The 576,716-nt window shown below is 45.2% G+C and overlaps 4 protein-coding genes and 1 long non-coding RNA gene across 29 annotated transcripts; 4 read left to right on the top strand and 1 right to left on the bottom strand.

The window, feature by feature from the left end:
• Positions 1–2,429: 2,429 nt before the first annotated feature.
• On the bottom strand, positions 2,430–58,637 carry LOC117663529 (digestive cysteine proteinase 2-like). Its single transcript, XM_060691489.2, has 11 exons — positions 58,497–58,637; positions 39,810–39,869; positions 33,913–34,005; positions 28,507–28,679; positions 21,755–21,998; positions 17,579–17,774; positions 15,121–15,314; positions 12,408–12,499; positions 8,375–8,536; positions 6,727–6,916; positions 2,430–3,837 (listed from the first exon to the last, which is right to left on the bottom strand). The coding sequence occupies exons 1-11, from the start codon at positions 58,546–58,548 to the stop codon at positions 3,650–3,652; spliced, it is 1,644 nt and encodes a 547-aa protein (XP_060547472.1). The 5' UTR covers positions 58,549–58,637; the 3' UTR covers positions 2,430–3,649.
• A 17,511-nt stretch (positions 58,638–76,148) lies between these two features.
• FGR (FGR proto-oncogene, Src family tyrosine kinase) lies at positions 76,149–132,142 on the top strand. 2 transcript variants are annotated; one of them, XM_034413607.2, is made up of 13 exons: positions 76,149–76,582; positions 102,086–102,143; positions 107,500–107,762; positions 110,221–110,323; positions 111,565–111,663; positions 111,814–111,917; positions 114,192–114,341; positions 118,928–119,083; positions 121,701–121,880; positions 123,964–124,040; positions 124,235–124,388; positions 126,747–126,878; positions 128,568–132,142. In XM_034413607.2, the coding sequence occupies exons 3-13, from the start codon at positions 107,513–107,515 to the stop codon at positions 128,780–128,782; spliced, it is 1,620 nt and encodes a 539-aa protein (XP_034269498.1). In that variant the 5' UTR covers positions 76,149–76,582; positions 102,086–102,143; positions 107,500–107,512; the 3' UTR covers positions 128,783–132,142. The 2 variants fall into 2 exon arrangements, with proteins under 2 accessions (XP_034269498.1, XP_034269497.1); XM_034413606.3 differs by lacking the exon at positions 118,928–119,083 and adding an exon at positions 117,772–117,936 and having other exon boundaries at positions 76,151–76,582.
• Positions 132,143–181,125: 48,983 nt separating this feature from the next.
• AHDC1 (AT-hook DNA binding motif containing 1) lies at positions 181,126–454,401 on the top strand. 16 transcript variants are annotated; one of them, XM_087876923.1, is made up of 6 exons: positions 181,126–182,015; positions 239,846–239,893; positions 395,393–395,561; positions 419,744–419,781; positions 422,701–427,748; positions 453,494–454,401. In XM_087876923.1, the coding sequence occupies exons 1-5, from the start codon at positions 181,988–181,990 to the stop codon at positions 427,704–427,706; spliced, it is 5,289 nt and encodes a 1,762-aa protein (XP_087733049.1). In that variant the 5' UTR covers positions 181,126–181,987; the 3' UTR covers positions 427,707–427,748; positions 453,494–454,401. The 16 variants fall into 16 exon arrangements, with proteins under 16 accessions (XP_087733049.1, XP_034269496.2, XP_087733046.1 ...); XM_034413605.3 differs by having other exon boundaries at positions 181,719–182,860; XM_087876919.1 differs by lacking the exon at positions 181,126–182,015 and adding an exon at positions 182,023–182,860 and having other exon boundaries at positions 395,393–395,546.
• A 65,215-nt stretch (positions 454,402–519,616) lies between these two features.
• Positions 519,617–522,291, top strand: LOC148112409 (uncharacterized). 2 transcript variants are annotated; one of them, XR_015729504.1, is made up of 2 exons: positions 519,617–519,938; positions 520,230–522,291. It is a non-coding gene; the product is annotated as an uncharacterized LOC148112409 (long non-coding RNA). The 2 variants fall into 2 exon arrangements; XR_015729503.1 differs by having other exon boundaries at positions 519,617–519,769.
• Positions 522,292–529,765: 7,474 nt separating this feature from the next.
• On the top strand, positions 529,766–565,918 carry WASF2 (WASP family member 2). Of its 8 annotated transcripts, none has more exons than XR_004590692.3 (10): positions 529,766–530,048; positions 544,516–544,669; positions 551,744–551,878; positions 553,264–553,417; positions 554,617–554,734; positions 555,741–555,871; positions 558,438–558,593; positions 559,773–560,275; positions 560,959–561,342; positions 564,714–565,918. XR_004590692.3 is itself a non-coding variant. In XM_034413601.3 (10 exons), exons 3-10 carry the CDS (start codon positions 544,540–544,542, stop codon positions 561,114–561,116), a joined length of 1,485 nt encoding a protein of 494 aa, XP_034269492.1. In that variant the 5' UTR covers positions 538,751–538,868; positions 539,346–539,444; positions 544,516–544,539; the 3' UTR covers positions 561,117–561,375. The 8 variants fall into 8 exon arrangements, 7 of the variants coding, with proteins under 7 accessions (XP_034269491.1, XP_034269493.1, XP_087733063.1 ...); XM_034413601.3 differs by lacking the exons at positions 529,766–530,048; positions 564,714–565,918 and adding exons at positions 538,751–538,868; positions 539,346–539,444 and having other exon boundaries at positions 560,959–561,375; XM_087876934.1 differs by lacking the exons at positions 529,766–530,048; positions 564,714–565,918 and adding exons at positions 539,111–539,233; positions 539,346–539,444 and having other exon boundaries at positions 560,959–561,375.
• Positions 565,919–576,716: the final 10,798 nt, after the last annotated feature.

Consider the following 576,716-nt stretch of genomic DNA (forward strand, 5'->3'; position numbering starts at 1 on the left):
ATTTATTTTAATTTACGATCTGGATAATTGCCTTGACTTCATAGTTACGTTCTATAGTCTGTATTTTTAAAATTGTTGTGAAAGCGCCTGAAGTGTCTGTGTTAAAAAAAAAAAAGTCGCCAGGGTGTAAACAAATGGATGTGTGAATCAGGCTTTTGTTATTTTAAATGAGATGGAGCTGTGTCTCTGGAGTTTATTATATAGGATAGTTTTGAAGATCTGATGTTTCCAAAGCAACTTACGTCAAAGCAAAATGTTTGCAAAGCAGTTTATGCCAATCCAACCTCTGGAGTTTCCTTCTTGAAGTGATTCAGATGCTAGAGCTGATAAGGAAAGCACTCCCCCCATCCCCCACCCCAACATGGGAGGATTCCCTGAGAAGCCTGGAATGACACGGTAGAATCAGTGGTGGAATTCAGCCAGTTCGCACCACTTCCGGAGAACCGGTTGTTAACTTTCTGAGCAGTTTGCAAACTGGTTGTTGGAAGAAATCATTAGATCAGAGAACTGGTTGTTAAATTACTTGAATCCCACCACTGGGTAGAACTCTTGGTTGCAAAGTAGATGACACTATTGCAGTTCCTACAGTTCAGCCTCTTCCAGATGTCTTAAGCAGTAGTGGGTTGCTACCGGTTCACACCAGTTCGGACGAATCTGTAGCAACGGCGGCGGGAGGCTCCGTCTGGACATCATCAAATATGCTTTGCGCATGCACGAGTGAACCGGTAGCAAATGTAAGTGAAACCCACTACTGGTCTTAAGGCAAGAATTCTGATAGTTGCCATCCTACCTCATCTGCCTCATCTAATGTACAGCATGGGTTTCTCCTTGAAGAAGAGGCTAGGGACATGGATTGCACAAAAGGAGAGTTAACCAGTCAACCCTCATCATAAGGTGATTCTGGATAGAGTTTTTCTAACCTTCACTTCCAGCATCAGCCATCTGTAGTGGAATGTAGTCTGGATTCCCACAGGGTGGGGCTGCATTCCAGAGGAACAAGAGACAGCAAACTTTAGGTAGTTTGGTTGGGAGAAAGAGAATCAGGAAGGTCTTTCCCAGGAGTTCTCAGAGTATATTTTTAATGGTGCAAGTACCGTATTTTTCAGAGTATAAGACACACTTTAGTTTTTGGGGAGGAAAATAAAAAAAAAAGCTGATTGGCAAATGGATCAGCCTCCAGAATACCCCCAATCAGCTGTTCCCAGAGGTGAATTTTAACAGCAGGTTCCTTGGTTGTGAGCTCTGTGCCTTGTTTTTTTTTTTTTTTTGCTTTTTTTTTCTGCCTCTGAAACTTCTGAAACTCCATTTCAGAAAACAACTTTTTTTCCTGCCTCTGAAAGCCTCCGAAACAGAGCTTCAAAAAAAAAAAAGCCTCTGAAGCTCTGTTTGGGGGCTTCTTTTCTGAAGCTTCGTTTCTGATGCTTTTTTCAGCCTCTGAAACCTCCGTTTGAGAAGCTGGGTGGGGCTACATTTGGAGTATAAGACGCACCCAGATTTCCACCCTCTTTTTTTGGGGAAAAAGGTGCATCTTATACTCCGAAAAATACGGTAGTTTGCTTTAGTTTGGAAAGATTTCTGTCTACAGGTGAGGAAACTTCTTAGAAGAAACTCTGTGTGCCTTTCTTGGTCTTTGACCTGACATCCTCAGACTAATTGGATACCAAGATTTACATGCCCTGAATGTTCAGCAAAATCGACAAGAATTTGTTGATTTTGCAGTACATTTTCATATTCATATTTTAATCAGTCCAAGCTGATAAAACAAAACAAAACACAGACACTCCTGTGAAAGTAACATGTTCATGGTTGGCTCAAGTCACAGATGATTAAATCTTCTTGCACAACCTCCACCTTTTTTTGAACCTGACCTTTTGATTCAAAAAAATTAATCATCCTTTGATTGCTATTCAGCTACACCATTAGAAAAGGCCTAGAAAATGAGCGTAGGTAGTTTCAACCATTGTGTCTTTGGGGACTTTGCTCCAAATTATATTTGGTTCACCCCTGTGCCTTCCTTCCCGGCAAGTTGCTGAAGACTGCTGATGAAGGAGAATCTTTTTTTTTTTTAAATTTGATTTATATGCCGCCCTTCTCTGGAGACTCAGGGCAGCTTACAATGCGTTAAGCAATAGCCTTCATACTTTTGTATATTTATACAAGGTCAGCTTATTGTCCCTGCAATCTGGGTCCTCATTTCACCTACCTTTGAAAGGATGGAAGGCTGAGTCAACCTTGAGCCTGGTGAGATTTGAACTTACAGTAATTGCAGACAGCTGGTGTTAATCACAATGCTATCAGTCTGCTGAGCCACCAGGCCCCAGAATCTGGTGGTGTTTTTTTGTTTTTGTTTTAAAACAAACCTAGAATAGCAGCGTTCTTCCAAGTGACAGTCACACTTCTGAGCTGCTCGCTAGAAACCACACGAAATGTTTACATGGATATAAACTTGGTTTTATTTAAGCACATAACGAAAATGATATTAAATTAGTTCAATTACAGTAACAACTTATTTCCACATTTTTATTTCCCCCCCCCTCCCCAATTCTATTAAAAAATTACAATTTAGCAGCAATTTTTAGAGAATTCTGCAGGTCATGGCTAAAGCTTTGAGGAATAAATGCAGTTCGGGGACTTTATGCTAGGCCATAAAAAACTGATAGGCTAAAAAAAGTGACAGCATTTATCTGCCTGTAATTGGTTTCAACAATAGACCTGTTAGCCAGTTAGTTGGTTGGTTAATAGGTAGGTCTGGTATTACTTCAATGGAAGACCAGAAGGACATCCAGGGATGTAGGCTAGACTGGAAGAAGTCAATCATCAGAGGAATGTATATTCATGCCTATAAATATAGAATGAATTTTCTTTTTCCATATTTTTGGGAGAAAGTTTTAGGAAGTTGGAGATATCTAAACTATTGGTGGGGAAAAGAGCTGAAATCCTGTTTACATTTTATTTGGGGTGCTGCCAAGGAGGATGGATGTGGCCATTTTATTTATTTGGGGCACCCCTTCCCAGATTTTCAAGGCAAAACATCCCTTGCAAAATGGCCTGTGTTGTCAAAAAAAAAACCATCACGGGCAGCAACTAAGTAAAAAAAAATATGTACCTCTTGACTGGATGTTGAGGCATGGCAACTGGACTTCTTTCCTTTTTGGTCTGAAAGATTTCGTTGCTTATCCAAGTAGCTTCTTCAGTTAGACCAGTGTTTCTCAACCTTGGTAGCTTGAAGATGGGTGGACTTCAACTTCCAGAATTCTGGGAGTTGAAGTCCACCCATCTTCAAGCTTCCAAGGTTGAGAAACACTGAATTAGACCAAGTTGGTTAGGGGGATCCCATATAAGTTAGTTCGTTGGTTAATTAGAGGGGCCCCCTAACCAACTTGCTCAGACTGAAGAAGCTACTTGGAGAAGCAGTGAAACGTTACAACCAGAAGGAAAAGAGATCCAGTTGCCATGACTCAACTTCCAGACAACTCTACCTAGAAGATGACTGAGAATTTTCATTGAGATGTATGTCTTGAGTTTCTTCCAGTTCTATGATTTAAGATGAAGTCCAGAAGATGAGAAGAACGTGGCCCCCCTTCAGTAGAGGTCTGGATTTGCATTTTCTTTGAAATTGCCTGAAAGAATTGGCCAAGTCGTGCTCCCGTTAAGCAACAATTGGGAAAACAGCATCAGTAGTAACACCGCAGTTGTTGTCTTTCATGGACATGAGGATGTAACCATCGTTGCCCCAGTAGGTGGACCAAGAGTTCTTGATGAGCCAGTAAAGCTCTCCTTGAAGGACACCATAACCGACAGCCAGGACAGCATGATCTAGCTGACCCCTCTTGTTTTCTAAAAAAAAGATGGGGAAAAAAAAAAAGAATTGACTCAGAACAAAATGGCGTTTTGATATGTGTGATTAGGCAAAAGAATGCACCACAGCTCCATTGAGGTTACATAGTGACCCAGGCTGGGACTTTTAAATCCTGAATTTACAGAACTTGTGAAGATTAAATGGTCCTGTTTATTACTGCAGTTATGAAAATGCAGATTGTAGGCTTCACAACCACAGTAATCAACGATGCAATTTCTCTGCTTCTCTCTCTCTCTTTATAGCTGTTCCATGATTCACAGTATTATCTTTTAGGGATGTGAATTACAGTTAACCGATTGAGAATTCGAGAAACCTCAGTGTTATGACCACGGGCATCAAATAACGTCCATCAGCATTCTTTCTGCAATCCAAAATTTGCAAACACGCACGAAACATCTACGCATTCTCTCCCCTCCCCTCCAAAACCAACATGCTTCTAAAAGTTTTATATAAACAATCATAAATGTCTTTTTAAAAAAGAATTTTTTACGTTGAAATTATCTTATTGGAGATATATAACGTTTCAGACAAATAGTTGTCCAATCTCTTCTTAAAAACCTTCCTGTTGAAGCACTTAAAACATCTGGAGACAGATTTTTCCACCGATTACTTGTTCTAACTGCCAGGAAATTTCTCCTTATTTCTAGGTTGCTTCTCTCCTTGATTAGCTTCCATCCTTTGCTTCTTGTCCTACCTGCAGGTACTTTGGAGAATAGGTTGACCCTTCTCCTTTCTGGCAGATATTGGAAGACTGCTATAATGTCTCCCCTAGTCCTTCTTTTCATTAAACTAGACATAACCCATTCCTGCAACTGTGTTGTGACCCCGACTCCCGAGCCTGTCCTAACAGAGGAAGAGGACTCAGAAGGTGATGGGGAGGAACTGACAAGGCCTCCCTCTCCAGGACCCTCCTTTCTGGCAATGCCTCAGGTTCCATCCGAAGGCCAGGAGGAACAGCCTGGGATGTGTCAGGAGGAAGGCATATCGGAGCACCAATTGATAGGGAGCAAGGATGATGAATCCTGGCTTGATCCCAGGCAGCGTCGGAGGGAGAAGCGTGCGCAGCAACGGAAGAGGCGTGGGAGGGCCAGAGATTGAGCTGAGTCACGGAGCCACGTCCCACCAAGAATAAAAGTGGGTGGGATTGCTCTTCAGGCTTTGTGACGGACAAAGTTAAACCCTGAAAGTCACATCGTGATCTCTGAAATTCGGCTTGGATATATTTTGGACTGAACATTGACTAAACTCTTGTCTCATGGATAATTTGTTGCTCCTGGAACGGACTGAAGATAAGTCCTCTTCTGCTTTATGGGAGTGAAACCGGTCTTAGCAGGCATTCAGCAATTTGCTGCCAAAACCTTGGTCTGCCAGGAATTCTATTCTGTTTACCTAATAAAATATTGGCAGGCATGCTTGGTATTACGTTTGCCTGTGTGAAGAAGGGGGACAGAACAAACTGTTCTTCATATGTTTTAGCCTCCAGTCCCCTAATCCTCTTTGTTGGTCTTTTCTTTTTCTCTTTCAAGAGTGTCAACATTTTTTTTTATATCATAGCAATCAAAGATGGCCTAGCTAGTAGTATCAATTTGAATCTATTCTGGATTGGTGAGCTAGGAATGGGGAAAACCCTATTGGTTATACCTGCATTTGTTGTTTCCTAAGCTCTTTGAATGGGATAATGGATTTACATATTGAAAAACAGGACTGTATCATCTGGAGATTAATAGTCATAATTATGCTGCACACATAGCCAAACGAATCTTTAACACAGGCACACGGATCATTGGGTAGGTGGTCCTGCAGGACAATTCTCAACCACCCTTGCTCAAGTTAATCCAACTGGGTATTCTTCAAAACTGGTATCCCTTGAGATGTTAAAGGGGCATGGAAAAACTGTGGCGATTTAATTCACAAAAGCAAGACATGCCATGTGTAATAAATGTATTATTACTATAATGAAAAAAAAAACGAAAGCAAATAGCTGGAATGGCAGGGGACGACTGCTGGCAAATTTTCTGCTACATATTTTTCTATTCCCTGAACACATCCCCTGTAGACATTTTGGAAATGGAGGGAGGGGAGGGAGGGACGGAGGAAGGAAGGAAAGAAAAAAGGGGGAGGGAGGGAGGAAGGAAAGAAAATGGGGAGGGAGGGAAGAAGGAAAGATAAAGAGGGAGGGAGGAAGGAAAGATAAAGGAGGAGGGAGGAAGGAAGGAAAGAAAAAAGGGGGAGGGAGGAAGGAAGGAAGGAAATATAAAGGGGGAGGGAGGGAGGGAGGAAGGAAGGAAAGAAAGAAAATGGGGAGGGAGGGAGGAAGGAAAGATAAAGGGGGAGGAAGGAAGGAAGGAAAGATAAAGGGGGAGAGAGGAAGGAGGGGAAGATAAAGAGGGAGGGAGGAAGGAAGGAAGGAAAGAAAAAGGGGGAGGGAGGGAGGGAGGAAGGAAGGAAGGTTTCTTCCTTCAGAGTGGAAGCCAACTTAGCTGTAGAAAAAGGAAGGATCTGGCTGAAATATGATATAAGTAGATTTCTCCTAAGGGCAGAATTCGGGCCCAGTTCCTGCTAAGTATGAACTGTTGTTCTTGGAATGTAATTTCAAGAATGCATCTCGATTTACCAGTTCCACATTAATGTGGTAAGCTATGGGTACTTCCACACAGCATTATTTTTGCTCCATCAATGTATTTAAGTCAACTATGTCATTATGTCAGTTTTGGTTTGCTAAACCTGCTATAATCTATAATAAAAGTACATTTAAAAAAAAAAATAAACCAGAAGAAAATTGGCTCAGATGCTTAAGGAAGGAGACATCGTGGAGATCAGGCTGAGCAGTGAGCACTCCATGGAGCAGGGGCTGCTCGGAAACTTACTGCATTTGGGCTCGTAGTAGACCCCATTAGAATAGAAAGAGAAGGTCCTGTGGGAGGCATCGATGCTGACAGAGACAGGTCCGTGCTTGTAAATGGCGGCCTTCAGAGCAGTCGTGTTCCCAGAAGTGACGTTGACGTAACTTGAGAGCTTGCTCACGAGATGAGTCTTGTTGCTGTGACAGTAGCCATTCTGGTAGGAAGAGAACACCCCATAGTCAAGATTCCATTGACTGTAGCATCCATTCCCCTTGACTTAGGGGCCCCTGAAATTGAATGCCCTCTACAAATACAGGTAGTCCTCGACTTACAACCATCCATTTAGTGACTGTTCCAAGTTACAACGGCACTGAAAAAAAGTGAAACCGTTTTTTCACAGTTACGACCTTTGAAGCAACCCCATGATCATGTGATCAAAAATTCAGATGCTTGGCAACTGGTTCATACTTATGACCGCCACCGTGTCCCAAGGTCCTGTGATCCGCTTTTGCCGCCTTCTGACCAGCAAAATCAGTGGGGAAGCCAGATTCACTTTAACAGCTTTATTACTAACTTAACCAGCGGCTGTGACTCCCTTAACAACGGTGGCAAGAAAAGTCGTAAAATGGAGCAAAACTCACTTAACAAAGGTCTCACCTAGCAAGAGAAATGTTGGGCTCAGTTATGGATGTAAGTTGGGGACTAAGTTGTAAATAAAGGCATAAAGATGCATTGACAAAAGCGATAGGGAAAAATAAATCCATGGGTGTCTATGCATACACAGATACATAAGAGGATACAAGCATGTCGGAATTAAGTGCAGTCAGGTGATGGCATGAAAGGGTACCTGGATGTCAGATATTAAATCTGGGTTATAAATCCCATTTTTGGGGGTCAGTCGTCACTTAGAACAGTCAGCATGCAACTGGCCATAAGTTGAGGACCATCTGCTAAACAACTAATTCCCCCAACACTGTCAAACTATCTAGAAATAACTATCATTATTCTCATCCTCCCTATTACCTATCTCCTTATCTTCTTATGACTATAACTTTGTTGCTTGTATCTTATGACTTATATTGTATGATTTATGTTGATAGCTTATTTAGTATACATGAGTATCACTAAGTGTTGTATCTAATGTTTTATGATGAATGTATTGTCACAATGATTACTATGCTAATGATCTATCACTATTGTTGTATGTACACTGAGAGCTTATGCACCGGAGACAAATTCCTTGTGTGTCTAATCATACTTGGCCAATAAAGAATTCCATTCCATTCCATTCCATTCCATTCGTCCAGTCCAGTCCAGTCCAGTCCAGTCCAGTCCATCCCCTTCCCTCTCCTCCCCTCCCTTCCTCTCCTCTCCTCCCCTCCCCTCCCCTCGCATTCCATTCCATTCCATCCCACTCCATTCGTCCAGTCCAGTCCAGTCCATCCCCTCCCCTCTCCTCCCCTTCCCTCCCCTCCCCTCGCATTCTATTCCATTCCATTCCAATTCCAATTCCATTCCGTTCCGTTCCGTTCCATTCCATTCCAAACTGGAAACAACTACTGGTAGTTGCAACCAGCATCTCTTTCAGAGCAACTCTTAAGCCATACCGATCTTTTCCACACAAGCAGAGGTCTTCTGGATCCCCCCCAACAGACGGCCCTCCGTCACTCACTTGTCCTTTGTAGGGCCCATACGACTCGGTGGTGGCGATGCCGCCATGTTTTAGGATCCATTCAAATGCCTGCCATTCCTCACCGCCGTCGCAGGCGTAGTTCCCAAAACCCCAGGAGCAGTCGATGAGAATTTGTTGAGAGAGCGAGATGAGATGCCCCGTCTGGGGAAGAGAATAAAACACACTTTGTTCAGCCTTGGTTGCATTTCCTGGCAAGGGAGCAAAGCTACCAATTGAGGTTCCTCACTGCATCAGAAAAATCACAGGGAAGGGTGTGTGAGTTTGTGTGTATACGGTGTTTCTCTTTTTTACAGAAAGCAGCTTCATCTGCTAGACCTTGAGGTAGTCCTCAACTTACAGCAATTCATTTAGTGACCGTTTGAATTTACGATGGCACTCAAAAAATTGATTTATGACTGGTTTTCACACTTATGACCATTGCAGCATCCCAGGGGTGGGTTCCACTTACCTTTACTACTAGTGTTGTGGCCCCGCCCTCTGAGCCTATCCCATCGGAGGAAGAAAGCTCCGAGCATGAGGAAGAGGAGTCAGCCAGGCCTCCCTCTCCAGGCCCCTCCCCTCTGGCACTGTCTCAGGTGCCGGCCGAGGGAGAGGAGATTAACAGGGAGACAGGTGGCTCGGATGAGAGTGAGGGAGAGACATCATTCCTGGACGCACGCCTCCGAAGGCGTGATAAACGATTGCAGCAGCTCAGGAGGCGTGCTAGGGATTAGAACTGAGTCACTGGACCACACCCCAGAGACTATATAATAGAGGGTGGTGGCCAGCGATCCTTGTAACGAACAAAAATAAACCTTGGATAGTCACTAAAGCCTTGTCCGAAACTACTGAGAGGAATATTTATTTTTGTTGGACTCTTGTACGCTGAGTATATTATCTTTCTGTTTCTGTGGAAATAAAGCACTTGGCAGATGGTGTGTATATCGCTGCCAAGTTGGAGATAAAGACCTAGGTGTGTGCCAAGTGCTTCCTTAACCCTCGGCTGGCTGTGTTTGTGTGTGTGTGTGGACGGGGACAGATCAACTAGTTCGCTCTGCTGCGCATGCACAGAAGCTTCTGCCCATGCGCAGATCACCAATGATGAAGTCGTTCCTGGTGGGCGGAGCCTCCCACCAGTTTTACTACTGATTTTATAGAACCAGACAGAACCGGGAGCAACCCACCACTGCAGCATCCCCATGGTCATATGAATTCAGGCGCTTGGCAAATGACTCATATTTATGACGGTTGCAGCGTCCCGGGGTCACGTGATCCGCTCTTGTGACCTTCTGACAAGCAAAGTCAATGGGGAAGTCAGATTCACTTAACAACCGTGTTACTAATTTAACAACGGCAGTGATTCACTTCACAAGCGTGGCAAGAAAGGTTGCAAAACGGGGTCAAATTCACTTAACAACGGTCTCGCTTAGCTACAGAAAACTTGGGCTCAATTGTGGTCTAGCTGTATTGCTGTGCTTTGCAAAACAATAATCCTTCATTTCCATTAAGGAGGGTCACTCCAGTCGCATCCTTTGGAATCCTGGACAACACAGAGTTCTGTGCAATATGAATGACAAAATAAGAGTAAAACCTGATTAAATTATTATAAATATCAGAAGCACCATTCTAAGGTTTTCCGCCCCCACAAATGAGGGAGTTGATTTTTTTTTTTCCCTAGCCTTGGCCAAGTGTGGGCTCAGCTCAGGAATTCGTTTTCTCTGTAGGAACAGTTTTAATCTCTCCGGTTTTGTTCTGTTTCATTGCTAGAGCTGCTGCTTTCTTCTTTTAAAAAATAGAAATAAAAATCTCAACGGTATAATTTAGAAGACTATAGCTGGAGCAACTTTTGAATATTACTTAGTGTAGGTGGGTTTTGTGTTTTTTTTTTTTAAAAAAAAAACCACAGTCCCAAAAGCCTTACTGAGAAATCACCAGGACATTGATCCGTGTTTCTAAAGATCTTTAGAAAGTGTTTTCAAAAGGTTATGTACCAGGCCTGTGTAGTGCATCCAGTTTGAAGAAATACTTTGGAACATGGATTTGGAACACGACGAATGCGGCAGCTTTCCCAATTGAGCCTAGAGCTCTGCATTGTCTTACGATGTCTTTTGTGCAAAATAACCGATGGAATAGAAATAGAAGTCATACTTGGTAGATTTGTTGGCTGTACAGGTAGTCCTCGACTTACAGCCTCAACGGAGTCCCAAACTTATGTTTCTAAGTGAGTTTTGCCCCATTCTACGACCTTTCTTGCCACGGTTGTTAAGTGAATCACTGTAGTTGTTACTTTAGCAACACGGTTGTTAAGTGAATCTGGCTTCCCCATTGACTTTGCTTGTCAGAAGGTCGCAAAAGGGGATCCCATGATCCAAGGATGCTGTGACCATCATAAATATGAACTAGTCTGAATTTTGCTCACATGACCATGGGATATGCCGCAACCTCGGCTGAAGAGGTTGTAAAAAATGCTTTTAAAAGCCTCTGACGATCCCAGCTGAGCTGCAGGATCATCAGAGGCTTTTTTTTACTTTTAAAAGCATTTTTTCAGTCGAAGAGTTGTAGAAAAAATGCTTTTAAAAATTAAAAAAAAAAAGCCTCTGATGATTACGCGGCTCAGCTGGGCATGGCGGGGGGGCAGGAATTTTTGCTACCGGTTCTCCGAACCACCCACTGCCATCGCTACCGGATCGGGCGATCCGGTCCAAACCGGGAGCATTTCACCCTTGGTTGGACTAGAAGACCTCCAAGGTCCCTTCCAACTCTGTTATTCTATTCTATTAATACTAATCTAATCTATATCTATATATCATCTATACCTATATCTTTATCTATCTATATCTATATACCTGTAGCTATATCTATCAATCTTTATCGATATGAGGACAGATATTGACAATTGAAGACCCAGTTTGGTATAGTAGTTAAGGTGCTGGCCTAGAAACCAGGAGAATGTGAGTTCTAGTCCTTTAGGCATGAGAGCCAACTGAGTGACTTTGGGCCAATCCCTCTAGCTCAGCCCACCCTATCCCACAGAGTTGTGGGGAGAACAGGAAGAAGGAATATTAGGTATGTTCACTGCTTTGAGTTACTTACTGGTATAAAGGGATAAAAATAGAAAGATAGATAGATAGATAGATAGATAGATAGATAGATAGATAGATAGATAGATTGCTCCTGGAAGCACGAAGCCAAGAATACCAACCTGAAGATGACGAATGAGACTTCGTCGAAACGTCGCCAAGACACTTCCAATTTTACGTGGGAGAAGACCCGAATAACCAAAGACCTACATACAAACACCCGCGAAAACCTGAGAAAATAGATAGATAGATAGATAGATAGATAGATAGATAGATAGATAGATAGATAGATGGATGGATGGATGGATGGATGGATGGATGGATGGATGGATGGATGGATGGATGGATGGATGGATGGACGGGTGGGTGGGTGAATGGATGGGTGGGTGAGTAGTTGGGTGGGTGGGTGGACAGATGGATGGATGGATGGACGGACAGACAAACAGATAGACAAATAGTGGTTCTTGGGCACCCTACATGAGAAGTATGCAAAGCATTGGAGATGCAAAACTTTCCAGTCTTGAAACATTCTATTGCACGTTCAAGATCTCAATTCTCCCTTCCAAACAATTAGCATGAACGTACTTTGGAACAGGGTCTTTTGAATTTGAAGTGTTTTGCACACTCCTAACCAGGGATGCTATTCAGCAGGTTCTGAAGGTTCTGGAGAACCGGTAGCGGAAATTTTGAGTAGTTCAGAGAACTGGCAAATACCACCTCTGGCTGGTCCCAGGAGTGGGGTGGAAATGGGGATTTTGCAGTATCCTTCCCCTGGAGTGGGGTAAGAATGGAGATTTTACAGTATTCTTCCCCTGCCACGCCCACCAAGCCACACCCACTAAGCCACACCACGCCCACCAAGCCATGCCCACAGAACCGGTAGTAAAAAAAAAAATTCCACCACTATTCCTCACCAACATCATCCAAATTCTAAGGAAGGAAACAGTTCCTACCTTAAGGAAAAGAGCTCCTTCAAGGGATCCTGTAGTAGAAAAACTCCAGCAGGACCCACACACAGCCTGGTCTTTGACAGGCGTCACTGCCCCTGGAAAGAGCAAAGAGAAATTTTTGCACATTTTCTTTGCCATCCTCCTGCAGATCTCCTGTTATACTGTTTACCTTCACATGCTGCCAGACAAGACCAGAATCCCATACTTCTTTTCTTTTTGGCAATAGTAAAAATCCAAAGGATATCTAGAACAATGTTTAACTTTCATTCACCTACCCTGGAAGAATCGAGTTTTTAATTTTTCTCTTTTGCATTTTCTATCTATGCCATTTAGTATTTGTACTCAGATCCACTCTTTGTCACATCAGGTGAGGACTAAGGCTATTTCTCCATTAGTGATTTTCAAAATCTTCTAGTATTCCCCTATTATCACTGGTGATTTGAAGCCTGTTCTCGTTACTGTTGTTTTGGTATAGTAATGGTTGAATGATTCTAGAACAGGGGTCTCAAACTCAAGGCCCGCGGGGTGCTTAGATCTGGCCTACGGGGCTGCCCTGAAAACCGTTTTCGGCCACAGAGGCCTCCTGCAGCCCTCTGCCAGTAAAAACGCAGAGAGCTATCAAAGCAAACTAAAAACAAAACAAAAGGAGAAATGTTTCCCCTTTTGCATTTGCACATGCAAGAAAGGACAGGAAAGGAGAAAGGGAAAGAGGAAAGAAAAAGAAAAAGAAGGGAAGATGGGAAGAGAGCAAGGAAGGAAAAAGAAGGAAAGAGGGGAAGGAAGAAGAAAGGAGAAGGAAAAGGGAAGGAAAAAGAAGAAAAGGAAGGAAAGAAGGAAGGAAGGAAGGAAGGAAGGAAGGAAGGAAGGAAGGAAGGAAGGAAGGAAGGAAGGAAGGAAGGATATAATGAGAGAGAGAGATGGTCTCAGGGAAGTCCTGCCTCAGCACTTGGCCACACAGGTGTCCCTGACACGAGTGACGTCGAACTGGCCACGCCCCCTGGCCACTCCCCACACCCCCCTGCGGTGAAACACAACCCTGATGCGGCCATCAATGAAATTGAGTTTGACACCTCTGTTCTAGAAGACGTGATCCAAGTGAGCAATCAGCAAAAACATCCTATGATTAATTACAACAAAAGGGAATAGAAGGAAAATTAGAACACTACTATACTGTAGTTTGCAAAGAAATGACAAAAACAAGTGCAGGAAAAGGAAGAGAATCCTGTCCCCTGTTTGAATGAAAACTATTATAAAAAAACAAAACAAAAAGTCAGGAAACTGATTTATTCCTAACATCAACCGACACACGCTTCTTGGTTTCTGGCTTACAGTGAAGGACAAAGCCAAACCTTGACGTTGGTAAATCATTCTTAATGGCCGTGTGCTGTTGGAACGAGGCCACGATGGCTGAACAAGTAAGTGGCCTTGTGGCGAGATGGGTAGCAAACAAATTTACAATAAATAAATAATAAAGATTTAAAACTGCCTATTTTTGTGAATTCAATGGCCATGGAGAAATAGAAGGTCGGCTAGAGGTACAGATGTACAGATAGCCCTTGACTAACCATAGTTTATTTAGTGACCGTTTGAAGCAGGGGTGGTATTCACTTATGTTCGTGAACAGTTCACATAGGTGCGTGCGCGCCTTGTGCGCATGCGCAGAGCGTCAAAAACGGGATGTGATGACATCCGGGGGGCGAAGCCTCCCGCAACCAGCACTACCGGTTTGCCCAAACCGGATAGAACCAGCTTAATACCACCGCTCTTTTGAAGTTACAACAGCACTGAAAAAGTGACATAACTGTTTTTCACACTTATGACTGTTGCAGCATCCTCATGGTCACGTGATCAAAATTCAGCAACTGACTCATTGTCAGACTTTGATGCTATCTCAAAATAAATGAATTTCCAAACTGCCAATCTTTAAGGAAATCTTCTCTTTATTTGAGCACAGCAACCGGATCATGACTCGATGCGGACAAGACTGACTTTTTGCCCCCCAATCCCTCCCTTTCCAATCCCCAATTCTCTGCTTCTCATTGGCTATTTTCCAAGTCACTCTACTGACTTCTTGTCTCGTCATTTCACAGGAATGTCCCCCCTCCCTTCATTTCCACGATGACCCAGCTTCAAAGGGATTTAGCAGGCAAAAGTTCAGGGCTTATCTCTCTCCTCTCTATGCCAGTGGTGAGATGCTGACACTCATATTTATGATGGGTTGCAGTATCCCGGGGTCACGTGATCGCCTTTTGTGACTTTCTTTTTTTTTTTATTTCTTTTTTTCTTAAACAAACATACATAAAAACATATAGCCATCTTCAATTACACACAGTGTGTCGGTTGGTTACAAGTCTTTTGTGCATCTTCACCATATTCATAACTTACAGTTTACCTAAATTCTCATATTATCGATCTCATATATATCTATGTATTATTATTCTCATTAATCATTTATTTAACTATAGCTATTCTTCCCTCATTTTGTACAAAATATTCTAAGATTTGAGTTAAAATATTATAACATTCATTTCATCATCCTATATCAATCCAATAATAATAGATCTTTATGTTATATTTTATACAATTCTACAATTCTTGTGTTATAAAAATCTCTATCATTTTTCATTTCCATATTTTGTTATCTAACCATTGATAAAATAAGTCCCATATCTTATAATATTGTTTATCTTCTTGTTCTCTAACTAGCAATACATACCATAGAGTCGCCAGTCCAAACTTTCTGGCAAGATGAGGCCTGTGTAAATCTCCTCAGGGAACGGCAGCCCCTTGTTGGGTGCCGTGCTCTTGAGTTTCCCCCTCATCACAGCCATCTCTTCCCAGGTGAGATCAGCCAGGTGATTCAGGGCCAGCTTAAAGGGAAGGTTGGCTCGATTCTTGGAATGGACGAACCTGGGGAAGGAGGAGGAAGAATAAAAGCTAAGCCAGGTACTACCATGTTTTCCCGAAAATAAGACCCTGTCTTATATTTTTTTGAATCCTGAAATAAGCACTTGGCCTTATTGCCATGCGTTCAAAAGCCCGATTGGGCTTATTATCAGGGGATGTCTTACTTTGGGGAAAACAGAGTCTATATCAAGAGTCTGCAACCTTGGCAACTTTACGACTTGTGGACTTCAACTCCCAGAACCTCTCAGTCCCTCTGTCCTAAGATCAATTTGGGTGGAGAGAGTCAACGCATAATGGACGCCCACTAAAAAGGCATTCTCTCTCTTTTCTTTCTTATGCAAATTGTACTTTCTTCACCTTCTTGATGAGGAAGAAACAATTGAAATTGAAGATATGGCCCACATGTTGGGCTTGTACCTTCACAAAATGGTGGACAATGGTGTCTGGCTTCTCCTAGAACCCTTAGGGACTAGAACGCAGATAGCAATAGCACTTAGACTTATATACCACTTCACAGTGCATTACAGCACTCTCTGAGCTGTTTATAGAGTCAGTAGATTGTCCCCAACAATCTGGGCTCTTATTTTACCGACCTCAGAAGGATGAAAGGCTGAGTCAACCTTGAGCCTGGTGAGAATCGAACCCTTGGCAATGGAATGCAGAGTTAGCCTGCAATACTGCATTCTAACCACCACGCCACCACAGCTCTTAAATTGGCCCCACTGATTTTGGGGATTCTCAAGTATCCAGGCTTGACTTCTGGATGAGTTTTCAACCTTCACTTTTGGTACCTTATGAGAACTTTTGGCACTGCTTCTAGGCCTTGTTGGATTGCTGCTTGTTTTGACAAGTGTTGTTGTTTTATAATGTTCTTGATCATGCATTTCAATCTCAGATGTAAACTAACTTCATCATTGATACCAAAGGATAACAACGGAATGGTTTACATGCTAATGCCTCCAGTGAAGCAGAAACTCAAAACTTGGCTGGTGAGATGGGAGAAGAAGCTTTCACCTTGCCACATGTATCTTTGTACAAATGGCAATGAAAGCCTTTGAACATGCGTTAAAATGACACAGGAGAGCTAAAGTCAGAATATTAAGGAATAGTAAAGGGAAAAGGGTGCGACCAACTATTTGTAGCATGTATCTTTCAAGTCTTTCCTCCAATAATGAGCACATTTGCTAATTATGGAGAAAGCTCACCTGACATAGCCAAGATACCTGCAAATGTTTTTCATCAGAATACAGAATAACAGAGTTGGAAGGGACCTCGGAGGTCTTCTAGTCCAACCCCCTGCTCAGGCAGGAAACCCTACACCAGGGGGTCAGCAACCTGCAGCTCTGGAGCTACATGTGGCTCTTTCACCCCTCTGCTGCGGCTCTCTGTCACTCAAAATATGTGTCACAACTCCAATGTGTGACAACCGCCGGCACGCGATTTATTGAACTTTTCAACTCCCGGTAAGCCAACCATGGATAAATCCAAGAAAAGAAAACTTTCAGAAGAAAACAAAATGTTTAATTCAACTACATATGCTAGTTTTGAGGCCGCTCAAGAAATAGTCAGGCACGGGAAGGGTTTTGTGGCTCCCGGTGTTTTCTTTTCTGTGGGAAACGGGTCCAAATGACTTTTTGAGTGTTTAAGGTTGCAGACCCCTGCCCTACACCATTTCAGACAAATGGTTGTCCAATCTCTTCTTCGAAAAACTTCCAGTGTTGGAGCACCCACAACTTCTGGAGGGCAAGTTATTCCACTGATTAATTGTTCTGTTAGGAAATACTTCCTTAGTTCTAGGTTGGTTCTCTCCTTGATTAATTTCCATCCATTGCTTCTTCTCTTGCCTTCTGGTGCTTTGGAGAATAGGCTTACCTCCCTCTTCTTTGTGGCAGCCCTTCAAATATTGGAACTTTGCTATCATGTCATCCCCAGTCCTTCTTTTCATTAAACTACTTCTTTTCTCCTCTGGCGCAGTGGTTAGAGTGCAATACTTCAGGCTACTTCTGCTGACTGCTGGCTGACTGCAATTTGGCAGTTCAAATCCCATCAGGCTCAAGGTTGACTCAGCCTTCCATCCTTCCGAGGTGGGTAAAATGAGGACCCAGATTGTTGGGGGCAATAGGCTGACTCTGTAAACCGTTTAGAGAGGGGCTGTAAAGCACTGTGAAGCGGTATATAAGTCTAAGTGCTATTGCTATTGCTCTCCTGTCCTTCTATCAGCCTCCCTCCCTCCCTCCCTCTGCCTCTTCTCTTGATGCTTTGCACACCTCATGTTGTGGGTGAAAGTGTGTTTCCGATGTTCCATCTCCTGCTCAGTGTCGTAGCTCTTTCCAAAGCGTTTTCTGTAATGGTGGAACAGACTGTGGGCACGATCCTCCTGTCCACCAACGAAGTCAGCCATTGGATTGGCCATGATGTGGTGCTCTGTGGAATCTCCTGGCAGCTCATCACACAGTTTTGTTTCTAGGGAGGAAGAACAATGCATATGTGGATGTCACAATACCCACGGAGCACCAAAATGCAATAATCCAGTTCACAAATCCAGAGAAATATTCTGAAACCAGGGAATCTGAAGAGTTCTAAGGGCTGGCTTGACTACAGGTATGTTCACTGTCTTGAATTCTGTGTAAAAAAGTGGGATAAAAATTAAAAATTGAGGATAATATGCAGTTTTAAGCCACATTGCTCTCTTTCGCAAGAATAAATTATTCCTATCTTACATGATCCAAGTTGCCAAACATCAAATCAATATAGGAACACAGAGAAGGGAAGGGCAAACAGCTCCAGGCCAGAAAGTCATTAAAAGATCATATAAATTTCCAAGTGCCTTAAGCAAGTGGCCTACGGAGAGGGTGGAAATTGCATCTGAAGCGCTGTAATACAAGCCATAAAATCTGTCCAAATTAAGATTGTATAATATCCCTGCAAACTCCCTTGGCTCTGATAGGGTGGAATGGAAGAAGAAAGAAGAAGGAGAAGGAGAAGGAGAAGAAGGAGAAGGAGGAGAAGGAGAAGGAGAAAAAAGTAGGAGAAGGTGGAGGAGAAGGAGAAGAAGGAGAAGGAGGAGAAGGAGAAGGAGAAGGAGAAAAAAGTAGGAGAAGGTGGAGGAGAAGGAGAAAAGGGAGAAAAAGAAGGAGAAGGAAAAAAAGGAGAAAAAGGAGGAGGAGGAGGAGGAGGAGAAAAAGGAGAAGGAGAAAAAGAAGGAGAAAAAGGAGAAGAAGAAGGAGAAAAAGAAGAAAAAGAAGGAGGAGGAGAAGGAGGAGGAGAAGAAGAAGGAGAAAAAGAAGAAAGGAGGAGGAGGAGGGGGAGGAGGAGGAGGAGAAGCCTTTTCATTTGGGTGTTTCAGTTTTGGCTTGTGCTGCTAGGAACAGGAGCCTGTGGAGGTGAAAAATGGCAATTGGAAACCAGTATAATTGTTGGGTTTGCAAGCTCAAAGGGGCACAGAAAGAAATAAGGAAATTGTGTTATCCCAGTTCAGAAATCTGTCAGCTGTTTGCTGTTATTGCTATGCTGTTCCTTTTTTTTTAGAGGCAGTCTTCAATTTATGACCTCAATTGAGATCAGAATTTCTGTTGTTAAACAAGGCAGCTCTTGAGTCATGCCTGATTTTACGATCTCCCCCCCCCCTGGTGGTTGTTAAGCAACTCATTGCAGTCATTAAGGGAATTCTGCGCTCATTTAGCCAATCTGGCTTTCCCCCATTGTCAAGGACATGCAGCACACTCCAACCCATTCAACTATATAAAATAGAAAAGGCCATTCAGGAGGGATGTCAGCTGGTCAAGAGCCAGATCCTAAGAAGCCTCATCTTTAGAGAGCCCCATAGCTGGACATTCTAAATCAGAAGTCTTCAAACTTGGCAGCTTTAAGACTTGTGGACTTCAACTCCCAGAATTCTCCAGCCAGCAATTCTGGGAGTTGAAGTCCACAAGTCTTAAAGCTGCCAAGTTTGGGGATCCCTATTCTAAATGATGGTATCTCCCCCTATAAAATAACCTGATCCCATTTATATGAATCACCATTTCTCTGATGAAACCATTTCCGCAGAGAAGTGGGACAGAACATTTGGGGGAGATATTAAATTCGGGACCTGCCCCAGTTGGGTTCCGTCGATATGATGTAGATTGTTTTCTCTTTGTTCTGTTGTTCTCAATCCTTATTTTTGCTCTAGGGCTGTTCACAGCTGTTTCAAGTGGAGTGGCACAGAAACGTCAGGGACAAATAAAGAAACAAATAAACAAGCAGATTAAAGAGAAGCTTGAGCTACTGAATGTACGGCATCCTAGCTGCCCCAGAAATGGACCAAATTAGTAAACCCACAAAGCTGGGGGGAAAAAAATGTCCATGGCTTATGTTTTTGAGGACAAGAACTCAAATGGAGTTTGCTATAGGCCAGTGATTCTCAATGTTGGCTGCTTGAAGATGTGTGAACTCCCAGAATTCTTCAACCAGAACACAGAAGCTGAAGTTCACACTTCTTAAGTTTCCCAAGGTTAAGAAACAATGCTATTTAGGCCATGTAGAAATATCATCATCCTCATCCTCATCCTCATCCTCATCCTCATCCTCATCATCATCTCAGGTTGGTTGAGGCAACAGGTTGGATTTTACCTCATCTCACCTTGTCAAGCCACTGTATACTTTTCCGAGAGTCAAGGCCACGGACCCTGTAGAGCAGGGGTGTCAAACTCAATTTCATTGAGGCAGTTTGGCGGTTCGAATCTATTTATTTATTTGTTTATTGGTTCGATTTATATGCCGCCCTTCTCCGGAGACTCAGGGCGGCTTACAATGCGTTAAGCAATAGCCTTCATACTTTTGGATATACCTGCTTAGTAGGGCTTTCAGGCCCCCCTAAGCGGTGTTTTTTTTAATACAAAGTCAGTTTATTGCCCCCACAGTCCAGGTCCTCATTTTACCTACCTCGGAAGGATGGAAGGCTGAGTCAACCTTGAGCCTGGTGAGATTTGATCTCACCAGGCTCGCAGTAATTGCAGGCAGCTGGCAGCTAAGTGCTACTTTAACAGCACTTTAGTCCACTGCACCACCAAGGCTCCTAATCCCTAGTAGAAGTCTCCTGCATAAGCAGGGGGTTGGACTAGATGACTTCCAAGGTCCCTTCCAACTCTATTACTGTTACCTCGAAGAGCCAGGGGTGGGTGGGAGTGGTTTGGCTGGCAAAGTGCTGCAGGAGGCTGTGGAGACCGAAAATAGCCAGCAGAGCAGTGATGGGTTGCTACCGGTTCTACCTTGATCAGCGAACCAGTAGAGGCGGTGGCGGTGGGAGGCTCCACCCACCTGCGCCAGACTCTTCTGTGCATGCGCAAAAGCACACAAGCGCACACGAGCGAACTGGTAGCGATTGGTTTTGCAACCCATTACTGCAGCAGAGGCACAATGGGCCGTCCCTTTGATATTTCCAGATTTAAGACTTGAGTTTGACACCCCTGCTATAGAGTGATTCTCTACTCTTAGAACAAAAAGCATTTCCAAAAATTGAACAATGCCTGCAGAGGTGCTCTTGCTAATTCTACCGTGTGCTTACAACAGTTCATTTAGTGACCATTCCAAGTTACAGGGAGTGTAACTTATGACCGTTTTTCACTCTTATGACCCTTGCAGCATCCTCATGATGATGTGATCAAAATTCAGATGCTTGGCAACTGACTTGGTAGCTGCTCTTCCGTCTATTCATCAGCGCCATTCTTACACTTTTGTTCTCAATCTTTTAGTTTATTCTGTGTAATAGAACCACCCGATTGCTATCCAACCCAACATGGAGATTTAGCTTGAGAGTATACCAGGGGTGGGCTTCCAAAATTTTAGCAAGGGATTCTCTGCCCGGTTGCTGGGTGGGCGTGGCCATGGTGGGCATGGCCTAATCGGCTTCCTGCACCATGGCGGGGGTGGGAGCTTTTGCCCTCCCTGGGCTCCGGAGGCTTTCCTCGAGCCTTGGGAGGGCGAAAACGGCCTCCCCAGGCTCTGGAAGCCCTCTGGAGGCTGAAAACGGCCTGTTTTCGGCCTTTCCAAACTTCCAGTCGGCCTGTTTTTCACCCTCCCAGAGCCTCCGCGTGCGCCCTGCACTTACCTGCCTCCAAAACGGGCTGCATGGGGACTCCTGGGAGGGGTGGGGTAGGGTGGGAGGATTAGCCACCCAGGAGTGGGATTTGGGGGTTTCTGAATTGCACAGAATCTTAGCTAGAGGTTCTCCCGAACCCCTGCGAACCTCAAGCAACCCACCCCTGGAGTGTACCCTTTAGCTTCATTTTTTCTCTCTCTCTGAGAAGAGCGTCTGCTTGGGTATGACATGTGATTCTGATCCCTGCAGTGTTGTGAAGTTTGCAACAACGGTAGTCACCCTGAACACAATGGGCAAAAGCTCGAGGGCCCATCTCCCCAAATATTTTGGCATGCAGCCAGGAGATTGAATCCTTCTGACTCACCATTTGATTTCAGGACGAAGACGGAAGCTGGGAAGCTGTTGGAGAAGTCGCTGTAATTGATCTCATACTTGTCGTAGTGGGATCCCAGCAAGCTGTTGTAGCCCTTCATCTCGTAATGCACCGGGGTGACTCCACAGCTGGCATTTGTCACCCACATTGTATAGATATTCTTTTTCTTGCCCCAGTTGGTTATGCTCTGCCACACGGAGGTGTAGATGCCTTTGAAGTATTCTTCTCTTACAAACTGGAGGAACAACAGAGAGAAGTCTTTGAAAGAGGCACTGTTGTGACTCCGACCCCCGAGGCCGACTTATCGAACATGAAGGAGAGGAGTTGGCCAGGCCTCCCTCTCCAGGACCCTCCTCTCTGGCAATGCCTCAGGTGTCTCCCGAGGGAGAAGAGATTGGCCAGGAGCCAAGTATCTCCTTGCAGTTGGACAGTGACGGAGATAAGTCTTGGCTGGATCCACGCCAGCGTCGGAGAGACAAGCGCACGCAGAAGAAAAGGAGGTGTGCCAGAGATTAAGCTGAGTCACTGGACCACACCCCACAGGCGATAAAAGGGGGTGAGGTGGCCATTCAGACTCTGTGACGGACAAAACAAACTACTAGCGAGTCACATTATATCTTTGAAACAACGTTATCTGCCTTGGATCTAATACGGACTGGACTTGACAATTCTTGAACTGTGTGTATCTTATTGGGTTTATCGGAGGAACAACCCCTCCCTCTGAGTAAAGTTCTTGGCAAGCAGCTACTGGGTTGCTGCCAATCCTCTTATCGAAAGAATTTGTTGTCTGCCAGTTTTATTTAACCCCTGGCTATCTGTTTGTGTGTGTGTGTGAGACGGGGACAGAACAGGCACAAGAGAGGCTGCATTGTATCAATAAAGGAGAATATTTGTAGCTTAAGGTTGAAACAAGGAGACTTCAGTGCTCTCTGAACTTGGTTGTTTTCGTGCAGTTCGGTAATAAAACGTCTGCAAGAAAACAACCAAATTCAGAGCGCATCAAGGACCCCCCTCAAACTGCATTGTTCCAGTCAAGCTTTTTGATTGGAATTGCATACTGTACCAAGCCTGGTTCTTGTAACTGTATATCAGTGATGATGTTCAGCCGGTTCTATTCTGCTCCTCCCACCTGCCCAGTGTAATCACGTCCCATTTTTGATGCTCTGCGCATGCGCGGAGATGGCACCTGTGAGTGAGGCAAGCATGCGCATGTGCGTGCTCACTTTTGCAAACTGATAGCGAAGATAAGTGAATACCACCCCTGCTTTATATGTATATTGCATATTGTATTGTATATTGTAACTGCATATGGCTGCAGGCCAGGGGTGGGTTCTACTTACCGTTCGCAACGGGGCTGCGTGTGTGATTAAAGCTTGCGCAAGCGCTCTTCTGCACATGCGCAGAAGCATTTTGATGACGTCAGGGTCGGTGGGCGGGGCCTCCCGCCGGTTTTACTACCGGTTCTATAGAACCAGTGCGAACTGGGGGTAACCCACCACTGCTGTAGGCTTTGGGTCTGGCTAGTCTAAAGAAAAGAAGAATTAGGGGTGACATGACAGCAGTATTCCAGTACTTGAGGGGCTGTCACAAAGAAGAGGGGAGGTCAAATTATTCTCCAAAGCACCGGAGGGCAGGACAAGAAACAATGGTTGGAAACTGATCAAAGAGAGAAGCAACCTGGAATTAAGGAGAAACTTCCAAACAGTGAGGACAATTAACCAGTGGAACAGCTTTCCACCAGAAATTGTGGGTGCTTCATCACTGGAGGTTTTTAAGAAGAGACTGGACAGTCACTTGTCTGAGATGGTATAGGATCTTCTGCTTGAGCAGGGGGCTGGACTAGAAGACCTCCAAGGTCCCTTCCAGCTCTATTGTATTCTAATTCTAATACACCGGGGAAAAAAACAACAATCCCAAAATTGGCTAAAGTCACTCAAGTTACTGCAGAAGAATTCATGGCTTACAAACCACAATATAGCTAGGCTAAAACGTCATGGTAAACGAAAGCCACATGATTGCTTAGGACAGGGGTGTCAAACTGGATTTCTTCAAGAGCCAGATCAGCATTATAGTTCTCCTCCACAGGGCAGAAGGGGGACGTGGGGAGCAGGGAGGGAGGAGACAGGATGGATGCCTTCTGCACTTTACTGGACAAAACAGGGTGCAGAGGGGGTCACGTGCGGGCCATTTTCAGCCTCCATGGCCTCCTGCAGCACTCTGCTGGCCAAAAATGGGCCACAGGGGTGCCTTGGGAGGCACAGTGGGCTGGTCCCCCAAGCTGGATTTAAGTACTTGAGTTTGACATCCCTGGCTTAGGGTATTATATGATCCCAGTCTTGAGACAACCCCAGAAGGATTAAAAAGTCCCATTATCCTCTTTGGTGTCCTCAGTTTCATCCAGAGCTCAATGTTTTACTGTTCCCCTGCTTTGTTAAAAGTTTGGAGAATGGCTTTAAGAAACAATGGGGATCATCTTTGCAGATGTTTGGGGAATTTATTTTCTATTTTAAATCCTCCTCTGTCTTCATCTTCTCTTGGAGTGTAGCCTTGGCATGCTATACAGAGGAGCCTGGGTGGTCTCTCAGCCAACAGGAGTCACACACTCATTGTCTTTTTCAATTGGCAGCTCAATTTTCTGGAAGAAGAACTTCTCATGGATGATTTAATCCATAGAGAAGTAATGATCGCTAGTGATACCAGGTGTTGAATTTGGCACCTCTACAAAGAAAGCAGGAGCTCTCCTACTGAATTACCATTCCTTCCTCCCAACTTCCTTTGTACGTGGAATGCACCAGAGGTGGGTTTCAGCAGGTTCTGACCAGTTCTGGAGAACCGGTAGTGGAAATTTTGAGTAGTTCGGAGAACCGGTAAATACCACCTCTGACTGGCCCCGCCCCCATCTATTATCTGCCTTCCGAGTCCCAGCTGATCGGGAGGAAATGGGGATTTTGCAGTAACCTTCCCCTGGATTGGAGAGAGAATGGAGATTTTACAGTATCCTTCCCTTGCCACGCCCATCAAGCCACACCCACAAAACTGGTAGTAAATATTTTTGAAACCCACCTCTGCAATGCACTTTATCAACATTATCAACATTATCCTGAGTTCTTGGTTTCACCTAAAGGGAAACCAAGTGGCAGCAGGTCTCAAGCATTGGTGGAATTCAAATTTTTTAACTACCGGTTCTGTGGGTGTGGCATGGTGGGCATGGCAGGAGAAGGATATTGCAAAATCCCCATTCCCTCCCCACTCTGCGGCCAGACAGAGGTGGTATTTGCCGGTTCTCTGAACTACTCAAAATTTCTGCTACCAGTTCTCCAGAACCTGTCAGAACCTGCTGGATTTCACCCCTGGTCTCAAGGAACCCACAACACACTTTGGACATGTCAAATCTATCTCCTGTGGGTTTTGGTTTTCCTACCAGTGACAGCCAAGCTTCCAGCCAAGTAGCCAACATCCCAAGTAGCCAAGAAATACAGCTTCTGTGTCAGCTCTATTAGTGGTTAAAGACGCTGAACCAGCCCGGGTTTGATAACCGGACCCTGCTTGATGGGGTGAGCTCCCGTTACTTGCCCCAGCTCCTGCCAACCAAGCATTTCGAAAGCATGAAAATGTGAGTAGATAAATAGGTAGGTTCCCTATTTAGAAATTGCTTCTATCAAAGAGCTAATTTTTCTTGGGTGTGAGACGAGGATGGCTGATGCCCTGTGGCTTTGTAAACGAGGCTTATAGTAGTAGATAGAACTAGAATAGTAGAATAATATTAGAATGGTAATTGGAATAGTAAAACAAAGGAGCAATTTCCTGACGGTGAGAACAATTAATCAATGGAACAGCTTGCCTCTGTAAATTGTGGGTGCTCCATCACTGGAGGTTTTTAAGAAGAGATTGGACAACCATTTGTCTGAAATGGTGTAGGACAGCGTTGGCAAACCTTTTCGGCACCAGGGGCTGAAACGGGGGTGTGTGTGTCAGCGGTGGGTTTCAAAAATTTTTACTACCGGTTCTGTGGGTGTGGCTTGGTGGGCGTGGCACGGCTTGGTGGGCGTGGCTTGGTGGGCGTGGCAGGAGAAGGATACTGTAAAATCTCCATTCCCTCCCCAATCCAGGGGAAGGCTACTGCAAAATCCCCATTTCCTCCTGATCAGCTGGGACTCGGGAGGCAGAGAATAGATGGGGGCGGGGCCAGTCAGAATTTTTACTACCGGTTCTCTGAATTACTCAAAATTTCTGCTACCGGTTTTCCAGAACTGGTCAGAACCTGCTGAAACCCACCTCTGGTGTGTGTGCATGCGTGCCAGAAACCGGAAGAGCAGCCGCCCGGCCTGCGCGCATGAAGACCAGCTGGCTGGTGCACATCCACAGGCCAGAAACCAGAAGAGTAACTGCCCGGCGTGTGCATGCGCACCAGGTGGCTGCTCTTCTGGTTTCCAGCGCTCCCAGACGTGTGAAGACCAGCTGACTGGCGCACAGAACCCAAAAGACCAACAGGCAACATCTCACATGCCCGGAGAGATGGCTCTGTGTGCCACTTCCAGCACACTTGCCATAGGTTCGACATCACGGGTGTAGGGTTTCCTGCCTGAGCAGGGGGTTGGACTTGAAGACCTCCAAGGTCCCTTCCAGCCCGGTGAGTATATTCTAAGGTACCACTTTGGGAGGAAGGTAACAAACATTCTATGCACCTTGGTGTATAATCATGCTGGCTACATGTCCATGGATGGAAGCATCTTCAGACAATGTTGGTTCTCCCAGTTAAGAAACAGAGATGAGCACCACCTCCTAGAGTCGGATATGACTGGACAGGGGAAACCTTTGCCTTTCTCTTTATCAGAAAGACAGGCTGCCATGATTTCAAATGGGGGTCTTTGAAAGCAAGGAGGATTTTGAGTCCTTCATTAGCAAACTAGCTACAAACAACACTGTGAAGTTTCTCGCCCACATCTGTAGCATCGTGCTCTACCAGACAGCGATTTGGCATAGGTCAAATAACAGCTTGCCATCCGATGTGTGTGACAAATGCCACCTCGAGCAGCCATCGCAGAAGAGAGATTTCATTACTGTCAAGGCAACAGCATCTGGGTGAAACCTGCCTTGCAATTTTATTAGAAACTTGGCATGGGGAATAGCAGCTTTGTCGCAGAAATAAGTGGCTGACTCACTAAAGGCAAAGGGCAGGCTAAGCTGGCTAAGGATTTGTCCATGTGCTGTTCTCAATTGGAACAGCTTTCTCGGGCCTATCGAACGAGAGGAGGGCTGGGGATATTAGTGTTTCTCATGGTCTGTTGAAAGAACCGGGGTGCGCCGAAGGTGCAGTAATTCTTGGTCTCCAAAAGCAAGTGAGCTGGGGAAAGACTGCAGCTCAATGGTAGAAGATCTGCTTTGCATGGAGAAGACCTCCAACATCAGGGGGGAAAAAGTGTTTTGAAATTACACATTCTAGCCAATGGCTGGCATGGTTGTTTATTTTCTAAATAAAATATTTCCCAGATAAATAACAATTTAACCAAGTCCAGGCTACATTATAACCATGATTCACAAATTGCATTGACTATATTTTACACAATGCGCTAGCAAATCATAAAATCCACATTACAATGTTGGTGCTATATCAATCTAACAAATGTGGCTTGTTCGGTTTGGCCCAACAAGTTGGGGAAAATCTGGCCATTTATAGCCTCTAAACCATAGTTTATAGCTTAGTGAAATGTAACAGCAAGTAATATCTTATTCAACAAGCCATGTTTATCACCGCTGTTTTGCATGATGGATGAATCTAGCACTTGGTCGGGTGTTGCCAATATTTGCCAAATAAGATGCAGAAAGGTATATATTTAAATTATTTAAATATCTCACTGTCCAGCCAATATGCCAGACGGAAACTATATTTTCCCCAAGTTCAGTCTTACAAAAATGTATTAGGCAGAGGAAGAGTGAAATTATTCAGATTTTTAAAATAAATAAATAATGCAAGTAGAAATAATTTTTTTTCATAAGAATGAGTTACCTTACATGTAAGAAAAAATAGAGATATAGGCAGGGGTGGGCTTCAAAACCGTTAGCAAAGGTTTTCTGCCTGGTTACTAGGTGGGTATGGCCATGGTGGGTGTGACCTAGTCGGCCTCCTGCACCACAGGGGTGGGGGGTGGGGGGTGGGGGAGTGTTTTTGCCCTCCCTGGGCTCCAGAGGCTTTTCTCGAGCCTCCGGGAGGGCAAAAACAGCCTTGCCAGGCTCTCTGGAGGCCAGAAACAGGCCCGTTTCCAGTTTTCCTGAACTTCCAGTAGCCCGTTTTTCACCCTCCCTGAGCCTCCGTGCATGCCCTGCACTTACCTGCATCCAAAACGGGCCTCGTGGGGACTCCTGGAAGGGGCAGGGTGAGGTGGGCGGGGCGGGGCAGGGCCCACCAGGAGTGGGGTTTGTGGGTTCTCTGAAGTGCACAGAATCTTAGCTAGAGGTTCTCCTGAACTCCTGCAAACCTCCAGCAGCCCACCCCTAAATATAGGATGCTTGATTCACTGTGGACACTACAAACTGACAAATTCCTCCTATTTGTGGAATAGGGGGAATGTATAGGGTTTCCTGCCTAAGCAGGGGGCTGGACTAGAAGACCGCCAAGGTCCCTTCCAACTCTGTTTATTCTATTCTATTCTTTCCAAAGATCAGCCAGGTAACTTTCCAGCTACAAATCCAGCTTGACGTCTTGGACCCCTTTCTTCTCCCATTGCTGAGCTTTGTTGACTCACCTTGAAATCTTTCATGTCGGGAAAGACTCCTTGTGGCTTCACATGGCTTTCTTTGGTGCCATTTAACAGGAAGCACTTCTGAATATTGACCACATTTTCTGTGGTGGCTGGTGTAATCTTGAACAAAGCACCATAGGGCTCTAAACATCCAAGCTGCAGCGTCACCACCTGGCCTGCAAAAATGACAATGTGAGGTAAACAAACGGTAAACAAAATAAAGAAGGAAAGAAATGTGGCTAAGCCACAAAACGCACACACTAAGGATCTCTGGCTTGCTCAAGCAAAGGGATCGTGTAGCAGGAAGCCATCTGTTGAAACTCCTTCTGAGGAACCCATACAGTCGTGCGGAGATCCCAATTCAAAGGGCAAAATATACCGTATTTTTCAGAGTATAAGATGCACTCCCTCCCCCCTCCAAAAGAGGCTGGAATTTTTGGTGCGTCTTATACTCCGATTTGAGGTGCTAGTGAGTGAAGCAATCTTCCATGCTTTGCCTGCTTCTCTCATTGCTGCTCCCTGACAGTCAGCTGTGCTTTAGAAGCTGTATTTCATCCCCAACCAGGGACCCCCTCAAAACCAGTGAACTAATGTGCTGAAATTGACCAGATTAAGGATGCTAGCAGGATGAATACCTAGTAGGCAGAATTTTTTCCCCCTATTTTCCTCCCCAAAAACTAAGGTGCGTCTTATACTCCGGTGCGTCTTATACTCTGAAAAATGCGGTAATTTGGAGCAGATCCATGCGTGTTGTTCCAAATCACAATTTCCCTTTCCCAAGGCAAACAAAAATGCAACAGACAAGTTAGGTCCCTTTTTCTTTCACTTCTCATTCAACTGGATGAAACAAAGGAGGAACAATTGCAGGAATTGGTTATGTCTAGTTTAATGAAAAGAAGGACTAGGGGAGACATGATAGCAGTGTCCCAATATCTCAGGGGCTGCCACAACGAAGAGGGAGTCAAGCTATTCTCCAAAGCACCTGAGGGCAGGACAAGAAGCAACGGGTGGAAACTAATCAAGGAGAGAAGCAACCTAGAACTAAGGAGAAATTTCCTGACAGTGAGAACAATTCATCAGTGGAACAACTTGCCTCCAGAAGTTGTGTGTATGCCCCAACACTTGAGGTCTTTAAGAAGAGATTGGACAGCCATTTGTCTGAAATGGTATAGGGTTTCTTGCTTGAGCAGGGGGTTGGACTAGAAGACCTCCAAGGTCCCTTCCAACTCTGTTATTCTGTTAAATTGTGTCAAAGGAGAAGACCACTTTGGAAAAGGTGGAATGAAGGTTTTTCCCAGGTGGAATGAGGTTTTAAAATACGTTTACCATATTTTTAAAAAAAGCAGTCCTCCCTGTTCCCTTTGATCTTCTTTCTAACCAAGCCTTTGCCTTAATGGAGATCATGCTAATAATCACTTACGTAATATCACAGAAATTATGTATTATTTGCTCTTGTTCCGGAATATTTAGGAAATCACCATTTTCATATCCAGGGAACAAGGAATTCCATAATACTTAGTCTTTTCTATTTGTTGCGTTCCAGGTGAAACATTGCTCATCTAGCTGGTAGCATTTAGTCACCTTGGCTGATCAGGAGAAAATTAGGCTGGAGGGTAAGCCACCAGGAAGTCCCAGAGCTTTTGGCTGGACTGGAAAGTTTAAAAAAAAGTACCTCAAAAGAACCTAATAGCAAGCCAGCAAGTTGTTAGTAAAACTACATGGATGGATGTCCATGAAGTCACCGGAATCAAACAAGATCCGAAGAGACTTCCTGTTCCATAACAAATTAGAGGATTATGCCTAAATCTCTTTCCTCCATACAAACACATTCATTAGATCTTCTGTTGCCTAACTGGAGTGCCTCTTCATGCAGAGATGAAATAGTAGCTCATTAGAGAGACGCCCGTATCTGAAACATCTTCTCAGATGAGTCTCCTGGCAGGCTTAATGAGTTGGGAAATTCTCCTTATGGTCACCTAGCTGTAGGAGAAGTGTGGGCAGAGCTGAGGGCAGAGATAAGTGTGTCATCAACTTGGAATTATGACATTCCCACAAGTAGTTCAAGTCCAACCTCTCCTGAATTCTGTTGATCCTAATCTGGCGCCAATTTAATATTGAATTTTAGTAGATTGCAGCACAGAATTCTATGCTGCAATCTAATGGATTGTCCTGATTCTTTTCATCTGACATTAGCTTAGTTGCCTCCATGTGCTCTGTTGTTTCCCTATGCTGACTGGGTTCAACTTCTGAACCTTGGTTGAGGGAGGACATCTCAAATGTTTAGCAGTGAATGCAGCTCACATGTACATATGTAGAGAGGGAAGCCTTTTGCCACCACAGTTTGGAGAAAATATCACAACTGGCTAAAAGTTTGTAGAGATTCTCAGTCATCCAGGTCATGATTGTCCCAAAGGTGTTTTTTTTCAGGAGGCAACTGGACTTTCATTTTTTTCTTTTGAAGACGTTTCACTTCTCATCCAAGAAGCGTCTTCAGCTCTGGCAGGATAGTGGGGAATGAAATGATTTATATTCCTTAGCAGAGAACTGGTAATTTGCATTCTTTTAGAGAGGGTCATTGAAGTACTTGGAGGTTTATCTGTGTCCTCAGGGTGCTTTTAGACTTTTAGCTATACAATTTGGGATGAACACCCATTGAAGGGTATGGGAGTAGAAATGGATTTCCAGAGGAAAAATTGCAGACTACAGGAACCAGGAGCACCACTCAGGTGACCCTGAGGACACAGATAAACCTCCAAGTGCTTCAAGGACCCTCTAAAAGGATGCAAATGACCAGCTAGCTGCAAGGAGTATAAATCCTTCTGTTCTCCACTATCTTCAAAAGAGTGATACCAGGAGCACTACGAGAAAGTCTAGTTGCCTCCTGAAAAAGCACCTTTGGGACACAACTGGCTAGCTTCACATAACATAAAAAGCCACAAACCATGTTTTAAGTCCCAAAGGCAAGGCTCACCCATCACCCAAAGCCCAAACTACATACACTTTAACAACGATTTGCGAACCAGATCTTGGGAGTGGCACTCCATCCATTTAAATTGGAGCCTTTTACAGTGGCATTATCCAGGACCGAACTCTAGGCTTGCTGTGTTCAAAAACGCATGTGCTCTTTTCACTAAGCCAGGGGTGGGCAACTGTGGCCCTTTTACAACCTGTGGACTTCAACTCCCAGAATTCCTGAGACAGCTTGGCTGTTCCTGAGACAGCTTGGCTGTCACAGGAATTCTGGGAGTTGAAGTCCACAGGTTGTAAAAGGGCCACAATTGCCCACCCCTGCACTAAGCTACATTGGCTCAGATTCATTCTATCAGGTCCTCACTGGGGTGGAGTTTTCCTGCTAATTCAATATTAATTACAAAACTGTGGACTTGGAACAAACTGTGAGAAAGGTTCTTTGGATAATCAAAATGCCAAGGACAAGCTGAACCAGGAAGGATCTGTTTGAACAGACTGTACCTTCTTGGCAGGTTGGTCCATCAAACAACCATTCCTAGCAATCGTGACAAATTCTTGCTTGATGAATTATATGTCCGTCCGAACACACATGTGCAGGGAAAATGCTAGAGTGGATTACAACGATGATCTACCAAAGATCAGGAGAAGGTCAAAGTACACCTGATGGGTAAAAGTACTCTGCCATGAATCACGATATCTGTGATCAAGAGCCGGCTGAAACCAACTCAACCACTCCTTTAACTGTCTTCTAAATTGTAGCAATATTTCATGACAAGATTGATGAACGTTGGCTAGCCAGAGTCCAACACTTTCAGGTTATAAATTAGGAGGAAAAAAAAAGAGGCGCTCTGGGTATGTGTGTGTGTGAGAGACGCGTGTAAGAGTGTGCATATAGTGTGTAAGAGCTCCTCTAATCGATAACTGTTTTCTTTGCTGTTTTTTGCCTGCTGCTTCGGTCACTGTCTTCTCCACCCTGAGAAATATTGGTGGAAAGCAAGAAGCTACAAGACAAAAGTTGCTAACTATCTGATTAATAATTTAGATAACCTCTCTGCTTACATTAGTTGGGAAAATCATGTTGGTCAGCAAAGTGTACCTCTAATTAGCTGTGCTAAGATTGAGAAACCTAAAGGGACCATTGTATTCAAGCCCTGGTCCAGTAAACCAATGAAATTATCATCATGTACGCTGTTGCCTTTGCTTTGTCCCCTGGGGACAAAGTTCTTAAGAGGGAACAATGCTCCCCCCTCTATGTCCCCCTTCCCAAGAGGGACTAGCCCAATCCTCTGCCGTGTGCAAGAAAACCAATGTTATTCTATATATTGCAGTTGACTACTGCAACGCTCTCTACCTAGGGCTGCCCTTGAAAACCACTCGAAGGCTTCAGCTGGTGCAGAATGCGGCCACACGGGTTGTGATGGGAGCATCCTGACACTCCCATGTTACACCCCTCCTGCGCGACTTGCATTGGTTACCGGTTGCCGTTCGGGTGAGGTTCAAGGTGCTGGTTATCACCTACAAAGCCCTTCATGGCCTAGGCCTGGGATATTTGTCAGACCCCCTGCAGCCAGCGACAATTCCCGATCGCCCGGTGCATTCCCACAGACAGGGCCTCCTCAGGGTGCCGTCCACCAGACAGTGTTGGCTGGTGACCTCCAGGGGGAGAGCTTTCTCTGTGGCGCACCCACCCTTTGGAACCAACTTCCTTTGGAGCTCCGGATGGCCCCTAATCTTTGCTCGTTCCACCGCGATTTGAAGACCTGGTTGTTCCACAGCCTGGACTGATGGGGGGGTTTCTTAATGAATTTTAAATTGTTTTAAATTGGAATTTTAATTTTATATTGTCTTTTAATGAGGAACTGTGCATCTTTACCATTGTGAGCGACGCTGAGTCCTTGGAGATAGGGCGGCATATAAATTGCATTATAAATAAATAAATAAATATTGCATTTGTTTTTGTTTCTATTCTTGAGACAAAGAGATAATTCTAACTTTAGGGGACTTGGTGCTCTCTGAGCTTGGTTCTTTTCTCGCAGGCCTTTCATTATCCAACTAGGTAACATCATCAGTGCTAGATGGAAGTGGGATTTGCTCTCTATTTTGTTGTGTACTTTTGGCAGATCCCAGGGAACTGAAGATTAGTGGTCATTTTATCCTAACTTTGCCTAGAGTTTGTATATTCCTTTTCTAATATTTATCTTTCGATGTGAAATTTTATATCTATTGTTTTGATATTAGTTGTTTGATTCCACCCGAGGTTGCTTTTCGGGAGACAGGCAGCTATACCAGTTTGATCCGTAAATTGTAAATCTTCAGAGTTGGGTCAACATATCCTGGTTTGCCATTGACCTGTTTGACCCCTTTTGGAGATTTAATTCTCCCCAAAATGAAAACTGTGGGTTCTTCTCTTTTCATTTAGTGAAGGCACCAGTTTCTTACCGTTATAATATTCAATGCGACTCTTGTTCCCAGTCAAGTTGTACCAGGCTTCAAACGGCTCTTCGATTTCAGCGTAAGGGAGACTGATGACTCCTGCAGGACACAAGGAGTGACTCGGATCAATCAAACATTTGCTATAGAAAAGTCTAGGTGGAAACACCACGAAATTTAGGGTTATTGATTGTAGGAGATGACCAGGCTGAGCCCAAGGGTGGGGTCAAATGCATCATTAGTTTGGAGTGTCTATGCCCCCGTCACTTAAGAACTTTAAAGATTTGTTTAACAACCATGACAAAAAAGGTCATATCCAGTGGTGGGATTCAGCCAGTTCGCACCACTTCGGGAGAACCGGTTGTTAACTTTCTGAGCAGTTTGGCAAACAGGTTTTTGGAAGAAATCATAGGCAGAGAACCGGTTGTTAAATTACTTGAATCCCACCACTGGTCATATCAATGGGTATGACTCACTTAACAATCATCTTGCTTAGCAACAGAAATTCTGGTATCAACTGTGGTCGTGAATTGAGGACTATCTGGATAGATAGATAGATAGATAGATAGATAGATAGATAGATAGATAGATACATGATACATGATACATGATACATGATAGATAGATGATAGATAGTTGATAGATAGTTGATAGATAGATGATTAATAGATAGATAGATAGATAGATAGATAGATAGATAGATGATACATGATACATGATACATGATAGCTAGATGATAGATAGTTGATAGATAGTTGATAGATAGATGATTAATATAGATAGATAGATAGATAGATAGATAGATGATACATGATACATGATACATGATACATGATAGCTAGATGATAGATAGTTGATAGATAGTTGATAGATAGATGATTAATAGATAGATAGATAGATAGATAGATAGATAGATAGATAGATAGATAGATAGATAGATAGGCAGACCCCATCTTTATGTAAGAAATGTTGAGTCTACTTATGTAAAAGACCAACAAAAATCCATTTTTTCAAACTTGTTTCTAACATTTTCTTAACATTAACAAGCAATTTAGCTGAAAAACAAGGAAAGTGGTATTTTCCATCACAAAGGAAAAACATGAACTTCACAAAGGTCTGTTCAATCTTAAACTCCCAGAGTAACTTTTCCAATTAGGCAGTGACACAACGAGAGATGTTACATTGACAGCTATTAATTTGCATGGCATTTTCTTGGAAATAGGGCATGTCTAGTTTTGGGGTTTTTCTTTTTTTAAAAAAATGTGTTCGGTGATCTCTCAGGCTCCACTGTGGTTATACTAAAGGCCTGCCTAGGTGGGGATATCCATTATTTGTGCAACTGCCTTGCTCACATATATTATGAGATAAATATAAATTGCACATTTAGGTTTTACTTTAAAGAAAAGCAAGCTGAAGTAGTCTCCTATTGTGTGATTCATGAAATCTGTCTTTATAGTTAATATTGTTATGCTTTTATGATGTTAAGCCAAACATCCTCTCTCTCCTTCTTATGGAAATCCTAGAATAGAATAGAATAGAATAGAATAACAGAGTTGGAAGGGACCTTGGAGGTCTTCTAGTCCAACCCCCTGCTCAAGCAAGAAACCCTACACCACTTCAGACAAATGGTTAGCCAACACCTTAAAAACTTCCAGTGTTGGAGCATCTACAACTTCGGGAGGCAAGTTGTTCCACTGATTAATTGTTCTAACTGCCAGGAAATTTCTCCTTAGTTCTAAGTTGCTTCTCTCCTTGATTAGTTTCCACCCGGTGCTTCTTGTGCTGCCTTCAGGTGCTCTGGTGAATAGTTTGACTCCTTCTTCTTTGTGGCAGCCCCTGAGATATTGGAACACTGCTATCATGTCTCCCCTAGTCCTTCTTTTCATTAAACTAGACATACCCAGTTCCTGCAACCATTCTTCATATGGTTTAGCCTTCAGTCCCCTAATCATCTTTGTTGCTCTTCTCTGCACTCTTTCTAGAATCTCCACATCTTTTTTACATCGTAGTGACCAAAACTGAATGCAATATTCCAAGTGTGGCCTTACCAAGACATTATAAATTGGTATTAACACTTCATGGGATCTTGATTCTATCCCTCTGTTTATGCAGCCTAGAACTGTGTTGGCTTTTTTGGCAGCTGCTGCACACTGCTGGCTCAATCTAAATGGTTGTCCACTAGGACTCCAAGATCCCTCTCACAGTTACTACTATTAAGCAAGGTACCACATATACTGTACCTGTGCATTCTGTTTTTCTTGCCTAAATGTAGAACCTTACTTTTTTCACCATTGAAATTCTATTCTTCTTTCTTTCCATAAAATTCAGGCAAAGTCTTATTGACCCAAAGGATCTACTCATTTAGAAACGCCTTTGTTTTTCTCCTCAATTTCTTTTTTCCCCCCTCTCACTCTCTCTCTATATATCTGAGATAACAGGACTAGGTGGAACGTGAGAAGGCTACAGAACAGCACCCTGTTGGCATTTAGACAAGGAAAAGGGATTAACTTTTATTAAAGAACTTAAAACAGGTTGCAAAGAGGTTCCCTCAATATTAGAATTGATCCAAAAGCTGTCAGTCCTATCTTTCTCTGTCCCTAAATATGCACTCATAAATCTGTCAGTTTGACAGATGGAGGCTTGATTGGGAGGACGATGAATCTCCCTTGATCCAACTTTCCACTCAGACCTCCCAAATACTTCCATCCTCAATTCTCCCCTACCTCCAGAATACAATCTCAGAGTCAATTCCCTGGGCTACCATGCTTTGATGGACAGTTCTAATAACCAGGCATCACAGAAGCGCTAGAAGTCTTTTGCTGATTAGGGAGGTATATAAATCAATCAATCTCATAGGTGCCACAACTGACTCAGAACAGTTGTGAGGTTGGTGGTATGACAGCTCTTTTTTTTTTTAGATCTTCAGGGGTTTCCCCCCCCTCCCAAAAATCCTCAAAAACCAGTGCTTGTTTAAAATATTTTGGATCAGAAAGCAATCATGACTTTCAACTGGTCCTCACATTTGCACCTGATGGTAGGACAAGAAGCAATGGATGGAAACTTATCAAGGAGAGAAGCAACTTAGAACTAAGGAGAAATTTCCTGACATTTAGAACAATTAATCATTGGAACAACTTGCCTCCAGAAGTTGTGAATGCTCCAACAATGGAAGTTTTTAAGAAGATGTAGGATAACCATTTGTCTGAAGTGGTGTAGGGTTTCCTGCCTAAGCAGGGGGTTGGACTAGAAGACCTCCAAGGTCCCTTCCAACTCTGTTATTCTGTTCTGTTCTGTTCTGTTCTGTTCTGTTCTGTTCTGTTCTATTCTATTCTATTCTATTCTATTCTATTCTATTCTATTCTATTCTATTCTATTCTATTCTATTCTATTCTATTCTATTCTATTCCTATTCCTATTCCTATTCCTATTCCTATTTCTATTTCTATTTCTATTTCTATTCTTTGACCATTGCAGCATCCCTACGGTCACATGATCCAAATTCGGGTGCTTGGCGACGGACATGTATTAATAACGGTTGCCGTGTCCCAGGGTCATGTGATCAGCATTTGCAACTTTCCCAGCTGGCTTCTGACAAATAAAGTCAATGGATGGGGGGAGCCAGATTTGCTTAATGACCGCATAATTCACTTAACAACTGCAGCGATTACGACGGCAGCGATTTGCTTAACAACCATGGCAAAGAAAAGGTTGCAAAGAATGAGGTGCGATTCACTTAGTAACTACCTTGCTTAGCAATGGAAATTCTAATTCCAGTTGTGGTTTGCGTCTTACTGAGCACAAAATTGGATGTTAAAAATGAAATCTGCCACTGTTTCCTCCTTCGGCATAGAAACTATTCTATAGAACAGGCAAGAATACCTTGTTGATTGGAGAAAAATTCCAGGAAGAAGTGAAAGAAAGCACATCGTAAAAGCTTCCTCTGCTGGCATACCCACTCCCAAGGAAAATGTAAAGTTGTAAAGCTGGATAATTGCTTTTTGTCCATGTCTGGCTTTTCAGCCTAGAGTGAAGCTACACAATGGGGATTTGCCAGGCAGCTATTAACATGCGTGAACCCGTGTGTTCATGTGCCAAAGCAAGAGAGGCACTTTGCACAACTTCAAAAGGACTGTCCCTCCTGTGGAAGGAAGGGATGTACATGTATCTTGTAGCAAAGCTTCCAAAGGCTCTTTAATGACTCCACCCTTTGATTCAGCAAAGTTTAAGATTCTGTCATCAGATAAACTCATTCCTGGAAAGATACACCAAGCTCAATAAATCTGGGTGCCTCTAGATCTCTCCTAAGATTTGCCAAAAACCTACACAGGTAAACAAAAAAAAAAAAGGGAAGAAGCTTAAAGCAAGGCATTCCCCAGAGAAAACTCTGCCCAGGTAGGTTAACAGGATTCTGACAACTCCCCACCCTTTTCTATTTGGCTAAGGGGAAGATGCCAATTATAGTCTAGATTTTGCTTCCTGTCAAATCTTTGCTGGTGCAAACTTGCATTTTCAACGCGCCCATAACCCACAGTCATAAAAAGAGCCTAAACTGGATACTTCACAAAAATGGTTGCAAAATGTAACACAACATTGCACAATTGAGAAAAGAAGGGGAAGAAAAGGCAGTGTGAAGTGTGTACACATCACTGTTCCAGATGGCCAATTATTTTCTTCAAGGTGATTGTATGTTCTTGGCATGCACCCTGAATCCTGAACCCTGGCCTCTTCTAGTTCTTCACTGGGGGATTTTCACATTACAGTAAGTTGGTGATTATTGGCTTAGCATATTGAGTGAACCTAATCACTGTTGTTTATGAACATGGCTTAGGGCAGGGGTCAGCAATCTGCAGCTCTGGAGCCACATGTGGCTCTTTAATCCCTCTGTTTTGGCTCCCTGTTGCTGGTTGGCTCCACAATTGATAGGGCTTTTGTTTAGGACAGGTAGAGGAAAAAGGACGCCACGCTAGGAGGAAACTCTATGGTGGGGGAACAGGACTTCTGGTCAGCAGAGGAAAAAGAATGCCGTGTTAGGAGGAGACTCTATGGTAGGGGAACCGGACTTCTGATCGGCTCCAGAATTGAATGGGGCTTCCGGTTAGGACCTTTGTGGCTCTTTGAGTGTTTAAGGTTGCCGAGCCCTGGCTTAGGGTGTGGTATGAAGCCAGCAAACCAGTTAAACAAACCAGGACTTTTTGCATCCTGTGAACCTGATTGCATCTATTTTGAAAGTTTGATCTTTAACAAGTTGCTTTAACAAGTCAGGGAAGACATAAAGCCGTTATCTTTAGAACAGGACGTTGTGGAGTTATAACTGCAATTGTCTTTAAGCAAGGATTGTGATAGCCAGGGCTGATGAGATTTGGCAGTCAAGAACATCTTGAAGATCACAGATCCTCCACTGGAAGCAAAGAAGGCCAAATAGGAGAATTATATGATATGCCCTTAGAAAGCCAACAGGTATAATCGCCAATATTCAAAGGGTAATGGTCCAAAGCAGGTGTATCCAACCTTGGGAACTTTTAAGACTTGTGAACTTTAACTCTGAGAAGCCAGAGGAGGAATTCTGGGAGTTGAAGTCTACAGGTTTTTAAGTTGCCAAGACCTCTGCTTGCACCTCTGGTCCAAAAGTTAAGTTGCACCTCTGGTCCAAAAGATATTTGCACATTTTCAGTTGTGCTTTACGCTGCTTGGAGAGCTGCGTGGTTTATAAAGCAGAGGTTCTCAAACAAATTCAGCACCTCTATTCTCTTGAAAAGGAATTGCAAGGGAAAATGACAAAATGGTTTTAAAATTGAGTGGCTGAGTTACCCAGGTCAGATTTTTTTTTTTTTTAGTCAATGTGAAGTAAAATGATTAAGAAGTGTTGGTCAGTGGTTTCCCAAAAAGGCACCCTGGATGGAACTTACCTTTGACATGGTAGAGGCCTCCAAAATCTGGGGTTGTGTTAGAATAATTGCACATATTTCCTGAAAGAAGGGAAAAGAAAGGTGAATGTAAATGTTGAATTGCATTACACTTGCCAGCAGATTTTCTGCAGAAACCAAGGAACAAAGAATGGGAAATCTAGAAGAGAAGACTAGCATGGCAATATTGACATCATTGGGCTCATATATGATGCTAAGTCATATTATGGTCTCTTTGTTTTTTGGCATAGTGTGTTGTACCAATCAAGCTTAGTAAATCAAAATACATGGTTCAATATGTTGCACAAAAGGGGTCAATTGTAGTTTATCAGTCCTTGATTTACGACTGGACGCATAGTAACCATCATTAGTAAACCAAGGGGACATGGTTTAGTATGTTGCACAAAGGTGGCCAAATCACAATCCAGTTAGGGTTATGTTTAGCACAATGTACAGGTAATCCTCGATTTATGACTGGACCACTTGAAGTTGTGACAGACCTACCTTGAGGCTATTTATCACTAGATTTGAAATTCTGATGGCTGCTCCCCCGCCCCCCGTCATGTGACCAAACTCTGCAACGTGATTGCATTTATGTCCTACAATCAAGTGGCCCTTAATGATGGTTTTTGCCAAAACCTGGCATTTACATCCGGTTTTTGCCAAAAAAACGTGCCCATTGCAAACCGTTCATTCATTTACCATCTGTGGCATTTGCTTAACAACCCCCACAAAAAAGGTCATAAAATCAGCCTGTTTGCGAGCATCACAACAACTGTGATGGACCTAAATTGGGGATTACCTGTATAAATCCCAGCCATAAACCTCCTGCTATTTGTTTTTATGCAGGTGTAATTAAGTGACAATAAGAAAATCAATACCATCCTGCTTTTAGTTCCTATTTGTAATGGAGTCACCTTGGAACAAGTTAGAAACAAACAGGGTTTCCACCCTATGTTCTCCTACCTCCAATAAAGGGAGACCATAATACAGATTTATAAGCCAGGGTTGCTGTGTTGATGACAGTGAAATAATGTATGCAAAGTGCTTTGACGTTTCAAAGTGGATGCATCTCACCCCGGTAGACATCCACATATCAAGCAACAACAACAAATTCATGGTACTAAAAAATGGCTGGCAGAGTTGCCCCAAATTTACTCAGCTTTGCTTCATCGCTAATAGCAACAATAATAATTCATATCGGCACACCCTTCTTTCACACCTCCAGAGTTTATTGCACTTATGGTTTAGATCAATTTCCCCAACAGTGCCTCCCATTAGAGCCCTTCCATGAGAAAATGGCAGTTAAGAAGTTTGATAGAGAAAGAGAGAGAGAGACAGAGAGACAGAGACAGAGACAGAGACAGAGAGACAGAGACAGAGAGAGAGGGAGGGAGGGAGGAAGGAAGGAAGGAAAGAGAGGGAGAAAGAAAGAAAGAAAGAGAAAGAAGAAAGAAAGAGAGAGAGAGAGAGAGAGAGAAAGAAAGAAAGAAAGAAAGAAAGAGAAAGAAAGAAAGAAAGAAAGAAAGAAAGAAAGAAAGAAAGAAAGAAAGAAAGAAAGAAAGAAAGAAAGAAAGATTTCATGTATATAAATCACATAATGATGTTTCTTACTGGAGATATATAACGTTTCAGACAAATAGTTGTCAATCGGCCACGGATTGGACATGTCTGATCTAGAAGTTTGGAAAACCTGATTTAGATGTGAGCACATGCCAAACCAATATCCTGGTAGTCTTCAGATTATCAACTCCACTCTAAGTAGAATCTGCCCATATGCAAGATGCGTGCAAATCAGGCATCCTAGACTAGAGGATCTCCAAGGCCCGTTTGAACACTTTCAATTGTAAGTGTCTTCTGCCAAGCTTTGGACCTCAAGCAAGGAAGTAAGCCAGTGGTGGGTTTCCATTTTTTTTACTACCAGTTCTGTGGGCGTGGCTTGGTGGGCGTGGTGTGGTTTGGTGGGTGTGGCTTGGTGGGCATGGCAGGGGAAGGATACTGTAAAATCTCCATGCCCTCCCCACTCCAGGGGAAGGTTACTGCAAAATCCCCATTTCTTCCCGATCAGCTGGGACTTGAGAGGCAGAGAATAGATGGGGGCAGGGCCAGTCAGCATTTTTACTACCGGTTCTCCAAACTTCTCAAAATTTCCGCTGCCAGTTCTCCAGAATTGGTCAGAACCTGCTGAAACCCACCTCTGAAGTAAGCACCTTGATCAAGAGACAAGGGACAGAATCTTGGAAACTGCAATAGAAACCTCAAATTGATTATATTCATTAAGAGTCAGTCTCTTTGTACGATTTCCAATCTTTGTACGATTTCCAAACTTCTAAAAGTCTGGACTGAGCTGCCATTTATGAAGTAAGCTACTAAGGAACACCTCTCCCATCTATTGTTTAAGTCTAGAGTTGCTCCAATTTCATTGTCTTTATATATTTTATGGAACCTTTTAAACAAGAAGATAAAAGCTGACACAAATTAATATAAATCAGGAAGAAAAAAAATTTAAAAAGGCAAAAAAAGTGGAAGGAAAGAAAAAAAAACTGAAGAAAAAAAATATATACCAAAGTTACAGAAGTCTGAAGAAGTCAATATTCTTCATAGCCGTTATAAGTACGATGACATTTTAACCTCTCTCTCTAAAGTTAAATCATGACTGTCTTCTTTCTATAATCTATCTTCTCTTATCATCGAAACCATAAATCATAACTTCATTTTTACGGAAAAAATTCCATAAGAGGCTTCCAGTCACCAATAAGGGTAGATGATGTCTTTTCTCTAATCCAAGAAGTCAATTTATCAATTTCAGCAAAATCTGTCAAATTCACCCACCATTCCTCCACAGTGGATGGTGTCGAATCTTTCCATCTCTGTGCACACAGGAATCTCGCTGTTTGCTCTGGTCTTTGACTGCAATAAACATCAACTTGACTTGAATCTCACTACAACTCCCATTTCATTCTCAACCATGTCAGGATCTCTCACATTCATCATGTTGTAAGGTTGGAGGGAATTCAGAAGCAACGTTCTCTGATGAGATTCTCCCTTTGGAGCAGGGGTCTCCAACCTTGGCAACTTTAAGCCTGGGGGACTTCAATTCCCAGCTTTGCTGGCTGGGGAATTCTGGGAGTTGAAGTCCACCAGGTTTAAAGTTGCCAAGGCTGGAGACCCCTGCTTTGGAGAACTCTCCCCACCAAAATGGGAGAAACTGCTGTGTTCATGACATCCTGGAAATTAATTAAACCCTGTTTGTTCCCAAAGTCTTGGAACTGAGGAATGGAGACAAACGATGCTTTTATAATGAGTGATGATGGCCACTAGGGCAGTGATGGCTAACCTTTTCTGGAACGAGTGCCCAAAGTGCGCCCAAACCCCCAAAATGAAATGTGTGCGCAGTCCCCGGGTATGCGCCTCGTCCCCGGGCATGCACATGTCCCCGCATGTGCACCACCTACCACGCATGCACGCACGGTCCCCTCACCCTTGCCCTGGCTCACCACACATGTGCGCGTGGCCCCCCATGCATGCCCAACACCACGCATGCACAGCAGAGACCCGAAGACCAGCTGGCCAATGTGAGGCACGCATGCATGCGCAGCAGAGCTGAACTGGGGCTATGACTCACGTGCCGTCAGAGAGGGCACTGCGTGCCACGTCTGGCACACATACCATAGGTTCACCATCACGGCACTAGGGTATCAAAGTGTAGGAGCCTGACTAGGCCACGCCCACCATGGCCACGCCCACCCAGCAACTGGGCAGAGAACCCGTTGCTAAAATTTTTGAAGCCCACTCCTGAACATACCAAACCGCAAACTATCCTCAATCTCATTATAACTTGGTCCAAATATTGTGTGAAACACAGACAGTGTAGATTGAATTCTAATTTACCTTCCTTTTGACGGAGACTTCAAAGAGTATCAGTTCTTGTAAGATTCATTCCCTGTTATTAAGCAACTTCACTTGGAAAAACACAATCCTGACCCAACCACAAAAACAAGAGCAACACACAACCTGAAAATGGAGCTGATCCTTTCTTCAAAGTCAGCACTTTCCATGACCACAGCAGATTTGAGCAAAGCTACTTGATGAAGAAGAGATAAACTGCTATCACCTAGGAATTCAAGCCTTACAGCTTGTTTTCCACCCTTGTTTGCTTTCTTGTCCTCCCTGTATTAAGTAGCTGGGCACAGAACAGGAGAAGCAGTTACAAACGAAATATTCCTGATTACTACTGACTCCCAGGCAGGGCTGAGTTGTTTGTCAGCATTTCAGAAAAAACCCAACTCCAAGTAAAGACTCTGAAGCAAGCATTTTTCAAAGTTCTATTTACTAGAATAGGTAAACTGGCACATCTGGGAAAACCCGAATCTGAGGGGTCCGGGTTTTCCCTCAGGAAATCAAAAAAACCCCAAACCATCCCCTCACTCCTCAGTCGATCACAGGCTCCAATCAACCGCCATCCCAACTCGAGACCTCACTCTGAGCACTCCTTCTCCAGATGTAGGATCAGCCTGACCTTGAACGACAGGAAGAATGCTATTATGTCTACAGACAACCCCTCTACTAACTCCCCACCTCCTACTTTCCCACACACGAGAAGTGGCAGCATGGAAGCTTCCGGCCTAATATGGCTTCCAAAGGTGACACTGTTGAGATATTCACATGTTCCATTAGGAGTAAGTTCTGGTTTTTCAAGGCTACGTGCCCTAACCTTCATTTTTTCTCCCCCAAAACAGCACTTTTCCTGGTAATTGAAATATACAATTTCCTCTTTCTTCCCTATCTTTTTGTCTTCTCACTTTTGGACTTTCTGTTCCAACACTGGAACAAAGAAATTGTGATGGAGGACCTACACAATTCTTAAGACCTTTTTATTCCACCAGGCGGGCCTGGCCTAATTTTCTCCCCCTTTTTAAATAATTTTTTAATATTTTTAATATTCAAAGTTTAATTTGTTTTAACATGATTGGGGTTTTTTAATTTGTCTGGGCCAAACTATTTAATTCGATTTTATTTCTGCTTTTTAAATTTTGTATGTATGTATTTTATTGTTGGCTGTGCACCGCCCTGAGTCCTTCGGGAGTAGGGCGGTATATAAATCAAATAAAAGTAAAAGTAAAAGTAAAAGTACACAGTGGTGGGATTCAAATAATTTTACAACTGGTTCTCTGCTAATGATTTCTTCCAACAACCAGTTCACCAAATTGCTCAGAAAGTTAACAACCGGTTCTCCCGAAATGGTGTGAACTGGCTGAATCCCACCACTGGGTCTACAGATAGAGATCTAGGTTTCTTGATTCTCAATTGTTGGAGGATTTGAGAGGAATATTGACAGCAATAACTAGCTAGCTAAAACCTACCTCTACCCATCTCAGTGCTCCTCACCCATTGAACGAGCCTTGGTGGCGCAGCAGACTAAAGCACTGTTAAGTAACACCAGCTGCCTGCAATTACTGCAAGTTCAAATCTCACCAGGCTCAAGGTTGACTCAGCCTTCCATCCTTTCGAGGTAGGTAAAATGAGGACCCGGTTTGTGGGGGCAATAAGCTGACTTTGTATAAAAAGAACACCACTTGGGGGGGGGGGGCAAAAGCCCTACTAAGCAGGTATATACAAAAGTATGAAGGCTATTGCTTAACGCATTGTAAGCCGCCCTGAGTCTCCGGAAAAGAGCGACATATAAATCGAACCAATAAATAAATAAATAAATAAATAAATAAAGTCTGGGCTCAGGTTTATTCAGTGTGGAATTGGAAGTTTTCACCTTGTTGAATATGAACAATCTGAGGCGACATTAGGCAAGGAACAGATGGCAACTTTCTAGTATAACTAAAAGGAAATTGCTTCCACCCCTTTATAAAGATTGGGGAGAAAAATAAATTATTATAAGCAGAACATGAATTTCCCCAAAGGTGCTTTTTTCAAGAGGCAACTGGACTTTTTGTTTTTTCTTTGAAGACGTTTTGCTTCTCATCCAAGAAGCTTCTTCAGCTCTAGGGATGAGAAGCTTCTTGGATGAGAAGCAAAATGTCTTCAAAGATAAACCAGAAAGTCCAGTTGCCTTTTGAAAAAAGCACCTTTTGGGACAACCACGACCTGGATGACTGAGAATCTCCATAGACTGAATTGGTTATTCAGCAGTTGTTAAGAGTTCTTTCATAATGGCTTCTTGGTTTTTCCAAAATCCATTGCTTATCAGAAGCTCCCAGGTTCTTGCATGTAAGTTTATTCATTTCCGCTAAGCATGTCAAAAAGCCTGACAGTATTTGTACAGTTATGGACTGTCACTGATCTTGTTCCCTAATACTTCAATCTATTTCATTTCCAGCTGTTAGTCTACATTCATCTCTGGTTAGTGGTTTTTTTTTTTTGCACTTAACAAACAATGATGCTCTCACAGTCAGACTTAAGGAATTAAACCGATGCTATGGCAACCACGATGGACTGAAATACTGGGACAGAGCACACACCCCCTTCTTTGTGCAACCTCCAGGGAATTTTGCTGAGTATTCAATGGAACACCTTGGACCTCTTTGCTATGGAATTTTTAAAAATAAGCCAAGACAAATTATCTAAGATATTAACAGGAACAAGAGGAATTAAAATGTGATAGCAGTGTTCCAACAGCTAAGGGACTGCCACAAAGAAGAGGGGGGTCAAACTATTTTCCAAAGCACCTGAAGGCAAGACAAGAAGCGATGGATGGAAACTAATCAAGGAGAGAACCAACTTAGAAATAAGGAAAAATTTCCTGACCGTTAGAGCATTAATCAGTGGATCAGCTTGCCTTCAGAAATTGTGGGTGCTTCAATAGACTGGGCATCCATTTATCTGAAATGGTGTAGGGTTTCTTGCTTGAGCAAGAAGTGGGTTGGACTAGAACAGGGGTCTGCAACCTTAAACACTCAAAGAGCCATTTGGACCCGTTTCCCACAGAAAAGAAAACACCAGGAGTCACAAAACTCTTCCCGTGCCTGACTATTTCTTGAGCGGCCACAAAACTAGCATATGTAGTTGAATTAAACGTTCTTCTTTCTTCTGAAACTTTTCTTTTCTTGGATTTATCCATGGTTGGCCTACTGGGGGTTGAAAAGCTCAATAAATTGCATGCCGGTGGGTGTCGCACATTGGCGGTTGCGACGCATATTTTGTGTGACAGGGAGCCGCAGCAGAGGGGTGAAAGAGCCACATGCGGCTCCAGAGCTACAGGTTGCTGATCCCTGGACTAGAAGAACTCCAAGGTCCCTTCCAACCGTGTTATTCTGTTATTCTTTTTTGTTCAGGAAAACTTCCTCAGCCACCTCGCCAAAAATTGTGCAACGTTATCTCATTTAGCTGGCTATTGTCTTTCACGAGCCACTCTCAAATGTACAACATTAAGAAGAAAGAAAAAGAAAATCTTGTTCTACCACAGAGCAACATAAATTCCCCAGCGTGTTTTGCTCTCACACGTGTAAAAACACATATATCCACCCCATTTGACTTTTAATTCCCCTTTTCCCTTTGCTTTGTTATATTGTTCCAGCTCTATGAAGATCAAAAGATTCTTCGCTGACAATTTTAAAAAAAAATAAAAAAATAGGTATCACACCCAGCAACTGTTTTGCAAGGGGCCATTATCGGTAGGCAATTATCTTTCTCACAGACTCCTACATTTCTCTATAACCTCTCCTTTTACTCTTCCCCCTATCACCATAGGGGGAAACCAAAACCGTAGAGCAGGACCGAAAAAGATCTTCCTTCTTGAAAAATAATTGAGCTAGCAGTGAACCAGCTAGATCAGGTCAGCTGTTCCTTTTCACCTGCGTCTATTTTAATTCTCTAGCTGTGCAACCAAGTGTCACAACCTTTATTTTTCTTATGCTGGCTCCGTCTGCGCAAAGATCTCACCCAATGTTAATAAGTACACATTTGCTCATCTTATATAAGAGGTTTTATAATAGCATCCGGTCTTAACAATTAGGACAGTGTAAACTCGGGACCAGTGGTGGGATTCAAATAATTTAACAACCAGTTCTCTGCCCTAATGACCGGCTGGGTGGGCGTGGCCATGGTGGGCATGGCCAGGGGGTGTGACAGGAAGCACTTGGCCTTCTGCACCCCTCTGGGAGCAAAAATGGGCCACGGGGGGCACACACCCCCACGTCCCATTTTGTGCCGAGGAGGTTTCCCTGCAACCTCCTGGGAGCAAAAACAGGTTGTGGGAAGGCTGCACCACACACCCCCATGCCCCATTTTGGGCTAGTAGGCCTCCCTGCAGTTACCTGGGAGCCAAAACGGGGTGCGTGGGGACTCCTGGAAGGGATGGGGAGGGAACGGGAGGGGAGGTTAGGGTTAGTGGGGAGGGGAGGGGAGGGGCGGGGCCAGACAGCAATTTAACAACCGGCTCGCCCGAACTGGCCCGAACCAGCTGAATCCCACTACTGTTCGGGCCATACTAAATTTAAAACAAATTTAAAAGAGAATAAATAATCTCTCAGAAATAAGAAACCTACAGAAACCAATAGTTTGAGGAGGTTTACTTAGCACCAGCGTAGGAAATCAAGTTTAGGGAGAGAGTTCCATAAAAAGAGCACCATAACTAAAAAAAATATCCCCTTTTCAACTGGTGTGGAGCCTTGTTGGCACAGTGGTTAGAATGCAGTATTGCAGGCAAATTCTGCCCAGAGTCTGGAGTTCGATCCCGAGACGGCTCGAGATTGATTCAGCCTTCCATCCTTCCGAGGTCGGCAAAATGAGGACCCAGATTGTTGGACGCAATACGATGAGATTTGTAAAACGCTCAGAGAGTGCTGTAAAGCAATATGGAGCGGTGTATAAGTCTAAGTGCTATCTATTTCCAACTACAAGATATCCATAGATGTTTACCACTACACACACACACACACAATCACACCCCGCTGCAGAAATGTTACTAAATGGGTGGGTTGATCTGGAAAAATATATTTAAAATATAATCATAATCATAAGTTTATTTCATAATCATAAGTTTATTTGTCAAACATATATAAGATAACAGGTAAAAGTATAAACATAATTTGAATACATGAAAAGAGTAAGTAAAAAGGAATATTAGGACAGGGATGGTAGGCACGTAGGTGCGCTTATGCATGCCCCTTAGAGACCTCTTGGGAATGGGGTGAGATCTACAGTAGACAGTCTAAGGTTAAAGTTTTGGGGGTTTGGGGAAGAAATTACAGAGTCAGGTAGTGCATTCCAGGCATTGACCACTTCATTGTTGCTGAAGTCATATTTTCTGCAATTGAGTTTGGAACGGTTTACCTTGAGTTTGTATCTATTATTTGCTCGTGTATTGTTGTGGTTAAAGCTGAAGTATCATTGACAGGAAGGACATTGTGGCAGATAATTTTATGTACTACGCTTAGGTCAGACTGAAGTCAGCGTAGTTTTAAGTTGTCTAAGCCCAAAATTTGGAGTGTGGTGGCATAAGGTATTTTATTGCGGTTAGAGGAATGGAGGACTCTTTTCGTAAAATATCTCTGGACTCTCTTGATTGTATTTATGTCCGATATGCAGTGCAAGTTCCAGACAGATGAGCTGTATTCAAGAATTGGTCTAGCAAATGTTTTGTATGCTCTAGTTCGTATTATTAGTAGTAGTAATATATAGATTCCAAACTTCAAAGGACTTAGTGGTTAAGTACCAGCACTTAGCTTAGGCTCTGAAGAGAAGCCAGCCATGTACTTTAAATAATAATGATATCCATTCTGGATTACTGTTAGGCAGTTGGTCTTCCCTGACAAATATGTATGTTGTTTCATTGGCAGCAATGCAAAGTGGTTTGCCAGTGCTCTTTCTCCAGGAGGTTCCCCCGCCCCCAATTTCCTAGTCTACTCTAGTCTAAACCACATTACAAATATTCAACTTTAAATGGATCAACATTTAACCCAACTGTGTGATGATGGTCTTAACATTGCTAAATACATTGTATTTCATAATTATGGACCATTAATTTTATTTATGCAACTTGTTAGGAGGTTACTCCTTTCTAGTTGTGTGCGACTCTAGGGCACAGGGTTCATCTGCATTTTTGGCCAAGGAAGCCAGTGTTGTCCGAAGACAATTTCTACGCTCATGTGGCCAGCAACAAAGGTGCATGGAATTCTGTTACCTTCCCACCTAAGTGGTACCTATTAATCTACTTGCATTTGCATGTTTTCACACTGCTAGATGGGCAGGAGCTGGAACAAGTGATGAGAGCTCACCCCATCGTGCAGTGCTCAGACCTCGAACCCAGGCTGTCAGCTCACCACCCAACAAGTTCAGCCTCTTTAACCCCTGAGTTATCACATCCCTTATTATATTTATTTTTTCATTTAGTTATTATAATTATTACATTACGATTATTTATAATTGTTCTTTCAAATAATAGATAACTAGGCGGAGCTACCTATTATTTATAGTAAGCACAGAAATGGTTGAGAATGGAATGGAGGTCATTATGAAACGGACCAGTTGAGTCCCTAATAATATCAGATTCCAAAATTATTTGAGAATGGGCAAAACATCAGTGATAGAATGGAAGAGATCTGCTCCCAATCTCTGTTCCTTCCAAGCTCATGGACTTTACATATCAAGGATTGATTCTTGATGAACGTATCTGATTCTTGATGAACATGTCTTTTCTTTTATGTACACTGAGAACATATGTACCAAGACTAATTCCTTATGTGTCCAATCACACTTGGCCAATAAAAAATTATATTCTATTCTATAACTATCCCAGCCTCAACTGTTAAAAGGTGGCGGGATGACTGCCATGTTCCAGAATTCCCCAAAACAGATAAAAAAAATACAAATTTCTCTCCTCTGCCCCATAAGGACTCAAGACCATACACATCTGTCACCTTCTTAAAGGCAACTTGAAAAAAAAAGTGGTCTTTACAGTATAGCCAACCATATTAGGACAAGTTCCTACTAATCAATTAAAAATGTAAGCTTCTCACAGGTTTGTGCTCTACAGATGTGTTGGGAGAGCCAAATTCTAGGAATAGCCATGCAAAACATCTGGGTCCATCAGCACGATGACTTATTCCATTCATGTCAGTGTTTGTTCTCGAAGCCCATTTCAGTTCAAGGCCAGTATAGAACAGAACAATCAAAGAAGAAGAGGAAGGTCTGAGTTGAAAACAGCAGGTAGAACAGAACATTGTTGCCATTGTTGTTTTTTCTCTCAAAACTGTAAGTCGGGGGTGTCAAACTCAAGGCCTGGGGCCCGGATCCGGCCCACGGAGTGCATAGATCTAGCCCATGGGGCTGCCCTAGAAACAGCGAAGGACCGGCCCACAGTGCCTCTGCCAGCGAAAATGGGCTCCATAGCTCCGTTTTTGGCTGCGACGGCTTCCTACAACCCTCTGCCAGCAAAAACAGAGCTTGGGAGGAGTTGGCAGAAGGTTGCAGGAGACCGCTGCAGCCAAAAATGAAGCTCAGGGCCCCGTTTTCACTAGCAGAGTGCTCGGGCTTTCACATGCGCCCCTGACATGAGTGATGTTGAGCTGGCCATGGCCATCCCAGCCACACACACCCCTGGCCACCCCGAGGTCAAACACAACCCTGATGTGGCCCTCAATGAAATTGAGTTTGACACCCCTGCTGTAAGTGGCTCTAAGGATTAGAATTTCACCAGGTCTTCTCTGATGCTTTTTGCTGGATCAATTTTTAGGGAAGAGAATCTTTGGAATTGTAGCTCTGTAAAAACAAAGCTCTTTAGCATTTCTTGGCGCTTCCTGAATTCCAGTTTCCGCAATGCCTTGGAGATGGCTCAGTAGCTTAAATCTATTGTGTACAGATGCCCACACAACCTCGGAATGGCAAGGGGGAAAAAAATTGCGCAATTGTCCAGGATTGATTGGCACATGTCTTTGTCCTCCCACAGACTCTCGCTTATAGTTCCCAGTGAAACTGGATGAACGGCTGCAAGAGTTGCGGTTTGTGGTCGATAATTCAATTAACATGAAAGAACCAGACTGGCACGCAGGGTTACTCTGGCTGGACCAGTCTGTCAAGCCAAAATAGGAACAAGAAAGGGTGTTTTTAGAGTTCCAGCTAAGTCTGCAATCAGCTTAAAGGGTATCAGCATTTTCAAGCATTTAAATTAAATACTTCAATGGCCACCATAAGCCGGCAATGTGAGTTTTTTTTTTATAATTGGTTGGAAAGGGCTGCTCATCTTTGTATTTAAAGGCGAACCTGGTGGCCAAAAACCGTCAGAAATTCTGTGCATACCTATGGAACAGGTTTTGGCAGAAAGTACTTTCTGTTATTCCCCTTTTATTCAGAGAAAGAATGCCGTGTTCGTCTATGGCAGTGATGGCTAACCTTTTTGCCATAACGTGTCAAAAGTCGGGGGAGTGCGCGTGCCCGCCCCTGGTCTCCCTCTGCATTTGGCACACGATGGCACGGTGGGCCCAGTAAGCCCATTTTTTGCCCTCCCCAGGCTCCAGAGCCTTTCTAGGACCCTGGGGAGGGCAAAAACGCCCTTCCCCATCCCTCCGGAGGCCCTCCGGAGGCTGGAAATGGCCCATTTGCCAACTTCCAGTGGACCTGGAAGGCCCGAAAATCAGCTAGTGGAGCTGAGCTCACATGCCCACTAATATGGCTCCGTGTGCCACCTGTGGCATGTGTGCCATAGGTTCGCCATCACGGGTCTATGGCAATTTTTCTCAATCTTGGCAGCTTTCAGATGAGTGGATTCCAGGCGTGGGCTGCTACTGGTTCGTCCCAATTCAGGCGAACTGGTAGCGGCGGCAGCGGGAGGCTCCGCCCACCCACCCATCAGCAAAAACGCTTTGCACATGTGCAGAACCTTCTGTGCATGCGCAGAAGCGTCACACCCTCGCAAAGCGAGCACCCACACACTCCCAATAGCAAACCAGTAGCGCCGGGATTTGAATCCCACTACTGGCAGACTCCAATTCCCAGCATTCCCTAGCCAGTATGCTGGCTGGGGAATTCTGGGAGTTGGAGTCCACCCATCTGGAAGCTGCCAAAGTTGAGAAACACTGGTTTACGGTACCAAGAAAAATCCAAAGAAGTCTGGGAGCACCTTTTCCAACTCACAAATGGACAAGTTCCATCTCCTTTTCTTTGAAAGCAAGCTCTCTTCTGGCAAGCTTACATAGCAGCGTTACAGCCAAGTGACCAAACACCAACAACAGTTCAAAAAGTATGTTGGTTGAAGACCAGAATGGGAGACGATCAAGAAATTCCAGAGCTGTAGACTTGATTGGAAAGTTGGAAAAAAAAAATCAAAATAGAAAAGAAGCCAGTGTCAAGTCCCTTTTATTCCGTTGCCACGGGAAACCGTACAGTCTGGCTCACAAAATCACTTGGAAGTCAAACTCAACTTGAACGTGGCTTTTATCTTTTAACCCATGTGGGTTTAATCAAAGACGGTTGCTATACCGGGTTTATAACAGCAGAGGTCCCCCCTCCCCATAACTTAGTAAAACGGAGCTAAACTGCATTCTAACATTGGGGCTGCTACAACAACAACAAAAAATCTCTGCCATAAAGCACCAGAAAGTGTCAAATTCTAGGTATTAGCAGCATTATACAGCCATCCTAAGCAACAGCCGTTTAATATAGAGTGTGGGGACTGATTATGCTAATGTGCTGCTGCCATTCGCTACACCTTAAATTTGCCTTGCTTAATTGAGCACATGCTTGCTAATAACCCAATAATTAAGCAAATTTTGATGGAGGATGTCACTAGGAAGGGCTCCACGCATTAAAAGAAAATAAAAGGGAAACAGAGGCTTGTTTTATTTATGCAACGGTTGCACAATGCTTTGCCGCCTATGGCTCTGTGGGCGTCGGTTTTACGGGAAATGTTTATCAGGAGCTAACTGTGAACAACAGTGACTGCATCCCAGCCAAGCTGGTCAGGTTCAAAGCTAATGTGGGAAGTTAGCACCCACCCTTCTCCTAGAAAAAGGAAATATTAAAAGGGCGGAATATTTCCCCTAAAAGGGAGGCAGAAACTCAGCCCCCCCCCCACTTTGTCAATGGGCCATTAAGGCCTGAGCCAACTCATCCACAACACAAATGACATGGCCTCCAGGACATAATAGGACCCATCTAGCAACAGAAACGCAGCACGTGGCACCTGGGAGACAGCCTACAAAGTTAGCTAAGAGCCCTGCCCAGTGCTGGGTTTCACTTACCTTTGCTACTGGTTTGTGCGCGTGCCACTTCTGCGCATGCGCAGAGCGTATTTGATGACATCCCGGCGGGTGGGCGGAGCCTCCCATCACTGCTACTACCGGTTTGCCTGAACCGGGGCGAACTGGTAGCAACCCATCACTGTCCCCAACTCCTGGGAAGTCTGACCACCAATCAGAATACATTTCCTACACAGGAACAGGAAGCTCTAAGGTGGGGCCCAGAGAGGGCATAAAACCAGGGCACTCTCAGCATCTCAGCCTTTTTTTCTTCACCCAACATCATCAAGGCATGTGATCCTGTCCACCATTAAAACCATCTTTCCAAAGCAGCCACCATGTTTCCAGTGTCTTTCTCCCCACTTGGAGCTGAACCCAGAAGGAGATTTCTTCCAACATTAAATTGCCACATTGGACAACAGCCAAGTTCAGAGTTTGCATTAGCACAAAATGGAGTACTTTTTAGTTTTTGGTTAGTACTAAGGTAGCTGGTTAATGGGACAATTATGCCCCTGGATCCCCAAATCAAATCCAGGCGAGACTTGCTAACCATGGTTTATTAAATAAACTACAGTTTTGCAATTGGCTCTGCAAATGCATTAAGCCAGAAACTATGGTTAACAAATCACTACAGTTGCCTAACTCATTCAAACTTATTTAATAGCCACACACAAAATATGAACTTTTGGCTGATCATTATAGTATCCAAAGCTCCATAAATGAGATCACCTTAGTAAATTGGAGATACTGGTAAAAACCACATGGTTGACAAAAAAAAAATAAATGCTTGACTGTTGTTGTTTTTTGCCAAAGAAGCTGAAAAATTAATGGGCATTTATACAAATTCCAAACAGAGGAAAGCCAATCCCTGAAGTCACACAATACAATAATTTGATTTCTTTGATTTTATCCTAGTGTGTTGGTGAACCCAACTACTGGAGTTTATTCAATTAGTCACAGAAAAGCAAACCATGGCTTAATGCAATAGGTGGATCTAATCAATGAAGCCAACACATTTGCTACCTAATGTAAACACGTGCACTGCAAACACTCTGGGTTAATAGTCTTTAAAATTGCCTTTCCCAATTTGGTGATCTCAGGTTGACTGAAACTCCTGTCATATCTAGCTATTGTTGGTCAATATATCTGAAGAGGGGCAAGTAGCAGGAAATAGCTTGAACCTTCTTAATGTAACTAAGAGAGAAATATTGGTTGATGTCTGGGTGATTGCTCAGCAAGACTATTGGGGCTGCTTTAAAATGCGTGCACACACACAATCCACAACTAAAATTCTCATTATGTTTGTCCATTTGTGCTGATTTATCTGGAGAAACTGGTATTCCAGTATGGTCAGCTGTACATCGTTTTAAGCGGGGGGGAGGGGGGGGAGAAATGAAAATGTTAAAGTATTCTTGAAAGATGACAGATCAACCAGGAATGCCATCTTCAAAAGTATCCTCCTTTAAATGAAGATAGGATACATTTCTCTTGCTAGGCATCTTTCATTTTTAATAAGTGGATGTTTTATTTTTTAAAAGCAAAGTAACAAATCAAATGATAAAAGAAGAGTCTTAAAAATTCTTCTGGTTCAGAGAAATTCCTGAGTTGAACCCAAGCTTAGCAAAAGACTGGAGAGAAATCAGTTCCTGGTCTCAAAGAACGGTGCTTCTGATATTTATGATAATTAAATCTGATATTATCCTTAGTTGGGCTGGAATAAAGAATATTAATTAAATACCTATTTTAAGGAATATTTTTGTTTTTCCTTACTCTTAGACAAGAGTAAGCACACTGACACTCTGGGTTCATGCATTATACTAGGTCATAGTTAATTTAGACCAGGGGTATCAAAACCCACATCGTCATGGTGGTGTCACATGATGCATCAGAACTTTCCCCTCCTTCGCTAAACCGGGCATGGGTGTGGCCAGCGCGCATCTGGCCCACGGGCCGTGAGTTTGACACCCCTGGTTTAGACCATTGAAAACCAAGGAAGTCCTGCTTGCTTCATAGCTGTCCTACTAGGGCAGTCCTTATTTAACGACCACAATTGGAGTCAGCAACTGGATTAAGCAAACCAGTTGCTGAGTGAAACCATGACTGTGCTTAGGCTTTCCTTTGCTTTACAAACCTGTGACAATCATAAATGAGAAGATTGCAAAATTAACTTTTTGAGCAGTACTGGAACTGTAGTCGCTAGCCAAGGCAGCTGCTAAGTTGGAACTCCCTGTATTATCAATTGCAGCAGGTAGGAGTAAAATAGATATAAAGTTATTTCTCTTGCTGCTGGGAGATATTACATGTTTTGAAGTTTAGCTTGTTGTGCAACGCAGTTTAATCTTTAGGGAGAAGCTGGCAACACAGTACTAGTACTACCCATTGTCCCCATAACTCAAGAATCTTTAACAATGAAACTGTCACATCTTGAGAGATCTGAATTCAGTCATGAGATGTAGAGCTTCCTCTATGACAGTTTCTTTAAAACTACTTGAGATTTATACTTGAATTCTAAGGCACCATGTATATGTCATAGTTGATCTATTACATGTACTGTACACAAAGCCAGGAACATGCGTGTGAGATCAGCACAAAGCTGCAAATTACAGACACAGGACATTTTTGTACCTGTGCAGAAGCATACAGTTGATCTATAAAGGCTATACCTGAATAATCAATGCATTTATTGATTTACGTGTTCTTGGCCACCCAAATTCTGAAGAAGAGTTCTCTGGGTTGCTAAGAGCAAAATCAACATTAAGCAACCGGCCAATTTAAAATCATCCCAAGAAGTCACAAAGAAACATTTAAAAGGCCTTTGGAGGGTGTTTTGAGGAGTGGCAGCAGAGTCCAAAGAAGGAAAGCCCACAGGTAGAAGTGCCACTGTTTCATTAGCTTCTGTTCCTGTGCCTTAATCAGTGGAGTTATCTAATTCGGTGTTTCTCAACCGTGGGAACTTTAACAAGTGTGGACTTCAATGTTCTGGCTGAAGAATTCTGGGATTTGAAGTTCACACATCTTAAAACTTCCTAAGGATGAGGAACACTGATCTAGACATTAACCTCGGTTGTTTATATAATCCAAGATTACAGCACATATTTCCACATCTCAGCAGTTTCTCCATCACTTCCCCTCACCCCCAATGAGTGAAACTATATGTTCACAGAAGATATGTTGGTGCAAGACAACCTGAACCAGGGGTGAAATCCAGCAGGTTCTGACAGGTTCTGGAGAATTGGTAGCAGAAATTTTGAGTAGTTCGGAGAACCAGCAAATACCACCTCTGGCTGGCCTCCGAGTGGGATGGGAATGGAGATTTTGCAGTATCCTTTCCCTGCCACGCTCACCAAGCCACGCCCACCAAGCCACACTACACCCACCAAGCCACACCCACAGAACCGGTAATAAAAAAAATTGGATTTCACCACTGCCCTGAACTGTGACTTAATCCCAGGGTTCGTCATGGCCAGCTCTGATTCTGAGGTGTCTGAGAAGGTGGTGACTTCAGAGGACCCTGTGGAATAGCAGCCTGCTCCAGAGAGCAGTAGGGAGACACCTCGGGCTGATTGGGGCAGTAGAGGTTATAGACCAGCTGGAAGCAGCAGAATATGAGGGGTTTGATCCAGGAGCTCCTTCCAGTCCTAAGATTTTCGGGGCTGCGTGAAGGACAGATCTTCAGGCTCCTTGCCAAGCAAGAGTTTTCAAACCAGTGACTGCTTGTCCTTGGTGGGAGTCTCTTTTATGACCATCACAGGCAAGCCATCCATTACAGACAAGTAATCCGTTTACTGGGATTTCTTGTCTGTTATGCCCCGAGCTCTTTCCTGTGAAAACTTGGTGCTTTTTAAACCTGGATTGGCTGACAAAACTATGCCAACTCTGTGATCTCTGGAGCATCCACCAATGGGATCTTGCTTGTAAGCATCCAAGTGATCTGGGACAGTTTGAGATTCTGTGCACATCATCCTATACGTCCTGCCTGCCGCTGCTGTAATTTCTCAAAATCAAGTAAAGCCGAGAACTGTACTTCTGTGTGTGTGTGTGTCAGACCTGTGACAGGACAGAATGTCTGATTCACACAACGTAACTAGACGAGGGTTAGGCTCGTTTGCAGTTCAAACAGATCATATGAACTTAAGAAGTTCCAACCTTCTTAAGAGGCGTTTTCAGAGACCACTTCGCCATTTCTTGTAATATTCTAAATACTTCTGCAAAGCTTGTGGTTTCCACCCTCAAACTGCGAATATTCTCTTGTGTTTCAATAGTTCCCTTTTTGGCTATTAAAGCCATGGCAGTTCTCACATCTAGAAGAGTGATGTAGCAACTTGTCTACCCCACCTCCCCAGCTGAAGGAGAGGAACCCAGCTACGCAGAGAGCAAGCAAAGCAAAGGCACTGAATTTTCCACCCACAAACATCAGCATTAAAGCAAAATATGTTTTGCCTACAGAAACTGTTCATAATTTTTTTTTTTTTAAAAAATCACCCTTCCTCAAACAAACACTCACCGAAAGCAAAAGTCCAGGCACATAAGTGAAGTAACAAGAGCAGCCTCCCCATGGTGACTCTCTCCTTTCCCAACCTTTCCTAGCACATAGATCACCTTCCCTTTTAAATGAAGGCAGCCGGCGAATAGGAGCCTCACCACCTCTCCAACAGGGTGGAGTTTCAACTTGGATTTCAAAAGTGTGGGAGTTGTCTGGGGCAGGAAGAGATGGTTGGCCAAAGAAGGGTGTGGAAAGAAGAAAAGCTGATTGTTAAGAGTCTGCTCGGAATTTAGGGGAAACGACCATATCTTGCATTGGCTTAGATTCACATCTTATACTTGGGTTAGCAATAGCAATAGCACTTAGACTTATATACCGCTTCACAGTGCTTTACAGCCCACTCTAAGCGGTTTACAGAGTCAGCATATTGCCCCCAACAATCTGGGTCCTCATTTTACTCACCTTGGAAGGATGGAAGGCTGAGTCAACCTTGAGCCTGGTGAGATTCGATCTGCCAAACTGCTGGCAGAAGTAGCCTGCTGTACTGAACTCTAACCACTGCGTCAATGTGGCTCTATCAAATGAACCTACTTTCTGGATTCAGACAATATATTGAGCTCCAGAACCAAACAGGCTGAGTTTTCACCAGGGGTGAAATCCAGCAGGTTCTGACAGGTTCTGGAGAACCGGTAGCGGAAATTTTGAGGAGTTCGGAGAACCAGGAAATACCACCTCTGGCTCGCCCCAGAGTTGTTTTTTTTTTTTTTTTAATTTGATTTATATGCCGCCCTTCTCCGGAGACTCAGGGCGGCTTACAATGCGCTAAGCAATAGCCTTCATCCTTTTGTATATTTATACAAAGTCAGCTTATTGCCCCCACAACTGGGTCCTCAATTTACCTACCTTAGAAAGGATGGAAGGCTGAGTCAACCTTGAGCCTTGGTGAGATTCGAACCTGCAGTAATTGCAGGCAGCTGGTCTTAATAACCAGCTTAATAACAGGGTGCCTTAGACCACCCACTACCAAGTGGGGTGGGAATGGAGATTTTGCAATATCCTTCCCCTGGAGTGGGATGGGAATGGAGATTTTGCAGTATCCTTCCCCTGGAGTGGGATGGGAATGGAGATTTTGCAATATCTTTCCCCTGGAGTGGGGTGGGAATGAAGATTTTGCAGTATCCTTCCCCTGCCATGCCCACCAAGCCATGTCCACAGAACCGATAGTGAAAAAATTTGGATTTCACCACTGGTTTTTCACCTTAAAGTTACCAAAAAGACACAAAGATTACTCAAGTTTTGCATGTTGTATGCATGAGATTCCTAGGTTTCTAGTTATCCATATTGGGCAAAGTCAAACCCTACCCTAGCCGTCACTGTCTGAATTGGGGTAATAAAACAAACAACAACCCTGAGAATTCTAGAGTCCAAGATTGAGATGAATCCTGCTGCTTTTAGACTTTGTGGCCAGGGAGACCTTCTGAAACTTGAGGACAAGGAGTAATGGTTTCTGCTTCCTTGGATAAGTTCAGGCTGAGACTGAGGCTGAGGCTGAGGCTGGAATGGAATGGAATGGAATGGAATGGAATGGAATAGAATAGAATAGAATAGAAATTTTATTGGCCAAGTGTGATTGGACACACAAGGAATTTGTCTTGGTGCATATGCTCTCACAGTGAAAGCCATTCATAAAAGATGCTGTAATTTTTATACCTATACCGACTATCGATTCAATGTCCTAAAGAACTTCTTATAATTTTATGTCAATATTCCAATGTTGCTTAATCATGGACAACTGGACCATGTTTTAATTGAGTATCCCAGTTTTTTCTGATTCACACAATTGTCAACCGCAATCAAATAGCTCCGGTCCAGAGGTTCCTTTATGGTTGACTGTAATACACTGAATCATAAACTAAACTAGCCAATTCCACATCATTGTAGGCCAAAACTGGTTAGTTTGCGATTCAGACAAGAAAAACCTCAGTGTAAGTTCACCCATCATCATAAACCAAAATCTGATTTTGCTTGGGGACTTTGTGTGCTCTGGAAACACATCCAGTGTGGTTTAATCATACATTTAAATAGCAATTGTGCTGGACGAAACCTGTATGCAGCGACATCCAAATATTCTAGAAACTTCCCTGAACTTGGGAAGAAAAGAATTTGGGAGAAAAGCAGATAAAAACCTGAGAAGCCTGTTGAACTGGGCATCCTCACACAAGCCATTAATTTCAATTGCCCTGTAGGAATAAATCAAAAAAAGAAAAGGGAAGGAAGACAGCACCCCAAACTGGTTTCATTTGCAATTTATTCTCCCTGCTGCATGCAAGACCGTTAACACCAATTGCCTTGCAGGGAGGATGCAAGATGTTATCTTGTTTTTAAGTAATATTTCATTATATTTTGATTTAATATTGCTTCTATTGCTTGTACACAGTTCCGAGAGGCTTCTCCTTCTGAGAGGCAACAGATATGAATAATGGAAACAATTTCTCCATGCTCTTAGTTCCGAGCTTGCTAAATAATCTGAAATCTGATTTAAAAAACAAACAAACAAACCTCGTTCTATACATTTGGGGGAAAAGCAATATAGACCAACATCACAGCCAACTGTTCGCCTGCCAACTCTAGAATTGCATCTTTTAAAATTATTTTGATGTGTCAGTTTTGGTGAATGGTATTTACAAAATAGAAAAACTTTTGGCGGTTGGGGAAAAAAAAGAAAATCAACCAAAGTCGGTCCCTTTTAAACTATTTTTTTTTTTTTTTTGCAGATTGAGCTAAGCTGCTAAAAGCTAAACTGGACTTTGCATGTTTTTCATCAGTGGGCAAGTTTGTCTGTCTGTCTGTCTATCATCTATCTAGCAATTATCTATCATCTATCTATCTATCTATCTATCTATCTATCTATCTATCTATCATCTATCTATCTCTTTTCTATCTCTTTTCTATCTATCTCTTATCTATCTATCTATCTATCTATCTATCTATCTATCTATCTATCTATCTATCTATCTATCTGTCTATCTATCTAAAAAGTTTGCAAATTCCTACCCCGTTTATTAAACCTGGAAATTCTAACTTGCTATTTGGGGATGGAAATCTTCTTCCTGTGTATACAGAAATCCAGAGGTGTTCTGCAGAGAACTGGTTAGTAGAAAAGCTCCTTAACAATTCCTCTCCAGATGGAGGAGAAGACTTGAGATCTCCCACAAGTGCTCCAGACCAAGGGTCTGCAACCTTGGCAACTTTAAGACTTGTGGACTTCAACTCCCAGAATTCTTCAGCCAGCTTTGCTTTGCTGGCTGGGGAATTCTGGGAGTTGAAGTCCACAAGTCTTAAAGTTGCCAAGGTTGGAGATCCCTGCTCCAGACAGTTGCTTCTCACAAGGAATCAGCAAGACAGATGAGGATCTTTAAAGATTGGGTTAACATATTTCCTTTTCTGATCATTTTCAAAAATGTTTTTTTTTTTTTTACTTAAACCCTAATGTTTATTAACCCTTTTCAGCTACCAGGATTCTTTGGTTTGATAGCACTCAGTGAGTTTCCTTCTCTTCTTAGTGAAATAAGTTTTAAAGGACAAGTTTAAGGACTTATTATTTTTCCTTTTGGAATAAACAGCGAAGGGGTGATTAGAACTTTGATTCTGAAAAGTTACAAATGGACAAAGGGTCGACATGGATTTGAAATAAGATTTTTGAATTAATAATAAGAATCATTCATGTGGGAAAATCCTTTTATTTTGGATTCTCTTTTAAAAAATGTATAGTTGAAACTTTGAAGATTGAACACTAGAGGGAATCAGAAGGAACTAAGTGTTAAATTCAAACTGGAGCAAAATACTTTTAACGTTGGACATATTGAGGGATATTTTTGAATAATGGACCTAGAAGTTTATTTTAAGAATGTCTGCTTCTGTAGATGGACTATGCTTAAAAGAAGATATGGCAGAAGAACAAGTTTTGCCAGACAAGACTGGTTAGAAAGTAGATTTTAAAATGACAAGCTCCAAGAACAATACACAAAAAGATGCTACACTGGATATAAAAATGAAACTGGCTGATGTCTTAATAATAAAAAGAGACGTACAAATAACAAACCGAAAGAGCGATTTAGATAACTTTACTATATTGGATTTATAAAAGAGACTTTTATAAACAAGGACTCCCAACCAGTTGAAGTCCATACGACTTAAAGTTGCCAAGGTTGAGAAATATTGCTCTACGATCAAATTACCAAAGCTGAGAGATACTTATCTTAGTATCAGCAGTATCACAATTTCCACCCATGTTCCATGGAAAACCAATGAAATGAAATGCAGAGAATCTGAAAAAAAAAACACCCCACAGAATAACAGAGTTAGAAGTCTTTTAAATCCAGCCATTGCACAGGGAGGAGATCCTATACCCGTGATGGTGAACCTATGGCTCGTGTGCCAGAGGTGGCACGCAGAGCCCTCTCTGTAGGCATGCACGCCGTCGCCAACTGCTCTTCTGGTTTCCGGCATGCACATGTGCACCAGCCAGCTGGTCTTCAGGTTTCTGGCGCTCCGGCGTTGTTGTGACCCAGGCCCATGTAGTTAATATTAAATGCAAAACAGTTCCAAAAAACAAATAGATTTTATTAAAACACCTGAGAACTAACTCATTCTCAGCATATTCCAAATTAAATGGAAGCAAAGTCCTCAAAACACCATTCTTCAGTTTATCACCGACCTTGGGATAATTAGGCAAACTGCCAAAGGCTTTTCTTGGCAACAGTTCAGAAACAGAAGACGCTGACAAGAAAGAAATACATACAAACACGAAGCAAATCTCTCAACTGTTGTTTTCTGGCAAAGAGGCCAAGAGCCGTTGCTGGTCTTTTAAGCCTTATGGGAGGGGCCAATCATCTCTTGGCCCTACTCCCGAGCCGTCCTCTCTGCTTTAGCTGCTCCTGCCTTCTGGCAGCTCTTCTCATACGTGCACTAGGAACAGGCTCCTCCTGTTCCTCTGCCTCTCTACTGTCAGCCTCTGGAGGCTCCGAAGTCTGCGCATCACTCCCCGATGGCCCTGGCCCAGAGGTGAGTTCTACTTACCTTTACTACCAGTTCACAATGGGACCGCGCATGCAGTCTTCTGAGCAAGTGCAGAAGCTTCTGCGCATGCGCAGAAGTGTTTTGGTTACTACTGGATCTATAGAACCGGTGCAAACCGGGGGCAACCACCACTGCCCTGGCCCCATCTCTGTCTCTGACGCAGAGCCCTCATCCAGGCCTTCCCCAGCCTCCAGGACTGGCCCATGTTCTTCCTCAGCCTCATCACTGTCCGACCCACTGCCAGCTCCGCAGGCTGCTGGTGGACCACAACAGGCGTGTGTGAAAACCAACTGGCCGGTGCTCATGAGTACGCCGGAAACCCAAAGATTAGGTGGGCAGCATGTGCATGTGCACCGGTCAGGTGGTCTTAGGTTTCTGGTATTCCAGCACGCACACGTACACGTATTCAGATTTGGGCACTCAGTGCCAAAAAGGTTCACCATCCCTGTCCTATACCATTCCAGACAATCTCTTCTTAAAAGCCTCCAGTGAAAACTAATCAGACCTCAAATGGTGCTCCAGGAAGACTCCTGGACAAATTCTTAGTGACATCCCCGTTCTTAATTATCAGAAAGACGTGTCTACAATATTAATGGATTGTGACTTCCTAAGGAGCACCTTCTGCTCATGTTACAGTAGGAAAATGGGAGAACAGCAGAAACTGAAACACACGTCTCAAAATAGCTAAGTGCGTAATCTGAAAATGTTATCACAGGACGTTAAAAGCCACAGTGGGCGAGCAGAAGAAAAACGCACCGTTTTTTTAAAAATATAACTTTCATTGATATTTTTAACAAGATTTTTTTAAAAAATATAAATATTAGAAAAGAAGCAAAGGAAGGAAGAATTATGAATAAAAAAGGAAACATATTATAAAGAAGCAGCTTCTGATCTTTTACCTTTCCTTGTTAAGGTTACATCATAATTTCTTTCTTTCCATAAACTACCCTTTCTACCCTTTTCAAAAACACAAATTACACATTTGTTTCCCTCTGTTTTCAGCAAAATATTCATGAAGGATTTCTAAGTCACTGAAAAAAGTAGTTGCTGATTTTTCTCTAATCAAACAAATTTTGCCATCTTTGCTAGTTCTGCCATCTTCAGTAACCATTCCTCCATTGTGGGTACTTCAGAGTCTTTCCATTAGGGGTGAAATCTAGCAGGTTCTGACAGGTTCTGGAGAACCGGTAGAGGAAATTTTGAGTAGTTCGGAGAACCAGTAGCGGAAATTTTGAGTAGTTTGGAGAACTGGCAAATACCATCTCTGGCTGGCCTCAGAATTGGGTGGGAATGGAGATTTTGCAGTATCCTTCCCCTGCCATGCCCACCAAGCCTGCCCACAGAACCGGTAGTAAAAATTTGGATTTCACCACTGCCTTCCATGTTTACACATATAAGTTTGCATACAGATTGTCCTTGACTTACAACTGGTCCTCGCACATATCACAGCATCCCCATGGTCATGTGATCAAAATTCTGGCCCTTGGCAAGTAGCATGTATTTATGACAATTGCAGAGTCCCAGAGTCCTGTGATCTCCATTTGTGACCTTCCCAACAAGCGCAGTCAAACTCTTTTAATGACTCCATGATTCCCTTAATATCTGCAGTGATTCGCTTAACAGCCATGGCAAAAAAAAAAGACAGTAAAATTGGGTGTGACTCACTTAACAACTACCTTGTTTAGCAACAAGAAATTCTGGTCTCATAATCATAAATCAAGGACTACCTGTATAAAAAATAATCCAAATTTACCCGCTGTTTATACTCTGCAAGATATCAAGCTTCTCTTTATTCTAAACTCTGAATTGTTGTTCTGTATTCTGTATGTCCTGCCATGGGCGGGGGGTTGGATTAGAAGACCTCCAAGGCCCCCTTCTATCCCTATTATTTTATGTTCTTCTGGGCCATGATGTCTGAGCAACCTGGGGCCAGCATTAAGAGCATCAAGTTGAGGAAGCTATGCTAGATGTTATTGCAGCAAGATGGGATGGAACTGGGGGTATCTTCCATATAACAAGCTAAGTTATGGTTGTCTGCCAAATGTTGGAAATGTAATCAGATCCCAGCAGAGGTGGGTTTCAGCAGGTTCTGACCAGTTCTGGAGAACCGGTAGCAGAAATTTTGAGTAGTTTGGAGAACCGGTAGTAAAAATTCTGACTGGCCCCGCCTCCATCTATTCTCTGCCTCCAGAGTCCCAGCTGATCAGGAGGAAATAGGGATTTTGCAGTATCCTTCCCCTGGATTGGGAAGGGAATGGAGATTTTACAGTATCCTTCCCTTGCCACGCCCACCAAGCCACACCCACCAAGCCATGCCACACCCACAGAACCGGTAGTAAAAATGTTTGAAACCCACCAATGGACCTTAGGTACTTATTATCATATGTGGTGGACTTGTATGAAAGCAAGAAAATATTGGAAGAAAATACATACTTGGTTGGAAAAGATGATTCAAGCAACATATAGATCTGAAACCAGAAATATTTCTGTTGGGTATAATGCCAGAGGGTTATGATAAAGGGACTATATATTTAGTTTTGCATGTACTGACAGCAGCAAGGATTGTATTTGCACAATATTGGAAAAATGGGAAAACTCCATCAGATGAGGATGTAATTCGGAAAATATCAGACTGTGGAGAGATGGACAGATTGACTTTAAAAATAAAAGATAGAGAAGACACAGAATATTACATAATATGAAATAGCTTTTATGAGTGGTTAGAGATAAGAGGTAGAAATTAGATGAAGAACGATTATTGCTATGTATGAATTAAATATAAAGATGGTTTATAATTATAAATATGCCAATATAATTAACAGAATTATAAATAAGCTAATATAAAGAGAAATTTAGCCAAAACTATTCTGTTACATTATTACTATTGTTACCAGTATGTGTAACAGTAGTACACATAGTAACATATTTCTTTCTGTTCTCTCTTTGTTTTTCTTTTGTAAATGATATACTTTGACAATAGACTGTATTCAAAATGTTTATGAATAAAGAAAAAAAAACAAGCTAAATTATGGTGAGCCCATTCCAGAGTGTCATCATTTTGCAAACCCACCTTCCTTTGTGATAGAATAGAATAGAATAGAATTCTTTATTGGCCAAGTGTGATTGGACATACAAGGAATTTGTCTTGGTGCATACGCTCTCAGAGTACATAAAAGAACAGATACATTCGTCAAGAATCATAAGGTACAACACTTAATGATAGTCATAGGAAAACAGTCAATGTAAATCTTAAGGATACCAGCAACATATAGAATAGAATAGAATAGAATAGAATAGAATAGAATAGAATAGAATAGAATAGAATAAAATAGAATTCTTTATTGGCCAAGTGTGATTGGACACACAAGGAATTTGTCTTGGTGCATACACTCTCGGAGTACATAAAAGATACATTCGTCAAGAATCATAAGGTACAACACTTAATGATAGTCATAGGGAAACAGTCAATATAAATCTTAAGGATACCAGCAACAAAATTACAGTCATACAGTCATAAGTGGGAGGAGATAGGGTGGAACTTGCATGGTGACATCATTTCGCATACGTAGATGCCGTGAAAGCATTGCTTGCCAACACAGAAACAGCCCAGGTGGTTTTTTTTGTCTACCAGAAATAGCTAATTTCTGGCTGAAAGCAAACCAGCTATAGCTAACCCCCCCCCTTTTTTTTAGTAGCTGCTTTTGTCGCATGGAATAATTAGCCTCCCCCAACACTCCTTACGTATTGATTGTTCTGCAGCCCCCCGCTTGGTTGGTTGTTTTTTTTTTTTAAATGTTCTAGGAATCTAATTATGTCAAATGACTTCCCAGGTTGTCGTATAGATGCTTAAAAATATCGACTCTCTATGCAAGCAGCATATCCAAGACGAAGAAATGTAATTAGAAACTTCAGCACATCGTGTCTCCTGTGATCTTGCATTAATGACAACTCTGAGAAAATTAACAGCTTTCATAGCAATGTCAATGCTGAGCCCACCTGGGTGGACAGCTGAAAGTTAATCTTAATACCGCACAGGATTCTCCCTGGCTAATTTACAAAAAGTAAATCTGTTAGCGTGCCTGACTTCATACAGCACACTACAACCTAAACCAGTGTTTCTCAACCTTGGCAGCTTGAAGATGGGTGGACTCCAACTCCCAGAATCCCCCAGCCAGCAGCGCTGGCTGGGGAATTCTGAGAGTTGAAGTCCATCCATCTTCAAGCTTCCAAGGTTGAGAAACACTGACCTAAATGGAGAACATAACCATGTAGCCTGGACATGTTTAAAGATCTTGTATTTTGCTTTCCGGTCTGATTTATAGACTGGAATGTACTGGGTCATATGTGGCTCTCTTACCCCCAGAATTGCATTGCCGAAATTCAGCAACCAAATGGCTGATTTGGAGGTAAGAAAACTTTCGTCCTTTTCAATAAGGGTGGGGATGTAAATGAGAAGAGCCTAGGATGCAAGCAAAATTTTATTTCCCACCCCCCAATTTTTTTAAAAAGGGGTTTTAAAATGACAGGCTACAAATGACATGAAAAAAGATGTCACCATGAACATCCAAAAGGAACTAGCTGATGTTTTAAGAATTAAAAAGGAGATACAGATAACTAATTAAGAGTAATTTTCCTGTACTAGATTTACAAGAGGCTTGCTACAGCTTTGAAGAATTTTGTGAAATGGGACACAAAAAAACAAAATGAAATCAAGTTCTAGGACATTATTTGAAGGTACCAAATGTTCGAGATTGTTAAAAGTTAAGAGGAAGAAATATAAAGTTGGTTTATTTGACCAAGGCTAAAATAGAAATGTTATTCTCTCTGGTAACTCTTAATAGATTTTTGTTGATCAGAACTGAACAGAGAGGCTTTAAGGATTTGTTTATAGTTAAGAGACATTGATTGCATCTTGGTTTAGTTTATATTTGTTTTTTAAAATTATGTTTAATAAAATTATTGTTAAAAAGGATTGCCATGATAGGCTGAACCACAAACTCCACGCTCACTGGGTGTTTATGAGAATTTGATATATGTGTTTCAAGGATTCCACACCTCCAGGCTTCCATTCCCTAACAGAGGATCTTTAAAAGGACAGTAAGTGATACAGCATTGAACCTTGACATGACCAGATCCTCTTATATTTGGCTAGGCTTAAGAATAAGGGATGTGGTGGCTCAGTGGCTAAGACGCTGAGTTTGTCGATTGAAAGGTTGGCAGCTCAGTGGTTCAAATCCCTAGTGCTGTGTAACAGGGTGAGTTCCCATTACTTGTCCCAGCTTCCGCCAACCTAGCAGTTTGAAAGCACGTAAAAAATGCAAGTAGAAAAATAGGGACCACCTTTGTTGGGAAGGTAACAGTGTTCCGTGCACCTTTGGCATTGAGTCATGCCAGCCACATGACGACGGAGACGTCTTCGGACAGTGCTGGCTCTTCAGCTTTGAAACGGAGATGAGCATCGCCCCCTAGAGTCGGGAACGACTAGCACATATGTGTGAGGGGAACCTTTACCTTTACCTTAAAATAATGGGATACCATCTGTTGCAGTAAGGAAGCAGATGCAGTGTGGGTCATGATATTACAAAACTGTTTAGGCTTTTTGACATTTTTCAATTTCAGAATCTGAGAAAAGGTAGACAGATGAGTTAGAATGAGTTACATTGCTGATGCCAAGTTAGAGGCAACTGTCAAAAGGAAGCTGAAAGCTGTTTGGGGGAATTGCTGCTGAAGAACAGTCTAAGGAAGACTCCTATTACCTACGCAATGGTTCAGTTTACCCTGGTATTTCTCAATCTGGGCAGCTTTAAGTTGTGTGGGCTTCAACTCCTGGAATTCCCCAGCCAGCATGCTTACCGAGGAATCCTGAGAATTGAAGTCCACACATTTTAAAGCTGCCCAGGTTGAGAAACACTGGTCTACACAGGTAAGATTTTGATAAATTTACCTGCTTCGGAAAAAGACAGGACCAGGCCAACCTTTTGTACCAGGGCATCCACAAGGATGTGCATGAGTGTCAACAACCACAAGGTGGCAGGTGCAATCATAGTCCTGGCTGGGAGAAATCTAGGAGTTAAAGTCCACCCATCTTAAAGTTGCCATGGTTGGGAATCACTGTCCTAAGCACGGGTGAAATCCAGCAGGTTCCGACAGGTTCTGGAGAACCGGTAGCGGAAATTTTGAGTTGTTCAGAGAACTGGCAAATACCATCTCTGGCTGGCCCCAGAGTGGGGTGGAAAGGAGATTTTGCAGTATCCTTCCCCTGGAGTGGGGTGGGAATGGGGATTTTGCAGTATCCTTCCCCTGGAATGGGGAGGGAATGGGGATTTTGTAGCATCCTTCCCCTGGAGTGGGGTGGGAATGGAGATTTTGCAGTATCCTTCCCCGGTAGTGGGGAGGGAATGGAGATTTTGCAGTATCCTTCCCCTGGAGTGGGGATGGAATGGAGATTTTGCAGTATCCTTCCTCTGGAGTGGGATGAGAATGGAGATTTTGCAGTATCCTTCCCCTGGAGTGGGGAGGGAATGGAGATTTTGCAGTATCCTTCCCCTGACACGCCCACCAAGCCATACCACGCCCATCAAGCCACGCCCACAGAACCGGTAGTAAAAAGATTTGGATTTCACCACTGGTCCTAAGCACATGCTCCCTAGACACCCCCCCCCAACTGGCCGCAGAACTAAACGTTAAGAGAAAACACAACTCCACGCTAGGGTGCTGAGTCACATTTTACTTGGTTTATTGAGTAATCCACAATGGGCTGGACTCTTAAGAGGAAGAAATAGAAAACTACGGAGTGGGGGGAACGAAATGGTGGAAGTGTGTCTCCCGGAAAAGTGTTGCTTGCTCTTGCCATGGTAGGTAGGATTCACATAATTTATCTACCTGTTCTCTCAACACCGAAAATGTGAGCACACACGTGCTTTGCTCACGCGCATATGCTTTGCTCATGTGCCCGCCTTCCACGCAGATGCCCAACCTCGAAAACGTGCCTAAATAGGGCAGCATAGAGCCGGGCAGGGGGTGGGTGGGTCCACCTGTGATTTCCACTACCAGTACGTCTGAACCGATCCGAACCGGCTGAATCCTATCTATGGGTAAGATTCATCTCCTCTCGTTTAGCCTTCAGGAAAAGCCTTAACTCCTGGCTATGCTGGCTGGCGTGGGGTCTTGAAGGTGAAGCTGTTGGCTGGAGGTGGTTTTGGAGCACGAACAGAGAAGTAACTCCCACTTCTCCCTTCCAATCCCTTGTTTTCGTTTCTTGTAAATTTCTGTAACTTTAATCTGTTTTATAATTGTCGAATGTTTCTGTGTTTTATCTTGCTGTAAGCCACTCTGAGTCACTTTAAACTGCGAGATGAGCAGCGAGCTATTTTACAAAGCACCCGAAGGCCAGACAAGGAATAATGGATGGAAACTGATCAAGGAGAGGTTCATCCTGGAAATAAGGAGAAATTTTCTGACAGTGAGAACTATCAATCCATGGGACAGAAGCTGCCTTTGGAAGTTGTGGGAGCTACATCACTGGAGGCTTTCAAGAAGAGACTGGACTGCCATCTGTCAGAAATGGTGTAGGGTCTCCTGCTTTGGGGGCTGGTGGTTTCAATTAGATGACCTACAAGCAGGGGTGAAATCCAGCAGGTTCTGGAGAACCAGTAGTGGAAATTTTGAGTAGTTCGGAGAACCGGCAAATACCACCTCTGGCTGGCCCCCGAGTGGGATGGGAATGGGGATTTTGCAGTATCTTTCCCCTGCCACACCCACCAAGCCACACCCAAGCCACAGAACCAGTAGTAAAAAAATTTGAATTCCACCACTGCCTATAAGATCCCTTCCAACTGTTAATCTAATCTTATCTATCTATCATCTATCTATCTATCTATCTATCTATCTATCTATCTATCTATCTATCTATCATCTATCTATCTATCTATCTATCTATCTATCTATCTATCTATCTATCATCTATCTATCATCTATCTATCAAATAAATTTGATAAACAGAGTCGAAACATTGACTAAGAAGCCACTATATTCCATTAGTCTGAAGGCAGGATAAGAAGCAATGGATGGAAGCTAATTAAGGGGAGAAGCAACCTAGAACTAAGGAGAAACTTCCTGGCAGTGAGAACAATAAACTCCATCACAGGAGGTTGTCGAAGAAAAGATTTGCCATTTGTCCAGAATGGTTTAGGCCAGGATCTCCTGCATAAGCAGGGGGTTGGACTAGAAGACCTCCACGGCCCCTTCCAAACCTGCTATTCTGACTTCTCATGGTGTTCTGCACTAATATACATCAGATTGATAAGAATATAAATTTGCTGCTTCAAGCAAAACCTGGTGTATCAGTTTCAGAACTGTCCTGCTTACAGCCATGAGGAGTAAAGGCTGCAGCTTCCTATCATCCCAACTCAGATCTCCTCTGGTTCCTTCCTCTTCATTCTCTGGTGAAACACTGAATTTTCCCCCTTTGTTCCTCTAAATTCGACAAAATGGTACATTTCTGTGTTGACAACTAATACTGGAGCCAGGCAGGGTGGGAAGGCTCTTCTCCATGCTTGGATGAAGCAACAACTCTACTGTCACATGTTGAGGTTATTGCTAGTTCAGTGAGTAAACTACATAAGGCCTGGTTAAGCATATAATGGGAACACTAGAGTAGTGGGTTGCAAAACCCGTCGCTACCGTTTCGCTCATGCGCAGAAGCGTCCGGTGCGGGTGGGCGGAGCCTCCTGCCGCCACAGCTACCGGTTTGCTGATCCGGTTAGAACTGGTAGCAATCCATCACTGGAACGCTGGCTTTGAGTCTGATTTTCAGCTTCATTGGTATATAGCAGTGGTGGGGTTCTGTGGGTGTGGCTTGGTGGGTGTGGCATGGATTGGTGGGTGTGGCAGGGGAAGGATACTGCAAAATCTCCATTCCCACCCCACTCCAGGGGAAGGATACTGCAAAATCTCCATTCCCACCCCACTCCAGGAGAAGGATACTGCAAAATCTCCATTCCCTCCCCACTTCAGGGGAAGGATACTGCAAAATCTCCATTCCCACCCCACTCCACTGAAGGGCCTGGTGGCTCAGCAGACTGATAGCATTGTGATTAACACCAGCTGTCTGCAATTACTATAAGTTTGAATCTCGCCAGGCTCAAGGTTGACTCAGCCTTCCATCCTTTCTAAGGTATGTAAATTGAGGACCCAGTTGTGGGGGCAATAAGCTGACTTATTTGTATATTTGTATAAATATACAAAAGTATGAAGGCTATTGCTTAACACATTGTAAGCCGCCCTGAGTCTCCGGAGAAGGGCGGCATATAAATCAAATTTAAAAAAAAAACAAAAAAACCCATTTCCTCCTGATCAGGTGGGACTCGGGAGGCAGAGAATAGATGAGGGCGGGACCAGTCAGAGGTGGTATTTACCGGTTCTCCGAACTACTCAAAATTTCCGCTACTGGTTCTCCAGAACTGGTCAGAACCTGCTGAATACCACCTCTGGTATATAGGTAGCCCTTGACTTATGACTGTTTTAATAACTGCTCAAAGTTACCACGGTGTTGAAAAAAGTTACGATCGGTCGTTCCAGCATCCCTGTGGTCACATATTCAAAATTCAAGCAATTGACAATCGAAAAGTATTTCTGATGGTTTTAGCATCCTGGGGTCATGTGATCAACTACTTGTAACCTTCCCAAGCTGCTTCCAACATGCAAAGTTAATGGAGGGGAAACCAGATTTGTTTAACGATCATGGCAAAAAAGATTATAAAACAACTGCATTGCTTAGCAATGAAAGTTCTGGTGCCAATTGTGGTTATAAATTGAGAACTATCTGTACACCAATTGCAGCACTTTAGATTTTTTTTAAGTCCTCGACTTACAACAGTTCATTTAGTGACTGTTCAAAGTTACACCGGAATTGAAAAAAGTGACCGTTTTTCACACTTATGACCCTTGCAGCATCCTCATGATCACGTGATCAAAATTCAGATGCTTGGCAACTGACTCATAACTAGGATGGTTTGCAGTGTCCTAGGGTCAACAATGATTGCCTTCTGACATGCAAAGTCAATGAGGAAACCAGATTCACTTAACAATCGTGTTAGTAGCTTAACAACTTCAGTGATTCACTTAACCACTCTGGCAAGAAAAATCGTAAAAAGGAAGCAAAACTCACTTAAATGTTTCACTTAACAATATGTTAGGCTCAATTGTGGTCGTAAGTCAAAGACTACCTGTATGAGTCCTTCTTGCATGTACCTAGCAGTACAATCCAGGGGTGGGTTTCAAAAATTTTGGCAAGGGGTTCTTTGCCCGGTTGCTGGGTGGGCGTGGCCTAGTCAACCACCAGCACCACGGGGGGGGGATGTTTCACCCTCCCAGAGCCTCCACGTGTACCCTGCACTTACCTGCAACCAAAATGGGCCGTATGGGGACTCCTGGGAGGGACGGGGCAGGGTCATTCAGGAGTGGGATTTGGGGATTCTCCGAAGTGCACAGAATCTTAGCTAGAGGTTCTCCCAAACCCTTGTGAACCCCCAGCAACTCACCCGTGGTATAATCTGATCTCCTGGCATGCAAAGTTGGCAAGAGTTTTATTTCCAGCTCAGAGATCCATGCTTTTTGAACACAGAGGAAACAGATGCTTGAAAAATTCTTCAAACAATTCCAGGGAATTTACTCATGCCTGAAAATCTTAACTTATTTTGCAGAAAACAAACATTAATTCCAATATCGAAGGACAACTGTTATTAACAAGGACCGAAATGACTATTCGTACTGTCTTATTATTAAACTATTATTTTTAAAAAATCAGACAGTCTCACCTGTAATTAGAGATCCTCAGGAATGGTGGGCATTTTCCTAAAGTTCCAGTCCTCATGATTCTGAATAAAAGGCTGGTTTAAGTGGATAGCTGCTACATGCTGACCTTGGCATTGATTTGTTTACCTTTGGCTACATGAACTAACTTCACTTTGGTGGAGTCTCTCTTAGATTGAAGATAGTATATCCTACTTGGAGAATTTATAGGTTTAAGGCAGTTTTGAGCATGCTGAAAAGTTATAATCCAATTACTCTCTTCTAAAAGATTTCATGAGAATCAGCGACCAGTGGCTTCTGTTCCCATTTTCCAAGCCAATCATTTACCAGCCCAAAGTTCAGTGACACAATATTTTATGTTCCATTGTAAACTGAAAGGCCAGATTCAGTCACTGGCTTTGCCAGATAAGCTGAAAAACCACCGCTCCATGATTCCAAACGAATCCATTTTCTGGATCTGCCCAATACATGCAATAATAAATTCACAGGCCTGAATTCAGGCAAGTTGGACCACCTAAAATAGCCCAAGGAAGGTTAACATCCATCAAGTTGGGAATGAACACATTGTAACAGATCTAGCTGACTCTCAGACAAGAGTAGAACAGCTACAGCCCCACAATATTTATATCCATAATTTACTCAACCCAGTTTTCTGAGTTTGTATGACACATGGAACAATAAACAAAGTTGGGATGACACATGGGACCATAAATTAAGTATGGATGACACATGGGACCATAAACCAAGTTGGGATGATACATGGAACCATAAACCAAGTTGGGATGATATATGGAACCATAAACCCAAGTTGGGATGATATATGGAACCATAAACCAAGTTGGAATGATATATGGAACCATGAACCCAAGTTGGGATGACACATGGGATCATAAACTAAGTATGGATGACACATGGGACCATAAGCCAAGTTGGGATGATACATAGAACCATAAACCAAGTTTAGATGATACATAGAGCCATAAACCAAGTTTAGATAATACATAGAACCATAAACCAAGTTTAGATGATACATAGAACCATAAACCAAGTTTGGATGATATCTAGAACCATAAACCTAGTTTGGATGATATATGGAACCATAAACCAAGTTGGGATGATATATGGAACCACAAGCCAAGTTGGGCTGATACATGGAACCATAAACCAAGTTGGAATGATATATGGAACCATGAACCCAAGTTGGAATGATATATGGAACCATGAACCCAAGTTGGAATGATATATGGAACCATAAACCAAGTTGTGATGATACATAGAACTATAAACCAAGTTTAGATGATACATAGAACCATAAACCAAGTTGGGATGATACATGGAACAATAAACCACACAGGTTGGGTTCAGACATACTCAACTATGGTACAACGGCCTACTAGTGAACAACAAATCCTATATTACCACCCAGGATCGGGTGGCCAGCCCATAAACCAAGTCGGACCCCACCCTGACATTTAACAGAACAGAACAGAAGTAACAGTTTCGGTTTATTCTGCAAAAGGCCGTTCTTGCAGCCCTCGCTTCTAAAAGGCCGGGCGGGGGAGCCGTCACAAAACCCGAAGAGAAGACACCTCCTTCTCCAAACTCGCCCGAAATGCCTTTAAAAATGTCCTTGCAAAGAAGCCCCCACCCCACCCCACCCCATTCCCACGACTGGCTGTTCTTTTCCTCCTCCAGAGAGCAGGCAGCCTGCGACCCCATTCCCTCCCCCGGTGGGAGCCGGGCGCTGAGAGGCGCCTCCTGTCTGACAAGCGACCGGGGGCGTCGGGCTGGAAGGAGGCGATGCCGCCGAGCCACCCGGCCTCACGCGCGCGGCCTCGGTCCCCAACCCTCCCCCGCCGGGTCCCCGCCTCACACGACGAGCGGAGGGGAGGGGAGGGCAGAGCGAAGGAAGGTGGGGAAATCGAGGGTTTGTCTGCGTGCGTCTAATTGCTATTACAGTAGACCAGCTGAAGGGTCAGCCAGGGAATATATTTATACACTCCGGCGCGCGCATGCCCGCCCAAAAAGCGCTCTCCTCAGCCGGGCCAGCCCCACTTTTCTTCGCTTGGCCGGCCTCGGCTGGAGACGCAGGGTCGGCCAGCTCGAGAGGCGGACGAGCCGTTCCAGCGCCGGGGGGGGAAAAAAGCGGCGCAGTCGCGGAGCCGTTCCGGTCGGGAAGGCGAGCCTGCCAGTCAGCCGGCGTGAAGCGCTACAAGGTGAGAGAGGCTGCTGAGGAAAAACGGTACCCGGCACGTGGAACGGCGGAGGCGGCGGGCGTTTTTTTTTTAGGCCGGCCTGGACCCGGGCGGGCGGGCGGGAGGGGGTCGCAGATGGCTTTTCCGGAGGTGCTCGGCCATCACCACATCCCGCGCTTCGGAAAGGCGCCGGGAAAGCCAAGGCCGCGGGACCGAGCGGGGCTCGGAACCACACGCGCGCCCGGCCGCCCACGGGATGGTGGGTGGACAGGCGCCTCTGGAGGCGTTTTGAGAATGGACGGGATGCGCGGGAGTCGCTCTGGAGGTTGCCGGAGCTGCAGGCAGCGGAGTGGAGGAAGGAGGGAGGGAGGGGGGTGGGTGGGAAAGAGATGCGGAAGGCACTTCCTTATTCCCAGTCCGGCTGGCTGGCTGGCAGGCTCCCGAGGAGGGCAGACTGCGCAAGGCGGGGCTGGACGGGCACGGCCGAGCGTGTGGACCATCGCCGGGGCTGCGCTTCTGTCCCTCTTCCGGATTCTAGCCAAACGCGATCTCCTTCCATCCCTTTCGCGCAGTCCGCAGCCAGCGCAGAAGTGGACTCTCGGGGAGTGGGGGGACGGGCGGCTTGGGTGGGGGGTGGGGGGTGTCAGGCGCGGCTTTATTCGCAAATGCCTCCCCGTCCCGTCTGCAATCCTGGGAATGGGGGGGGGCAAGGAACGTTACTTCTATTCGACCCCACTTTCTATACCCCCCTTCCCCCCCATTCCTAACCCGGAGGAGGCTTTAGCGCCGATCCCTTTCGCGGTCTCTCTCTCCCCCCCCCTCCCGTCCCTTCTACCCCAGGAAGGCTGCGGTTGAATTCGCCTCACGGCCCGCCAGGACACCTGTTGGCCGGTTTCCTTCCCCTTTTTGGGGGGGGGGGGGAAGGTGGGGTGGGCCGCTCCGCCCACCCTCGCCCCGGGCTTCCTCCTGCCCTTTTTGCTTCCCCTTCGCCTGCCTTTTTTTGCGCCCGCTCCTTTCCGCCGACGGGATCGCTAGACTTTCCTCAAACCGAATTCGCTCGGCCTGGGAGGTTGGGGGGGGGGGCGGGCGGGCGCCTCCCGTTCGCCCCCATTGATAGGCTCCTGGCTCAAGCCCCGCCCTCTTCGCGCACGCTTGTGTTGTAGGTCGGACGAGTTAACCTTTGAGAAAGTTCGCCGCCGGCTGAACGATCGCAAACGGCTCCTGGGTTCGCGCCCGGGTTTTTGCTGCTGTTTTGGTGTTGAATTGTATCCTACGGAAATTGCTACCTGCATCCGTAGGACAAGGTGGACTTCCCTCCCTCTTATCCCCCCCCCGGCGGAGTTCCCACGACGGAATATATCCCAGGCACCCCAATTTACAGCATCTCCATCCGTCCCCCCCCCCGACGCCCCTTTTATGCGATCCAAGCTTGATTTGTTTTGTTTGTTTTATTAAATTTATATACCGCCCTACTCCCGAAGGACTCAGGGCGGTGAACAGGCACAGAATAAAATACATAAATATCAAAAGTTAGAAACAATTTAAAACCAAATTTAAATAATTTAGCCCAAGACAATTAAAAATCCCAATAATTTAAAACAAATTAAAATTTCAGTTTAAAAAATTTAAAAGAAAGGGGAGAAAAGGGGATTTCAATTTCAAATCTTTATTGTCAGTGCACAACCTATGTACAATGAGATCGGTGGAGCTCCCTCAGTGCACCCCTCTCCCCCAACACAATACCACTCACCGTGAAGACAGAAAACCCCTAATCCAATAAATCATATTAACAAAACACCCAGCCCTATTGCACAGGTGTGAACATGTTACGCTGTGCGCTGGCCCTGCAAGTCCATTGTACTACCTAGTTATGATGTTATTTCGCATTCAGGAGTCTGACAGCTCATGGATAAAAACTCTTCTTCAGCCTGTTTGTGCGGCTGGCTGTGCTTCTATATCTCCTTCCCGATGGTAGGAGGGTAAAGAAGTGGTGACCAGGGTGAGAGTCGACATACTGACTTTTTATTTATTTATTTTTTTTATTTTTTAATTTGATTTATATGCCGCCCTTCTCCGAAGACTCAGGGCGGCTTACAATGTGCTCAGCAATAGCCTTCATCCTTTTGTATATTTTATACAAAGTCAGCTTATTGCCCCCACTACTGGGTCCTCAATTTACCCACCTTAGAAAGGATGGAAGGCTGAGTCAACCTTGAGCCTTGGCGAGATTCGAACCCTGCAGTAATTGCAGGCAGCTGGTCTTAATAACCAGCTTAATAACAGGGTGCCTTAAACTCCTGTACTACCAAGAGTTGATTGAGGAATCCAATGAACACAACTAACAAACACTACTTTGAACTTCAGTTAGCCATAAAATTCTTTTGACTTGGTGCACTGGGTTAAAACACCCGTTGCAGATTATTCAGTAACCATCATCAAGCCTTATGGCTTAGACTTAGAGCCATGCCTGAATTTAGCCATTTTTTTCCGTGTAACACTATCTGGGTTTGCAACATGTAAGTTTGTACATAGCTCAGTTATGTCTATTCACTGCAACTGGAAATATTTCGGCTTTTATGTTTAAAGTCTTCTAAGAAAAAGATTTATTATTTTCTGCTCTGACGCTTGCCCATCCTTATTAGTGTTAGCAGTAAATATGTTTTTTTTTTTTAATGTTACCATTATTTGTATTGCGGTATACTATTAAATGTCTTCTTTCCAGAATTGGGAGTTTCTTCCAACCAGAAATGGGGCAGTTTTCTCTTAATTTCCAACACTCGGAGATCTGGGAATTGGTCTCGGCTTCTGACGGAAATCCTGTTTTTCAAAGCTGAAGATTGCATTGTGTGGGGATGAGACGACCAGGAGGGCGGAGAAAGATTGTTACTATGACTATTCTTAATAAATGAGGTGTTTCCTCTCCAGCATTAAGCAGAAGTTAATTCTCCTTCCTGAGAGAAAACATTTCTGTGACCCATAGGGAGTGTTCCTCCACCCCACCCTTTTTTTTTTTTTTTTTTTGTAAAAATGTTGATTTTAGACTTAGCAGCTTTTGGGAAAGGATTTTAGCTAAAAAGTGTTGGGGATAGATGTTGTGAATGCCGAAGGATTTGGATTTGGTTCCCAGCATTTTTGAGTAGAGCTGCGTAACTGTAAGAAATGAGCAGGCTGAGCTGGAGCAGAGGGTTAAACATGTCAGCAGTTTGGAAACATTGCGTTCCCACAAGAGACCCAAGTCCAGCCCCTCCCCATGAATTCTGTTGACCCTTATCTAACGCCCATTTGGCTTGACAGTTAGCACAGGTAGTCCTCAACTTACTATCACAATAGAGCCCAAAATTTCTGTTAAGACAGTAGTTAAGCCAATTTTGCCCTCTTTTACAACCTTTCCTACCACAGGTATTCCAAGTGAATCACTGCAATTGTTAAGTTAGTAACATGGTTGTTAAGTGGAATCTGTCTTCCCCATTGCTTGTCAGAAGGTCGTAAAAGGGGATTACATGACTCCCAGGACACTATAACTGTCATAAATATGAGTCAATTGCCAAGCATCTGAATTTTGATCACGTGTTCAGGGGAATACTGCAATGGTCATGTGAAAAACTGTCACTTTTTGCAGTGCCGTTGTAACTTCAAACGGTCAGTAAAATGAACTGTTGTAAGTCAAGGACTACCTGTAGTAATTCAGATTCTTGTCTATAGGTAGCATGGAATAAGCTTTCAGTGCTTTGAACTCTGCTCCTGTTCTTGGTTACTTGCACCTGATGGCAAGACCCTCTTGTAGAGGCAGTGAGAATGTCCCCGAAGGACAGCCAGAGAAAACTTGCTATCAAGACAATGGTGAGATAAGAGTGGTTTAAACCTGAGCCAAGAAAGTAAATTGAGAAAACGCCTGGGGCAAATCAATCCCTAATTCACATAAAGATAAGATGAGGGAGGGGGAAGCACATTCATACAGGTAGTCCTTGACTTACAACAGTTCATTTAGTGACAGTTCAAAGTTACAACAGCACTGAAAAAAATGACATGACCACTTTCCACACTTACAATCTTTGTAGCATCCCCATGACCGTGTGATCAAAATTCAGATGCTTGGCAACTGGTTCATACTTATGACCATTGCTGTGTCCCAAGGTCAATTGAACATCTTTTGCAGCCTTCCGACAAGCGAAGTAAGGAAGCCAGATTCACTTAACAATCGTGTTACTAAACTGCAGTGATTCACTTAACAACTGGGACAAGAAAGTTCATAAAATGGGGCAAACTCACTTAACAAATGTCTCATTCAACAACAGAACTTTTGGGCTCAATTGTGATAGTAAGTTGAGGGCTACCTATATTTGCAAGTTTGTTACTTAACAGCTGTTATATTACAAGTAATCCCTGACCTATATGGAATTGCTTTCTTAGTCTGATCTACCTTATACGGCTGAGATCTCTCTGAAAAATCCCTATCTGGTCACAGCAGATAAAAGATTATCTGACTTCTTCCTAGTTTTAACCCATTTCCTCATTCAGGGTCATTATTGCTAGGGCAGAGAGAATGGATCAGATTTAAGGTTTGGGGTCATGTGCTTTATGAGCAGAAAGTCCCAATTAAGAACTTTTTTTTAGTCAATGTTAATTTCCCCAACCAAGTGCTTTCCAGATGGGCTGGGAGGACACCTTCTAGAAGTCTAATTAGCAAGTTTTCCCATCTGGCACTGCATTTTGAGGAAGAAATTCACATTATTTGTCAATCAGCCCATGCATTTTCCACTAGCTAAGTTGATATCGCTAAGATTTGCACTGATAAGATCTTGGCAGGTCATCCTGAGTTGCCTAGTACCAGCTGTTGTGCCAGTGTGGGATGAAATGATAGTTAAATAGAACAGCACATTAATCTTCCAACTTTGGTTGATCAGCTAAGGATCTGAGAATCCAATGTTTTGTTGGCTAAGGTATCTTTGATTCTCATGCATTATCACAGAAACAAAAGGAAATACAGTATTAAAGAGGAATTCGTGAGAACGCGATAGTCCTTTTTATAAAGTTTTAAGTTGCTTTATAGTGGAACTTTATCTACATTATAGTTCTGTAAAAAGTCAATTATGACACAAAATTACTCACAGTGAATTATCATTTAGAGACTTGAAAGGCTGGGTTGAGGATGATGATTCTGGAGAAAATCTATGTGCTAATGAAGAGTTAACACCAACTTGATGGTTCCTAATTAATCAATTAGGCAGTTGGTTATCAGTTTAAAGAAACCACTAGTTCATTGGGGCTAGTTCATAAACTAGCAACTCTGTGCAGGTTCTTTAGCTTTCACTAAGCTTCATTCCTCCATGCTGACTGAGGAATTCTGGGAATTGAAGTCCACACATATTAAAGTTGCCGAGTTTGGGAAACCCCAATTTAAGTCTTGAAATTCATCATGGTTTAGCAAGATATATATATCTTCACAACACTGGGAACTGACATCCATGTCAAGACTGAGATTTAACCACAATAATTTGTGCATTAGTGGTGCGTGTATTAGAGAGCTGATTTGAAAAGAACTTAGCTTCATAGCTGGAATTGTACATGTTCCATTCAGCTAAAATGGGATTGAGTTTTGCATTTCACATCATCGGGAGTAAGCCATTGTCTTTGCATGTTGTACCAAGCCATCCCATCAAGCTAATTGTAGTTCAGTTGTTTTGGTCATCATAAGTTACTGGAGCCCAGAATTCTGCCTCGTTGACCCGGAATGTTGTGTGAACCAAGACACTCTGTTTTATTGACCTTTAGTGAATTTGCTACTTTGGTCCATTATAGCCTTAAGGCAGGGGTCCCCAAACTTGGCCGCTTTAAGACTTGTGGACTTCAACTCCCAGAATTCTCCAGCCAGCTGGCTGGAGAATTCTGGGAGTTGAGGTCCACAAGTCTTAAAGCGACCAAGTTTGAAGACTTCTGCCTTAAGGTTTCTTAAAATCTTTCTTAGGTAAAGGTAAAGGTTCCCCTCGCACATATGTGCTAGTCGTTCCAGACTCTAGGGGGTGGTGCTCAACTCCGTTTCAAAGCTGAAGAGCCAGCGCTGTCCAAAGATGTCTCCGTGGTCATGTGGCCGGCATGACTAAATGCCAAAGGTGCACGGAACGCTGTTACCTTCCCACCAAAGGTGGTCCCTATTTTTCCACTTGCATTTTTACGTGCTTTCGAACTGCTAGGTTGGCAGAAGCTGGGACAAGTCACTGGAGCTCACCCCGTTACGTGGCACTACCCTGTTTCCCTTAAAATAAGACACCCCCTGATAATAAGCCCAATCAGGCTTTTGAGTGCATGCACTAAAATAAGCCCTCCCTCTGAAAATAAGCCCTCCCTGAAAGTATTTAAACGCATGCGCAGCTGGTCCCCGGCATTTCCTCTGGTTTCCTTCACATGCCCAAAAATAATAAGACCTCCCCTAAAATAAGGCCAAGCGCTTATTTTGGGGTTCAAAAAAATACAAGACAGAGTATTATTTTCGGGGAAACACAATAGGGATTTGAACTGCTGAACTGCCGACCTTTCGATTGACAAGCTCAGCGTCTTAGCCACTGAGCCACTCCAAATCAAAAGCCAGGCTGTGGATTAGCTCATAACTTAGAGAGAGAGAGAGAGAGAGAGAGAGAGAGAGAGGCGAGATCAAACCTTTGGATTCCCAACTGTATAAATAGCAATATCTGGGTGGCTTAAATGAAGAACTTGATGTAATGGAACTACTGTGTTATTGTGTTTTGGATGTGAAAAGCCAATTCCCACCTGCAGACTCCGTGGCCAAGCAGAACAGCTTTTATTAATGTCCTGGGTATGCTGAAGCACTAATTTGCCTGGGGAATGTTCATTACCGGCAAACCCCTCCCTACCAGCAAATGTCTCTATTGAAACATATGTGTGCTGTTCAAAAAAATGCCTTGATGTGCATTCATCGTGTACTTGGGTAGTCAGCAAGTACAAAATGTAGCATATGCAGCAACCTCCGCAGTCGGTCCACACTCCCCACATCCGCATAGAGATAGATAGCTGCTGTCTGTCTATTCAGAGTTTTCAGTGGGATCTGGAAAATTAGAACCTTGAATAGATTCATAAAAGATACATTTACTTATTTGGTAGCTTTTCCTTTTGTGCAGAGGGCTTTGTCACTGATACAGTACATGGGGGAGTAACAAAGCTTTCCTTTTGTGACTGGGTTGCTCTGTGTGCTTTGGAACGAAAGAACCCGTATTTAGGATAAATTTTGAGTTGATATGTGTGAACAGGTTAGGGGTAGATTGTTAGAAATTCAGGTTTAAGGCATTGACCGGTATTTTTTTTCCCCTTCTTTGGAAGCGTCATAATTCATGGGAGATTTCTGTTGAAGTCCACCTATCCCAAAGTTGTCAAACTTGAAAAACATTGATTTGCAGGTAGTCCTCTATTTAGGATGGCAATTGGGACTGGAATTTTGGCCATAAATCGAGGCACCCATGTGACTGGATCCGATTGGATGGTGGTTTTAAGCAAATCACACCATCATAAGTCTGAATCATGTTAAGCAAATCATGTGGTTGTAGGACAGAAGTTATTCTCCCAAATGAGTAAGATGTGATCATGGGTTGCTTCAACCAGTTTTAAATGTAAATTGTTGCCAGGCACCAAAATACCGCCATGTGACCATGGAAAAGTGGGTACAACATTTTACAATGGCCAGAAATGCTTTATGGGCTGTAAAGCACTCTGTCTGAGGCTGTTGTAACTCTGACCAATTGTTTTATAGTTGTAAGCTGAGGTCTATTTGTTGTTCAACACTTTGCAACATGCAGGAAAGCTATTTAAAGCATTCAGGAGAAATGGTTTCCCAGCCGCTTTTTAAAGCCTTCAGGAGATGCAGAAATTGTAACCTCCATAGATAGATTTAATTATTTTGTTATGCCTTGCTTTGATTGTCTGTGGAGGTTTCTCAGTCATCCAGGTCATGGTTGTCCCAAAGGTGCTTTCAAAAAGGCAACTGGACTTTGGAGCCTTGCTTTGATTGATGTCTAATCTAGCCTCCCATTTAGGGAAGTACACTAAATCCAGTGCCAGCTATAGGCTCATCCATCTTCTGCTTGGAAAACTTCATGGATAGAGTACCCGCTGTACTTGTACTGTGCATTTACACTTAGCTACAAGGTCATTTGCATGACTCTGGCACAGTAGGATGGGTGAACCCAACCATTGGAGATTATCATTAAAAGGTTAGTATTTTCTGTAAGCCCCATCTACCTGTTAGGGAAATGTTGGAGGCATGGCAATGACTCATCCACTCTGGGTATTAACTGGCCTCCCACCACCACTATTTCCACTCCAGCATTTTCCAATTCCATTAACCTTTTGTTGCCTGAGTTCCTTCATACCGCTCACCTCTCAGAATAACAGAGATGGAAGGAACCTTGGAAGACTTCTAGTTTAATCCCCTGTTCAAGCAGGAAACCCTGTACCAGTGATGGCTAAACTTTTTGCCATCACGTGCCAGGAGGGGGGGCGGAGGGTGTCGCATGTGCATGTGCCCACACCCATAATTCTATGTGCCCTGCCCCATGCATGTGACCCCGCCCTGCTCCCAGCATGCAACGGCCCTGTAGGCCTCTTTTTCTTTCTCACCTGGCTCCAGGGCCTTTCTAGGAGTCTGGGGAGGGTTAAAAAAGCCTTCCCCACCCCCCCGCAGGTCCTCCAGAGGCCGAAAATGGCCCATTTGACAACTTCCGGTGGGACTGGAAGGTCCATTTTTTGCTGTCTCCAGCCTCCAGGGCCTCTCTAGGAGTCTGGGGAGGGCGAAAACAGCCTCCCCCCCCCCCCCGGAGGTCCTCCGGAGACCGAAGTTGTCGAACGGGCCATTTTCGGCCTCTGGAAGACCTCCGGGAGGGGTGGGGAAGGCTGTTTTCACCCTCCCCAGATTCCTAGAGAGGCCGTGGAGCCAGGTGAGAAAGAAAAATGGGCCTTACCCCACCCCAGGCCCTCTGGACGCAGGACACAGCCTGTTTCCCTACTTCTGGTCGACCCAGAAGACCTGAAAATCAGCTGGCTGGCGTGCACATGCGCGCCGGAGTTGCGCTTGCGTGCCCACTGGGCGTGCCATAGGTTCGCCATCACGGCCCTATACTATTTCAGACAAATGGTTGTCCAATCTTTCTTAAAAACCTCCGGTGTTGAAACACCCACAACTTCTGGAGGCAAGTTGTTCCACTGATTAATTGTTTTAACTGTTAGGAAATTTCTCCTCAATTCTAAGTTAGTTCTCTCCTTGATTAGTTTCCATCTGTTTTTCCATCTTCCACCTCTGTTTCTGAAATCTGTTTGTTTCCAAGCTTCTGCTGAAGTAGAAGAAAATGGAGAAAATCTCTACTACTTCATTTTTTGGGGGTGGGGGAAAGGTGGGGGTGGGTGTATTTGCCGAATTCCTTATTAGCAATTCTCCAAAATGGAGTCTTTCAGAATCTGCCCTGAAAATCCCCAGATCTGTCAACAGGGCTTGTCTTGCTTATTTGCAACTTTCACTTTATTTGTGACTTTCAATTGGTTTCTTCCTCTTTCCCTTAAGAGAGGTGGTTGTCCTGCAGATCAGTTTCAGTCATACTCTTAGCTAGTCCAATAGAGAGGGCTGGATCTACCTAAATCCTCATTGGTTGTTTTTGTGTCCTGATATTTCCCCATTTTTAAACTTATTTTTGCTTTAGTTCTGAAGACCAGCTGACCCCAAGTCATGTTGCAGAGCCTCACTGGGGGATGCTGGCTGTTGACATGCCAAACTTTTGTGATCCAGAAGAACTTGATATGGTAATGAGTTAAAACGGATGAAACCTAGCATTGGCAATTGATGCTGGCTCTGTTTTGTGCTAACCGTACGTCCCTCAAACTTGGGATCTTTAAGATGTTTGGACTTCCAACTCTAAACTGGTCACTGACTGGGGAATTTCTGGGAGTTGAAGTCCACACATCTTAAAGATGCCAAAAAACACTGTGCTACTCAAAGAAGGGTAGATCAGACTAGGACTGTATTGTTGAGAAAGGTCTAAGGATGAGGCTAGCTCTGATAGGTGCTACATCTGCTCTTAGATGCCTGTTTGAGTCCCATGACCATAATCAGGAAATCTTGTGTAGGAAGTTAGCACCCACCCCTATCCTAGAAGAATGAAATATTTTAGGAAATATTAAAAAGACAAGAGTATTATATTTCCCTGGATGAGAAATGGAGAAACATGTTTTAAAGACAAAGCAGCTCCCTGCCTCCCCACCTTTGTCAATGGGCCATTAAGGCCTGGTCCAGTCTATTCTACATAACAAAGATCTACAGGCAGAGCCATAATAGGAATCCGAAAGCCTTTTCATTACATCATCACCCAGCAAGGCTCAAGCAAACTTGGACTCGGGACAGCCTACAGAGTTGCCTCTGCATGGCGCCATGGGAGTCTGACAGCCAATCAGAGTGCATTTCTTGCACAGGAACAGGAGGCCTCAGGGCGGGGCCCAAAAGACGCTATAAAACCAAGGGACTCTCAGCATCTCTGCCCGTTTTCTTCACCCAACATCTTGAAGCATGTGATCGCCTTTTCTGCTCAGGAACTCAGGCCATGTGATCCTGTTCAGAAATTCAAACCATGTGGTCCTGTCCACCATTAAACCATCTTTCCAAGCAGTCTCCATGTTTCCAGTGTCTTTTTCCGCACTGGGAACTGAACCCAGAAAGACATTTCTTCCAACACTTGAAAGAAAGCCACATTTGTAGAGATGGATCTGAGGGCTGCCTGCCCTCATCCATTGATTCATTCCTTAGCCTTGAGCAAGAGGCTTCCTCTAATACTTTTCCTGAATTTTCTTTTGAAAGGGAGAACACTTAGTGTGTCTCCTCCCTTGAATATTCTGACGTGCAAATGTGTTTAGCTAAATGTTACTGGTGAAATTCTGAACTCCCCCCCCCAAAAAAGGATTATTTTTCAAGGTCAGGTTTACGTTGTTGGAGGAGACATTACTGCATCATTGCTAGCATGGTAGGCAACCTCGAAATGTGACAGTGAAGATAATCAAAGGCCATGTAAGTTTGTGTACTGGGAATTACTGATCATACCAAACCATGGATCATTTAATGATAGCTTGCTGATTATTGTAAGCCACAAACTATGACTTGCCAATGATAATGTCTGGAATCACACAGCATACTACATCAAGATCAAACGCTCCATGAGGTTTTGGAAGTGATTGCACATCACAGATGTTCCCCTTTTTGCTTGCATAAGCCTATTGTTTGACCAGGTGATTGACACATATCCTGTTCTGACTCTTGCCATTATTAGAACAGAGGCAGGAGATGACCAAATGTGAATGGAGAAAAAAATTTCCCCACTAGTTCCTAGGAAGTTGATAAGTGAATGAAGCAGTAAGAAATTTTGAGAAAAACTCATTGAAGAATTCTGGTGCCCTGGCTTTTATGTTGATAAGAGATCAACAATTGTGTTTGAATGGCTCAATATACAATCTCCAGTTTCTTTGGCTATCCATATTTCCTTTTCTCCTATATATTTTTCAGATTTTGAAATTTCTGCAGGAACTTATTCACTCTCTCTCCCTCCCTCTCTCTCTCTCCCCCCCTCACTCTCCCTTCCTCCCTCTCTCCCTCTCTCCCCTTCTAGTTTTGGGTTCTCAGAAGTTTGTCTTGAGATGCTAATATTATAGAGATGTTTTGCTATGATTCCGCTTTGGACCAGCCCTGATCTCACAATACATACGTAGCTAGCACAGTTTTATTTTACGTATGAGTTGACCATAACCTGGACATAACTTTACAAGTGTAGAAGGCATTTTGGTCTCCACCAGCATGTGGCCTGATCCTAACCCTTCTCTCCACATCCTATGATGGAAACCCTCCTAGTATGTTTTGGACCACAGGTCCTCCCAGTCAGAGAGCTGGTGAAATGAGATTTCCCAGAAGGCCACTCTCTCCTTTCGTAGTTCCTCTGGTCCTCAAGCTGACTTCAGCTACCAGCTGCTGTTTATTCCCTCTGAGGATGCTAGGCTGTTTTCAACCCCATCCCTATCCTCCCCCTGTCTTGCCCTCCCTCTTGGTCCGCTTCCTCCTTGTAGTTGCAGTGAAATGGACCGGAATCTGGTGGCTTCCTGTCTCCATCCTGTTTCCCTCCAACAAACGCCCTTCACTCTCCTGCACACTTCCTCCCTGCCTTGTGCCTTACTCAGACCTTCGCCTGCTCTTAAGACCTTCCGTTTTTTTCAGGGACGCTGTGCGAATGCACCTCTCTCCCTTCTGTGCAATGCAAGTTCTAAGATTCAATGCAAATATGACTTAATAGGAAATCATGTGTTTTCACGCTTGGAGAAGGACAGATCAATGTTTTGAAAGGTGCTGGAATTAGGAGCGGAGTCTCCTTTATTATGGATTGCTTTAAGAAGGTGTGTGTGCATCTCTTACCAATGTAGAGTAACAAAGTTGGAAGGGACCTTGGAGGTCTTCTAGTCCAACCCTCTGCTTAGGCAGGAAACCCTATACCATTTCAGGCAAAGGGTTGTCCCATCTCGTCTTAAAAACTTCCAGTGTTGGAGCATTTACAACTTCTGGAGGCAAGTTGTTCCACTGATTATAATTGTTCTAAATGTATTTTAGGTGCTGTTCTAATTTTTCCACCATCCTTTGCATAATACAGGTAGTCCTCAACTTACAACCATTCATTTAGTGACTATTTGAAGTTCCAGTGGCACTGGAAAAAGTGACTTATGACTGGTTTTCACATTTACAATACTTACAGCATAGTTACAGTCACACGATTAAAATTAGACTGCTTTGCAACAGGCAGATATTTCTGACAGTTGCACTTTCCCGTGGCCATAGGATCACCATGTGCAAGCAAAGACAATGGGGAAAGCCCACATTCACTTAAGGACTGTGTGATTCACTAAGCAACTGCAGTGATTCGTTTAACAACCGTGACAAAAAAGGTCCTAAAATGGAGCAAAGCTCACTTGATGGCTGTCTTGCTTAACAATGGAAATGTGGCCTTCCATTGGGATTGTAAATTGAGGACTACAGGTTTAGAGAAACACACAACAGGTGGCCCAAGATTGCCACTGTAATTTTTTAATGTGATTTAATATTGGTCTATTGAGCAATTCTATTTATTATTTGCTACTATTAAAAATGTGAATAGAAATTCTTCTTGTTGTTGTGCCATATCCGTCATCGGACGTTGGCGATCATGTTCGCAATCCTATTTTTGTCAACAGCCGCATGAAAAAGTGCTGTTGAGTTTTGTCCAAACCAGTCCCTTAGATTTTGAAGCCATGACGTTCTTCTTCTGCCTGGACCTCGTTTTCCTTCAATAACTTTCCCTGGAGGATTAAGTGAAGGATGCCATATTTTTCTGGGTGTCGCATCACATGTCCAAAATATTCTAACTTTCGCTTTTTAAGGGCTTTGATGATTTCCCTTGGCTTTCCCAGGCGGCTTATTGCCTCCTCATTTCTGATTTTGTTAACTTAGCTTATACGTAACAACCGCCTGTAAATCCACATTTCAAATGCTTCTAGTTTCTTCAAGTGGTTTTCTGTCAGAGACAAACTCTCCACTCCATAGAGCAGGATAGAAAAGGTGTAACATCTGGCATCTTTATACCGAAGGTAATTTCTCTCCTAGCCTCATACTTTATTTTTTGAAATGGGGCCTCTAGCATCCCACTCTGAAGCCAGCAACAGTCAACAACCTTCAGTCTGCAACAGTCGCACTCCAGTTCCTGCTCCAGAAGTGTAGGCTCAATTTACCACCATTTGTTTTTCACTACCTCTTACCCAGTCAGCCACACGGAACAAGAGCAAAGGGTGGGGATGAAGGAGGAAAATGCAGAACCTCTTGATTTTGAGTGCTCGGCAGCTTAATATTACGAGAGCAAAGTTGACAAGACAGCTGCTTTTTGGCCAGAGCCTAACATTAGAAAAAATTCTGCATGGGGGGGGGGGCTGTCTAAGAGATTGGCTGAGGTCATGCAGAATAACAGAGTATTGGAAAATTTAGAAGGGACCTTGGAGGTCTTTTAGTCCAACCCCTGCTCAGCAGGAAACCCTATACCATTTCAGACAAATGGTTATCCAGTCTCTTCTTAAGAACTTCCAGCGTTGGAGCATTCACAACTTCTGGAGGCAAGTCGTTCCACTGGGTTAGTTTATTGAACAAGCTATAGGGAAAAGGGAGAGCCCTCGTTTCATCATGCTTGCCATCTGTATCTTTTATGTTTTATTGTGATTTATTGTGATGAGCCACGGTGGCGCAGTGGTTAGAGTGCAGTACTGCAGGCTACTTCTGCTGGCTGCCGGCTGCCTGCAATTTGGCTGTTCAAATCTCAGCAGACTCAAGGTTGACTCAGCCTTCCATTCTTCCGAGGTGGGTGAAATGAGGACCCAGATTGTTGGGGGTAATAGGCTGACTCCCTAAATGGCTTAGAGAGGGCTGTAAAGCCCTCTGAAGCGGTATATAAGTCTTAAGTGCTATTGCTATTTATTTCCTTGATTGTTGTGAACCATCCAAAGTCATTGAGAGTTGGGCATGTGTCATGATGCTGTAGGTGGGAATGAGCTTGGGAGGAACCAAAGCCAGGAGAAGGGGTGTTGGACAAGAGGCAGCTTCGCCCACAAAAGAAATGTGGGCTTGGCAAACATCTCAGAAGAGACCCTCCTTGGTGTCTTGATCTGCAAAGATGATGGGAGAGAAATGGACTTTCAGACTTGCAAGATTGATGTCTACCATGTGAGATAGCCCAGACAGGAAGCTCACCCAGATGAATTAATTCAATTTTATCATAAAGTTGCATAAACGGAATTTTGCAAGTCTGAAAATACATTTCTCCTGCATTGCCTTTCTAGCCCATGAAACTAGAGAAGGGTCCCTTGTGCGACATTTGTCATATCCCTATTTCTTCTGTGGACTGAGCAACCTCTTGTCCGACTGTTCCCCTGGCTATAGCCTTGCTCCTGTTTCCCAAAGCCATTCTCACATGTTTTACAACAGCATACAAGTTACCATCACGAGTGGTGCAGTGGCCTAGAGGTAGAGCTCTCCCCTCACAATCAGGAGGCTGTGATCCTAGGTAGAGGCAGATATTTCTCTCTCTCTGGGCACGTTGAGATTATATCTGCTGAATATAACTCCGCATTGGCAACAGGAATGGCATCCGGCCAGTAAATACTCAGCTCCATTCAGTTGCCCAGACTCCACCTCGCAAGGGATTATGAGGTCATTAAAAGACGATGATGATAATACAAGTTACCATCATCTCTGCAATTCTGAGCTTTTCGAGTTCCAGAATTCCCTCTCACTTTTCTGAGGTGGAAGTCCACTGATTGTCTCTTAGCTCTGATTCTCACACTTGGCAAGACCTGCTGAATCCCAGCATCGTCTGCTTAGCTGGCCCTCTTAGAGACCATCTGCCATTCTAAGGAGGTTGTGGTCTTCGTGCCAGGAACTTTGGCTGCTGGAGGGGCTCAGAGGCCACTCCATAGGAAGCTTGGGCCTGCCTTGTTAATCTTAAGAAGACCGTGTTCCCCGCAGACAGGCTCCTGCCTGCTAGCTTTACATTCTTTTTATATGATGTATGAGATCTCATCTCTCTTCCCCAATAGATCTATAAAATCTGCTTTGAATGAAATGCAGTATGGCACTTTTCCATTTCTTATCTTGCCTTAAAAGCAACTGTATATGCAAATGGCTTAGAGAAAGAGTTTTTTTTTTTTAGCTGTTTTGTGAAGATGCTGCCCAGGAGCAACAGATATCAAACATCCAATGTGCTGTGTTTATGCCAACGCTTTTAAGCTCTTTCTCTCCAAGGACTCAACAATAAACTGTCATCTAGAAACCTGGGGCAAAATGCAATAGTTTAAAATCTGATACCACTAAATTCAGCTCATCTGTCTTGGGAATTTGCTCTCATGTTTTTTGTTCAACTATAAAGGATTCTTAGTGAAGTACGGATATTGAGTATGACTCATCCTAAACCCACTTACCTTGGGCTGGAATCGGAAGGACTGTTGTGCTGCGTTGATGTTTTGTTTGGTTTCTTTAGATTACTTTTATCCTGCTTTTATTATTTTATAAATAACTCAAGGCAGCGCACATACCTAGCGCTCCTTTTTCCTCCAATTTTCCCCACACAACAACCTTGTGAGATAGTTTGGGCTGAGAGAGAGAGAGAGAGAGAGAGAGAGAGAGAGAGAGAGAGAGAGAGAGAGAGAGTGGCTGGCTCACGGTCATCCAATTGGATGGACCGCAGACTAAATGCCTCCTTCTACCTACTCCTTGGCAGCAGTTTGGTATTTAGGACATGCTATCTGTGAGTCATGAGTTGGTAAACAGACATCAAACCAAGTTATCCCCGACTGACAACTATTGCAGCCTCTAGGATTGACAAGCCTAGATAGGGTCTCCTTGACTCTGGTGTGCTTCATTGCGTCCATGTACTGTAGCTTTCTTGGTGTGAATAAGGAAGAGGCTTACCTCTCCATTTAGGAAACCGTGAGAAACCTGAGCTGTGCAAACAGATAGACTAAACAGAGTTTGCAATTCATCATTTTAAAAATCCATTTTAAAAATTGATTTAATCTTTCAGGCCTGGTAAGTGTTCTGCTTCTTCTTTTTCTTTTTCTTTTTAAAAAAAAATTGTGAAGGTTTATTCTGTGAAGTAGGGAGGCAGTTCAGCTGTGGCCATCAAACTTTGAGAAAATTAGTTTCCCGCAAACCACTATTTGCAGCTTGACTGCTGTGAACCTCGTCTCATATATATCTGTTCTTACCAGTGTACATGATGTTATAATACTTTGTCATCGCTAAAAGGAAGCAAAGTCCATCTAGTTCGTACCAAGACAAAAATAATCTCAAGGGTTTCATTTTGAAAGCAGGGCGCAACTATTAATGACCAATCTGATAAAACCATGAGAGGGAAACTATCATTTAGCTCTATCATGATATATTGCTAAATTCCTTTCTAGGCATCCTTTGTGTTTTAGGAAAGCATCTGGTTGGTGGACAGGAAGTCATCTTGCAAAGGCAGGCCCTGTTCTGTGCTACCAACGACACATGCGGCCGGCTTCTGCTATCATTGCAAGCTATTTGCTGCAGTCATAAATCCTTCACTGAAGTAACGCAGAAGCACATCGCAGACTTAAAACTTCCTGCTGCAGGTGCATGGGAAAACGGAAGGCATGAGAAATGCTTCTCCAAATGAACCCAGAGAAAACAAATCACACATTTGGGGAGAAATTAAAACTAGTCAATCTACGGCAATGGTTTTCAACCTTGGCAGGTTTAAGAGGTGAGAACTTCCGATGCTGGGCTGGGGAGTTTTGGAAGTTGAAGCCCACACCGCTTAAACGTTTCTAAAGTTGAGAAATACTGATCTACAGTTCGATAGGTAATTCAACAGAGCAGATTGGTGGAGGGTTTTTTTAGGAAAGGAGATGGAACGTTATTCACTGCAAAGAGCTGGTCAAGCAGTCATCCATACTACTGTACCAGCTTGACTAATTTGCTGAATCGGGCTTATTCTTTTCGTGAGGGCACCATGACAGTCTTTGTTCTATACTTCATAATTTGAAATGTGAGGCTGGCCTTAAGACCTTACCTGACTCAAGTTCCGGATCAGTTGACTCGGCCTGTATCTGGATCTCCTCTGGTGATTTTGCCATCAATATACTATCTTGCAAAAGAGACGCGGTGGCTCAGTGGCTAAGACGCTGAGCTTGTTGATCGAAAGATCGGCAGTTCAGCGGTTTGAATCCCTAGTGCCACGTAACGGGGGTGAGCTCCCGTTACTTGTCCCAGCTTCTGCCAACCTAGCAGTTCGAAAGCACCTAAAACATGCAAGTAGAAAAATAGGGACCACCTTTGGTGGGAAGGTAGCAGCATTCTGTGCGCCTTTGGCGTTGAGTCATGCCGGCCACATGACCACGGAGACGTCTTCGGACAGCGCTGGCTCTTCGGCTTTGAAACGGAGATGAGCACCGCCCCCTAGAGTCAGGAACGACTAGCACATATGTGCGAGGGGAACCTTTACCTTTACTATCTTGCACAATTAACAGAGAAACAGAGTTGGAAGGGAGCTTGGAGGTCGTCTAGCCCAACCCAGCCCAATGGCAGGAAACCATTTCAGAGATCTTCTTGCATCTCAAACTGAACTGAGATTCAGGCTAGGATCATCAGATTTTGTGAGTTTATTCTTTTTCAAGCCAATTACATGATTTGTACTTAGTTTTTAAGCACTAAGTACAAATCACAGTAGTAGCAAATAAGATAAAGGATATAAATAAAAAGTAAATTTAAAAAAAATTATTGACATCTCTTCATTATTGTTATTTCTTTGTGTTTTCTGTCTTTTTATAATCTTTTTATGGTTTTCATGTTTTTTAAATAATTAGTAATGGTAATTGTAATGGTATCGATTGGCTGTTTAGCTTTTGGTATGTCACCCATGGTCACTTGTTTGATGAGAAGAGTGGCTAAAACTTGGCAACTGGATTTCTTTCTCTTTAGAGTCCCGTTCATTTCATTCATTCATTCATTCGTTCATTCGTTCATTCTTGCCTTTATTATTTTTACAAGTAACTCAAGCCATGAACATATCCAACGCACCTTCCTCCTTCTATTTTCCCCACAACAACAACCCTGTGAGGTGGGTTGGGCTGAGAGTGAATGAGTGGCCCAAGGTCACCCAGCTGGCTTTCATGGCTCTTGAATTCAGAGTTTCCTGCTTTCTAGCTTGGTGCCTTAACCACTAGACCAGTGTTTCTCAACCTTGGTAGCTTGAAGATGGGTAGACTTCAAACTGGCTGTATGAATACAAATAGAGCTTGCTATATTTGTTAGTGTGGTCTTTTCCTAAAAGATTTACTATAAACCAGGTCTTTTCTTAGATAACTGAAAAATGTACACGAAGCTGATTTAGAAACCGTCTCCTCAATCTTTTAACAGGCTGTTGTAATTGGCTTGCACATCACAAACTTATAATATAGTTGTTTACTTTGAGAGTTGCATGATCTGTAGGCACAACCTCTGGTGGTTTGTAACTCGTGTTTTAAGATTTAATGCAGTGTCCAAAAACTGGTCTCTTATGGCTTAGGCAACAAATCATGATTCAAATCGGCCACAGTCCTTGTGTCGACTCTATTATGCATATTTCATTTTGAAATAAACCCTGCTATATTGAGTTGTAGTTAATTCATGGATAGGAGAACCTTGAGTCTCAAGGAGCTGATGAATTACAATTCCCAGCAGCTCCAACCAGCATGACTAATAATATGGAATTCTAGAACTTGTACGCAACATCTGGAAGATTTCAGTTTTCCACTTTTTACGTATAGTGCCTGAATTCAGGATCTCAGTTTGCTGGCATGAAAAAAATGTGAGCACCTGGTGGCGAGATGGAAGGCAAACCAATTTAATAAATAAAAAAATGTTTGCATAATATCCTGTACCACAAACTAGCTGACCTTAGCTTAGTTAGATAAAGTGAACAGCCCAAACAATAAGTTAATGATTTAGTCCGGGCTCATAGAAGGGATCGGTTTAGTATGTATCGTGCAACCGCAGCTGTGGTTACAATAATCACCCAAAGCATCTCACAGCATCAAGAGGGAGAAGCATTTTAGAATATTGGATTTTTTTTTTGGTTTTGTATACCATTGCACAATCACATTGAGTTCTCTAGCCCCACATCCTATCTATCACCTTCCTCTCCTCTTCTGAGAAGTGTCATTGCTGGTCAGTTGCAGTTTGAGGCTGCAGGGAAGGGTGAGATTGCTTGAGTCAAAGCAAAAGAATAAGAGATCAGTGACTTTAGTTGTGCAATTGGATCTTACCATGATTTATTGAATAAGTTACAGTGACTGAGTTCATATAGAATGAGAAGAGTTCATATAGAAGATGCTAAGCTAAAATCAGGCAATCCAGTTTACAGCTGATAAGTGTGAACTCACTTCTAGGTTGGCCAATATGATGTTTACCAGATAATTTTTGTAATAATTTGTGGCATCTGCCTTTGTTTTCTTCTTATGTAGAAGTTGGTGAAAATAATTTTGAAGGTGCTTTTTCCCACCTTAACAATTAGTATGCAGTAATTGTTCTTCGGATTTTCACACTTCTCCTTCCTGGCTGCCAAGAGATAATCATATTCTCAAATTTGATCTAATAAAACTTTCAATCAGCAGGAGTTAGGCAAATGCTTGACAGAAATGCCCAGCAGGTTCTATAGACTGTAACTTTCATAAGATTTTCTCCCCAGGCAATGTAGCTAAAAGAGTTATACAGGTAGTCCTCGACTTTTGACCACAATTGACCCCAAAATTTCTGTTGCTAAGCGAGATAATTGTTAAGTGAATTTTGCTCTATTGTACCACCTTTCTTGCCACAGTTGTTAAGTGAATCACTGCGGTTGTTAAATTAGTAGCACAGTTGTAAAATGGATCTGGCTTACCCATTGACTTTTCTTGTCAGTAGATCACAAAACGGTGATCAAATGAACCCAGGACACTGCAGCCATCATAAATATGAGTCAGTTGACAGGCATCTAACTGTCAGCAAATTTCCCGACAGAACAATTAATCAGTGGAACAGATCCAGAAGTTGTGAATGCTCCAACACTGGAAGTTTTTAAGAAGAGTTTGGATGACCATGTGTCTGAAATGGTGTAGAATTTCCTGCCTGAGCAGGGGGTTGGACTAGAAGACCTCTAAGCTCCCTTCCAACTCTGTTATTCTAGTCTGTTCTGTTCTGTTCTGTTCTGTCTGAATTTTGATCACGTGGCCATGGGGATGCCATAACGATCATAAACGTGGAAAAACGGTCATAATTCCCTTTTTTCAGTACTGTTGTAACTTCCAATGGTCACTAAATGAACTGTTGTAAATCAAGGACTAACTGTACTAAGCTGCCTAGATTGATGTCTTCTGGTTTGTTTCCTCTCTATACTTAAAAAAAGAAAGCGATGCTGAGGGTCCTGCAAAATTTCATGGTGAATTGGGTGAGAGATACGATGCCACAGTCATACTGTGGTAGGAAACAGTGTAAGCTGAAATATGAAAGTGAAATCAACATGCAGATGATACCCATAAGTGTTAAGTTTCCAATCATTTGATTGAATTTGAGCCAGGGTAGTTTCCACATGATCTGAATCCAGAAAATATTTCCATCAACTGCTTCTGGATAGACAGGAGATTCCTTTTCAGTGGGGTGGAATAGAGAGCACCAATTTCCCCCCCACCCCTTCCACCTCCAATTTCACATTTCTAAACCGATATTTGGTCTCAGCAACAGTTAAAAAGAGGTATGTTCAGCAGATTAAATCAAGGAGCCTTAATTAAGCAGATGGATGTCTGTGGAGATTCTCTGTCATCGAAATCATGACATGGTTATCTCAAAGGTGCTTTTTCCGAAGGCCACTGGACTTTCTTTGTTTTTCCGTGAAGACGTTTTGTTTCTCATCCAAGAAGTTTCTTCGGTTCTGACTCTGTCTTCTTCAGTTCAGTCAGAACCGAAGAGGCTTCTTGAGTGAGAAGCGAAACATCTTCAAGGAAAAACAAAGGAAATCCAGTTGCTTTTGGAAAAAGCACATTTGGGACACGAAGATGGACCACCTCCTTCTCTTCCTCTCCCTGTTCTTCTTTGACATCCTCTTTTCTGTCTTCGGCTTACTCTCTGAGCTTGGACTACCCGGAAGAATTTTAGACAGAAACGGTGTGGGCTGAGAAGCAAATTGTCCTCTTAATAGAGCCCATTGCACTTAATGACTTGCAGCGATTCACTGAACAACCGCAGTCAGAACTGACAATTTTCTGTTGTGAGTTGGGCAACATCGCAAGAGTTTTCACTTTGCAATTGCATTGCTTGGCGATGAAGTTTGCCAGCTCCAGTTTCAGTCAGTAAGTGAAGACTACCTGTATGTATTTTTATATACCTGTAAATGAAACAAACATCAGATGACACAGTTTCCCATTTACCTGCCTCTCCCCTGCTGCTCAGTGGAGGGTTAAGGAGCTTGGGGGGGTTGGCTATTTCCAGCTTTTTTTTTTTTTGAGGCTCTCTCCTTTCTTCCTCCCCCCACTTCCCCTTTCCTTTGGGGCTGCTGTGAAGGACAGCATTCGAGACAGAGGACTCCAATTCATCGTTCTTGGCTCTCATTGTACATTATTAAGGCATCCACCATCAAAAATAATTCCGCAGACTAGTCGTCAGCGGACAATGATTTGGGCTGACAACTGTGCAGTCAGCACTGGGCATGATGGCGAGGTGTACTTGATAGAGCCACAGTTTGGCATCGATACGTGAGCTGGGACCCCAAGTGCACCAAGCGGGGAACAATTTTGAACAACTGCTTCTCAAAAAGATTGGAAAAGAGAGTACAATGCCTTTTTCACAGACCTTTTTGTTGTTTTCCTCCCAAGATCCAATGATCGGAGCACTGGAGAATAAACTAAGACTGGGCTTTTTGGCAGCATTTATTGATTGATTTGTTTGTTTCTACGAGTTTCTAGACTTGACCACAACTCCAAAATGACTCTGGGCGGCTTTACAGATTAGGAGAACATAGAAAAGAAGCCATGTCAGATCAAAAGAACAACAGTCGCCCTGAAAGAGCAAGCAGAACACTCTCCCTAAATCAGGGGGTGGGTGGATCAAGCTGGAGGGTTGTGTTTGACCTCGGGAGGGTGGGGGGCTGGGGGGTGGGGGGCCAGCTCGACATCACTTGTATTGGGGGCACCTGTGGCGGCCTGAACGCTCTGCCAACAAAAACAGAGTCCCAAGCTCCGTTTTCAGCTGTGACAACCTCCGGCAATCCTCTGCCAGTGAAAATGGAGTTTGGGAGGGCCGTGTGCGGTCCTCCCAAGCTCTATTTTCACTGGCAGAGGTTGCAGGAGGCTGTCGCAGCTGAAATTGGAGCTTGAGAGCTTGTTTTTGCTGGCAGAAGCACCACCGTCCTTCGTTGTTTCCAGGGTGGCCCCGCGGGCCAGATCTAAATAGCCCGCGGGCCAGATGTGGCCCCCGGGCCTTGAGTTTGAAACCCCTGCCCTAAATCATCTGCAGTCCAAATGGTCCTGCAGGCGTCCTGACCCAAGACCTGGGGAAAGGACCAAGGTTTTAGGTATTGCCTGAAGGCAGGTCTTCTGCAGCTGCTATCCTACCAACCTTCTCAATAACATTCTCTAGAAAGGAGAGATTGAACAAACATTGTCCAGGACTCTTGGGTCCAGAGGTGGCTTCTTGAAGAGAAGATGCACCACGAGCACCTCCTTCAAGGTTGGTGGAACCATCTCACCTCTCAAGAGGCCAATACCACCTCATGGACTGTAATGGAATGTGAGGATGACCTTGGAAGATGGTGGCGGAGGGGGTGGGGTGGAATGTTGCCTACAGCAGCAGTCCCAAGTCTTTTTGGCAACAGGGACTGGTTTCATGGAAGACAATTTTTCCACGGACTGGGGGGTGGGTGGGAGGAGCCTACAACTTAGATCCTTCATATGCACAGTTTCGTTCACCTGCCCCTCATTTCAGCTATGCGACCCAGTTCCTAACAGGCCACAAACCGGTACTGGTCCATGGTCTGGAAGTTAGGGGTTGGGGACCCCTGGCATAGGCAATGATCAGATAAAAGGAGGAGGAGCCCACAACTGAGTAATGGTAGAGAAAGAAACATAGAAAGGATACTAACCAGACGGTAAAACTAGACAGAGGGAGATTTATACTTTCAGACTTGCAAGAGAGATGTCGGTCTCCCAAGTAGACGACACCAAACAGAAAAAAACGACCACAAGATGAGCTCAAACTACCGTATTTTTCGGAGTATAAGACGCTCCGGACTGTAAGATGCACCTACCTTTTTTGGAGAGGAAAACAAGGGGGAAAAAAATCTGCCTCTGCCTCCCAGCAATTTGCCTCCTTGCAGCAAACAGCCTGCTTTAGTTTCATTTTCATTTTCAGTACAGCCTGATTAGTACAAGAAAAAAAAAATCTGCCTCCCAGCAATTTGCCTCCTTGCAGCAAGCAGCGGAGGCCCTCACATCAATAAGCAATGGCAATCCCTGCAGCCTGAAACAGCTGAGGGTTGGGAGGCTGATCCAACGACAATTAGCTGCTTGTGCTAATCGGGCTGTGCTGAAGCTGAAACGGGCTCTTTGCAGTTTGCTGCAAGGAGGCAAATTGCTGGGAGGCAGAGGCCAAAGGGCGGGGGCTGGCAGGGCTAATTCGGTGTATAAGACGCACCCAAATTTTCACCCTCTTTTGGGGGGGAGTGCATCTTATACTCTGAAAAATACGGTACTTTATTGTAAGGCCACAGTAACAGAATCTTGCGTATCTGAAATTAAAAATGTCTTCATTTAGTTGCTTTCCTTGGTGTCATTTTGAGTATAACAATTTTGCCCTCTCCATGATTGTGAGTTAATGCTTGTGTGAGTTGGCATTTGAAGCTGAAATTACCCTTCTATTGTAGATTAGACTCCAATTCAAAAAAAATTTGGAGGGGGGGGAAATGAGTGGGGTTCTTTCTGAGCCTCTTCCTCCTGTCTTTTGCAGAAAAAGAAATTTTAGACACAACGGGGGAGTTCCAAAGGCACTTTCTGCACTTTGGCATTCAGACTCAAGCTTACCTAGTACATAGACACTGGGGCAGGTTTTTGACATCACAAATAAATGAATGTAAACTACTCTGCATGAATGATCAGCCATTTGATCTCTCTGGCCATTTAATGTAAGGGCAAGGCTATCTATAGAAGATATTTTGTAAAAGTGCCTCTAATTGCAAATATATCTATTGACCTCAAAGATCTGTTTATTTATTCTGGGCATTTTAGCAGCAACATTTGACTTAGAAGGCAACAGGGAGAGAAGGAGTAGAAATAATAAAATTTCATTAAGATTTAAGAGGCAATTGGGAAGTTTGTGAAACCAAACCAAACCAGAGGGAAAATTAGCATTTTAACAAAAGTTTCTTGTGGAGTAGATGTTAAAAGCTACATACTATGGGGGAATCTGTATAAGAAATCTGTTGAGGGAACATTGACAAATGGAAACATGGATTTTCTGGTCTATTTTTAAAATAAAATTCCATAAAGCAAATTGATAGACTCAATACTATTTTGCCTAACGTAGTTGGTAAAAACAGACTTGACTTAACATTTACGTGTGTATTCTAGCTTAGGTTTGAGCAAATGCAACACAATAGACCATGTCCTTCAGCACTGGTTTCTAAATAACCATGGTTTATAGTGGTTTAGGGTATAAGCAATCGATGGGGGTGCTCTATGCTAGAGGTGGTTGGTAGAATAATAGAGAAAATTCTGCCTCTGTACCGTTTGTGCTTTAGCGTTTTAGTCGTTATCTAATTCTTGGTAATTTTAATGTTTTTATACCTATGGTTTTATTGTATTGTTAGTGTCCCAGAATCACTTTGCATAGTGAGATACCTGGCAAATTTAATAAGTAAACACATATAAATAAAAAGTATGCTTCTTTTTTGCCCCCTTTAGACTCCTGTTCTCCGGCAAGAAACATGGAACAAGTGAACTGACGTGAAATCCCATTCTGGTGAGCCTTTCCTCTGGTGTAGTGGTGGGTGGGTGGAGCACAGCCCTGGACTTGGGTAGGGGGGCATAGAAAATAGCCCTGAATGACAAACATAAAAGTGGGACTTGAGTCTATTCCAGGAAACATCTCAGACCAGCTCCCCCTTAATTTATACAAAGATAAAGGACATCCAGACTTGCAAGATTCTGTTCCTAAAGCTGCTACAATAAAATTAGTTTTAGGCTTATATCAGTGGTGGGTTTCAAATTTTTTTACTACTGATTCTGTTGGTGGGTGTGTCATGGTTTGGTGGGTGTGGCTTGGTGAGTGTGGCAGGAGAAGGATACTGTAAAATCTCCATTCCCATCCCACTCCAGGGGAAGGTTACTGCGAAATCCCCATTTCCTCCCGATCAGCTGGGACTCGGGAGGCAGAGAATAGATGTGGGCGGGGCCAGTCAGAATTTTTACTACCGGTTCTCCGAACTACTCAAAATTTCCGCTACTGGTTTTCCAGAACTGGTCAGAAACCCACCTCTGGCTTATATGGCATTGGTTTCTTGATCTGGGCTACCTTATAGGGCAGTGTTGGCGGGAGTACGTGCATGTGTGTGCCAGAAACCGGAAGAGCAGTTGTCTGGTGCGCATGCGCGCGCAGGGCAGCTACTCTTCCAGTTTCTGGCACGCCCATGTGCACTGGCCACCTGATCTTCCAGTTCCTGCCGTGCATACGTGCGCGAAGACCAAGTAGCTGGTCCGCATGTGCATGCCAGAAACCGGAAGAGCAGCTGCCTGGTGCGCATGCATGCGCCTGGAAGATGATCTTCCAGTTTCTGGCACACACATGTGAACTGGCCAGTTGGTCTTCGCTTGCGGATGAGCACCAGAAACTGGGAGACCAAGTGGCCAGCACGCATGCGCGCACCAGAAACCAGAAGAGCAGCCACCTGGTGCACGCGTGTGCATGAAGTGGCTGCTCTTCTGGTTTCCGGCACTCCCGCGCATGTGAAGACCAGCTGGCCGGTACACCAGAATCCGGAAGAGCAACGGACAATGGCTCACGTACCCAGAGAGATGGCTCTGCGTGCTACTTCCGGCATGCATGCCATAGGTTTGCCATCACGGTTATAGTGCTAACAGGGAAAATGGAAGCAGAGATGAGTGTCCTCCATCTTTGGGGAGTTAGAGTTAAGAGGTTTAAAGATGAAATGAATCATCTAGATCTGGAGGAAGATCATTTTAAGAATTATCCTGAAAGAAATTGCTGTCGGATATTGCTTCCATCTGTTTCTCCAGAATCGTGCGGTCCTTCATCTAGGACAATCTGCGTCCTCAAATCTGCTTTTTTTTTTACAGTCCTGTGAATTCTTCCCAACCTGTGTGGTGGGAAACACATGGCAAATTTTCCTCTCTGGGAAACCCATGAATGCACATTCTTGTTTTCCTCTCTCTTTGCTTGTTACGTTCCACTTGATTTCATCCCTGCTTCATCTGGATAGAAGGGATGGAAACTTCTTGGGGGGTAGGGGTGAAGGAAAGCGAGATGGTGGGGCCTGCATTAGAATTTCTCACTGCCACAAAAAGCACATTGTGTGTAGAGGCTACCGCAAACCTGCAAAGTAGCAATAGGCTGAATTTGCGAGGCTGTGCCCCTTTCTGTGCTTTTGATCTATGGGCAATTCATGAGAATCTACCCTGTGCGTGTTTGACCAAGTTATTGTCTGCCTACGTTTCTAGATGCCCCTTATTACTCTTCCACTGCTAATGAAAGGCTCCTGTCGGCAGGTGCCTTTGGGGTGCCTGTCATTCTGAATTAGGATATATCTTCAGCTCTGTGCTTATTTTTCCTACAATCTTCACTGCTCCATGCTTATAACCCCTCAACTTAGCCGCAGGAACTCTCTGAATGCAATTCTGTTCTTGCTTTTGTCCCCTCTACCTCCTGAAGGCAGGAAAATATTCCGGACCGTGGCCAGATTAATCCAAAACCCCAAATTAATCCAAAACCAGAATAAAACTCCTTTTCCAATATGATTTGACTTTCATGCCTTTATGTCTTGGGTTTTTTTTTTTTTATTTGATTTATATGCCGCCCTTCTCCGGAGACTCAGGGCGGCTTACAATGCGCTAAGCAATAGCCTTCATCCTTTTGTATATTTATACAAAGTCAGCTTATTGCCCCCACAACTGGGTCCTCAATTTACCTACCTTAGAAAGGATGGAAGGCTGAGTCAACCTTGAGCCTTGGCGAGATTCAAACCTGCAATAATTGCAGGCAGCTGTTTTTAATAACAGGGTGCTTTAAACCACTGTACTACCAAGGCTCTTATTTAGGTTTAGAGAAGGGTAATACGTATTTTAGGACAATCCAGTTCTGCCTGGGATTTGGCATCGCTTTGATTTGTAGGAAGAATTGGTTTTGGCTTTTCTGGTCCCTCCCTTTTTATTCCCTCGTCAATACTCCAGATGGCCAAGAGAGATCAGAAGGCATCTCATTTTATTTCCTTGGATTATAGGGAATATTGTCCAGCTGGCAAAATGCTCTCTTTCCTCAACCTTCAAAAATGTTTGGTCGTAATTCCCTTTTCTCCTGGATATTTCTTCAATTGAAAACTCAGCTACCAAGGGAGTTGGGTTGATCCTGGAAACCCCCCCAGACATCTCTAGTGATACTCTCTTATTCACATCCCTTTTTTGGAATCTCCACGAATGTCTGCAGATAAATGAGGGAAGCCCAGTTTCCCTGCAGACTCATTTCCTGTGGTTTTCCTCTGCCAAAAACTTTGTAGAACGTGGCCTTATATGATGCAGCTTTTTTAACCGAAATGTTTGTGGAAGTGTCATCCGTCACACTCTGAAAAAGACTGTGTTGGAAGCCCAGGACTAAGCTGGGACTAGGGTAGTGGAATTCAAATTTTTTTACTTCCGTTTCGGCGGGCGTGGCAGGGGAAGGATACTGCAAAATCTCCATTCCCTCCCCACTCTGGGACCAGCCAGAGGTGGTATTTGCCGGTTCTCCAAACTACTCAAAATTTCTGCTACTGGTTCTCCAGAACCTGTCAGAACCTGCTGCATAGCCCCTCCCTGGTTATTATCCAAAGCTCTGGCACCTGCAGTAAATCTTAGACTAAGATAGAATAAGATTTATTGCAGCTTCCAGAGCTTTGCATACAGCCTTTAAAAATGTCACTCTCTCATTTTTTTGAGTGAGACGGGAGAAATCAGCAATTTCAGAAAAAAATAACTACAGGTAGTCCTTGACTGGGGCTGGTCAGTTGCTAAGTGATGTGGTCATTAAGCAAGAGATCATGTGACTGGATCCAATTTTATGGCCATTTTGCCATGGTCATTAAATGAATCACATGGTTGTTAAGGGAATCACATGGTAGTTAAGCGAATCTGGCTTCCCCAATTGACTTTGCTTGTTGGAAATTGGGTCAGGTGTGTTATTCGGCAAATGTTGACTGTAGGCCTAAATGTTTTATGACTTTTCCTGTTTTGATGGAACATGTTTTGTTTTGAAAAGGCTCTTTGCTTTCTTTGGAAGTGGTCGGATGGTGCACTTCCTGCTCCCTGGTGTGGCCAGCGGGTATCCCTGCCCTCCCTGGGTCATTCTGAATCTTTCTAAATATTGTTTGTAATCCATAGCTTTTCGCCCCATCACGGATGCCTTTTCTTTGGAATGATGTGCCAAACAGGTTGCCATGCAACCAACAGACAGCAGAAAGAAAGAATAGGATGGGGGGAAAGCCCAACTGAATCCAGCAGCACTTGAGAGAAACAAAGCCAGAAGTGTGTGTTTCCTTGCTCCTCCTTCGAACCTCGTGTTGAATTGCATCATTGTCTTCTCAACTTTCATGTCACCATCGTCAACGTGCTGCAGCAGCCAACCCAGTTCTAGGCTGCATCAACAGAGGGATACAATCAAGATCACGTGAAGTGTTAATACCACTTTATAAGGCCTTGGTAAGGCCACACTTGGAATCCTGCATCCAGTTTGGTTGCCACGATGTAAAAAAGATGTGGAGACTCTAGAAAGAGTACAGAGAAGAGCAACAAAGATGATTAGGAGACTGGAGGCTAAAACATATAGAGAACGTTTGCTGGAATTGGGTATGTCTAGTTTGATGAAAAGAAGGACTAGGGGAGACATGATAGCAGTCTTCCAATATCTCAGGGGCTGCCACAAAAAAGAGGGAGTCAAGCTATTCTCCAAAGTACCTGAGGGCAGGACAAGAAGCAACAGGTGGAAACTAATCAAGGAGAGAAGCAACTTAGAACTAAGGAGAAATTTCCTGACAGTTAGAACAATGAATCAGTGGAACAACTTGCCTCCAGAAGTTGTAAATGCTCCAACACTGGAAGTTTTAAAGAAGAGATTGGATAACCATTTGTCTGAAATGGTGTAGGGTTTCCTGTCTAGGCAGGGGGTTGGACTAGAAGACCTCCAAGGGTCCCTTTCTGCTTTGCTCATCATTCCTGCCTTTTTCTGATGGGAAAATAGCAACCTTAATATAAAGGCCATGAATATTACAAACAGATCTCCTGTTTCAGAAGGGAAGAAGAAATCTTTTCTCCGCCTCTCCAAGCTCTGATTTCTCATGCCTCTTCAGTTATTCTTTACTATACAAATTATATGTGCATATTGAATACAAGTACTCCTTGATTTACAACTATTTGCTTAGCAACTATTCAGACTTACAGTGGCACTGAAAAAGGTTATTTATGACTGACCCTTGCAGCATCCTTGTGGTTGCAATGATCAATAGTCGGGTGCTTGGCAACTGGCATGTATTATGACAGTTGCACCATCCTGGGCCACAGCAAAAGTGGTCATAAAATTGGACACGACTCACTTAACAACCACCTTGGTAGCAAAGAAATTCTGGTCCCATTGAGATTGTAAGTAGAGGGCTGTCTGTCTGAATTTAATGCACTGTATTGATCGTTCCAATTTTGGCTACACTGAAACTACTATGTTACTTTTATTCGTTTTTGCTAATTTTATTTCATTAAACTTAGGGAAAAGAAAAGCCTAGCCCTCTGCAAATACCAACATGCCAGCGGCTGCAGTTCAAAGATTGCAAAATGATATCATCCAAATTTGACTCTAAGGGAGTAACAGCAAAATCTAATATTAGTAGATTCATGAAAAAAAAAAATGGCTTAAGCAAGGAGTGAAGATAAGACTCTGATTAAGCCAGGATATGATTTCTTCGGGTTAAACCTAGTATGATATGGAGAAGTGTCCATTGCTATTTGCAAACTTTAGTATATGGTGCCACTTGTTGTATGAATCAAGTTAGTTGAGGAGGTTATTCAATAAACGATGGTTAAACAAACCAGGTTCTCTCTCTCTCTCTCTCTGCTTCTGACAGCTGCTGCCCAGCGATGGGTTGTGTGCAATGCAAGAAAAAGAAGGCGAACCAAACTCAGAGCAACAGCAGCGATGGAGTCATTAACCCACTGCCCAACTCCTGCTACGATCCTAACTCCTCCCAGCAGAACCCTCCCAACTTCACACGGATCCCAGATTTCAACAACTTCCCAGGGACTCCAGGGCCTTTGACTCCAGCTGGTCCTGGGGTCTCCGGCCTCTACCCAGCACCATCCATTCACATGCCAGGAATGGGGATTACAGGTCAGTCTTTGTACCGGCTAGGGAAAGGATGCTTGGCTTCAGATTTTCCTTTCTCTCTCTTTTTTTCTTTTCAGTTGGTTTAGTGTAGGGGTCTCCAAACTTGGGAACTTTGAGACTTGTGGACTTCAACTGACTTCAGAATTCTGGGAGTTGAAGTCCACAAGTCTTAAAGTTCCCAAGTTTGGAGACCCCTGGTTTAGTATTTCAGGATGGTATCTGATAAGTAAGGCCATCTTTTCAAAATGATTATTTGTTGTTGGTCCAAATCATTTTATTGCTGGATGGTGGCCTTTTCATTTATTTTTATTTATTTTATTTTATAAATCTGGCTAAGTCTTAATGACACTGGGTGTCATGAAGTAAAAATAATAATAATAATAATGGCAGTTTTAGAAAGTTACCCAAACACCAGGAAAAAAAAGGCAACCATTAAAAGAGAATGAGACTTGCAAAACTTGTCATCTATTGTTACTAAAGGTTACGGGCTGTGGATATACAGGTAGTCCTCGGCTTACAACAGTTCATTTAGTGACCGTTCAAAGTTACGATGAAACGTTCACACTTAATGACCGTTGACGCATCCCCATGGTCACCTGATCAAAATTTGGATGCTTGGCAACTAGTTCCTATTCATGACCGTTGCAGTGTCCCCAGGTCACATAATCCCCTTTTGCGACCTTCTGACAAGCAAATTCAGTGAGGAAAATAGATTCGCTTAATGACAACAGCAATAGCATTTAGACTTACATCCCGCTTCACAGTGCTTTACAGCCCTCTCTAACATAACCAATGCAATGATTCGCTTAACAACTGTGGCAAGAAAAGTCATAAAATGGGGGCAAACCCACTTAACAAATGTTTCACTTAGCAATATAAATTTTGGGCTCAATTGTGGTCATAACCCGAGGACTATGTACCACTCTTGCCTTCCCAATCTAGGCTGAGAAACAGGTCCAGACTCTATCAACAGACTTCTGGATCTAAAACAGGGAGAGAAATTGGATCCTAGGATAACAATAGCGCTTAAACCACTCTATAGTGCTTCACAGCACTCTCTAAAGCTGTTTATAATCTCAGCAGTTCGCCCGCAACAATCTGGGTCCTTATTTTACAGACCTCGGAAAGATGGAAGGCTGAGTCAACCTTGAGTCAACTTTGAACTCCAGACTGTTGGCAGAGTTTGCCTGCAATACTACACTTTAACCACTAAGATCCCAGTCCAACACCTTCACCCCTGCACTTTTTGCTATTGCTAAGTCTTATTCAGGGGTAGCCAGGAGGACTATGGAGAGACCTGTAGGCAAAACCAAACACCCCAAAACAATAGCACTCCTAGGTGCTGTATGAAAATAAAATAGCAATAGCACTTAGACTTATATACTGCTTCACAGGGCTTTTACATCCCTCTCTAAGTTGTTGTTTACAGAGTCAGCATGTTGCTCCCAACAATCTGGGTCCTCATTTTACCAATCTCGGAAGGATGGAAGGCTGAGTCAACCTTGAGCCTGGTGAGATTTGAACTGCCAAACTGCAGGCAGCCGGCAGTCAGCAGAAGTAGCCATTGTACCAGACAAATTTGAGAGGAAGAACCACACAAGGCCCTCTAGGCAGAGGAGAACATTTTCAAGCCATTAGAAAACACTGTGACTTTTCACCATCTCTGTCCAACCATTCAAGAAAATGGGGGAATTGAGGGTGTCAAAGTGTTTACAGCGTGACTACTATTTTGAGACAACCCAGGAGCAAAATACAGGACATACAGAGGTTTGTCTTACAAAGAGTGGTTTATATACAAGACTTCTAGATACATACATACACGTGGTAGGCACATACCAGGCAAGCAAGTAATCTTCAACTCTACACGGAAAATTACAATGCAGATAGAACACAACAAGGAGAGTAATAAATGAGAAGAGAGAGATACGCCCTCTCATGGCCTCCTTTATATAAACAACTTCTTAAAGCGGCAATAACCCTGCTGAGTCATCCTGGTCCACAGCCTTGTAGCGGCTGGTCAGCTTTAAATTGTCATTACCCTGACAGAGGGTCTTTCTACGGACTCAGGATACCCTCAATGGCAATGCCTTGGTGGTGCAGCAGACTAAAGTGCTGTTAAGTAGCACCAGCTGTCTGCAATTACTGCAAGTTCAAATCTCACCAGGCTCAAGGTTGACTCAGCCTTCCATCCTTCCGAGGTAGGTAAAACGAGGACCCGGATTGTGGGGGCAATAAGCTGACTTTGTGTAAAAAAGAACACCGCTTAGGGGCCCCCCGAAAGCCCTACTAAGCAGGTATATACAAAAGTATGAAGGCTATTGCTTAACGCATTGTAAGCCGCCCTGAGTCTCCAGAGAAGGGCAGCATATAAATCAAACCAATAAATAAACAATAAATAAATGCGTCCAGGGCTGAGTTTGTCCTACCCAGCTTCTTTTGGTCCATCTTTCTCTCTCTGTAGGTGGAGGAGTGACCCTTTTCATCGCGTTGTACGATTACGAAGCCAGAACAGAAGACGACCTGACATTCATCAAGGGAGAGAAATTCCATATCATCAACAATACGTGAGTGTTGGGTTCTGACATGATGGGAACACGGGACCTCTTCCTTACCGAAGCTAAACTGCATTGACTTTCTGGATGGGAACTACCAAGCAATTATTATGCTTTCAGTTTCTTCATGGCAGGATGTAAATAAAGAAAGAGGAACTCTCGGTCTTAGCGAGGAAGTGAAGAGGCCCAGCTTTCTTTAACTTCTGTCTGTGGAATTGCACACCTGGGACAGCTGTGGGCTGAGTTTAGCTTGATATGCGTGTGTGTATGGCAGAGGTGAAATCCTCCGAGGTCATCTACTGGTTTGCTGCGTATGCGCAGTGCACGCCAAACATGTGTTTTGCGCGCATGCACACCAGTGGTGGGTTCCAAAAATTTTTACTACCAGTTCTGTGGGTGTGGCTTGGTGGGCATGGCATGGCTTGGTGGGTGTGGCTTGGCTTGGTGGGTGTGGCTTGGTGGGCGTGGCAGGGGAAAGATACTGTAAAATCTCCATTCCCGCCTGACTCCAGGGGAAGGATACTGCAAAATCCCCATTTCCTCCCAATCAGCTGGGACTCAGGAGGCAGAGAATAGATGGGGGTGGGGCCAGTCAGAATTTTTACTACCGGTCAAAATTTCTGCTACTGGTTCTCCAGAACTGGTCAGAACCTGCTGAAACCCACCTCTGATGCACACCACAGGCGCTACCGCGCAGCGCTGAAAAAGAAAGTTTAAGAAGCCTTTTCTAAGGTAAATAGAACAGTGAGGGGGGGAATTTAGTTGTGCCGCGCAATTTAGATTCACTAGAAAGCAGGATTTCCTGCTTTCTAGCGAATATAAATCACACGGCACAGTTGATTGTCGGAAATACTGGTTCAGCCGAACTGGTAGCTTTTATTACTATCGGTTCACCTGAACCTGTCCGAACCGGTAGCATTTCACCCCTGGTGTACGGGTATGTCCATGTGCAACTCAAGCAATAGTGTGCAAGTTGCAGGGAAAACTCTGCTCCTCTTGCTTGCACAGATTTTACTGTTGATTCACTGCAGGTGTGAAAAGAAGACAGGGACCCCAAGGGTTCTTGGCCAATTAGTCCAATATAGTCCACTCTTGATTGACAATCATGCAATAAAAGGTTGATTTGTTTTTCAACAGCTGTTTTTCCTTCCCTTTGACTGAGCTGCTCTCTGGATTCTGTACTCTTTGGCTGGTGAAACTCCAAGCAGGGAGTCACTGATGTTGTGTTTTTGCCCTCTTTTTTTTTGCTACAGAGAGGGTGACTGGTGGGAGGCACGCTCCTTGACCACAGGATCCACCGGATACATCCCCAGCAATTACGTGGCTCCTGTGGACTCGATCCAAGCAGAAGAGTAAGTACAGGGGTCAGGAAGCGGCTTGGAGGGACGTTTACTGAAATCTGGCAGTTGTATTGAATGCAGGCCAGGGAATTCTGGGAGTTGAAGTCCACGTGCCTTAAAGTTGAGAAACGCTGATCCAGAACATCTCCTCTTCCTTCCCAGGTGGTACTTTGGGAAGATTGGACGGAAGGATGCTGAGAGGCAGCTGCTGTGCCATGGCAACCCCAGGGGGACCTTTCTCATCCGCGAGAGTGAAACCACCAAAGGTATCACTGGGGTGTCACCCTGTTTCCCTTGCCTTTGGCAAGCCATTGGTGGGGGGCAGTACCGTCTGCAGTGCTTCCCGATTTTGCCTTCCTAGCGTAGGCTGCTGCCTTCTGGTCTGCAGGAGTCCCATCTAGTGCCTGAAGAAAAAGTATTCTCTTGCACCTGGTCTCTACCTAGTCTCATTAGATTCAATAACAAAAAAGTTGCTTTAGAAACGACGAAGATGAGAATGTCAGTAATCTAGGTGGAGGGTGGTGTTTTCACACTTAGAGCTATGTCTGTGCTGGTTGGGGGATTCTGGGAGTTGAAATTCATCCATCTTGAAGCTGCTGAGCTTGAGAAACACCGATCTTTAACAGATTAACAGAGTTGGAAGGGATCTTGTAGGTCTTCTAATCCAACCCCCCACCCAAGCAGGAGACCCTACACCATTTCTGACAGATGGCACTCCAGTCTCTTCTTGAAAGCTTCCAGTGATGAAGCTCCCACAACTTCTGAAGGTAAACTGTTCCATTGGTTGATTGTTCTCCCTGTCAGAAAATTTATCCTTATTTCCGGGTTGAATCTCTCCTTCTTCAGTTTCTATCCATTATTCCTTGTCTGGCCTTCAGGTGCTTTGGAAAATAGCTTGACCCCTTCCTCTCTGTGGCAGCCCCACAAATATTGAAACACTGCTATCATGTCTCCCCTGGTCCTTCTCTTTAGACTAGCCAGGCCTAGTTCCTGTAACCGTTCTTCATATCTTTTAATTTCCAGTCCCCTAATCATTTTAGTTGCTGTTCTCTGCACTCTTTCTAGAGTCTCAACATCTTTTTATATAGTGTGGTGACCAAAACTGGATGCATACTCCAGGTGTGGTCTTACTAAGGCCTTATAGAGTGGTATTAGAATGATATCTAAACGTATAAAACCAGTATGACAAACAATATGAGCTCAGCCACATAAGGGGATGCTATAAAATACTTCTCAAACTCAAAACATAGCATAGATGTTGGTGAGTAGCTTTGTTATAGGGCTGAAATTCCAATGGTTACAGGCTCAGAGTCGGCTTCTACTAGGGGAAATATGTGAGATCGTGGTCCGAGGCAGGACCACCCAGTGAAAAGAAAGACTTGGAAAGAGATAAAATCTATTGGGGGATGAGGGGCTTTGAGATTTTCAGTGGGGTTCTGGTGTTGGGGGGAAATTGTAAGCCCCTTCTCTAAGCAAAGTGGTCTTGATGAGGATTGGGGCGTGCACACTTATACAAGGGTAAACAAAAACAATATGACCTCCCTTTCCTCTAATTAAATAAATGGTGTACGGAGAAATACTTGGAGCTTAATTGGAAAGGGATTTTGTAAACACTTGAGCCACTACGAAAAACGTTTTATTTCCAGTTGGTCCCTGTCTTGCTACCAGTTGCAAATTGAGGTAGGGCTCCAGATATGGACTGGAGGTTTTCAGGGAAGAATATTTGGGATGGAGATATTCTTTAAGGTAGTCAGACTGCAAACCTGTTAGGGTTTTACTGTCCGGCATAAACAACCAAGATCACGTGAAATGCTAATACTACTTTATAAATGCCTTGGTAAGGCCATACTTTGAAAACTGCATTCAGTTTTGGTTGCCACATCCGAGGCAGGTAGTTTCTTCAAAGAATAGTTTTATTGGGAATATCATACTGGCACATTTCTGGTGAAAACCGACTCTGAAGGTTCCCGCGGTTTTCACCTAATTAAAAGTGAAAGTTTTCCCCCTTCCCCAAACAGTCACATGGTCCAATCAAGGTGCCGTCCGGTTGCCTGGTAACATCATTCCTCCTCTCTCTCTGACTAGGTATGAGAATGTCCTTGGTTCCCAGGAGAAAGTGTTTGTTTTGGCTACAAAACCCCACTATATCTATTCCCCTCTCCCTATCCCTCAGCTCCAGTGTGGCAATACCAAAGCTTCAAAATGACTTCAGTCAGGCCAGCTTCAGGGTTGACAAATGGAACAACTTTCTTGGGTTAATTATAAGCCTATATCAGACTGAAGGGCACATGAGTGACTTCCAAGATTCTCTAAAATGTTGTCATCTTCGCTATATCACCATCAGCATTCTATTAACTGAGGTCCTCATTTGGAGAGGCAAGGAAGATGTTAACCATCCCAGTGAGGTTAAACTACAATCCCCAGCATGCCTTGCGGTTGGCCCCTCTGGCTGAAGGTTCGGAGGATTGGAGCTCAGCAACGATGCCAAAGTCAGGTTGCCCACACATAATCCATTTCTGCTTCCCATCTCCTTTTCCTAGGTGCCTACTCATTATCTATCCGGGATTGGGATGAGACAAAAGGAGACCACGTCAAGCATTACAAGATCCGGAAGCTGGACAGCGGTGGCTATTACATCACTACCCGGACCCAGTTTGAGACTGTGCAATATCTGGTGCAGCATTACAGAGGTAAAGAGCAATGGATTCAAGAGAGGGACAAGGTGTTAAGATTGGTGTGGGAAAGATCAACATGTCAGCCTCTTAAAGTTGTCCAGATTAGGAAACAGGGTCCACAAAAGTTCAGGATCAGCAACCTGTGGCTCTGGAGCTGCATGTGGCTCTTTCATCCCTCTGTTGCAGCTCCCTGTTGCTGGTTGGCACCACAATTTTGAGAGGACCTTCCGGTCTGGGGGGGGGGTAGCATGGCGCACCAGGAGGAGATTCTATGGCAAGGGGCAGGTTTTCCGGTCAACTCCACAATTGATAGGGCTTTCAGTTAGGACAGGTAGAGGAAAAATGGTGCTGTGCTAGAAGGAGACTTCTATGGTGGGGGAACCGGACTTCCGGTCAGCTCCAGAATTGAATGGGGGTGGGGTGGGGGGCTTCCGGTTAGGACCTTTGTGGCTCCTGGTGTTTTCTTTTCTGTGGGAAATGGGTCCAAATGGCTCTTTGAGTATTTAAAGTTGCCAATCCCTGGACTAGAACTAAGTTTTATTGACATAGTGGCAATAATAACAGATCCTTGCAAGTCTGATTAAGTTTTTCCTCTCCTCCTCCTTGTACTCTAATGCAGTGTTTCTCAACCTTGCTGACTGGAGAATTCTGGGAGTTGAAGTCCAAACATCTTGAAGCCACCAGACAGGGTTGAGAAACACAGCTCTAATGAGTCAGGGAAGAGTCAGCCTGAGAGTCTTCCTAATCTCAAGGAATTTTTTTAAACCTTTTCTTGTAACAACCTCTGAATATTTTTTTCCAAGGCCATCTCCATGGCTCTCTACAGCAAGAGACTGGCGGGAGAATGATGGAAAATCAGGTGCCAATTCCTGCATTTTGAGGCTGGTTGTGGAAGGTTATTTAATTTTTTTAAAAAAATGCTAGGACTCATGTTTTCAGGAGCCCTTTGTCTCTGCCTTCAAGATCGTTAGGGCTGCTCCATCGTGATTCAGGGATAAATCTAGCAGACTGAAGTCGCACAACATCCTATGCTCAGGGTTTATGCCTAAGAATGTTCTGCAACCAACAAGGCTGTTTCGGCTAGCCAAAAATTCTGGCCTTGTGCAGCCATTAGGACCCAGTTCCAGTAGAGCGAATCCCAAAAGTGCTTTTTCAGGAGGCAACTGGACTTTCTGGTTTTTCTTTGAAGACGTTTCACTTCATGACCTGGATGGCTGAGAAGCTCCCTAGAGAGTAGAGTGAATGTTTTTTTAAAAAACAGATTCAGGGAAGGGTAAGGTTCCAACCATCTTTTCTGTTGTAGCCTTGACCTGGATTTAGCCAGGGTTCTGTGGCTACACCTGAGTGGCATAGGAGGCTAATGCCTCCTAAGGCAGCATTTAATATCCAGCTGCCTGCAATTACTGCGAGTTCAATTCTCCCCAGGCTCAAGGTCGACTCAGCCTTCCATCTTTTCTAAGGTAGGTAAATTGAGGACCCAGTTTGTGGGGGCAATAAGCTGACTTCGTATAAATATGAATGAAGGCTATATAGGGTATAAAAAGTATGAAGGCTATTGCTTAACGCATTGTAAGCCGCCCTGAGTCTCCGGAGAAGAGTGGCATATAAATCAAATTTTAAAAAAAACAAAAAACCACAGGTAGTCCTTGACTTATAACCATTTGATCCATGACTGTTCCAAGTTATAACGGCACTGAATGAATGGTGGTTACAGACAGTTCTCAAGAATTCTGGCTGTCCCAGCGTCCCCATGGTCACATGACCATGATCTGGATGCTTGGCAACCAATTCACACTTACGACTGGTTGCCAAGCATCCCATAATCATACGTTTGCCGTTTATAGCTTTCCCTGCTGGCTTCCCCAGAAAGTCAGTGAGAAAACTGACAGAGAAGGTTGCAAATTGCCAGAATAAATCTTTTCCCATTGCACAACCTCCGTCAGCCCTCTATGCTTATGATACACCAGTCACTCATGCACCCCCCCACCCCGCCCCACACACACTCCCCAACCCCCTTGCATTCTCATACATCCCTCCCTCCATCCTTCACTTACCTGCCTGCTGGCCTGGGACTTCAACTTCCTGCTGGTTTCCCCACTGATTTTGATTGAAGGAAGCCAGCAGGAAATTGCCTTGCCTAACACCGAGGGAATTCAGTTAATGACAGCAAGCGGGACCAGAGGAATTGCTGTTGCTAAGCAATGCTTCCACACTTGCATCACTTTAGAGATGGAAATTCCAGTCTCAATTGCCATCCTAAGTCGAGGACTACCTGTAACGAATCACCTCCCTCCAATAAAAACAAAAGGGGGCAAAATCGTATTTGATGGATGTCTCTTCCAGAGTATCCAAGGTTACCAGCTGTGAGATCTGCTCTTGAATTTTGCATGCAGAGACTCGCAAAGGTCAAGCTCCCCATTTTGGCACTGCGTTGAAGTCGCCCTGTTTCTTGGTTTCTCTCCTATTTTCTTTTCCAAAGGGGAAGAGAAGATGGGGAATAATTATCGGCAAGGGGAATGAAAAAGGTGCCAGACGAGGTAGCAAGCTCAACTAAAAAGCAACCGTCAGCATTTTGCCTTTAGCCAAAGTGAGGATATTTGAGACATTCCCCAGAGTTCCTGTTGTGCGACAAAACAGCAACAGATCTTTTTGATCCCTCCTCCAAAAGAGGGTTTAACACAAAGTGGCTCTACTAGCAGCTTTGATTAGAATGGTTAGCAAACCACAACTTTCCTCAGCTCTCAATTATGGCTCCATCGTTCTTTCCCACCCACCCCCAAAAAGTTTTAAAGCAAAATAATCTTTCTTTAGGACATTGTCTATCCGAAATGCGTTGGTGAACCTTGCACTGTCCAACTGGTTACACGAGTTAACTTTTGAGGTTCCTTCCTATTCCACAATTTTATATGAGCCGTGGCTGCACAGTGGTTAGAATGCAGTATTGCTGGCAAATTCTGCCCATTGCCAGGAGTTCGATCCTGACCGGCTGAAGCCTTCATTCCTTCCAAGGTCACTAAAATAAGGATTCAAATTATTGGGGGCAATATGCTGACTCTGTAAACCGCTTAGAGAGGGCTATAAAGCACTATGAAATGGTATATAAGTCTAAGTATATAGGTGCTATAAGTGCTGATTGCTAGTGCTGTGACTTTCCTAGAACTGGGAAGGGCTGGTGGAAATGGGAAACCTAATAACTGCAGCTGTTTTATCAACCCTTCAACAGGTGGGTAATGAGGCTTCAGTCCCCTGCTGCCTTCTGCAAGGACTGATGACTCTCTCTGGGCTGCGGATTGAGTGGAACAGTGGTTTTCCTCTTGTTCCTTTCCAGTTCGCCCTCATCTTACCACCCTTTGTTTTTCTCTCTCTTTTGCCTCCCTGTTTCCATGATGCGTCTCTTGCTCTTTGGCCCCCTCCCACCCTGGGTTTTGGGGGCTTCTTTTGCAAGAGAGAGCCGCAGGATTGTGCTGCCGCCTGGCCGTGCCGTGCCCTAAGGGGATGCCCAAATTGGCAGACCTGTCCGTCAAAACCAAAGACGTCTGGGAGATTCCTCGCGAATCGCTGCAGCTCATCAAGAAACTGGGCAATGGGCAATTCGGGGAAGTGTGGATTGGTACGACCAACCATCGGGAGGCTGGATGGAAGAGAGGAGGAAGAGAAGGAAGCCGGGCAGGTCCCGGGCACTCAAGAAAGGGGGCTTGGCAGGGATGGAGAGAGTCCATCTCTTTCAGTCTTTGTCCCGGGATGGCTGAATTTCTTTCACTATGGCAAAGTCACTGGGCAGACGGACTGGGGAGAAGCTGCAGGATGAATTACAGGAAAGGCCTCCAAACAATAGGTAGTTAAACAACGGAACTCGCTGCCACCAGAGGTAGGGATGCCTGCCAACTTGGAAGCCTTTCAAGGAGAGTTAGATAAATCCACAATGGAAAGAGCTGAACAGTGTTTACGAATTCCTAGTCTCTTTCTAAGCTCCAGCATGGGAGAAAGCACATGTCTCTTGATTTACCAGAGGGGAGAGCATTATTATAACCATGTGCTCCTTGTGGCTTTCTTAACCCATGGCATCTGGATGGCTTCTCCGGTAAGAAGAGAATGTAGAATTTGATAGGGGTTTGGTCTGAGTCTTCTTATAAGTCTTGGAAGACAATGTGGAAGTGGTCCAGACGGTGCCTGGTGATCTTAAGTTAGACTGCTCTGTGACCAGAGGACATTTTGCCTCAAATTTTTGATGCTACCATGTTAGATCTGTGTTCTGAACAGGATTTGGAAAATAGCCTGCATTTGATTTCAGTAGCTGAATCTAAAGGTGACCAGAATACAATAGTGGAGACTTCAGCTGCAAGTCTGACCATGCCCCAAATTCTCTGCTCAACATTTGCAGTGAAGGTGCAGGAATGCAGTGCCTGTCCTTGATCCTTTCAAAGTAAGCCAAGGGCACCACCTGGTGGTTGAAAGCAATATTGCTACTTGTGCTCTGCTCCTTCTCATCCTCCGCTCCAAAGTCCAGCCTCCTTGCCTGGAATGCATGCTCCATTCATCATCCTGCTTTCCCATCTCACTCCATCCCATCTGTCCACCCTCCTTCATTCCACCCCTTACAGAATTCAATGACGGTCTCTGCTACCTCCTAACCAAAATCTGCCCCACCCTGAGGCCTCAGACTGTGGGACTGTCTAAAGATGCATGGGAGATCGGGCGCGAGTCCATCCACTTTGACAAGAAACTTGGCATGGGCTGTTTCGGAGATGTGTGGATGGGTAAGGCAAGGGGTCAGGGTTTCTTTTTTTTTTTTTTCAAGAGGGCACACACATGTACAGGGCAGGCAGCCTCCCCTGGAGAAAGGCTCCTTTTAGGTTCAGACTAGGCTTGAAGATCAGAATATGAATCTTACCTCTCTGCTTCATTCAGGGGAACATACTAGGGCTGTGTAGCGCATTGGATTCAGTTCCAAGAAGGTACTTAAGTGCAGCGGCCCCCAACCTTTTGGGCACCAGGGACCGATTCTGTAGAGAGAGGTTTTTCCATGCACCAGAGTGGACATGGTTTCACGGGTTGCCTGCATCCCATGGATGGGGCTTCCTTATTTGCGCGGCCCAGTCTCTGGCATGCCATAGCCCTGTGCCAGTCCATGGACCAGGGGTTGGGGACCACTGCTTTAGAGCTTGCAGGAGTGTAACCCCCATCTGCAGCTCTCTAATGCAGCCACATCTTTTCTCCAGAGCATGTGGCTATCATCTGACTTAATTAGCATATATTTCTCCCATCAAGGTTGACATATATTCCTTTCCCATAGACTGAAAGTGCAAGACCTGTAGCAAATACTGCAGGTCAGAATTCCTAGTCCAGATACCAGCCAATTTCCATGACATACATTTCTATTTTTTCCCCTACTTTTATATTTTTCCCCCCAGTAGCAAGGTTTCCGGTCTACTAAGACCCACAGTTAGAGAATGACTTATTAGACCAGTGTTGGTTAACATGAGGTGTCCTACATACAGGTAATCCTGGATTTATGACCACAAATGGGACCAGAATTTCTGTTGCTAAGCAAGGCAGCAGTTAAGTGAGTTATAACCTTTTTGCCATGATTGTTAAGCAAATGACTGCAGTAAATCATGCAGTTGTTACGCAAATCTGGCTTTTCCCGTTGAATTTGTTTGTCAGAAGCCAGCTAGGAAAGTCCCAAATGGTGATTACATCACTCCAAGATGCTTTAATGAGCTTGGTGCAGTGGTCAGAATGCAGTACTGCAGCTACTCCTGCTGGCTGCTGGCTGCCTCCAATTACTGCAAGTTCAAATCTCACCAGGCTCTTCCATCCTTCCGAGGTGGGTAAAATGAGGACCCAGATTGTTAGGAGCAATACACCGATTCTGTAAACTGCTAAGAGAGGGCTGTAAAGCACTGTGAAGTGGTATATAAGTCTAAGTGCTATTGCTATTGACATAAATATATGCTTGTTGCCAAGCATCCTAATTTGGATCACATAACCATGACGATGAGACAGTCGTAAGTGCAATAACTGGACCTAAGTCACTTTTTTCAGGTCCGTTGAAACTTTGAACAGTTGCTAAATGAATGGTTATTAAGTTGAGGATTATCTGCACAACTGCACAATTGTTGGCATCTGTTAAAAAGAAGTCAACCCACAGAGTAGCTCCTGCTAGCACAGTGTTTCTCAACCTTGGTAGCTTGAAGACGGGTGGACTTCAACTCCTAGAATCCCCCAGCCAGCAGCGCTGGCTGGGGGATTCTGGGAGTTGAAGTCCACCCGTCTTCAAGCTACCAAGGTTGAGAAACACTGTGCTAGATGAAGACTAATTTGGAAACCTGAACCTTAAGAAGGATGCACATAAACTCCCTTTTTATGACCCTGTAATCCTTTAATTCGAGGTATACAGGTATTCTTCGACTTACAACAGTTCATTTAGTGACCGTTCAAAGTTACAACAGCACTGAAGAAAGTGACTTATGACTGTTTTTCACAGTTATGACCTATGCAGCATCTCCATGGCCATGCGATCAAAATTCAAATGCTTGGCAAGTGATTCATATATGACGGTTGCAGTGTCGCGGGGTCATGCGATCTCCTTTTGCGACCTTCTTGACAAGCAAAGTCAATGGGGAAGCCAGATTCACTTAACAACCGTGTTACTAACTTAACAAATGCAATGATTCACTTAACAACTGTGGCAAGAAAAGTTGTAAAATGGGGCAAATTCACTTAACAAATGTTTCACTTGCCAACATAAATTTTGGGCTCAATTGTGGTCTTAACTCAAGGACCACTTGTAGTCAGGGCAACTGGATGAAGCTGAGCGTTTACTGGTCGGATGCCCTTCCTGACACCACCCGAAGTTAGCAGCAGATATTTTTTTCTTTGCACCCCAGGAGAGAAATATCTGCCGCTACTTAGGATTGAACTCTCAACCTTCCAAGTGGGAGGCGAGCATCTTCACCACCAGGCCACCATGCCACACATAGCCAAGGAAATGTCAGCTATGGGAAATGACTTCTTTTGAATTGAAGTCCTCAGTGTGGAGGCATTCCTGTCCCATCATTTCTTCTTCCCCATCTCATTTTTGTTGTTGTTCATCTCATTTTAGTTGTTCGGGGTCAACTGTCCCTAACTTTGTGCTCCCGAGATGATTGGTGGGTATTCCAAGAATCATGGACCCAGCTTAGACCTGCTGGCTAGATATTCTAGGGATTGGCGTCCCAATGCATGTGGAGAGCACTGGGTTGGAGGACGCTGAACCTGGACTTCTTTCAGCCCTGTCCATTTCCATAACATTGGCATGAGGGAGACCTCAGGTTCTGGGGCCCTACTGTCTCTATCCTCGGTGACTCTAACACTGGCTCTTGCTGGTTCCAGGCACTTGGAATGGCACCACCAAAGTTGCGGTGAAGACGCTGAAACCTGGAACCATGTCTCCAGAAGCTTTCCTGGAGGAAGCCCAGATCATGAAGCGCTTACGGCACGACAAACTGGTGCAACTGTATGCTGTGGTATCAGAAGAGCCCATTTACATTGTTACTGAGTTCATGAGCCAAGGTTAGATAAGCTGCCTCCAGCAGACAGTGACCCCCCTCTAGATGGGTGGGTGGCAAAGGGGCCAACCAACAGGCCTCTGTGAATTGGGTGAAGTAGGAACTGTTGATTCAATTGAACCATCAAGTAGGTTTGAGTCCCTTCGGCAATTTTGATCCAGTGGCTTGCATTTGTTCACACCAAATTGTCCCAATCAAGCACCTCCTTCTTAGATGTGCACATTCAGCAACAAGAATTGTCCGAATGAGTTTAGGGAGACTTGATTCAAGAAAATTGCCTCCAAATTGAATATCCATCCAGGGCTACCAAAATGACACCTGAGCTCATGGGCTTAGGATCAGAACGATGCCCAGGGTTCAGACAGTTGACTCAGAATGAAGGCCATGTGTAGGTCACCACTGACATTAAACAGAACCCACCCACTAACCTGGATGGAAGACCACATGTTAGGAATATCGTGTTATCAATGGGTGATGGAGACAGCAGCACCATGGAGAGAGCCATGGACCACTTTCTCCTCTTGAGATCCCCCTATCCAAGGTAATGGTATGTTCCTTTCTCTAGAAAGGGCAAGTGATATGGCATAGGCAACATGGTACCTGTGAGCCTCAGGTCGCCTACAGATACCCCTTTCATCTTCTACAGAGTTTCTTTTTATTAAAATTAAATAGGAACCTGGCACCCTGCAAAGGAAGATGCAGCATCATTATTTCAACGTCAGTCCTATGAAAATTCTAGGATCATGAAAACTGGAGTTTGTGCTCCAGTTTCATGCTTATGCATGCACTTGGCCATTAAGCTCCATCCTTCCTTCAGCCTCCCCTTCCCAAAGTAGCCTAGGGATAAGATCTCCAAAGTGCTGAAGAGTAGATCCAGCTGTTGAATTTCAGGTTTTGCAACCTCCACGTTCATCACACCAGCTGTTTTGGCAAGTCCTCAGGATTTCAAATGGGCCCACCAATCTGAGAACATACTTGCCTGTATACTAGCTCACGTTCCTTCACCTGGCACCCTCCAATGTTACTAGACTTCTGGAGCTTGGCCTGATGGGAACTGTAGTCCTGATGCATTTAGAGTAGAAGGTTGGGAGAAATGGGGAATGGATTTCCATTGTTTTGTCTCAGATGCACAGATCCTGTGTCCTTCACAAATAATTCGATCTAAGAAGGAATAGATGGGAATGGGAGTAAGCAGCCAGTAGACCACTGCTGCAAATGAATTATACCTGTGTTTTCCCAAAAATAAGACCCGGGCTTATTTTCTTTTGGGCTCCAAAATAAGCACTAGGGCTTATTTTCAGGAATGTCTTATTTTCCCCCCCTGTACTTTAAGAGTACATGGGAGGCCAACTTCTGCTTGCTCACAGCAAGGCAGGAGGCCGCACAGCGTGCTAGTGCCACTGCCGTGAGGCAGGGATAGTAGAGCTGCCCCACGCACCCCGCACCTGCTTACCTTAGGGCCCCTGCAGCCAGGCCACTGACACCTTGACATTTGCCTTGCCTCACGGCAGTGGCTCCAACAACCCCTTCCAGCAGGACCTCGCGTGGCCGCCGGCCCTCTTCTGCTTGCTTGTGCGGCCAATACGGAGCAGGAGGCCGAGTGATGTGTGAGTGCTATGGCTGCAAGGTGAGTTTTGGGAGGGGAGCTGGCCCACATGCCCCACACTGGCTTACTTCAGGGCCTCTGCAGCCAGGCCATCCATGTCCTGACACCTGCCTCGTGGCTGCAGCACTGGCTTGGCCTCCTAGTCCATTGTGGCTATGCGAAGTGAGGCAAGTGTTGGGGCATGAATGGCCTGGCTGCAGGGGCCCTGGGGTAATCCATGTGGAGCGTGTGGGGCAGCTCCATCCCCTCAACTTGACTCGCAGCCACGGCACCACAAGCAACCAAATAGAATGGGTGGGTGGCCAGCTGCCCAGGTGCTTCAGTAGGGCTTATTTTTGGGGTAGGGCTTATATTGGGCGCATGCGCAAAAACCATGATAGGGTTTATTTTCGGGATAGGGCTTATTTTTGGGGAAACATGTTAATATAAGCATCCCACCGAGAAGTGGCTTTGCCGATCTCCCACCTCTTCTCTTCTACAGGTAGTTTGCTAGATTTTTTGAAAGATGGGGATGGCCGTTTCTTGAAGTTGCCCCAACTGGTGGACATGGCAGCACAGGTAACCTGATGGGCAGGAGGCAGTCTCAGTGGTCAGTCTGTCTGAAAATCGGGAGCAGCATTTTCTGACTCCATTGGAGAGAGGGGGGAGGGGAGAGAAAGCTGCCCAGGATCTATTGAGAACAGGAGGAGCGGCAACCATTAAGTCTCCCGTGTGATCTCATCCCTGCCTTTCTGCTTCTGCACACAATCTAGATTGCAGCTGGAATGGCTTACATTGAGCGAATGAATTACATCCACCGGGATCTGCGTGCTGCCAACATCCTTGTGGGCGACAACCTTGTGTGCAAAATTGCTGACTTCGGCTTGGCCCGCCTCATTGAAGACAATGAATACACAGCTCGCCAAGGTAAAACTCTCAGGGGCACCCTGGAGCAGGAGAAAGAGTTCACCTTTAAGCGGGCGAAGCTATTTGTGCAATTAACCATTGATTGGCAGATGCTGTCTCCGCTCTTGGGAGGAGAGAGCTTTTCTCGGTGCCGTTTTAGCAGGAGGTGCCACAAGTGAAGCTGAGGATTTCTTTGTGCAAGGCTGTCGGGCATAAAGAATCAGGACTACCCGTTAAGCTACAGTTAATCTTATTTATGGCTCATGCCTATACACAAGAATCTAGTCAACTAATGGCCAGCATTAAATTTGCACTAGATAAAGAGTCAATAGAATTCAAGAGGGGTTGGGCTTAGACTGTGAGAACATAACAACTCTACGCTGATCACTCTCTTGACTCCACCTCCCGACTGTGCCTGTCCTTCTCTTGCAAACAGTGAAAACAATTTCACTGAGCAATGGTCTCTGTACAATGCTCCCCCTGGCAACCAAATGACCTTCAGAAGCCCTTTCTAAAACTTACCTTTATCCAGCGGTGGAATTCAATTTTTTTTATTACTGATTCTGTGGGCGTGGCTTGGTGAGCGTGGCAGGGGAAGGATACTGCAAAATCCCCATTCCTTCCCCACTACAGGGGAAGGATATTGCAAAATCTCCATTCCCACCCCAATCTGGGGCCAGCCAGAGGTGGTATTTGCCGGTCCTCCGAACTACTCAAAATTTTTGCTACTGGTTCTCCAGAACCTGTCAGAACCTGCTGAATAGCATCCCTGCCTATATCCTTCCTGCAATGTGGTGCTTCAGAACTGGATAAAATATTCTAGAAGCAGTCTGAAGTTTGCAGTAGGAGTAGTGAGTCTAGAATTGGAAAATCAGTGGTACTTCCAGAGTGGACTACACCACAAATGTCATTAAGATCTGGAAGGATGTGGCTGATCTCCAGCCTGGAGCCCAATGTTAGCCATGCAAAAACTGGATTCTCACAGTCCAGATGACTGTTGTATAAAATCACATCCGGATGCAAACCGGACGATCTTCACAAAATAACAGCTTCCCCCATTCTATACCGAAAACGGAAGAAAGCAAGCAAGAAGTTATTTACTCTTTTCCCCCTGTTTTAAATAATTTTATTCCATTTTAGAAAACATACCCATAAAAAAACACCACAAACTAACAATCCAAAGAAATGACAGAGTAAAAAGAGAATAAGGGTAGAAGTGTGGAAAAGTATTTAAAAAGGAGAAGAAAAACACAAACATAAAAAGAATAACTTCTGACTTCTTCCAAGGACATAGATAACACTTACCGGTACTTTTGACTCTTAATTTATTAATTTCCCCTTTTCTTTTGTCCATGGACACTTGTCCATTTTTCCCCAAAAAGAAAAGGGGAAATTAAAAAAAAAAAAAACCTTTTTTCTCTCTTTAAATTTTAACAATCATCAAATCCAAGTGGCAAAATTTGATTTTTCTCCATCTCCTGGGAGGGAAAAAATAAAGTCCACAAAGAGCTTCCAATTATAGATAAATTTCTTCAGTGACTTTTCTCTCATGAGGGCCGTTAACTTGGCAAGAAGTTATTTTCTGAATTGCTTGTACATGAAGTTCACATTTGAAAGCAAAAGCTGTGGTTGGCGTGTCAACCTTAGCCTTTTTCCCTTCTAAGCCTTCCTGGTCAGAGGGGCTTGTTCCTTGATTGTCCAGATTGGTGCTTGAGGCTTCTGACAACATAAATTAAGAACACTTTCTCTTGGCTGACTCTGTTTCTTGAGTGGGGGAGGGGAGGCTGGTTATGATCTGTGCTAAGAAGTCCATTTTCAATTCACATGTTTCTCCCACGGTGGAGAACGTAGGAAACTTTCTCATCCAGGTGGCATCTCCATCGGTACGATCTTAACCTCTTAAGTCAAAAAGAGGGCTGTGAAAATATCTACAGACTCCTCACATCCTGGACATAAACGGTTTCAACTCCTACCCTCAAAACGACGCTATAGAGCACTGCACACCAGAACAACTAGACACAAGGACAGTTTTTTCCCAAACGCCATCACTCTGCTAAACAAATAATTCCCTCAACACTGTCAAACTATTCACTAAGTCTGCACTACTATTAATCTTCTCATCGTTCCTATCACTCATCTCCTCCCACCTATGACTGTATGACTGTAACCTTGTTGCTGGTATCCTTAAGATTTATATTGACTATTTCCCTATGACTATCATTTAGTATTGTACCTTATGATTCTTGATGAATGTATCTTTTCTTTTATGTACACCGAGAGCGTATGCACCAAGTCAAATTCCTTGTGTGTCCAATCACACTTGGCCAATAAAGAATTCTATTCTATTCTATTAATGCCATCGCCTTGCCTTGCCAACAGGTGCCAAATTTCCCATCAAGTGGACAGCTCCAGAAGCCGCTCTCTATGGCAAATTCACCATCAAGTCAGATGTGTGGTCCTTCGGCATCCTCCTGACAGAGCTTGTGACCAAGGGCCGAGTACCATATCCAGGTGAAGTGGCAGAGGCTTCCTTTAGCCTAGAGATGAATTGTTGCAATACTCACTGATGCCAGAAATCTTCTTTTCAAATAGAATCACCCTTTGGTTTGCATAATCCATTAAACCATAACATCGTTGGGTGGGGTGGGGGTGGGGGTGGGATTGGGTTGAGTTAAACATCCAGTCATTGCAATTGCTGCAATTTTAGCAGCTTTTAGCTTCTTGTATGAGGTACTATCTGAGCCTAATCTGCCGTGCTTTATTTGATAAACACTGGTGAATCAGTTCCTGTTTCAGCTTATGACTGAGCAATTTCTACAGCCTTGAAGGCCATCCCAGAATTCATGCGGCCGATTGATTCCCAAAGTCATTGGGGCCCAGATTCAGAGTTAACCTGATTTGTGTGGATTAGAGGTTGGGAGGCTAAAGAAGAGATTGAAAGCACATATTATTTTTTTTTTGCCTCTCAGAACTTCACAAACTCTGGAAAAAATCCCCCCAAAGGCCAAATTTTAGCTCCCTATTCTGTTGGGGTCTGGGGACCACATATTTTGCACGCTTGAATCAATACGTTGCGCCAACCCAGCTTGATGTGGTTTGACTTACCAAATTTTGCAGTGGATCATGTCCCCATTTCATCTGTTTGCAGCCCCTGTGAATTTGTGCACACTAGTCCTTTCCTTGATTTTAATTTTGTGTGCCCGTCTATGTGTTTCTGTGCCTTTGAGTCAGTCTTGGCAACAATTTCAAAAGTGATTTACCTTTGACTACCTCTTAGGGCTGAGAGGGAATGAGAAGCCCAAAGCTGACTTCATGCCTAAGATCAGGACCATGGTGGGATTCAAATGTTTTTACTACCGGTTCTGTGGGTGTGGCTTGGTGGGCATGGCAGGGGAAGGTTACTGCAAAATCCCCATTTCCTCCCCATCAGCTGGGACTCAGGAGGCAGACATTAGATGGGGGCGGGACCAGTTAGAGGTGGTATTTACTGGTTCTCTGAACTACTCCAAATTTCTGCTATTGATTCTCCAGAACTGGTCAGAACCTACTGAATACCACCTCTGGATCAGAGGTGTCAAACACAAGGCCCACAGGCCAGATCCGACGATGTGGTTGGATTAGGCCCGCGGGGCTGTCCTGGAAAATGTAAGGGGCCGGCCCACATCACTTTGGCCTGATCTACCCAAGTTGCTTCGGCCCAGTCTACCCAATACGCAGAGGAAACATACCAGCAGTTTGGGGAATGGTGTCAAGCTGGCTACGCCCACCCAGTCAGCCATACCCGGTGAGTGGCATAAAGCTGGCCATGCCCACCCAATTGGCCACACCCACCCAGTTCTCTTCCCCCCCCCCCGGTCAACCACAGCCCTTACGTGTCCTTCAATGAAATTGAGTTTGACACCCCTGCCTAAGATGGAATTAGAGCTCATGGTCTCCTAGTTTGTAGGCCAGGGATGGGCAAATATGGCCCCTTTATGACCTGTGGACTTCAACTCCCAGAATTCCTGAGCCAGTTTGGCTGTCTCAGGAATTCTGGGAGTTGAAGTCCACAGGTTGTAAAAGGGCCACAGTTGCCCACCCCTGTTCTAGGCTGATGCTTTAACCACTCTCCCAAACTCGCTCTCCCTTGAATCCTAGAGACTCACAAGAGGGCCATCTCCCCCATTAAGTCTTTTATCTTGTCATGTTCTTCTCGTGCAGGCATGAACAACCGGGAGGTGTTGGAACAAGTGGAACGGGGTTACCGCATGCCCTGTCCTGGGAATTGCCCCCCGTCATTGCACGATCTGATGGTGCAGTGCTGGAGGAAGGAGCCTGAGGAGCGCCCCACTTTTGAATACCTCCAATCGTTTCTAGAAGACTACTTCACTGCTACAGAGCCTCAGTATCAGCCAGGAGACAACAACTGTAACTGATGGATGGTGACCATGGAGAGCTCCCCACCCCCACAATCCCCATGGGGAACTCTCTCAAGTGTGGTGGGAAACTGGGACACACTGCGGAAATCTCTTCCCAACCCAGGGCCAGGAACTGAGGGTCCCACCTTGTAGAACTGGGCTTAGACTCTTTTTCTTTTTTCATTTTAATTTTATTCCCTTCGAGGGGTGGGAAAGAGGCATTGCAATTTTTTTTTTTTTATCATCGTTGTTTTGTGTTTTAAATTCTGACTCATCCCAAATAGATGCCAGGCCAATTTTTGGAGATTTTTTTTTTTAAAAAAAGATGGAGATGATGAGGAGTGAGGGTTTAGATGGGCCAGAGGAGAGGTTCTGTTTCTTTAATAGTCTCTTAATTAAGTTACTTCTGTGTTAACTGGAGAACCTTTGGCCCTTAAGAGAACCCTTGTGGTTCTCCGAAGAGGTTTTGTACTTCAGCCCCATTGGTTCCAGCCCACAACAATGGACTGTGGGGGAGTTGTAGCCCCAAATGTTTGAGTGCACCTTTTCCCTAACCCTACTGCAGCCTAGAAGGATAAAGGCAGGAGGGCCTCAGGGCCATATTATAAAGAAATTTGCACAATGAAGTTACCTAGCCATCCTGCAACCAGTGTTCTCCAGATATATTGTGACCGCATCTCTCAGAATTCACCAGCATGCAAGGACTATGCTGGCTGGGAATTCTGAAAGTTGGAGACATCAGACATGGCTTCCAGTTGCTGTGGAACTCCCAACTGTCCTGATGCCGTTGGCCAAACAATTTGGGTTTGATAAGCACGTTGAAGTCCTGCAAGATCTGGACTTTGTTCCTTCCCTTCAACATTCTGCGACATGGCCATAATATGAACAGTGGGCATGATTTTTCTCCTCCTTCCTCATTAGCCCTCATGCTCTGAATTTGTGACTATCTGGATATCATGTTTGAAACCAATGAGTTACAACTATGATAGGAGAATGCATGTAGGCAGGATCCATTATAGGTAGATCAATCAATGTCAGCCTCTTTCTCGGGAGGGTCAGCTTGGCTCTGAAACGATACGCTGGGGGATGCACTTCAAAAAAAGGGGATGGGTCAGGACACAGCCCTAATTCGCCGGGGCATAAGGGAAGCAGACAGCGTTGTCTAGGACAACCGTAAGGGAAAGGTGTGTGCCAAGATGGCTTTGGAGCCTGTTTACAGAAGGAGAGAGTGTCTGAGCTGATTACTGTGGAACTGTGAAGTGTCTGTTCCATAGCCACATGGTGCCTTCTGACAATAAGATGACGCGCCTTACCAGATGGGGGCTTGTGCACCATCCCTTGAAAATTAATGATTTTTGCTTGTCAACTGGAAGCCGTTCCAGATGTTCCTTACCAGATGTGCTGGGACTGCAGTGTCCAAAATTCCTAGCCAGCAATTACAGCCCTAGCAAATTTGGAGGAAACGGCTGCCTTACCTGGTATCCATATCCCAGTTATTCACCCGCTAACTTTTTTTCTCCCTCTGCACAAGAATCCTCTTAATCTTGAACCCTGGCAGGCATGTTGAGGAATCCGCCATAGCTCATTCATAGGACCCTATCCATATTTTTTGGAAGGAAGCTATGATTTCAATGACAATAAAGGGATATTGGAGTTGTGGCCTTCCAGGTATATGGTTGGATTAAAATGCCATCATCCTTGATCACTGTCTTTGTTAGTTGGGACCATTGAAAGTTGGAGTCCAGGAACATCTGGAGGGCTTCTGGTTCTCCAGACTGTCCTAAGAAGTGCTTCAGTAGAAACGTAGAAGGTAAGTGTTGTAGCTGTCTAAAAACAGCTACAATGAAGCCTGCCCTATAGAACCAGAGGGTGAAAAATGAGTTTCCTTTCATTTCCCTCTCTCCCTGTAATTTGAAATATGGCCAAGACACTGCAAATTGCTGAAACACCTGAACTATTCCATTGCACTGGGCTGATAGTAAAGCTATGCAGATTTACTGAGAAATCAGCTTTATTGCTTATTTCAATCATGGTTCTAGAACGGATCATCACTGTATGGCTTATGATTTGATGGACTAGGTCAGAGAAAAAGCAGGCCGCAGTGGCTATTCCTTAGCACCTCAGCAAAAGAATGAGAAGCAGAAAAATTGCTAAGCAAATGACAAACAGTTTGTGACGAGAGGTCCACCATGGGACTTTTGAGACCAAGGTTGTCCAAGCTCACCATACATTGACAACTTTAAGACTTGTGGACTTCAACTCCCAGAATTCCTCAGGCTGGGGAATTCTGGGAGTTGAAGTTCACAGGTCTTAAATTGCCAAGGTTGACCGGCTTTAGTCCAAGAGAAGGTTGGCAACTGCCCAAGGGTGCCATCTGCTGCCCGTGGTGCTGAAGAGCAACGCCATAGAACTTCAGCAACTTAATTCGGGTTTCTTCAACCTTTTCTCAACCTTGAGATTTACGATTAAATCAACCTAGGGTTTTGGGAACTGAAATGATGTAGTTTGGCAGAGAGAAGGATGAGTTCATTGACCATGAGGAAGCAAGTAAATGAGTTGGAGGCCCGTATCCTTTCCTCGCCATGGGCTTCCACTCACTGGGGTCCTTCCAGTGAAGCAAGCAAAGCCCACCCACTGACCATATTGTCTTTGCTTAAGGACCATGATTTTCTTCATAGAGTCCTTTGTGGTTCATGAGACATCTTTATATCAAAGCTGCACCTCCGGGGAGCTATCCTATCCTGGGAATATAGGGGAGCTTTCCTATCCTGGGAATATAGTAATTTACATTTCCCATCCCCCTGTTTGTTTGTTTGTTTTTTGATTGATTCATTCATTGATAGGATGGCTAGACAAATTCCATGCCAGCAGACCCTGGGAGATGTGGGCAGACAAGCCCAGGATGAGAAAGGGAAGGGTAGAGTCTTTGGGAAGGAGGGTAACCACTGCTGGTTTATAGTTAGACCAGTGTTTCTCAACCTTGGAAGCTTGAAGATGGGTAGACTTCAACTCCCAGAATCCCCCAGCCAGTGCTGCTGGCAGGGGGATTCTGGGAGCTGAAGTCCACCCACCTTCAAGCTACCAAGATTGAGAAACACTGAGTTAGACGATATTCAGAAGCAACCTAGACCAGCTTTGAACGGGGTTGATTTAAGTGTCTTTGCTTGGAAGAGAAATCTATGGATACTGAGCACGCACAAACCTACAAAGCAAATAGTTCAATAAAGCAAGTTTACATGCCCTGTCCAGAGATTTTTTTTTTAAAAAAATTGTTATTCAGATGCCTAGGAGCCGCCCCTTTCTATGCTATATATAATGTTGGTTTTTTTAAATAAAAATACTGTACATAAAGAGAAATAAACCTTTGTATCAAGATAAGCTGGGTATGGATCTTTGTCAAGCAGAAGAAGTCTGTTTTCAGAGTTAAAAGCAGAGCACAGATCAATGGAATATAATCCTAGGGCACAGTTTGGTTTCTTTCGGGAAGCGTGTGGGGAAAAAAATCAAGAAGAGAGCCACCACATGATTTAAAGTCCCAATCCATCCCAGGTAGTCCTCTAATAGCATCCATTCATTTAGTGATGGTTCAAAGTTATAACGGCACTGAAAAAGGTGAATTATGACCAGTTTTCACACTTCAGACTCTAGCACAGGGGTCTCCAACCTTGGCAACTTTAAGACTTGTGGACTTCAACTCCCAGAGTTCCTCAGCCAGCTTTGCTGGCTGAGGAACTCTGGGAGTTGAAGTCCACAAGTCTTAAAGTTGCCAAGGTTGGAGACCCCTGCTCTAGCAGATCCCCATGGTCATGTGATCAAAATTCAGACGCTTGGCAAGTGGCAGGTATTTATGACGGTTGCACTGTCCTGGGGTCAAATGATCCCCATTTGTACCCTTCCCAGCTGGCTCCCAACATGCCAAGTCAGTGGGGGGAAGCCAGTTTTGCTTAATGACCAAATGATTCCCTTAACCCCTATGGCAAGAAATGTCGCATCATGGGGTAAAACTCCCAAACTGTCTTGCTTTGCAGTGGAACTTTCAGGCTCAGTTGTGGTCATAAGTCAGGGACTACCTGTATACATGCATAGCATGTCCAATGTACATAGATATGACTTCGATTACGTTCTGGCTGCCATCTTAATTTCCTTTATTCTTCTGCAAACATCTCTGATGCTTGGTTTGGGCTCGACATAATTTGGGAGCCCAGCCATTGCAGTTGATTAACCATGGCTTATGCTTTGCGAAAAGGGACGTGGTGGCTCAGTGGCTAAGACACTGAGCTTGTCGATCAGAAGGTTGGCAGTTGGAATCCCTAGTGCCGCGTGACGGAGTGAGCTCCCGTTACTTGACCCAGCTTCTGCCAACCTAGCAGTTTGAAAGTACGTAAAAAATGCAAGTAGAAAAATAGGGACCACCTTTGGTGGGAAGGGAACAGCGTTCCATGACCCTTTGGCATTTAGTCATGCCGGCCACATGACCATGGAGACGTCTTCAGACAGTGCTGGCTCTTCGGCTTTGAAACGGAGATGAGCATCACCCCCTAGAGTCGGGAACAACTAGCACATATGTGCGAGGGGAACCTTTACCTTTATCTATGCTTTGCGTGTGGTCCAAAATTCAGTTAATAAACAATGATAAAACCATGGCTTGATCACTGTTGTGTGTCCCTTGCAGATTATAGAGCCAAGGGAAACATTAAATCAGTCATTCTGAGTCTGTAGAGATTCTCAGTCATCCAGGTCATGGATTTCCCAAAGGTGCTTTTTTTCTGAGTATACCCTCAATAGCAAATGAGAAGCGAAATGTCTTCAAAGAAAAAAACAAGAAAGTCCAGTTGCCTCCTGAAAAAATAAAAGCACCTTGAGGACAGTCATTCTGAGAAAACATTCCTTTGAAAATAGCTTGTACATCTCTTCCAAAGAGCATGGAGCATCTTGATCATGCGGCCGAAATTGATGGTATTCCGGAACAACAGGAGAGCCTCGTGTCTGAAGTAAGTGGTCACTTGTAAAGATGAAATCTGGCCATAAGTGTCCATGAGAAGCCACAGCGGTAGTGTGTTATATATTCAGCACCTTGAGTTATTTGTAAAAATAATAAAAGCGGGATATATAAATAAATGAAAATAATGACATCACACGCGTTATAACAATTTGCAAATGTCACAAATGATTTCATTATGTGCTCCCATGAATCTGGAATATTTAACCTGCCATGGAGGTGGCTTAATGGAGCAATAGACCACTGTCGTATCTCTGCTAAGATGTGGTCTTTTTATTCTGAAAGTTTTATTATTATTGAACGCCTTAATTTATGTCCTGCTGTTCTGTCCTGGAGAACGCCCAAGATGGCTAATAGTTTTGTTTTAAAAAGAAGCAGGCATTAAGCTAGAATTGAATAAATCCTGTTAAAAACAACATCTAACTAATTGAAAAGAGGAAAAAGGTTGAAATTAGAAAAAATAAGCTCTTGGACCCCATCCCAAAGATATAAGTGGATGCTGTGTGTAACTTGTCAAAGAAGCAGCAGCTTCTACAATTTAGCTGAAGTTTGCTCATCTTGGATACACCTCGAGTAAACATTTCCTGATGAGCAAATCCTACTTATCTCAGCCATGACAACAGCTGGATGACTTGGTGCTTAGAAGCTAAAAAGGGTGGGCTGTGATTAAAAGTAGAAAATGTAGGCTGGAAAACATGTTTGAAATGGTATAAGGCCGTGATGGCGAACACGCAGAACCATATCTGTGGGCACGCGAGCGTTGCCCTAGCTCAGCTCCAGCACACACGTGCACATTGGCCAACTGATTTTTGGGCCTTCTGGGCCCACCGGAAGTCGGGAAACGGGCCATTTCCGGCCTCCAGAGGGCCTCCTGGGGGGTGGGAAAGGCTGTTTTCACCCTCCCCAGGCTCCAAGAAAGCCTCTAGAGCAGTGATGGCTAACCTTTTTGCCATCGCGTGCCAGGAGAGGGGGGGCGGGGGATGGTCGCACGCGCACGTGCCCACGCACATGTGTGCGCAACCCCCTCCCCCTCCCGCCCCCGCTCCTGGCACATGATGGCCTGGTAGGCCCGTTTTTCTTTCTTACCTGGTTCCAGATCCTCTCTGTGTATCTGGGAAGGGAGAAAACAGCCTTTCCCACTCTCTTGGAGGTCCTATGGAGGCTCAAAGGGCCCATTTCCCCACTCCCGGTGGGACAGGAAGTGACATATTTTGCTGTCCCCAGCCTCCAGAACCTCTCTAGGAGTCTCTAGGAGTCTCTCTAGGAGTCTCTGGAGGCTGGGGACAGGAAAAAACATCACTTCCTGTCCCACCGGGAGTGGGGAAATGGGCCCTTTGAGCCTCCATAGGACCTCCAAGAGAGTGGGAAAGGCTGTTTTCTCCCTTCCCAGATACACAGAGAGGATCTGGAGCCAGGTAAGAAAAAAAAACAGGCCTTCCCCACCCACCCCCAGGCCCTCCAGAGGCAAGAAATGGCCTGTTTCCCTACTTCTGGTGGGCCCAGAAGGCTTGAAAATCAGCTGGCGCATGCGCCCCAGAGCTGAGCTGGCGTGCCCACTAATATGGCTCCGCGTGCCACAGGTTCGCCATCACGGCTCTAGAGCCTGGGGAGAGAGAAAAACGGGCCTTCCAGTCCCACCAGAAGTCAGGAAAGGGGCCATTTACGGCCTCCAGAGGGCCTCCGGGAGAAGGGTGTCCAGAAGGCTGTTTTTGCCCTCCCCAGGCTCCAAGAAGCCCCTAGAGTCTGGGAAGGGCGAAAAACAGGCCTACCAGACCCCTTGGTAACCTTTTTGCCATCGTGCATGCATGCATGGGGAGGCGGGGGTGAGGGGACATTGAATTATGGGTGTGGGCACACGTGCGCGTGACCCCCGCGTGACCCCCGCTTTTGGCATGCCACGGCAAAAGGGTTAGCCATCACTGGAGAAGGTCTCCTGCTCAAGCAGGGGAGAGACTAAAACTGTGATGGTGAACCGATGGCATGTGTGCCAGAGATGGCACACAGAGCGCTCTCGGTGGGCATGCGTGCCATTGCCAGCTGATCTTCTGGTTTCTGGTGTGTGCCTGCGCACTGGACAGTTGGTTTTCGCTTGCCAGAGTGCCAGAAACCCCGAAGACCAGCTGGTGCGCATGTGCGTTCTACCATTTTAAGATCCATCCTCCAAGAAGGAACTCTGTAAAAGCTGATACCAAATGGATCCCTGGGAAGGATTCTATGCCAGATTTCCTGAATTATGAAGGTTTGCTAGATTTTATTGATCAAGATAACGGTTTCCTTCCACATTCTGTGCTTTATTCTTGGATTGTTATTTCTCATGACCAGACACGATTTATCTACCGTAGCTTTCCACAATTCCTTACATTTGTAGTCAACTATCTGGAAGTCGTGTTCATACTTCAGGCTTATTATCCTGGTAATTGAAAGAACCTATTTTCTAGTTGGCACAATGGGCTGAACTTCATTTATTCCTTTTTGGATAGCATGTGCAGTCCCTGTTGTACGAACGTGGCTTAATGCAGAAGGGGCTTCACATGAAGTATGGATGGATTGGCTACAGCTTTTACCTGACCTCATTAAGCATGGCATGAGAACAGAGCCATTCTAAATAATGTAATGCTATTGAGTGTATTGATTTCCCCTTGGGAAGAATCTATCCAGATCTTCAGGGGAAACCGGTGGGTAGGATCAGAGCTGAAAGTGGGAGGGGTGATCCCCCCCTCTTTTTCTCCGTTATGCTCACCTTTTATCTCTTTGTTTCATTCATTGCTCTTCTTTCCCTGATATTGCCTACTTTCACACAACACCAGTTCGGTGTCTGCAGCCCTTTAGAGATCTGTGTGCCTTTTAAAATGCTTGAGGCATCTTTATTTGTCCATTTGCTCAACCTTCAAGGCATCTTAGCACAGGCACAGTCTGTGAGTCCATACAGGGTACTAAACCAGAATATGGCTTGTTGTTTAATTAATGGGCTGGTCAGTTTAGACTTCAGCAAGAAGTTACAATCAAACTGTAGCTTGGTGGGCCCAGTCAGATGCAAATCTGTAATTTTTTTAAAAAAAATAAAAGCTTGAAAGGGATGGCTATTTATCAGTACACTGAATTAATCTCTGATCAGAGGTGAGTTTCAGCAGGTTCTGACCGGATCTGGAGATCCGGTAGCAGAAATTTTGAGTAGTTCGGAGAACCGGTAGTAAAAATTCTGATTGGCCCCGTCCCCATCTATTCTCTGCCTCCCAAGTCCCAGCTGATCAGGAGGAAATGAGGATTTTGCAGTAACCTTCCCCTGGAGTCGGGTGGGAATGGAGATTTTACAGCATCCTTCCCCTGGAGTGGGGTGGGAATGGAGATTTTACAGCATCCTTCCCCTGCCACGCCCACCAAGCCACGCCCACAGAACCGGTAATAAAAAAATTTGAAACACCACCACTGTCTCTGATGTCAGATTTTATATATTTAAAGATGGCAATGTGCAATAACTGCAAATGTGCATTTATTTCTAGAGAAGCAACTGAGAACGAAGGAGAAATTTCCTGACAGAACAATCCGTGGAAATTGTGGGTGCTTCAACACTGGGAGTTATAAAGAGTTATCCAGAGACTCCTAGAGAGGTTCTGGAGGCTGGGGACAGCAAAAAATGTCACTTCCTGTCCCACCGAGAGTTGGGAAATGGGCCCTTTCAGCCTCCGTAGGGCCTCCAAGGGGGTGAGAAAGGCTGTTTTCTCCCTTCCCAGATGCATAGAGAGGATCTGGAACCAGGTAAGAAAGAAAAACAGGCCTACCAGGCCATCATGTGCCAGGAGCAGGGGTGGGGGTTTGCACACACATGCATGTGGGCATGTGCACGCGCGACCCTCCCCCGCCCCCCCTCTCCTGGCACACGACGGCAAAAAGGTTAGCCATCACTGCTATAGGGTTTCCTGCCTGAGCAGGGAGGTTGGACTAGAAGACCTCCAAGGGCCTTTTCAGTTCTGTTATTCTGTTCCAGGGAAAGAGAATATATATTCAAAAGCCAAAATGAGCATCTGTGGTGGTTGCATACCTAACTAGGTAGCTCAGTGTTTCAGCCTTGGCAATTTGAAGAAGTGTGGACTTTTTTTTTTTTAATTTAAAAAGTTTTACAAATACATTTTCTCCCCAGTTTCCCCCCCCAGGCCCTCCCTAACCCTCCCCTCCCCCCAAGACTTCCTCAGGATGAAATCCAAATCAAAATTACATTTTATGAAACTTAAACCCCTCCACCCCCTGTGTACTGTTTATATCTTCATAGAACTCAGTTAATCTATCCCTGCATAATACATTCAGCTAAAAGCTATCTGATATTTCCTAGTTTGATATTTATTCTGCACATAATCTATCCACTTTTTCCACTCCCATACATAAGTCTCTTGAGTTCGATCTTTTAAATATGCTGAGATCTTCGCCATTTCTGCAAAACTGGCCATCTTCAAAGTCCATTCTTCAATAGTGGGCATAACATCATTTTTCCAATATTGACCTATCAATAATCTCGCTGCTGTCACCATATACAATATCAGCTTTGTTTCACCCAATGTAAAACCCTTAACTATACCCAATAAAAGAAGTGTGGACTTTTAACAGGCTGGCTGGGAAATTCTGGGAGTTGAAGTCCACACATCATAAAGTTGTCAACACTGGGATAGATTATATCTTTAAAAAGAATGCTTATGGCAACCCCAGGTTCTATTCGAGACCGACTTCTGCCACCAATAGCCTCCCACCGGCCAGTTCACTCCCACAGAGAGGGTCTCCTCAGGGTGCCATCGGCCAAGTTATGTCGGCTGGCGACACCCAGGGGGAGGGCCTTCTCTGTGGGAGCCCCAGTCCTGTGGAATGAACTGCCCCCGGAAATGCATAAGATCTCCGACCTCCGGGTATTTCGCTGTGCACTGAAGACCCTGTTGTTCCGCCAGGCCGGGCTATCAACATAATAATTTTAAATTGGGGTATTTTAAATTTCTGGGATTTTAAATTGAGACGAATTTATTTAATAATTTTTAATTTTTAATTGATGTTTGTCTTGTGCTTTTAAATAGGCTGTACACCACCCTGAGTCCTTTGGGAGAAGGGCGGTATAGAAATAAAATTATACTTATACTTATTAAGACTGCTGTTTCCCTTGTTGTCCAAATGGGCTGAAAGCAGGGGTGAAATGCTACCGGTTCAGGACGGTTTACCCAAACCGGTAGTAAAAAATGTAAAAAAAAAAGTTCCAACGATCAGCTGAGCGACGCACGAATCATCGGAACTTTTTTAAAAAACTTTTTAAGTATTTTTTTTACTACCAGTTCTCTGGAGCCAGTAGTTAAAAATGCTTTAAAAAGTAAAAAAAAAAAAAAGTTCTGATGATCGCGTGTCGTTCAGCTGATCGTTGGAACTTTTTTTTTTTTTTACTTTTTAGGCCTTTTTTTACTACTGGTTCAGGTGAATAGGTAGTAAAAAAAGGCTTTAAAAAAGTAAAAAGAGAGGCTCCGACGATCACAGCTGTGCCGTGCAATCATGGGAACCTTTTTTTTTTTACTTTTAAAAAGCATTTTTTACTACCTATTCGCCCGAGCTGGTAGAAAAAAAATACTTTTAAAAAGTTTTTTAAAAGGTTCCCACACACGCCACAGCTGATCACACCCCCCAGCACTGTTCTACTTACCTTCCCAAGCCTCCTTGTGCGCACAGCATGTGCACGTACACAGCTCGCATTTGGTGTGCATTGCTGTGCGCGCACAGCGTGCGTTTGGTGCATGGCACGCATGTGCAGCAGGGGTGAATTCTACTTACCTTTACTATCGGTTTGCAATGGAGCCGCGCAGAAGCATTTTGATGATGTCGGGGTTGGTGGGTGGAGCCTACCGCCAGTTTTACTACCGGTTCTATAGAACCGGTGCGAACCGGGGGCAACCCACCACTGATGTGCAGCCAGCAAACCGGTAGTAAAACGGTTCAGATTTCACCACTGGCTGAGGGGTTCTTCTGACCCCAGACTTCAGTTACAGTACTCAGTGGAATATGTGGGTCACTAATGTGTTGAATAGAATAGAATAGAATAGAATAGAATAGAATAGAACAGAATAGAATAGAATAGAATAGAATAGAATAGAATAGAATAGAATAACAGAGTTGGAAGGGACCTTGGAGGTCTTCTAGTCCAACCCCCTGTTTAGGCAGGAAACCCTACACCACTTCAGACAAATGGTTATCCAACCTCTTCTTAAAAACTTCCAGTGTTGGAGCATTCACAACTTCTGCAGGCAAGTTGTTCCACTTATTAATTGTTCTAACTGTCAGGAAATTTCTCCTTAGTTCTAAATTGCTTCTCTCCTTGATTAGCTTCCACCCATTGCTTCTTGTCCTACCGTCAGGTGCTTTGAAGAATAGTTTGACTCTCTCTTCTTTGTGGCAACCCCTGATATCAGAACACTGCTATCATGTCTCCCCTAGTCCTTCTCTTCATCAAACTAGACATACTCAGTTCCTGCAACAGTTCTTCATATGTTTTAGCCTCCAGTCCCCTAATCATCTTTGTTGCTCTTCTCTGCACTCTTTCTAGAGTCTCTGCATCTTTTTTACATCGTGGCGACCAAAACTGAATGCAATATTCCAAATGTGGCCTTACCAAGGCATTATAAAGTGGTATTAATACTTCATAATGCCTGTTGAACCTAGATATCTACCAGCAGTTCCAAACAGGAGATCAGGCTGCAGACTCCTTGAGCAACACACCCATGAAATTTATATGATTAATAAACAATCGGTCAGAACAGCCATATGTAAAACAAGCAAAATAGAAATATTAACAGTCTTAATTGCATTGAGCGGTATAGCCATAAAACATTTAACAATTAAAAACACTGCTAATAACATTGAGAATAATAATTTATCCCTCCCAAATTAACTCACGACTTGCATTCTTAGTTTAATAGCCACGGCCAAAAAGGAACTCTTATCAAGAATCACCTTGAAATTACTATTAGACAATAACATTCTACGTATTGAAAATCAATCTGCTTGGTTGTGTTTTTTCTAACATTGGTCAGATAGTTCAATTGGGCATTTATTGCAACAGCTTGCTCCCTCCCCACCCACCCACCCCCAAATCAAGGTAGCTTCTACTCTGACGGCCTTCCAAAACCTTATAAAAACTTGGCTGCTTTGAAGAGATCAGAGGGCTGGAGAGTTTCTGGCACCAGGAATGTTATATGAGTTCTAGGGTTTTTTAATTGTAATTATGTACAGGTAGTTCTCAGTTAATAATGGTAATAGGGGCTGAAATTTCCATAGTTAAATAACATGGTCATTAATGATGTCAAATAATCATGCCTCTTAACGATGGTAGTTCTGTCACTTTTGGTTGCTGTTGTAAGCAAATCCCATGATGTTAAGTGAAAATGTCGTATGAGACAGGTTGGTTCAAGAAACAGACACAGTAGAGATTCCGGGCATATTCTTTATGGTAAAATGATAGGGGTCTAGGACAATTCTCCGCAGCCAACCTGTCATGGTCAACTCGTTATGGTCAACTCGCTATGACCAACTTGTCATGGCCAACTTGCCATGGTCAACTTGTCATGGTCAACTTGTCATGGCCAACTCACCACAACCAACTTGTCATGGCCAACTTGTCATGGCCAACTCATTATGGTCAACTCGCTATGACCAACTTGTCATGGCCAACTTGCCATGGTCAACTTGTCATGGCCAACTTGCCACAACCAACTTGTCACAGTCAACTTGCTGTGGGACAACTCACTGCAGCCAACTCACCACAGGACAACTCACTGCGGGACAAGACTTATTCTAATAAAGAAATTGTGGAATAGAATCATTAAAGAAAGAATGCAAAAGGAGGGACAGAATGAAATGCCAGTGGCAAAAATTAAAATGTTTTTTAAAATGTATTTTAAGTTATTAAATAGAATTGTTGAATTGCCCTGCAGCAAGTTGGCTATGGCAAGTTGTCCCATTCCAGAATGGTAGACTTAACTGTTCTGACCCAGCTCCCCAACCACGACAAACCCTCTGTAGTTGAAGCGATGATTTCTTCATTAAGAGCACCAGCAGCTCCGGTAAAAAGTTTCTTTTTCACCACAGGCTAACAAGTCTGTCTGGCAGGGAGATGAATAGTTGTCTGCCACATCTATTCATCTCCGCCCCCTGCCTTTTATCCCCAGAGTTATAGTGGGGCTTCGCTAGCAGTGGTGACTCTTCCGTCCCAAGGATCAGCCCATGGATTTCCACTGCTCTCCTCTCCTCTGCCTTCTGCACATCCGTGTGTCAGGCACCGGGCCCAACTGTTCCTCCTCTTCCTCATCAGCCACCTCCAGACCTGGGGGCTGTTGAGTCTCCATCTGAGGGCTGACGGACTGCCCAGGCTCTGTCTCTGCCTCCCTCCCTCTCCCTCCCCCCCCCTCTCTCTGACAGCTCCATACCCTCTTCCCCCTTGGAGCTCTCAAGTTGCCTTGATCTGCTGACCCTGACTCCCATGCCTCCTCCTCCTCCTTTGATTCTCCTGCTAGAGGGGCTGGCAGCCGACAGGCCACAACATTAACGGACTCTTGAAAGCCAATGCGAGTTTCTCTCTGCCCTATACTAAATAGGATGGGATTATTCTGAGTTTCTTACTCATGTTTCTCTTTATCTCATGATTGGGTGATCTCTTCTGTAAGACCCTCCCCCTTAATGGCATGCTCCTTCTTTCCTCCTTATCAGCTCCCACATACCATCTCTATGGTCAGCTGCACATTCCTTTACATGCTTTTCCCTCTGAATAAGCCATTGTGCAGTTTTTACAGGATAGCCTGGTTCACACAATACGTAAAGACAGTAGCTGGGTCCGGAATCACAAACTCCCCTTGGTAGAATTTTAGTCCAATTTAAACTGGATTGTGTGTTGATTGGTGAGGCTTCTGTACTATGGGTTGAAGGTCACAATTAAGGTTCTTGAATGCTTGTATTTATAAAGGGATGCAATGGATATAAAGTGCTTTAAAAAAAGGTAGCAAAACTGTCTTATGTTCCTCATAAATTTATTCTCCCAAAATCTTGGCTTGCAAATGTAGGTTCAGATGGAATCGAGATACAGATGGAATTGAGATACAGACCTCAGCACTTCTTTTTTGAAAGCACTGATGGTGTTACTTGGTTGGGTAATGAAATGCCTGCAAGCAAACACTCAACCTCAGAGAGCGCCAAGGGTTCGAAAAAAAAACTTAAGTTTTTTTTTTTTTTTGCTTTAATTTATATGCCGCCCTTCTCCGGAGACTCAGGACGGCTTACAATGCGTTAAGCAATAGCCTTCATACTTTTGTATATTTATACAAAGTCAGCTTGTTGCCCCCACAATCTGGGTCCTCATTTCACCTACCTTTGAAAGGATGGAAGGCTGAGTCAACCTTGAGCCTGGTGAGATTTGAACTTGCAGTAATTGCAAGCAGCAGATGTTAATAACAGTGTTTAGTCCACTGTACTACAGGCTCTTCCTGCCCTATAGTTGGCTATATCATTTTTTTTTCCAGACAACTTGTCCAGGTTGGTGCCAAGTGGGGCTCTTCTTTGTTACTGTTGGTATGTTCTCCGAATGTGGGAACGAAATGCCTGCAAAGAAGAAAAAAAAACAGATTAAGCAAGAATCTGCTTTTTTTCTACAGCCGGTCTGGTGAGCTTGATCGGAGAGTTCACCCGAGTTGAATCCTCTTCTGCTCTTCTCTCCCCTTCCCCCCCCCATCCCATTTGCAAAGCCACCGATTCCTCTTCCTCAGAAACAGGCAACCAAAAACAGCTTGCAGGAAGTGGGGCACCCCGGACGTCAACCTTCATCGCAGTGAGAAAAGTGCAGCAAAGCAAGAGGCTTTGGCAACTGCCCCTTCCCATGTCCAGCTGGTGCACATTACGCTGCCTTTTGCTCAGCGGCCCCTGCCCCTCTGTTTACTGAAAGTGGCCGTGGCCAAGATCGGGGCTGCCTGTTGCAGAATCAGGCGGTGAAACATGGCCTGTCTCTCCTGCTGCTACTCTCTGCCAGCGTGCTCCAAATCCTGCTCGGAGCCATCTGTGGAGGCCATTTGGCGCAGTCTCCCCTGCGACGCTCAGCTTGCCAGGGAGTTGTTTTTATGCTGACCCAGCCAGCAAGGACAGCTGGCTATGCAAGAAGCGTAGGAGGGTCAAGGGGCTAGGAGGGCTAGAGGAGAGGAGAGAGAGAGAGAGAGAGAGAGAAGGCTGCCTGCTCAGAAAGACAGCAGGGAAGTGGAGGGTGTGACAGCCAAGTGCAAAGAGGCAAGCAAACCAGAGATCCGGGGGAGCAGCGTTTTTTGTTTTTCCCCCCCACCGAACTGGTGCATTGCAGAATTGGCCAAGGCCGTGGCAAAACAGGGAGCAGCACCTGCCCACCAGATGAAATGAATTTGCAGGGAGACCCTGAAGCTAATTTCTCCACATCTGGCAGGGCTGAACCTGGGAGTGGATGAGAGAGAAAGGATGGGGATATGGCAGGAGAGGGAGAACTCGTGGCCTGGGGCCAGAGGGGGCCTTCCCCCCACCCCACCCTGCACCAAGTCTCTGCTTTGTTAGCTTTGGGTCCCAAAAGAAGCCTCCCTTCCTCCTGGAACTGGACTGCTGATAAATGCATGTGCATTTATCCCCCCATCCATCGGGGAGAAACAAAAGAGAGCAAAAGAAAAAAAGAAAAGGAGCAGAAGGCAGAAGATAGAATTGGTGGACTTTGGGAAATGCAGTCCAAATATCAGTCTCTGGAAACTCTGGCACTCCAAAAAGGGGGTCCCTGGCAGTTAAAAAAAAATAGAGAAAAAATGCCTACTTCTGAATTAGAGAGTTATGTTTCCTGGTGCCCCACCTACTCATACTGCTGCCCCTTTCCAGTTAGTATCTTTTTTCTTCTCATCCAGCTCTGCAGACAAGGAGATCTCATTGTGTTGGGAGACAGCAATCCAGTCCTCCTTGGATGCGCAAATGGGGCAGGGTATCTCTTGGGCCTTCCAGATTGCGGGGTAGGGGTGATGATGGATGGGGCCCCACATCTTTTTTTCCTCGAGCTCTTTCCCAGTTTCCTCTGCATGGAATACGGAGCAAGGCTAAAATGAGAAGTTTCTGCAGAGAGGCAGGAAGTGAATTTCTCCCCAGGCAGATTCAGAGATATATTGACCCCCTGAAGCAATATGTGATTAGTTTCATCCTTATTGGGACTTCTCAGGCATTCGTTCTGGAGTTTATTCTATGGAGTTCGGACCTTCTACTGGGGTCAGCCCCATTCAGTAAACCAGACCAGGAGAGTAACTCCACAGGAAACCTGAAACTACTTTTATTGAGACGGGCTATAATAAAAAGAAACTTGCAAGTTAGATTGGGCTGATCCTCCTCTTCCTTCTCCTCCTCCTCCAACTGCATTCCCTTCTAGTACTGATGATGTTACTTAGTTGGGTAATGAAACAGCTGCAAGAAAACAACCAAGCTCAGAGACCACCAAGGACTTCTCAATCTTCCTCCTCCTCCTCCACCTCCTCCTCCTCCTCCTCCTGCCTTCCCATCTAGTACTGATGATATTACCTAGTTGGGTAATGAAATGTCCACAAGAAAACAGCTAAGCCAGGGGTGGGTTCTACTTACCTTTACTACCAGTTCATAACGGGATCACGCGCGCGCGCGCACTTTGCTCACACATGCTTCTGCGCATGCGCAGATCACCAATGACATCCAGGGCGGTAGGCGGGGCCTCCTGCTGGTTTTACTACCGGTTCTTGCGAACCGGTCCGAACTGAGGGTAACCTATCACTGAACTAAGCTCAGAGAGCACCAGTCTTGTGGCCCGCCAGCGGCCTGCGCGGATCGTGGCTGATCCCGACAAAGAGGAGGCTGGTGTGGTGTCGCGCCAGCAGCCTGCGCAGCCAGCGCTCGTGTCGGACAGGGAGGAGGCTGAAGAGGAAGTGATGCCAGAGGCAGAGACTCAGCCAGGGCCTTCAGAACCTCCAGATGTTCCTTCAAGTGGAGAGAGGGAAGTGGAGGAGCCTCTCCTCAATGTTCGAGCATGCAGGGCTGCCAAAAGGCAGGAGTGGCTACTCAGGAGGAGGAGGTCTCCTTGAGAGTAAGGCTTGAGGATAATTGGCCACTCTCTTAGCCTATTTAAGTCACACGTGGTAAGTTTCTTGCTGGAAACAACGTGTAATTATTACAGAGCATTTTTGAAGAGTGAGTGTCTTATCGTATCTTGTTTTCTGGACTGGTTGCCAACCTTTGCCGGACTTTGGTTTATTCTTGCTACTTAATAAATTTGATAAGGACCGTTGGTGTGTGTCAATATCCTCGGGAATCTGGAACTGGGGCAGAACAACCAAGGACTTCTCAATAATCCTCCTCCTCCTCCTCCCCTTTACTTCCAGATACAGTATTATCTTCTTGTGGACTTAGAAAATGTTTCTGTTCCTGAATATCTCCATCAAGGTCATCTTTCTACAACTGGGAATGGAACTTGGCACCATTGCAGTTGAAATGACTCTAGACAGTGCATCAACTTTAGGAGCGATCCAGCAGGTCCCGCTTCTTGGTGGTGTTTCAGGAAAGACTATAAAGAACCCATCAAGCCTACAGTCATTAAGTGAGTCACACTAAATTTTACAAGCCTTCTGCTGCAGTTGTTAAATAAATCATGTGGTCATTAAATGAATCTGGCTTCCCCCATTGACTTTGCTTGCTGGAAGCGAGCTGGGAAGTCATAAATGGGGATCATGTGATCCCAGGACAATGTAAACATCATAAATACATGCCAGTTGCCAAGCGCCTGACTTTTGATCATGTGGCTGTGGGGATGCTGCAACGGTCATAAGTGCCAGGATGGGGTTGTAACTCACTTTCCCCCCACATCATTTTAACTTCAAATGGTCATTAAACATATGGCTGTAAGTCAAGGACTATCTATATATAAAATATATTATTGGAGAAATTTCCTGAAAGTTAGAACAATTAATCAGTGAAACAACTTGCCTCCAAGTTGTGAATGCTCCCACACTGAAAGTTTTTAAGAAGAGAATGGATAACCATTTGTCTGAAATGGTATAGGGCAGTGATAGCTAACCTTTTTGCCATCGCATGCCAAAAGTGGGGGGAGTGCGGGGGGGGGTCGCTCGTGTGCAAGTCCACACCCATAATTCTATGCGCCCCGCCATGCATGTGTGACCCCCCCCGACACTCCCCCCACTTTTGGCATGCGATGGCAAGGTAGACCCTTTTTCTTTCTCTCCAGGCTAAGAGTTAGGAAGAGAGAGAGAGGGAGGGAGAAGGAGAGGAAGGGAAAAGGAGAGGTAGAGAAGGAGAGAGAAAGGAGGGTTAGGGAGAGGATGAGGGAGAGGAAGGGGGAGAGAGGGAGAGAGAGAGGATGGGCAGGCTTTGGATTCTAAATTGTCATCTTATATATTTCTTTTCACACTCATGCAGGTTGGATTGGTGGAAGACATTAAGCCATAAGGTAAACAAGCTAATCAAATAAAAACAGAATATTTAAACTTCAAAGATAGTACATTAAGAACCTAGATAGAAGGGCGAAAAAAGGTAAGCTTGATGCCTCTGGAGCATTCGTTGATGATTCAGGAACTATTTATTTTATTTAAAAGTTTTTATGTACCGTACTTGTCTAGTTTATGCACCATAATTCTCTCCATGGCCACTATTTGGACAAAATGTTCCAGTTGTGACTAAGTTCCCATATTTTGCTAAGGCAGTAGATGGTTACCAGCCACGGTGGCTTGTAAATGGTAGATTATGGCTTATGGTAGTATATTGAATTGGAATCCAACTAAAAGTAACTTATTCAGGAAACAATAGTTAGACAAATTATGGCTTAGCATTAGGTAGAAATCTGGCCACTATGTAAATGTGAACTGCTCAGGAGCCTATGTTGGCTGGGGATTTTGGAAATTGTAATCCACTCACATCTGGTTGGAAAACCCTGTCTCTACATTTAGAAAGTTTCTAATAATAAGCAAAGTTCATCAAGGTGCAGCTGTCATTTTCATAATTATAATGATGGTACAGGGCCTCCCTTTTTTTATTTCAAATCCATTTTTCTGCATTAAATTCTGCTTTAACTTAATTGATTCATCAAAAACGATATACTCAGGCCTTAAATATATTGCTTTGTGCTTTATTCTAATAGCCTTTTTAAACGAGGACAAAGATTTTTTTTAATCAATCTTTTTATCTCTTTAGAGGCCAATTTGTATACAAGTTGTAGTTATGCATAAATAAACTCAGCAGTTTTTAACTAGCTAACAGCTGGAATCAGGGGTGGGTTCTACTTACCTTTATTACCGGTTCGCAACGGGGCCGCGCGTGCGTGCTCATTTCGCTCATGCGCACATGCTCTTTTGCGCATGCGCAGAAGCATTTTGATGATGTCGGGGTTGGTGGGCGGAGTTTCCCGCTGGTTTTACTACTGTTTCTATAGAACCGGTGCGAACCAGGGACAACCCACCACTGGCTGGAATACGAAATCTTCCTATTCTAGTTAAAGCCATGCGCCTAATAGGGCTGGAAGGAAAAATCAATACAGGTAGTCCTCGATTTACAACCATTCATTTAGTGACCATTGGAACTTACAACAGCACTGAAAAAAGTGATTTATGGCCATTTTTCAACTTATGACTGTTGCAGCATCTCAATGGTCATGTGATCAAAATTCAGACGCTTGGCAACTGACTCGTATTTATGAGTCATGTGATGCCCCTTTGTGACCTTGTGACAAGCAAAATCAATGGGGAAGACAGAACCACTTAAAAACTGTATTACTAACTTAAGAGCTGCAGTGATCCACTTAACAACCATAGCAAGACAGGTCTTAAAATGGGGCAAAATTCACATAGCAGTAGCCCTTAGAATTATGTACCAATTCATAGTGCTGTACAGCCCTTTCTAAGTGATTTGCAGAGTCAGCATATTGCCCCCAACAATCTGGGTCCTCGTTTTACCGACCTTGGAAGGAGGGAAAGCTGAGTCAACCTTGAGCCAGTAAGGATCGAACTGCTGGCAGTTGACACAACTAGCCTGCAATGTTGCATTCTAACCACTGTGCCACCATGGCTCCTAACCAATGTCTCACTTAGCAACAGAAATTTGGGGCTCAATTGTGGTTATTAAATCAAGGATTACCTGTAGTCAGGTAATGCATTAGATCTGGTCACTCAGTTTAAAAACCTAGAACACCTCCAAGTAAAGTTGTTGTTGTTAGTTCCGAAGTCGTGTCCGACCCATCGTGACCCCATGGACAACATTCCTCCAGGCCTTCCTGTCCTCTACCATCCCCCAGAGAACATTTAAACTCACGCCGACTGCTTCCAGCCACCTCGTTCTCTGTCGTCCCCTTCTTCTTTTGCCCTCCATCTTTCCCACCATTAGGCTCTTCTCCAGTGAGTCCTCCCTTCTCATTAGCTAGCCAAAGTATTTGAGTTTCATCTTCAGGATCTGGCCTTCTAAAGAGCAGTCAGAGCAGGAGTGAAATCCAGCAGGTTCTGACAGGTTCTGGAGAACCGGTAGCAGAAATTTTGAGCAGTTTGGAGAACCGGCAGCGGAAATTTTGAGTAGTTTGGAGAACCAGCAAATACCACCTCTGGCTGGCCCCAGAGTGGGGTGGGAATGGGGATTTTGCAGTATCCTTCCCTGCCATGCCCACCAAGCCATGCCCACCACGCCACACCACGCCCACCAAACCACGCCCACAGAACCGGTAGTAAAAAAAATTGGATTTTACCACTGAGTCAGGGTTGATCTGGTCTAGGACTGACGGGTCTTTGCAGAAAGACCTGGGACCAAACCCCAAGACTGTGGTCCTTCAGGACTACGGGCCATGCCAGGAAAGACAGCTAGAAACTACAGATTAACATCACCTGGAGGGGGTTGCCCATCCTTGAGTCAAGCTGAAAGCATTGGTTATTCTTAATCTAAAAAAAAAAGAAAAAAAATGAGATGATGAAAGATTTATAACCGTTCTTCATTGTTGGCTCTACTTGAAGCAGCACTGCCTGGTCTCAGTGTGACTCTTTGTGAAGTAATGACGTTGTTTGCTCATGGAAGTTCTTTGCTTGACTTCTGTGGTCTTCTGTGACATCCAGAGGGTGGAAGAGGACAGTCATAACACAGAGTGGGGGCGCTGGGTTGGTTTGTGAAAGCAGCTTCAAAGCTTGCTTGTTTTTGTTATGGAGCAAATTTGTTTTCTGTCTTGTCTTGGCCAAGCATCGAAGAAGAGCAGACTGCTATTAGTATTCGCCTTCTGTAAATATCCCATGAATATCCCACCGGGTTCCCCACCCCAGCTGATGCAATTCCATTAAACCATGACTTCGAACCATGATTTGCTAAAGAAATCGTGAGCACATGTAACATGTTAAGTCATACGTTACGGTTTACAGCAGTGGGATTTGCACAATGTGCCAAACTAAAACAGGAATGATACGACTTCATGTGATATGGAAACACACAGATAACACGAGTGATTCAGTAAAACCCAGTTTAGCGTTTATGTCAACCCAGTTTAAATGTAATTCACAATATGCTGCATCATACTGATGATAGCTTGTCTAGTTTTGCTGTTGCAACAGTAATTGGGAGCTTTAAGTCAAGTTTTATGGCTTAATATGGATGAACTCAGCCACTGGTGGTTTATTCAATACACTTTGATTAAGCAAACAGTGTCTAGCAAGAAATCACAAAAAGACTGACCAACAAAAAAGCTAATAATAACTAGGTTGCCTCTGATAATGTTTCAACACTCTTGAAAATTAAGTTTTGTAGTAACTGGGTTCACTCAACCAGCTGGGTCTGGCTAATATGTGGTTGAATAGCTTATGAATAGCTTGTGTTTCAGCATGTGAGAACATGCTGTCTTAGCCATGTTGGCGCAGTGGTTAGAAGCAGTATTGCAGACTAATTTTACCAACTGCCAGCAGTTCGATCCTGACCGGCTCAAGGTTGACTCAGCTTTCCATCCTTCCAAGGTTGGTGAAATGAGGACCCAGATTGTTGGGAGCAACATGCTGACTCTGTAAACGGCTTAGAGAGGGCTGTAAAGCACTATGAAAAGGTATATAAATCTAAGTGCTAGTGATATTAACAGTCTGCGAATGAGGCTATCACATTACGCTAAAATAGGTTTTATTTATTTGCACACATGGCATTCAATGTAAACCTTGCCTTTATTTATTGACTTATCACAGTTGTATCCTAGCTCAATCAATTTGACTCACCCATTTATGCCTGGTTAGGAGATGATTTTAGAGTTGTGTCTGTGATGTGAGTCCAGCCATCCACCTCTTTGTACCTCTCTGCATCCTCTTATCAGTTACTCTCGCCTCCCTTTATGTTGTTTCCCTGAGTCGCCTTTCCCGAAAACCTCTCTATCCAGCTTTCACCATCTAGAGCAGGGGTGTCAAACTCAAGGCCTGGGGGCCGGATCTGGCCCGTGTGGTGCTTAGATCTGGCCTGCAGGGCCTCCCTGGAAACAGTGGAGGACTAGCCTGTGGTGTCTCTGCCAGCAAAAACAGAGGGAGGCAGGAGGGTTGCAGGAGGCTCTTGCAGCCTAAAATGGAGCTCGGGAGCCCGTTTTCTCTGGCAGAGTGCTCGGGCCACCATAGGCGCCCCCGACACAAGTGATGGTGAGCTGGCCACACTCACCCTGGCCACACCCACTCTGGACCCCCGAGCAGGAGTGGGATTCAGCCAGTTCGGGCAAACCGGATGTTAATTTTACATCTGGTTTGCCAAACTGGTAGTTGCAAGGACTGGCTGACCCCGCCCACCCCACCCTGCCCCTCCCAGGAGTCTCCATGCGACCAATTTGGATGCCAGATAAGTGCAGGGCTCTTCCGGAGGTTCTGTGAGGGCAAAAAATGGGCCTACCAGATGTACCGGAAGTCCAGAAACGGGCCCGTTTCTGGCCTCCGGTGCCCGAGGGAGGCCGTTTTCGCCCTCCTGGAGGCTCAAAAAAAGCCACTGGAGCCTGGGGAGGACAAAAACGCCCTCCCCCTGCCATGGTACAGGAGGCCAAGTAGGCCATGCCCCCATGGCCATGCCCACCGGGCAGAGAACCAGTTGCTAAAATTTTTCAATCCCACCCCTGCCCCCTGAGGTCAAACACAACTCTGATGCGGCTTCAATGAAATCGAGTTTGATACCCCTGATCTAGAGCCTGTCCCCAGGGAGCCTGAAAGATGCTTTGGTTCTTTTGCTCTCCTTCAGCCTTATGGAAGAGGGATGGGAACGTCGGGCAGCCATCCAGGAGCAGCTCGGAGCTGCCGTTTGAAGTATCTCACATGCTTCATTGCAGCTGGTGACTTCTTGCTGAATAGAGGGAAGAACACATGGAAGAGTCTGAGAGGTGGCTTGGCTGTGCCAAAGACTGCCGAAGGGGAGGGGACTTTGCAGAACAGCTGTCCTGTTTTCCATGATGGAGAATGGGAAGCTCTGCTTTGGAAGGAATCTGTGTGATGACCTAACAGAAACGGCGACATAAAGCAAAGATGGGAAAAGCAAGCAGACTGTTGGTGGGAGAACTGGCTTGGTGTCCAAATTTCTCCGGATCTCCTAAAAGAGACTGGGGAACGGATGTGACTTTTGACTGGCTTGTTTGGGCAGTGGTACAGCAATAGCAATCGCATTTAGACTTATATACCGCTTCACAGTGCTTATAAAGCCCTAAGCGGTTTACAGAGTCAACCTCTTGCCCCCAACAAGCTGGATCCTCATTTTACCGACCTCAGAAGGATGGAAGCAGTGGTGAAATGTAAAATTTGTTACTACCGGTTCTGTGGGCATGGCTTGGTGGGGGGTAATGTGACTGGGTGGGCGTGGCCAACTTTTTTTTTTTTTTTTTACTTTTAAAAGCATTTTTTTTACAACCTCTTTGGCCGAAGATGATGTTAAAAAAATGCTTTTAAAAGGCTTTGACGATCCCAGCTGAGTTGCCTGATCGTCAGAGGCTTTTGTTTTTTTTTAAAAGCATTTTGGCCGAAGAGGTTGTAGAAAAATTGCTTTTAAAAGTAAAAAAAAAAAGCCTCTGATGATCACGCGGTTCAGCTGGGCATGGGAAGGGGAGGGATTTTTGCTACCGGTTCTCCGAACCACCCACCATCATCACTACCGGATCAGGCGATCCGATCCGAACCGGGAGCATTTCAGCCCTGGATGGAAGGCTGGGTCAACCTTGAGCCTGGTGAGATTCAAACTGCTAAATTGCAGGCAGCCGGCAGTTAGCAAAAGTAGCCTGCAGTACTGGTTGTTCTCGGTACTTTTCTAGTAGTATCAAACCACTGGGTGAGATCTCAGAGATTATCAGCCCATAAAAGAAAACTATTGTTCACTCTAATATATGACTGGACATATGTAGCTGAGTCCTGATAGTCCACTCAAGACCATTATCAGGGGAATTTTCTGACTTGGGGAATCCACAGCATTTGAAGAAGAAGAGCCTTGGTAATACAGTGGTCTAAGGCACCCTGTTATTAAGCTGGTTATTAAGACCAGCTGCCTGCAATTACTGCAGGTTCGAATCTCGCCAAGGCTCAAGGTTGACTCAGCCTTCCATCCTTTCTAAGGTAGGTAAATTGAGGACCCAGTTTGTGGGGGCAATAAGCTGACTTTGTATAAATATACAAAAGGATGAAGGCTATTGCTTAACGCACTGTAAGCTGCCCTGAGTCTCCGGAGAAGGGCGGCATATAAATCAAATTAATTAAAAAAAAATTAATCCTGTTCCCTTGTTTTTTGAGACTCTTCAAGTTCACCATCCAGGTCCAGCAACAACATAGACTTCTCCATTGGAGTCAGCACTTCTTTGATAGCCTTTCCTTAAACCCTAGATATGAAGGGGAAACATGCTTTGACTTGTGGCCCTAATGACTAGCCCAGAAGAAGTAGGGTCACAGTATCACTTTTCTTAACTGCTCAGTTGGAACTAGCCATTTAAATCCCTCTCCAAAAGATGCTGGAGGGAAATGTGTGGGAAATTTTGGTTGGTCTGTACCTACTGTAGGATAAGTGGCATAACCTGGGGGTGGAGTTAAAAGAGGGATCAGCCTAGAATCTCTACGTAGCCACAAACGAACTAAGTCCAACCTTTCTTGAATTCCATTGATCCTTATCTAACTCCATGCAGGTGCTAACCGTTAGCTGAGAATATTCCTGTGCATAGGCATGAGTAGCAATGAATCAGTTCAATTAGACCTTCACATGTGCACATCAGGGATCTTTCGTGACCTACAGATTTATCCATGGGCATGTGGAGAGGTAGAGGGTGCATGGACCCCTATGACCAAGGAAAAAAGGATAATTTGGCTTATAATAGGTTGTTTCACCAGAAGCTCTTCTTAATTCTGCTGCTCTCTTCAGATACTCTACTCAAGTTTGTTGCCTTCCAGATGCTTCCTGTCTGTTGCTGTCCCTAGATGCTCTGCTCTCGTTTCCTACCTTCCAATTGCTTCCTGCTCTGCTGTGATTTCCAGATGTCCTGTTCTAACTTCCTACCTTCCAATTACTTCAGGGGTGGGTTCTACTTACCTTTACTACCGGTTTTTAACGGGGCCGCGCGTGTGTGCTTTGCTTGTGTACATGCATGCGCACATGCGCAGAAGCTTCCTGATGACGTCGGGGTCAGTGGGCGGAGCCTCCCACTGATTTTACTACCGGTTCTATAGAACCGGTCCAAACCGGGGACAACCCACCACTGAATTACTTCCTGTTCTGCTATGGTTTCCAGATGTCCTGTTCTATCTCACCACGTTCCAGTTGTTTCCTGTTCTACTATGATCTCCAGATGTCCTGTTCTATCTCCCCACATTCCAGGTGCTTCCTGCTCTGCTGTGGTCTCCAGATATCCTGTTCTAGCTTCCTACTTTCCAGCTCCTTCCTGGTCTGCTGCGGTCTCCAGATGTTCTGGTTTGTTCCCTTCCCGTTGCTTCCCGTTCTCCTATACCGCTCCTGGGCCCTTTGCCCTTCTCTTTGCCTGCCAACAGAAGCGCTATCTCCCTGACCTGCTGCTGCTGCTGCTGCTGCTGCTGTCACCTCCTGGCACACGACCTGCTTTTAGCCCACTCAAAAAAGCCCTCACGGTGGCAGGAGGTGATTAAAGAGGAAGCTTTCTTTAATCAGGTGGCACAGGCTCACCGCATCCCATCACTCAGTCAGAGGCTGCTTGGCTGCTTCGGAAAAAAAAAAGAGAGAAAGAGAGAGAGAGAGAGAAGAGAGAGAGAAGGGGGTGGATTGATTTTATGTTAATCACCAGCCCAGTGACTGGGGTGGTGTGACTGTGAAATCAAAAGGCACTTATCTGCTTTCCAGAAGGACACTGCAGGGAATATGGCTGCTGTTTTGTTTTTCTCCCAGCATCCTCTGTTCCCCGGGGATTGCTCCTGCTCTTCCCCCCCACACACACCACCACCACAACTGTGCATGTCTTTCTGTTTATACTTTGGAAGGGATCTCTAGGGGCAAGAAGAGAAGACAGGAAAGATGCTGTGCTCTAATGCTCATGAATATATCTGGTCTCTCTACCTTAAATCTCCCTGGTGGATTGTTGCCCTACCTCTCTCGGAGGCTCAAATGTTACCATCACAGCTTGGTTGCTGAGGAAATGGCATTTCTACCGAACAGGAGGGCACACCTCTGTGGAAGACAAAGACAGGTTGGGGAGGGAAGGGGACCGGAGCCAGGCCATGGGTGGAAAAAAACGCCACTGCGGTAGAGTCACGGAGTCTCCAGAGCTCAAGGTGGCACCTACTGTAGGCTGTGTGTCAACACCACTGCCCACTTAAGGCAAGGGAGGGTAGATTTCCTGGCAGATTTCGGTGGCAAGAAGCTCCTCGAAAGGAGTCCGTGTAGTCATCCAAATTCAAACATTCCCAACAGATAGTCATTCAGCCTTTGCTTGTGGAGGGTCCGGCAAAGCAGCAGCATCTTCTCTTAACCCTAACCTTCTCATGCATCACTACGGGCAACAGGTCCCTGAATTTGGTCCCAGCTCTTCCTGGATATGCTGGGAACTCAACTTGGGATGCCCCTTGTGTCCATGGGAGAATGGTCGTTCCTGCAAAAGCAGCCTCTGCTGTGAGCCTTCTAGACATGGAGACTGCCATTCCCAGAATTCCCCAGGCAGCAAAGTTATTGCTGAAGATACAGGTGGTCCTCGACCAGAGGTGGGTTCTACTTACCATTACTACCGGTTCGTAACGGGATCGCTTGCGCGCGCGCCTTGCTTCTGCACATGCGCAGATCGCCAATGATGACATCCGGGGTGGTGGGCGGGGCCTCCCGCCGGTTTTACTACCGGTTCTTGCGAACTGGTCCAAACCTGGGGCAACCCACCACTGTCCTCGACCACAATTGAGCCCCAGATGTATGTTGCTAAGTGAGATATTTGTTAAGTGAGTTTTGCCCCGTTTTACGACTTTCCTTGCCGCGTTTGTTAAGCGAATCACTGCAGTTGTTCAATGAGCAATATAGTTGCTAAGCGAATCAGGCTTCCTTGTTGACTTTGCTCGTCTGAAAGTCGTAAAAAAGGTGATCAGGTAGCCCCGGGACACTGCGACCGTCACGAATAAGAACCACTTATCCAGCATCCGAATGTTAATCACCTGAACTTTAGGGATGCTGCAATGGTCATAAAGGTGAAAAATGGCCATAAGTCACTTTTTTTCAGCGCTGTTGTAACTTTGGTCCTTAAATGAACTGTTGTAAGTCGAGGACTATCTGTAGTGAGTTGGGGGGGAAGGTTGAGTAGGCAACTGGTTGAAACAGCTAGGTTAGACAGTCTGAGTATATTATCTATACCAGGGGTGGGTTCTAAATTTTTTTACTACCAGTTCTGTGGGTGTGGCTTATTTTGTGGGCGTGGCTTGATGGTCATGTGACAATTCTTTAGGATTTAGCAGAGGTACTGGTCTACCAGGCTTTTAACTGCTTGCAGAGCTCTACCGGTCTACCCATTTATTTTTGCAAGCACCGGTCTACTCATGTATTTTTGCAGGCACTGGTCTATTCATTTGTTTTTGGAGGCACCGGTCTACCACCAAACTGCCTTTTACCACTGATCAGCTGTAGGGTGGCCCTTTGAAGCCCTGCGGCAAGAGTTTAAACAGTTTTTCCTTATAGCCCATCAGCTGGGACTCAGGAGGCAGCAATAGATTGGGAGTGGGGCCAAATAAAAGGTAAGAATAACGCGGGGGGGGAGGGCAGAACCGGTTCAGTAATGTCATATCATCACCGCTACCGGCTCGGCAGAACCAGGCGGAACCAGGAGGAACCCACCACTGATCTATACCTTGTATAGATGGGGAGGGAGGGATGTCCTATGGATGCATTTTGTTGCATTTGTACACATGCTGATCCTCCACAAAGGAGAAAACCTTTCCTGCCAAATAATAATAATAATAATAATAATAATAATAATAATAATAATAATAATAATAATAATAATAATAATAATAATAATAATAATATGCCTGGCCTGGAGGGAGAGAATTAACAGAATGAGTTTAGTTCCCTGTAGGGAAAAATCATCTCCCACGCCTACTCTGGCTTTTTCAACAGTGGACTGCAGCCCCCTGCTCTCTTTCTCTCCTGGGGCTGGGCCCACCCTCCTTTGTTTTAAGAGGCACATTGATCCAGTTTGTGCGGGGGCCCCTCCCTGCGCTTCCACCCCACGGTATGTTCTCCTGTCACGTTCTCCCACCTTGGCGCTCTCCATCTGCCCTCCTTTGAACTTTTCTCTCTGCCGCCTTGAAAAACTCCGTGCCGGTGCTGTGCACAGAATCCCAGGCGAGCCCTGGGCAATGCAGAGAGAGAGAGAGAGAGAGAGAGAGGTAGAGGTAGAGAAAGGCACTCTAGGACAGCCTCCCGTCTGCAAGTGGCTGGCTCGACACAGCCCCAATTAGAATGCTTCCAACTCCCTTTGCAGCAGAGGCGTCACAAGCCGAGCTCCCTCTCCCTCTCCTCCCGCCAATACCTTGAAAACCACTCTCCTCCTGACCGCCTTCTAATTAATGCTCCCCATCCCCGGATCTGCCTGGCATTGATGTAGCTTTCCCAAGGCATGTTTTGTCTTCTGCTGTGAGGCTGCGAGGCTTTAGCCAAGCCAGGGAAGAAGGGGGTGCAAAAGACTCGGCACCCAAGTGGTTGAGGGCCCCCCCTATCCTCCCCCCACACACACACGAGGCAGCAAGGAAGGCTTTTAGTTTTCCAGCAGGGGAGGAAGGCTTCCCTTGGTTGTCCCCAGAAGCATGGAGGCGAGGAACTGATGTCAAAACAGTTTCATGCCTGCCTTCAACCCATCGGGCGACCGTTGGATGTTACAAGTGGAGAAAGCTTTCCTGACCACCCGAGTCCCATAGTGGCTAACACTGTGAGCTCAGAAGTCCATAACTTTATTTTTTTTTTAAATTTTTTTTTTTTATATGCCGCCCTTCTCCGGAGACTCAGGGCGGCTTACAATGCGTTAAGCAATAGCCTTCATACTTTTGTATATTTTTTTATACAAAGTCAGCTTATTGCCCCCACAAACCGGGTCCTCATTTTACCCACCTTAGAAAGGATGGAAGGCTGAGTCGACCTTGAGCCTGGTGAGAATTGAACTCGCAGTAATTGCAGGCAGCTGGATGTTAAATGCTGCCTTAGTAGGAGGCATTAGCTTCCTACGCCACTCAGGCTCCTTAAATCTCTCTAGGTTCCTTTTGCCCGTGTTTTCCCAAAAATCTTTTATATATATGTATGTATGTATGTATGTATAAATTCAGATTTCTATATCGCCCTTCTCCTTTCGGACTCAGGGCAGTGAACAGCCAAAGTAAAACATTTGTACACAAAAGTTAAAATAGATTTAAAATAATTAAATAAAGTTTGGCCCATAATTGAGGCTTATTTTAGGCCTCAAAATAAGCACTAGGGCTTATTTTGGGGGGTATCTTATTTTTTTCCCCCATGTTTGGGAGGCCAACTTCTTCTGCTTGTTCACGGTGGGACAGGAGGACACGTGGTGCACCAGCGCCGCTGCTGTGAGGCGGTGGAGTGGAGCTTCCCCACGCACCCCACAGCGGCTTACTTCAGGGCCCCCGCAGCCAGGCTATCCATGCCCTGACACCTGCCTTGCCTCGTGGCACCAGCACACCAGTGGAGGGTTTCAAAATTTTTTACTACCAGTTCTGTGGGTGTGGCTTGGTGGGCATGGCATGGCTTGGTATTTGGTTCTCATTGTACGTATCCCTATTTTCCCCAGTTTCACCATATCCTGTTCTTTCAATAAAGCATTCAGACCTACGCACACGGTCTGTTGTATTGGAGGATAGGTGGGTTTAACTGCATGTCGAGCTGCACACAGACTAACGTGTAGTGCGGACAGAACAGTTTCTTAGCAAACCACAGTTAGTAACAGTTTCATACATCTGCAGTTCTTCTTCAGAAATAGTTACTATTTTGGAACAGTGCAATTAGAAGATCCCCTAGGACACGGGTCCCCAACCATTGGGCCATGGCCCACTACCAGGCCTTAGCCTGTTTGAAATTGGGTTACAGAAATGGCAGGTTAGCATGGGCATGCATTGCTCTGCTTAGGTGAGTAGTAGGCATATGTGCATGCCACTCGGGTAAATGGATTGCGCATGTGTGCAAGCTCGCTTGCCACACTCACACATAACACTTCCCCCTGATGATCTGCAGAGGTTGGGGATTGCTGCTCTAGGAAAGCCTGGTCACTATCCTAATGCTGTGCTTGCTTGCAACTTCATACAGAGGGTAGAAAGCATGAGTTGTGCCCCTGAACAAGGACAAGGCTGAGCATTGATTGCAACACACAGAGGCCTGGAAGACAGCAGCATCTATTTGCTTATGGTAGCATTGTTTACAAAAGCCTCATTATGCCTTGAAAGCTAATCTTTTTGGATGGATGGATGGATGGATGGATGGATGGATGGATGGAGACAGGGGTGGGCTACTAGGGGTTCACAGGGGTTCAGGAGAACCTCTAGCTAAGATTCTGTGCAGTTTGGAGAACCCCCAAATCCCATTCCTGGCTGGCCCTGCCCACCCTGCCCCTCCCCTCCCAGGAGTCCCCACGTGGCCCATTTTGGATGCAGATAATACAGGGCGCGTGCAAAGGCTCGGGGGAGGGCGAAAATGGGCCTACCGGAAGTTCGGAAGTTTCCAGCCTCCAGAGGACTTCCAGAGCCCAGGGAGGGCAAAAATGCACCCCCACCACCATGGTGCAGAAGGCCGACTAGGCCACGTCCACCATGGCCATGCCCACCCAGTAACCGGACACAGAACCCCTTGCTAAAATTTTTAAAGCCCACCCCTGGATGGAGATGATAGATAGACAGACAGACAGAAAGTCAGAGACAGTCAGACAGACAGAACAGACATGGATAGATGGATGGGTTCAGTGGTGGGTTTCAAAATTTTTTACTACCAGTTCTGTGGGCATGGCTTGGTGGGCATGTCAGGGGAAGGATACTGTAAAATCTCCATTCCCTCCCCACTCCAGGGGAAGGTTGCTGCAAAATCCCCATTTCCTCCCAATCAGTTGGGACTCAGGAGGCAGAGAATAGATGGGGGCAGAGCCAGTCAGAATCTTTACTACCGGTTCTCCGAACTACTCAAAATTTCCACTACTGGTTCTCCAGAACTGGTCAGAACCTGCTGAAACCCACCTCTGGATGGGTGGATAGATAGATATTGATAGATTAACAGATAGGGTAGATAGATCTTGCATGAGATCATCCTGCTCGCATCGCCCAGGATTTATTGATGTGGTTCACTATTCTCTCTCACTGAAGGTGTTCCTAGTCCGTGGTCCACTCCAGAGCTGAGGCAACATTTTCAGGGCTGGGAAAACTATTTTTCTCCTGAATCTTTTCCTGGTTGTATTTGCACAGAGAGCTCAGTTGGAAGGTGTCTCAACACATAAATGGTCACACAAGATGTTGTGACCCAGGCCCAAGTAAGTAGTAGGAAAATCAGTCAGGGAAAAAACAAACAAACTTTATTCAAACAGCTGAGAATTACTTCATTCCCAGCATCGTTCAACTAAATTAAAGCAAATTCCTTCCAACAAAATTCCTCAGTCCTATCGCAAACCTTGGTCCAATTAGACAAACTGCCAAAGGCCTTTCTTGGCAAACATTCAGAAGTCCCAGATACAAAAATAAATACAAGGCGTAGACAAAGAAGACGATGAAGCTACCAACGTTGTTTTCTGGCAAAGCCCAAACGCCGTTGCTGGTATGTTTTAAGCCTTATGGGAGGGCCCAATCATCTCTTGGCCCTACTCCCGAGTTGTCCTCTTTGCTTTAGCTGCTCTTGCCTTCTGACAGCTCTTCTCATGCATGCATTAGGAACAGGCTCCTCCTGTTCCTCTGCCTCACTCCTATCAGTCTCTGGAGGCTCTGGAGTCCACACCTCACTCCCCGATGGCCGTGGCCCCATCTCTGCCTCCGACGCAGAGCCCTCATCTGGGCCTTCCCCAGCAGTGGTGGGTTCTAACCGGCTTTACTACCGGTTCTCTTCGTGCACGCGCTTCGCGCGCAATCACTGCATTGCGAATCTGCCCAGCTGAGATGCAGCAATCCACTCTGCCGCACCTATCAGCTGGGCTAAAAATGAAGAAATAAAAGGTAAGAATAACGCGGGGGCAGGCAGGAGGGCCCAGATCCCGGATAAAGAGAACCGGTTTGGTGATGTCATATCGTCACCGCTACCGGCTCGGCCGAACCAGGCCAAACCAGGAAGAACCCACCACTGTTCCCCAGCCTCCAGGACTGGCCCATGTTCTTCCTCAGCCTCATTGCTGTCCGACTCTGCTGCCAACTCCACAGGCTGCTGGTGGACCACAACACAAGACTCTTTGGCAGGAATGAGCAACCTGTGGTTCATGGGCAAAAGGAAGCCTCCATTTGCAGCCCTTGGAGACCTCAAAGGTGGCTCTATTGACTGTTGAGGTCAAAGCGGCCTGTTTTTGGGGTTGGGTTGATAGGACGCTGCCAAGCCACCTTTAAGCCAAGTGTATTATTTTAACCAAATCTGCAGGGTTAGTTTAGGTTTCGGTATGTTGGGCAAAAATGGGGTTATTATTATTATTATTATTATTATTATTATTATTATTATTATTATTATTATTATTATTATTATTATTATTATTATTAATCAAATTTCTATACCACCCTACTCCCGAAGGACTCAGGGCGGTGAACAGCTAAGATAAAATACAGATAATACAAATATTAAAAATCCCTTAAAATTATTAAATATTTTGGCCGAAACACAGATTAAAACACCCAATTTATAAAATCACGAATTAAAAAATTTAAAAGAGGAGAGTTAGGCCAGGCCAGCCTGCTGAAATAGAAAAGTTTTGAGAGCATGGCGAAACGTGCGCAGGTCCGGGATCCTCCGTATCTCTGGGGGGAGCTCGTTCCAGATGGTGTAAACCATGTTTCAGTTAATCAGGGATAAATGTGCCACGATGTACAATCCCCGAAAGGGGAAGGAAAACTTGCAGAAAGAACAGAGGCATTGATATTTACAGTTTTCCTTTAAAGTTCTTTGAATTATTGCTTAAAGGACTATCATGGTACTTGTGAGATACCAGCTTTGAATTGTGAATTGTCAAGTATTGAGGCTGGCAATGTGGAACATGTATCCTAAAATTGCCTGGACCATGGCACAGTTCATGCATGACATAAATACACGCTATTTCCTGCCCATTTGTACCTCAGAGTTCTCCTTGCAATTTTTATAACTCCATTCCAATTTTGTACAGAAGCAACTGAGTTTAAATGTTCCCATATTAATATATGGGAATATCCCATATTCCCATAGCTTCTTCTCCGGTAATATTGAACTGCAAATTTAGGGCATACAAAATTTTGGCCAGACCAATTCTTGAATACAGCTCATTTGTCTGGAACCCGCACTGCATATCGGACATTAATACATTCAAATGAGTCCAGAGCAGGGGTGAAATCCAGCAGGTTCTGATAAGTTCTGGAGAACCGGTAGCGGAAATTTTGAGTAGTTTGGAGAACCGGTAGCAGAAATTTTGAGTAGTTCAGAGAACCAGCAAATACCACCTCTGGCTGTCCCCAGAGTGGGGAGGGAATGGAGATTTTGCAGTATCTTTCCCCTGCCATGCCACCAAGCCACATCACGCCCACTAAGCCATTCTCACAGAACTGGTAGTAAAAAATTTGGATTTCACCACTGGTCCAGAGATATTTCATGAGAAGAGTCCTCCACTCTTCTGCTCGCAACAGAATACCTTATGTCACCAGACTCAAAATTTTGGGCTTAGACAACTTAGAACTTTGCCATCTTTGGTTTGACCTAAGCATAGTACATAAAATCATCTGCTACAATGTCCTACCAGCCAATGACTACTTCAGCTTCAACCAAAACAATACAAGAGCACACAATAGATACAAACTCATGGTAAACCAATCCAAACTAGACTGCAGAAAATACGACTTCAGTAACAGACTGGTCAACGCCTGGAATGCACTACCTGACTTTGTGGTCTCTTCCCCAAATCCCCAAAACTTTAACCTTAGACTGTCTACTGTTGACCTCACCCCATTCCTAAGAGGACTGTAAGGGGCGTGCATAAGCGCACCAGCGTGCCTTCCGTCCTTGTCCTGATGTTTTCTTTTATTTATATCCTTTTCATGTATTTAGAATTATGTTTACACTTGTGTCTGTCATAAAATACATGCTTGATGAAAATAAAAATAAATAAATAAAATAAGTATTGGAATTATGGTATAATACTGTTACTGGGTCTCCAGTCCTAAGCCATGGTTTATGGAATAAAGAACTCTCGATTGGCTTTCTAAGCTGCAAACATGGTTTATAACCCCACTTGATGGCTGTGTTCTCACAACACACTAAGCCAAAACCAAACAAATCAGTGTGTTTTGTGAACCAGATTAAAGACATTGACTATACATGCTTAACCTGGTTAGCATTATTCAACTTGCTTAAATGGGTAAGTTAGAAATTTGACAGTTGCATTCACACAATAAGCCAAGTAGTTTAGGTTTAATCCCGATTCCATTTTTCTTATCTTTCCTGTGGCTTAGCACTTTGTATGAATTTAGGCTATGTGGACAATTTGTGATTCAATACAGTGTACAAATCCAGGAAAGATAAGAATTCGACAATCAAATTAAGCATGTTGTAGGAATGGCAGTGTTCTGGTGCTTGTTCAAACAACATTAAGACCGTATTCCATGTAAACACAGCTCACCCACCCCCATCTCATCTACCTAGAATTTCTTTAAAAACTTTGATGTGTGTATTTCTGTTTTTGGAACTAGTTAAAAGCAAAAATAAATGGGCAGAAGAGAGCAGAATAAATCAGAACCCATAATTCTCTAAAATATATGGTTAAGATTCTCACCTTGACCTTCCCTTCCCCCACCCCCTTTTTTATAATTTTTTTTAATTTTATTTATATGTCGCCCTTCTCCGGAGACTCAGGGCGGCTTACAATGCACTAAGCAATAGCCTTCATCCTTTTGTATATATTTATACAAAGTCAGCTTATTGCCCCCACAAACTGGGTCCTCAATTTATCCACCTTAGAAAGGATGGAAGGCTGAGTCAACCTTGAGCCTGGCGAGATTCGAACCTGCAGTAATTGCAGGCAGCTGGTCTTAATAACAGGGTGCTTTAGACCACTTTACTACCAAGGCTCTTTTTCCCCCCTTTCCCCCCTTTCCCCCCTTTCCATCTGAGATGAATCTCCTCTTGCAATTTGGGCACTATCCAGGGGTGAAATCCACTTACCTTTGCTACCGGTTCACACATGTGCCTCCTCCACAAATGCATAGAGCCTTCTGCACACGTGCAGAGGATCAAACACGGGATGTGATGACATCTGGTCGGGTGGGCGGAGCCTCCTGCCACCGGCGCTACCGGTTCACCAGAACTGGATAGAACCAGCTGAATTTCACCACTGGCACTATCTGTTAGTTTTCTTTTTTGATCTGAGTCTGATTCACCTATCACCCAAAACCTCTGCCTGGATTCACACATTCCTCTAAACCAGTGTTTCTCAACCTTGGCAATTTGAAGATGTGTGAACTTTAACCCAGGCCAAAATTCCCCAGGCAGGATGCTGCTTGGGGAAATTCCCGGGAGTTGGTCCGCCCCTCTTAAAGTTGCCAAGTTTGAGAAACACTGCTTTAAACCGTGACATGATTTGTTTAGCGTTGGCTAGGTTAGATGCACAAACTCCCCCATACTATGGTTTGTAAATCATAGTTTATGACCATACGGGGTATAAATCAGTTGTGGATTGTACCCTTAAGCAGAGTTAGGCAAACCTTGGCTTAGCATGATGTGTGGGACCCAGTCTATAAAAGACAGTGAGTAGTACCGGTGATATGCATTTTTGTATTAACGCTTGCTTAAAAACTCAAATGAAATTCTTCTTCCCTTACTGCCTTTTTATTCCCTCCCTCCCTTCCTCCTTCCTTCCCTCCTTCCTTCCTTCCCTCCCTCCCTCTCCTTCCCTCCTTCCTCCCTCCCTCCCTCCCTCCCCTTCCTTCCCTCCCTTCCTTTCCTTCCCTCCCTCTCCTTCCCTCCTTCCTCCCTCCCTCCCCTTCCTCCCTCCCTCCTCTTCCTTCCCTCTGTCCCTCCCTCTTTCCTTCCTTCCATCCCTCCCTCTCCTTCCTTCAGTCCATCCCTTTCCTTCCTTCCCTCCCTCCCTCTCTCCTTCCTTCCATCCCTCCCTCTCCTTCCTTCCCTCCCTCCCTCTCTTCTTCCTTCCATCCCTCCCTCTCCTTCCTTCCGTCCCTCCCTTTCCTTCCTTCCCTCCTTCCTTCCCTCCCTCTTTCCTTCCTTCCTTCCTTCCTTCCTTCCTTCCTTCCTTCCCTCCCCTCCTCCCTCCCCTTCCTTCCTTTCCTCCATCCCTCCCTCTCTCCTTCCCTCCCTCTCTCCCTCCTTTCCTTCCTTCCTCAGGAGAAAATTATTCCAGAGAGCACTTGTAAAACACACAAAAGGCTGGAGGGGAAAACAAAGTCAGAGAGAAGAGGGGCAAAGGTGGAGACAGATATTGGCAGCAGCCGCCAATCCGTTCCAGCTGGGGAGAGGGCTTGGGACCCGTCAATCATCCTGCTCAGAAGGCGACCTGCATGGGAAGGAGGCTGGTTTTGTCCCAAAGGCTGGAAGAGAGAAGAGCACAGGTGCGATGGGAGGGGGGGGGCCTTCCCTTCCCTTCCCTCCTGGGATTTGCAGCAAGGTTTAGGTGTAAGTGCCCGAAGAAGGGCATGCTGGGAATGAACCAACTGCCTGCATTGTTAATGCAAGGAGAGTGTCTGACATGGACCCCCGTCTTCCGAGGGGCAAGAGGATGCTGTGGAACAGGGGGCTTGAACCTGTGCGGTACTTTAGCGTGACTTGTTTATTAAGCCTCCGAGGAGGTCGCTTACTTGCCGGGAGGTCTGGTTATATTTCTGCCTCCCCAACCAGCCAGCCAGGCGACAGGAGAACAGCTGTATTCAGACAGACAGATGATTTATCCAACAATGGCTAGATCTGGCTCCAGGAAAGGGGGTGGGGGTGGGGGGGTGAGACACAGGGAAGAAAGAAAAATGCACAGGACAGGGCAGCTACTGCTAGGAAACGGGAGAGGCAGGTTGAAGGTACGGCCGCTGAATGCAGGATGAGCAAATTCAAAGAGCAAGTTTCTAGCCCTCAGGGTGCCAAGATAAGAAAGGGAAAAGAAGCAGCTGCCAGGAGTTCTGGAAGCTCTGGAAAGATAGGTTATGTTTCAAGATCCTAACGGAGGAACTGTAGATCTGTGAAGAAGCCAGGGAGCTGGTAATGGAAAGAAAAAAGAAAAAGAGTTCCCATTGAATATTAAGATTCCTGGGCTGCCCCTTTCCTTTTAACATTTATAAGCAGTACATACAGTTGGAGATGTTGACGTTAGGCACAAAAAAACTGTATTTCTTTTTTTTATATATATCAGGAAAACAACTCAGTGCATTCTGCTTGGTATCTTTTACTAGTGCTGTTTGAGGATTAATTATATACTTCGGTAATTATTTTTCCCATTTTTAAGTATCCTTTCTGAAAATGCTCCTTTGTTTTATTCTTATTTCTAAATATTCCTGGGGCTCTTTTAGGAAAGCTACAAAACTCACGTGAAGACTGAAGCTGTTATTTTAATCGAATTAAACTATTGAGTGTTAGGCTGTTGAGTCTGATCTGCTTTAAAGAGCCTCAATTAATTTCTTTTTCAAAAGTTGAACACCTCTGCAATTTAAGAGAGACTGCCAAGTTTAATCTCACAACAGAGGAACATAGCCAGTCACAAAGCTCTAATAAGGCTGTTCCTGTCACCCCTTTAACCCCGACCTTCCCATTTGGGCTTATTTTGGTCTTTGTTGCTGGGCAGGTGGACCATAAAGAAAATATTAGGTTGCAGCTGGAAACATTTTCACATGGAGGCAACCCACCTGAACAGGTCCTCCATGGTGAGCCCCATTCCCATGCACCGATGGGGGATGGAGTTGTCAAACAGAATCCCATCAATCTGAAACAGCCTTTTCCTACAGCAGTGTTTCTCAAACTTGGCAACTTTTAAGATGTGGGGACTTCAACTCCCAGAATTCCGTAGCCAGTGAGCTGTCTAAGGAATTCTGGGAGTTGAAGTCCACACGTTGTAAAGTCGTTGAGTTGAGAAACTGCTGTAGCAGTTACTTTGGCTCCCTTGATCTTCCAGAAGTTGGCAAAGATGGAGTCTTGATTTTTTGTGCATTGGGTTTTGAAGCCGTTTGGGGAATGTCGGTTATTCTTACCACGGGCATATTATTTGTAGCCGCTCTGAGTAGGGAAGGATGCTGAGGGATACACATTGAACAAACAATGGTAGTAATAATCTTCCAAGAATATTTCTGGAATTGATTAGGGGCCAGGAGCAATACATGGAAATAAAGGTGAAGATAGATTTTGGCATTTTGATTTACAGCGTGCCAACTCTGACTCTCTGTGTGCGCATTTTAAGAGTCAAGTGAGGCAGGGAATCTAGTGGATTTCAAGGGACAGATCCACAACCCTTTACAACTGCATTAGCTACCTCTAAAGGTAGGTAGGTAGGTTTGCCTCGCACATATGTGCTAATGGTTCCCGACTCTAGGGGGCGGTGCTCATCTCCGTTTCAAAGCCGAAGAGCCAGTGCTGTCCAAAGACGTCTCCGTGGTCATGTGGCCGGCATGACTAAACGCCAAAGGCACACGGAACGCTGTTACCTTCCCACCAAAGGTTGTCTCTATTTTTCTACTTGCATTTTTTATGTGCTTTCAAACTGCTAGGTTGGCAGAAGCTGGGACAAGGAACGGGAGCTCACCCCGTTACGCGGCACTCAAACCGCTGAACTGCTGACCTTTCGATCGACAAGCTCAGCATCTTAGCCACTGAGCTTTACAGCGTGCCAACTCTGACTCTCTGTGTGCGCATTTTAAGAGTCGAGGCAGGGAATCTAGTGGATTTCAAGGGACAGATCCACAACCCTTTACAACTGCATTATCTACCTCTACAGAAGAACATTTCAGACAGCTTTGTCTGGTTGCCTTCATCCCTAACATCATCATTGCACAAAAACGGGGAAAATGCAGAAGACAATATCTCTGTCCTTTGTGTGATGAATGCAGCCATGGTGGCTTGTAAAAGCGGTATATTGCACAGCACCGTATTTGAACTTCCAATTATTGTTTATCAGCAAACTAAGATTACACAAAGCTGGGTCCGTAACACCCTTTTCCCCAGTCAAGGGATGGCTTTGAAGTCGGAAAGGATTGGGAGGGAGGCAGCTGCTAGAACAGAGAGTCCAGTGGTTTCGCTATTAGCACCTTGACCTGTCCCTGCACAGCTGGCGTTCCTGATGCTGACGCAAAAAAGACCTGAGGCGCAGCACCAGAACTAATGGGCTCTGGAGTAGCATAATGCTTCCTGACACCTGCTCTCACCTCCCCCTTGTAGCAATGCAGGTACAGCATGCAAATAAACTCTCCTCCCTGGACGCATTCCCCCCCCCAAAAAAAGAGACACACTATAGGATACTTCGTTTAATTGAATCCAACGCGCTGCTTTGATTTTGAACTCTAGATCAGGGCTTTTCAACCTTGACAGCATGAAGAGAAGGGTGGACTTCAACTCCCAGAATTCCCCAGCCAGTCACTTTCAATTCTGGGAGTTGAAGTCCCCACCCCATCCCATCTTAACATTGCTGAGGTTGAGAAACACTGTTTTAGCGTATTATGTTAACCCAGCCATCTGTGTTTTACAGTTAAGGAAATCTTGGCTTAGCGCACCATAAGAACAGGCAAAGAAAGCATCGAAAGCCTGAGTGTGCAGGAGGCATCTGGCAATGGAACAGAACGCAGGATTGCCAAGCGGAGGGGGGGAGGAAAAAACCTGAGGTTTTCATCCTGACAAATGCTTCATCCTGCTGTTCCGAAAATAGACGATTCCCATGGTGTACCAGGTCAGCCGGCAGTTTGCTTGGCTTGGACTTCGCTCTTTGTGTGAACCCAACCCATTATGGCTTAGGGAGCCAGCCATAGTTAAGCCATGGCTTACAGCAACGCATGAACCAATCGGTTGTTAGGAAGGAAGGAAGGAAGACTTTGGCTTTGAAAAGATGGCTCGCGCCTTAAGAGGATTTTGCTGAGACGGCTGTTCCCCTGTCCTTCTGCTGTTTTCTTCAGTCCTCCTCCCCCCACCCACCCCCCAACTCCCATTCCTGCAGAAGAAAAAGGAAGAAAAGCAGCTAAAACTCGGATAATCATTTCAGCAGCTGAGAGTATCATCACCGATGGCCCGAGAGCATTCTGCCCTTTGATTGTTCTGTCTTTTGTGTCATTTACTGGACAAAAAAAATGACATGGGCGTATCCATTAGCAACCTATACGGCAAACCCGTTCCAAATTTTCAAGAGAAAATGTGATCTGTAGGTACGTCCAGGCAGAAAGTTAGGCGGCTCAGCTGAATTGATGCTAACAAACCAGCCAACCAATTCTTTTCATTGCTTGGTTTAAAGTAATGGTTCGGTTGATATCCGGGTCACACCCAGGTTTTCCCGACAGCCCCTGCCTTAATGGGTTTGGCTTGTTTGCAGACTAGCGTTTTTGCATGCTCTTGGCTTCTAAACCATGGTTTGCTGCTAAGCGTAGTTACCAAAAACCTGTGTATGTGAACCTAGCCATGAAGCAAACAAACAACAGGAACTTTTGCTCAACTCGGTTCACACACTTAACACACCAGCTGGCTTGACCGAAATGAACACAACATTGGTGCAATTAGCACTCTCTCTCTCCCGCCCCTCCTTGACCCCGGCAACCTCTATGCCAAATGTGATGTGACAGAGCAGTCATGTGTGAATATCCACATGTTGTGCCCATTCATATATAAAGCATAGAGGGGGCCTAATACTTTTGGAAGGGAAGCAGGGGAAAGGAAGGGAGATCAAGCAATCACCGCCTTGTTTTCACACTGAAGCTTCGAGGACCAGAGATGAGACATGCTGAAGAAGAAAAAGAAGAAAGTAATCGCTTAAAAAAAAAAGAGGATGCCAGTTTATTTTTATTAGTTTATTTATTTCAAGAGGGTTAAGGCCGCCCAACTCAAACGGTGTGACTCTGGGCGGGGTCCAACATAGATACGCAATAAATCAAATAGAAGAAAAGAAACCAAAACTATCTAATAAATACATAAATGAAGGTAGTCTTCCTCTTGCAACCATTCGCTTAGTGACCATTCGAAGTTGGTGAACAAAGTCTTATGACTGTTTTTCACACTTATGGCCATTGCAGCATCCCCAACAGTCATGATCAAAATTCAGATGCTTGGCAACTGGCATGTATTTATGACGGTTGACGTATCCAAAAGTTATATGATCCCCTTTAGCGACCTTCTAACAAGCTAAATCATTCGGGAAAGCCAGATTCACCCAACAACGATGTTGCTAACTTAACAACTGCAGTGTTTCACTTAACAACTGTACAAGAAAGGTTATAAAAGGGGGCAAAGCTCACTTAACAACTGTCTTGCTTAGCAACAGAAATTCTGGACTAATTTTTCGTCATAAATTGAGGATTACCTCTAATGTACAAAGGCAAACCAGCATACACAAAACAACCCTGCTGGGAGGGACTTCCACTCAACTGACTCCTGGGGGAAAAGTCACATTGTAATGGCTTTCCTAAGGTAAGGAGAGTTGAGACCTGGTGTGTACCAGCAGAAGGGAGACTATCTCAGAGAACGGGAGCATCCACAGAAATGAGACTCTTCCGAGGTTGCATAAGATGACAAGGCCGAAAGGACAGTACCTACAGTGTGTACAGCATGGATATGTTTTGGGGAGAAAGTGGTGAGTAGGGTAGAGTAGAGTAGAGTAGAGTAGAATAGAATAGAATAGAATAGAATAGAATAGAATAGAATAGAATAGAATAGAATAGAATAGAATAGAATAGAATAGAATAGAAATAGAGCAGAGTAGAATAGAATAGAAAAGAAAGTAGAGTAGAATAGAATAGAATTAGAGAAAGAGAGAGAGAGAGAAAGAGAAAGAATATAGTAGAGTATAGACTAGACTAGACTAGACTAGACTAGACTAGACTAGACTAGACTAGACTAGAATAGAATAGAATAGAATAGAATAGAATAGAATAGAATAGAATAGAATAGAATAGTTGGAAGGGACCTTGGAGGTCTTCGAGTCCAACCCCCTGCTCAGGCAGGAAACTCTATATCATTTCAGACAAATGGTTATCCAATCTCTTCTTTAAAACTTCCAGTGTTGCAGCAAATAACCCAGTCCTATCCCACGTAGAGCAGGAGTGTCCAATCTTGGCAACTTTCAACTCCCTTGCAGGATGGACAATTCTGGGAATTGAAGTCCACAAGTCTTAAAGTCACCAAGGTTGGATAGCTCTGATGTAGAGCTTTAAAAAAAGGTAATCATTAATTAGCACCTTGAATCACACCAGAAGGCTATCAGAAGCCAGTGCACCAATAACTGTCCACATGGATGCATTCTGGATCAATTGAAGCTTCTGGATAGCTTTCAAGTAGAACATACTGCAGTAAGTACTGTATTTTTCGGAGTATAAGACGCACCTTTTTTCCCCCAAAAAAGAGGGTGAAAATCTGGGTGCGTCTTATACTCCGAATGTAGCCCCGCCCAGCTTCTCAATGGAGGTTTCAGAGTCTGAAAAAAGCATCAGAAACGAAGCTTCAGAAAAGAAGCCCCCAAACAGAGCTTCAGAGGCTTTTTTTCTGAAGCTGTTTCGGAGGTTTTCAGAGGCAGGAAAAAAAGCAAAAAAAAAAGCAAGGCACAGAACTCACAACCAAGGAACCTGTTGCTAAAATTCACCTCTGGGAACAGCTGATTGGTGGTATTCCGGGAGGCCGATCCACCTGCCAATCAGCTTTTTTCTTATTTTCCTCCCCAAAAACTAAGGTGCGTCTTATACTCCGAAAAATATGGTATCCAATCTGGAGGTGACCGAGGTATGAGTGACCATGAGGAGAATGTTATTCTGCTTTCATTCTTCAATGCATTTCTACATCTTTCTATAAAAGAACCCTCCCTATATAAACTTTTTAAAAAACTTGCTTGTTTAAAACTTTCTGTAATATACTTGTTTTTCAGGCAGATTTTTCTGAGTATGTGGTGTGTTTTTTTTTCATTGGTGGAAGATGAATCTCCCACAGGCTTCATTTGGTGCTAGCAGCTGAGCCACTGTGCAGTCTAACCAAAGAGAGTTCTTACATCTACTCCTAATGGAATAGCTGACAAAATTATTCTGTACTCCTACTGAATTTCCCCCCATAAAGAAAGGACCTTTCTATGGCTGTTACAGTCATAAACTGGATCCAAACATTTATTAATCTGTAATCCTTGACATACGACCACAATTGGAACCAGGGTTTTCATTGCTAAGCAAGCCGTTGTTAAAGTGAGTCTCACCTGATTTTATGACCGTTTTGCCCTGGTTGCTAAATAAATCACTGCAGTTGTTAAAAGAGATTCAAATGGTCATTAAACGAGTCTGGCTAGCCCCTTTAACTTTGCTTGTCCAAAGCCACCTGGGAAAATTTTATGATGTTTGTGTGTCTATATTTTTCTTGACTGTACACCGCCTTGAGTCCTACGGGAGAAAGGCGGTATAGAAATATAATATAATATAATAAATAAAATTGCAAGTTATGATCATATGATTCTGGGATATCACAACCTTTGCAAATAAATGCTGGTTGCCAAATAGACAAATTCTTGATCGTGTGATGTTGGCATGTGCAAAGACCAGTTGTAAATAACCTTTTTTCAGTGCTGTTGTAACCGTGAATGGCCACTAAAGGAATGATTGTAAGTTGAGGACTACCTGTATAAACTATGGCTTGCAAATTTCTGTTGTTGTGTTCAACAACACATAAACTAACTAAGGTATCTTATGGCTTAATGCAGGGGTCAGCTCTGGAGCCGCATGTGGCTCTTTCACCCCTCTGCTGTGGCTCCCTGTCACTCAAAATATGCGTCACAACCACCAATGTGCGACACCTGCCGGGACATGATTTATTGAGCTTTTCAACCCCCGGTAGGCCAACCATGGATAAATCCAAGAAAAGAAAAGTTTCAGAAGAAAACAGAACGTTTAATTCAACTACATATGCTAGTTTTGTGGCCGCTCAAGAAATAGTCAGGTAAGGGAAGGGTTTTGTGACTCCTGGTGTTTTCTTTTCTGTGGGAAATGGGTCCAAATGGCTCTTCGAGTGTTTAAGGTTGCAAACCCCTGGCTTAATGTGTCATGTGAATGCATATATTTTAAACATAGGGCAGGGGTGTTGAACTCAAGGCCTGGGGGCCAGATTCAGCCCACAGGGTGCTTAGAACTGGCCCATGGGGCTGCCCTGGAAACAGCGAAGGACTGACCACGGTGCCTCTCCCAGCGAAAACGGAGCTTGGGAGGGCCGCAGGAGGGTTGCAGGAGGCCATCGCAGCCAGAAACAGAGCTTGGGAGCTCCTTTTTGTTGGAGCCACCACAGGTGCCCCCAACATAAGTGTTGGCGAGCTGGCCACATCCACCCTGCCCCCCCCAAGGTCAAACATAACCCTAATGTGGCCCTCAATGAAATCAAGTTTGACACCCCTGGCATAGGGAGATAAATGGCTTGGTTAATACCGTGTTTCCCCGAAAATAAGACATGTCTGGATAATAAGTCCAAACAGGCTTTTCAGCGCATGCGATAATATAAGCCACCACCGCAAAATAAGCCCCCCCCCACCAACTACTTACATGCAGCCAGCCCCGCCATTTCCTCTGGTTGTTTGCCGCACAACCAAAATGAGTTGAGGCGGTGAGGCTGGAGGTGGGAGGGAAGATGGGGACATGCCCTTCCCTCCCTGTTCTTCGTGCTGGCTGAGCAGCCCAACATGTCCCATCCCACCCCAATGGCAACAGCAGCCTGGCTTGCTTCCCTTCCCCGCCGTCTCTTTGTTGAGAGGGGTGGCAGGTGGGGTGGGCGAGAAGCAAGACGCATGGAGTGAGACATGGCTTCCCTTGCCGTCTCTTCTCCCCCCTGCACTGGGCATGGCAGGGCTCCTGCCCCTCGCTTAGCCACCTGCCCCCTTTAGGGATGCAATTTGAGGGTGGAAGGTGGGGCGGGCGAGAAGCGGGACGCAGGTCTTACCTTTCAAGCTCTTGTCGCTTTCCTCGCCGTTGTGTCCAGGGAAACACGCTGTAAAAGAAAACCTTCTCACGAGTTCAATCAAACTTCTCGAACTCGCAAGAAGGTTTTCTTTTGCAGCGTGTTTCCCTGGACACAACGGCGAGGAATGCAATGGAGCTTGAAAGGTAAGACGTGCGTCCCGCTTCTCACCCGCCCACCCCCAAATTGCATCCCTAAAGGGGGTGGGTGTCAGCATTCTGATGCTGCCATAAAAAGATGAGGCTTGACTTTTCACCTACTTATTTCTCTGTAGATAATATCCCCTAGGAGATGGGATGGGAGGGGGGAAGATTCCTGTGGGGTGAGGTCAGAAGCTGGGGAGACTGACTTGGAAGATGGCCAATGAGAAGATGAGAATTGGGGAACGGAAAGGGAAGGGTTTGGGGGTCAGAGGGTTAGTATTGGCTACGACGAAGTCCGGGCCAGATCTGTCGTACTCAATAAATGGAATATTTCAGCAAAGATTAGTTGTTTGGGAGTGCAATTTATTTGAGATGACATCGAAACCTGACAGTGGATTGCTAAGCAAGGGGCAGGAGCCCGGCGAGGGGAGAGGAGAAGTGATGGCAAGGGGAGCCATGTCTCGCTCCATGCGTCTTGCTTCTCACCCACCCCACCTGCCACCCCTCTCAACAAAGAGACGGCGGGGAAGGGAAGCAGCTGTTGCCATTGGGGTGGGGTAGGACGTGTTGGGCCACTTGGCCGGCATGAAGAACAGGGAGGGGAGGTGGCGGCAGCAACGGGACATCTAGTCTCACGCTCACTGCCTTCTGCACCCCCAAAATAATAACACCCCCGATAATAAGGCCAAGCCCTTATTTGAGGGGGAGTCAAAAGAAAATAAGACCCTATCTTATTTTCGGGAAAAGACGATAGACTTCCTTGAAAAGATGCACACAAGGAAAAGGATGTACAGGTCAGATTACCACAATTTTCTAGAAAGAGTTTTAGCTTCTGGAGTATGTCCAGGATTTCTCTTTATGGCATTCCTGGCAGGAGTTACATGCCAAATTATAGCTGTATAGGATGCCAAAAGAAATGTGCGCCAAGGATGTTCAACAACCTTGATAAACCACCATTAAACTTTACTTTGATTTATATCGGTTTCCAGATTTGGGAAATGGTGAATAAGAGGTCTTCCCTTTAAATAGGGCTGGAATTATATCCTCTTGGCTCCTTGACGGCGAACCCCCAAGCTATCATTTGGTTAATGCTTCTTTATAGAGGACCATTGGGTTGACACAACACATAAAGCCGAGAAATAAGGCTTACAGGTCATCACAGTAGAGTTCACACAACGTGCTAACTCAAAATTAGAAGATGGATTAGCAGGATGTGAAAATCCTGGCAGTGGATTTCTGAAAAATGAATTGTTTGGGAACCTATTGCAATCACAGAAGGCCATTACTAGTCTAGGATGTGGTGTATCCAATGTCTTCCTGCAGGATGCTGAAAGTCCATCTTTTTTCCTCCTCCTCCTCTTCCTCCTCCTCCTCCTCCTTTTCTTCTTCCTCCTCCCCTCCCTCCTCCTCCTTCTCCTCCTCCTTTTCTTCTTTTCTTCTTCAAAAGATTCTGGGAGAAAGTGTTTTATAATGGGAGGGGGGAAACTATCACAATTCCCTGTTTGCCCCTGCATTATATATAGTTCTACTGCCACCATCTTACATTCCTAAAAAATCCATTCCTTGTATAAAAGTCAAGTATTGTGTTGGGATTACTCTAGGCCAATGGGATCTTCATCCTCCTTATAATAGCCCCATATCTAAGTAGCACTTGTGGACCTCCCAGAATCCTGTTATTATGTTTTTTTTGTGGAATAAGAAGGATAGACTAGGTAGCCGTGAGGCTCACCTGATGCTTCTTTTGTCTTGGCTGAACATCTAACTAACCCTGGTTGTGATGGATTTGTGAGCATGCCACCGACGCGATTGTGCGGTTATGCTGCATTAATTGTATGCAAAGGTCCAAGGAGAGAGAAGATGATGGCAATTGGTATTGATTGTGATCAGATGCTAAAAATAGCAGAGGAATTCAACGCTGACATTAGCAGCTGGTGAAGGCCAATAGCCTCTGATCTTTGTAAAGTCTTTCTGGGGCAAAAGGAATGTTCTGGAAAGTCTTGAAGATTGTCAGCATGGTAACCGGATGATCTGGCTGTATTTATTTAGGAAGAAGCCCAGCTGTGTTCCTTAATGCTTGCTCCCAGGGATCTGGTGATGTTCCTGATAGTTCTGAACCCATCATTCCTGAAAAAGGTCCTCTCCAGTGTGGATTACAATAATTAGATGAGAATTAGAAATATCAAACAAAGAGCACCCCAAGACAGGGGTCTCCAACCTTGGCAACTTTAAGACTTGTGGACTTCAATTCCCAGAGTTTGCTGGCTGAGGAATTCTGGGAGTTGAAGTCCACAAATCTTAAAGTTGCCAAGGTTGGTGATCGTGTGGTAATTCTGGATTTAATCGCAATTGTAATTTTTTTTTTTTAATTTGATTTATATGCCGCCCTTCTCCGGAGACTCAGGGCGGCTTACAATGCGCTAAGCAATAGCCTTCATCCTTTTGTATATTTATACAAAGTCAGCTTATTGCCCCCACAAACTGGGTCCTCAATTTACCTACCTTAGAAAGGATGGAAGGCTGAGTCAACCTTGAGCCTGGTGAGATTCGAACCTGCAGTAATTGCAGGCAGCTAGTCTTAATAACAGGGTGCTTTAGACCACTGTACTACCAAGGCTCTTTCATTTGAGGACTATCTGTAGTTCATGGAGTCTGTTTCTTGATCTGGCCTACCTCAAAGGGCTGACAGGATCTTTTTACCTCAGATAAACAAACACAGTGTTTGCAGCCTGCCTGAAACACAATTTGGCGTTGTTTCTGGAAAATCCTTTAAAAGGAATTGAAACTGGGCAAATGAAAAGTATTTGATACATTAGCAGGCTTTAAGATTAATAAACAGAAGACAAAGATATTAACAAAAATGTGAAAGCAGAAGATCAAAGAATTGATGAACAAAATAGGTTTTTAGATTGAGGAGAAAGTAAAATATTTGGGTATCACCATGACAAATATGAATTCTATGGTATTTCAAAATAACTGTGATAAGACATGGAATGAAGTTAACAAAGACGCGTTAAGATGAGAGAAACCACATGGCTGCAAGAATTTGAGTGACTAAAATGAACGTCTTGCCTAGAATGTTGTTTTTGTTTCATCAATACCTGTTTTGACAATTGATGCACCATTTAAACAGTGGCAGAAGGATATCTCTAAATTTGTGTGGCAAGGGAAAAAAACATGAGTTAAATATAAGGTGTTACAAGATGTAAAGGAAAAAGGAGCATTGGGTTTACCTGACTGGAAATTGTATTTTGTACCTTGCTGCTTGGTTTGGATGAAAGAGTGGTTATGGCTGAGAAATAGAAGGCTTTTGAAGTTTTGAGAAACACAACCTGTAAAGAAAATAGGAAGCTACTTCTTGGCATCTTTTTTCTTTCTTGACTTTTGCATTTATTCTTCTGCCATTTTCTGGTACAATTAAGAGTGGGTTTGGGAGGGAAAAGTGACACAGAAGAGAAGGAACAAGTGAAAACATTTAGACTGAAAACAAAATGGCTCCAATATTTAAAAAAAAAGAAAGAAAGAAAGAGGGAAGAGGGTGGTTTCATCTCCGAAACAGAATCAGTGGGAAATTGAGATTACTATGCTTGAAACAGAGTTAAAAAGAGTTAAATTACTGAGTTTCACAGAGCTGTATGGAGTTACAATAAAGGAATGCTCTATGAAATGATGAAGTGAAAGAGACTGTGGATGACGGAAGTATGTATAGAAAATTGCTGCAAAAATGGGAATAAGGGAGAAATATAATAGACTATCTATGCAGAGAGAGAAAGGGACAATTACTAAATGTAGTCAAGGATACCAAACAAATAAGATTAACATCATAATAACAGAGTTGGAAGGGACCTTGGAGGTCTTCTAGTCCAACCACCTGCTCTGGCAGGAAACCCCGCCTATACCATTAAAAGAGTCAAGAAAGTCTCTAGAGTGATTTTGATGGAAAATTTAAAAATAGCCTTGGAACAGGGTGAACAAAGCTAAACAAGGAACTTCCTGTACAATGAAGGGAATGAAGAATCGAAGCAATTGTATTATTTGGAAGGAAATCTAAGTTAGGGCAGGGGTAGGGTCTACTTACCTTTACTACCGGTTCGCATCGTGCCCGCGCATGCAGAAGCTTCTGCGCATGCGCAAATCACCTGATGATGATGTCCGGGTCAGTGGGCAGAGCCTCCCGCCGGTTTTACTACTGGTTCTTGCGAACCGGTCCGAACCGGGGGCAACCCACCACTGAGTCAGGGAATACTGGAAGAGTATTTTAGAGGAGTGATAGTAATCTGTTGAAGAGTGAAATTAAAACATTTTTTTTGAAACAGTGTTGTGGATGCCACAATATTGGAGATTTTAAAGAAGAGATTGGACATTCTGTTTTTTTCTGAAATGGTATAGGATTTCCTGTTTGAGCAGGGGGTTGGGCTAGAAGACCTCCGAGGACCCTTCCAACTCTGTTTTTCTACAAATATTAGCATCCAAATTGCTGACAAAGAAGTAATGAATGTAGGGAAAATACTGAAAAATTGTTAAGGCTGCAGGTTAGATGGTGTCAATTGGAGAGATGTTAAAATGTGGATGTGGCTTGATTATGAAATGGTTGTGGATCTTGTGTAATGTGTGTGTGTGACGACTTCATGCCTGGTAACTAGAAGAATACAGTTCTATAATAAGGAACAGGTAACAAGAGTCTAAAAACCACATGTCTCTTAAATGTTCCTTGGAAGTCTTTTAGCAGAATTCTGGTTGAAAGAGTACAGAAGTTAACAAAAAGCAAAATTTGGGAAGTTCAGTGCAGCGTATGAGTGGGTGTGCAACTTTTCCTCTTCAGAGAGTTACCAAGAAACCTAAAAATGTGAGAAAGTAGATTTTGTTGTACAATTGCTGATTTAGAGAGCACGCGTGATAAAATGATTTATGGATCAATTATGGAATGATAGTGATACTGAAAATGAATAACTGGGTAGGTAGTGATGTATGGATGCCCATTTAATGAAAGAGTGGACATTTTGACCACTAGGTTTTTCACGTTTGGCAGAAATCATGTTAGCAGCTAGGAGCTCCCAAAAAGGAAGAAGCTTACATCCATTCTGAAGATGAGCATAAACTTATTTTTCATGTTAGGTTCCTTCCGGTTTTTAAGCGTGCTCTCTGAAGTGTGCTGTTCTTGAAAAGCTAAGTGAGGGGTCAGACCCTGTTGTCTGGGGGAGGCCACTGATTTGAAGAGGACTTTGTCTATCTTATTTGCTTAGTTTTATACAGGGAAAAACAGGGAAGCTGCACAGCTGTTTTTTTGGCCATTAGCCTTCAAATTTTCCAGTAGGATCCTGGGTGGCTCTGGTGAGAAGGACATAGGAGTCTTAGCGGGCAACCAACTAAATATGAGCCAGCAGTGTGCAGAGGCAGCCAAAAAAGCAAATACAATCCTAAATTGCATTAACAGAGGGATACAATCAAGATCAAGTGAGGTACTAATACCACTCTATAAAGCCTTAATAAGACCACACATAGAGTATTGCATCCAATTTTGGTCACCACACTATTAAAAAGATGTTGAGACTCTAGAAAAAGTGCAGAGGAGAGCAACCAGGATGATTAGGGGACTGGAGATTAAAACATGAAGAACGGTTGCAGGAACTGGGCACGGCTACTCCAGTGAAGAGAAGGACCAGGGGAGACATGATAGGAATGTTCCAATTTTTGAGGGGCTGCCACAGAGAGGAGGGGTTCAAGCTATTTTCCAAAGCAACTGAAGGCCAGACAAGGAATAATGGATGGAAACTGATCAAGGAGAGATTCAACCTGGAAATAAGGAGGGACTTTCTGACAAGGAGAACAATCAACCCATGGAACAGAAGTTGCCTTTGGAAGTTGTGGGAGCTTCATCACATGAGACTTTCAAGAAAAGTTTGGACTGCCATTTGTCAGAAATGGTGTAGGGTCTCCTGCTTGAGCAGGGGGTTGGACTAGATGACCTACAATGTCCCTTCCAACTCTGTTAATCTGTTATCTGTTTATGGGCTGCTCACCCCTACTGTTAACAGCTCTGGTCAGATGTGTCCTGCAGTTTGTTTAGAATAGGGGTCTCCAACCTTGGCAACTTGTGGACTTCAACTCCCAGAATGGCTTTGCTTTGAATTTTGAAGTTTTGCCGGCTGAGTAACTCTGGGAGTTGAAGTCCACAAGTCTTAAAAGTTGCCAAGGTTGGAGACCCCTGGTTTAGAAGACTACAAGCTCCCTGAAGAGACTGCTTAGCTGAGGTAAGAGTAGGTTGAGTTCACACCCTGTGGATTGCTTGATGTCATCCCTGCCCCACGCCACCATCTGCGCCCTTGTCCTGGATGAGACAAGATCTCTCCTTGCGGAATCAACAGAACAGTCGAGGGTTCGAGGCTCGGAAGATTCCCCCGAAGCGGAGCAAGTCCCGGTTCCCACCATTAGAGGGCACTGCTCACACATATAAACAGTAGTGTCTTATTCCTCTACGAGGTTTTTTTTCTCTTCCATAGTTTCTTTCTTTCTTTCTTTCTTTCTTTCTTTCTTTCTTTCTTTCTTTCTTTCTTTCTTTCTTTCTTTCTTTCCTCCCTCCCTCCCTCCTTCCTTCCTTCCTTCCTTCCTTCCTTCCTTCTTTTTGGGGGAAGCTTCCCCGAGATCAGCAAGCACCCCCCCCACACACGCGAAGTTTTCAGCGAAGGCCTTGGATATCTCAGGAGTGTCTCGTACCTTTAAACAAACACAGAGCAAGCTTAACTCCGAGGGGGCCGAAAGTTTTTTAAAGAAGCCGAACAAGGACCCGAGAGAAAGGGTGGAGGATTTTTTTTGGGGGGGGGGGGGTTAAGAAAGTTACAGCTGAGCAGTTCTTTTAAAAACCGAACCCTGGAAAAGGTTTGGCTCATAATAACGCTGGGAGGAGGAGGAGGGGGAGGGCAAGCCAGACCCACCCCCCAGTTACCCCTCCAGCTAAGTTTGCCTTCTCCGCCTCGCAAGGGATTCCCCGAGATCCTACAGCCCCCCCCCTCTCTCTCTGTGTCCCTCTTTTTTTTTTTAACACAATTAGGGTGACAACACTACACGGCCAGTTTGCGAACCCGAAACAACCATGGCGTTTCCCCGAGCGCGCACTCCGACGGACTGGCGGGGTATCCATCGCATCCAAAGCGCCTCTACCACCGCCGCCGCCAATTCGCGCAGCCCCGAAAGTCGGCTCGGTCTCCTTTTCCTCTTCTCTCTCTCTCTTTCTCTCTCCTCCCCCCCCCCCCCATCTTCCACACCTCCTCGCCGAAAGAGGAAATACTACATCCCCCAAGATGCTTTGCGGGTCTCTCCCTGGGGTTCCGGATGCTGCTCTGGCTGCTGACAAGCGAAGGTAAGCCGAGAGCGTCTGAGGCAGCCAAGGCGGCAACAGCGGCTGCGAAGAAGCTCCCAGCCAGCCTTTTCTCCCGAGCCCGGCAAGGCAAGCGAGAGGCGCAAGGCAGGAACGAGCGAGGAGAGAGGGAGAGAGAGAGCCAAAGCGGCGGTGGGAAGAAGAAGGAGAAGGAGGAGGAGGAGGAGGCGGCGGGCGACCAGCGGGGCGGAGGAGCAAAATCCCCCCCCCCACTCAGCCCAGCACAGCAGCAGCAGCTGAGCGGCAGCGCGAGCCAAGGGTCTGCTTTTCCTCTCTCTCTCTTCCCCCCCCCTCCCCGCCCGCCCGCGTCTTCTTCTTCATTTCCTTTTCCAGCAGCGACGCGAGAGACAGAGGCGCGGGGGGCGGCGAGCGAGCGAGCGCTGGGAAAGCCAATTCTCGCCGCCTTGCATATTTTCCTATACCCACCCCTCCTTCCTGGCTCCCGTCTTTTGTGTGCGGTGTGTTTGGGGAAAGGGAGGGAAGGAAGGAAGGAAGGAAGGCAGGCAGGCAAAAAAAAGAAAGGAAGGAAGAAAGAAAGAAAGGGAGAGAGAGAGCCAGCGGAAAGAAAAGGAGGCGAGGAAGAGGCGGCGGCGAAGGGACCATGTCCAGCAGAGTTGCGTGAGGATAATGTGATCGGCAGGCGATGAATATGCTGTCGCTGAAGGTTGGCAGTGGCGCCGAAGGGTCGGGCAGTCTCCCCGGCAGCCAGGAGTCTCCTGATCCCCTGGAAGAAAAAAGTCTCTCCCGAAAGGCAGCCGCCGCCGCCGCCGCCGAAGGGATCGGTGGGCAGCAGCAGCAGCAGCAACAGCAGCAACAGCAGCAGGCTGGTGAGTAACTCGGCGGGCTGCCCCCTCGCCAGCCAGCCCTCCAACGCCCCCCTCTTCCTTTCACACAACCCCCTACCTGCAACCCCTTCCCCACCGCCGCCAAATCTTTCCAGAAGGGTTGGGGTGGGTTTTTTGTTTTTTTTTTCTTTTTTGGCTCGTGCCAAGCTCTCCCCCCTTTTCTTTTCTGGCTTTCTTCCCCTCCTTCCCCCCCCCCCCCAGACCCCAGGACGTTGGATGGCTACCCAATTTCTTTTCCCAGCCGAGTTGCTGTGTGCCTTCGGTTTCCGCCTCCCTCCGGGTCCCTCTGCACTCCTCTCCTCTCTCTCTCTAACCTTTTCGGGAAGGGTGGGGAGGGAGGCTGGAGGGGGGAGAGAAGCAGAAGTCCACCCTCCCTCCCTCCCTCCTTCTCCTCCTCCTGAGCTCGGAGGGGTTGCGTGTGGGCAGCGAAGTAGCAGCGGGATTCGGAAGAGGGATGGTGGGTGGAGAGAAAGACGCGAAGGCTTGATTTTTATTTTTATTTTATTTTATTTTACACACACACACACACACACACAAAACCCCCAACAACTAATCCGTATGAACCAGCCTTTTGTCTCGACCAGTGTAAGCAAAGCCTTGGCAGCTGGAGGTAAGACAGTTGAAGCGCGCGCGCAAAAAGAAAAAAAAAGAGAGGTGATAATTTCTTTTTTTATTTCTTGCCTTCTCTCTCTCTCTCTCTCTTTCACCTCTTCGGTTATTCTCCATCACCTTTTTTTTTTTTTTTTTTTTGCCATATGCGGATTGTCAGCCGTCACTTTCTTTCCTTCCCTCCGTGCCGCCTCCCTCCCTCCCTCTCTCCCACTCCCACTCTCCCTCTCCCTCGCGGTCCCCTTGGCGCTGCCGCTTCTTAAAATTGCTCCCGAAAATCGCTTTAGGTGTAAACATTAATCTGACTTCGCACATGCCAGTTCGGGGACGCGCGAGCCGAAGGGCGCTGGGCGCGCGTGTAGACATATATATATATATATGTGTGTGTGTGTGTGTGTGAGTGTGTGCGCGCGCGCTGGAGAAGCCACGGAGTAAGCGGATCTGTTTACCGGGGGTGGGAAGGATTGTGGGGGGGGGGGAGTAGAGAGTTGGGAGGAGGAGGAGGAGGAGGCGATGCTTTGAAAGGGGAAGGAGTTGCGCCGGGGTTTTTGGGGGGTGAGGGGGGTGGGAAGGGAGCTCAGGCGCGCTTTTTTCGCAGGCAAACAAACCTTTATTATTTCAGCATGTGGGGCTGGCAGGGGAGGCGCGATTAGGAACGGAAGCGCCCTGCAGAACCTTCCTTGGGAAAGGGGTGAACTCTCCTCCAGAGTTTCCTCTCAACACCCCCCTCCCTCCCTCCCTCCTCCTCCTCCTCCTCCTCCCCAAGGCATTGTGAATGTGGCTTGAGAAAGAGAGGGGAGGGGAGAGGGGGGGGTTGGAAGAAACAAGGAAAGGGCTCTCGAGGTAGCCTACTTGCAAACGGGGGGGGGAGGCCGGAGGGAGCGAGCAGCGGAGCTTGCAAAACAGGTCTGTGGTCCTGGGAAGAGGAGGGGGCGTCTGCCTGTTGGCAAGCTGAAGGATGGGAGGTGTGTGTGTAGGGGGGGTTTGAGCCTATGGCATGACAGTCCCCCCCCAGGCCAATGAAGGGAGGTGGCAAGAGGAGACACCCTGGGGATTTTTGTGTCTTTCATCTCTCTCTCTCTCTCTCCCCCCTCCCTTTGTGGAAAAAGTGTTGAGTGACACCAGCCAGCCGGCTTTTATCCCTTAGAAGGTGGGTAGGTGGGAGTTTTGTGGTAGATGAAAACCAGTGGAGGGTGGCACCAGAATGTCGTATCCCACCCCCCTCCATGCCTTTCAGACAAACCGTGCTGTCTAAAAGTCCCTTGGCGAGTGAGGAAATTGGGTTTGGTTACTCAAGGACAAGCTTCATCATGTTTCCAGTGGGCCTTACTTGCCAGTCAGGATGCTCCAGGTGGCAGCCTAAGTCAGTCCTCTTCTGCTCACCTTTTGGTTGGTTCTCCCCCCAAAACAAGGTGCGATGCTTTAAATTGTAGGAGGAATGATCACCTTGCAGGGCAGTTTATGTATAGAAGAGAGGGAAGCACAGGTGACTTTTTTATTCCTGCCAAGCAGTGTTTTCCAGATTCTGGCCTTAAAGAAGCTTCCCTTCCTTTTTAAAGATATCTTATTGGACATGTTTACACTCTGGTCTTATCTGACCTAGGGAAGCAGGCATTGAGTGGCAACATTGATTGTTCCCATCTTAGTGATGGCACAAGGTATCTCTTGTGCTGTTCCTCTCATGGAGCCCCTTTTTGAAACGCTTAGATGCATTAAAAAAACCCCCACTCTCCGATGCTCTTTCTTGGGATGTCTCTCCCCCTGGCCCCAAACCCCCTCTGGCTCCTGATCGTATCTGGTTTGACAAGCCTGATAAGAGGATGAGGAATCAAAACGTTACAGACTCATACAAGGAATAAATTAGCAGGAACACTTTGGCTGAGGAGGTGCTCTGGGTGCTACTTGCCTTAAACCTCTGAGCTTTTTCTTTGTCAAGATCTGTTGACACACTTTTGCGCAGGAAAAGTTTCAGTAAAGTGGAGAGAGAGAGAGAGAGAGAGAGAGAGGGAGGGAGAGAGCAAGCAAGAATGCTTGGCTCCTGAATCTTGGAAAACCTCCTTTGGCTGGACTTGTGAATGGACCATAGAGCATTCTTTTCAGGAGATGGGAGCCAGAAGGTAAGAGCTAGATTCTCAAGGATTTTTGTCTCTCTCTGTGTGTAAAAGGAATCTGATGTTTGGGTTTAATATCGATATGCAGTTTGCTTTAATGAGTTCTAGCGTCTCTCCTTACAGTGTATGCCCAGAAACATCTCCTGGGGGTGGGGAGGGGCTATAACTCTTGGCAGAGCACATGCTTTCCGTGAAGAAGGGCCCTAGTTTGGTGCTGGGCATCTCCCATTACAAGGATCTCAGATAGCAGCTCCTATCAGACAGAATGCTGGGCGAGACTGAACTAGCATATCAGGCAGCTTTTGAAGTGCATTGGGCTGTGTGTTTGCACCTGGGCAGGCTGAAGGAAGCGAAAGGTTTAGGTCAGGTTCCCCTCTTAGGTGCCCCCTGTTGCTTGTGTGCCAGGCTGTTCCTCAAAATGGTTTTTTTAAAAAAAAATCACCAGGCTTCCTTGTGTCCAAAAACAGTTTTTCTCCTTTCAACAGTGGTGTGCTCTAGGACAGAATGCTCTTGCCCAGCCTGATGCCAGTGGGCAGGCCGGCCATTTATACACTGCAGGAGTTGGTGAGAGCAAGCAGCCCGCCCCCCCTTCCCCCCAACTGTGGCAGGATTTCCTAGTGGTGGCTGCTGATTGCAGTTTAAGGAGCCCTGTTGGAGTTGGGGAGGGGAGGGGAGGGGGGCAGGCAGGCAGGCTGAAGCAAGGACACAAGAAACATTTGGAAACTTGTGTCTGGCAGATGCAAGCGAGCAGATGGAAACGTGGAGAAGGTTATGGGCAGCCTGGAGGGGCCTGTCTGGCTGGAGTCCTCGCCCTTCCTGCCTCGGAGGGAGGCTTTGGGGACCTGGGAGTGGTTTATTTCTGCTGAGGAAAGATCTGGGAGAGAATGGTAAGCATCTATTAATAGTGCACATCAGCCAAGTAAAAACAGAGACTCTCTAGTGCTGCCACCTTGGAGCCCACAGGAAGGTTCAGATCTGGGGGTGTTGTGGGGGGGAGGTCAAGGAACAAGGATGCCAAGCGGAGTTGCTTTGCATGGGGGAGGTGGGAGGTGGGGTTTGCTGGTCCTGCAGTCTCATCAGAAGCACAATCTCTCTGTGTGCGCTAGGACGAATAGGTCATGTTGCCTTGCCTGCATGCTTTAGAAGGAATGTAGAAAGGCTGGGGAGTGGGGTTGAGAAGTGCCAAATGTCTTGGGAATTTTATTCTAAAAACACTTCTGGCCTGTCTTCCAGCTGGTGATGAGTAAACCCCGCTGGGGTTTGCTCCTTCCTGTGGAACATTGAGTTGCAATTCTCTTAACTTCAGCACACAGTCACCTGTTGCTCAGTCAAATGACACGTAGGCTGCATGTCATTAACTTCGAGGGCAACTGTGACTCTGTCAGCATGGCTGGAGGCATCTTGACTATTAAAAGCAAGGCAGAAGCTGGCGATCTGACTCTGGAGCAGAGCCGTTCCGAGGCTCACTCGTTGTAACCTGTTGCACATCCCAGGAGTCCAGGGAGATTAAAATGGAACACTAGTAAGGAGTGAGTCTAACTGTGGGCAAATCTGTTGGGGGTAGTGTTGATGTCTGGTGCAAGAGCAGAACCAGCTCAAAAATAATTTGGCAATTGGGTGGGGGGAGAGACGTGTCCACACAGACACTTGTTAACCAAGGTGGGCCAGGATTTGGTGGGAAAGTTCTGTGTGATTTTGATGAGCCTTGGGCAAGGGACCTTCACACAGGATTAAGGCATCGTTGGCTTGACCTAGGTCTCTAGTTGTTCGTTTTTCACTGTGTGGATGGCTTGAGGTAGCTGTTCAACTTTGGCTGAGAAAAGTAAGCAGAAGTGTAATATAAATATATGGCTCAAGTACAACTATGGGTGTATTTTTCTACATGCATAATACCATCCTGCCTGTGTGGTCTCATGCAGACTTAATGCCAGATAAGGCAGCATTTGTGGGTCTGTTTGTGTAGCTGCCTTAGACTCTTGTCCTTATGTTTTGGCCCTGCACATCTGAAAAACAACTGGCTCTATTGTTGATGGGATCAGTATCCCTGATTATTATTTGTGGTGTTTTTTCCCCTCCTACCAACTCGCCCCCACCCCCCTGTCTGTATGCAAGGAATTCTGGATTTGGTCATTCTTGTGAGAGCATGTCTCTGAACTACCAGCCCTGATGAAGCTACACAGCTACACACTCTTTTAGAGACACATGATCTACAACAGAGTTTGTCAACCTTAGCAATTTTAAAGAGGTGTAGACTTCAACTCCCAGAATTCTCCAGTCAGCCATGCTCTCTGGGGAATTTGGGGGGTTGAAGTCCATATTTCTTAAAAATGCCAAGGTTGAGAAACACTGGTCTACAATTTAGATACTTTTTTTTTTTACTTTTATATAATAGGGTTGCAGTCTGGATTGTTACTTTGGATTTAAGGATCCTGGTATCACAATGCTCTTCTCTTCCGTCCCCCCCAATCCTGGGGATTGTTCCTTGAATGTGAATCCTGGTATGATGTACCATGTTTCCCCGAAAATAAGACCCTGTCTTATATTTTTTTAAACCCTGAAATAAGCGCTTGGCCTTATTGCCATGCGCGCAAAAGCCCGATTGGGCTTATTATCAGGGGATGTCTTATTTTGGGGAAAACAGGGTATTGATAACCAGGTAATGGGGGTGACAGAGTTGGCGAAAGGAAAGATTTACAATTATTTTCAAGTTCTTCATGGCGCGATAAGTAAAATGCTGTAGTTAAATAGAATTGTTAAACTGAATGTTTTCTGAAAGTTGCGTGCATTGATGAAGGCTGTGGGTGGTTCAGAAGCATCTGGGTTGGACTTGATCATGGGTTTCACAGGTCCAAATTGGGATGACCAGAAGAGATGGTTAACTTTGCTGATATCTTTATATGCCTTGCATATTCCTGGATTTGGAGATGTCCTTATTTGAGGTCTTGGTTATTTTGCATAATCTATTATTTACAGAGTTGCAAGTTTCATAGCAGAGAGTTCAATACTAGTAGAAGAGCTGTTTTGTTTCTTTGGACACATTCCGAATACGTTCTGATTGCCAAACGCCCTAAGTTTGATCATGTGACCGTGGGAATGCTTTGTTGGTCATAAGTGCAAGGACCAGTCATAAACCACCTTTTTCAGTAACACTTTAATTTCGAACATTTGCTAAACAAATGATTGTTAGTCGAGGACTATCTGTACTGGCTTCTTAGAGGAATGGGTGGTACTGCATTGTAGAAGTAAGTCCAGTATGATTAATTGATGTGTTATCATGTGGAGCAGGACTTATCTTCATAAGAGGCAATCCCCTTCCCCCTCAAAATAGCCACATCTGTTTGCTCCTCTGTATTCCTTTGTTTTCCTTCCTTGTGCTGATGTTACTGTAGTTAATGTGAAATTACAAAGATGTTTCCAACAGAAATGGTCAGAACCTGTTGGTAGAAAAGGGCTGTTGAAAGATTTGGATGACTTATCAGCCAGACAACAGGAATTAGGTCTCTACTGCGCCTTCTGAGAAAGCATTTTGCGCCCCTGGGTTCAAGCATTGCACTAAGTTATGATTAGCTTTATTGTGGTTTGTTGAGTAAACCCGATTGCTTGGGATAGTGCAACATGCTGCATCAGATCTAGGAAGATTGTGTTATGGTTTAGCATGATGAGCGAAGAGAACTTGGGTAGAGTTGAACAGTGTCTGAATAGGCTTGTGAAGTCATTCATGGTGTCCTGGACTTTGTTGTTATTCTCTGTTGTTATTTTTAATGGGTGGTTTTTTTGCTCTTTAAATATTCTGTTCTTACTTGGTGATTTTTATGTCTATGTGATGAACTCTATTCTTCTGCCTTTTCAGTTAGATGTTTTCAGTTTTCAGGGTACCTTAAACAAAATTCAAGAAGAAAAACAACATTTGCAAAGTTGACTGAAACTGCAACATGTTTTAAGGAAAAGTTTATTTATTTATTATTTATTTATTATTTAAACTTATATGCCACCCTATCTCCGAAAGGACTCAGGGCGGCTCACAACAATAAAACAAGCAAAAACAATATTAAAAAAAATGTTAACAATACTATTAGCGATGTTCAATGTAGTGAGTTTGAGTGGGGACTGGCCACAGTTAATGTCACCTTTCCAGATTTCCACCTTGGTGTTCTCCAGTTGCTTGGTGTAGAGCTGTCATAATTCCCAGCAGATGGGGCACACACTGTGGTTTGTCTTCAAAATTTGCAGGTAACTTGCTTTTTAGCTGCTCCTTTAATCCCCAGTTAATGATCAGGCTGATTGAGAATTATGGGAATTAAAGTCCCAATGCAGCTGAAGGCACTGGAACAATAATGCACTATAACTTTTAACAACAAGAAAATCCGTATGAGGTCTTCTGAATTAGACCTTTATACTGGCGCAATCATGTAGTCAGCCATTTCAACCATTTAGTGCTTTTGGTTGTAAACTTCTCTTGAGTATTTTTAAATTCCCTGACTTATACCTCGTTCTCCCTCTCCATACTTCTCTGCTGAAATCAGCTATCACCTTGCCTGGAACAAGGGAGTGTGGAATGTGTTGGCGCTTAACTCTTGATTGGGAGGATTAAATTAGTTTGCTCAAGAATTTAGGGGAATGTAGGGGAACCGTGCTCTACTCAGCAGCAGTAAATCACTCTTAAATCCTAGAAATGGAGGTATTCCTTGAGTTGCACAAAAATTTTCTGGTTTCCTTTGCAAGATGGCTCGTTTTGGAGGCAGTCTCTGGTGTAATCAGGTTGATGATGTGGGGCCAATTCCATTGCTGTCATTTGTGGTAGCATTCCGTTTTGCATGTTCAGGTAGTGCTTATAACCTCAGTTGAACCCAAAATTTCTGTTGCTAAGTGAGACAGTTGTTAAGGGAGTTTTGCCTCATTTTACAACATTTCTTGCTGCAGTTGTTAAGTGAATCGGGCTCCTCCATTGACTTTGCTTTCGGAAAGTTGCAAAGGATGATCACATGACCCCAACCGTCATTCCAACCATCATAAATATGAGTCAATTATCAAGCATCTGTGAGCCTCGGTGGCGCAGTGGTTAGAGTGCAGTACTGCAGGCTACTTCTGCTGACTGCCGGCTGCCTGCAATTTGGCAGTTCAGATCTCACCAGGCTCAAGGTTGACTCAGCCTTCCATCCTTCCGAGGTGGGTAAAATGAGAACCCAGATTGTTGGGGGCAATAGGCTGACTCTGTAAACCGCTTAGAGAGGGCTGTCAAGCACTGTGAAGTGGTATATATTTCTAAGTGCTATTCCTATTGCTATATGAATCTTGATCACGTGAGCATAGGGATGTTGCAATGGTCATAAATGTAAAAACCGGTCATAAGTCACTTTTATTGTGTTTTTCGTAACTTGTAACATCACCGAACAAAATGTTGTAAATCAAGGACTATCTATACAGCTACAATCTCTCGAAGATTATTTGTGGCAGAAATTTTTCCCAGATTAAAACATTAATAGATATGCATACCTATCACAAAAGGGACGTGGTGGCTTTGTGGCTAAGATGCTGAGCTTGTCGATCGAAAGGTCGGTAGGTCAGTGGTTCGAATCCCTAGTGCTGTGTAACGGGGTGAGCTCCCGTTACTTGTCCCAGTTTCTGCCAACCTAGCAGTTTGAAAGCACGTAAAAAATGCAGGTAGAAAAATAGGGACCACCTTTGGTGGGAAGGTAATAGCGCTCCAGGTGCCTTTGGTGTTTAATCATGCCAGCTACATGACCACGGAGACGTCTTCGGACAGTGTTGACTCTTCAGATTTGAAACGGAGATGAGTACTGCCCCCTAGAGTCTGGAACGATCAGCATATATGTGCGAGGGGAACCTTTACCTTTACACCTATCACACTATTCCCTTTTGTGGCAAACTGTTATGGAAAAGAGAAAGAAATGGTAACAAGAAAAATTAGAGGCAGGAGAAGGCAAAAGTGAAGGAAATCTGGCTTACACCAACATTCATTATATTAATTATGCCTCATTGTATTTCTCTATCTTTGCAAACTACCCCTCCTTCCATAATATTTGTACAGTAGTGTGTCTGGAAACTGGGTCCTGGTTATGGGAACAGTGAAGAGTATATTTGCTCTCCTGGATCATATACAAAAACAGTGGTGGTATCCTCAGGTGACAGATTGGGTGGACCAAAAAAACAGCATCTGGTTTGCACACAGCACCAAGCCCAAATGTGATTTCCTTAGCATTGGGTTAATGCATAGGTTACACAGACAGCGTGTCCTTATCTGAGTACAGTCTCAGGTTTATTTTTTAATTAACTGACACTTGTTAAAATTCAGCAGAACATTTCCAAGTCACGTGGGATCCTTGCCTTGGGCTTGCCTGTCCTGGGGACAGTACAGGTAGTCTTCCGCTTAAGGCCATAACTGAGCCCCAAATTTCCATTGCTAGGTGAGACATTGGTTCAGTGAGTTTTGCCCACTTTTCATGCCACTAAGTTATTCACTGCAGTTCTTAAGATAGTTACATAGTTGTTAAGTGAATCTTGCTTCCCCACTGACTTTGCTTATCAGAAGGTCGCACATGACTCTGGGACACTGCAATGGTCATAAATATGAATCAGTTTTCCAAGTGTCCAAAATTTTGACCATGGGGTTGCTGCGATGGTCATAAATGTGAAAAACAGCCATAAGTCGCTTTTTTTTTCAGTGCTGTTGTAACTTTGAACGGTCACTCAACCAATGGTTGTAAGTCAAGGACAACCTGTACTGTCTTGGACACTCTGCAGGGCCCTTAACTCCCAACAGTGTGCAACTTCGCTTAGTTTATCATGCAAACTCAGTGTTTGTGGTTTTGCAAACAATAACGTATAGCTTAGGATAGTGTGTGAATCCAGGCAGTTAGTCTTTAGTTAACAAAAGATAGTTCGGCAAATAGCGGCTTAAATGTTGTTGTTAGTTGCGAAGTCGTGTCCAACCCATCGCGACCCCATGGACAATGTTCCTCCATGCCTTCCTGTCCTCTACCATCTTCTGGAGTCCATTTAAACTCATGCCTACTGCTTCAGTGACTCCATCCAGCCACCTCGTTCTCTGTCGTCCCGTTCTTCTTTTGCCCTCAATTGTTCCCAGCATTAGGCTCTTCTCCAGTGAGTCCTCCCTTCTCATTAGGTGGCCAAAATATTTGAGTTTCATCTTCAGGATCTGGTCTTCTAAAGAGCAGTCAGGGTTGATCTCCTCTAGGACTGACCGGTTTGATCTCCTTGCAGTCCAAGGGACTCTCAGGAGTCTTCTCCAGCACCAGAGTTCAAAGGCTCAGTATGACCTTCAAATGGGTTTAGGGCTGAGATAGAAATTGATCTTTCAAGATAGCTGCTCCTTGCCATCTCAAATTGACAAGAACCTTTTGGGTTCTTCTTGTTCAAGCTAAGCATCTTTGAGGGATTTCTGTTTGCTCATTGTGCCCTGGTAGACATACGTACCTGCTTTCTCTGGAAAGAAGCAGGGTGCAAATCCAGGTGGATTCCGGAGTCGTGTTGAGTAGGCTGTGGTAGAGCTTCCATGGGTGAGGAGTGTCATTCCTGTTTCTCATGGGAAGCACAACTGACTGTGTTGGAAAGTCCCAGTGGTAACCCACTAGTTGATAGATGGGAGCTGGTGTTTGGTTACATTGCTGCCCAAGGGGAACTCTTGATGGGATCAACAGGTGGGGTTCAACAACAACAACCAAAAAAGAAGTCAAAATCTCTCTGGGGGAGTTTCCTTAGAAAAAATAAAATAAAAAGCTAGGCACTTCTTAAAACATGTATGCAGGGAACTAATAAATAATAAATAAATAAACATCTCTCCATTATCTGGAGGCTGGAAGAGTGGAGCATTGTCTGTGTGAGTAATCATATAAGGGGTGGAAAGGATGCTACTTGCTGAGCAGAATATTTGGGTATTTCCTTACGGTAAAACTCCCTGCAACTTTCTTTTTTTTTAATGACTAGTACAGTAGAGAGAAAAAGAGATCATCAGACTTTGTTTCCTGCTCTGTTTATTTTTGTTTTTCCAGGAGGGGAGGCGGGGAATGTGATCTCACGGAGCCTGAAGTAGCACGGTCTGTTCTGTAATTTTGGGACACTGGTAGTTTTCATTGCATGTGTGGATTAGGCTTTAATCCCCTGATGTGACAGAAGAAGGAGCCAGAGAGCAGAGGGGCTGACAACTCTTTATCAGGCACTTACAGGAGGAAGAGTAGAGTGGAGTGGAGTGGAGTGGAGTGGAGTGGAGTGGAGTGGACCAGAATAGAATAGAATAGAATAGAATAGAATAGAATAGAATAGAATAGAATAGAATAGAATAGAATAGAATAGAATAGAATAGAATAGAATAGAATAGAATAGAATAGAATTTCTCCTTAGTTCTAGGTTGCTTCTCTCCTTGATTAGTTTCCACCTATTGCTTCTTGTCCTGCCCTCAGGTGCTTTGGAGAATAGCTTGGCTTCCTTTTCTTGGTGGAAGCCCCTGAGATAAGAAAGGAGAAGGGTCTCCTTGGAGAAATTATTGGGAAAAGATGGACACTTCAGTGCACTAAACAGCAACAGGTAGATCTCATTTCCCAGCAGAAACACATTACAGTTGGCTTAGCCATGGTTTATTGATTGGGTTACCATTCTCTGAGCTATTTATTGGTTGGGTTACCATTAAGCCATGGTTTATTGGTTGGGTTACTGTCACAAGCTAAGGTATAAACCATGGTGGGCAAAATAGGTTGCCACTATGGGCAGGATAGTGATGATGGAGGGGAGAGGATTCAATCTTTTCTTTTTGGGAGGGTGGGATTATTCTGTTTTTGTATATTTCTCTTCTGAAGATAGTAGGAAGTCATACAGCTGATTTTCAATAGCCCTGTTGAAAGGATGAAGGAAGGTCTTGAAGTCCCATGTGATATAAGAACCTCAGGATCCAATCTGGGCTGGTTTAGTCTTCTGAGCTTTTGGACTCATGTTGGAGCCCATCCTCATAAGAACTTCAGTCTGTCCTCCATTGCTATAAGTTTGGTGGTTGTTTCCACACACACACACACCCCAAACTTGACAACATTCAGATATATGGACTTCAATTCCCAGCATACTGGTTGGGGGAATTCTGGGAGCTGAAGTCCACCCATTTTACCATTATGAACTTTGAAAAACACTGCTATCAACTGAGGCTTATGAAAGCCGGATGGGTGGCATCAGACAGAACTTTGTAAGCTGAAACCCAAAGAAATCCTATTATGAATCAGTGGAATGTATGAAAATAGTATTTTCTGAGGGAACGTATAAAAGTTTCAGCTGTGGGTTGCACAAGTGCAACATTTGATGCTGTGTGGGTACAGCTTGCCACGACAAACTGAAAGCAGAAGTGTAAGCAGACAGCCTTCATTCCCCCCCCCATGCCCTCCCCCCCCAGGATTTTTCCACTGGCTTGTCTTGTCTTTCCATCCCCTTCAAATGCAGAAAGAACATCACAATAGTTTGAGATGTTGGATGGGACTTACTTCACTTGAGCATAGTTGTTTATTGGGTAGGAAAGAATAGATGCAGCTGCTGGGACTTTCTCATTTTAGTGGCCATCAAAATTTGGGTTTACAACTGTAGCTGAATTCACATTGCAATAGTGCCAATAAATGGGTTATGATGACTTGAACCATTGTCATTGGTAAACCATGGTTTTTGAGCTTTTTTGCTGGGCAAATCAGATTTAATATGGATTTATTCAATAAAGCAGCAGTGGCTTCTTCAATAAAGCATCGTTAAAACCCATCTTAATGTGACATATGAACCCAATTGTAAAATTTTCCTGCCACGGAATGAAGAGAGTCGCAACTTTAGTATTTTGGTGTTTCAATGTAAGTAAGAAAGGCTGGTATTAAGGTAGCCAGAAATGAATTTGGTATCTTTGTGACCTTTAATGATTTGGTAATTTGGGTTCCTTGGTCAGTTTGCATAGCTTGGAACATATGACATCAAAGCAGAATAATAAGTAATTCTTTCCTTCCTTCTTTCTTTTTTTTTATTTTTTGCCCAAATAGCCGGATAGAAGTCTTTTTAAAAAATATTTTAATGTTCTTATATTCTTATATTCTATGCTGTAAGCCACCCCGAGTTGTTCCACAGTAAGATGGGTAGCATATAAATTTAATAAGTACACAGAAGGAAGATCAGGAGTTAAATAAGCAGAGTTTGATGATGGGGAAGGCGAAAGGTTGTGGAGAGGTGGGGTACCAAATGAAAAATGGGCTTTAATCAGGGGTGAAATCCAGCAGGTTCTGACAGGTTCTGGAGAACCGGTAGTGGAAATTTTGAGTAGTTTGGAGAACCGGCAAATACCACCTCTGGCTGGCCCCAGAGTGGGGTGGGAATGGAGGTTTTGCAATATCCTTCCCCCAGGAGTGGGGAGGGAATGGAGATTTTGCAGTATCCTTCCCCTGCCATGCCCAAAAAAGCCACACCCACCAAGCAACATCACGCCCATCAAGCCATGCCCGCAGAACGGGTAGTAAAAAAATTTGAATTCCACCACTGGGTTTAATTTATGGGAGAGATAGAAAAAAAGAGAAGACAGTGAGAGAAGAAGTCATTGGATTTCTGGGTGAGGTGGATGGTCCAACATGGCTCCAGGTGCATGGAGGAAATTTTAATGGAAACAGGTGGAAAAACCTTATGAATGATTTTGGTTGTAAAAGAATGATGGATTCCAATAATTAAGTTTATTGCAGGATCCAATCTGCGTTGGTTGCCAGGACCAGAGATTCAGTCACCACATTCTAGTGAGAGAGAGAGAAATTTCCTGAGGATGAGCTCCAGCTCCAGTCTCAAAGCTTAAACCTCTGGTCCCAGTGACCGACCTGGATTGGATCATGCAACTTGATCCTGGGACACATATATTTGCCTTCATTAGTAAGTATATTGGGGAAGAAGGTTGGTTCACTCCTTGTCTGCATGAACTGGCAAGGAGAAAAGGAGAGGTTTTGCCCTCCTTTTTCATGGTTAATGAAAATAATTTTTTGCTTGATTAGAATTAAGATTGAATTGGAAGACTGCCCATGTTCTGTTGTTGGCTTGTGGAGCAAGACAGCAAATCTAAGATAATACTGACGGGTCTTTATTAACTTTGAATAGGCTGGGAAAGTTGGATGCATATAGGGCAGTGGTCACCAACTGGTGTGGTCCACGAGAAAATTTTGGTGGTCCATAGAAAAATTATTTGCATTTTTTATATTGCACTAAATCAGGGGTCCTCAAGCTACGGCCCCTGGGCCGGATACGTGCAATGAATGTTTGTGTTGCTGCAGAGAGACTCTCCCCCTTCGGGGTCTTTTTGTGTGGGTCAGAGGGGAGCAGAAATTCCGCCTTGGCCGCTTCGGCCTCCTGGTGCAGGGCTTTAGGTGAAGGCTGGAGGGAAGTGCTACTGGTGGCGAAGAGCCGGAGGCAGGGATAAAATCTACTTACCTTCCTTACCGGTTTGGAAGTGCACGCACAGACCTTCTGCACATACACAAAACATTCTGCGCATGCACAGAAGGTAAAAAACACTTTACTTCCTGGTTAAAACCAGGAAGTAACGACACCCAGGCAGGTGAGTGGAGCTTTGCTCCACCATTGCTACCGGATCACCGAACCAACTGCGATGATCGCTACCGGATTGCCTGATCCGGTCTGAACTGGGAGCATTTCAACCCTGGCCAGAGGGCCTTGTTCCAGTGGAACTGCATCATGGCCTGGAACTGGCTGACCATCTCAGCCTGCTGAGCTTCCAGGTGCTGGTACCTGGCCTTGCACTTACTCAAGTCTTTCCTCTACTTGGAAATCCTATGCTCATAGTCCTCAGTGAGGTGCTTCTACTGAGCCTCCTTCTCGGTCAGATCCAATTTGAACTGAGCTGTTTTGCCAACTCTTTCTCGTGGTGGCTTGCTTATCTCCAACAACTGCTTCCTGTTGGGGCCCTAAGGAACCCGGGTGGGGAGGGGAGGAGTGGCTGGGAGGGGAGAGGCAAGTAGAGGCTGGCGAGGCGCCCCTCGACGTGAATGACATTGAGTTGGCCACGCCCACCCAGCCACATGACCACCTAGCCACGCCCACCCAGCCGGTCATTAGGCAGATCACATTAGTTGTCCACGGGATTTAAAATTATGAATTTAGTGGTCCCTGAGGTCCGAAAGGTTGGTGACCCCTGATATAGGGGACATGCTTTGAGTTAAGGTAAATTATACGTGTGAGCAATCTAGCACTGTGAGGGTGTTTGCAATAAACTTGCAGGTTAATGCAAATTTCCATATAGTTAAGAATCACAGGAAATTATAATGGGTTGGTTCATAGAAATCTGGCTAATCGTAGAGTAGCTTGATAGGTAAATGTGGTTATTAGATGGGTTCATGATTTCATCCTAGTTTGGATGTGTTCTTTTGATTGCTGGGGCCTCCCTAAGATTTTGCTATACTGGTCCTTGACTTACAACCATTTGTTTAGTGACTGTTTGAAGTTGCAACGGTACTGAAAAAAAATGGACATATGCCTGGTTGTTGTAGCATTCCCAGGTCCCATGACCAAAATTTGGGCACTTGGCATATAGTTATGACGGTTGCACTGTCCTGGGGTCATACTATCACCATTTGTAACCTTCCCTGCTGGCTTCTCATTTGCAAAGTCAAGGGGTGGAGGGGAAGAGCCAGATTTGCTTAATGACCACATTTTCACTTAACAACTGCAGAATTTGCTTAACAACCGTGGGAAGAAAGGTCGCAAAACGGGGCAAAACTCAACTGCCTTGCTCAGCAAAGGAAACTTTGGGGCCCTATCTACCTGTATCCAGAAAAGCAAATAGTTGAACTTGGGGTCTGCCATTGACTTCCCAAAACACAAATGTGAACACAACATAGTCTCTTCCCAATGCTCATATCTTCTTTTGTAGCCTTGTTGGTCCGCGTTCCATCGGAAGCTTCTATTATCTTTCCTGGTACTGTTTTCCTTGTAGTGTGTTAGTCCTCCCTGTAGTATCCCATTCGATAAACGGCAAATTTCTTGCGAGTTCTTTCTTCATCACCACCTCCTAAAACACACACAGACAGCAGATAAAGGGATGGTATAAATGCTGCAAGTCCATCGTAAGGAATTAAGCTTACATGTTTCCATGGTAGCTGAGAAGCCCACCACCTGCCCTGTTGTTGTTTTTTTTCCCATGTGGCATTTTTGGATAGTCAGCATGCAGGCTAATCTTCTCCAACCTGTGTATCTTGGCTGGAGCAGACATACATGCTGTACTTAGGGATTTACTTACCCATGTTGAAAAACAGCAGGGCTTAATGGTTGCATAAGATCTTTCCTCTTACTTGTCGTCTTTTGAAGAAGTGTTGTGGACTGTTTGGGACCTTATGGTTAATACTAGTTTTTTCTCAAACATGGCAACTTCAAGATGGGTGGACTTCAACTCCCAGAATTTGATGAATGGTTGCAAGAACTGGGCATGGCTAGTCTAGTGAAGAGAAGGACCAGGGCAGTGTTCCAGTATTTGAGGGGCTGCCACAGAGAGGAGGGAGGTCAAGCTATTTTCCAAAGCACCCGAAGGCCAGACAAGGAATAATGGATGGAAACTGAACAAGGAGCGATTCAACCTGGAAATAAGGAGAATTTTTCTGACAGTGAGAGCAATCAACCCATGGAACAGAAGTTGCCTTTGGAAGTTGTGGGAGCTTCATCACTGGAAGCTATCAAGAAGACACCAGACTGCCATCTGTCAGAAATGGTGTAGGGTCTCCTGCTTGAATAGGGGGGGGGAGGGGGGTTGGACTAGATGACCCACAATGTCCCTTCCAACTCTGTTAAACTGTAAACTCTGAAATAAAGCTGGTTGGGGAATTCAGAGTTTACAGATTAACAGAGTTTTGAGAAACACATTTGAGAAACATTGGTTTATACGTTAGAGTGAAACTGAAATGGTTGCTTCTGAAATTCATCAAGCATCTTTTAATTGTTTTAAATCAGGATCCTGCTGGGACTCCGAGATCTTTCTTTAACACTACCGTTCGGTTGAATACCAGGACTGACTTGCAACAGCGAGGGAGACATTGGCCCAAGCTTGCAAGGACACATCCTTTATGGGGAGGGCTAGTGGAGAGAACACCATGCCTCTCTCTGCTTCCAAAGCCGCCATTTAATGTGCCAGGAAAAGCGAGGCAGGCACAGTCCTTCAGCTCGCCCAGGCTATTGAAATGTCACAGCTGCTTCCTGGGTCGCTGGAGAGCTATTGCACAGCTCAGAGGTAGCTCTGTGTGCATTACTGAGTCTGGGAGAAATAAATTGTTGGAAAGGGTTGGGGGTGGGTGGGTAGGTAACAAGAGCAGGAGGAAGTTGTTAGAGGGCTGCCAAGCTGGGATGTGCGTGGAGGGTGGTGGCGTCGTCCTGAAATGCTTGGTGTGAACTGTAATGGAACAGTTCAGCCTGGAGGGACCGGCTAAGTGTAATCCAAAATTCCTTGGAGCCTTGGATAAGAAGGCTCCCGAGGTGTTGAGGCTCTCTAAAGTGCAGGGTATGTTGGACACAAGGACGGGGGAGCTCGTCATACGGCTGGCAATCCCACATGGCTGATCAAAGGTAAATTCCAGTGGCCTCCCAGTCTCTCCTGTTCAAAGAAGGTTCGACTAGAAGACCTCCAAGGTCCCTTCCGACTCTGCTATTCTATAATCCCAACCTCCCAGTGGAGCAGTGGTGGAATTCAATTTTTTTTTTACTATCAGTTTTGTGGGCGTGGCGTGGCTTGGTGGGCGTGGCAGGGGAAGGATACTGCAAAATCCCCATTCCCACCCCACTCGGGGGCCAGCCAGAGGTAGTATTTGCCGGTTCTCCGAACTACTCAAAATTTCGGCTACCGGTTCTCCAGAACCTGTCAGAACCTGCTGAATAGCACCCCTGCAGTGGAGCCAATATTTAATATCTTCCCTTGAGGACTCTTCTCTTTCTTAACTGTGCATCTCAGAGGCTTTCCTCGTGGAGGTGCTTTCTGTCATAATCTTGTTTTTTTATGGTTAGTGAGAGCTGTCTCCTTTCTACAGCCGCCAGCGTATTCCATCCCCAAGAATGTCAAAGTCACCAGTGCCGGGGTGAGAGAAATAACCTTAGATCTATCCATCTGTCCATCATGTCCTTGTTCTCTGAGGCTTGAGACACCAAGGTCTCCTAATGTTCAGGGTGGAGAGAGAGAGAGAGAGAGAGAGAGAGAGAGAGAGAGAGAGAGAGAGATAAATAGATGTGGGGTAGATTTGAGGGCTGTAGGATCCTCGTTGATTTTCATGAGCAGACAAGAATTTCACCAGCCAAAGACCCGAGAGATGGCGATAGGATGGCGGATCTTGTAAAACACAATGCTCCGCACCAGAATTGATTCCCGCTATCAGTTCTACATATAAAATTTTACATCTGACTCCTCCTCCTGTCCCCTTTTCACAAACCCTGCAGCTTCTTAGAAACCCACCCACCCAGAAAAAAGATAGTTGCTGTTGCTGCTGCTCTCATTGAAACCAGGGAAATTTTCCTGATCTACCAAAATCGTCTAGAAATCTACTTCTGTCTCTTGCCCACCTCTGCCCTAAGGCTGCGTTCTGCAGGAGGACGTTAAATGGGCAGGTATATATAAAGTTTTAAAGTTGCCTTTGAGATGGGCAGCTATATATAGGTAGTCCTCAACCTACGACCACAATTGAGCCCAGAATTTATGTTGCTGAGTGAGAAATTTGTTAAGTGAGTCTTGCCCCCATTTTACGACTTTTCTTGCCACGTTTGTAAAGTGAATCACTGCAGTTGTTAAATTAGTAACACGTTTGTTAAGTAAATATGACTTTTCCCCCATTGACCTTGCTTGTCAAAGAAGGTTGCAAAAAGGGGTGATGACATGACCCCGGGACTCTGTGACCGTCGTAAATCTGAACTAATTGTCAAGCATCCAGATGTAAATCATGTGGCCATGGGGATGCTGCAATGGTCATAAGTGCGAAAAATGGTCATAAGTCCCTTTTTTCAGCACCGTTGTAACTTTGAATGGTCACTAAATGAACTGTTGTAAGTCAAAGACTACCTCCATATGGTTTAAATAAATAAATAAATACTGTCAATACATTAAAAAAAAATAACAGACAAGTGAGTTGCTATGTTTCCCCTATTGTTTTCTCATTCTTCCTCCACTTCTCACCCACACACACAAAAACACACAAAATACATGCCTGTTGCCCAGCACCCAAAGTGTCATCCCATGACTGTGGGGATGCTGGGACTGATGGGTAAATGTAAAAAAACGGTGGTAAGTCACTTGCATTGTAAATTCAAACCGTCACTAAATGAATGGCTGTAAGTCAAGGATAGACTATCAAGAGCCTTGATAGTACAGTGGTTTAATGCACCCTGTTATTAACACAGCTGCCTGCAATTACTGCTGGTTCGAATCTCTCCAAGGCTCAAGGTTGACTCAGCCTTCCATCCTTTCTAAGGTAGGTGAAATGAGGACCCAGTTTGTGGGGGCAATAAGCTGACTTTGTATAAAATATACAAAAGTATGAAGGCTATTGCTTAACGCATTGTAAGCCGCCCTGAGTCTCCGGAGAAGGGCGGCATATAAATCAAATTAAAAAAAAAAAAAAAAGGATATTCAATAGGAAATAAACGTGGAAATAAACGTACAGAAACTGGCTTTCTCTTCAGTGTTTGCCAGCTTGGTCTGCATTTTGGGCATCTGCACACACCTGAAGCAGTCAGCATGTTATAAAAAAGTTTTCATCATTAAGAAGTCACAGGGTTTATGGATGGCGAGTATTGTAGAAATGGTGACTGGGCATGGAAAGTGGCATGAAATGTTTCTAAGGTGTTTTGTCAAGAGGCGTTGGGAAATTATGCTAACGACACCCATCCTTACACGTTTTGCAATCGGCTACTCATCCTTCTGAAATCTGCCCTTCGCAACTTCCCTGGGAGTATAAATTTATCCCAAATACAGCTAATCCCTGACTTACAACAATTTATTTAGTGACCATTCCAAGTCACAACAGCACTGAAAAAAGATGACCTATGACCGTTTTTCACACTTGCAGCATCCCTGTGCTCTTGCGATCAAAATTCAGACGCTGGACAACTGATTCATATTTATGACGGTTGCAGCATCCCGTGGTCATTGACGACCTTCTGAGAAGCAAAGTCAATGGGCAAGGCAGATTCACTTAACGACTGGGTTACTAACTTAACTGCAGGAATTCACTTAATAACTGGCACGAAAAGTCATAAAATAGAGCAAAACTGAACAGCTGTCTCACTGAGCAGCAGAAATTTGCGGGCTCACTTGTCATAAGTCGAGGACTACTGTATTAGGTATATTCATCACCTTGAATTGTGTATTAAAAAAATAATAAAGGCGGGATTAAAACCTAATAAATACCGTAGACAACATAACACATCATGAGAGAACTAGGTATTCTTCAAAGCTGGCATATTGAGAAGGCACTTCTCTGCTCTAGAATCGCCAAAAAAATCAGCATATAATCATCAAAAAAAGGTCATAAAATGGGCAAAACTCACTTATAACAAATGTCTCACTTAAGAACAGAAATCTGATTACGGTCGTAAGTCAAGGACTACCCTGTACGTAGATGCATCCATAAAATCATAATTCTGTTCAGCCCGTGCAAACATATGTCTCTTTCAGTGACCTCACCAGGTGAGGCTAAGACATCAGAAAGCAAGCCGGCCTGGCCTAATTTTCTCCCCTGTTTTAAAATTCTTTTACATCGAAATTTTAATTTGTTTTAAATTATTGGGTTTTTAATTTGTCTTGGGCTAAATTATTTAATCTGGTTTTAATTATATCTTTTAACTTTTGTATTTATGTATTTTATTTTGTGCCTGTTCACCGCCCTGAGTCCTTCGGGAGTAGGGCGGTATATAAATCTAATAAAAGAAAGAAAAAAGAAAGAAAGAAAGGTTGGCAGTTCCAGTGGTTCGAATCCCTAGTACAGGTCTCCAGCGTGAGCAGGGGGTTGGACTGGATGACCTCCAGGGTCCCTTCCACCTCTGTTACTTGTTTGACCTGTTACTCTACGGAACCTTCTTTCCTCCTGTAGCTTTAATTGCTCAAAACCTCCACTCCTCTAAACTTCCTTGCTGGTCCCCTCAAAGCCTTGGGTTGGGGGTGTCTTTCTCTCCCTCCTACATGCCCCCCCCCGCTTCTTTTCTCTCCCCGGCATTCCACCAGAATGAAACCCAAGCACTGGCACAGACCTTGTATTTCTCTCTGGCCCATTCTCTGGTTCCCAAACAAAAGCCTGGCCTGGTTCTCCTGGGAACTTTGCCTGAAACAGGAGAGGCTGCTGCTGCAAGGAACGGTTGATTGTTCCTTTAGGCCCACCTCAGGTTTCCATGGTGGGGGCAGGGATGATGGCATGTCCCCAGGCCATGCCTGTCAACCCCCACCCCCCCAATCTTGGTTAGGGGTTCTGCAATTTGGCTTTTAGGAATGCCACCAGGTCTTGGTGCAGGAGAGCACAGCTGGCCTCACAGTGGCGACTGTGTGGTTACAATGCTCCATTTTTCTTTTATTATTAGCTGGGCCCCTTCCAGGTCACACCGGTTGGCATGGAGGCTTTCCCCCCCTCAGGCAAGAGGAGGCTTGCACCAGATTATCCTTTGTTGAGTTGGTGCGGAGGATTCATTCAGGTTGCTCGGGATTTGCGTCCGAGTTTCTTCTGCTCTCTTGCCAGCAAAAAAGGAGGTTGCGGTAGATTCGTTGGAGAGATTTTAGAAACTTGCCTGGTATGTTTAGGAGTATCCTGCTGAGTAAAGTGGAAGGATTTGAGCACTTAGGCTTTCTGAACTGAGATAGTTGAGGTGGTTATGGCCAGGTTTGTGCGTGTTCTAAGCATGTAATTTAGCAATGCAAGGAGTTAGAATGATTATTCTTATGCACTCTTAAACTTAAGAAACTTGCTTTCCCGTGTAGCTTGTGGAAGCAATATCCACATAAGGTAAAGGTTCCCCTCGCACATATGTGCTAGTCGTTCTCGACTCTAGGGGGTGGTGCTCATCTCTGTTTCAAAGCCGAAGAGCCAGCGCTGTCCAAAGACATCTCCGTGGTCATGTGGCCGGCATGACCAAACACCAAACGCTGTTTCCTTCCCACCAAAGGTGGTCCCTATTTTTTTACTTGCATTCTTTATTGTGCTTTCGAACTGCTAGGTTGGCAGAAGCTGGGACAGGGAACGGGAGCTCACCCCGTTACGCGGCACTAGGGATTCGAACTGCTGAACTGCCGACCTTTCGATCGACAAGCTCAGCCTCTTAGCCACTGAGCCACCCTGTCCCTAATATCCACATTAAGTTCATGCATATTAAAGGAATAAACACAGTGCAGACTTGGTTTTCATTAACATTCCCTGAGTACCAGGAGAAGTTTCCAGTTTAGCTGATTGCCAAAGAAAGGTTTAAACCATGGTTTAAACCGTGGGCAACCATGGTTCCTTTATGACCTGTGGACTTCAGCTTCCAAAATTCCTGAGCCAGTGTGGAGGGCTTAGGAATTCTGGGAGTTGAAGTCTACAGGTCATAAAGGAGCCTTAGTTGTCTGCCTCCCCTGGTTTAAAAAGCATTATGGTTAATGTTGTAAAACAGGGGTGTCAAAACTCAATTTCATTGAGGGCCGCATCAAGGCTGTGTTCAACCTTGGGGGGAGAGCAGGGGGCGTGGCCAGGGGGCGTGGCCAGCTTGACGTCACTTATGTCGGGGCGCCTGTTGATGCCCAAGCACTCTGCCAGTGAAAATAGGCTCCCGAGCTCCGTTTTTGGTTGCAATGGCTTCCTGCAACTCTCCGCCAGCGAAAACAGTGCTCCATTTTCTCTGGCAGAGGCACCGCGGACCAGTCCTTTGCTGTTTCCAGGGTAGCCCTGTGGGCCAGATCTAAGCACCCCCATGGGCTGAATCCAGCCCCCAGGCCTTGAGTTTGACACCCCCGTTGTAGCAGAATATTCATATACGGAACTGAACTGGAATTCTGCTGGTGAAAAGGTAGTACTATATGAGAATACCTCATTTTCTGTGATCAGCAGTAGCCAATTGAAATATCCAATGTAGGCTTATGCATGATTATTTCTAAATTGGCACATCCTGAGCAGATCATCTCGATGTGTATTTCTTGGGACATAAAGTGTCTCCTATGCGTCTCCCTATAGCCCTGTTTGGTAAACTAGAAGATTGTAAAAAAAAAAAAAATGTGGTTTGTTCAATTTGACTTCTGTGCATTGGATGAACCCTGCCAGTTGTGATTTATTCAATAAACCATGCTGAAACTAGCTGTAGTTTAGTGCAATAGGAAAATCCAGTCAATGCACATGTAATTCTGATAATAAAACTTGTTCAGTTTTAGGGATTTCTGCAATGGATATAATGGAGACCAGGATACTAACCAATTACAGGCAATCCTTGACTTATGACCACAATCGGAACCAGAATTTCTGTCGCAAAACAAGGCAGTTGTTAAGTGAATCATGTCTGATTTAATGACTTTTTATTTTTTTGCTATGGTGGTTACTTAAGGGAATCACGTGGTTGTTAAGTAAATCTGGCTTCCCCCATTGACTTAGTCCAAAGCTGGCTGGGAAGGTCACAAGTCGTAATCCTATGGCCCTACAACTGTGATAAACACACGCCAGCAGCCAAGCACTGGTAAGGATTTTGACTACGTGACTGTGGGGATGCTGCAACGGTCATAAATGCAAGGACCGGTCATAAGTCACATTTTCCAATGCCATTGCAACTTTGAGGGATTGCTAAACGCACGGTTGTAAGTCCAGAACTACTTCTATTCTGATGGCCGAGACAGCATGCAAAAAAGGATTCAGAGCTGTGAGGAATTGTATTTGAGACAATACACTGAGTAGATTCCCAAATCTGTGAAAAGACCCTGTTGGTTCATCCTCCCACGTGCAAAATCAGTTCCAAACTATTGTTCGCTCCTAGACAATTCCTAATGAATAGCCTGCACTGGTTTACATTCCTTCATTTTTTGAGGCTTAGGATCTTCCCTCTCTCCCAGCAAGACCAGTTCCCTCTTGTATATCTTAAGGCCCTTTTGATCCAAAATGGAATCAGCTGTTGGGAAACACGTCTCCAAACACGGAAGGTTATTTTAAGGGATGCATTATTTTAAATGAGCACTCATCATCTCTCCCTCCGTTAAAACACAAGCGTATAAATAGCAACGCCTCCCTTCCTCCTGCTTCCCCCCACCACCAAAAAAAAAATCCCCTCTGTGCAGCCAGTTAGTAAAAATACAAGTGATCCGAAAGGCTTAGATGCCAAAAACTTTATTCGCGTCTAGGATGGGAACTCACCAAGAATTCCTCTGGCGTTTTTCTTTTTCTCCTTTTTTCTCTTGCCAGAGATGCAAACAACAGCACTGCCAGCTATGCAGGGGTGGGGAGGCGAGGGCCCCTTGATCTGCTGCAGGAAGCTGGTCTCAGGTTGTGCGTTTGTCGTTGTGGGGGGATGCGTTAGGTCCCCTTCCACTCTAAGGGAAGAAGAGTCGCTTTGCCTCAAGGCTAGATTGGATTTTAAGCTTTCAAAGTGCAGAGAAATGTTTGCCTCTGCTCTTGTGGGTGCTGGTGCATTGTGGGAATCTAAATCTATGGGATGAGCATCGGTTCTGTTTTTTTTTTTCTCTCTCCCCCCCCCCCCCCATTGTTCTGCCTGCCTCTTAAGTACCGGAGTGGCTCTAAAAGCAGCTGATCCCAGGTGTAATTGATCCCTCTGGATGACTCCTTTTTCTTTTTCTTTTTTTTGCTTTCATGGAACAAGAAAATTGCAGGGAATTGCTTGCAGAGTATGCTGGATGCTGCCTGCAAAGTATTAAATAGAAAGGAAGCCAAGTTCAAGGGGGAAAGCATAGCAGATGGGCGAGAGACGCCGGAGGTGAATGGAATGGGCCAAGCAAGTGGGAAGATGGGCTCATTACTTGGCACATATCAGCATTTGCATTCAAGGGGGCATAGACAAAGAAGGAACCATTTTATCTTCTTTAACAGAGTTGGGAGGGGCCTTGGAGGTCTTCTAGTCCAGCTCCCAGCTCAGGCAGGAGACCCTATACCAGCGGTCACCAAGTGGTGGTCCATGAGAAAATTTTGGTGATCTGCAGAAAAATTATTTGCATTTTTAATATTGCACTAAATCAGGGGTCCTCAAACTATGGCCCCTGGGACGGATACGTGCAATGAACGTTTGTGTTGCTGCAGAGTCTCCCCCTTTGAGGTGGTCTTGTGTGGGTCAGAAGGGGGCAGAAATTCAGACTTGGGGTCTGCTTCAGCTTCCTGGTGCGGAGCTTTGGGCGAAGAGCCGGAGGACCTTGTCCCAGTGCGACTGCATCATGGTCTGGAACTGGCTGACCATCTCAGCCCGCTGAGCCTCCAGGTGCCGGTAATTGGCCTTGCACTCCTGCAGGTCTTCCCTCTGCTTGGAAAGCCTAAGCTCGTAGTCCTCAGTGAGGTGCTTCTGCTGAGCCTCCTTCTTGGTCAGATCCAAGTTGAACTGAGCTGTTTTGCCAACACTTTCTCGTGGTGGATGCTTAGCTCCAACAATTGCCTCCTGTTGGGGCCCTAAGGAGCCCGGGTGGGGAGGCAAGGAGTAGCGAGTAGGGGCTGGCAAGGCACCCCTGGACGTGAGTGACATTGAGTTGGCCATGCCCACCCAGTCACATGACCACGTGGCCACACCCACCCAGCCGGTCATTAGGCAGATCACATTAGTGGTCCGCGGGATTTAAAATTATGAATTTAGTGGTCCCTGAGGTCTGAAAGGTTGGTGACCCTTGCCCTATACTATTCCAGACAAGTACAGTTTCTTCTTAAAAACCTCCAGTGACCGAGCAGCCACAGCCTCTGGAGGGAAGCCGTTCTCACTGTCAGGAAATTTCTCCTTAATTCTAGTTTGCTTCTCTCCTTGATTAGTTTCCATCCATTGTTTCTTGCCTTCCTTCCGGTGCTTTGGAGAATAGGCTGACCCCCTCTTTTTTTTGGCAGCTCAGTAAATATGGGAAGACTGCTGTCATGTCACTCCTAGTCCTTCTTTTCAGTAGACTAGACGTACCCAATTCCTGCAGCCGTTCTCTCTTTCCCTCGTTGGTAACTTTTTTCTGTTGAGTGTAGTGCCTCATTCATGGCACACCTAGTGGTGTCTATTGGAATTAAACCTGTTGCTATGAGAATTGGGAATGCTGGACTAAATTTGCTTATTCCATTCCTGATTCCTTCTGGATGGATAGATTGTGTTTTTTTTTCAGCTCCAGAAAATGTAACTAATAGCAATAGCACTTAGACTTATATACCACTTTACAGTGCTTTACAGCCCTCTCTAATTCTGGTTTACAGAATCAGCCTTTCGCCCCAACAATCTGGGTCCTCATTTTACCCACCTCGGGAGGATGGAAGGTTGAGTCAACCTTGAGCCTGGTAAGATTTGAACTGCCAAATTGCAGGCAGAAGTCGCCTGCAGTACTGCACTCTAACCACTGCGCCATGGCTCAAATAGCATCTTGGTGGGGATGATGAGGCTCATTGCAGGTAGTCCTCAACTTACATCCATTTTTTTAGCAAAGTTACAAAAGCACTGAAAAAGGTGACTTACAACCGTTCCCCTTAACGACCATCTCAGCCTCCTAGCACTCGTGATCAAAATCTGGACACTTGGCAACTGGCATGTACTTACGACAGTTGAACTGTCCTGGGGTCATGGGATCACCATCTGCAACCTTTCCAGCTGGTATCCAACAAGTAAAGTCAATGGGGGAAGCTGGTTTTGCTTAACGACCACGTGATTCACTTAAAAACAACCACGGCAAAAGAGGTCATAAAATGGGGCAAAACTCACTTAACAACTGGCTTGCTTAGCAACATGAATTCTGGTTGCAATCGTGATTGTAAATCAAGGTCTACCTGTACAGTATGTATGGCTTCTCAAAGCATTAAGGAAGGATCCTTCCTAGAAGTTCCTACTGGCTTAGAATTAGAAGAGGAAAAATAATAGAAACTATGCGAAGTTGTCATTATCTGCATTAAATTAATGTTAACTAAATTGGACATAAATAAGATTTAGTTTTTGTCCTAGCTCCTCTTCTTTCTTGGGGAACTACCTCAATATAAGTATAGTACATAAACCAAGAAGGGTTATACTTCTTGTTTTGTATCCAAGGAATGATGCTACTTTAGACTCATGGGTTATCTCTAGTGGCTAACAGAAGTAAGTCTGAATCGGTGAAGTTATCTGGAAGTGACTTTACCTACCACACTTAGTTCAAATATGTATTCTGTTTTGGGGTTAATTATCATGGAGGAGTCCACTGCTGGTGGCAGAAATGGTCAATCCTCTGTCCAGATTGACCGTTCTTTTGTGTTACCAGAAAATTCTGCTTCCAACCATCATCCCTGGAATAGATTTTTTGCACAGAAAAATCTACTGTCTGATTTTTTGCACAGAAAAATTTACTGTTTTTTTTTTTTTTTTAAAAACAGTAAAGTAGGGAATGTTTGAATTCAAGAACATTTGCTGTGGACCTAAAGACAATGCAAAGCAGGACGTGACTGACAGCTGAGCCCAAGTTCGATTCATTGGTATGTACAGCTGTCATTTCCAGTTGCGGAGTTAGGAAAAAAAATTGGACTTGCATGTAGAAAGAGAGCATCCTTATGGAACGCCCAATCTTGACACAAATCCAATTTTTAAATGTGTATGTATCAGAGGTGGGTTTCAGCAGGTTCTGACCAGTTCTGGAGAACTGGTAGCAGAAATTTTGAGTAGTTTGGAGAACCAGTAGTAAAAAATCTGACTGGCCCAGCCCCCATCTATTCTCTGCCTCCCGAGTCCCAGCTGATCTGGAGGAAATGGGGATTTTACAGTATCCTTCCCCTGCCATGCCCACCAAGCCACGCCCACCAAACCACACCCACAGAACCGGTAGTAAAAAATTTTGAAACCCGCCACTGGTATGTATGGATGTGTGCATGCCTAATACATATACACACAGTAAATTTATATTTTACAGAAATGTAATATACATCTACAGGTAATCCTCGACCTATAACCACAACTGAGCCCCCAAAATGCCATTGCTAAGCAAGGCAGTTGAGTTTTGCCTCATTTTATGACCTTTTTTTTTTGCCACAGTTGTTAAGTGAATCACTGCAGTTGCTAAGTGAAGCATGCTGGCATTGGGCAAATCTGGCTTCCCACGTTTGCTTTTCGGAAGCTGGCTGGGAAGATTTTACATGGAAGTGATCACATGGCCCCAGGACAGTGCAACAGTCATAAGTACATGCCAGTTGCCAAGCATCTGAATTTTGATCACATGACCATGGGGATGCTGCAACCGTCGTAAGTGTGCAAACGGTCATAAGTTACTTTTTTAGTGACCTTCGGTCACTCAACGAATGTTAATAAATCAAGGACTACCTGTATAATATAGTAAATTTGTTTATATTGTTTAGATCGGGGGTCAGCAACCTACGGCTCTGGAGCCACATGCGGCTCTTTGGGTCAGGTGATCCCAAAACTGGCTGGCCCCGCCCCTCACCCTCCCCTCCCAGTCACTCCTCGCTTGGCCTGAGAAGGTAAGGGCGACGGTGAGGGGTGGAGAAGCGACCGGGGCAGAGACAGAGAGATACAGAGAGAGGGGGAGAGAAACATAGAGAGATACAGAGAGAGAAGGAGAGAGGGAGGGAGGGGAGAGAGAGATATCTCAAAAGGTTTTTGTGGTTCCCGGTATTTTTTAACATCTGGTTCTCTGCCCTAATGACTGGCTGGGTAGGCGTGGCTAGGGGGTGTCATGTGACTGGTGGAAGTGAGTGACATCGAGTTGGCCACGCCCACCCAGATTTTGTGGCTCCCGTTGTTTTCTTTTCTGTGGGAAACTGGTCCAAATGACTCTTTGAGAGTATAAGGTTGCAGACCCCTGGTCTAGATGTTTTTAATGTAGTCTGTTGCCTGGAAAACACACACACAAAGACACAGACACAGCCTTATAAAATCTGAATTAGAAATGGAATTTAGAAGTGGTTTTCGATTCTGGATTGGATTTACCCGTTCAGAGATGGAACCACACAGGGTTTGATTGCGCTGAATTAAAGTTAACGGAATTAAGTTACATGTGAGGGGCTCAGCTTGTTGATTTCTAGTCTGGAAGGAACCAGGATTGTAAAGCTTGGAGAAGTGGCTTGTGATTTGCAAGATTCAGAACAGCTCTTGGGGCAGTGCTGGGTTTCAACTGGTGTTACCACCGGTTCACTTCATGCATGTGCTTTGCGTGCGCTTTGTGTGCACGTTCGAGCGAAGCGAGCACGCATGTCAAACTTGCGCTCTGCGCAAGCACAATATATTAAGGAATAGCTGAGACGCAGCAATCCACTCTGCCGCGCCTTTCAGCTGGGCTAAAAATGACCGAATATAAGGTATGTACAACGCAGGGGTGGGCGGGAGGGCCAAGCTAACTATCAGAGAGAACCGGTTTGCTCTCACCTCACCATCTCCGCTACCAGTTTGCCCGAACCGGGGAGAACCTGTAGCAACCCACCACTGTCTTGGGGTTATGTGATAAGACTCAAGCTTCTAGCCATTCAAGCTCGCGTCCTTGACATTTTCTAGAACTTGTACTGTACCTTGAATTTTTGGGTTACGGAAATAAGTCCTGGAGCTTTTTGCTATTGTCTTCTGGTTGAACCAGAAAGTCTTAAAAAGCCCGAACAGTCATTTCCATGGTGGTGGCTTTTACTCTGAGCTTTTGGCAGCTGGAGAGCGTTTTTTTTAATTTGTGTTAGTGAAATCCAGGCAACTTGATCTCCCTAGATGGGGAATGCAAGTGGTTGGTAAGCCCTGCGATTGTGGCTTTTGGATAGCATTTTAGCTCATGAGCCAAAGGCATGGGGAACTACTATAGATAAAAGTTGATGTGGATCATATCCCAAAGCTCCTTTGAAACAAAAAAGTGTGTTTTTTGGCCCAAAAATAACCAGCGGGACCCAAAGCCCTTACAGAAATTGTAAGAGTGATCTTGAATAGTCAGCTAGACTTTAGGTAACCTGTGGCTCCATCTTTCAAGTATGGGTTTATAGAATTACAGGGCCTCCTCGCGTTACGACGACAATGGCACCCAACATTTCTGTTGTTAAGTGAGACATTTGTTAAGTGAGTTTGGCCCATTTTACAACATGACTCACCATAGTTGTTAAGTGAATCACTTGCAGTTGATAAGTTAGCACCGCGGTTGTTCAGTGAGTCCAACTTCCCCATTGATTTTGCGTGCCAGGAGGTTGCAAAAGGTGATCCCATGACCCCGGGACACTGCAACCCGTCGTAAGTATGAGTCAGTTGCCAAGCATCTGAATTTTGATCACATGATCATGGGGCTGCTGCAACGGTCGTAAGTGTGAAAAATCTCTCTTTTCAGTGCTGTTGTAACTTTGAATGGTCACTAAATGAATTTCTGTAAGTCTAGGACTATCTGTAGTCTTGTAGCTCAGCATTCTTCAACGTTAGCAACTTTAAGATGGGTAGACTCCAATTCCCAGAATTCCCCAGCCAGCAAAGCAAAGCTGGCTGGGGAATTCTGGGAACTGAAGTCCACCCATCTTAAAAATTGCTGACGTTGAGAAACACTGCTTTAGCTGGGTTCTTATATTTGCAACTCTTGCTGTAATAAATTTGATGCAGAATTGGTGCTTGTTCCTTGCCTATGCTCATCTACTACCTTGCCTTCTCTCTTACCCCCAACTCTTTGGTGATGATTGATTGATTGATTGATTGATTGATTGAATTTATATTGCCGTCTATTCACCCATGGCAATTCAAGGCAGTTTACAGAATATAAAACCACATTTTAAAAACAATAAAAACTAACAAAAAGAATCAAATAAGTTAATATAGTACAATATAACAAAATCACTCCCCACCTTCCACACCCCTGCCCTGGCAACAGCAGATCATACGAGCCATTTAATGGGCTCCATCCCGCTCTGGGTTCCCCAGGCCTGCTGGCAGGACCAGGTGTTCAGTGCCTTCTGGAAGAGAATTAGAGTGGGAGCTATTCTAATCTCTGGGGGGGATGATGTTCCAGAGAGAGGGAGCCACCACGGAGAAGGCCCTTCTTCTGGGTCCCACCAGGTGTATCTTCCCTGCCTCCCCGCTCTGATGGGTCAGGTAGATGTGATCGGCAAGAGACGGTCCCTCAGATAACCTGGTCCCAAGCCATGAAGGGCTTTAAAGGTGACAACCAACACCTTGGATTGCACCCGTAAGCAAATCAGCAACCAATACAGCTCCTACAGGAGAGGTGATACATGTGCACATCAGGGTCTGCACAAAACTATGTGGGCCGCTGCATTTTGCACCAACTGGAGCTTCCGGATGCTCTTCAAGGGCAGCCCCATGCAGAGCATGTTGCAATAGTCAAGACGGGAAGTGACTATAAACTCAAGACTATAAGTGATTATAGAGCAGAGAAGTGCCTTCTCAATATGCCGATATACCCCCTTTCTTTGAAGAATACCCAGTTCTCTCATGATGTGTTACATTGTGGGAGTATCTATTAGAATTTAATCCCACCTTTATTATTTTTATAAATAAAATATACCTAATACACAGGGGCAGGTTCCAACTCCGGTCGCTACCGGTTTGCTTGTGCACATGTGCGCGTGGGGCGCTTCTGCGCATGCGCAGAAGCATCCGGGCGGGTGAGCGGAGCCTCCCGCCGCCGCTACTGGTTCGCCCGATTTGGTGCAAACTGGTAGCAACCCACCATTGCTAATACAGTAGTCCTCGACTTATGACCACAAGTGAGTCCAAACATTCTGTTGCTGAGTGAGACAGTTGTTGAGTTTTGCCCCATTTTAGGACCTTTCTTGCCACAGTGGTTAAGTGAATCACTGCTGTTGTTAAGTTAGTAACATGATGGATCAATGAATCTGCCTTCCCCCCTGCCTTTGTCCGAAGGTCGCAACAGGGGATCACATGACCCTGGGACCTTGCAAGTGTCATAAATATGAACAAGTTACTGAGCATCTGAATTTTGATTACGTGGCCATGGGGATGCTGCAATGGTTGTAAGTGTGAAACACGGTCAAACATGGCACTTTTTCAGCACAGTTGAAATTGGAACAGTCACTAAATGAATGGTTGTAAGTCAAGGACTACCTGTACTCCTCCCTTTTTCTCTTTCCCCCACAACAATCAGATCTGTGAGGTGGGTTGGGCTGAGAGAAAGTGACTGAGCCCAAAGTCACCCAGCCAGCATTCATGCCAAAAGCGGGACTAGAATTCAGGGTCTCCCGATTGCTAAACCAGCACCTTAACCAGTATACCAGGCTGGCTGCTTGGTTTATGTTCATTGATAAATTTCAGCTATTCCAGAGTTGGGGAGATCCTGTATGTGATTTTTGGAGGTCTCACTTTGGAGGTTTTGGCATTTGGGCTGTGGAAACCCTGATGGTTGACTTGGAGCAGCGTCAAAGGAATATTATTGAAGAGATGGCCTTTCTTTTTCTTTTTCTTTTTGCTTTTTAAGAAAAAGCTGTTCATGCAAGAGAGAGAAAAAAAAAATAGGCAACTTGCCCAAGCAAAAATACTAGTATGTGGGGGAAAATTAAAACAAGAACCATGGGGCCAAATGCAAAATAAAAAAAAGAAAGAAAGAGAGAGAGAGAGAGAAAGAGAAAGAAAGAAAGAAAGAAAGAAAGAAAGAAAGAAAGAAAGAAAGAAAGAAAGAAAGAAAGAGAAAAAGAAGAAAAAAGAAAAAAGCAGCAAATAGCTTGAAGTCTCGAATCAATAGGAGGTGAACTGATGGGCACTCCATCTTTTTCCTCTCTCTAGGAGCTGCCAGGTTGTACAGCACACAAGGGGAAAAAGCTGAGCGGGAGAGCTGTGGGGCCACTGGGCTTCATTTCCCCACCCCTCTCCATGTTGTTGTTTGTGTGTGTGTGTGTGTGTTATTGTTGTTCCTGAGCGATCCAGCATCCCTGTCTTAGACTGCAGCAAACCCAGGAGCACTGCAGGGGAAAAAAAGGGAATTAAGTTGGCTTGGTGGAATTTTAAAGCTTGCTGCAGGCCAGAGGGTGTTAGACACCCCTGCGGAGATGGGCAGTCATGCAGGATTAATCCTATCGGCATCCTTGGCTTCAGCTGGTGCAGATCTTCAAGAGAAGAGATTGCAGAGAGAGGAGAAGCATTAAAGAGGGGGGGGGGCAGAAGGAAAAAAAACAGCTCCTTCCATCCTTCTTTCCTTCCTTCCTTCCTTCCTCCCTCTCTCTTTCTCTCTCTTTCTCTCTCTCTCACATCCTTATTACTGAACTACAGTTTTTACCACAAACCCTGAGCCAGCCTGCCTTCCTTCCTTCCTTCCTTCCTTCCTTCCTTCCTTCCTTCCTTCCTTCCTTCCTTCCTTCCTTCCCTCCCTCCCTCCCTCCCTCCCTCCCTCCCTCTCTTTCAGTCTTTCTTCCTTCCTACTGGAGAGATTTTTGTGACTACCCACAAATAATAATAATCATCCCAAGAGGTTTCAGTGTCGTTCTGTTTTTGCCCAGGAAGGGAAGAAAGTCCGGTTCTGCTGGGCTCAAAGCAAAGATTGCCGTGCCTGCAACCCCAGCACGTTGCCATGTTCCCCATTGGGTGAGCAGCCCTGCCTGCCTGGGGTCATATTTTGCTCCAGTGAAGCAAGGCCGTTACTCTTTGCACGGATGAGAAATGGGGGCTGGCCTGGCCAAGGACGTTGGCTGCTGCTTGCTTCATGTTATTTTTTCCGTCTGCTGCTTTCCCCCAGCTTTGCAATCACGAGAAACTGCTCTGCTTTTCAAAGGGAAGATGACTTGATTGGACCCCATGGCACTGAACCGCGCGATGCAGGAGAGTTACTGATTGGGGTAGGGGGGAAACGTGGAGTGGGGGGAGTGAGGTGTGGGGGTGGGAGAGAGAGAGAGAGAGAGAGACCCAAGCTTTTGACGGCACAGACGCAAGGAAGTCAACTCTCTTCTGTGAGACTCTAGGACCAGCATCATGTGTCTGATCAGAGACTTCATGTTTTAGGACTCTCCCAAGACTGAAACTGGAAACTAGGTGTGTGTGTGTGGTGGGGAGGGGAGGGGAGATTCCTCCCCCCCCTTCCATCCTGTGGCTCGGACAGCCATCATCTTTGGAAGAGAGGCTCAGAAAAGGAATAAAAGGAAAAAGGAGAAATGCCAAGTGGGCTCTCTTTTTTCTCTATGTTCCATAAAGGCTCCTGCCAGTGTGAGATGGGTGGATTGGGGAGGGAGGGGGGCATTTCAGGAGAAAGGTCTTGCAAAAAAAAAAAAAAAAAACAGCAGGGGGAAAGCCTCTTCCCTCTGCCGCCCCCCCCCCTCGTTCCCCTAATTCTATATGCCCTTTGGTATCCTGGTGCTTTAAAGCTGGGGAGGGCTGTTGGTGACCGTGGAACTCTGCAGCTGTTGCGTAGCCCTCTGCTCCTCTGTTTTATAAATAATGCAGCACAGAGGCGTGTTGGCAGAATGCTTTGCAGAAGTTGGATCGAAGGGGCCTTCAACACATAGCAGCAGGCTTGCAAAAAAAAAAGGGGGGGGAGAGAATCTTAAGCGGAGGTGGGGTGTGTGTGTGTCTGTGTGTCGGATTGGAAGGGGGGAGGGAACAGGTTTTTTGAAGGTGGAGAAAGGTTCACGTGGCCTGCCTTGCTTCTGAGAAGGCCAGTTGTAGCTCCTTTGGGGGCTTGGAAGCCTTAAACCCAAAAGCTCGCCGCAGAACGAGGGCAGCTGCTTAATGAACAGAAGCCAGCATTGTCCACTTAAGTCTTCAGCCTCCCAGCTTCCACCGGAGGGCCTTGTTGCAACGGTTCCCGGATTTTTTTTAATTTGCCTGCTTCTCTATTTTGTTTGGGTGCGCAGAGAAAGCTGGCGGTGGAGGAGGAGGCGGGAAGGGAATTGCAGATGGGCCCGCCAAGGCGAGGAGAATTTGTCTTAGGGCCTTGCACAAGATGACTGTTGCGGGGACCATTAGAAGGCAGAGATTGTTTTGTTATGGCTTGTCGACGCTGCCTTTATTATCGGACGTTGACCTCTTCGGCTTAAGACGGAGAGCAGGAGACCCAGATTTCGAGCCCGTCCTCCGCCACCACGTGGTGACTTTGGCCCTTTCCTTCCCTCTCTCCCAGATCAACTTGGGCGATTTGGGGTTGGGGGCTGGTGAGGAGAATGAGAGGTGGGTGGGTGGGGGAGCATTGCTTCGAGCTGCTGAATGACGGTCAGGATACGGACCTGAGAGAGAGAAATAAATAAATGAAACAAACCTCACGGTGGCTCCCAGCAATGAAAACTGCAGAGCAGGAAACAACAATACAAGGCAGGCAGTCCAAATTAAAATCAATCATTACAATAATTAAAAAACTAAAAGGCTTGGCACCAGAGATGCCTCTTTGCACTTGCCCCACTGGGAGGGTGGGAGCCGAGCCTCTGGCAAGCAGGGGCACCTTCCGAGGAGCCATCCTGCTGATTTAAGGAATTGAACCGGCCTTGGGGGTAGGGGAAGGGTAGGGGTGGATGGGTGGGAGAAGCTTTATCACAAGCCAGTGCTTTTCGTCAGGCTAAGACAGCACACCCACCTGAGATCTCTTTGGGATCATTTCAGAAGCCTGCTGAGTTTTCAAAAGCAAGGAATAAGATGCGTGGGAAACTTCTCATCCATCTCTGGTTTCTTCTGCCACCAAATCTATTATGGACAGTAATTGGGAGGAAAGGGGTAACTCAGCCTTTTGTAGAACCATCGATCCCTCAATCCTGAACGATCCGACCCCATCTTTGGAGATCCGGGACCTGGGGACAGAGAGGCAGAAGAGAGGGACGTGTGTGTGTGTGTGTGTGTGTGTGTGTGTAAGACAGGGGAGGATATTATTTGGTAAGCGCCTCGTGCGTACTCCAAAACAACCCCCCCTCCCATCTGTGGCAAAGAGGATGTCTTGTCTCGCTTGCTCCACCATAACTCCGCTGGACCTTGGTAGATCCCAGCTTGAATGGGTTGCCATAGCAACCTGCACTTGTTAACTAGCCGAGTAAACATTAATGGAGGGGGACCCCCTGTACAGCACGGGGTCAGAGGCTGGGGTGCTTGACAGGAAAGGGGTATCCACCGGCATAAGCAAGGAGAGGGGGAAATTACGGTGCTTTGCTCTAGCAACTTTTCTTTTCGGGGGAGCCGGGCAGGAAGACTTTGAGTCTGCAACTGTGGGTCAGACAGGCCTTGCGGGGTGGGGGGGAGAAGACTGGGGGGGGGGCGGCAGCCCAGGGATCACCAGTAGAGCCAAGAGCAAACTAGGATAAAGGTTCCTTTCTCAGACCACATTTTTGCTGCTGACTGCACAGCACTCTTGTTTTTTTGTTTTTTTTAGATGCCCGCCCATAACATTTGTCTGCCCGACTTAGGAAAATGTGGGGTGGGTGGGGGGGAGCCTTTAAACTGTTTAACCACCTAAGGAGATTGCAACTCCTGTTCTAACATGGGGGAGAACCGTTGCGGGAGGGGGCAGGACTCTTGGTTCCACATCGTTTCTGGGGAGCATTGAGCCAAGCCAAGGAATGTCAAGCATCTGGTGTCTTTTGGTCTCATTCCTTTAAAGCAGGGTCAGTTTGCTCTACTCTTCCCCCTGCCCCCCCCATAGGGAAAACAGAGCCTCTGGGCTCAAGCCACATTCCCCCCCCACCCAACAAACTCTGTACCCTGCCTGGCTGTTCTTAGTACGGGGAGGGCTTGGAAGGAGCATAAGGGCAACTTGGCTCCCTCCCTTGTATCTCGGGAACAGGCTGAGTGCGTCCCTGGGGGTGGAGATTTTGCATGGAGCCAGGAAGTTACAGAGTCTTCTGTGAGAAGCGGAGAATCTCTCTCTCTCCCCCCTCCCCTTTTTTTTTCTCCTTCTCCTCCTCCTCCTCTTCCAGCTCAGGGCTGCCTGCGGGGGCTGTCAGTCTCGTTTGATGGGAGTAAGATGGCTTCGTGGACAACATAAGAATGGTGTGCTTTGGAGAGGGAAGGAAATTGGTGGAGGGGGGTTGGTGGTGGAAGAGAGACTGTCATCGGAATGAGGCTGCTTTCCAAAAAAGCCTCTGTGGGTTGACTCACAGGCTCCAGGGAGGGTTATCAGCACCTGCCCTGGAAGGGTGTTGCTGTGATTCTTTTTTTTTTTTTAATTGCAATATTTTAGGGGAAGTTCCAGCAACAAACAGATGGAAGCTTCTAGCCTGTGGCTGCAGCCCCTTGGCTCCTGCCTGTTCCTTAAAGGCACAGGATCGGCCCGGCGAGCAAAGCTTGGTGACCCTCAAGCCCTTGTCTTTCTCTACATTTTCTGCCCTTGTACCAGATGATTAGCAATGAGCTGCTTTTCTTAAGGGTACTTTCGTTCTGCAGATGGGGTGGATGGAGCTGTAGGAGAAACTCTGCTAGGTGTTGATAGAAAATGCCCAGCGGGAATAGTATGTAGACTCTTGGCTCCTCTACCTGGGTATGCTTGTGGTGATGGTGATAATGTTGTTGTTTTTTTCCCCACTAAACCTTGGCCCTTAAATTTCTATCCTTGCTTCCCATCTCATCCCTTTGTGCAGAAAGTGCGCTGGGAGAGCATATCTGCTTTTGAGTGGAACAGCTTCTTTGGCCCAAGTGATAGGTTGGAGAAGGAAGGTATCTTGGCTATGTTTGTGAGATGACTGAAATCCAGAATTGGGGGAGTGGGGGGAAGGATAGAATTGATTTGTGCAGGGCTGGCTAGGAGCTTGGAGCATCTGACCAAACACTTAAACCCCACCGAGCTGTGATTCCCACTGATGAAGGTGTAAGGCTCAGATAAACAGCCACCAGCTTAGCACGAGAGGTTCCCTTGCTAGCTAGCGTTGGGATGCTCACAACGATTATAACACTTGCCCTCCCGTTCCTGGGATCCTGGGATCTGGAGCATGGTTTCCCTCTGCACATGTTTTGATTGGCGCATTTGGGTTTTTCTAAGCTCCTTGGACAAATGATGGAGGCCGGGTAATGATCTCAGACCCATTAAAGGACAAGGATCCCATGCTGACTTTGCAGTAGGACCCTGGAGGAACATCCACAGCTACAAATGTGGATTGGTTTGAAATCGTATTAATGGTCAAGCTGTTGGCTGCTCTCTCCTCCGGAACCTTGGGAAGTGTAGTTTGGTATGGTGATTAAGAATTCTCCCATCAGGGAATCATACTGATGGCACTCTTAAGTCAACCAGTTTCCTAAAGAGAACCCATTGTGCCAAATACTAGGTTGCTTAAATCGGGGGTCTCCAATCTTGGGATCTCTAAGCCTGGTGGACTTCAACTCCCAGGGGAATTCTGGGAGTTGAAGTCCTCCAGGTTTAAAGTTGCCAAGGTTGGAGACCCCTGGCGTAAATCATCATCTTGGATGAAGATCATCATCTTTCAAGGCTGCAGTTTCTCTATCTCGTTCCTTGGGACGAAATCTTACAGAACTCGATGAAGCTCACTTCAGGGCATACATGCAGAGCTGTCCCTTTGCCTGACTTGGTTTAGAGGGGAGGTCTGCTGCTCTGGAGTCCCTACAGGCGCTTGGGGTGGTGGGGAAGAGAGTGTGTGTTTGGAATAAGCAGAAAGGGAGGGTGTCAGCTCTGACAATAAACGTACCACTGGGCCTCTGGAGTTTCCCTTGGATCCTGTCCCTACCTCTCTGCACAAGAGGATGTATTGTGGTGATGGGTTCCTGTGTGAGCTTCCCCACATCCTTGCCAAGATTCTGAACTCGGTGACCGCCCACCCATGGCAGCAGTAGGGCCCTGAGATGATGATGTGGGGCGAAGGGAGGAGGGGGTGTGCTGAGGATGTAGCGCACACACACATGTCTTGTGGCAAGGACGATTGCTCCTCAGTGGTTGAGTCTCCTGCTCTCTCAGGCCCCACCCCAGTGACTCAAATCAAGCTTCCCTTCCTAATTCCTAGCTCAGGCTAAAACCTTGATCCGGGGTGTGGTGGCAGTAATGTGGTTGTGTCCCCTCTCTCTCTCTCTCTCTCTCTCTCTCTCTCTCTCTCTCTCTCTCTCTCTTTCTCTCTCTCTCCCTCTCTCTCTCCCTCTCTCCTCTCCTCTCCTCTCCTCTCCTCTCCTCTCCTCTCCTCTCCTCTCCTCTCCTCTCCTCTCCTCCTCTTCTCTTCTCTTCTCTTCTCTTCTCTTCTCTTCTCTTCTCTTCTCTCTCTCCTACTGTCCTCCCGCAACGGCTCAGCTTTGCAGCTCTCGAGAAGCCCCAAATGCTCCTCCACGCATGGATAAAGGAGAGGGCCCGTGGCAACGGGAGTTTCACGGATTTGCTTGCACTGGCGCAGACCCATGACGCCCTCCCGGCTTGCCTCGTAGAGACTCCTTCGGTTGTCGGCTATGGCTTCCGTGCAAGGCCATCAAAACTGGGGACGATGGGCTGGTAGCGCTCCGGCATCCATCACGAAAAGTCTCCTCTGCCCCCTCATTTGTGCTCAGGGCTTCAGGACAGTAATGGAGCTCATTAGTCGGAGATCGCAGGTGCCCCGGTTACCCTGCTCATCCCAGAGGGCTGTTAATGAGCGGCCCTTAACGAGCAGTTCGGCTCTGCACTCTTGCTCCTTCCGAGTGCGATTTTGAAGACAGGAATCCCAGAGCCTTTTTTTTTTTTTTTAGGGGTGGGGTGGGGGGACGGAAGGGAGATGGAGGAATTGCCAAGCTGCAACGGTGGGGAGCATCGTTAGGCTCTGATTGGAAAGAGTTAAGCCTCGGCTCTTCTCTGCACACACACACACACACACACACACACACACACACACACACACACCACTGCAAAGGTTACTGTGGTAGGTCCTTCCTGCTCTTCTTCCCCCACTTCTCTCTCTCTCTCTCCCCCCCCACCCCATTTTGATGCTGTCTTGTCGACGGCCTGCATTTTCCATCCCGCATATGCGCTGGCAGATGGAAGCATGCTGATTTTCTCCTTGGGTTGCCAATGGCTATTTGTGCAAACAAGAGCCTGCCCTGCATCTGAGCCTGGGTTTTCAGGGAGGGCTGTTTATTTGTGCGCAGTCACATGCCTGCTCTCTCCAAACCCGGTATCCTATCCTGCAACATGTGTGCATTGAAGAAGGTGGGTGGGTGCAGAGGGACGGTTGTTCCATCAGCAGCGGGGTGGCCACGGGGGCCCCCCCTCCCCGGTGGTGGGGCTGCAACCGTTCCGGTGCGTTCCGGCTCCCTTTTCTCGGGGGCTCTGGCACTGCTCCACCTACTCCTTCTCACCGCTGTGATTGCTGTTGGCCCTGGCGGTTAAATGCTGATTGCACTTTCAGGCCTTCTGGCCTAGTTGTCTAACAGCCTGAAACCTGCAGAAAGATTGAGCAGAGACTCCCTGCCAGCAGTGCGCCTGCAGTCGGCTGATTTTCTTCCTCTTATGCTCTGCCACTTGGCACCTGATTAGCTCAGGCTGCTTTCCTCCCAGTTGCCTGAAACGCTGACCCCTCCCCAAAATCTTGAACCCTTTTGTTCTTCTCTTTTCCTCTATCAGAGTTCTCTCTACAGCAGAGAAGGTCGTGGCGGGGTGGGGTCGCGGGGGGGGGAGAGACTGGATGTGGAATGGGTGGGCTGTGGGGGGAGGGGTTTGCTAAATGAAAGGCTTGGAGCACCATCAAATAGGTCAACCGTGAAGAAAGGTAGTACTGTAAAAATAACAGCCCTTTCTGGATCCAATTGCCTCCTATAGCGATAGCACTTAGACTTATATACCGCTTCACAGGGCTTTACAGCCTTCTCTGAGCGGTTTACAGAGTCAGCCTATTGCCCCCAACAATTTGGGTCCTCATTTTGCTGACCTCGGAAGGATGGAAGGCTGAGTCAACCTTGAGCCTGGTGAGATTTGAATTGCCAAATTGCAGGCAGCCGGCAGGCAGAAGAAGGAGCCTGCAGTTCTGCACTCTAACCACTGCGCCACCGTGGCTCATATCCTTGGATGTTGCTGACTTCCTCAAAACAGTGGAAAATGCCCTTAGAACCTTAGATGCAATTTAACTCGGGGAACCTTGTTTTCTTTTACGGGTAGTCCTCATTTAGTGAGTGCCTCGTTTAGTGACCATCCAAAGCGGCGACAAAAAAAGCAACTTTACCAACAATGCGTGTGTTTGCAACCTCTTCGCAAGCCTGTGAAGCTGAAGGAAGAGCATAAGACCAGTCGCGGGTCCGCTTAGTGAGCGCTTCACTTAACGACTCAGTTGCCGATCCTAATTGTGGTGGTTGTTAAATAAGAACTACCTTTACTTTAAATTTCTTGCCCTCGTGCTGGGTGGGGATAGATTGTGCAAATACGTGCCTTATCTACAAGGGGTGGAAGGGTGTTTTGTCTATTTCGGAAGAGCTTGGTTGTGTGTTGTTACAGCTTTCCACAACCTTCTCCACCAATCCTGCAACGTGTGAATGCAACATCCAGAATTCTCAGTAATGACTGTGCAGGCTGGGAAGTTGTAGGATGGGGCTGTCCAACTTTGGCAGCTTCAAGACTTTGGACTTCAACTTTCATGGCTGACTGGGGAATTCTGGGAGTTGAAGTCCACAAGTTGCCAAGGTTAGACGTTCCTGTTCTACCATGTTTCCCTGAAAATAAGCCCTCCCCCGAAAATAAGACCTCCCCAAAAATAAACCCTCCCCTGAAAATAAGCCCTCCCTGAAAATATTTAATGTGCAGCCGGTCCCCACCATTTCCTCTGATTAGGGAGACAGAGCTGGAAATCAGGAAAGACGGCAAGAGGAGCCCCGTCTTGCTCCATGCACCCCAAAATAATAAGACCTCCCCAAAAATAAGGCCAAGCGCTTATTTTGGGGTTCAAAAAAATATAAGGGTCTTATTTTTGGGAAAACATGGTAAGCATTGAGCCTACAAAGGGTGCCTGCCCAGAGAGTAAAAGCCTGATTGGAGCTTGTCCCTTATTGCTTTTGGTGACACCTGCATCCTTTCCTACCATTGTTTAATTCTGAAGCAGAGAGGGGAAAGGGAGGGGAACCTGGTCTTTCTTTCCGCATGGAGTTTAAAGTACGGATAGATGTTTATGCAAACTAGCCAACTGTGCACAAATCCTTGATGTGTTGATTGGAAGCAGCTCGTCCGAGCCTAGAATTTGGGGGTTCATCGAGGTGGAACATGGGAGGTTGTGAGGTGACCCATAGGAGCAGAACTGCACGATGGTATGGGATTGAGTAGGGAGAAGGAGAAGGAAGGAGAGAGGACTGGAGGAAATGAATGCACTTTTCAGTTTCAGTTGGGAACCTGAAAAATCACCTTGCTCAATGGCACCGTAAATAAATGGCGTTTTTTGTGACTTATTTTTAAATCAGAGGTTTTAAAAAATGGGAGAGGGAGGGAGGGAGGGGAGGGAAGGAAAGGAGGAGGAAGAGAAAGGAAGGGCGGGAGTGAGAAAGAGAAAGAAAAAAGGATAGAAAGAAAAAGAAAGAGAAAGAAAAAGGATTATAGTATTTTCAGCTTTCATTTTATATACAGTACATTAAAGCAGTGTTTGATTTTAAGACTGTGGACTTTAATGCCACAGGCTGGAGAATTTTGGAAACTGAAGTCCACGTATCACCAAGATTGACCAACCTTACACTAGAGCAGTGTTTCCCAACCTTGGAAGCTTGAAGATGGGTGGACTTCAACTCCCAGAATCCCCCAGCCAGCGCTGCTGGCTGGGGGATTCTGGGAGTTGAAGTCCATCCATCTTCAAGCTACCAAGGTTGAGAAACACGCACTAGAGGCGATCATGCTTAATTATCTCACCAAATTGTGGTTGTGAGAAAGAACTGGAGGTGGGGAAGGGGCCTCTTTGTTTGAGCTCCTGAAGTAAAGGTGGAGTATAAATTTAATTAAAATAGTTCAGCAGAGAATGCCCTCCCTAATACGTTACAGCGTTGGTAACCAGAAAGATTTGGCTTCATGGTTTGTTAACTATTACTAACAGTTAAGGGTGTAGGCTGACTGCGGGGTGCTTACTAATTCTTCCCATGGCAAATCTGATTGGACTGTCATTTGCACGGAGTTCAGTATATGGTTAATAAATCACCCCAGGAGTAATGCTGTACACAAGCCAAGAATGGAAGGTGCGTTGCTTTGCATTGATCCTAAACAACAGGAGCTGCTTTGTGCTGGGAGGGGGGGGAGATAAAGATCGCCCATTCTGAGGTTAAACAGCATGTGTGAACAGGTTCTTGCTGGCTGGGTTCATACATCACCCTTCAGCCGTGATGTGGCTTGCTTGTTTTTTGACCTAACGTCATCTATGAACCCAATCTTCATGGTTTGTTCAAGGTGAAGATAAAGGTTTCTCTGGACCAGTCATGTCCGACTCTAGCGGGTGGTTTCCTAGCTGAGGGAGCCAGCATTGTCCGAAGATAGTTCCATGATCATTTATTTATTTTATTTTATTTTATATCAAATTTATAAACCGCCCTTCTCCCTGAGGACTCAGGGCGGTGTACAGCCAAATAAAAACATAGACTACAAACATTAAAATACTATTAAAAAGATATATATAAATTTGGCCCCGTAATTAAAAAACAATGACAAACCAATTAAAAACATTTAAAAGTGTTAAGCCAGCCCGGCTTGCTGAAAAAAGAAAGTTTTAAGGGCACGGCGGAAGGCACCGAGGTCTTGGATTCTCCTTATCTCTGGGGGCAGTTGGTTCCAGAGGGTAGGTGCCCCCACAGAGAAGGCCCTCCCCCTGGGGGTCACCAGCCTACATTGTTTGGCTGATGGCACCCTGAGGAGGCCCTCTCTGTGGGAGCGCACAGGTCGATGGGAGGCTGTCGGTAGCAGCAGGCGGTCTCGAAGATATCTAGGTCCTATGCCATGGAGCGCTTTAAAGGTGATAACCAACACCTTGAAGCGCACCCGGAAGACCACTGGGAGCCAGTGCAGCTCACGCAGGAGAGGTGTGGCCAGCATGACTATATGCCATTTAACCAGTGGTGAAATCCTCCAAGATTTGCCACCGGTTCACTGCGTGTGCATGCGCACCAAACACACACTGCATGCACGCATGCGCAGTGCACACCAAATGCACGCTGCTTGTATGCATGCACAGTGCGTGCCAAACACACACTGCGCACACATGCCAAACGGACGCTTTGCACGGAAAAAGGAGGCTTAAGAAGGTAAGCAGAACAGTGAGGGTGGGGACAGCTGTGCCGTGCGATCTAGATTCGCTAGAAAGCAGGATTTCCTGCTTTCTAGCGAATATAAATTATGCGGCACAGCTGATTGTCGGAAATACCGGTTCCGACAAATCGGTAGTATTTTTTTTACTACTGGTTCGCCCGAACCAGTGCGAACCAGTAGCATTTCACCCCTGCATTTAAGCACACGGAACGCTGTTAGGTTCCCACCTAAGTGGTACCTATTTATCTACTTGCATTTGCAAGGTTGGGGCAAGTAACAGGAGCTCACCCAATCATCCGGTATTTGGGTCTCAAACTGCCAACCTTATGGTTGACAAGCCCAGCATCTTAACTGCTAGCCCTCTCCCCCCCCCATCCCCCTTGGGTTGTTCATACTGGAGGTTAAAGCAAGCCATGGTTCGGCTCAGTTCAGCAGTTATCACTGATTGACCCCTGACAAACATATCAGTTTGGGAAGAATACAAAGTTATATTTCTGAGCCTCTAAGAACAAACCTCTTAAGAAGGTTTGCATTTGCTGATTTTTGGTCCTCTTGAAAGTAGCAAGTCCCTTGTTTTATTTGTCATGGCAACCCATTTGCTACTTGAAACAGAATAGCAAATAAATAAATAAGGGAGAAGGAGCATGTGTTCACAGATCCTGATAACATCTAACTGAAGTTCGCATCTTATTGTCTCAGTCAAGACTCAGTCATGTTTTTAAACAAACAATTGCACACATCAGATAGTCCTCGACTTACAACCATTTGTTTAGGGACCGTTTGAAGTTACAGTGGCACTGAAAAAAGTGACATGACCGTTTTTCACACTTATGATAGTTGCAGCATCCCCATGATCATGCGATCAAAATTTGGATGCTTGGCAACTACCTCATATTTATGACGGTTGCAATGTCCCGGGGTCGTGTGATCACTTTTTGCGACCTTCTGACAAGCAAAGTCAACGAGGAAGCCAGATTCACTTAACAATCCTGTCACTAACTTAACAACTGCAGTGATTCACTTAACAACTATGGCAAAGAAGGTCGTAATATGGGGCAAAACTCATGTGACAACTGTGTTGCTTACCAATACGAATTCTGGGCTCAGTTGTGATCGTAAGTCGAGGACTACCTGTAATTCCTATGCCAGTGTTGACGAACCTTTTTGGAACCGAGTGCCAAAACGGGAGTGCGCGCACGCACGCGGGGGAACGCTGGAAACCGGAAGAGCAGCTCCCCGGCTTCCGGTCACCTGGTCTTCCGGTTTCTGGTGTGCATGTGTGCGCGAAGACCAGCTGGCCTGCTCAGCATGTGTGCCAGGGTGCTGCTCTTCCAGTTTCTGGGCGAAGACCAGCTGGCACACCGGAACCTGAAAGAGCAACGGGCGATGGCTGGCGTGCCCGGAGAGATGGCTCTGCATGCCACTTCCAGCACATGTGCCATAGGTTCACCATCACTGTCTTATACCATGCTTTAGAAATTATAACACTGGTTTCAGGCAACACAAAGAAGCATACCACTGGGTTACTCTGACATGCTAAGCCAGGATTTTTTAAAAAAAAAAAAACTATTTTTTTTTCATTAAAAAAGAAAGGCATTTCTTTTTTAGAAGGAAGATAAAGAAGCTATGAACTTCTTCCCGAACTTAGTGACCAGCAAGGTGTTACCAGTGCAGAGTTGCAGGAGGCTCCATGCTGCATCTTGCCAGTGTTAACCACAAAGCTGCATGGGTGGTCTTGCTCTATTTTAATGCCCTCCAGCGGTCTGAGCTCTGCAACGTTTTCTTGCGTTTGCATGATTAACATGTTTTATAAACTCAGCCCAGCAACCCTGGTTCCTTTTCGTTCTCACAGAGAAACGTTGGAAAATTACACTAAAACAGTGTGGGATGCTCAACTCCGTGCATCTTTCTTTGGGAACAAATGTTTACCTTGTTCGGTTGGACTTGGGCATGTTGCAAGCTGCCTGCAGTCAAGACAGCTCTGTGGTTCATCTCGCTTGGCACTGTTTGTGGGGGGGAGAGAGACTGAAGCTGCGCCGAAGAGCTTTAGGCGGACTGAGATTTTCAGAAGGTGGAGTAAAGAGGCTGGGTGGGCAGAGTCAGTCATCCGTCCAAGATTTTTTATTTTCAATGGGGAGTGTTTTAAAAAGTTGGGTGGGTGGGTGGGGGAAATCCCGGTTAAAAATGACCCCCGCCTTTTCCAAATGAAAAGAATTCCAAACAGGAGCACTTTTTGGAAATAGCTCCTCAACTCCCTCCATTTGCTGACTTCTTCCTGTCTCCTGCACCTTCAAATGATGAGGATTTAATTAATTCATAATTGAGGATTTTCATTAGTTGGAATAGGTGGTAAGCATTTTATTCCTTCACCTCCCATCACCAACTCGAACAATCAGTCCCGAGCCTCACAATTTTGTTGATGTCCTTCCTCCTAAGACACATAGCTTCCCAAAAGGTAGTGTTAAATAATTTTAAGTCTGTCAAATTATGTGGCTATTCATGGTACATGAGAAGGCAGGGCGGCCAGGATTAAGAGGACTAGCACAAATTCTTTTATCAAATGTATTTTTCTTTTCTTTTTAATCACTCCTCTTAAACAGAATGTCTGGCCAACAGCTCCATTCAAAGGAGACCAACACTTTCAACTCTTATTTTTGTGTTTCTGCTTATTTGTTGCATTTACATTCTAATATATTACATTTTTAAAAAGTGAACGGTGAAATTCACTATAAAAAAAAGGGCAACCTAAAATGCATATCCCTGTGCAAGTCAAATGAGTGCATATAATAAAAGCAACTAGTTGATACATCATTAAATAAGATGCTGCCTAAAACCCAGAGCAGCAGAACAAACAAATAAGCTGTATCATCTTGGAGTGGAAGAAGTTGTGTATGAATCTACTGGGTAAATTTCCAGATGACTGATAATTGGTAACAAATGACCCCAATATTTAATCATGTTATTCTTCCCCTTTTTCCTTGCACTCACAGCTAAATTTTAGGGAAGAAAAAAAAAAGACGTTTAGCAGAAAAGACTAGAAACTGTTCATTTCTCATGTTCCAGATTCTTGGCACTGCAAAACAAAAATCCTATACTTTGAATTCTAAGGGTGACTTCTCATCCAGCCCATGTAAAATCAAGTATGGTTTGCCTACTTAATCTTTAGGGTAGGGTAGGAACACAGCCAACTGGTTGTAGCTCATTTAATCATCATCATCACCATTTTAGGTAAAGGTAAAGGTTCCCCTCGCACATATGTGCTAGTCGTTCCTGACTCTAGGGGGCAGTGCTCATCTCCGTTTCAAAGCCAAAGAGCCAGCACTGTCCAAAGACGTCTCCGTGGTCATGTGGCTGGCATGACTCAACACCAAAGATGCACAGAATGCTGTTACCTTCCCACCAAAGGTGGTCCCTATTTTTCTACTTGCATTTTTTTACGTGCTTTCGAACTGCTAGGTTGGCAGAAGCTGGGACAAGGAACGGGAGCTCACCCTGTTACGTGGCACTAGGGATTTGAACCGCTGAACTGCCGACCTTTCGATCGACAAACTCAGCGTCTTAGCCACTGAGCCACCACATCCCTTATCATCATTTTAGCCATTGTCTATCCACTGCACGATGAAGACCTCTTCTGGATTTTTCTAACCATTTCAGTCCCGAGCTTTCATTTAATAAACCAACTTTAGGCAAAACATGGTTTGGATAAGTTTTCAACTGAGCTCTAGCAGGTTGTCCTTGGGCTTTCCTTAAAAGATTTGTCAAACTAAAGTCTATCCATTCTCACCCACGCACACCCCCAATATAGAATATAGGACAAGTATATATATGTGTGTGCCTTCAATTTAAATCTTAAAGGCTACACGGTGACATTCAAATTATTTTTTGGTAACAATACGGGAGTGATTTTTTAAAAAAAACTTTCCGATTTAGCCTAAAAACTCAGTTTGGTGTAATGGTTAAGACACTAGGATAGCAGTTGGGAGACTGTGGGATTCTAATCCCATTCTAGGCGTGAAGTCACCTGCGTGATCTTGGGCCAGTCACTCACTTTCAGCCCTAAAAAAGAAGACAATGGCAAATGACTTTGAAAACTTGCCAAGGAAACTCCAGGCAATCACCAGAATGAACACTGATTTTTATTTTATTTATTTATTATTTTTTATTATTCATATTTCTATGCCGCCCACTCTCCGAGGACTCTGGGTGGCTTACACCAAAGACAGTATACTAAATAGCATATTGCCAATAATTTGGGTCCTCATTTTACCTACCTCGGAAGGATGGAAGGCTGAGTCAACCTTGAGCCGGTGAGATTTGATCCACTGATCTGCTGAACTAGCAGTCAGCTGCAGTACTGCACCCTAACCACTGCACCACCTCGGCTCTACAATTGTACAATCTAGCCTACAGCCTTGATGTACTATGGTGGGTCTCCCATCCAAGCTCTACTGGAGGTCCAGGATTGAGAATCTATGTCAGTCAAGAGCTCCAGAGTTTGGGCACAACCACTAGGCTGTGTTATTGTCAAAGAGACCTCAAATGTTGGTGGAACTGAATGAAGATAAACAACTGAACAAATTCCTACAGGAGACATTAGTCCTTCTGGTGACATCAACATAAGCCACTTGAGTCTTCACAGGTTGCAATCAGTACTTTCACTCAGAAGCAGACTTTCTAATTGGCTCTACTCAATGGTCTGCCTGTAGTCTTCTGAACTAAGAGAATTTTTCAAATTATCTTGAAAGGCAGCCACACGTAATGCTTTTATTTATCTAGCCCTCTCAATACAGGAGTCTTATTACCTTTCATCACCTCTCAATATTACCTTTCGGAATGGGGGCTCAGTCTTTTAAGGAGGAGGACATCAACAAAGTTTTGAGCCTTGTGACTACACAGATGATTTCCGTAAAGCACTAAGCCATAACACCTTGCTTGGTTATTTGTTATTCATGATTCGTTGGAGAAGTCATACTGTGTAAGTTCACACAACATGCTTTACCATAAGCAAGCCAACCATGTTATGGATGAATATGTTTTTTGAACCCATCTAGAGAATATGTCACAGTAACTGCAGTTAGTGTAAACAAGATATGAATCTTTATCACCAAGTCAGGCTGTCTTGGGACTAGTTGGTACAAGAAAAACAATCCTACCGGCTACTGAAAACTTAGATGTCTACATTTAAGAGTGAATCTAGCTAACCCAGGGGTCAGCAACCTGCGGCTCCGGAGCCACATGCGGCTCTTTGGGCCCTCTGCTGTGGCTCCCTGTTGGGTGATCCCACCACTGGATGACCCCACCCCTCAACCTCCCCTCCCAGTCACTCCTCGCCTAGCCTGAGAAGGTAAGGGGATGGAGAAGCGGCCATGGTAGAAACAGAGATACAGAGAGAGGGGGAGAAGGAGGGGGGAGAGAGAGATGTCAAAAGGATTTTGTGGTTCCCGGTATTTTTTAACAACTGGTTCCCTGCCCTAATGACCGGCTGGGTAGGCATGGCTGGGGGGTGTCATGTGACTGGTGGAAGTGAGTGACATCGAGTTGGCCACGCCCACCCAGGTTTTGTGGCTCTCGGTGTTTTCTTTTCTTTGGGAAATGGGTCCAAATGGCTCTTTGAGTATTTAAGGTTGCAGACCCCTGATCTAACCACAACATTGGTTTAAAGAGGGATTGCAGCTTCATCCAAGACAGACAACATACTGTAGAGAGACATGGGACAAAGTCACACAACTGCCATTTTTGTACTACTACTTGTAGTACCAGCTGAGCCTTTTCAAGAAAGGGATACTCGCATTTGTAGTAGAACTTGCTTCTGTTTAAGAATCTTGTCCATGTTTGTGGGTTCTGCACTTTGGAAAATAGTCCATTCCTATTGGACATGCAGATACTGAAGGAGCAAATACTGGAACTGCAGGAGCCATGGCATTTAAAAACAGAACGGATCGAACCAATCTGGAAGTGTCTCTTATACTCTCTGCTACCATCTTGGGAATCCAGACACAGTATTTCCAGCCATATGAAAAGTTCTGGCTCTGCACCCAAAAATGCTTTTTTCTGATGTAGAACCAGAGCAGCAGTGGGGCATTCCTTTTCCACCATTATGTGATGGACTCTCTAGCTAGATTGGAGGGAGGTGTTAAGAGGTGGCCTAGCTTAGAGTCCTTGCACTGCAGAAAGCAGCACAGGCCTGGCTTCCCCCAGAAACCCTGAAGCCTTATCTAACCGTTCCCAAGGGAATGTGGCAGTGGTGGGAATTCAAATATTTTTACTACCAGTTCTGTGGGCATGGCTTGGTGGGTGTGGCAGGGGAAGGATACTGTAAAATCTCCATTCCCACCCCACTCCAGGGGAAGGTTACTGCAAAATCCCCATTTTTTCCCGATCAGCTGGGATTTGTGAGGCGGAGAATAGATGGGGGCAGGGCCAGTCAGAGGTCGTATCTATCGGTTCTCCGAACTACTCAAAATTTCTGCTACTGGTTCTCCAGAACTGGTCAGAACCTGCTGAAACCCACCTCTGGAATGTGGTAAATCAGACGAGATTCTTGTAACATAGATGACTAACAATAAAGCTTCTGCTTGAGACTATTCACGAATGGTTCTGGTTGCTTGTGACCAATACATTGATGCCCAACAATATATGGGAAATGGAACCTGGTCAGATGCCTCCTATATTTTGCATCAATATGTTTACCTATTGTCCCATCCTATGAGAATGGGATGGATGAACGACTTGGTTCTAGTAAATGGTCAGTGCTTGTTCAGGAGTCATCCCAACTGATCTCTGGATATTAGGTCAGAATGGCTTTCAAACATGGTGAGACAATCTTCAGGAAAAGTTGAAGGAAACCATGTGGATCTCTAATTGACCAGGCGGGGACCATCCTTAATGGGTGGTAGCCCATGTTCTATGGTTAGAAACTTGAAAACTCAGTGGATTCTAAACTGCGTTGCCTGCGATCTTCCAAAATCGTAAGCGCGGCTCCAAAATTCCCACCAAAGTATGATTTTTAATGCAAAGCAGGGGAAAAAATCAATATGTGGGATGAATGGTCATGAGCTCTATTTAATTTATCAACTTTAATGCATCAAGATAAAGTTATATCAAAATCTAATGTAGTTTTCCGTTCCTACTTTGGGAGAATGTGAGCCCTGTCACTCTGCTAAGAGACCATATATGGCGCTTGTCTCAAAATTAATCAATCAAATAAATAAATAAATAAATAATCCCAACTCCCATCCTGTACATTTTGCAACCGTTCCACTTTCTTCAAGGGCATCTTTTGAGGTGCCATATGGCTTTTAGCACAACTAGAAGCTATCAGAGCAGGTGTGAAAAGTGGACAGGTCACAAAGAGGCCGAACATTTCCTTATATGTTTAATATGCAGCACTGAATGGTGTGAGAGAAAGAGATAAAGTGAACAGAAGCGGAGAAATATTCTTCAGAGCAATTCATACCTTTTTAAAAATTTCATCCTAAGGTTATCACTTTGGGTTTGTTGGTTTGTTTTTTTAAAAAACTTTCTGACCAGATATATCAGATGCAGATCTTCCTGGGACACAAGGCAACACAGAGAGGTTGAAAAAAAAATTGTGCATTAACACAAGAAATGAGTAAGTTGGTAGGAAAGAAGCAGATTGTGGAAGACTACTCAGTTGTATGATTTTCTTCCCGAAGTTTTCTTGACTTGATCCAACATACCACAGCTAAAACTAGGCTGAAAATACTAAAATACCATAAAGATTCATTACAACTGTGAGATATTAAATTAGAACATCGCACCAAAAAGCCTAGCTTGTTTTACTAAAACCCATTGGACTGGGTTGCACGATGGTTACCCATAAACCGTAGCTTTGTGGGTTCCTTAATGCTCTCTGACTTTCAACAGTTCAACTCTAAGCTACAAATATATCCTTCTTGCCGACACTGCAGTTTGTAGAACTGGAGGGCTGAATTGATATACAGATAGTCCTCGACTTATGACTGTAATGGAGCCTGCAGGGACCTGGTGGTGGTGGGAAAAGCAGGCCCAAAGCCTGCATGGAGCTGGCGTGGTGGAATGAGAAGATGGGATGTTCCTGCAGTTGGTCCTAATCGTGAATGACTGTGGGAGCGCTGCAGTGGCCATCACATCAAACCAAATTGTAAGTAGCCTTTGGGGTTGGTCGTAACTTCAAATGGTCACTAAGCTACTGGTCATAAGTCGAGCATTACCTGATCGCCGCTTTGCTAGAAACCCACAAACCATATGATAAACAAAGGGCTGGGTGTTTCTTGGTCACCCCAATACCTTGATCAAGGCATGGACCAAGGATTGACTATCTCTCTCTTGGCTTGTCTTCTCCTCTAAAAAAAGGGGAACAAGCATTGCAATGTTGGAAAAATGAAAGAAGCAAAATGCTCTCTTAAAGCAGTGATGTAGCTCCTTGGATACTGACTTTTCCGCATGAGGTACCAACCTTCTGATGGTTGGTGCTAGCAAACCTTTCTCAACTGTGCCTCATTTATCCACACCTTCCCTCTTTCCACTTCTCTCCATCCCCCTCCCCTTACACACACACACACACACACAACCTTTACGCCTCTAATTAGCACACTTGGCTATTCCAGGCTAACGCTTGGCCTCAGGTTATCTCCTCGGCGGGGATTAATAGTGAATCTGGGATTGTCGGGGGTTGCTAGGTGGGGGCAGCGACCGGCCGCCATGTCAGCAGATGGTCTGCCGTCTTCTGGAAACAAGACTTCGGCCTTGCACCTCTGTGGCGTGGCCACATCTTGAGGGACCCACCGAGTTGGAAGATGCCGTTTTTTGTACCGCCGTACCCAGCCAGAGACAGCCACGTGTCTTCTCCTTTCCAGATCTTTCTCCACTCCCAGGCATGAAGAAAGGATAATGGCTGGCAGGCAGGTTGGATTGTAGCTCTGGGCAGGCATTTCTGCAATCAAAGGGGATTTTATGTGGAATGTCTGTGTCAGTTTAAGCACCGTGTGGGGGAGATTGAATTTGCTGCAGCAGGCAGTTGGGGGGGGGCTGGGGGGGAACGGCTCTCCATGCTCCATCCTCTCTGGATTCATGACCACTTCCTGACCTTTAATGATTTTGTTCTTGGGGAGAGGTGGCCTGCTCAGCAGCGGAAAGGGGCACGGAGCAGAAAATGCTCAGAGGTGCCCTTTGGCTCGGCAGGTCAGTGATGGAGCAGAAGGCAGGGGGCTCTTGCAACTACCAAGTTGCACACTTGGTATTGCTGCACACTTTGGTGGGGCCGTGGGAGCAGAACTCATGCCCCACCAACCTACAATGTCCCTCTTCCTAAATGCCAGGCTGTGCTGCCACCAGCTGGGATGAAGCCAAAAAGATCTGCTCGCTTTAAACTCTTCATGATTTCTTTGCGACTACGTCTTATCTCCTGCCTGTTCTCTTCGAAGGTCGAGGTGGCATACGTGGAGTTGAGACATCTCACCTCATTGTATCCCTACAACGATCATCCAGGCTGATTGGTCTCATGTGCCTCCGTGAGCTTTTATGATCAAATGAGGACCTCAATCAGGATTTTCCCAACCCAAATCCAAAATCTTAACGCCAACAATACCTTGGTTGCTTTCATTAGAAGATACGCGGTATTGGCGGTGTCCATGTTTCGAATGCCCAAAGAAACGAATGAATCTATCCTGCACGAAGAAAGACCAATGATCATGATCTATGCCCTAGTAATAACCAGGATTCATACCTATGGCGCTTTCATATGTGAAGCTGCTTTGAAAACAATTTGGAAACTGCAGATAGTCATAATGCAGTCATTAAATTACTAATTACAATTGGATATTAAGAGCATATACCTGTGTTTTGATATTTTGGTTAGCCTCGACCTGTCTCCAAAGTCCAACATTTATATATTTCCCACCTTTATCATAACTCAATAGGCATGAGTTAGGATGGAAACATGCTTAAATACTCCTTCGCTTCCCCTATTTTCCCCATAACAACAACTCTGTGAAGTGAAGTCGGCTGAGAGAGAGAGGCTGGCTCAGTCACCTAGCCATTTTTCATGCATAACATGTGACTAGAACTCACAGTCTCCTGGTTTCTAGCCTGGTGCCTTCACTACTGCTCTGGTAGTGGCAGTGGTTGCCCCTTGTTGTCTTCTTCCTAAAGCTGAGAGAAAGAGATTGGCCCGAAGTCACATGCCCAATCTACTACAGGATTAGAAATTGCCACCTCCCCCAGTGAACACTTTGTTATAATGATAAAACAAGTAGAAAAAACAGAGTGTAAACTTTTGTTCTGATTACCATTGGATTGATTATAGCAGCGTTGCTCAACTCAGCAACTCTAAAATGTGTGGACTTCAACTCCCATAATTCCCCAGCCAGCATGACTTTTAAAGTTGCAGAGATTGAAAAATACTGGATTATAAAGTGATTTAGAGACCACTACTAGTGTCTGAGTAGGGGTTTTGTGAAAAAAAGAAAACTATCCTAAGTGGCATTTGCACAGCACTTGTCAATATTTTGGGGCCAAATTATCACTTGAATCAAGGCAGGGGTGGATTTTGCTGATGAGCCAAACAAAACAAGATCTTAAGTATCCACAACTTAATTCCCTACATACTTCCTCTCTCAGTTCTTTCACACAGCATTGCTAATAGGAAAGCATCCTTATTTAAAGGAGATTAAATATTTTTTAAAAAATACTTTGGGGTACCCATTCTCCACGTAGGCACAAAACCACTGAACCCGGTAAATAAAGAGAGAGTGCGAATCTTTGGCCTAGAATTGATGTTTTAAAAATCTGCTTTGTATAAAGTAATGCTAGAAATGGGAAATAGGTTGCAGAAATCATTTATCTGAAGACAAATGGATTGGTGATGTGTGTTTAAGCAGGTCAATAGCATCCCCAAGTGTGGATTTAAGGAAAACTCACTTTAAGGGTTTATATCTTATGGGTTTTCACTTGATAAGGAACAAGTAATTGGGAGGGGGGGCAATAAGCCAACTTTGTATAGAACAACACTGCTTAGCCCCCCCCCCTCCCCGAAAGCCCTAATAAGCAGGTATATACAAAAAAAGTATGCAGGCTATTGTTATAATGCATTGTAAGCCGCCCTGAGTCTACGGAGAAGGGCAGCTTATAAATTGAACAAATAAATAAATAAATAAATAAATAAATAAATAAATAAATGGAGATAATGAGAGAAGCTAGATAAGCGGGTATTCAAACTTCTTACAGATGTGATGGTTAAGGTCATCAGAGTATGTTTTTTTTTTTTTAATTTGATTTATATGCCGCCCTTCTCCGGAGACTCAGGGTGGCTTACAATGCGCTAAGCAATAGCCTTCATCCTTTTGTATATTTATACAAAGTCAGCTTATTGCCCCCACAATCTGGGTCCTCAATTTACCTACCTTAGAAAGGATGGAAGGCTGAGTCAACCTTGAGCCTGGCGAGATTCGAACTTACTTTAATTGCAGACAGCTGGTGTTAAATTACAGTGCCTTGTCTGCAGAGCTATCCAGGCTCCTTTAGCTTAAGAAACTTAGTCCTTTCTCTTTTAAAGATTGTATGGTAACACTTCTAACAAGTTGGCGATTGAACAGTTTCATTTATGATAAACCATGGATTATTTGAAGCATAGGGTAAGTCACGGTGGCTGGATTCATGCAACAGCACCAAGCCATAAAGCATGATTTCAACCACAGTGACTAGGTTCAGCCTAAGCAATTAAGCAATCAGCAAAAAGTCACTTTTTTATCGTGTTAATGCAGGTTGATCCAATGAATTAACAGCTGGGATGTTTCTATTTGTACTGTCATCTCAGCAGCTCTTGGAAACTTCTAGGATGCTCCCTGAAATCAACTTTCCACCTGATAGGGTCTAATTTGAATGTCCACAGGCTATTCCCATATTCTACCAAGATGTTTCTTAATTAGTGACCTGGCTTGAGCACAAGCCATTACTCCTCTCCATTCTCATTTGTGCTCTCTTTGACATCTTGACCTAATGAAAAATCGTTGAGTTTTGCTATGTATGACTCCGAAATCATTTTTGGGAGCTTCTTTTATGGCCTACGTGCAGTTAACTTTGCTTTTTTTTTAAAAAAAAAAATTAAAATAAATTTAGACCTCTTATTAAACTTGGGCAACATTCAGACTTGGAGACTTCAACTCCAGAATTCTCCACCCGGCATGTGCCACTGCCCCCCCCCTCTTGAAAAGTTGCCAAGAATGAAAAACACTGATGTAGATAGAACATTGACGTTCTCTAAATTCAAATCTGTTGGTTTGAGGAGTTTAGAATGCATGCAGTGAGTCCATTGTTGTCTTTTCTGTGACTTACAAAAATGGTGCAGACCACTACAGGTAGTCCTTGACTTTTGACCATAATTGGGACTGGGATGTCCATTGCTAAACAAGACCATAATTGGGACTGATGAAACAGTCATAAGTGCAAGGACCGATTTATAAGTCACTTTTTTCCAACAATGTTGTAAGTCTCAAAATAAATGATCCTAAGCCAAGTACTACAACAGGGGTGAAATTCAGCAGGTTCTGATAGGTTCTGGAGAACCGATAACAGAAATTTTGAGTAGTTCGGAGAACTGGCAAATACCACCAGAATGGGGTAGGAATGGAGATTTTGCAGTATCCTTCCCCCAGGAGTGGGGAGGGAATGGGGATTTTGCAGTATCCTTCCCCTGGAGTGGGGAGGGAATGGAGATTTTGCAGTGTCCTTTCCCTGTCACACCCACCAAGCCATGCCCACAGAACCGGTAGTAAAAAAAAATTGAATTCCACCACTGGACTACAACTACTTCCTCCTTGGTGCAGATCTACTAAAACTACTTCCTGCAGATAGAAAGGTCTATATCAAGGAGAAAGACAGATTCCCTGATTAATTCTGTGGTGTGAAGAAAATACTGTGGTTGGCGTACGCCAGATACATTCCACCATGCAAGAGTCCCATTTTGGATTGTATGGTTTCCGTAGTGACTTACTACTTTTAGCCCAATTCTTCTTTTGTTTTTTTTTCCCCCTCTAGGTGGTGGAGGATGTGAAGAAAGCTGGAGGATCTCCTTCACAGAACCAGGTACTTGCCGATCACCCTGCTTCTCAGAGGCATCAGGTCCCCTGACTACACGAACTGTGCCTTATTTACAAGAAGGGCTTGCTTAGGCAGATGCCACTTCCTGTTTCACTGGTTAGAGAGGCTTTGGGGCAGAGATGAAAACCCTGTGGGGAGATAAAGAAGTCCCATGAATAAGTCCTTTTCCTGCTTCAATGCAGCAGGTCTCAGACTTCGCTAATGATCTCCTGGCTGTCGCCGGAGATTTCAAGGTGGGATGCGGTTGCTATGCTGCTCAACACACTTGGCTAGTCCAAGCCTTACCGAGCTGGCAGCCGGGTCTGAGTAAAATGGGGCTTCCTTCTCTGCCTCTGACCCACAAGTTTGTCGGTCAGGGAAGTTGTGGCTCGGTTGTCCCTATTCTTCCCACTGCCGGCTGCAATATTTTTTCCCAGGATCCAGGTCTGGCTGCCAAGGAGTTAATATCTTTTCCCTGCAGCACACAGGTGTATCCGGAACATGGAGGGCTCTGTGTGTGTGTGGAGGGGAGGGGGGGGCGCAGAGAAGAGACCAAGGGAGGCAGTCAGTGCTGGGAACAGGGAAAGGGGGGAGTTGTGTATCTGCTTTACAGCAGTCTCTTTGTGTCCCTTGCACATCATTAGTGAGTCAAAAGCACTGAGGGGAAAATAACCTGGTGGAGCTGGAATTAACCCCGTGGCAGCTGATGGATGGCAGCAGTGGGTGGAAAAAGGATTCAGACTTGCTTCTGCAGGTTTATGACTGGTTGTAGATGGAGGGGAGGGGAGGCCGGGGAGGGAAAGCCGGTTGCTGCTCTTAAGAAGGAGGCTGAGAAGGGTGGGGTGGGGGGGTGGGAGCAAGGTTGGAGAAATGAGTTTACCTCATCAATCAGAGGCATCCAGCCTTTTACCCCACCCTTTTTCTTCATCTGCCACCAAATTTGGCTTCCTTGCCAGCCCACTGATGCTTGTTGGGCGTAATGAGCTGCTTCAGCATGACCCAAGATTAGAGGCATCACAGGGTTGGGGGGGTGGTGGAGAGGCGGTCATGCTAGTCCTGCCTTCCCTTAACATCTGTCCCTTCAACACACACACACACACACACACACACACACACACAGAGAGAGGGAGGGAGAGAGAGAGAGAGAGAGAGAGAGAGACACCCTTCTGGCTTCTCCGTTTCTGCTGTGTTCAAAGGGCTGTGCAATCCAAAATTGGCCCTGAGGGAGATAGAGGGTGTGCTGAAGGCTTGTTTACAAGGCTGTAGGGCACGGCCAGTCTGACAAGTCCTTCTCAGCAAAAATGCCCAGTCGTGCAGAGCGGTGTATGTGTGCACACGCGTGCATTTCTAGGGGACATAGCGGAACGCAAGATGCTTCTGTTGGAGAACTCTCCGACTCCAAGGTCTCTCTGTCTTCTAGGACAAGGGATCTCCAACCTTGGCACCTTTAAGAGGAATTCTGGGAGTTGAAGTCCACAAGTTTTAAAGTTGTCAAGGTTGGAGACCCCTGTTCTAGAGTGCCAGGTGCCATGAAAAGGCAGATTTCATCCCCTTCCCGCAGTAGTTTTGACGACAGCCCCACTACAATAATTCCTGCTTGAAAATAGGGTGGTGGTCCTTCAGTGCTTCATGGGTGCCCCCCCCTTTTTAAGGACCCAGCTGAAATCCTAATCTGCTGTCACACTGCAGCCAACTCGGTGGCAGCTAATTGTAGTATCCCCAGCAGCAGATTACAGTGTTAAAAGTGGGGAATAAGCAGCAGGAACAGATGATCTCTTAAACAACCACATCTCCTGTTTTCAGATAGGCAACTTTTCTTTTGATTATTAATATAATTAAGATGCTGGTAAGACAGAAAACACAGGAAGCAGGAGGCCAGAGTGCCTGCTCTGGGCTGGGTGAAGAGGGGTTGAAAGGAAGGAAGAATTTGGTGGTGCTGTTATGCCTTCCTGTTGTGAGATTTCTCCTCCCCTTCCCTCACCCCTGAATTCCCCCCTGGCCCCAAGTTTCCTTTGCTCCAGTTTTTGCCCTCTTTTTCACAATCCTGTTCTGCCCCATTATAGGCTTCCGGGGATTGTATGTCTCATTCTATCGGTGTAAAGGGGCTATAATGGGACTGGGGTACTTCATTCACTTTTTATTATGAAAGATGCACATGAGACAATAAGTTTCACAATCTGCATTGTTCTTAACTGTGACCATTCAACCATTGAATCACATCATTGCAAGGATCACATTGCAATAAACAAAGGCATACGTTCAGTTTTGCAGCTACTAAGATTGTTGGACGAGCAGGCACAAAAACAGCCAGGGAAGTGATTGAAGCCTGGGAAAGGAACCTCTCATCAATCAACAGGAAGTGTTGGTTTACCCCCAGCATACTTAGGAGGCAAGGGCTTGGCAGCACAAGGAAACAACAGCCAGCCATCAACTCCCCAATCTACATCTAAAAAGCTACACAGAGCAGGCACCATATAAATGCCACACACAGAACAGCCAAAAACACACATAGGCGTTCCCTGAGGATGGGCTCAGAAGACAAAACCTCTGGTTCCAGTGACCAACCAACCCAAGCTGGATCTTTCCTGTCCTGCAAGGAATGGAATCCTTTTCCAGTGGCATCCTCTTACCAATGAAACAGGTGCATGTCGAGTCTTCTAAGAGCAGCCCAGATCAACATCAGATGCTGTGGGGCCCTAAATTACAGTCCTACATTGGTTACGTTAATCTCAAGGGATCCCACCACCTCCCCTGCGCTTCCCTCCGATCTCTGTAAGGCACTGGGCTCTTGTCTTGGGTAACCCAGCTAACTAGCTGGCTCGGTGTAAGAATGGATGTGCTTCAGGGGTCAGCTTTAGCTTCTGTGAAAGGCCCTTTGTGTAGTGAGTACAAGCTTGTCCCTACCTCCCTAGCCAGCCTTACAACTCGGTTCCCTAGGTTATGCCCCTGCTTCAGGACTATTCCCCATTTTGAAAACACTTTTGTTTGGAGGTGAGGTGGGGTGGGGAGTGAATTGATCTGCACCTGCATTTCTGCTGATTTCTTAATGTGAATACTCTAGCAGCTTAGTAATAAGGAGGCTCTTGACTCCCAAGATATTACGGTATCCCCACCCTTCTGCGTACTTAGGCATAGCTGGGTTCCAAAACAAAATGGGGTGTTTTGCTAGAAGAGTATTTTCTTTGAAACTTGCCGTTTGATTTATTTGCTTTAAAAGGGCTATTTCTCTAGGACTCTGTTCACCCTGTATGGATTTTTTTGGGAAGTACACAACAAAGCTTGGCGTAATGGAACACAATCACGGCGATAGGACCAAAAAAAAAAAAAGCCAGACGGAGATCTCCATGCACTGAAAATAGAAGTGATTTGGTTCTGCAATATTTCATGCGCAATATTTTCATTCCCTCTTGGGGATGGGTTACTGGGTGACGTCCCACAAACCTTTGCCATTTTTTTTGTTGAGGCACATGGGGACTGTTGAAAGCAGGCGAGGGAGCTAAGCTGATGTGCATGAATAATAATAATAAAAAAAAGCAGAAAAGAAGAATTTGCTTATATACAAAAGCATCCTCCAGCTACTGAAACAGTCCCTAATGTTCTTATGATCCTTTATAGCTAGATTGCCTTTGTATTGTGTATCTGTTGGGCATAGACCTCATTTACTAGTAAATACATAAAATAGATAAACAAGTGTATTTAATACAGTATTGTTTTGTGTGGGTTTTTTTTTTTTTGAAATATGACATTCTGACTTTAAAGTTTTTTTTGCTATGATTTGTTACATTTATAGGTAATTCTCAAGTTACGACTGGTCACTCAGTGACCAGTCAAAGTACTGACGGATTTACCTGGGGGCTACTTGTGACCTGGATTCAAAGTTCTGATGGTTGACCTTCTCTGCAGTCACTTGACCTCACAACCAGACCGCATATACAGCTGTCTGCAGCAGTGATGAAATCCAATTTTTTTTAACTATTGGTTCTGTGGGCGTGGCTTGGTGGCCATGGTGTGGCTTGGTGAGCGTGGCAGGGGAAGGATACTGCAAAATCTCCATTCCCACCCCACTCCAGAAGAAGGATACTGCAAAATCTCCATTCCCACCCCACTCCAGGGGAAGGATACTGCAAAATCCCCATTCCCACCCCACTCCAGGGGAAGGATACTGCAAAATCCCCATTCCCACCCCACTCCAGGGAAGGATATTGCAAAATCTCCATTCCCACCCTACTCCAGGGGAAGGATACTGCAAAATCCCCATTCCCTCCCCACTCCTGGGGGAAGGATATTGCAAAATCCCCATTCCCACCCCACTCCAGGGGAAGGATACTGCAAAATCCCCATTCCCTCCCCACTCCAGGGGAAGGATACTGCAAAATCCCCATTCCCTCCCCACTCCTGGGGGAAGGATATTGCAAAATCTCCATTCCCACCCCACTCTGGGACCAGCCAGAGGTGGTGTTTGCCGGTTCTCCAAACTACTCAAAATTTCCGCTACCGGTTCTCCAGAACCTGTCAGGACCTGCTGGATTTCACCCCTGGTTTGCAGTGTCCTGCGGTCACATGACTGCATTTTGCCCAAAACTGGCATTTATATCCTGTTTGTAGCAAAACGATGGCCATAGTGAACCATCGGTTTGCTTAATGGCTGCTGCAAAAAAGATCAAAAAATTGGGACGGTTATTATGATGAACTTATTTTATGACCATCGTGAATTAAAATTGTGACGGGAAGGCTCCATTATGGTTGTAACTTGAGGACTATCTGTAAAACTCGCTTCTTCTTTTTTTTAAGGAACGAAGTCTGTACACATATGTCTCACCCCATTTTAGTCTTAAAGCCACCTTGCAAGATAGGTTAGATTGAGAGTTAATAATATCCATTGCCAGAACATGTGGAAATTGGAGTCTCCTGCAGTCTAATCCGATATTCCAGCCATGACACCACAGTGTTTCCCGAATCTTTTTCAGAGCTGTTTTAGTTAGAAGCAGGAATTGCGTTCAATGGTTAGAGCGTGGTGGCTGGTGGATTCTGGGAACTGAAGTCCATGCATCTTAAAGGGGCTAAAGTTGAGAAACACTGGGCTACAGAGTTTGAAATTCCCTATGTCAGTGGTGGCGAACCTTTTACTCACTGAGTGCCGAACAGGTATGCGCTTTGTGCACACATGTGCCATCCATGCTAATGCGTGGCTCCTCCCCCGTGCACTGTGCACACAACCGCACCATCTGTGCGTGCACACGGCTTTCATGCGTGTGCCCCCATGTGCTGCGTGCGCAACCACATCATCTGCACATGTGCGCGGCTTTTGCGTGGCTCCTGTGCATTGCGTGCACAATCCCACCATCTGGGCATGCATGTGATTTTCGCGTGCACAATGCATGCATGCAAACGCCCTCTGCGCATGCGCAAATGATTGCACATGCGCAGGAGAGCTCCGAAGACCAGCTGGGTCCTGTGAATTGTGCGCATGCACACTGGAGGCCCGAACACCAGCTGGGGCGGGCACACTGCAGGTGAGTTGGGTGACAGCTTGCATTCCCGGAAAGATGGCTCTGCGTGCCACCTCGGGCATGCGTGCCATAGGTTCGCCATTACGGCCCTATGTTGTGGGGACCTGATTATTATCTTAGGATGGTGTATGGATCAAGCCAATAAGTTAAGATAAAATGTGATAGAGCTGGGCTGGGCTTTGGATTTGATTTGGAAAAGGTGTTTCCAAGTGTATATGAAAGTCCCTGTGTTTCATTAAAGCAGCTGCATCATTTTCCCAAGATTTCCAAGTTTATTTGTCTGGGGATAGCATGTTATATGAATACAGGTAGTCCTCAATTTACGGCTACAGTGGACTCCAAAATTTCCGTTGCTAAGTGAGACTTTTGCTAAGTGACATTAATGAGACATTTGCCTCATTTTATGACCTTTCTTGCAACAGCTGTTGAGTGAATCGGTGTAGCTTTTAACTTAAACAAAAATGGTTGTTGAGTGAATTTGGCTTCCCCGTTGATTTTGCTTGTCAGAAGTTCACAAAATGGGATCACGTGACCCTGGGACACACTGCCAACCGTCCTAAATATGAGCCAGTTGACAAGCGTCTGAATTTTGATCACATGACCGGCGGAATGCTTCATTGGTCATAAGCGCAAAAAGTCGCCAGTTACTTTTTCAGTGCCTTTGTAGCTTCGAATGGTCACTAAACGAACTGGCGTAAGTCAAGGACCGCCTGTAGAGTTGGTTTCAATGTCTATCACTGCACCTATTCTATGAATTGGCCTCCCCTCCAGGAGTTAGTTTGTTCTCCTAACTCTGTCAGGAAGGCAGCTCAAAACGAAAGCCTTCCAGAGAACTGAATGCTCACCAACTTTCCTTTTTGTATAATGTATTTCTCAAATTATTTTTCTTCCTATTTTTTTTTTTTTTTTTGCTATGCTGAACCGCGGATAGTTTGATTACTTGGTGTTGGATTTGATCTGTATGCACTGAATCATTTCTGACTCCCAGAGGCTTACAGCACCCAGGGTTCAGCAGAGTACATATCTAATCCATCAATCTATAACCTGGATTGACGGTTCGCGGATTGTGTGAACCCCCAGATATTAACGCTATTCTTCCCTTCAGGCACTGCTTCCTGCCTGGAAAACTGTTCTTTTGAACCTCTGCTCAAGTTTTGAGTGGGTGCTTGCAGACAAAAATTGTTTGAAAACGTTTGCTGAGTGAGAGAGGCATGGGCTTGCCGAATTCATTCTCTGGATGCTCCGAGCTGTTTTCCCCTTGGAGCTGAGGTCTGAACTGGCTAACAAACTTGCTTGGCAAAGCAAGGACAACATCCTGTTTTCCTTAAACGGGCGGCGTAGTTCCTTCTTCTGTGCATATATGACTCAACAAGGATGCTCTGTCTATCAGGAGTAGCCAGTTTACCGTGGTGGTCCAGGAGGGCTACCATTATTCAATCCATGGGGCACTTTGACCACGCAAGCGTTGTCTTGCTTGTGACAAATACACAGGGACATCCTAACCCAGTGATGGTTAACCTTTTTGGTGCTGAGTGTCCAAAGTACGCACGTGCGCGCAAGCACACATGCGTGCCTGTAGCTCCAAAATGCAATGCGAGCGCCGCCGTGCATGCCCCCTGCCCCCGTGCATATGCACGTGTTCTCTGCACATGTGCAAGCGTCCCATGCACATGTGTCCCGGCCCTCCCCCCGGGCCCCATTTTGGTTTCCAGGTTGGTGCAGGAGGCCTGCCAGGCCCAAAATGGGGTGCGGGGGGGTGGTGGCGCATATGCACATACCCCCAAAATCAGAGGTGGGTTTCAGCAGGTTCTGACCAGTTCTGGAGAACCGGTAGCGGAAATTCGGAGAACCGGTAAATACCACCTCTGGCTGGCTCTGCCCCCATCTATTCTCTGCCTCCCGAGTCCCAGCTGATCAGGAGGAAATGGGGGATTTTGCAGTAACCTTCCCCTGGATTGGGGAGAGAATGGAGATTTTGCAGTATCCTTCCCCTAGAGTAGGGTGGGAATGGAGATTTTACAATATCCTTCCCCTGCCACACCCACCAAGACACGCCCAACAAGCCACACCCACAGAACCAGTAGTAAAAAGTTTTGAAACCCACCACTGCCCAAAATGCAATGCGAGCGTCCCCGTGCATGCACCCTGCTCCCCTGCATGCACGCAAGAGTCCCCTGCATGTGCCCGCCCCCACGCATGCGCGGCAGAGACCCGAAAACCAGCTGGCCAGCGGGAGGCGCTCACGCATGCTTGGTGGAATTGGGCTGGGATGGTGGCTGGCGTGCCAGGCAACATGGCTCCGTGTGCCACTTCGGGCACGCGTGCCATAGGTTCGCCATCTCAGTCCTAGCCTATAGCTTCCCCCCCCCTCGCTCTGCTGCTCTGTTTTGCCTTTATCCTTCATTGTTTTGCATTAATTAATTTGTGTGTCCCAAGGTGAAACAATGGGGGAGGGGCGAGGGGTTAGGGGCTGCATTCAGAGGAGCTTGGGAGGAAGGGAAAGGGGTCACCCTGGGTGGGTCAATTATGCAAAAAGGGGGCAGGTCCACGAGATGCTTAGGGGTGCAGCCAGCTTTTTTTTTTTTTTGAGCCTTTCAGCATTTGGAGAGGGTGGGATTGAAGGGGTTTTTCCCCCCCTTTCTTTCTCTTGTGCTTTTATGCGATCGTGCCTTTTAAGCTTAGCACTTCTTTCTATTTCCTGCCTCAAAATAGCAGCAAATGGCATTCAGTTGTGCAGGCTGAAGAGGCTTTCAGGGCTTCAAAAAAAAAAAAAAAAAAACCCAGGCTCGGGCCACCAGTGTGCCCCCCCCCTCTCCTCCCTCTGCCTTCATACCTTTTTTTTCAGATGTTCTATTTTTCTCCTTCAGGGATAGGAAAATGTGTGCTCTGAAGGGAAAGCCATAAGCTTTAAGAGTTGGAGCACGCTGCACTCTTCGCTTCCACCTTGGGGCAGTAGGAACAGGTATATGGTGTCTTTTTTTCCTCCTTAATCCTCCCTCTATTTCATTTCCTGCCTTCCCTCCGGAGAGCAGAGAATTGCCTAAACAAAGGGGCTCTTTTTTAAAAAAACCCTTCAACAGCCCTGTAAGGTAGTTTCAGCTGCCTCTGTGTTTAGATCAGGGGCACACAATAGTTGTCTCTCTGTGTGTGAGAGTGTATCCGTAAATATCTTCCTTAGCCTTTGACTAGGATGCTGGGATTCAAATCAAATGAATGGACGGGCCAGAACTAACCATGCATTTGTTTACGTTAAATACTCTTCGTTCCCCGCCCCCCCTACTGTTCCCCATATATTTAACTATTTTTGTGTCTTGTGTCACATTAAATTGCAATTCAGCCACAGCTTTTTAAAGGGTTCCATGTGTTATTCCATGAAGTTTGGGGGGCAACGGGTGGGCCTGAGGCTTCGGTTGCTGCATACCCCTAGTTTAATTCAGCCCATCTGGGTTGGCAGGATTTAGCTCAGCCTTCGGCTGTTCTAAAAAGCCAAGCAGGTTTGGGCTTGGTTAAGGTTTGGCTGGGAGATGTAGGAGGTGATCAGGCTGAGCCTGAGGGTGGGGTCAAATGCATATCAGTCTGGAGTCCCCATGCGCCGCCCCACACACAAAGATACTTAAGTCTAACCTTCCTGAAGTCAGTTGACAATTATCTTGGCCAATTTGCCTTGACTGCCGGTAGTTTAGTTTAGTTTAGTTCAGGGGTGAAGTCCAGCAGGTTCTGACAGGTTCTGGAGAACCGGTAGCGGAAATTTTGAGCAGTTCGGAGAACTGGCAAATACCACCTCTGGCTGGCCCCAAAGTGGGGTGGGAATGGAGATTTTGCAATATCCTTCCCCCAGGAGTGGGGAGGGAGTGGGGATTTTGCAGTATCCTTCCCCTGGAATGGGGTGGGAATGGAGATTTTGCAGTATCCTTCCTCTGCCACACCCACCAAGCCACACCCACAGAACTGGTAGTAAAAAAATTTGGATTTCACCACTGGTTTAGTTTAGTTTATTTATTTATTTATTCAATTTATATGCCGCCCTTTTCCGGAGACTCAGGGCAGCTTACAATGCGTTAAGCAATAGGCTTCATACTTTTGTATATACCTGCTTAGTAGGGCTTTCGGCCCCCCCTAAGCGGTGTTCTTTTATATACAAAGTCAGCTTATTGCCCCCACAATCTGGGTCCTCATTTTACCTACCTTGAAAGGATGGAAGGCTGAGTCAACCTTGAGCCTGGTGAGATTCGAACTTGCAGTAATTGCAGGCAGCTGGTGCTATTTAACAGCATTTTACTCTGCTGCGCCACCAAGGCGCTTCTTTGTCATTGCATCTCGTACAACGAAATTAAATGCCATCTTCAGTGTACATCATACATAAGAAAACTATAAAAACAAAACAAAAACACACATCCTTCGCATTCTATATACAATTGTATTGAAAACCCCTGATATTGCATTAATATTGCACTATACAGTAGAATTCAGTATAGTTACTGCCCTGGGATAGAAGCTGTTTTTCAGCCTATTTGTCCTTGTTTTTATTATCCTGTACCGTCTGCCAGATGGTAATAGTTAAAAAAAAAAGGGTGCCCAGGATGAGACGGATCTTTAAGAATGTTTAGATCAGATAGATCAGATTCCTGTGTAGCATGGAATAAATCACAGTATTTTTTAAATAGAGGTAGTCCTGGATTCACAGCCACTCGTTTAGTGACCATTTGAAGTCACTGGAAAAAAAAAGGGACTTGATCGTTTTTCACACTTACCACCATTGAAGCATGGGATCAAAATTCAGAGGCTGCCAGCTGGCTCATATTTTATGACGTTTGCAGTGTCCCAGGGTCATGGCGATTCCCTTTTCGGCCTTCTTACAAGCAAAGTCAATGGGGGAAACCAGATTCACTTTTCAACTGTGTTACTAACTTAGCCACTGCAGTGATTCACTTAACAACTGTGGCAAGAAATGTAAAAATGGGGCAAAACTATCTCACTTAGCAGGAGAAATTCAGGACTCAATTGTAGTTGTAAGTCAAGGACTACCTGTGTATTGCGGTTCCCGGTTTCTTGCGCCTGACGGGAAACCATTAAAGAACGCAGGACTGTCGACTAGGCGGAGAAGTAAAACTTGACTTGAAGTCGACTTGATTTACTTTTTAAGTCTAAATCAAGACTGCTAAGTGCTTCCCTTAGATAGGTGGCCTGAACCTGGATCTTCTGGCACTCTAGGGACACTTATATTCTGAAGACAGCATGTCAGCTAGTACAAATCTTGGACTGGATTTGGAAACTGCAGCTGGCCATCTCATGTCTTATTCTTTGCCTTCCTTTGCCCTTTGCCATTTAAGGCTTTGCAGAGATGACCATAGGTTGACAGTCTTTACCAGTGATGTATCGCAGAGGGTGGACGGCTGTGGAAGAGGGCAGGCCATCACGTTACTGATGGTTGTGTCAACGAGAAAATCTCGGCAGGTGCAACTTGCTATGTTCACAGAGGGATACGGAGCGTAAGGCAAGTCGCAGCTGCTCCAATCCTTCCTTTCGTGTGACTGGAAGCGGTTCATATCCCCATCCTCTCTGTGTGGCGGTCCTTCCCCCTTCAGCCCTGCCCAGATGTGTTGGATTGCAACTCCTGGATTGAGGAGAGGAACCCTGTTGCATCGCGTCAACCTGATATTCCATCAACATTTGCCCCCTCCTGCATTGGCTCAGCTCTGCCCTACTCAAAGTTCCTTTAAACCAGGCATGTCCAACCCACAGACTGAGGGCTGCATGCAGCCCGGGTTAACTAGCAATGTGGCTCCAGAAAATTGTAAACTTTTAACAGTATTATGGGATTTTATATACATTAACTGTATTACATATATTTGACAATTCCTTTTCATTCAGTGTGACCCAGGTAAGCCAAAAGGTTGGACACCCATGCCTTTAAGCCAGTGGTGGAATTCAATTTTTTTTACTACCGGTTCTGTGGGCGTGGCTTGGTGGGCGTGGTGTGACTTGGTGGGCATGGCAGGGGAAGGATACTACAAAATCCCCATTCCCACCCCACTCCAGGGGAAGGATACTGCAAAATCCCCATTCCCCACTCCTGGGGGAAGGATACTGCAAAATCTCCATTCCCACCCCACTCCAGGGGAAGGATACTGCAAAATCCCCATTCCCTCCCCACTCCTGGGGGAAGGATACTGCAAAATCTCCATTCCCTCCTAACTCTGGGGCCAGCCAGAGGTGGTATTTGCCGGTTCTCCGAACTACTCAAAATTTCCACTACCAGTTCTCCAGAACCTGCTGAATTTCACCCCTGCTTTAAACCAAGACTTGTGGGAACAGCTGGGAGTGGGTGATTATAAAACTGAAGAGCTACCATGAAGCTTCTGATCTAGTCTATGCTGTAGAACTGGGGTCTCCAAACTTGGCAACTAAGACTTGTGGACTTCAACTCTCAAGAGTTCCCAGCATGGCTGGCTTGAGGAATTCTGGGAGTTGAAGTCCACAAGTCTTAAAAGTTTGGAGATCCCTGCTGTAGAACCTGGAAAGGGACTTAATGATAACTCCAGGATGGCTGAAGAAGCCATCTCTTGGGTTCCTGGCCAAGAAAGTGAGTGAATTCACTTGGAATAGAAATATCTCTGTGTCGTGTGAATCTACGCGCCCAAAGTGTCGTCAGATTGTAGATATGATGGCCACCAAGTATGGTCACGATCCTCAATTCAGATGATTTCAGAAGAGGTTTGGGTTAAATACATGGAAGATCAGACTAGTAATGATGGTTAGTTCTGAATCATGGCAACAAATTTTTAGCTGGGTGGACATTGCAGTGCAGGAAAACCCATCATTCCCCCCCCCCATGTTTGTAGCCGGCCAGTGGGGGACTAAACATTGGTCTTGTCCCCATCGTAAGGCAGACCTAGTGGCAAGATGGGGCTTCTTGTTGGATAAGTCTGAAGTGGTGCTGACTTGCTTGGGCTTGTTGACTGAAGAAGATGGGATTCCTTTTGCTGAAGTGGCAGGTCATCCCAGGTGACAAAAGTCATTATTTTATTGGGCTTCAGGTGTTCTAGAGCAGGGGTCTCCAACCTTGGCAACTTTAAGCCTGGCGGACTTCAACTTCCAGAATTCCCCAGCCAGCTTTCCTCTAAAACGGGGGTCTCCAACCTTGGCAACTTTATAGATTAACAGAGTTGGAAGGGACCTTGTAGGTCATCTGGTCCAACCTTCTGCCCAAGCAGGAGACCCTACCCCCATTTCTGACTGATGGCATTCCAGTCTCTTCTTGAATGCTTCCACTTTAAGCCTGGTGGACTTCAACTCCCAGAATTCCCCAGCCAACTGGGGAAGTTGGCTGGGTTAAAGTTGCCAAGGTTGGAGACCCCTGCTCAAGAGTGACCCAGTCCGTGCAATGCAGACACCCCTCATTAAACACCCCTCAGCAAAGCTGGCTGGGGAATTCTGGGAGCTGAAGTCCACCGGCTTAAAGTTGCCAAGGTTGGAGACCTTGCTCAAGAGTGACCCAGTCAACGCAATGCAAACACCCCTCATTAAGAGGGATGAAATGAGTACCCTCATTCCCACCTCGGGCCTCTTTGCTCCCCCTCGCTTCTGAGCAATGAATTTGGGAAAGGGAGGGATTAATCCAAGTGGACTTCCCCTCCAGGCTCTGCTTGTAACCCTGTTGCCTTGTGCCGAGCCCCTGCCCTGATGTTTTATTCTCCTCCGTTCTGGCACGCCTTGCTGGAGTTGGCCTCTCCCAGGACAGGAAGACGAATGAATTCCATTACGGGATCGTGATTTTATTCCACGTGTCAGGGAGTCTGAGATTAACTTGCTCACCAATCTGTGACAAAGCCAGATACACACATGCGCGCGACTCCTTTCAGCTGCTCCTGCCATCCCCAACACTTTTGCGCACCGTTTCACGCAGGCAGGACCTGGTTGTGGTCTGTAAGAGTTCTAATTTGCCTTTTTGAGAATCTGGGTTTAGGAAGTGTTTCTCCCGCACCCTCCTAATGTCGCCTCCATACATAGACAGTGGGGCAAATTTGCTCTACCCCGAATGTCTTGGGTGAACCCACATTCTGGGTGGGCATTCAGGCCATGCCAGTCAACCACCAGATTTTTCACTGCTTGCTTGTTTCGATTACATAGTACCTACTTTAATGTATGATAGAATAAAAGTGCGGAATAGAACAGAAAACTGGCTACAAAACATCCTGTTGTATATGAGACTCAGTTGGGTGTGGTGGTTGAGGCACCAGGCTAAAATCCAGGAGACCCAGGAGCTCTAGCACTACCTTAGGAGAAAAAGGCTAGCTGGGTGACCTCGAGCCAGTCACTTTCTCTTAGCCCTAGGAAGGAGGCAATGGCAAACCACTTCTGAAAAAAAACTTGCCAAGAGAACTGCAGAAATTTGTCCAAGCAGTTTCTGAAAATCAGATATAAATGAATGAAAGAAAAAAAAATACATACATATGATTTTTTAATAGCAAGTTTCTAGTCCTCAGTACCAGAAAACTTGCACAGAATCTTCTTTTGTGCCCCTTAAAGGAAAGTTGAGGTTCCTGGTGTTTGAAGTAAGATAAAAGTCACATTTTTATTTTCTTTATATCCTACCATTATTATTTTAACAAATAACTCAAGGTGGTGAAACATATCTCCAACCCACCTTCCTCCTCCTGTTTCCCCCATAACAACAACCCTTGAGGCGGGTTGGGTTGAGAAGGAGTGACTGGCTCAAAGTCAACCAATTGGTTTTCATGGCTAAGGCGGGACTTGAACTCAGTGTCTTAACCTAGTCTTAGCCTAATGTCTTAACCGCTACACCAAATTGGTACTTAGTATCTAGTGGAACTCCTTCCTTTTTCAGATAAGAATAAACTGTATAAAATCTTAATTTTTTTCTCAATTTGTGTAACTATTTCTGCTTGCTAATTTTAACTTGACTCGAAACATCTGTACCCCTATACCTTTGCTCTGCAACACATCAATATTATTCTGTCTTGGTTTCTTCTTCTTCTTCTTCTTCTTCTTCTTCTTCTTCTTCTTCTTCTTCTTCTTCTTCTTCTTCTTCTTCTTCTTCTTCTTCTTCTTCTTCTTCTTCTTCCTCCTCTTCTTCTTCCTCTTCTTCTTTTTCTCCTCCTCCTCCTCCTCCTCCTCCTCCTCCTCCTCCTCCTCCTCCTCCTCCTCTTCCTTTTCCTCCTCCTCTTTTTCTTCTTTTCTCCTTTTCCTCCTCCTCCTCCTTAGAAAGAAGATGGGAGAGGGGGCTGTGAGGACACGTTTCTCAGTAAATCCTATTGCAGGATATATGAAGATTAAGTTGCAGAAAATGCACTGGGTCCTTAATAGCATTTTTAAAGCTTGCTCTTTTTGAGTACATTATAATGACATCGCTACTAGAGATTAGGCTGGACGGGCAGGCACTCCCACCCTTCTTTTTGGCCGGTGGGTGGGGGAACCAAAGAGATTGTTATTTGATCTGGGAAGTCTCATAAATAACAACAATAGCCACTCACTTAGCTTGAGGAAACTGGCGAACAGGCTGGAAAAAAGAAAGACGGAGATCCAGGGGGCTAGCTGTCAGAGGCCTGGTCTCCTGCCCTTGTGGACAAAGTCCAGATGTGCTCTGTTGCAAATAGGCAAAAGGTGATTGTGTTGCATTGAGACAACTGGAAGGCCTGCCTCCAAACATCTGGCTCCTGTATGTCTTGCTTTAGGGGAGCTGAACCTCAGGAGCCAACTCATTGGCCCAGCCTAGCTCACCACAGCAACAGACTACAGACAGCAATAGCAAATTAACAGAGTTGGAAGGGACCTTGTACCGTAGGTCATCTAGTCCATCCTCCCCGCCCAAGCAGGAGACCCTACACCAGTGATGGAGAACCCTTTTTTTAAAAAAATTTGATTTATATGCCGCCCTTCTCCGGAGACTCAGGGTGGCTTACAGTGCGTTAAGCAATAGCCTTCATACTTTTGTATATTTTATACAAAGTCAGCTTATTGCCCCCACAAACTGGGTCCTCAATTTACCTACCTTAGAAAGGATGGAAGGCTGAGTCGACCTTGAGCCTGGCAAGATTCGAACTTACTTTAATTGCAGACAGCTGGTGTTAAATTGCAGTGCCTTGTCTGCAGAGCTATCCAGGCTCCTTTTCTGCACTGAATGCCCAAATCAGAATGTGTATGCATGTATGTGTGTGTGTGTGCGTGCCGGAGCGCTTGAAACCTGAAGACCAGCTGTCCGGCACACATATGGCTGTTTTTTGGCTGTTTTGGGCCATTTTTTTGGCCATTTTCAGGCTGTTTTTGAGCTGTTTTGGGGCCATTTTTGTGCTATTTTTGACCTAAAAACAGCCCCCCAAAAACAGCTGGAAAATGGCCTGGTTTTTGGGCCATTTTTCGGACAGTTTTCAGGCTGTTTTCTGGTGCTCTGGCAAAGTCCAGCTGGCCAGCGTGTATGTGCGTGCCGGAAATCAAAAGAGCAGCTGGTGACGGTGCATGTGCCCACAGAGAGGGCTCTGCGTGCCATCTCTGGCACGCATGCCATAGGTTCACCATCACGGCCCTTCACCATTTCTGACAAATGGCAGTCCAATCTCTTCTTGAAAGCCTCCGGTGATGAAGCTCCCACAACTTCCGAAGGCAACTTCTGTTCCATGGGTTGATCGCTCTCACGGTCAGAAAATTTCTCCTAATTTCCAGCTTGAATCTCTCCTTGTCCAGTTTCCATCCATTATTCCTTGTCTAGCCTTGGGATGCTTTGACAAGCAATAGCACTTATATACCTCTTCGTAGTGCTCTGCAGCCCTCTCTAAGCAGTTTACAGAGTCAGCCTATTGCTTTCCTCCCCACCCCCCCACCCTAACAATCCGCGTTCTCATTTTACCAACCACGGAAGGAGGGAAGGCTGAGTCAACCTTGAGCCGGTCAGGATCGAACTACTGGCAGTCGGCAGATGTTCGACGCTGCCTTCATCTCCCCGATTGAAATGCGGAGTGGCTTTAGGTGAGTCTGCCTCGCTGGCCCCATGGAGAAAATGCCCTCCACCCCATGGGACAAGATGGAAAGATTCCATCCTTTGGGGGGTGGGGAGGAGGGAGAGGGCAGGAGGAGGACAAAGAGAATAGCCTGCATTGGCTTAGTTTGGTCCTTTGCTTAGGACAGCAAGAAGCCGGGTGGCGTCATTCTGTTGCTTAGCTGATTTAAGCAAGATGCCAAGGCAGGTTCAGTGGTACACGATTATTTGAAGAAAGAGTCTTTGAATGCCTGGGGGGTGGGAGGGAGAGGCAGGAGGGGAGAAGGGCAGGGTACAGTTTGCTAGGTTGTCATTTTGGCTTCGGCTGTGTGGAACCAGAAGCCTCTACCGCACTCAAGTTTAGGCATCTGTGAAACAACCCAGAAATGTAGGGGAGGGAAGGAGCGTCTGGGGAATGGGTGTGTTGCGCACAAAGCAGATGCCTGCAGAAGAGAGAAGGATGGGTGGGTGTTGTAGCTGACCCTCCTGGGGCAAACCACGAGCTTTCCCCTCCCCTCCTCCTTTGTTCTGTTCTGGGATGCAGGCATCTGGATGTGCTTTGGGGGTGACCGGCTGATGCAGCAGGGAAGCTGAGGCAGCTAAAAACTCAAGTAAGCCAGTCGCAAGCTTGAATGGCTCTCCGGGCTCCCGTTTCTGAATCCTGGACGGGGAGGAGAGAGGGGGTGGGATTGGGGTGTTCCTGGATCCTGGCAGCGAAGGCTGGCGCTGGAATGCGCTGCAAAGGAGTGGGGCATTTGGCTTTGCTTGCACAGCCTTTGGGAAGGATTGGGGCAATGGAATAAATTGGGTTTTTTGTTCTTTTCTGATCTTTTGCTTTCCATGACTAGCCCTGTTGCTCCACACACAGGTGGGTTCCCACATTGCATAAAAACCACGGTGTTGGACAATGGATGCCAGCTTCACAGGAACTCAGGCAGTTCTGCTTTCTAACCAGAAAAGTTTATGGCTTAGTGTAACAAGTGCATCCAATTCAGGGGTGGGTTCTACTTACCTTTACTACCGGTTTGCAACGGGGCTGCGCGCGCGCTCTTCTGCGCATGCACAGAAGCATTTTGATGACGTCAGGGTCGGTGGGCGGAGCCTCCCGCTGGATTTACTACCGGTTCTATAGAACCGGTGCGAACTGGGGGCAACCCACCATTGATCCTATTGTAGTCTTGGACTTGGCCATAATATTAGCAAAGGAGTATGGGCACCCTGTTTGGGTGGGAAGGAACTCATGAACTGAGAGGGGGATCTGTGTCTTGGAAATTTGTTGTTGTTGTTGTTTCTAGTTAGTTGTGCTTGCAAAGAGTTTGGAGTTTTTTTCCAAAGAAGACCAAACAAATGTCTGTATCCCCACCCACCCCAAATGGTGTGGAGAGTTTGTTTCGCCAAAGAACATAGTTGTATAATAATAGGAACATTTTTTTCCCCTAATCCCACCCTCCAATTTGCTCAGTTGACTTCAGAATAACCTATTTCCCTAAGCATGCTGAGGTTAGAAGCAGGGAAATGAAATTAGATAACCAAGCTGAGCTGTGTGCCTGGTTTTACTTGATCCAAATCCAGGACTTAGAGAGAGAGAGAGAGAGAGAAAATGCTCGGTGACCAGGTCTCCTGACACTGTAATTATACAGAACATGCTTCTGCCCCTTTTAGGAGGAGTTTTGCCTTTCCTTCATATCTCTACAACGATAGGGATTAGAAGCATGCCATGTCTGAAGAAATATTTAAGGATCCAAATATTTTTTTGGATGTAGAAGAAAGTCAACTTGCGGCAAAAGAGTTGAATAATATTTGCACAGCCAGGGCTTGGTCTGGTATGGTTGCCAATCAACCATGCTAGGAGTATGTCATTATAAAAACGACTTTTTCCAGGCCCTGTTTACCCAGGAGAGGTCTAGGAGAAACTGAACATGGGTTTGTGTGTGTGTGTGTGTGTGGAGACAGAGGAAGGAGAAATCATCTAGAATTCCCGGCCCAGCCTGGGAGTTGAAGTCACGGGGAGGGTGCCAGGTTGGAGAAAACACGGTTCTGTTTAAGGGGTGGAAACTAGATTGCCGGGGCGCCTGGCTTCTTCTGAAAGGACAGCTGTATTCTCTCCCTCCCCCCTCCTTCCTGCTTCTCAAACCCACCCACCCCTCCATCCTCCCAGAGAGCCAAAAGGGTAGATGTCAATGCCCTTTCCTGCCAACTCTCTTGTTTCTGAGACTGCCCAGTGTGAAGGACCCTGTTTTAATGGAATGTGCTGTGGAATTCTCCCTGGGCAAATTAGGAGCCGTCCAGCCGAAGAACACAGCAGCAAGGAAACTGGGCTTCATTTCTTTAGGGTAAAAAAAAAACCATCCAAAGGAAGGAAGGCAGGAGTCTCCTTGAAGGAGATCCGGGTTGATTCATTGGAGAGGAGGCAGTGGAGGGGGTGGGGGGGGGAGGCATAGCTAGACGGAGTGCAACCCCCTCCGCTTTATGCTTCTTCCTCTCAAGCCCCACCACCACCAGCACTGCATGCATTAATGCAAACACACAGGCCTGAGTGCTTCATTAGCAGCATGTAGAATGGAGTCCTGTAATGCATCCACGTCCCATTAGCCTAATGAAAGAAGTGAGCAGGCACCTGGTCCTGTACGGAGCTGCAGATTTCTTGGCAAGTAGTTTGGGGCTGGCGGCCTTGGGGTTGCTTAATGCAGTCTGGGAATGATTCCGGGGTGTGGGGGGGGGAGAGTGGAGGGGGGCGGGAAGAAGAGCCAGTCGGTCTCTGCTTTTGGAAGGGCTAACAGCCGCATCTGTTGACGAGCCGAGCAGATCAGCCACCCAAGAGCCTCGTGCTCCGAAGGCAGAGGAAGGGGCATCTGTGATTGTGAGTGTGTGTCACATTGGAGGGAGGAAGGACTGGAACCAGCCTCTGAGAAGAGACTGGCTGCAGTTTGGTTCCAATGGACAATTTAGAAACTGGCTCCCATTTAAATGCATGAAGATTGGCAGGCGTGTAATAAACCAGCTACCAGTGTCACAGTTTTATGGATCGCCATCTGCCCGTAGAGCAGCAAGTCGCTTGCAGTGTTTTCTGGTCTTAACTGATTTTTTTTTTAACCCCTGCTTATAGAAGCAATGGGGAGAGAGGGAGGGTCCCTCGTGCACAAACTCCCCCCACCATCACAAGAGCAAAGCCTGCTGTCCTGTACAGGTAGTCCTCGACTTAACGGCCACAATTGAGCCCCAAAATTTCTCTTGTTCAGCGAGACATTTGTTAAGTGAGTTTTGCCCCATGTTACCATTTTTCCTTTCACCGTTGTTAAGTGAATCGCTGCTGTTGATAAGTCGGTCACCTGGTTGTTAAGTGAATCTGGCTTCCCCATAGACTTTGCTTGTCTGAAGGTCGCAAAAGGGGTTCCCATGGCCCCAGCAACGGTCGTAAGTATGAACCCGGTTGCCATGCATCTGAATTTTGATCACGTGATCCTGGGGGAATGCTACGAAGGTTGTAACTCTGAAAAATGGTCATAAGTCACTTTTTTTTTCAGCGCTGTTATAATTCTGAGCAGTCACGAAATGAACTGTTGTAAGTCGAGAACTGTCTGTACTATCTTCTTGATGGGAAATCCTGAACAATATCCTATAACTCTTCGTTGCTTGTAAAATATCCAGTGGTGTGTCTAACATCGGAAGAGAGGTCAGCACTGGCCAAAAGCAAAAGAGAGCATCTTGTCCTCCCTCACTTCCCATGGATGACCCAACCGAACCTTCATCAGGATCGCGAAAGAGTTAGATTGCCCCAATTCCGTTGTTCATTCTGTGGTTCATGCTAAAGAATCGGCAAGATGGAGGCTGCTACAGAAGTAGCAGGAGCAGCAGTCGTGGTCCAGAACAGGGGTCTCCAACCTTGGCAACTTTAAGACTTGTGGACTTCAACTCCCAGAATTCCTCAGCCAGCAGAGCTTGGCCAAGAGAAAGCTGGGCCCACATATAAGGCAAAATCATAAAAACATCGCTTACAAACCACAATGGGTCGATTTCACTCAGAATGCTGAGCTACAACTAGACTATGTTATGGCTTAGCACTGTGATGGTGAACCTATGGCACACGGAGCCATATCTGTGGGCACGTGAGTATTGCCCTAGCTAAGCTCCAGCGCGCATGCGTGGGCCGGCCAACTGATTTTTGGGCCTTCCGGGCCCACCAGCCATTGGGAAATGGGCTGTTCCGGCCTCCGTGGGGGTGGGGAAGGCTATTTTCACCCTCCCCAGGCTCCAAGAAAGCCTCTGGAGTCTGGGGAGGGCAAAAAAACAGGCCTACCAGGCCTACCAGTAACCTTTTTTGCCATCGCATGCCAAAAATGGTAGCACAGGGGGTCGTGTACACATGCCTGGGGGGGCGGGGCATGGGGGGCATTGAATTATGGGTGTGGGCACGCACACATGCTCCCCCCGTTTTTGGCACGCGGCGGCAAAAAGGTTAGTCATCACTGGTTTAGCATAATCTAGTCAAGCTTTTTTCAGTTGAAGGTCACGGAGCAATTCTAATGAGGCTGTCCTGAAAAATGGAGCTAAGCAAGAGGAAGACCGGGGTGGGGGGGGGGGCAGTCAGGCAAAAGTGAGTGGGACCCCATCTTTCTTTCTTTCTTTCTCCGAAGCACCGCATCTTTATCATCTCTTCTTTCTTGCAGGCTGTGGGAAAGGGAGAGACCGCTCTTCCCCAGACGTCTGAATTAATCTTTTGCGCAGAGCCACAGGTTATTCACATGTGTGGGAACTTCACCAGAGGCTTATCTTCCCTAGCCTGGTATCCTTCAGATATGGCAGGGCTACAAGTTTTGGAGTTCTGGGAATGACTCTTCTTTGGAAGGCGCAAAGTTGGGAAAAGTTAGGGTGATAACATTATAATTTTCTCAGCCAGATAGAAAAGGGAATTGCTTGTTAGTTCAAAAACCCCTCAGACCAACAATGGATCAAAAGGAGAGAAGTTAAAAAGGCCTTCCTTAGAGCACTCTCAACTCTCGGAGGGCTGGGGGAAGATTTGTCTCTAGCTCCGATTTTATAATCTTACTCAGTCAAGGATTATATATTCTGCAGCCTCGGACAATTGACTGTTCCCTGACCTCTTTTCCCAATCTGTAAAATAGGAATAACGTTTCTTGCTACACCAGGCTTAAGCCACTACGAAAAGAATGCGTACCTCAAAGACCGAAAGAATTTCTAGACGGGGAGTTGCTATTCTTTAAAGTCTCAGAATTTAATCAGCTGGTGATGCCGTAGAGAAACCCGTACAGGAGAATTTCCCTGATGTCCTTCGACTAAAATGTTGGTTCTGGACATAGTAATCTGTAATATGAATGAAATAGTTTTCTGCAAGTTTTTCTTTATATACTAACATTGTAAAGAGCCTTGGTAGTACAGTGGTCTAAGGCACCCTGTTATTAAGCTGGTTATTAAGACCAGCTGCCTGCAATTACTGCAGGTTCGAATCTCACCAAGGCTCAAGGTTGACTCAGCCTTCCATCCTTTCTAAGGTAGGTAAATTGAGGACCAGTTTGTGGGGGCAATAAGCTGACTTTGTATAAATATACAAAAGGATGAAGGCTATTGCTGAGCACATTGTAAGCCGCCCTGAGTCTCTGGAGAAGGGCGGCATATAAATCAAATAAAAAAAAATAAAAAAAATAAAGCAAGGGTGTCAAACTCAAGGCCCGCGAGCTGGACCTGGTCCAAGGGGTGCTTAGATCTGGCCCGCGGAACCACCCTGGATACAGTGAAGGATCGGCCTGCGTTGCTTCTGCCTCCCGGGCTACATTTTCAGCTGCGACAACCTCCTGCAGCCCTCTGCCAGCAAAAACTGAGCCCAGGAGGGGCCGTGAGCTCCGTTTTCGCTAGCAGAGTACTAGCAAAACAAACTACTAGCAAAAGTGGCATTTGATCACACGAGTGACGTCAAGCTGGCCACCCCCACCCTGGCCACGCACCCCTGCACCCCCACCCCCACCCCGAGGTCAAACACAACCCTGATGTGGCCCTCAATGAAATTGAGTTTGACACCCCTGTTGTAAAGAAAAGGAATCCAAATGTGCTGCAGAAAACTCCAGAAAACTGAGTGTGATTTGGTAAGCTTTAAAAAATAGATAAAGCCATTGAAAGGGGGCGGAATTGAAAAATACATAGGGAATAGGATCCTGTGTCTTAACCCTGCCACTTCTAGGCGTCTGGATTTTAGTTTCCAGAATTCACAGCAATGGCCATTCACAGCAATCCACAAAACCTGGACATCACCCAGGTTGGGAAAGATTGGGTGAGGCCTTCTTCGATGAACGTAAGATAAGAGGATTTTTCTGCCACAGCTAACTCTTTGTGGGGCAAGAGCAGTGAAGTGTTTCTGTGAAGTTTAGATTCTGAATCTCCCAAAAGACCAGGTTTATTTTAAAATGTACTTTTACCCAAAGTAAAACTTAGTGGTACACTCCGGGTGTCCAACTTCGATAACTTTAAAGACTTCAACTCCACGCTGGCTGGGAAATTCTGGGAGTTGAAATCCATAGGTCTTAAACAGTGGTGAAATCCAAATGTTTTTACTACCAGTTCTGTGGGCGTGGCTTGGTGGGCGTGGCAGGGGAAGGATACTGCAAAATCTCCATTCCCACCCCACTCCAGGGGAAGGATACTGCAAAATCTGCATTCCCACCCCACTCCAGGGGAAGGATATTGCAAAATTCCCATTCCCACCCTACTCTGGGGCCAGTCAGAGGTGGTATTTGCCAGTTCTCCGAACTGCTCAAAATGTCCACTACCGGTTTTCCAGAACCTGTCAGAACCTGCTGGATTTCACCCCTGGTCTTAAAGTTTCCAAGGTTAGACACCCCTGCTCTAGAGGTTGCAAACAACAACAACAAAAACCACCTACCACCTCTAAAGTAGCTGCAGGCAAACTGTAGGCGTTGAGTTGCCCACTGTGATTTATTGTGTTGAATGAACTCATCCAATTGTGGTTTGTTCCATAAACCCTAATGAAGGAAATAGCTTACTATGAGGCCCAAATCCACCTTCTTTTAACTTTGCACATTGTGGCGTAGTATATAATACTCTACACAGATGTTTGTTCCCATAAAAATAATTCTAGCCAGCATTTAGGCCTCTCTTGCCTGCCACTCCTCCAGCACTGGGTGGATGCCTCCTTTTCCAGCTTGTTAAACTGGAAGCAAAACACCCTTGATAAGATGAACGGCATTCATCATCCGTCTCCCCCCCCCTTTTTTTCTCTCTCTCCCCCTTGGCTATCTTGGCAGAAGATTGTTCTTCTAAAGCTGCTATTTGTATCAGGATGAACTCTGTCAACCCACCACCACCACTATTGATGTCAGTGAAGATTTATCAAAATTGCACTGGAGGAAGAAAAGTTTAATTTTCTTGCCCTGTGTGCTGGGATTTGCTAATTATTAAACTCCTTCCTGACTGTTTTGCCTCTTGATATAATGGGTGTGAAAAAGGCAGCATCCTACTGCATCTTGCAACTTGGTTGGAAAAGTTCCGTTCTCACAATTCACAGGACCTCCCAGATGGTGGTGGTCAGCCTAACTGGGAGACCCTTGGAGACCTTTAACTCCCCCCCAAAAAAGGTCATTCTGAAGTTTGAACATTATTTCTCCCGGACGACCATGTGCATTTGTCCTTTTAAATGTGTTGCAATGTATTTTATTTGCTTATGTGACACAACTGGGCTGTCAACAGGAAAACCCTGATGATTGAAGTCTACTCTCAACCAGGAGCTAGGTAACTTTTGGCAGTCATTTTCACTACATAGGGTGGTGGTTCTAGGGAAAAATGAGAGGAAGGAGTGTCGAATGAATGAATGAATGAGTAAATAAATGCATGCCACAGGATATTTAGCCAAGTTTCAGCTGGGTGCGTTTTCCCATCAAGTGAACAGAGATACACAGAACTAGCAAGTTAAGTGTGAGATAGTTGTGCAACTAGTTTGCACTTCATGCCTCTAAGTTGGTCTGTGGACTGGCACCAGTCTGTGGCATGCCAGCAACCGGGCTGCACAAACATTTGATGCCCCATCCATGGGATGCAGGCAGCATACAAAACCACGCACCCTCTGGTCTGCAGAAAACCGTCCCTGGTGCCCAAAAGATCAGGGGCCACTGCTCTAAGGCACACTTTATTTAAGAGCTGTGGTGACGCAGTGGTTAGAATGCAGTACTGCAGGCTACTTCTGACTGCTGGCTGCCAGCAGTTTGGCAGTTCGAGTCTCACCGGCTCAAGGTTGACTCTGCTTTCCATCCATCCGAGGTGGGTAAAATGAGGACCCAGATTGTTTGGGGCAATATGTTAACTCTGTAAACCGCTTAGAGAGGGCTGTAAAGCATTGTGAATCGGTATAGAAGTCTATAAGTGCTATTGTTATTGCTATTGTAAGTACAATTGAGAAATACCTATTGTGGCTATGACAAGGTTTGCTTGGTTGTTCATTTCTCTAGCTTGTTTTTATTAAAATGCGCCTCTTAAAGTACGCCAGACAAAGAAAGCGAAGATCCAGCAATGCACTATAGTGAATATTTTAATATATTTAATATTTTAATACAACAAATATTTTAGTGGCAACTTGTTGCTGGTTGCCCCAAATCGACTAGGTTCACCAAAAGGTTGTTAGCTTTGGATTTGGCTGAGTGTATTGCATGACCTGAGCCATGGTGGCTTCTTGAACAAATCAACATAACCTGGTGTGTGATTCCAGCCATTATTTCAAAACCGTGGCCAGCAGTCCTAACGAGCAGAAAATAAGTTAGCGCACATTTTAAAAAGCCTCGGCCGCCTGCGTGAATGCAAAAAAAAAAACACTCCCTTTTTAAAGGGATTGAAGGGCTGAGAGAAAAGCAGGGCTTCGGAAATAGCAAATAGTCGGGTCCCTTTTTCCAAATCGGGGGTGGGGGTGGGGGCACTCCGAAGGGCTCCCTCCAGCTCTGGCGCACACGGGGATAAAGGCAGGCTGCTTAAGACTCAGGAGAGAGAGAGAGAGAGAGAGCCGCCTGCTTGTGCCTGCCCAGCGCCAGGACTCCACTCCGGGACTCGGCAAGCGAAAGGCAAGTCAAGACTTGCTGCGTGTTCCCAATTTGGGAGCTGCCCTTAATTGGGCCACGAAGGACGCTGCGAATGAAAGCCCTGGATATTTAGGAGCTTAAGCTGGAAATTCCTGGAGTGCCGCCTGAGGAAATCGCGAACCGGGCGTGGGTTATTTGGGAGAAGAGGAGGAGGAGGAGGAGGGAAGAGGGACTTCTGAAGGGTTTCAGAGCCCTGCGGATTTGAAGCCCTCCTTCCTCCTTAGAGCAAGGCCGGCTTTGGGAGTTTTTCTTGCCGCGGGGGAGTTGTGACTTTCACCCCCCCCCCCGGCGCAGCCCCCCCCCCCATTTCTCCCCTCCGATGGGGGAGAGAGAGAGCGAGAGAGATGCCAGCCGCTCCTGATCCAGGTCCTCTTGCGTCTGCTGCCCCCAGCTGGCTCTCGGTGCGCCTCCGCCAGGAGTTCGCGCTTCGCCTCCACCGCCGCGCGCTCCGGAGGCGACCTGGCCGTCTCCCGTGGCGGGGTTTAGTGGGGAGGGAGGGAGGTTGGCAAGAGCCAGTCTTTCCCTAACATTTGCCGGGGGGGCTTCTCTATTCCCCCTCCCTCCCTCCCCCCCCAGGAGTAGATGGGAATTCGATTTTTAGTTCTATTTTATTTTATTTTATTTTTTTATTTTTCCAGGACTGCTCGCCCCTCTCTCCGGCATTGCAGTGGCTGGAACTGGCTCCGGGGAAGCCTCGCCAAGGAAAGCAGGCTGTTGCCGGAACCAATTAGGCTGTAGCCAGCAGGCAGAGTTTCAGCCCCTGTTCTTTCCGGCCTCTTTCTCTCTTCTGGCCCTTCTGTCTTTTTCTCCCTCTCTCCCCCCTCCCTTCTTTTTTTTTCCATCCCTCCCTCCCTCCCCAAAGCCTTCTTTCTCCCCGCCTCCGGGAGCTCAGTTGCCTCTCCGTGCCTTTGCCTTGTCGGAGCTTGTTTTGGGCAACGCGGAGTTGCGAGTGAGTCATGCCGCGCGCGGAGGGGATTTTAAAAAAAACGCGTCGGGGTTGCCGCTCGGCACCTGAAGCGCTGGGGAGGGGAAGGGAAGGGAGGGGAGGGGAGGGGGGTCGGGAGAAAAGGAGGGGCTTGGGACCGGGGAAAGGAGGGCTTTGCCCCGAGCCCCCCCCCCGCTTCCCTCGTGGGGTAGGGTGGAAGTGGGGTTTGTGTGTCGGCTTGGCGCGGCAGGGTGGAGGGTGTCTCTCATTGCTTTTCTGCTCGGAAGAAGCCGCTCTTTTGTCTCCTGCCCGGGGAGTTCCAAGGACTTCAAGGGAGTTGCAGGGCTGACGTCCCCGTCCCCCCCCCCCAAATTTTGTGGGCTTGCAGTTGAGCGTTTGTGTCCTGTTCTTTGCTTCAGGGGAGGCTGCTTTGGAGCGTTCTGGCACCTGCTTGTGGAAGCAGATTCTCCGGGGAAGGAAGGTAGAAGGTTGAGATGTTAGCGGTTCAGACCTCAGTGGTGGCCTTACGTTTCTTACAAGCCTCGCTGCCCCGCTTTTTAACGCAGAGTGGATTCTGGCGCGCCTACCTTGCAGGGTTGTTGTGAATGTGGCCCTGAGATCTGCACAGGAAGCCTTTTTGGAGCCTTCTGAAAGTTGACCCCCATCAATGCCTGGTGTGGTTAGAAGTCTGCCTTTGCAAACCCCCCCCCTCCCCACTGCTCCCTGCTCTCCACTCTTGAGACTTGCCTTGTAACTTGAGCCTGGAGACCATCCAGCCTTCTTCCTGCACCACCCACCCCATCTGGGACAGGAGGGCCAAAGGCCTCTTTCCATTTCCCTGGAGGGTAGGGGGTGGGTGGGTGCGCCTGCGCCACCAGCCGGCTTGTCACTTTTGGCTGAAGCCGCCAGCCGCTGAGTCACCGACAAAACTTTAGAGCTGTTGGAACTTCCTGCGAGCTTGCAGGGAGGTAGGGAAGAGGAGCCAGGTGGGGAGCCAGGCAGCAGAGCAGAGAGAGGGGTCAGAGGCGGCTGAAAGTTTTGGGGCGGAAATGCGGTCACCCAGTTTTCTGAGGGTGGCATTCAACCAAATGACAAATGGGGGGAGTGTGTTTTTTGCACAAGGAAGAATGCCCGCCGCCTCTCTCTTTGAGTCTTAACACTTGCGGTGAGAGGGGTGGGGGGTGTTTCTCTGGAGGCAGCCAGCATCCTGTTGTCATACTGTCCTTCACCTCTTCCTCCTCCTCCTCCTCCTCCTCCTCTTTAATTTTAGCTTTGCCATGCCTTGAGCTACACAGCTAAGACGTTTCCAGCACCACTGAAGAGAGAGAGAGAGAGAGAGGCAGGAAGGATTTAGGTCAAGCACTTGAGTGAGTAGAAACAGCCATCTGTGAACAACGTGAAGGCCACCCAGGGCTGAGAGATGGGAGGGAGGTGCAATGGTTTTTGTGGGGGGGGGGGGCGGAGGAGAGGAGGGGGGTGGTCTCCAGAGGTTGGGCAGCAAGCTTGGCTTTTAAAGAAATGCACAACAGGCATCTTCTCTCTAGCTTCCCCCTTCCCTCCCCTTTCCTGGCAGATCGTTATCCTCCATTTCACGTATCTCCTGGAAACAAACCTGACCAAATCCTTCCTTCCCGCCTTCCTTCCCTCGCCCCCCTCCCTCCCTCCCCAGCACACAGATTCACAGAGCTTTGTCAAATGAAGGAGAAAGCTGTGTTGGAACTGTTTAGGCAAAGCTCCAAGTTCATCCTGACATCTTAACAGGAAGAGGGGTGGGATGTATGTAAGTGTGTGTGTGTTTGTGTGTGTGAGAGAGAGAGAGAGAGAGGGGAGTGGGAGAGAGCAGGCGCTCATATGCACATGTGCCTAGGCATATTTGCGTGTGGTTAGCATGGAGTCAGAAGGAGATAAAACGAAGCTTGGCCAGAATTAAACCCGCTTTGGGGGAGGGAGAGGGAGGGGAGGGGTATGTGCAGGAAAAGTTCTGGGGTCCTGATGAGAAAGATGGTCTGACTGCTGCTGGAAGCTTTGGTGGTGATGGTGAAGCACAGGAAAACAGCCACAGAACCGGGCTGTGGTATGTAGGAGGAGAAAGGAGGAGGCCCCTGAGGTGCTCCAGATGAAAACGGGGGTAGGTTTCCTCATGGGTAATCCTACAAGAAAATGCATGCAGGAGATAGCTCTGTTGCAATAGCGAGGGGTTCTTGGTGCTCTTTGAGCTGGCTTGTTTTCTTGCCAACGTTTCATTATTTATTTTATTTATTTATTGGTTCGATTTATATGCCGCCCTTCTCCGGAGACTCAGGGCGGCTTACAATGCGTTAAGCAATAGCCTTCATACTTTTGTATATACCTGCTTAGTAGGGCTTTCAGGCCCCCCTAAGCGGTGTTTTTTTTAATACAAAGTCAGCTTATTGCCCCCACAATCCGGGTCCTCATTTTACCTACCTTGAAAGGATGGAAGGCTGAGTCAATTGAGCCTGGTGAGATTCGAACTTGCAGTAATTGCAGGCAGCTGGTGCTATTTAACAGCACTTTAGTCTGCTGCGCCACCAAGGCTCTTACCCAAACTAGGTAACCTCATCGGTGTTAGTGATGATGATGAGGTTACCTAGTTCGGGTCGCAAAACGACTGCAAGAAAACAAGCTCAGAGAGCACCCAAGGACCCTGAGCTACAAATGTTCTCCTCGATCAGTTGCAATCCTGCGTGTCAGTGGCTCCCTTCTCAGGAAGCAAGAGTTTTGGGTAGTTTTCCTCCGTGGTTGGGAGTTGAAGGCAGCCTTGGAAAAAAATGGCAACAACTGTGGATTTGTTGGCTGGCCTTGAGAAAGTCTCTCCCGCCCGCACCCCCTTCTTCTCTCTCAGCCTTTCTTCTACATCTCTGCCCAGAAAGTGGTTCGTGTGGGTGGGTGGAAATTAAAAAAGAAAAAAAAATATATCAAAAGTTTGCCTCGGTGGTGTCTCAGTTCAAAGGCGATGTGGAAAATTCAGCCTGGTGTTGGGGATGGGAATTGGCAAAGAATATCACCCTTGCTAGGCTTGTGTTCTGCATGGGGTGGGGGGGTTTCACAAAAGGGCCCTAAGGTATTGTGTGAATCAACCAGGCTGTGTTGTTACCACATGCTGAACCCCAAAGCCGCTTATTTTTTTGTGTTTTTTATGCAGAGTGCAAATACAGACTGAGCTCATGTAGTTAGTTTATGGTTTGGAATGTCTTGCCAACCTATTCAGTTAGGTGGGTAAAATGTGTTAATTTGAGGTAAGCATGATCTCCAATACTCAACCATCTGGTGGGAATTGCAAATCTGTCTCTCCACTTCTCAGAAATTTTGCTTCCTGAAAAATTAAGATGGATCTTCTGCTGGATCAGAAGACATCTTCATATTGACCAGGGTTTTGTTTTTGGAAGCCTGGTCAGATGCCTCCAAGAAACTCACAGGCAGGTCATGAAGACTAAAAGACCTTCCTCCTTGTTTTCCTTTCACTGAGCCATCCAAATTAAAAGCCACTGATAGGTGTATCCTTGTGTGAATTTTTATCATGCCTCCCTCCACAAGCTGTGTGAACAAGGGGCCATCTCTATATCTCGTGGTAGCTTTCTTTAAGTTACACGTGATGTGTAAAAAAAAAAACTCCTTTTCCTCTGTCCTGCATCTGCTACCAATTAACCACACTAGGTGACCCCGAGTTCCAGTATCATGAGACAGGAAGGAAACATTTCTCTGCACCATGCATAATTTTACAAATCTCCCTGTCTCCCCAGTCCTCTTCTTTTGCACCACCACCTGGAAAATCAAGAATGTGTTGCATGTTGAAGAGCTGCTCAGATAGGCTGGGGTATTTTCTCTTGCATCTGGTGGCCTCACAATAAGTATCCATAGGGAAAATGGTGCAAAAATTATTTTTTTTAAAAAAAAGATTGCTTGAAGCTTCCTAGGACTCCTTCTTAGGGATCCTGCTGTGGTCAAAAGAAACTCCAAATTTTTTCTACCACTTGCATGCCCATTGCTACATGTCTCCCTGGCTCCGTTTCCTCACTTGGCATTAGCACATCCATTTGGTCTGCCTTTGCTTGAGGGTGTTCACTGCTTTGTCATGGCAGAGGAAGGCTCTACCTCCAGTTCTATATATCTATGCTTCACTGTTCGTGTATTGGCAGATCTCCTGAGCATCAGGTTGGGTGTCCTTCATGCACTTTGAACCTGTTTGGCAAAAGTAGCAGGCAAGGTACTTTCTGCTTTGAACAGAAGGTCTGGCCTGGCTGGGTCTTAAGAATAGGAATTGGATTCTTTCCCAACTGGAATGACAAAAGAAGTAACAGATGGAAACTTTTCAAAGAAAGAGCCATCCTGGAACTAAAGAGAAATTTCCTGCCAGTGAGAACAATTGATCAGTGGGTTGGCTTGCCTTCAGAAGTTATGGGTGCTCCATCACTGGAGGATTTTAAGAAGAAATTGAACGACATTTGTCTGAAATGGTATAGGGTTTCCTCCTTGGGCAGGGGGTTGGATTAGAAGACTCCCCAAAGTCCCTTCCAAGTCTGCTATTCTGTATTCCAACCTGTCCACTTTTAAGAATCTTATCTTGCTTTTCTAAGGGCCATTTTCTCATGGCAAAACTGGATATAACATGAATAAGTCTGCATTTCCCCCACTCCCATTGACAGTTAGGGGATCTTGTCTTGCCACAGAAGTTTTAAAGTAGTGTAGCATGTAGCGATGAGGATAGAGAGTTCTAGCACAAAGTTCTGGACCGTGTTTAGCATACATGCATGAACAAACCAAATTCTATCAACCCTGTTGTAAAAAAAAAAGACTATTGCGTTTTCCAGAAATGGACTTTTAAATCAACCCTCTTTAGATGCCAATAATAATATCTGGAGCAACACCATCAGTATTGACAAAAACCACAATCAGTCCATTTCAAAAGGCAGTTTTACCTGGAAAAGCTTACATCAGTGTTTCTCAACCTTGGTAGCTTGAAGATGGGTGGACTTCAACTCCCAGAATCCCCCAGCCAGCACTGCTGGCTGGGGGATTCTGGGAGTTGAAGTCCACCCATCTTCAAGCTACCAAGGTTGAGAAGCACTGGCTTACATCCTACGCTGATACCTTTAATACCACCAAACAACAACATCTGTCAGTCACAGATACTTGGGAAGGATTCGATAGACAAAAATGCCAAATTGAGTCTAAACATCTGGCTGACTATATGACAAACCATAACGAATAGGATTTGCAGGTCCTGATGGGATGGTTTGCCACTCCTCACCAGTGAATTGATGAGCAACATCCAATGAGTGCCCATAATGGTTTGTCGCTGATAATTAAAAAAAAGTGGCCACCATTGCATTCATTAAAACTGAACATGAAATAAATGTTTCCAAGTTTGGCCATTTAGAAGGTAGAATCTTTCCAGTTGATAGGAGTAAACTGGGTGAGGGAAATAGGGATTAACTAGGAAACAAGTCCGTATTGTAGAAAAGCATACCATCTAACAAAGCGTAAGAGTTTGGGTGCATATCATCATGGGTCTGTTAACTACCTTTTGGGCTGCTTTATTGACCCTACAAATTTATTCGTGCAATGCAATCTAGTTACTGAAGCCAACCATTTTCTGGATTTTCACACTACACTGAACCATAAACTAAGCAGTGGCCTTGGTTCCCACAGCCTCCTAAGCCATAAAGTATAAGCCAAGGTCACCCATATAGTATGAATAGAGCTGCTGTGATCGTAATTGAACTTGGGTTAAGCCCATTGTGCAGAGATAACTATGTCTATTGGATTTTAGCACACCCAGATTTTTCTTCCCTTTGTTTTCATGTTTGCAATCGTGTTATAAGAAGCCTGAAGTTGCACTTGTGTAGGTACACATCTTTCAGAGTCTCTTATGTGGTGTGTTTAGAAGGTGTAGGATAGAAGGAGGAAGGTGCTCAGTGTCAGGTTATTTTCAGAATTACGAAGTACCCAAGCCTGGGGCTCAACTTTTCTTTTGACCAGAAATACATCGGAGAATATACTATTGGCTGCTTTAAGTCTCTAGAAAGAGCAAATGCAGCCGGCCATTTTACTTATTTATCAAGTTTTAAATTTTATGATACACTATTTTGCCGTGAAATCCAGAAAGTTTTCCCTCTACAACCTTGTGCAATCTTGGGGAGTGTTTGTGCGTATATGCATTTGGTTGCAAGTGCAATTTTAAAGTTTAGAAAGCCAAGTTTTTTAAAGGAGATGCAATCGTAATGTCTTAATACATAAATCTATCACGGTTTTAGAGGTTTTGACAAAAGAGCAAATTAAGATTGTGGGAGTAGAATTGGTGGGTTGTGTTCGCACAATATACTAAAGCTGAAATTGGGGAGAGCGGAGAAATTAACTATCTGTGGTATGACAAGCAATCTCCAAGTAAACTAGATTGCCATGACAAGCTGAGATGGTTAGATTCCCATAAGACTGAACCAGAGTTCTCCACCATCCCATCCCATCTATATACTACTAAATCTCTCAGGTTTGTCCCTTCATAATCTTCTACTGGGTAAAATGGTCATCATAGGACAGACATTTTTCAACCAAGATACCTCAAATGGAGTAACTTATCAAATGTATCTAAAATCCAGAACCCATCAACCTATTCTCCAAAGCACCTGAAAGCAAGGCAAGAAGCAATGGATGGAAACTAATCAAGGAATGAAGCAACCTAGAACTAAGGAGAAATTTTCTGACAGTTAGAACAATTAATCAGCGGAACGACTTGCCTTCAGAAGTTGTGAATGCTCCAACACTGGAAGTTTTTAAGAAGAGATTAGATAACCATTTGTCTGAAATGTTATAGGGCAGTGATGGTTAACCTTTTTGGTGCCAAGTGTCCAAAGTGCGCATGCATGTACACAAATGTACGTGCATGTGCCAGAACCCCCAAAATGCAATGTGAGCACTCCCCGCGCTCCGTTTTGGGCCTGGAAAGCCTCTTGCACCAACCTGCATCCCCCCATGCATGTGTGTGTCCCCCTGCACATGCACGCGTGCATGTGCGGCAGAGATCTGAAGACCGGTTGGCCGGCGGGAAGCACGTGTGCATGCGCAGTGGAACTGGGCTGGGGCAACAGCTGGCCACCTGTGTGCCACCTGTGGCACGAGTGCCACCTGTGTGCCACCTGTGGCACGAGTGCCATAGGTTCACCATCACAGGTATAGGGTTTCCTGCCTGAGCAGGGGGTTGGACTAGAAGACCTCCAAGGTCCCTTATACTGTTACCAGCAGCCTACCGGTTTGCAGGCTCATCCCACCTTTCTAACCCTATCTTAAGACGTGCAATGTTTGGAGCAAGGTGTAAGTTTAAACGCATTTAATTGAGTATTATTAACGCAGGCTGACAGCCCTCTCAAACCCAGGTCTTCCTGGAAACGCCTGGAATAGAATCTGGTACCTTTCAATGTGCAAAGCAGACACTCAGTTGCTGATCTGTGCATGCCACTGAGAATAAAGAGGAGGACACAAAAGTCTGCTTCCCTTCTCTCTGAGGACGATAGCAACATTCACAATGCTGCAGGAGTGGAAACATCACAAAGGGGTAACCTGTCAAAAGCTTTCTTCACAGCACATTTCTGCTGGAAAGAACCGTTCTTTCATCTTAAGACAACTGGGTCTCTCCCCCCCACCCCCATATATTAAAAAACATGCACACATCTTTTGCTGAATAATTATGTCCCCAAATAAGTGGATAAGGTTTTAGGTGGCATCTCCAAAGCTTTTGCTTGCTCTGCCCATGGGTTGGGTTAAAAAAAAAAAAAAAAAGCTGGCAATCTTTTATTATTATTTTTTACAGTATTTTAAAAAGGAAAGAACTTTCCTTGCTTATTTATTATTTTTTTATGCTTATTTATATTATTTCTTAATCAAATTTACATAGCCTCCCCTATTTCACAACTCTGGGTGGCACAGAACAATGTATCTCCTAGGACAGGGGTCTCCAACCTTGGCAACTTTAAGCCTGGCGGACTTCAACTCCCAGAATTCCCCAGCCAGCTTTGCCAGTCCGCCAGGCTTAAAGTTGTCAAGGTTGGAGACTCCTGTCCTAGAAGCCACAATATTGCTCCTTCTGGAAATGTACATAAATTAGAACGTATCCATATGTGATGTTGGTCAACACAAGACCTTGTGTATTTTACTCTCACCTGGATCTTTGGCCGAAGCTGCAGCAGCAGCTGTGTTGAGGGTGCTGACCCAGCTTAAAGGAAATACTAGCCTTGCTTTTAATTAAGAGCAACTGCTTTGCAATTTGCCTTCTTGCTCTCGGTCTTATTTATATGCTTGCTGATCACCATGAAATGTAGTCCCTTACACCAGCTTTTGCCACCTTAGTATCATCCAGAGCTGCTGAGATGGCTGCTTCCCAAATGTCCAGCCAGAATAGCTATAAGAACTATTGTATCTTCACAATTTTTCTGTGAATTAATCATAACTTCTAAGTTGGCTTCTGTCATCTGCTCAATACTACAAACCAGAGAGCTTCCCTTCCCTTCCTTTCCATTCCCTTCCCTTCCCCTCCCCTCCCCTCCCCTCCCCTCTTTTTTTTTTTTAATTTGATTTATATGCCGCCCTTCTCCGGAGACTCAGGGCGGCTTACAATGCGCTAAGCAATAGCCTTCATACTTTTGTATATTTATACAAAGTCAGCTTATTGCCCCCACAATCTGGGTCCTCATTTTACCTACCTTTGAAAGGATGGAAGGCTGAGTCAACCTTGAGCCTTGGCGAGATTCGAACCTGCAGTAATTGCAGGCAGCTGGTCTTAATAACAGGGTGCCTTAGACCACTGTACTACCAAGGCTCTTTCCCCCCACCTTCCCCCTAACTAACTTTGGTTGATGTTCACACAGTTTACAAGTTAGCTTTCATTCACCATCGTGAGCACTTTTATTTATAAATTTTACATTGAAAAAAATTATGTATGGGGCAGTCATCACTTCAGGTGGGTCTAGTTATATTGCTAGAAATGAAGCAGTGATTTTATTTTTTTTTTTAAAAAAAGGTTACTTTGTAAGATGCTGGTATGATGCATATTTAAATGTACCTTTGATCCTGATCTTCGTTGACTCCAACGAAAAGAACAAGCTATGCTACTTGACTTTGCACCAACTCATAAATTCCACCACTAGCGGTAAACTAAAGAGTCCCTCTTTGAGGGAGGTGGGCAGTCCAGATATACAAAACAAGAAACAAACCTTTATTTACATGTTCCTATCGCTCCCCCTTCCAACTTTTGAAAATTACAAAACTTAACTTCATATTGGGTGTTGTTCTAAATAGATTTGCATTTTGAAATCATCTTTGTTTATTACATAAATCTATTTATTTACAAATGTCCTTTATTTACCTGTTTCTCCCTCTTCCACCACCCCCCTCCTTTAAAAGAAAAACAAAGCTAGCTTCGCCTTGTAAGTTCTGGATAAGTTTGCTTTTCAAAAAAAAAAAAAATCCTTTTGTTTATTTCCAGAAAGCCACATGCAGCTTTGCAAAATCTCCACTAGGAGGTATTTTTTATTTAAGAAAAAAAAATACTTATCAATGCTGTTGGCTCCCGCTTCTCTTTCTGCATGTGGTACCACGGGAGTGAAAACAGTCTCTTGAGCACTCCACGAATCTGGTGATTGATGGGCTGCGGGGCTGGAGGAGAAGAGAAGGATGAGGGGCTTTGGGCCACCCACGTGGATCAAAGGAGCTGGATAGAGAGCAAGATAGGTGAGGGTTTTGTGATGGGCAAGGAATGATCATCTGTGTCTCTGGGATGGATGGGGGGAATAACTAGACTCCCTGGGTTTGGGCGAAGAGGTAGGTGAGGTGACAGAATCTGCATCTGGACCTGGAACTGATTGTCACAGCTGGCAAGGTGATACCAAGCGCGATGCCTTATCTTGGCCGACGCAGTGCATTCCTTTCCCCCCGTTTAGAGAATATCTAGCTTTACAAGGTAGACTTTTTTTTTTAATGCTGAAAATTAATTTCCGGCGCTGTTTTAATTTTGCTGTATTTAATTTGATGCTTGCTTTAATTAACTGCTGGGTAAACCTTCTCCCAAGCTACTCTCAGATGCTCATGATTGCTGGAATGATGGGCTGGAGGAGGCCCAGTTTGGTTGGTTGAGGAAGGAAGGGATGGAGAGGAAGTCTCTTGGGTTCTGGTATTCCCCCACCCACCCACCCACCCATCCCTGCTCCCTGGTTTTTCAACCCAGCCTGGAGATATGGTGCGCGGAGGGTCTTTCGGTGATGCTTAGAGCAGTGTTGCTCAACCTTGCCGACTTTAAGATGGGTGGACTTCAATTCCCAGAATTCCCCAGCCAGTTGGGGAATTCTGGGAGTTGAAGTCCACCCATCTTAAAAGTCGACAAAGTTGAGAAACAGTGCTTGGAGGATCAGGATGCCGAGATCCTTAAAGGAACAGCTCTTTATTCCATGTACAGCTCTGTCCAACCTCTAAGTCGCTTACTAATTGAGCTGTTTTTGAGACAAGATATGACATTTTTGAATACAAGACATGATGCCACCTCCTCTTGCCTTGCCGTAAAGGGGGAAAAAATGGAGGTGGGGAGAGCCCAGTGTTTTCTGTTACGCTGTGGGTTATTTTATGCTGTGGTGACTCTGAGCACTTAAAAACTCAACTGTCCTGAAGGTCGATTTAACTCAAGGACGATCTTTCCTGTGGCTGAATGCTGTGTTTGGTCTTTTGAGTGATGCACTGAAAACCGCAGTCCAAAAGGGCCAGGGAGTGGGGGTGGGTGGGGGTGAAATGCTTGAAGCTGGAACAAACAACAGTCAGTTTGATTACTGTAGTTAAGGAACAACTCTCAAGAGAGGGGGCAGGAGACTCTGCGGCTGCACCCGGTGCTTTATGGGGTTGCAAACAACTTTAGGACGAGAGAGGCTGTTCTCGTTCATCCCTCCTTTTTATCCAATTTTCTCTTGTGTTGTAAAATTGTGGCGCTGCTTCTTCTGCACTTCAGATCTTATAACTGTTGGGGAAAATGCCAGCCAGGCTGGAAGGAGGGGTCAAGTGAGGGCCTAGCTTGGAGTCCTTACGCAAGCAGTATAAGCTTGACTTCCCCCATGATCCATGAAGCCTTATCCGATCATCCCCCGGGGGGGCGGGGAAGGCAAGCAATCTGGCGAGATGCTTTTGTAGCATGTAGCAAACAAAGTTATTGACTTTGGCTATTTGCAAGAAGCTACGGTTTGCTTCCTCCTGACGATAACCCAGAAATCCTGATTCTGGTACTCCCCAGCTGCTCTGAAACACCCCGTTCAGAATGGGGAATTTTATCGGGGTTACCTTGGGAGATAACCGCCTCGGAGAAGGTGGTGACAGCCCCATCTCACTGTCAGACGTCCTGCATACCGCTTGATCTGGGGAATAAATGGAGCTGCAGCAGTTAAAGACATTCAGCTCCTGTTTGGGGGTGGGGTGGGGGGGCTGACAGCATGTAGAGTTTGGTGTGACACACTGGTATTCCCATGTTTACTGCTGCAGCCTAAGCAACGTGTAATGAAGTTCACACATGCCTGGAGAGGCAGGCTTTTCTTTTACAGTTATTCCCAGGGTATTATGATGCCATCGAACACAGTACTACTTTTTAATAATTAAAATGTGAATTTGGGGCTGAAGTTTTTCCAGCTTCTTTTTTAAACTGAAAAACACTGCACGATTATTTTTTTTTTAAAAAAACCACATCCTCTCGGCTTTGCCATGCTGGGCTGGTTTAACCTCTGAACGAGCCCCCCACTTTTCTGGAAGAAACTGCTTTACAACAGCTTGCCCATAACTTGCACATGCCAAATCAGCAAGGTATTCAGGAAAGGAATGGGAAAGGAAATGGTTTCTCCTATATTTCTTCAGCAGATTCTGATTTTATTTTAGTGTGTCTGGGGCGGGAGAGAGAAGTTCAGGCAAAGTGCTAACCCCTAAATCTAGGTTAAGAAAAGGCATCGGCTGCGTTCACATTAGATTGTTTGACCTAGTCTGGTTTAGGTGCTGGCCTAGAAACCAGGAGGCTGTGAGTTCTAATCCCGCTTTAGGCATGAAAGTCGATTGGGAGTTTGGGCGAATCACCAGGAGATTGTGAGTTCTAGTCCTGCCTCAGGCATGAAAGCCAGGTGGATAACCTTGGGCCAATCACTAGGAGGCTGTGAGTTCTAATCCCGTTTTAGGCATGAAAGTCGACTAGGTGACTTTGAGCAAATCACCAGGAGATTGTGAGTTCTAGTCCCACCTTAGGCACGAAAGCCAGCTGGATAACCTAGAGCCAATCACTAGGAAGCTGTGAATTCTAATCCCACTTTAGGCATGTAAATTGCCTGGGTGACTTTGAGTGAATCACCGGGAGACTGTGAGTTCTGGTCCCGCCTCAGGCTTGAAAGCCAGGTAGGTGACTTTGAGCCAGTCCTCCTATCTCTCAGGCAAGCCCACCTCACAGGCTTGTTGTTGTGTGGAAAATAGGATGAGAAAAGAGTATTGTGCTCGGCCCTCCCGAGCTTCGTTTTCGCTGGCAGAGGGTTGCAGGAGGCCGTTGCAGCCGAAAATGGAGCTCGGGAACCCATTTTCTCTGGCAAAGGCACAGTGGGCCAATCCTTCACTGTTTCCAGGGCAACCCCATGGGCCAGATTTTAGCACTCCATGGGCCGCATCCGGCCCCTGGCCCTTGAGTTTGACACCCTTGGAACTCCGTTGGGATCTATTTCAGTCACCCTTTCCCACAGGATTTAAGCTGCGCCGGAGATGGAGTCTTGGTTTACGAGCCAGTAAATGGCCATCATTTGCAGTGCTGGCCAGTTTGATGCAGCAGGTAGATGATAGAAAATAACGTATGTGGGGGGGTTTTGTGTATATGTATGTGTGTACTCTTCCGGGCAAAAGAGGGTTGAAAATGGGAGGTGAGAGTGAGAGAGATGATACTAGGAAAATTTAGATGGGGCTGCTTGAGGGAGATAGGGAAACTGGTGTTTAAAAAAAGGATGGAGCTTAACTTCTAGAAGCAGAGAGGCTGCTGGGTGTTTACCCAGGATAATTGATCACTAGGTGTCGTTGAAACAAAATTGAGGTAGCTCAGTTAGGCTGAGAGAAGTTGACTGGGGCATCTATCAGCAGATCCAATTCCATTCTTCACTCTTGACTTGTTCCCGGGTTAGAATTCTCTCTTCCTTCAGCCCTGGATGTCAGACTGGGAAGAGATAGGACCATGCACACACACACAATGAAGTGTGTCCTTGAACAAATTCGGGGTGGGGGGTGGTTATTTGCAGCACTTGAAATATCTCCAGGGAGGGGACGACAACCCTTTGCAAGGATTCAGATTCAGGGTGGAATTCGACAGGGGTGCGCAAGGTTTTCCTTCCTTTCCTCTTTCACACATGGGGGATACGGCATCGATTCCTTGTGGAAACAGTAGGAAGTGCCCTCCTCAAAATGTCAACACAATTTCTGATCTTCTTTTGGTCTGGGAGATCCTCTGGAAGGATTGCGAGCCAGAGAGAGATGACGCAACTTTTGTCTATCTTGGGGGGGAAAGAGCGACAACGTCATAAACATCCTAAGGAGAAAAGAACATAAATGCTGCCCACTCTTTCTGGTCAAAGGAAATGGGGTGATGGTATGGAGAAGGCTTCCTTTCAGTCTGGACAGGAAATCACACGCACACCATGTGTGTGTGTGTGTGTATGACCTTGATGTATGCAAGTGGCTTCACGTGGCATGTTGAGAAACCATAGTCTGCTTATTCAGAATTAGCTGCATTTTTTGCGTGACATGTTAACAACGGTGGCATTCAGCCGGTTCGTGCGAACAGATAGCGGCGATCGCAGGTGGACTCGCCCATCCGCCCTGTCTCTATGCCATCCTATTTAGCCACATTTTCAAAGCCGGGCGTATATGTGGAAGGCACATGTGCGAGCAAAGCACATCCACGGAAGGCCAGACGCCTGCGTGGAAGGGGCGTGCGAGAAGCAAGCGTGCACGCGCGGGGCGAACCGGTGTTAAAAATAGGTGAAACCCACCTCTGCGTGTTAAGTGGGTTAAACAGACTGTGGGTCGCAAAATGTACGTAGTAGGTGGGTTTGCAAACACGTTAAGCCCGAATAAACCATGTTAGGCTGCACTGCGATCGGTGGATGTGGAGAAGCAGGCTGGGATAAAGAGTTGCTCTCCTTAGTGATCGACATCCAGGTTTCCTGCGCAGAACGGCTTTCTGTGTAACAAATGTTGTTGCTGTGAGAACTAATGCAGTTGCTGTGTAGAAAAAGCATGTGGCGTAGGCCCTGGGGGCCTGCACTGCCTCACTGGGAGTATTTGAAATGGGAATGCTTCTCGTTCAAAAGTCCTGGGTTATTTGGGCTGAGAAAGAGGGCCTAAATCCATGGCTCACTTGCATATAGAAATCAGTTGTAATGTCTAGCTTTATTCTTTTCGTAATCTCGTTTTCGGCATGAGAAGTATGAGCTGTGAAATTTATATTCCCTTACCTTTATTTGTTTATTTATTTTTAAAAGGGTGATTACAGCTTTGAGAGGACTGGTAGCCTGTTTCTTTTTTCCAAATAACTGAATGGGCTTGGATTCTCTTGAGTTGTGTGAGTCCCAGTATTAGCCAAACGTATAAATCTAAAATTAATCAAGGGAGTTGGGGCGTTTTCCAACAGCTTTACAAATGCAAAGCCTATTTGCTTTCCTGGTCTGCCCGGCTAGGAAATGAGTGATAATCTCGCCCTGCCCTGTGATTGCAGAATAGAACAGAAGAATGTTCTCACTACTGCTGTTGACCAGGGAGTGCAAGGAGAAAGCAATTTAGCCAAGGATGAAATGGCTGAGCTAGTTTCAGCCTTCCTGCCAGAAAGTTCACCAGCCTCCAAGCTGCCTTTGGCTCCGTCTATCAGCAAAAACAACAGTACCGCAGTTGTCCAAGCAGGAACTCCAGCTGGGGAAGATCAGACCGGCCAGAACTGCATTTAAATGCTGGGTTGTGTCTCACCTCTTTGTTCTGGAAGCAGAGAACTAGTCCCTGGTCCCGGGGTGGGCTTCAAAAATTTTAGCAAGGGGTTCTCTGCCCGGTTGCTGGGTAGTCGTGGTCTAGTCGGCCTCCTGCACCATGATAGGGGTATGTACGTTTTTGCCCTCCCCGGGCTCTGGAGGCTTTCCTCCAGTCTCTGGGAGGGCGAAAATGGCCTCCCTAGGCGCCAGTGGCCCTCTGGAGGCTGGAAACAGGCCCATTTCTGGCCTTCCCGAACTTACGGTAGGCCCATTTTTTGCCCTCCCCGAGCCTCCCCGCGTGCGCCCTGCACTTACCTGCATCCAAAACGGGCCGCCCAGGCGGGGCGGGGTCAACCAGGAGTAGGATTTGGGGGTTCTCTAAACTGCACAGAATCTTAGCTAGAGGTTTTCCCAAACCGCTGCGAACCCCCAGCAGCCCCACCCTTGCCTGGTCCCCCACCCACCCAAAGCTCCATTTGCTAGTCCCTTTTTTTTTCTTGCACACTTTGATCTTGTTCCTCTGTAAATCTGATAGTGGGACCCGTTGCTTTTTAAAAAACAAAAACAAAACAGAGCAAGATATTTGCATGACTTGTCAGCAAAACGCGTGCAATCCAGGAGGCTGACATATAGACTGAGCCAAGTTCTTGGGCCATCTAACTCACTATCAGCCACACCAGTGCTTTTCAAAGGTGGCAACTTTTACAAGATGTGTGGACTTCAACCTGATGGCTGGGAGAATTCAGGGAGTTGAAGTTCACACTTCTTGAAGGTTGCCAAGTTTGAAAAATACCAACTTTCATGAACACAGGGAGCTTTTTCCCCCCACTAGCCCTGTCTGGATATGCTAAGTATGGGGAACTAGCCTTTTTTTTTTTGCATGCAAAATCTCTGATCTGCCACTGAGCCAATGCTCCCCACTCATAGAGCAACTGAATGGGCAAGGGATTCATACTACCCTTTGCAGATTCCAAAGAGTGCGAACTTGTCCCTCGGGTGTTTGGGGTGTGTGGAATGTGGGTTTTGCAGGCCTAAACTCGATAGCTAGTAGCCCTTAATGCCTTTGCAGCTTAAGAGAGAAGTCTGAAGGAAGGAGGAATGTGGTCTGGGTCATGGGCTAAAAATAGATGGGAACTGAAAAGAAAGCATGATTAAAGAAGGGAAGAATTAAAGAGGAGAAAGAGGTGATAAGGGGAATGGGCAAAGGGAACAGGTAAAAGCAGGGATAAAAGCACAAAGATGTAATTGCACACAGGTGTCCTAATGGGCTTCTATACAAGAACCATGAACCAGTGTTTTGTTTTGTTTTTTAAATGTGAATTTCCGTGATTATATAACATTAGCTATCTTTACGAACTGAGATTATATCTTTCCGTTTTAGGTGCAGAGTACAGTATACTTCAAACTGTAGCGTTAAATTGTGTTTTCTTGGAAGGTGTGTTTTAAATGCTGCAGCTCTGTGGGGCTGGTTGGCAGTCTACCTCCCCCTATACAGTATGAGAAATTTTGCCTCACCAGGCATTGTGCTGTTGGGTCTTGCAAAAAGAATGGTGGCTTGGTGGCTTTTCACCTCCCACCTGCAGCAACTGTTGGGATTTCATTGCATGTGGCTTGTGCACATACTATACTGTACATTGTCTTGAACTCCTGGATGGTGTAAATCTAATAAATAAATATGCAAAATCCTTAAGAAATGTGAGGGTTATCTACAAATTTTATGTAGATATTTTTATGTACAAATGTATGTACAAATTTTTACAGCATAAAAAAGAAAAAAGAAAAAAAAGAAAAGCACTGACCTCCAATTTTTGGATGGGATGGAAGGAGCCCTCATATAAAAATTAGTCATCCATCATTAAAATTACTTACTTGGGAGAATGCAAACATTTACTTTGCTCCCAAGATTCTCCTTGCTGAGCTCAGCTGAGAGGGAAATGAGTGAGGTCTGCCTCAGCATTTTGGACTTGGTATGTGTAGCAAACTGGAACTGATGTTCATTTTGTTTGATATCTCTTCCGTGGCATGATCTAGATGAGTTAGCAGGCTAAATTCTAGAGCGGCGTTTCTTATCCTTGGCAACGGTAGGCTATATGGACTTCCACTCCCAGAATTCCCCAACCAGCATGGCACCCAAGCATTAAAAGCATACTGGGAGTTGAAGTCCATGCATCTTAACCTTGCCAAGGTTGAGAAACGCTGTTCTAGAGTCTTCATTTTCACTTCTTGATATTACTTGTGCTGAGGTGAAGGTGACCTCTCTTGATTGGAAGGGTTACAAGAACTGATCCTACAGGATGTGTTAATTCAGCATTCAGATATTAAAGGCTGAATTATTTGCAGGATCCAATCTGGGTCGGTCACCAGGACCAGAGATTTACCGTATTTTTCGGACTATAAGACCCACTGGAGTATAAGACGCACCAAGATTTTGAAGAGATAAACAAGAAAAAAAAAAGTTTTTGCCCTCCCCAGCCTTTTTGGGGAAAATTGGCCCGTTTTTTTGCAAAAACTGGACCTGCAGAGGGTTTGGGAAGCCTGCAGAGTGTTTCTGGGGGCTGGGGAGGGCAAAAACACCCCCATTTTTGCAAAAAACAGGCACATTTTTGGCCTCCCAACCCCCCCCCCCCCACATGTTGCATTTTTGCCTTCCCTAGTCCCCAGGAGCACTCTGCAGGCCTCCCAAACCCTCTGCGGGCCCCGTTTTTGTGAAAAATGGGCGTGTTTTGGCAAAAACGGGATGCGCGAGGTGGGGTTTCGGGAGGCCAAAAATGGCTGTATTCGGTATATAAGATACACCAACATTTCCGCCCTCTTTTAGGGGGGGGAAGTGCATCTTATACTCCAAAAAGTACGGTAGTCTTTCGAGCTTTCAGACTCATGCTGGAGCCCATCCCTGATAGCCCATCGCCTTCATTCACGGAATTATTTGTATAATTCTACGTAGTGGGTTCTGCATATTGGTTTATTTGTTAAATTTATATTCTGCTTCTTCTCTATTTCACTCCAGGTAATAAACATGGCATGTGCAATAGCGCATATCCAGTTATATATCAAGACAAAGCCTGTTTTAGTTCTTCAGTGGAAAATAAATTTGTACTTCTAAGCAGCCAAGCATTGAAAAGAGCTTGCCAACTGACCTGTTTTGGCTGCAGAGCGGAGCAGGGGAAAGTGGATCTTTCTGGGATTTTCTCCCCTCTTGAAACTTCTGTTGAACGTTTAAGTTTGCCTAGTCGTGATGCAGACATAAAAGACGTGGGAAGGTTTGGTTTTCTGTGGCACTACACACATTGCAGTGAGTGAGATGTCTGATTAAAAAACATTACCCTGGCCCTTTAACTTGGGAGGGAGGGGCTTTTCATTTGAGGAGGGGTTGTTTGCAGACCAATGCAATTGCATGATTTGGGAAAAGGCACATATAACACCACTATTCCAGAGATGCATTGGCTGCCAGTGTGTTTCCAGGTGCAGGTGTTGGTTGTCACCTTTAAAGCCACACATGACTTGGGACCAGGTTATCCGGAGGGACCATCTTTTTCCAAGAGTTTCTACCGATCTGATCAGATCCAGCAGATTGGGCATGCTGCAGATCCCATCAGCCAAAAAATACCGACTGGCAGGAATTAGAAGACAGCCTTTTTCTGCTGTAGCCCCTGTCCTCCCCTTGGAGATTAAAATGACCCCAAACCTTTAAAAACTTGGCTATATGGGGCACGGAATGTCTGAAGGGCCCTGTTACTTGGCTTTACTATTAGTTGACAAATCTTCATGGCTGCTGTTTTATACTTCTTTATTTTGTGGATGTTTTTATTGTTTTGATGTCTTTTAATTGTTTTAGAATTTTAGAACTGTAAGCTGCCCAAAGTCACTTGGTTGAGTTGGGTGACTATAGAAAATGAATGAATGAGTGGGTGAGTAATGGCAGGCCACTTTGAGAAGGAAATGGAGTTAATGGTTCACTCACTTTGGAATATATCGGGGTGAAATCCAGCAGGTTCTGACAGGTTCTGGAGAACCGGTAGCGGAAATTTTGAGTAGTTCGGAGAACCGGCAAACGCCACCCCTGGCTGGCCCCAGAGTGGGGTGAGAATGGGGATTTTGCAGTATCCTTCCCCTGGAGTGGGGTGGGAATGGAGATTTTGCAGTATCCTTCCCCTGCCACACCCACCAAGCCACACCCACCAAGCCATACCACGCCCACCAAGGCACACCCACAGAACCAGTAGTAAAAAAAATTGAATTTCACCACTGGAATAGATGCTTCTGCTCTGGTTCCATTTGCTGAGATGAGTGTCTCCAGCCCACATGGGCTAAGGTTGAGATATGTCTGTCCTCAGATGTATGAAATGTCAAAGTTTCAGGCAGGTGTGTGATGTTTGTTGAATTTCTTGGAAAATAAAAATTAGGGAGGACTAAATAAGGGAGAAGAGTTGGATGATGGTTGATAGGAGAACTGCACCCCATCTTATTTCAGTCACTTTATTTGATTTAGCTAGACAGCATTTTATTGGGTTGCATACATCCATGAATAATATTTTCCTCACTTTTCTCCTAAAACCAAGTATCTAGTCCTCAGAGGTGTCAGGAAATATTTAATAAACAAGATCAGTGCCTAGCAGCAAAGGGAACCCTTCTTAATCTCTTGACAGTTCTTCTTATAGGCACCTATCCTATACCTTACTTATAACTTTGAATGCTATTTCTCCTTTACAGGTAGTCCTCATTTAGTCACCATAATTGGGACCAGAAACTGGGTTGTTAAACAAAGTAGTCACTACGTAATATCATAATTGTGCTTATGATCTTCCTTCAGTTTTCCTTTGTTTTACAGACCTGCGAAAACTGTAAATGCAGGTACTGGTCTCAAAGATATTTTCTCATCACCTGTGAATGGCCGCTAAACAAGGACTACCTATATTTTGAAACAACAGTGCCCTGTTTTGCAGCTAGCATATCTGTACACAAGCAATCCTTTTAAGTCAGCAGCCACAATTTTTGTTTTAAAAAAACCCCACTGTAGTACATTGGTTAAAAGTATTGATTCTTGAGCAATTTCATATTATTGTCAGCTTACATTTTCTTATGACGTGAACTTGCAGTAACTGGTGGTGTATGTATGTGAATTTTGGTTGCAACTTTTTTATGTATGTAAATAAAATAAATGTGCTTTTCTGAATTAAGTACAAAGGTACTTCTTCACACAGTGCAGATAATTCTTCACACAGTGAAGGCTGTCCCAACAGGTAATCCTCAATTTACCACAATTGAGCCCAAAATTTCTGTCGCTAAGTGAGACAAGTGAGTTTTACCCCATTTTATGACCTTTCTTGCCACAGTTGTTAAGTGAATCACTGCAGTTGTTAAGTTGGTAACACAGTGGTTAAATAAATCTGGCTTCCTCATTTTTGCGTGTCAGAAGGTTATAAAAATGGTCTCCGGGAGACCGCAACCGTCATAAATACATGTCAGTTGCCAAACGTCTGGATTTTGATCATGTGACCACGGGGATGGTGCAACGGTCATAAGTGTGAAAAACGGGCATAAATCACTTTTTTACAGTGCCGTTGTAACTTTAAATGGTCACTAAATAAACTATTGTACTGTATGTCGAGGTCTACCTGAACAGATAACATATAAAGATAAAGACTCCCCCAAATCCCGATGATTACAGGAATATGTGTTTTCTTGACAATAATATTGAAAATATTTTGCAATTGTTTGCTTCTGGCATGTGTTTTCACCTTCCCAGTCTAATCTACACCTTGGAACTCCATGGAGGTTGCCCTTCTAAGTTGTAACCTGTCGCAACTCTGTTTAGCTTCCAAATCTAGACAGTGGCCCCACAGCTGCTAAATTGTCAATCTGAGATTTTACTGCAGGCAGCAGGCATGGTAACATGTTTTATACCAGCTTTGCTTAAGATGATGGGACTTTTCAGATGTTGACCTTGCTGGCTGAGAATTCTGGGACTTTTAGCCTTTCTTCTCCTGGAGGAACCTGGAGGAACCTGGGCGATCCTGGTTTATGCTGAACCAAGCCTTTAAAAACTTTCAGATCTAGGGTGGAGGCACATCCACTGATTGGACTTTTGAAGGTAGGTGTGAAGAAGTTCCAGCTATGCGATCTTGCCACGTTCTTTGGGGAATAGCATAGCTGCTGCTAAGCATGCTTTGAAATGGGGTCTCCCAGAGTTGAACTATCCCACTGCAATGAATGGTCTTCTCTGCTGAATATGAATATAAAAATAAAACAACCTGGTTGCAGAACCGAAACAAAATGCTTATTTTTTTATAGTAGATGTACACAAACTTTCTCCCCCCTAGCCCCCTGTGTCACTAGCTGGCCAGCACAATTGAAGGGCAGTCGCTTAAGAAAACAATTTTATTTTATTGTACCTAATGGGAAGAATTATAACCCATCCCAGGAAGACTGTGTGAGACAAAAGAGGGATAAATGATAGAAAATTACCCTGAATCGGTAGATTCCATGATGGATAAGCCAGGCTGCCAGAGTCACACGAGCATTTGATATCTTAATTGAAAGATTCAGCTTGTTGAAGCAAGTAGCGTCACTAAGATGCCATTTGCAAGCTCGCTCATTATTGGCTTTGGGGGGGGGAGGAGGATCTTTTTTTTCCCTGGATTTTTGAATGGCAGAAGACACCCCCACCCCACCCAAGACAGACGTGCTTTAGCTGCAGCCTCAGTCCAAGGATCTCTTTCCATGCGTGGCCGAAAGATTTCCTGGCTGAAAGCAAGATGGGGCTGTCTCTGAAATACCAGCTAAGCTAAGCAGTTTTGATCAGGATTTGCTTTTGGGATCCGGGAGTCGGCCTTGTGAAGCTGCAGCAGAGGCATATCTTTGGAAATATGCCTGTAGCACATGGGTTGTGTTATGCACATCCTTCACCCCAACACAGGGGCACAGGAAGTTGATAACTTATGGCCATTTGTTTAGCAGCCATTTGAAATAATGATGGGACTGAAAAGTTAACCTATGCTTGGTCCTCACACTTATGTGGTGGCTCAGTGGCTAAGATGCTCAGCTTGTAGATCGAAAGGTCGGCAGTTCAGCGGTTCGAATCCCTAGTGCCGTGTAACAGGGTGAGCTCCCGTCACTTGTCCCAGCTTCTGCCAACCTAGCAGTTCAAAAACAAGTAAAAAATGCAAGTAGAAAAATAGGGACCATCTTTGATGGGACGGTGACAGCGTTCCATGTGCCTTTGGCGTTTAGTCATGCCGGCACATGACCACGGAGACGTCTTCGGACAGCACTGGCTCTTTGGCCTTGAAACGGAGATGAGCACCGCCCCCTAGAGTCGGGAACAACTAGCACATATGTGCGAGGGGAACCTTTACCTTTACTACGTTGAGAGAAGCTCAAATACTTTGGTCGCCTAATGAGAAGAGGGGACTCTTGGAGAAGACCCTGGATGGAAGGCAAAAGGAGAAGGGGACAACAGAGGATGAGATAGTCAGATGGTGCCATCAACACAATGAACATGAATTTGGGCAAACCTTGGGAGATAGTGGAGGACAGGGAGACCTGGCGTACTATGGTCCATGTGAGTCACAAAGAGTTGGACACAATTTAGCAAATGAACCATAACAATTATGTTGAGAATATCCAGCTCCCTGGAATAGATACGTTCTCATGTGTATGATGAGGAAGGATTTTTTTCTCTTCTTTAAGTCTCTTATCCCCCTTTGGAATAGGCAAGTTTTGATCATCTGCACTTCATTTGAAATGCTACCTTCTCTCCGTAGGCTTTATCTGGGGAAGGGATGTTTTCTCCACTAGGGGGCAGCTGCTGAGATTTTGGGGGCTTCCTCTCAGTCTTGGGTCAGGGTGTATGCAGAGTCCAGCTGTGGACTTTTGGCTTTCGTCCTTTTGTTTGTTGCACACCTTTGCAGTGCATTCTGGGAAGTGCCAAGCTGGCTCTTGAGAACAGAGGCTCCGGATAATTCCCAAAGCAAAATGAAAGAATGTGGAACTGAATTGGGTACAGGACAGCCGTGAATGCGAATGGAGGGGTTGGGGGGCCCTCAGGGGTTCCCAGCTGTGCCATGCGCATAACCTCCCACCCGCCTGCGCACACAAAGAAAACCCAAATTCCGGGCAATGCTGACAAACCAGAATGCCCCCAGCAGAATTTGCTTCAAGCAGACCGGTCAAGGATCAGGGAGTGCTGTGCAAATAATTCTTTTTTATCATTTATGTTTTCGTAGGCATAGGCCGGGTCTCCTTCTGGTCCATTCCAAAGCAGTTTAAGATGGTGCGGGGTTTTTTTGGGGAGGGAAACTAGCCCATTAATAACAATCCCCTGAAAAATAGCTGTTGGACAACTGACCTTAAAAAAAGGCCTCCTAAAACATGGCAGCATCGCATCCCAGTGCCAAAAAAAAAAGAAAAGAAAAGAAAAAGGGGAAGCTTTTCCCCAGCATAGATGCCATGACAAAGCGGGCACTCCTTATCTTGGCTAAGCACCCTTTTGCAAGGGAGAGGTCACCGAGAGTAAAACTTTCCCTCAAATTCATCAATATTTTCTTCTTTGCAGAGAGGAGACTTCAAGGTAACCTGGCGCTGGGTATTTTTTTGGGGGGGGGTATTATAAAGCCACCCCCTTTTCAGCTTTTGAGCTGGAACAGCACAACGAATGGCTGGATTTTCTATGACAAAGACCCCAAACCATTTCTTCTCCAGTTGGAGGCCGGTGTGAAATCCGATAGCTTTAGTTCAAAGCATTCCTGGGAAATTGGCGTTAAAGAGGCAGAGCAGACTGTTTTGGACTTCAGGAGTAATTGCTACCCTTCTCTTGAACATAAACAGTCACTTTTGGTGACCTGCCCTCTTTTCAAACGCAGCATCATTAGAGAGAGGTGCGGCTGGGGAGGGGGCGGGGAGAGGAGAAATAAAAGGGTGCAAAAAAATAAGAGGCTGTGGGTCTTCAGGGCATGGGTGCAAATCCTGAAGTAGTTTAGCTTAGCCTTCCTTATGTGGGCGCCTTTCCTTAAAGAGGCAGGACTACATATCCCATCATCCCCATATGAATATAGTTCCGGGCATGGCTGCTTGTAGAATATCAGAGTTGGAAGGGACCTTGGAGGTCTCCTAATCCAACCCCTACTCAAACAGGAGAATTTAGCGCCATTCCAGACAAATGGCTGCCCTTAAAAATCTCCAGTGTTGGAGCACCCACAATTTCTGGAGACAAGCCGTTCCGCTGATTAATTGTTCTGTCAGGAAATTTCACCTTAGTTCTAGGTTGCTTCTCTCCTTGTTTGGTTTCCATCCATTGCTTCTTGTCCTGTCTTCTGGTGCTTTGGAGAAAAGATTGACGCCCCTCTTCTTTGTGGCAGCCCCTCAGATATTGGAACACTGCTATCATTTTCGTTAAAATCCTTCTTTTCCTTAAACTAGGGCAGGGGTTGGCAACCCGCAGCTCTGGAGCCGAATGTGGCTCTTTCATCCCTCTGCTGTGGCTCCCTGTCGCCGGTCAGCTCCACAATTGATAGGGCTTTCGGTTAGGACGAGTAGAGGAAAAAGGATGCTGCGCTAGGAGGGGAGACTCTATGGTGGGGGAACCAGACTTCCAGTCAGCTCCAGAATTGAACGGAGCTTCCGGTTAGAACCTTTGTGGCTCTTTGAGTGTTTAAGGTTGTCGACCCCTGAACTAGAGATACCCAATTCCTGCAATCAAAAACCATGATCGCAAGGAGATGGAGCCAAGGAAGATGGTGCCTATCAGTGGGTGGCTTTTCTTAGATGGGTGGGACTTCTTATCCCATCATTACCATAAGACTGTACTTCTGGGCACAGCTGCTTTTAGAAAACCAAATTGCAAGTAGACAAAGCAAAGGAAGAGGTCCCAGTTAGAACAGCTTTGTGATTTAAAAAACTGCAGGCTGTGTGAAAGTGTATAAAAACCTTTCTTTCTTTCTTTCTTTCTTTCTTTCTTTCTTTCTTTCTTTCTTTCTTTCTTTCTTTCTTTCTTTCTTTCTTTCTTTCTTTCTTTCTTTCTTTCTTTCTTTCTTTCTTTCTTTCTTTCTTAGCCAATCCTTTTGGAAATTCCCTCCTCCTGCTCTTCCACTGATCCTGCAGATCTCTTCTGGGACAGCACTGGGGTGGGGGAAAGGATTTTAAAAAAATAAAGACTAATAAGGAAGAGAAGATAATTATCATAATCAGGAAGGGGAGAGGCTCTCCGAGCTGTTAGTAACCCAGATGGAGCAAGGCTCTTGAGCAACGCATTGTTGTAAGTGAAAGTCTTGCAGTTGCATTTCAGGTAGGTGGAAGGTGAGCTGTGAATCCGGATCGACTCCTCCACAGTCCAGCAATTTGGCTCATTTTGTCACACGGTTGCAGAGAATTTAAATTCCTAAACAGGAGAAGAGGAAAGCAAGCAAAAATTAGAGGTGGTGCCAAAGTCCCATGATCCCGCTAAACACCCCTCTCTTCTTCCTCCCCCCCCTTTTTTTATAATAATTATATTTTAGGTCCACCTTTTTGAGGAAGAAAATGGAGAGAAAAGAAAGGAAAACAGACCCCCCCCCAAGGAAAAGTACAAAAGAAAGGCCAAGAAAGAAATGCAGAGAGCGAATAAACAGGGAATTTACAAGCGTCACAGCATTAAAAAGGACTGAATTTGTTAGATAAGAACTGTCAATATTTCATTGATTATTTTTACATAACGAACTACCTTACACTGTTTTAAAAACTGCAGGTCATTGGTAAAATCCAAGCCATATACCAATATCGGCAATCAGCACAGTGTAGAGCATAAAGTAAAAAGAAAGACAATAATTTCTGTCCAAACAGCGAGATATCCTAACTCTACATGATTTGGTGATTTATTTTTTTTTCCAAAGATGTTGCAGGTAACACCTCTGTCCAGATGGAAGGAGGGTCTTGGGTGGGGCAATCACCTTTAAAAAGCCCAAAAGCTGAAAGCGCCCTTGTACTGAACGGGTGGGAATTAAATGTGGAATTTGGGGCATGAATAGGATGTGAGAGAATTCTTACTCTGGCTTTTCTCGCTTCTGGAGTTTACCCTTATCTTGGAATGAAGAGTAGCGATTGATTAATCTCCTGCGGGCATGGAGGTTAAAAGTGGTGGGAGGTGTGTGCTTGCTTTCTGGAACAACCAGATCTGAATGGAGTTATTTCGCAGCTCTTAATACCTGAGATGATTTTAACTCCAATAGGAGAGATTGTCTGCAGCTCAGGGTTCAGCTGTGAAGTCCTTGGTGCTCTCTTGAACTTGGTTTGCTTGCAGACAGGCATTTCATTAACTGTCTAGTTAACATCGTCGGTACTAATGAGTGTGGAGTTTGCTCCCTGTTTTAACTACAGTAGCTTGCCTTGCCGGTGTTGATGGGGATGTGGCTTTCTCCTTGGTCCTTCTCCTGTGTAGTTCTTCTACTACCCAAGGATTTGACCAAGATCATCTGCATGAAGACTCAGCTACCAAGTTAAATTCCTTCTAATAGGATTCGGGAACAGAAGGTGTTGACCAGAGATGGTATTCAGCCGGTTCGTACCAGTTCAGGTGAACCAGTAGCGGAGATCGCAGGTGGGCCTGCCCACCTGCCCCGGCTGTATGCCATCCTATTTAGGCACGGTTTTGAGGCTGGGTGCATGTGCGGAAGGTGCACGCATGCGCGAAGCGAGTATGCGCGTGGGGGGACGGACCGGTGGCAACAAAATGTGAAACCCATTGCTGGTGATGACCCAAGTCATGGTCATTTTACACCCAACATGAATGACATCCTAATACCCTGTTTCCCCTAAAATAAGACATCCCCTGATAATAAGCCCACAGGGCCTGGTGGCTCAGCAGACTGATAGCATTGTGATTATCACCAGCTGTCTGCTTACTGTAAGTTTGAATCATCATCACTAACACCGATAAGGTTACCAAGTTTGAGTAAGAGCCTTGGTGGCGCAGCAGACTAAAGTGCTGTTAAATAGGACCAGCTGCCAGCAATTACTGCAAGTTCGAATCTCACCAGGCTCAAGGTTGACTCAGCCTTCCATCCTTTCTAAGGTAGGTAGATTGAGGACCCAGTTTGTGGGGGCAATAAGCTGACTTTGTATAAATATACAAAAGTATGAAGGCTATTGCTTAACGCATTGTAAGGCCACCCTGAGTCTCCGGAGAAGGGCGGCATATAAATCAAATTAAAAAAAATAAAATAAAAAAAATTGGGCTTTTGAGCACATGCACTAAAATAAGACCTCCCTGAAAATATTTAAACACATGCGCAGCGATCCCCGCCATTTCCTCTGATTTCCTCCACGCGCCCCAAAATAATAAGACTTCCCTGAAATTAAGGCCAAGTGCTTATTTCGGGGTTCAAAAAAATATAAGACGGTCTTATTTTTGGGGAAACACAGTAATATACAACACACAATGGCTGGGACTTTTCTGCATTGCTTTGACAGTTCTCCCAATCAGCAGGATAAATTCTTTCACTAGATTTTTTTTTTTTTTTTTAAGTGGAGTATGATTGGGATCAACATTACTTTGGGCAGGTTGGAAGGGATACCTGACCCATCCTCCCCTTTTTCTTCTGGTTCCACCCCCATGGGGCTGTGGAAGATGGAAAAATCAGAATGGTGATAGAGCAGTGGTGAAATTCAAATTTTTTTTACTACTGGTTCTGTGGGCATGGCAGGGGAAGGATCCTGCAAAATCTCCATTTCCACCCCACTCCAGGGGAAGGATACTGCAAAATCCCCATTCCCAACCCACTCTGGGACCAGCCACAGGTGCCAGTTCTCTGAACTGCTCAAAATTTCCGCTCATGTCGGTTCTCCAGAACCTGCTAGATTTCACCGCTACGATAGAGCCAGCATTCCTAGAGTTGTAGTCTTGGAAGAATGAAGGGTAGTTAATTCCTAGGAAAGCTGTTTGCATGACACCAACGGGGACGATTTGAGCCCCAATCAAGACAGCATCCGTTTGGCTAACTAACTCTTTTAATATCTGCTGCTTTAGTGGACTCCAGTTTTTGATTCACACCACATGCTAACCCCTTCCTCCATGATCTGATCAAATGGACATGCCAAGTTTTGAAAGCACTTTAAGACGGAGTGCTAAGTCATTCACAGACCATGTTCTTAACCCACATCCTGTGGGGAGTGGGTTTCATTTTTTCGATATGTTAGAACCTGGAGGCACATCTGCGGTGAGCCATCAGGTTAAAATAGCTGCTTTGTGCAAGATAGGGCCTCCGTGCTCTCTCTTGCAGCACTGCAGTGGTTTGAACAATTAAGAGCATTTTATTCCATCTCTGTCTCTCTCTCTCTCTCTCTTTCTCTCTCTTTTTCTTTCTTTCTTTTTTGGATCAGTGCTTCTTTCAAACCAGCCTAGCCATTGTTCATGATGGTTTAGAATTCTGGTGGGTGAAATCCAGTCTGTTTGGCAGGGCACACCTGGCTGGCAAAGGCCAGTTTGTCCAGGTAGAAGGGATCCTGTTGCTTCTCAATCTCCTTTTTGTGGGATGATTCTGCAAAGAAACCAGAACATCTTCTGATCAGTCTGTCACTGATCAGAGGTCCAGCTTTATCAATAAATGCTTCCTCCACTAATTTTTTTTTTAAAAAGTTGCCAATAGCGTTTTAAACAAGCCAACTTTTGAGAAGAATTTTATGATCCCTGCATATGACAGGCAGGCAGGCAGGCAGGCAGACAGACAGACAGACAGACACATATTTGAGCTGAGGTGGCGCAGTGGTTAGAGTGCAGTACTGCAGGCTACTTCAGCTGACTGCTAGTTGCAGTTCAGCAGTTCAAATCTCACCAGACTCAAGGTTGACTCAGCCTTCCATCCTTCCGAGGTCAGTAAAATGAGGACCCAAATTGTTGGGGGCAATACGACTCTGTAAACCACTTAGAGAGGGCTGTAAAGCACTATGAAGCGGTATATAAGTCTAAGTGCTATTGCTATATTTAATCAAAGAGAGCCTTATGCTTGGTGGCCTTCAGCCAGCTCGTTAATCTTAGATTTATTTTAGCCAACTCAGACTTTTCCTAAGAACCTGCTTTTTTTTTGTTTTCGTTGTTACTACAGTCCCCCATTTATTAAAGTATTTTTTCCCCTGAATATTCCCTTCTATATAAGTAGTCCTCACAGTTGGGGCTAGAATCTGTATTGCTAAGTGAGGCAGTTGTTAAGTGAGTTCGTAAGTAAGAAGCTTGTTTGTTTCCTTTTTTCCTTTGTTGTTCATGTCCACTCCTTTTTCAAAAGCCAGGAGGAAGAATTTGTAATTATTGTTTATTTTACAAACTTATTTTACTTCTATTCCGCTCAGTTCCCAGAGGTGCCCAGAGTGATTTACAAGAATAGAATTTTTAAACAGCGTTCAATAAACCCCTCACAACAAACCCAGCAATGCTTAACAACAGTAAATACAAAAATAAAAATAGCAGTTCATTTAAAAAGAAAAAAAAAAAAGCCAGCATCATAACAAAGTTGATCTGTAGGGGAGGGTTTAGAGATCAAAGTGTTCGTGACAATTTGAATCCAGGTTACAACCACAACTGAGCCCAGAATTTATGTCGCTAAGTGAGGAATTTGTTAAGTGAGTTTTGCCCCGTTTTACGACTTTCTTTGCCACATTTATTAAGTGAATCACTGCAGCGGTTAAATTAGTAACATGATTGTTATGTGAATTGGGCTTCCCCGTTGACTTTGCTTTTCTAAAAATCTCAAAAAGCGATCAGATGAACCCGGGATATTGCAACCGCCATAAATGTGAACCAGTTGTTAAGCGGCTGATTGTAAATCACGTGACCATGGGGATGCTGCAACGGTCATAAGTGTGAAAATCAATCATAAGTCACTTTATTCAGTGTTGTTGTAACTTTGAACGGTCATTAAACGAATGGTTGCAAGTCTGAGGACTACCTGTACTTTGTTTAAGGTATATTCTCTCTTCCCCCCACCCCCCAGCCCCTCCCCGTGTTTCTTTCTTCCAGTAATGCTCTTCTTTGCTTCCTTGTGACTTGACTTCTGGGGGTTCCCATGTGTGTGCTTCGGCAAATCAGGAATGCTGGAACGAAGCACAGATGTGTTTTCAGTGTGCCTCCAGTTTTCCTGTCCCCCCTCCCCGTGCCCATCCCTAACTGCAGTGGTCTCTGTCTCTCCTTCCTTCTCTCTCTCTCTCTCTTTTCTCTCTCTCTCTCTCTTCCTCTCTCTCTCTGTCTCTCTTCTCTCTTTTTTTTTCTCTCTTTCTCTCTTTCTGTCTCTCTTCTCTCTCTCTCTCTTTCTCTGTGTGTCTCTTTTTCTTTCTCCTCTCTCTTTCTCTCTTTCTCTCTCTCTCTCTTTCTCTGTCTCTTTCTGTCTGTGTGTGTGTGTCTCTCTCTCTGTCTGTCTCTCTCTTTCTCTCTCTCTCTCTCTCTCTCTTCCTCTCTCTCTCTCTTCTCTCTCTCTTCTCTCTCTCTTCTCTCTCCTCTCTTTCTCTCTTTCTCTCTCTTTCTCTCTGTCTCTTTCTGTCTCTCTGTGTGTGTGTGTCTGTGTGTGTGTGTGTCCGTGTCTTCTCTCTTTCTCTCTCCTCTCTCTTTCTCTCTGTCTCTGTGTGTGTGTGTGTGTGTCTCTGTGTGTGTGTGTGTGTGTCTCTCTGTGTGTGTGTGTGTGTCTCCTCTCTTTCTCTCTCTTTCTCTCTGTCTCTCTTTCTCTGTCTCTTTCTGTCTCTGTCTCTCTCTCTGTCTCTCTGTCTGTCTCTTTCTCTCTCTGTGTGTGTGTGTGTGTGTGTAGGATACAGAGAGAGAGAGAGAGAGAGCCAGCCATAATTGCAGATCTTTTGGCACATAATTTCTTGCTGCGTTCTCTGTGTGATATCCTAGCTTCCCCTCGTTCTCTCCCTTTTGCCCCAATAAACTCTACTTTCCGAAAATTGGCGATATCATCTTAATGGGGAACTTCTCATTAAAATATTTTTCACATGCGTTTTACCCCTTGTGTTTTCAAGACGTTGATGAGAGTCGGTTAAATTCTGCATTTCGGGTCTTCGAGCAGGAAAATCCAAAGCAGGGGATGGTCTTTTAATTTCCAAACCTATCAATGTGAAGTTTTCAGGCACTTTCCATAAAAGTAGTTGGGTGTATACGCATTGCGCGAGAGAAGAATAGACAAATAAATTCACAGTAGCTAGTCCAGATATAAATGTTAAATGTTTTGACATTATAGAGTTTTGGTGGCAAAAGTGTCAAACTGACACAGGGACCCCCTTCCCCAGTCATACTTCCCTCCTGGGAGATTTTGGGCCAGTCGCAGACTCTCTGTGTGACCTACCTCATAGGAACTGTTGTAGAGAAAATACGAGGAGGAATCTCCTTATTGAGATAGTCCTTGACATATGACCACAACTGACACCAGAATTTCTGTTGCTAAGCAAAGTGATTGTTAAAAGAGTTGTGACCAATTTTACATCCTTTTTTTTTCTGCCATGGTTGTTAGGGGAATCACTGCAGTTGTTAAGCGAACCGTGTGCTCATTAAACGAATCCGGTTTCTCCCATTGACTTTGCCAGTTAGAAGCCAGCTAGGAAGGTCACAAGTGGTGAATCACATGATCTTGGGATGCTGCAACCATTATAGATACATGCCAGCTGCCAAGCACTCAAAATTTGATCATATGCCTATGGCCGTGATGGCGAACCTGTGGCACGCGTGCCACAGGTGGCACGCAGAGCCATATTGGTGGGCATGTGAGCTCAGCTCTGGCACGCATGTGTGTGCCAGCCAGCTGATTTTCGGGCCTTCTGGGCTCACTGGAAGTCAGCAAACTGGCCATTTCCAGCCTTCGGGGGGGTGGGGAAGGCCGTTTTTGCCCTCCCCAGGCTCCGAGAAAGCCTCTGGAGCCTGGGGAGGGCAAAAAAAATGGGCCTACTGGGCCCACTGTACCATCTCATGCCAAAAGCAGGGGGAGTCCGGGGGAGTCACGCACGCATGCACGGGGGGGCGGGGTGCATAGAATTATGGGTGTAGGCACATGCGCACATGATCCCCTGCACTCCCCCTGCTTTTGGCATGCGATAGCAAAAAGGTTAGCCATCACTGGCCTATGGGGATGCTGCGATGGTTGCAAGTGTGAGGAATGGTCATAAGTCACTTTTTTCAGTGCCATTGTAACTTTGAGTATTCGCTAAATGAATGGTTGTAAGTCAAGGACTAATTGTTCCCAAAAGAAAGGTGGGTTATAAATGCATACATATGATAAACAGTCACATGTACTGTGAGTGTGGCAAAGAGGCTTCATTTGTGGTAGGGAAATATAGAGCAGTGCATATTAAACACTATGGTTATATTCACAATAACTTGTCTATGGAGATTCTCAGTCATCCAGGTCATGATTGCCCCAAAGTTGCCTTTTTTTTGCAAGAGGCAACTGGACTTTCTGGCTTTTCTTTGAAGATGTTTCGCTTCTCATTCAAGAAGCTTCTTCGGCTCTGACTGGATAGTGGGGAATAGAAGGATTCCGTCATCATCCAGTCAGAGCCGAAGAAGCTTCTTGGATGAGAAGCAAAGCGTCTTCAAAGAAAAACCCAAAAGTCCAGTTGCCTCTTGAAAAAGCACATAACTTTGTAACCTGCAAACCAGCCTCTGCAAACCCACTTTTGATGGTTGCCAGATTGTTCAATGTGTTGTGCAAACTTAGAGGTTAAACCACAGAACCTGTAATCCAGCTGGCCAAAGGTTCAATTTAGCCATGGGTAAGTAGGTAGGCACAGGTAATTTGCCTGCCTCTTTGTCTGCCTGTCCCACCGTTGTCCATCTTTGAGTTCCAAATGAGACAACCTCAAGGTTAATCACGTTGGAAATCATCAAGTAGAAGCTCCTGGAGTGAGATGGAGATGGAGCATGAAGGAGAAAAACATCCTCGGTGCTGGTGGAAGAGTCAGTTTAGCGTTTGTTACACGCGTTTGTGTGCAGAAGGGAGCAGGAGTGAGAGTAGAATGTTATCATCAACTCTCCTAATCGAATGCCGTTTAAAATATTAAGTGTGCAATGCAGTGTGTTCCTTTTTTTGCAATTTTATACAATTAACCTTCACAAATAGCTCTGCTTAGCAGCTTCCTTTCGATCCAGAGATAAACATTAGTAAAAGTGAAAATTGATCATTCTGAAACGTATCTCTATGATCAAGGATTTTAAACCTCGGTTTCTCAAGACACAACTGGACTTATCCTCCATATCCCCAGTCTGCTTTGGCGATATTGGACACATAAGTAGCTGCTGATACTTGCTGTCATACATGATGTTTTGACCAATCTGGCCAACGTTGTGGGCTTTTAATTTCCGCAGGAAAGACCCAAGCCTTCCTTTAATTTTGCACTTAATCAATAAGGCTGGAGTTGTTCTTAAGATGTAAGCCAGAGATTCATCTCGCCACTTGATACTCAAAATGTAGCATTATCAAGGATGAGAAAACAAAACCCTGATCACTGTGATTCATGCTTGGACTGCTGCAATGCAGTCCATACGGGGCTGCCCTTGAAGAGCATTCAGAAGTTGTCAACTGGTGCAGAATGCAGCTGTATGGATAACCCTTGGCGTGCTGATGATTTGGCACTACTCCGTTGCAAGTGTGCTTCTGGGTACAGTTCAAAATATGGATTGTCACCTTTAAGGGTTTATATTTGTGATGCAAATAGTTTTTATTTTAAGATTGTTTGCCACCCAGAATGACTTGTTGAGATGGGCACCTATACTGAATGAATGAATGAATGAATGAATGAATGAATGAATGAATGAATGAATGAATGAATGAATGAGATTGCAATCCATTCCATGGCCCACCTTAAGTATTTGTGTATTTTTATTGATTTTTAAAAATTACTTGTTAGGCCGGCCCAGCACTGCAAAAGAACTCCACACTAGGCAGTACTGACAGGAAGGATTGGGGCATGAAACAAAGAAATTCAAAAATGTTTTGAATGCGAGAATGAGAACTTAATAGAATTCTCCTTCCTAAAAGGGCAAAGAAAATTGCGTAGGCCCAGGGCATCACCTGATAAAGACTGCGAGAAGAAAAGCACGGAGTTCGGCTGCAATCAGTAGCCATGTATCCGCCAGCAGCTCAAAAGCCAAACTGGGCATCCTGAAGGGAACTTCCTTTGGGAGGAAAGGAAGCATTTAAAGTGTTCCCTGGCTGTCTGGATGCACATGTCCAGGTGTTTTCCCGTAAGAGAAGTTTTAACTCAATTCCATAACAGAGCTATAGTGCCTCCATTTAAAAAAAAAAAAAAAAAAAGGACAACCTAAAGCTGTTCGGGAGATGAAAAAACCCTCAAGTTTTGATTGGAAGGACTGTTTCTGGGTTTTTTTGTTTTTTTTAAAGATGCAAAGCCAAACTATGTGGTTAGGTTTGATATTTCCTTAAGCTGCTTTGAAACAGCAGATGGAGGAAGGCTGGTTCCCTCTTTGGCTGGAACTATTGTGATGGATAAAGTTAACTCTTTCTTCCTTCCCCTTTTAGCTCTCACTGCATTCATCCCTATTCTGTTCTTCCCATTTCCACTACTGAGAACTTTAGGTTAAAAAACTTTCTCGCAATAATCTGTGGATTGGGGAGGGGGAAAAAAATCCTTGATGCAACCATTCTGTGTTACTGTCTAAATCAGGGGTGTCAAATCCGGCCTGCGGGGTGCTTAGATCTGGCCCATAGGGCTGGTCTGGAAATAGCAAAGGACCGGCCCGTGATCCCTCTGCTAGCAAAAATGGGGCGCAGGCATGCAGCCCCCCCCCCCGCAACCACTTTTGGCTTCTGGAGCGGTCCAGGAGGCCTTCCAGGCCCAAAATGGGGCCTCCAGAGTCATCCAGGGGGCTGTCCAGGCTCAAAACAGGGCCTCCAGAGTACTGCAGGAGGTCGTCCTTGACTCAGAAGGTTATAAAAGGGAGGAAAAGTAAAATATTTTAGCTTTCAGGCTTGCAGGATTCTGCTACTAGCCTGTGTCAATAATTTATAGTTCTAGTCTTTCTTTGGAGTCAGTTTCTTGATCTGGTCTCTTTCTCATAAGGTGATCGAGTAGATCAAGTAAGTATTAAAAAAACAAAATCACAGAAATGTACGCCTCCCTATTTTTAAAAGTTTATAAAACTGAGTCTGCGGAGGTGTGGTTCCGTGTCACGCCCACCATGGCCACACCCACCATGGCCACGCCCATCCCACACCCCCCACCTGGCCCTCCCAAGGTCAAACCCAATCCAGATGTGGCCCTCAATGAAATTGAGTTTGACACCCCTGGTCTAAACCAAAGCACAGGCCACCCTTGCAAGTCCCAGAGACATCAGGCTGACAACGTGTGAGTTATAACGCCACAGTGCAGGTGGCGCAACTGTAGATTTAGCGCACAGCATCGGATGCAGATGTGCAAGCTGCATCATTTGCACAGGGATGTCGATCCGATTATTTATTTGGGCAATAATTTAGAGACCACCCATTCCCCAAAGGACTCAAGGCAATTTACGATGCAGTGCAATAGAAAAGTAGCTGTTAAAAACCATCAAAAATCTCAGCCAGCTAATTAAGGCAGCCCAGGGCCATTAGAGGCCAGACACTCTGCAGAGTCAGAAAGTTTTTAAAGGTGTTCCTAAAAACCAGGAGGTTGGAAGGACTCCTTATGCCAGGAGGCAGCGCATTTCAAAGGACCGAGAAGGTAAATGAGTCATTATTTGACTCCCTTTTTTGGTACCAGCAGGGCATAATCAATACCCTTGGGTCTTTGTGGTCTTTGAAAATCAGCCCCCAAAGATTTTTTTTTAAAAAAAGTTGGGGTTTGTAAGTTTTATTATGAAAGAAAGAGAAAGTTAATACATTTATAAATGCCGATGGTTGCGTTAATTGTTTAATTTTATAACATTTAAACGTACATGAAATTCATTTTAGGCTTGGGCCAGAAAAAGTTGTGCATAAACAGTCACTTTCTCAAGTAAGGGTGGCAAAGCTTTTTTTTAAAACTTCAATCCTGATTTGAAATCGAATAATCCTGGTAGCCATCATTTTTAGATAGACTGCACTGTGAAAGCGTCAGCGATGTTATTAGAAGGGGTGGGTGTAACATTTTTTTTTTAGCCCTCCCCCTTTCTCTGCAAGTTTGTGCAGCTTGAGAAGAGTTAGTAAAAACAGATGCATTAAATCAATGTGGTGAAGCTGTTGGATTAAGACTCAGTTGAAGCTTGGTGCACACTTAGCCAGTGGAAACTGAAATCCCTATTCAATGCTACAACCTCGCTCACGGAAATTGTCTTGGGATAAAACTGGAGGGAAAAAGGAAAGCAGGAAGGAAAATGGATGCTGCCCTAATTTGCTGGCATGCTCTCAGGAGCTTCCAAAAAGGGAGCGATTGGCTGTTGGTTACCTATTCCCTTAACTAACACAAACTTTTCACTCTCCCCTGCAATCTTCCATCGTGTCTTTCCTCGGCATCCTTGAAAATATTTCCGAAATGGATCTATCTGGGAGACTGGGGATCTTTGTTGCCCAATCATAGAGCTGCAGCTTCCTCAGAGAAACTGAGGCAGTGGGAGGAAGCCACCTGCCAAAGGCTGTTGTGTGTTCAGGAGTGTGAGAAAAGCACAGCTGGGCTTGGGGGGGGGATTCTCTCTGCTCTACAGTGCCTCCCTTTGCAGCAGAAACAATCCTCGCTTCTACCCTGGGACAGCATGCCCTAAATTGGGGGCCCAAACTAGGATGAGACTTGTGGATGCGCCTGAAAAAAAAAAAACCAATATTTTCCCTCAGGCATGCAGATATTTTTATACAAGGGAAGTTTTTTGCGGGCATGTTTTTTTTTTCCCCTGTCTCCAAAGCACCCAGAGATTCCCGCATGAAGCTGGGCAGCCTAAATTTGGCCCTCCTGTGCTCAGCTGGTGGTTTTGTCTTAGGACTGGAGAACTTTGGGCCCAGCTCTCTCTTGGATAAGAGCCTTTTTTTTTTTTTTTTTTTGGTGGGGAGGTGGGGGTGCCTGATCAAGTTTTCCTCCTCCTGGCAGAGGTGTCTGGATGCTGATATGCATTTCCAAATTAATGAATGTCTGCAGAGCACTGTGGGATGCCCAGATGAAAGGCAGTGGAGAAGCACAAAGGTATTATTATTGTCACTTACTAATTAAAATGTTCCCCCCACCCCCTCCCTCTCTCTCTGTCTCTCTCTCTCTCTTTTTTTTCTTCTTCTTCTTCCAAGCACTGCAAATCACTATTGGGTTCTGAAAAGCATCGCTTACCCTCAGTCTCAGCAGGCAGCTGCAATCTTCCCCAAGAGAAAATCTTGCTTACTGCTTCCGCACTTTGCTTTCTCTCCGTGATGATGGTGGTGGTGGTGGTGGAACAGGGGGCCGGAGCGCCAGAAATTAAGGGGGTGGGGGGGGGGAGAGGAAGCTGGAAGAGAAGCCTCCCTCTGAAAAAAGAAAAAAAAAAAAGAAAAAACCCCTAACCTTATTTTCCCAGGTCTGATGCCAGTTTCCATGGAAACAACAGCCAGGAGCAGAACTAGGGGAACCAGAATCCAGAATTGCAAAGCCTGAAGCTCCTGTTAATTTCACTCGCTGGATTCCAGTCCGCCACACTCTTCCCCCCCTCCACCCTCCCACCCCAGGCCCCCCCGAAACTGACATCAGAAGGGGGGAGCTTAGTGAAAGGATTTTGCTTTAGGACCAAATTCTGTGTGTATATTCCTCTGTGTGTGTGTGTGTGTGTATGCATGCACAAATATGTGTGGTTGGAATCTGGCAAGAGCTCCCACAAACCTTTGCCCATTTCTCCCTCCTCTTCCCTCCCTCCCACCTACCCCCTTTTTTTCAACCCCAACCCTCTTGTCTCAGGAGAAGATTCAGAAAAGCTGTTGGCAGCTGGGCGCAAAACTCCTCCCTTGGCTATTTCAGTTGCTGGCTGACTTCTAAGGGATGTGAGTTAAGTGTCAGGTTCCAAAACCAGCTATAGATTTGGACCCACCTTGGTTTGAAGGCAGCAGCAGCTGGGCTCTGGGCTAATGAGCTAACTTGTTCCAGACCGTCTGCAAGGAGTCCCATTCTGCCCGGGCACCATAGGAGGGCTGGACTGCAACGCTGCGGTCTGAATTTTGTCTGCAGCCAATCGTGTTCGGAATGGTCTGGCAGCCATTTTTCCTCTCTTCTGCTTCTCTTCTAACCGCCCTCCCTCGTTCCCCATTTTACAAAGCAAAGTGCCCCCTCATCTGATCCGTTCTTTAAAAAAAACCTGGTATTGGTAATCCAGTTTTCGTCGTTGCCGATAGCTGCAATGTATAAAGAGGGTTTTTGTTGGTTTGTTTTGGGTGGCAGGGATAATTTCTGGGAGCGATTTGGGACATGTGTGTGTCAGAGTTTCTTTGTTGGTCTCATGTGGCAAGGATTGCGAGAGCCCCCGGGATAGCACCGACCCACATTTTATAGGGTTACAAAGAAAGCATATAAGGAACGGCTCCAGTAAGTCCTGATAAATCCAGGACTTGGATCCACATCAGGCCCGTGTTTGCTTGCTGCCCTTTGAGAAATGGGATTGCCTGTTGCAAGCGTGAGAGATTGTGCTTGATGCTAAGCTGCAAGGAAGCTGAAGCGCTTGTTCCTACGTACCTTTTCCTGTTGCAGCAAAAAAGATAAGGAAGCTCCCCAAGGCATCAACCTTTGGATGCCTTTAGGGGGGTTCTTGAACCCCCTACTCTGGACAAACTCCTAACTTTCTGAACAAGTGACAGTCCAAATATTGGGATGTTCCTTTAGGTCAGAAAGCAGAATGTTGAGACATCAAAAATAAATTAACATATACGGGTTGGCCAGCTAGATGGCAGCACCAGCTGACTTTGTCTGATCTTGGGAAACTAGCTGCTGTCATCTAACTGACCATCCCACTTATGGGATGGAGCTGATTTGGTTAGGACTTAAATCAAGATTCCCCCTCAGGAAATTCCAAGGCTGTGTGGGCTGAATGGAGAGGTTGAAAACATCCCCAATGACATCAAACGTTTTGGTATTGTTGTCAAGAAAACGACATCAGCCACATTCACCACATCATCAGGATTGGAATTTCACCTGAAGGATGCTACCTCTGATCAACACAAGATGTTTCTCCTGAAAACTTTTTGTCACCCTCTAGAAAGGCCTTGGTTGATGGGAAGGCGATCTGCCTGCGTGTGTGTGTGTGTGTAAGTTGAGGCCTTCTGCTTTCCAGAAATGATAAGAAGCGCATAATTTAAAGACACAGAGTGGAACTGAAGAGACTTGGTGTCAAGTCCAGTTTCTGCTGTGGAGGTCCATCCAACCTATATGATAGATTTGTTATGGGGATGGGGGGGGAAAGCTGGAGAATGCTCGGTAGGCTGCCTTTTGATTCTGGAGAAAAAATGAAACAGAAATGGAAAGAAGCAGAGGGAGGGAGGGAGGGAGGGAGGGAGGGAGGGAGTAAGGAAAGAAAAGTTTGAGAAAAAGTTGGTGGGTTTTTTTGCTGAGAAAAAAAAAATCAGTGGGTTGCAAGTACAGTAGGTTCAGCCTGCTTTCTAGTTGTGCAAGATGAGGCTTGTCTGTCTCCCCACTCTTTATGTTTACTGGCTGTATATTAGTCTCAGAATGTCCAAAACATAACCTTTGGAAAGCGAAGGGAGATGATAAGAGCTCTTCCACCCCTACCTGAGACGAAGCAGTGTGTTTTGCGGTGATAACTTAGAGGGGAAAAAATGATGGCAGGTGCGGGAAACACAACCATTTGTATTTCCATCCTGTCCCCCAAAGCAAAGCTCCCCCACCCAATTTCTCAGAGCGTTCGCCAATCCTTTGCTTTAAGAAATATAATCTTCTTAACACAGCCCTGATGCTAGTTAAGGAGTTCCAATTCTGGGTGAGTTTATGCACGTGTGCCATATATCTTCAGGAAGAGTATCGTGATTAATTCGTGCAAATCCGTTGTGATTAATTCATGCCAAATCTGCATTTTTTGTGATTAATTCGTGCAAATCCATTGTGATTAATTCATGCCAAATCTGCATTCCGGGGGCCCCTGGGTGATGAATACAGGCTGCCCTTTTGCATTTCTGTGGGAACAGCAATTTGCACTACGGCTATTTTACACGTTTGCCGTTGTCTCCTCTTCGGCATTGTCTATTGTGGCTTCAGTTTAAAGCTCAGGGTATTTTCTTACAGATGTTTTGCCATCCTGGGGCCAGATTTACATGGCTTTCCCGCTTCTAAAATAATGTCAGAGTTTTCTCTTATCCCCGATTCACCACTTGTGCCCATCCGCAACCAACGGTGTATTTGGTGGGTGAGAACAGGCAATGGCTTGCATAATTAATTTTTCTTAGCTCAGGAAAGTCTATTAGCTTGTGATTATTAGCTCAGGGTGGCAGGCTCCATTTGGCCTTGGTGAAAACATGAAGGACAAGAATCTACAGGCACCTAACCAACTTGAGGCCTTCCAGTTGTGTAGGGCTTATAGTTCCCAAAAATTCTGACCAGTGGATTTATATAAATCAGGAGCAGCATTCGCATATTTTGAAATAATACAAAAAGGCACCAAGTTGCTGTAGGGAGAATGTGTTCCTTTGATCTAAGGTGACTTCTCTGAGTTTTTTTTTTTTTTTTAATCGAGTGCTGTCAGGGACATCTCAAGCAATGTTTCTCAACCTCAGCAACTGGCAAATGCATGGACTTCAATCCCCAGCATTCCCAAGCCAGCATGGTGGCTTCTGGGAGCTGAAGTCCATGCATCTTCCAGTGGCTAAGGTTCAGAAGCACTGATCCAAAGCTTCATTTTGCAGCGACTACAAGCTGGCCTTTGTTCAAGAGAAACTTGGATTTTCTGCCCTGTTCCGAGACCATCCTCCTGTTCAAAAGCGCTATCTCCAAACTGTGCCTCTATCCACGATTGTGCAGCAAATGGGTTTTCCTGCCTGTAGGCCAAAGAGTGGGTTTTATTGCTAATTCATCCAGTAGTGGAGGCAGCTTGCAAATGAAGGGCTTAGCGGGGCTTACTGCTTGTAGCTGAATCCCTTTACTTTCCCCCTTACCCTGGAACGGGCAAAGGGCCCCCAGGTAACATCCTTACCCTTTGTGGAAACAGACAGGTATTCTGATCCGTTATGGATAGCTCCTGGAGTTGGGTAAGGGGCGGGTGGAGGGAGAGAAGCGAGATGCTATTAATAATATAGACACATTCGGAGGGAAGAAAAGTGCACACTTTATTCTCAGGCTGCTACTAGGAGTTCTGAAGCTGACGTTGGCTGGCTCTTCTGCCACGTGACTCTTACACAGTGGGTAGCTTGACAGCCCAAAGAGACTGGCTTGGGGCCAGGGAAAAAAAAAAAAACACATACCCAGCAAACACAATGTCTGTGCATATCCTCTCTCTTAAAATAACACTCCCTAACACCGTCTGAGACCAAAGAATTAAAATAAGAGCAGGAACGATCTTGCAGGGAGGAAAAAGGGAAAGGCAGCGGACAGGATGTGTGTAGAAACTTGTCAATAGCTAGATTTTGGGGAGTGGGGGGGGAACGCAGCTGATCCCAACGTGGGGTTTTCCCCGGATAGGGGTTGAAGAAGGACGTGAGGTTTTTCAGATAAACCGAAAGAAGGAAAACAACAGGAAGGGAAGGAGACACAGCTCATCGCAATCCGCCTTGGGAAGGAGAGAGAATAGAGGCTGAGGATGTTGGGTGCAGTTGAATGCCCAACATATGTCTGTCCTTTAGGGGAGATTTGGCAAAAAGGAGAGAGGGCTCTGCGCAAGCAGACTTCGCATGATGGAGAGTGTTAGGAATTTCCTGCAGCTGGGGAACACACCAAATGCCAGAAGGCGAGAGAGAGCAAGGGAGATGCAAGGGATGGGAGGTGGGGTGGGGGGGAAGGAAAGGGAGGAAGGTAGAGAAGAGAGCAAACTTTTAATCCTTTCAGGGGGAAAAAAAAACATCAAATTACACAAACCCCTATTGTTGGCAGCTCTTTGGAAGAAGGAGCAAGAGGGCGTGCGTGGATATCTGTCTGCGTCTGTCTGTGTTAGAGGAGGAAGCTTGGCACAAAGAGGCCATGCTTTGGATTTTGCAGCCTTTCATTCGCAAACACGGTTTGTTTGAATTGTTGAAGCTAGACATTGGAAGCAGCGGCGGCTGCTTGTCCTGTCTCCCCATTCCTTTTGTTTTCATTTTTCATCACTTCAGCCAGGTCTTCCTGGATCCAAGTCTCTTCCCTTCCACCCCACCCCTCTTTTTTTTTTTTTCCCTCTCCTTCTTGGACCTTAAAATGGTTTCAGCGTCAAGGAGACTCTGTTGTTTTCTGTGGCTCTTGTGGCCTAGCTTGCTCACTCACTCACTGTCTGTTGATGGATGCAGGATGAGCCTTTCGTGAGTCTTGAGTTTGGGATGGGGGATGGTCACGTGGGATGACATCTCACCCTCAAAGCCCTTTCATAAAAATGGACTTCGAATCAGTTCTTCTTCTCCTTAGTCAACGTTTTCCTTGCCTTTTCTTTTGTGTCCTTTTCCGCATCCTTTTGTCCAGATACACATCCTGCCCGCTGCTGTTGATACAGAGGCCACCTGAGCTGCAGGATGATGCTTGGGATGGATGAATTGCTGATTATTGCATTGCCTGATGTGCACATGGATGACATCTCTCTCTCTCGCCGCCCCCCTCTTTCTCTCCTTCCCTCCCTCCCCCCTCTCACTCACTCACTCACTCACTCACACACACACACACAAAAACACACACTTTCATTTCCATCCGCCAGACATGGATGTGGACTGTCTTCTTTCAGATCCTCATTTGCTTTGCACAGTTTCACCCACAGGAAAAACGGGTGACACCAGTGTGGGCCTGGGGTTGGGGGCAGGGAATGGAACCATTTGGAGAATGAGACTAGAAAACTTCAGAGGTGAGAAATAAGCAGATCTTTTTTTTTAATCCTGAATCTCCTTCCCTGCCGTAGATATTCTGCTCCCCAACCTGTCATGTGGAGGGACTCTTCATCATCTAGAAAATTAATTACTTCAAAACAGGGTAAGAGTGGATAGGAGGAAGGAATAATGCAGGACTAGATTCTCAGAAATCTTGGGCTAATCTCATTGGACTGTTAGAGTGTTTGATTTCCTTCCTTCCTTCCTTCCTTCCTTCCTTCCTTCCTTCCTTCCTTCCTTCCTTCCTTCCTTCCTTCCTTCCTTCCTTCCTTCCTGTCACTGCATTAGCAAAAATTGGCTTTACAAGAAGTGGTGGCATCAGCCATCACTGCAATTGTAGTAATGATCTCTGAAAGGCTTTTGCGAGAATGTTTACAAGATGGATGAGATATGCCTTTTTCTCCACCATTCATTTCTTTAGAATTTGGGGTTCCTGAACATTTCTGCTAGCAGGCCAACTCGAAGAAGAATCGTTATCTTTTGATTGGTGGTCCCCTCTCTGGAATTGCTTTTCCAAAGATCCATGCAAGATTCTGTTCTTTGGATAATTACAACTAACCTGTATTTCATATGTTGAGATGACATATGCAGAGAGGGTGGATTTTTTTTTTTCTCCATAGCACCTGAGAATAAGACCAGAACCAATGAATGGGAGCTTCAGAGGGAGAGATCCAAAGTTGAACTAGGAATTTCCTGGGTGTAAGAAGGGACGCGGTGACTCAGTGGCTAAGACGCTGAGCTTGTCAATTGTAAGGACGGCGGTTCAGCGGTTCGAATCCCTAGTGCCGCGTAATGGGGTGAGCTCCCGTCACTTGTCCCAGCTTCTGGCAACCTAGCAGTTCGAAAGCACGTAAAAAATGCAAGTAGAAAAATAGGGACCACATTTGGTGGGAAGGGAACAGCGTTCTGTGCGCCTTTGGCGTTTAGTCATGCTGGTCACATGACCACAGAGACATCTTCAGACAGCGCTGGCTCTTCAGCTTTGAAACGGAGATGAGCACCGCCCCCTAGAGTCGGGAACGACTAGCACATAGGTGCGAGGGGAACTGTTACCATTACCATTACGAAGCTATCAAACGGGAACAGCCTGCTTCCCGAAATTGTTGGTGCTCCATCACTGGAGATTCTCAGGAAAAGTTTGAACAGGTCTTTCTTCTAGGAAGGCATGAGAATTCCTGTACTGGATAGGGAGTTGGCCTAGACCAGTGATGGCTAACCTTTTTGCCATTGCGTGCCAAAAGCGGGGGAGTGCGGGGGTTCACACAAGCGCGTGCTGACGCCCATAATTCAATGCGCCCCGCCCCCCGTGCTGACCTCACTTTTGGCACGCAATGGCCCAGTGGGCCCTGTAGGCCTGTTTTTCGCCCTCCCCAGGCTCCAGAGGCTTTCTTGGAGCCTGGGGAAGGCGAAAACGGCCTTCTCCACCACCACCACCCCTGGAGGCCCCCTGGAGGCCAGAAATGGCCCATTTGCCGACTTCCAGTGGGCCCAGAAGGCCCGAAAATCAGCTGGCTGGCGCACTCGTGTGCGCTGCAGCTGAGCTAGGGCAACGCTCATGTGTCCACTGATATGGCTCCACGTGCCACTTGTGGCATGCGTGCCATAGGTTCGCCATCACAGATCTAGGCCAAAAGTTTTGCTGGCTGAAGAATTCTGGGAGTTGAAGTCCACAAGTCTTAAAGTTGCCAAGGTTGGAGACCCCCTGTTCTAGAAGCAGGGCTCTTCAACCAGGGCAACTGTAAGAATTGTGGACTTCAAATCCCAGAATTCCTAAGTAAGCATGAGGAATTCTGGGAGTTGAAGTCCACAAGTCTTAAAAGTTGCTATGGTTGGAGATTCTTGGTCTAGAGGAGTCTAACATCCCTTCTCTAACTCTATGGTTTTTTTTTTCTTGAAGGCTGGGCAGTTGTTTTTGGCTACTGTTCAGTTGAAAATTTATTGATTCATAGTTTTAACTTGCTTCATGCAAAGATTACTCCACTAGACAGAATGAAACCCTTTTAAAGCGATTTGCTTTAGAAATAATTCCAACCTAGATATGTGCATGTGATGTGTGAAGAAAAAGCAAAAATAGTAAATATATTATGGTTTTGCCAGGTAATGTACAATACGGGAAAGAAAATAGAGATGAGAGCGCCTGAATATTGAAATTGTAAAATTGTTAATATTGCGGAAGATAAAATCCACTCTCTTCCTCATGTTTTTCAGCCATGAGCCAGCAATCACCGGTATATTGTAACTGTATTAACAGCTCTTTTTTTCTGAATCAAAGCACAAGTAAAGAAAAAAAAATATCAAAACTGAATGTATTGAATAATGCAGAAGTTAAGTGATGTTCTTATCTTAATACCATTTATCAAGTCTCCTCTCTCCTTTTTCTGTCTTCGTGCCATTCAAGTACCTTACAAGAAAATATAAATTGTCACCCCACCTCTTCATATATGACCAAACACCTCATGTCATCTCTGAACCTCAATTGCTAAATAAGACCTTCCGCTATCAGGGTGGGTTATCAGCGGCTCACCCTCCCAAGCACAGTATGCAAAACTTGGAACATGTTGTCAGTTTGCTATGTATAAGGGGTTTTTCTTAAAACAACAACAAAAATTTCTAATTAGGAAAAAAAAAAGCTTAAGTGTGAGCAAGGCTGATTATTTTTAGATCTGAAGTTCCTTTCAAAGGAGTCGCTTGATCAGAAGGTAGTAATAGATTGTTGTAACAACATGAGATTGTGTTGGAGGCCTTGAAAGCCACACAGACCTGCAGTTTTGTTGACTGCCGTTCTCCCAAACGTCTCTCAGCATTCATCGGAGTGAAGAAGTGGAAAGGACAGCTTTTCTCAAATTCTTTATTTTGCTGTACCTGATTTGTACAGAGTGCAGGCCATCATGTGAAATATGGAAAGTGAACAGGATGGGATTGGCCGATCAGAAGTCAGATAACTCTACTACTCCTTTATCTTACCTTGCTTAGTAAGTAGGTCGGATAACAGGTTGAGAGAGAACAACTAACCCCAAATCCCTGGTGAACTTCCACAGCTGAACATCTCGCTGCTCCTAAAATGTCCAAAATGTTGGCCATTATGTCAACTCAGGCTCTCTTTTCTGGCATTGTGAAGCCCAAACTATGCTTTACAAAAGTGTGACCATTGAGTTTTTTCCACCTGAGCCTTCTCCAATCCAGCTGTGCCAGATCTCAACTTCCATAGTTCCCAGTCAGGATGGCCAGTCTTCAGCCACTCCTGCCACAAAAGGTCTTTCCACCAAGAGGGCACCACATCTGCATATAGTTGAAGGTGTGTTTGCTTAACTGTGGGCTCTTTTTTAACAGTCACCTAGGGTTGCATTATGTATTAAGCCATAAAACATGATTTGTGAGCCACGATGGCTGGGCTCAGTCAGAGATTTGTATTTCAGAAGGGGGGGAGGCTTGTCCTATTATTTTTATTTGCTTAATCACCACCTCCACGCACATTATTGCCTTAGTGCGCTGCATGTTACGAGGTCCATTGTTAAGCATGCTTTGCGTGGAGAAACACATTATCTCATCTGTCTTGAATAAATGGCTGATACATTCCATTAGGAGCCTCCTGATCTACTTGATTGTGGGTTTCTAATGTTAAGGGAGAGCAACCACGCAATGTCTGTGGAAGAGGAGAAGCTACATCCTGCCCAGAGCTTCCAGGGCCCTCCCACTCCTTGATTTAATAGCTCCTGGACATGTTAAGTGGTTCTGTCTTCCCCCCTTTCCTGAGCTATGCTCACGCCTCACCTTTAGCTCGCCTCATGAGCTAGTGAGAACCAGCCTCTGTCTGAATGTCATTTACTTGGATAAGTTCCATTTTTCTTCTGTTTCTAGCCACCTGCAGAATGGGATGGGGAGGTGTGAAAGATAGTACGTAAAGGGCTGGCTCTTAAGAGACATTTTATGGAGAAGCAAAAGAAGCTGTCTTCAGCCAGCTTCATCTTCTCCATCTAAAGTTAGCTCTTTAAAACGAAAGGCCCTCCGTTTTCACTTTTAATAGCTCAACACTTATTTTTGAGTTCCGTGGCGCAGCCCATTTCAATGGTCAGATAGATGCAGAGCAGTGATGGTATTCAGCAGGTTCTATCCGGTTCTGGTGAACCGGTAGCAGCGGCTGTGGGAGGCTCCGCCCACCTGCCCGGACGTCATCATGTCCCGTTTTTGACGCTCTGCACATCCGCGGAAAGCCCTGCGCATGCACGGAGGTGGCGCGTATGCTCCCATTTGCGAACCGGTAGCGAAGGTAAGTGAATACCGCCCCTGATGCAGAGGAGTAAACACATAAGATTTTTCATCTCTGCCAAGATGAGTACCAAATCCTGCAGATTCTGGGTTGAGTCCCGTCCCGTCCCCCCCATCTCCCCCGTTTCCTTTTCTCCATTGTCTGTAAGCTTTGGTACAAAGACTTTTAATTTACCAAAGGAGATACTTGCATGGGAATGTTTGGTACAAGCTTTCATTGGAAGAGAAGTCTCTTGGTATGGGAGTAATCTTGAAAGAGAGGTGAAAATCTACCCTTCCATTTTACCGTGAAAATCAAGCAAATCGTTTCAAAGTAAGATGACTGCAAAATGCAAGAAGAGATTTGCTAAGTGATCAGTGTAATTGGGCACTTTTCTCCCTCGCCCCCTTTTTTTGGGGGGGTAGGGACTTTAGAAAAAAGCTAAAAGCTGGAACGGGTTTTTTAAAAAAAATTAAAATTACCCCGTTTGGAAAATATTTCCAAGCAACAGGTGGGTACATTATAAATTTGTTTATTTTGTTTCATGTGTCCAAGGAGAATGAAGTTACTTACATGCAGTGGGTGAATGCATGCTGGGCAAAATATGATATTCTACATCTGAATTATACCACGCATGATACTTTACATGTGTAAACGTGATATTCTGCTTACAGGTTGCATTGCCATCATGAGGTTAACACATCACCCCTAAGTCTCATAACATCTTTTGTTGTTTCTGGCTTAGCTAGCAACTCATGGTTTATTATGGCCTCACGTGTGCAAACTGAGCCAAATGTGGTTTGTTTATTAAGGATGATGGTTGAATCCAGGTTTGAAAGGAAGAGGGAGGCAGGCCAGTGTTTCCTCCATTTGAAGAGCTTTTATAGCATGAAGGTGAATCAGAATTGACAATGCTGCTCCGGAATTACGGGAACTAAGATCTTGCACAGCTGGAAAGGATAGATTGAAAAATTGGTGTCTGCACATTTTCCTGACTTGGAGAAAAAGGATGGTTGGAATCAGCCAAGCTGTGCTTGTTGGTGGAAAGCTCGGCTTCCTCTCCTCCCTGCCTTTGAACTATGTTATTTCCCTTTTTCGTTGACTCCCACTCCGATTTCTTTAATTAAGTTCTTCCTTGCTGCTCCTCCACACTCACCTTAATCTGTGATTTCCATTGCCTGCCCAATTCTTTTCTTATCCCTTTTCCTTCAGGGTCCTTTTCGTTACAATAGCTTAGATCCCCTGGGATGGGGACAGTCATATCTCTTATTTTAGATATGGTTTATCGGAAAGCCAAACAAAAGTGCAAGCTTAGTAAATTGTTTGCTTTCCAACTAATGTGGATGGCAGCTTTACATTTAACAAAATGTAACTGCATCAAGCAGTAACTTTTAACTTGTTTTGACTCCTGCTTCCTCTTTCTGTCAAACTGCCAGTTCTAACCTGCCCCTTGAAAATGTAGTGAAAAACCTTAATGCAGGTAGTTCTCAACTTATGACCCCAATGAAGCCCCAAAATTTTCATAGCTAAGGAAGACAGTTGTTAAGTGAGTTTTGTCCCATCTTACGACCTTTCTTGCAATCGCTGTTAAGTGAATCACTGCAGTGGTTAGGTTTGGAACGTGGTTGTTAAGGGAATCTGGCTTCCCCATTGACTTTGCTTGCCAGAAGGTTGCAAAGTTGGTCACATAACTCAGGACACTGCAACCGTCATAAATGTGAATCAGTTGCCACGTGTTCAAATTTTGATCATATGACCATGGGGATGCTGCAGAGGCCATAAGTGTGAAAAATGGTCATAAGTCACTTTTTTCAGGGCCGTTGTAACTTTGAACGGTCCCCGAACAAATGGTTGTAAGTCAAGGACTACCTGTAGGTCCTCATAATAGGATCTAGTAGTCCATCCTAGTGGATCCTATTACTAGGTCTGCAGGATTTCTGAATGGGTCCTTGGAAGGAAGGTTAAACACTGTCATACAGTATAAATATTGAGTGGTGATTCTGCTTGGAATCACTAGGGTTTATGAGGGCTGCAGAAATTAACTATTTCCTCCTTTGGGGCCAAGATTCTCCAACTAGATCAGGTTCACCTTCTTCAGTTTTCAACCACAAGGTCTTTGGCCAAGGATGAATGACATTTTTCAGGTCTTAAGATCGCCCTTGGCCTTTAATCAGCCTGGCCGGGCCTCCAGTTCAAGAAGTGGGCAGGTCGAGTAGTGATTGGCACTACAGCCAAGCATTGTAATTTCATTTGATTTTAATTAATTGGAAGTCAGGACAATGTACTTCAATGCATTAAAATAGCTCCTTCTTTTTCATAGTAAAAATTTAAAGTGGCGATTGGGGAGGGGAAGGAGGACGGCACCAGAGGTGGGTTTCAGCAGGTTCTGACCAGTTCTGGAGAACCGGTAGCGGAAATTTTGAGTAGTTCGGAGAACCGGTAGTAAAAATTCTGACCGGCCCCGCCCCCATCTATTCTCTGACTCCCAAGTCCCAGTTGATCGGGAGGAAATGGGGATTTTGCAGTATCCTTCCCCTGGATTGGGGAGGGAATGGAGATTTTACAGTATCCTTCCCCTGGGGTGGGGTAGGAATGGAGATTTTACAGTATCCTTCCCCCGCCATGCCCAAGCCACGCCCACTAAGCCACACCCACAGAACAGGTAGTAAAAAAATTTGAAACCCACCACTGGACGGCACCGAGGGGCTGCCTACTGCAGACATGCTATCTGGGAACTATGGAAGGTATGATCCAAGACATTGAAGTTAGGGACGACTGCTTTGAGCCATGCATTTCTTAAGCACAAGACAAATAATCTGTCTATCTACGGGTAATCCTCGATTTACGTCCACAACTTAGACCAAAAATTCCTTTGCTAAGTGAGACGATTGTTAAGTTTCGCCCCATTTTATGTCCTTTCTTGTCACAGTTGTTAAGTGAGTCACCGCAGTTGCTAAGTTAGTAACACTACGGTTAAGGGAATCTGGCATCCCCATTGACTTGCTTGCCTTTGTTTCACTGCTGTCATCCTAACTCACTGGTTGAGATATGAGGTAAGCAGGTCTTCTTTAAGAAAAAGGAGAATAATTTATCCAAAAGTACCAGATAAAAAAAAAAAAGGGAGAGGGAACCAGACTGAATTCTACAGTAAGAAAAGGACTGAAGGAATGGAACGCTTTTCACATTTATCAAAGGGAGGCAAATGTTTAAGCTTATTATATTTTCATTTGCTGCAGGTTGGCCCATAAGTACATTACCGTTCTCAAAAAGGCCAGCATTGCACCGCTGAGATACGACTGTTTTAATGCCGAATGTTTGCAGCACGATCTGGAGATGTAGAAGTCCACCCATGACCCGGAGTTTAATTGCCCCCGCGGTCTAAATGTCTTCTTTCAACAATATGATTCCGCGAACACCTGGAGAGCTGCAAATTCCTTTCTCGGCTAGGGAGGACTTTAATGGGCCTGTACCCAGGGAGTCTCCTCTAATCTCCCTATGTGCTTTCCTTTTTAATGGTCTGCCTCAGTTTGGGCAGGGATCCAGCTCCCTGATCCAGGTGTAAGCCCCTCATCCTTCCCCGCCCAGCCCAGCTTCATGTGTGCACGGCACAAAAGATGGTGAAATAGTCATGGCTGCAGCACACAACCAACTTCCCTAAAGTAGTAGTGCGAAGTCTCTTCCCTTCCTTGCCTGTGTTGGTGCTTTGTATTCCCAAAGCACATCGTGAACGTGCGGTAGAGGGAAGGAAAGTATTGTGTTTGTGTGTGTTTGTGTATGGCGGGAAGGGGGGGTGGATCTGGGAGGGGGGGGAGAAAGAAAGCTTCCCCGGCTTGTGAGTAATTTTGCAGTGGTGTGAAGTGAGGGACAGAAGTAAATTGACCTTTTAACCCTTTTTCCTACCAAGGGATTAAAGCCTGTTTCCTGTTAAATCTCCTCAAGAACCAGTTTCATCCTGTTTGCAAGGGTAGGTGTTTTAGCAAGGAGGGAAAGACTTTAAAAAAAAAAAACCTTGGTGTATCTCCACAATATTCTTTCCTCTCTACAATACCTACCTACCTACCTTATCTATCTATCATCTCTCTATCAACTCCCTCCCTCCCTCCATCTCCCTCCCTCCCTCCCTCCCTCCATATCTATCTATCTATCTATCTATCTATCTATCTATCTATCTATCTATCTATCTATCTATCTATCTATCTATCTATCTATCTATCGTCCCTCCCTCCTTCCCTCCCTCCCTCCCTCCATATCTATCTATCTATCTATCATCCATCTATCTATCTATCTATCTATCTATCTATCTATCTATCTATCTATCTATCTATCTATCTATCATCTATCTATCTATCTATCTATCTATCTATCTATCTATCATCTCTCCCTCCCTCCCTCCCTCCATATCTATCTATCTATCTATCTATCTATCTATCTATCTATCTATCTATCTATCTACCTACCTACCTACCTACCTACCTACCTACCTACCTATCTCTTTCTCTCTCTCTCTCTCTCTCTCTCTCTCTCTCTCTCTATCTATCTATCTATCTATCTATCTATCTGCCAGCTCTAATTTCCAAATAGGAACATCCGGGATGCAACGTCCATGAAGGTCGGCTGATTATATGTATTATATTATATGCCGGCTGTTGTTTGCTGCTGTTAAAATTGTTCTGGCTCCAACTCTAGTCCAGGGAAAGGGGAGGCGCCAAGTGGAAAATTGCTAACAGGAAGGAGCTGGAAGGTGGAGGGTGATAAATATTGAAAGGGTGGGATTTAGCTCTGCACTCAAACAGCTGCAGTGGCTAGAGTCACACTATCCCTCCACAGGTTTACTGACCCATTTCCATTCACACGGCTGCTAGTATCTTAGCAACCATTCCTCCAGATTAAGCGTCCTGCCTGCTCGCGGTGCTACAGGGAGCATGTTACACCCTGAAAACCTCACCGTTACCTCCTCTTCTTGTTCACAAGGAGCCAGGGGCCAGCTCGGGGGATACTGCTGCTGCTGTTTGCACACACACACATACACACACACGTGTGTGTGTGTGTGTGTGTGTGAGAGAGAGAGAGAGAGAGAGAGATGAAACAAAGGTGCCATCCACACATGCTGCAGGATGCCTTTGTAGCATCCTGAATGGCCAAGTATCCCCTTCAGCTGTAGGAGAGGCTCCCTGTAAACAAGGGAACAAAAACCCCTGCGTGTAAATATATATATATATATGGCAGGTGTACACAATGAGGAACAAGATTCAAGTTTGCAAGCCTTTTGTGTCTTGCAGAAAAGGTTGTGATAGAGTGGAGCATTGGGAAGTGACAGCCATCCTCCCTCCAGACTCTGCAAAACCCCACCGAAATAGCCAGAACAAGATGCTACTTTAGAGTCAGCCTTGGAGGAAAATAATGAATCGGATTCAACCTTTCTCTTTTCTCTTACTTTCTGGTCCCTGAGCAGTCCATATAAACTAGAAGCTTTGGGGGGGTGGTCTTTAAAATCTTTTGCTTAGTAGGAAGGAAGTAAAAAAAATGAGGGGTTGTATAGGTGGCTCAGTGGCTAAGACGCTGAGCTTGTCGATCAGAAAGGTCGGCGGTTCGGCGGTTTGAATCCCTAGTATAGGTCTCCTGCGTGAGCAGGGGGTTGGACTGGATGACCTGCAAGGTCCCTTCCAACTCTGTTACAGCTAGATTTATTCGATGGCAAAGGACCTGCCTACAAGGGATTCAGTGTTAGGGTGAAAGAAAAGCTCACTCCTCAAGTTATCAGGATGTTGTTGTTTTTTACACACACTCCAAGAAGTGGAAAGTGGCGAAATCATTAAAAGCTGGCATGTTGCATTTCCCTGAGTAATTGAAAAGCATCTCCTTTGCCACGATTGCACGATTTTCCATGGTTCTTATCAACCATCAGAATTCTGGCAAGGCGTTCGCAGGTAATAAACATTTGCAGGTCAACTGTTTGTAAACCAGTGGTGTGAGTTATGATTTCATATCAACGTCCGGGGGTTTGTCGATGCAAACTCTATCAGAGTTCAGGCAGGATAAACATTTTAGGATTATGTGGTGATTTTGCAAAAAAACCCAAACTCAACAATTGAATTCTTGACTCTGGGATGCTGCAAGTGTCATAAAGACATGTCAATTGTCAAGGCCCTGAATTTTGATCACATGATCATGGAGATGCAATGGTTGTAAGTATGAATACGGATTGTAAATCAACTTTTTTCCCAGTGCTGTTTTAACTTCAGTCACTAAACAAATAGTCATAAATCGAGGACTAGCTATACTGTTGCTAAGTGTCCAGGATGTACAGTACTCAAGAACTGAGGTCATCTCAAAGGAGACGGAGAGATGGGCTACTTAAGAAATCTAGCTTGCAAGTTTGGTGAAAGTTGTGTGTCTCCAACATGGCTCTTCTTGAGGCTATCTGATGTACTTAGTGAGGGACTGATGGCTACCTATTTTATATGGTCCTTTGTGGCCAAGCGGTGAACACTGAGGCACATGGTGGTCAGTTCATGGGGTCCATGTTGGTAGACTACCAGGAATCAAAAATGTGGTGATATGGGCCACCACATCGTTTGGATGGCTTAGTCTGAACCAAGCAGATATAAGACATAGAATAGAATAGAATAGAATAGAATAGAATAGAATAGAATAGAATAGAATAGAATAGAATAGAATAGAATAGAATAGAATAGAATAGAATAGAATAGAATAGAATAGAATAGAATAACAGAGTTGGAAGGGACCTTGGAGGTCTTCTAGTCCAACACCCCTTCAGACAAATGGTTATCCAACATTTTCTTAATTTCCAGTGTTGGAGCATTCACAACTTCTGGAGGCAAGTTGTTCCACTGATTAATTGTTCTAACTGTCAGGAAATTTCTCCTTAGTTCTAAGTTGCTTCTCTCCTTGATTAGTTTCCACCCATTGCTTCTTGTCCTGCCTTCAGGTGCTTTGGAGAATAGCTTGACATCCTCTTCTTCATGGCAGCCCCTGAGATATTGGAAAACTGCTATCATGTCACCCCTAGTCCTTCTTTTCATCAAACTAGACGTACACAGTTTCTGCAACCGTTCTTCATATGTTTTAGCTTCCAGTCCCCTAATCATCTTTGTTGCTCTTCTCTGCACTCTTTCTAGAGTCTCCACATCTTTTTTACATCGTGGCAACCAAAACTGAATGCAATATTCCAAGTGTGGCCTTACCAAGGCATTATAAAGTGGTATTAACTCTTCACGTGATCTTGATTCTATCCCTCTGTTTATGCAGCCTAGAACTGTGTTGGCTTTTTTGGCAGCTGCTGCACACGGCTGGCTCATATTTAAATGGTTGTCCACTAGGACTCCAAGATCCCTCTTACAGTTACTACTGTTGAGCAAGGTACCACATCATATACTGTACCTGTGCATTTTGTTTTTCTTGCCTAAATGTGGAACCTTACTTTTTCCAACCATTGAATTTCGTTTTGTTAGATAGCGCCTAAGACCTGCCTGCTTAGCTTTGTAAGTTCTGAAGGAGCAAATAAAGGAGAATATTTGTAGCTCAGGGTTGAAAGGCGGGCTCCGTGGTGCTGTCTGAGCTGGGTTGTTTTCTTGCAGTGCTGATGAGGTTACCTAGTTTGGGTAAGGAAACATCTGCAAGGAAACAACCAAGCTCAGGGAGCACCAAGAAGGAAGGAGCGCCCTGTAATCCTTCCATAAAAGTCGAGACGCTAACTTATGCTGCCCACCCTTGGATTCACAGAAAAGTTTGAAAATAGGAGATCTTGACGCTTAAGTATCGTGATATTTGCCTCCTCTGTTTATCTGCTCCCGTAACAGCTGCATTTTTTCCCCGCCCATGTGCAGCACATGAGAAATGGGCCATCTGTTCAGCTCTAGGAAGCAGTGGTAGCTGAGGTGAATATTTGTAAAAGATGAGAGGAAGGCACTGTTCTAGATTTCTGGCTATTTTCCTGGGTCCATTTATGTGGCCTGATCGGGGATCAGGGCAGCTTTTTACTTTTGGGCACAAAAGCTGGCATCGACAAAGTGCAAAAAGGCCAGAGGATGGTATTAGGGATTATATATAAGAGCCTTGATGGCGCAGTAGACTAAAGTGCTGTTAAGTAGCACCAGCTGCCTGCAATTACTGCAAGTTCAAATCTCACCAGGCTCAAGGTTGACTCAGCCTTCCATCCTTTCGAGGTAGGTAAAATGAGGACCCGGATTGTGGGGGCAATAAGCTGACTTTGTATAAAAAAGAACACCACTTAGGGGGGAGCTGAAAACCCTACTAAGCAAGTTTCTCTTCATTATTTATTATTGTTTGTGCCCATTTGGAAACACAGTTGTTTAGTTGCCCTGTTTGAAAATGGGAGGAAAACAACATTCTGTGCACTGGGTTGTTGGTCTCACTTCATTCTGAGCCTTTGTGGCATCCGTATGGATGTACAAGTCCTCATTTAACAATCACAATTGGACCATCCACATGGTCATTAAGGGAAGCGGTTTCTAAGTGAAACATTGTGATTTTACAATTTTATTGCAGCTTTCTTTTGCTTTACAGACCTGTGAAGCAGTGGTGAAATCCAGTTTTTTTTACTACCGGTTCTGTGGGTGTGGCTTGGTGGGCATGGCAGGGGAAGGATACTGCAAAGTCTCCATTCCCACCCCACTCCAGGGGAAGGATACTGCAAAATCCCCATTCCCTCCCCACTCCTGGGGGAAGGAAATTGCAAAATCTCCATTCCCACCCCACTCTGGGGCCAGCCGGAGGTGGTATTTGCCGGTTCTCCGAACTACTCAAAATTTCCGCTACCGGTTCTCCAGAACCTGTCAGAACCTGCTGGATTTCACCCCTGCTGTGAAGGTCATAAATGTGGACATTGGTTGCAAAGTTATTTTTTATCCTTATCATAACTGCAGAGTCATAACGAGGCAGTCAATAAACAAGGACTACCTGTATGTGATACAGATGCACATAGATCTACAGGATTAAACTGATTCTAGATCACATCACAAAGAAGAGGGGGGGTCAAATTATTCTCCAAAGCACCGGAAGGCAGGACAAGAAACAATGGTTGGAAACTAACCAAAGAGAGAAGCAACCTGGAATTAAGGAGAAACTTCCTAACAGTGAGGACAATTAATCAGTGGAACAACTTGTCTACAGGAATCATGGGCGCTCCATCACTGGAGGTTTTTAAGAGGAGATTAGCTAGCTACTCATCTGAAATAGTATAGCTTGAGCAGGGGGATGGACTAGAAGATCTCCAAGGTCCCTTCCAGATTCTGTTCTGTTCTGTTCTATTCTAATTCTAATTCTAATTTTGATCAAATTTGTATGCCATCCAATGCCTAATGACTCTGGGTGTCTTACAACAACAAAGAATATTGACAATGAATAACAAATCAGACTGGGATGAAGCACTAGGGCGTCAGTCTCCCTTTTGTTGTTCTAAACCTGCAAGACAGTCATATTTTTAGATTCAGGGTTTGTGAGTGTGTGGCTCAGCTGTGTGCTCCGATGCCGTATTGCTTGACTGATATACGAAGATTGGCCATGAAAGCTGCCTGCCTTGAGGTACCCTTGCTTACCTCGCTCCCTTTCATTCCTTCCAAACGAAACTGCAGGTATCACCTTGACCTGTTCTCAAAGAAAGTTTAGCGGATGATGGTTCCCAAACGTTTCTTATCTAATGGTTTTCTTGGCTACCTCTTCTTTTATCTTCGGAAGGGAGCAAGTAGCGAGAAGATGAGAGAATGGAAAGAGAAGGTGGCCTATTTTTGTTTTTGCTGGTAAGATGCTTCTCTCTCCCCACCCCAAATGTTTCCAGAGCTGATATGCCTCCCTCGGTTCTCACAGGCCTCTCTCGGTGTTTCTGCTCTTAAAGCAATATAATGCATAAGGACATGAATGACGATTGTATATGTTCTGACTTAGGCTTCCTTAGAAAGTAAACAGCACAATCTTAGTCCCGGCAAACCTCTTTAATTCAAAACGGCTGTGAATTATCGTCATTCCCAGTCTGAAAGGCTTCTCAAACAGTCTATCAGGGGAGTGTTTACAAACACCCACCTTATCTCCCTTGGAATGCTGCCAGAGAACTAATTGCCACACGCAGGGCAAGGCCAAACTTAGCACAGAGTCAAGCAGAGCTTTTCCAGAGCTTTTACCGACCAGATGAACTAATTGCTTCCTGCAAAAGCTCACGTCCCGTTCGCTTCTCTTTTATGTCTTATGGGAGGGGCCAATCATCTCCAAGCCTTACTCCCAAGTCGACCCTGTTTTCTTAATTGTTCCTGTCTTCTGGCAGCTCTGCCCATGCGCACACTGGGAACAGGCTCATGCTGTTCTTCTGCCTCGCTGATGTCAGACTCCAGAGAGTCCGGAGGCAGCAAAGAACTACCAGATGGCCTTGGCCCCCTCTCTTGCCTCCAACTCAGATCCCTTGTCCGAGCCTTCCCCAGACTCTGGGACTGGCCAACGTTCCTCCCCAACCTCTTCACTATCTGAATCTGCTGCCAGCTCTGCTGGCCGCTGGCGGGCCACAACAGTATAGATCCAGATAGCGTAATGTTGAAGGCAGAGGTGGGGAACTTGTGACTTTCCATGGAGGTAGGTGAACAGCATTTTCCAACCTACGTTGCTATTAGTGATGTTGACTGAGGCTTTTAAGAATTGTAGAGGTAGAGGGCCACTGGTTCCCAGTCATGGCTACAGAGCATGAGCAGATATGTCTTGATCACAAGAGATTGACATAGGCTTTCTACCAGAAGTGATAGATCACAGCGAGATAGGGTTGCCAGGAAGCAGCAATTTCAGGAGAAAATTCTTCTTCTGCATAACTTTTAGGAGGACAGGATCCCATAACTATTCAAGGGGACAGGTTCCCATGCCCTTCCTTGCAACTGTTTACGTACAGACACCTCTAAGTGGATCTAGTTCTAAAGTGCTTGGAAATTACAAGTATGAGATGGATGGCCATATAATTTGATTGACAATTATCCAATCCAACAATTATCCAATCCAACAATTATGTACCCTACGTTACAGGGCAATTGTAAAAACTTCGAAGATGTTTGTGAAATCATTTTGAGCAGTTATATTTGATGGTATCCATTAGAGGCCAGGCTGGGATGTTGCCATTTAGAACGGAGACGAGGTGTTATTTGTCTGAATCTTTCGGGGGAACTAAAAAGTTTCATGCATCTGGAAAACACTGGAAATCAAGTTGAAGGGATGGGACTTTCTGCTGAACTGTAGTTATCTGTAGTTACAGATAATTATGGATGAATTTGGAGAAGAATAAAAAGATTTTTATTTTAAGCTTTAGAAAGGGTTGCCCTTAGATATAAGGTGAGGAGAATACTAAAGACTCAACACTCCCCCAGAGATATGAGTGATCCCAGACCTCCGGACTTTTCGTCGGGCCCTTAAAACCTACCTCTTTCAGTTAGCCGGGCTGTCCTGATTTTATGATGGGTTTTTAAAATTTGAAATTGGTTTTAAATTGAAATGTTTTAAATTGTGGGCCAAATTATTTAATTATTTTAAATCTATTTTAACTTTTGTATATAAAGTATTTTACTTGGCTGCTCACCGCCCTGAGTCCGAAAGGAGAAGGGCGGTATAGAAATTTGAAAAAATAAATAAATAAATAAATAAATAAATAAAAGGGCTTGCTAGGAAATGAAATAGGGTTTCAATCTGTTAGATTTGCTCAGAGGGGCAGCTACTTCCCACGGTGGGCGCCACAACTAAGAATATAGTACATGCCTGTACGGGTTTAGCATGTTCTTTGAACCCAGAAATTGTGGCTTGTTCAGCAAACCAGGGTTTAGCACAATGTGTCAACCCAGCTGCTGTGGTTCTCTATTCAAGCGCTGTGCAGATTTTAGGAGAGATGAGTCTTGGCTGGATGTGTTTTCCGCCTCCGCCTATTTTCCTTCTCTGCTTTAACTGACCTGTGACTTCAGGCTGCTTGGAATTCATGCTGCCTCCCTTGCTGTCTTCTGGAAGAAGATCCATTTAAAAAAAAAAGAAGAAGAAGAAGGACTTTTCAAGTCCCTATCTGCCCCTATGGCTTAGAGCTCTACCTGTTGAACATGCTGATCATCCTGCAGTCCCACAACTACCGTTTCACATCTGGGCACTCCAATTAACTTAAAAGAGAGGGGAACCATGCCTAGAGATAAGAAAAGTCCTTCCCCTCCGTTTTCTGATTAAATGGTATAGCCCAGGCTGCCTCCAACAAGCAAGCCCCCCCCCAATTCTTTGGCTTACCCTCAAAGGCCTTTTGGACTGGCTATGGGCCAGGAGGGAACAGGAACAGGTGTATGTGTTTGCTTCAATATCCATGCAGAAGCAGCTCTCCTAGGATTTGGTGGGGTGTGGAGGGGGGGAGGATGAAGGAAAGTACCCCAAGAGAATGCTCCCTTTCCCACACCCCCTCCTTTGCCCCCCCCCCCAGCACGCTGGCCTGCAGGCTTCCCAGGCACATGGAAAGAAGCAACACCAGTGATTTAGAGGGTTGATTTATTAAGAACAATTAAAAAGTGCAAAATATGCTTAACTCAGCCACACGGAAGACTTAGGGGAAAGGGAGGGTTAGCCCTCTACGCAGCAGAGTGGGGGCGGGGGGGCGGGCGCTGCAAAGCTTGTCTTCTGGCTTAGGGAAGGAAGCTGCAGGAGAGGCAAAGGAGGAAAACAATGGATGTTTTTGTCGATTCCTTGATTTCAGGTCAACCTCTTGTGTCTTGTCCCCCATACGAGTCTCCGTTACTTTCTATCAAGAACCGGGCGCCGTGCCAGAGATGGGTGGGCTCCGATAAAACATGGGTTTTGCCTAGCGGTGGGGTTTCACAAATTCTTACCACTGGTTCGCACGCTTGCTTCACGCGCGTGCGCACCTTCCGTGCACGCGCTTCATTTCCACACATGCGCCCGGCCTCGAAAACATGACTAAATAGGACGGCATGACACCTGGGCAGGTAGGCGGGCCCATCCACCGTTGCCACTACCAGTTCGCCTGAATCGGTACGAACCGGCTGAATACCACCTCTGGTTTTGCCCCTTTGCAGCTCCCAGGAAAATGCATCTCTCTCATAAGAGACCACTTACAGAGGGATTTAGAAAAGAAGAGCCACAAGCTCTTCATCCATCTGTAAGAGGTTGATGGCTTCCTTGGAGGTTACACCAACTGGTGGATTTAGTTGGGAAAACTTTCTACTTTGACCTAGATCCGTGATGGCTAACCTTTTTGCTGTCATGTGCCAAAAACGGGGGGAGGGTGGGTAGGTCACACATGCATGTGCCCACACCCATAATTCAATGCACCCCATCCCCCCCACCCATGCACGTGTGACCCCTCCCCTGCATTCCCTCCACTTTTGGCATGCGATGGCCTAGTAGGTCCCAGAGGCTTTCTTGGAGCCTGGGGAGGGCAAAACAGCCTTCCCTATCCCCCCGGAGGCCCTCTGGAGGCCGGAAATGGCATGTTTCCCAACTTCTGTTGGGACTGGAAGGCCCAAAAATCAGCTGGCCGGTGCACACATGCACGCTGGAGCTGAGCTAGGGAAACGCTCACGTACCCACAGATATGGCTCTTGTGCCATAGGTTCGCCATCGCGGACCTAGATTGTCCGACTATTGCCAATACTCTCCACTTTTTTTTTTTTTAAGGTTGCTTGACAAATCCAAGCCATTGGCAAATAAATCTGAAGGCGCTGATTCATCCAGGACATGTGCAAAAGTGCTCAGTATGTTTGTGTGGTGCTCCGTTTCCTCCTATCGTGTTCCCACATCAGTATCAGTACGCGATCAGTACGGTTGGCATGATGTTGCCCCTTCCTCCTTTTAAATTTTTTTTACTGGAACAGGTTTGGTATTCAGTCCTCTTCCTGGGTTTTGGGTTTGAGCTTGATTGCTGTTTGGGGCTTACGGGCATATCGCTTTTGTGGCAAAACACATGAACTCTGGATACCTTTGAATTCATGGCCCGTTTTTAAAATGAAAGAGAGAGAAAGAGAAGGAGGTTGAGTTGCCTTGTGTTTTATTTTTCTCTTCTTTCAGTGTTGATACTGAAAAATACCTTTGAATTGATATTTTGAGCCATCTGGAACAATTTAAAGACTGGCCAGGTTATGCACACTTCAAATAAATAAACAAAAAATGCTGCTGGTGTACATATTTAAGACATTGGTCCTCAATCTTTGCAAGCTTAAGATGCGTGGACTTCAACGTCCCAGAAATCTCCCAGCCAGCCTGCTGAAGTCTATAAATCCTAACCTTGCTAAGGTTGAGGAAAAAAATTGATTTAGGGCATTTGAGCCTTAAGTCAGCCGTACTGGTGGGATTGGGTAGGAAGTTGCAATAGCCCAAGAGGGGAAACCAGTCCTGTGTTCCTGGTGTCTTTTCTTTTGATGTGCTACCCCAAGAAAATAAGAGAAAATAACTCCTATATGAAATTCTTTTCTAAAAATGTTGAGCAAAACTCTCCTAAGGCCACGAGAGGGCAGTACCTCTGTTTTCGTCTGCTTGTTCTTAGTTCTTGCTTTAAGCCTTGGATTTAAGGGACTGAGATGGCAGCACCCTTAGAAGTAGCACGCAAACCTTTTTATCCACATTGTAAAATTTAAAACAAACAAACCTCTGTGTTTTCTTCCTTTTTGTTGACGTAGGTTATATTTCGGGAGTCTGATGTAAACCATAACTCGTGACTGTTTGCTGTACATGTGGATGTTTGTGCATAATAAACATACATTGAACACTGAGGAAATATTTAGGAGGACTTGCAACCATACCCATCTCAGTTCAATCTGGGATGACTGCAGTATTTGGAGGCAAGTTAAGGAAGGGGCTTCCAGACAAGAGAGTCAATAAGCATCTTGTCAGTAGCCCCCCACCCCACCCCCACCTTTGCGTATTAAGTGAGGAAGCAATCCAGCAAGTTCTGTGTAGGACAGGGGTATCCAAACTTGGCAACTTTAAGACTAGGGGACTTCAACTCCAGAATTCTCCAGCCAGCCATGGAGAGTGGAAGTCCACACATTTTAAAGTTGCCAAGGTTGGACATCTATTAAAGTGTTAATACCACTTTATAATGCCTTGGTAAGGCCACACTTGGAATCCTGCATCCAGTTTTGGTCACCACGATGTAAAAAAGATGTTGAGACTCTAGAAAAAGTGCAGAGAAGAGCAACAAAGATGATTTGGGGACCGGAGGCTAAAATATATGAAGAATGGTTGCAGAAACTGTGTATGTCTAGTTTAATGAAAAGAAGGACTAGGGGTGACATGATAGCAGTGTTCCAATATCTCAGGGGTTGCCACAAAGAAGAGGGAGTCAAGCTATTCTCCAAAGCATCTGAAGGTAGGACAAGAAGCAACTGGTGGAAACTAATCAAGGAGAGAAGCAACCTAGAACTAAGGAGAAATTTCCTGACAGTTAGAACAATTAATCAGTGGAATACCTTGCCTCCAGAAGTTTTGAGTGCTCCAACACTGGAGATTTTTAAGAAGAGATTGGACAACTATTTCTCTGAAATGGTATAGGGCCATAATGGCGAACCTATGGCATGCATGCTAGAGGTGGCACACAGAGCCCTCTCTGTGGGCATGTGTGCCATCACCCCAACTCAACCAGCTGGTCATCAGGTTTCCGAGGTGTGTATGCGCGCCAGCCAGCTGGTCGTCGGACATCTGATGCTTGGGGGGGCGGCCACGCATGCACACAGATGTGTGCACACCTTCCGATTTGGGCATTCTGCGCCTAAAAGGTTCACCATTACTGGTATAGGGTTTCCTGCCTGAGTAGGGGGTGGGACTAGAAGACTTCCAAGGTCTGTTCCAACTCTATTATTCTGTTCTGTTACTTGGTCAGACCTGTGGTCTAGCACTTGCATGATCCCAAATGGACCTCCTATGAAAAATAGATCCTGAAGATGAAACTCAAAGACTTTGGCCACCTAATGAGAAGGAAGGACTCACTGGAGAAGAGCCTCATGCTGGGAACAATTGAGGGCAAGAGAAGAAGGGGACGGCAGAGAACGAGGTGGCTGGATGGAGTCACTGAAGGAGTCGGCATGAGCTTAAATGGTCTCCGGGGGATAGTAGAGGACAGGAAGGCCTGGAGGAACGTTGTCCATGGAGTCGCGATGGGTCGGACATGACTTCACAACTAACAACAACAACATGAAAAATACAGTGGAGTCTCTTTGTTTACTGCAGAAAGCGACTGATTGCCCTTCAAATGTTACTGAATTACAGTTCCCACTCCCAAAATCCCTCTTCGCTGGCCGTATGGACTGGGGCCACAGGTTGTCTCTTCTGCACAGAAACATCTGGAAAGCATCAAATGGGGAAAGTCTCTCCTACAGGGATTAAGATAGTCACGCTGTGCACAAAGCACATCCATTGTAGGAATGGGGCCATTTTTAAAAGAGATAGCCAGCGGACTTGGGTGACCTTTTTCAAACCATTTTTAACTACTTTGAAGTGACTCCCCACTCCCCACCCCCCCTCTTTTGGCAAGCCACAAAAATCCGGCTGGTTGAAAGTGCTCTGCAGAATGGCTGTTGCTTCTCAAAAGCCTTTGTGCATCTCGGCGGTTGCAAAGGAACAATGAAATCCCGCCTAGTGCGAGTTGCAAAGATGGCCAGTTGTCTCAGGTGAATTTTGGGCTGTGCAATTCCAGGTAAAAGAATGAGTCCCATTTAGTTTTGGACTCACCTTAGACATTCAATTGACCGCTGCACCTGGATATTCCCCACCCCCACCCCCATTTGATGATAGCTTAAAAATGAGCCTGTCATCCTGAAAGAAATGTGAATGTACAGCTTTTGTGTCAATGGATCAGTTCTTCTGAAGAGATTTAGAAGGGATATATCACTAAGGAACATCTCACACCACAACACACCATCCGTCCAATTCCTGTAATTACATAGCCCGTGCCGGCCTTCCCTGCCCCCACCCCCCCAACTCATATGCAGCCTGCATCAGTCCTCCCAGGCAGTGGTGAAATTCAATTTTTTTTACTACCGGTTCTGTGAGTGTGGCTTGGTGGGCGTGGCAGGGGAAGGATACTGTAAAATCTCCATTCCCTTCCCACTCCTGGGTGAAGGATATTGCAAAATACCCATTTCCACCCCACTCTGGGGCCAGCCAGAGGTGGCATTTGCCGGTTCTCCAAACTGCTCAAAATTTCTGCTGCCGGTTCTCCAGAACCTGTCAGAACCTGCTGGATTCCACCCCTAGCACGGGGGGGGGGTGCATTTTGGCCGGCAAAGTGCTGCAGGAGGCATCCATCCCATCCCCTCTCCCCCCTGCCCCCCGGCCGGCCTGCGGAGGAGAACTACAATGCTGATCTGGCCCTTGAAAAGAAATCCAGTTTGACACCCCTGCTGTAAGGAATGGCTGAGGTAATACTTGTGGCAGTGTTCTTGCCGTTGAGAGAAATTTACTTGATCAGTAACTTGAATTAGAGCCGAGGTGGCACAGTGGTCAGAGTGCAGTACTGCAGGCTACTTCTGCTGCCTGCCGGCTGCCCGCAATTTGGCAGTTCAAATCTCACCAGGCTCAAGGTTGATCCTTCCGAGGTGGGTAAAATGAGGACCCAGATGGTTGGGGGCAATAGGCTGACTCTGTAAACCGCTTAGAGAGGGCTGTAAAAGCACTATGAAACGGTATATACGTCTTAAGTGCTATTGCTAATAAGTGTGAGGAGAAGGGGTCTCTGCAGTTGCCTTTTGTTAACTCCAGTGCCGGCTGGCCTTCTTTCCTTGAGATATGGGACGGCAACCTTTGATCTCAAATGTACAGGAGGCCATTAGCTGTCTGAAACAAGAGGTCCTAAGTCCCAGAACTACCCTGAGAGGCTCAGTCTTATGAGTCTTGAGTGCTGTTGAATAATGGGGAGATAACAGGCGGTTTGCAGATGGAAGCATTTATCTTGTGGTCCGGAGCTGAACCTTGGTTAGATGAGTTGTGTGGCCCTCGTGACACACTTTGGTTTAATGAAAATGGCATCTATCTGGCAGATCCATTATCACTTCTGTAAGTAATGCTACTTCAATTCAATACTACTTTCAGTTCATATGCTTCTGGACGGGGAGGCATTGGCCTGTGCTTAGATCAACAAGGGAAGGTAAGAATAGAAGAAGCTCATCTTAAGGGTTGAAACTGGGACTATTTAGTTGCGGTTGCACTTTGGAAATAATTCAGAATTGGTGTTTTTGAAACGCGCGGGAGTATGAACTACAGAAAGGATGCGGCTGCTTTAAAGAGTTGCAGGCAATTCTCGGTCATGCCCCAGTGCTCCGAAGCACCAGTTTGGGATGGAATCTGAAGCCCTGTAGGGTGTTTAGACTCGAGAGGATCAAAGGATATTAACCTAAAAGAGGAAAACGGAATTGCACCGTCCCAATGCAGACGCCGCCCATTTCGTACATGAATGCGACATTACAATGCTGCTTTCATTGCTCGCTTCCTCTTGGTTCCCCAGGGATGTCTTTACAGCTGTACTCTTCAGCTCTCCCCAGACACACACACACACACACACACACACACACACACACACACACACACACACTTCCCTGCCCATGGGATTCGTTTCTTTTGTCATTCTGCACGCTTACTTGTTCTTGATGTTGCCTTTCTCCTATTTTCAGCACCCACTAGTGCTTTGGGTGAACCCGATAAGGAATTCTGGGGCTTTTTCAAAAGAAAGAGAACGGCACAGGCTGTGGGGTGCAGACAGCTGGAATGCTCTCCACTTGATCCTTCATGCCTCTCTCCTCTTCTGGCCCCCCTCAAAGGGAAACTCAATCCTTTACTTCGGGCCTCGTACCTTTTCTGGCAAGGAGTTTTATGACCAGTCCAGGGAATTTTATGAAATGATGGGTGGGGAATGGAAAGGTAGAAGTGCCTGCTTGTTCTTTGCAAAACTGATAGTGGGAAACTCCTTTCCTGGGTGGTGTTGAAACCAACTTCACCCAGCACCACTGATTTCCCCCTGCCCCCCCGCCCCTCCCTGTATTCTGCCCCAGTGTTAAATCATGTGAGATAGGAGCTTTGTCTCCTGTCTTTGGAAGAGAAGCAATTCGTTGATTCTATTTTGGAAGGAGAGATTAGGCAAAGGATGTGGGGTTCAGAGTCTTTAGCAATGGGTTCGCTGCCCCGTTGCTGGGTGGGCGTGACCATTGTGGGCGTGGCCTAGTTGGCTGCCTGCACCATGGCAGAGGGGGGCGTTTTTGGCAGAATGATAAACGTACCGCATGAAGACTCCAGGGAGGGGTGGGGTGGGCGTGGCCAGCCAGGGGTGGCATTTGGGGGTTCACCGATCCCTGGCAATCTTGGCTAGAGGATCGCCCGAATCCTGCCGAACCCCCAGGAGCCCACCCCTGAGAGCATCTCAAAATGATGTCTTGGGGATATTCCTTTAAGGATTTTGGGCATCACGGTAGCTGCTGTCTGTCCTCAATTCTCTTGTCTTATGATTTGATGTTTATTCCCTCTGGTGGATCAGTTTTGGGCAAATTCCTTTTTTTCCCCCCTGTCCTAGTTTATTTCCTTTTTTTTTTTTTTTTTTTTGTTACTATGGTCACATCCTGGAATGTTTGAGAGCTTATTATAGACTAAGGCTGGGCAGCGTGCTAGAAATAATTTGGAAAAGGTGCTTTAAAGAGTTGCAGTCGAGGGCCGTATATACATCCCCTCACACTTTGAAGCACATTTTTGGAATTGAATCTAAAGCATTTCACAGCTCCGTTGCAGGCAGCTTAGGACGTGTGTGGTTTGATTGCTGCAACAGATGATAATGTGCATCTCCATGTTACAATCCAGGCCTTCCAAACCGTCTTCCTGGACCACAGATTGCAGATAGCTACAGACTGTGTTGCCACCGCATAAGACACTGAGAGAGCCACTCCTGAATTCTGGGATATTTGGCCCTTCGGGACTGAGATGTAGCAATAGCAATAGCACTTACACCAGTGATGGCTAACATTTTCCGAACTGAATGCCCAAAGCACCTGTGCGCCTGTGCAAACGCGCGTGCATGTGCCCAAACCCCCCAAAAGCAATGTGTGCACACCCCGGTGCATGTGCCCTGCACATGTGCGCGCCCTGCATGCGCCCCTCCATGCATGTGTGCCCCGCCCCTGCATGTGCCCCACCCCCCAAGCATGCATGTGCGGGGCCCCACATGTGCCCCGCCCCCTGCGCACGCGCAACAGAGTCCCAACGACCATCTGGCTAGTGGGAGGTGCTTGTGCATGCATGGCAGAGCTGAACTGGGGCGATGGCTTGCGTGCCCCCAGAGAGAGCACTGTGTGCCACCTGTGACATGCGTGCCATAGGTTTGCCATCACGGACTTAGACTCTTATACCGCTTCACAGTGCTTTAAAGCCCTCTCTAAGCAGTTTACAGAGTCAGCCTATTGCCCCCAAGAATCTCATTTTACGCACCTCGGAAGGATGGAAGGCTGAATCAAGGTTGAGCCTGGTGAAATTTGAACTCCCAAACTGCAGGCAGCCGGCAGGCAGCAGAAGTAGCCTGCAGTACTGCACTCTAACCACTGTGCCGCCACGGCTCTTAACTTCTCAGTTGTCCCTCATAACAGTGAACATGATGGGCAATTCCTCTCCAGATCTTGTGAACCATAATCACTCTGTTCCTATAAATCAAAATGGGATGCGGGAATCACTGCTTGTGGTTTTCAATTTAAGATGGATCTGTAAGGTGCCTCTGTCTGCCACTTTGTAGAATTATTCCTGTGCCCATTTCTGAGTCTTAAAGGATGGAGATACTTACCCAAATGCTACTTCTGCATTAGTTTGCCTACCTTGTCCTTTTTGCTGGGTTGATGTGGAGTTGGACATCCCAACCAAGATGTTCACAGCTTTAGGATTCCAGAAGTAATTGCGCCATTGCAGGATCCATATGTACGGGTGCACAGCTAGTCCATGGCCGCACTTTCGTAAGTTTTTATTTATTCCATAAAAACAATAGTGTTAACAATGTTTATTTCCCATCGTTTTCTTTGTCTTTTTACCAGGAAATAGTAAATGCAAATATTACTTACTAAGGAATGCGTATACTTTGTAATAATAATGTTGCAGATTAATGATGCATACTATCAAAGTTAACTGAATTTAGTATTCGCACTATTCCTACAGGTTACAAATGGGGTCATCGGTTTAATGCTGACTTTTTGTGTGTTTTTACCAAAAGGCATTTATTTATTTAGTGTATGGCATCTACAGAAAAGCAGATAGGTAGACAAGCTAACTGACTGACTGACTGACTGATTTGACAGGCAGGCAGGCAGATAGGAGACTAAGGCATAGCTGTCTTAAACAAATGAAGGAAAGAGATCTGCAACCACCTTTTGAATGAGGTTACACCAGTGGTGAAATTCAGCCGGTTCTATCTGGCTTGGGCGAACCGGTAGCACCGGCGGCGGGAGGCTCCGCCCAGATATCATCACGTCCTGTTTTTTAACCCTCTGCGCATGTGCAAAAGGCTCTACGCATGCGTGGAGGAGGCACACACTCTCACATTTGCAAACCGGTAGCTAAGGTAAGTGGATTTCACCCCTGGGTTACACCTCAAATAAGATTCACATAAACCTGTGGAATTTCTTACTGCAAGCTCTGATGGCAGCCATTGGCTCCAGTAACTGCAAACTTTTCTTCTTGCTAATGTTGCATGTTTGGAAAAGTGACTTTCTACAAAAGCACCTTTCACTGAGAAGTCAACGTGCCCTTGATTTGAGCTTGATATCTGTTGACTACATGGACATGGCATTTTGCAATTTTCTTGAAAACAAGAGTTTTGCTAGCGTATTCCTCCATTACATTTTTTTCAGCCTCCTGGTTGATGGATTTCTACTATTTTTCATTTTACACTTCTTTTTTTTAATGCAAGAGGTAGGTGATGGTGATTATTTAAAGTTAAATAACAGAGTGCGTTTTCAACTAGCGTACCGGCGTAAAAATATGTTTTAAGACAAAGGAATGAAATAATGAAAAAGTCCTATAATAAAATATAATAATAAAGCAAAATATTGCATTGGTTTGGTGTGGGTCTGGTAATTAAAACGATCAGAGCAGGTGAGGAAAGGAAATTTAATATTTTTCTCTTACGCTGTAGTCCTGAGAATTATTCCTCTTCTAATGCTGGCCACTTGTATTTTTTTAAAAAATGCTATTTGCATTTCTTAGAAAGCCTTCCTATTGAAAGCAAAGATGCATTTAATACAGGTAGCCCTCAACTTACAAGAGTTCATTTAGTGACCATTCAAAGTTACAACGGCATTGACAAAAGTGAGTTATGACCATTTTTCATACTTATGACCATTGTGTCATCCCCAGGGACGTGATCAAAATTCAAATGCTTGGTGACTGACTCATATTTATGACGGTTGTGTTGTGGTCCGCTGGCAGCCTGCAGAGCTAGTAGCAGAGTCGGACAGTGAGGAGGCTGGGGAGGACCACGGACGAGTCCTGGAGTCTGGGGAAAGCTCGGACAAGGGCTCTGTGTCGGAGGCAGAGATGGGGCCAGGGCCATCTGGGAGTTATGTGCTGACTCCAGAGCCTCCAGAGTCTGACGTCAGTGAGGCAGAGGAACAGGGGGAGCCTGAACCCAGTGCACGCATGCACAGAGCTGCCAGAAGGCAAGAACAGTTAAGACAAAAGGGGCGACTCGGGAGTAAGGCTTGGAGATGATTGGCCTCTCCCATAAGACATAAAGGAGGAGCAAAGGCAGGTGAGCCTTTCCAGGAAGCAACTTTGTTCATTCTGGTTGGTTTAAATTCTGAAGCTCCGTTTCGACTCTGTGCTCCGTGTGGCCTTGCAGAGCTAATTGCCAATTGGGCCCTTGGCAGCGTGTCAAGGGAGATAAAGGAAGCCTAAGTCAGAACAGGGTTCAGTGTCCCGGGGTCATTTTTTGCGAGCTGCTGACAAGCAAAGTCAATGGGGAAGCCAGTTTCACTTAACAATTGTGTTACTAACTTAACAATTGCAGTGATTCACTTAACAACTGTGGCAAGTCAGGTCGTAAAATGGGGAAAAACTTACCAGAAATGTCTCACTTAGCAACAGAAACGTTGGGCTCCATTGTGGTCGTAACTCGAAGACTACCTATACTGCATGGGCACGTAGCTTGGCTTTTACTCATCGTGGCACATTGGCCTGAGGTGGTTTTGTGGAGGAAGAGCTTCCTTTCTTCCAATTTACAACCTCTTCCTTCCTTCATCACCTCTCTGGAGGTGATTCATTCTCCTTCTAGATGAGGGGTCTCCAACCTCGGCAACTTTAAGCCTGGCAGACTTCAACTCCCAGAATTCCCCAGCCAGCAAATCCCCATTCCCACCCCACTCCTGGGGGAAGGATATTGCAAAATCTCCATTCCCACCCCACTCTGGAGCCAGCCAGAGGTGGTATTTGCCGGTTCTCCGAACTGCTCAAAATTTCTGCTACCAGTTCTCCAGAACCTGTCAGAACCTGCTGGATTTCACCCCTGCATTTCAGACAAATGGTTGTCCAACCTCTTCTTAAAAACATCCAGTGTTGGAGCATTCACAACTTCTGGAGGCAAGCCGCTCCATTGATCAATTGTTCTAACTATCAGGAAATTTCTCCTTAGTTCTAAGTTGCTTCTCTCCTTGATTAGTTTCCACCCATTGCTACTTGTCCTGCCTTCAGGTGCTTTGGAGACTAGGTTGACCCTCTCTTCTTTGTGGCAACCCCTTTCAGCCATCTGGTGTCCAACTGCTCAATCCTTTTCATCCCTGTCACTTGATATGGCTTGGTATACATTGCTTCTGTTTGTTTGCATCTAGAGGACAGCAGATAAACTTTGCCCTTAAGAACTCAAGCATGACAAGGCCGGAGGTCCCCCTGGCCATGCGTTTTCTTAACTGGCAAGCTTATACCTGATCCATGAAAGACTGATTCTCTGCAGCAGCTGTACTAACAACATTCTGGAAAGATCTGCAGATGAGATCAAATACCGTGAATTGGTCCTGGGCAAAGCTGCTTCTTTTGAGGGCCACGTTTTCCCAAGAGTCCATCTTCGGAAAGCGTGGATGAAACAAGGAGACAGTTGAGGCAACCGATGGAGGTAGATGTGAAGTCACATTCTCTCTCTCTCTCTCTCTCTCTCTCTCTCTCTCTCTCTCTCTCTCTCTCTCCCCTTCATTTTTTGTTTCTCTTGACAGCCCCTTCCTTCTCCTTCTCTTTCTGACCTTGTCCTCTCACTCCTTTAACTGATGGCCTGCAGGGAACAAACAGATATTTCTTACCAGAAGACTGAACTGATTTCTTGCAGAGGTCTTTCGAAACAAGGCCAAAGGCCTCCGGTTGCCCATCTTCTGCTTTGTTATGGAAGGCAGACATGCCGTCCGTAGAGTCCTTATGAGGATGAAGTGGTTCAGAAGCTTTGGGGTCCCGGTTTCTCCATCTTGGGCCCTTCCAGATATTTTATGTCTGGAGTTCTTCCTCTTTGGAAAGTGTCTCCTTGATCCAACCGTCTGCCCACTCTTGCTGACCCTCCTTTTAAAAAAAAAAGAGAAAAGGACAACAAGATTGCCATTTGGGTCAAAATAAATTCTCTCGGCTGGTCTTTAATTCTTGGTAGGTAACAGCTTGCTGAGCAGAAGGGGAAGCTATCCATTTCCTTAACTCTATGCTGCACACGCGTGCACATGGGCATACGTGCTCTCTCACACATGCACGTATGACCCCGAGACACTGCCTCGTCTATAATTCAGCGGCGCTTCCCCCCCCCCACACACATCCAATTACCTTTCCCGAGTTGCAAGCTGTTTAATGAACCCCTGAACGGGAGGAGGGGGGGAGGCGTGTGATTCGAATTGCCAGGCGGAGGGTGGGCGCCTGGCGCTCTTCCTTGCCAGCAGCGCCTGAAGGGTTAATTGAGAGTGTGCTCTCCCTACAGACAATTAGTGACATCTCGCTGACAATGCCACACTGAGCTGTTTTTCAGCTTTCCCTCCCCCTTCCCACCCCCACCCCCCCTTTCCTGTCCATTTTAGCTGTTTGTTTCAGAGACTTAACAATTGGGATTTTGACTGGAGGGGCTGGGCACCCCTTCGCTGCCCTTTGCCCCCCCGGTTGCTGTGGAAACTGGATCCTGGGTAAGAGTTGGCCAGGATGGCTCAGTCGGAATGTGCACCCCCCCCTCTGCAAGGCACTTGAGATGGCTTGTTTCCTGCCCCAGCCTTGCTCCTTGCGTCCTTTGCCTCTTTCTCCTTCCTGCCGTGTCTCTTGGGCTGGAGGAGAAGCTCCTTCTGAAACCACGTGGTTGGGCAAGACCTTCTCTGCAACCTGGTGGAAAGGAAGGGCAAGATGGGTAGAAAGCATGTTGCCTCGTGGCTGAGCAGCATGGTCAGGCAGCAGTGAAGGGTCCTCGGTGCTCTCCTGAGCTTGGTTGTTTTTCGTGCCGTTGTCTCATTACCAAGCTAGGTAACATCATCAGTGCTGTGCAGTGCTAGACGGTGCACTGATGACGTTACTTAGTTTGGTAATGAAACATCTGCAAGTAAAACTACCAAACTCCAGAGAGTACCAAGGACCTTTCATTTCAACCCTGAGCTACAAATATTCTGCTTTATGGTCACGAGACTTTATGGAATTCATAGTTCCATAACTCCTTTGCGGGACTCATAGAGTGATGGAGCTCCTACATTAGTTGGGGGTTGGGGACTGTGTAGCTGGGGGACTTACCCCATTGGCTGCATGTGCACCTGCCCCTGTCATTGCTCCCACCAAACAGAGCAGGAATTTCAAGATATACCAATAAGTTGTCAACTTCCCAGAGATCTCAGCAATCAGCAATTGTACAAAGCCATGATTCAAATAGTGCATTGTTAAGGGCATCACACATCGGAGCTGGAGATGCCTCATTTAAACATTGCACCCCACCTGAAATACCAATACGGGAGAAAAGCAGGCAGAGGTGGAGGCAGAGTTAAGCGAGTCATCAGCCTAGAGTCATTACGTTCCCACTGTCGTAAGTCCAACCCTTCTTGAATTCTGTTGGTGCAACCTTATCTGGTGCCAATTTAATACAGATAGTCTTTGATTGAGCCCAAAATTTATATTGCAAAGCAAGACAGTTGTTAACTTTGCCCCATTTTTTTTACAATCTTTCTTATCACAGTTGTTAAGTGTGTCACTGCAGTTCTTAAGGTATTAATGTGGTTGTTAAGTGAATCAAGCTTCCCCATTGACTTGGCTTGTCAGAAGTTCGCCAAAGCTGATCACATGACACAGCAACTGTCATAAATATGGGGCAGTTGCCAAGCATACACATTTTGACTATGTAATGCTGGGACGCTATGGGGATGCTGCAATGGTTGTAAGTGTGAAAAATGGTCATAAGTCACTTTTTCCAGTGCTGTTGTATCTTTGAATAGTCACTAAACTAATGGTGGTAATTTGAAACCCACCCACGATTTCTGGAGGCAAGCTTTTTCCACCGGCTTGAGCAATAAATGTTTTGAACTGCAACTTCATGGTCCCAAACCTTTGTGCCTAATAACACGGTCCAAAAATATGGCTTTTTTTTTTTTTAATTTGATTTATATGCCGCCCTTCTCCGGAGACTCAGGGCGGCTTACAATGCGTTAAGCAATAGCCTTCATCCTTTTGTATATTTATACAAAGTCAGCTTATTGCCCCCACAACTGGGTCCTCAATTTACCTACCTTAGAAAGGATGGAAGGCTGAGTCAACCTTGAGCCTTGGCGAGATTCGAACCTGCAGTAATTGCAGGCAGCTGGTCTTAATAACCAGCTTAATAACAGGGTGCCTTAAACCACTGTACTACCAAGGCTTTCTTTTTTGGGGGAGGTCTCTTCTTTGGAATTCTTAGAGCGCTGTCTCCAATGTTAAGCTATTTTATTTTATTTTATTTTATTTTATTTTATTTTATTTTATTTTATTTTATTTTATTTTATTTTATTTTATTTTATTTTATTTTATTTTATTTTATTTCGAATTTATATACCGCACCTTCTCTCGAAAGACTCAGGGCGGTGTACAGCCAGATAAAAACATACAATACAAACATTAAAAAATAATTCAAAGGCTATATATTTTAAAGATGCGCGGACTTCAACTCCCAGAATACCCCTGCCAGCTTTGCAACCCCGCCTGGAAAAAAAGATTGGTCACTCCTAATTTTGCTAATTTGATGCCCCCTGAGGATGGCCCTATTAGGAAGCAGCCTAAAGCATCCCACCTCACTGCGGGGGGAGGCAGCCCTTTTATTAATATGTATTTGATGTCACCTTTGAATGCTAAAGGCTCTTCTCGGGGCGCTTTTGGATTGTTTTATCAAATGCCTTTTCTTGTCAGAGATAAAACATGAATAGCTGCCGTCTCGTAAAGGAAAACTGTAGCAAACGTACATAAAAGGGACAGCCATTCAAAAGGTGAGGCAGCGGCAGCAGCCATTCTCAATTAAAAGCAGCTGGAAAAGACAATGTTTTTGAGGCATGTTTTTAAGGGGGGGGAAAGGCGCAAAGAGATAGCTTAACACGCACCCCACAGAAGAGAGCTCTGTAAGGGGTAACTACTGAAAGTGCCCCCCCCTTTTTTTATCATGGTTCCAATAAAGGAGAATATTTGTAGCTCAGGATTGAAATGAGGTGCTCTCTGAACTTGGTAGTTTTCTTGCAAACGTTGCATTATCCAAGTAGGTAACATCATCAGTGCTAGTAAAGAGTGGGGTTTGCTCTCAGTTTATATTCGAGTGGCTTGCCTGTCAGTGATGATGGGAGTGGTCTTAGAGCAGAGTTTCTCAACCTTGGCAGTTTGAAGATGTGTGGACTTCAACTCCCAGAATTCCCCAGCCAGCAACGCTGGCTGGGGAATTCTGGGAGTTGAAGTCCACACGTCTTCAAATTGTCAAGGTTGAGAAACTCTGTCTTAGAGGGTCTTTGGTTGGGCTTTCTTATATGCATATCTCCCCCACAACTCCCCCCCCCCCAAAGTATGCAACTACGGGTAAAAAATTAAGATGTTTTATTTCCATTGTAAAAGTTACCTTATGATTCTTGACGAATGTATCTTTTCTTTTATGTACACCAAGAGCGTATGCACCAAGACAAATTCCTTGTGTGTCCAATCACACTTGGCCAATTTAAAAAAAAAAATTATATTCTATTCTATTCTACACTGAAACTGCAAAGTTTCCTGTTAATGCACAGGGCACTCAACCAGGTTAGTTAAAAGCTTAGCGGCTGTATTGGGGCAACATACTTTAAGCTCAGTTTGTTTTAACTTTAACTTCTATTTTGCTTTGTTGTGTGGGGCGTGGTTGATGTCTTATTATGGCTCTTCCATAGACTTCCGTCACCGTTCCATGATGTCCTCATGATTCTCCTCACGATTGTCCCCAGCCTGTAGCTGAACTCCATGCGGGTAGTCCTCCACTTATGACGGCCAATTACAGTCATACGTCATCATGGCCATAAAGTGCATCATCATGTGACCGACTCAATTTTACAACTTTTTTTTTTTTTTTTTTTTTTTTGCAGTGGTCGCAACCTGAATCCATTGTTTGCTATGGGGCATTTTTGCCAAAAAAACAGAAGTAAATTCTGGTTTTCCGCAAATGTCATAAACAATAGTCAGGTGACCCACAGGACACTGCAGGTGGCCATAAATGCACTTGCTGAGCACCTGAAATGCAGTGACCTGAACTTTGTGCTGTGGGGAGAGTCTGTCATAACTTTGAATGCTCACTAAATGATCCATCGTAAGTGGAGGACAACCTGTATGTATTTGATCCATGGCTAAAGCTTTTCACCTTCTGTCAACACAAATCTTTCCGTGTCCATCATATGGTCAACTCCTACTGGTCACTTTTGCTGTAGTTTCCATGCCACTCACCTCTAGGCCCTGGACACTGTCTGTCCCACATGGCAGTTTTCATTTCTGCTGCTGGATTCACATAACATCCAACTTCAGCACCTTTGACAGGCCTCCTATGAACCTGTTAAACCCTCTTCCAAAACATGTGTGCCGGCAAGAGCTGCATACCAAGGCTGTTTAAAAACCAAGCCTCCCTCTCTGTCTGCGAAGACGGTCAGTTTCCGCACAAAGGAGAACCTGGTTGTGCCAGGCATGTGTTGCCCATCATGATTAGGTGGTCTCCCCTCTACTTATGTCTAGGGGTGGGATTCAGCCGGTTCGGACAGATTCAGGGTAACCAGATGCTAATTTTACATCTGGTTCGCCGAACCAGTAGTTACAAGGACTGGCTGGGCCCGCCCACCCCTCCCTGTCCCTCCCAGTCCCTCCCAGGAGTCTCCATGTGCCCTGTTTTTGGATGCAAGCTAAATGTAGCACCTGCGCGGAGGCTCTGGGAGGGCGAAAAACGGGTCTCCCAGAAGTTCCGGAAGTCCAGAAATGGCCCCATTTCCGGCCTCCTTAGGGCCTCTGGAGCACAGGGGAGGCCGTTTTCACCTTCCCGGAGGCTTGAGGAAAGCCTCTGGAGTCTGGGGAGGGCGAAAAACGGGCCTACCGGAAGTCCAAAAATGGGCCCGTTTCCAGCCTCCGGAGGGCCTCCAGAGCCTGGGGGAGGCCATTTTCGCCCTCCTGGAGGCTTGAAGAGAAGCCTCTGGAGCCTGGGGAAAGTGAAAAACGGGCCTACCAGAAGTCCAAAAATGGGCCTGTTTCCGGCCTCCAGAGGGCCTCCAGAGCCTGGGGGAGGCCGTTTTGCAGGAAGCCGAGTAGGCCACGCCCCTATGGCCACACCCAGCCAGCAACCAGGCAGAGAACCAGTTGCTAAAATTTTCCAATCCCACCTCTGCTTGTGTCCCTTTGGTGGAGAAAAGGGATACCACCATTTTGCCTAGTTGTCTCTTATCTCCAACTCTCCCTCCTGTTTTACTCTGTACCCAACTGACATGACAAGGCTTAGGGCTTCCGCAGAGGCAGCCACCAGGTTGAAAGGAAGGCACGCAGCAACACTACCACCACCAACAACAACAACAATAGCAGCCAGCAAAATCACTCTGGAGATTGCCCAGGAAGATCACCATCGAGATCGGTCTGCAATGCCGCATGTAAAGACCTTGTAGCAATTTTTGCGGTCACTCTTGGTGGCGATTTGTCAAAAGCAAAAACGCCTAGGTGTGTGGGTGTGTATGGAAAGGAAGGAAACGGGGAACTCGGTTAGTGTTCTCCCTGTGCTCTTGGCCTCCCCATCGCATACCTCTCCACCATTCCACCTACCTTTCAACCTTAATGGGTGAGTGGGTGGATGATGGACCTTGTCCCTCTTCCCGAATAACACTAGATGCATACTCAGAGCCGGCCCGAGTATCAGTCAATCATCAAGGTGCACCTTAGTTCTGGCGGCGTTCTTGCTTGAGCAATCTGAAAGGCGGCACATGGCTTTATTTTTATTTATTTTTTAAGCTTTCTCTGTGATTCTTCATCTGTCATCCCTGCTAGGATAGCTTCTGGGGAAGGAAGAACCACAGATTTCTCGTTCCCAGGATCCTATCTCTCAACCCCACCCGATTCTAATGCTAAAGAGAACAATGGGTGATTGTATTTCTCACCTAGCAGGTGCAGATGGCGGGTGAGCAGGAGGGAAAATGCAGGCAACCCGTTGCTGCCCTCCACTTGTGCCGTGTTATAAAACCTATAAGCAGTGGTGGGTTCCTCCCGGTTCAGCCCGGTTCCGCCGAACTGGTAGCGGGGACGATATGACATCGCTGAACTGGTTCTGCCCCCCCGCCCCCCGCGTTATTCTTACCTTTTATTTGGCCCCACCCCCAATCTTTTGCTGCCTCCTGAGTCCCAGCTGATGGGCTATAAGGAAAAAAACAGTTTAAACTCTTGCCGCAGGGCTTCAAAGGGCCGCCCTACAGCTGATCAGTGGTAAAAGGCAGTTTGGTGGTAGACCGTTGCCTCCAAAAACAAATGAGTAGACCAGTGCCTGCAAAAATAAATGGGTAGACTGGTACAGCTCTGCAAGCAGTTAAAAGCCTGATAGACCAGTACCTCTGCTAAATCCTAAAGAATTTCCACATAACCATCAAGCCACGCCCACAAAATAAGCCACGCCCACAGAACTGGTAGTAAAAAAAATTTAGAACCCACCCCTGCCTATAAGGACAAACCCCCGCTGCGGAATCGAAGTGGGTTCAGAGGCCTTCGCAGGATGTGGTCAAAACGATCCGAATGATAGCTGCCATGGTGTGACCAAAGCGATGGCTATATTTTTATGGACCACACCCATTAAAAAGCCTGCAGTCATATCACCCTGACTGTCATTTTGATTCTGGATGCTTTAAATAGGCTGTGAGGACAGAGCCAATGAAGCTGGCAACGTTTGTGCTTCCTCGGGGGGTGGGGGTAGGAGTGGTAGAAGAAAGCACCTTCAGGCAATGGCCTGGATGAGCTTCTGGTGGGATCTGTGACCCTGGCTATTTGATTAATATAACAGATTGACAGAGTAGGAGTGGTGCGGTGGCTTAGAAATGGAGCTCTCGCCTCACAATCAGGAGGCTGTGCGTTCAATCCTAGGTAAGAGGCAGATATTTCTCTCTCTGGGCACACTGAGAATATATATCTGCTGAACAAAACTCCGCATTGGCGACAGGAAAGGCATCCGGCCATTAAAACACTCCGCTAGTTCCATTCAGTCCAGCCCAGACTCCACCCCGCAAGGGATTATGGGTTCGTTAAACGAAGATGGTGATTAACCGATTGACAAGAGTTGGAAGTTGGACCTTGTAAGTCATCTAGTCTAACTCCCCGCCCAAGATATGATTGTGTGGTTCCAGAAGATTGGATGCATTTTTAGGTTGTACAAATTGACCGGCCTGTTCATCAAACCTGGCTGATTCGGTCAGTCGTAACTCCAGGGAAAAACAAAGCACCAGCAATGAATGCCTGCTAAGGCCTCATCAAACTGGAAGCAGCCATATTAAGAGTTTTTCCATCTTCTGCAAAGATGTGTCACTTTCTGACATCTCCTCCTCACCCATAGAATGAGGGAAAGGTTTGAAAATGCTTACAATACCATTATAGAGTCTTGAAGGAGGGGGTTACCAACCAACACCCCCCCTCCTTTCTTTCTGTCTCCGGTCTCCCTTCAAGTGTTCATAATGATGAAACATCAAATCGCACCGACCAAAATAGAATTCCTAAGAGTTGCCTCATTTTTGATCACTCTTAACCTTCCTTTTATCTGAGGTGGGCCAGATCAAGAAACAGACCCAGCAAGAATTATTAGAACTCTATTGTGGTAGGGCATAATAACCGAAACTTGAAAGCCAAGTTTTCCTTTGTCCTCTCTTGTACCATCCCAGAATCAAAGCAGAGTTTTATTTTTGAGTCGGTTGTTAATACAGACTCATTGCAAGGAAATGGACGCTGGCTTATCCTTAGTAGAACAAGGTTGTTCCCCAGGGTTGAAATTATATTTACTGCCTTTTGTTTTTTTTATGGATTGTCACATTTCTTCATTATCTCTGCCTCTTTTTACGTATATGTAGAGATAGTCCTTTTTTTTTAATTATTTGATTTATATGCCGCCCTTCTCCGGAGACTCAGGGCGGCTTACAATGCGCTAAGCAATAGCCTTCATTCTTTTGTATATTTATACAAAGTCAGCTTATTGCCCCCACAACTGGGTTCTCAATTTACCTACCTTAGAAAGGATGGAAGGCTGAGTCAACCTTGAGCCTTGGCGAGATTCGAACCTGCAGTAATTGCAGGCAGCTGGTCTTAATAACCAGCTTAATAACAGGGTGTCTTAGACCACTGTATTACCAAGGCTCTGTTCTGTTCCGTTCCGTTCCGTTCCGTTCAATTCCATTCCATTCCATTCCATTCCATTCCATTCTATTCTATTCCATTCCATTCTATTCTATTCTATTAAAAGAACTGCAGTGATCCACTTAACACTTGTGGCAAGAAAGGTAAAATGGGGCAAAACTCACTTAACAAATGTCTCATTTGGGGCTCAATTGTGGTCGTAAGTCAAGGACTACCTGTATAAGGAATTACTAATGGTAAATTACAACATGGGTTTTTTTAAAAAAAAAAAACACTTGGCAGTTAATGGACCTTTGTCATTATTGCTAATTTTCTTTGAATGCCACTTTTCTTTCTTCCAAAAGAAATCTGGATCCTTTGTTGTTGGCGCTCCTCTTGTCCATTCTTTGGCGTAAAGGATTTTGTGGTCATAAATGGGGGGTGGAGGGCTGGGATAAAGACCGCCGTTTTCATCCCTGCATCCCCCACAGCATCCATCACTGCATTTTGTCTTTGATGAAGACAGCTGGACCACCTGAAAGCTGCGTTGAATAAAGAAAAGATACAAATCTATAATCGTAGAAAATGGCGAACCGCCCTCCAGTCTTCCGTTGGCCTTCCTGAGCCAACGAAAGACGGGAAGCAGCCGTGGGATCAGCATCGTGATCCACCTAACTCAGCCTCATTTTTCGCCCATTTTGCTTGGTTGCCCTTTTCAGGATATCAGATAGGAAGGAGTGTATGAGCGTGAGAATCGCTTGGAATTGCACAGAGGTATTTGAGGTTGACCTTGGAGCTTTCTCCTTGAAGCTATGCTCTGTCCCTGACATACAGCTTGTCCCCCCTGTGCTGTATCCCCCGTGGCTGGTTCATGACCGAAAACCAGCATTTCCACCACAGTCTGGGGTCGAGAGCGAGAGGGGGAATGCCCATCAACATTATCAGATGGCCCAGGGAAATTATACTTGGCCAATATATAGTTCAGTGTTGCTGTGGCCACTGACGATAAAAGGCAAAGCTTCCTTTTTTTTTTTTTTTTTTTTTTTTGCTAAAGCATCATTGCTTTTTCTAATGGAGAGTCTGGATTGAGTTTATAATTTCCGCGGGATTCTACACCTACCAGTGTGCTGAGCAACAGAGCCCCCGGATCTCTTGTTTAATTGCACTTTTGTTTTTTGGAGGCAAGGTAGAATAAAAGGGGGTGTCTGTTGTGTGTGTGTAACTAATGCTCGTGGTGTTTTTTGGGGAGCTTTAATGCACCAACCGTGGAAGCATTATGAACTGGGCAAAACGTATAGATTCCGGGAAGCTGTAATTGGATTTGCCATCTCTTTCTATAGTTTGCCAAAAAAAAAAAACGCCGCACGCTTCTGTCTCATTTGTTGCACACAGCTCTACTTCAGAAGCAGCCATCTTGACAGAAGACGTGAAAACCGGTGATAGGATTTCAGAGTGACAGTTCGGATTTACAGGAGAGAAAAGGCTACCCTTCCCTCCCCGCCCCCATACCACCACACAGCTGTGAATGGTGCAGGGGAAGATGGTTATAGCTGTGCTGTTAGAATGTGGTTGCAGCAGGTGTGTTATACTCTTCTGTTGCTGTATTTTGTGCGAGGTGCAGGGGAAGACAGGCAAGAAAACTTGTGGGTCTCTTTTGTGCCAATACAAGTTCTGTGAATCTTCTTTCTCCTCCTTTTCCGCCGTACCAGTCCCGCAGTAAAACTCCAGAAGCATTCACTTTGTCTTATTAAAAAAAATATGTTAAAACATCACCCAGAGTATCTTTTGCCTTTCTCCTGCTTGCCTACCCAGTACAGTAAACGCATTGCCGTTTAGAGAACAATTTATTGGGTTTAATGTTTTTATTTGGAAGATAGGCACACCTTTCTGTCCTCTTCCCAAGCTTCTTGTTCCTAAAAAAAATAAGAAGTGGGAGAGTGGATTAATAGAAGTACAGCCAGGTATTTCTCTGTTTCCTCCCTCTCTTTCCTTCTTTACAAAGTGGAATGATGGGAAATCTGGTCCCTTCCATCAAGGTGGCACTGTCCTGAAAAAATATATAGTGTCATCTTTGCATTAACAAAAATAACTTTTAGGTACATATTCTTTTCAATGTAAAGTTTATTATTTGCCTTTTTAAAAAAAAATAATATCCGTCAATTCATGATGAGAGAAAGAGAGAGACTGAGAGATTTTAATTGGCAGCTTGGAGGTTCACTTCCTTTTCAGCTTCTCAAAACCAAAAAGTCAAAAGTTGGTAAAGAAATGGGCTTCCCAGCTGGCATCTTGAAAACACAGCCAATAGTTGACCAGTTGAGTCATCCTAACTCTGAAGTAAAGAAATAAAAACCTACAGTTCTGTGACTGAGGCCAGTGCCACCCATCTGCCATCATCTTTAACCCTTGTGCTTTGCTACCCTTTACGGATGCAAGAAGCAAGTGGAAATTGAGATGGCAGCAGAGATGGAGGGTATAAAATAACTTCACATATTTAGCCACGGTCTCTCAAAACTTGGCAACTTTAAGACTTGTGGACCTCAACTTTCTTAAGTCCTGGCTGGCTGGGGAGCTTAGTACACACATTGTACTCAGCCATGTTTTCCAACCAAACCAACTTACGGAGCTGAAAAGGCCACAATCAGTTGGCTTCACAAAGCATGTTGAACCAAAACCGAACAAATCATCTTACGCCTTAGTTTGTTGTGGGAATCAGACCACAGTCTTCATCTCGGTGCCCTTCAGATGGGCTCACTAAACTAGCTAGGAATTATGACCATGGAAATCTCTAACTACTCTCCGAAGGACACCAAACTATGGAAGGATGCCATGGATCAACATCCAAGATATCCAGAGTGGTCATCTTTCTAACATTGATTTCCATCGGGCAGCAAGAAATGTAGATGTCTAACTTGTGCTATATATACTGTAGCTCAACCAGCCCATCCATGCTGGTTGAGGAATTCTGGGAGTTGAAGTCCACAAGTCTTAAAGTTACCAAGTATGGAGGCTCCTGTTCTTATCAAAAGCATCATTTTATTCTAACAATCAGCTATTTGGATGGCTTGGATAACTGGAGGAACGTCTTTAGCTTTGACCAGATCTAGTTCTCTGATACGAAATATCATTGTTATTTTTTTGCTAAAAGGGAGTCTTTCAAAACATGTCATGCAATTAATAAATTTTAATCACATACAAAGGATCTATTTTAACTCCTGTTTGCTGTTAGGAGATCCAAATTGTATTTGGACCCCATTTCTGTAAAACCTGTCACCTTCTCTAAGTCATATCATTTCAGGCATCAAGTAGAGCAGTGATGGCGAACCTTTTCGGCACCGAGTGCCGAAAAGGGAGCGCGCACATGTGCACGTGACACCAAGTGCCGAAAAGGGAGCACTTCGTGCACACGCTCGCACTCGTCAGGGCCGCAACCAGGAAGAAGAGCTGCTCAGGGGGCATGTTTGCGCTGGATAAGGTACTTCTGGTTTCCGTCACGCACGCATGCACGCCGGCAAGCAAGTCTTCCAGTTACTGATGCGCATGCGCCAATCAGCTGGCTGGCACGCATGCTCAAGCTGGAAAATGGAAGACCAGCTCTTCCGGTTTCTGGCACTGCTACAAGCACAAAGACCAGTTGATTGTCACGTGCGCATGCGCGCCAGAAACCTGGAAGAGGAACTGGTGCTTGCCAGGCGATATGGCTCCACGTACCACTTCAGGCACACGTGCCATAGATTCACCATCATGGAAGTAGAGGTTATCAAAAAAAAAATCGGGTCTGTCCAACTAACAGATTTTATTCATGATTTTATTCAGGCTTTTTTTTTTTAAGTTGGAAAAAGTGCTATCAGCCTCTTTCCTGATTTTTCCATGACTAACAGGGCTCTCCTACTACAATGTCTACAAGTGGGAGTTAGCATGACTGAAAGTCCTCCATACAAAACAGCAACTAAAGCGAGAAGCAGAAATCTCCCTGATGTGTTCACTTTTGATTAGCAAAACATGTTTTCGTAATGAAGAGAATTCTTGTCATACAAACCTCTTTGTCTACGAAGGCTGAGGGCTTCAGAGGGACCCCGGGCCTTTAAAAAGACCCATTATTTGAGGTCTGCCTGGGCAAGAACTCGTAGCCTGGTGTTTCCCACTTGGTCTCAACAAAATTCTGCTAGGAAGGGACAGTTTGTTGTGTGGTGAAGGCATCAGGCTAAACACTGGGAGACTGTGAGTTCTAGTCCAGTCTCGGCACGAAGCTAGCTGGGTGATCTTGGACCGGTCACTTTCTCTCAGCCCCTAGGAAAGAGGCAATGGCAAGCAAGCCACATCTGAAAAACCTTGCCAAGAATTGCAGGGACTTATCCAGGTGGTCTCTGAGAATCAGTCTCATTTGAATGTGGAGGGGGAGGGGAGAAACGGGTAGCCCCTCTTTTCTGACTAACAAATCCTATGAAAAAGCATAAGCTTTTTGTGAGTAGCTTGAAAAAACGAATGCTTTTTAACAAATGCATTAGTTGGAGAAAGCGCTGCCAGATTCTCCGCTAAGGCAAGGCAGCCCTCTGACTCCTTTTACCTCCTCCCCCTCCTCTTAAAAGCAGAAAGTACCGAGAAGGAGTTGTGCTCTTTGGTCCCTGAGCCTTTTGCACCAGAGCAGGCCTTTCATTTCCGGGAGAGGCAACTGGATTCTCTCCAAATGGCTTGGGCCACAGATTCCACCAGTCCCTGGCCACTGGCCTCGCTGTGTCCAGAGCTCTGCAGAGGCATCAAATTGCCGTCCTCTGCATTGTTCCATAGCTAACAGGGGCGGGTCCTTTTTCAGTGGCCCCGTCTTTCTTGCTGGGGGCTGCAGAAACCAAACTCCTTTCCCACACTCTTCCCTCGCCTCTTTGCTGTAACCTGAGCTCAGAGCATCTGCTAGCCTTTTGCCTCAGCTGACATTCTGGCCTTCATCCCTGGGTTCTCATCTTCCCTTCCCTTTTCTCTCTCTTCCTTCCCTTTCCCCTTCCTTTACTTCTCCCTTCCCTTCTTTCCCTTATTCTTCTCTTCCCTTCTCTATTTTTCCTTCCTTCTTTTCCCCTATCCTTCCCTTCCCCTTCTTTCTCCATTTTTCCCTTCCTTCTTTTCCCATATCCTCCCCTTCCCCTTCTTTCTCCATTTTTCCCTTTCTTCTTTTCCCCATCCTTCCCTTCCTCTTCCCTTCCCCCTTCCTTTCTTTCTCCATTTTCCCTTTTTTTCTTTTTGCCTATCCTTCCCTTCCCTTTCTCTCCCCTCTCTGCCTAGATATTTGCTTCAGGGCTGGAAACCTGACTTGGCTTCTAAGGAAACTCCTTCCCGTTTCTGCAGGGACCTATCTTTGCTTTAAGACTCCCTGGCTCCTGTCCAGCCTCCTGCTCCCTGCTTCTTTCACACACTCACTTTTTCTCTCTCTCTCTCTCACACACACACATACCAAACACACAACTCCTTTCCCTCAAATGCAGCATGGGGCAGAGCAGGAAAGGGAGCTGAGCAAACCCTTGGAAAGCTCCAGTAAACACCAAGCCCTTGTCCCCCATTTGAAAGCCTGGCTCGTTCTTCCTGCCTGTCATGGGGGAGAAGAAAAGCCAGCCTTTGATTTGTGGCTGAACATCAATCTTCCTGCTCATGGCTTCCCATGGAGCAGAGGGTGGAACGAGCAGCAGCAACAGCAGGCACCTCCATTCGTCTACCCCTTCCCGTCCCTCTCTCTGCCGTTGATTCGGCCAACAGCTCTTACAGGCAGCCGCAGGTGACTTCCCGAACATTTGCCCGGACCAAACCTCGGCCTTGCCCGCCCCTCCTGCCCCCGTTGGGCAGGAAGGTCTCAGAAGTGGAGAAGCGGGGTGCGGGAGGCCCATCCTTTAGCCGCGGGAGCAAAACATGGGAGAATTACAGATGCATTGGCATCCCACCGTGCTTTTGCCCAGGGGCTCCAGAAGGCCCTGGCTGGGCTGCAGAGCTGCTTGGAAAATTTTCCACTCGAACGAGCATTCGGAGAGGAGGTTGAAAAATATTTGGCATGAAATCCCCCCCCCCCAGTGTTCCTCCTCCCCCCCACACACCCCCTTCCTCTTCCCCCTCCTCAGTTCCAACTTTCCTCCTCCTGGGTGGGCATTGTGTGTTTTCCCAGCCTGGCTTTCTGCTTCTCCTTTCGTGCAGCTCGCAGAGAAGCCTCCCACCCACCCACCCACACACACACACACTTTCCCCCTTGCCTCTTGAATCCCCAGGCTGTAGCCCAGCGGTGTGATGTTGCTGCACCCAAAGCTTTGGTGTCTGTCCTGGCCAGAACTGAATCCGCTCTCTGAATCCAGAGCACATTGGGCTGCAGCCAGCTAAGTCTGCAGCACGGTAAATATTGCTGTTGTATTCTCCAAGGGGAAGGAAGCTGGGCTGCAGACAGCTGCTTTATCGCCAGACAAGACTCGGGGGGCCTAAAGCCCCCTTTTTTCCTCTCTCTCTCCCTCTCTCTCCCTCCCTCCCTCTTTCTAAAGAAATAAAGGGGGAGCCAGTCAGGCATCTGCAAGAGTACCATTATGACCTTGGTAATAATGGATGCACTTGGTAATAATGGACCTTGGATGCAGTTCCACTCATATGGTCCATAACAAAAGTTCTCTCATGCAAAGGAACCAGAGTTTTGCGATCAAAGGGCTTGCAATGGTACGGAATGGAACACGTATACTCTACTTACCATCCAGATGTTTTAGACTTCTGTCCTCTGGTAATCTGGAACAGCTTTGGAGCTGTGATGGTCTTGAAATCCAGCGTTGGGCTTTATTGAGCTGTGTGGGTGTACTTGGTCGACCTAATCAGGAAATCAACTCGACCAGAAAGCAAAAACTACTTTTTATTGAATAAGAGAGTCTTGCAAGTACCTCCTTATTCTTCCGTAGACTTCAGCAAACCAGGTTTCTTCCTGAACTTCTCCTGAATGTTAGATCTTGGCTCGGGACCTAGAAAACGTTTCAGCCCCTATTGCCTAGTTCAGGGGTCTCCAACCTTGGCAACTTTAAGACTTGTGGACTTCAACTCCCAGAATTCTGGGAGTTGAAGTCCACAAGTCTTAAAGTTGCCAAGGTTGGAGATCCCTGGCCTAGTTAATGTACAAATTTTATCAAGGTCGTTTTGCTTACTCTCTGCAGTGGGACTATAGACAATCCTCGACTTATAACAGTTCACTTAATGCCCGTTGGAAGTTACAACATCCCGGAGAAAAAAATTACGTATGACCGTTTTCCACACTTATGACCACCACAGCATCCCGATGGTCCACACAATCAAAATTCAGGTGTTTGGCCACAGATTCATACTTGTGACTGTTGCTGTGTTCCGAGGTCATGTGATCCCCTTTGGCAGCCTTCTGACGAGCAAAGTCAATGGGGGAAGCCAAGATTCACTTAACAACCGTGTTTCCTAACTTAAAACAGCTGCAGTGATTCACTTAACAGCGGTGGCAGGAAAGATCGCAAAATGGAACCAAAACTCAATACATATCTCGCTTAGCAACAGAAACCGGCTCAATTGTGGTCATAAGTTGAGGACTACCTGCAATTTAATGCTTTTTTTTTTTTAATGACTGGGTTAGGGAAAAGAGTTTGGGGTCCACATATAAAGGCCTTCATTGGGACATTGACTCAAAATAGTTTAGTTCATTCCACCTCCAAATCCTTAGATTCCATTGTTCTTCCGAAAAGTACGCATGAAGAATAGAGAATTCTATCCCTGTTTCTTTGACCTTTTCCGAAGGCAAAACTGATTAAAACCTAAGTAAACTTTGAAACTATAGATGTGCTTCAAAAAAGCTGCAGCTTTTTTCCCCCCTCCCATCCTTGCGTCTTATTGTAGTGTAGGAAGAAATATCCTTCTGGGTTCAGCTCCAAGTGGGGAAAAAGACACTGGAAACATGGAGACTGCTTGGAAAGATGGTTTAATGGTGGACAGGATCACATGGTTTGAGTTCCTGAACAGAAAAAAGGGGTGAGACGCAGTGAGTCCCCAGGTTTTATGACCTCTCTGGCTTTGAACTTCCTAGGCCCCCAAAAGAGTATCCTGATTGGTTGTCAGACTCCCAGTGGATGGGGGTCTTAGCTAGCCTTGCTGGCTGATGTAATCTTCCCAGGTGCCATGTGGTGAGTTTCTGTTGCTAGATGGGTCCTATTGTGTTGCAGATGATGGTCCATTGACAAAGATGGGAGGAAATTGAGTTTCTGCCTCTGGCCCATTGACAAAGTGTGGGGTGGGGGCAGGAAAGTGGGAGCTGCTTTGTCTTTAAAACATGCTTCTCCATTTCTCATACAGGGAAACATAATATTCTGCCTTTTTAATATTTCCTTAAAATATTTCATTCTTCTAGGAAAGGGGTGGATGCTAACTTCCTATAGTAGTTATAAAAAAATGCTGAAAATGAGTCCAGAGTCAGTTTATCTTGAAACACCAGGCCAGACTTTAGACTAACTCTGTTCTTAGGCATTTTTAATCATAAGAGATAGAAGTGACTCTATAGCTTATAGTACGCTGACATTTTCTGGTATTCCGGTGCCCCCAAGGCTAAATATGATGTCATCTCTTTCTAAGATAGTGACTGGGTAACTTTTAATCAACTCCCCCCCTCCCCCAATGTTTTAATTAGTAGTACATTCTGGCATAAGTGAGTTTTAGAGTATTATGGACCTTGTGCAGCCTGTTTTTTTGGGGTTTTTTTTGCTTCTATACACGGGCCTCTCCCCTGCATTTTAAAATGACATTTTCTCCCTCTTACGTGAATTGGAGTTTAATTTATTCATCCTGCTGTATCCCTTGATCTCCTGAGCCAATTCACAGAGTTAAGGATTTGTAGCTTCATTAATGTGTTTTGATGGCAGTTAATACATTTCCAGCCAAGTCTGTGTCCTTCAATTTTAAACTCGGTGTTTTGAAACCTGGGGCCACAACGAGGTGCCGTTTCTACTTATTTTTTAAGGTGAGATTTATACCTCCTCGGCTTTTTTTTTTCCCCCAGAACTATTTGGCTTCTTAGCTTTAATTCCTATCTTCTTTAAATGTTGGAATGTCGGTTGTTGACTATCCTAAAGAACTGACTGACTTTGGATTCTTGATTTTTTGTTGTTGTTGTTGTTGGTGGATTAGTTTCCCTCTTACAGAGAGAGGTAGGGTGACGTCATAATTTCCATGGGGAAACCATACATTTATTTATTGAGCCAATAAATGTGTGAAACCCAGTTCGAGTATGGCCCTATGACCATTGAAATGGCAGGTTGAAGGTGATTTTGAACAAATAAGCAGTTTTCTTCCGAAGGACTAATGAAAACTGGAAAATGCCAATAAAGGAGAATTTGTAGTTCAGGGTTGAAATGAAGAGTCAACTTGAGGGCCAAATTAAAGATCAACGTGTCACAAACAGTGGTTGAAGATGTTTTCCAGTTGAGCAGTCCTTGGTGCTCTCTGAGCTTGGTTGTTTTCTTGCAGATGTTTCATTATCCAAACTAGGTAACTTCATCGGTGCTGAGTGATGAAACGTTTGCAAGAAAACCACGACGTTCAGAGAGCACCGAGCACCCCTCAACTGGAAAATGTTTTCAGCCATTGTTTGTGACTTGTTAATCTTTTCATTGGTCCTGAAGATGAGTTGGGAAACCACCTTTCAGAAACGCTGAAAGGTCATCCCAGATAACAGTTCAAGGAGTTACAGTCCCAACACCCCTAAAGTTTTCATATTGGACTCAACAATGAACTAAAGGGCCACCATCAGTGAGCTGTTGGACAGCCTTACTTGGTCTGTTGTGTGGATGTTTGGGTGGTTTAGGGGCGGGGAATTTGTGGTGGGTGGGAGTATGTTTGGGGATTGTTATGTGTGTTGGACCTGGTCTTTGGGTGTTAAGTGAATTTCGTTGTATGGGTATCCTGTGTATACACGTACAATGACAATAAAGTTATTAAAAAAAAATTAACTCATTTTCACAACGCTTTCTGCAGCAATCAGATCTCAGTACATAGATATCCTTATCATGCATTATGCATTGCAAAAATAATCTGAATCCAGAGGCATGCACTGATGGCCATCACATCTGGGCTCTGACAGCCCAGCACATTTTGAATACCTAAGGCAGAAAACCCAAATCCATTTTTGGCTGCTTTTCATGATGTCTCCTGACTACAGCATTCCAGATCAAATTATTGATTTTCAATGCAAACCACAGATCCACATTTTGGAGGGCAGGGGTCTGTTCAGTGGTGAAATTCAATTTTTTTTTTACTACTGGTTCTGTGGACGTAGCTTGATGGGCGTGGTGTGGCTTGGTGGGCATGGCAGGGGAAGAATACTGCAAAATCTCCATTCCCACCCCACTCCTGGGGGAAAGATACTGCAAAATCTCCATTCCTATCCCACTCCAGGTGAAGGATACTGCAAAATCCCCATTCCCACCCCACTCCAGGGGAAGGATATTGCAAAATCTCCATTCCCACCCCACTCCAGGGGAAGGATACTGCAAAATCCCCATTCCCTCCCCACTCCTGGGGGAAGGATATTGCAAAATCCCCATTCTACCACACTCTGGGGCCAGCAAGAGGTGGTATTTGCCAGTTCTCCGAACTACTCAAAATTTCCGCTACCGGTTCTCCAGAACCTGCTGGATTTCACCTCTGGTTCTGTTCCCCCTTGGCTTGCACCCATCCATTATATGTGTGGTGAAGTTATTCCCCTTCCCTTTGCTGCAACACTGGAATATTTTGGGAATCTGCCCTCCGATGCAGAGTGAGTGATTAAGCCATGTTACCATCACCCAGCAGCTGTGTTCTCCTCAATTAGAAAAACTAATGGAGCAGTTTATGGGCACACACAAAGTGATGGCTGACTGACAGGTTGCAGATGATCAGCAGAGGGCCTTCTGTGTGTCTTTCATTCTCGTTCTGAATATTAGAAGGTTCCTCTGCAAATATGCAAGTCTGCATTTCTCTCTTATGAGGAACAGGGGAGGACTCCATGAAGGAACCATGAAAGTAGATAGCTAAAATGAAGCCGAGCCTTGTGTGCGAATGATTCATGGTTTTGGTGTTTATGCTGTTGTTGTGTCGACCCAAGAAAGGGGGAGGAAAATAGAACAGCTTCGGAGCTTTTGTTGGACTTCTCGCACTCCCTTGATGAGTTCCTGGCTGCAGATTGCACCCATGCGATGTTGAGGACGTGGGCACAGGCACAGACTTGTAGTCTTGCTGACGTAGCCTGGATTCACACATTGTATTAAGCCATGTTTTCCAATCAAACCAATTTAGGGAGCTGAAAAGGCCGCAGTCAGTTGGCTTCACACAGCATGCTGAACCAAAACTGAACAAATCATCTTACGCCTTAGTTTGTTGTGGGAATCAAACCACAGTCTTCATCTCGGTGCCCTTCAGATGGGTTCACTAAACTAGCTAGGAATTATGACCATGGAAATCTCTAACTACTCTCTGAAGGACACCAAACTATGGAAGGATGCCATGGGTCAACATCCAAGATATCCAGAGTGGTCATCTTTCTAACATTGATTTCCATCGGGCAGCAAGAAATGTAGATGTCTAACTTGTGCGATATATACTGTAGCTCAACCAGCCCATCCATGCTGGTTGAGGAATTCTGGCAGTTGAAGTCCACAAGTCTTAAAAGTTGCCAAGTTTGGACAATCCGCTTATAGGACAATAGCAGAAGCCAATCAGATATTTTGAAGATTGAAGACTGAACGGGTCAGTCTTCCCCTCTTGATGGTCCTCACCCTCTGGTATTCAAAGGTCTACTGCCTTTGGACACAGAAACCCCATTTACCTAATTGTTGTTGACATGCCTGTCAGGCATAAACCGGTTTAACACTTATAAAAGAGAAAGAGAGAGAGAGAGAAGTCAAAAAGGACAGTGTCAGCTTTAGGAAAAAAGAAGGGGGAGGATCCATTTTTGTTAAGTTAAAGGTCTTGGGGGCAAGAGGACCCTTCTCCTAGGTGACCCTAACCTGCTTGGTTCCTTAAAGCAGGGGTCTCCAATCTTGGCAACTTTAGGACCTGAGGACTTCAACTCCCAGAATTCCTCAGCCAGCAAAGCTGGCTGAGGAATTCTGAGAATTGAAGTCCACAAGACTTAAGTTGCCAAGGTTGGAGATCCCTGCCTTAAAGAACAAAAGTCTTATGCAGGAGATGTAGAAGTACACCTGTTTAGACCCAGTTTTTCTGGCTTAAGAGTGCCAGAGGGAGGAATGTTTGACTTTCTCAGCTTTTCCTGGCTCCTGTGCCTTTTATACATCCATTTCATCCATCTATGCACCGCTTGGGAGGAGGGGCCGAGGGTTTAGCTCAGGGGGGTCAAACGTGATTTCATTGAGAGACGCATCAGGGTTGTGTTTGACCTCAGGGGGCCGGAGTGGGCGTGGCCAGCTCTACGTCACTCGTGTCGGGAACGCCTGTGGTGACGCAAGCACTCTGCCAACAAAAACGGGCTCCCGAGGAGGCTGCTACGGCCTCCTGCAACCCTCTGCCAGCGTAAACGGAGCTCGGGTGGGCCACCCGTGACCCTCGCGAACATTGTTTTCACTGACAGAGGCACTGTGGGCCGGTCCTTTGCTGTTTCCAGGGTGGCCCCGTAGGCTAGATCTAAGCAACCTGTGGGCCGGATCCGGCCCACAGGCCTTGAGTTTGACACTCAATGGGTTTAGCCTTGAGTTTGACACAACAATGGGTTTAGCCCATTGTTGTTAGCCCAAAGCTTGTTATTAGAGGCCGAGGTATGTAATAACAGTGGGCTATCACTGTTTTCCCCCGTCCTTTCTCCAGCCTCCCCATAAGACTCCTTGCCAAAAAATCAACAGCAGAAGCCCCCTCCTAAAGCTAGGCGAAGAGAGCCATCAGCAATTTTGCAGGCTGTGTAAAGGAGCCAAAGTAGTTAAAATACTTTTTGTTTTTGTTTTAAACACACACATGCGCACATGTGCATAAGCTATACTCACCAGGAACTTTGGCAAGCATTCCTGTGGCCCTGGCCAACATGATCTCCCTTTGCAATTTCAGGCACAATCCAGAGCTCCATCAAGAGAGCTGCAGGATGTTGCTTGTACAGCTCTCTGGCCTTCACCCCTCCCTTCAGCTTGGGTCAAGATCTCGGCTGCTGGGACCTTGGGAGGGCCTTGAGCCCCTCCGAGAAAAGTCAGATGCTCGACTTGTTCATCACGTTCTATCTGGCTTGCTCCAAGAACCCCATCACATGGCCTAAAATAGAGATATCTGGATGCTGCTTTTTGCTCACTTCAGTGGCAAACTAGACAATCCTGTTTAGGTGACATGCTCAACAATCGACATGCCCCATGAGCACTTGGGGTAAGTTAAATTAGGTATCCTCAGAATAGGTAACCCTTCATTTAGCAACTGTGTGACAGTTACGACAGTGATGAAAAAATGACTGCGACCAATGCCCACATATCATATATCTTTTGCAAGTGTGTAAAGCAAAGAATTGAGGCCTTTGAACTGTGGTGCTGGAGAAGATTCCTGCAAGTCCCTTGGACTGCAAGGCGATCAAACCGGTCAGTCCTAGAGGAGATCAACCCCAACTGCTCTTTAGAAGGCCAGATCCTGAAGATGAAACTCAGATCCTTTGGCCACCTAATGAGAAGGGAGGACTCACTGGAGAAGAGCCTAATGCTGGGAACGACTGAGGGCAAAAGTCGAAGGGGACGGCAGAGAACGAGGTGGCTGGATGGAGTCACTGAAGCAGTCGGGCGTGAGCTTAAATGGACTCCAGAGGATGGTAGAGGACAGGAAGGCCTGGAGGAACGTTGTCCATGGGGTCGCGATGGGTCGGACACGACTTCACAACTAACAACAACAACAAAGCAAAGGAAAGCTGAAGTAAGATTATAGGCACTGTTGCAGTTTCACTTAGCAACTGCTTTCCTTAACAACCAAGTTGTTACTCCCAATTGTGGTCATTAAAAGAGGGCTACCTGTATTTAACCCATGGATATGCTAGTTTTAGCTTGAGAGAACTCCAGGGCTACAGTAAGTTAAATTAACTACTGCTGGTTAACCAGGCCGTGTAAACTGCTCCCACCAGATCAGAGAATGAAAAAATGTCACCCACACCCTTCCAAAATCTGTGTTGGTTTCAATACCAATTGTGCCCCACTGCCTTTTTGCTCCATTCTTCAGATGGGGGTGGGCTGGTGGAAAAACACAAATCCCCTGGCTTCTTTTGAAGCCGTTTGGAGGATTCAGAAAATGCTCACTGCCCTATCTGTCAATCGATTGGAGATTTTGTATTGCTGGTGCATGAGAGTGCTTAACTTGCTAGGCGGTATCTCCCAAATGCCACCGATATTTGATTTCTGATTTGAGATTAGTGAGAGATTGATGTCTTGTCTGGGAGTGGTGCAAGACCCAAAAGTCATTCTGGAAACTCAAAAGAGAGCCGGTTTCGTGTGCTGGAAACCAGGAAACTCTGAGATTCTTGTCTAGCTTTAGCTATAAAAGCCAACTAATTGACTTTGGGCCAATCACCAGGAGACTGTGAATTCTAGTCCCATCCTTGACAGCAAAGCTGGCTGGATGACTTTGGGCCAGTTACTCTCTCGGTCCCACTCACTTCAAAGGGTTGTTGCTGTGGGGAAAACAGGAGAAAGAAAGAGTTGTTGTATTATTGAGCTATCTAAGTAAAATAAAATCAGTGGCTTCCATCGGGTGGAACCTGTTCGGCCCAAGCAGATTCATCATGCATTTGCTTGCTAACTCACCTGTGCCAAGTATCATCCATCTTTGGAGGAACAAACCCCCAAGATACTATTGTGGTCTCATTTCTGCAACGGTTTATAAGCACAGGAAAAAACAGTAAGCCTTTCCGAACCGGGGAGCAAGTGTCCCATCTCTTCCCCCAGGAAAGGAAGACCTTTTCTCTTCTCGCTATTTTCTGAAGTCTGGCAGGGACCTCAGGAATTGTGACCACTGCAGAATGTAGCTGAAATTTCATCTCATCACACTTAGGAAGAATTTCCATAACTGGACTAGATTACTGCATCCTGTTGTCCACGGGACTGCATTGAAATTCTTTTGGAAATGTTTTGCCCAGACTCCTTATTTAACAGCCAGTAGCTTTTGTTTGGACGTGGTGGCTTGGTGGCTAAGACGCTGAGCTTGTCGATCGAAAGGTCGGCAGTTCAGCAGTTCGAATCCCTAGTGCCACGTAACGGGGTGAGCTCCTGTCACTTGTCCCAGCTTCTGCCAACCTAGCAGTTCGAAAGCATGTAAAAAATGCAAGTAGAAAAATAGGGACCACCTTTGGTGGGAAGGTAACAGCGTTCCGTGTGCCTGAGTCATGCCAGCCACATGACCACGGAGACGTCTTCAGACAGTGCTGGCTCTTCAGCTTTGAAACGGAGATGAGCACCGCCCCCTAGAGTCGGGAATGACTAGCACATATGTGCGAGGGGAACCTTTACCTTTGTGTGACCCAGGCCCAAGTAGTTAGTATTAAATACAAACAGTTCGAAAACAAACAGACTTTATTAGAACAGCTGAGAATTAACTCATTCTCAGCATAGTCCAAACTAAATTAAAGCAAATTCTTCAAAACACCATTCCTCAGTTTATCACCGACCTTGGTATAATTAGGCAAACTGCCAAAGGCTTTTCTTGGCAAAAGTTCAAAAGCAGAAGACACCGACAAGAAATGAATACCATGAAACAAGAAGCAATTCTCTTAACGTTGTTTTCCGGCAGAGGCCAAGAGCCGTTGCTGGTCTTTTAAGCCTTTTGGGAGGGGCCAATCATCTCTTGGCCCTACTCCCGAGTCGTCCTCTCTGCTTTAGCTGCTCCTGCCTTCTGGCAGCTCTTCTCATACGTGCACTAGGAACAGGCACCTCCTGTTCCTCTGCCTCTCTGCTGTCAGCCTCTGGAGGCTCCGAAGTCTGCGCATCACTCCGCGATGGTCCTGGCCCCATCTCTGCCTCCGACGCAGAGCCCTCATCCGGGCCTTCCCCAGCCTCCAGGACTGGCCCATGTTCTTCCTCAGCCTCCTCGCTGTCCGACTCTGCTGCCAGCTTCACAGGCTGCTGGCGGATCACAACAACCTTTACCTTAGGTTTTGTTTTAGCAGAATGGATACCTGTTTATGGTTTATTCTGAGCTACCCTTTGTATACTTGCATGTTTGTTTCACATATTTTGTACACTTTGTATGTTTCACATTTGTTTTCTGTCTTGCCACATTTGGCTTAGCTACGCTGGAAATTTTACTAACAGATGGCCTACAGATCCTTGAAGTATTTAAAATATAGTAAAATCCAAGAGGTAAGGGGGAAAAAAAAAAACCAATGGCCAAAACCACAGTGGCATGCTTGAAACCTTATTTAAGTCCTTGTTTTGAGGGCTACCAATCTGTATATATATTAGAAACTAATCAAACATGATGAGAAACCATGTAAGTCCTATTAGAAAGCTAGGATTTGTAATTGGCAGGGCAATCCGTTCCTTTTGACTTTCCTTACCTGCATTCATCCATCTGTTTCATCTGCCTGACTAGGTGGCTCAGTGGCTAAGACGCTGAGCTTGTCAATCAGAAAGGTCGGCAGTTCGGCGGTTCGAATCCCTAGTACAGGTCTCCTGCGTGAGCAGGGGGTTGGACTAGATGATCTCCAAGGTCCCTTCCAACTCCGTTACCGTTTTAACATTGCCTTGCACTCGGTCAGAACAGATCCATGTTTATAGGAACAAATGTGCGGCCCCTCTGTGGTTTTTGGTTGGCTCTGGAGGGTCTTTCTTAATTGTGAGCTTTAAACGTTGCTCTCAGCTGAGACTTCCATACATGGCGATTTTCCTAGCTTTCTGTTATTTGCATTTTCTGGACAGTGTCAACTTGGAGCAGATGTGAACCCCCTCCCTTAGCAAAGGCAACTCCTAAACCCCCCCCCCTTTTTTTTCAGTCTTCAAACCCCCTCTGATTGCTGAACAAACTAGCAGTGTACTTTCTCACTATTTGGAAGTAGGAAACTCATCAAAGCTGGAAGGGGCTTAAGGAAGGAAGGAAGGAAGGAGAAAGGAAAGGAAGGAAGGAGAAAGAAAGGAGGGAGGGAAGAAGGAATAAAAAGGAAGAAGGAAAGGAAAGGAAGTAAATGGATAAAGAAGGAAAGGGAAGAGAAGGGGAGGGAAGTAAATGGATAAAAAAGGAAAGGAAAGGAGATGAAAGGAGAGGAGAGGAGAGGAAAGGAAGGAAGGAGAAAGAAAGGGAGAGAGGGAGGGAAGAAGGAATAAAAAGAAAGGAAAGGAAAGGAAAGGAAGTAAATGGATAAAGAAGGAGATGAAAGGAGATGAGAGGAGAGGAAAGGAAAGGAAGGAAGGAGAAAGAAGGAGGGAAGAAGGAATAAAAAGAAGGGAAGGGAAGGAAGTAAATGAATAAAGGAAAGGAAAGGAAAGGAGAGGAGAGGAAAGGAAAGGAAGGAGAGAAAGAAAGGGAGGGAGGGAGGGAGGGAAGAAGAAAAAGGAAAGGAAAGGAAAAGTTTCTAAACTTCTTTTTCATAACCTAGAGGAGAAAAATTTCAGCCCAGTCTTCTGTTATACATTTTTATTGCTCCCCAGGCACCAAAAAGGTCACCTCCTTCTGATTTAGATGCATCTATTTATAATCTCAGGATATCTGCATACTCAGAGAAGAGTAGCGGTCAGGCTTGGGGGGGCGGGAGCTGCAAGCAGGCAGAAAAATGCTCTCCTTTTTATCCTCACAACAATTCTGTGGTGTAGGTTAGGCAGGAAAAAAAAAAGAGACGAGTGGAATACGATTGTCCCAATGCTACCCAGTAAGCTTTCAGGGGAGTGTTTTGAATCCCAGTTTCTGCAAACACGATGTATTTATACTTTTCGTGCTCCGGTGATAATTCTAACCAGGAGTCTTTTAATGAGACACTGGGGAGCGCTCTGGAGCTCTTGCTATAAAAATGCTACAACTTGCTACCGGATAAGAAAATGTCCATCTGTCGTAGGCACAACCCACTAGGCCAGTGATGGCAAAACCTTTTGCGCTCGGCTTGTCAAAAATTCAGAAAACGCCTGCTTTGACAGCCTCTCCGGACCTCCTCACTAGACTCTATTGTCCAGATCTTCTGGAAGTCGTTCAGGAGGGCCCTGCTCCTGGGAGTCCTCAGAAGATTGTGTGAGAACACTTGCATGATTTTCACATGCCTCAGAGGCTGCCCAAGAGCAAGGCCCTTGCACAACTTCCAGAGGCTCTGGAGGTCTGGCTTGTCACCAAAAATGGCTTGGTGCATCACCAGTGACCTATGTGTCATAGATGCACCGTCACTGCACTTAAGGTAAAAAGGTAAAAGTTCCCCTTGCACATATGTGCTAGTCGTTCCCGACTCTACAGGGCGGTGCTCATCTCCGTTTCAAAGCCAGAAGAGCCAGCGCTGTCCGAAGACGTCTCCGTGGTCATGTGGCCGGCATGACTCAACACCAAAGGCGCACAGAATGCTGTTACCTTCCCACCAAAGGTGGTCCCTATTTTTCTACTTGCATTTTTATGTGCTTTCGAACTGCTAGGTTGGCAGAATCTGGGACAAGGAACGGGAGCTCACCCCCGTTACGCGGCACTAGGGATTCGAACCGCTGAACTGCCGACCTTACGATCAACAAGCTCAGCGTCTTAGCCATTGAGCCACCGTGTCCCTTCTATCACCACACTAGGCTAAACTAAAAGAATTCTGGGGTAGTTTATGGTTCATTGCAACGTAAAGAACCTGACGTAGCTTTCAATGTTTTGTTAATCCGTGTTTAGGGTCTTGTGAGAAAGTTGATCAGGATGCTGACGTCACAATTCTGCCCCCTTTTAGATGTTGCAGATGTTAGAGATGGACAACCATTTGACTGGGATGGTATATAACCTTTGGCTATTGTCTGTGCTGCCTAGAAATGATGGTAGTTGGAATTTGAGAATATCTGGAGACCAGGTGAGCGTTCAGCAGGAGCTAAAAAATGTGTCTGCGTGTGGAGGGCCATTAGGAAGGGAGTTGCTCCCTGTGATATTCCTGGTGTTTTTATCACTCACGGGAATGCAACGGCTTCTCCAATGCTTTCGCGTTTATTTATAGTTTCTTGCCACTCTCTTTTCCATAAACATCTGGGTGGGTCTGGAACAGTCTTTAGCATACCTGAGATATTTATTCAAAGAGGAAGCATTAACTCCAAATATAGCTCTTCTGGATCAAAAACTCACCTAAAGTCCAACTTCAGGTAACCTGGTTTTGCGAGCAGAATGAGTAAATCACAAAAGGCCTCTCTGGGGTTTTTTGGGGGTGGGGTGGGGGAGAAGGGGGTCACTCAACAGTGGAAAATGTCACCAGTGTTGGGAATCTGCTATCATGCTGGTCCTGAGTGTTTCTCAGACGTGACAGCTTAAAGATGTGTGGACTTCAACTCCCGAGAATTTCCCAGCCAGCCATAAATTCTGGGAGGTGAAGTCCATTCATCTATAGAGTTGCCAAGGTTGAGAAACATGGATGCAGGCAAGGAGGAACTGAGTAAGAATGGGGTTGTTAATTCTTAATTCTGTGGTTTAAGAGCAACCTCCATCAAATTCTGTGTTTATAAGTGTGCTATTCACCTAGTGTATGCGTAAGCATAAGTCACCCATGTGATAGCTACGCATATGTACACATAAATATATGTACTTATATGTGTGATCTTAGGGACCAAAGTTTCCCCAAAGCCTTCTAAAAGAGGCAATATGACTCTTTTGAGTTATTATTTTCTTGTAACCCTGTGGTTCAGTCTAAATTTCAAACCTGTGAGGACAGAATGCTGTCTTCTTAGTTGATTTCCATCAATGTGTGATGTTGTGGTCTCTTTTCTGTATTCCTGCTCTTCTTCTGCAAACTACACTGAAAGAACAGGACCTTCAAAGGCTGTCCACAAACAAATTAAATATAACCCATAAATAACATCAATAAGCTTCCCGTGATCGCTGCTCTTGGTCTACCAGAAGCACCACCTAAAAGTTTTTTTTAATAAGTAGTCAAAAACTAAGGAGCTAAGTTTTGATTCCCTTGCTCAGGTCTGCAACCATCACCTGAGGTTTAGTTCTCACCTAGTAAACATGGCTTGTACCCCGTGGGACTCTGGGAGGACACACGTGCTGCAAGGTTTAAGATTGCTCCTTGCAGAAAGACATTTCATAAACCACGATTGCCAAGAGCTGAATGGAGAATGCAACACACTGAAGTAACAGTGCCCCTGTAGAAATGGACTCAAAACGGGGAACATAGACCATAGAATCATAGCGAAGGAAAGGACCTCACAGGTCTCCAACCTTGGCAACTTTAAGACTTTAAACTTGGCAACTTTAAGACTTGTGGACTTCAACTCCCAGAATTCCTCAGCCAGCAAAGCCAGCAGGGAATGAGCAAAGCTGGCTGAGGAATTCTGGGAGTTGGAAGTCCACAAGTCTTAAAGTTGCCAAGGTTGGAGACCCCTGTTCTAGTCCAAGGCAGGAAACTGTATACCACCCCAGTCAAATGGTTGTCTGGTCTATTTTTGAAAACCTCCAGTGATGGAGCACCCATAACTCCAGGAGGCAAGGTGTTCCATTGATTAATTATTCTCACTTGTCAGAAAAATTATCCTTACTTCTTGATTGGATCTCCCTTTAACAAGCTTCTACCCATTACCTCTTGTCCTGCCCTCTGGTTTTTTTTGAGAATAAGTCAATCCCCCCTTTCTCTGTGACAGCCCTCAAGTCCTGGAAGACAGTTATCATGTCTCTCACCCAAATCTTCTCTTCGATAGGCTAGACCAGAGGTCTTCAAACTTGGCAGCTTTAAGACTTGTGGACTGCAACTCTTAGAATTCTCCAGCCAGCTATGCTGGGAGTTGAAGTCCACAAGTCTTAAAGCTGCCAAGTTTGGGGACCCCTGGGCTAGACAATACCTGTCTCCCTCAACCGTTCATCTTTTATGTCTATGGAGATTCTCAGTCATCCAGGTCATGTTTTTTTTTTTTTTCAAGAGGCAACTGGACTTTCTGGTTTTTCTTTGAAGATGTTTCACTTCTCATCCAAGAAGCTTCTTCAGCTCTGACTGGATGGTGGGGAATTGGAAGGATTCAGTCATCCATCCAGTCAGAGTTGAAGACGTTTCTCTTCAGAAAGTCCAGTTGCGTCTTGAAAAAAGCAACTTTGGGACGTTCATCCTTTAATTTAGCCTCCAGACTCTTTTTATCTTTGTTGCTCTCTTCTCTGCACACTTTCAGCATCTGTTTTGTATCATGGTGAGCAGAACAGTGCGCAGTATTCCAAGTGTGGCCTCACTAGTTGCAATATAAGACTTCTGAGGATGCTGAGCTGTGGGAGGACAAAGGAAGGGGAAGACAACGGAGAAGCCCTGTAAGACCCAGATATTTATTTATTTATTTATTTATTATCAAATTTATAGACCGCCCTTCTCCCGAAGGACTCAGGGCGGTGTACAGCCAAAGTAAAAACATAGATACAAGCATTAAAAACAATTTAAAAAGATATATATAAATTTGGCCCCAAAGTTAAAAAACAGTAACAAAACATATTAAAAACATTTAAAAAGCATTAAGCCAGCCCGGCTTGCTAAAAAAGGAGGGTCTTCAGGGCACGGCGGAAGGCACCGAGGTCTTGAATTCTTCGTATCTCTGGGGGCAGTTGATTCCAGAGGGCAGGTGCCCCCACAGAGAAGGCCCTCCCCCTGGGGGCCACCAGTCTACATTGCTTGGCCGATGGCACCATGAGGAGGCCCTCTCTGTGGGAGCGCACCGGTCGGTGGGAGGTCGTTAGTGGCAGCAGGCGGTCTCGAAGATAACTAGGTCCTATGCCATGGAGCGCTTTAAAGGTGATAACCAACACCTTGAAGCGCACCCGGAAGACCACTGGGAGCCAGTGCAGCTCACTCAGGAGAGGTGTTATGTGGGAGCGCCATGCAGCTCCCATCACTACCTGCGCGGCAAATGCCATATTGGCATTTCCTTGCCCTATTCCGTAACTCGAGTGCCTCCATTTTAGCTTTTTCAGTTTCTCAAACTTTCTGCAAAGAATCCTGGCCTCTGTCTGGCTTGCTTGCTTTGTTTCCTTTCCTCCCTGGGTGTTCACACACACACACACACACACACACACACACACACACACACACACACACACAGACAGACCTCTTTCCTCCTTCTTAGCTTTCAGTGCATCAACCCTTCTTGTTCCTGTAGCCAAACTCTCTACCTTCTGCAGGGAAAGCTGAATCTCCCAGAAAACAGGATCTCCAGCCCGGAGTTCCCCTTCCACTAACAACACCTTCCCCGAAGAACGAACGGGATGTAGGCAGAGGGTGGGGTGTTGGTGTGGGTGTGGGTGGGAGAAGTGGAGCAGCTTTGGGCCACAAAACCTTTCTGCCCACTGGATTCTACGTTTCTCGTCCAGCCGGTTTCTATAATCCGGAACAGGTCTGGCCGTCCCTGTCCTTGCCTCTCCTGCCTGTCTGCCCCTTTTGGGAGGGCGGGGTGACTTTGTAGGCAAGTCAAGAGAGCAGCAGGAGAAATCCAAGGGCTTTCGTCTGTGTGTGTGTTTGTGTGTGTCTGCTGCACACGTTTCTTTTCTTTTTTTGTAAGGAGACTGGTCTATTATGGAAGGTCTTTGAGACAGCAGGACCCCTTCCAGGATTCATCACTCTGTTCTGTTTCCATTTTCCACTTTTTTTTTCTTTTCCTTCCATTTGTCTGGATTGATATAGAGTTTCCTGCTTGAGCAGCGGGTTGGACTAGAACAGGGGTCTCCAACCTTGGCAACTTTAAGACTTGTGGACTTCAACTCCCAGAATTCCTCAGCTGAGGAATTCTGGGAGTTGAAGTCCACAAGTCTTAAAGTTGCCAAGGTTGGAGACCCCTGGATTAAGACCAACTTTATTATTCCGGAAGGGAGACCAACTCCCTTCCAACTCTGTTATTCCGTTATTCTTCCTTCAGCAGCCAGGAGTGTGGAAGCTCCTAAAAATGCTCAAGTTTGGTTTTCTCCCAATCCTCATTCTGATTCGTTTAAGGTTTCCTTTATTTGTTTTTATTATTATTATTACCTTTATTCATTAAATATGAAACTCAGTTTTTTGTTTGTTTGTTTGTTTGTTTGTTTTTTGCTTTAATTTATATGCCGCTCTTCTCCGGAGACTCAGGGCGGCTTACAATGCGTTAAGCAATAGCCTTCATACTTCTTGTATATTTATACAAAGTCAGCTTATTGCCCCCACAATCTGGGTCCTCATTTCACCTACCTTTGAAAGGATGGAAGGCTGAGTCAACCTTGAGCCTGGTGAGATTTGAACTTGCAGTAATTGCAAGCAGCAGATTTTAATAACAGTGCTTTAGTCCACTGTACTACAGGCTCTTCTGAACCTGAACATTCAGGTTCAGAAGAGCCTGTCTTAACTCAAAAATGCATCACAAATACCATTGACTGATGCTAATGGTTGATACGGGTTGCTGCCAGTGTCCGAGGTATCAACCAAGTACCTTCTTAAGATGTATGATGTTCCAAGTAGCACAGTTATTTGCAGTTGTTGTTGTTGTTATTATTATTATTATTACTGATATTGAGCTTGTCGATCAGAAAGGTTGGCCGTTCGGCGGTTCGAATCCCTAGTATAGGTCTCCTGCGTGAGCAGGGGGTTGGACTAGATGACCTCCAAGGTCCCTTCCAACTCTGTTACTGTTGTTATTTGAACCTTTGCAAACTTTAGAAGCGGCCCAGAATTGCTGGAATCCTGCCTTGTTACCTGTGGGTGGTGCTGTTTTGGTTAATGAAAGAATTCACCCCTGGAGAATGAAGTTCGCTGCTACAATAGAGGGTTTTTTTTTTATTATTATTATTATTTGTTTGTTTGTTGAAGCAAAGGACCGAATTGGGTGACAGCTGTTTCTTTTATCCAACATTTCCCATCGCTAACCCATCCATGCCTTTTCCGACTGGCGGGATGGAGGAGAATAAGTCATCTTCGACTAGAGAACATTGCGCAGAATAGACAGTGGTAACTGGTGAATATTTATCTTGCCATCAGCTGCACATGGTAATACGGAGCTAGACAAGGTGGGGGGGAGGGGCTTGTTTGGAATTCCTGGAGCATGCCGAGAGCACTGTCACAAAATAGATGGCCACAAATTCCCACTTAGCAAGAAGCAATCAGGTGAGGGGTGCGCTACGATTTCCTTGAGCTCCTTCAGATGTATTTTTTTTTACTTCTCTGGCTGACCTTTGTCTTTCTCTTCTCGCCGCACTTCCTCACAAAACATGGGGGGTGCCGTGAGTTTTATTTTCTGAGAATGCCCATGGGGCCTTCTAATAAAGAGGATAGTGTAGGCTTGGAATAGCAGCAGGCTTGTTTCTCGTTTAATTCCTTGTTGGAAGGGAAGGGAAGGAAGGAAGGAAGGGGGGGAGGGGAGGGAGATAAAAGAAAGATAGATGGAGAAAGAGAAAGAAAAAAGAATGAGAAAGGAAAGAAGAAAGAAAGAAAGAAAGAAAGAAAGAAAGAAAGAAAGAAAGAAAGAAAGAAAGAAAGAAAGAAAGAAAGAAGAAAAATTGAGTGAGAGAGAAACAGGTGGGTTTAAGCAGGGGTGGGCTTCAAAAATTTTAGCAAGGGGTTCTCTGCCTGGTTGCTGGGTGGGCGTGGCCATGGTGGGCGTGACCTAGTCGGCCTCCTGCACCACGTTGGGGGGGGTATTTTTGCCCTCCCCAGGCTCCATAGACTTTTCTTGAGCCTCCGGGAGGGTAAAAACAGCCTCCCCAGGCTCCAGAGGCCCTCTGGAGGCTGAAAACAGACCTGTTTCCGGCCTTCCCGAAGTTCCGGTAGGCCCATTTTTGGCCCTCCCCATGCCTCCGCGTGCGCCCTGCACTTACCTGCATCCAAAACGGGCCACGTGGGGACTCCTGGGAAGGGAGGGGTGGGAGGGGCGGTGCCAGCCAGGAGTGGGATTTGGGAGTTCTCCAAACTGCATAGAATCTTAGCTAGAGGTTCTCCCGAACCCTTGAGAACCTCCAGCAACCCACCCCTGGGTTTAGGAGCCTGGCAGATGCCTAGAAAAATCTCCAGGGCTGCTTTAGTGCGCATTGGCACTAGGTTGCCAAATGCTAGTGCTGATGTTTCCCAAAAGTGTCTGGGGGGGCCTTTATTTGAAAGCAAGGAGGTAAATTGTGGGATTCTTGGTGATCTCTGAGCGTTGGTAACTAGGTTACCTAACTAGGTAACATTATCACTGCTCCTAGTTGGGTAATGAAACATCTGCAAAAAAAAAAACCCCACAACCAAGCTCAGAGAGCATCAGCAACCCCACAGATTCAACCCTGAGCTGCTAATGAAGGTAAATTAATCAGATCCAGGAAGGTGCTGTCCTTCAGCCCCCAAATCCATAGAGTGCCTTGGAGCAGAAGTGGGTGTGCATGCTGCACACATTGGTGTCTCCCAGGGTGGATTTGATTTAAATCGAGTTGATTTAAATCACAATTTAAATCATGATTTAAATCACTAGTAAAAAGGCTTGATTTAAATCAACTCGATTTAAATCATAATTTTTAAAGAGCAACTGTCATCTCTGCTACTCCTTTGACCCACTGATAGTCCCAGTGTTATACAGAATATACAGCCTCATGCTACATAACTAAGCTCCATTTCATGCTGAATAAACTAAATTATTTATGTATCTTAAATAGAAAACTATCTTACGATAGATTTTTACCCCAAAAGTTTTTTATTAAAATAAATTCGATAAAAATCAAAAAAATCTGATTTAAATCAAAAAAATCCGATTTAAATAAAAAAAATCTGATTTTTTGGATTTAAAAAAAAATCATTGATTTTTATCCACCCTGGTGTCTCCTTAAGACATAGCATCATTCTTTGGGCTCAGTAGCTACCTAGGAAAATTTGTATTTGAGTTAAGGAGGCTGGCAACATCCAAAGTATTCTGCACACCCTGTTGCCCCCCCTCCTTAATTGAATTGTGTATTTTATTGGAATTGTGCTGCAAAGTGCAAGCTTGGAAGTGTCACTGATCGTTTAAGGAGTTGCCAATAGGAGTAGTGTGTATATTCACATCTACTTCAAAGCAGCTTTATAACTACAGTGGATCACTATATTTGACTAGCCCAGCTCCTTTCCATCAAATAGATTAGTATTTGTCAACCTTGGCAACTTTAAGATGTATAGACTACAACAACCAGAATCCACACCACATCCCTAATTTAGATAATTGGTTGAGTCCAGTGTTGAGCAAGCCACTCAGAAATGAAACAGCCCTTGGCAACTATTTTCCAGCCTGTTTAAAAAAAAAACCTTACTCAGTGACTTCCAAACCTTTTGTAAGACGTCCGAGAATTCACACTATCAAAACTCTTTTGGAATATCTAAAGGTTAGAAACTTTGCTGAGTGGGCATGAGATTCCAGGAGGCCATTTATTATTAATAGTATTGTTGTTGATGTTATTATCAGCAGCCACAATTGAATTTATACCTCACAAAGTCTATTCATGTTAGCTTACAAACATTTCAAACCTCCATGGAACAACCTCGATACAAACAAACGCCAATATCTCAGGGGCTGGCCACAAAGAAGATGGGGTCAACCTATACTCCAAAAGACCTGGAGGTAGGACAAGAAGGAATGGATGGAAAGTAATCAAGGAGAGAAGCAACCTAGAAATAAGGAGAAATTTTCTGACAGATTAAATAGTGGGAAAGGCTTGCCTTCAGAAGCTGTGAGTGCTCCATAACTTTTTGAGATTTTTAAAGAAGAAATTGGATAGCCATTTGTCTGGAATGGTATAGGACCGTGATGGCGAACCTATGGCACGCGTGGCACATGTAGCCATATCAGTGGACACGCGAACTCAGTCCAGTGTGCATGCGCATGCCGGCCAACTGATTTTTGGACCGTCTGGGCTCACCAGAAGTAGGGAAATAAGTTGTTTCCTGCCTCCGGAGGGCCTTGTGGTGGTGGTGGGGAAGGCTGTTTTCACCCTCCCCAGACTCCTAGAGAGGCTCTGGAGCCAGGTGAGAGAGAAAAACGGGCCTACCAGGCCATTGCGTGCCAGGAGTGGGGCGGGGAGGTTTCACATGTGCATGCGTGGGGGTGGGGCGCATAGAATTATGGGTGTGGCCATGCGCACACACGCCCCCCTACCCTCCCCCCTCCTGGCACACAATGGCAAAAAGGTTAGTCATCACTGGTATCTCCTGCTTGAGCAAGGGATAGGACTAGAAGACCTCCAAGGTCACTTCCAATGTGTTATTTTGTAATTCTGTAATGAGAGGGCATAAAAAGTACCTGCAACAGGACATTAAAACATCTGAAGTAAACTATAATGAAAATCAACCAACACTTATAATCAAATTACAACCAATAATTTACAATCTCCCAGAATCACAATCCTGTGCCCAGAGGGCTAGTCTACTTTTTGGTGAACAATTGTGCAGTACACAAGGCCTTCTCCAAATATGTTGCACTCCTACAGATTGTCATGGCTTTACTATATATTCCTTGTGCTAATTTTGAGTGGGAGAAGTTGTTGAGTGATCTATCGCGGAGCATGCTCCTTCGCATTGCCCTTCTTCCTCCTTGATCACTTGCATGGATTTTCAATATTATGTAGAAGGTTGGCGCATGGATCCTTTTGATGCTTCAAGATTGCAACGTGAATCCACAAATGATCTCATCTTGATTAGTTAAGACAAGAGATCTCTTCCAGGAAGGGAAGTTGAATGTCATGCCCCAGCATGAATGGCCTTGAAAGGTGGTGACCCCGTGAGCTGCCCACATCTCTCTTGAGGACCAAGCGTGGGCTTTTCTGAATAGAAACATCAACAGCTGCCATGGGCCACTCCAGCCTTTGACCCCCATGCCTGCCAGTCTATGAATGATGGCCTATTGGTGATGACTTTGTGTAAGCCACTCCATCTTAGCACACTTGGACTCTGATTCTTCTTGGCTTTCTCCTCTCTGTCAGAAACAAACCATCCTTTTGCCTGTCGGGATATCTGAGGTCTAGGGCCCAGGAAGGTTGCCTGTCCCCTCTTCTTCATCCTTTTCTAGCCTACCCTCTTGATGTGACACCTTCCTTTGATCCTCCTTGCTCTTCTCTCCCTGGGTTTGCTTCAACCTAGACAGCATTGCATCTGCTTGGTTTTAAAGACCTTGGGCTGGGCAGATATCCAGCAAGTCCACCCAGCAACCAGCTTGTGTGGCTGAATTAAGTCTCTGCATCCTTCAGGCCTGGAGGCAGGAGAAATTTATTGGCTTTGATGCCAAGTGGGAGAAGCAACGGAGGGGACATGCAGATGAGCAGGAAAAGAAGGCTTCTTTCTTTCCTTCCTTCCTTCCCTCTTTCTCTCTCTCTCTCTCTCTCTCTTTCTTACTTACTTTCTTCCCTCCCTCCCTCCTTCTTTCTCTCTCTCTCTCATTCTTTCTTTCTTCTCTCCCTCTTTCTTTCTTTCTCTCTCTCTCTTCTTTCTTTCTTCCCTCCCTCCCTTGCTCCCTCTTTCTTTCTCCCTCTTTCTTTCTTTTTCTCTCTCTTTCTTTCTTCCTTCCTTCCTTCCTGCCTCCCTTTCTCTCTCTTTCTTTCTTTCTCTCTCTCTCCCTCCCTTCCTTCCTTCCTTCCTTCCTTCCTTCCTCCCGGCCTCCCTCCCTCTCTCTCTCTTTCTTTCTTTCTTTCTTTCTTGCTCTCTTCCTTCCTTCCTTCCTTCCTTCCTTCCTTCCTTCCTCTCTCTTTCTTTCTCTCTCTCTCTCTCTCTCTCTCCCTTCCCTTCCTCTCTCCCTCCCACTCTCTCTTAATTTCTTTCCATTCCTCCCTCCCTCCCTCCCTCCTGGGCCACTGTGGGTAACAGCATCTCAGACATGGTGGAAACTGGTTGTAAACCAGTACCAGGAAGCTCAATATTGCTCACAGAAAAGGTCTCAGGTGCAACTGGAACCTTCTCTGTAAGAAGCTGCAGTGCTCTCACTAATCACAGTCATCAAGGAAGAGATGGGAGATGTACCTTGGCACAGGGGAGGTCAACTCACCCCCACCCCATCCCTGTTTGTGCGTTTTCCCCAAGCATGTCCTCCCAAGGCTACATGGCTCAAAGCAGGCAGCAAGTTTCTGTGAATTGATGTGCCAAACCTGATCTCCACACTAGAGTACCCCAGTCTCCTCAAAATGGACAGCCAGGTACAACCTTACCTCTTCCCTTGACACCACTGTGACGCACACCTATGCATGCAAGCAAGCAAGCAAGCAAGCAAGCAAACGTATTTACAAAATGAGAGATTGAGACCAGGGGTGATATGTTACCGGTTCGCACCGGTTCTAGCGAACCGGTAGTAATAAAAACTACCGGTTCGGGTGAACCAGTAGTAAAAAAAAAGCTACCGGTATTTCCGATGATCAGCTGTGCTGCGCGATTTATATCTGGTTTTTTTAGCAAATCTAAATCACTTTCTAGCGAATCTAAATCACGCGGCACAGCTGTTTCCCCCCCCCCTTGCTGTTCTACTTACCTTCTTAAGGCTCCTTTTTCCGCATGAAGCATGTGTTTGGTGCGCACTGTGCATGCGTGTGCAGCGTGCCTTTGGCGCGCACCGCACATGCGTGGCCAGTGAACTGGTGGCAACCCGCAGAGGATTTCACCGCTGATCTAGACCTCAAAATAGGGATGTGTTCTACTGGAAAGCAGTTCTCTACCTTTCTTTCATCCTGGATTTAGGATGTCCTTGGACTGCGATTTTAAAAAACAACAACAACAACAGAAATGGAGCTTTGATTGAACCCTTGCAGCCTTCTCTTGACTTTTTTGCCCACTATAGATAGATACCCTCACCTGGATCTCTTGAGCAAAAGAGGAAGTGTGCAATTGAACAGAGGGGATGCTGATGGGGATGCTGTGTCAATTGTTACTGTGAAGTCACTTTTTTTCAGTGCCATTATAACTTGCAACAGTGTCTACTCTAAACAAATGGTTGTAAGTTAAGGACTACCTGTAACCATACTGAGACGATGGCTCTAGTAGGTCAGTTGGAATCGTCAACCCACATTTTCAGAAGCCTCAGAACTTTGCATCCAGCGATTCCCCCCGAGATAATGGAGCTATCAAGCTTCTTAGACCTCCCCTGTTCTCCTCCATCTGCCTTCACAAACGAGCGAGCTCCAGCTTTTGGCTTCCTGCAGCAGAGACATGCTTTTGTCTCCTTCTGTTCCAGTCTCTGCTCAGCCCGGCTTCTCCCAAATTGGGGGGGGGACGCCGACCCTTCTTTGTGAGAAGCCAAACTTGGATGAGGTAACCAGCCGTAAGCCGCTCTCCTTTTTTTTTTCCCCCTCTTCTTCTTCTTCTTCTTCTTCTTCTTTTCCCAAGCCACCCTCTTTGGGAAACAGGCGAGCTATTGTCTCTCTCTCTCTCTTTCTGGCCTTGGCAGGCAGAACTTGAGGAAGGGGAACGGCCTCCTCCGTGCTGTGGCAGCCGCGTCCTCTGCCCAGAGACAGCCGGGCGCTACAGCTGCAAGGCAGGCAGCAGAGCCAGGAGCCTTGGCCTGAGGGAGCATTGGCATTTGCGTCAGGCGTAACCAGGTGGAACTGCAGCATCCCAGGAAAGGGACTGGAGCTGAAAGCAGAAAAACAAATGAGAAGCAGGGCACGAGGAGACCAGCTCAGGCAGGAGGACAGATCTTATTGTCAACCTGGCCCGCTTTGAAGGAAGCCTTCGGAAAGCCGGATGGATCCGAACCGCTGGAAGAGAGAAGCGGAGCCCCCGCGTTGGGTGTGTGCATGTGTGGGAGTGAGTGGTGGTGCTTGGGAGGTTGGGATTTTGGGGGGGGGGTTGAACAAAGCTGGCACTACAAGGCAGCTAAATTAAGTCCTTCTCTAGGTCTTTATTAACCTCAGGTTTTTGGCCTGAGCTAGACTTTAAGGTGCACGGTTTCACCAGCCCATCTGTAGGTTGGTTTTCGCAGTGCTTTTCTCTCTTCTTCGCTTTGTGCCCCAAATGTTCTCCACCCAGAAGATGGTCCTGGTGGAGAAAGGAACATTGCAAGAAGAAGAGGACAACGGCAATCAACGTCTGTGTGATTGTCTGTATATTAGGTGGGATTAGAAATATCAAGAACGAGTGACTCTCTGCAAAAGGGAGGATTCATTTAACTTACCTCTGTAAGATCATGTCTGCCTGGGTTTTGTGACCTGGATTTTTTTTTATTTTTTAATTTGATTTATATGCCACCCTTCTCCGGAGACTCAGGGCGGCTTACAATGCGTTAAGCAATAGCCTTCATACTTTTGTATATTTTATACCAAGTCAGCTTATTGTCCCCACAATCTGGGTCCTCATTTTACCTACCTTAGAAAGGATGGAAGGCTGAGTCAACCTTGAGCCTGGCGAGATTCGAACCAGCAGTAAATTGCAGGCAGCTGTGTTAATAACAGGGTGCATTAAACCACTGTACTACCAAGGCTCCTATTTGGCCTTCACCCTTCAGAAGACCAGAAGCTGAGCCAGCAAATGCCTCAAGCTGACTTGTTTACAGGGTTCGTCCCAGTACCCTTTCCCCATCCAACTCAGGTGTATTTTGAGCAGCCGTAAGCCCTAGAATTCAAAGCTTAAGAGTTTTATCTATATTTAGTCTAGGCATTTTGAATGGTATCTTTCAGAAACACCGATCTTTCTGGAGTTCTCCAAAGCAGCAACACAGCAGAAATATTACCAATGATAAAAGTTTAAAAGGAAGCAGGTTTTGCACAGATCTGGTTTCCGATCGGCAGATCTTTAAAAACCGGCTCGTTTCTGAACTGGGAATGATGCTTTTCCTCCACCGATTTTGTGGTGCATTGCGCGAAAGGGAGAGATGGCGAAAGACGGATTTAATCTTTAAAATCGGAAAGGGCAAAGAGCCAGTCAGCTGTTCGTGAGGGTGCTAAGTGCCATTAGTATCAGAGATGAGGTTTTTGGTGGTTTTTTTTTTTTTCCTCGTGTCCTAGGTTGCTGATATCACAGTGTGTTATATGGGCTGCCTTATGGAACAGGAAGTGAGAGAGTGAAGTTTTAACAACAACAACAACAACAACAAAAAGAATAAAATGCTGAGCAAAGGATAATGGGATAAAATATGCCCAAATGCAGTTATAGGTTTTGGCTGTGCTGATGACGGGATCTGACTTTTTTTTTTGTTATTGTTGTTTCGCTAAAGGCTTTGTTGCAAACCAGTTCTGTCAGGTTTGCTCAGGTCAATATGTTTTGCAATCAGATGACCGATTCAGACTCATTATTCCATACCTTTTTACCCTAAGAATAATAAGTAGAGGCGTTTATTGAAGCTGCTGCATTCCTCCTTTAGTGCACAGCCTCCCCTTTCAAGCTAGTCTAGGTCCCTTTGCAGCTGTTTTTTATAGTCTATGACCATGATGGCGAACGGGTGGCACACGGAGGCATATCAGTGGGCAGGCGAGCATTGCCGTAGCTCAGCTCCAGCACCCATACGTGCGCTGGCCAGCTGATTTTTGGGCCTTCCAGTCCGACCAGAAGTTGGGAAATGGGCTGTTTCTGGCCTCCGGGGGGCCTCCAGGGGTGCGGAAGGCTGTTTTCACCCTCCCCAGGCTCCTAGAAAGCCTCTGGAGCCTGGGGAGGGTGAAAATGAGCCTACTGGGCCCACCGTGCCATCACATGCTAAAAATGGGGGGGCGCATATGCGGGGGGCAGGGCGCATTGAATTATGGGTGTGGGCACGCACTTGGGCTACCTCCCTGCACTCCCCCCGCTTTTGGCACACAATGGCAAAAAGGTTAGCCATCAATGGTCTATGATGATATATCTGAGGCAACCTACTTCTCTCCATCCCCATTTAACAGAATAGCAGAGTTTGGAAGGGATCTTGGAGGTCTTCTAGTCCAACCCCCGATCAAACAAGGAACTCTATACCCTTTCAGACAAACGATTGTCCAATCTCTTCTTAAAAACCTCCACCCACAACTTCTGGAGGCAAGTCGTTCCACTGGTTAATTGTTCTCACTTTTAGGAATTTTCTCCTTAGTTCTAGGTTGCTTCTCTCCTTGATTAGTTTCCACTCATTGCTTCTTGTTCTTCCTTTTGAGTGCTTTGGAAAATAGGTTGACACCCCTCCCCACCCGACCCCCCAAAATAGATGATTGTGTTTCGGCTTTGATGTCACAGTTGGGTGATTGATCTTGAAAAGAGATTTTGCAGAGGATAGTTGGATGAAAACAGGAACCCAGTCTACAACTGTGGTGAAGAACGTAGCTTCCATGTTGAGAAAGGAAGAAAGCTCCTGATGGAGTTGGCCTGTACAAGTAGTCCTCGACTTACAACCATTCGCTTAGTGACCAAAGCTACAATGGCATTAAAAAAAGTGACTTATGGACATGTTTCACATTTGCAATGGTTGCAGCATCCCTGTGTCACGTGATCAAAATTTGGATGCTTGGCAACTGGCGTGTATTTCAACCCCTTTGCAGCCAGTTTATGTCAAGCAAAGTCAATGGGGGAAGCCGGATTCGCTTAATGACCATGGCAAAAAAAAAAGTTGCAAAATTGGAGGCGACTCACTCAAACAACCGCCTTGTTTAGCGTTGGAAATTCTGCTCCCCGTTGTGGTCATAAATCGAGGACTGCGAAAAGGAAAACCGTTGCTTGTAACAAGAGCCTCTGTCCCAAGCGCAGCCTACTCATTTCCTGTCGGGGCTGTCTTCCATCATTTGGGTTTCTCTGTCAACTCCCTCTTTTCTTCCATCACTGTCGCCCAACCGAACAGAAGAGCGATACCTGTACTTGAGAACGTCCCCAAAGAGATGCTAAATTAATGGTCGCTGTTCTCAGTCGAGAATGGGAGAGAAGGGAGTGGGGAGGGGGAGAGAGAGAGAGAGAGAGAGACATCACAAACTACCGACTTGAAGGGAAAGGAAACCCAGCAGCTTCAGTGGCTCTGGTGGACCCATTACCTAAGATGAATCACTTGCCATCTGTTGTGTCTCCTCATTATACATGCAAAGCAAAGAGAGAGTCCTGCAAAGAGTGAGCGCGAAAGAAAGGGATGGAGGGAGGAGGAGGAGGAGGAAGAGAAGGAGGAGGAGGAGAAGAAGAAGAAGGAAGGAGGAGGAGGAGAAGGAAGAGGAGGAGGAAGGAAGGAGGGAGGGAGAGAGGGAGGAGGAGGAAGAGGAGAAGAAGGAAGGAGGAAGAAGAGGAAGGAAGGAGAGAGGGAGGAGGAAGAAGAGAAGGAGGAGGAGGAGAAGAAGGAGGGAGGGAGAAGAAGAAGAAAAGGAGGAGGAGGAAGGAGGAGGAGAAGAAGAAGAAGAAGAGAAGGAGGAGGAGGGAGAAGGAAAAGGAAAAGGAGAGGTACCTGTTTGGGATATGGGGGTGGCTTCTGAACCACCTGAAAATTCATGCTGCCAGATTTTGGTGCTGCAATCACGAGGGCTCCAGGGACCCCAAAACGGAGGCCGGAAGCAGCATACAGCCCACAGGTGGCCAATTCCCAGTCTGCTTCTTGGGGGAATCTTGCTGTTTTCCATCTAATGCAGTCAGCATCTCCCTCTGTGAAGTGAAGAGTCTTGGAGGAGCAGCACGTCAGGCACGATGGAAAAGGGAGACCAGGTTCCTGCTTGCATAGAAGGGGATGTACAGAAAGGCTCCCTGTATACAAAGGTTTGCACTGTACAGCCAGATACCTGTCTATAGGTCGTCCTCGCCTTACGACCATCCATTTAGCAACCGCTTGAAGTGGCAGTGTCACTGGGAAAAAAAGGGGACTTGCAACTGGTCCTTGCATTTAAGACCACCATAGCACCCCTACCGTGATCAAAATCCAGGTACTTGGCAACCGGCATGTCTTTACAATGGTTGCACTGCCCTATGGTCATGTGATCACCATTTGGCAACCTTCCCAGCCGGTTTCCATCAAGCAAAGTCAAGGCCAAAAAAGGTCATAAAAGTCAGGGGCAACTCAACAACCGCCTGTCTTAACCAATGGAAATCTGGTCTCCATTGTGGTTCTAAGTCCCAGGACTTACCTGTAAGTGTAAATTTACCCACACAGTAGCACAGCCTGGATGTGGGGGAGAGGCAGGCTAATTGAGACTGTTTGCAAAGGAGGGCAAGACCTTCTTAGAACCGCTGTAGACAGCCTGGGAGTCTTAAGATCCATATTGATTCACAATCCATCCCAGCCTTGAAGTAAAAGTTGAAAGCAATTGTATTTCATTTTTTTTAAAAGAGAGGTGAAGGAAATCCGCCACTCTCCAGATCTTGTTGGCTCTTAGGAACCTCAGCTAACAATGCCAATAGGCAGGGGTGAAGAGAATTGTAGTCCAACGTCTCGTGGGCTACAGATCTGCCAACCCCTAACTTAAAGTTCCATTGTTTGCTTGTTGGCTGTACTCCTCTTGCATGTTAAATCAGTCCTTGAAACTCATTGGGAGCTGGTAACGCTCATCCACTTCAAATCCTGTAAATAGCGAAATGTTTATTTTCCTCCAGCATAGTTTACCGTTCTCCTACTGAGTTATCACGCTCCTTGGGTATGAGGATAAAAATCTGTGTGTAAGAACGGAATTGATTTCTAGTTAGCATCCAGAAAGCTTCCTCTCTTCCTCCTCCACCACCACACCTTTGGGGTTAGAAAATTTTGAACTGAAACGCAAACATGACACTTAAATGCTCAGGCAACTTTCCTGGAAATATTCCAATTCCCAGATTTATTATATCGAATTATGTGTCATCATGTTGACATTGACTCTCAGGGACCCATGTCTAGAGACCAACCTTGGTTGCAGGTATTGATTAAGGAACTTTGATTTGTGTTTGTTTTTAAATTCTGCAAACTGCCCTTCAAGACAGCTTTCTTTTTTGGGGGCAGCTGACCACTAAGAGGACAGTTAAAAATGTTGGGTAACTGAAGCAGTTTACTGAAATATAATGTATAAATAGGACAGAGAGACTGTGGTTTTAGAGAATTCATCTAGTGCAGTACATAACAAACCGTAACTTAGTGTGACGTGTGAACCCAGCTATATTGCTAGATGTAGCAGTGTTTGTTTAAGGCAGGAGTGTTCAACCTTGGCAACTTTAAGGCTTGTGGACTTCATTTCCCAACCATGGCTGGCTGGGGAATTCTGGGAGTTGAAGTCCACAGGTCTTAAAGTTGCCAAGGTTGGACACCCCTGGTTTGAAGTGAGGGAGGACACCTGGAAAGGTTGGAGGAAGTCCTACATGCCACCCAGAAGAGCAGTTGTCAGTGGCTGCAAGGTTGCATACTACATTCTTGCCTGTGTTTTCTTTAACTTTTATTAAGTAGGCCACATGCTAATCCATCAATTATGGTTTACAAAACTCAATAGCTGGAATCACTTTGGCTTAATGTGATGTGTGAACCCAGCCTAGGTCAAGAAACCTAGGGCTATACGGACAAGATCTGACCTTATATAAAGCACCTCCCTTGGGTTGCCACGCTCATGTTTCCCGAGTATGGATTTTGTGGTTGACGTTATCATCACGATTTGTACAGGTTTTAATTACAGGCACACAGGTGTGCCTTATTCTTGTGATCTTTCCTCCAGTCTATGCCCTGACACATTTTTACAGATTTACAGATTAGCAGAGTCGGAAGGGACCTTACAGGTCATCTAGTCCAACCCCCTGCTCAAGCAGGAGGCCCTACACCGTTTCTGACAAATGGCAGTCCAGTCTCTTCTTGAAAGTCTCAAGTGATGAAGCTCCCACAACTTCCGAAGGCAACTTCTGTTCCACGGGTTGATTGCTCTCACTGTCAGAAAATTTCTCCTTATTTCCAGGTTGAATCTCTCCTTGGTCAGTTTCCATCCATTATTCCTTATCTGGCCTTCAGGTGCTTTGGAAAATAGCTTGATCCCCCTCCTCTCTGTGGCAGCCCCTCGAATACTGGAAGACAGCTATCATGTCTCCCCTGGTCCTTCTCTTCACTAGACTAGCCGTGCCCAGTTCCTGCAACCGTTCTTCATAGGTTTTAGTCTCCAGTCCTGTAATCATATTGGTTGCTCTTCTTTGCACTCTTTCTAGAGTCTCAACATCTTTTTTTATAGTGTGGTGACCAAATCTCATTGTATACATGATGTACAATGACAATAAAGGCTATACTATAAAAACAGGATGCAGTACTTTTCTATCTCCTCCTTCTATTTTGGTGCTTAGCAGTTGGGTTTGGACCTAAACGTTTTTGGTGTTTGGCATCTCCAGTTTCTTGGCCCGCATAGCTTTCTAAAGCAGGGGTCTCCAATCTTGGCAACTTTAAGACTTGTGGACTTCAACTCCCAGAATTGAAGTCCACAAGTCTTAAAGTTGCCAAGATTGGAGACCCCTGTTCTAAAGCATCCTTGGCTCTTTTCTGGATTGTGGCATTCTGAAGCAGCTGCCTCCAACTCGCCAAAAATGTCCCCCCTCTTGTTAGAGACACAGGGTATGATGGTCTAGTCTCCTGCAGTTGTCATTTCTCTTCCGCAGCTTGCAGAAGTTGCTGCCATCCTGGTGTTATTATTTCTCCTTTGCAACATCAGGAATGAACGATAAAAACTTTAGAAGCAAAAAAGGTTAGAAAAAAGGTGGTCATAGCAACAAATGAATGGAGGGTTGTTGTGTTTTTTTTTCCCCTTTGATAAAATAACGGGGATGAATTCCCGTTCTGGAACGGTGCGACAATCGTAAAGTTTTCCATTTGGGATGTCCTGTCTGGCGAGGCTAGGTAGCATCTGATTCCAAATCTCAGCCCTGAAAGGCCCCATGGAAACAAGAGTTCTCTTAGACGATCTTCCACCCCCTGTCGTCCCCCCACCCCACAATTAGAGAAAGAGTGGGGGAAGGCAAGGTCAGGTGCAGGCTTTGAGAATCAAAAGAGGAGAGATATCTTGTTCCCGTTCTTCTCATCGCCAGGCAGTTGCCAAAATCCTGTTTAGGAGCTTTGGAATTCTTCAGGGTTGGAGGTGAGGTAAAAACTTCAGAGCATCACAATGCTAAATTCTCTACCCGATGCCTGATCCACCCCCTCCCCCAAAAAAACGGGAGGGGAGAAGTGTGATTCTGCTCTTTCTCACTCTCTCTCTCCCACCCCCACTCCCCTCTTCCATCTTGAATGGAAAATTCTTGTTCCTCTGTTCCATCTCGACCAGGGAATGAAACAGCCTCCCAAGAGGTCCTGTTTTTAAGTTGGCTGGGGGGGGGGGAGGCAGAAAGGGAGGGAGGGAAGGAGGGAGGGAGGGGGGGAGAGAGAAAGGCTGGGGGGCCCCGTGCCTGCCATTTGCTGCCTCCAAGGAGCCTGAAACTGTTAAACTAATTAAAGATTTTCAGCACCAGGATTAATCCTTTTGCAGGGTGGTTATTGTGAGCCCAGGTAGTCTATTAGTTTACCAGGCGAAGATATTGGATTTCTGAAAGACAAGTCAGCACTCTTTGGGGGCTGTTATCTTTCCAAGGCTCCAGGGGTCAGGAGGTAGCAAGGAGAGGTGACTGCAATCTTTTTTTCTCCCTCTCTTACACACACACACACACACACACACACACACACACACACAGAGAGAGAGAGAGAGAGAGAGAGAGAGAGAGATCCTTGCTGTACATGCTGCTAGGCTCTACCTTCTACATACACACCCTTTGCAATTTCATGTAAGCTTGCCTCTCCTTCCCTCCCTTCTGTCTCTCTCTCTCTTTCTCCATTTCTTCCTCTCTCTCTCTGTTTTTTCTTTCTCTCTCTTTCTCTGTTTATTTCTCTTGCTTTCTGTTTCTCTCTCCTCTTATCTCTCTCGGTTTCTTTCTCTCTGTGTTTCTTCCTCTTTCTGTCTTTTTCTTGCTCTCTCTCTCTCTTTCTGTTTCTCTGTTTCTCTCTCTTTCTTTCTATGTTTCTTCCTCTCTTTTTCTCTTTCTGTCTTTTTCTTTCTCTCCTTCTTTCTCTGTTTCTTTCTGTTTCTGTTTCTCTCCCTTTCTCTCTCTGTTTCTTCCTCTCTCTCTCTTTTTCTTTCTCTCCCCCTTTCTCACGTTCCCCCCACCCACCCCCTCTTTGAGGCCTTTCCTGCATCTAAGCATTTGTCCCTTCTCTTGTGTGGTCCCTGCTACATTTTGCTAAGGGAGGGGATGCCCTGGCTGACACCCCAGCAACGTCCACGTCCAGAGCCCCTAATGTGAAACATGTGGCAACAGCCTGGAGCTGAGTAAGGGAGGTGCAAGGGAGAAAGACCATTTGTCTCCTCTCCCTCTGCCGCCCCCCCCCCAGCTGTGGCCCTCTTCCACCCCTCCCTTCCTGGGGCCAAGTCTGTGAATAGTTGGCATGGGGAATGGAAGGCTGAGCTGAGTTCCGGCATGAGAAACAGCCTGGTATTCTTCTTCCCCCTGAGTTGAGACTTCGGTCTGTTTGAGGTTGTCTGCATGCTGCTGGCCCTTTGAGTTCCTTCTCTCTGAAGGAGCAGAACAAATACAGAGGGGAGGGGGGCTGCTTAAAGAGAGCCAGCACCAAGCCCGGCCTTAAGACTTCATCCACCAACTCACATGTATGGCCAGAGTGACCCATTCTGTATGCCAGGAGAATGAGTCATTGTCTGCTCTGGGGGCTTGGCTCCTTCCCTCCCTCCTCCTTCCCCAAAGCTCTTTTCTGTGCTCAGGCTGTGCCTGCTTACCTGCCTTAGCATTCAGACAGGGAAAGAAATGCGGAGACAAGGTGGTGGGAGGAATGTGAGGGGAGACAGAGCGAGGTAACCAGAGGACAATCCTGCACGATGCACAGTCCCTTGTTTTGCTGAAGGCCAGGAAGCTTCTCAAGGGATGGCGCATCCCAAATGCAGGGAAGTATCAGGATTTTTCGTAGCCAGAATGTCTTGGACCGGCTTTAAGGTAGCCGGCATCACTCAGAAGCTCACGCAGGTAGTAGCAATAGCAATAGCACTTAGACTTATATACCGCTTCAGAGTGCTTTTACAGCCCTCTCTAAGCGGTTTACAGAGTCAGCCTATTGCCCCCCAACAATCTGGGTCCTCATTTTACCGACCTTGGAAGGATGGAAAGCTGAGTCAATCTTGAGCCAGACAGGATCGAACTCCAAGCTGTGGGCAGAGTTAGCCTGCAATGCTGCATTCTAACCACTGTGCTACCAGGGCTCCTTGAAGCCCTTTTCCAACAGGGTCTGCATTAAGAAGCCTACTGAGCCGTGGTGGCGCAGTGGTTAGAGTGCAGTACTGCAGGCTTCTTCTGCTGCCTGGGGTGCTATGCTGAGATTGTAAACCTTCCAGGAGAGTGCTGTAAAACGCTATGGAGCAGTATAGATGCTCCTTGACTCACAACCAGTTGAGCCCATTGTTAAGTGAGACATTTGTTCAGTGAGTTTTGCCCTATTTTATAATTTTTCTTGCCATTGTTTTTTTAAGTGAATCACTGCAGTGGATAAGTTAGTAACCCAGTTGTTAAGTGAATCTGGCTTCCCGATGAACTTTCCTTGTCAGAAGGTCGCAAAAAGAGATCCAGTGACCTTGAGACACAGCAACGGTCGTATGTATGAACCAGGGGTGAAATCTGCTTATCTTCCTTACCGGTTCGGAAGTGCACGCTTCTGCAGACCTTCTGCGCATGTGCAATATCTTCTGCGCAGAAGGTAAAAAACACATTACTTTCTGGTTAAAACCAGGAAGTAATGACACCCGGGCAGGTGGGCGGAGCTTTGCTCCGCCATCACTACCGGATCGCCAAACCACCGGCCAAGATCGTTACCAGATCAAGTGATCCGGTCCGATCTGGGAGCATTTCACCCCTGGTATGAACCAGTTGCCAGGCATCTGAATTTTGATCACCTGATCCTGGGGATGCTGCAAAGGTCGTAACTGTGAAAAAAGGGTCATAAGTCACTCTTCTCAGTGCCGTTGTAACTTTGTACGGTCACTAAATGAACTGTTGTAAGTGGAGGGCTCCCTGTATATAAGTCTAAGTGCTATTGCAGTGATGGCTAACCTTTTTGTCATCGTGTGACGAAAGCGTGCACACCTGCGCAAGCAGCGCACATACGTGCCGGCACCGATAATGCAATGTGCATGCAACACCCCCTATGCCCCCTGCCCCCTACGCATACGTGCAGCCCCGTCCACGGTCCCCCCCCCCCCACGCATGCCTGTGCAACCCCTCCCGTCCCGTTTTGGCCCTAGCAGGCCTCCCTGCAGCCTCCCGGGACGTGTGCTCCCCTGCAGCCCATTTTTGGTCCCGGGCGGCTGCAGGGAAGCCTCTAGGACCAAAACGGACCACAGAAAGGGCTCTGCGTGCCACCTGTGGCACACATGCCATAGGTTCACCATCACTGTGCTATTGCTATTTGAGGAAGGCATCTCTGGGCATGGCAATGGGTGCTCCTGATTCGCTTGGCTTTGCAGAAGAATGGAAGTATGTTAGGTTCCATTTAGGCTATTGAATAAAACCCTCCTTCCCCCACTCCACTACCTCCCTCCCCCGTGCATGGGAAGTGGGGGGTGTCAAAACCCTTTGGATGGTCTTGGTTATATCTTTCCCCATTTCAGAACCCCTGCTGCCCCCTGGAGCTGGAGGAACAGAGGGGGGGAGGAGAGGTTTGCGTCCCTCTCCCCTGTGTGGTCAACAGTTGCTGTGAGCTGTTTTTGAAGCAGATGAGGTTTCCCAAGCAGCCACGGAAGAGGTGGGAATTACAAGCCCCTCCTGGCAGGCATAGGCTTGTTGCAACATAAGGAGAATCGGGCAAGGCAGGGAGGCCCAGCCCATGAATTACAAGGGTCTGAAGAACGGTGGGCAGTTGTTACTGTGCCGGGTGTGTGTATGTGCTCTCCTGGCTAGACAGCAACAATTCTCGCTATGGGCTTGTAGCCTTAGCTGAGGAATTGGGGCGACTGGGTGAGAAATTGCCTATGAAGAGGATCCCTCTGTGTGCGGGGGTGTGAGTTGTGTAGGGGCATTTGTGTGTAGGATTCTGCTTTGTATGTGTGTGTGTGTAGCTCTCCTACACTGAGCCACTGGCTGAGGTCACACGTCACACCAAGTGATTGTGCACTTTGCTTTTGGCTTAGCCTTCAGTGGAAAAAAAAAAATCCCGATTTGCCTTAGGATTTGAAATCAGGGTTTATTGCTCACTGCCTGAATGCAACTGTGGCTTAGTTTGACATACACAAATGCCGTCCTCCTCGTTGTTTGTTTGCACTGTCTTGGCTTTTTACCTGGTTTGGGATTTGCACCCTACCCAAGTCTCTGATTAGTCCAGAGAGGTGAAAAGCAAGAGCAGCTAAAAATGAATTTTGGGGATAAGCAAATCAGGATGAGTGAGTGGAAAAATGTGTGTGCGTTTTGTTTGTGAAGTGTGTGCGTGTGTGTGTATTCTCTGTACAGGTTCATGCAACATGATCCTGCAACACACATATGCATTGGTATCTTTTGCCTGTACCCACTTTTCCCCACTTCCAAGATCTTGACCCAGGGGTGGGCTTCAAAAATTTTAGTAAGGGGTTCTCTACCCGGTTGCTGGGTGGGTGTGGCCGTGGCCTAGTTGGCCTCCTGTACCACGCCAGTGGGAGGGTGCTTTTGCCCTCCCCGGCTCTGGAGGGCAAAAACAGCCTCCCCAGGCTCCGGAGGCCCTCTGGAGGCTGAAAACGGGCTCATTTCTGGCCTTCCCAAACTTCTGGTAGGTCTGTTTTTTGCCCTCCTTGAGCCTCCATGCACGCCCTGCACTTACCTGAATCCAAAACAGTCTGGGTAGGGACTCCTGGGAAGGGAAGGGAGGGGCGGGGTGGGCAGGTCAACCATGAGTGGGATTTGGGGGTTCTCCGAACTGCACAGAACCTTAGCTAGAGGATCTCCCGAACCCCTGCCAACCCCCAGCAGCCCACCCCTGCCTTGACCCTGTGTGAGTTTACATGCAAAGGTGATGATATTCAACAGGATGCAGGAAGTCCTCGACTTACAACCCTTCGTTTAGTGACCGTTCGAAGTTGCAATGGCCCTGAGAAAAAAAAAGTGACTTATCACCGGTTTTCCCATTTGTGGCCATTGCAGCCTCCCCATGGTCATGTGATCAAAATTCAGGCAGCTGGCAACTGGCTCGTCTTTATGACCGTTGCAACATCCCGGGGTCCTGTGATCACTATTTGTAACCTTTCCCAGCCGGCTTCCGGCAAGCAAAGTCAATGGGGGGGCGGGGAGCCAGATTTGCTTAAGGACTGCACGTTTCACTTAACATCTGCAGTCCTTCGCTTAAACAACACTGGCAGAAAAGGCCGTAAAACGGAGCGCAACTTGGCGAACATCTTCCTTGCTTAGCCATTGGAAATTTGGGGCTCCATCGTGGTCGTACGTCGAGGACTACCACACACACACACACACACACACACACACACACACACCGTGCATTTCCTGGGAGGGAGCAAATGGGAAAAAGGACTTTGGATAGATCTCTTCTTTTTCTGGCCACGTGTCTCAAGGCTCCCGAGAATGTCTCCGCCTGCCATTTGGAGTGCCTTTCCTCTCCGGTGCATCTGGCCTTGTCTCTCTTGGTGCCAAAGGATCCCAATGGATTGACTCTGCATCTCTTTGTCCCATAGAAAGGTCGACTCCTGGGATTGGCGCTTTGGGATTTGGGTTTTTCCATGCCCCACTTGAGTTTAAAGGGAAGCTGGCAGGAGGTGGGAGGGGGGGAGTATTGGGAGGGGCTGGGACCCACTGACTCGAATGAAAAGCCTTCTGTGTTTTGCCTGCTTTCTTCTGTCTTGCTGGCTGTTTCTGCCAGCTCCAGGCAGTTGAGACTAGCCTGGTCCTTCGAGGGCCGTTTCTTTCTTCCACATCGCCCTTTGCTGTAACTCTACACCTTCCCAGCTTTGCAACTGCCACCGTGTGCAGAGGCTGGGAGGGAACGGAGGGGTGCTAAGAAGGGCATTTACTTGCCAACTCCCAAAATTGCAGGGAAAGGAAAAGGGAGCTTCCTTAAAACGGAGAGGTCCGGATTCGATTCCTCACGACCACCTGCAAGCAAGAAACAGGCTGACTGAAGGATCAAGACGCACAAAAACACAAGCACGGTGGTTAAAACAGCTGCCGTCAGGTGTTGACTGTCTTCCCCCTGACCGACTCCAATCATCCTAAAGTCTGGAACATGGAAAAAGTCCCCTTTGAGTTGGGCATGGCACCTGGTGGCCACATGGACATGCCTGTAGTCTTCAGGGGGACGGACCATTTGGAAGTAGTTTGCCCTTGCCTTCTTCCTAAGGTTTTTGTTTTGATTTGATTTCGCAGTCCGCTTGAGTTCTCGGTGGTCTCCCAGCCACTTACTAATCAGGTCCAGCCATGCCCAGCTTTTGAAGGTCACCGAAGCCAGCTAGATGTCCAGGAAAGTAGGTGTGTAAAAACACAGGCATGAAAAGCAGAGGGAAGACCATGTCAGCAGAGAGTGATACGCAGCAGGAGGATATCCAAGTGTGAACACAGAGTGGGATAAAAAGACCGAGGTGACAAATCAATTTTCAGTTGTAGAGCAAAGGACACAGTTCCATGGCAACATGGCTGGGCGAGGAAGAAGAGGAGGGCATGGCAGCGAGGAAGAATGCAGGAGTTCGGGGTGGATGCAAAGAGCAATTGAAAAGCACAAAGGGTGCCCACTGGCGGCAGGCAAATGGTGTGAGAGTAATAAGTAGCATCGCCCTCAAGAACTGGCTTCAAATTCCTCAGGGGCCGCCGTCGGTCAGCCTCAAATCCTCCAAAGAATTATTGGCGAATAAAAGGAGTGCAGTGGGGAAACTTTGGGTTTTGAAACTCTTTTTCCCATATTATTATTATTATTATTATTATTATTATTATTATTATTATTATTATTATTATTATTATTATTATTATTATTATTATTATTACTTCCATGCCCTTCATCAACTACTGCAGCTCAGGAGATGGTGCTAATATGCTAATTTATCTTTTCAGAATCTGTCGCCTTTTCTTCTTTACGTCTGACTCTCTCTCCTTCCCTCCCTCTCTTTCTCTCTCCCTCTCTCTTTCTCTCTCTCCCTCTCCTTCCCTCTCTCTTTCTCTCTCCCTCTCTCTTTCTCTCTCTCTCTCCCTCTCTTTCTCTCTTTCCCTCCTTCTCTTTCTCTCTCTCTCTCTCTCTCCCTTTCTTTCTCTCTCTTTCTCTCTCCTTCCCTCCCTCTCTTTCTATCTCTCTTCCTCTTGCTCTCTCCCTCTTTTTTTCTCTCTCCCTCCCTCTCTCTCTCTCCGTCTCTCTCTTTCTCTCTCTCTCCCTCTTTTTCTCTCTCTCTCTTTCTCTCTCCCTCCCTCCCTCCCTCTCTTTCTCTCTCTCTCTCCCTCTCTTTCTTTCTTTCTCTCTCTCTCTCCCTCCCTCCCTTTCTCTCTCTCTCTCTTTCTCTCTCTCTCCCTCCCTCTCCTGACAGAGGCTTTCTAGTATATCACTCAGAGAAACATTGAGTTCAGCTGGTAGGAAAGGGTCTAAATTCACTTAGTCTCCTTGTTGTCCCCATGTAGGCTTCCCATCACCAACCGCCCCCCCAAAAAAAGAAAGCCCAAAACATAAGGATTTCCTCCAAAGTGGGCCTGTGAACATTCAAACGCCTCCCCTGACATTAGGACTTGGAAAGGTGTGAAGGCTTAGTCTGGATTGGGTCCCAAACTTTGCTTTGAAACTCTAGCTTGGAAATCCCGCTTTTTAAGCCAGGATTAATGGGTGGCCTTGGCAGCCTTTTGCATGGTGATGACCCACAGCCCTGGCTTGGCACAGGATCTTTTGAATCGAGCTCTTTCCCCTAGAATAAGTAGGTATATTTCCTCCTGAGATGCTGTCCCACCCAGTGGAGGAAGAGCCAATGCCACAGTCCACATTCTTTGCCCTTACCCCTCCCTTGCAGCCTGGCAGATGGACCAGGCAGATGTGTCAATATATAGATGAGGCCAGTTGTGTGAGCATAATCAGTCTCCAAAAATAAACAGTCCTAGACTGGCCCAAAGTCCAGTCTCTGCTTCAGTTCTTTATCTGTGAAATTGGAACTGGTCTGTTCTTGCAGTCCCGGGAAGGGGAATTTGGGATTCCAAGGGAATTCAGAACCAAAGGTTAGGTTTTCTGAGAGGGAGGAAAATTAATTCTTGGTGGCTGGTCCTTAGTCTTGGCCAGTGTTTCTCAACCTCATCATTCCCTTCCCTTCCTTCCCCTTCCCTTCCCTTCCCTTCCCTTCCCTTCCCTTCCCTTCCCTTTCCCACCTTGCCCTGCCTTGCCCTTAATGGAAGACCAAGTCAACTTGCCAAGCTCCTTTTTGTCTGAGATATCACTTGATTGGGGACTTTCAGATGTGTTTGTCAAATGAAAATGAAAATCCTTTCGCCTGCAATCACCCGCCACATATCTCGATGGCTCACCTATTTCTTGCAGTCACTGCGTCTCGTTGAGATTGTTGCGATAAGTAAGAAATGACGCTTTACGATGGGAAATAGAAGAGGCAAGGATGGGGAAGTTGACATCCTGGGAATGCTTGGAAGCACGGCCTTGACATCCGAGCGATGGTGGCATGGCATTCAAGATAAGGAGTAGTGGATTCTTGGCTTGCAAAGGACTTGTGCAGATATAATGGCTCCAGAGCAGGGTGTAGCACTGTGTGGATGAAATCTGGGAGAGTGAAAGGTTGAAGTAGGGAGATGACCCCAACTGCTTGGCAAGCAGTAGCCGAGGTAGCAGTTTAATTCACGGTTGTTTCTGCTACCCTGCCCTTCTTCAAGTTGCTGTATGAGAAGGGTTGGATATCTGTACCCCTCGCAAAGTTGTTGTTGTTTTGGTTGTTGTTTCATCCTTGTGCTTAAGACTAGCTCCCATTCCTAGGCAGTGGTGAAATCCAAATTTTTTACTACCGGTTCTGTGGGTGTAGCTTGGTGGGCGTGGCTTGGTGGGCGTGGCTTGGTGGCATGGCAGGGGAAGGATATTGCAAACTCTCCATTGCCACCCCACTCCAGGGGAAGGGCCTGGTGGCTCAGCAGACTGATAGCATTGTGATTAACACCAGCTGTCTGCAATTACTGTAAGTTCGAATCTCACCAGGCTCAAGGTTGACTCAGCCTTCCATCCTTTCTAAGGTAGGTAAAATGAGGACCCAGTTTGTGGGGGCAATAAGCTGACTTTGTATAAATATACAAAAGTATGAAGGCTATTGCTTAATGCATTGTAAGCCGCCCTGAGTCTCCGGAGAAGGGCGGCATATAAATCAAATTAAAAAAAAAAAAAGGACACTGCAAAATCTCCATTCCCACCCCAATCCAGGGGAAGGATACTGCAAAATCTCCATTCCCACCCCAATCCAGGGGAAGGATACTGCAAAATCCCCATTCCCTCCCCTTTTGAGGCCAGCCAGAGGTGGTATTTGCCGGTTTTCTGAACTGCTCGAAATTTCCGCTACCGGTTCTCCAGAACCTGTGGATTTCACCCCTGTTCCTAGGGCTTTCCAGGTTCTATTTCTGCTTTGCTTTATTGGCTGCATCGTTCACCTGAATGCACATAGCCCGGTTAGTGAATTACCCATTTTGTGGGTTTGTTCGGTTGTACCTCAAACAGAGTGAGTTGGACTTGCGCAACGCACTAAAGCGCAGATGCACATGTGTGCCCGTTGCACTTAGAGGCCGATCACGGCAACAGCTGACTGAGCTTAGTAGGCCGTTTGTATGTAATTGCTACGCTCACCACTGACTGAGTTAAGGATGTTGAGTGGACACACGCACAGAAAAACACACACACATTGAATAGCTGTAGTATTGAAACAGACGGACGCTTTTGTATGCTTCGGTGAATAGACCCAGAAATTCTCCAATGCAGGTCGGTGAAACCCCTGTCTCTCTGGGTAAAAGTGCACAAGCCGTGTGAAAACCGAGACACAGATTTTGGTGTGCAGACCATGAATACCCCTTCTCTCCCCACCCCCTTCTTTCTCTCCCTCTCTCTCACTCACTCACTCACACACGCACAGACACATACTCGCTCACACACCACACAGCTTGAGATAGTAGGATGACTGCAGCTAATAGAGTTTGGCTGATACCCCTGCAGGGCCGTGATACCATGGACAAAAAGGGAAGAGAAGAACGGGGAGGGGAAATCAGACGAGGAAGGAAAGGCCCGAGAGCGCCTGGGATCCGATGAGTGACAGCCAGGTCTGGCATCCAAACAGATGCACAGACATTTTGTCTGTTTATCGGAGCCACACAGGCCTCTGACCCACACTGTCATGCCTCTTGGGTGAGGTGTGTTGCATTCTCCAGGAGCCTGCCCCCCTCCTCCCTCGTGCACATCTGTTGTACTCCAAAGCCAAACCCTTTGTATTTTTAATGACCTTGAGCAGGAACCAGCTACCCTGAACAAAAGGCACAGGATTCCCTCACTTCTGGCGGGTGGGGGCCGCCCTCAAACTTGCTTCTAAGCCAGGAAGGCTCGGGAGGGTGGGAGGGAGGGAGGGAGGAGGGTCCTTCCTTGCAAAAAACGAATGGGTGGGTCAGGTTTTCTCTTCTGCCTCTGCAAGGCGGCCGCTGTTTCTAAGGGATAGGGCCAAGCAGGGTTGAACACGCTTCATGGGACCGTCGGCCAGCCCTCTCCAGCCAGAAGGATCGTTTGGCCAGGGAGAGGGATATTCGGGTGGCGGGAAAGGTAGAGTGTGCATGCATACCTTTTCCATCTTGTCCACAAAATGGAAGCTTGTTTAAAAAAAAACAAAAAACAACTCTGCAAGCTTGGAAGGGGAAGAAGAAGGTAGCACAAGGGAGCGTAGCTATTTGTGCCATCAGAGCTGCCTTTGCCTTGCATCACTCATGCAGGCACACAGAGAGAGAGAGAGAGGCACACACAGATCCCCAGACTGGACACTTCCCACCCGCTGCTGCGTCCCTTTGAAATGAAATCTCTTTGAAAAGAGTTTTGTGGGGTGGGGGTGGGGAGGTTGTTTCAAACCGGTGTCATCTCTCTCCCTGCTCCTCCTGTTCCCCTTCTTCACAAGCCTGGGTCTGTGTGCTTTCCTTGAACAGATGGGATCTCCAATGCGTGCCAGCCCATTGGACTGGAAAACGGAGCCAACTCGCCAGCTGAATGGTTCCCGTGCAGCCAGGGTCCAGGGTTGCGGCCACCCAACAGCGAAGTGGACGGCAGCGAGAGGAACTTCCGGGTGAATCTTCACTGCAAGTATGGGCGGCCCAGGTACGGGGGACGGATGGAGGGGCGAGGAGGGGGCTAGGCAGGTGAACTTGACTTTTCTGCTCTGGTTGGTGCAGAGCAGAGGTGGGGAACTACGGCCCCTTCAGTTGTGGACTTCAACTCCCAGAATTCCCATGCCGGCTCAGCAATTCTGGGAGTTGAAGTCCATAAATCATAAAAGGGCCATCGTGTTTCCCCACCTCTGGTGTAGCGCAACGGATCGCTAAAAGTTCTAAAACCCCGTAAGATTCAAGGAGGCAAACCAAGCCAAGAGAATTGTGAACTGGGTGGAAAAGTCTCGCTCTCTGCCTCGCTCTGTACTTGCGTTAAAGGAAACATGAGAATAGATTCCAGTACAGTGATGGCAAACCTTTTTGGGACCGAGTACCCAAACAGGAACATGCATGCATGTGCATGCATGTGCGCATGCCAGAGCACCAGAAACCCAAAGATCAGCTGGCCGGCGTGTATATGCCTGTTTTTGGGCCATTTTCAGGCCATTTTCTGGCTATTTTTGAGCCATTTTCTGGCCGTTTTCAAGCTGTTTTTTGGACCATTTGGGGGCCAAAAACGGCCCAGAAACGCCTGAAAAATGGCCTGGTTTTTGGCCATTTTCAGGCCTTTTTCCGGTGCTCTGGCACCTGGAAATACCAGCTGGCCAGAAAGCAGAAGAGCAGCTGGCGACAGCACACGTGCCCACAGAGAGGGTTCTGCATGCCACCTCTGTCACGTGTGCCATAGGTTCGCCATCACAATTCTAGTCCTTCCAAGAGGCAGGAACAAAGTACCTCTTTGAAGGGTGTTTGCTTCCCCCTAATCAGCAAACCCTTTTTTCCCTCTGCCCCTAGGGAAAAAAAGTATATCAAGAACTTGCAATCTGGTCCTTTCCCTGGCATGCTAGATTTCTGCTTGCCTTTTGTCCATAGTCTACACTGGTGCTGAACACTAAACATGTAATTTGCCATCACTGTTTTCTTTCTTCTGCCAGTAGGAAGAGATGAGGCTGAGATGGGACATTAGGATACTGTCCCCATTGCATTGTCATCTCATGTCTTGATCCCAGTTTGTCTGACCTCAGGATGTCTGATGCGTGCAAATGTAGGATCAGTTGCAGATGGTCTATCTCAACTAAAGCAGCTGCACTTAGTAGAACAGAGGTGTGTTGTTTCAATTTCCCCCAAACAAAACTTCAGATACCTGTCGTGTAAAAGGAAAATTCTGAAGATTAGAAGAGCTCAACCAAATGGTTTTCTTGACCATCATCAGACAGGATTTCCCATGGCCTTTTCAGAGATGTTTTCCTGACTTCCCAGTTACGCCTACAGCTTTGGATTTTTTTATATATAGGTAAAGGTAAAGGTTCCCCTCGCACATATGTGCTAGTCATTCCCGACTCTAGGGGGCGGTGCTCATCTCCGTTTCAAAGCCAAAGAACCAGCGCTGTCCAAAGACGTCTCCATGGTCATGTGGCCGGCATGACTAAACGACAAAGGCACACAGAACGCTGTTACCTTCCCACCAAAGTGGTCCCTATTTTTCTACTTGCGTTTTTTACGTGCTTTCGAACTGCTAGGTTGGCAGAAGCTGGGACAACTAACGGGAGCTCACCCCGTTATGTGGCTCTAGGGATTCGAATCACTGAACTGCCAACCTTTCAATTGACAAGCTCAGTGTCTTAGCCACTGAGTCACCGCGTCCCTACTATATATAGATCTATATTATAATCTTTTTATTGGAGTCTTTAACAACAATAGTAAGAACTCGGGCAAACTAAAACAGAACAAAGGAGAAATAAAAGCGAAAGCTAAAAGTGCAACAAAAAAAAGTAGAAATTTTTTTTTTAAAGAAGCAACCTCTGACCTTCACAGCAGTTATAAGTACAATTATATTTTAACCTCTCTCTCTCTCTAAAGTTAATCGTGACTCCCTTCTTTCTATCTCCATCCCGTCTAATCATCAGAGTCATAAATCGCAAGTTCACTTTTTTTCTTTTTTAGGGTAAAACTCCATAAAGGAGTTTCCAGCCACCGTTAAGTGTAGGTATTGTCCTTTCTCTAATCAAATGAGTCAATTAGGCCATCTCAAGAAAATTCCATCGTCTTCATCAACCTTCCTTCAGGGTGGGTCAGGCCCAGTCTTTTCATTTTTGTGCTACAGTAATGTCACTGCAGTTAGCATATTAAAAAAAAACAGTGATTCGTGGCTCTTTAGTACAGGTAGTCCTCAGCGTACAACAGTTCGATTAGTGACCATTCAAAGTTACAATGGCACTGAAAAAAAGTGACTTATGACCGTTTTTTCACACTAACTGCTGTTGCAGCATCCGCCACAGTCGTGTGATCAAAATTCAGACGCTTAGCAAGTGACTCATATTTATGACGGGTTGCAGTGTCCTGGGGTCAGGTGAACCCCTTTTGTGGCCTTCTGACAAGCAACGTCAATGGGGAAGCCGGATTCACTTAACAACCATGTTCCTAACTTAACAACTGCAGTGATTCCGTTAACAACCGTGGCAAGAAAGGTCGTAAAATGAGATATAATGCACTTGACAAATATCTCGGTTAGCAACAGGAATTTTGGCCTCACTTGTGGTCCTAAGTCAAGGACCTACCTGTAATTGTTCATCCATCAGTCTCAGGAGAAAAAGTTCTGGTTTCCTTTGAATGTTCACTTTGGATTTTTCTGGTGGGTTGCCACCCAAGGATGAACCTGTTTCAACTGTTTCTACTGATTTTCTGGTGGAAAACTGATGGTCCAGTCACAGTCAAAGAGCCAACCTACCTGTAACCTTGTTGCTGGTATCCTTAAGATTTATATTGACTGTTTCCTTATGACTATCGTTAAGTGTTGTACCTTATGATTCTTGACGAATATATCTTTTCTTTTATGTACACGGAGAGCATATGCACCAAGATAAATTCCTTGTGTGTCCAATCACACTTGGCCAATAAAGAATTCTATTCTGTTCCATTCCATTCCATTCCATTCCATTCCATTCCATTCCATTCCATTCCATTCCATTCCATTCCATTCTATTCTATTCTATTCTATTCTATTCTATTCTATTCTATTCTATTCTATTCTATTCTATTCTATTCTTTTTATGTACACTGAGAGCATATGCACCAAAGACAAATTCCTTGTGTGTCCAATCACACTTGGCCAATAAAGTATTCTATTCTATTCTATTCTATTCTATTCTATTCTATTCTATTCTATTCTATTCTATTCTATTCTATTCCATTCCATTCCATTCCATTCCATATTCTTTATTCTTCTATTCTATTCCATTCCATTCCATTCCATTCCATTCCATTCCATTCCATTCCATTCCATTCTATTCTATTCTTTTTATGTACACTGAGAGCATATGCACCAAGACAAATTCCTTGTGTGTCCAATCACACTTGGCGAATAAAGAATTCTATTCTATTCCGTTTTTGAGTTCTGAAAATAATCTGGATGGAGGAGATTGCTAAACAAGACAGTTGTTAAGTGAGCTTTGCCCTATTTTATGAACTTCCTTGCCACCGTTGTTAAAGTGAATCACTGCAATTAAATTAATAACCCATTTCCTGACTGTGGAACCGCTTGCCTCCAGAAGTTGTGGGTGCTCCATCACCGGAGGCTTTTAAGAAGAGACTGGACAGCCATTTTTCTGGATTAGGGTAGGGTCTTCTGCTAGAGCAGGGAGATGGACTAGACCCGTGATGGTGAACCTATGGCATGCATGCCAGAGGGAGCACATAGAGCACTCTCTGTGAGCACATGTGCCATCACCAGCTGCTCTTCTGGTTTTTGGCACACACATGCATGCCAGCCAGCTGGTCTTTGCGGAAAACAGCCAAAAATGCCCCCAAAACAGACCATTTTTAGGCCGTTTTGGGGGCATTTTCAGGACCTGAAAATGGCAATAAAAATGCCCAAAAAACAGCCAAAACCAGCCAAAAACCAGGCATGCGCGCACTGGCCAGCTGGTGTTTGGGTTTCCGGTGCTCTGGCGTGCGCGCATGCACAAACATGCACACACGTTCCGGTTTGGGCACTCAGTGCCGATAAGACTGGACTAGACGATCTCCAAAGTCCCTTCCAGCTTCGTTATTCTGATAGATACTTCCGGCCAACTTGGTTCCTCATCTTCTCCGAATAGTGTTATCTTACCACCAGATTTCAGCGGTGCTTTCTTGGAGGTCTACCCAGCTTAGGGGAAAAAAAGGCCTAAAGAGCACATTTTTTGCTGCATTATAGACCGGTCCGTTCTGTTTTAAGACCGTGTGTGATCCACCAGAAGCGGTTTGCTCTTTCCCGCAGCCCAGTGCAGATCCGAACAACAATGCAAAACATTTGGAGTTCGCAAAGCAGTAGGATGATCAAGTCTAGCCAAGGGGGTGGGTGGGTTTCAGTTGCTGGCTTAAATGCTACGCAAGGCATTAGATTCCTGCGCTGTGGTCCCTCTGGCTTCATTTGTGAGATTCGTCCATCTTTTCCCCTCTCTCACTGCTTTAGAAATTTGTGGAAATGAGCAAAGATTCCAAGGATTCTTGTCGGCCAGGAAGGCTGAGGTTTCTTGCTTGCCCTGTGCATTGGTAGAGCCCATGTGTGCAAACACGCAGGCACATACACACAGATACACAGGGTGCCCTGGCCTGTTTCTGGCTGCTGTCTTTTGTCTCATCTGTCAGAACTTGGAAGGGTGGGGTTTGGGGTTGAGGAAATGCACTGGAAAGACATCCTGCTTTCTCTGACTTCCCTCCCTCCCTCCTGCTCTCTTGGGTGCCCCAGATCCGTGCTCTTTGCTGCTGCTTTCCTGACCCTTCTTTGTTCACATCTGGCCAAGAGTTGCTTGGAAACATCAGTTGCAAGGACGGGGAGGGAAAAGCTGAGCGTTCTCACAGGAACGGATGGGAAGCATTGGAAAGTGCAGGAGGAAAGCCAGGTCCGCAGCAGATGCTGATCTCCTTCCTTCTTCCTTTTGCTGGACAGCCTCGGGAAATTTCGGGACAGGCTGGGAAGGAAGGAGGCAGAGAAGAAGAAGGTTGGGGGGGAACGGAGCATCCAGAAAGCGACGGAAAACGCCATCTTTTGCAAAGGGTCCACTAAAATAGCTAAAAGGCGAGGGTCATCTGCAGCTGGCAGGCAGCAGGGAGGAAGATAGCCTCTGGAGCGGTGCAGAGAGAGCCCTCGGAGGCGCAAGACAGCCGAGTCTGCCAAAAACATGAGGTCACTTCCTGCTGTGGTTTTTCTGCAATGTGGAGCCCTTCTAGAGCTGAGCCAGAGGGAGGGAAGATTCAGCAATGGAAAAAAAAAAGGATTTTTTTTTTTTGCCAAGGCTGATGAGAAGCAAAGAAAAGGAGATGGCCGGGCCTGTTGGAAACAGCACAGGAGAGATGTTTAGGGTGGGATTGCAGCTTCATAGGAAGTCGAATCGATGGAGACCGTTCTGCCTCCCTCCCACCATTTTGGCCAGGGAGATACCTCTTGACCCAGATTTCCTCCGTGTCCCGATGCGCAGAAGTGGAGATGTGGAATCTTTTAGCAGCTCTGTCCTGGTGTTGCAGAAGGAATGGCATCTGTTGGGATTGCGGCGGGTGGTGGTGGGGCAGGCTAGAGAGCTTGGGGTGGATTAAGGCAGGATGGGCTTCTTCTAACCCTTGTGGAGATTTGTGGTACCCATTTCACCCGCTAAGCCTCTGTCAAACCACACACTCATCCTACCGCCAGCCAGGCTGATTTTCCCCGTTTGGGAGCTAAGTTTAAAAAAATAAATAAATAGAATGGATATCTTTGTGGCCATGCTTATGTAACAAGCTGGGTGGGGAATTCTGGGAGTTGGGGGTGTCCACCCATCTGAAAGCTGCCAAGGTTGAGAAGCAAATGCGTCAACGAAAAGGTTAGCGACTAAACTAACAAAGTTTAAGGCACACTAAGCGCCAATGCAGCTGCTGTGTTTTCAATGGATTTGATTAAACGCATTGGGCCAAAAACAGCCTGTAAACCAGTCCGTTTGCTCTTGATAGCTTCCTCGAAGAATCCTTCTAGGGCAAAAATTTGGTTCCACTTACCATTCTGTCACATACACACAGGGGTGGGCTGCTGGGGGTTTGCTGGGGTTCGGGAGAACCTCTAGCTAAGATTCTGTGCTGTTTGGAGAACTCCCAAATCCCACTCCTGGCTGGCCCCGCCCTCCCCACCCCTCCCAGGAGTCCCCACGTGGCCCGTTTTGGATGCAGGTAAGTGCAGGGCACACACGGAGGCTCAGGGAGGGTGAAAAACAGGCCTACCAGAAGTTCGGGAAGGGCCTCCAGAGCCTGGGGAGGCCGTTTTCGGCCTCCCGGAGGCTCGAGAAAAACCTCCGGAGCCTGGGGAGGGCAAAAACATGACCCCCACCGTGATGCAGGAGGCCAACTAGGCCATGCCTACCCAGGAACCGGGCAGAGAACCCCTTGCTAAAATTTTTGAAGCCCGCTCCTTCACACACACACACACACACACACACACACACACACACACACACTCCAGCTCTAAAGGATTTACCTGCCCTGCTTAAATTTTGGAAAGAATACAGAAGGCAGTTGCTGGGCCAGAGAAATGAGCCAGCTCATTTCTCTAAGAAAATGCTCAGTCTTGCTTCCTTCTTCAACTTTTTTAGCCTGGAAACCAGAGTGTGTTGGCCTCTCTTCAACCCAACTTTCTTTCCAAGTCTGGGGTTGTTTCCCATCACAGGGGAGTCCTCCAGGGCCTGTTTGCTGTTGGTCTCCATCAACAGTCATGTGGACATTTTTAGATGGACCTTACTTTTCATCCTTCCAGGATCTATAGCAGAGGTCTTCAAACTTGGCAGCTTTAAGAGTTGTGGACTTCAGCTCCCAGAATTCTGGGAGTTGAAGTCCACAAGTCTTAAAACTGCCAAGTTTGAAGACCTCTGATCATATAGGCAGACTGGGATGTTGTGGGAATCAGGAGGTGGTGCAGGTCGTCAGGGAAATGCTATATAGGGAGTCCTTGACTTACGAACACAATTGAGCCCAACGTTTCTGTTGCTAAGCGAGACATTTGTTAAGTGACCTAATATAGTGACTGCGTTTTATGTTCCTTTTTCAATAGTTATTAAAAGTTACAATGAAAAAAACAAAACAAAACCCAGTGCAAATTAAAAAAAGAAATTGCAGAAAAGAAAAAAAAAACCAGAAGGAAAATAGACAAGAAAGAAAATAAGAATCTAATAAAGAAAAAGAAAAGAACAAGAATATAAACAAAAAAATAAAGAATATAAACAAAAAAAGAATATAAACAAAAAAATTGTTTATATTTGTGATGAAGAGGGAAGTCAACTTCTCTCTTCATCATAAATATAAACAATTTTTCGTAATTTATCGCCTTTTCTTCAAATACAAGAAACGGGCTCTTCTTCCCATCCCTTATCTATAAACAAATCCTTAAAGCCTCTTCATTCATCGTGGGAATCAGGAGGTGGTGCAGGTCATCAGGGAAATGCTATATAGGGAGTCCTCGACTTACGACCACAATTGAGCCCAATATTTCTGTTGCTAAGCGAGAAAGTTGTTAAGTGAGTTTTGCCTGATGTTACGACCTTTCTTGCCACCGTTGTTAAGTGAATGACTGCAGTTGTTAAGTTAGTAACACGGTTATTAAGTGAATCTGTCTTCCCCATTGACTTTGTTGGTCAAAAGGGGATCGCATGACCCCAGGACACTGCAACTGTCATAAATGTGAATCAGTTGCCAAGTGCCTTAATTTTGATCACGTGACCATGCGAAAAACGGTCATAAGTCACTTTTTTCAGTGCCATTGTAGCAATAGCAATAGCACTTAGACTTATATACCGCTTTACAGTGCTTTTACAGCCCTCTCCAAGCGGTTTACAGAGTCAGCCTATGGCTCCCCCAACAATCTGAATCCTCATTTTACCCACCTTGGAAGAATGGAAGGCTGAGTCAACTTTGTGACTTCGAACGGTCACTAAACAAATGGTTGTAAGTTGAAGACTACCTGTAATGACCGATCGGGCAACTGGGGAGATAGAAAGAGGCTATGAACAAGTCAATAATATGGTGATTACGTTCATTTACAAGGACCTTTTAAGGTTACAGTCTTCGTTTTTGTGTTAAAAATGTGTAGAAACAGGGATGCCACGGATACTCTATTTATGGACGTTTTTATTGTTCCTTTGAATGCTGCCCAGAGCTGTTATAAATTTTCTAAATAAGATCAGATTAGATCGGATCGGATCACATCACATCAGATGAAAATTACCCAGAGCTTGATAGATTTATCCGGTCATGATTTTGATGAAAATGCCTCTGTGTGCAACTGCAAACCCGTCTTTTCCTTTCTGAAAACAAACACTTTATCAGTGACGGAGGGACGGCAAGCTCATTGCATTTCTTTGCTGCACAGGTTTCCAGTGGCAGATTGGGGTTTTTTTTTCCTGTAAGACAGGGGTGTCAAACTCAAGGCCCGGGAGCCGGAGCCGGCCGACAGGGTGCTCAGATCTGGCTTGGGGGGCTGCCCTAGAAACAGCAAAGGACCAGTCTCTGGCAGCAAAAATGGAGTTCGGGAGAGCCGTTTGCATCCCTCCCAGGCTCCATTTTCAGCCGCGACGGCCTCCTGCCACCCTCTGCCAGTGAAAATGGAGCTCAGGGGGGGCCACGGCCCCCCCTGAGCTCCATTTTCACTGGCAGAGGGTGGCAGGAGGCCGTCGCGGCTGAAAACGGAGCTCGGGAGCCCGTTTCACTGGCAGAGGGCTTGGGCCGCCACAGACACCCCCAACACGATTGATGTTGAGCAGGCCACGCCTACCCTGGCCACACCCACCCCAGCCTCCCGAGGTCAAACACAACCCTGATGTGTCCCTCAATGAAATCAAGTTTGACACCCCTGCTGTAAGGCCATGCTAGCTAGTTGGCTTTCTTCCGATGGACTGCTGTTCTCATCAGCTCTAGCCGACATGGCAGGGGTAGGACTGGAGATGATGGGGTGTGGAGGGGACCGGCACCATCACAAACAGAACCGCTGCTTTGGAGCATCTTGGGAACGCCAGTTTTCAAAGGAAGGAAGAGCTCCTTTGCTGGAGAAACACTTTCCCAATCTGATGCCTTCCAGATGCGTTGGACTTTTAACTTCACATCTGGCTGGCAGCAGCTTCTGAAAGGCAGCTCGGGAGACTTAAGGAAAAGTCCAGTTGGTCCAGCAGTGCACGAGGCACTCGGAAAAAACATCTTGGGCTCAGTTCTGAGTTTAGGTGAGCAGATAATGCTGCAGTTTACTGTTGGGGGCTGCAAGAAATATCCAAGTAGCTCCAATCACATCCAACAATTCTCAGCAGGGAGGGGCGGGGGGTGCTGACTGAGAATGCAATTCTGTTAACTATTTTTCAGACCGGTGCTGCTTTGACTATTTATCTTAGGATAACCGACTCTCCTTATTAATCCGTTATTGGGCCTTGTTCATTGTTCATAGCAAGCCTAGCTGAACTGGAAGCTTTATGTTGCCAGCCCACACAACCTGATGTTCTGCGTCTTTTTCTCAAGCCCAGAAAATGTACAGCCTTGGTTCTAGAGTTGCTGAGAAGCGTATCCAAGGATGCATTCTGGGGGGGGGGGATGAGCAAATCATGAACCCCCAGGCAGGAGTGAAATGCTACTGGTTAGCTCCGGTTCGGGCAAATCGGTAGTGATAAAAACGACCGGTTTGGGCGAACCGGTAGTTAAAAAAAGCTACGATCCGATGATCAGCTGTGCCGCACGGTTTAGCTTTGCTAGAAAGCAGGATTTGCTGCTTTCTAGCGAAGCTAAACCACGTGGCACAGCTGATCCCTCCCTCGCTGTTCTACTTACCTTCCCAAGCCTCCTTTTGGTGCGTGCTGTGCGCGCGTGGCCAGCGATCCAGTAGTAAACTGGTTCAGATTTCACCATTCTGAAGATTCTGAAGACTTGGCCTGATTATGAAGTTCTTGGGCATCTCTGCCGCATTTTGCAATCAAAGATTGCACACAAAAGCACATGTATTAGGGAAAGTTGTTTACAGAAGTGCATACATGAGGGAAGATTAAGGAAAATAAATACAGGCTGCCATTGCCAGGGGGAACCTCCTATAAATATAAAGGACTTTTCTACCTTTAAAAAAAAGAATAGCAGAACAATGCCAAAATTGGAAATGCTGAATATAAGCAAATCTGGCGGACAGCCTAAGTACACCTCCATCTGTACCCTGAATTCAAGAGACATTTCGTGTCCTTTGTACAGTATATGGCAGGTACAGCCACGGTCTTCAAGTCTGAAAGAAGATTTAGCTGTTTCATTGTTTTGCTCCCTCTTGGCTCCACGTTTGTTATGTATTGTGCGTGAATACAAGAATGGGATGAAGATGTCTAGACTGCGTATTCCTCTTCTTGTCAAGTGTTTAGGGATAAGACTTTAAAAAGTTTTTTTTTTTTTACAGCAACATACAGCAGAATACAAACAACAAACCCAGAGAGTGCCCTGGATAATTTTGCTATATTGGATTGATAAAAGAGACTTGTTAAAGCTTTGAAGAATTTTGTGAGACGGGACAAAGAAAATATGAAAGAGAAATCATGTTTTAGGTCACTGTTTGAATGGCCTAAGTTCAGGGTTGTTCAGAGTAAAAGACAGGATTTTAAAGTTGCTTTATTTGATCAAGGTTAAAATAGATTCGTTATTATAAAAGTCTTAATGGACTTTTGCTGATCAGGGCTGAATGAAGAGGCTTTAAGGATTTGTTTATAGATAAGAGATGGGAAGAAGAGCTGGCTTCTTGTAAGAAAACGATAAGTTACGAAAATTGTTTATATTTGTGATGAAGAGGGAAGTCGTTTCTATCGTTCTTTTCTTTTTCTTTACTAGATTCTTATTTTCTTTCTTGTCTATTTTCTTTCTGGTTTTTTTCTTTTCTGCAATTCCTTTTTTTTTTCTTTTTTTAATTGGCACTGGTTTTTTTTTCATTGTAACTTTTAATAACTATTGAAAAAGGAACATAAAACACAGTCACTATATTAAGCTTTAAAAGGAGATAAGGGGTAAGCAACAGGGTTTTTTTTAATTTGTTTGTTTTGCGTCACCCCACCCACTTAAGATTATCCACTATCACCGCAGATCAGCAAGCAATGAAAAAAAAAATAGAGTTTAAGCTTTGATAAATAGGCCCCATTAAAATCCTCTCCTGGGGGAAAAAAGAAAGAAGGGGGAAAACTGCTAAAATTCCATTGTTCCTTCTTTGATGGTAACCTAAAGTCAAACCACAGGCCACTGTGAATAATGATAATTAATAACAATAATAATTAATGATTATAGTGCATCTCTCAGAGGCAAACATAAGGAGTGTCTGGGGACAGAGAGAAAAGATCTCAAGGAGATTCTACCTGCCCACAAAGTTGGTAACAACAATTTTCACACCACCTGGCCTCAGTTGAATCTATTCTGGGCCATTCTGTCTTTTAAAGGTAGTCCTCGACTTACGACCGCAGTTGAGCTCCAGATTTTCATTGATCCCATGACCATGGGGAGGATGCAGCGGTCATACGTGTGGGGGGAAAAAAAGTCATAAGTCACTTTTTTCAGTACCGTTGTAACGTCAAACGGTCGCTAAAGGAACTGTTGTAAGTCGAGGATTATCAGTATTCATAACCTGTACTGTCCATAAAAGCTCAATATGCTGCTTTTGTTTTAAAAAACAGTGCTACTTAAACCTGCCTGTTACGAAACTCTAAACTGTCAAAATGCGTGTCCTTTTATGCCTTGGAATATATTAAAAGTTTGCAGTGCGATAGGAACTTTATTGATCGTTTGCTACTCAAGTATTTCAGTGGGTGGAGGCCGAAAGGGTGGAGGGCAGTTCTTGTAGGTTAGAAAGATCAGACAGCAGGTCACGGGAAAGACATCTGCGAAAACCCTGGGGAGTAGCTGCCTGTCCAGATAATTTATGCATTGCTGAATCCCGATTGGGACAATACCTTGACTGGATCAATAGAAAGTCTACGAAATAATGGCATGTTTTTTTTAGAAAAAAATCTTTTGCTGGAAGAACAGGGTGGAAAAAATTGTGGCTGCTATTCAAGCCACATCTGTAGCGTGTTACTTCCAGACATTCATCCTGGATCATATCAGATATGGAGCTGGTGTTCAGTAACACTGCGAATTTCCAAAAGTGTGCTGGGATAAAGAAAGAAACTGGACAAACGATTCTCGGATCCTTCCTTGTTTAAAATAGGACAGTCTGGAATCCCGCAAACGTACCTCCTTGGAAAACCTGAAAGCTTCCAAGCTGTTGCAAACTTCTGAAGATTGCACTACGTTTCGTTAGACGAATGAGTGCTTAGGAGATTTTTTTTTTTTTTAAATCAATATTTCAGATTCCGTAAGTCTCTTTGTAGCTCTTTTGCAGCAAGAGATTAACATGGCTACCATGTTTTCTGAAAACATCAAGCGTTGTGCAAGCCTTCTGCTGAGTTAATAAAGAGATTGCCTCGAGAATTTTGGAAGTTATTTTCTCATGGCTTCCATCTTTCTTTTCTTTTTTTTACCGCACTGAGCAAACTGAGCCAATAGTCTGAGCAAAAGGCAAGTTACCAATAAAGGAGAATATTTGTAGCTCAGGGTTTAAATGAAGGGTCCTTGGTGCTCTCTGAGCTTGGTTGTTTTCTTGAAGACGTTTCATGACCCAACTTGGTAACATCATCATCATCATCATCACTAGCACTGATGATATTACCTAGTTAGGGTCATGAAACATCTGCAAGAAAAGGCAAGTCCTTGTTTCTAACAAGATATGTTCTGACTTAGGAGATAAAGCAAAGTCCTGCTCTCTCAGTTTGTAAGAAGTCTTGGGAAGTTAAAAGGTAAACGTAAAGGTTCCCTCGCACATATGTGCTAGTCGTTCCCGACTCTAGGGGGCGGTGCTCATCTCCGTTTCAAAGCCGAAGAGCCAGCGCTGTCCGAAGACGTCTCCATGGTCATGTGGTCGGCATGACTTAAACACCAAAGGCGCACGGAATGCTGTTTCCTTCCCACCAAAGGTGGTCCCTATTTTTCTACTTGCATTTTTTATGTGCTTTCGAACTGCTAGGTTGGCAGAAGCTGGGACAAGGAACGGGAGCTCACCCCGTTATGCGGCGCTAGGGATTCAAACCGCTGAACTGCCGACCTTTCGATCGACAAGCTCAGCGTCTTAGCCACTGAGCCACCGTGTCCCTTTTTGTTCCGTTCCAATTCTGCAGGTTCCTCACTGAAAGGAGGGGATTGATGGAAAGACCCCTGTCTGAAGTTAAAGCCATTCCAAAATGTGATTTAAAAAGTTACCCATAAATATGCAGTTTTGAGATGAGAAAAGACAGAAAGCGATTACAGGCGGTCCTCGACTTACAGCCGTTCGTTTAGTGACCATTCAATGTTACAATGGCACTGAAAAAAGTGACTTACGATCATTTCACACTTATGACCATTGCAGCATTCCCATAGTCACGTAATCAAAATTCAGATGCTCAGCAACTGACTCATATTTATGACGGTTGCAATGTCCCGGGGGTCATGTGATCTCCTTTTGTGTCCTTTTGACAAGCAAAGGTGACAGGGAAGCCGGATTCACTTAACAACCGTGTTACTAACTTAACAACTGCAGTGATTCACTTAACGGTGGCAAGAAAGGTCGTCAAATGGGACAAAACACACTTAAGAAATGTCTCGGTTAACATCAGAAATTTGGGACTTAATTGTGGTTGTAAGCTGAAGACTGCTGTACATGTTTGGGGAATGGGTTTAGTATCAGGTTGAATGAATAACGTCAAAATGAAAAGTACTTGTTGCTTTGTCCTGTGCTGTGTTTTTTTTCCCCAATGTGTAGTCCAGTGGTGAAATGTAAAATTTGTTACTACTGGTTCTGTGGGCGTGGCTTGGGGTGTAATGTGACTGAGTGGGCGTGGCCAACTTTTTAAAAAAAAATCTTTTAAAACCATTTTTTCTACAAGCTCTTCAGTTGTAAAAAAAATGCTTTTAAAAGCCTCTGACGATCCCAGCTGAGTTGCCTGATTGTCAGAGGCTTTTTTTATCTTTTAAAAGCCTCTGACGATCCCAGCTGAGCCATGCGATCATCAGAGGCTTCTTTTTTTTTTTACTTTTAAAAGCATTTTTTGAGCAGAAGAGGTTGTAGAAAAAATGCTCTTAAAAATAATTTTAAAAAAGCCTCTGATGATCGCGCGGCTCAGCTGGGCATGAGGGGGGGGTGAGCAGGGATTTTTGCTACCGCTTCTCTGAACCACCCGCTGCCATCGCTACTGGATCGGGCGATCCGGTCCGAACCGGGAGAATTTCACCCCTGGTGTAGCCCTCTGTACACTACTCAAAACAATTGAACGTGGCCCTCAGCTGCAAAAGAATTGAGGAGATAAAGCTGCTCTCGGTGAAGAAGTACAGGTAGTCCTCAATTTTATGACCAGTTGTTTAGCGATCGTTCCAAGTTATGACAGACTTCCCTGGGGTACTTACCACCTGGGTTCCAACCTTCCCACAGCTGCCCATCGCTCATGATCACGTGACTGCATGCCAGGCTCTTGGCAGCATCCCGTGGTCACATGACCATCTTTTACGACTTTTGTTGAAAACTCAACAAAACCGACAATGGTTCCGGCAAAAACGGCCCCTAGTAAACCATTGTTGTTGTTTTTTAACAACTAACACACAAAAAAAAGTTTGTAAAATTAGATCGGTCACATTGGCGACCCATTTTTTTCAATCATCACAATTTAACAACCATGATGGGCAGGCTCCAATAGAGTCATAAGTCAAGGACTACCTGTAACTAACTTTGCACGAGGCAGTTTTCTGTTTTAAAAGTACTCAATTACTCTGATATCGTCCGTGAAGATGTTGTGGTTGGACGAAGGATTTGAACTGAACTGGCAAGAGAGCAAGGCCTTAAGAGGTCTTGGTTGTTAGAATGCAAAATGTGACTGGCGTCACAATTATGCAGAAGCCTTCCTGTGCTTCATTCACATGTGACTGAAAGGCCCAGCTTAATCTTGGCTCCCTGAAGCGATCGCCAGTATGGACTACTTGATTGCTACAATTTTGAATGCCTGCCCAGATGTTATTACAAGCCCATGAAAAATAGTTTATGCCTTTTGAAAGGATACAGCGTGCATTAAAGTCATTCCCCAGTTCTGCTATGGAGAATACCACGGGCATAGCAGCAGCCCATCACTGTCTAAAAAGGGGCATATGTGAGCCAATGGAAGGTTGCACCTTAACCAGGGTTTGCGGGTTTTTTTATATAAATTTAACAATTTGAAAAACAGCTGCTGAGACTGAGTTTCAATGGCATAAATGTCCTTGTCACGGGAAAATCAAATAAAATCTCCTCCGAGAGTCCTGATTTCCGGTGATCTACGTTGACTCATCTTGACAACACAGAACTAGTTTCCCATTGTTTTCTTCCAGAAATACTTGCTCCTAAAATTTATGTTCTGTCTCGGCCTTCAACCTGGTAATATCCAGATTGAATTGTAATTTAACAGAATAACACAATAACAGAGTCGGAAGGGACCTTGGAGGTCTTCTAGTCCAGTGGGTCTCAACCTTCCTAATGCCGCGACCCTTTAATACAGTTCCTCATGGTGTGGTGACCCTCAACCATAAAATTATTCCATTGACCATTGAAAATATGTGTTTTCGGATGGTCTTAGGCGACCCCTGTGAAAGGGTCGTTTGACCCCCCAAAGGGGTCCCGACCCACAGGTTGAGAACCACTGTTCTAGTCCAACCTCCTGCTCAAGCAGGAGAACCTATACCGTTCAGGACAAATGATTGTCCAATCTCTTCTTTAAAAACTCCAGTGATGGATGTCCCAAAAGGTGCTTTTTCAAGAGGCAACTGGACTTTCTGGTTTTTCTTTGAAGACGTTTCGCTTCTTATCCAAGAAGCTTATCTAAGAAGCAAAACGTCTTCAAAGAAAAACCAGAAAGTCCAGTTGCCTCTTGAAAAAGCACCTCTGAGACAACCATGACCTGGTTGGCTGAGAACCTCCATAGACACCTCCAGTGATGGAGCACCCACAACTTCTGGAGGCAAGTTGGTCCACTGATTAATTGTTCTAAATCTCAGGAAATTGTTCCTTGGTTCTAGGTTGGTTCTCTCCTTGAACTTGAACTAAACCTAGTCAGTAAGAGTCCAGACCTAGGCCATTTGTGCCAAGATCAAGTGAGGTACTAATACCACTCTACAAAGCCTTAGTAAGACCACACCTAGAATACTGCATCCAGTTTTGGCCACCACACTATAAAAAAGATGTTGAGACTCTCGGAAAAAGTGCAGAGAAGAGCAACCAAGATGATTTGTGGACTGGAGACTAAAACCTATGAAGAACGGTTGCAGGAACTGGGAATGACTAGTCTAGTGAAGAGAAGGACCAAGGGAGTCATGATAGCAGTCTTCCAATATTTTAGGGGCTGCCACAGAGAGGAGGGGGGGTCAAGCTATTTTCCAAGGCACCGGAAGACCAGACAAGGAATAATGGACGGAAACTGAAGAAGGAGAGATTCAACCTGGAAATAAGGAGAAATTTTCTGACAGTGAGAAGTTGAGAACAGCCAACCAATGGAACAGAAGTTGCCTTCGGAAGTTGTGGGAACTTCATCACTGGAAGCTTTCAAGAAGAGACTGGACTGCCATCTGTCAGAAATGGTGTAGGGTCCCCTGCTTGGGTGGGGGTGGGGGGTGGACTAGATGACCTACAAGGTCCCTTCCAACTCTGTTAATCTGTAAAGATAAGGATGATGTCCAGTAGTGGGTTCCTCCCGGTTCGGCCGAGCCAGTAGCGGTGACGATATGATGTCACCGAACCAGTTCTCCCTCCCCCCCAAGCCCCCCTCCCCACGTTATTCTTACCTTTTATTTGGTCCCACTCCCAATCTGTTGCTGCCTCCTGAGTCCCAGCTGATGACTAGAGGGAAGCAAACTTTTTAAACTCTTGCTGCGGGGCTTCAAAGGGCCGTCCTACAGCTGATCAGTGTTAAAAGCAAACAAATGAGTTGGGCCGTAAGTGCGAGGACTGGTCGTAAGTGTGAGGACCTTCCAGAAATGACTCTGACCAGCTAGCCACGCCCACCTAGTCACATGACTTCCAAGCCACACCCACAAAATAAGCCACACCCACAGAACTGGTAGTAAAAAAATTTAGAACTCACTCCTGATGATGTCCTACATGGACCAGGATCTAGATACCTTCAGAGTCTCCTTTTCCCAACTGTTTCTTTTTGTCCAATAAGTTCTGGGAGAAGGAAATCTTTTGGGGTCCCTTCATTGAGGGAATGCTGTCAGCCAAGATCTTGAAGGCAGGCCCTTTCAACTGCTGCCCCCGTTCTCTGGAATTGCATTTCCCCCCCTCCGCCAAACTCTGCTGAGTTTCTGAAATATCAATGCTGTCCTAGCAAGACCTGGGGATATATGTGTTCTACCCTTGTTCTTTCTTACAGCCTGGGGTGTTTGTTTTTAATCGAGTTTTGTTTCCCTGGGTATAGAAGTGAGACTTCTGAATGCTGGATGTTATTATTCGTTTGTCGATGTTACAGCCTGGCTTGCAGTAGTTGGTTGCTCAGAACCAATAGCAATCGGAGCAGTTTATGAACCAAATCAGTAAATACCTAAATAAATAATCCTCCTTCAATCTGCTTCCATTCCGATCAGACAGGGACCATTCTGTAGGTGTGGCTAACGCTAGATTTTTGTATTAATTTATAATACATAATTAATTTATATTAATAATAATAATAAATTTATAAAATATAATATATATATATATATATAATATAAAATATATTACTTGGTCTGTTGTGTGGATGTTTGGGTGGTTTTAGGGGTGGGGAATTGTGGTGGGTGGGGGTGTGTTTGGGGATTGTTAAGTGTGTTGGACCTGGTCTTTGGGTGTTAAGTGAATTTCGTTGTATGGGTATACTGTGTATACACGTACAATGACAATAAATTTACTATTATTACTGTACAGTCACTGCTGCTACCCTGTTTCCCCCAAAATAAGACATTCCCTGATAATAAGCCCAATCAGGCTTTTGAGTGCATGGCAATAAGGCCAAGCACTTATTTCAGGGTTCAAAAAAATATAAGACAGGGTCTTATTTTTGGGGAAACACGGTAGATTATTGTTTTGCTACCAGGATTAACATGGCTCTCCTACTACAAGTGGGAGTTGGTATGACTGGACGTTCTCCATACAAAACAGCATCTGGAAGTGAGAAGCAGAAGCCTCCCTGATGTGCCCAGTTTTGATTAGTGGAATATGCTTTTGTATTAGAGATAGTCCTTGACTTACGACCACAATGGAGCCCAAAATTTCTGTTGCTAAGAGAGACATTTGTTAAGTGAGTTTTGCCTCATTTTATGACCTTTCTTGCGTCAGTTGTTAAGTGAATCACTGTAGTTGTTAAGTTTGTAAGCTGGTTGTTAAGCGGATCTGGCTTTCCCATTGACTTTGCTTGTCAGAAAGGGGGATCACGTGACCCCAGGATCCTGCAATCGTCATACATATTATGAACCAGTTGCCAAGCTTCTGAATTTTGATCATATGGTCATGGAGATGTGGCAAAGGTCATAACTGTGAAAAACAGTCGTAAGTCACTTTTTTTCAGTGCTGTTGCAACTTTGAATGGTCACTAAACAAACTGCTGTGAGATAACTTGTATGGTCATACAAATCCCCTGCAGAACCCCAAATATTTAGGGGCTGAAGGCTTCGGAGAGAAACCGACCTTTAAAAAGAATCATTATTTGGCATCTGCCTGAGCAGGAAGCCCTACTCGTAGCATGGCATTTTCCATTTTGGTCCCAGGAAAAGCCTGCTGTGAGAGATAGTTTGTGGTGTGATGAAGGTTATCAGGCTAGAAACAGGGAGACTGGGAGTTCTAGTGCAGTCTCGGGCACAAAGCCAACTGGGTGACCTTGGACCAGTCCCTTTCCCTCAGCTCTAGGAAGGAGGCAATGACAAACCCCTTCTGAAACCATGCCAAGAAAACTGTAGGGACTTCTCCAGGCAGTTGGTCAGGCATCAACGTTGACTTGAAGGCACCATAAAAGGCTCTGTTACCTAGAACAGTTTGTTGTTGTTGTTAGTTGCGAAGTCGTGTCCAACCCATCGTGACCCCATAGACAACGTTCCTCCAGGCCTTCCTGTCCTCTACCATCCTCTGGAGTCCATTTAAGCTCACGCTGACTGCTTCAGTGACTCCATCCAGCCACCTCATTCTCTGCTTCTTCTTTTGCCCTCCATCTTTCCCAGCATTAGGCTCTTCTCCAGTGAGTCCTTCCTTCTCATTAGGTGGCCAAAGTATTTGAGTTTCATCTTCAGGATCTGGCCTTCTAAAGAGCAGTCAGGGTTGATCTCCTCTAGGACTGACCGGTTTGATCGCCTTGCAGTCCAAGGGACTCGCAGGAGTCTTCTCCAGCACCAGAGTTCAAAGGCCTCAGTTCTTTGGCGCTCAGCCTTCCTTATGGTCCAACTTTCACAGCCATACATTGCAACTGGGAAAACCATAGCCTTGACTATACGCACTTTTGTTGGCAGGGTGACGTCTCTGCTTTTTAGTATGCGGTCTAGATTTGCCATAGCTTTCCTCCCCAGCTATTCCTGCACGGCATAGCTCATAGCTTCATTGAGCTACGCAAGCCCCTTCACCATGACAAGACAGTAATCCATGAAAGGCCTAGAACAGTTAGGGCTCCCTTATCTTCTTTGAGCAGACCAGGAAAAGAGAATTTCTTAATAGAAAAAAGCAAAAGGTTCCGAAAGAAACTAGGAACTACCTGGGTTAAGTCTGAGACAAAACCTTCAGGTCTTGGCGCAAATAGAGTATTCCACCCCCCCCCCTTCTCTCTGCTAAGAAGAAAATTGCAAACAAAGGCCTTCCATTCTTCCTCTCAGCGGCTCTCCATCTGTCCTTCTTTTCTTCCTTCTAGACCCCAGGCGAAGGGAGGTGCAGACCGGTGTAACTGATCCATTTTTAAAACCTTCGTGCCAGGTGCATGCTTTCTCAGCCAGGTTTCAGCAAGGCTGCCCCTCGGCTGTTAATGCGCATGCACACATACACACAAAAGGCAAATGCACAAAGGTTGCCTCTTTTTTTTTTTTTTTGGTCAGACCAGAATAGTAGAACAGCCAGGTCAGAAAGTTTAAACAAGAGAGTAGGAATAACTTCGGGAGGACTTTTTTAACCATTTCACAGACCTGGGAGGAAATTCTGTGGCTCATTAGAGACACCTAGTGGAGACGGGCCGCTCCAAGCCTTTTGCCAAAGGTGACTGGAGGCAGGACGCTTGGTGCTTCTCATTGATCTGGGATACCTACCCGTCGCACCCTGATTTCTTAGGATCACAATGGGTTGTTCCCTTATCTATGCAGCTATGGGGTAATCTATGTCTTGAATCAGAAGATGAGTTCCCCATTTGTATCAGGGTGATTCCCCCACTCCCAACTCCAGAGAGAGAGAGAGAGATACCATGTTTCCCCGAAAATAAGACCCTGTCTTATATTTTTTTGAACCCCGAAATAAGCGCTTGGCCTTATTTTTGGGGAGGTCTTATTATTTTGGGGCACATGGAGGAAACCAGAGGAAATGGCGGGGACCAGCTGTGCATGCGTTTAAATATTTTCGGGGAGGGGCTTATTTTAGTGCATGCACTCAAAAGCCCGATTGGGCTTATTATCAGGGGATGTCTTATTTTAGGGGAAACTGGGTAGATAGAGGTAGATCGATAGATACCGGTAGATAGATAGATAGATAGATAGATAGATAGATAGATAGATAGATAGATAGATAGATAGATAGATACCGGTAAATAGATAGATGATTGATGATTGATAGATAGATGATAGATTCATAGATTGATAGATAGATGATAGATAGATAGATAGATAGATAGATAGATAGATAGATAGATAGTTAGATGATAGATAGATAGATGATAGATAGATAGATAGATAGATAGATAGATAGATAGATAGATGATAGATAGATAGATAGATAGATAGATAGATAGATAGATAGATAGTTAGATAGTTAGATGATAGATAGATAGATGATAGATAGATAGATAGATAGATAGATAGATAGATAGATAGATAGATAGATAGATAGATAATTAGCAGGCAGGACAATTTCTATTTCTCCTATGCTTCTCCATGAGATATAAACTTCACCAGTTGAATGGTTGCCTTTACCAACCCCAGACAGCATCTCTGTGGGGCTGCAATGGCATCTTTGCCTTTCTCTCCCTTTCCTGGTCTTAATCCACCCAAGTGTAAATCCAAACAGAAGGACACAAGCCACCTTGGTCAACAAAATTGCGCAGTGCATTTGCTAGAGACTAGATGGCTGACTTCCGAGCAGGCCTGCGAAGTTGCTGAAATCCTTGCGGGGGAGTACAGCCCTCGGGTTTTTTTGGGGGGAGGGGGAGAATAAATTTTATTCAGGATCTTCATGGCGGTTGGATTTTTAAAAGGATTTTATTCCCCGTGACTCTCAAACTCCAAACAGGCTGTGATCAAACCTCCTACCATCTTTAAAGAGTCCCAGGAGATGACGATGTTTAGCATTTTCCCCCTGCTGTTTTCTCCATTTAACACCTCTCCTCCTAACCCCCACAGAAGCTGCTTTTCATTTTGCAGCTGAAAAAAAAAAAAGAAAAGAAAAAAGGTATCCGTATCATGTCTGTCTGTCTGTCTGTCTGTCTGTCTTGCAAAAAAAAAGAAGAAGAAAGAAACAAAAAACCCAGCAGATTTTTAGATTGGAAAAACAGCAGTGGGGGAGGGTTAGTTTTTTTTAAAAAAAACCTCTTTCCCAGCACGGTTGTCCCAGTTGAAATCAAACTGTTCTGCACTTGCTTTAGATGTTTTCAAAAATCAACAATAAATCTGGTTTCCCGCATCACATCTGTTTTGGCCCGCCTGGTGTTTTTGGTGAGAAATGAGGATGTTCAAAGCAGCATCAGAGCACCAGATACCTTAATGATGGATTCTATTAAAATACATGAGCTTTTGAAGACTCTCTTGTGTGAGAGTTGGGGGGGGGGAAATACAGAAAACAGCAGTCAGGGTATTCTTCCCAGGTGGGACAGTAATCAAAATCTCAAGCGGAAGCCTCTACCAGGTATTCAGAGCGAAATGCTCCAGTTTTGCAGCACAAAGCAAGTAGCCACTCCTCTGTTTTACTCTTCTGGCGGGCCATATATCCTCAAAACCATGGATCGGCATCACTTGGTTATTTTGGCAGTTTCCCCCTGCTCTAATTTATATTTTTTAAAATGCCATCGATTTTTGGGGTCATATTCTCCACCATTATCTCTCTTGTGGGGTGTTATCCCCTAGAGCAGTGATAGCGAACCTTTTAGACACCGAGTGCCCAAACTGCGTGCATGTGCATGCCCAAATTGAAAGGTGCATGTGTGGACATGCACGAGCAGGCACTAGCGTGCTCATGCATGGCCATGCGCATGCACGGGCATGCAGGTGTGTGTATTCACGGACATGCACGCATGTGCAGCAGAGACCCGAAGACCGGCCGGAGACGGGGCATCCCAACACCAGCAGCGCAACAAGAGGTAAGATCTTTTTCTTTTGTGAGCTTCTGTTTCATCATTTGCAGGGAAACAGATGTTCATGAAAGAAATGCCACGGAGATCTGACCTGGTGTGACAGCGCGCGTGCCAGCAGAGAGGGCTCTGTGTGCCACCTCTGGCTCACATACTACAGGTTCACTACATGGCCTTAGAGACTTGAGAGAATGAGCATCCTATACAGGTAGACCTTGACTTACAAATTGCAATGGAGCCCAACTTTTCTGTCGCCTAAGCAAGATAGTTGTCGAGTGAGTTTTGCTCCATTTTACGACCTTTCTTGCCACAGTTGTTAAGTGAATTGGTGCAGTTGTTAATAGCAATAGCACTTAGACTTATATACCACTTTACAGTGCTTTATAGCCCTCTCTAAGCAGTTTACAGAATCAGCAATTGCCCCTAACAATGTGGGTCCTCATTTTACCCACCTCGGAAGGATGGAAGGCTGAGTCAACCTTGAGCCCGGTGAGATTTGAACTGCCAAATTGCAGGCTGCCGGCAGTCAGCAGAAGGAGCCTGCAGTATTGCACTCTAACCATTGTGCCAGTTAGTAAGACAGTTATAAAGTGAATCGGGCTCGTCAGAAGGTTGCAAAAGGTGATTGTGTGATGCTGGGACACGGTAACCGTCATAACTATGAACCAGTTGCCAAGCTTGCGAATTCTGGAGTATAAAAATTATTTTGTTAAAACTGTGATACCAAGGAGTCTGATGCACCAAATCTTCCTGCTTGAGAGGAAAAAATGAATGTTTACAAGCAATTTCAAATCCAAGAAACTCATAATCTTAGACTGGGATTTTCTGAGTTGTCCTTCCCGCATACTCTTGTGATTAGCCAGCAAGACGAAGCCCCAGGACTGGCAAAGTTATTTTTGCTTAAGTCAGAGAGTAGTACCTTCTACTGGGTTGTTGTTCTTTGGCCATCTGCAACTGATCCGGACATACTAAGCAAGATAATATATCCTCTAGATCTAGCCGTGTGTCTGACCTTATCATTGAGGCAAGAGTCTTGGCTTAAATAGAAGTAGACACCGATTTGTGTCACCCTTGCTCTTCAGAAGAACAAAACAAAGGTCTCATTGGGCAGTGGGGTCTTCTCACATGTAGTGAGATTGGTGGACTGACTAGAGCAGGGGTCAGCAACCTGCAGCTCTGGAGCCGGATGTGACTCTTTCACCCCTCTGCTGTGGCTCCTTGTCGCTCAAAATATGCGTCACAACTGCCAATGTGCGACACCTACCAGAACACAATTTATTGAGCTTTTCAATCCCCGGTAGGCCAACCATGAATAAATCCAAGAAAAGAAAAGTTTCAGAAGAAAAAATAATGTTTAATTCAATTACATATGCTAGTTTTGCGGCCACTCAAGAAACGGTCAGGCAGGGAAAGAGTTTTGTGGCTCCCGGTGTTTTCTTTTCTGTGGGAAACGGGTCCAAATGGCTCTTTGAGTGTTTAAGGTTGCAGACCGCTGGATTAGAGAGACCAAGCCATGCTAATCTTTAGTTGCTGATTTTTTTCCCCCCTTTCTTCTCCACAGAGAATTCAAGTGTAACAGCAGGAGCAGCAAAACAGAAGGTGAGTTGTGAAATGTGGATTTTGTGTTCCCTTCTGTTCCCAAGAGATAGCAGTGGAACAAACAAGTATGGGGGTAGCTTCAGGGGTCTTTGACATACTTAGCTTTCCCCGGCATTTTGCATGAAGCACAGCCTGTGTTTACAGTATTGCTTCCTTGCACCTGGAAGAAAATTATTAGTCGTATTAATGTTTTTGATGTTGTCTCAAATAGCATCTAGTTACCTTTGGGGATGCTTACTGAGGCAGTCGTAGGGAGATCTTGGATCTTATTTGTGACCCCAATTCTTGAGTAAAGGCATTGTTTGCCCTTCGGATCTTGCACCAATGATCCTCTCTGTGGGGACTGTTTTGGATATCCCAGTAGCAGTAGCACTTAGACTTATATACCGCTTCGCCCTCTCTAAGCGGTTGACAGAGTCAGCATATTGCCCCCAACAATCTGGGTCCTCATTTTACCAACCTTGGAACACTGGAAGGTTGGAAGGCTGAATCAACCTTGAGCCGATGAGAATCGAATTGCCCAACTGCCGGCAGTCAGCAGAAGTAGCCTGCAGTACTGCATTCTAACCACTGCACCACCACGGTATCCAGTACTTGGATTCAATATGATCTCCCCTGATGTAAAGAGGGGAATAGGAATCTCTGAAAAGCTACAGTACAAGTGGAGAACACTCCAAGCTCTCTAGGTCTCTGCACCCAGCTTTCCAGCATGCTCGGGGAACCCCTATAACAGTGATGGCGAACCATTTTGGCACCGAGTCTGGGTCGCAACCCGGAAGAGGAGCTGCCCAGGGCGCATGTGCGTGCCCGAAAATGAACTTATGGTTTCCGGCGCGTGCATGCGTGCCGGCCAGCTAGTCCTCCGGGTTTCTGGTGTGTATGTGCCTGCGATGATCAGCTGGCCGGCACGCATGGTCACGCAGGAAAACGGAAGACCAGCTCTTCCAGTTTCCAGCACTGCTGCACACACGAAAGCCAGTGATCATCGCACATGCATGCACGCCAGAAACCCGGAAGAGGAATGGGCGACACCGCGCGTGCCGGGTGACATGGCTCCGCGTGCCACTTTGGGCACGTGTGCCGTTGGTTCGCCATCACAGCCCTATAATAAGGGAACCACTCCCTTCTGTTGGGATCCCATCCCATTAGGATGCTTCTGTATCTCCATCCTTCTCTTCTTCGCCCATAGGTCGGTAGAGCGGTGATCTTCATGAGTTGAGGTTCAGATCTGTTGATAGAGTGCCCAGTTACTAGCCTGAAGGAGAACACCTATCAACCGATCTACTCCATGCCTGTCTCTTGGAGACAAAACATGATGCCAGCATGTTCCTAATGGGTGGTGGTGCCTGGAATGACAATCCCAGCTATCACTGTTCTGCTTGTTTATCTGGAGTATTATGCAGCAGGAAATACGTCTTTACTAGAAATGAGGCCACTTCAGGGAGGAGCTCCTGCACATATTTCTGTGGGGTTCGCACAAGAGAACTTCCTGATAAATTATGCCCTTCGTGGCCATCAGTTCCTCTTGCCTCCCACTTCTTCTCCATTCAAGGCATCCATAATATGCGTCACCTTCCCTTGTAACAAGGCTACTTCTCCTTGGTAATGCTAAAGGGCACAGGGGAACTTAAATATAAGCTGTAAAACACTTGACGCATATTTTAACTAATGCAAGGCCATGATTAGATCATTGCTTCACTCCCTTCTTTTCTTCCTGACTTCCTAATTTTCCCCAGTTTGGCACTCCCTAGGTATCATACTTCAACTCTCCATCATTCCTGGGTCAGAAGTAAGGGGTAACAAGTGTGGTAGAGGAGAGTTTTGCAAGTCATTCATGTGGGGGGAAATTCTGTTATGTAATTCTACCTGCATAATCCACATTGTGCATAATCACATCATGGAAGAATGGGAGATGGAGTTTATTAAAAAATCCAGCTTCTATGAAGCTGAGAAACTGTTTATATCTAGCACACAAATATTCTGCCCCTGTGAAAAAACTTGTGCTGTAGGTTATCTTGCTCCCTAGTCTAAAAAGTTAGGAGACCCTCTACCGTTATCTCCACAGAGGCTTCACTGATAACGGTAGAGGGTCTCCTAATTTCTTGGGCAAGGGAGAAAGATCAACCTACAAGTTTTTCACAGGGGCAGAATATTTGCCTGCTAGATACTTTGATTGGGGCAATGTTCACCCCACCCTTTCTAACCATGAAGACAATAGCATAGACTTGGTGGAAGGATGTGTGTTTGGATGGTCTCATCCACGATGTCTATGCAACTCCCTCAAAGTGATGGAAGAACAGAGCTTGAAAGTCTGTCCCACTTGATCACCAACAACTTCCAAATGCCTTCTCATTTTCTATGGGGACAGAGAAGAGAATGGGTAAACCACCTATCCTCCAGTCATTGATGGAGGAGAAGAATGCTTGGAAGATGCATCTGCTTCTTCCTTGCAGTGTCTCCTCTAGTGTGAGTAGATCAACCCAATGGTAGCTGCATAAAGTACATTATAAAAATCCAGTTCCAAGCTTTAAGATATACCATGAAAACAGACTCAAAGCAAGTTGTGGGAAAGCTGCCAAAAATGGTGACCCAGTTTGGAAGGTCTACATATTAAGTAGTATAGGAAAACTCAAAAGAGGCTACAATTTTTGGCGATACTATATATTGAATTCTTTTATAATGTACAAGAATATTTGCCCCGGCTTGTAATATTATTCTGTGATGCTTTTTTTGCTCCCGGTAGTGTCACAAAGATGTGTAGAGAAGAGCGGGAGAAAGGTCCCATGGGGTGACCTTGCAAGAATGGGTTAACCATTTCTTCCATTTCACAAAGAAAAGAGGGGAATGGCTATTTCAGACTTGGTGGCAAACCCAGAGCTGTTGCCAAGGAATTTAACGTCTTCCTTCTTCCTCTTCCAGGCAGCACATTTCCAGATGTCCATCCAAGCAATTGTTCCACCAAGAGGCATGCAAGTGAAGATGACTTGAGGAAGCGGCTGAAATCCCAGGGGTCACCAGTACTGTCAACCGGAGGTGCTCTGCACAGCACTTCCTCTTCTGACTACATCCAAGAGCCAAAGTTCTATCAGTCAGGACATCCTGGGCAAAAGACATCGGTGTGCCTGGCAGAGAAAGCCTTGCCATATAGCATGCTCAGCTTCCCAGAAGGTTCTTGCACTGTATTAAGTCAAGAGCACAAATCTAGCTCCTTACACCATACAGAGGCGGCCGAACGGTACAAAAGCCTCCATACCCAGAGCGGCGTCAAGTCGGAAGACTTGCTGGCATCCAGTGTTCCTGCCTGCCCTGCTGACGTCCAAGACTTGGAGGAAACCGCCACACAAGACAGAGCTGCCAAAACTTTCTCCAATGCCACCTTGGCCTCGGGGAGGTGTAACATCGATAGCATCATCTCCCTGTTGAAAAGCAAGTGTGGCAACGGCAGAATCAACCTCTACCCTGTGGTGCAGCTCATAGACATTATGAAGGACATTGACCGACTCTCCCAGGACTTGAAGAGCTGCGGTGTTCACTTAGACTGCAGTGGCTTGCAATTTGATAGCCATCTGCCGCTTAGTGAGGAAGGCCGGGGACAAGGTCTTCATTATAGCTTCTACTCCTCCCCCATGCTGGCCAACAGCATCCGCAGTCCCGAGGAGCTGGCAGTACAAAGCAGCACCAAAGCTGAGCTCCTCAAACAGACTCAACCTAGCCATTATGTGGGAGAAACAGAAGGGGACACTCGAGGTGCCCAGGACCAAATCAGCCAGAGCAGTCCTGTTCTGAAGGTTCCTAGTAGCCTTGATGAAGCTAGCAGCTCAGAGTCTGAGACGAATGATTATCCTGAGCTAACCAATACAGATATCCTGAGCGAACTGGCTTCTCTGGCCTGTCCGGGACCTCAGTTATTAGATCAGCATTCGGATTCCCACCGTCAGCTGCTAGAAAGCCAAGGGGCTGAGTCAAGGTCTCAGTTAATTGGCTCACAGTCTCTAGAACACCAGCCCCAGCTAGTCGATTCTAAGTCTCTGGAGCCACCTCCAGAACCGTTGGCCCTGCAGACAGTGGATCCCTTGCCTGCACCACTGGGGCTGCAACCTCTAGAACCTCTGGAGCTTCAGACTTTAGAACCTCTTTCTGAGTCACTATCACTCCAGTCCCTAGAACCCCTTTCTGAGCCTCTAGGGCTCCAGTCTTTAGGGACCCTGGACCACCAGTTGCTTGATTCCCAGTCCCAGCTCCTGGATGCAGAGGCCCAGCTGCTTTCCCCTTTGCCCAAGTTGCTAGACTCTCAGCCCCATCTGGGAAGACAGGAGTCTTCAGGAGAACACTCGCTACAACCTGGAGCCCGCCTTGGAGGCTGCTCCTTAAGAGGAGTAGTAAGGAGAGGGGCTGGGCGGGGAAGGGATGATCACAGGAAATACGCTCTACGGAGAACAGATAAACCAAAGATACTCTGTCGCCGTCGGAGGGGAGGCCGAGGCCAGCGAACAGAGATTGTCACTGACAGCCAAGCCCTCCCCATGGCTGTACCAGTGGAGGTGGTCATGGCGCGGCCAGAAGAAGCCAGGATGTCAGTGACCACCATTACAGCAAATGAAGTAGCAGATCCCATTGTTTCCACTTTGGAGTCAGAAGATGGCCAGAAGGCTGCTGCCCTCCTGAATCCCCCAAAGCCCAAATGCCGTGGCATACGTCGGATGGTGGTAAAGATGGCCAAGATTCCTGTCTCTCTTGGGAGGAGGAATAAGACGACGTACAAAGTGTCCTCCCTCACCAGTAGCTTGAATGTAGAAGGCAAAGAGGTTGCCATCTCCCATTCTCTAGAGCCCACCCCACTGCTGAAGATGAAGAACAATGGCCGGAATGTGGTGGTGGTCTTTCCTCCAGGAGAAATGCCCATCATCCTGAAGCGCAAGAGGGGAAGGCCTCCAAAAAACCTGATGCTTGGGCCCTGCAAACCTAAGGAGCCTGCCCCAGAAGTGAAGAAACGGAGGAGGAGGAAGCAGAAGTTGGCATCCCCACAGCCCTCTTACGTTGCAGACACCAATGACAGTAAAGCGGACTATTCAGATGTCCTGGCCAAGCTAGCCTTCCTCAACCGCCAGAGCCAGTGCTCCGCTCGTTGCTCCCCACCCCGCTGCTGGACCCCAAGTGAGCCCGACTCCATCCACCAGGCTCCTGACACTCAGAGCATCTCCCACTTCTTGCACCGAGTGCAAGGCTTCCGCAGACGAGGCGGCAAAGGAGGCGGTTTTGGGCGTGGAGGGAGCCATTCCGCTCGTTCCTCCCGTTGCTCCTTCAGTGATTTCTTCGAAGGCATCGGCAAAAAGAAGAAAGGGGTTCTGGGGGCGGCCATGCATGTCGACCCCACTCATCCCCGGAAGAGAGGCCGTTCAGAGCCAGACTCCATGGAGAAGCCCAAAAGAAAGAGGCGATCTCGCAAAAACGGGGTCTTGTTTCCTGAGCAGAACCCCAGCCAGAACTTCAGTGATGGGTCCTCAGAATGGTGCGGAGAAAAAGAGAGTCTTTGGATGTCCCACCAAGGACACCTTTCCGGTCAAGCCAACCGGAATTGCAGCTACCAAGGCAGCGATTCCCGGACCTTCCACTCCTCAACCATGGAGTCAAGTTCTTCAAGCCGAACTGGTTTTTATGGGGGGAGCAGTTCCCAGTCTGAACTCAGCCAGGAAAGGCAGAACCTTTTCACGGGCTATTTCCGTTCCCTGTTGGATTCCGATGACTCCTCTGACCTGTTGGACTTCGCCCTCGCCAATTCTCGCTCGGCCTCACGGAAATCCTCGACCACATATACAGCCCCGCCCAATGCTATTGCAACCCAGAGAGGCATGGCGTCTTACTCAAGCCGGGGTGGGAAAGCCACACCCTCTTCTACCACCACAACTGCCACGAGCGAGGTGCCCTTCCACACAGTCAGCCGGCAGTCGTTCCCTCCCAACAGAGCAACAGGCTACAACCTGTCCCAGGCTGCTTCGGAGTGCCGTGACCCAGATGCCTTCCAGAAGCTGGCATCTCTCTCGGCTGTCTCCAGGTCTCCCACTACTCACTCCACCACAGCCTCCAGCTATGCACAATATGGCAACTATGGCAGTACTGGAGGGCAAAGTGTGACTCCTGCCAGCTTGTTTCAGCAAGGGAAGTCCTACCACGCCACCCAAGACTGTCCCAACAACAAGGATTGCAGCTTCACCTACGGCGGTGGCAATAGCCTGCCCTCCTCCCCAAGCAGTGCCCACAGTGTCAGCTACACCCAGCAAACTTCAGGGCCCAGCATGTCCCTGAGTAAGCCCTCTTTCTTCAACAGCTCCGATCCCAGCCAGTTCTCCAGCTCCTCTCACACCCCCATGAGATGTGACAGCCGGGCAAGCACTGTATCGCCAGGGGGTTACATGGTCCCTAAGAGTTCAATCCCCTTCCAGCCCTCACCGGAGAACTGTAGGCAGTTTCCTAGTGCCTCTCAATGGGCTTTCCGACAAAGCTATGGCCTGGACTGGAACTCTGAGTCCTTCAGTCAACTCTACAACCCGGGCTTTGACTGCCACATCAATGAACCCAACGTCATCCTAGACATCTCCAACTATACACCCCAGAAGGCCAAGCAGCAGACGGTCTCCGAGACCTTCTCCGAATCCTCCTCAGACAGTACCCAGTTCAACCAGCCATCAGGCTACAGGAGGGCCAACAGTGAGGCTTCGTCTAGTGAAGGGCAGTCCAGCCTCTCTAGCTTAGAGAAGCTGATGATGGACTGGAATGAGTCTTCTTCAGCCCCAGGTTACAACTGGAACCAGAGCGTTTTATTCCAAAGCAGCTCCAAGCCAGGACGGGGCAGGCGAAAGAAAGTGGACATATTTGACACGGCCCATCTCAGTTTCTCCACGGGGGGCTACCCCTCCAAGAGAGGGACTGGTGCTCGGCAGCCACGGGGTTCCCGGGGCGCCTGCGCTTCCAAAAAAGAAAGAGGCACAGGCAAAGCTAAGTTCCCTACCAAATCCCAGTCGGTGAACCCGCTGTTTCAAGACAGCACAGATTTGGGACTGGACTACTACAGCGGGGACAGCAGCATGTCCCCGTTGCCTTCACAGTCCCGGAGCTTTGGGCTCAGTGAACGCGATCCTTGTGACTACACCGGGCCCTACTCCATGAATCCTTCCACGCCTTCGGATGGCACCTTTGGGCAAGGGTTCCAGAGTGACTCCCCCAGCCTGGGGCAGACGGACTTGGAGAGCAAGCATTTCCCCACCCTGCCTCACCAGCTGGCTGCCCCACCCTCTCAGCAGACGGTGTTCGAAGCCAGCTTGCAGAAAGCTTTCTCGCCCAACTGCTCCCCCACCCTGGCTTTCAAAGAGGACTTGCGGCCCAGTGACATCCGGAAGCTTCCGGCCTGCGACTCGCTCAAACATGGCATCGCCGGGGTGGCCGGCTTGGCCCACTCGGCCGCCCACATGGCCTGCCGGGACCTCTCCATGTCTCAGCCGCACTATGATTCTCCCAGCTGTAAAAACCCCAGCTATTGGTATTCGCCCACTGCCAGCACCCGCAGCCCTCCCTATGACAACAAAGCCGGTGTGAGCATGCTGGTAGACTTCATGGGGAGGAGCCCCGAGGCTTCTTGCCTCAACCCCCATTTGACCAGTCCCCCCAGCAACAACCCTTCCAAGAGCGAGAAGGAGCCCATGGACATGGCAAGGGCTCATCACCGAGGAGCCTATATTTGCCCCTTGATGAATGACTTAAATATCTCCCCGGTCCCGAGAGACTCGATGCTGCCGCTGCAGGACAACTATAGGTACCCCAGCTTTGCACCCCAAGGGCACCCAATCATGACCGCACCCCAGAAGAGCGGGTTTTTGGGTCCAATGCTAGAACAGCATCCCGAGGACACATTCACAGTCACCTCCTTGTAGTGTCATCTGAAGTGCCAACCAGACACGAGGTTTTGTTTCAGGGTAGGTGCCTGAGGAAGAGCTGGGAGGGGAGGGGGGGTGCGGGGACGGGGATGGGGACGGAGTGGGCTTGGGAGCTCATCATCATCGTTATCATCATGCCAATGGGGCTAGCAAAGAGGCTCACGGCACAATGGGGATGAAAACAAACAAACAGGTTCCTCTGTGGGGTGTTTTTTTAAAAAAAGGTCTTATGTAATGGTAGACACGAACTCAGATACCAACTGGCGAATGGCTCTCGGACAGGAGTTTGAACTTAGGGCAGTGTTTCTCAACCTCGGCCTCTTTAAGATGTGTGGATTTCAACTGCAGAATTCCCCAACAATTCAGCCAACGTTTAGAGTCATGTTGGCTTGGGAATTCTGGGAGTTGAAGTCCTTGCATCTTAAAAGTTGTGTCAAGGTTGAGGAACACTGTCTTAGGACGATGCTAATAGAGGTGGTCCTTGCGATGGGACCACAATTGAGCCCAACATTTCCGCTGCCAAGCAAGACAGTGAAGTGACTTTTGTCCCATTTTATGACCTTCCTTGCCACAGTCGTTCAGTGAATCGCTGCAGTTATAATGTGGTTATAAAGTGAATCTTGCTTCCCCATCGATTTTGCTTGTCAGAAGGGCGCAAAAAGTGATCACATAACCCCGGGATATGGCAACCATCTTAAACACAGGTCAATTGCCAAGTGTCCGAATTTTGATCACGTGACCCGTAGGGATGCTGCAATGGTCATAAGTGTGAAAAATGGTCGTCAGTCACTTTTTTCCAGTGGCATTGTGACTTTGAACAGTCAGTAAACGAATGGTTGTAAGTGGAAGATTACCTGTGGCAAGATCTCATGCAGGCAGCAGTTTTACGTAAGCCAGTCCAGATCAATGTGTCAATCAGGGGTGTCAAACTCAAGGCCCGCGAGCCGCATCCAGCCTGCCAGGTATTTAGATCTGGCCCACCAGGCCACCCTGGAAACAACGAAGGACCAGCCCGTGGTGCCTCTTCCAGCAAAAATGGAGCTTCGTTTTCACTGGCGGGGGTTGCAGGAGGCTGTTGCAATCGAAAACGGAGCTTGGGAGTTGATTTTCACTGGCTCAGGCCACTACAGGTGCCCCCCCCAACATGAGCGATGTCATGCTGGCCACGCCCACCTAGGCCACATCCACCCCTCCGATGTCAAACACAACCCTGATGCAGCCCTCAATGAAATCGAGTTTGACACCCTTGGTGTAGATCTACCATATTTCCCTGAAAATAAGACCAGGTCTTATATTAATTTTTGCTCCAAAAGATGCATTAGGGCTTATTTTCTGGTTAGGTCTTATTTTGGGGGAAATACAATACTAAATGCATCCATCTGGCTGACAATCTTAACTGGGGCTTATTTTGGGGGTAGGGCTTATATTACAAACATTCTGAAAAATCATGCTAGGACTTATTTTCCGGTTGGGTCCTATTTTCAGGGAAACCGGGTAGCAAGCATATTTGGAGCTCCAGAAGATGGTGATGAGTATACAACTCACACAAACAGCCCCTGAGACCCGAGACTTGGCATGCATAAAAGGACAAGTCACAGTGGGCAGCCGTTCCCTAGCAATGGCAAGGGTGCTCCCCAGCATCCCTCCCCATCTTCTCCCCCTTCCTGTGGTTTTATCTTTGGTCTTAGCGGTAGATGGGGACATTTCCAGACCAATCTCTGGCAACCTGTAGCTAACCATCCTTTATGGGCCTTCATGGAGAATCCAGAGGCGTTCCTGTCATTGAAGGCTAGTCTGGTGCTTTGTTTTGTATCATGCCCGCTTTTATTTATTTTTTTAAATGAAAAGAATTTTCACAGCAATAAAGTTAGGTGGAGCAGGAATCCCAGAATTGTGTCACCCTTGAGTTATGCTGACTCGTAATCTGCCTCTTATGTGCAAGTTCTTAAAAAAAGGGGGGGGGAAGTGTTATGTTAACTAATAACCACTTTAGAGGAGACCACAAAGAGTTTAGCAATATTCTTCCCAAAGTTTGCTCATGTAATGTCTGAATCAGAAACCTTTCGCCCCACATTTTAGCTCAGGGATCTCCAACCTTGGCAACTTTAAGACTTGTGGACTTCAACTCCCAAAATTCCTCAGCCAGCAAAGCTGAGGAATTCTGGCTGAGGAATTCTGGGAATTGAAGTCCACAAGTCTTAAAGTTGCCAAGGTTGGAGACCCCTGTTTTAGCTGACCACCTTTTACAAACTCAGCCTGTGGTTAGTTTATGCTTCAGTGTCGTGTGCAAATTTAGAAAAGTGGATTCATTCCATAAACTGTGGGTCACGTTAATCATGAGTAAACATGTCATGCAAATGTCTTATCAAGAGTCACGGTTATCCCAAAGGTGTTTTTTCCCAAAAGGCAACTGGACTGTCTTGGGTTTTTTTCTTTTCTTTAAAAACGTTTCACTTCTCATCCAAGAAGCTTCTTCAGTTCTGGAGGAGAAGCGAAACGTGTTCAAAGGAAAAAAAACCAAGACAATCCAGTTGCCTTTTGGAAAAAGCACTTTTGGCACATACCATGCAAACACAGTCCGTAAAAGATCTTCAGATAGCTACAAATCAACAGAAGTTCCTGGGACACCTTTCCAGAGAACATCCTTCCAAAATTGGATATATTTAAAGGTAGTGTCGATCGAAAGGTCGGCAGTTCAGCGGTTCGAATCCCTAGTGCCGCGTAATGGGGTGAGCTCCTGTTACTTGTCCCAGCTTCTGCCAACCCAGCAGTTCGAAAGCCCGTAAAAAATGTAAGTAGAAAAATAGGGACCCCCTTTGGTGGGAAGGTAACTGCGTTCCGTGCGTTCCTTTGGCGTTGAGTCATGCCGGCCACATGACCACGGAGACGTCTTCGGACAGCGCTGGCTCTTCGGCTTTAAAACAGAGATGAGCACCACCCCCTAGAGTCGGGAACGACTAGCACATATGTGCGAGGGGAACCTTTACCTTTACCTTTTTAAAGGTAGTCCTCCATTTATGACCAGAATTGGGACAAGAATTTCCATTGCTAAGCAATGCAATTGTAAAGTGTGACACCATTTGACTGCATCGCTTAGTGATGACAATCCTGGCAGGCACTGTTCCGTTGTTAAATGAATCCCACCGGTCGTTAGCTTCACTTTCTCAAAACAATCAGTCACATGGTCCAATCACAGCTCTGTCTGGTTGCCTGGTGACATCACTCCTCCTTCCTCTGACCAGATGTGCGAGAATGTCCTTGGTTCCCAAGTATTTTATTTTGGCTACAAAGTCCCAACTATCTCAAATCCCTCCCTCCCCGTCCTTCAGTTCCAGTGTGGCAACACTGAAGCTCCAAGATGACTTCGGTCGGGTCAGCTTCAGGGTTGACACACCCAGACTTGGTGGCTTATAAACCCTCTTCCCGCTTAGCATGGTGTGTGAACGTCACCAGCGGCAGCTGTGTTTTGCTATAATTTAAACACCATCCCTAAAAGGAAGGAGGGGAGTAGGAAGATAAATGTGGCAACTCTAAACCCTGCGTGTGATCCTCAGCCTCCATATGCCTATCTAGCTCTCGTGGCCTCTTTTCCGCTTCAGAAATAAGTTCCAGCTACTTCTAGGAAGACCCACCAGGGAAAGAGGTTATAAATGTTTGGCTCCTCTTTTGGATGCCCTCCATCCGGCTCTTCCAATTCAGAGGTTCCATCTGTTAACTAAGCATTGGGGTTGAGATTTAGCTGTCTGTAAACAAGTTATTTGGCCGTATTGTATTTCTGTATCCGTCATTACTTTTATTAGCCACCTAAAGGGTCATAATGCAGAAAGGCAGGATAGGCGTTGAAAAATTAAAAAAAATAGAACAAGTAAATTAATATTTAGTGGGGGGGGGGGACAGATTATCCCAGAGGCTCCTGAAAGTTAAGTTCAGGAGCTCTGATATAGCAGGATACATACCTCTTTGACATTCCAAACACACAGAGTGAGAGACAAAAGATTTCACTTCCAAATCTCACGAGGTCCCTGTCACTCCCAAGCTCCGGAATAGCTTCCCTTGGGAGTTGTATTTATCTTTCACTCTTTCCATCCTCAGATCAAGGCTTTCTCCTTCAACCAGGCCTTTTGAGTTTCGTGAACAATTCTGTTCCCTAGTTTGTCCAGGGAGATGCTGTCAGTACCCGATGTGTAAAAAAGGGGGATATTAAACCAAAATGCACGCATCCTCATACAAGCAAGGGACATATACCGTATATTTCGGAGTATAAGACACACCTTTTTCCCCCCTAAAAGGGGGTGAAAATTTAGAAGCGTCTTATACACTGAATGTAGCCCGGCCCGGCCCACCCAGTGGCCCCCATCCTTTGGCCTCTGCCTCCTAGCAGTTTACCTCCTTGCAAGCAAACAGCAAGAAAAAACAGCTCCTTTCAGCTTCAGCACAGCCTAATTAGCACAAATGGATTGGATTGGATTGGAGGTGCAAGGCTCTGCTGCTTGCTGCAAGGTAGAAAATTGCTGGAGCAGATTTTTTTTTCCCCCTTGTACTAATCAAGCTATGCTGAAAATGAAAATGAAAGTAAAGCATGCTGTTTGCTGTTTGCTGCAAGGAGGCAAAATTGCTCAGAGGGAGATTTCTTTTTTCTTCTTTTCCTCACCAAAAAAAGATAGGTGCATCTTATACTCTGAAAAATACGGTAGATACATCCTGTTAGACTCAGCCTATTCCTCACTTTGAAGGTCACGACTTTCTGGTCCCAGGAATTAGAATCGGGGAAGCTGATAAAAATTAATTGCAGCAATTTGTGTCAGTAGAGGCCACGGGGAAAGGACTACAGCTAGGCCAACCAGCAAATAAGACCCTGAAGCATTCATTATAGACTGATGTCTGTGGAGATTCTCAATCATCCAGGTCATGGTTGTCCCAAAAGTGCTTTTTCAAAAGACAGCTGGACTTTGTTTGTTTGTTTTTTTTCCTTGAAGACAAACTGAAGAAGCTTCTTGGATGAGCAGCGAAACATCTTCAAGGAAAAAACAAAAGTCCAGTGGCCTTTTGAAAAAGCACCTTTGGGACATTACAGACTGAGTTGGTGGTGAGCACAATTCATAGATGGGGTGATGGGTCACTAACACTGCAGAATTAAAACGGTCAGAATAGAGCTTGGAGATGAAGATCCACCTCCCTGTTCAAACAGGAGACCCTATACCAGTGATGGCTAACCTTTTTGCCGTCATGTGCTAAAAGCGGGGGTGGGGGAGAGTGCGGGGGTTGAGCACGCACGTGCCCACACCCATAATTCAATGTGCCCCACCCCCATGCATGTACGCATGACCCCCCTGCGCTCCCACTGCTTTTGGCCCACGATGGCACGGTGGGCCCGGTAGGCCTGTTTTTTTGCCCTCCCCAGGCTCCAGAGGCTTTCTAGGAGCCTGGGGAGGGCAAAAACGGCCTTCCCCAACCCCCCGGAGGCCAGAAACAGCCCGTTTCCCGATTTCCGGTGGGTCCGAAATGACCGAAAATCAGCTGGCTGGCATACGCATGCACGCTGGAGCTGAGCTAGGGCAACGCTCACATGCCCACAATTCTGCCACCTATGGCACGCGTGCCATAGGTTTGCCATCACGGCCCTATACCATTTCAGAAAGGTTGCTGTCCAGTCTTTTCTTTAAAACCTCCAGTGATGAAGCATCTACAATTTCTAAAGTTCCGCTGTTTCATTGTTCTCACTATTAGGAAGCTTCTCCTTCATTCCAGGTTGCTTCTCTCCTTGATTAGTTTCCACCCATTGTTTCTGGTCTTGCCTTCTGGTGCTTTGGAAAATAAGTTGACCCTTTCTTCTTTGTGGCAGCCCCTCAAATACTGGAATACTTCTATCATGTCACCCCTGCTAATCCTTCTTTTCTCTAGACTGGCCGTATCCAATTCCTGCAACCGTTCTTCATATGTTTTTAAATGACATGATAAGATCTGATGATCCAAGGGTCCCCTTTGCCTTTTTAATTTTCCTTTGTGTTATTTTTAATTGGGAGAGGATATGCGGATGAAAAGATAATGCCCTTCCTACCATCTTAAATGGAACAGCCCAGAGCAGGGGTCTCCAACCTTGGCAACTTTAAGTCTGGTGGACTTCAACTCCCAGAATTCCCCAGCCAGCAAATCGGGTTGGGGAATTCTGGGAGTTGAAGTTTGCCAAGGCTTAAAGTTGCCAAGGTTGGAGACCCCTGGCCTAGAGAGAGCTGTACAGGTAGTCCTCAACTTACAGCCACAACTGGCACCAGAATTCCTGTTCCTAACCAAGGTGGTGGTTATAGGAGTGGGATCCAATTTTACATACTTTTTTTTTTTTTGCCCAGGTTGTTATGCAAATCACTGCAGTTGTTAAACGAATGATGCGGTTGTTAAGTAAATCTGTATTCCTGCATTGACTTTGCTTGTTGGAAGCTGGTAGTTTGCAAATGGCAGTCACATGGCCCTGGGAAGCTGCCGTCATTGTTTGTCAAATAATTTTCTTAGATTTTTACAAAGCACACGCATAACAAAACCATGTTAACTAACAATCAGGAGAAACAATAAAGTGTAAAAAGAGACTAGGGATAGAAGTTTGAAATGGTAGAAAGAAAAAGAAAGGGAACACTAATATATACAAAGAATGACGTCTGACTTCTTCCAAGTATAGAAAGAATCCTCACATTCAAAACTTAGTTGATTAAGACCAGGGGTGAAATGCTACTGGTTTGGACCGGATCACCCGATCCAGTAGCGATGGAGGCGGGTGGTTCAGAGAACCAGTAGCAAAAATCCCTGCCCTCCCCCCATGTCCAGCTGAGCTGCACAATCATCAGAGGCTTTTTTTTTTTACTTTTAAAAGCTTTTTCTACAACCTCTTCGGCTGAAAAAATGCTTTTAAAAGTAAAAAACAGCCTCTGATGATCGCTTGGCTCAGCTGGGATCATCAAAAGCTTTTAAAAGCATCCTCAGAGGTTGTAGAAAAAATGCTTTTAAAAGCCTCTGACGATCCCAGCTGAGTTGCCTGATGGCAGAAGCTTTTTTTTCTTTTAAAAGCCTCTGACGATCCAAGCTGAGTTGCCTGATCATCAGAGGCATTTAAAAGAAAAAAAGCCTCTGCCGATCAGGCAACTCAGCTGGGATCATCAGAGCCTTTTGAAAGCATTTTTTCTACAACCTCTTCGCCAAAGCGGTTGTAGAAAAAATAATTTTAAAAGTTAAAAAAAAAATTGGCCACGCCCACCCAGTCACATTACCCCCACCACCACCAAGCCACACCCACAGAACCGGTAGTAACAAATTTTAGATAATAAATTGTCCATTTTCCTCAAAAGAAAATGGAAATAAAAGTTCAATCCCCCCCCGCCCCATTTTTAAAAATGTTAACAATTATCAAATCCATGTGACAAAGTTTGATTTTTCTCCAACGGAAGGTGCAACCATTGTAAATGCATGCCGGTTGCCAAGCAGCCAAATTTTGATGACGTGACCATGGGCACACCCCAATCGTCGTAAGAGCGAGGACCGGTTGTCACTTTTTTTCAGTTGCCACTGTAACTTTGAACAGTCACTAAACAAATATAAGATGAGGATTACCTGTACCATCGTCTTTGTGTATCTTTAAATACACAAAGGATCATCTGAAACCCGTCATTCCAGTGGACATTTCCAGAAGTAATGTCTCAGTTCTTTTCTGTCCATGAATATTGTTTACTATACGAATCATAATTTTAAACTATAATTCCACATACATTATGCTGGCTGCCCTTCAATTCAGCCGCTGTTTGCAGTGAAACTGTGTGCTGTCTTCATGTCACCCTTTTGCCCTGCAGCAGAGATAAAGGACCTGGTCATTTCTAAGGGTTGTTATCTACAGTTCCCAAAGTTTTTCATCTCTGGCAGGGATGACCGAGAGTTGTTGTTTTTCAGCAACATCTGGAGGGTTACAAGTTTATCACTCCTGCTGTATGCAATGGCACAGCTGGAAGAGAAGGGAGAATATCTTTCTTTTTTAGGACAAGCATCCAAATGTCCCCCCCCAAGAGTGTGTTCAAAAAAATGTCAAATTAGCAGCAACCCAAGCTCTGTCCAGTTTTTTTTGTCTCGTGCCCCCCTATACTTCTCTCATGTTCCTGTCTTGTGGATTCACACAGATGCACACAGCTTTAAAAAGAAAATGACTGCACATTTAACAACCAAAACAGTTGTGTGTTAGACCAGGGGTGTCAAACTCAAGGCCCGGGGGCCGGATCCAGCCTGCGGAGTGCTTAGATCTGGCCCGCGGGAGCCAGTGGTGGTATTCAGCCGGTTCTATCCGGTTCGAGCAAATTGGTAGCGGCGGCTGCGGGAGGCTCCGCCCAGATGTCATCACATCTCATTTTTTACCCTCTGCGCATTCATGGAGGTGTGCGTACGAGCGAAGTGAGCGTGCACGTGCACTCACATTTGCGAACCGGTAGCGAAGGTAAGTTAATACCACCCCTGCACAGAGCATTCTGGAAACAGAGAAGGACCAGTGCCAGCGAAAACAGAGCTTGGGAGGGCTCTCCTGAGCTCCGTTTTTGCTGGCAGGCGGTTGCAGGAGGCTGTCGCAGGCGAAAACGGAGCTTAGGAGCCCATTTTCACTAGCAGAGCAGCTTAGGCCGCCACAGGCTCCCGGGACATGAGTGACATTGAGCTGGCTGTGCCCACCCTGGCCACACCCCTCCCCCCCTCCCTGGGGTCAAACACAACCTTGATGTGGCCCTCAATGAAATCAAGTTTGACATCCCTGTGTTAGATTGACAGTTTTGAGAGCAAAGCTCGGGGCATATTGTTGACCACAAAGTTAATTGTGTGTCCTTGGGCTCTGAGGCTAGCCTTCCTCTCTGGGTTATTGTGAGGAGCCTTGGTAGTACAGTGGATAAAGCACCCTGTTATTAAGACCAGCTGCCTGCAATTACTGCAGGTTCGAATCTCGCCAGGCTCAAGGTTGACTCAGCCTTCCATCCTTTCTAAGGTAGGTAAATTGAGGACCCAGTTGTGGGGGCAATAAGCTGACTTTGTATAAATATACAAAAGGATGAAGGCTATTGCTTAGCACATTGTAAGCCGCCCTGAGTCTCCGGAGAAGGGCGGCATATAAATCAAATTAAAAAAAAAAAAATGGGGAAGCTAGTCTTGAGCTTCTTGGAGGAATGGGGTAAAATCAGGGGTGAAATCCACTTACCTTCGCTACCGGTTCGCAAATGTGAGCGCGCACACAGACATGCTACGCTCGCGCCTCCTCCACACATGTGCAGAGGATCAAAAACGGGACGTGATGATGTCCGGGCGGGTGGGCGGAGCCTCCCACCGCCAGCGCTACCGATTCGGCCAAACTGGATAGAACCAGCTGAATTTCACCACTGGGTAAGATACATAAATCGAAGGGTAAAAATTTAGCCGTCCTTGATTCAAATTAAGCAGTGCCAATGGGTCTTCAAGGGGGGGGGGAATACTGAGAGGCATGAACGGCCAACCAGCCATCTTCTATGCTAAAAGGAAAAAAAAAAAAAAGGACAGCCTAAATAAGCATGGAAATGTTTAGTAGGTGCTTTTTACCAGGTCTCTAAATTGTAGATTGTAGAGAAAGGATTTGTTGGACAAAAAGACAATGAGTCTCTTGGGTTCCATGCACCAAAATGAATACTTGAGCCCTGCCAAGAGTGGGCTGTGTTTTGATCAATGTTTCTTTCTGTTTTTTCTCTCCCCCCCCCTCCCTTCTCTCTTTCTCTCTCTCTCTCTCTCAATCTCTTTCAGAGCTACTTTAGCAGCACTTTTCTCTGGAACACTTTTCAAGTTCTGTATTTAATGGAAATCAAAAACAAAACAAAAAGAAACCCCCACCGCACACGCACACACAAACACACACACACATAGGACAAAAAAAAAATCTTTTTGTTTGTTCCGCTCGTTTCTTGGTTGGTTCATTTGCTTTTTTTTTTTCTAAGAAAACAAAAGAAAAGAAAAAAAAGAAAAGAGAAAAAGAAAGAAAAGAAGGAGGGGAAAGGAGACAGAGGCAAACACTCCCCCCCCCACATCCCTCTCTTTAAAAACAAAGACAGAAAGGAGAAAAAAAAAAGAAAATATGATGAAAAAAAATCAATAAGCTTGCTTTCTTTGATAACGGCAAGGGGGGGCCAGTTTTTGAAGCAGACTGTCAGGAGCTCTCTCAACCAACAGCCCAGCAAAAAGACAATCGAAAATCCTTGCAGATGCCTAAGTCAAGTGGCCGAGTGGAGGCCGCCAAACCTCTCACCACCCACCCATCCACCCGCAGCATGCAGGCGAGAAGTACTTCAGAAAGCAACGGACAGAAACCAAGAACTGCCAGAAGGAAGGGGACATTCATTTTTGCTTTTTAAATTTTTTTAATGGTGGGGCGGAAGGTGTTGGGGAGGGAAAACTGTGATCTATGAACGCCAATGAAAACTCATCAAAGAAGACTGAAGATTGGGCATTCTCTTCCTTCGTCATCTCTTCCTCCTTTCCCTTATGTCTCCCTCCTTTTTTTTTTTTTTTTTGCACATTTCTTTAATTCTTTTTTTTTTTTCCTTCCCAGTGGTTGGTTGGTTGGTTTGCCTTTTTTTTTTTCCTTTACAAAAAAAAAAAGAAAAGAAAAAGAAAAAACTTTGTTGCTTAATTTCTTTGGGGAGCCCAGAAGATTTTACAAGTCTATGAATCAATCTCGGAGACCACCACCTTCTCCCAGTAAGTAATCTTGTGACTCCGGCCCCCTTTGCTTTCCTCGGCATCTTTTCCCATTCCACGGTGGGCAGGTGGTTGATTTGTCTTTTGCGGTTGGCCACTTCCCTGTGCTACCTGTTCTTCCTATCATCTCTGCTAAAAGGACTAGAAACTTGTTGATAGATGCTCTCATAGCCTCTGAGCAAAACCGCTGTGAAGCACTTTAAAAACCCCAATGTTGCAAAATAATGATGATGATGATACCCAGTGGTACCCATTATCATCAGGGCACTTGGTACCATGTCCAAGATTTTTACAAAACATCAAGAAATTGCAGCTTTCTGCAATAACACCAGCAGAGCTGCAAAGAACTGTGTTACTTCAGAACATCATATATTTTAAGACGATACTTGGTTAATACCTAGGACGCTGGCAGCAACCCATATCAACCATTAGCACCAGTCAATCGTATTTGTGACACATTTTTAAATGATCAGTTGACTGAGTTTCATGTTTAATGAATAAAAGAGATAATAATAATAATCTGGGAACTTGTTGATTGATGCACCCGGTGCTCATAGCTTTATTACTGAAATGTTCCTTTTTGCCTTGTGCTATTGAAAAAAACCAGACACTCCTGCCTCATTTATAGACAAACTCATTCGCTTGGTTATGCATCAATTGCACAAGGAATTAAGATAACCACTGTTGTGTCAGTCATGTATTTTGCCATCAAGTGGTCAAACCACCCTTCGTTTCCATTGATCACTGTGGGAGCAGCCATTCCATTCCTGGTGCCCTCCCAGCTCCCATGATGCACTAGCCAGCTTCTGCAACCCAGAACCTGGAGAGGAAATGGAGCAATCTATCTTGCTAGCTGCACATCAGCTCGATTCACACATTGTGCCGAGTAGTTTTTTAGTTTGTTCATGGTAGGCTTGATCTGTTGAGTGAACCCAATGCCTGTCAGTTTGTAAAATCAAATGGCTTATGGGTTAACCGGATCATCATTTTGAGGTTTATTCAAGAAAGCGCTGTTTGAACTAAAATCTTGGTTTAGCATGCTATACAAAGTTTCGTTTCTGAACACCAATGGCTCTCCAGAGTTTCAGGAGTAGCTTTTCCAAATCTATCTGAAGATGCTGTTGCATTAAACTTAGAATTATTTTGCAAGCAAACAAGATGCTCTACCACTGAAATATCTTCCCACTCAAAAAATTGCCCCAGGTTGTGTAGATTATTGTCAGCAAAAAGTAGGGAGGTTTGTATAGGCCTATGTTAATATGGATGGAAGCACCTGCTTCCCCCCCCCCCAAATACATCTTGTTCATGTAATGATTCTGGCAGCTATTGTTCCTTTTTCAGCTGTGCTGTTTTATGACTTTCTCGTACTGTTGACAAAACTTGTGCACTGCCTTGAATGTTGGACAAAGCAGTCCATGGACCTTCTAGACTTGGCCTAAGGTATCTATGTTCAATGATGCTAGGAGGATTAGGGACCTGATTTACACTATCTTCAGTCCTACCGGACATCAAATAAATAATCATAAAAATGATTGCAAACAATTGTTTAGTTGGTTTTTTTAAATCTATGTTTTCATGATAGCAGTGGTGAAATCTACTTACCTTCCTTACTGGTTCGGAAGGTCGCTCACATGCGTGTGTCAATGCGTGCACAGACCCTCTGCACATGTGCAAAAACTTCTGCGCATGCACAGAAGGTAAAAAACACATTACTTCCTGGTTAAAACCAGGAAGTAATGACACCCAGGCGGGTGGGCGGAGCCTCGCGCCACCATCGCTACCGGTTCTCCGAACCACCTGCCACAATCGCTACCGGATCGCCTGATCTGTCCGAACCGGGAGCATTTCACCCCTGCATGACAGATTAGGGTTTTACTTGTAGGTGTCCACTACTTTGAGCATCATCATCATCATCATCATCATTATTACCTTTTAAATAAATAACTGCTTGAGGAATCCCCCTTCCAAGGTACTTCTGAGTATCCTTGTTTTGCTTTAAGCTGTTTTCACATGTTTCCTTAGAAATTGTGGTTTGCTTGGATTTGGCTGAGCAGTAAATATATATATATACCCAGCTGGTTCTGATCTGTTTTAGTCCAATAAGGGAACCAAACCAAAATCATCTGCTTGAATCTTCTTTAATTTGGGGTTTTTTTTTCTTTCTTTTTTTACTGTAAACTTCCTGGAAATAACCTTGAGTGTTGGGCAGCATACAAATCCTGTGAGTAAACAACATGGAAAGAACTGAATGGAATGTGTGTATCAAAACAGCGCAGTTAATCCCACAAAACAGAGAGGGCGTGTTGCAATTCCAGATGCAACATCAAGACCAAGATCAAAGTTTCAGTAGAGCTAATTGATGCCTGTCTGGATGAGCCTCCAATTCACTGGGTCCTGAAGATATTTCTTTGCTGCAGGGATTGTTGCTGATTGGGAAACTCCATTTTTCTTCCTCCTCAGTTGCCCTAGTTGAGGTGGTCGAAGGACCACCAGTGATCTATCCTTCGACTCCTTCAGAACCTCCACTTGAATAGAATAGAATGAAAGGGACCTTATAGGTCATCTAGTCCAGCCCCCTGCTCAAGCAGGAGAACCCATATACCATTTCAGATAAGCGTCTGTCTGGCTCTTCTTAAAAACCTCTAGTGATGGTGAGCCCACAATTTCTGGAGGCAAGTTGTTCCACCGGTTAATTGTCCTCACTGTTAGGAAGTTTCTCCTCAATTCCAGGTTGCTTCTCTCTTTGATCATTTCCAACCGTTGTTTCTTGCCCTCCCCTCCGGTGCTTTGGAGAATAATTTGACCCCCCTCTTCTTTGCGGCAGCCCCTCAAGTACTGGAATACTGCTGTCATGTCACCCCTAATTCTTCTTTTCTTTAGACTAGCCAGACCCAAATCCTGCAGCTGTTCTTCATATGTTTTAGTCTCCAGGCCTTGGATCATCTTAGTTGCTCTTCTCTGAACTTTTTCCAAAGTCTCAACGTCTTTTTTTGTACTATGGTGACCAAAACTGGCTGCGGTATAAACTTAGCATACCGGGAAGTCATTAGGTCACATTGAAAACAACGTAGCGAGCCAGATGTTGGAGGCATCTGTGCAAACCTTGGTCATTGCAAGCCTGAATGTTTTCACTCAATATTGCTAAATTTCTATGCCACCTATCTCGCTGCCCAAAGTGACTCTTTGGGGAAAAAAGTGATTTCCCCCCCCCCAAAGTCTCAACATCTTTTTCATAGTATGGTGACCAAAATTGGTTGCGGTATACGAACTTGGACTAAGCTCATTCTCTAAAAGTGGGGAAACTGGTCTTCCAGATGCTATTGCTGTGGAGTGACCTTTGGCTCTCGGTAATGCTGGATGTGACTAATGGATGCTTAACTCCAATCCTGCTGTTCCCCCAGGCTTGCTCGAGCAGGAGAACACCATGAAGACATATTTATACCCCTCCCAGCAAATTTATAGCGTCTTTTGTTCTTTTCCAACCTCTCTAGTCACTGAATTCCCGTTCCACTCAGCCCTGCAGACCTTGTCCTTGTTTCATTGTTTGTGCGTGTGAGTTTTCTGGCTGCACTCTACCGAGGTATGCACCTGTGCCTTTAATCCTCTTGATTAGGTTGTTCCACCATGTGCACACACCTCCTCCCCCTCTCTTCTCCCCCCCCCCCCCACCCACCATCAGAAGGCCTTTTCCTGGAGTGCAGATGCCTGTCTGGATTTTGTCCCCTTTCCTCCTGTGTTTTTCAGCTTTAATCAGGATGTACTCAAAGCCATCAGGGGCTGGGTAATTTGGCACTAATTGCATGCCAGGTTTGTTTCTCACCGGCTTGTTCCATTTCAGAGAAGGAGCTTCTCTTTTTTTTAACAATCAATCGATAATGGATTAGCATACTGAAACAGCCATATTAAAGTCACATTAAATGCTCATTTAAATCCATTCACGGGGAAAGAAGGGAGGGAGGGAGGTAGATCAGCTTGGGTACTTCTTTAATGCAGATGTACTGAGGTGGGGCCCTCCAGCTGTGGCACTAGCACTCTGAGCGAACCCCCATTCTGGGGGATGCAGGAAGGATGTAGTCTAGCATCCCCCAAAGCGTGAGGCCGGCCAGCCAGCCAGTGGTGCTCTAATTAATGCTTAGCTTCTGGCCCCTAGAATGAATCCCCAATAGCTGGGCTTTAAAAATAACAACATGCTGAAAAGGAAATGCAAAGAGGGAAGGATGACAAACGTTGGGGAAATCATTTGTCAGTGCTGGGTGGGCTCGAGAGGAATTGTTTTTTGGGGGGTACACCAGGCCCTAGCATTGATGCATTTTAGGCATCTTTTTAAAAAGAAAAAAAAACTCCTCTTTGTCTGTAGGTCTCCCCTTGATACTTATATATTAATGGCAGTGGTGAAATCCAAATTTTTTTATTACCAGTTCTGGGAGCTTGGCTTGGTGAGCGTGGTGTGGCTTGGTGGGCGTGGCTTGGTGGGCGTGGTAGGGAAAGGATACTGCAAAATACCCATTCCCACCCCACTCCAGGGGAAGGATAATGCAAAACCTCCATTCCCTCCCCACTCTGGGGCCAGCCAGAGGTGGTATTTGCTGGTTCTCTGAACTGCTCAAAATTTCCACTACCGGTTCTCCAGAATCTGTCAGAACCTGCTGGATTTCACCCCTGATTAATGGGCTTTATTCTATTTTTTACTGGTTCTTCGTGGTCTTAGCTCAGTTTTTGTGCTGGAGAGATGTTATGAAGAAAGCACTTTGGGATTTTGGATCAGGAAAAGCAGGAGAGAAATGCAATTAATTGATGAATGAACAACTCCTGGTAACCATAACCTTTTGAGTTCACAATGCTGCCTTGTTCTGAGTAAGGAGATATATTGGGTTCAGCTTGCCGAAGATTGCCTCTGTGCACCCTTTCCCGAAATGCAGGGATTAAAATATCCAGCCAAAATACCAGGAAAGAGAGAGAGAGAGAGAGTGCATCCTGTTAACAGCCCTACTTCTTCCTTTCTGGCAAAGTCTTCTCATCGTTGATTAACGATCCTTTCGTCAGATGTACCTGGCACTCCCTGCCTTTGCTAGATGTACTGCTGTGCTGCTAAATTCAGCCCTTGCTATTGAATCTGATGTGCGCTTCACCTCTCTGGCCCCAATCAGCTTTCAGGTGAACCCAGATTCCCCCACCCACCCTTGAGGGGAAAAAAAACCCAGAAGGAAAGGTGTTGGCACAAAGAAAGCCAACTTGCCTGGACTGTCCTTGGAGCTCACTTTGTTCTGCCAGTGCAGCTTTAACAGCGCTTCCTAGCAGCAGTGTCTCTTTCAGCCTTCTCTGGATGGAGATGGCAAGGACCAAGGACAAGAAAACCAAGGACTATCTGAATGCAAAGCATGTTTCTGCTGATGAGCGATTGCTTTTTCCCAGAATTCAGCTTCTGGAAAATTTCTTTCCACCACTTCTTCTTTTTTTTTCCTTTTAAGAACCAAGTTTGCACATCCCTCAAGGCTACAAAGATTGTCTGGAAGTATGTGGGCTGATCATTGCCTAGTGAAATCTCAAAGGCCAGAGGGGAGGCTGCTGACTCAGATTCCCGGTGGTCACGGAGCGAGGAGGGATTCGGTATCTTGCATAAGACCGTGCTCCCTCGTGGCCGTAAATAAGCAAATGTGTTCCTCGTTTAATTTGCATCTTCCGTTAAGGATTAGCAAGTCACAGAGAGGATTCAGGCCAGTTCTTCCTGGCAGACTGGGTTATCTTTTGCATAGGTTATCTTTTGTCTCGGGCAAATCTGTGAGCCATTTGCCTTCTCCAGGCAAATTCTGAAGTGGTGCCTTCTGGACAGGACAACACCATTCGTCTGAATCTTAAAATCAGTTGGCTCTGTAACCCTAGTCTGGTCTTTCAAAAGGCTTTGGCCGTGCTTCTTCCATCCTCCTTATCTTTTGGCCATGCTGGTTAGCACCGAGAAGTGCTGAGATTCAGATTGCAGGAGGAAGATGCAAGAGTCCCACAAGTCAGAGAAGACTGGGCTGTAATCGTCTTGAACACTTATCTTCATCCCTCATTCCATCTTTCCCTGCCTCTGCATGCCTAATGAGAAGCTAGAGATCCTCAGAAATCTTTAACAGGAAGGACCGTGAGAAAAACTGGAACCTTTTAGCCCACAGCTAGTATTCCCTTTCCTTTCATGGCTTCCGTAGTTGTCCCCAGGCATCTAGAAAGCACTCACATTTGTGCTGCAAAGGCCACTAAAGGCTCTGCAAAGTTTGCCCTTCCTCTTGCCTGTAGATCTAAACCTATTTATGCCACAAAACCTCTCACCAGATCTAATAAAGGAGCCATCTTTATGACTTGTCCAATTAGGAACTTGGAGTTATTTCAGTGGTGAAATCCATTTTTTTTAATTACAGGTTCTGTGGGCGTGGCAGGGGAAGGATACTGCAAAATCCCCATTCCAGGGGAAGGATATTGCAAAATCCCCATTCCCACCCACTCTGGGGCCAGCCAGAGGTGGTATTTGCCGGTTCTCTGAACTACTCAAATTTTCCGCTACCGGTTCTCCAGAATCTGTCAGAACCTGCTGGATGATCACCTCTGGTGATCGCACACATGCAGAGGTACACGTGCGTGCTCCAGAATATCAGAAGTCTCTTAGGCAGATTCCCTTCCGCTTCTCTCTAGCCCTTTTGTTGTTGTTCTTTTGCTTGATTTCTCCTCTTGACCCAAGAGAGAGAAGAAGTCAGGGAGAGCTGGAAAATTCCTGCCGGAAACTCAAAAAGAGCTTCAGTCAGTCAATGTAAGGCAAATGAGCAGTCATAGTTGCTGGGGTTATCTAGCAGTCTAAACCATCATTTTTGGGGGTTGGGTGTAGGATGCCATGTGGATCCAGCCTTATAATGGCCCTGTATCAGCCCATAATGGGGAGCAGAATTTATGTCTTCCAAAAAGTATATGAATTAGGCAGCTTTCCCAAACTTAACCATTTTCAAGAAAGGTGGAGTTCAACTCCCAGAATGTCCCAACCAGACTGGGGGTATTGTGGGAGTTGTGTTTTTTTTTAAATTTGATTTATATGCCGCCCTTCTCCGGAGACTCAGGGCGGCTTACAATGCATTAAGCAATAGCCTTCATACTTTTGTATATTTTATACAAAGTCAGCTTATTGCCCCCACAATCTGGGTCCTCATTTTACCTACCTTAGAAAGGATGGAAGGCTGAGTCAACCTTGAGCCTGGAGAGATTTTAACTTGCAGTAATTGCAGGCAGCTGATGTTAAAAACAGTGCTTTAGTCTGCTGCACCACCAGGGTTGAAGTCCACCTATCTTAAAATGGCTAAGGTTGGGGAAACACTGTATTAAGAGAAAGTGGTACTAAGCCATAATGTGGCTTTCTTGGTTGTGAATTAGCATGCTGGGTGAACCAAGCTCCAATAACTTGTAAACTATACATGATGGCTCCTTACAAGGTGCAGCTGTGGGTAATACAAGGCATGGTTTATGGTGAAGCTCCCCGAGACAGTTATCTTAGTTGCGGGGAGAGCTCAAAGCCAGTGGGAGAGGCTCCTGTCTCTACAGGTAGCAAGAGGCTCAGGACTAGGAAGCCAAATACAAAAGATCTAGGCATCTTGCCAAGGTATGGGAGTTGGCAGGAGTCCATAAATACCGATCTCAAAATCCAATCCAGAAGCTAGATTGCTGAGTTCAGTCTCAGCACATCATTCGAACTGTGGCTTCCTGAGAAAACTGCAAAATGGTATTTGATGGGCTTCATACATTGCACTAAGCCACCTTCTGATTCAACGGAGTTAAATTAACCACAGTTGGCTACAATTTATACAATATGCAAAGCTGTAAGCCAAAGTTTAGGAACCACCACCTCTTGTTTCATACAACACTAAATACCCTGTTTCCTCAAAAATAAGACCCAGCCGGAAAATAAGTCCTAGCATGATTTTTCAGGATGCTCATAATATAAGCCCTACCCCCCAAATAAGCCCCAGTTAAGATTATCAGCCAGATGGATGCATTTAGTACCGTATTTCGCCAAAAATACGACCTAACCAGAAAATCAGCCCTAATGCGTCTTCTGGAGCAAAAATGAATATAAGACCCGGTCTTATTTTCGGGGAAACACGGTAGTAGAAAAGCAAACCATATTACAACAAAGGCCCTTCAGATATGTCAACAAACTGCCAGAATTCTAGCCAGCATGATTACTGTTCAGGGTACCCAGCTTGTGAGGGGTTGGGGGGGAACCTGTTTAGCGTGATAAGGAGAACCTAATTTGTATAAATTTCTCACCACCCTTTATCCATCCCTTCTGTTGATATATCGTGAGGCAAATTGTCTGGTAACAAAACCGTATTATGGCCCTGCTTTCACTGGTCTCTTCTATACGCAGCTCATTCATCTTGAGTGTAGTGTGAGATCACCTATTCATCTACATCAGGGGTGTCAAACTCGATTTCATTGAGTGCCGCATCAGGGTTGTGTTTGACCTTGGGGGGGGAGTGGGCGTGGCCAGGGGGAGTGGCCAGCTTGACGTCACTCGTGTCAGGGGCGCCTGTGGCGGCCTGAGGGCTCTGCCAGGGAAAACGGACTTCCGAAGTCCGTTTTTGGCTGCAACAGCCTCCTGCAACCCTCTGCCAACAAAAATGGTGCTCTATTTTTGCTGGCAGAGCCATCGCGTGCCAGTCCTTCACTGTTTGTTTGACACTCCTGATCTACCTCTTCTTTCCAGGCCTTGGGCCTGCCTAAGATCCAGAAAGTTTGAAAGGTTAGGGTGGGTTAATCTAAGAGACAAAGTTGGGAAAAGGGGCTTCTGTGTCTTCCCAGAATATTATCAAGGCAGCCATTCCTCCCGTCGCTGCCTACTGGCATCCATTTTGATGCCACTTCTAAACCTCTTGCTCTCCCAACACATACCTTTTGCAGCTCTCCCATGTTAATTAAGCTGAACAAGGCTGTCCTCCGTCACAGTCTCTATGACAACTGATCCCTCCGTTCTCCTCATCCTTTGACTCCCTAGGACGCCTGTCACTCTGCTGCTTCTGCCTGAGGGCCTCCATCATTTTTCACGGGAGGGTTAAGTGCTCCATGCCTCTGCATTTTTATGTCTCCTGATCCCCACGTGGGTCGGCCTCTGAAAACTACAAAGTCTGGTTCATAGAGCCTGAAAGAAGCTCTTGTCTGCTTCTGCTTGGACTGAAAGGCCTGTGTAGTACAACTAATGCTATGCGTTGATTCAGTCCCACAATTGCTGGGTTATCCGATAGGTTAAACCATCAACCCTTAAAGAAAATTAAACTCTGGCGTTCACGTTATATGCTATGCCCAAATAACTATCATCAACTTGCAGTTTGTTTATTTTTTTGATTTGTTGATCTTACAGAATTTCTACCCCTCATGGTTCTGTAGTTCCACAAATTCGGGGTGGCTCAAATCAATTAGCACAACAAGGTATCTTCAGAGCCGCACAAGTCAGGGGTGTTATGCAGACTGATCATGCATTGGACCTTAAATGCACGCTCAGTCTTCCTGTTTAAGTAACGGAACCAACTGGACTTCAGATGGTATTCTAGGAATAGGTCCACCCAGAAAATACCTCCCTAAAGTCTCTTGCTTCTCCAACGTCCCAAGGAAAGGGATTTAAACCACCACTGACCAGGTGGAACAGGCTCTGTTTAGAGAAAGTGAACCTGTGGGTAGTCTGGACCCAAGCTTCATAAGTCACAACCAGCATTTCAGCTGTATCCAGAATCACACTGGCCACTAATGCAGGTGTATTGATGCTAAAACTGACTGCAGTCTACACAGCAGCTAAGGGTCTTCAAGGGTCTCCTAAATAGAGTCCATCGTAGTAATCCAACTTTGAGATAATAGCGGCAGAAGGGACTCCTATTCTCAAAAGGAGAGACTTGGCTTCTATGTTTCCACAACAGGTTGGAACTACAGGTAATTCTCAATTTACAACCACAGTTGAGCCCAAAATTTATGTTGCTAAGTGAGAAATTTCTTAAGTGAGTTTTGCCCCGCTTTTATGACTTTCTTGCCATATTTGTTAAGTTGAATCACTGCAGTCATTAAATTGGTAACACAGTTGTTAAGTGGATCTCGTTTTTCCTCATTGACTTTACTTGTCAGTAGGTCGCAAAAGGGATCATATGATTCTGGGACACTGCAGTCATCATAAATATGAGTCAGTTGTCAAGTATCGAATGTAAATTTCGTGACCATGGGGGATGCTAAATGTGAATGTGAAAAATGCTCATAAGTCACTTTTTTCAGTGCCGTTGTAACTTCAAATGGTCACTAAACAAATTGTTGTAAGTCGAGGACTACCTGTACAAACTACAAAACCATGGTTGTCCCAAAGGTACTTTTTCAAGAGGCAACTGGACTTTCTGGTTTTCCTTTGAAGTCGTTTCGCTTATTATCCAAGAAATTTCTAACCATGGTTTAGCCCAGGGGTCAGCAACCTGCAGCTGTGGAGCCGCATGTGGCTCTTTCACCCCTCTGCTGCGGCTCCCTGTCACTCAAAATATGTATCACAACCGCCAATGTGTGACACCCGCCAGCATGCGATTTATTTCCGAAGAAAACAGAACATTTAATTCAACTACATATGCTAGTTTTGTGGCCGCTCAAGAAATAGTCAGGCACGGGAAGGGTTTTGTGGCTCCCGGTGTTTTCTTTTCTGTAGGAAACGGGTCCAAATGGCTCTTTGAGTGCTTAAGGTTGCAGACCCCTGGTTTAGCCTAATCTAGTATGTTGTAGAAACCCAGTCCCTGCATGGGATATTTCTCTGAAGACAACTCTACATGTTGTATTTCAGTTCTCTTCTTTACCAGCTGGTTGGCTTGCTGCCAGTTCCCAAAAGCTCTAAGTCAGCATGGTCAGTGTTCTCATAAGGCTGACAAACTATCTTGTACCAGTGGCAAAGAGGAGGGTAAAATATGATGTGGTTTATTTTTGGCTTAGTGCCGTGTTGGTGAACCTTTTCGGCACCGAGTGCCAAAACTGGAGTGCACCGGAAACTGGAAGAGCAGCCATCCAGTGCGCATGTGTGCACCGGGAAGATGATCTTCCGGTTTCCAGTGTGTGCATGTGCACCGGCCACCTAGTCTTCTGGTTTCTGGCACGTATGCGCACATGAAAATCAGGTGGCCGGGGTGCATGCACGCGCTGGAAACCAGAAGAGCAGCCACTCGCGCATGCGCGCACCGGGAAGATGATCTTCCGGTTTCCGGCTCACATATGGGCCCCGTCACCTGGTCTTTGGTTTCTGGCGTGCATGCGCACCGGGTGACGACTCTTATGGTTTCCAGTGCTCCTGCATCCGTGAAGACCATCTGGCCTGTTCGCCGGAACCTGGAAGAGCAACAGGCGATGGCTTATTCATTAAGCTACAGTTAAAGAAACCATGACTCAGTGCAATGTGTGAACTCAGCCAAAATACCTTTCACTACCAGTTGCTGGACAAGAAAATACCTGTCATTCTCCTTGTAGGCTTCACAAAGGCCTGATCCAGACACGTTTGTGTGTTTTTGATTTCATGTATCGCACCAGGAGGGTGCCAAGTTTGAGGAAAGCAGTGCAGTTTAGATACTTTTGCGACACTTGCAAAATTAGTTTGATAGTAAATTTTTGAGACCTTTTGCCATTACTTTGCCCAAACATGTAATGACTTGGGGAGAAAAGTTTTTCTGTCTTCCAGAAGCTACTTTACAGTTGTCAGCATCCCATCATGAGCCATAGTGGCGCAGTGGTTAGAATGCAGTATTGCAGGCTAATTCACTGCTCACTGCCGGGAGTTCGATTCTGACCAGCTCAAGGTTGACTCAGCCTTCCATCCTTCCAAGGTCAACAAAATGAGGACCCAGATTGTTGGGAGCAATATGCTGACTCTGTAAACTGCTTAGAGAGGGCTATAAAGCACTATAAAGCAGTATGTAAGTCTAAGTGCTATTGCTATCACCCAAAACCCAATTGGGGCTGGGCTAAAGGGAGTTAGGTTTAGCAACAGGGGGCCCTAATTTGTCCTTCCTCTGGCCTTAAGTTTTTCTTCTAGACTGGAAGAATTCCCCCATTTCATGGTCCACGCAGAGCTGATCGGGTCTATTGCCTTCAGTGTATTTTAGGGCCATGCAAAATTTCAAATCAGGGATTTCGTTTGAACCCGCTGTGATCAATCATCTGAACGGAATTGACTTTCCAGATCAGACTGGAAAGCTAAAATGACCTGGATGCCTCTGAACCTCTCAGATACGGCAGGAAAGCTTTGGTGCATGTGAAAAAGAAACTTTTTCCCCCCTCTCGTATTGATTGATTGATTGAGCCAGTTTGATTTTGGAAGTTGTATTGATGAGGGATATTGAGCCGGTTTTGATTTTGCAAGTTGATTTGGACTGAAATTAATCCATGCACCTCCGTTTGCCATTTATAGACCGGGGAATGCACTTCCAACACTTATAGGTAAAACTTCAGAAAGGCATTGTGGGTCATTGTTCCAGGCTATTGTTGGAAGAAATATCGTTGTGGGTTCAGCTCCAGGTGGGGAAAAAGACACTGGAAACATGGAGACTGCTTGGAAAAATAGTTTAATGGTGGACAGGATCACATGGTTTGAGTTTCTGAGCAGAAAAAGGGCAGAGATGCTGCGAGTCTCCGGGTTTTATGCCCTCTCTGGGCTTTGAACTTCCTGGGGCCCAGAAAGAGTATCCTGATTGGTTGTCAAGATTCCCAGGGGGTGGGGGTCTTAACTAGCCTTGTTGACTGATGTAATCTTCCCAGGTGCCATTTTTTTTTTTTTTTTGCTTTAATTTATATACCACCCTTCTCCGGAGACTCAGGGCGGCTTACAATGCTTTAAGCAATAGCCTTCATACTTTTGTATATTTATACAAAGTCATCTTATTGCCCCCACAATCTCAGTCCTCATTTTACCTACCTTTGAAAGGATGGAAGGCTGAGTCAACCTTGAGCCTGGTGAGATTTGAACTTGCAGTAATTGCAAGCAGCAGATGTTAATAACAGTGCTTTAGTCCACTGTACTACAGGCTCTTGGTGAGTTTCTGTTGCTAGATGGGTCCTATTGTGTTGCAGATGATGGTCCATTGACAAAGTGGGGGAATGAGTGAGCTAGGCTGAGGCCTTAATCGCCCATTGACAAACGGGGGTGGTCAGAGGCAGAAAGGTGGGAGCTGCTTTGTCTTTAAAACATGTTTCTCCATTTCTCATCCAGGGAAATATATTCTGCCTTTTTAATATTTCCTAAAATATTTCATTCTTCTAGGAGAGGGGTGGGTGCTAACTTCCTACACTATTTTCCTTCAATCCAACACTATCCAATTGCTAGTTGAGGTCTTAACACCTTGGTGAAAGTTGTCTTAGATTAGCAACCTAACCTCCTCACTCCACTTCAACCAATTTGGCAGTCAGCAAGCCACACTGCAGATGTACATGTGGAAGGCATATAAGGCCAAACACATAGACGAGCCCCTAAGCCTTGTGCTTTAACCCAGGATGATGAGTTGCAGGTAACTTCTAATGCAAAGGTGTCCAACTTTAAGATCTATGGACTCAGGAGTTCCTCAGCCAGGAAGATGCTAGATTGACCCTCCTGGAAGCTCTGTCTGAATCCAATTTAGGGCTAGGAAAAGCTTCTGTGTAAAATGTTGGAGAACTGCGACTAAGTAGAAACACCAGGAAAAACCACATGGGTACCAAGATTTTGAGCCATCGATGGGAGGAACACAGGCTGCAGGCAATATACCTTAGAGCAGGGGTCTCCAACCTTGGCAACTTTATGACTTGTGGACTTCAACTCCCAGAATTCCTCAGCCAGCACATGCTTGTGGACATGCTTCCTCAGCACATGCTGGCTGAGGAATTCTGGGAGTTGAAGTCCACAAGTCGTAAAATTTGCCAAGGTTGGAGACTCCAGCTTTAGAGCAGTGATTCTCAACCTCAGCCGCTTTTAAGACGTGAGGACTTCAACTCCCAGAAAGAAGCATGGCTGGTTGGGGAATTCTGGGAGTTGAAAGTCCACACGTCTTAAAGCGGCTGATGTTGAGAAAAACTGCTCTAGAGAGTGTTTCTCAACATTGGCCACTTGAAGATGTGTGTGAACTCCAACTCTTATTTCGCTGGGGAGTGCTGGGAGTCGGAAGTCCACACATCTTCAAGTGACCAAGCCAAGGTTGAGAAGCATTGCTCTTAGAGATCATCTTTAGATCACCCACAACTGTCTATAAGACGAGCAGCTATACAAATGTTTTAATTTAAGTAAATAAATCTAAAGCCATTTTGCATTTTCAACCCCTAATTTGGAAAAAGATTAGATTAGATTAGAATTCTTTATTGGCCAAGTGTGATTGGACATACAAGGAATTTGTCTTTGATGCCTATGTGCTCTCAGTGTACATAAAAAGAAAAGATACATTCGTTAAGAATCATAAGGTACAACGCTTAATGATAGTCATAGGGTACGAATCAAGTGGTGAAATCCAAATTTGTTTACTGTCGGTTCTGTGGGCGTGGCTTGGTGGGTGTGGCAGGGGAAGGGTACTGCAAAATCTCCACTCCTACCCCACTCCTGGGGGAAGGATATTGCAAAATCCCCATTCCCTCCCCACTCTGGGGCCAGCTAGAGGTGGTCTTTGCCTTTCTCCGAACTACTCAAAATTTCCGCTACCGGTTCTCCAGAACCTGTCAGAACCTGCTGGATTTCACCCCTGGTACAAATAAGCAATCAAATCATACTAGGAAACAATCAATATAAATCGTAAGGATACAAGCAACAAAGTTACAGTCGTAAGTGAGAAGAGATGGGTGATAGGAACGATGAGCAGATTAATAGTAGTGCAGACTTGGTGAATAGTTTGACAGTGTTGAGGGAATTATTTGTTTTAGCAGATAAAAAGCAGGACATTCTTGTTATTGTCCACTCTCTGTGTCCATTATTTGCATTATCCAGCTGTGGTTCTTCTCCCTTAGGCTGATCTCCAGCTACTACCATCTGCCTCCATTTTCACTCGGTAAACTTTCTTTGTTTCTGTTCTCAGTTTCTGTTACCCAAAGGAAGAAGATTCCTGTCTGCTCACCACCCCCTTTGTTATAAGCATGCAACAGACCTGCTCCTTGTGACCTGTTTCTTTGCTGGAATGGGGTGGGAGAACAAGGAGAGATCTACCAGCGAAGATCGCCATCACCACCGCGACCATCACCACCGACCAAGAGATTCCAGCAAGACCACGGAAGACTTGCATCGCCTTTTGGGGCGCTCTCCCCACACTCTCTTGTGTGGCCCCAGCTCCTCTGTTACTGCTCCTCTCTGCCCCCTTAGTGCCGGATGGATCTGACTGGGAGAAGCTCACAAACATGTCTTCTCCATTGGAAGCAAGGAGGGAGGGCGGGAGGGTTGAGGGAAACGGGCCTTTTCTATCTGCACAAAACCAGCAATTGTAAATACTTTTCAAAAATGTAAAAAAAGAAAAAGAAAAAAAAAATTACAAAAGAGCAAACACCATGAAGATGTATCCTCCCATACATGCACACACACACACATACATTCAAAATCTGAAATGTTTTGAAGACAAAAATAATAATAATAATTAATAATAATAATAATGGAGAAAAAAAAAAAAGGTGGCCAGAGAGTCAAAGCAGGAGAGAAGCTAATTGTGTCGGATATGCACTGAGAAATCTTATTTGCAGATTGACAAAAAAAACAAAAACAAAAAAGTAACAAGAACCTATTTATTGTATATAATGTTTTATTATAAATCGTGAATTGTATATTGCATCTGTACATCTGCTGTGGTTTTGTGATGTGCAAATTTCAGCATGGGTTTCTCATTGAGAGTTTTCAGTTGCTTTTCTATTGTTTGGGGGAGTTTTGAAACAAAAAAATATTTTGTTTTGGGTTGGTTTTTTTCTTTGTTTTGTTTTGTTTTGGCAGGACACACCCAAAGACCCAAGTTTGTATTAAAAAAAAAGAAAAAAAACTAGGGAAAAAAATAGACAAGCTAATACACCCTTTCGTTGAGGAAGGGGAGGGGGGAGAGGGAGGAGGGGAGGGGAGGGAACGAAGTTTTCTTGAGTTCTCATTGGCCACCTGTAAGCCCAAATGAGTACAGTATTCCTTTCCTCCGCGTGCGCCCTTTTATGCCAGTGCTGAGCTCAGGGTGTGTGCGTGCGCGTGTACGCATGCGTGCGACTCCCCCCCACCCCCACCCTTTTCCCCTCTCCTCCCCACCCCGCCTTTTGTCCTGCTCTCTATTTCCCTCCTTTTCCTGTTTTGGAAACTTCCGTACAGCTTTGTGGATCGTGCAGAAAAAAAAAAAGAGAAGAAAAAAAAAAGGAAAAAAAAAAAGAATAAACCCCATCCTGTGTTGTCCATTTGTGCATCTAAATATACCAGCCTTGGTAGTTGCTTGGAGACGAAACACACTCAAATCCTCCGGATTGGCACCATCTGAGCCGCCGCCGCCGCTGCTTGCTTGATTCCTCCTCTCTCCCTGGCCAAAAAATTTGTCTTCGTCCACCCCCCGAATCCCCCCCCTCCCACCACCGCCACTTTTTTTTTTCTTCTTCCCCTTCTTTTACTGCTCCCTCTCCCGCACCCCAATTGGTCTTTTTGTGTATTTAGGAAGGAATTTTTAATAGACACTTTTTTATATTAAAAGAAACCTATATATTGAGTGACGAGCTTGCCTCGTGTGCTTCTGTTGGCCGTTTGAATGGATGCTGCTGGGGGGGGGAGGATTTCGGGGTGGGGGGAGGTTAAAATGGCTTCGCAGCGGGGGTCCCCGCTCTTGGCTGCGCCCCGGGACGGATGGGAAGCCGAGCTGCTCGACGCTGCCAATCCAGAAGACCCCCGAGCTCGTGGAGTTCGCACCACGCGGAAAACCAGCCAGGTGTGAATGCAGCCGCGGCAGCATCCTTCACTGATCGCGGCGCACGTGGGGAAAGGGGACCCAGATTTGGGCTGCGTGCAAGCCAAGCCCCCCTGAATAGCAGAGCCTGTCTTCTACCCCCCCACCCCGCCGACGCTCCTACTCCAAAGCATCCAACCCTTCCATTAGCAAAGCGTTGGCTGGTTTGCTTTTCTCTTCTCCCTCCCTCTTTCTTCCTTCCTTCTTTCTCTCCCTCTCTCTCTCCCTTCCTTCCCTCCCTCCCTCTCTTTCTTCCCTCCCTCTCTCTCCCTTTCTTCCTTCCCTCCCTCCTCCATCTCTTCCTTCCCCCTCTCTCTCTCCTTCCCTCTTTCTTCCTTCCCTCCCTCCCTTTCCCTCTCTTTCCTCCCTCCCTCCCTCTCCCTTTGTCTTCCCTCCCTCCTCCATCTCTTCCTTCCCTCCCTCTCCCTCTCTCTTTCCTCCCTCCCTCCCTCTTTTTTCCTTCCCTCCCTTTCACTTTCTTTCCTCCCTCCCTCCCTCTCCCTTTGTCTTCCCTCCCTCCTCCATCTCTCTTGCTTCCCTCCCTCCCTTTCCCTCTTTCCTCCCTCCCTCCCTCTCCCTTTCTTCCTTCCCTCCCTCCTCCCTCTTTCTTCCTTCCCTCCCTCTCCCTCTCCCTCTCTCTTTCCTTCCTCCCTCCCTCTCTCCCTCTTTCTTCCTTCCCTCCCTCCCTTCTCTCTCTTCCTTCCTTCCTTCCCTCCCTCCCTCTCTCTCCTTTTTTCTTCTTTCCCTCAGTCTCGACTCAAGTTTGGCGGGGCGGCTGAGATTCCTCCTGGGCTGCGGTTCAAAAGGCGAACACCTTCTTCCGACGGCGCTGCCTCCGGCTGCCGGACGAGCTAGCCTGCCAAACGCCGCCCAGCCAAAGGGAAAGCTACGGGCGCTGCCAAACGGCCACCTCCCTCCCTCGCTCCCTCCGTCCCCGCGAGGCTTGGGTGCGTGCGCGCCAACGCGGCGTGGATCCGAAGCCGAGGCTCTTTTCCCCGCTGCAACTTTTGCTGCCGCGTGAAGGAGGCGAGTTGGGAGAGTTGCGGAGAGGGTGTGGAGAGGAGTTGCTTTAAAATGCTTTCGAGGTGAAGCTGAGGGTCGCCCATCCCTCCTGTCCCCCTCCCCGTCCCGGGAGAGGTGGCAGCTGTTAGTTTACACCCAGCACAACCAAATTCTTCCAGGTCCCTGAACTCCCACATTCCTTCATCTTTCTCACTGGCCGCCAGAAAAAGTGCTCAGGCATGGGGGTGGGGGTGGAGGGGGGGGTTAGAGGCCTTAACACTCGGGCTATGCTGACCCAAATGACTCAATCCTGGCTGTATTCACACAACGTGCTTAACCTGAATGCTGAGGAACTCTATTTGGAGGAGTTTATGCGATGCACCAAACCATAAAGTCCTCAAACCAGGGGTGAAATCCAGCAGGTTCTGGAAGGTTCTGGAGAATTGGTAGCGGAAATTTTGAGCAGTTCGGAGAAAGGTGCAAATACCACCTCTGGCTGACCTCAGAATGGGGTGGGAATGGGGATTTTGCAATATCCTTCCCCCAGGAGTGGGATGGGAATGGGAATTTTGCAGTATCCTTCCCCAGCCACACCTATCAAGCCACACCATGCCATGCCCACAGAACCTGTAGTAAAAAAATTTGGATTTCACCACTGCCTCAAACGGTCTCTTTCAGCACAGCATGCAAAGCTGCAAAAACCAGTAACTTAATTCAGGATGTTGGGCAAAGTTAGCCAAGTTTGCAACGGACCTGTTGATGTGCACTGCAGGAACCTCTGGGTTTCTTCCCCAGCTTCCCCTAAAAAGTGGCCCAGAACCCAGAACAAGCCAGAGCGGAATACAGTCCTTACCTCTAAACTATGGTGGTTCTAAGGCAGTGATGGCTAACCTTTTTGCCATTGTGTGCCAAAAGCAGGGGGAGCGCGGTGGGGGTCGCACACGTGCGTGCTCACACCCATAATTCTATGCGCCCCATCCCCCACACATGCGCAAAACCTTTCTAGGAGCCTGGGGAGGGTGGAAACGGCCGTCCCCACCCCTCCCAGAGGCCAGAAACAGCCCATTTGCCGTCTTCCAGTGGGACTGGAAGGCCCATTTTTTGCTCTCCCCAGGCTCCAGAGCCTCTCCAGGAGCCTGGGGAGGGCAAAAACAGCCTTCCCCACCCTCCCCAGGCCCTCTGGAGTCAGGAAACAGCCTGTTTCCCTACTTCTGGTGGGCCCAGAAGGCCTGAAAATCAGCTGGCCAGCACGCACATGCGCCTCAGAGCTGAGCTCGCGTGCCCACTGATATGGCAGGTGGCACGCGTGCCATAGGTTCGCCATCATGGTTCTATGGCATTGAATGCTGCATAAATGTTTCAAACTATTTTTTTTAAAAAAAACTTTTTCTAGGCTTCACCCCAGGGAGAAAATGTTCCTGATTTTTCTAGGCTTCACCCCAGGGAGAAAATGTTCCTACTATCTTTCAATGATAGTAATAGGACTATATGCAATCTGGATGCAAAACTCTAGGCCGCCTATAAATGTCAGTAAAGGTAGATTTCTGCCTCTCATTGCTGCCATCTAGAGGTGGTGTAGAGCACAGCAGCCCAAACGTGATGAGCTACATGTTGGCTTGTCTTTTGAGAGTATTTGGACAGATCTTTTGTCTACAATACATCAGGACTGAGGCTCTGTGTCATCTAACGATGCCGATGATCTTCCTGGACATCAGACCTTTGTAAAAAAAAATAATAATGCCCAGCATACCCAGTGTTTGCTCTCTAAATCTCTGTCTTCCATCTCTTTTCTTGCTTGAATTATTGATTCAGAACCTCGTGATAGCAGCTCACTTCCTCTGAAAGGATTTCGAAGGTTCCCCAAAAGCTGCCGCAACAGAACCGTCTCTTTCATTGGGCTGTTTCCAAACGCCTGCCTGTTTCTGGGTGAGCTGGCTCCCTTTGTAGTCTCTGAGTGCCAGGCAGAAAAATTATCCTCCTCACCCCCTCCGGTTCTCATCTAATATGATGAAAGAGAAAACGGCCTTAGAAACTCTTCCAAGAAGGAATTTCAGAAGGATTCTCACGAATTGAGGAGACTGCCTTACCGTGACTTAGAAACAAGATGGCCGAAGTGACGGGCTTTGAATGTGGATGTCTTGTCTTTCACAGTATAGTTGTGGTTCAGAGCAGTGGTGAAATGTAAAATTTCTTACTACCGGTTCTGTGGGCGTGGCTTGGTGGGGGGGGGGGTAATGTGACGGTGGGTGTGGCCAACTTTTCTTTTTACTTTTAAAAGCATTTTTTTCTACAACCTTAAGAGGTTGCAGAAAAAAATGCTTTGAAAAGCCTCTGACGATCCCAGCTGAGCCATGCAATCATCAGAGGCTTTTTTTTTTTAACTTTTAAAAGCATTTTTTCAGCCGAAGAGGTTGTAGAAAAAATGCTTTTAAAAGTAAAAAAAAAAAAAAAGCCTCTGATGATCGCGTGGCTCAGCTGGGCAAAGTGGGGAGGGATTTTTGCTACCGGTTCTCCGAACCACCCGCCGCCATCGCTAACAGATCGGGCGATCTGGTCCGAACCGGGAGCATTTCACCCCTGGTTCAGGGGTGCTATTCAGCCGGTTCTGACAGGTCCTGGAGAACCAGTAGCGGAAATTTTGAGTAGTTCAGAGAACCGGCAAATACAGCCTCTGGCTGGCCTCAGAGTGGGGAGGGAATGGAGATTTTGCAATATCCTTCCTCCAGGAATGGGGAGGGAATGGAGATTTTGCAATATCCTTCCCTTGCCACGAAGCCACACCACGCCCACAGAAACAGTAGTAAAAAAATCTGAATTCCACCACTGTTGTGGGTGCAAGCGACGTGCCGCCATCTCTGCCTTCCCGCATCTCCTTTCGCTCCCAGGACAGATTCTTCCTATTGGGCTTTTTTTTCCTTAGGGGTATTATATCCCACCACCTTTGAAAGGGCAGCATTGCCCTTGAGGAATAGGCAGGGATCTTCTTCTTGGAAAGACACAGAGGGGAAATGATCTGTCCGGCTCCATTGCCCACATATCTGGTGGAGAATTTCCAAAGGCCATCTGTGCCCTGGCCTATTTAAGCCAAGTGTCACAAATTCCGGGCACAAATTTCTAATTCAGGGGACCTGGTGGCATTGGGGTGGACGTAAAATATGGCAGGCTGCTAATATTGCGGTCCGCAGTGGAGGGTGGCGGATCTGGCATATTGCACACAGAGGACAAGCTTCCTTCTTTTAATTTCCAGCCTCAAAATAGAATGGGGGCCTCTGCAAAAAAAAATTTAAAAAAATGCTCAAGCATCAGCAGAACTCCACGGGGAAATATGCGCCATAAGCCATAATCGCAGAGGAGTTACCACAGGCTCCTTGTCATGCTGTATAAACTCGGCGCTAAGAGGGTGTAGGTGGGAATTTGCAGAAAGTGGAAGGCTTGGTAATGAATGCAGAGCTAACTCCCTGGATTCGGCATTCTTCAAAGGGTGGGAGGGGTGCTTGTTTCTCCCCCTCCCTCCCTCCCTCCTTCCCCGCCCCCAATCACAGTGCAGGAAGGGTCACACGGCTGTGCCAAGCCAACTAGAAAAACTTTCCCAAGTTATGTTGCAAGGCCCGGCATGCTGTTTAAATCCAGCCACCTCCCCTCGGTGTGCATACCAGCATAGGGAGGGGTGAGAATGCTGCCTCAATGGTTTTAAAAATAAGACCTTGCCAAACTTTGCAGATTTCTTCATAAATTGGACCAGTAAGAATAGTCTGAAGGAGTGGAAATTCAAACTCGGTTTAGCAGGCAGGGAAGAGGGGGGAATGATAGTAGTGGTGAATGTTTAGTTCTTAAATCAGGGAATTGGACTCATCACCTTCCTAATACTTTTATACATTTATTTAGGTTGGCAGAGTTGAATTAGGTCCTTCGTCTTTAGGCACGTGGCCCTCTGTAAGGTCTACCTGTGAAATTTGGCACCTTTCATATTGTTTTCTAAATGAGGCATGGAAAAGAAGAAAAGAAAAACACATAAACAGTATTTGGACCTGTCCAATGCTGGAAAAGGGACAAGGTGGCTCAGTGGCTAAGACGCTGAGCTTGTCGATCGAAAGGTCGGCAGTTCAGCGGTTCGAATCCCTAGTGCCGCGTAACGGGGTGAGCTCCCATTATTTATCCCAGCTTCTGCCAACCTAGTAGTTTGAAAGCACGTTAAAAATGCAAGTAGAAAAATAGGGACCACCTTTGGTGGGAGAGTAACAGCGTTCTGTGCGCCTTTGGCATTGAGTCATGCCGGCCACATGACCATGGAGACATCTTTGGACAGTGCTGGCTCTTCGGCTTTGAAATGGAGATGAGTACCACCCCCTAGAGTCAGGAACGACTAGCACATATGTGCAAGGGGAACCTTTACCTTTACCTAATGCTGGAAATCATAACTAAGCAGGTATTTTACTCGTCTGCTATTATTCTGAAGTGGGTAAAATGAGGACCAGATAGTTGGGGGCAATAGGCTGACTCAACTTTATTAACAGCTCTGTCAGAGGACATACACACACACCCTGCTGTTCTAGGACTGGAGGGAACTGGTTTCCAATGGAACCACTGACTGCGGGTGGAGAAGTACAGGAACTATAGATGAATGCACCTAATATCTGGCTGGTGCAGAAGCCATTTTGAAATGCTGGCTCTCGTATAGGCTGTATGCAAGGCCTCAGGCTACTTTTGGACTTCCTCCCACAATTTCCTTCCCTACAGCTATTGCCAGAACTTATGCTGTTCCCCCCAACCCCAAAAAAAGAAACCTGAAGGGAAAAAGGCACCAAAAATAAGTCTTGTGTAGAGAAGAAAAAAAAATAGTCTTGAGAGCAAGAAGCAGTAAAGGAGATTGTCTGCAGGAAGGGAAGGAGACAAGGGTGGTAAAAGAGTTTGGAAAGCAAAATTATCTGAGGAGTGGTTGGAAAATTTATTTATTTATTTTATTTATTATTTAAATTGTTATACCGCCCTTCTCCCGAAGGACTCCGGGTGGTGTACAGCCACAATAAAACAACATATCTCCATAAAATTTAAAAAACAGTTTAAAACATATTAAATAATTTGGTCCTTGTATTAAAAAACTAAAAACACCCAATTAAAATTCGTTTTCTAAGCCAGCCCAGCCTGTTGAAACAATAGAGTCTTAAGGGCACAGCGAAAGGTCCGTAGGTCATACATATCTCTCGGAGCAGGTCATTCCAGAGGGCAGGTGCCCCCACAGAGAAGGCTCTCCCCCTGGGGGTCGCCAGTCGACATTGTTTGACCGACGGCACCCTGAGGAGTCCCTCTCTGTGGGAGCGTATTGGCCAGTGGGAGGCTATCGGTGGCAGAAGGCAATCTCGTGCATACCCAGGTCCTAAGCCATGGAGCACTTTAAAGGTGGTAACCAGCACCTTGAATCACACCCGGAAGACCACCGGGAGCCAGTGCAGCTCACGCAGGAGAGGGGTTACATGGGTGTGCCAAGTCGCTCCCATAATCACCCGCGCGGCCACATTCTGGACCAGTTGGAGCCTCCGAGTGCTCTTCAAGGGGAGCCCCATGTAGAGAGCATTACAGTAGTCCAGACGGGAAGTGATGAGGGCATGAGTGACCATGCGCAAGGTATCCCGCAAGATGCAGTCTGCCTGGAGAAAGCTAAAGGGAAACACGAGCACAATAAATATCCAAAGGCCTCAAGATAAAGCTGAGTTCTACTCTGCTGGATCAGGGCGTAAGATTAGGATCTAAAATGGAAATTGCAGGAAGCAGATATGCCCTAAATTTTAGAAGAAACCTAGTGTGAACGGTTGTTTGAAGGGGGCATTGAGTGTTTCTTGGAGGGGAGGGTGTCTTCCGTCTGGGAGGCATTTCAGCAGAAGTTAGTCTGCCTTCTCTCAGATCTTGCATTAATTATCTTAAGGGTTCAATGAGCTTTGATCTGGTCCCTGTCAGTTGTCACAGATATCTTGGGGAGGGGGGCTGGTTGCCCCTTTCTTTGGGAAGAAGAAAAGAAGCTTGGAAACTTAAGTTGCTCCCAACTAGGATGAGCCACATAAATATCTCTTCCCAATCTCAGATGCCCATTCCACCAGATCTAGTAGAATGGGCATGCTATGGGTTCTGTCTAGAGAGCTACATTGGGCTGGGCCTAGGCCAGGGGTCAGCAACCTGCGGCTCTGGAGCTGCATGTGGCTCTTTGACCCCTCTGCTGCGGCTCCCTATCACTCAAAATATGCGTCACAACCGCCAATGTGCGACACTCGCTGGCACTCAATTTATTGAGCTTTTCAACCCCTGGTAGGCCAACCATGGATAAATCCAAGAAAAGAAAAGTTTCAGAAGAAAACAAAACATTTAATTCAACTACATATGCTAGTTTTGTGGCTGCTCAAGAAATAGTCAGGCACGGGAAGGGTTTTGTGGCTCCCGGTGTTTTCTGTGGGAAACGGGTTCAAATGGCTCTTTGAGTGTGTAAGGTTGCAGATCCCTGGCTTAGGCAGAAGGCCTTTTCTGCTATGGGACTCCCATTATGAAATCTTCTCTTCCCAGAGATGTGGTCAACCTCATCATTCCTAAACTTTCAAAGGTCCCTCAAGACCTGGCCATGCAAGCAGGGGACGAGTAAATTTGGGAGGTGACTCCATTATTATTGCTAGCTCTCTGTTTATTATTTTTATTTTCTTGTTTAGTTCTGCTTTTATAGCTCGTTGTTTATTTTTTAATAATTACTTAAATGATTTTAAGCAACAGTTGTTTTGTATTTATTGTTTTATTGGATTGTTGTAGCTGCCGAGTCACTTTCTGCGAAATGGGCAAACATATACATGTGAACAATAAACAAACAAATAATTCTGAAAGCCATGGTTAGGTGGCCTGTGGTTGCCTGAGCTGCCCCAATTGTCTGGGGTCTCAGAAACGCTGAACTAGAGCAGCCATTAAGGTCTTAGAAAATGAGGGGATCCTTAGTGCTTTTTCTGAGCTTGGTTGTTTTCTTACAGATGCAACCCCAAATATTCCCCTTTATCTGCATTCGAAAGGCCTTCCGATGCTGCTGCAGTGTGTAGAGAACCACAAAGATCAGAATTGTGCAAGCGATGCTATTCTCCGTGACGCTCGTCTATGGAAATGAAAGTTGGGCTTTGAAGAAGCAAGCTATAGGAAGAGTATTGATGTGTTTGAACTTTGGTGTTGGAGAAGCTCCTGAGAATACCATGGACAGCCAAGAAGAAACAAGCCTGATCATTAAACAAATCTAATCATTGAACAGAACAACCCAGAGTTCTCACTTGGGGCACGAAGGACCAGACTCAAATTATCTCCTTCGGACACATGATGGGAAGATCTAGCTCTCTGGAGGAGGCTCTAATGCAGGAAAAGTGGAAGGCAGAAGAATAGGAGGAAGACCAGCAGCGAGGTGGATGAACTCAGTTACAGAGATGAAGGGGAAACCACTGGAAGAGCCGAAGGACCAGACTAGTAACAGATCGTCATGGAAAAGCTCTATGTGATCACGAAAAGTTGACGATGACTTGATGGTGCGTAATCAATCAAATCAACCACAGATCCCGAGATCCTCAAACACACAAAAGTAAGCAATCAGGTGTACAGGTCTAGCCAAGATGTAAGTGTCTTGTAATGACTAAGTGAGCCTAGGTCACAACAGTTGCCTTTGAATTCATTACGGTTTACTTCAGAACAGGCATGCATAGGCATACATTGTTAGTCCCTTGTTTTGGGATAAAAAAACCTCTGCAGTTACTTTATCTGATTATTTGTTTCCAGATTACAACCTGAAGCAAAACTGAAAAAAGAGTTTCACCTTATCCTTTACTATAGGATCAGAGGTTAGCGAAGAAAATGGCCTGTTTTGCATTTTAATGCAAAACTAACTAATCAGTATTTCCCCAAAGCATGTGTAAACCGAGATGCAATTTCCAGACTTTGCAAAACAACCTTCAGTGGGTACAAAAATTGCCTGTTAGGGGAAAAAGTTTAAACAGAAACTGTGGAGATTAGTGAAAACAACATAGTAAACTTCCATTATGTAAGGGAAAATTGCTTGTAAATACATGCACATTAACCAACCTTGCATGCCAAAATAGGACACGTTAGGAGACATTTGCTCAAAAATGCGTGGTTTTGTGCAGACTTTTTATTGCTAGGAGGCAAAAATGACCAAAATTGGATAAAAAAAAGGAAAATAGAGAAAAGTTGAAACTGACACATGGATTTGCCCAGAATTCTTAATTCATCATTGATCATTTCCACCATTAATAAAACCACCTAAAGTGGCAAGCGGATAATCTTGCACAATTAACAATCACTACTAAAACCTTGTACACTTAAGAAACATTGGTTGAAGATAGTTACACAATTTGTTACCAATTTGCGCATGTGGTGAAAGATTGAGGTTCTCTTTTTAGGGCCAGAGGGACCACCAGCCACATGGAAGTAAATCTACCTTGTAGGCATCACATGATGGCTGGTCCTTGTGTGGTGTGGAATTTCTTCTAGCTTCCTCAAAAAAGTCTTCATTCAGAAAGGTGGAGGGGCTCATGAATCCCATAAAACAGGGGTCCCCAATCTGTGGGTCATAGCCCTCTACAGAACTGTGGCCTATTTGCAACCAACCCACACAAGCAACAGGAGCCAGCACTCACAGCCTCACTTGTGTGACCAGCACATGTGTGCACCTCACACAAAACCATCCCATCAGTGGTATTCAGCCAGTTCTATCCGGTTTGGGCGAATTGGTAGCGGTGTAGGGGTGGGTTCTAATTTTTTTTACTACCGGTTCTCTGGGCGTGGCTTATTTTGTGGGCGTGGTTTGATGGTCATGTGACAGTTCTTTAGGATTTAGCAGAGGTACTGGTCTACCAGGCTTTTAACTGCTTGCAGAGCTGTACCGGTCTACCCATTTGTTCTTGGAGCGTTCCGGTCTACCCAATTTTCAGCTCCCGAACAAAGAGAACCGGTTCAGTGATGTCATATCGTCACCGCTACCGGCTTGGCTGAACCGGGAGGAACCCACCACTATAGCGGTGGCTGTGGGGGGTTCTGCCCACCCGCCCGGATGTCATCACGTCCTGTTTTTGACACTGTGTGGAAGGTCTGCATGCATAGAGGTGGTATGAGCAAAGCAAGTGCACACAGGCGCACGCTCCCATTTGCAAACCTGTAGCGAAGGTAAGCGAATACAACCCCTGCATCCCATATTCCTCCCTCACCGCCGACCCAGAAAAGTTGGGGAACGCTGCCATAAAACAAAGGATTCAAAGGCAAAAACATGGAAGAGAGGAAGGTTAGAGCTCACATCTCCAGCTCTAGGCTGATTAAAGAGACAAAGATGAGCTTCACACATCCTTGGTAGAAAAAGCCTTGTGGAGTAGACAATCCAGAGGCAAGAGAGTGGGAGTAAAAGTCTACTGGTGTGTGGGCTGTGTGGCTGGGAGATCTTCCAGTGACCTGATTAAGGTTAACTAGCTTTAGCTGTGCTTAGGCAGATGCTTGACATTTGCTGCTTCAATACTTTTTTTTTCTGGGGAATTGGCAGGGGCTGATACCACTTCTGATTTAGTTTCCGTCAATAGCTGAGCCTGGAGACAAAGAGCTTGTGTTTCCTTCTCCCTGCTCGATGTAGGTGACTCTTCAGCTTCCTTCAATCCAGGCAATTGTCCTTGGTCTCCCCCAGCTTGGTGCCTGGTTTATCTGCTGCCTGCTCTTGTGAGCGAAAGCTTGGGATCCTGACTGTTGGCTGATTAAGACTCCATTTCACTTGCAAAGGAGGAGTACTGCAAAGGCAGCTTTTTTGGCTTTGCAAGCTGCATGTTTGATTTTTCTTTTTTTTCCCTCTCCAAGACCCGCAAAAGGGTGTAGCTGGATGTTATCCCTAGAAAGTATAGACTTAAATATTTGGCCTAGTAGGAGTTTCTTGGGGGGGGGGGGGATTGTGTTGCAATTAAATTGATAGACTACCGATTCCTGAGATTGATATTTTGTTATAGAGAAGAGTAAGTAAGAACCAGGGATACTAGAAAAGAAGGGCTGAATTAAAAACCTGAGCCTATTTTAATGCAAAATAAGTGTGTATAGCAGGGACGGGTTCTACTTACCTTTACTACCGGTTTGCAGCCGAGCCAAGTGTGCTCTTCTGCGCAAGCACAGAAACTTCTGCGCATGTGCAGAAGCGTTTTGATGACGTCGGGATCGGTGGGTGGAGCCTCCCGTCGGTTTTACTACCGGTTCTGTAGAACCGGTGCGAACCGGGTGCAACCCACCACTGGTGTATCGTGTGAGAATCCTTGTAGAAAATGAATGTGTTAGAGGCCTCTTGCCACACACCCCAAAAACAACCCACTGAAAATTAATTTCTGGGATTGTTCGCCCTCCCTTCAGCCTGGAAGTCGAATGAAACTTCCAAATGGTGCTTTTTTTTTTCATCCTTGCAAAAAACCCAGAATCCACCTTTTCTTAAAAATGCATCACGGGATTAACTAAGACCCCCTGACCTCTCCGATTAGAAGTTTTGGATTTCTCTCTCCCGCTTATGTCAGCCTTTCAACCGGACCATCGGAGAGGCTGAAGGCTGCTCCAGGATTATAAGCGCTGCTGTCTGTGTTTGATGAGGGGGTGTGAAGGTGTCAGGCTTTGCAAACCCCCAAAGGAAAAACAAGCTGATGTGTTATTGACAAATGGGACTGGAGGAAAACTGGGCCCATTTGAGATGCCTGTTGCCATGGCAAAGCTAAGACGAGGTGATGGATGCGCTGCAGGCCGACGGCAGCTGAATGTGGGGAAGATGGTGGGCTGAACTGCCAAACCACTGCCTTTTTTTTTTCCAAGGGGGGGAATGGGAGGGGGTGCAGTGGACCTGGTTCAGGGAAGACTGAAATATGCCCCGCCAGCTAGAGTTCTAGCTTCTTGTCAAATTGGGAGGGGGAGATGATTTAGCAGCGCTGCTTCAAATCATGCTATGCCGAGTTTCAGCTTGATCCTAAGTCCGTTGGCTCCGGAATGAAAATCCCATGGAGTTTTTTTTCAACGGAATGCACATTTCCCCCAGAGAGGGAGGTGGGCTGGAGTCAATCAAAGCAACCCAGGGCTTTAATCGACTACTTCTGTCGCTTGTGCTTTCAACAAGCAAAGAGGAGATTACCTAGATGGCTTTGTTAATAAGTTCAGTGCTGGAAGGGATGGGTGAGCAGGCTGCGTTTAAAAGTCCGGGAACAGGCTTTAGTTCGGGCTTGGCTGGTCATGCAGATTCAGGGGTTGTAAGCGGTAAATGATGGTTTATGACTTAGGATGTCGCATGGATTCAGCCAACTTCTCTACAAGTGGGGGCTGAGCATGAAAAGGTGCTCCCGAGAATGCAGGAACAGACCAAACCTCTCTTTGTTTGCTTTAATGCTTTGTTCTAGAAAGGGCAGGAATAAAACATGCAGGTTTCCGTATTTTAAAGTGTACAATCAGGCAACGAACCTTCAAAAGTCCAGGTTGGGTGTGAGTGAGTGTGTGTGTGTGTGTGTGTGCAGACAGTTATCCCCTGCTCTACAAACTACATCTGGCTTCATCTCCGGCAAGAACAAAAGAGATTTGCCTAAGATGGCAGAATCCCATGGAATTAGGCGGCTAATGAATTCAAATAAACAAGATAGCAATATTTGAAGTTAAATTTATTTTACTTATTTATTCAGTTGGTCAAACATGTACGAGATAATAGGAATAAGTATAGACATGGATATGAATACAGGAGATGGGGACAATAGGACAGGGACGGAAGGCACACTGGTGCGCTTATGCACGCCCCCTTACAGACCTCTTAGGAATGGGGTGAGGTCAACAGTAGACAGTCTAAGGGTAAAGTTTTGAGGGTTTGAGGATGAAACCACAGAGTCAGGTAGTGCATTCCAGGCATTGACCACTCTGCTGCTGAAGTCTTTTTTTCTGCAATCGAGTTTGGAGTGGTTTACCTTGAGTTTGTATCTATTGTGTGCTCGTGTATTATTGCGGTTGAAGCTGAAGTAGTCATTGACAGGTAGGACGTTGTAGCAGACAATTTTGTGTACTATGCTTAGGTCGGACCGTAGGCGGTGTAGTTCTAGGTTGTCCAAGCCCAAAATTTCGAGTCTGGTGGCATAAGGGATTTTGTTTTGAGCAGAGGAGTGGAGGACTCTTCTCGTGAAATACCTCTGGACTCGTTCAGTTGTATTAATGTCCGATATACAGTGCGGATTCCAAGCAGACGAGCTGTATTCGAGAACTGGTCTAGCAAAGGTTTTGTATGCCCTAGTTTGCAGTACAATGTTACCGGAAAAGAAGCTTTGCAAGATTAGGTTTTTATATTGTTTTTATATTTCTTAAAGCTGCTCACAAGAGGCCTCTGAAACTGAACCAAGCAGTTGAATATGGTCAGGGGTCATGTTTGAGGGGAAAGAAGGAAGAACATTAGATCAAAGGGTCAGTGCAATGGCGTCTCTTGCATGTGGCTGTTGTGGCCCGTCAGCAGCCTGTGCAGCTAGTAGCTGATTCCGACAGCGAGGAGGCTGGTGTGGTGCTGAGGTGCTCCTTAGACAATGAGGAGGCCGGAGAAGATGTGGTGCCAGAGGCGGGGATTCAGCCAGGGCCTTCAGAACCTCCAGAAGCTCCCTTAAGTGAAGAGGACGAAGAGGAGGAGCCTCTTCTCGATGCACGGGCGCGCAGTGCTGCCAAAAGGCAGGAGTGGCTCCTCAGGAGGAGGTCTCCTCGAGAGTAAGGCTTGGGGCTAATTGGCCACTCCCTTAGCCTATTTAAGGAGGAACGCCGACTGAAGCAATTTGCAGGGAACAACTTAGTTCACATACCTTCGTGTCTTGTCTTGCTTATCTTATCAGCTTCCTGCAAATTGCTTCTGGGCATTCTGCCAACCATAGTAAGCTTTCAGTTATTATTCTTTGAATTCTTGGCGGCTGTTAATGCAGTTAATTAACAGCTGTTGTTGTAAAAGACTGGTTTATTTAGTAAACTAAGGTTTGAACGGACTTTTTGTATGCTGCGTTCTTTGGGATCCATAGCTGAGGCAGAACAGTGGTCACCAAGAAAGAATAGTCCACTCCATGCTCCAGCTATGGGGCTAGGTTCTTAGAGCATGTTATGATAATGCGTGTGGTTGGTTACTTTGTGGCTCAGTGTCTTATACAAATCAAACACACCTGGTTATTTTACGGCTTGGTGGCAGTGTTGATCTGGCTGGAGAATTCTGGGAGTTGTAGTCCGTCCATCTTCAAGTAGCCAAGCATGAGAAGCGCTAGCTTAGTGCATTGTGTAAAACCAGCTGCCCTAACAATTGGCATGGTCGTTAAATTGCAGGCTCTACGCATTCTTTTGCTTATCTACTCATTGTCGTCACCTTAGGATCAAAATTGGGACTGGAACTTCTGTTGCTAAGTGAGGCAGTTGTTAAGGGAATCACATCCAATTTTATGATCTTTTTTGGCCATAGTTGTTAGGTGCATCACGTGGTTAAGCAAATCCAGTTTTTCCCATTGATTTTATTGGAAACCGTCTAGGACTGTGATGGCAAATCTATGGCATGCGTGCCACAGCTGGCACGTGGAGCCATATCTGTGGGCACGCGAGCGCTGCCCTAGCTCAGCTCCAGCATGCATGTGCACACCGGCCAACTGATTTTTGGGCCTTCCGGGCCCACCGGAAGTTGGGAAACAGGCTGTTTCCAGTCTCCAGAGGGCTTCGGGTGGGTGGGGAAGGCCGTTTTCGACCTCCCCAAGCTCCAAAAAAGCCTCTGGAAATGGTGTTCATATTTATTTATTGGTTCAATTTATATGCCGCCCTTCTCCGGAGACTCAGGGCGGCTTACAATGCGTTTTTTTTAATTTATTTATTTTTTAATTTGATTTATATGCCGCCCTTCTCCGGAGACTCAGGGCGGCTTACAATGCGTTTTTATTTATTTATTTATTTATTTTTTAATTTGATTTATATGCCGCCCTTCTCCAGAGACTCAGGGCGGCTTACAATGCATTAAGCAATAGCCTTCATACTTTTGTATATACCTGCTTAGTAGGGCTTTCGGGGCCCCCCCCAAGCGGTGTTCTTTTTTATACAAAGTCAGCTTATTGCCCCCACAAACCGGGTCCTCATTTTACCTACCTCGAAAGGATGGAAGGCTGAGTCAACCTTGAGCCTGGTGAGATTTGAACTTGCAATAATTGCAGGCAGCTGGTGCTACTTTAACAGCACTTTAGTCTGCTGTGCCACCAAGGCTCCTATGACCCCAAAATGTAATAACTCATAAATGCGTGCCGATTACCAAGGGCCTGAAGGTTGATCAGGGGCACTGCGACTGGGAGGAATGGTTGCAAGTAACTTTTTTCAGAGCCACCATAATTTCAAATCCTTACTGGATGAATGTTTGTGAGTCAAGGACTTCTCGTATCTGATACACCATCCTAAGTTGGTATTCCAGTAAAATCCAAGGAGACTAGCTAATTAATTAGAACTTCTGCCAACCTCCATTTCCGAGGCTTTTAGAAGAACCGTAAGAAGGCAGATCTGCCATTCCTAAATGATTTGTATAGAACTCAGGTCAAAAAACAGAATAAGGAAATATTGCCAGCAATATGATGTACGTTATATTCCATGTCATCATCCAATGCAACTCTCTCTCATTTGGCACCTATTGTGTGTCTTGGATTATAACCCCCATCCTCCCCCAGCCAGCCTGTTGCTAATGGAAATGGCCCTTCAACCCAAAGAGGAAGCATTATGCCGCTTCTATGTGCTCCGCAGATGGGAATGATTCAGCCACTGCCATAAGATACAGCCATTTCGGTAGCTGCCATTATATACAGATAGTCCTTGACTTATGACCACAATTGAGCCCAAAATTTCTGTGGCTAAGTGAGACACTTGTTAAGGGAGTTTTACTCCATTTTACAACCTTCCTTGCCACCGTTGTTAAGCGAATCACTGCAGACGTTAAATAAGTAACATGGTTGTTAAATGAATCTGGCTTCTCCATTGACTTTGCTTGTCAGAAGGTCACAAAAGTGATCCCATGACCCCAGGACATTGCAACCGTCATAAATATGAACCAGTTGTGCCAAGCAGCTGAATTTTGATCACCTGACCATGGGGATGCTGCAACAGTCCTAAGTGTGAAAAAGGTTCATCAATTGCTTTTTTCAGTGTCGTAACTTTGCATGGTCACCGTAACATCAAATGGTTGTAAGTCAAGGACTACCTGTACAACATCTGAGCAAATGGTTGTGTCAATAGGACAGTGAAACCAAGGTAGTGGGATTATGTCTTGGATCTGCTGAGGACAAACATCTCACCTCAAACCCTTGCAGCTTCTCCTTTCTCTAATGGGTGTCAAACTGGCGGCCCAAGAGCCAGATGCGTCATGCGTAGGCCACGCCCACCCCAGCTCCACGAAGGGGGGAAATGTCACATGACAGCAACGTGACACCGCGAGTTTGCCACCTTGAACAACTTGTTAGAGTTTGAAGTGGCATCATCTGTTTTGTGACATGGGTTTTCTCTTGCGAATGGCATCGGGGAAGAAGGAACGTTAAGATGGCCGATTGCAAATGGCCGCCCTGAAGTTTAAACTTTGACCAAGAATTAAGGTGACCAATCGTCCTCCTTTAGGGAGGACAAGTCCTCCTTTTGTAAGTTCTGTCCTCTCTCGAAAAGTGTCCTCCTACATGTCCTCCTTTCCGATATTTGAAGACTAATCTGTAAATCTCCGTATTTGATCGACGCCGATCCGATCCATTGTGTGTGATGTGATGTATTTGTATTTGTATTTGACATGATGATTTGTCAAGGCTCGGTACAGTGCGGCGAGACGCGATTATGAAACGCATGCGCTCCACACAGGAGAATTGTTTTGAGAGAGTGCGCCGTGCGCAAGTGGCTTTGTTTACTTCTTACCGAAACACGACACGGCACGCACGCATGCATTAGACTCACTTCTTTTTTTTTTCTCTTCCATTTATTTGTGTCCTCCTCCTCATTGTAAAAAAGTTGGTCACCTTACAAGAATAACCCCTCGCATCTTTTCTAAGACAATTGGAGGGCAAAAGATCAAGCTCTGTTGGAAACCCCCATCCAGGATACATCAAGATCAATGTTTCTCAACCTTTTTAAGACACGTGGACTTCAACTCCCAGAATTCCCCAGCCAGCATAGAATTCTGGGAATTGGAAGTCCACACGTCTTAAAGTTGCCAAGGTTGGGAAAACGCTGCGACGGGCCCTTGTGGTCTCCTCGGCTGCCCCTCCCCAAACTCACCCTGGGAAAACAGCCTGGCTTTCCATCACGGATGTGACATCCTAGGCATGAGTAAGCCACCCTCCGTGTGCTGCTCTTCCGGCTACCGCTATGCCGTTGCTTCGGGCAAGGGTGCATGAATCATAGTTATTTCATCCCAGCGGGGTGGCATCTTTGGCTAGCCGTTCATTTGGGGGTGGGGGGCAGGGGCACCCTTCTTCCTTCCCATTCCACCCACCCCTGAGCTCCAGCAAGAGACGGGGTCCTTGAACACCTGGAGGCCACAGGTCCTGACTGGGAGTGTGATAGACGGCTGAGATTAGCTTGTGTACCAGCCGACCAAGGCGAGGAGGAGGAGGAGAAGGAGGGGGAGGCAGCAGCACCATTGGCTCTAAGCTGCAGACAGGTTAAGAGAGACGGATGGGAAAAGCGCCAATGCCATAAACACAGCTTGGCGTGAAAGTTCCAGGAATCAAAAGGCAGCCCTGCGGTGTCCTAGGGAGGGAGGGAGGGAGGGAGGGAGGGAGGGAAGGAAGGAAGGAAGGAAGGAAGGAAGGAGGTGGGGGGAGAGAAGGAGAGGGACTTGCAGGCTTAAAGTGAGGAGGGAGGAGGGATACAAGACAGCTACCTGTGGGTGGTGGGAAGAGGTTAGCAAATATCCACGGGGTCACGGGTATTGCTACTAAGTGCTTTTTTGCGAGGCTGGGGGCTGGGAAGGAAGAAAGAAGGAAGGTTGCCATGGAGAGGGGGGGGAAACACATAATGCATACTGATGGACTGGGGAAGGAGGGGGGGTTTGAGAGCAAATATGAGAGGCTTGAGAGCCATCTGTATAGTGAAAGGAGAGCGCTAGGAGGACTGGGGGGGGTGGAGAGAGAGAGGAAATAGGGAAGGGAGGGGGAACGTGGCTTTTGCTGCAAAGGCTCTTTCCTTGGGGAGGTTTCTGTGCAATTTCCTCTGCCAAAGCCGGCTCCCCAGACTTTCTGCCTCACCAGCGTTCTCTTCATTGCCTTTTCCCCTTCTCTCTCTCTCTCGTTCCAGGAAAGGAAAAGAATACTTGTAGATGTTTGCTGAGAGCGAGTGTGCATGCACGCACACACAGACACAAAAGCGTGACACCCCCACCCCCACCACCAATTTTTCCCCTGGCCTCCTTTTCTCCTGCGATCATCCTCCTGGCCAAATCCAACAATGAACCTGGAAAGAGATCAGAAAGCCCCAGCCACCTGCCAAACTGCCGTGACCTAGCTGGGTTGGATTTAAAGAAGCCGCTCTCTTATTTTCTCAGCATTAGCCTGGCTAGCTGGCTGGCAGCGGGGAGAATGAAAAAAAAGCTCCTGGCCTTGGCAGGGGCATTGGGAGAACGGAGAAGTAGAGAGCAGGAGAATATCACGCGAGCAAGCAGGAGGGGAGGGAAGATAAAAAGGGAGCAGCAGGAGGGAGGGAAAGTTTGCTGGGGGTGGGGGTGGGGGTGGGGGTGGGAGAGGTGGGTTCTTCCTGAATATGATTGAGTGGCCGTCTTTGGCCGTCCAAGATGAGATCTGGACTCTACGGGGTGGGAAAAGTCTGCAGGAGTGCATCTTCTTCTTCCTCTTGGCACTTCTTTCAATAAAAAGCCTTTTTTCCCCCTCCTTCTGGTTGCTCAAAGTAAAGAAAAGATGCAGTGTGGCTGATGGGCAGGACACGCGCAGCCCCAAGCAGTCTGACTCACTTAAACTGTTGCAGCCTCTTAGGCTGATTTGGAACACAGGTCTAGCTGTTCTTCTAGAAGGCTGCTGAGATCTGCGGCCAAAATAGGCCAGTTGAAAGGTCCGTGGGTAGAATACGGCTGGGAAAAAAGGGAGGGCAAATGGGAGAGAACTCTCTTTTTATGGAGTCTCTCAATCAATTGTCCCAAAGGTGCTTTTCAAAAGGCAACTGAACTGAAGAAGCTTCTTGGATGAGGGGGGGGGGGAACCAAGAAAAGTCCAGTTGCCTTTTGAAAACGCATCTTTGGTCTCTCTCTCTCTCTCTCTCTCTCTCTCTCTCTCTCTCTCTCTCTCTCTCTCTCTCCCCCTCCCTCCCTCCCTCCCTCCTCCCCTCCCTCCCTCTCCCTCTCTCCTCCCTCCCTCTCTCTCCCTCTCCTTCTCCCTCTCTATCCCTCCCTCTCTCCTCCCTCTCTATCTCTCCCTCCCTTCCCCCTCTCTCCCTCTCTATCTCTCCCTCCCTCCCCCCTCTCTCCCTCTCCTTCTCTCTCTCCCTTCCTCTCCCCTCCCTCTCTCTCCCCCTCCCTCTCTCTCTCTCACACACACACAGGCCTAGACCTCTGGCTGAGTTGTTGCGGACACAGGTTTTGCTGTCCCTGGAGGAAGCAGAGGAAATTGACTGAACTCTTTTCAAGTCCCTTCCTGTTTCCAAATACTGCTACTCTTTGATCTACAACTGCAGTTGACACCAGCATTTTGGGTTGTAAGTCGAAGCGGTCATAAATTGAGTAACCATATGACCACCAGACCCAGTTTTACAATAATTTTTACATCAGCAGTTAAGAAGATAATCATGTGTTCCTTAAGCAAATCCAGCTCCCTAATGGATTTGGGGTTTTTTTGCCTTTGGAAAAAAATTAGCAAATCCCAATCATGTGACTGTGGGATGCTGCGGTTACTAAGCACCCAACATTGTGATCATATGACTGTGGGGGAGGTGTGAGACAGAGGTGGGTTTCAGCAGGTTCTGACCAGTTCTGGAGAACCGGTAGCGGAAATTTTGAGTAGTTCGGAGAACCGGTAGTAAAAATGCTGACTGGCACTGCCCCCATCTATTCTCTGCCTCCCGAGTCCCAGCTGATCGGGAGGAAATGGGGATTTTGCAGTAACTTTCTCTTGGAGTGGGGAAGGAATGGAGATTTTGCAGTATCCTTCCCCTGCCACGCCCACCAAGCCACACCCACAGAACCAGTAGTAAAAAATTTTGAAACCCACCACTGGTGTGACGGTATACATCAGGGGTGGGTTCTACTTACCTTTACTACCGGTTCGCAGCGGGGCCATGCGCGTGTGCTTGCTTCACTCACTCGCACACGCGCTCTTCTGCACATGGGCAAAAGCATTTAGATGACATCGGGGTCAGTGGGCAGAGCCTCCCGCCGGTTTTACTACCAGTTCTATAGAACCGGTGCGAACCGGGAGCAACCCACCACTGGTATACATGTGATGTGAGTGCAGGTAATAAAGTATGTTTTTTGAGGCTGTTGTAACTTCCAACTGCAGTTAGTCATAAGTTAGTCCCTGTCCTAATTTTCTCTTTTATTCGTATCCATCATGTATTCATAATCATATTTACACTTATATCTGTTATCTAATACATGCTTGACGAAATAAATAAATAAAAGGACACTGAAAAAAAAGTCAAGGTCTAATCCAAATTTATAACCGATGAATAGCAACAGTAGTGCTGGCAGTGAGAGGAGGTAGTCAGCAAGACCCAGGAGTACCCCATGGGAGTTCGTAAAATAGCATTAGGAAAATGGTGCTTTCCCTTTTCAATATAATTAAACAGTACAAAACGTGATGGAGAAGTATATCTTAGCAGAAGCAGAATAAAGTCTAAAAGTGCGCAAATTTAGGATTGAACCAGTGACACATCCCTTTCCTAGTTTAAATTCCCCAACATCACCATGTTGGCTTCTTCATTACCATGTTTGCTACTGTTTGTTCTATAGACAGGTCTATGGTCTTTTGCAAGAGGGTTGAACACAGGTGTAAGGACATATCCTGCAATATTCCAGAAGACAGGACCAATGAATGCAATTCTTTATTGACCAAGTTTGGACACACAAGGAATTTGTCTTTGGTGCATATGCTCTCAGTGTACATAAAAAGAAAAGATACATTCGTTAAGAATCATAAGGTACAACACTTAATGATAATCATAGGGTACAAATAAGCAATCAAATCATACTTGGAAACAATATCAATATAAATAGTAAGGATACAAGCAACAAGTTACAGTCATACAGTCATAAGTGGGAGGAGATGGGTGATAGGAACGATGAGAAGACTAATAGTAATAGTAATGCTGACTTGAATAGTTTGACAGTGTTGTGGGAATTGTTTGTTTAGCAGAGTGATGGCGTTCGGGAGAAAACTGTTCTTGTGTCTAGTTGTTCTGGTGTGCAGAGCTCTATAGCATCATTTTGAGGGTAGGAGTTGAAACAGTTTATGTCCAGGATGTGAGGGGTCTGTAGATATTTTCATAGTCCTCTTTTTGACTTGTGTAGTATACAGGTCCTCAATGGAAGGCAGGTTGGTAGTAATCGTTTTTTCTGCAGTTCTAATTATCCTCTGAAGTCTGTGTCTGTCTTGTTATATAAAGAACGTGTGAATGGCCTGTGAAGTAAGAATACGCCATGTAAAACTTTCTTTAGAAAGCATCTTGATGCCAATGTTAGCAGGGCATGAAGTTGAGCCCTTGAACCAGATCCAACTTAGTGGACAGGTTTTTTTGTTTGTTTGTTTTTTTAATTTGATTTATATGCCGCCCTTCTCCGGAGACTCAGGGCGGCTTACAATGTGCTCAGCAATAGCCTTCGTCCTTTTGTATATTTATACAAAGTCAGCTTATTGCCCCCACAAACTGGGTCCTCAATTTACCTACCTTAGAAAGGATGGAAGGCTGAGTCAACCTTGAGCTTTGGCGAGATTCGAACCTGCAGTAATTGCAGGCAACTGCTCTTAATAACAGGGTGCCTTAGACCAGTGTACTACAGTTTCAGGGAGTGTCTTCCAATCTACACTGGCTATTGGGAACTCTTGGCTGTTCAGCAGCAGTAGGCTCATGTAAGCTGCCATTGTAACTTTCTTCAAGACACCGGACCAGGGTTTCTGAATCTTGGCAACTTTAGCACGTGTGGATTTCAACTCCCAGAATTCCCCAGCCAGCAAGCTGGGTGGTCTACTGGGGGCTTAATGGGAAAAGTTGAAACAATGATTTTCAGAGCCAAGAAGAGCCTAGCAGGGAATAGGAGAGGGAGGAGAGAATAGGGGGTCTTATCAGGCAACCGAACCTTGGGATGAGGTTAGGAATTGGCATTTGCACAGACCCACCACCAGAAATGTTGTGATCCTGTCTACGTGGGTGGGCTCTGTTAACGTCAAAGAGTGATAGTAGCAGAGGCATTTTGGCAGCTGCTTTGGAAACAGGTGTTGTAGCAATTTAGAGTGCTAGCAGTTCTAATGTGTGTCCATTAAGAAAAGGTGTGGAATTTTTTTTAGAACTAGGCTCATCAGGTCAACATTAAAAATGAGGATAACGAAAACACTACTGGTGGTCCTTGATTTACAGTCATTTGTTTCTGGACAGTTTGAAGTGGCAACAGCATTAAAAGAAAAAGGGACTCGTCACTGTTCTTCACACATAAAACCGTTGCAGCAATCCCAGGGTCACCTGATCAAAATCCAGCCGCTTGGCAATGGATGTGTATTGATGAGGGTTGCAAGTCAGTGGTGAAATCCAAATTTTTTTTTACTATCAGTTCTGTGGGTGTGGCTTGGTGGGTGTGGTGTGGCTTGGTGGGCGTGGCAGGGGAAGAATACTGCAAAATCCCCATTCCCACTCCACTCCAGGGGAAGGATACTGCAAAATCCCCATTCTCACTCCATTCCAGGGAAAGGTTACTGCAAAATCCCCATTCCCTCCCCACTCCAGGGGAAGGATGCTGCAAAATCCCCATTCCCGCCCCACTCCAGGGGAAGGATACTGAAAAATCCCCATTCCCACTCTATTCCAGGGGAAGGATACTGCAAAATCTCCATTCCCACCCCACTCTGGGGACAGCCAGAGATGGTATTTGCCGGTTCTCCAAACTGCTCAAAATTTCTGCTACTGGTTCTCCAGAATCTGCTGGATTTCACCCCTGGTTGCAGTGTCTCGGGGTCATGTGATCACTTTTTGGAACCTTCTGCCCAGCAAAGTCTATGGCCATGATGGCGAATCTATGGCACGCGTGTCACAGGTGGCACGCAGAGCCCTCTCTGCGGACATGCCAGCCGTCACCCCAGCCCAGCTCCAATGCGCGTGCGCCTCCTGCCAGCCAGCTGGTCTTTGGGTCTCTGCCATGCATGTGCAGTGATGGGGTGCATGCGGGGGGCATGCACAGGGGGTGCAGGTTGGTGCAGGAGTCTTTCCAGGTCCAAAACGGGGCGCAGGGATGCCCCCGTGCCCTGTTTCGGCCTGAAAAGCCTCCTGCACCAACCTGGAAGCCAAAAGTAGGCGTGTGGGGGGGCCTGCGAGCCCACCTCCTGTGCCCTGTTTTGGGCCTGGAAAGCTTCCTGCACCAACCTGGAAGCCAAAACGGGGGGCGGTGGCGGGGCGCATGCGCGAGGGATACACGTGCATGCGTGGGGGCACTCATATTGCATTTTGGGGGTTCGGCCACACACACATGCATTCACACGTGCATGCACTTTGGGCACTCGGCACCAAAAAGGTTAACCATCCCTGGTCTATGGGGAAGCCAATCTCATTGTACATATGTTGTGCACTGACAAGAAAGATTTGAATTGAATTGAGGCCAGATTCACTTAACAATCCTGTTACTAACTTAACAACTGCAGTGATTCACTTAACAACTGGCAGGAAAGAGTGTAAAATGGGGCAAAACTCATTTAACAACGGTCTTGCTTAGCAATGGAAATTTTGGGGCTAAACTAAATCAAACTCAACTTTGCATGTTGGGAAAGTATACAGAAATTAAGATATTGGCCCCCAACCTTTTGGGCACTTTTTGGGCACCAGGGACTGGTTCCATGGAGAGAGGTTTTTCCGTGGACTGGAAGAAGCATGATTTTGCGTGCCACCTGCATCCCACAGACGGGACTTCACTTGTTTGTTGTTGTTTTTTATTTATTTATTTTATTTTTAAAAAGTTTTTTATTAATCACTCAAAATTTAAAAAATCAGACATAGATATGACATCACTGGTTCTAAATATCTTCCAGCACTTCAAACTAATACAAATTATGTTAAAGTTAATATTATAATATAATTCTTTAACCTTATACATTATTTATACATAACATCATACTAACAATCTATATCATATTTCTACACAATTATACATACTTGTCTATTGATCTATACCTGTACCTATTTATGCAATTTACATACATATTTATCCATCATAACGTATATATTTCTCATCCAACACTATACATCCTTGTCTCGGCTATCCTCCTTTTGTCTAGCTATTCATCATAAAATTGGACTTCACTTATTTGTGTGGCCCGGTTTCTGGCATGCCACGGATTGGTGGCAGTCCTTGGACCAGGAGTTTGGGGGCCCCTGCTTTTAAGAGACTTTCAATATCTTCAATATGCTTATTCAGTATTTTTGTTCAAAAATACTTACCTAGTGATCACTGCCATCTAAGTGGTTCTGTTATAATTAAAAACTGAAGGCTAAATGTGAGAAAAACAAGAGTTAATTATTGGCGTCTTCAAGAGGATTTACTACTTTGTAAGTTTGGGGTGGGAGGAGGAGAGAATGGTATTTCCCGTATTTTTAAATATAACTGAGCTAAAATTCCAAATGTAATATGAATAAGTTTTTTAGGAAATTTTGTTAGGAGGTGTCCCTTGGCTTTGCGTTATGATAGCACAATTCTGCCTTTTGCCTTCCTGTGTCTAAATTAAGCCTCTTTAATAATTAGTACAAGATGAACTTGAGATTAAAAGCTGAGGTCCCTTTGTGTCTGTTGGCTGAATAAGAGGCGGACAAATCAAGTTTATTGCAGTACTGGAGTATCAACTGGGTAGAATATTTTACCTTAAAGTGGAAATAAAAGGTGCTATTTGGTTTTGTTTTGTTGTCAAGGAAGTTAAAGCAGGGTGGGAAAAAAATCAGAAATAGCCTTCAGGTTCTCACAAGTCCTTCTGTGTCTTTGGCCCTAATCGGGCAGGAACAATAAATCAAATTGGATAGTAGCATTGACTTGTCATCAGCTGCTTAATTTGGCATTTGTATTCAGCGGACTGACTGACCTCTTTGTCCGTCCAACACTGCAATCATTATTTGGCATTGCATTTAGAGAGGCCCGCAGGACATGGTCAGAGAAGTCACGATGAGAGTCACAACATTTATTTATATCCTGCCTTTATTATTTTTACAAATAAATCAGGGGGCGGACATTTTCAACACACCTTCCTCTGCCTATTTTCCCCACAACCACCACCTTACGAGCTGAGTTGGGCTGAGAGTGAGTGACTGGCCCAAAGTCAACCAGCTGGCTTTCTTAACTAAGGCTGAACTAGAACTCACAGTCTCCAAGCGATTGGCCCATAGTCACCTAGTTGGCTTTCAAGGCTAAGTCGGGACTAGAACTCATGGTTTGCTTCCGATACTCCAACCTGGGCATTGCATCTTTTATTTCAACTCGCCCTGTTGCATTTGGGAACCCCTGTCCTAAAGTCCCGTCCTGATGGTATCTGTGCCCCAGAGGTGGGATTCACTTACCCTCAGTGGTGGGTTGCCCCCGGTTCGGACCAGTTCGCAAGAACCGGTAGTACAACTGGTGGGAGGCTCCGCCCACTGACCCGGATGTCATCATAGCTGATCTGCGCATGAGTGGAAGCTTCTGTGCATGCGTGAGCGAAGCGCAAGCACGCACACGGGCGCAATGCAAACTGGTAGTAAGGTAACTAGAACTCACCCCTGCTTACCTTCCCTACCGGTTCGCAAATGTGAGCGCATGCACCATCTCTGCGCATGCGAATGGCTTTCTGCGCATAGTCACGCATTACGTCCAGGCGGGTGGGCTGAGCCTCCCGCAGTCACCGCTACTGGTTTGCACGATCTGGAGAGAACCGTCTGAATCCCACCACTGCTGTGCCCCATCTCCCTGATGGAAGGAATATCCAGGTGCAGTTCTAAGCTAGGAGAAAGGCGCTGGAAACAAAATGGAGGCTGATTGGAAAGAACATCCATCGGTGAACAGAACCACCAGAGTTTGTGGTTCTGGTGCGGCAGATAAAATGGAGTTTAGACCTTCTGGATTCCTATGGGGTCATGTAGGGGTCATGAGTGGCTCTATAGGCAAAAGGGAAAATGCAAATCTAGGTGTTTTGTCTGAGCTAATTTTTTCAACCTTTTGTTCGTTGCAGTGGTGGGTTGCTATCGGTTTGCCCCGGATTAGGCATTCCGGTGGCGGCAGCAGGAGGCCTGCACAGAAGCAGAGGTGGGTTTCAGCAGGTTCTGACCAGTTCTGGAGAACCAGTAGCGGAAATTTTGAGTAGTTCGGAGAACCGGTTCTAAAAATTCTGACTGGCCCCGCCCACATTTATTCTTTACCTCCCAAGTCCCAGCTGATTGGGAGGAAATGGGGATTTTGCAGTAACCTTCCCAAGCCACGCCCACCAAGCCATGCCACGCCCACCAAGCCACACCCACAGAACCGTTAGTAAAAAAAATTGAAATCCACCACTGCGCAGAAGCGTCGTGCATGAGCGCCCACAAGCGAACCGGTAGCGACAGGATTTGAAACCGACTCCTGGTTTGTTGCCTACCCAGTCTTTCTGAATGGATTACCAAATCTGCATTTCTAAAAGCTGACCGCCTCGGTTTCTGCTTGGGACTGGTTTCGGCCTCCCTTAAGATTTTTCCCGATTCTCCTTGAAGGAGAAATATTCTATCCTGCCTTTTTTCCAAAAGATTTTCCTCTTTGTGCCAAGCTGGGATGTGTAAATCAGTGTTTCTCAACCTTGGCAAATTGGAGCTGGGGGGACTTCAACTCCCAGAGTTCCCCAGCCAACATGGCTGACTGAGGAATCCTGGGAGTTGAAGTCTACCCATCTTTTAACTCAGGGGTCTCCAACCTTGGCAACTTTAAGACTTGTGGACTTCAACTCCCAGAGTTCCTCAGCCAGCTTTGCTGGCTGAGGAACTCTGGGAGTTGAAGTCCACAAGTCTTAAAGTTGCCAAGGTTGGAGACCCTTGTTTTAACTTGCCAAGGTGTTTTCTTTTTTTTAAAAAAAGGATGCAAATGCCCGGGATATGACCTTGTGCCAGACAACAAAGTCCGATCTGTTGTGTTGTGTGTGTGGGAGGGGGGCGGTGGAGGCAATAACCATCCAGCCAGAGAGGCATAAGGGGGGGGGAATCGTTTCGCGAGGGCGTGAGCATCCTTGCACGGCAGGGAGCTGCCAGCTCTGCCCTTCCTCCTTCCTCCGAGCAGTGGCGAGCGAGGGCACGCCAGCCCGGCCTCCTTTAGATTGGCTGCCTTGGGGTGGCGGTGCAGGCCGGCTTCCTCCTCCGTGACCTTGTGCCTGTGCAAGGCGCTGCGAGGAGGCTGCCGCGGCTTGCAGGCAGGCGTGGAAGAGGGGGGTGGGGAGGAGGGAGGGAGGGAGGAAGAGCCGGGGCCGGTTGCCTAGCAACCCTCCAGCTGTCTGTTGACCTAGAAGGAGGCACTCACGCCTGACCCAGCTGCTGAGAGCCAGCGCCTTTTCCTCCGCATCTGCACAGGGCAAAAGAAGGGGCGGAGAGGCAAGCCGGGTTTGCTTGCTTGCTTGCTTGCTAGCTAGCGGGCTGGCGTGTACGTGTGCACGCATATGCACAAAAAGCCAAAGAGAGAAGAAGCTGTCTCTTTGAGCTGTCCCCCCACCTTCCCCGCCCCTAGTTCCCCAGCAGCCCTATTGCTAGTTGGCACAGGTGTGTATGTGTGTGTGTGTGTATTCGCACACGGGGTCAGGATACTGAAAACACATCTGGAGACAGGATGCTCCCTTGGCTGCGCCGGAGAGGCTGCAGCGCCGCAACATGGCATTCTCTGTCGTTGGAGAGCGCGTGGAAGGATTCACCCCTGAGTCACGGGGGAGGGGGGGAAGGAGATTGCCTCGTGAAAGGAGAATATTTGTAGCTCAGGGTTGAAATGCTGAGCCTTGGTGGCACAGCAGACTGAAGTACTGTTAAGTAACACCAGCTGCCTGCAATTACTGCGAGTTCAAATCTCACTAGGCTCAAGGTTGACTCAGCCTTCCATCCTTTCGAGGTAGGTAAAATGAGAAGCCGGATTGTGGGGGGAATAAGCTGACTTTGTATAAAAAAGAACACCGCTTAGGGGGAGGGCCGAAAGCCCTACTAAGCAGGTATATACAAAAAAGTATGAAGGCTATTGCTTAACGCATTGTAAGCCACCCTGAGTTTCCGGAGAAGGGCGGCATATAAATCGAACCAATAAATAAATAAATAAAGAAAGAAAGAAAGAAAGAAAGAAAGAAAGAAAGAAAGAAAGAAAGAAAGAAAGAAAGAAGAAAGAAAGAAAGAAAGAAAGAAAGAAAGAAAGAAAGAAAGAAAGAATGAATGAATGAGGCATTTCTTTACTCAGACTGAGGTAACAACATCGTCCCTTCAACAACAACATCAGTTGGATGATGAGAGTGCCTAGTTTGGGTAAGGAGACCTCTGCAAGGAAACCACCAAGGCTCAAGGGAGCACCAAGGAGTCCCATCGGATTGCTTCATGCTACCCGCTGTTTTGGCTTCATGGATGAACTCTTCCCTTTCGGGCGTCTGTAGAGATTCTCCGTCATCCAGGTATATGGTTGTGTCCCAAAGGTGCTATCCCATCAGAGGTGAAGAAGCTGCTTGGATGAGAAGCCAAACGTCTTCCAAAGCAAAAACAAGGAAATCCAGTTGCCTCCTGAAAAGAAGCACCTTTGGGACAACCATGACTTGGATGACGGAGAATCTCTACAGACTTTTAGCTATGCAATTTGGGATGAACACCCTTGGAATGGTGTGGGAGTAGGAATGGATTTCCAGAGGAAAAAATTGCAGTCGACAGGAACCAGGAGCACCACTCAGGTGACCCTGAGGTCACAGATAAACCTCCCAAGTGCTTCAAGGACCCTCTAAAAGGATGCAAATGACCGGCTGTCTGCAAGGAATATAAATCCTTCCATTCTCCATTATCCCGACAGAGCTGAAGAAGCTTCTGGGATGAGAAGCAAAACGTCTTCAAAAGAAAACACCAAGGAAATCCAGTTGCCTCCTGAAAAAGCACCTTCAGGACCCTTTCCGATGGTGGTGTAAAAGATTTCAGTAGCCCTTTGGTAGAATGGGATTTTTTTAAAAAAAATAATGCTTATGTGGTTGTAAAAAAATAAATGAAAAAAATAAATAAATGGAAATGACAACCTCAAGCACCTTCTAAGGATGAATAATGGGGGAGGGATTTGCTCGAGACTCTGAATAGGTGCTGGTTTTGCTCATAGCTCAATACCACTTTACAGCAGAGTTGTCCAACCTTGGCAACTTGTGCTGACGTAGCTGACTGGGGAATTCTGCGAGTTGAAGTCTTAAAAGTTGCCACAGTTGGACATCCCTGCTTTAGTGTCGTGGCTGAAAGGATGCTGAGGACCAGCCTTTCCCCAACCTGCAGCTCTTCAGGTGGACTGAGACTACAGTTCCCAGCAACCCACTCTGGCGTACTCAGCTGGGAGTCCTGTCTGCAAAAACTGTTTGCCTCTCCTTGTTTTTAGATAGAAAGTAGGATATGAAACCAGTTGCTTCTCCAACTCTTCTGTCTCCTTACCCTGCTCTTTGCTCCTGTTCTCCACTCGAGAGGTGAGACGTCACAAAAAACCTTCATTGTCACCCTTAGTCCATTTCCCTCGATGGGATGGGATGTTCATTTTCTTCCCGTTTCCTTGCTTATCTGACAAACTGAACTTTTTTTGAAATAAAAAGGACCCATAGCTGTTCCGGGGGAGAGGGGTCAAAAAAGTCAAAATGGTAGCCATAGTATCTGATCAAAAACCCTGCCCCTTTTTATATGGATTGCATGCAGAAAAGGGGTGGAGCTTTGGCTGCATAGCTGTGGCTTTTTTTACTTTTTACTTTTTTTTTTTTTTTTACTCTCCCACAGCTAATGGTATATAGTCTGAAGCACTTCATCCAAATCCACTCCATCCAAATCATTATGAGCCACGGTGGCGCAGCGGTTAAAGTGCAGTACTGCAGGCTACTTCTGCTGACTGCCGGCTGACTGCAATTTGGCAGTTCAAATCTCACCAGGCTCAAGGTTCAAATCTCACCAGGCTCAAGGTTGACAATTTGGCAGTTCAAATCTCACCAGGCTCAAGATTGACTCAATTTGGCAGTTCAAATCTCACCAGGCTCAAGGTTCAAATCTCACCAGGCTCAAGGTTGATCCTTCCGAGGTGGGTAAAAGGAGGACCCAGATTGTTGGGGGCAATAGGCTGACTCTGTTAAACAGCTTAGAGAGGGCTGTAAAAGCACTGTGCAGCGATATATAAGTCTAAGTGCTGTTGCTAAGTGCTATTGCTACTTCTGAAATCATGAAGGCCGTGGGAAATGGACTAACTCTGCTCCTTCCTCCTCTCAATGTATCCATTAGCCACATCACTGTTCCATGGGTCTATTTGGCACAGAGGTGGGCAATTGGGATGGCAATAGTTCAGCTTTGTGTCCTGTAAGGTTTGGCCAATGATGTCATGTTGGGAATGGAAGGGGCCAAATTGTAGACAAATGTACCTGCCCATCCTCAGGTATGGGTTAAAGTCCCCGATCCTGCAGAGAACCGTTTTCATGCAATGCTTTTCTGGAATCCTTGGGACTCTGGGCTTGCTTGTTTGCTTGCAGACATTTCATTATCTGAGTAGGTCACCTCATCATTGCTACCCTGTTTCCCCCAAAATAAGACATCCCCTGATAATAAGCCCAATCGAGCTTTTGAGCGCATGGCAATAACGCAAAGCGCTTATTTCAGGGTTCAAAAAAATATAAGACAGGGTGTTATTTTCGGGAAAACATGGTAGTGAGTAAATGGTTTGCTCTCTGTTTATGTATAGTACCTTATCCTGCCAGTATTGGTGGAGTAAGGTTTTCTCCTTGGTAGTTCCTCGATTAGAGTCTTGTTAGGGTATCGCAGGGGTGAAATCCAGCAGGTTGTGACAGGTTCTGGAGAACCAGTAGTGGAAATTTTGAGTAGTTCGGAGAACCGGTAGCGGAAATTTTGAGTAGTTCGGAGAACCGGCAAATATCATCTCTGTCTGGCCCCAGAGTAGGGAGGGAATGGGGATTTTGCAGTATTCTTCCCCTGGAGTGGGGTGGGAATGGAGATTTTTCAGTATCCTTTCCCTGCCATGCCCACCAAGCCATGCCCACCAAGCCACGCCCACAGGACCGATAGTAAAAAAAATTGGATTTCACCACTGGGGTAAATTAGGGTATTTATATGCTATTCAAAAAAAAGAGAGAGAGAGAGAAAGCTAAGAAGGAAACAAAAAGACCAAAATATATCCTCTCCAGCAGCCAACATCAAGATAAGCAGGGGTTAACACTAGACAAAGACTCAAACAAACAACCAAATCACAAAACAAACAATCAAAACAATACCCTAATCAAGGAACTACCAAGAAGAAAACCATACCTCCACCAACATTAGCAGGAGAAGCTACTATGCATAAACAGGGAGCAAACCCCACACTCATCATCACACTGATGATGTTACCTAATTCGATAATAAAACGTCTGTGAGCAAACAACCAAGCTCAGGGAGAGCACCAAGGACTCCACTGTTCAACCCTGAGCTATAGATAACTCTTTCCTACTGGTACAATCCTTCTCTATTTTAAGTCTCTGCTGTCTCTTGACTTTTCTCCAAGCGGATGAGTGACAAGGTCCAGCCAATTTTATACACCTTGAGGCTACCCCCCTGCATGGTGTTGGAATTAGGAGATGCTACTTTAATGCAAGAAATTAAAAGACGCTTGCTTCTGGGGAGGAAAGCTATGGCAAATCTAGACAGCATACTAAAAAGCAGAGACATCACCCTGCCAACAAAAGTGTGTATAGTCAAGGCTATGGTTTTCCCAGTTACAATGTATGGCTGTGAAAGTTGGACCATAAGGAAGGCTGAGTGCCAAAGAATTGAGGCCTTTGAACCCTGGTGCTGGAGAAGACTCCTGCGAGTCCCTTGGACTGCAAGGCGATCAAACGGATCAGTCCTAGAGGAGATCAACCCTGACTGCTCTTTAGAAGGCCAGATCCTGAAGATAAAACTCAAATATTTTGGCCACCTAATGAGAAGGAAGGACTCACTGGAGAAGAGCCTAATGCTGGGAACGATTGAGGGCAAGAGAAGAAGGGAACGGCAGAAAACGAGGTGGCTGGATGGAGTCACTGAAGCAGTCGGTGGGAGCTTAAATGGACTCCAGAGGATGGTAGAGGACAGAAAAGCCTGGAGGAACGTTGTCCATGGGGTTGCGATGGGTCTGACACGATTTCGCAACTAACATAAACTTTAATGCAGGAAGGCTAAGGGCAGCTTAAGCTTGTCCTGCTTCTGGACTAAGCATGAGAAGTGATGAGGATACATCAAGGAAAAAAAAAGAGTCTGCTTGGAAATACTATGCCATGGCTAAATGCATGTGGGGAACTGCCTTCTTGCATATGGGAGCCCAGCCCCGCATTGCTAAGACTTTGAAAAGAGAGATTTCCCATCTGGATCTATTCCTGGCCACCTTCTCTATACTGCTTGCCTTGAACCTTTTTTCTCCGCTGCCGTTTGTTAGTACAAAAACACATGGATCCCTTCCTTTCATGGAGCCCTGCCCTGGCCTCTGCCTCCCTCCCCACTACATTTTTCCGGTGGCTTCAGTTTCTTTGCGGCTTTTCCCCGAATTGAATGGGAAAAAATGGATGCATTGACCTTGTGAGACTCTTAAAAATCCAGGGGAGGGATGTGTGCAGTCATACCTCCCTTTCTTCTTTTGCTGGCCTTTTCCCTCGGGTGGCTTGATTCCAATTCTGAGAGGCTCAGGCCAGTGAGGCGGGGGCGGTTGGCGGTGGGAGGAGGCCAGATAGCTCAGAAAATACAGACACAATATCTGTGATTGAGTCTCCCTTGTCCAGATTGGAGATAATTTGCAACAAACATGTCCAGGTCAAAGAAAGAGAAAGGACACTGGCGTGCTGAAATCCTACTTAGCATTCAGGAGAAGCAAACGGGGCAGAATAGGTGAGCACTATATAAACTTGGTCGTACTATTTTTTTTCCCCTCTCCTATTGTTAACCCTAAAACCAGAGAAGTTTGTTGGCCTGTTCTCTCCTTTCAGGCTGCTCCCATTCAGGTTTGCTAGCTAACCACGATGACGTCAAAAAAAAAACCAGTATGGCGTGATATCATGCAAAGGAGGCATTTTATGCCATAGGATTGCAGTCACTGGTGCAAGTACATAAGCGGCATGCTTTGCACTGGAAAACACAGATCACGGTTCTTCCCCTGGCCCCTCTCTCCATGTTTGCTCCTTGGGGAGGGGGGGGGTTGATGCAGCTTTTTGGTGAAGGAAGCCATATGTTTTTCAGAGTTTGAAGTTGCCTCTGTCCAGCAAAATCAGAAAAAGAAAAGGAATGATTCAGAGGTGGGTTTCAGCAGCTTCTGACCAGTTCTGGAGAACCGGTAGCAGAAATTTTGAGTAGTTCGGAGAACCGGTAGTAAAAATTCTGACTGGCCCCGCCCCCATCTATTCTCTGCCTCCCAAGTCCCAGCTGATCAGGAGGAAATGGGGATTTTGCAGTAACCTTCCCCTGGATTGGGGAGGGAATGGAGATTTTACAGTATCCTTCCCCTGCCACGCCTACCAAGCCATGCCCACCAAGCCATGCCATGCCCACCAAGCCACGCCCACAGAACCGGTAGTAAAAAAATTTGAAACCCACCACTGGAATGATTGGGATCTCCCACTACCACCAGTGTTTCTCAAATTTGACAACTTTGAGAGGGGTGGACTTCAACTCCCAGAATTCTCCAGCCAGCATGTGGAATTCAGGGAGTTGAAATCTATACCTCCTAAAAGTGCTACGGTCGAGAAAACTATTTTAGGCTATTGGGCAGTGGGAATGAGGCCAGAAGGAGGATCTACTTTATGATGTCTCCATATTATGGAGCTAGATGTGTCCAACCATATTAGCATTCTCTAAACAGGTTAAAACAAAGACTTTTTTTTATTAGTTGGACGATGGCATTGGCATTTAATATAATGACGTATCTGCTCTGTTTTTGTTTCATTCTTGATTGAATTTAATACCATCGGTACTTTATACTGGATGTTTATGTATACACCCCCCATCCCAAGAATACTAGGACTGCAGTGATATAACAATCTAATAAATAAATCTGCAAATCTATGATGACACCAAACTGGCAGGAATAGCCAACACTCCAGAAGATAGGCTCAAGATACAGAACGATCTTGACAGACTTGAACATTGGGTGCTATCTAACAAAATGAAATTCAATGGTGAAAAAAGTAAGGTTCTACATTTAGGCAAGAAACACAAAATGCACAGGTACCAGTGATGGGTTGCCCCCGGTTCGGATCGGATAGTAAAATCGGCGGGAGGCTCCGCCCACCGACCCTGATGTCATCAGAAGTGATCTGCGCATGCGTGCGATCCCGTTGCGAACTGGTAGTAAAAGTAAGTAGAACCCACCCCTGACAGGTACAGTATATGTGGTACCTTGCTCAATAGTAGTAACTGTGAGAGGGATCTTGGAGTCCTAGTGGACAACTATTTAAATATGAGCCAGCAGTGTTTTTTGGCAGCAGCTGCCAAAAAAGCCAACACAGTTCTGGGCTGCATCAACAGAGGGATAGAATCAAGATCACTTGAAGTGTTAATACCACTTTATAATGCCTTGGTAAGGCCACACTTGGAATACTGCATCCAGTTTTGGTTGCCACGATGTAAAAAAGATGTTGAGATTCTAGAAAGAGGGCAGAGAAGAGCAACAAAGATGATTAGGAGACTGGAGGCTGAAACATATGAAGAATGGTTGCAGGAACTGGGTTCATCTAGTTTACTCTATGAACTCTATGAAAAGAAGGACTAGGGGAGACATGAGAGCAGTGTTCCAATATCTCAGGGGCTGCCACAAAAAAGAGGGAGTCAAACTATTCTCCAAAGCATCTGAAGGCAGGACAAGAAGCAACAGGTGGAAACTAATCAAGGAGAGAAGCAACTTAGAGCTAAGGAGAAATTTCCTGACAGAACAATTAATCAGCGGAACAACTTGCCTCCAGAAGTTGTGAACTTCCAACACTGGAAGTTTTTAAGAAGATGTTGGATAACCACTGGTCTGAAGTAGTGTACGGTTTCCTGCCTAAGCAGGGGGTTGGACTAGAAGACCTCCAAGATCCCTTCCAATTTCCATTCTGTTCTGTTCTATTCTATTCTATTCTATTCTATTCTATTCTATTCTATTCTATTCTATTCTATTCTATTCTATTTTCAAGGCATCTCTCTCAGAGGCATCTTTTATTTTGTAAACCTCCCTTAATAAGGAAGGAAAGAAATCCCAACAAACCATGAAAGAACAAAAAACATAAAACAAGACTGCAAACAGAGGCTCATTCAAGTGACTGGCCTCTTTCTCTGCTTGGCTAGGGTAGAATTACTTTGCGGGGCATTTTTTAAAAAGGCCTTTAAGGGCTCTTTGTTGTTCAAGATGACTTAAAGAGAGTTCCATACGGCAGGGACAGCCTGACTTCCCAGTCCTTCTGAAGCGTCAGCCAACCTAGACAAGCCACTAGGCCCATCATCAGCACAAAAAATTATTTTGTCTGATTCGAGTCCAAGAATTTCTTTATAAAGGAAAGGAAGAGAGAGAAACTCTGCCTTAGATCAGTCTCGGGAATCAACATAAGGGACTAGTCACATTCAGAGTTGCTTATTGCTTCGCCGTTTTTGTTTTTAAAGCATCATCCCAGTCGAATAATTTTATAGTCTGCAAATTTTATAGTTTTCATGTGGCTTTATTTCTTATTTTAACTTTTGATTGGGAGCCGCCCAGAATTGGTTGGAATCAGGGGTGAAATCTAGCAGGTTCTGGCGAACTGGTAGCGGAAATTTTGAGTAGTTCGGAGAACCAGCAAATGCCACCTCTGGCTGGCCCAAGAGTGGGGAGGGAATGGAGATTTTGCAGTATCCTTCCCCCCAGGAGTGGGGAGGGAATGGAGATTTTGCAATATCCCCTGGAGTGGGGAGGGAATGGGGATTTTGCAGTATCCTTCCCCCAGGAGTGGGGAGGGAATGGAGATTTTGCAGTGTCCTTCCCCTGGAGTAGGGTGGGAATGGGGATTTTGCAATATCCTTCCGCCAGGAGTGGGGAGGGAATGGGGATTTTGCAGTATCCTTCCCCTAGAGTGGGGTGGGAATGGGGATTTTGCAGTATCCTTCCCCCCAGGTGTGAGGACGGAATGGAGATTTTGCAGTATCCTTCTGCCAGGAGTGGGGAGGGAATGGGGATTTTGCAGTATTCTCCTCCCAGGAGTGGGGAGGGAATGGGGAGTTTGCAGTATCCTTCCCCTGGAATGGGGTGGGAATGGGGATTTTTCAGTATCCTTCCGCCAGGAGTGGGGAGGGAATGGGGATTTTGCACTATCCTTCCCCTGCCACGCCCACTAAGCCACGCTCACAAAACCGGTAGGGAAAAATTTTGAATTTGACCCCTGGTTGGAATAAATAAAATCAGTAATTCCCCCCCCCCAAAAAAAGAGAATGTAAGTAGAGAGAGAACCATATTTTTAAGAGGCATTGCAGGAGCGGAGCTGAGTTAGTTTGTGAGAACAAAACCTCAAAGGGAGTTGGTTAGCATCTTTTTCTAACCCGGTTTATTAAAAGTTACCAGCTTTTGTCAGCAACAGCTTGCTTCACCCGTGGCGTACCAATGTCACTCTCTCAAGAAACTGAGCTGCAATTCACCAAAGCTAATACCTTTTAATAAAACGGGTTAGTCAGAAAAAAAACGTTAACAGTACTGGATGGACACCTCATGATCTGGGCTGTTGAGAGAAGTTTGGGGAGGTGGGGGGGCAGGAACAAGAGAAAAATGGGAAGAGGTCTCATCGAAAAGACTGGCTGGCATCCGCTCCGCATTATAAGGCTTCACGGCGGATTCTATTTGTTTTTGATCAAAAGTGTGTTGCGCTTCCTACTATAACCTGCAGTTTTTCAATAAGAAATCTGCCTTACCAGAAGAGAATGCGCCACTTAGAAAAACATAGCAGATGTCTACTTTGCCAAGGGCTCCCATGGACAACTTAATCACGGGATTGTGTATTCCTATCCCAACTGCAAGCACAGTGTAACTTGACTTCCCTCCCTCCCCTCTCTTTCTTCTCTCCCTCTCTCCTCTCTCTCTCCTCTTTCTCTCCCCTCTTTCTCCTCTCTCTCTCCTCTCCCTCTCTCCTCTCTCTCTTTCTCTCCCTCACTCTCCCTCTCTCCTCTCTCTCTTTCTCTCTCTCCCTCACTCTCTCTTTCTCCTCTCCTTCTCTCTCTCTCCTCTCTCCTCTCCCTCTCTCCTCTCTCTTTCTCTCTCTCCTCCTCTCTCCTTCTCTTTCTCTCGCCTCTCTCTCTCCTCTCCTTCTCTCTTTCTCTCTCCTTCTCTCACTCTCTCTCCTCTTTCTCCTCTCCTTCTCTCTTTCTCTCTCCTCTCCCTCTCTCCTCTCTCTCTTTCTCTCTCTCTCCTCTCACTTTCTCTTTCTCCTTCTCTCTCCTCTCTTTCTCTCTCTCTCTCCTCTCCTCTCTCTCTCTCTCACTTGGTCATGGCACCAATTCATGATGTTTTTTTAAAAACAGGGCTTATTTTGAATAATCTATGATGGCCGGCTTTGCATGTAAAATGTTAAACCACAGTAGGCCGGGATGAAATGCGCTGAAGTCTGCTACTGGTTCGCTTCGCTACCAGTTCGCTTCGTGCACACATCTGTGGTGTGCACCAAACGCGCCCTTTGTGCGCATGCGCATCGCAGGTGCTACCATGCAGCGCTGAAAAAGGAGGATTAAGAAGCCTTTTCTGGTAAGTAGAACAGCGGGGGGGGGAACAACTGTGCCGCGCGATTTAGATTTGCTAGGATTTCCTGCTTTCTAGCGAATATAAATTGTACAGCACAGCTGATCGTCAGAAATACCGGTTCACCTGAATTAGTAACATTTTTTTACTACCAATTTTCCCAAACTGGTAGCATTTATTACTACCGGTTCGGGCAAACTGGTCCGGACCAGTAGCATTTCACCCCTGCAGTAGACTAAGTTTACATTGTAACAGCAGGAATCTTAGTACTGACCACGTTTTTCATCTAATGCCGAATTTTAAAACGGTTATATTACATAGTAGAGGTACAGTTCATTTAGTGACTTGTTTAAAGTTACGATGGCACGAAAAAAAGTGAATTATGACTGTTTTTCACACTTATGACTGTTGCAGCATCCCCACGGTCACATGATCGAAAGTTTGGTGCTTGGCAGCAGAGTCATATATACGACCATTGCAGTGTCCCAGGGTCACGTGATCCCTTTTCGCGACCTTCTGACAGGCAGAGTCAATGGGGAAGCCAGATTCACTTCACATCCATGTTATTAATTTAAGAACTGAAGTGATTCACTTAACCAAGCTGGCAAGAAAGGTCACTGAACGATTGGTTCACTTAGCAACAGAAACTTTGGGCTCAATTGTCGTAACTTGAGGACTAAAGGTAAAGATAAAGGTTCCCCTCACATATATGCACTAGTCGTTCCCGACTCTAGGGGGCGGTGCTATATCTCCGTTTCTAAGCTGAAGAGCCAGTGCTGTCTGAAGATATCTCCATGGTCACATGGCTGGCATGACTAAACGCCAAAGGGGCACGGAACGCTGTTACCTTCCCACCACAGGTGGTCCCTATTTTTCTACTTGCAGTTTTTATGTGCTTTCGAACTGCTAGGTTGGCAGAAGCTGGGACAAGTAACGGGAGCTCACCCCGTTACGCGGCACTAGGGATTCGAACCGCTGAACATCCGACCTTTCAATCGACAAGTTCAGTGTCTTAGCCACTGAGCCACCATGTTTCTTGAGGACTACCTGTATTCTAAATGCACGGTAGCCAACATGATGATATTCACATAACATGCGGTGCCCAAACTAATATATTACTGCATCTTATGATTTATAGCAAGCTTCCCAAACTGTAAATTGGGATCCCTCCTGACAGCTCAGAAACAACTTAGAGAAGGCTACAATTATTTTTATAACCTGATCAGGCTTGTATGGACAAAATAGCAGAAATGTCAAAACTCGGTCAGGGTTTGGCCCATTTTCCAAGCCAAATCCTGCACAGGGGCAGTTGCTCTAAAGAGGACAATTACAATTCCACAAAATTTTATTCCTTTGGTGCTGCACAGTAGACAAACGATTAGATAAGAGGCCACTGAGCCCACAGAAGGATTGGGAGTGTAGCAAACATCTCAGAAGAGACGCTCCTTATTTTTTTGGCGACCATAGTGAGAACGGGAGCAATGTATTTCCAAGCTTGCAAGGGTTGATGTCAGCCTGATGAGGTAATCCAGATAAGAGGCACACCCAGAATGACTTGCTCTAATTTTATTGTTTGCCCAGTTGCAATGTACGGCTGTGAAAGTTGGACTGTAAGAAAGGCTGAGCACCAAAGAATGGAGGCCTTTGAACTCTGATGCTGGAGAAGAATCCTGCGAGTCCCTTGGACTGCAAGGCGATCCAACCGGTCAGTCCTAGAGGAGATCAACCCTGACTGCTCTTTAGAAAGCCAGATCCTGAAGATGAAACTCAAATACTTTGGCCACCTAATGAGAAGGAAGGACTCATTGGAGAAGAGCCTAATGCTGGGAAAGATGGAGGGCAAAAGAAAAAGGGAACGACAGAGAACGAGGTTAAGCAATAGCCTTCATCCTTTTGTATATTTATACAAAGTCAGCTTATTGCCCCCACAAACCGGGTCCTCAATTGACCCACCTTAGAAAGGATGGAAGGCTGAGTCGACCTTGAGCCTGGTGAGATTTGAACTCGCAGTAATTGCAGGCAGCTGGATGTTAAATGCTGCCTTAGGAGGCATTAGCCTCCTACGCCACTCAGGCTCCTGTGTTCTCCGAACAGCCATCAGCTGTTGCTCTTCCGGGTTCCGGCATACTGGCCAGCTTGTCCTTGCGCATTGGGAGTGCGGGAAACCGAAAGAGCAGCTGTCCAGTGCGTATGTGTGCGCCAGGAAGATGATCTTCCAGTTTCCGACATGTGCATGCGTCAGCTGGTCTTCGCAGGCGCATGCATGCCAGAAACCAGAAGACCAGGTAGCCGATGCGCATGCACTCACTGGGAACTGGAAGCTCATCTTCCTGGCCGACTGTTGTTCCGGTTTCCTGCACGCATGCACACACGCTCCCATTTCGGCACTCGGTGCCGAAAAGATTCGCCAACACTGGACTAGTCGTAGAAGACCTCCAAGGTCCTTCTATTATTCTGTTACCTAGTTTGGGTAATGAACCGTCTGCAAGAAAACAACCAAGCTCAGAGAGCACCAAGGACCCCTAAACCATAAGCTTCATTTAGCGTAGCCTGTTATTTGAACACATCCGTTGTTAGTTGTAACGGAGCATCTTGTGCAAACGCAGCCAGTCCCATTTGAAAACCTTCAGAAGATACAGGGGCCTCCACGCGCCCTCCAGAGTTGACGTGTGACAATTAACGTGCGTGACTTTAACTTATAAAACCTGAAGGCTCTCCAGGACTTCGTGCCGCCGTTGTTTTGCTGCAAGAAACTATTCGCTTGGAAAATATCCGCCGGCGTGCCTGCTGCCAATGAACAAGGAAGGAAGAGTGGGCGACATCTGGGAGGCAGAAGTGACATGAATGTCGCCATCCAGAGCCCAGTTGCGCCACCGCTCCAAGGGACCCTCACCGGGGATTCAAACGGTGAGTGGGTCGGATTGGGGGGGCCAGTTGGAACAGCTCTGAAGCATGTCCCTTTGCACAGGCTAGCGAAGCTGTAGGCAGCAAAATGGTTCAAAGGGACCCTGTATCCAGGGAGCTACGAAAGTGAACTGCAAAGGAGAGAAAAGGCCCAAAGGAAACTCCAAAAGGAGTATTTATTTCTCACTGGTGCCTAAACTGCTAGGATTCCTAAGGGAAACCAAAGCTCCTTAATGCTTCCTATCTCTGCACCGATGTCAGCTCCTAAGGGGAAGGATTAAAGGAATTATATTATTATTGGCTATCGCTGAAAGAAGGCGGAAGACAGCAAAGAAGAAATCTCAGTTCCTGGTGTTGGAAGAAACATCCTTCTGGGTTCTGCTCCAAGTGGGGAAAACAGACACTGGAAACATGGAGACTGCTTGGAAAGATGGTTTAATGGTGGACAGGATCACATGGCTTGAGTTCCTGAACAGAAAGGGGCAGATACAGTAAATCTTCGGGTTTTTATGCTCTCTCTGGCTCTGCATTTCTTGGGGCCCCAAAAGAGTATCCTGATTGGTTGTCAGACTCCCAGGGGGTGGGGGTCTTGCTGGCTGATGCAATCTTCCCAGGTGCCATGTGGTGAGCCTCGTCTAGATGGGTCCCATTGTGTTAGTTTCTGTTGCTATTGTGTTGCAAATGTCCTTTGACAAAGGATTGGGTTTCTGCCTCTGTCCCATTAACAAAGGGTGGGGGGCAGGAAGGTGGGAGCTGCTTCTCCCAGGGAAATATAATATTCTGCCTTTTTCATATTTCCTAAAATATTTCACTCTTCCAGGAGAGGGGTGGGTGCTAACTTCCTACACTGGGAATTTTGCCGAATCAGAGCAATTATTGGGTTTTCTCAACCCCCCCTGAGCGATACAAGGAGGGTATCTCCACCTTGCCACAAAAAGCCCATCGTGGTAGGAGAGAAAGTGGGGCACCTTTTTTAGAAGAAAGTTCCTGAACAAGCCAAGTGTTGGCTGAGTTCACACCAGTGGTCGGTTGCTCCCGGTTCGGCCTGGTTCGGGCGAGCCGGTAGTGGTGATGATGTGACGTCAGCGAACCGGTTCTCTATTACTGTGAGCTGGGCCCTCCCGCCCGACCCTGCGTTATACCTACCTTTATTTGTCATTTTTTAGCCCAGCTGATAGGCATGGCAGAGTGGATTGCTGCGCCTCAGCTGAGTAGAAATCTAATGCACTTGCGCAGAGCGCAACTTCGGCGGCGATTGTGCGCAAAGCGCGTGTGCGAAGAGAACCGGTGGTAACACCAGTTGGAACCCACAACTGGTTCACACAACTCCTTAAGACGAAAGTACAACTCATTTGGCACAATATGTTAAGCAAGAACCATTTGAAATATTAGCACCATCTTGGATCGCTTTAACCAGTGGTGAAATCCACATTTTTTTACTATTGGTTTTGTGGGCGTGGCTTGGTGGGCATAGTGTTGCTTGGTGGGCGTGGTAGGGGAAGTATACTGCAAAATCTTCATTCCCACCCCACTCCTGGGGGAAGGATACTGCAAAATCTCAATTCCCTCCCCACTCTGGGGCCAGCCAGAGGTGATATTTGCTGGTTCACCGAATTACTCAAAATTTCCCCTACTGGTTCTCCGAACTGCTCAAAATTTCCACTACCAGTTTTCCAGAAGCTGCTGGATTTCACCCCTGGCTTTAACCCACTTGCCCAAGACTGCTCTGCTAAGATCTCTCTGCTAAATCAAACCAACCACATATGGCCCAGGATACAGGTGGTCCTTGATTTACAACAGTTCATTTAGTGACCATTCAAAGTTTCAATGGCACAGAAAAATGTGACTTATTTTTCATGTTTAACATACTTTGTAGCATCCCCAGGATCATGTGATTCAGATGCTTGGCAATTGGATCATACTTATGACCGTTGCTGTGTCCCAAGGACATGTGTGATCACCTTTTGCAGCCTTCTGACAGGCAAACTCAATGGGGAAGCCAGATTCACTTAACAACTGGGTTACTAACTTATCACCTGCAGTGATTCACTTAACCACTGTGACAAGAAATGTCATAAAGTGGAGCAAAACGCACTTAACAAATGTCTCACAACAACATAAATTTTGGGCTCAATTTTGGTCAATTTTATAACAGGTAATCTTCAAGTTACGACCACAATTGAGCCCAAAATTTCTGTTGTTCAGTGAAACATTTGTTGTGAGCTTTGCCCCATTTTATAATCTTCCTTGACACAGTTGTTAAGTGAATCACTGCAGTTGTCAAGTTATTAACCCAGTTGTTAAGTGAATCTGGCTTCCCCATTGACTTTGCCTGTCAGAAAGCTGCAAAAGGTGATCACACATGTCCTTGGGACACAGCAACGGTCATAAGTATGATCCAATTGCCAAGCATTTTGATCACATGATCATGGGGATGCTGCAAAGGTCGTAACTGTGAAAAACAGTCATAAGTCACATTGCTCAGTGCTGTTGTAACTTTGAACGGTCACTAAATCATCATCTTCTTTTAACCACCCCATAATCCCTTGCAGTCCGGGCAACTGAATGAAGCTGAGTGTTTACTGGCCGGATGCCCTTCTTGTCGCCAATGCGGAGTTTTGTTCAGCAGATATATTCTCATTGTGCCCAGAGAGAGAAATATCAGCCTCTACCTAGGATCGAACTCATAGCCTCCTGATTGTGAGGCGAGAGTGCCACCTTTAGGCCACCGCACCACTCATTTGAAAAGTCACTAAAAGAGCTGTTGTAAATTGAGGATTAGCTGTATATGAATCTAGGCAGGTTTATGTGCTCTCCGTTAATCCAGGCATACCACTGCAAGGTTTAATTTTCTTTGGATAAGAGAAGGCTGAGAATTCTAGGGCCTTTGTAATATTGCTCAACAAAGCAAATCCATCAGCAGGATTTCCTGCCAGCTGTATCTCGTTGTCCGGCACCACCCTGTCTTCCGTCAACTTCTAGGTGTCAAAACCTGAAGGGCACCTGGGTGTTTGTCTTTAGCTTCAGTGGGTGTCACATTCCACAGTCAGAAAAGGGGGAATTCCAGGCTCTCAAAGGAAGTAGCCTGCAGCATTCAAGAACAAAGAAAGGTTGTTTCCTGAAGACCTTGCTAGTCCTTAGTTCCCAAGCAACATGATAGGAGAGGCCCACTTAGGTTAGACAAGGCATCCAGGAAAGGCCAACTGGGATTAGGATGGGTGGGAAATACTGCAGGGATGCGTTTTGTTTTGATTTTCTGGGTTTTGTTATGGAGTTTGAAAAATTAAGGAATACAGGTAATAGCAATAGCACTTAGCAATAGCACTTAATAATTAATTAATTAATTAAAAAGCAATAGCACTTAGACTTATACACCGCTTCACAGTGCTTTACAGCGCTGTCTAAGTGGTTTACAGAATCAGCCTATCGCCCCCCAACAATCTGGGTCCTCATTTTACCCACCTCCGAAGGATGGGAGGCTGAGTCCAACCTTGAGCCTGGTGAGATTCGAACTGCCAAATTGCAGCCAGCAGAAGAAGCCTGCAGTACTGCATTCTAACCACTGCGCCACCACAGCCGTTATTGAGACTGGCAATTACAGTCATAAGACCTAACGATCATAAAGCAGGAATATCATAAATCAGAGATGACTTTACAACATTCTTCACGGCAGTCATTAAGTGAACACTGGGGTCGTAATAGAAAGTCCACAATTATTAAGCAAACGCTGTCCTCATTTAGCAAACCCATTGTTTGCTATGGGCTGTTTTTGGCTGGAAACCGGAAGTAGACGCCAATTTCCTGCAAAATCATCGTAAATCCAATCACATTGACCACAGGGCACTGTAAACAGCCACAATTGTGGGTAGGTTGCTGAGTATCCAAAATCCCAGGACTACAGGAGGGATAACATTGGAATTTTGAAATAGGATCATAAGTACCTTTTGGGGATCCATCATAACTTTGAATGGTTGCTGAGCAACTGGTTGTAAGTGGAAGACTAGCTCTAGGGACTTAAATGTTGTCATCATCAGCTACATCTTCGTGTTCTAACACTTTACCGTCACCATACCGTAGTACTGCACGGTACTCTTGATAAAAAGGTAAAGGTTCCCCTCGCACATATGTGCTAGTCATTCCCGACTCTAGGGGGTGGTGCTCATCTCCATTTCAAAGCCGAAGAGCCAGCGCTGTCCAAAGACGTCTCCGTGGTCATGTGGCCGGCATGACTAAATGCCAAAGGCGCACAGAACACTGTTACCTTCCCACCAAAGGTGGTCCCTATTTTTCTACTTGCATTTTTAATGTGCTTTTGAACTGCTAGGTTGGCAGAAGCTGGGACAAGGAACGGGAACTCACCCCGTTATGTGGCACCAAGGATTCGAACCACTGAACTGACGACCTTTCGATCAACAAGCTCAGCATCTTAGCCACTGAGCCACCGTGTCCCTTGAAATCTTGAAAGACAAGTCCTATTTAGCTCTGGTAGAAATGACTGAAGGTACCACCAACTGATTTAATGAACTACTGTCAGTTTCTCTGCCATAAATTTTGCACAACATATTATTGGAGCAACCCTTCCCGCAGACCCTTATTTTTTAAATAAAAAAAAAAAAAAGCTGAAACGTGTCAACTTTTCCCCAAAGTTCAGAGGGCTAAGATGAATATTAAATTGCACTCAATTTAAATGGGACTGTAATTAAAGATAGTTAATATGCATTACTGTATTAACTGTATTAATTGCTTACAGTTAATATGATTGCTACCTAGATATTTAATCATTTCATCTTCTCTCTGTCGTGTTTAAAGATTTTAATTTGAGGACAGGTTTTGAAGAAGCTCCAAAGGACCTCACTCGGGGCTGAGGGAGCAACCTAGGCTCAGGCTACTGGCTGTGTGGGCCTCCCTGGTCTATTCCCCTAATGTGGCCAAAGATCGAACCTAGAAAGGGTCATCTGGCCCCCTAGCTTGGTGTGGATGTTCAAACATGGCTTCACAGTGTAGGGAGTTAGCACCCACCCATCTCCTAGAAGAGTGAAATATTCTAGGAAATATTAAAAAGACAGAATATTATATTTCCCTGGACGAGAAATGGAGAAACATGTTTTTTAGGCAGGAAGCAGATTCATTCATAATAGCCCCCCACCCTCCTCAATAGTCCACAGCAGATGTCAGCACTTAGGAGATAAAGAGATAGCTAGGTCTATTCATAAGCAAATGCCCTCACCCAAAATCCAACAAAGATAGGATTTAGCCCTCTACCCATCTAGCAACACCACATGGCACCTGGGGAGATTGCATCACCCAGCAAGACTCAACCAAGCCTGGGACTCGAAAGACAACCTACAAAGTTACCCCTGCAAGGCCCCATGGGAGTCTGACAACCAATCAGAATACAAGAGCCCAATAGAGGGCATAAATCTCTCTCTCCCCCCCCCTCCTTCTCTCTCTCTCTCTCTCTCTCTCTCTCTCTCTCTCTCTCTCTCTCTCTCTCTCTCTTTCTTTTGAGGTCCTGGCTGTTTTTGCCCAGGACCTCAAATCCACGTGGAGAAGTTCTGTCCACCATTAAACTATCTTTTCACGCAGTTTCCATGTTTCCAGTGTCTTTCTCCCCATTTGGAACTGAACCCAGAAGGATATTCCTTCCAACAACAGCCAGCAGCAGCTCTCGACCTAATTCCAAGCAGTTTGGACTTTTGGCAAAAGAAATCGATCCGCTTCCTGGTGGCCTTTTGGGTGGCAAAGAATAAGTTGACATAGATGGAATGAAAAGACCTCCACCCCACCCAGGTTCTAAATTGGGCGCAGGGTTCACTCATCTGCATCACATCAAATGTTGTAAAATTGGGCGTGTGACTCAACTATCGTATTGCTTAGGGACAAAAAGTTCCACTCCCAACCATGGTCGTAAGTCAAGGACTACCTAAGTATACTTATACAATTGTAGGTGAGGCACAACACATGCCTATTCAGCGAGCACAAAAGGGGAGGATGAGAAAACCTGCAAGAGAATTGCTCAAAAGGAAGCACAAGGATGACGGAAGATAAACTGCAGAGGCCTGTCAATCTCTCTGTCCCTCTTCCTCTCCCTATTTCTCCTCCTCCTCCGTCCCTTCCTCCTTCCCTCTCTTTCCCTCCATCTCCCTCTCCTCCCTTTGTCTCCCCTCCTCTCTCTCTCTGCCTCCCTCTCTCTTCCCCTCCCCCTCCCTCCCTTTTTCCCTCCATCTCCCTCCTCCCTCTCTCCCCTCTCCCCTCTCTCTCTTCCCTCCCTCCCTCTCCTTCCCCCTCTCCCTCCCTCTCTTTCCCTCTCCCTCCCCCTCTCCCTCTCTCTCATCCCTCCCTCTCCTTCCCCCTCTCCCTCCCTTTCGCTTTCCCTCTCCCTCTCTTCCCCTCCCCCTCTTCTCCCCCCTCCCTCCCTTTTTCCCTCCATCTCGCTCCCTCCCTCTCTCTCTTCCCTCCCTCTCTCTTTCCCTTCCCCTCTCTCTCGTCCCTCTCTTTCCCTCTCTCTTTCAGTCGTCCTGATATCTCATTTGACTTTTCCTTCCATTTCCATGGGCAGGAGAGAAAGTTGAACATCTATCAGCCAAGCAGCCTCTTGCTACACCCTTCCCTTCCATGACATGAATCAGGACAAAGAAAGGGATAAACCTTAGCCATGGGGATGAGAAAATACAGTTCATCTGTCTGGAACCCGTACTGCATATCGGACATTAATACAATTGAGAGAGTCCAGAGATATTTTACAAGAAGAATCCTCCATTCCTCTACCCACAATAAAATACCTTATGCCACCAAGTTTTGGGCTTAGACAACTTAGAACTGTGCCGACTTCAGTCTGACCTAAGCGTAGTACATAAAATTATCTGCCACAATGTCCTTCCTGTCAATGACTACTTCAGCTTCAACTACAACAATACAAGAGCACACAATAAATACAAACTCAAGGTAAACCACTCCAAACTCGATTGCAGAAAATACGACTTCAGCAACAGAGTGGTCAACTCCTGGAATGCACTACCTGACTCTGTGGTCTCTTCCCCAAACCCCCAAAACTTTAACCTTAGACTCTCTACTGTGGACCTCACCCCATTCCTAAGAGGTCTGTAAGGGGTGTGCATAAGCGCACCAGCGTGCCTTCCGTCCCTGTCCTACTGTCCCCATTTATTCGTATCCATTTCATGTATTCAAATTATGTTTATACTTTTATCTGTTATCTTATATATGCTTGACAAATAAAAGAGCCTTGGTGGCGCAGCAGACTAAAGCGCTGTTAAAGTAACACCAGCTGCCTGCAATTATTGCAAGTTCAAATCTCACCAGGTTCAAGGTTGACTCAGCCTTCCATCCATTCGAGGTAGGTAAAATGAGGACCCGGTTTGTGGGGGCAATAAGCTGACTTTGTATAAAAAAAGAACACCGCTTTGGGGGGGCCCCAAAAGCCCTACTAAGCAGGTATATACAAAAGTATGAAAGCTATTGCTTAACGCATCGTAAGCCGCCGTGAGTCTCCGGAGAAGGGCGGCATATAAATTGAACCAATACATAATAATAAATAAATAAATAAATATTAAATAAATAAATAATAAAGATTGGTTGAAGAAGAATGAGCTTTTTTTTTTATTTTATAACCTTAAAAAATTCCATACAGGTAAGATTGTAGATGAGGTGCACGTTGAAGAGGCATAGATTTTTTTAAGAAAAAAAAAGGAGGTAAAGCTACTTTAAATGCAGGGATGCTTCCAAATGGGACTTTTTTGAGGGGGTGGGGTTACTATCACCCTGCCTAATTTGCAGAAATGGATAGAATTTCCCCGCCGTGTACTTCAATTCTGCGTAAGATGGAAATTGTCTCCAGGAGGGAAAGATGCTGCCTATCAGGTGGGTGTTTTTTTGTCTGTATGGGTTTTTTTTTTTTTTTTTGGTAAAAATCTATATTGTTGTGAACCTCCTACTTGGAAGCAGCTTTTCTGAGCCTTTCCTGCTACGAACTCCCAAATCCATTTAACTTACTCCCAAATAAAATGTTCTGGGCCCAGCAGCAGCCTGGCGGAAGCAAACAATCCTGCTTTTAAGATTCAGGCACACAGTTTTTTTTTTTAAATGCAAAACCGCCCAGGTTCCAGCGCTGTTCCCTTTTCCTCCTCCTCCTCCTCCTCCAATCAGGCGTGGTGAGCCTTCTCGGGTTTTTGCTCTAACTTAATCAAATGGAGCAGCGGTTGCGAAGTGCAGAATGGCAGGAGGGCAGATTGGCGAGAAGGAAAAAGTCTGTGCTTTCCGGACTGAAATCAGGCACATCATGGCCATTTAAGACCAGGGGATTGGGGTGGGGGTGGGGTGGGGGGTGTCAGGAGGCCATTAAGGCTGAGGTCTAAAATGATCTAGCTGTGCCCATCACTGCAGCTGCTGACGTGACTCTACAATCATTCCCGTCCTTTTCTCCTCCCGGGAGGAGATGACTTGACCGCAGCCTGGTAGTTCATTTCCAGCCAGGATGCAGGAGTGAAGGAAGAAGCTTCATCTCAAGATACATATCATTAAAATAAACAGGGTGTTTTTTTTTTCCTTCCCTAACCTGGCATATGGCTAGGGAGAAAACGTTTTTCTTTTTTTTTTTTTTAAATCAATTTTTTTTATTAAGTTATAGAGCATTATAAAATATAAAAGTAAATAGAAGAACAGTGGGGGAAGGAGGGGGAAAGGGGGAAGTGAAGTAAGGAAAGATTGGGCAGGGGGTGGGAGAGAAAAAGAAGCATTGACTTCCCATCAGGGGTGAAATCCAGCAGGTTCTGACAGGTTCTGGAGAACCAGGAGCGGAAATTTTGAGTAGTTCAGAGAACCGGCAAATACCACCTCTGGCTGGCCCCAGAGTGGGGTGGGAATGGAGATTTTTGCAATATCCTTTCCCTGGAGTGAGGAGGGAATGGGAATAATTTTGCAGTAACCTTTCCCTGGAATAGAGTGGGAATGGGGATTTTGTAGTATCCTTCACCTGGAGTGGGATGGGAATGGAGATTTTGCAATATCATTTCCCTGGAGTGGGGTGGGAATGGGGATTTTGCAGTATCCTTCCCCTGGAATGAGGAGGGAATGGGAATTTTGCAGTAACCTTTCCCTGGAATAGAGTGGGAATGGGGATTTTGTAGTATCCTTCACCTGGAGTGGGGTGGGAATGGAGATTTTGCAATATCCTTTCCCTGGAGTGGGGTGGGAATGGGGATTTTGCAGTATCCTTCCCCTGGAGTGAGGAGGGAATGGGAATAATTTTGCAGTAACCTTTCCCTGGAATAGAGTGGGAATGGGGATTTTGTAGTATCCTTCACCTGGAGTGGGGTGGGAATGGAGATTTTGCAATATCCTTTCCCTGGAGTGGGGTGGGAATGGGGATTTTGCAGTATCCTTCCCCTGGAGTGAGGAGGGAATGGGAATTTTGCAGTAACCTTTCCCTGGAATAGAGTGGGAATGGGGATTTTGTAGTATCCTTCCCCTGGAGTGGGGTGGGAATGGAGATTTTGCAATATCCTTTCCCTGGAGTGGGGTGGGAATCGGGATTTTGCAGTATCCTTCCCCTGGAGTGAGGAGGGAATGGGAATTTTGCAGTAACCTTTCCCTGGAATGGAGTGGGAATGGGGATTTTGTGGTATCCTTCCCCTGGAGTGGGGTGGGAATGGAGATTTTGCAATATCCTTTCCCTGGAATGGAGTGGGAATGGGGATTTTGCAATATCCTTCCCCTGCCACGCCCACCAAGCCACACCACGCCCACCAAGCCACACCCACAGAATAGGTAGTAAAAAAATTTGGATTTCATCACTGACTGCAACCCTCATCAATACGCATCCATTGCCAAGTAGACCAAGGTTGGTGATAAGGCTGAAGAATTTGTGTTATGAAGAATTTGTTTTGAATTAGTTTGGACTACGCTGAGAATGAGTTAATTCTCAGCTGTTCTAATGAAGTCTGTTTGTTTAGAACCGATTGCGTCTGATAATACCTACTTGGGCCTGGGTCACAACAATTGGTTAATCGGTGTTCCTCTTTAACTTTGTTTGTCAGAGCCCCCCTGAAAAAGTCACAAATGGGAATCCTGTGACCCTGGGTTTATGACATCGCAAGTGTCATAAATACAGCTAGTCCTCAACTTACATCAGTTCACTTAGTGACCACTCAAAAGTTACAGCGGCACTGAAAAAAGTGACCCATTTTTCACACTTGCAACCATTGCAGTTATCCCCAAGATCACATGATCAAAATTCAGACAGTTGGCAGCTGACTGATATTTATGACACTTTCAGTATCGCGGGGTTTTGTGACCACATTTTTGGTGACCTTCTGACGAGCAAAGTCCATGGGAAAATCAGATTCATTTAACAACAGTGTCCCTAACTTAACAACAGCAGTGATTCGCTTAACAGCTGTGGGAAGAAAAGTCGTAAAATGGGGCAAAATTCACTGAACAACTGCCTCACTTAGCAACAGAAATGTTGGGCTCAATTGTAGTCAGAAGTTGAGGACTCCCTGTACATGCTGGTTGCCAAGTGTCCGTATTCTGATCATGTGACCATAGGACTGCTGCAATGGTCATAAGTGCGAGGACCGTACTTAAGTCACTTTTTTTTTCAGTGCTGCTGCAACTTTGGTCATTAAATGCATGGTTGTAAGTTGAGGACTACCTGTACTCAGCCCTGCATTTGAGAGGAAAAAGGTAGTCCTCAAGACACAGGTGAGCTCAAAATTTCCATTGCTGAGCAAGACCATGGAGTGTTGCCCCATTTTATGTCCTTTCTTGCCACAGTTGTTAAGTGAATTTGGTTTTCCCCATTGACTCTGCTTGTCGGAAAGTCGCAAAAGGGGATCATGTGACCCCAGGACACTGCAACCGTTATAAATACATGCCAGTTGCCGTACATCCAAATTTTGATCATGTGGCCATGGGGATCCTGCAACGTTCGTAAGTGTTGAGGACATATTGGTGCCTCTGGAGGGTGCATGGCGACTCTAGATTTTTTAGCATGCGGTATTAAGAGCCGTGGTGGTGCAGTAATTAGAATACAGTACTGCAGGCTAATTCTGCTGACTGCCAGCAGTTCGTTTCTCACCAGGCTCAAAGTTGACTCAGCCTTCCATCCTTCTGAGGTGGGTAAAATGAGGACCCAGACTGTTGGGGGGCAATAGACTGACTCTGTAAACTGCTTAGAGAGGGCTATAAAGCACTGTGAAGTGGTATATAAGTCTAAGTGCTATTGCTGTAAAAGAGCTGGTAAATGTTTAATGGCTTAAAGCCTCCGTGGCAAGGTTGTAACAAGGGATTTCTGAGGCTGTGCAAAAAAAAGAGGCTTTCTCTAGGATCAGTGGGTTACAGATTCTCCATGCCTGCTGTGCAAAATATTAGATCTCTCTTCTGAGCTTAAAGCACAAGAATTACCTTGTGGCTGGGCAGGTGGATGCTTTTGTGGTTGGCATGCATAGAAGGGGTGGGATTGAAAAATTTCCGCAACCGGTTCACTGCCTGGTTGCTGGGTGGGTGTGGCCATGGGGGCGTGGCCTACTCAACCTCCTGCACCATGGTGGAAGGGCAGAGTTTTTGCCCTCCCCAGGCTCCAGAGGCTTTCCTCAAGCCTCCAGGAGGGCAAAAATGGCCTTCCCTAGGCACTGGAGGCCCACTGGAGGCCGGAAATGGGCCCATTTACAGATTTCCGGTAGTTCCGGTACTTCCAGTAGGCCCATTTTTAAGGTGACCAATCGTCCTCCTTTAGGGAGGACAGTCCATCTTTTGTAAGTTCTGTCCTCTCTCAAAAAGTGTCCTCCTACATGTCCTCCTTTTCGATATTTGAAGACTAATCTGTAAATCTCTGTGTTCGATCGATGCTGATTCAGTCCGTTGCGTGTGATGTGACGTATTTGTATTTGACATGACGATTCATCAAGGTTCGGTACAGAGACGCAATTATGAGACACATGTGCTCCGCACAGGAGAATTGTTTTGAGAGAGTGGGCCACGCGCAAGTGGCTCTGTTTACTTCTTACCGAAACACAACACGGCACACACGCACGTGTCCTCCTTCTTATTGTAAAAAAGTTGGTCACCTAACCGTTTTATGTCTTCCCCATGCTCCAGAGGCTTTCCTGGAGCCTCCAGGAGGGCGAAAATGGCCTCTGGAAGCCCTCCAGAGGCGGAAACAGGCCCATTTCCAGACTTCCGGTAGGCCCATTTTTCGCCCTCCCAGAGCCCTTGCGCACGCCCTGCGCTTACCTGGCATCCAAACTGGGCCACGTGGAGACTCCGGGGAGGGGAGAGGAGGGGTGGGCGGGGTCAGCCAGTCCTTGGAACTTTCGGTTTGGCGAACCAGATTAAAATTAACATCTGGTTCGCCCGAACCAATACGAACCGGCTGAATCCTACCCCTGGAAGAGTATGAAAAGAACAGGAGCCTTTTAAGGATGTATGCAATGCCAGTCAATTGTAGAATGATGCATTCTTGTTATTTAAACAATCACACACACACACAAAACACACACTAGTGGGATTTGCAACTTGATCTTTGGTCACCATCTTGAGCAATGGCCTTGAAAGACCATTTTGTCCAGGATTTTTAAAGGACTGAACTGCCTCACTGGGCCCTAAGACTGTGATTCAACAGACTTTTTGCACAGGTAAAAACCTGTGTAAAGCGTTTACCAACAGGAGGAGGAGGAGGAAAACAATAGGCATCAATCTGCATTTCAAACTGCTTTGATGCTCTAGATAAAAAGGCGGGGAAGGGAAAACAGCAAGCGGTGAGTGAAATCCTACCAATTTTCAAGACAATATTCATTGCCTTTCTGATTAAATTTATTCTCCTTTTCAGAACAAGCAACCTTAATGTCATCGTGACTTTAAGATTGTCTCGAAGATGCCACTAATCTGTTTGTCTCCCACTCACCAACCCATTATCAAGTGAAAAACACTGAAACCCCAGTACTTGTGATTTCCTGGGGTGTTTTTATTTTATTTTATTTTGCTCTGCCATTGTCTTGATCCTTCCAGAGCACACTAAGTCCTCTTTTCTTCTGCTGCTGTTCTAAATCCAAGGTCTTGGTCCTTCACGTTTCCCGTTCTGGAATGAAATGCAGATTGTTCGTCTCCGGAGTTGTACCTGGAGCAGGTGAAGATGCTGAAAAGGGCACAGCTGACCTATACCTTGGCACAACGGCTGAATTTCTAGCATCAGCAAGATCATCACACTTTTCCCATTCTTTTTCCTGTGGGGTGGATATGCATGCTAATATTTTATATAACACAAAATCAAGGAGACTGGCTAGCAAGATAAATAACCGTGGCTATTTCTGCATGCTGAATTGCAAACTAGCCAGCTACATTACAGCTTAGTGTGTTCTGTAAGCAAAACTCTAGTGTTTACTAGATAATTTAGGGGCTTGGTTCACACAGCATGCTAAATCTGGTTACAGAGTTAATCTGTCTTCTGGGCTTGCTCCAGTGGAAAAATTCAATTTTTTTTTTACTACCGGTTCTGTGGGCGTGGCTTGGTGGGCGTGGTGTGGCTAGGTGGGCGTGGCAGGGAAAGGATACTGCAAAATCTCCATTCCCACCCCACTCCAAGGGAAGGATACTGCAAAATCCCCATTTCCTCCCCACTCCTGGGGAAAGGATATTGCAAAATCTCCATTCCCACCCCACTCTGGGACCAGCCAAAGGTGGTATTTGCTGGTTCTCTGAACTACTCAAAATTCCCGCTCCTGGTTCTCCAGAACCTGTCAGAACCTTCTGGATTTCACCCCTGGTTTGCTCAATACATTCAACACACCAAGTCACATTCACACAGTCGCGCATACAACCTCTGAACAAGACTAAAATTAAGGAAGGTTAATCTTCTGGGTGAACGCAGCTGTTAGATTTGTAACTGTCCTATCTAAAAATGATAGCGGAATGCAATCCATGTGACCTGCAAACTCAGAAAAGAAAAGAAAAAAGATTCAGTAAACCATGGTTCAATTAAACATGGCTATCTTGGGTTGTATACAGGTTGTATAAAATCCGGTCAGTTTTTTTAAATTATGGTTTGGGATAAAGCATCATTGGTTGCATTCCCATATCATTCTAAACCCAAAACCAGAATTTATAACCTCAACGGTTGGCTTTACAAATGTATGTTCGAATACAGCCATACCAAATATAAAAGGGCTGGGTACATGCAGTCCTTGTTTTATGACCACAATTGGGGCTGGAACGTCCATTGCTAAGTGAAGTGGCTGTTTAATGAGTTGCATCTGATTTTATGACTCTTTTTGCTTTCGTTGTTAAGTTAATCTCCCTGGCTGGTAAGTGAACCTGGTTTCCCTCGTTGACTTTTGTTTGTCAAAAGCCAACTGAGAAGGTTGAAAATGGTGACCCTGGGACGCTGCAACCCTCATAAAGACATACTGGTTGCCAGGTGGCCAAATTTTCATCATGTGACTATGGGGACGCTGCAGTGGTTGTGTGTGAGGACTGGTTATGTAAGGCACTTTTTTTCCAGTGCTTTCATAATTTAATTTAATTTAATTAATTCAATTCATATGCCGCCCCTCTCCAAAGACTCAGGGCGGTAACTTTGAATGGCCACTAAGTGAATGATTGTAAGTGGAGGACCAACTATACCAGGGGTGTCAAACTCGCGGTGTCACATTGTCATCATGTGACATATTGCAACTTTTTCCCCCTTCACTAAACTGGGGGGGTGGGGGTGGCCAGCACATGACACATCCGGCCCACAGGCCGCGAGTTTGACACCCCTGATTTATACAAAGCATGAAGTCTAGCCAGTGGGGGGATCCTCCCGGTTTAATAACCAGTTCGGTGATCGCGCGATTTGCGACATGCGCAGTTGGAAGAAATCTTCCCTTCCTGGTTTCTTCAGAGGAGTAGCACAGCTGATTCGTGCAGCAATCCGCTCTATCATGCGAATCAGCAGAGAAGATAAAGGTAGAGAAAATAGTGCAGGTGGGGTGGGCCCATCTGATCGTCGGGACGAACCGGTTCGCTCCCAGCTGATCGTCGGAGCTACCAATTCGCCCGAACCGGTCCGAACCTGTAGAATCCCACCCCTGAGTCTACCTCTGATTAAATCTCAAGAGCTTCATAGACAGATGTCTACAAGAGAATACCCTGCTTGATAGAGCGAAGCGATTCATACAACCTTCCGGTTGCAAGTGCAGTGTTTTTCAACCTCAGGTACTTTCAGATGCATGTACTTCAACTCCCAAAATCTCCCATCCAGCTGGCTAGGGCAGGGGTCTGCAACTTTAAATACTCAAAGAGCCATTTGGACTCATTTCCCACAGAAAAGAAAACACTGGGAGCCACAAAACCTGGGTGGGCGTGGCCAACTCGATGTCACTCACTTCCACCAGTCACATGACCCCCTAGCTATGCCTACCCAGCCAGTCATTAGGGCAGAGAACCAGTTGTTAAAAAACAATGGGAATCACAAAACCCTTTTGACATATTTCTCTCTGCCCTCCCTTCCTCTCTCCCACCCCCTCTCCCTCTCTCTCTGTATCTCTCTATGTCTCTCTTTCTTTCCCCCTCTCTCTGTATCTCTCTGTCTCTGCCCTGGCCACTTCTCCATCCCCCGCCATCGCCCTTACCTTCTCAGGCCAGGCAAGGAGTGACTGGGAGGGGAGGGCGAGGCGCGGAGCCAGCCAGTGGTGGGATCACCTGACAGGGAGCCACAGCAGAGGGCTCAAAGAGCTGCATGCGGCTCCAGAGCCGCAGGTTGCTGACCCCTGGGCTAGGGAATTCTGGGAGTTGAAGTCTATGCACCTTTAAGTAACTGAGGTTGAGAAACACTGTTCTTGTGGGTAACCCACACATTGGATGCCTCCCTTGTCCATGCTTTGCGTGCTACGGATGAAAAGGCAGGGTTTCAGTGATCAAAAATGACTTGAAAGATCTCGGACAGTGGAATTTTGATAAAGGGGAGCAGGATGGCTGCACAAGCAGGGCTCTCTATTCCCCAGATGGGTTTGGGAAACTGATATAGCACAGGAACTCTCTAAAAAGAAACAAGAAATACCTGTCGAGCCGTCTATCTGCTGCTAACGGAACTCAACAATGACTGCTGGAAGCGGCGTGTGTGTGTGGTCGGGAGGGGGTGGTTGCGCGACATGGGTGTTGGTGATGGGTTTTGGGACGGGGCTTCTCAGCGCGCTGTTTAAACAGCACTTAACGCCGATGCGGGAACTCTAACTTGATTGCTGTTAGCATATCGGTAGCAAGCTGTTGCTGTTAGCTGCAAATAAACCATCTTCGAACCACCACCCAAGCATGTTTCTTTGTGGAATTGCTCTGGCAGCCCAGCGTTGCCGAGAATACCATTCTAGACCAGGAAGAGAGAGTCTTCCTACACCCACTCTTGCCATCCCGTGCCAGTTGTTTTCTCCTATGGGATACCATCTGGAGCCTGGCAGAAGATATGGGAGGAAGGCAAACCGAGGAACTGGACACAACTAAAGTCGATTTTATTTCTATTTCCTTTGAAACAGAATAAAACCAAACATCGTTCGTAAAAACCCTCTCCTCTCCCATGATCTCTTTAAAGAATTCCCTCTTTCTTTGCACTGGGAATTATTCTTTTGAGAACAAGATTTGGAGATCCTGGGAGGATCCTGTGTCAAACATCTTTGTTCTAATCTAAGCCATCATGTATTTGTTTGGTTCTGGCTTGCCATGGTGCCCGAATCTGGTCTCATCCTGCTTAGCAAACCACGATTAAATCAAGCCTTGGCTTAGCTTTTGGCAAACATATCAGTCTTTGTCTCTGACAAGCTGCAGGTGGCAGAATGAGAACAACTGTTGGGGAAAAAATTCCTGGGACTGGGCTCTAATAATAAAATAGTGTCCAGGGCAAAGGTCGGCAACCTTAAGCACCCAAATAGCCACAAAGGACCTAACCGGAAGCCCCCCGCTCAATTCTGGAGCCGACCAGAAGTCCGGTTCCCCCACCATAGAGTCTCCTCCTAGCACGGTGTCCTTTTTTCTCTCCTGACTGGAAGTCCGATTTCCCCATCATAGAGTCTCCTCCTAGCGCGGCCTCCTTTTTCCTCTACCTTCCTAACCGAAAGCCCTACCAATTGTGGAGCCAACTGGCAACAGGGAACCGCAGCAGAGGGATGAAAGAGCCACATACGGCTCCAGAGCCGCAGGTTGCCAACCCCTGGTCCAGGGACAACACTTATTCACAATGGCAAGCCATTTTTTTTTTCCAGGTGGACTATGACCCGGTCATTCAAACTATGCTTGAATTTTTTAAAAAAATCCTTGAATCTCTGATTGCGTTGAGGCTGAGCATAGCTTCCACTGGGTTTGCACTGTCTTTTTTTTAAATTATTATTCATTTGCACGGCTGGATTTGCCTGCTCACCCGCAAACCAGGATTCGCAAGCCACAATAACTCCCTTCTTCACACAACTTGCGAAGCCTCAAGGAAATCGCTCGCATTGTATTCAGTAGTAGGACCTGTGAAGCTCATCTTTATGTCCCTTGTATTTTGATGTGCGAAGCGCAATCAATAATCCCCGGGCACAGTCTGAAGTTCTTCCGCTCGAATAGCGTTCCTCCCGGCTCCAGCCGCTCCCTCCCTTAATAGACCTGGTTCGCATTTGGGGTGAGCCAGTGGCTTTGTGTCTGCCTTTCAACCCAGATGCTCAAACGCAAAAGACCCACTGCAGAAGATAATCAAAGCGCTTTCAGCTCGTGCCCTTTTCCGAGGGGCTGGCCAGCGTTGTTTTCCAATGTCTTTTCTTGACACCTTTATGGCTGGTATGTTTTTGCAGTGTGCAGGCTCGGCTGGGGTGCAGGCTCGATTCTTCAGATCTTGGCTGGTGGCAGAAAGCCACCTAATTATAATCATTATCCAGTGGCAGGTAATAACGGGCATCTTTCCCGTGCTAATTTGGAGATGGGAAGGGAATGAGAGAAAGGCACTTCTAAAAAAAACAAACCAAAAAAAAAAAAAAATCCAGAAAAGAAGAAAGAATGCAGAAAAGGAGGGGTGGGGTGTGCATCTAGCCCTTTCCAAGACTGGAATTTTTCACCTTTTTGGTCCTATATTTCCTCTCTTTCAGGAAAGTTATAAAGAAAACGCATTTCTGTTTTATAATCTCGAGATCATCCTGAGATGGAAGATCCGGGTTCGGTTCCCTAGATCCGTTGGCAGTACAGGTAGTCCTTGACGTGCAACAGTTCGTTTAGCGACCTTTCAAAGTTACGATGGCACTGAAAAATGCGACTTAGCGAACCTCATGGTCATGTGATCAAAATTCAGAAGCTTTGGCAACTGGTTCTCATTTAGGACTGCTGCGATCTCCTGTGATGTGGTCACCTTTTGCGACCTTCTGACAAGCAAAGTCATAACATAAATTTGGACATAAATATTGGGGCTCAGTCATGGTCGTAAGTCGAGGACTATCCATGTATTGGATTTAACACAGTGTCTCCCCCTGAAATTTAACTTGCAGATCCTGCCAAACTTTGGCTAAGTTTGTTGGCTAAGCCACGGCTAGCTGAGTTCCCTTGCCATATTAAAACACCGCTTAGGGGGGCCCGAAAGCCCTACTAAGCAGGTATATACAAAAGTATGAAGGCTATTGCTTAACGCATTGTAAGCCGCCCTGAGTCTCCGGAGAAGGGCGGCATATAAATCGAACCAATAAATAAATAAATGAATAAATAAAAAAATAATAAATAAATAAATAAATAAATACATACATACATACATACATACATACATACATACATACATACATACATACCACAATGGGTTGGGTTCAGTGGTGGGTTGGCCCTGGTTCAGACTGGTTCTATAGAACCGGTAGTAAAACTGGAGGGAGGCTCCGCCATCCGACCCAGACGTCATCAGAACGCTTCTGCACATGCACAAAAGAGCGCACGCGTGCTCACGGCCCCGTTGCGAACCGGTAGTAAAGGTGAGTAGAACCCACCCCTGGTTGGGTTCATACAACATAGCAAGCTGTATGTGGTATCTTTAGTTTTAACTAAATGCAGTTGTCCCCTTCTCTTTCTAAAACAGTGTTTTTCAATCTTGGCAATGCTAAAATGCCAAGCATGCTGGCTGGGGAATTCTGGGAGTTGAAGTCCACATGTCTTAAAGTTGCCAAGGCTGAGAAACAACCTTCTAAAACTCCCCCCACCCCCTCCTCGATCCCCGGCCAGTTGTTTTGCCTCTTGAACCATGCAGTTTACATACAGTTTTGCATCTGTTTAAAGGTTGATTCTCCCAACACCTGGAAATTCTTACATTTCTCTTCCTATATGCCTGGAAGGGCAACGTTAGTGAAAGCAGAACTGTGTAGTTGGGTTCACAAATCACATCAAGCCATGATTCTTTAGCATTGCTTATTTATAATATTTATCCTTTTGCTGGTTTTAAAAGCAGGGTCAAAGAGGAAATTGGGGGGGGGGGTAAAAAAACCAAATGCAAAAAGTACTATTGGTTGAGTTTGCACAACACATTTATTTATTTATTTATTATTTATTACATGTATTTATATGCCGCCATTCTCCCGAAGGACTCAGGGTGGCGAACACAAGTTAAGAAACAAGTACAATAAAATCCCATTTTAAACCAAATAACTAAATAATAGTAAATAATAAAACCCGGAATCAGAGTCAGCCTATTTGTTTGAACAGCCAAGTCTTCAAGTCCCGACGGAAGGAACGGAGATCAGGAGCCGTCCGGAGCTCGGTAGGTAATTCATTCCAGAGGGTGGGAGTACCCACAGAGAACGCCCTACATTAAGGCCAAATTTATGGTTTGCAGCTCCCAATGGCTGAATTGACAAAGCATGCTAAACCCAAACCAAATATTTAGGCTTAGCAAGGTGTTGAACTAGCCTGACTATTTCTCTGTCCAAAGGATGGCTGGCAAAGAGCTATCAAGGTGACAAACATTAAAAAAACCACACACACAGAAACACAAACAGACGAGTATTTGATTGCAATGTAGTGGTAGCATCTTAACTATTTTTGAACCATGTTCTACAGACACCCCTGAGCCTAGGGGTCCCCCAGATTGACTAGCCTGCAAACAAAACAAGTTTCAAATCAAAGAACAGGAGACTGCCGTCTCTAGCAGAAGAGAAATAAAGAGTTGGGCCAAGGAAGGAGGCTGCCATAATTATAAACATCCCATAATTTCCCTGCTGGGCATAGAGAGCATTCTATCTCCTTTATCCAGCTGGCTTGCTCATTTGCACAGCCTTCCTTTTTTGCTTCATGGACTGTCCTGTAAGTACTTTACTAATAATAACGATAATTTTTTTTTTAAAAAAAAAGTCTGCATTGTGTTCTCTGGCTGGGGGTTATGTTGCTCCAATATCTTGTCTTTCGGTTTCCTAAAAGGTTGTTCTTTGGTGTGAACGCGGCATCTTATTTGTTTTTTTCCAGATGCTTGGGAAAGTCATTCCATTTTTGTCTCGGGTTTTTGTTTTTTGAGTGGGCTAGACTGATCAAGAAGGTATTCAGAGGTGGTATTCAGCCGGTTCGCACAAAATGTTGGTGGAAATTTGGCCAAGGTCGCCAAACCAGTACTGATGGCCACGGCCCTGAACTGGTGGTCCCTTTGTCGCTTGCTCCGCCTGCCATGTTCATCACCGCCATGTTCTTCGTGCACACGCATCCCATTGGTCGACTCAGCCTTCCATCCTTTCTAAGGTGGGTAAAATGAGGACCTGGTTTGTGGGGGCAATAAGCTGACTTTGTATAAAATATACAAAAGTATGAAGGCTATTGCTTAACGCATTGTAAGCCGCTCTGAGTCTCTGGAGAAGGGCGGCATATAAAAATAAATAAATAATAATAATAATAATAATAATAATAATAATAATAATAATAATAACAACTGCCTTGCAAGTCCAATGGGATGCGCATGCGTGAAGAACATGGCGACGGCAGCAGGTTTTTCCATGACCTCCAGTACTTTTCAGTGGCCTCAGCCAGTCGCCAAAGGCCCCAAAGCAGCTCTGAACGAGGTGGCAGCTGGGAGGCTTCTTTGCCAGCTGCTTTTCAGCAGTGGCGGCTGGCTGCGGGCCGCCGAAAGCTCTGGTCAGCTTACCTTCCGAACTCTGGACCAGCCGCCACGGAGGGTAAGTAGCCCAAACAAAGAGGCGGTGGTGGGGGAGGAAGCGGAGCTAGGGCCGGAGCCACTAAAGGAGGGGAAACGGAGGCGACTGGAGAAGGGAGGGTGGGGGTAGATAGGTGGAAATTCCAAACATTTTCCCACCTTTTCCTGTGGGTGTGGCTAGGTGGGGGTGTGTGTCATGACTGAGTTGGTGTGGGCGTGACATCAAGTTGGCCATGTCCACTCAGTCACAGGCACCCCCCACCTAGCCACGCCCTCCGAACCGGTAGAGAAAATTTTTGAAACCCATCACTGAGCTAGTTTGCTGTAGTTGTGGTAGTACTGTTGTAGGCACCGAGCTAGAAAGCAGGAAACCGGGAGTTCTAATCCCACCTAAGGCACAAAGCCAGCTGAGCCCTAGGAAAAAGAAGAAGAAGAGGAGGAGGAGGAAGGGGAAGGGGAAGGAGAAGGAGAAGGAGGAGAAGGAGAAGGAGGAGAAGGAGGAGGAGAAGAAGAAGAAGGAGAAGGAGAAGAAGAAGAAGAAGAAGAAGAAGAAGAAGAAGAAGAAGAAGAAGAAGAAGAAGAAGAAGAAGAGGAGGAGGAGGAGGAGGAGGAGGAGGAGGAGGAGGAGGAGGAGGAGGAGAGGAGGAGGAGGAAGAAGAAGAAGAAGAAGAAGAACAAGAACAAGAAGAAGAAGAAGAAGAGGAGGCAAGGGCAAAAACCACTTCTGAAAACGTTGCCTAGAAAATTAGACCGCCTTGAAGGCCCAACAAACAAACAAAGAAACATCTGTCAAAGCCAACCAGAGGCGGCGGCTGCTTTCTGTGACGCGTCTTCCCATGGCTCTGCAGCCTCCTTGGCTCCATTGCCTTCCCCATCTGAAAAGCCTGAGGGGTGTGTGTGTGTGTGGGGGGGGGTTGTATGTATGCTGAGATCTATGTGTCCCGAGGTGTGTGTGAGTCTGTATGCATGTGTGTGTATGTGTAGGTACTTCTGAAGCTCTCCTTCAATGGAAGTGGTAGGGAAGCCAAGGACGAAATTGTACAAAAATGAAAAGCAGCGCGCACAGAGACACGTTCCCAGCCCTCTTGCCAAGGGTGCCTTGGGGGGGTCTCAAACCAACAGTCGTGAGCACAGGACCCTCCATTTGCAGTAAAGTGCCGAAGAAAAAGGAAATAAAGTTTAAAAAAAAAAAAAAAGCAAACCCACAGCTGTTTATTTTTAAGCCCCAAAGCGCTGCACGCTGCACATTCTGCTGGTAGGGAAGCTTGCTTGTTATTTTTATGTTCCAGCTGCCGTGGCTATGAGATATCGCTCTAGCTGTTCCCTTGCTTGCGGCCAAGGCTGGCCTTAGAACAAATAAATAGCACCCTGGGTGAGCAGCCCTCCTCCTCCTCCACCTCCTCCTCCCCCCTCTGTCGGCGTTGTGGTGTTGCCAACTTGCGTGACTTGTGCAGAATGGCAAACCCAATCAAAGGAAAGCCAGGCCGGGTTGGCTTCAATCGAGAAGAAATGAGACACCCCCCCCCCCCCCGATTGGCGATGGAGAGCGGAGCAGCCTTGGCGTCTCCCGATGGTTTTGAGTGGATCGTTGGCGGAAGAACGTTTTTGGAACATCAGGCCTGCTCGTGGCCTGAATGCTGCTGGTTGCCCACCCGGGGGCACTGATAAGCAGCAGAGGCGGTGGTAGGTGATGGCTTTCTGGAAGGCGGACAGGCGTCTAAAGAGGCAAATGGGCTTGCTTCCTCTTCCCCAGGCACGCTCCTGCAGGGCGAGATTTTTCTCCCCACCTGACTCTGGTGGGGGAAGAAAAAGGGAAGCAGCTTTGCTTTTGGAGGTACCGGGAGCCGGTTGAGCAAAGGTTGGCTATGTCTCCATGGAGACAAGACAGCAAGCCAGACACTGCGTGCGTAGATCTAAGGTTAAAGCTGATTAGCAAATGTCAGTGGGATCATGTCAGCAATGTTTCTAGGACTGCCCTCCATCCGCCTTGGCATGGGTCCCTGTCAGAAAGGAAAACTCAGCAGGCTAGAGCTGGCTGAAAGGGAAAAAAACTGGAGGCGGGCGGGTGGGGAGGGGGGGCGGTGGGAGGAGGAGGAAGGAAAAGAGGCTCTGCGAAAACGGCTGCTTTCTCCTTGCAAAGCTAAGCACTGAAGACTTGTGTAAGAGGGGCCTCTTCTGCAGAGGTGGTGTCATTGTAGTGTCATTGTGGCTGGACCAGGACTTTTTGCGAGCTCCAAGATTTGGGCGGAGGGACCAAGTGAGTTCACCTCTGCTGATGCCCTTCCTTCAGGGGTGGGCTGCTAGGGGTTCGGGAGAACCTCTAGCTAAGGTTCTGCGCAGTTTGGCGAACCTCCAAATCCCACTCCTGGCTGGCCCCTCCCACCCGGCCCTCCCAGGAGTCCCCACGTGGCCTGTTTTGGATGCAGGTAAGTGCAGGGCACGCGTGGAGGCTAGGGGAGGGCGAAAAATGGGCCTATTGAAAGTTCAGGAAGAACCTCCAGAGGGCCTCCGGAGCCTAGGGAGGCTGTTTTCACCCTCCCGGAGGGTCAAGGAAAGCCTCCAGAGCTTGGGGAGGGCAAAAACACCTCCCCCCCACTGTGGTGCAGGAAGCCGACTAGGCCACACCCACGCCCACCCAGCAACTGGGCAGAGAACCCCTTGCTAAAATTTTTGAAGCCCACCTGTGCCTTCCTTGTTTTGGTTTACCATTCAAACAGGTTCTTCTACACGGCCTTGGGGAACCACCTTTGCCTCTTTCCCAAGGGGTGTGTGTGGGTAATGTGTATGTGCGGTGGAGAGAGCAATGTGCAGTATGCAACCCCGCCACCAGAGAACAGGGAAAGTGCAACAGGAGAACAGCTGGAATCCAAGGTTTGTAAAGAGCCAGCAGGATGGGTATGCTGGTTTCCAAAAGGTTGCCCCAAGAGAGCACTGGGAGGGCAGTGGTGAAATCCAATTTTTTGAACTACCGGTTCTGTGGGCATGGCTTGGTGGGCATGGCGTGGTGGCTTGGTGGGCGTGGCTTGGTGGGCGTGGCAGGGGAAGGATACTGCAAAATCTCCATTCTCATCCCACTCTGGGGCCAGCCAGAGGTGGCATTTGGCAATTCTCCGAACTACTCAAAATTTCCGCTACTGGTTCTCCAGAACCTGCTGGATTTCACCCCTAGGCGGTGCTCATCACCGTTTCAAAGCCGAAGAGCCAGCACTGTCCGAAGACTTCTCTGTGGTCATGTGGTCGCCATGACTAAATGCATGGAACGCTGTTCCCTTCCCACCAAAGGTGGTCCCTATTTTTCTACTTGCATTTTTTACGTGCTTTCGAACTGCTAGGTTGGCAGAAGCTGGGACAAGGAACGGGAGCTCACCCCATTACGCGGCACTAGGGATTCGAACCACTGAATTGCCGAACTTTCAATCAACAAGCTCAGCGTCTTAGCCACAGGCTTCTAGGCCAATCTATTTTTCCTAACCCAAGTGTCACAGTTGAGAAGTGGTGAAGATGCTAGACTGGGAGTAGAGAGATTAAAATTCTAGTTCTCCTTTAGCTGCAAAATTTCTCTGGGTGACTTTGAACTGGTCCCCTCCTTTGAGTCCACCATCCCCATCTCCACCCTTTTAACACCTGCTCTACAAAAGCCAAAACTGAATTAGCCCACCTGGAGGTCAAGAGGCTACATTGCAAGTCAAGCTCTCAAATGTTACCGTCCTTGCAATCTTCAGTTTGCAAACCTGCTAATTTATTTAGATGGATGACTTGGCCAAGAATTAGCGGAAGCACGGAGGGTAGTTGTTATGGCAAGTCACCTGTGCCTCTCAAAACAAAAGATAGCTAATAATTGGTGGCCTTTTGACTCATAGGGTGGGAAGGCACATAATATGCTTTCAAAAAAATAGGAACTCGCGTTGGCATGATGATCGAGCTGTATGACACAATAAAGGTGTGTCTGAGAGGCAACCTGTTGTAGCAATTTGTGTGTTGGGGTTGGGTTGTACAGACCCATCCAGGTTTAAGTCTCCATGGACATTCTATCATGGGTGGTACACATCACAGAGTTCTTGCTGTAGAGATATGGGTAGTCCTTGACTTACAACTGTTTAGCGACTGTTCGAAGTTACAGTAGCATTGATAGTAATTTAGAATTGGTCCTTGCACTGTCACAGCATTCCCACAATCACATGTTCAAAATTTGGGTGCTTGGATTGTGCAGTAATGGACAGAGTCACATGGAAGATTAAACAGAAGGAAGATACAGAATATTATCAAACATAGAACTTATTCTATCAGTGGTTGGGAAAAAGAGGTGGAGATTAAGAATGTAATCTATAGGTAAAGGTAAAGGTTCCCCTTACACATATGTGCTAGTTGTTCCCGACTCTAGGGGGCGGTGCTCCATTTCAAAGCCGAAGAGCCAGCGCTGTCCGAAGACGTCTCCGTGGTTATGTCGCCGGCATGACTAAACGTCAAAGGTGCACGGAATGTTGTTACCTTCTCACCAAATGTGGTACCTATTTTTCTACTTGCATTTTTTTAAAAATGCTTTCGAAATGCTAGGTTGGCAGAAGCTGGGACAAGTAATGGGAGCTCACCCCGTTACGCGGCACTAGGGATTTGAACCGCTGAATTGCCGACCTTTCAATCGACAAGCTCAGCGTCTTAGCCACTGAGCCACTGCGTCCCTTTTATACTGATATATATATATTTATACTGCTAAGCAAAAAAAAAAATAACCCAGACAACACGTTTATTAAGCACTAACAAAATGTAAACAATAGAAAATTAATAAAACTTTTTAAAAAATTGGGCGCTTGGCAACCATTTATGATGGTTGCAGGATCCTGGGATCATGTGTTTACCATTTGCAACCTTCCGACAAGTAAAGTCAGTGAAGGAAGCTGGATTCTTTTAATGATTGCATTTTTTTCTTAACAAAGGCTGTGATTCCGTTAACACTGGTGCAAAATGTTTTGAAATTGGCCATAACTCAATATCACCTTGTTTGCAATGGAAGTTCTGGTCCCCAGGATTACCTATAGAACCAGAAGGAATTCTTTATATGCTACTTTAAATTGTTGAAGAGATTTTGGTGTCATAGGATTATAGATTGGAAGGCACCAGGGGTGAAATCTAAAATTTGTTACTACTGGTTCTGTGGGCGTGGCTTGGTGGATGGGTGGGGTAATGTGACGGTGGGCGTGGCCAATTTTTTTTTTTACTTTTAAAACCATTTTTTACATGTAAAAACATGTAAAAAATATGCTTTCAAAAGGCTCTGACGATCCCAGCTGAGTTGCCTGATCGGCAGGCAACTCAGCTGGGATTGTCAGAGCTTGGCTCGTCAGAGCCATTTAAAAGAAAAAAAAAGGCTCTGATGATCGCGCGGCTCAAAGCTTCTATCTGGAGGCTGTCCTCATATTTAAAGAAAAATTAGGCAATTGACAGTTATACCCAGAGGTGGGATTCAGCCGGTTCGGTTCAATTCAGGCGAACCGGTAGTGACCCACCCGCCCGGATGTAATGCACAAGCAAAGAGCATGTGTGGAAGGCTGTGCGCATGCGCAGAGGAGGCGCACTCGCTCACATTTGCAAACCGGTAGGGTAGGTAAGTGAATCCCACCTCTGGTTATACCCAATCTTCCCGATCCTAGTTTCTGTGACGGCAGAGAATAATTGTGGACTCTCTCCTGCAGTTTTCCATTACGCACCTGCCCATGGTTTTCATCTCTCTCTTAAGTCTTTACTTCCTACTGAACACCCAAGTGTCTTCTACTGTCCATACGGGGCATGTCCGCAAGTCCCTGTGTCATCTTCATGGCCTTCATTGAATTATTGCTCTGGCAGTCGATTAAGCTGCCTGATAAATAAAACTTGATATGGAACACCATAAATTCATCAACGTGAGTTTAATGTCTGCGTTCAGATCCTGCACCTTGCCATTCCATCCTGGCATGGCTTTTTCTCTGCTCTTGTTCCTCCTTGCTGGGTTTCTCAGGGAGGGCAGCTGGAAGTCTGTGGCGCCCCTTTCTGTATTTTGAAGTAGGTTCTGTTCTGATCTAGGCTTCCCCAAAAAAGCACGAAGCAGATTCCTGGTCCCGACAAAACCCCTTTTATTGAACAAACCATGAATTCATCTCATTCATCTTCAGCAAAGGCCTGGCAAAGAGTCTTTCCAAGGTGAATTTATGACTACAGACCTTATCTAGCTTGGAAAGCTGCCATGTAAATATTTTCCAAACGGCAGTGCTGTGCAAGGAAAGACTTGGCACAAAGTCTTTGAGATTCACGGACAGAACTTCACACTCCTGAACCAACCCACTGACCGAACAAATTGTTTCCTGCAAAAGCCTGGTGGCTCAGCAGACTAAAAGCATTGTGATTAACACCAGCTGTCTGCCATTACTGTCAGTTCGAATCTCACCAGGCTCAAGGTTGACTCAGCCTTCCATCCTTTCTAAGGTAGGTTAAATGAGGACCCAGTTTGTGGGGGCAATAAGTTGACTTTGTATAAATATACAAAAGTATGAAGGCTATTGCTTAACGCATTGTAAGCCACCCTGAGTCTCCGGAGAAGGGCGGCATATAAATCAAATTAAAAAAAAAAAACCCACTCCCCTTTCACTCCTCTTTTATTCCCTCTGGGAGGAGCCATTCATCATCCACCTGTGGCCTTACTCCCAAGTCGACCCTTGTTCTTTAGCTGTTCCCTTCATCTGGCAACTCTGCACATGCGCACACTGGGAACAGGCTCCAGCTGTTCTTCTGCCCCACTGATGTCTGACTCCGAAGGCAGCTGATAACTGGCATCTGGCCCTGGCCCTCTCTCTGCCTCCGATGCAGAGCCCTCATCAGAGCCTTCCCCAGACTCCAGGACTGGCCTATGTTCCTCCCCAACCTCCTCACTGTTTGAATCTGCTGCCAGCTCCACTGGCGGGCCACAACAGGTTCTTAAGCAGGTAAACTGCTTCCACACCGTTACCCCAAAAATTGCATGGATGCATCCATGAAGCCCAGTACAGTCAAGCTCCAACTTTATCTATGTAGACTCTTTTTTTTTTTTATCCCTATCCAGAATTTAGAGAGGGGTTATTCAATGAAGTATGAGCGGGGAAGGCGTAATGTTGGAAAAGCAAGACATGGGGGCACCGTTCTTTCCATTTAATTTCAGTTGAGGCTCCTTTCAGATAATTCTTCATTTCATTTCCTGCATCCAGTTCTCCAATTAATTGGCTGCTCTCATCAGAAACCCAACCTTCCCGAAAGGCTTTTTAAAATCTATTTCACGTGATTGCAAATCTGAAGAGATGAACAAATTCAAGAGAAGAACAAATTCAAGCAAAGGGGAAATGGAGCTATGCTAATCTCATGCCCAAATGCCGGGACATGTGCATTTGCAAGTCTTTGAATGGACGTTCTGGGCATTGGATGGGTACGATCTGTCAAATACAAAAATAATGTTCCTGAAACACAAAGTGTGTGTGAGGGGTGAATGTAGGGGGGCTTGCTAAGGTGCAGAGTACATCACATGGGTTTTTAATCTCTGCTGAAGTTGATTCAAGCATTTACACCTGCAGTTTGTCTCTTGCAAACACCTGGATTCCAGCTCTTCATCTCCACATGCGTCCTAATTTGGGAAGAGAATGGAGAAGTTGGTGTGATAAATACCGCCTAAAGAATTCAACCTTCAAGTCAAAAGTCATGCCATGGCAACTCTGCAGAGTACAATACAGGTAGTCCTTGACTTACGACCACAATTGAACCCCAAATGTCTGTTGCTGAGGCAGTTGTTAAGTGAGTTTTGCCCCATTTTATGGCTTCCCCGTTGACTTCGCTCTTCAGAAGGTCGCAAAGAGTAATCGCACGATCCCAGGACACTGCAGCCGTCATAAATATGAACTAGGTACCAAGCATCTGAATTTTGATCAAGTGCCATTGAACACTTGCTGTACAAATGGTTGTAAGTCGAGGACTACCTGCAGTTATAGGGTTAGATTAGGATCTGGGAGACCCAAAAGCAGATCTCCTGACTAACTGGGCAGGTTCTTCTTTCTCTTAGTCCAGCCTTCCTCACAGGATTGTTGTGGCATAATATGAGAAACACCCCCCTCCCCATACAGGTAGTCCTTGACTTACAACCATTTATTTACTGACCGTTTGAAGTTACAACAGCACTGAAAAAAAGGGAGTTGCAACTGGTTTTTGCACCTACAACTGTCACAACATCTTCACAGTCATGGGATCAAAATTTGAGCGCTTGGCAGCAAAAAATCCCCACCCATTGTGGAAACTGGAATTGCTTAACAACTGCATGATTCACTCAACAACCAATGATTTGCTTAACAAAAGCTGTAAATATGATTGTAAAATTGGTTCTGATTCAACTTACAACTGCTGGCTTATGACCGAAATTCCAGTCCTGGTTATGTTTGTAAATTGAGACTATCTGTATATGTCATTTTCTCAGCCTGATAAGGAAAGGGATATACATGTGTTTGAAGGGCAAAAAGGTGCTTCAGAAATCTCATGGGAAGGCACAAATGTCTGTGGCCTGCAACTTTTTAAACGAAACTCTTCTTTTCCTGGGATCACATTGCAACTGCAGAAGGCGGTTGTGCAATCCCAGGGAAAAATACAACTGCAGAAGGATCCTGATGTCCCTGCGTGCTCTGAAACACCTATTTTATCCTACTGATGTTTTCCAGTTGTTCTTTTTCATTGTTTATTTCAGGGGTCCCCAACCTTTTGGACCTCAGGGACCACCAAGTTCATAATTTTAAATCCCGCTGACCACTAATGGGGTCCTTCAGGCATGGGGATGGGGTCCTTCAGGCACTCTCCTGCCTCTCTCTCTCTCTCTCTCTCTCTATTTTTCTCTCTCCCACTCTTTCTCTCTCATTCTCTCTTTCTCTCTCTCTCTCTCCCCCTCTCTTTCTCTCTTCTCCCACTCATTCTCTCTCATTCTCTCTCTCATCTCTCTTTCTCTCTCCCCCACTCTCTCTCTCATTCTGATTCTCTCTCTCTCTGATTCTCTCTCTTTCATTCTGTCTCTTTCTCTCTCATTCTCTCTCATTCTCTGATTCTCTCTCTCATTCTCTCTCTTTCATTCTGTCTCTTTCTTTCTGTCTCTTTCATTCTCTGTCTCTTTCTCTCTCTGGGTCTCACACTGTTTCTCTCTCTCTGTCTCATTCTCTCTCTGTCTCTGTCTCTCCCTCTCTTTCATTCTCTCTCTTTCATTCTCTCTCTGATTCTCTCTCATTCTATTTCCCTTCTCATCACATGGGCCAGCCAGTGTTTTGGGGCTGAGAGGAAGTCAAGCATCTCCCTGAGAGACTGAGATGGGAGGAGCACCAACAAGGGCCAGATGAAGTGCGGGAACTAAGCACTACTTGAACTTGCGCAGCATCAGCATTCCTCCTCGGTATATTTGCGCCAGCCAGTGGCACAAAGCAGCCCTCGCCTCCTGCCGCTTGGGACCCAGAGCGGTAAAAGGCGACTGGTCCGGGGAGCAGCCAGATTTTGCTCTCCATTGCGGACACCAGATCGGCCTCCTGCAAGCTCTCGTCTCTCGAGGAGAGCTCGCTGAAGCAGCGTGGGAAACTTCAGCCGGGCTCCTCGAGAGACGAGAGTTTGCAGGGGGCCAATCTGGCATCCGCAATGGAGAGCAAAATCTGGCTGCTCTCTGGACCAGTCACCATTTACCACTCCGAATCCCAAGCGGCAGGAGACGAAGGCTGCTTTGCATCACCGGCTGATGCAAATATACCAAGGCGGAATGCTGATGCCCCGCAAATGCAAATAGTGCTTCGCTCCAGCAGCTTCCAGCCATCGCAATCACTGCTTCGGCCTGCTTGTGCCGCCCCTCCCCCACCGCGGCAACAGCACCATTATTTCATTCCGGACAGAGAGGGCTGCGCTTCTTTTTGTGTATTGCACCACCTGCAAAGTTGCACATTGCACGTGCCACCCCAGGGCAGAGATTTCCAGCCCCGCCACAGCCGGTCCCATATTCCAGAGCTGTAGTAGTCACACTCACAGGACTGGTCCCACAGACCACCAAAATTTTCTCGTGGACCACCAGTGATCTGCAGACCACCAGTTGGTGACCGCTGATTTATTTTATTGTTCTATTCAGAGGTGGGCTGCTGCCGGTTCGGACCGGTTTAGGCGAACCGGTAGTTGCGACCTGCACCCCGGCACTATCCCACCCTATATCGCCATGTTTTTGAAGCCGTGTGCGTGCGCAGAAGGCTGCATGCATGTGTGGAAGGGCGTATGCCCAAGCGAAGCTAGTGTGCACGCGCGCTCACATTTTTGGTGCTGGGCAAGCCAGTTGTTAAACCGGCAGTGGTTTAACCACCACTGGTTCTATTACTTAACTATTGCTTTGGTGAGAAATTTAACAATAAATAAATTTGTCCAGCTGAGTTTGCTGTTACGATCTTTCCATCCATTTCCATTTTGCCTTTCCAAATACTAACCAGGCCCAACTCCAGCTAGGTGTTCGAATTCAAACAAGCCACAGTAGTAGCACATCCAGTTTCTCATTCTAGATCACAGGCTTTGATCTCAGAAGGGAGAAACAACGTTGGATGTATCAGATTCCATGTCTTGCTTCCACGTTCCTTCTCATAAAAGGAAAGGAATACCTGAGAAGGGAGTGGGGCAGGAGGCTGGTAGGGCAGGAACAGATTTGGTTCTCAAGAATCCAAACCCTACCAGCCCTGCAAAGAGCCAGAAATGGCCGAGGGATACTCTAAATACTTTTATATTCCCTCCCAGGATGTTGAAATCGCCTCTGGCAAGTCTGTGGGGCTTGCTTTGCCTAAACAGGTTTTTGATTAACCAAGCCAGCCACCCACTTAGCAGCTGCACTTAGTGTGTATGTGTGTAATGTGTGTGCTTGTAGTTTAAGCCAGTCCATTTGATTAGGGATTTTTCCCCCTAACCAAACTGAGAAAATAGATTAGCATACATAAATACATGCAGAAAGATGGGATGGGAAAAAAAAAAGGAACAAAGCTTGCAATTCTTTTGAAAGGCTTAGAGCATACACAGAGTGCAACCTAATTCAGCTTTTGTTAATTGCTGTTGAGAGAAGCTCCATTGTAACTTAATGTGCCAACAAGCCTCTCTAGGCGAATTGCCAAGTAGGTAAAAGTAACTTCTTGTGAAAAGCAAAACGTGGATTCTGTTTGCTGTAACTTAAAATGTGCATTCTCAGCAACCTAATATAAGAGATAATGAGGCTAACAACGCTCGAGTGATATGCCAGAAAATGTATTTCTTTCCCTTGCTAAGGTCCATTGTTTTCAGAGGGCTGAAGAAGATCATGAGGTTTGCGTGATATGAAATAATGTTTCTATAGCAATGACGATCTATGTAAGCTGTGTGAACTATAAATTTGGAAAAGTTTTTTTTTTTTGCGCCTGTTTTTCTCTCTGCCTGCTGTTAAGGTAGGAGACTATAAAGGGTCGCCCAGTTTTTGCTTTCTGGCCAGAAATAAAAGCTGATTATCAGTTGCCTCGTGTTCAGAGTTTCATTGGATTTATCAGATTCTGAGCTGCCTCAAAAAACCTTAACACCCAATCTGCAGAAGCGCCTCACAATCCCGAGTTAAGACTACAACTCCCCGAATTCCAAGCTGACGCCCCGCGTGTTCGCTCGGCACACTGGGAATTCTGGGAGTCGTAGTTCGTACAAGGGGAGGGCACTAAATTGAGGCTGGCTGCTTCCCCGCAACGAGCCGTCTCAGAAATGGTACAAAGAAAAGGAAGTTTGGAGGAGGGGGGGGGGAAAGCCCTTGGAACAGCCCCCAGTGACCATGCTGCTGCGTAACGTGTGAAAAAGCCTGACACCCCATCCCCCCCTTCCCAACCCTCCCGTCGCTTCGCTTTTCCTCTCCGTTTTTTCAATCTGGAACTCCCCAAACTTTCCTGCACTGCAGTAATACCTCCCAACGCCAGGGGACTCAACCTTTTTTTCCCCCAACCTCAGGATCATAGAGCAGACCGGCCTAGAGAAGCAGAATAAAGGGAGAGCAAACCAAAACAGGGGACTTTGAGAATCTAATACATTTCTGAGAAAACAGAACGCAAGTGATGCCTTCTCTTTCTCTTTTAGTGACAACGTGCGACGATCCCTTCTTTTCGAAGCCTACTGTCACCCCTTTGTCCGAAACTGTTCTCTCCACACGAATCCCCCTCCTAGTCTCAGAATATGGTACGGCCCATATTGTTTACTTTTTCCCCCTTTTTTTAAAGGCTTCGTAGGGTGTGGTCGTTGGAAAGAAAAAAAGGAAGTTGGCTGGGTACGCAAATCGCGTCGGGTAACGTTTGACAGGCAGAGGAAGTCGGCCAATCCAGCGAGAGCGGGAAGACGCCCGAGAGCCAATGAGATAACGGACCGGTGGAGTGGGTGGAACGACGATCGGTGAGGGGAAGCTGAGGGGGAAAGCCGTGGAATGGCGGACGGTTGGGACGGTTCGCTTCGGTGGTGAAGAGCTGAGTGGGAAGCGCGTCGGAGGAGGCGGCCGTAGGCGGGTAAGCCTCACCCCGTGGCAGCGAGGGGATGTGGGGAAGAAAAAGACCAGGGGTCGCCTTAAAGAGCTGTGGGGGGAGAGGCAAACTGGAAAGGTGCTCTATATCGTAGTGGGAGTGGCGCCATTGGGGGTGACGTAGAGGAGGCGACGGCCGCGGAGGCGAGGGGCGTGGCCTATGCGGGTGGTGCCCCAGACAGGTGAGGGGCGTGGCTTGTCCTACGAATGGCGCCTGGTACTGGAGTGGGACAAATACAAACTTCGGCCCCTCGTCTTCTCCTTCCTGCTGGCTCCCCGACATCCTCCCAAGTGCACAGTGATGGCTGAGGTAAGTGAATGGGGCTCGCGGAAAGGATTTCGGAGCCCCGTGCCCGAGAATTCGTGGGTCAAGGCGAGAGCCAAAATCAGGAGCCCTTCCTACTCTAGAGCTTTCTCCTGGTTGTTTGTCCCTCTTCTTCCTCCCCGAATTATTTCCATAAGGGAGGGGCGGGGAGAAAACTTTTTAAAATGTTTTAAACTTGTCTTACTTGGACGTGTTGCTCCTTTTTAAAATTACAATTTAAAGTGAGAAAGGTGTAAAACTACAAGAGTGTTCAGGTTGGATTAAAGGTGAAGGTTCACGCCGCCTCCTTTTTGAGGGTTATGAAACCTGCAAGTTTATCCTGTAACATATTTGTTAGCATTCATGGGACCCAAAACTGTGCTGCTCTCATTGCACCATACAAAGACAATTAATCTATTTTCCATGTTCATGTTAGATAGGAAATCTGAGAACTACACGTAGATTCTGGTCTAACCTATCTATTCAGAAATCCTGTTACATAGTTTTCTACTTTGGTCCATATCTATACTGATCCTATTTGTTTGCAATCAATTGGCTGTTTATACAGGTATTGTGTAAAGAATCACAGCAGAGGTGTAGTTTTTTACTGTTTGAAAGAATCTTACTAAAGGCAGTGGGGTGACTTTTCAAAAGAGGAAAATATTGTGTTCGTTTAAAATGGCTTTTAGATAACCAGATTGTGTGGTTATTGGGAGTACAGGTAGTCCTTGACTTTCAATAGTTTGTTTAGTGACCGTTCGAAATTACAATGGCACAGAAAAATGTGATTTATGACCATTTTTTCACAGTTATGACCTTTCCGGTATTCCCATGGTCATCTGATCAAAATTCAGATGCTTGGCAACTGATCCATATTTATGAGCATTGCTGTGTTCCAAGGTCATGGGATCACCTTTTGCAATCTTCTAACAGGCAAACTAGTGGGGAAGCCAGATTCACTTAATCAGGTTACTATCAATTTCAAAGATTCGCTTAACTGTGGCAAGAAAGGTCATAAAATGGGGCAAAACTCACTTAACAAACATCTCACTTAACAACAGAAATTTTGGACTCAATTGTGGTCGTAAGCCAAGGACTATCTGTATTGATCAATTTTCCCTGCAATAAGTTTTTTATAAATTGCTCTGCTTTATTTATTAAATTTGTATTCTGCCCAGTTCCCAATGTCTATGCTCCCACATTCTTTCACTCTTGATAAGGAAGTGAAGCTAGTAGTGTAAAACCAGGAAGTTCAATATTTAACAGTTATTGTAGGCACTCGCTTCTTCATAGGACAATCCAGTCAAACTATGTGTATATAGTGTATCTGGAGGGGAAGAATTTATTCATCCCAGTTTACTTTGAATTTTTACTGTGAATCGTTTTGGTATATGGTGGTTGTAGAGTGTTTGAAAATAATTGGATATAAGAAGGTTCTGTTAGTCTATAATACATGGAAATTTGGCCCAGTGCTATTTGTAGGTTTAGCCTTCATCCCGAGGAAGATATGTAGATATTGTGAGGGAGGGAAACTCTTGTGTTCAGAACTCCTTGGGGAATGAAGGGACATTAACATTGTTAACATAAACAATTTAAGGAATGTATCCTGTTGTAATTATATTTAGGATTGTAATTTGCACATACTAAGTAAAAAATTCACAGTGTAAATTTGTAAAGCCTTTCATTTCTGTTTGGTATGTGATGTCAGTTGTATATGGAATGTCTTTATATATGTCATAAACTGGGAGTCTTTTAATATCGCTTTGGTAAATAGTATAAAATCAGGACATTCCGGCATTTGTCTTGGTAAAAAGAAAGGCACTGGAGTGATGTACTCAATGAAACTGAACAAAGTAATAGAGGAACAGGAAAGCAATTCTGTGGCTTTAATGGGGTCTTGGAACACACTTCTTGCTGTGATTCATAGACAAGGAAAATGCTGATGCAGGAAAGACTAAATGAAATGAAGCAAGAAGGTGGAGTCTCTCTAAATAGATATGATGACATAATCATGTACTAGTTGATTAAGGAACCAATGGGTTTTAAAAATGTTCTATCTAAACTAGAAAATACTAATCGTAGAGTAATTTTCCATTGAGAAAAGGAAATTGGTGTAATAAATAATAAAGAGAAAGGAGGGCTGTTTCCCTATGAAATAGGAAAACACCCATGCTGACCATAAGTGGGAAAAAGTAGTCAATCTCCCAGATCATAATATAGTTTCTTTTAATAATTTGTTGAGTACAGTACATTTGAACAAGACATAATGCTCTGAAAGCCATTAACAGTGGTTTACAAATCACATTGGCTGGATTTATGCTTCATGGTAAACCAATGCCCCACATTATAGCTTAATATTTTAGATAGGGGTGAGAGGTAAAGCTGCTTCCACATCCCCACCCTTAATTCTCTCAATTTTTAAAATGGCCTATATTGGAAAATTTATTTTGATCCATATTATGGGAGATAAATGGAGAAGTTTGCTTTCCAGAGACCTTCTGGTTTCATTTCCACCCCAACTCTTGCCTTTAAAAAACAGGACGCTTTTAGCCTTATAGTTGAACAGCCTCTTAAAGCACTTTAAAATGTCAGGAGGCCAAAACTGAGCCATGGGCTTTAGTGATATTGGAATTCTCTTCCATTGATATTAGAATCCATCCAGTGTGTACCCAGGAAATCTCTGATGTTCTGGAGTCTGTTGATAAAGGTTTAGTGGAATGACATGACAGGAAATTGCTTCTATTGATGCTTTGCATGGAAATGAGCATCCTTTGATAAGGAAAGAAATGCATATTACTTAGGCATATGGATTAGTTTTATGCCCTGGCTTCCCTGGTTAGGAAGATGTTATGATGGTAGTTTGGAGAGTAACTTGGAGTGAGAATTCTCAAGGTATTTGGAGTATTTGGAGAAATAGATGCAGTCTACATTGTATCAAAAAAAATAAGTAAATCCTATGTTGGAATTAAGTTGGCAGAAAAAATCCTGTGCCCAAGAGCAAGATATGGGCCTGTTTGTGTATGCATATGTATTCCTATGTACATATTCTTGGGGAATTTGGAGAGTGATATGCATGATCTCTAGAAAATACAGCCATATACCCTTTAATATAATTTCTTATATCAGTACTTTTGATGGGCCTATGCAAAAAGCAGGTGGTTGTATAAATAAGAATAAAAGTTAATGATTATTTTGTAAGTGTGAAGATCAGTTGGATAAAAAAATGGATTGTTCCCCTTTTTTGTTTTGCAAAAATTTTCGCTCTTAGTTTTGCTATATGGTACTTGCAAGAGGCATAGAAAAATATCAACTCATATAAAATAAAGAATATTAGAATTTCTTTAATACTGATTATCTAGAGAGAAGAAAAATAAGTGATGAGTTTTTGTTCATTAGCTATGGAAATAATTTTGATATAGTTTGAATTTGTATTTGGTACATAAAGTATTAGTAAAACTAAGTATTGTTAGATTTACAAATAAGATTTTTTTTGCTACTCGTTCCTGACTCTAGGGGGCGGTGCTCATCTCTGTTTCAAAGCTGAAGAGTCACCACTGTCCAAAGACGTCTCTGTGGTCATGTGGCCGGCATGACTAAACGCCAAAGGCGCACAGAACGCTGATACCTTCCCACTAAATGTGATCCCTATTTTTCTACTTGCATTTTTTACGTGCTTTCGAACTGCTAGGTTGGCAGAAGCTGGGACAAGTAACAGGAGCTCACCACGTTACACAGCACTAGGGATTCGAACCGCTGAACTTCCGACCTTTCTGATCAACAAGCTCAAAGTCTTAGCCACTGAGCCACCACACACACACACACACACACACACACACACCAGTTACTGTCTTTTGTTAGACAGTAACAATGTTTATCTTCATTCTTCTGCAGTGGCTCCTAGATGATCCCTAGAAAAGATGTGAGAAAAAAACAACATTGTTAAAATTGCTATAGATGTTGAATTACTGCATTATGTATAATTATGTATAATGGGGTAGAGAATTTGCCAAATCTGTGCTGATTCTCTTGGTTTGATGGAATCATTCTACTTTATCCTTTCAATTGACATTTCAGATTTGGTTTAGAATAAAGTATCTTTGAAACCTTTTTTTCTGAAGGATTAGACCTTGTGAAATTCAGGATTGATTGATCTCTCCTGTAAAATGCTACTGATTTATGAGAAAAGTCAACGAGGAGTTGTCGACAACTGTATTTGAGGTGGGCAGAGGTTACTCTCCAACTGTGGGATCCTGTAGTTCTACTCATCAGAGCAAGTGCCTCATTGCCTCCTCTTGAATGTACTAGGAAGGCCAGCCTCTCACTAGCCTCAAGCTATGGTTGTGGTTCTAAGAATAGCCTGGCTTCCAACTGTGCCAAACCTTTTTCTCTCCATCTTTCTGCTTAGATTGCAGTCTAGAGTGCATCAGTGATGTGACAGCAAAATAATTCTTTGCTTTTTCTTCTGACTCCAAATGTGAAGATGGAAAGAAAGATAGGTATCTTTACTTCTGTTGTCATGAGCATAGTGCCTCCAAAGGATAGCAGAATTGCAGAAGTAAACCTGTCCCATTTTCTAGCTTCAGAGTGATAATTGTACAGATAGTTTCTGGCCAAAACATTGTAAATTGCAGTCATGTGATCACAGGGTGTTGTAAATGGCTACAAATGTGGTTTTGTTGCTGAATATAGTCATGTGACCATGGGCGAAGGCAATGTTGGAACTTTGAAACCATAAGTAGTATTGGGGGGGCTCCAACATAACTTCGGACAGTCACTAAGTGACCAATCATAAGTGGAGGACTACTGGGAATGTAATCAACTACAGAGTTTTTATCAGAAATATTGACACAGTTAGCAAAAACAGTCCTATTAAGAGATGAACGCTTTTCTCAAATCCATACAAATCCTGGTTTGCTTAGCTGCTTGCTTAAAAGGGAGGTTTGGCGGGAGAACCCATGAATGCAGACTGGTATATCCATCTTTTCTATATCACAGTGATTGTTTTGCTAATAGCCCATTTAACCTGGCTATTTTGTAAAATCTATAAAGGTGTCCTAATTCTGATTCCAACGTATATGTTCTTGTAATAATCATTCTTATTGTTTGGAAGCTCTATTAAATTCTTAATTCAAATGTTTAAGATACTTCTGAGAAAAAAACCTAAAATAATGAAATCTAAAGCTATCTGTAAAAATACCTTAAGAAAAAGAAATTGGCAGTTGTAGATTTTGTAATGTCAGAGGTTGACTTAATAAATATTCAGCAATGATTAATTTAAAATACTAAAACTGTTCGGGCAAGAATGCATGCACGTATTGTAATGATTTTTCTTAAAGTAATTGGATTATATTTAGTGAGCTATTTACATTTAATTATTAAGAAAAGACTTATCTTCCTAGTATTTTCCAACAAATGGTAAGGTGAAGAAATTGGATATCGAATATAATTAATTGTATAAGGTATAAGGTATAAGGTGAATTAGAAAGAACTGTAGGTATTATAGAAAGGCTGCTTTATTTCAGTAATTTAGAACTGCCATTGAAAGTGTAGTGCATAATTTAAAAACTGAATTAAGGAAAGGGGAGCTACTTAAATGGCACAGTTTTAGATATCTGTCCTGAAGAATGTCAGCAGATAAATCATTCCTAACTAGTTGCATTGTGACTAGAGAGGGAAAATCTCTAAAGAGAAATATGTGCAAATATTTGTAGGGAATAACTGATGCTTGCATTTCCCAGGTAGAGAAAACAATATGGCAGTCATACACAAATGAGGACAGGCAACCATGTTTAGATATATTTACATACTTGCATCAATTCAGCTTTTAAATGTATAACATTAATTGTGAAATGTTGTTGAGCCTGGCAAAAAAATGCATACCAGCTGGTTTTCAATGTATAAATAATTTTCAGTCTTGTCATTTGAAGATGTATGTTTTTGCCACAAGCATTTAAAGATGTTCTTAATATCCTTGCAATTGCTCTAGTGTTTCTGGAGAGCATAAGATGGATTTAAAGATAAGCCAATCTCTGCAGTAGCCTCTAACTATGGCATAGTTATAATTTATATCTGGCTTGTTTTCTGTTCATTGTCTTTTTTAAAAACTGAATTAAACCACAATGATGCTCTTTGGAGGTAACCCTTGTTGAATTCAGTGGCGATTACTTCTTGTTCTTGATCGTTGTTTCAGTATAGCCAACTAATGCTGGTTTCACCTACATGGTTTGCATCCTTTGGTTGTACCCTTGCTTACACCTTTGATGAACAACTGAATCCCTGATCTGTTCTGCCAGTCAGATTAAAAGTAGTGCCTTCTATCTCTAGTGGAGTAGAATTGGATCAGCTAACAACTCATATGCTTTTTTTCCTATAAAATGTTGGATTGAACATTCAGCTGTAATAATTAAAGGTGGTTTAAGTGAAATCATAAAAAATGAAAATTTATATCTTGAACATTTTGCCTTTGACAAAATACAGATAGTCCTAAACTTATTACCACAATTGAGGCCTAAAATTTATGTTGCTAAGTGAGACAGTTGTTAAATGAGTCACCATACTTGTTAAATTAGTAACTTGGTTGTTAAGTGAATCTGGCTTCCCCATTGACTTTGTCAAAAAGTTGCAAAAGATGATCACATGACCCTGGGACACTGCAACTGTCATAAATATGAGTCGGTTGCCAAGCATCTGAATTTTGATGTCATGACCATGGGGAAGCTGTAATGGTTGTAAGTGTGAAAAACTGTCATGTCACTTTTTTCAATGATATTGTAACTTTGAACGGTCACTAAATTATCGTAAGTCTAGGACAGGGGTCGGCAATCTTAAACACTCAAAGAGCCATTTGGACCCATTTCTTAAAGAAAAGAAAACACTGGGAGCCACAAAACCCTTCCTGTGCCTGACTATTTCGTGAGCGGCCACAAAACTAGCATATGTAGTTGAATTAAACATTGTTTTCTTCTGAAACTTTATTGGATTTATCCATGGTTTGCTTACTGGGAGTCGAAAAGCTCAATAAATCATGTGCCGGCAGGTGTCACACATTGGCGGTTGTGACGCATATTTTGAGCGACAGGGAGCCTCAGCAGAGGGATGAAAGAGCCACATGTGGCTCCAGAGCCACGGGTTGCTGACCCCTGGTCTAGGACTACCTGTACGGTAAGGTATAGCTTAGCTATTGGTTGTTATAACTAAGTTTGGGTGCAAAACTTTTAAGATGTGGAATAGGAAACAACAACTCTTGTTCCTGACTAAGATCAGCTGGGTGGGGTAATAGCATGTTTTTATGTGTAATGATAAACCATTATTTAGCATTATGGCTATAATAGCTATCTGCACAGGTGTCAGGTTAAAGCATTCCTACTTCTCTACCATCTGTGTAGATAGGAAAAATTAATCAGAATTTCAGTTCAATTTAACAGATTAGTTTGTATAATACGCTAACGCTAACAAAACAGAATTGCTTTGTTTACATAACATGCTATGCCTGGATAAATACCGTGATATGGTTTTATGTATTATGGCTTTATGTAAAGACCCTACTTCATACAACATGGCCACGAGTTGCTGTGTTTCCACAACATGCTGAACCACAAGTTATTCAAATTTATGTCAGCTTAGTTTACCCATGGAAACTTAGTCCTCGTGTGCTAAGGATTATTTTGAAATCTAGACAATTGCAAAAGAAGCCATTAAAATAATCTGAAAGCATGTATTGTCACTTTGCAGAATATACACTAATTAATAAATTTCTGTTGTAAGTTTGATTATGTTGGATGATTCTGGGAAATATCTTCCAAGGGTTAAACCTACAGAAACACCTGTGTAAATTTCATGCATGTACACAAACATTTAGGCATTATGGAATATTAGTCCATCCTTGGTTCTATAAAGAAAAGCATACTCTATAAGAAAGATGTAACTAAGGCTATGTATGAGTCAATTCTTATGAGCAGGAAATGAGGATTTAAGGCTGAATTGTCGAGGAAAGCATTAATTAGTCTTTTTGGACAGTTCACAGTATATTTTGTTTTTAATATCTTTCTGCCTGTCTTAAGCACAATTTAATTGTTGTATAGTTAGCATTTCTACTGTTCTGTAACTCTAAGCTCTTCAAGACACTATGTAAAGAAAGGAAAGGGAAGGAAGGAAGGAAAGAAAGAAAGAAAGAAAGAAAGAAAGAAAGAAAGAAAGAAAGAAAGATTATTTGGGCAGGGATGGGAGGAAGAAAGAATCCATTAAAACCATAACTTTTCTTTTCCAAATATTGTTTGTCTGCTAGCTATAGCTGCCTGTAAATGACAGAAATCTGCATTTGAGATAATGGTGAAGTGTAAGTGCTTATGATGTGGATCTGATAGGTGGATCTGATGTGATACAACAATGGTGTCTTGAATAATTACTTGTGCAGTGCTTGTTGCTGAGGCTTCTCTCTTAGATAGGTTACAGCATCCTTTTTTGGCAGGATGCAGAATTTTCTTCTGGACCTTCCTTTTAAAGGTTTCTAATATCTATCATTTCTTCCCTTTTCCTGGCTTTTCAGAATTACTTGAAACTGTTCTTTCTGGCAATTTTCCAAAGGAATTACTAACTGCTGAGCCAACTCACTGTCAAGACACCGGAAATAACAATTGGTCTTTCCTTGGTAAAAAGAAATAAGATTTCTGATTTGGTGGCCTGATAGAAATTTAAAATGTTGACCCTTTAGTTCTCCCCCCCCACTTTTTTTTTTCTTCTTCTAGATCTTCTGGTGTATCTGATCCACCACTGGGTATTATGAAAAGTTGTCCCTAATTAGCTGGAAAATTGTGCTGCTTGGTTTTGTTTTATGGATCTGCAGATATTTTAACAAGGTTTCTATTCAGGTATTTGCTTGAAGGTGTGAGGGATTGAAAGTATAGAAGAAGGATGTCTATTTTCTGCCCCCAACCATTGTTGTCCTCTCATCCTACCCCTCCTACCCCTTTCTATTCTCAGCTTCTAGTTGACCAGGGAGATCTGAAAAGATGCATAATTGCACTCAGCGGCTGTGGGTATATTTTTCAGCAGAATTCTGGATCCTGTTTTGAATCTCAGGTAAAGGTTTCCCCTGTCCAGTCAAGTCTGACACTCTTAGGGGGCAGTGCTCATCTCCGTTTCTTAGCTGAGGGAGCCAGCGTTGTCAGAAGACATTTCTGTAGTTGTGGCCAGCATGACTATATGTGGAGGTGCACATAACACTGTTACCTTCCCACCAAAGTGGCATCTATCTATCCATTCCTATTTGAATGCTTTCAAACTGCTAGGTGGGCAGGACCTGAGGCAAGTAATAGGAGCTCACCTGTTGTGCTGCACTCGGGTCTTGAACCCAGGCTGTCAGCTTTCCAGCCGACAAACTTAGCATCTTTAACGGTTGAGCCATCGAGCCCCAATTTGAATCCCAGATGAATTTGGTTGTATCTCAGGTGTTAACTCTTCAAAGTAGACCAGATCAGGAAACAGATATCACAAGAAATGCTAGAACTCAATCAATTTATAGCTTATAACAATAGACTCTTGAAAATATACCATTGTTTCCCCTTCTGCCAAAGAGAGTCAAGGCAGGGCAGCCTTCAGTTTTTCTCATCTCTTCCTGGTTCTAGGCTAAGCCCATGTTTTACCAGTGATTGACATGTATCCCCTTCAATGCCATCTCCTTGCTCCTCTGCATCAGATTTATAAGTGTATTTAAATAGCCTCATATGCAATTGTCCTTTAGACTTTGCTCAGCGTTCGATAAGGGGAAATAGAATAATTTTATTTGGTCTCATCCTCTATTCCGATTGCTTTCCATACCTGGGTAAATAACCTCAAACGTTCTTTGGTTAATGACCCATGAATCCATTGCCCATCCCAACAGAGACATTTAAATAGAGTTAAAGATTGCCACGTGCACTAAAATATATTTAGAATCTTCCAAGTATTCCAAGTCAGACGAAAATTGTTGAAATTACTGATGATAATTTGTAGAAATGAACATAAAAATCCTTTAGTGATATTACTTTTATAATATAGGTAGTCATCGAGTTATGAGCATTCTTTTAGTTTAGTGACACTCCCCCAATTCAGTCTGTTGAGTTAAAGGGCAATCTACGACCAGTTGTATGAGTACTTCATTAACAATCAGGTCTAATTTGGGGTTGCCCTACAAAAAAAATTAACACTTCAATGAAATTTTCATCACAGATTCTGAGTACGTGTCATACCCCACCCAGAAATTTCTGGTGACTTCCATAGTCATTAATGCCTTTAGAAATGAAAAATAGATTCACTGTTTGGAATGGTGGCTAAAATGTGAACATTTAATCTCTCTGCATAAATATCGGTTAGCTTTGGATATTTTACCTCAATAAATAAATGAACAAGTATAATTTTTGACTCATTTGTTTAATTGGATTCTCTTTAGTTTTGGGATGTGTAGAGAACAGGTCACATTTTGAGTCATATTTATGCAGAAATACTGAAAATTCAAGAATTTGCAAACTTTTAAGCACCACTGTAAATCAGATTTCCAATTTAAACCCAACAAATATGATAATGACTAGAACAACATTGTCACAACAATTCTCCTCTAATGACATACCACACTTCAATATCAAATATCTTTTAGGATATACATCCAAAATACTGCTATGATTTTGACAGCAATCCGGCCAATATGTTAAAGGAAAGAATTTGCTTAACCACGTCAGCAATTATACCTCTGGTTTAAAAAGCCTAGTTCCCCTTTGGACTTTCTGAATATTTGCATATCTTTGTTGCCGAATGTTACCAGAGGTTATGTAGATCCCAGTGGTATATAATCTACTGAGCCACTCACATCAAAGTTGGGTGTTTGTTTCATTCATTTCCTAACATCTTTCAACATGTAAGGTGTCCCTGTGAAAAATAAACTAGCTCCTTCGACTCATCTGGGTGAACCATATTTAAATGCAAAAATTGCAATCAAATATTTCCTGTTACTACTTTCTTGCACTGCTATGTAGAAATATTGATTTGGAAGGTGTTTTTTTTTTCACATATTGTCCAGGAGATAGTTTCTCTTTTTAAAAAAAGGGGGGGGGAGTTTTTCTACTTCAGTTATGAAATTGGGAGTCAACTTCATCAGAAATGTTTTATTTGTAGCTTTTCATGCTGTTATTTTAGGTGAGGGTGGGGCTCTTGTTCGTTTCCTTCCTTTCAGTGTTCACTGTTAGTTTTCAAGCAGGGGAAAAAGCAACATACTAAAAGAATGGTTTACCTGAAGTAATCCTTCTATAAGCATTTTTCTGACCTACGACAATGAAAAAAATCCTGATTTGTTCAGGGGCACATGAGTCCTGTATACATTCTCTGAGTTACTTTTATTGTATTACGTTTTGGATGCCCCTCCTCTTTTTGATGTTTGAACCATTTACAAGCTATTGTTTTGTTTGTACAGTCTGAAACGGTAGTATCTGCCTACAAATGATAGCATGTTTTCCCATCCAAATATGCACTCTATGCAAGTGGTGAATCTCTTCTTCCAACACTGCAATTTATAGTACCAGAAATGTTTAATATGATTTTAGGAGGATGCCCATTTCATAATTCGGATCAGATTTCCCTCAAGCTGGTGTTTTCCAGATGTGTTTGGATTTCACTTCTCATAATCCCCAGTTGAAAAACCTTATTTTCACCTTATTTTTCATAAAGCTGGGACTTTCTCCTTTCATTTCTGAAGGAGTGTGGTTTTCTTTAGTGTTATTTCTATATAACTGGTGGCTTTGTGATATTCTTACTCCACCGGTATGTGCTTACAGTTGCACTTCCATTTCCGCTTTTGTATTGCTATTTCTTACGTTAGTCTTCATCTCAATAGACATTTCAACTGTTCTTTCCTGCTTTGTTAAACCAAACATTCCAGGTTTTTTATGCATCCTTTAAGTTAATGGATTTTAGGTACCTTGATTCAAAATTTTTGGCAATGTAATGCACCATTTAGGCTAATTTAAGTGTATAAACAGGCAAACAGATTACCACAATGAGAATTTTGTAGGTATTTTTTTCTATTTTTCAAATAGTGACAGGTTTGCTTTGCAGATTCTAAGAATTAACAAAGATTGCCTTTGTGCATCTCTTCAGAATGATATTCCCATTTTCAACATGCTGTATAACAGTAGTTGACATTTAGCAAACCAGATGTGTGTCATCTGAAGGATGCTAATCCTTCTCTGAAGCTAATCACTGTAGGGAAAACCATCCATTTGAAGCTAACCTTTGAGTTAAGTTCAGAGCCAGACTTGCCAAGAACATTGTAATAGCTTGAAATATATCTATCTTACCCTGTTTCCCAATTAAAAAGTTTAGTAAAAACAACACTGCAGAATTAACATGGGGATTGAGTGAGACACCATCTTATATACTAAGATACCAAATCCACTTATTACAAAATCAGAACTAGAAGTTGTTCCTAATACCGCAATTGTGATTATGAGCACAATATGTAAACTGATCTCTGAGATACCGAAGCATAGGATGTCTTGGTAATAGGTAAATTAATTTATTTTAAGGTTTCCTGGCTGCTCTTTGCTCCAACTATTAATTTTAGGGGTTTTTTTCCCCTCTCCACTGTAACTTTGTGTTACACATAAAACCTTGGATGTTGTTCTGTACCCTCTAGATCTTGGACTCCTCTGCAGTGGTAGGTCAAATTTGGAAATTTAGATTTTGGCTTGGGAGGTAATTAGCAAAAGCTAAATCAGCTTCGGTCCCTTAACACCCTGATAGAAAAGCATTCAGGAATGACTCCTGGACCTCAGAGATAAGCTGCCAGCTGCCACAGAGACTATAAAAAGGTGGTTCAAAGTCAAGCATAAACAGCTGACTTTAAAAAAAAAAAAGAATCTTGGATTGTTGCTGTTGGTGACAGGAAGCCATGTTCCCCAAGCTGTCAGCTTCCTGCTTCCCTCCCCCCCCCATTCCATCCCACAGCAGATCAGAGCATTTGTCACAAGACAGCTGTCTCCTTTAGCAAAGCTGTTTGCTGCCTAACCTCAGAGAGGGTGGGTTCCCTTTTCTTCCTTGAAAATTAGCTAATTAAATGCAGTATATTTTATTTTCGCTAGTTGGACAGCTCATAAACACATGGCTGTGTTCTCCAACAGAGTGCAAATTCTTGAAGAGAAATATCAGTGTCTTTTGAAGATGAATGGCATGAGCATACAGGCACTTTAATACTTTATGATTGCTGAAAATCGGATGGTTGGTTTTATAGTAGGTGGAAAGGTAGTGAACGTCAAAAGAGCATCATTCTGTATTTTGACATTTTTATCCCTAGTGGCTGTAAAATATTTAATTTGATTTAGGCAACTCCAATCTACAAATTATCTTGTTTAATTAATATTTATTAACAAATGCTTTCTTTAAGTGTTATGTTAATTGAATTACAGATGCCTTGATTAAAAAAAAGTTTTGGAAAGGCAAACAAGCATGATTGTCCTTCAGAATCTTTCTGAGGTATAATAATTTCAAAAGGTATGGCATTTATCTAATTGTGATAGGCCATTGCCTACTGTGTTCTTCTGTAAAGTAAAATGACTGTTTTTAAAATGCAGATGTATTCGTAGGAAAGCCTTCCATCATGAGAGAATTTAGGAGAAATAGTGCAATCCTCTGGCTAAAAAGCAGTTGTTAGTAAGCTGCCTGGTCAGCTATCAACACTTCCTGATTTTTCATGAGAATCCAATTTGTCTAGCATGACAAATTTTTATCCTTTCCCCAGCTAAAATGTGTTAATGTGCAAATTTCACATTGGTCTTTATAGTGTCCAAAGTTGTTAGATATAGTGAGATGGGCAGCATATAAATTTAATAAAAAATAGTTTTTGAAAATATTTAGCGGTCATAAAAAGCATATATATAGTTTTGAATAAATGGATATGGGACAGGTTACAGCAGTGGGAGTTTTTGGTGGGAGTTTGGAACTATCAGGCTTTGATTTCCTTCTGGCAACTTTACAGATTAGGTTTATTTAAAAAATATATAGGTTATGAGAGAGTGAACACATAACTGTGTTACGATATGTTAGAAAATTAGTGTATCTCTAATGTTGCTAAGGTTTGTGGCCATATAATCTTTTTCCTGTTTTGGGACTATTCTTTATCTTTCAGAGCCCTGTTTGAAGCTGATCCACCATGCCATTAGTAACAAGAAATATCGAGCCAAGGCACCTGTGCCGCCAGACATTGCCCAGTGTTCGGAATGAGCTGGAATGTGCGACCAACATCACCCTGGCAAATGTCATTCGACAGCTGGGCAGCTTGAGTAAGTACCATAGCAAACTGCTCTCAAGAGCTGTTGGGCTCCCAATTCTTTCTCAGTGCCCTCTTTCCTTGTGGCTTATTTATTATCCATCCTTCTCAGTACCAAAAGATCTTCCATGTAATGTTCTTTGAGAGGAATGCACAGGATAGTTGGAGTAAAAGCTGAGCTAAAAAATGAGGCACACTATTAAGCATTGTTCAGATTCCAGGGTTCAGAATTTTGTCAGAACATAAAAGGAAGCAATTTAATGATTAGAACTGAAACTTACTTCATTGCATACCTGAAATCCCCCAATTTTAATCTATTCTCTTGTTCAATATGTCTGCAGATGAATAATAATGAGTTGGGTATAGTTTTTAATCTGGTTGGACAATATCTTCATATAAAAGCTGAGTAAAACGTGGGCTGAAGTAATAAAAAGAGAAATCGGCCACAGCAATTTTTGCAACTGAAGTGTTACCTTATTCTAGCAGTCTTCATTTTTCCTAAATGATTTACTGAATATACTTCATTTACTCTTCGAAATAAATAATCAAACAATGATTCTATCCAAGATGTCAAAAATGTGGTAGTTGAGGTTATTAATATTTCTAACTTGCCCAGAACTCTCAGCAAATTATAGTTACTTAAAGCATGGCAAACAATCAAATAGTAAAAAGAATGAATAAGCAGAGCAGGAATGATTTAATGAAAACCATACAGAACCAAAATCTCAATATAATATGAGCACTTAAAATAAAAAGCTTACTGTAAAAATGTTTATAGTTTTTATAACTATATTCCTGTAGAAGAAGAAAAATGTCTTAACCTGGCATTGATAACACATCAGTGCAAGTGCCTGGTATTCTATCCTCAGCAAAGCTTTTCACAAGCAGGGCCCTCCTTGCCTTATTTGGCAGGACACCTAAAGGAGAGCCTCTAAAGACGACTGAGGGTGCTAAGGAACTATCAGCTACAGATAGTCCTCAGATTATGAGGACGGATTTGTTATATCTTTGAACGGTCAGTGAACGAGCATTCATAATTTGAGAACTATCTGGAACTGATGGTTCCTTACTCTCCTTAGCATTGAACAAGTGGTATTTATGACTACTCCTCAAAATTCCAACCATCGTCGCCATCCCTACAGTCACATGATCATGATTTGGGTGCTTGGCAACCAGCTCATGCTTATGACTGTTGCAGCATCCCACACGATGGCCATTTGTGACTTTCCCTGCCATCTTCCCACAAGCACAGTCAATGGGGAAGCCATCAGGGAAGGTCACAACTTGCTCTCATAAATTGCTTCCACTGATTTTCTCCTGAGGATCTTGGCAATGGAGTATGAGATCCCAAGAATCTTGTTCTCAGTATAGCATCCTTACCCAGCACCTGCGGCTCCTAGCAGGATACCCGCACTCCTTAGCTTTGCAACATTTTTTTGTCATTTTCTAGCAAAAATGCTAGAGTTGTGATTTGCTTAACCATGTGATTCACTTAATGACCGGCGTGACTCGCATAACAACCATCAGAAAAATAATTACAAGATCAAGTCTGCCTATGTGATGATTCAACAGGAGGACTATAACGACTTAAGAATCAAAATTCTGAGCTCAATTGTCGTAAGTTGAGGATTGCCTGTATACAACCTGATTGCAATATTATAGCTTTTTGGACAGGCTGCTATATAACAGAATCCCTAACATAGGAATTTAGTTGAAGTCCAGATATCAGAAGATGGATAGATGGGGAGAGATTGCTTTATACAGTCTAGGAGCACAACTCAAAGCCTTTATTCCTGCAAGTCATATCTTACTCACAGACTTCTGTTATGGTGGCTTTCCCTATATGCATGCAAGGATATGTAAATGCACATATTTGAAGACTAAGACTTCACACCTGTGAACATGCATTTGAATTTCCTGTTGAATGAAATGAAATGTCTGTGCTGTTCATCTGCTATTTTTTTATATGCTCTCTTTGTCCAAGCAGCAGAAAGAAAAATCTAATAATCAGGATTTGGAAAATCATAGAATCAAATTTATAAATTTCATAGGACCAGTTGCACAAAGGGTACCATTTATCATACAACCGTCATGCAATCAAATCAATGCCTTGCATTTTACTGATGTAATGAAGCAGGGCCACTCTTGAGAAATATAGTCTAATCCAGTGATGGCAAACCTTTTTGGCACTGAGTGCCAAAAAGACAGCGAGCGTGCGCGGGGCACCAAATGCCAAAAAGGGAGCACTTCACGTGTGTATGCTTTGCATGCATGCGTGCACTCGTCAGGGCCGTGACCAGGAAGAGGAGCTGCCCAGGGGGCATGCGTGCACCAGATAAGGTACTTCCGGTTTCCAGTGCACACATGCACACCGGCCAGCAAGTCGTCTGGTTACTGCCGCACATGCGCTCGTGCCGATCAGCTGGGAGGGGCCAGAACGAGGGGCAGCACCAATGAGAATTATCGCTGCTTGAGCATCATCAGTCTCCGGGCAGAGTCCTTTGGGACTTCACCTGAAGGAGGAGAGACAGTTCTGCGGAGAGAGAGAAGCGGAGAAAGTGGGAGGGGGGATCTTGGCCTGAATAGCCAACTTGGGCTTTTTCTATGCGCGGAACTCTCTCCGCCAGTGGGTGAAGTCAAGGGAGACTCTGCCCGGAGACTGATGACGCTGCAGAAGGGAGAATTCCCATTGGTCCTCCTCCTTTCTGGACACTCCCAATTCCGAAGTTTGAGGAAGCCCCATTCCCGGCTCACAGACCAGCTCTTCTGGTTTCAGGCACTGCTGTACGCACAAAGGCCAACTGATCATTGCGTGTGCATGCGCGCCAGAAACCCAGAAGAGGAACGGGCGGTGCCACGTGTGCCAGGCGACATGGCTCCGTGTGCCACTTTGGGCACGCATGCCATAGATTCGCCATCATGGGTCTAATCTCATGCAGTGAGTATCACAAGACACCAAGATTCAACAACAATAAAATATTGATTTTGGAGTTTGTAAAAAAGAAATTCAAACGCATTCACACTCGTACAACATTCACACCTTCCCATAGTTAAGATGACCAAATTCTGCCTTGGCTGGGGAAGATAGCTACATAGCACAAGTGGAGGCTCGGGTCAATGGAGTCTTGCAACTAAGGCCTGTCCATCTTATTTTTTTTAATGTTTTGCTCACAGTGTCCATCTGCACATTCTTCCCATGTCACTTCAGCTTTTCGTGGACTTTGTAAATTGCATGTCGAAAGTGACCTGGCAGTTAAATGTTAACATTCTTATCAGTGATTGCTGTCCTCCAGATCTTAATGAATTGCTTCTGAGGTTCATTAACCTCAGTGCAAGAGCTTCAGATACAGATGATGTTCAATTATTTAGAAGTGGGTGATAAACTTGTTTTTTTTTTCCCCCACATTCCACTTGCCTATTAGCTTAACTATCCCTGGTGCTAGGTTGCTTGCTGTCTCCCAGAGTTCAGGAAAAGGTGAATCAAAGGAGGTGCAGCACACAATCTTACCATTTAAGAGTATAATTCAAATGCCGGGATCTATCTACCCTTCTCTGTGTTATTCTGACTTTCTGTAAGCATGCAAGTAAGCTGGTACTTGTTTAGTCACTCCTGTTGCACCTCTTCTGTCAGCAGGAACAACCAAACTGTGGAAGTCCCTTGTTTAACTGTGTATCGGGAGCTCGATTTGTTCCTAACAAGCTAGAGTGGGAAACCAAGTGTCAGATTGCACAGAAAACCAAAATATAAATAAAAACCTGTTTGTAAATTTAAGATTAACCAGATGAAACAATTTTTTTAAACATATAATCTACTTCTGGATGTTCCAGGCTTTATTTATTGAGGATAGGAATTGTGTTGGTGGAAAGTCTCTTGTTTTACTATTAAACAACTGAGGGTCGGAAATCCTTGCAAAACCATTACAGATCACTCAATACACACGTCCCTGCTGACACTAGTAGTTCAGCTTGAAAAAAGAAAATGGGTTTACCACATCTGTTCTACCGTGCAATCTCAAATAATGACTAAGGTGAGTCAAGGAGGAACTTCTTCCGCTGCTGTTGTCTTTTCTTTTTTGTTCCCCACCCTTTTTGGAAGGAACCACAGTATTTCTGCCTGCAAAGCAAATGTGTGCACAAGACAGTTTGACATGTACATAAAATGCTGTTCTCGAGGTTTGAAAAGGTTGAAATAATCAGCAGAATAATCTGGATATTATTGTCGAATGAAAATTGTGGAAGGGAGCCTTTTCTTGAAAACGTTGTGCATTTCTAAGGAAATGGGGGGGGAGGGAATAAGGCAGATCTGATTCTGTTTTTGATTATGATATTTTTATTATTAAAACCTGGGTATGATTGAATAAAGAGAAAACCTTTAAGTCTTACTCTTTCTGGATTCTTTAGGAAATGGTGCATATATCCTTGCTGCAGTTAACCCAGAAAAAATTATATACATGTAGCACTTTTTAATCTGAGCTTGTTTTTCTCTCTCCCTGCTCCACACATAGTACATGGTGTGAACTTTATGGATTGTGGAACCACTTCTTTTCATATGTGACACTTGTGCAGTTACACAGTTTAGGGGATAGTATGATAAAAAAGCAATACTTTTCAAGATAAAAAGGTTTATTGAAAAAGTTGACAATTATTTCACCTGTGGATCCTCAGAGATCTGCTAATTCCCCGGGGTGTAAAAGACTCAATAGAAATACAAACTGAGTCAAATAAAATAGCGTGTGTTGAATTTAATCAAAGGTGGTAGCATCAAGGGAGAATTATGTTTGTACAAAGAATAAAGTGCAAATTTGGCACTATGAAGTGTGAAAGAAAACCCTTTTAAGTATTGTGTGACTCGGAGTACTTTATATTGCAGCCTACATTTGGGTATTCTTTCCAGATAGGCTCACACTCGAAATCTCACAGTGATATACACAGTATATATAAGCATAACACATAAATGCATAACCCTAAAAGAAATTGCTGCCTTTTTTGTATGGTGAAGTAGTTAAGGTGAGATGGGTAAAGAAAATATGTCTTAAAGAATTCACACTAATGCTTTTCACTATAAATCTCCATATCTTCCAGTCTTTGCTAATCATTGTTGCTTCTCCTAGTTTCGTAGTGGGTTGCTGCAGCCAACTTGCCACGGCCAACTCGCCACGGGACAAGACTTATTCTAATATCAAAGACATGGTGGAATAGAATCCTTAAAGAAAGAATGCATAAGGAGGGACAGAATGAAATGTGAATGACAAAAATTAAAATAATTTTTTATTTATTTTAATTATTAAATTGGATTGTTAAATTGTCCTGCAGTTGGCCATGGCGAGTTGGCCATGGTGAGTTGTCCCATTCCGTTTCCTAGTGCCTCACACTTAGGATGTAATCTATTGTCTTTGTGAAAACAAGGAATTCATCAATATAATTGAATAAATACTAAATTATTTTCTTCGTTTTCTTGGCATTTCAAAATTGTTGACACACTGCTGAGGCTTCTCAGGAGTCCACGGGAAGCTTCAGGTGTTCCATACGTTTGCCTGTAGACTTTAATTTGCTTTTAATTATTTATTTAAAATGTTTTTAATATCTGCTCCCCATGAAGTTTCTTTTCCAGACTTTTTGTCTGATTTAGTAGGAACATTAAATCTCCCATACAACATTGGGAACATTATTTTCAACCTTGAAAGTACCTTGCTTTGTTTTCTGGTGCTGCCACCTGCAAGTAATAAATGACTTTGTGCCCAGTGTGAAGGAAAGCAGAGAGATGGGACCTCCTCTGGGTATCATGTAATGAAGTCAGTCTTTTAGAGCTTCCAGAAGACAGTGGAATAGAGCTCTTATTTTCTTTATCCCGTAGACCATATTAGAAGCTAAAAAGACCCACACAATGTATAATAGCCTTCTTAGGAAAGAGAAAGGTGGGTTTCAAAGTATTACAAGTATTGAATAGCTGTGCATTTCCTCTTTATCAGGAAAACAGGAAGGCACTTCCACACTGCAAGAACAGGCAGTTGGGAGGAGGTTCAGGAAATTCCCACTTTAATAAATGGCAGAAAATAAACATATTCACTTGCCAAGATTGCTGTAATCTAACTTTTAGACTCAGTGACACGGTGGCTCAGTGGCTAAGACGCTGAGCTTGTCGATCAGAAAGGTCGGCAGTTCAGTGGTTCGAATCCTTAGTGCCACGTAATGGGGTGAGCTCCCGTCACTTGTCCTAGCTTCTGCCAACCTATCAGTTCGAAAGCGCGTAATAAATGCAAGTAGAAAAATAGGGACCACCTTTGGTGGGAAGGTAACAGCGTTCCATGTGCCTTTGGCGTTTAGTCATGGTGGCCACATGGCCACGGAGACATCTTCGGACAGCGCTGGCTCTGGCTTTGAAACAGAGATGAGCACCACCCCTTAGAGCCGGAAACGACTAGCAAGGGGAACCTTTACCTTCACCTTTAACTTGTTTTATCCTACCAGTAAATCTGATTATTAAGATTGTGAGAATCTTATTTTTTGACTCTAAGTAGCTCTTGGCTGTGATGCTGCAGTTTGACTCCTGATTACCTACTTACTATTTAATAAGTCTTTTATCAATTCTGTATCAGTTCCTTCCTTTTATTTTGAAAGATGTTCTTGTCAATTTATAGCAGTAGCTATAGCTCGCTGAAGGCAATTGGTACCTCATTACTATTTGTTTCGGATTTGCTTTTCTTGCGCTTTTAAGTATTGTGTTTTATGCTTTAATTAGTTTTAGACCATAAATAAGCTTAACTTATGGAAGTACCATGTGTATGTTCAATGTTTCTATGGAACCTTTTTTTTTTTTTTTTTTTTACTATTGTTCTAGTTTTGAAGGAAAATATACTGCTTTTGTATAATTGCATCCTGTGCATAAGTTAAGCTTAATTAGTATGCTTAAATTAAAGACTCATTTTATTGAGGTCAACTTGTGACTACCTGGCTATACATTTAGAGTAGTTTGGGTTTTTTGTTTGTTTTTTGGCAATCGTGTGAAAGTGATTTTACTGTTGCTTTTTTTCTGGGAAATTTTTTTTCCAGCATTTCAATCTACATGCCTCTTTTTTTTCTTTTTCAGGTAAATTTGCAGAGGACATATTTGGAGAGCTGTTTACACAAGCAACCACATTTACCTTTCGAGTCACCTCTTTAGTTGAGAGAGTTGATCGCCTTCAGGTGAAAGTTACTCAGTTGGATCCCAAGGAGGAAGAAGGTATATAAAACATTATATTTTTAGAACACTATGATTCAGAACTGCAGCAAAAGCCTTTTTTTCCCTTGAGACTTTGGAAAATTACTTTGAATCACCCAACAGTCTCAGCTGATCCATCATGCTTGTCCAAGAGAATCTTGTAGAAAAGTGGGTACCCTGCCTTATTTTGTTAACAAGGGAGAAATCACTTCGTAATAATGAGAAGCATAAATGTCTTTTTGCTTACCGCTCTGTATAGAGCAGTGTTTATCAGTTTGAAGACATGTGGACTTTAATTCCCAGAATTCCCCATGCTGCCTGAGGAATTCTGGGAGTTGAAGTCCACATGTCCTTGATACGGTAAGAAACACTGATACAGAGGAAAGAACAACCATGAACATATTTCGTTCCAGCCCTTTCTTCTGATTAAACCGTAGAATTCAGCTGCTTGTGTTGACTGTGCAGGTTAACTGCCAACATTTTTGAGAAGGAAAGGGAACACAAGTTTAGAAGAGGCTAAGAAATAAACATGCAAGGTATAATCACTTTTTGCAAGTTCAGATAATCTATTGCAGGGGTGTTGAAATTTGAATTCTGGGAGTTGAAGTCCACAAGTCTGAAAGTTGCCAAGTTTGGACACCCCAATCTGTTGCATCCATTGGATTGCTGGTAAGAGTAGGAAGGGAAAGCACCATATTGACCTGAATTTTATTAGAGTCTAATAAATGAAATATATGAAGCTATCTTTCCAGCAGCCTCTGGATAGTTAGTTTTTTTTTCCACTTAAAGCTGTTTGAAATATTTTACATTTTGATTGGTTAAATAATCACATATATTTTTGTAAAATTGCCAACTGCTCATTTTCCATGATATTTTTTTCAATCTCTGTTTAGAGAGGACTGGTTTTCCATGCTTTGTTCTGTTTTTAGTCAGAGACGAGCATATAAACATAAAATCCATCAAATTCATAATTACAATAGAGAAGATCCAGGAGGCGGCAAGGAATTTCCTGAGACTATTGATTTAAAAAAAAAAAAAATTCAAAGAACCCAGCCACATTTGATAATATTTGTTGCCACATTCTCAAAACTGCTAGACAAAATTTGGCCGCACTCTGGGAATTGCCTCATAATCTGCCAGAAGAAAAGAGAGTTCTTCACGATCTCTATGTAGTATTTTACTTTGAACACGATAATTAGTTCCATGGCAGTTTGGGTCCTTTGCTAAGTATTCCTTTCTACTGGCTTCTGGACAACTCTCTTTTGGAAATGGCATCAGAAAAGTGTGTTTATTTATGAAAGCTTTCTTGGAGATGTGGCAAAAAGTTTATATTTTGTAAAAAAAACCAAAAACAACAACTTGTGTTTCAAATGACTATTTTCTTTCCCGTTTCTTTTTCTTCATAGTGTCCTTACAAGGTATTAACACCAGGAAAGCCTTCAAGAGTTCCACAGCTCAGGACCAAAAGCTCTTTGAGAGAGAATCTGCCCCTCTGCCTGTCCTTGAAACATACAGCACTTGCAATAAACCACCACCTCTTAACATTCTGTCCTCATACAGGTAACATATCCAGGAGAAAATACCATGCTTTAAACTCCTCTAAAAAATGTGGAATGGCATCAAATGGCTCTCGAAAGAGAGCTTTCTGTTTTAAGTTTAAATTTGGTTTAAATATTTTCGGCTTTTTGAGGAAAACAGAGAATAGAGAAAATAGAAAAGCCATGATACAAATTTATAAAAGGAGGATTTGGATACTGGTTGACAAGACTAAAATCTTAAAATTTGAAGTTACTTAATTGTGGAAATGCAGTTTAATTGGTTAAGGCGAAGAAAAATAGTCTTTTGTGCATGATGTAAATAATTTGCATATTATTTGACTGGTATCTGTATTTGATATAAAGAACTGCCTTCTTTAATATTGGTTTGCTGGAGAACCCAAAATCAGTCTTGTAAATTAACGAAGACAAAATGGCCTGTTTGTCCATATATAAGTTTATTTTACTTTAATAGTATTGTATAAACTTCCTCTGTGGCCAGTCTAACATACAATGCTTCTGTATGTTCTTCTGGGCATGTAATTTAATGCTGCTTTCCTATTTAACTTTTTGCAATTAGTGCATAGATTTGATGGTAAGATTGCTGGAACAACTCGCAAACTAATTCTCTGGGAAATTTAATTGTTGGACTCTCAAACCTGATACTGATAAAATTCTAGGGTAAAATGTGGTGGTGAAACCAGCTGCTCTGCTTACGGTTCGATTCTGGCATATCATTTTATGTGGCATATTTGGGTTTATGATTATATAATGAAAAGCAGGAAAACATAAATATATATCCTCTTGTAAAGTAATATATAATTGAGAATATTATGACTCAGAATGACTTGAAGGTTAGGAATATAAATACTTCCTTAACTGTAAACATATCCATTAATATCTTTTTGAATAGGAAAAAAGTAATTACAGGTAGCTGGAGGCAGCTGTCTTTTTTGAGATGACCTCCCCCCCCCCCCCCCAACACACACACACATTGCCAGAGAAGTATATATATGTCCATGCTGTTTCAAAAAGTTGCTTTTTGCACATGTTGAAGTCTGGTACAGAATGGGCTAAAAATTTGCACTTTTTTGGTTTACCTTAAAGGAGAAACTTATTGTTAAGACACGGTGGTATTTTTTCCCTTATTATATCTGTTTCATATTTGGTTTTCGGGTACACACCCGTAACCATCTCATTCTGTATGGATAACTTCTCCCCTAGGGATGATGGCAAAGAAGCACTTAAATTCTACACAGATCCATCGTATTTCTTTGATCTTTGGAAGGAGAAAATGCTGCAGGATACCAAGGATATTATGAAAGAGAGACGGAAGCATAGGGTGAGATGTGTGGCACTGTTTTGGTTATGTTCATTTGTTTGGTTTTATCTTTAAGCAAAGAGAAGAAAATGTAGATGATTTCCATTGCCTGACTACAGGCAACCTTTGGTAATGGTGGATATGGACAACCAATCACACAGCTGGTTGAGTGGGGTTGGGTTTTTAACCTGCAACTGAGCAAAGTTAGGATTTCCTAATGTGGATTACATTACCTGCTATGTATTTCTGGGTAAAGATGTTGCAAAAAGAAATCTTCATTTTTGGAATATTTTCAATTGAAATGAATCAGTTGGGAAATTGTACTCGTAAAAAAGCTTTATCTAGATGGCATTTTCCTATGTTCTTAACTGCATTTTTATTTGAGGATGGGAAATTTGCAGTTTCTAAGAAGTTTTTTCCATCCCCATGATCCCTTTAATAGCTTCCTTTTAGGCTTTCTTACCCAAAATTTTACCTTACTTAGTGCCTGCCAGCCTTCTGCAATTAATTTGTAGAAATTCTGAACCATTAAATTAAGGTTTGATTTAGCAGTGTTGACATCAGGGATTATTACGTAGCAGTTGCATGCTTATAGCAAAACAAAAACAAAACCCAGCTCTTATTTATTTGTGTCGTTACATTTGAGTAACTGCTTATAGCAGGCAAGATGTGATCCTGTGATTGGATTTTTGAAGAATATCTTACTGGTCTCTTTTGTAAAGATGCACATCATTTTCACTCATCTGTGGATGCCTATTTACAAAACATAGACCTCAGATAAAACATTGATGCCTAAGAGCTATTAAATACTTGTGCTATTGGATAGGTGTAAGCCGCCCAGAGTCACCTTATCAGGGAGATGGGCAGCATACAAATTCAATAAATAAAACATATAAGTGTAGCTAGATCTAGTGTGAGAACATGTTCCGTATTATGTACATTTTTATTGAGATAACCTTTCTTTGCTGATGACGAGCTTAAAGGACTAACGGCATCTACAATTGCTTCCTATTTATTTGTTTTATAGAAAGAAAAGAAGGATAATCCTAACAGAGGAAATGTCAATCCTCGGAAGATAAAAAGCCGAAAAGAAGAATGGGAAAAAATGAAAATGGGTCAAGAGTTTGTCGATACAAGGGAAAAACATGGACCGGGAGGGTAAGAGATAAACTGTAATAGTAACCATGGAGTTGGTCCTGTGACCAACAAGGCTAAAGGTTTCTGTTTCCTGAAGTGTAGCCTGCTCTAACTCAAAGTGAATAGCTGAAGTAGAATTTTGAATCCTAGCACATTTCTTTAAGGCTATATCTCAAAAAAGATTTTTTTAAAAATCTTGACTTCTTATCAAACTAGTTTGGGGTCATACTAAGAAAACAGCATGAGTCTCAAATGTAAGTCACCAGGAGGAGTGCTTGACTTGAAAGTGACTTTACTGTTATTACATTTAATGCAGAAATAGAGGGGTTTGAGATCTGTGAAATAATCACCATGCTCTTTCATTTCGAGTTCACAGAACCTTTTATTTATTGCATAGTCGTGGTGGCCTAGTGGTTAGAATGCAGGATTGCAGGCTAATTCTGCCGACTGACTGTAGTTCGATCCTGACCACCTCAAGGCTGACTCAGCCTTCCCTGCTTCTGAAGTCGGTAAAATGAGGACCCAGATTGTTGGGGGCAATATGCTGACTCTGTAAACCGCTTAGAGAGGGCTGTAAAGCACTATGAAGTGGTATATTAGTCTAAGTGCTATTGCTGTAGGGAGCAAATTAAGCAAAACAAACTTGATATTTGCATAGTAATACAAACTTAACTACACCACCTTGATTTTCCTTCAACAATTTGTCTACTGTTGATTAGAACCTATATAAATTGCTGTTGTGAAACTGATTTGGAGATTGTTGTTCCCACTACTGGTTTTAGAGTAGAACTGGAACATGTTCTGCAAACTACCTCTTTCTTTCATAAGATACTATGACATTTAAAAGAAGAAAGTTCTGCCTATCAGCTTGATTTGGGGGTAGCTTCATCTATTACAAATAAAAATTGTCTACTTTTACTTGGGTTTAGTCATTTTGCTATAGAGATATCTTGGATAATACGGAATAGGTTTTTTACCCAAAGAAATAAACCTATCAGATAATTCTTATGATCTTCTGCCATTTAGGAGAAAGTAGACATTGTCTTCTTTAGGGTCTATATCCTTATTAATTGAAACTACAGGTTAAAGAAAACTATCCATTTCAAAAACAAATTTCACTGCATTTAAGGGGGTTATTGCAGTGAAATGTTCCCATCCTGTCCTGTAGGGTAACCTTATAATAAAAGCCTGCAGCCAGAGGAATTCCATTTCTGTCTTTCATTATAGCTTTAAAAACCCTTTTTATCAAGGTCATACATACACACACATACACCTTCAGCTCTTCTTCCTTTAGAAAAAGGTGGGGGAAACCACAGGTCTAAAATTGTTTCTAGAGTGGCACATCATTTGTGTTGCAAAAGAGAAGCCTTTGACAATGTTGGAATAAATGAATGGCTGAGCAGAGGTAGGCCATGAACTTTTTCGTGTGTGCATTCTGAGGTTGTTGGAAGAGAGCTGCCCAGTTACTTTTCCAAGGTCCTCTCTGCATGGCCACTTGTGTTTATTTTCCACACATATTTACTCTTGTAATGAACTGGAAATGTCAATTAGGAATCTTGAAAGCCTTTTTAATTGTTTTGGCAAACGGCTGAAATTTGGATAATTCTGCATATCAGTTTTACATCCATCACTTGCAGCCAGGATCAGCTGGCTTGGGAATGCATAGCAAATTGGTGAAACTGTATGAATGTTAATCTGAATCAGAGTGATATACCGCTGGCCCTATTTTGGTACTGTTTTCCTAATAAATGTGTATGAGATTGTCATCTGAACTGGTCTCATTTGAAGGAAGCCTAAATGACCGTTTATCCTTTTGTAGTTTTTTTTTTACACTTCCCACTTGGTGTAAGTGCCGTATGTGAGAGGAATGTATGAAAAATCATTCCTGAATAGGAGAAGATTGCTGGTGTGATCCATCATTTTTCTTTTTAAAGAATAGTATAATTTTGTGAAGGAGATAAATTATATTGATTTCAGAGGCCTGGGTCTAAATATGGGTAAACTGATCTCTGTCCCTATAATTGAAATTCTAGTTAATGGTAAGATGCTGCCGTATAGGTAGTCCTCGACTTACGACCACAATCGAGCCCAAAATTTATGTTGCTAAGACATTTGTTAAGTGAGTTTTGCCCCATTTTATGACCTTTCTTGTCATAGTGGTTAAGTGAAATTGCAGTTGCTAAGTTAGTAGCATGGTGTTTAGGTGAACCTGACTTCCCCATTGACTTTGCTTTTCAGAAGGTGGCAAAAAGGGATCACAAAAGCCAAAAAGATTCCAGGACATTCCAACCGTTGTAAATGTGAACCAGTTGCCAGGCATTCAAATTTTGATCACATGGCCAGGGGGACGCAATGGTCCTCACTGTGAAAAATGGTCACAGGTCACTTTTTTCAGTGCCATTGTAGCTTTGAATGGTCACTAAATGAACTGTTGCAAGTTGAGGACTACCTGTTTAGATGTAAAAGTCTAGCCAAGTTACTACCATTTATATGTTTTGCATATGTGATGAGCATTCTACATTTGAAACTCCTTTGAACTCTTGGAGGGGAAGGCCCTTGGCTCACAACTGTACTTTTGCGGTTTTAGGTACCCTCCTAACATGGTGTATCAGAATGGTAGCATTGGCTCCAATGAGAGTGTTGATGCTACCTACTATCCACCTCCTCCACAGCCAGAATCCGTTTCACCGTCACCTCCTCCATTGTCAGATGATAGTCTTCCGCCGCCACCAGCAGAATTTAGGTAAGTATGTATTGCTGAAGGCTCACGAACCATCAAAACAACTCAGAGAAGACCTTAAAGAGCCTGTCCATTAGTGAGGTCAATAGTTGTAACTTGCCAGAGGATATTTTGCAAGCAGTACTTAAACACTATGCTAAAAACAGCCCTTCTGTGTTTTTGTTTCCATTGCAACTCTTGTTACGATTGTTTTATACATCATTTTTTCCTTCGTAAAAACATTCAATTATTTATAGCGTTGGTGATGGTATATCTTACCATAATTACAAATGAAAGAAGAATGGGGAATTAGTTAATTCCATATTGGGAAGGGCTTTAATTAAAAAGGAAACCAATTTCTTACTTGTAAAAGATATGAAATAAATACGCGGGGTTAAGAATTTTATTGAAACAAAAGTGGGTGTATCTGGATACTCTTGTGCCTTTTGAAATATGGGCACATTTGGAATATGGAGATCATTTTAAATATGAAGAGCATGTCATAATGCCTAGCATCGATTGCAAAGTAAGCTTTTATCAGAAAGCAAGTAAAGCATTGGACTGTTATCTCCCACCCACCCCTGCCCCCAATGTTATTTGCTAAGGATATCGTGCCTAGAAACAGATTGAAAATACTTGGTGCTTTGCTTGTTGCAATGCTAGCTCTTAATTTTAAGGACAAATGAAGCACCAAATGTATCTTTTTTTTTTTAGATTTTTCAAGATTCTTCTCATTCGAACATTAATATAAAATTAGGTAGGGCAGGGAGCTTCACAAGGGCCAAAAAATGAGTCAGCGAGCCCATTATTAATCAGATGCTATGCTGGGGATTCAGCCTATAATTTGTTTAGCATTGCAGAAAGCCGGAATTCTATAAAGGTGGGATTACAAGGGACATGCATTTGTTGACCTTGATTTTTTTTAAAAAAAAAAAAAAATTGCATGTCAAGGTTATTTGAGTATGGGTTATGTTCAGATTCTTTTCACATCCATTGGAATCTTTCCAAAAGTCTAGGATTCCAGAGGGAACATTGAATCTAAATTACAGAATTTAAGTCAGTTCTTGTGCGGGATATCAGAAAATGGGAGAAACCAATTGCTTTGTTCTACGGTCAAGATGCACTTTTTCACTATTTGATCCTATCTGAAAAACTCACGAGACCTTCTTTTGCTTTCCGTTCTTCCCACTCTCCACTCCACAGCTATCCACCTAGCCAGAGTGTTTCTGGAGGGCTGAAGAAATCCATCCTCGTCAGCCCCAGCCATCCTCCACCAGATCCTCCTACTAGCTCACTCCCGGGAACCAGACCTGGTTTTGCTCCACCTCCTGCTCCACCACCTCCACCACCGATGGATGGAGTTCCTCCGCCCCCTCCACTTGTCGGCTTTCAAGCTGCTGGCATTCCTCCTCCACCATCTCCACCCTCCTTCCCACCTCACCCTGATTTTGCTGCCCCTCCACCCCCTCCACCTCCAGCAGCAGAATATGCCATTGTGCCATCTCCCCTCCTACCACAGCCCATAAGTGGGGTGCCACCCCCTCCCCCTCCCCCTCCTCCTCCTGGCCCACCTCCTTCATCTTTTGGTGGCATGGGTATTCCAGAGGCTTCTATTCAACAACCCGATTTGGTGCCTTCCAAGCCAAAATCCTCATTGCCTGCTGTTAGTGAAGCTAGGAGTGACTTGCTTTCTGCTATTCGTCAAGGTAAGCTTCTTCTCATTTTGGATGTCTGAATGTGAACTACCTTAAAAGGCCAAGCACCCTACCATAAACATACCCCAATTAGGAGTCATTCTGCAGTTGCTGGAATTCTGAATTTAGCAAAATGTATTGGAAATCATTTAACCTCATACAATGGCATTTACTGCCATTGTGGATTTCGATTCCTAACCACCAGTGACAGCTTAACTTTTCTATTCCATCCAGCAAGTTTAAACAGCAACATTAGCTGCATCCTTTTGATTGGAACTAATTGAAAGTTTAAAAAATTGCCCGACTCCTGTGTTTTGAAGAGAGAATACTCATTGTTGCTTTATATGCTTTATTATGATCCGAATTCTTCTGCATTTGTTACATGCTTTTTAGTTTCTTCCTGCATCTCATTATTAAAATTATCTTCATGTAGTTCACTTTGTCCCAATGTCTTATACAGTATAATCTTCACGTTTGGCATCTTCCTCACTATATTTTTGCATTTTTCAAAGCAATGTAACTTGCTGAAGAACTCTATAAACCATGAACGTTACCTTTTATGTTGAGCTTTTTTCCTAATCATCTTAGTTGCTGTTATTTCCCTTTTCTTGGGGAGGCAAGGTAGTGCAGAAAGAGAGAGGGAGAGTACATATGGAAGGGGGCATCTGCAACTTCTTTCTTTCTTTCCTTGCCAGGATTCCAGCTCCGTAAAGTTGAAGAAGAACGTGAACAAGAGAAGCGAGACGTTGTGGGCAATGATGTGGCAACCATCCTCTCGCGCCGCATTGCGGTAGAATACAGCGATTCAGAAGATGATTCCTCGGAGTTTGATGAAGACGAGTGGTCTGATTAAGCCCCGGCACGTCCCCAAAATGGGGACGGAGGCAGATAAGATGGAGAGAAAATGGCCGTTGCTTCCCAGAATGCCAAACTTTTTTATTTTTGCTTTCCTCTTTTCATCCAATAACCAAAGATTGATCTTCCAGGCTTCCAAATAACTGATTTCCCTCCCAGTTGATGGGACTTGTACATCCTTCCAAGAAAGAAGGAAAATGAACCCTAGATTTCCAGATTCTCAGGTTACTATGAAATATATGTATATTGTTAAAGATTTTCTTTGGTTTAGGACTAAATTTGCAGCTCCTGGTACAACCAGGAAGTGTTGCTTAAGATGACAGGCAACCAACTTGCAAGTAATACTAATTTCCTTTGCAACAGTTATGTGAGGCACTGGAAACACTGTAGTAAGCTGGTGATTCACCTTCTTTGTCCCTCAGATAGGGTATAATTTTAAATTTCTACTCCCACCAGCCCTAACAATAGTTTCTTTATGCTAAATTTGGAATGTATTAATTTAGGTTGGAGTTTTAAAAACTGTACCGTGTACACAACAGGATCTTCTAAACAATTTTATCTCCCCCCCCCCCTTCCCAAGCCTGTTAAACCATAGAATGAGCCAGGGAACAGGGATCCTGTCTGCTTGACTGATAGTACCACTTAAGTTTTTATAATGAAGGTGGGATTTAGTATATGCAAAATTAGGAAGAATTTCCCTCCGTGTGCCTTGAAGACAAGAGCTTTAAGCACTGGATGTGGTCTTGCTTTGCGATCAAAAGATTTGCAGATTCTCAGTTCCGTAGAAGGTCCTTCATGAATCAACTTAGCTGTAAGTGCTTATTTTTTTTAAAAAAACCACATTATGCTAAAAGCATAATGAGATGTGATGAAATTAAGCCAATTACCCTTCTCTAGACACCACATGGGAGTTTTCATGGGCCAACTTGGCCATATGAAACATATGCCCAGTTTTCCTTATTATTTTGCTTTAATCCTTCAATAATTACCACGGAGTCATTTCAGCATTGTTGGAACCTATAGAGCAGTGATGGCTAACCTTTTCTGGACCAAGTGCCCAAAGCGTGCGCCCGTGGCCAAACCCCCAAAATGCAATGCGGGCGCGGTGCCCCTGCATGTGCCCCCCTGTGCATGCGCACACCCCTGCATGTGCCCCCCCAACACGTGAGCGCGGCCCCCCGCATACACCCCGCGCATGTGCAGCAGAGACCCGGTGTCCAGCTGGCCAGCGGGAGGCACACGCACATTCGCGGCAGAGCTGAACTGAGGCAACGGCTTGCGTGCTCACAGAAAGGGTGCTGTGTGCCACCTGTGGCACGTACGCCATAGGTTCACCATCACAGCTATAGAGCCTCAACTTCAGTTACAAAAGTGGTTTACTGACAAATTGAGGTTCTGCCCTACCAGCATTAAATATACATACTTCTTTCTAGCAAACTTTTTTTTTTTTCCAAATAGCTTTTTGGGGGATTTTCTTAGCCAAGAACTAATATACAGAATGTCAAAGGGCAGGCCCCTAACTTTATCCAGGCATCCCACTTACTGGAATGATGCTATCACTCTAATCAGAGTGATGGTTTGAATAGGGAACTTGCCTACCTATTTATTGGTTTGAAAATCTTTTGCCTTGCCATATACCCTGTGGTCTTTTTCTCACTAGGATATGCCTTGTAACAGCTTCTATACCCCAAAGAGTGTTGTTTTCTTGCTTTTATCCTTACAGACCTTTACTCCATGTCCCTGTTTCAGTTTCAAACTTCTGGTCCCCTAGCTATATAACAGAGCTTTTCTTTAGCCAAAGGAAGGACCCAATTTTCACAAGTACAGTAGGCAGAAAGCCTAAAGTATTCTGAAGAAATTCCTTCAGTTTGGTGGTTTCCTTTGTGGCACTGAACAGCTTTGAGCATCCAATTTGAGTGCGTAAAAGATAGGCTGATGGGTAGTTTGCTCATGAATTATAAAACCTTTCAAAACACACTATCGATTTCAAGAATGACCCTAAGGCTCATTAGTAACCCAGAATTAATATTCAAGTACTAAGAGCAGCGGCCAGCTTAGAATGAAATGACAGAACTTAGCCTGCTTTTTAATTTGCCTGGTGTTTCATACACGGCAAAACCTTTAACTTTGTGTGACTGTACGTACTAAATCCCTATGAATGGCTTCCTCCTAACACAGTGTTTCTCAACCTTGGGAACTTTAAAATGTGTGGACTTCAACTCCCAGAATTTCCCAGCCAGCATGGTTGGCTGGGGAATTCTGGGAATTGAAGTCCACACATCTTAAAGTTCCCAAGGTTGAGAAATACTTCCTAACAGAAGCCAGAGGAACATAAAAAGGCTTTCAAGTGTGCATTCAGAATGAGAATGGTTACCCAGACCCGGTGCCAAGAAAATTATATGGCTGTGCCAATGAAATTATAGAGAGCCTCTGTAGTTAGTATAACTCTTTTTCCTAGCTATCCCCATAAATGATTTTTTTTCCAGATTGACTATCAATTTATAATCAATGTACTGCATAAGGATAATGGGCATTCTTAACATAACATTTAAACAGGTTTGACCTAAGGTTGACTTCTAAAAGTTTGAAAGTGGTGCTAATTCTTTCAATGTTCCTTGAGAGGTGCGTGTCCTGTACAGAGAGAGCGATTTATCTTGTCAGCTTTTCACAACCTGATGCCTCTCGCTTACAGCTTTTAAATTGCTTGTCTTGTGTTGACTGACACCTGAAAACACAGGAGTTGTACTCCAACATATCCACACATTCTGAAGTTAGGGTTGAGTTCAGATGCTGGTTAGTTAAAAATTTGACTCCTCTCAGTTTAAATCCCTCTTACTGCTTTTTTGCACTTTTAAGAGGTGAGACCCCCTGCTGGAGAAGAATTAAGTTGTTACATTGAACATCAGTTCAATAGAATTGCCCTGAAAAAAAACAGAAAACCAGTCTTAACCCCTCACCTAGCCAAATGGGCCACAGTTATCAGCCAGGCCAGGGGTCTCCAACCTTGGCCACTTTAAGACTTGTGGACTTCAATTTCCAGAATGGCTGGCGGGGGAATTCTGGGAGTTGAAGTCCGCAAGTCTTAAAGTGGCCAAGGTTGGAGACCCCTGAGCCAGGTCATGGAATCCTTAGGTGCTGGATGGCGACTGCCTCTCCTACTGCTCCAGTTCATCTTCCTGAACTAAAACGAATGAAATCGTCTTTGAGACATTCATGCTTGGTGTGAAGCATCAAAGTAGATTTGATCCGTCTCCAAAAGATGGCTTTAGTCTCGCTATTCTGATTTTAGAATAGTTAATCGAACTTAATTGAAGACGTTAGATAATTGAACTTAATTGAAGATGCTGTACAGATTTCATTCTCTTGAGTTAGTTGGAATACTTGAGCTTTTCTTAAAGCATCTAAACAGCAGGAACAGCTGCTTGGTTCAATAGAAGAATAGGGTGGAGAAGAAATTCCACTAGAACAATAGTGCTACTGCTTGATTTCTACCCACTATTTACTTTCCTTTTTTTTTTTTCCTTTTGCATCGCATCTTCTGAGTAAACTAGTTTTTCAAATTGCTTTCTTTAAAAATATATATATATATTTTAAGTTCTAGATTGTACCACCGGATCCAAAACCTTTTTCTACAATGCTGGGTCCAAAACGTTTCCTACAGCCTTTGAAGATTGACTTCTTTCCTTCTCCACCATAGTTGACCACATTATGAGGAAGGACCCTTCAAAATCTCAAGAAGTCGCAAAGCTTTGTCACGCAGGCAATCGGGCAGAGAGAGGCTTAAAATAGGCCTCTTGGATCACACAGTTGGGCAGAAGGGTGCTGTGTCCTTTTACCAGGCTGCTCATGCTACAGAAACTCTGGGGCCTCCTCTGCTTGATTTCCTTTATATGTCCTTTTTTTTAAACAGAGTTTTGAAGTGGGGAGGGAGAGTGTGCCTTTTTCTTTCCGTATTGCACCTTTTAACATGATTCATTTTAATTGATTTTTAAAACTAACAATGTTTTATTATGTAGAATAAGTTGACTTCTATAAGTGCCTTATTTCATAAAATATATTTATGTAAGAGTAATTATTTCAAATGTATCATAGGTCATACCTGAACAAAAATATGGAATGTTTGAAGAAGGTGTTCTTTTAACAAAAGTTCTCTAAATGGTCAGTTTGTAAAAAAAAAAGAGAGAGAGAGAGAGATCAATAGATATACCTTAATTAACTGCCGGAGGAAATGGTTATGAACGCAGTTGTTGGTTTTATCAGTAGAGACCAAGAGCGTTTACATGTTCCAGAATATCAGGCAACAGCCAGCAGTATGATTTTTCTAGGTGTTTTGTCAGTGTCTCCGTACACACTTGGTGAAAATGAGCGAACATTCCATGATATGCTGAAAGTCTGCTTTGCCGTAAACTCAGCCGTTGTGTGAATTGGCTTTTGGGTTGAATTCAAAAGTCATTAAACCTAAAGCAATGTAGTGATATCAACCATGTCCATGCTAGAGGACAGTGGTCATCAGGGTGGTACAGCCTGATGATCAGTACCAAATTCTGTCTGGCAGGTCTTGGGTGAATTGGGAGAAGCACAATGGAGATTGGAATTGTTCTTTCTCTTCCGCACTCTCATGCAGAGTTTGGCTCTCCGTGTTCATTTTACTGTCCCTAGTTGCTGTTTTTAATCCAAATCTTTTAAAGCTACTTTTATAATCTCTCTAGTGTTGTCTACCTTTCCTCGGGGGGACTCCTTGTAATGTATATGTGATTAAAACAAAACTTTTTATCATATAAACCTTAAAGAAATGAGAAATCCTTTCTAGCCATTGTGTTATGTTTAGGGTTGGATGAATCGGTCTCTTTCTCCAGCGCTTGGTTATAATCTCTTACTGCCATTCACACAAAATCATTTTTTCTTGCCTACATTTCCTGGTGTGTGTACAACTTACAAGTCTGAATGCATATGTGTTTTTTGTACTCCCTCACCCTACTCATTGTTAACACAGGTGAGAATTTCACTGGAAAAATCCAGTGCAGGGTGATAGTTCCAGTGAAAAATGTCCTCTTCTTTAGTATCGCCTTGCAAAACGTGGTCCTGCTGCTATTCCTAATGTTCATCTCCTTTTAAAGTCACTTTTTACCTGCTGGCCTAAAGATCAGAAGTTACAATAATGGTACAGAGGAATATTTGTAGTATTTGGCAGCTGTTTTGATATCCTTACATTCCACTTCGGATGTGTGTGGCTTAATGGTTCTGCATACCTCAGTCCACAAACCTGGTTTAAGAAAAGATTTGGAAACATTGATAAGCTTTCCGGATAGTCCATTTGTATGGCAGAGATCCTTGATTTTAGAAAATCACAAAGGCAAGTGGAAGTGTGCAGGATAAATAGGGATCTGGGCCTTTAGTGGGATTAAAAAAAAGTTTTCCTTGAGAGGATATAATGCTAAATATTCATTTTGTTCTAAATATATTGAAAGGAATTACCCAATAGCTTCCAGTTTTTCTCTCCTGACCCCACAGTTCATCACATTTTCACAACTTAACTGCAAAAAATTTTGGGGACTCTACTATATGTGAATCTGATAGGAATAGTTCAAATATTCTTGCACATTGTCACAGGGATAAATCTAGAGCCTCGTTGATTTCTTTTTCTGCCAGAAGAAAACAAATACATTTTTAGGTGAGTGAAGTTCATTAGACCTGGAGATAAATGCAGCTTAAGATGTAGGAACCCTAGAAGACTTCTTGATGCCACAAATAGAAGCTGAGCATATCCGGGAAATTATAACTTCAAGTACAAAGGTTTTCTGCCTCAGCCGCACAAGTAGCCCTCGTTTTATAACCATGACTGAGTCTGGCAATTAAGGTGGTAAGTCGCGACAGTTGTAAAGTGGGTCATTATGTGATCAACTCGATTTTGTGACCTTTTCTGGTGGTTAAAGTGTCCTGCTTAAGCAAGTGTTGCAATTCAGCGAATGCCATGATAATTAATCTTTCTCTATGGGCCACTTTCTGGCAAAACATAAGTCACAATCACATAATGCTGAAAATGGCCATAATTGTGAGACAGTTGCTGAGTGCCCAAGGGAAGTGACATGACTATGTGGGAATGGCCATGGGAACTTTAGAACCAGCTGATAAGTAACTTTGGAGGGTCTGTCATAACTTCGAACGGTCATTAAGCAACCGGTCTTAAGTTGAGTACTACCTGCATTGGAATTGTTTTCTGCATGTTTGTTTCCATTTAGATTGAGATTCTTCTTGTCCTTTCCCAATGTTTTGTTCAAAATCTTTCAATCTGGTATAAGCATAATGAGTGTGCAATCCAATCCAATCCAATCATTCCCTTTTTCTATTTTATTTTTATATGAGTGTGATAAGGACATAAAACCTGATTGAAATGAAGCTATGGCACATCTAGCCTAATATTTGATGTCTTGGCATGATCAGTCTTCTACGTCACCATCAAAAACCTTTGTCACATGAAGTAATAAATGATGCAATTCTAACGCTTAAAGAATTACTGTATTACTTTCCCCAGATTTGCTATAATAAACTTCAAAGAGTAACTTATTCTAGTGTAATTGGGGGGACGGGGAGGACAAATATCCATTTTAGTTTTATTTCTTCCCTGCCTTTTTTTCTCTTAAAATAAATAAATAAAACAGTCCTCTGTCTTTTCTCTCTACTCTTCATAGAAGTAAATAATTAAAAATATGTGTGCTTTCAACATCTTGAAATAGCATTTGGCTTAGAGTTGAAGAAGTATCACTTGAAGCACTATTAGTACTGTTAAACTGGGTGCTTTCTTTGAGAGCAAGGTTGGTGTAAGTGAAGGCATCAAGCTACAAACTGGGAGACTGACTTGTCCTGCTTTAGGCGCAAATCCAGCTGGATGACCTTGGGCCAGTCACAAACACTCAGCCCTAAGAAGGAGAAAATGGCAAACCACTTCTGAAAAACCTTGTCAAGAAAACTGCCGAGATTTATCCAGGCGGTCTCCGAGAATCAGGTACAATTGAAGGAAGATCTGCGGGGGGAGGGGGAGGGTATAATTTTGGTATAATTTGCCAAAATAGACCTTGTGGTTTTTTTTTAAATGCTACTAGTGGTGAATATGTGGGAAGTTAGCACGTTTTTTTTCCTATTGTTTGATGGGAAAGATAACTGTTCTATAGCTCTTCTGTTGGCAAAAGTAAAATTGATTAAGCCATTAAATAATTCATCTATTTAAATACTGTTTGCATTTCCAATGAGTGAAATAAAAGGATGGATGCGGTGTTTAAAAATAGTCCATAGTCGCTACAATACCAACAGCCTGTCTCTTTAAAAATCCGCCTGTAATGTTAAAAAAGCCTGATGCTTTAAGGTTGGGGGGGGTGAGCTCTTAATCGACTGGATTAAAGCATACAACAGCTTGACATGCCTCTCCTGAAGCGGTGGCTTTAATAAGTGCGGCTTCAGTCTTGAAAAAGTCCCTCCCCAAAGATTGCAGGTTTCACTTCCAGGAGCAAAGCCAAATAGCCTCCGCGTCTAGGACAGGGGTGTCAAACTCCATTGAGGGCTGCATCAGGGTTGTGTTTGATCTCAGAGGGCCAGGTGGGGTAGGCGTGGCCATGGGTGTGACATGGGACTGCACCTCCACACACATGGTTTTATACACTTATAGAATAGAGAGGCGTACATTTCTGTGATTTTGGTTTTTTAATACTTGATCACCTTATGCGAGAGAGACCAGATCAAGAAACTCACTCCATAGGAAGACTAGAACGATACAATATTGACATAGGCCAGTGGTGGCGAACCTTTTACTCACCAACTGCTGAACAGGTACGTGCTTTGCGAGCGGGCTATCTGCGCTAATGCACGGCTCACCCATGTGCTGCGTCTTGCTCCACGCATCCCAAAATAATAAGACATCCCCGAAAATAAGGCCAAGCACTTATTTTGGGTTTCAAACAAATATAAGACAGGGTCTTATTTTGGGGGAAAGATGGTATTTTGCAACCTTCCTTGCCACAGTTGTTAAGTGAATCACTTCAATTGTTAAGTTAACCCAATTGTTAAGTGAATCTGGTTTCTCCATTGACCCTTTGTTAGAAGCGGATCGCTTGACCCAACGGTCGTAAATATGAGTCAATTGCCACATGTGTGGATTTTGATCACGGGACCATGGGGATGCTGCAACAGTCATAAGCATGAAAACCGGCCATAAGTCACTTATTTCAGTCACTTCGAGTGGTCACTAAATTAACTTGTAAATCAAGGATTTAAGAGATGCTAAGACGTTGAGCTTGTTGATCGAAAGGTCGGCAGTTCAGCGGTTCGAATCCCTAGTGCCGTGTAATGGGGTGAGCTCCCATTACTTGTCCCAGCTTCTGCCAACCTAGCAGTTTGAAAGCACGTAAGAAATGCAAGTAGAAAAATAGGGACCACCTTTGGTGGGAAGGTAACAGTGTTCCATGCGCATTTGGCATTTAGTCATGCCGGCCACATGACCACGGAGACATCTTCGGACAGCGCTGGCTCTTCGGCTTTGAAACGGAGATGAGCACCGCCTCCTAGAGCTGGGAATGGCTAACATGTATATGCAAGGGGAATTTTTACCTTTACCTTTAAACCTTCAAGGTTTACCTGTATAAAATTAAGACAGACGCAGCCAAAGTATCTCAAAATATTTCTGGAAGAGACTAGAGTCTAATATTCCACAATGATTGCAAATTTCTCAGTCCAGGGCAAGGCAAATGGGAAAGTGCTATCAGCACTTGGACAGCTCCCCCAGCAGGCCGTTCAAGCTTTCCCTACCTTCTCTTTTCAGCTGTCTCAAGCATTGCAAGTATACCATAGAAGAGACTGCCCCCTTGGACAGATGGAGGCTAGTCTTACCCATGATGGTCAACGCCAGACCTCACAAATGAACACAAGGAGGAACCTCTCCTTTCATCCCTCTCCAGGCTGAAGAAGGAGCACGAAGGTAGCAATTTCCCCTACCTGGACCGTGTTGACCTCTGTACAGTCACTCATGCGCTCGTGACCTCCCAGATCGATTACTGCAATGCTCTACATGGGGCTGCCCGTGAAGACCACTCGGAGGCTTCAGCTGGTGCAGAATGCAGCCACGTGATGGGAGTGTCCCGACACTCATGTTACACCCCTCCTGCGCGACCTGCATTGGCTACCAGTTGCCCTCCGGGTGAGATTCAAGGTGTTGGTTATCACCTATAAAGCCCTACATGGCTTAGGCCCAGGGTACCTGACGGACCATCTGGGGCCAGCGACAGCTCCCCATCGCCCGGTGCGTTCCCACAGAGAGGGCCTCCTTGGAGTGCCAGGCAGTGTCGTCTGGCGACTCCTAGGAAATGAGCCTTCTCTAGGCACACCTATCTTATGGAATCAACTACCCCTGGAGCTCCAGGTGGCCCCTGACCTCCGCTCTTTCCACCGTGACCTTAAGACATGGTTATTTCACCAGGCCGGTTTGGACTGAAGGGGTTTTTAAGGGGAGTTTTAATGGTTTTTAACATCTAATATTGATTTGTCTATTTTATTGCTGTGAGCCGCCCTGAGTCCTTTTCAGAGAGAGGGCGGCATATAAGCTTGCTTAATTAATTAATTAATTAATTAATTAATTAATTTGGTCTAATAGAATAGAGTGCAGCTGAGAGAACGAGCGGCAGGAAGAAGAAAGAAAGAAGACAATGCTCTTGTCAATTCGGCAGCAGCTTCTCCCACCCCACTCACCAATTGGGCCCGTCTGTTGTGTTAAAACTGGATGCATGCCATACAACCCTCTTGTTATATTTTGTGTCTGTTAGGCTAAATCGCTGTGGCTTGTTTGGTTTTCGTACAAGGGCCTATCCATTGTGGCTCGCAAAGGGTCGTTTATAGGTTAGCATGTTGGGCAAATAATAATGTGAACAGTTGTTCAGTAAGTGATATTTATTTATTTATTTATTTTATTATATTTCTATACCGCCCTTCTCCTGTGGGACTCAGGGCGGTGTACAGCCAGAATAAAACAGCATATAAAATTTAAAAACATTTTAAAAAACAATTAAATAATTTTGGCCCGAATTTAAAACAACCCAATTAAAACCGAATTCGATTAAAAAACTGAGAGGATGGGATCAAGCCAGCCCAGCTAGATGGAACAAGTGTGTCTTCAGGGCCCGACGAAAAGTCCAGAGGTCTGATATTGTGCGTATCTCAGGGGGCAGGTCATTCCAGAGGGCAGGTGCTGCCACAGAGAAGGCTCTCCCCCTGGGATTCGCCAGCCGGCACTGCCTGGCCGACGGCACTCTTAGGAGGCCCTCTCTGTGCGAGCGAACCGGTCGGTGGGAGGCTATTGGCAGAAGGCAGTCTCGCCAATACCCCGGCCCTAAGCCTTGGAGCGCTTTAAAGGTGGTCACCAACACCTTGAAGCGCACCCGGAAGACCACAGGAAGCCAGTGCAGCTCGCGCAGGAGAGGTGTTATATGTGAGCGCCCCGTCGCTCCCATAATCCCCCGTGTGGCCACATTCTGGACCAACTTCAGCCTCCGGGTGCACCCCAAGGGGAGCCCCATGTAGAGAGCATTGCAGTAGTCCAGGCGGGAAGTGACGAGTGCTTGAGTGACCGTGCGTAGGGAGTCCTGATCCAGAAAGGGACGCAACTGGCGTATCAGGCGAACCTGATAAAAAGCCCCCCTGGCCACGGCCGTCATATGCTCTTCTAAAGACAGCCGTGCATCCAGGAGGACGCCTAAGTTGTGAGCCCTCTCCGTGGGGGCCAGTGATTCGCCCCCAATAGCCAGCAATGGCACCAGCTAGTGCCATTTAGTGGAACATGTTCAATGGATGATCTTTCCACGGTGCTTTCAAGAAATACTGGGCAGTATTTACCACCCATCCAGCTCTGGCAACAGGGTGCATGTAGGAAAGGAGACCCCGGTGGGACAAGCTTATTGAAAACTTTAAAACTTTAAAATTTAAGATTTGTTGAACTTGGTGCGGCAAAGCAGACTATGTTTGCTCTTCTGTGTGTCTACTCACGCTGGGGGTGAGCAGGAAGAACTACTGTAGATGAGCTCACCGTCTGTGTGCCATTCTTAACTAAGCCTTGATGAGAGCTGGCAGGTATCATGAAAGAACCTAAACCAGAAGAAGTCAGCTGCTGAAAATTTAGAATAGAATAACAGGGTTGGAAGGGACCTGGGAGGTCTTCTAGTCCAACCCCCTGCTTTTAGGCAGGAAACTCTACACCACTTCAGACAAAATGTTATCCAACATCTTCTTAAAAACTTGGAGCATTCACAAGTTCTGGAGGAAAGTTGTTCCACTGATTCATTGTTCTAACTGTCAGGAAATTTCTCCTTAGTTCTAAATTACTTCTCTCCTTGATTAGTTTCCACCCGTTGCTTCTTGTCCTGCCCTCAGGTGCTTTGGAGAATAGCTTGACTCCCTCTTCTTTGTGGCAGCCCCTGAGATATTGGAAGACAGCTATCATGTCTCCCCTAGTCCTTCTTTTCATCAAACTAGACATACCCAGTTCCTGCAACCGTTCTTCTTATGTTTTAGCCTCCAGCTCCCTAATCCTCTTTGTTGCTCTTCTCTGCACTCTTTCTAGAGTCTCCACATCTTTTTTACATTGTGGCGACCAAAAATGAATGCAGCATTCCAAGTGTGGCCTTACCAAGGCATTATAAAGTGGTAGCAACACTTCAGGTGATCTTGATTCTATCCCTCTGTTTATGCAGCCTAGAACTGGATTGGCTTTTTTGGCAGCTGCAGCACACAGCTGGCTCATATTTAAGTGATTATTTACTAGGACTCCAAGATCCCTCTTACAGTTACTACTATGGAGCAAGGTACCACATTATATACTGTATCTGTGCATTTTGTTTCTGTTGTCTAAATGTAGAACCTTACTTGAGGGCTGCAACTGGCCTCCTTATCCTTTCCTAAGCTGAATGAAGGCCACAATGTGAAGATGGTCTAATTATGAAGTCATGTTTGAAATGTTTTAGTTGGAAACTGCTAATATTAACACCTGAACTCTCCAATTAAAGGACAGTCCCAATACTTGTTCTCAAAGCAAGTAAATTTGCTAATAAATTGCAGGGATACTTTCTTCTGGTCTTGCATCTCTGACCTAAAACCTATTGAGGTTAGGCAGGGGGCAGTTTTTAGTCTTAAAAGTTTATTTTGGATTAAATCCAAATCCAAGGGAGGAACAAAAGCCTTCACAGTGGAGACCTCTATTTTAATTACTTTAATTGATCATTTAAAAATATTTACAGGTAGTCCTCGACTTATGGCCACAACTGAGCCCAGTTGCTAAGTGAAACAGTTAAGTAAATTTTGCCCCATTTTATGACCATTTTTGCTATAGTTGTTAAGTGAATCATTACAGTTGTTAAATTAGTAATCTGGTTGTTAAGTGAATCTGGCTTCCCCGTTGACTCTGCTTGTATGAAAGTTGCAAAAGGTGATAACGTGAACTCTGGACACTGCAGCCGTCATAAATATGAGTCAGTTGCCTTGTGTCTGAATTTTGATCATGTGACCATGCAGGTGCTGCAACAGTTATATGAAAAACAGTCATAAGCAGGGGTGGGATTCAAAAATTTTAACAACCGGTTCTCTGTCCGGTTGCTGGGTGGTGTGGCCATGGAGGGTGTGATCTATTCAGCCTCCTCCACCACAGTGGGGGCGGGGGAGGTGTTTTTGCCCTCCCCAGGCTCTGAAGGCTTTCCTCGAGCCTCTGAGAAGGCAAAAACAGCCTCCCCTGGGCTCCGGAGGCCCTCCAGAGGCTGGAAACAGGCCCATTTCCAGACTTCCGGTAGGCCCCTTGTTCGCCCTCCCAAAGCCTTCGTGTGGGCCCTGCACTTACCTGGCATCCAAAACGGGCCACGTGGAGACTCCTGGGAAGGGAGGGGCAGTATGGGCAGGGTCAGCCAGTCCTTGCCAGTTCAGCGAACCAGAGTAAAATTAGCATTCAGTTCACCCGAAACAGTCCGAACCGGCTGAATCCCACCCCTGGTCATAAGTCCCAATTTTCAATACTGTTGTAATTTTGAACAGTCACTAAATGAACTGAACTGGGGCATGGAACAGGTGTGTCAGCATCTGAGTGTTCCAGGAGGAAAGGAGCCTTGTGACTGTCCTTTGGTGTCGGAGATCTTTTGTCTCTGGATTGTGCTTTCAGCCTCCACAGAATCGGTTTAATTTCTCCTTGCGAGGTGATATTAACAATACCAAGGTCAAGCAGGGACTGCCTGTCCCCTCTGATGTCATGTTTTATCTCCCCCATTGCCTTAATTTCCCTTCTGGGATCAGAGGCGAGATGAAATATTGTCGGCTCCAATCAGTGTTAAAGGGATGCTTTTCCACCTTGTGGTGTGCTGTGTCATCCTGGTTGTTGACCAAGCTCTGTATTATTCAGGCACCTTGAGGGAAAAAAAAGGACAGAATACATGCTGTAAAGAGAAGGTGTGTGTTTATGTGGCAAGGGAGGCGTTTGGACAAAACTTCCTTGTTTGCTTCCTTTTCTGTCCCTGCTGCTCCAGCCCTCCGTAATCCTCGCTTCCTCCCACTTGAAGCTCTTGCTAGGCCTTTTAGGAAAAGCCTGGCTGAGCTTTGTCAAAATGGCTGACATTTTGTCAGTGGATTCGGCAGCTGACTCCGTAGAAACACAAACAACTTTTGAGCCAAACTGGGCTTTGTTACTAGCCTGCCTTCCCTCCCTGATCCCTAATCTGTTTGCAAATGAGTATGCCAGACAAACTTTTGCTGTCTGGTAGTTTTGGTTCGGTAGAAGGCTCCAATATGTAACCAAGGCCAATACCTACAGGCTAGAACAGAGCAAAGGGCCTATTGGATTAGGTTGAGTCAGAAATGCTAAGATGATGCAGCAGTACAGTTGTTCAACAAGTCCCAGATATTTTTCTTCTCTGTTTCCAATCCAAACATGCATTTTCTCTCCGTCTCTCTCTCTCTCTCTGTGTATAACAAACTGGAGGCTTGAACTTTTCGCTTAACTGACTTTTCCCCTGACCATTGCAAAACTGTTATGGCCAGTCGGCTGCCGGACTCTCCAGCAGCCAAATTAGAGGATGAGGAGGCGTAGGACTCAGGATCAGCATCAAGGCAACCTGAGAGCTCTGAGGGGGAAGAGGGGATGGAGCTGACAGAGAGAGGGGAGGGTGGGAGGGAGAGGGAGAGAGGCAGAGCCTGGGCCATCCATCAGCCCTCAGATGGAGAGTCAACAGCCCCCACATCTGGAGGTGGCTGATGAGGAAGAGGAGAAACAGCTGGGTCCAGTGCCTGACGTGTGGATGCATAGAAGGCAGAGGAGAGGAGAGCAGTGGAAATCCATGGGCCGATCCTTGGGAAGGAAGAGCCACTGCTGCTAGCGAAGCCCCACTCTAGCTCTGGGGATAAAAGGCAGGGGGCGGAGATGAATAGATGTGGCAGACAACTATTCATCTTCCAGCTGGACTGATTTGTTAGCCTGCGTTGAGAGAGAAACTTTTTGCCGGGGCTGCTGGTGCTCCCAATAAAGGAATTTTTGGGTTAACTTCAGAGGGTTTGTCGTGTTTGGGGAGCTGGGTCAGAACAGAAACAGAGATGAATAGGGGGCTACGCATATAGTCATGCTTTAGCTGGAGCTACCACTTAAAATGGCATGTGGCATTTGATCACATCGGTGCTCATTTAGCAGAGGCATTACTTCCCTTTTCCTTTTGGGGAACGGCATAGTTTTTTTAAAAAATAAAATGTTGTACATGAGCTCTCTCAAACATCTTGCCTTCCAGATAGGTTGAGCTACCAATTTCCAAAATGCCCAAGCATCATGGTCAATGGTTTGCGGGAGTCATAGCTTGGCTTGAGGGGGGGGGAAATGATGAGGACTGTAGGGGGGAGGTGTGTGCCACAAGGTAGATCTGGGATTTAGAAGGAACTGTGGCAATCGTCAGGACAGATCAAAACAAATTGGGATTGACAGTCTGGGTGGGCTTTGCACTTGACCGGCAAAAGCCACTTTCCTAAAACTTGGCATTCTTTAGCGGTGTTATTGTACTGACCTAGGCTTCCCCAGCAGCACGAAGCCGAGTCCTCGTCCCGATAAATCCCTTTTATTTAATTTACAGTAAATTCCTCTCCAGCAAAGTCTTTCCTCTCCCACAGTCTTTCAAGATAGTTCACAATTACCGACCTTTATCAGGCTTGGAGAGTGGCCAGGCTGACATCTTTCAGACACCGCACTACTTGGCAAGAATGCAGGAATGAATTAATTGCCTCCTGCAAACTCCACTCCCCTTTCTCTCCTCTTTTATTCCCTCTGGGAGGGGCCATTCATCATCCACCTGTGGCCTTACTCCCAAATCGACCCTTGTTCTTTAGCTGTTCCCTTCATCTGGCATCTCTGCACATGCGCACTCTGGGAACAGGCTCCAGCTGTTTGTCTGCCTCACTGATGTCTGACTCTGAAGGCAGCTAATAAGTGGCATACGGCCTTGGCCCCGTCTCTGCCTCCGATGCAAAGCCCTCATCAGAGCCTTCCCCAGACTCCAGGACTGGCCCATGTTCCTTCCCAACTTCTTCGCTGTCCAAATCTGCTGCCAGA

Source organism: Pantherophis guttatus, chromosome 10 (assembly GCF_059756535.1).
Source record: "Pantherophis guttatus breed Tessera chromosome 10, ASM5975653v1, whole genome shotgun sequence".
In the NCBI taxonomy this organism is placed as follows: Eukaryota; Metazoa; Chordata; class Lepidosauria; order Squamata; family Colubridae; genus Pantherophis; species Pantherophis guttatus.

Bases quoted from the DNA above. Each gene is read 5' to 3' on its own strand.
- LOC117663529 (XM_060691489.2), bottom strand. From the start codon at position 58,548: ATGGGGAGGCTGCTCTTGTTACTTCACTTATGTGCCTGGACTTTTGCT. The intron at 34,006-39,809 runs GTAAGTTCCATC...TGTGTCCTGCAG, and splicing joins AGGCCTCTACCATGTCAAAG to GAGTCATCAGTCTCCCTTAC. The intron at 17,775-21,754 runs GTGAGTCAGAAG...CTTCCTCCCTAG, and splicing joins CTTCGTCCTGAAATCAAATG to AAACAAAACTGTGTGATGAG.
- FGR (XM_034413606.3), top strand. From the start codon at position 107,513: ATGGGTTGTGTGCAATGCAAGAAAAAGAAGGCGAACCAAACTCAGAGC. The intron at 110,324-111,564 runs GTGAGTGTTGGG...TTTTTGCTACAG, and splicing joins TTCCATATCATCAACAATAC to AGAGGGTGACTGGTGGGAGG. The intron at 124,041-124,234 runs GTAACCTGATGG...CACACAATCTAG, and splicing joins TGGTGGACATGGCAGCACAG to ATTGCAGCTGGAATGGCTTA.
- AHDC1 (XM_034413605.3), top strand. From the start codon at position 182,677: ATGAATATGCTGTCGCTGAAGGTTGGCAGTGGCGCCGAAGGGTCGGGC. The intron at 182,861-239,845 runs GTGAGTAACTCG...TTCCCCCTCTAG, and splicing joins GCAGCAACAGCAGCAGGCTG to GTGGTGGAGGATGTGAAGAA. The intron at 419,782-422,700 runs GTGAGTTGTGAA...TTCCTCTTCCAG, and splicing joins CAGGAGCAGCAAAACAGAAG to GCAGCACATTTCCAGATGTC.
- WASF2 (XM_034413600.3), top strand. From the start codon at position 544,540: ATGCCATTAGTAACAAGAAATATCGAGCCAAGGCACCTGTGCCGCCAG. The intron at 553,418-554,616 runs GTAACATATCCA...CTTCTCCCCTAG, and splicing joins AACATTCTGTCCTCATACAG to GGATGATGGCAAAGAAGCAC. The intron at 554,735-555,740 runs GTGAGATGTGTG...TTTGTTTTATAG, and splicing joins AAGAGAGACGGAAGCATAGG to AAAGAAAAGAAGGATAATCC.